Source organism: Hydractinia symbiolongicarpus, chromosome 11 (assembly GCF_029227915.1).
Source record: "Hydractinia symbiolongicarpus strain clone_291-10 chromosome 11, HSymV2.1, whole genome shotgun sequence".
Lineage (NCBI taxonomy): Eukaryota > Metazoa > Cnidaria > Hydrozoa > Anthoathecata > Hydractiniidae > Hydractinia > Hydractinia symbiolongicarpus.
In genome coordinates, this window is record NC_079885.1 from 8,303,469 (window position 1) to 8,718,239 (window position 414,771).

The 414,771-nt window shown below is 33.9% G+C and overlaps 31 protein-coding genes across 38 annotated transcripts; 11 read left to right on the top strand and 20 right to left on the bottom strand.

The window, feature by feature from the left end:
* The first annotated feature begins 9,416 nt into the window (after positions 1–9,416).
* Positions 9,417–10,204, top strand: LOC130614185 (myophilin-like). Its single transcript, XM_057435597.1, has one exon. The coding sequence runs from the start codon at positions 9,526–9,528 to the stop codon at positions 10,132–10,134; it is 609 nt and encodes a 202-aa protein (XP_057291580.1). The 5' UTR covers positions 9,417–9,525; the 3' UTR covers positions 10,135–10,204.
* Positions 10,205–15,790: 5,586 nt separating this feature from the next.
* Positions 15,791–16,692, bottom strand: LOC130614186 (myophilin-like). Its single transcript, XM_057435598.1, has one exon. The coding sequence runs from the start codon at positions 16,563–16,565 to the stop codon at positions 15,960–15,962; it is 606 nt and encodes a 201-aa protein (XP_057291581.1). The 5' UTR covers positions 16,566–16,692; the 3' UTR covers positions 15,791–15,959.
* Positions 16,693–17,852: 1,160 nt separating this feature from the next.
* On the bottom strand, positions 17,853–21,039 carry LOC130614701 (40-kDa huntingtin-associated protein-like). Its single transcript, XM_057436140.1, has 3 exons — positions 20,637–21,039; positions 20,321–20,436; positions 17,853–20,136 (listed from the first exon to the last, which is right to left on the bottom strand). Exons 1-3 carry the CDS (start codon positions 20,873–20,875, stop codon positions 19,568–19,570), a joined length of 924 nt encoding a protein of 307 aa, XP_057292123.1. The 5' UTR covers positions 20,876–21,039; the 3' UTR covers positions 17,853–19,567.
* Positions 21,040–21,246: 207 nt separating this feature from the next.
* Positions 21,247–22,160, bottom strand: LOC130614702 (gem-associated protein 2-like). Its single transcript, XM_057436141.1, has one exon. It carries the CDS (start codon positions 22,104–22,106, stop codon positions 21,342–21,344), a length of 765 nt encoding a protein of 254 aa, XP_057292124.1. The 5' UTR covers positions 22,107–22,160; the 3' UTR covers positions 21,247–21,341.
* Positions 22,161–22,907: 747 nt separating this feature from the next.
* Positions 22,908–42,992, bottom strand: LOC130614700 (golgin subfamily A member 4-like). The gene is made up of 8 exons (XM_057436139.1): positions 42,649–42,992; positions 41,631–41,773; positions 40,139–40,289; positions 28,023–36,769; positions 27,831–27,884; positions 26,894–27,028; positions 25,366–25,470; positions 22,908–24,509 (listed from the first exon to the last, which is right to left on the bottom strand). The coding sequence occupies exons 1-8, from the start codon at positions 42,962–42,964 to the stop codon at positions 24,378–24,380; spliced, it is 9,783 nt and encodes a 3,260-aa protein (XP_057292122.1). The 5' UTR covers positions 42,965–42,992; the 3' UTR covers positions 22,908–24,377.
* Positions 42,993–53,934: 10,942 nt separating this feature from the next.
* Positions 53,935–56,213, bottom strand: LOC130613406 (uncharacterized; the record flags this gene model as incomplete). The annotated part of the gene is made up of 3 exons (XM_057434755.1): positions 53,935–54,463; positions 55,019–55,040; positions 55,256–56,213. Coding segments are annotated over 3 exons (1,275 nt in total), but the record flags the coding sequence as incomplete, so codon positions are not given.
* A 6,922-nt stretch (positions 56,214–63,135) lies between these two features.
* On the bottom strand, positions 63,136–79,341 carry LOC130614206 (5-hydroxytryptamine receptor 2C-like). 2 transcript variants are annotated; one of them, XM_057435629.1, is made up of 2 exons: positions 79,252–79,341; positions 63,136–64,349 (listed from the first exon to the last, which is right to left on the bottom strand). In XM_057435629.1, exon 2 carries the CDS (start codon positions 64,325–64,327, stop codon positions 63,143–63,145), a length of 1,185 nt encoding a protein of 394 aa, XP_057291612.1. In that variant the 5' UTR covers positions 64,328–64,349; positions 79,252–79,341; the 3' UTR covers positions 63,136–63,142. The 2 variants fall into 2 exon arrangements, with proteins under 2 accessions (XP_057291612.1, XP_057291611.1); XM_057435628.1 differs by lacking the exon at positions 79,252–79,341 and adding an exon at positions 74,959–75,158.
* A 13,740-nt stretch (positions 79,342–93,081) lies between these two features.
* LOC130614057 (uncharacterized) lies at positions 93,082–94,841 on the top strand. Its single transcript, XM_057435454.1, has 2 exons — positions 93,082–93,500; positions 93,945–94,841. Exons 1-2 carry the CDS (start codon positions 93,219–93,221, stop codon positions 94,710–94,712), a joined length of 1,050 nt encoding a protein of 349 aa, XP_057291437.1. The 5' UTR covers positions 93,082–93,218; the 3' UTR covers positions 94,713–94,841.
* Positions 94,842–96,606: 1,765 nt separating this feature from the next.
* On the top strand, positions 96,607–114,825 carry LOC130614056 (uncharacterized). Of its 2 annotated transcripts, none has more exons than XR_008975804.1 (20): positions 96,607–96,765; positions 97,787–98,416; positions 99,029–99,229; positions 100,724–100,882; positions 102,047–102,184; positions 102,335–102,445; positions 102,897–103,006; positions 103,113–103,283; positions 104,342–104,392; positions 104,659–104,714; positions 105,123–105,210; positions 105,789–105,931; positions 107,303–107,417; positions 110,085–110,238; positions 111,179–111,245; positions 111,568–111,628; positions 111,771–111,855; positions 112,540–112,605; positions 112,995–113,036; positions 113,747–113,845. XR_008975804.1 is itself a non-coding variant. In XM_057435453.1 (20 exons), the coding sequence occupies exons 1-20, from the start codon at positions 96,681–96,683 to the stop codon at positions 113,840–113,842; spliced, it is 2,688 nt and encodes an 895-aa protein (XP_057291436.1). In that variant the 5' UTR covers positions 96,607–96,680; the 3' UTR covers positions 113,843–114,825. The 2 variants fall into 2 exon arrangements, 1 of the variants encoding a protein (XP_057291436.1); XM_057435453.1 differs by having other exon boundaries at positions 111,771–111,856; positions 112,482–112,605; positions 113,747–114,825.
* A 2,698-nt stretch (positions 114,826–117,523) lies between these two features.
* On the bottom strand, positions 117,524–124,259 carry LOC130614334 (sodium-dependent neutral amino acid transporter B(0)AT3-like). Its single transcript, XM_057435759.1, has 10 exons — positions 123,518–124,259; positions 122,220–122,390; positions 121,690–121,968; positions 121,069–121,268; positions 120,605–120,715; positions 120,136–120,519; positions 119,468–119,669; positions 118,794–118,953; positions 118,408–118,570; positions 117,524–118,322 (listed from the first exon to the last, which is right to left on the bottom strand). The coding sequence occupies exons 1-10, from the start codon at positions 123,777–123,779 to the stop codon at positions 118,092–118,094; spliced, it is 2,163 nt and encodes a 720-aa protein (XP_057291742.1). The 5' UTR covers positions 123,780–124,259; the 3' UTR covers positions 117,524–118,091.
* A 10,851-nt stretch (positions 124,260–135,110) lies between these two features.
* LOC130613505 (uncharacterized) lies at positions 135,111–145,872 on the top strand. Of its 2 annotated transcripts, none has more exons than XM_057434840.1 (9): positions 135,111–135,623; positions 139,025–139,260; positions 139,989–140,094; positions 141,077–141,270; positions 142,150–142,247; positions 143,510–143,534; positions 144,259–144,316; positions 144,832–144,869; positions 145,283–145,872. In XM_057434840.1, exons 1-9 carry the CDS (start codon positions 135,377–135,379, stop codon positions 145,514–145,516), a joined length of 1,236 nt encoding a protein of 411 aa, XP_057290823.1. In that variant the 5' UTR covers positions 135,111–135,376; the 3' UTR covers positions 145,517–145,872. The 2 variants fall into 2 exon arrangements, with proteins under 2 accessions (XP_057290823.1, XP_057290822.1); XM_057434839.1 differs by having other exon boundaries at positions 135,115–135,623; positions 141,071–141,270.
* A 398-nt stretch (positions 145,873–146,270) lies between these two features.
* Positions 146,271–157,139, bottom strand: LOC130613504 (tRNA-specific adenosine deaminase 1-like). 2 transcript variants are annotated; one of them, XM_057434838.1, is made up of 8 exons: positions 155,894–157,139; positions 151,202–151,270; positions 150,367–150,421; positions 149,892–149,938; positions 148,089–149,126; positions 146,943–147,039; positions 146,657–146,728; positions 146,271–146,572 (listed from the first exon to the last, which is right to left on the bottom strand). In XM_057434838.1, the coding sequence occupies exons 1-8, from the start codon at positions 156,054–156,056 to the stop codon at positions 146,443–146,445; spliced, it is 1,671 nt and encodes a 556-aa protein (XP_057290821.1). In that variant the 5' UTR covers positions 156,057–157,139; the 3' UTR covers positions 146,271–146,442. The 2 variants fall into 2 exon arrangements, with proteins under 2 accessions (XP_057290821.1, XP_057290820.1); XM_057434837.1 differs by having other exon boundaries at positions 149,808–149,938.
* Positions 157,140–161,136: 3,997 nt separating this feature from the next.
* On the top strand, positions 161,137–162,570 carry LOC130613407 (uncharacterized). The gene is made up of 2 exons (XM_057434756.1): positions 161,137–161,576; positions 161,763–162,570. The coding sequence occupies exons 1-2, from the start codon at positions 161,137–161,139 to the stop codon at positions 161,860–161,862; spliced, it is 540 nt and encodes a 179-aa protein (XP_057290739.1). The 3' UTR covers positions 161,863–162,570.
* Positions 162,571–163,950: 1,380 nt separating this feature from the next.
* On the bottom strand, positions 163,951–166,597 carry LOC130613506 (uncharacterized). Its single transcript, XM_057434841.1, has 2 exons — positions 165,423–166,597; positions 163,951–164,835 (listed from the first exon to the last, which is right to left on the bottom strand). The coding sequence occupies exons 1-2, from the start codon at positions 166,380–166,382 to the stop codon at positions 164,575–164,577; spliced, it is 1,221 nt and encodes a 406-aa protein (XP_057290824.1). The 5' UTR covers positions 166,383–166,597; the 3' UTR covers positions 163,951–164,574.
* Positions 166,598–176,323: 9,726 nt separating this feature from the next.
* LOC130613889 (protein odr-4 homolog) lies at positions 176,324–179,179 on the top strand. The gene has a single exon (XM_057435244.1). It carries the CDS (start codon positions 176,621–176,623, stop codon positions 178,028–178,030), a length of 1,410 nt encoding a protein of 469 aa, XP_057291227.1. The 5' UTR covers positions 176,324–176,620; the 3' UTR covers positions 178,031–179,179.
* A 344-nt stretch (positions 179,180–179,523) lies between these two features.
* Positions 179,524–190,908, top strand: LOC130613888 (sodium/hydrogen exchanger 8-like). The gene is made up of 16 exons (XM_057435243.1): positions 179,524–179,674; positions 179,775–179,971; positions 182,143–182,282; positions 182,789–182,872; positions 183,408–183,509; positions 183,597–183,631; positions 183,702–183,845; positions 184,561–184,666; positions 185,089–185,194; positions 185,515–185,631; positions 186,365–186,447; positions 187,333–187,444; positions 188,427–188,572; positions 188,735–188,788; positions 188,893–189,021; positions 189,462–190,908. The coding sequence occupies exons 1-16, from the start codon at positions 179,607–179,609 to the stop codon at positions 189,588–189,590; spliced, it is 1,752 nt and encodes a 583-aa protein (XP_057291226.1). The 5' UTR covers positions 179,524–179,606; the 3' UTR covers positions 189,591–190,908.
* Positions 190,909–192,167: 1,259 nt separating this feature from the next.
* On the bottom strand, positions 192,168–194,333 carry LOC130614332 (protein phosphatase 1 regulatory subunit 32-like). The gene is made up of 2 exons (XM_057435757.1): positions 194,088–194,333; positions 192,168–193,501 (listed from the first exon to the last, which is right to left on the bottom strand). Exons 1-2 carry the CDS (start codon positions 194,309–194,311, stop codon positions 192,406–192,408), a joined length of 1,320 nt encoding a protein of 439 aa, XP_057291740.1. The 5' UTR covers positions 194,312–194,333; the 3' UTR covers positions 192,168–192,405.
* A 2,094-nt stretch (positions 194,334–196,427) lies between these two features.
* LOC130614392 (protein phosphatase 1 regulatory subunit 32-like) lies at positions 196,428–204,038 on the bottom strand. Its single transcript, XM_057435823.1, has 5 exons — positions 203,421–204,038; positions 200,651–200,882; positions 199,039–199,639; positions 198,306–198,412; positions 196,428–197,296 (listed from the first exon to the last, which is right to left on the bottom strand). Exons 2-5 carry the CDS (start codon positions 200,872–200,874, stop codon positions 196,876–196,878), a joined length of 1,353 nt encoding a protein of 450 aa, XP_057291806.1. The 5' UTR covers positions 200,875–200,882; positions 203,421–204,038; the 3' UTR covers positions 196,428–196,875.
* Positions 204,039–204,527: 489 nt separating this feature from the next.
* LOC130613841 (FH1/FH2 domain-containing protein 1-like) lies at positions 204,528–225,311 on the bottom strand. Its single transcript, XM_057435187.1, has 24 exons — positions 225,054–225,311; positions 219,949–220,049; positions 216,725–216,783; positions 216,344–216,411; positions 214,824–214,929; positions 214,346–214,440; positions 213,936–214,047; positions 213,655–213,752; positions 213,212–213,295; positions 213,061–213,120; positions 212,912–212,976; positions 212,774–212,808; positions 212,525–212,702; positions 211,834–211,955; positions 210,446–211,755; positions 209,914–210,096; positions 209,272–209,391; positions 208,634–208,795; positions 208,115–208,230; positions 207,765–207,839; positions 207,073–207,130; positions 206,797–206,931; positions 206,286–206,607; positions 204,528–205,629 (listed from the first exon to the last, which is right to left on the bottom strand). The coding sequence occupies exons 1-24, from the start codon at positions 225,213–225,215 to the stop codon at positions 205,550–205,552; spliced, it is 3,906 nt and encodes a 1,301-aa protein (XP_057291170.1). The 5' UTR covers positions 225,216–225,311; the 3' UTR covers positions 204,528–205,549.
* Positions 225,312–240,786: 15,475 nt separating this feature from the next.
* On the top strand, positions 240,787–243,075 carry LOC130614574 (MOB kinase activator 2-like). Its single transcript, XM_057435999.1, has one exon. The coding sequence runs from the start codon at positions 241,145–241,147 to the stop codon at positions 241,808–241,810; it is 666 nt and encodes a 221-aa protein (XP_057291982.1). The 5' UTR covers positions 240,787–241,144; the 3' UTR covers positions 241,811–243,075.
* A 1,620-nt stretch (positions 243,076–244,695) lies between these two features.
* Positions 244,696–252,735, bottom strand: LOC130614568 (serine/threonine-protein kinase ULK4-like). The gene is made up of 8 exons (XM_057435993.1): positions 251,871–252,735; positions 250,167–251,132; positions 249,401–249,616; positions 248,461–248,603; positions 247,153–247,657; positions 246,299–246,477; positions 245,855–246,157; positions 244,696–245,622 (listed from the first exon to the last, which is right to left on the bottom strand). The coding sequence occupies exons 1-8, from the start codon at positions 252,550–252,552 to the stop codon at positions 244,759–244,761; spliced, it is 3,858 nt and encodes a 1,285-aa protein (XP_057291976.1). The 5' UTR covers positions 252,553–252,735; the 3' UTR covers positions 244,696–244,758.
* Positions 252,736–252,873: 138 nt separating this feature from the next.
* Positions 252,874–263,441, bottom strand: LOC130614572 (bromodomain-containing protein 7-like). Its single transcript, XM_057435998.1, has 19 exons — positions 263,326–263,441; positions 258,927–259,072; positions 258,520–258,599; positions 258,207–258,293; positions 257,954–258,098; positions 257,560–257,670; positions 257,173–257,324; positions 256,718–256,820; positions 255,769–255,838; positions 255,554–255,664; positions 255,294–255,429; positions 254,634–254,742; positions 254,446–254,491; positions 254,285–254,371; positions 254,077–254,101; positions 253,816–253,934; positions 253,693–253,733; positions 253,211–253,274; positions 252,874–253,078 (listed from the first exon to the last, which is right to left on the bottom strand). Exons 1-19 carry the CDS (start codon positions 263,390–263,392, stop codon positions 252,987–252,989), a joined length of 1,791 nt encoding a protein of 596 aa, XP_057291981.1. The 5' UTR covers positions 263,393–263,441; the 3' UTR covers positions 252,874–252,986.
* Positions 263,442–266,138: 2,697 nt separating this feature from the next.
* Positions 266,139–290,384, top strand: LOC130614569 (probable ATP-dependent RNA helicase DDX27). 2 transcript variants are annotated; one of them, XM_057435994.1, is made up of 22 exons: positions 266,139–266,296; positions 272,731–272,859; positions 275,062–275,115; positions 281,080–281,125; positions 281,703–281,797; positions 282,326–282,421; positions 282,956–283,061; positions 283,481–283,593; positions 283,781–283,841; positions 283,933–284,083; positions 284,400–284,499; positions 284,893–285,034; positions 285,247–285,383; positions 285,890–285,988; positions 286,063–286,145; positions 286,237–286,331; positions 286,540–286,625; positions 286,884–286,995; positions 287,600–287,625; positions 288,255–288,384; positions 288,993–289,140; positions 290,263–290,384. In XM_057435994.1, exons 1-22 carry the CDS (start codon positions 266,198–266,200, stop codon positions 290,276–290,278), a joined length of 2,124 nt encoding a protein of 707 aa, XP_057291977.1. In that variant the 5' UTR covers positions 266,139–266,197; the 3' UTR covers positions 290,279–290,384. The 2 variants fall into 2 exon arrangements, with proteins under 2 accessions (XP_057291977.1, XP_057291978.1); XM_057435995.1 differs by lacking the exon at positions 288,993–289,140.
* Positions 290,385–292,168: 1,784 nt separating this feature from the next.
* Positions 292,169–309,908, bottom strand: LOC130614571 (transcription factor 25-like). Of its 2 annotated transcripts, XM_057435997.1 has the most exons (23): positions 309,719–309,854; positions 308,748–308,836; positions 308,170–308,247; positions 306,109–306,216; positions 304,075–304,153; positions 303,496–303,556; positions 302,844–302,909; positions 302,571–302,609; positions 302,453–302,496; positions 302,024–302,057; positions 301,361–301,466; positions 300,904–301,003; positions 300,389–300,482; positions 300,126–300,175; positions 299,961–300,003; positions 299,094–299,292; positions 297,423–297,700; positions 296,010–296,068; positions 295,266–295,297; positions 294,419–294,498; positions 293,893–293,965; positions 293,066–293,232; positions 292,169–292,307 (listed from the first exon to the last, which is right to left on the bottom strand). In XM_057435997.1, the coding sequence occupies exons 3-23, from the start codon at positions 308,230–308,232 to the stop codon at positions 292,244–292,246; spliced, it is 1,839 nt and encodes a 612-aa protein (XP_057291980.1). In that variant the 5' UTR covers positions 308,233–308,247; positions 308,748–308,836; positions 309,719–309,854; the 3' UTR covers positions 292,169–292,243. The 2 variants fall into 2 exon arrangements, with proteins under 2 accessions (XP_057291980.1, XP_057291979.1); XM_057435996.1 differs by lacking the exon at positions 308,748–308,836 and having other exon boundaries at positions 309,719–309,908.
* A 5,723-nt stretch (positions 309,909–315,631) lies between these two features.
* LOC130614575 (uncharacterized) lies at positions 315,632–324,526 on the top strand. Its single transcript, XM_057436000.1, has 2 exons — positions 315,632–318,629; positions 322,790–324,526. The coding sequence occupies exon 1, from the start codon at positions 315,859–315,861 to the stop codon at positions 316,531–316,533; it is 675 nt and encodes a 224-aa protein (XP_057291983.1). The 5' UTR covers positions 315,632–315,858; the 3' UTR covers positions 316,534–318,629; positions 322,790–324,526.
* A 3,883-nt stretch (positions 324,527–328,409) lies between these two features.
* On the bottom strand, positions 328,410–332,388 carry LOC130614098 (uncharacterized). The gene is made up of 2 exons (XM_057435493.1): positions 331,839–332,388; positions 328,410–329,948 (listed from the first exon to the last, which is right to left on the bottom strand). The coding sequence occupies exons 1-2, from the start codon at positions 332,295–332,297 to the stop codon at positions 328,710–328,712; spliced, it is 1,698 nt and encodes a 565-aa protein (XP_057291476.1). The 5' UTR covers positions 332,298–332,388; the 3' UTR covers positions 328,410–328,709.
* Positions 332,389–337,515: 5,127 nt separating this feature from the next.
* On the bottom strand, positions 337,516–338,533 carry LOC130614698 (venom prothrombin activator vestarin-D1-like). Its single transcript, XM_057436137.1, has 2 exons — positions 338,225–338,533; positions 337,516–337,800 (listed from the first exon to the last, which is right to left on the bottom strand). Exons 1-2 carry the CDS (start codon positions 338,409–338,411, stop codon positions 337,688–337,690), a joined length of 300 nt encoding a protein of 99 aa, XP_057292120.1. The 5' UTR covers positions 338,412–338,533; the 3' UTR covers positions 337,516–337,687.
* Positions 338,534–345,604: 7,071 nt separating this feature from the next.
* LOC130613987 (heat shock factor protein-like) lies at positions 345,605–363,120 on the bottom strand. The gene is made up of 13 exons (XM_057435368.1): positions 362,733–363,120; positions 360,173–360,281; positions 359,717–359,841; positions 358,495–358,613; positions 358,158–358,233; positions 357,614–357,669; positions 357,145–357,268; positions 356,505–356,538; positions 355,863–356,235; positions 355,102–355,210; positions 347,441–347,473; positions 347,260–347,362; positions 345,605–346,456 (listed from the first exon to the last, which is right to left on the bottom strand). The coding sequence occupies exons 1-13, from the start codon at positions 362,850–362,852 to the stop codon at positions 346,329–346,331; spliced, it is 1,509 nt and encodes a 502-aa protein (XP_057291351.1). The 5' UTR covers positions 362,853–363,120; the 3' UTR covers positions 345,605–346,328.
* A 4,326-nt stretch (positions 363,121–367,446) lies between these two features.
* Positions 367,447–376,266, top strand: LOC130614153 (dual specificity protein phosphatase 22-like). 2 transcript variants are annotated; one of them, XM_057435561.1, is made up of 8 exons: positions 367,447–367,577; positions 370,180–370,213; positions 370,494–370,576; positions 371,063–371,112; positions 371,502–371,546; positions 372,407–372,436; positions 373,549–373,720; positions 374,634–376,266. In XM_057435561.1, the coding sequence occupies exons 1-8, from the start codon at positions 367,557–367,559 to the stop codon at positions 374,820–374,822; spliced, it is 624 nt and encodes a 207-aa protein (XP_057291544.1). In that variant the 5' UTR covers positions 367,447–367,556; the 3' UTR covers positions 374,823–376,266. The 2 variants fall into 2 exon arrangements, with proteins under 2 accessions (XP_057291544.1, XP_057291543.1); XM_057435560.1 differs by lacking the exon at positions 367,447–367,577 and adding an exon at positions 367,610–367,995.
* A 2,176-nt stretch (positions 376,267–378,442) lies between these two features.
* Positions 378,443–382,051, bottom strand: LOC130614154 (uncharacterized). The gene is made up of 6 exons (XM_057435562.1): positions 381,993–382,051; positions 381,236–381,333; positions 380,484–380,514; positions 379,735–379,860; positions 378,897–378,915; positions 378,443–378,616 (listed from the first exon to the last, which is right to left on the bottom strand). The coding sequence occupies exons 2-6, from the start codon at positions 381,299–381,301 to the stop codon at positions 378,553–378,555; spliced, it is 306 nt and encodes a 101-aa protein (XP_057291545.1). The 5' UTR covers positions 381,302–381,333; positions 381,993–382,051; the 3' UTR covers positions 378,443–378,552.
* A 5,877-nt stretch (positions 382,052–387,928) lies between these two features.
* LOC130614554 (E3 ubiquitin-protein ligase AMFR-like) lies at positions 387,929–403,586 on the bottom strand. The gene is made up of 13 exons (XM_057435977.1): positions 403,266–403,586; positions 397,423–397,515; positions 396,618–396,782; positions 395,339–395,491; positions 394,879–394,919; positions 394,261–394,393; positions 392,893–393,026; positions 391,716–391,826; positions 391,265–391,553; positions 390,799–390,918; positions 390,324–390,396; positions 389,529–389,679; positions 387,929–389,126 (listed from the first exon to the last, which is right to left on the bottom strand). The coding sequence occupies exons 1-13, from the start codon at positions 403,434–403,436 to the stop codon at positions 388,955–388,957; spliced, it is 1,806 nt and encodes a 601-aa protein (XP_057291960.1). The 5' UTR covers positions 403,437–403,586; the 3' UTR covers positions 387,929–388,954.
* Between the last annotated feature and the right edge of the window lie 11,185 nt (positions 403,587–414,771).

Genomic DNA, 414,771 nt, shown 5'->3' on the forward strand with positions numbered 1-414,771 from the left:
ACATTAAATCTTGTGGACGGATCCAAGACGCTGTTGGCACTATGTAACCTAATGTTTAATAAGGTTAAAAGAACTAAATATTGGCCACAAAAAATATTGCAGAATTAGATTAAAGTTTAATAGTCAAGAAAATTTGAAAAAGGCATATATTTTAGGAATTTGGAAACAAGAATCTTCGCACAGCTATTGCTTCCTCGCTAAAATCCCTACTCAGGCTTGCCATTTATATTTTAAATGAAGATCAGGCTATTCCTGGCTTTTTTTAAGATAAAACACCAATTTTCAATCTAGGTTTCAAGTACAATAAACAATAAATCTCCTTGCATAATAACCATATTTTGTCTGGAAAATCACTACTTTTTACGGGTATATAAAATATATATGATGGAGTTGGATGCTTAGAAGTGTCAGTGAATTCTAGGTTGACTCTTTGGATACATTCACCACTAGTGAACTCGACACAAAAAAACATATTCCTAAAATATACTATGTTCTGTGTACACTCTGGCATATAAGCTGCTTCAAAGAAGACTTTTTTGTATCACAGTGAGTCAAACTGAAAAGGTTTCTTAAAAAAAGAAACTAGTATTTATATTAAAAGACGAAAAAAAAAACATTATTTTATAATATTTACGTATTATTTACGTTCTTCAACATGATTAACACTCTAGCTCTATCTCTAACTCTATCTGCAGCGCTTAAAATAAATATTTGACTATTGCAGGTCATACTGACCGTCGGAGATCCAAAATGGCCGGTCAAATTGAATTTTTCGGCGGTCAAAAATATATGTAATTCCTTGCGTAACGGTTTTAATCACGAAATTTGATTTTTATTCCACTCTGACGTTTTAAATTATTCTTACGCCTCCCAGATGAAGTACAAGTCCCATTGACCTACCTTTCCGTTGGTGTACTTCGTTAAGTGAATAGCGCTGTATCTGTTAAGGCTTTTGTCTCACAAACCAAACTAGAAACCATACAGTTAATGGTTTGTTATTTAGAATAGAATAAAGTCAAAATGAATACCTAACCCACGATTTGATAATTCTGAACCATAGTAAATAAATGGGTTAGACAATTGCTTTGTCAACCCATATAAAGAAGGTTACAGCTGGCTATATGACACCGCAGCCCAAAAATTTAGGTGAGGTTGTTTCCTTTTTAGATTCAAGGTGCATAAAAATACAAAGGAATCACATATATATTCAAAGTGACGGACACACATGCAAATAGATAATTACAAAATGCAGTGAATGTACTGTAATTCTTTATGTTTATCGTCAGCTGTCGTGGTATTCAAATTCCCAAAAAATCATGTCTCTGACCTACATATGCTATCAAGAAGTCAACACAAATTTTGCTGTTTGGTTTATTGAAATAATGAGTGATAAAATTTAATGATTCCGATTGCTATTTGACAATCACAACTAAAAAAATGAAATTTAAGGTGATTATAAATTTGATCTTAAATAACTTGATATTGACAGAATTAATTTAAATACTACTAAATCCATTATTTACAGATGCACTATACAAATGACAAGCTTTATTTTTAACTATGTATAATAGTTGATCACAGTTATTTAACCCGCAGTTATATTGTGATGCAAGAAAAGTATTTAGAATTCTTTATGAATTTTAACAAAATATTATACCAATGATAGTTTGTATTGGTAGCGTTTCCAGTATCCATTTTGTTCATTCTCCTTTATATGGATTTGTTTCTATTTTTATTATTTACACAAACTACAATTTAAAACTGGCAAAGTTGGTTTAGAAAACTACTTAAAATAGAAAAAACCTGAATGCTTTATTCTATTTTTTATCTTTCTTTCCTACATGTTATTAACAATTGAAGTATTTCCCGATATTTTGAAAAATTACAGAAAAAATCTATTTTGGGTTTATCATTTTGGCCAGCTTGTGGTCTTTGATTACCTTGATACATAACTTTTTCTGCAGAATTAAGTCGGGTAGATTATACATAGTATATAAATAAAATTTCATGAGATGAGAACAGCTATAAAAATCATTCTGTATTCTAATGTGCATGTGTGCATTACGTAAAAAATCATGTCTTAGACGATAATGATTCAACATGTGGGAAGAAAGTTTGTTTTACACTATTAAAATGAAATCGGCTGTTTCGCTACAGTCAAACCGCGGACAAAATTGAAATGGCTTTCACAATTTTTTTTAAAAGTTTGTATTTTATCCTTTTTAAGTTGAAATTTTTTTGTATAATTTTGCTGAAATAAAAAGAATTAGAACAATTCAGTTTTCCCTTTTTTGAACATATGTGTGTTATAGATTTCGAGTTATTTTGTCGAAAAACACACAAAATCTTTCCAGCCTTGTGCCAACGCTACGCTACTAGCTCCGACTTGAAAATTGGTATGGGGGGCCTGGAAACATGGTTCTATTGCCCGATGTCATGTGCAGTTCGTTTTGCAAACTATAAACTATTTAAATTTTAAGTTAAAATCTTCTTTAAGCTCAAAAAAAGAGGAGAAAAAGTTGCCAAAGTGGTACACAGGGATTTTGATATTATTTTTTGCTAATAACCCTTGATTTTGAAAATTTGTTTTTTAGGTTGTAAAACTTCAAGCGTGGCTTTTTGTTATCTTTTTAATCTTGTTTCTCCTGTTTTATATTTTTCTGTGAAGCTATTTTTTAGTCCTACAGTTTTGCATTTTGCATCGTGTTCTGTAGCTAAGTAACTCAATATTTCTTTTTTATATTTAGTTACGACTTTGGTGGGCTTTCTCAAGATTAAATTGTTGAAATCAAAGATGTTTTAGCTACCTAGCTAATCTTGGCTTTATCATAAGATTGGGTGCTATTTTATACAATTTATAAAGAAACACAAAATGATTGCTTTGTATATATTTAATGTATATAATAAATTAAATTTATGCACAACTTGAGATATTTTCTACTGACATGATAAACCAGAATTGTGAAACAGTTGACTCTGAATGACATTTTATTCAATAGATGTCACATATTTAGCCCAAAAAATCTTTTGGACTCTTCAGACAGATTAATATTTTATCTATATTAACTTTACTGCTCTCAGGATCTAAAGTAATGTTTTTAATTAGTCAATGAAATAAGTTTGAGCTGACATTATGGCTCTAAAAGTCGCTTTTTTACATATTTGTTGCATAAGGACCAAAAGTGACCCTTTGGATAATTGTAATTTCATCTACATCATTTTAAATGGCCTCAGAATCCATAGTAATGTTTTTTATTCAGTTAATAAACGCACTTTAGGCATACATTGAGGCCGTTTTTTTAACATTTTCTTGCATTTGGCCCAAGAATAACACTTCGGACAATTTCAGACAGCAATAAAATTAAGTTATTTTTATTTCAAATATTTAATCTAACCTGTTGACCATAAAAAAGGTGTTTTCTTAACTTTATTCCAGAGATATTGTGAAAGACATTCATCTAAATGACAATTTTAGACATTTTGGCCTAAATTTACCAATATACCAATTTTCTTTTAACAACATGGACAATTTATCTGAGATTATTATTCTTTTTACAGAATATAAAAATCTTATTTCGTTCTTGAGATATCCTGTTTTAACCGAGAGGGTAAATCAAACTATTTTCTTCGTAACATTTTTGTTGCTATATGACACAGTCTTGGTGGATGTCATGATTCTAGTAAGATACTGTCTCTAAGGTTTTTAATGCCTCATTGCTTTAGTAAAAAAAATAAAAATTAACAGAGAAAAATATTCTGTTGGGTGAAAATTATAAAAATAAATGCCCATGAATAACTATCGTAAATAAAATAACAGGTCTTGCCATGATTTGCGAGTAATTGCTCGCGCCCGCGTAGTGCTCGTGTAAATGCTCGTTAACCGAGCATTCTATTGCTCGCGTAAAAATTAACATTTTGAGATAAGTGTAAACCTTCTTCTCAAGAATTGATTGGTCTTTTAAGTGAAACTGAAAAGATATTTGGTGTGATTATTTTCCACCCATCATGCAACAGTTCATTTGCCATTTTATAAAACGCGTGCAATACGGACATTAAGGTTAATCTTTGTTGCGCATTTATTTTGCAGTAGAAAAGTGGGGGATGTTTTTAATTGTGAACCCCAAACACGATGATCGACCGTCTACTGGTATATATAGCGACTCTCTCAATCTTAACTTCCTTTTCTACATGTCCAAAATAGTATTTAATGTTTATTTTACAGGTCATAACAAGCAAAGAGGAAAAAATATGCTTCATTTTCAAATTAAAAAAAATCTTTATCCGCATGGTTTAAATTTTGTATTTTTTTTCTGTATAAATTTTATGTACCTGACGTGACATAAAATTTATGCAGAAAAAAAATTATACCGCATGTGGGTTTCGTTTTTAAAATTGTTTGAATAACAGTTACGGCATAAAGAAAATAATCCATTAAATTTGGACCTGCTATGGTTTCAAATTGTTTCGTCAAATGAAGAAATTATCTACAATTAAATCCATGATAAATTGTCTGTTCCGCCTGCAAGTGCAGTTTTGCAGACTTGTGTAATCCGTGCTTCGTCAGCGTTCACCTCCGCATTATTAAGAACCGCATGGCTGGATTTCTTATGCAAGACCTGGTTACCAACGACGAAGGGGCTGGGCAAAAGAGATTTATGTCTACGTAGTTTTTTAACTAAGTTAGAGACGGTGAATTAGCTAGGATGGTCAGGTTGGCTATGAATAGGCTTGCTTGTGGATTTAAAGGACCAGGACTATTCAAAAATTCTGAGATCTAAAAGTGGTTGACCAAGAAGGAAATCTATCAGACATTTTAACCGACGAAAGTTCAAAACGATCTACGGACATGTCCGACCAAACTGGAAATGTGGCGGACATTTTTTTAATCACACCCCCAAAACGATTTAGGTGTGTGCCAAGGCGCACGTCCCTCTTGAAAAAGAGACTAAATGTAAAGTTTTTTTAGCGAAAAATATGGCAAGCAAAATTGCTCGCGTAAACACTCTGACGCGAGCAATTAATTGTCGGGAGTTTATTTGCTCATGGCAAGGCCTGAAATAAATTTTTTTACACAAACTATACAATAAACTTTTTTACGCAGGTGCTGAACAGGGACAATGGATGAGAAATTTTGAGGCAATTTCCCTCGATCTAAAGGCTTACAGTAAGTAAGAAAGTAAGTAAACTAGCCAGGGAAGATTTGATGTCCATAGGGATTCCATCCTATTGGCTGGCGTATCCTCTCCTCTGGACCGTAGCTAACTATGTTATTATGTCCAGAGAAATAACATTGCTTTAACTTGCTTGCCTGCGACACAAGCCAGTTAGTGGTAAGTGATATGGCACTAAATGTGCCAGCAACACTGCATTAAAACGCGCTGGGGACTCCAACCCAAGACCTTATGATTACAATCTGAATGCGCAACCATTACATAATCTCCGCTATAAGGAATATTACTTAAAAATAAATAAAAATTTATGCTTACTCAGCTCAACAGGAGAAAATTAATTGTTACTGTGACCTTCCACACTGACTACACACCGCACAACTCCTGATGCAAATTGTTCTAATGACCGATATTGGTGTTCATGCCCGACATCCAGTAACGTGGTGCGCAGGTGCCCTGGTGCCCTTGTTCCATTCGGAGTGTGCAGCTATACGGAGTACGGCTCCGTATAGGCATGCGCATACGGAGTATAACTTCGTATAGCGACATGTTTACTCCGTCTAGACGGATATTTAGTACAAAAAGCTGCAAGGGTATAATGCCGACACATCCGTATTTCATTCTCAACAGAGAATGGTTCACCCCGATCAGACCTCTGATCATGACGGGCGAATATAATGCGTGTAAGTCATATTGAAGAAGAACTACTTGGTTCATCACTAACATACTGCCAAGCAGCGAGCGGGATATGCTATTATAAATATTGCTATGATAAATATTCACCTATATGTATACACACCATCCGAATAAACTATCTGAGTTCATCACTTATATATTGCCGCACGTAGTGTAGTGGGTTCGTCTGCGGCTCCCAGTTCTGGGACCGCAGATCGAATCCCGCTCGCTGCTTGACAGTATGTTAGTGATGAACAAAGTAGTTCTTCTTCAATACAACATATCGGTATTGCGACAAAATACACGTCAGGGCATTCTCGTCCCCAGAGCTATTTTTGAGATAAACCTACTCAAGTTTTTAATCTCAAAGAGTTCTGGAGACAAGAATGACGTCAGGGCACACAAAGATTTGGATTTTGAAAGAAGGACATGCAGCAATTAAGGCCTTTTCATATACTACGATAGTCTGCAGAATTACTTGTGGAACGAGCTTTAAATCAAAAAAATTCTGTATGTTGCTGCACATTATTACAAAACTTTTCAAACGAATTCAGTTTAAGGAAATTGTATTCGATTCTCCCCAGTTGGCACTTTTCTGCAAGAGATTTTGGTTATTTAAAAATAAAACACTTTTGATTCGTCTCCAATTAGACCTAAATTAGAACTATTTATGGAGACGTTTTTTTTGGACTGTACTAAAATTTAGTTTTCAAAGTTATTTCGTCTGTTGAGAAAGTGCTCAATACCAACAAAGATTAAGTAGAACGATGTTAAAATTCAATGTATTTGAAAATAAGTTAAAAGTACATAACTGTCAGTTTTCACGTTGTACTAAAATTTAAAAAGTCAAAAGTCAAAAATGATCAAATTTGCGATAAGTTGCAACAAATTATTATTTTTTATCAAAACTTTAGAAACATAATAATGATTAATAAAGGATAAAATAATCAAAAATTTCAAATTTTGAAGTACTCTTTGATCAAATGAACCAAGAAGGATTTTGAGCATAATTCACTCCTGTATTCAAAAAATTAGTTTTTTAGTCTTGGAATATAACTCTAGATACCCCTGGTCTCAAATAATTAGATATAAAAGATAATGCAAACTAAATAGATATATTTGAAACTTTGTCAGAATAATCAAACATCGAACCTTAAACATGTCAAGAATATAACAAATAAAAAATCAAAACAGCAGTAACAAATAAAATGTTCAATAGCGCCTCCACGAGACAGTAATGTGCTGAAAATTTCTTTTTCGATGGTCAAGTTTTCTGTTATATCAACAAACACTTCTAAAACTTCATCTGCAGTATAAATTGCTCTGCGTGGCAGGATACTAAATTTTATTTCTTTCACAGAATGTAATTTCGTAGTATTGTTGTCCACTAGATATAATATGACCAAAGTCATCCTCTACATCATTTTCAGCAGTTTCTTTACCTTCAACTTTCAAAATCTAAATTGGCTCATTTAAGTTTTTAGATACAAGAGCGACAATGAGATCAATATGCAATGCAATGAAATTTTATAACCAGTCAGGAAAAACAGAAATAAAAACAAAAAATGGCCGAGTTTTTAAATGATCATGCTGCTCTCTGTCTACGCCGATTTTTGAACAGTCTTGAATTTTTATGTTATTTTGGTTAATATAGACGAATTAACGTTTGATTTAGACGTCTGCCTTGTTTTTATGTGGTAAAGATGGCGTTCTTTTATGATCACTAGCTTTTAAATATGATCAAATAAATCCTTATCCACTCCGGATTTTCTTTGGTTCTGAAACTATAACGTCTGCCTGAGCCTGCATACTTAAATCTAAAGTAAAAGTTTATTCACTTAAGTACAAATTGCAATGATCAAAGCCATCTTGTAAAGGGAATGATTTTTTTCACCTTATTTTACTCCAGTTTTAATGGGCGTTTACTCTTTCTGGTCAAAAAATAGTTATATCAAACAAGCTGCATCAGAATGATTAATTTTCCGGCTTTCTACACCCTCAATGAAAATCATCTAACTTAAAATATTTGTAATCTATTTACTAAAAAATACAACCATTCGAAAATCAATTTTGGTACAGTCAAAAACGTGACCATATGGAAATATAAAAGTTTTGACGTTTTTTTTTGTTCACTTGTTCAATTTTTGTTTAAACAGTATGAAACGTACTGCGTATTTTAAATCAGAACAATTTAAGGTAATATGCATTTCTTGATAAGCAAACTTCATTTCAAACATTTATTTCAACCTCAGTTGCTAGGGAAAAATTTGCTAACAAGTTGCTTAAGATTTGAACTTTTAAAATTAAAGTTGTTATTTATTAGAAAAAAAGCCTTTTGTTGTATGTCGTTGTCAGTTGCTTAGCTTTTTATGCGTCTAATCTTAGCTGCAGCTCTTATCCCTTGGTTGCTTATAAAGTATTGAAAAGGTATTTTTCTTCTATACTGCAAAAAAATTCATAAAACAACCCGACCTCGTTCCCAGGGCATTTTGCATTGTTGATGAAGTTGATAGCGGCGAAAATTGTTAGCCACTCCGTAATAACGGACAGGGGCCACAAGACCCGAGGTTTGAAGCAGCCCAGATTTTCTCATTCCAAACGTTTACATTGAAACGAAATTTTTTTGTAGACAGTTGAAACGATAAAGTTTTGGACCTTTCGATTATTTTTTTTACCAAACACTGTATTTATGTATTTATTGGAAACTGTAAAAACTTACTGACTACCGATTTCTTTAAACTGGGTTTTTATATGGGAGGCAGGGGGCTACGTAAGATGACAAACTTGGCCAACATAGAGGCTTTAGCCACATATTCTCTGTTATGTTTGTAATTTAAAATAGAATCCCAAAATGAAGTAATTTAAGTCCATCCTATTTAAGGGTCTAAAACCTAAAAAATAAGTTCGGCGCACAACCATAATGATCGCCATTTTGTGACCACAAATCATGTCGCATGTGTTATTTACCACGTTTTATTTTGTATTAAGAAGGATAGGGGTTTGTAGAAAACTTTCTGATTCTTTGGCAACGTATAGAACTCAGCTGACATATTTCTTAAAATTACACACAACTGATAAAGGAGTGGATAGTTAGGTGAGGCAATCTATAACGACATGTGTAATGCTGCTGAAAAAATGAAAAAAAAGCATTATCATACCGTGCCTTAAAAAGAAAAAAAATTCTTTCTTAGGTTTTTAATTTCTCTCAGGTGTGTTAAAAAAAGTAGTTTAAAATTTCAGCAAGTGAAACTGTTTCTTATTCAAATAAATCCCACTGGTGTTTTTTTAGCTCTTTTGGAACATGAAAATGTCTATGTGCAGCTAGGCATCATAAGCTTATATAAAATAATTAAATAAACCCATCATCAGTCACGACAATCTTACTCCTTTTGTGTTTCTCATAAAATTGTTTTGAAGTAATTATCTTAGATTAGTTTTTACCTGATGAGTTTTTTTAATTACAAGAAATAAACACGGTCGAATAATTTTGCTTTGTTTTGCTCAATTAAGCGAGGCCAAAACTATTGTTTTAACGCTCTGACGTACTTTCAATTTGTAATTAGATAAATACAGATTTCCTTTGCTTAATTCCTGTCTTTGAGAACGCATTTTTTTCCTTATTGTAGTTAAAAAAGAACGTTTAGAAAGTCGGTTATTTAGTTTAAATATAAGAAAAATAAACATGGCTAACAGACCGAGGGGATTTGGAATGACAGCTGAATTGGCGAAGAAACGTGCAGCAAAATTTGATCCTGATTTGGCTGAGGAAGCTTTATTTTGGGTAGGAGATGTTTTATCAACAAATGGAAACGACGAAGCCCAAGAGTTAGTTGAAAATTTAGGAACTGTTAATACCGAGAAGGATGTTATGACAGCTTTAAAAGATGGCGTCGCATTATGCCACTTAATAAATTGTATAAAACCAGGAAGCGTGAAAAAAATCAACACAAACAAGATGGCTTTCAAACAAATGGAGAACATTGGTAATTTCTTATCTTCTTGTGAAAGTATAGGATGCAATAAAGTTGATTTATTTCAAACAGTCGATTTATACGAAGGAACAAACATTTCGCAAGTAATTAACGGTATTTTCGCGCTTGGAAGGAAAGCACAAAAAATTGGATTTGACGGTCCGCGACTTGGACCTGAAGAAGCGTCGGAAAATAAACGAGAATTTACCGAAGAACAATTAAGAGCAGGCGAAGGAGTGATTGGATTACAGGCTGGATCAAACAAAGGTGCTTCTCAAGCTGGACAGAATTTTGGAAAAACAAGAGCTATCATTGATTAATCTCTTTGTTCTTTTGTAAAAAATTATTTTCTTTCTTATGTTCTCTGCAAAAATATAAAACGATTTTAAACTTGTTTTTTTTAAAAAAAAAAAGTAAGGAACTGATGATCCCGGCATCTCATGTTATCTGGATTTAAAATGTATAGAGATTTCTTAAGAAAGGCAGGATTCCGGGGAAAGGAGTTAAAATTTTGTCGCGGCTAACCGGGATCATGTAATCAGCTCCTATGGAAGCCTCTCTTAAAATTGAAAATTTTGAATTCATGTTTCCTTTTGTTTATGTTGATGATAACTATTGCCATAGATATTTTAATTTATATTTTTATTATTTTTTTGCGTTTTTCCATAATGGCAGCACCCGTTAGAAGAATCAGTGACAATATATCATCCGCATAGAAAAGCCCTGGGGACGAGGTTGTGGTAATAAATGTATTTTTGACGAGTTATTCGAATGGCGAAATCTATTGAATGAAATTCATTGCCAATTGATATTAGTAACAATCGCTTAGAGAACTGGAAACAAAGTTGCAGACACTCTAAGTTAGACGCCAAATGACGCACCTCTACGTGAGATTGGTTGAATTATTGGCATGCAATTTATTAGCAATAACTCCGTGTGACATTAAAATAAGTGCATATGAAAGAGGACCAAATCTTCCTTCTGGCAGTGGTTAAGTCGGTCAACGTTGAAGCGGGAGGTTGCCAGAAATCGTGTTTAATGTCAAGCAATGATCGGCAAAAAATTATAGAAATTTTTAGTTTTTTCAAGAAATGTATAAATGTGACGTATGGATGGCGTTAATCAAGCAAGGAGGAGAGTAATCTTTCCTCATTTTGGCCGATCTAATATAATAAGACGAAGTGTATGTGATGGTCATAGTGGATATCGTCATTTTCCTTTGATGTCGCCGAAATTTTCTTTGAAGTCGACGAAAAAAGTATGTCTCAAATGTTAAATATTATGACGTTACGGTGCGACGCCAATAACACTCCTTTAACGTCAAATATCCTATATTAAATTAATGAAGCCATTACAGTGCACTTAAAACTTTAAGGCCAAATAACTTGGAAACGAGGTGGTGACGTCAATGATTTTTCACCGTGTGGGTAACTAGGGACCACCTAGGACCAACTTGGGTAATTTTTCCAAACCTGGATCCCCGAATCCGTTTCGGAATGGACGGGTTGATGACGTCATCAAAAATAGAACTGGTAAAGAAGATTCCAGAAAGTTTTGATAAAAATATGTCCACACTTGGGGTGTTCATTGATCTTTCAAAAGCATTTGATACCGTGAATCACAAAATTTTACTATCAAAGTTGCAGTATTACGGAGTACAGGACTCAAACTTACTTTGGTTTAAAGACTATCTTACAGACAGAAAACAATGTATTCCTCACGGTAATCATACGACTGAACTCAAAAATGTGAAATGTGGAGTTCCACAGGGCTCGATACTTGGACCGCTTCTTTTTTTAATATATGTTAATGATTTGCCTTATGCATCGACACTTATAAACTTTATTTTTTTTGCAGATGATACTAACTTATTCTTCGCTCACAAAGTTATAAAAACACTCTTTACTACGGTAAACAAAGAACTGAGTAGTATTAATGAATGGTTTAAAGCAAACACACTGTCCCTAAATGTAAATAAAACAAAATATACGCTATTCTGCAAAAAGTCTAAATCAGACGACTTGCCATTAAAACTTCCAGATCTATGTATAAATGAAATTAGCATAAAAAGGGAAAGCTCTTTAAACTTTTTAGGTGTTCTTATTGACGAAAACCTGTCTTGGAAAAGCCATATACAAACAGTAAAGAATAAGCTTTCGAAAAATATTGGAATATTATACAAAGCGAAGCCATTACTAAATTTTCATTGTCTTAAAAATTTATACTGTTCATTTATTTACAGCCACTTAACATGTTGTACCATTGTCTGGGCTAGCACTTATTATTTTAAAATTCTAAACTTACAAAAATTTACAGTAAACAGGAGCACGCATGTCGTATAATATTTGGCAAGGACAGATACACCACAGCAAAACCGTTATTGAGAAAAATAAAGGCCTTGAGTATTTATAAATTGAACAGACACCAGGTTTTGTTATATATGTATAAAATTAGATATGGCATTGCACCCAAAGCCTTCACAAATCAGTTTTTAGAAATAAAACACAGGTATTACACAAAATATTCAATAAACAATTTTAACATTCCAAAGACCTTTCTAGTGACCACTCGATACTCAATATTTTCTCGTGGGCCATTATTAGGGACCCCAATTTTAGATAAAGACAAAAAAACTATTTTCTTGTTGACGCATTTTAAGAAAACCACAAAACATTTCTTGTTATTTAATGATTTAGATTATTCGCGATGTTTTTAGTATCAAATTTTTGTAATTTTTTACAATTCTAGAGGTATTGTAAATATTTTTTTTACGTTAATTTTAACCTCCTCTCTTTAACCTATCTCAACTAGATGGGGCTTGATGATAACACAAAATATGTCTTCTACTTGCTCCAGTCATTATTTGATTGTAAACGCGAACGCAAAAATATTCTGACGAAATATATACATACATCATAGTTGTTACATACATGATATCTCCTTAGGCGTTCGTCGAGAACATATGATGCTGTACATTATTTTGACCAGCGTTTCAACCTCTACACATTACAGATAAGAATAAACAAATTTCGCGAATTTTTTATCTGCACTGCACTGCTGACATCATTTTTTATTGACCTTTTGCCTAAGTGGATTATTCCACGGGCTTTATGGACTAGTTTTTGAAAATAAATCTATCCTTAAATATATGGCATAGAAAACTGCATTATTTGCTAATGTTACTATCACGACTGAAAGAAACGTCTTTGCGGGTAAGAAAAATAGAAAAAGGGTCTGGGTTCAAAGTTGTCGAGTCAAAATGGAGCCATATAGTAGAATCAGATAGCATCGCCCTAATTGTATAATTTGCGAAGATACATATCCATAAATGTTTTAAAAGGATTTCATCATTAATTCTATCTGCACATATTTTCAATGAATAATATTTTACATATCTTAATAAAAGCTGAGTAAATGAAAGAAAGGGGAGGGGTATTTGAAGTTCTTTAAATAGTCAATTATACATGCTCTTTCAATGGTTATTTGGTTTTACTAATTTTCCACATATCTGAATGAAAGTTGCCTTTTTGTATAAGGTAGCTGAAAGGGAATTTATTTGAAGTTTTCTCGTTAAAAATATACCGACAAACGCAAAAAACACTGGATCTAGTAAACGCGCACATGTTTAATTGTTTCGTAATACAATAGAAAATTGAAAATTTTTTCCCGTTGTCTAGCTATCTTTCTTTTTTCGTAATCCATGCAATTATGTACGTGCTTTTCATATTAGATTACTCGAATAGATCCAAATTTTTGAACTGTTCTAGTTATTCCTGACGTTAGCAAGTACCTTTCCCCCGCATTTCCAGGGCTATATTACGGGTTCTGATGCTGAAATTTCGTTGATGTGGACATTTTTAACTGGTTACGCATCGTTTTAACGGGTTACGCAAGAGTAGCGCTTTCGTGGCCAACCGTCTACAAAAAAATTAAGCTATTTATCAATTTTAATGAATGATCAAATAACATTGTCAGAAGATGAAATATTTCACAGAACAGATAAAAATCTAAAGCATGGGTTCGCCACAGTTATATCTTTCCTTACATTCTCGTGAGCACCAAATTTTGCGAATTTAATAGATTCAGTTTAAACTTCACTGCTTGTGAATATTACCACGCCTACGTTCTTTAGTTTACATTGCCAACACAACATGAATGCGGATTATAAAAATGATGGTAGCTTGATCAAAGACAATATTTTTTCTGTCAGTAAAATATTAAATAGGCTATGCAAAAGATAATGGAGAAAAACAAAAACGAAAATATTTATAAATCGACCAACAAAAACACGAAGTGTCTTATATTTTAATTTATTTGTTTATTTTGATTCTCAACTTTTCCTTATATGGATAAATATATTATAGTGACATATGGTGGTCCATTAATTATCGGCGATCATTGTTGTGGTGAAATATTCAAATTACGCTGTAAGCCTGTCTGAAAAAATGATTTTTTAAATTTAAAAATATTTACCTGCGATGAAAGAAGCAAACAGCTTCATGTTTCACAATATAACCAACAACAAGTGCGCTCTGACGTCATTTGAATCTACTGTAAAAGCATAGTTGTTTAGATCAGAAGGTTTTTTGTCTGGAGAAACAAGTAGTTGAAGAAACCAGTAGTTGAAACATTTTGTGTTTTAGAATACATATCGGCGTTGAAACAGTCTGAGTCTACGTTTTTAGCTTCTCCAAGTTGCTCCTGAACCCTCGGATTGCCAAATATCTATTAACATTAAACGAGAAGAGTACTGGGAACTAGTTTTATAGTTCTATCCAAACAAAAACTTAACAATCGACAAGGGTAACAATCGAGATGTTTGTACACACCAACTAAAATTTTGGCAATGCATGTGAACAAAAAGAGACGGAAAGTAAATAATCCATGTTTTGTTAAAATTTTTAATAGTGTTTATTTCAAAACTTTTAACTTTTCTTTTGAAGACCTGGATAAGAGATTGGTACAGGTTATAAATCATATCTTCGAGTGGTTAGTAGCTATACCAAGTACACCAATTTCGTTTCCAGGGCTCTTTTACGTCTATGATACTTTGCACGACGGCAGAGGTCTGTGTGCGAGGTTGTAAGTATACCTTTTCTACAGCAACGTTTCTCTTATTTACACTGGGACAGGGATAAAGAAGGAAATCGCCTTTAAACCTTTTGATATCTCAGTGTTGGTAAAAAGAAAATAGCCTAAAGTCAGATTTATTCGAGTTTGAATGCTCCTGCTAAGAAGATTAAGGATTTACACATTGCAATTGCGGAGAAAGGTAACACTGTGTCAAAAGTAGACTTACATGTTTTGGCAGCCGGAGTAAACATCACCCTTAATTGAATTTTTCTGTTGCAAAATGTTATTAATGAGGAGTTAGGCTTGATAACTATTTTCTTTCTACTATTAAATCCATGACATTGAAAATTAACAGCACACAAATATTAACGCATACAAATTCCCGCTTACGTTACTATCCTAAGTAGCTACTAAAAGTCCTACAGCGGGAAAGATCTATCTTTTATTGCGATCTTAAAAGCATGAGAAGTTGTGAATAGTGTGGTTTTATGTTGCAAATTAGTATCCATAGCAACCACGTACTATCTTAATCGGCTCTCAGCGAAGTTTTATACCCGGGTAAGCTTAAGCGATTAGGTTAACTTATTGCAAAGTGATATGAGATGCGCGTTTTTATCTGTTTTTGTACATGGAAGGAGTTTGTTGAATCTGTATGGAATAATGTTGAAAAAGTTGTACCAAAAGAATCCACAAAGCAAGTTAACGTGTTTGTGGTTTAATATGTTAATACTTTTTCTTTGAGACTTTTGAGTTCATATGTATAAATAATGTAGCCAAAAAGCTAAAAAATAAATACGGTTTTTATTGAATTCGTTTCAAATTATTTTCCCAGGAAACAATTATATGTAAAATATTTACCAAAGAAATACGGAGGGAATTAAAACTGAGGAGAATAAAACCAAGTTCACGCGAAACTTTTTTTTTCAATATTTATATTTTCTACTTACAGGTAAAAAATGAAAACCATTTTTTCTTGTTGATAATAAAAATTGGAATAAATAACTGTCTAGCCAAAAATTTTGACGCAAACTTTGGCAACGATAAAAAAATACAGAGAGCGTAAAATAAAAGATTAATCAATGATAGCTCTTGTTTTTCCAAAATTCTGTCCAGCTTGAGAAGCACCTTTGTTTGATCCAGCCTGTAATCCAATCACTCCTTCGCCTGCTCTTAATTGTTCTTCGGTAAATTCTCGTTTATTTTCCGACGCCTCTTCGGGTCCGAGTCGTGGACCGTCAAATCCAATTTTTTGTGCTTTTCTTCCGAGTGCAAAAATACCGTTAATAACTTGAGGTACGTTTGTGCTTTCGTATAAATCGACAGTTTGAAATAAATCAACTTTATTGCATCCTACACTTTCACAAGAAGATAAGAAATTACCAATGTTCTCCATTTGTTTGAAAGCCATGTTGTTTTGGTTGATTTTCTTCACGCTTCCAGGTTTAATAATATTTATCAGATGGCACAAAATAACCCCGTTTTTCAAGGGTGCTACAAACTGCTTAGGGTCGTTGGCTGTACCAATTTTAGAAGCTAATTCTTGTTGTTCATCATTTCCAGTGGATAACACATCTGCGATCCAATTTGCAGCCTCCGACGCCAAATCAGGATCAAACCTTGCAGCTCGTTTATTTGCAAGTTCAGCTGTCATTCCAAATCCTTTCGGTCGGTTAGCCATTTTTGTAGAAGTAGATCGCTACGTTTTTTTGTAAGTAGTTGAATATGGCTGCAGCCTCACGAACAAGAAACCCGAAGTAAATTAACTTTATAAAGTTGTTGATTACCAACGCCCGAAACGTTCTACTTGACTGACTTTGTTATTATACACTGCGTCAACAACAAAAAAGCTCTCTGATAACATTTTCATTGTCTCCTTTATAATTTATAAGTTTTTTTTTATAAAGAAAATACTTTATAAGCTAAAGTATATCAAATGATGTTTGTTTTACGTTCTATTCAAACTATAGAATTCTTTTATTATTGTTGATATTTGACAGAACAATAAACACTAATCTGCGAATAAATTACGGAATAACATAGCCAAGTTTGTTTACATTTAACTCGTTACACGGTCGTCAGAATAAAAAAAATTCACGAATTATAAATTTTTTTAACAACTTTTCCCATATAAGGAAATGCTCGTACAATCAATAACAAATAGGAAGGTTTGGCCTACGAGTAACGAGTAACAGAGTATTAATTATAAGTCAACAGATTACTGACAGACGCTATATCTTAGGAATACATCTTAATTGCGAATAACAGAGAAACGTGACAAATGTCTGCACAAGATAAAAATTGCGTTACCATGTTTAGTCAAGTAAAAAGAGATGAACATTATACAAGAAATGATGCTAATTAAGATCGCATGATAAGCTACTAACAACCTCGTAAACAAGCACTTTAGATCACAAATACTTAAATTTTATCACCAAGTTACATTTTCCAATGTATTGAGCAATAAAGTTTAAACACTTGGGTTTTTTTCAAGTCTGAAAAAGTAACAAAAGACAAAAAAAATATATAAAAATAGCATCACGAAAACAGTCTTTCATTGGTTGAAAGTTAAAGCACAGGTCTTAGCATCCAGAAACATGTTCAAGAAAAGACTTTATTCAATCACGTGACGGGATTTGTCGTAACAGTTCACAAAAACGCCCGTTCTCGCATCCCCTCTGTCCCGAGAAGTGACTTAATTTTGGAATATGGTGTTATACTAAGTCGTCCAATTAAAAACTCCACGGAAACAAAATAGCGTATTTAGCTCAGCAGGTATTGTAAACTCAATGACGACAGTGATGTAGCAACATCATTCATCCAATTAATTTCCCTATAGGTCATGCTGACGTCACTAGTTCAGTCAGGGTGCCCATTAAATTTCTGACATTTTTCCCCTTTTCCAGATAATTTTGTTGGTACACATATTCTAATAAAGCTTAGATTGTTCTAAAAATAAAAATTGGAGATATATTGTTCTATCAATATATAATAATAAAACATACTTTGAAAAATCTATAAGAACAGATCTAGAATTTACTAATATTTCTGATTTTTTCCTCATATTTTGACATTGAAAATTTCCGATTCTTCGAACATACCTAGCAGTATGGACATCTTACAAGACTTTGTTTGTTTGTTTGCAAAAAAAACTTTATTTCTGAATGTACTGTCCGTTGAGTCAGGCAAATCTCATTCAGGCGATTTCAAAACATGGATGTCACTTTCGAAATAATTTTAAAAACATAGTTGGTGGCCCTTGGAAAAATACACGGGTTCGCCTAATATTTTTATACCGCTACTTGCGGTCTTATTTTACGTGACAGACAGACGTGTACGGGTATTATAGTTTAGCCCGTGGAAAAATCCACGGGTTCGCATGTCTTTAAATTTACCCGTCGCAACAAAGTGGATAAAAATATATCGCATTTGATATTCGTGTTTCCGTAACATCATTTTCTAACGGAGCGAGGGGTCCGCGCAGAGACAGACAGACGACGGCTATTACTATAGAGACTAGTCGTTAGCCCGTGGAAAAATCCACGTGGCCGCCCGTCCTTTAAATTAACCCGTTGCAACAAAGTGGACAGAAATATATCGCATTTGGTATTGATGCGCATTTTAAAAATTTCTTGTTTCCGTTACGGGACACGGCTTTCGCGGACACACGGACAGACAGACGACGGCTATTATTAAAGAGAAGTGGTAGGCCGTGGAAAAATCCACGGGGTCGCCCGTCCTTAACCCGTTGCAACAAAGTGGACAGAAATATATCGCATTTGGTATTGATGCGCATTTTAAAAATTTCGTGTTTCCGTTGCGGGACACGGCTTTCGCGAACACACAGACAGACGTACGACGGCTATTATTAAAGAGACTAATCCACGTGGTAGCCCGTCCTTTATATATTGTTTTCGTGTTTCCGTAACAAAAAGACAAATAGACGCACGAACAAACAGACAGATAACTGCTCTTTTTAGAGAGACCATAAATTTATTACGCTTTTAAAAAAAAAAATATTTAGTTACATTTTAAGGTTGTGCTCCCAAACAAAAAAAAACTAATAACTGGCGCCAGCATGAAGGTATCTTCAGGACGTTTTTGACTTCGATTTGAATACTGCCATTATGGAGGTATGCTGTAAAAAATTTAAACGGTTCTTCACTTGCTCTTGCGTCTAAAAAAAGTGCCTAAAATTTTTAGCGCACGATTAGGTTTTAAACACGATAATATTGTGGTAAGATCCAATGGAAATGTTTTCTTTTAAAGTTTTTAAAGAGCGGGTTACGGGAAGTTTGTTTTTGATATACATTTTTCTGACTACACTGTCATTCACTAACACGTCAATACTTATGGGTTTAAATATTTTAAGGGATTGAGTACGAAGTGGACGCACATTCCTTAACAGATTAAAAAACATAGCACACATTTCTGTTTGTTAAAAAAACAAACTTTTTAATTCACGTGTATTTTATTACTTACAAATAAGGTATCAAAAAAATCTATCATGCCTAACACACGTCAATCTGAAATGCGAGAATTGATTCCAAGATTCACTTCATAGAAACATTAGTTTATTGAAAAATAATTCAACAAATATTACACATTTCTCGCAATCCTGTTATGTATATCCATTTTTCAGTTGTGTGGAAATTTATATGTTTACGCAGGCAAAACTATTAACTATTCGTTATACTCCAAAACAATCTTATGTAACATATCACATTGTATTTGGTCTAAGCAAGAATAAAGTTCATTTTCAAGGTCTTTTAAGATCTCTCCGTCACGGGCCTGTGCCGCCATCACAACGGATTGTATCGAGAAAAACAAGTCTTCCGGTAAAATAGCGTTGTTGTCGCTATTCTCCCAGGTGTAACGCTCCATCACTTTCAAGTGTTCCTCCTTCATATCCATAGGTGACGACTTCATTAACAGCAACGCGAAAACACTAGTTACTTCCACATTCTGAAGAATCTGCGATATACTATACGTTAAACATTCTTTATCTGTGCTTATCAGGCTCTCGAGTGTTAGCGAAATCTCGAAAAGGTGTTGCAGAGCAGACGAATAATCGTTCATGTATAGTTTGCACGTGGCGGCGTTTTGTAAACTACATACGTAATCGACAACGCTGTATGTCTTTTGAATTTCTGCAGCGCGAAAAAAATATTGGTGCGCTTCTTCTATTTTACCAATGTCTAACAAGTTTCTGGCCAATTCTAACGACACAATTGCAGCTAATGCAGTGTTGCCTATGAGAAAAAAAACACCTGGATTGTAAATAAAGAATTAATCATAGTATCAAGCGGTGAACATGTAACATATTTTATATAATAACGACAACGACAAAGGCGGGAAAAAACAACTACAACGACAACGGCCAGAACAAATCAGCAACAACAACAACAACAACAACAACAACAACAAAATTCCTACCCTCTTTTTGGTGAGCTTTCACAGCTTGATTGTAACAATGAATGGCTTCTGTTATATGTTCTTCCAAAGCTGCACATTTGACGTCCACATTCACCTTTTCAGCTTCGAAGAACAGTCTGTAATAAAAACATAAACATTGTATGATAGAGTAAGTACGAGTAAAAATAAAAAGTCTTGTTTTTAAGTGTAAGTCATCATCAAAAAAGTTAAGTAAAAAACAGTAAGTGCAAGTAAAAAAAAAAGAATCATTAGAACAAAACAAACAAATAAATTTATACTTTCGTTTAAAAGCAAAGACCGACAAACAACAACTTACCTCGCAGCTTCAGTCAGCGACTGGGACTCTGCAATAGTATTCCCCACTGTGTTTTCACAACGTGCTTTAGCAAGGCAACAAAATCCAGCATATTGTGGACATTCCTGTTGCTTGAGCACTCGCGTTAACGTTCCAAACTGCTCGCTGGCTTCCGCGTAATTCGGTTTCTTTAAAAATCGCTTCTTGATTTTATTAGTGATCGTGCGATAATTAGAGAATACATCCAGGTCTCGGTCCATCCTTATCCTATTTTGTATATATTATAATACCCTTAATATAAAAAAAATAATGTCAATAAAAAGCAACAATAGTAATGACTACAGTTAACCAAGTTAAAAAGTGTAACGAAATCATTAGATTACAAGCTAAATACACACCAAATCATAGTAACGAAAAGCCCGATGTCACAAACTTTATTTCTTTACCGTTTTCTGAGCCAAATCACCCTTATTTCTACCATTTTAGTCAATTAATCAACCACCACAATTAATCAGCCTGTACGTTGTTCAGTTTTTTTGTAAGACAAAGCAAGAACATATTTTACCCCATTTCTATGAAACGCACAAGCCTGCATTCTATTCCAATAGAGCCATATATATAAAATCCAAACTCAAGAACATGTTTTTGTATGTACAAAATATTACACTTTAACTATATATATATAGCTATATATAAATTAATAAAATTGGACTTAAACAATTAAAACTAAGACTTTAGCGTGAGGTCTGTCTGGCCAAAGTATTTGGATACTATCACAGGAAACAAATTCAGCTGATTAACTAACTCCACGTCGTCAATCGATACTGCCGCAGATTTTCTATACGTCAAGCACTCACGAACAAGTTCTCTTAAGACCGATACGACATCTGAAGGCGTCGGCTTATCAATACAAAGCAAAAGTCCGAAGAACCAACGTCCTTGCTCTGCTGTAAAACCGTTCAACTGGAACCATTTCAGGTGATATTGTAACACGGTAACAGCCAAAGGTTGGTTTAGTTTACTTATGATACTCAATAATGGTGCATGACCGGTATCGATCTCAAAATTTTCTGTTTGCACCTCCGTCGGTTCACAGCCGTAAAAATCTTTATAAAACGAACGTCCCAAACAAAATAGACACCATAGCTTTTCATTTTGAGGTGGTAACTTATACGTGTTGCTTTTTTTCTCACTACTCTTGTACCTATTCAATGTTTGACGTAAACACGCAAAGTCGGCCGCAAGTTTAAGTTGATCTGTTTGACTCGGATTCAAATATGTATCACTATCAATTTGGGTCGAGTCTCTTTCCTGGCTAACCTCAATATTATCTTCAGGTCTGCTGTTATCGAACGTCACGACGTCAGGGTATTGTGTAGCCTCCATTTGAACTCGTTTTAAATACTCTATACCCGACGAAGGCGGTTTCGTCAGGTCGTAATTACTTCCGTCATTTACGTCGTCACTAAAATAACCAAGTGCAACGTCCATTGTTTGATATTAATTAACCTAAAACTATAGAGAAGTATAACAGGTTCATAAAATTATTTATAAAGTTTCATAACAACTTCGGCGTTGATCATCTTTAAAGATAAGATAAGGTTCTAACTACCTGTAATAGTTAATAGGAATAGGTGAAAAACAATCTGAGAAGAAATAAATATGTTTGGTAGAACTTTAGGTCATTCAGGAGGTTTTAGAAAGTTTTTTGTTTTTACGTTATTTGAAGGGTTTTACAAGGTGTGAGCACCCTGATATGTCATCACAAACTATAAAAGGGTTTCCACTCATGTTGCAAAAAAAATGTTAAGGATATTTAGGAAATTTAGGAGCGTTATAGCTGTTTGTTCAGATTTTTCCATTAGCGGGAAAAACAGATCCAAAAATTGGGGGAAATTAAGAGAATTTAAATTGGTGGAAATGTAACTTAGAATCACCAGAATCAAGAATGTTAACGAAATTGAACAAGGAAGACAAGTTGGATTTATCAGATTTCATTGTCGCATTAGCTGATGCTTAGGAGATTTTAAGAAGTTTTTATACAAAATCTGGAAATTATTTAGAAGTAAATTATTTTTTTTAGAATTCCTAAAAGGCGTGGGAACCCATAGGTGGAAATATTGAAAATGATAGAAAGTAGTGTATAAAAATATAGCAATTATTAGAAGTAAGAATATAAAGTTTTCTTTCATACATTCTGGTCCGCAAAATACCAATTTACCATCTAGCTAGCCTGAAAATCATTCCGAATATTACTATACAGGTATTCAGGGCATCAAACACCCCTAAGTATCCAGGACCTAAAAGTTCTAATAAGTTAGTTATACAAAACACAGGAAATAAAATTAGTTCATTCTAGAAAGTTAAAACTGAAAATGCATAGAAAAGATGTTTCAATATAAATATGTATATACACTGTTTTATTTTGAATACGTTCTTCAAAAGAACTACTAGCTATATATTCAAAAGTTAATCTTCCTATAGTTTGGATGTCACAAAGCTGCAGTAACTAGTCAAAATAGTAAATGGCTACTCTAAAAAAGATTTTGACTTGCTCAAAAAAATATAAAAAAATGCAACAAATAGTTTTGAAACTGCTCAGACTACTGTAAAGATATTAAGACAAGAGAACGTTAATTCTGGTAAAAAATCCTTCATTTCCTCATTTCGTACTTCACGTTAAAATGTACCATTTGAAAAAAAGCTTCTAATTAAAGACAAAATTCCGTAAAACGGTACTTCAATGCAACAGTGAAGAGAGCTAAAATATTTAAAGATTAAAATTAACCCCAGGATAGATTACCTTGCGCCATCTTTACTGAAAAACACACCGAAGTAGAAAACCACTTTTCAACTACGTGAAAATCCAAATTATAAAAAAATATATCGCAATACACCTTTCCCGAGACTTATTCTTTTGATGTGCCGCAACCTTTTCTGTGAGTTTTATTAAAAACGGACAACAGATTTGAATTCCTTATCAAAAATGTCATAAACAAAAAAAATTTCGAAACAATGCAGCAAGTAAACAACCTGCTATTCTAATTTAAAGATTTGTGGCATGTCCAACCTCTTTTTGAAAACGAGGCGCGACATGGTAACTTGCGCATTAAGAAGACTTTAACTGTGATATATATCTCCTCAAAATAGCACTTTCTGTTGGCGTATCAAGTTAAACTTTTACACATAAATTAAACAAACTATGCTGAATTCAAATATGGTATTCATATTTCACGAGTTTAAAAAAAGTATGACTGATGGTCTCGGGAAAGGTGTATTGTTTATTCTTATTATAACTTCAGCAATCGAAAGATAATTTCAATAACATATATATATACACACTAAAAATATTATTTACAACTACATTTCGTAATTATCGCGCCCAGCGCCCAGCGCCTTTTGACCACATATACCGCCCAAAATTTACTTAAGTTAACAATAATTTCATGACACGTAGCCTAGACGGTATAAACGTGACAGGCTAGTTTTCATCGGGTTTGTAATAAAACTTCCCATAAGATGATTTATTTCCAAAGCGGAGAATTCTTGTCTGCAAATAGCCTTTGTAATGTGGCTTCAGAAAATGCGAAAAACACTCGCCTCAGATAAGCGTCAAAGTAAAACGTTAGAATCATTATTGGATACTTTACCGAATAATTGCGTCGAATACAGGGTATTTTACCGAGTTATTTGCGTTGAACACAGAGAACTTTACTGAGCAATTGTGTCCAATAGAGGGCACTTTACCGAGAAATTACGGTATCATCGGTTAATTTTGTATCGTAAGCGCATATATCGTTGCCGTAACATCTCCTGTTGATCGAGTAATGTATCCATCTTCTGTGTTTGTTTCAGCGTGTCCACCTCAAGACGATGCTGCGAAAGAATCGTTTTCTAAACAAAAAGTATACTCTTTATTACAGGGTAATTGTTGAATTATGCAGTTTGTAATCTTGTCTTCAACTGGTAGTAGTAATTTGTCAGTCCCTCCCGTTACATGCGTGGGTGGTACTTAATTTTAAGTTATATTGGGGAGTGTGGAGGGGGTGGAAAATGGAGAATTTGGACGTCATATATTTATATGGCATCTTAACCACAAATAGTGGATTAAACAGGGTAGAATTTTAGGAGACATTGAATATTTATGTTTATTTATTCAGTACAGGATGCACATAAGAAACTAATGCGGGCGTAGAGCAAAAAAAAAAAAAGCATAAGAAATGCATTACATTGAATTTATGAGAGCTGAGGTTTTAGTAGGAGTTAAGAGAAGTTAGGTTTTTTTTATTTTATTAGGTCACAAGTGAGGCATCAAATATTGCTGCTGTGAGGATTGCGGCAGGGTGGTTCTACCTTTTTTAATAAAATTATAAGAATTGCAATTTTCTTTGTTTTGATAGATTTTATTCGTCATTTTTTTAATAATTCAAGGTTCCGCACAAGAAAAATTATAAAAATGTACCTATAAAAGAGCCAAAAACGCACTGCGAAAACATCAAGTTTGCCCCCTAAAATTGCTGCAAACACAACCATTTTTACTGTAAGACAATTTTTTATTTCGAAATATTCATACATCAAGCTTTTTAGGGGGTTTATCCATAAAATAATTAATATTTAAGGTCCTTAATGTTACCTGCCCCAATTTCAAGGGTTAGAAGGTCCCCGAACACAAACAACAAATACATTTCAGTCAGTTGCTATTGTTAAATCAAGTGAGATCAAAACTGAGAAAAATAGAGAAAAATATTACCATCATCTTCTCATATTTATCCTGCAAATCTGCTAACCGAGCATCACGTAACTTCTCAATATCTGGCATGTGAGTGGCTTTATTTGTAAAATTTAACGTTCTGCCCTGAAAACAATGCAGTAAAGACACTTGTTAAATATAATTGCATGTTCACCAAGTGCCGTTACCACAGCTACAGGTTGCGAACCTAACATTACGAAAAATTGTGTAGCTACGCAATGTTTTACATATACACATTCAATTAGAACACAGGACCCACGTTAATTAAGTAAATTGTTTTAATCATTAGGTGATTTTAATCAGTGACAGATTAGTGCGTGTGATTGTCTGTTATTGTAAACAATCATGCACCAGGTTTTTTCGTTCTTGTTAAAATTCACGGCCCTCCATGGCACTGCCTACTCAATCCCCATATGGCATGGGTTAACCTGTAGGTGCGATTTGCTGAATAATTTTTGTATGCATAGAGCGTATACACAGATAAAAGACAAAACAGAAGTCTCTACAACCCTGGAAATAATTTAGTAGAAATGAGGGCAGAATGTCAAAGTTCGATTCGTTGTGTTCACAAAGAACTTAGGACTTAGGTCCTTTAAATATTTGATTAGATTTAAAATCTTAAACAGTGCTAATTTTTGCTAAAATCATGACGCCACAATTATACAATTTTTAGACTTCTTCGGGCTGTTGAGCAAATGTTACATAAAATGAAAATAGTGAAGAATGCAGCTAGCTCATTTTCGGCTTTGCTTATTTGGCCCGCACCTAAAATAAAACTTTTAGTACTGGCAAAGTGATCAGGGTTGTCCTGTCCTGACCTAATCAAATTTAAATTTTTAACTATTTCAACCACACATCTCTTTTCAAGAAAAAGTAACTCTTCTGAATACTTATTTATGTAGAGATCAAATTTTGACGGTTTTATACCGACCAGTTTTACCATCACAAGACTCATTTCATAGGTATTATTATGTGGAGTGTATGCGGGGACACTTAAACTTCGCGCAGATATTGCTTATTAGTGTCTTTGTAACAGTGAAAAGACATGAAGTAACTTCAACAAATGGATACAATCTGAAATAATAGTTTCTGAAAATAAATTCCAGATATGCAGGTGAAATAATTTTATAATTTTACACATTATAAAAACTACACACTTCTTTATAAGCAAACAAGTTGCTAAAGAGTGTGACTGAGGTTTAAATATAAAAGTTAAGTGGCAGAGGGTTGATTAGTAAGGAGAAATAAACAGCAAAAATGAAAAGTCTTATTATGCAATAAAGCTAAAATCTTAAAAAAATCTTAATATTATCCTAAACAACTTCCTAGCAACTTTGAGGTTGACATCAAAATTTTGCTCCTAGCAAATGAGGCTGAAATGAAAAATAAAGTCCTCCCTCCCGACCCCAACAAATTAAAATGACCATAACTCATCTTATTTTCTCTTCTTTTTGGATTGTTCATGTTTGTCGCATTATACCACCATGCCTTTCTCTAACGAAATACTCAGTAGAATTTTTAGGCTTACCAGGTTTCTTGAGGCGTGGTCTCTTTGGAAATATATCACTGTTGCCGCTCCAACTGGTCCTTTTTCTTGACTTAACAACCGACAATTAGATTCTACTCGACTCAGTTCTTGAATCATGGATATCTTAAGCTTTTCCTGACGTAAGAGATATACACAAATTAAAATGTAGAAATTTGACATTGAGTACACAATAACTTGCATATTCAAGGTTATATTTTAAGACCATATTTTAGGAACTTTTTAGGATATGTTATCTATTCTTTTTTTTTAAAGATTTGCTAATGTGATACAGTAAAATCAATAACAATGAAATCATAAAACAAGAAAGAATAAGAAAGCCAGTTTAGCTAAAAATTCTGAATCTTTCAGCGCAAATTTCAAATTCCCAGGACCTTGTAAATTAGATTTTCATTGGATGCTGCATGTCAACCAACCAAAATGCACCAGAGTAAATGTTTAACTTATCACTCCACTACAAGTATATACTTAAATCTTGTTGAAAAGTCTCCAAACCAAAACAGCACGGAAATGAATAAGCTTAAAAAAATCCACAACAACTCAAAACTCAATGTAACAAGAATTGGAAATATTTACTGTTGTATAGTAAATGATGTATAAATATTGCGTTAAAACACCCCATTAGAATTTATAAATTAACTTACAGAGTATTATAGAGTTAATGTCAACAACATACATGAAGGTATCCTAGATCTCCTGCAACACATGAATTGATTCTTCAATTTTTTTACTATTTTTTTTTAAAAACAATCCAAACTATGATGAATGTTTTTATTAAACAATGGCAAGAGGATTATTCAGTGAGAAAAATCACCTCATTGGAAATGAAAGGGTTTGATGTATATACTAGATGCTTTTTATAACACTGAAATTAAAAGTATAAAATAGCACAAAATGCATAAATGAATTTAAAATGTACCAGTTGTGAAGCATGTTGCATTAAGAGATCTTGAAGTTGCTTGTTATCACCAGCCTAAAACGAATTTTTTTAAAAAAGTTAAAGTTTGTATTTAGTCTTTATATGTTTTCATGATGTAGCAAAATTTACAACTTTAGTGAATATATACAGAAATAAAATAATCCAGAAGTGTACTTTATTCTTATTACTCACTTCTTTTAAAATGTCTTCATATTTCTTTGGTTTCAAAACAGAAGCTAAAATTGAATCCACATTTCTTTGGTAATCGTTCATTGAAATAACAGAACATTGTGATTTCACTGCTTCTCTCCAGGTCTGGAGAGTTTTTACTGCAGCAGGTTTTTTGTCCGTCTTGACCACAGCACTGCTATTTCTGGTTCTAACAGGTGAAGCAATTACACTTTGTTGTGTCTCATTAGTTTCGTTTTTTTTGGTTTCCTGTATTGGTACTTGAGGAGGTACAACAGACAAATCAGAATTAATGAGCGTACGCAACATATCACATGGCTCAAGATTAACTTTGCGGTATCTTTTACCATCATCCGAGCTGACAGATGTTCTGGGAGAATACAGTTTCTCTCCATCTGAAATGTGTTTAGGTGAGTATAACTTTTCTTCAGAAGATGACAATCTTGCAGAAACTGTATTTACAAACAATGGTTCAGTTACATGTTGATCAACAACAGGAGCAGGTTGTTTGCCATGATTGTCAGCATATTTCGCTTCTTCAAAAACAGGTGCATCATGTGAATACTTATTGAATTCGTTTGCCCCATGGTGAAATACTTGGCTTACAGTTAAGTTTGAACATGATTCAGAACAGGAAAGGGACGAGGTTACCACACTAGGCAAAATGTTATCTTGCTGGCGATTACCAGATGTGGTGGATTGAACAGGTATATACTGTCGTAATGTAAAAGTGTTATCATGTTCATCTAGCTCCAATATACAATCAGCAACCTTACTGATGATTTCTTCTGATGACAGACATCTTGAAATTCCAACAATAGCAGAGTCATGAAGATGTGTTTGATCTTTGAAAGAAGTAGCAATTAATTCGTCAGAGTGCTTCTCTGTTTTTAACAAGTCAGAGGCATCAATAGCATCTAAGTCATGATATCGGTTTGCGAACAAAACATGGTCAGCATCCGTACTTGGCGATACTAATCCTGAGAATTCTTCATTCTTGTTAAAGTGAGTGCTTAATTCTAATTTGTTGAATGCATGTTTTTGATCGTCTTGGTCCGTATTTTCTTTTGCATCACTTTCTTTTTTAAGTTGTTTACTGGTAAATGATACGTCTGAATTTACAATCTCTTGCTTTGGAATATCAGGAAGTTGCTTCTTGATTGCAGGTTTCTTACTACTAGACTCCTTGGTATGCACAATTTTCGTTTCTATGTTATTTTTCTGGGATTGTTCTTCTTTTTGTCTCTTCTCTTTTTCATACTGCTTTTCGCTCTCCAGACGTTGAATTTGTGGCATTTGTTTTTCTGTGACTTGTTGCTGTACTGACACTCCCTCCTTTGTTTCTTCATGCTTTAGTTCTGGAAGCTTTTTCTCTTGTTTTACACAACTTGGATGCTGTGGTTGGTCTTCAGCTTTCAGCTTTTCAGCATGTTCAAGTTTTAATGTTTCTTTAAGATCCTGTTCTGACTTTTGCTGTTGAAGCTGCACCTGGGATCCTGCTGTTTGCCACTGTTGCTTTCTACACTTCAGCTCAAATGTTTGATGTTGTTGTTCTGCAGAATGATCCTCCAACAGTTGTTGTTGTTTTTGTTGTTCTGTAAATTGCAGTTGCTTTTGATGTTGTTCTGCAGGTTGTTGTTGTTTTTGTTTATCTGAAAGCAAGTTTTGTTTCTGGTGTTTCTTGGAATGTTCTTTATTTTGCATTTCACTCAAAATCGGTTGCTCTCTGAGCTTATGGTCTGCCAGAATTGATTGGTGTGATTGATCTTGTTGTTTTTCTGGAAAGTCTTGTTGCTTTTGCTTTTGTTTTGCAAATTGCTCTTGCTTTTGGTGCTGTTCTTCAAGGTGATGTTGTTCTATTTGTTTTTGCTTTTGTTGCTGTTGTACAAAGTCTTGCTTTTTTTGTTTAATTTGATGTTCATCTGGGGCAGGATTATATGAAACCATGTTTCCTTTTTGTATCTCTGAAAATGCTTGTTTTTTGTGTTTACCTAAATTAGGCTGTTCTTTTTGTTTATGTTTCACAGAGTGCAGTTCCTCTTGTTGTTTTGAAAAGTGCTCTTGGTTTTTTTGTACTTCTGCATGGTCATTCTGCTTCTGTTGCTTTTTAAACGGAGCTTGTTGTTTCTGTGCATGGTCCACAAAATGATGTTGTTTTTTGTGTTGCTCTTCAAGTTGTTGTTGTTTATGTTCTGCAGGTTGCAGTTGCTTTTGTTGTTCTGCAGGGACCTGCTCTTTTTGTTGCTTTACAAGAAAATGTTGTTTTTGCTGTTGTTCTGCGAGGAGCTGTTGTTTTTGCTGTTGTACTGCAAGGTGCTGTTGTTTTTGCTGTTGTACTGCAAGGTGCTGTTGTTTTTGCTGTTGTACTGCAAGGTGCTGTTTTTTTTGTTGTTCTGCAAGGAGTTGGTTTTTTTGCTGTTCTGCAAGCAGTTGTTGTTTTTGTTGTTTTTCTGCAAGTTTCTGTTGTTTTTGTTGTTGTTCTGCAAGTTCCTGTTGTTTTTGTTGTTGTTCTACAAAAAGCTTTTGTTTTCGTTGCTCATCAGCAAGGCGCTGTTGTTTTTGTTGTTGTTCTGCAAGGAGCTGTTTTTGTTGTTCTGCAAGTTTTTGTTGTTTTTGTTGTTCTGCAAGTTGTAGTTGCTTTTGTTGTTCTGCAATGAGCTGCTCTTTTTGTTGCTCTAAAAGGAAATGTTGTTGTTGTTGTTTCATAAGGCGCTGCTGTTTTTGCTGTTGTTCTGCAAGGAGTTGCCGTTTTTCCTGTTGTTCTGCAAGGTGCTGTTTTTGTTGTTGTTCTGCGAGGAGTTGGTGTTTTTGCTGTTGTTCTGCAAGGAGCTGTTGTTTTTGCAGTTGTTCTGCAAGGAGCTTTTTTTGTTGTTGTTCTACAAGGCGCTGTTGTTTTTTCTGTTGTTCTACAAGGAGCTGTTTTTGTTGTTCTGCAAGGAGCTGTTTTTGTTTTGCAAGGAGCTGTTGTTTTCGTTGTTCCTCAACAAGGCGCTGTTGTTTTTGTTGTTGTTCTGCAAGATGCTGTTGTTTTTGTTGCTGTTCTGCAAAGAGCTGTTGTTTTCGTTGTTCATTAACAAGGTGCCGTTGTTTTTGCTGTTGTTCTGCAAGAAGCTGTTTTTGTTTTTCTGCAAGTTGTTCTTGTTTTTGATGTTCTGCAAGTTGCAGTTGCTTGTGTTGTTCTGCAAGAAGCTGCTGTTTTTGTTGCTCTGCAAGTTTTTGTTGTTTTTGTTGTTCATCATCAAGGAGCTGTTTTTTTCGTTGTTCTTTGGCAAGAAGTTGTTGTTTTCGTTGTTCTTTGGCAAGGAGTTGTTGATTTTGCTGTTTTTCTGCAATAAGTTGTTGTTTTTGTTGTTCTTTTGAAAGATGTTGTTGATGTTCTACAACTTTTTGTCGCTTTTGCTGCTCTTTTACCAGATGTTGTTTTTGTTGTTCTGTTAGAAGACGTTGCTTTTGTTTTTCTGCAATTTGGTGTTGTTTTTGTTGTTCTTCTGCAAAACGTTGTTTTTGTTGCTGGTCTTTGAGATGCTTTTTTTGTTGCTGTTTTAAAAGGAGCTGTTGTTTTAGTTGTTGTTCTGCAGCATTCCACTGTTTTTGTTTTTCTGCAAAGAGATGTTCTCTTTGTTGTTTTCCAGTTTGTAGTGTTTTTTGTTGTTCTGAAAGGTATTGATGTTTTCCTAGCGGGTCTTGTTTGTGTTCATGCACTCGAAAGTGCTGTTGTCTTTGTTCTTGCTTTACAAGTTGTTGCAGTTTTGGTTGTTGTTTTGCTAGCTGTTGTTGCTGCTGTGAAAAATCTTTTTGTTGTTGTTGTTGTTTTTCATATTCCCACTCATAATATTGTTTTTTTTCCACAAACTGTTGGTTCTGACTTTTTTCTGAAAATTGTCCTTGTACATGTTGAAGTTCTTGCAATTCCCAGTTTTCTAAGTGCTGAAATTTCCCAGTAATATCCTGCTCTTGCTCTATAATATGCTGTTGTTTTAGCAGTTGTGCAGGGAGTTGTGACTGTTGATCTTCGTTTTTTTCAAATAATCTTTCTTGCTTTTCCTGTAGTTGTTTGTAAATTGATAATTGTACCTGATCAGAAAAGAGGTCTTGTTCTGCTTGTATGTATTTAGATTGACCTAGCACCAACTGCGGGTTAGAATGCTTCCATTGTGGAAGAAATTGTTCTTGTGATTGGTCTTTCATTGGCAACATTGTTTCTTGAGGCTCGTTTTTGTTTTGTTGCTGCAAAGTTTGGGGCTGTTCTTGTTGTTGAACTTGATACAAATTATTGTTAACTTTTAACACAGACGATTCCACCTCTGGCAATATGCTAGCTACAGTCACATTTTGTGTCATTGTATTGTGAACAACAAGGTCAGTTGGATGTAAGTGTTGCATAGTACTTATCTGCTCTGGCGAAGAGATGTTATCGTAAGTTTTCTTTATACATGTTTCATTTGTAGTCATACTCAGATTGGTGCGTTCGACCACTTTTGTGATTTCTTTGGGCATGATTATTTTTTCTGATGATGAATCCTCACTAATACCGTCATCAACGTCCTGACTAAGTACATTAGAATTACTTGGAACCACAAATGCATTTGAATTAAACAGCATGGTTGGCGAGTTAGGCTTGACCTCATTTTCGAAAGCAGAATCCGTGCCAAACGGATCTTCCATATGCAGTAAGTTCTCAACAGCATCTTCGTTTTCTTCATACATCAGATTTTCATTACGAATTTGTTCTTCCTGCTGTATCTCTTTCAGTTGTTCCTGTTTTTCCTGTTGCTTCCTTTGTTCTTCTTGCTCTTTGAGAAGTAACTGTTGCTGTAACTGATGATTTTTTTGTTGCTGCTGTTCAAGATTATCTGAAGCATCTCCATCATGCTTTTCTTCTGGCATTGTCAACTGCAAGTTGCCTACGACCACTTTTGGCTGTACTTTAGCTGATAGATGTATTGCTTTTGCTGTATCTATTGAAGACTTTAAATATTTATCTTCCCGCACTTTTTCTTTTTCTGATGGCAAAGTTTTATGCGTTTTCTTTTCAAGGTTATCCACTTGACTAGCATTACGCTCCCTTCGACTGTTTTTATTGTGATTTGAACCTAAAGGCACATTTTTTATTATTTCATGGGAGGAATTGCTACTTACTGTGTTAATTTTACTATCCGTTTTTATCAACTCTGGCAAAAGTTTAGAGATCTTACACTCAACGGAAGTATCCTTATTATCACTAGAACGTTTTTTCTTTTTCTTTTTGATATTGTCCAAGCCTCGCAAAGCATTATCATTAAGCCCAACTTTCATATTAAGATCAACCTCCTTTAATCGAATACCTTTATGGACAACTTCATCCTCATCCTTTTTAGAGTTTTTCTTAGAAACAGTATCCTTTTTACGGAGGTTTTTGTCTACTGGTAACACAAGGTCAACAATATTTGTCTTAAATTCTTCAGAACTGCCTGCTTTATTCGGTTCTGAAGATGCAGATTCTAGAGCTTTTTGTATTACCATCTTCTGGCAGGTAGTAAGTTCACTAGGTTTGCTTTCATCTTTTGCAGCAACATTTTCAAGGGACCTTGAACGATCTCGCTTTACACTATTGGCAGACTTGATTTGAGCAGAGTTGTTCTCTAAATTTGTAGATAATGCAGAAGGTAAAGACAAAGATTCTTTCAAAGGCTCTTTTAAAGGCACTGGCTTACTTGCTTCTTGCAAATCTCTTTTCTTAACCTTATTTATATAAGTATCACTTTCGGTAGATTTGCGTTTATGTTTCTTTTTTACCGTATCGATAGCTGATTCTTTGTTTGGCACATGATGCAGTAATTTGTGTTTATGTTTGGGGCCACATGTTAAAATATGTTCATGCACAGTAACTTCCATAGTTGCAGAAGCTGATTTTTCTGTATCTTCGGTGTGCTGTTTTTGGTTGGATTTTTTACCCTCTTCCACGGGTGGTTTTTTTTCTTGCTTTTCAATGTCATCTGTTTTGCAGGTCACAGAATTTTCTGAATTGGATTTCACTTGAGCACTAGTTTTTTGAGTTAGTACAATTTTCTTGTCTATTTCAACTATTTTTGGTTCAAAACCACATTCTATTTTAATTTTTTGGGGTTTGCTACTTGTTGGTGTACTCATTATAATGTCATCACTATCTAAGTATGTTTTTTTCTCAGTTTTGTTATCTGTTGGTGACTCTTTAAATGCATGGTAGAAATCCGGATTCTTAACATGGGATAGAGTATCAGCCTTTGTATTGATTGACAAATTTTCAAAAGTCCCGGATTCCTCTTTAATGCATTTGTTCTCTGCTTTGGTTTCAGACATCAATTTATTTTCTTGTTTAAATGATTTTTGCAAAATCGAATATTTATTGCTATGCTTTTTAGACTTTAAGTAGTCCTGCTGTTCTGTAGACAGCGCTGATAACTCAGAAGTTTTTTTTTTGTCTTTCAAAACATCCTTTGATTTATCTTTATGTTTTTTATGATGCTTTACTATAATATCACCACCCTTTTTTTTCTCCTTCAATGTGTCTTCTGATTGATAAGCTGTAAAGTTAGGAAATTTTTTATTAACCAATATCGTATCCGGAGAATCGTTTTGTTTTATACTATGTGTCTGAGCAGCACCTTGTTTCTTCCCATGCTCTTCCTTATCAGCAGATGCATCATCAACTTTCAGTTTTTTCGAAACCTTTTTAAAGACAGTGCCATATGGCGATATTTTTGTATCGTTGAACTTATGTTTCCTTTCAGAATGTTTAGAACTTTTCTTGGCACTTTTCTCAACTGATGAAAAAAGGTTTATCTCTACTTGACCGGGAACAGAACTTTTATGCTGGTGGCTATGATAAAAAGCATTAAGCTCATCATGCTGCTTCTGTGGAGTTGCAGTGTGGCTACCTTTAGCAGGAGAACTTTCTGTTTGTTTTGAGGTATGTTTAGATACAGATGAAGTCGTTTTATGCATGTTGGATTTCGAATTACTGTCCTTGTTAACATCACGGGTAGAATCAAGTTCCTGATCCATATGCTCCTTTCTTTTGCTCTCTGAATGTAGAAGTTGTTTATGCTCCTTCCGAATAGGCTGTATTGTAACCGTTGAAGCTGTTGCTGTGGAATTCATCTCCTTTTTGGGCTTTACCTTTAACAGGCTACCATCTTTATGTGGAGTGGAAAGGGGAGAATTCTCCTTTTTAGTAAAATGAACACTTTTTCCTTCTTTGTGTTTAGGTTTTGTAGTTAGATCTTTATGTGATGGTAACAAAACGTTTTTTAGATCATCTCTACACTCTTCTATATTACTTTCTTTCTGTTTCACAATATCGTTACCATAGGATTCGCAACCATGCTTCAACGACGTAGTTTTAATTTTATTTAATAGCCCTTTATCATGTGCTAAACTGGTTTTTCTAGGTTCGTCTATTTTTGTTTTCTGCTCTGGTGCTAAACTATCCCTTGAAGCATCTTTAGACTTAGCTGATGTGGTTTCTTTGTTTAAGTCCCTTTGCTTTTTCGCAGGTATTTGTTTAATAGCTTCACTTTGTTTGGAAGAAAACAAATTTTTTTTCACCTCGTGTTGCTTCAATGTAGGATGCAAATACGGTTTATCGTGTCGGGAGTGAGATGTGATACTCTCTGAATCAAATGCAGAACTAAAAGATAGTGTTTCTACTTCCCCTTGATGTGGTTGTTCTTTTTTCTCCAAAATATCAGAAGGCATGTGTTTCAATTTTGCTTTAGTAGGAATGTTTTTAACTTTCAACTCTTCGTGTTTTACCAGTTCATCTTGTTGCTCTGATCTCGAAATGAGATTTTTACCTATAAATTCATCTTTTAGCGAAGAATTAATTTCTATTTTTGTACCTATGGCAGATTCTTGACAAACCTTCTCCTGAGGTGATTCTGTTTTGATAAGTTGAAAAGATTTTAGTTGTTGCGGCTCTTCATCATCACTATCATCTAAAAAACCTTTTACTCTAACTAAATTATTTTTCTTTTTGGGAGTCGATGGTTCTTTCTTTTTTTGGATTTTATCAGGATGTTTAGTTGTGTGTAACTTCTTGTCCTTCTTGATTTTAAATTCATGCTCTTTTCTTTCTTTCCTTTCATTATCAACTCTGTTTTGAGAAGAGTCTTTCAGAACTTTCACACGATCTTCGTGCTTCATGTCCTTCATATATTTTCCAGGGTGTTCCTCAATCAAACGGTTAGGAATATCATTGTCTTCACTAAGAACAAAATCTTTTAAATTCAGTCGGTTTCTCTGTTTCCACTTGTCAGGACTTTCAGAAGGAGACTTTTGTTCGATATCTCTTGATGGAATTTTATCATGCTTATGATGTTTCTTTTTATGGCCATCTAGGTGTTTAGTCTCTCTATTTGTATGGGTCAGTAAAACTTTCTTATCAAAAGAGTCTGGTTTGTCCAACTTCTTATGTCTTTTCTCAGTTTGTTTGCCCTGTTCATGCAATTTTTCCTTTTTCTCTTCAAATTTTCCAGTCCTTATGTCAGCTTGCATTTTTTCGGTTTTCTTTTCAGTAGCAGCCTCTTCTCTGAAAGTATTATGTTTAGAAATATCACTGCTAGTAGTTGACAATTCCTCAAAGTCTTCAATATTATCTGCATCAAGAAAGTCTGCTTTGTTAGAGATTAGTCTCCTATGAGTTTTGACTGCACCACTGTGACTGGGCTTATCTGTTTTCCCACTTGTCTCAGAATGTCTGTATTTACTTTTTTGAGCTTCAAGTGTGAAATCTACAAAGAAAATATAGCAAGCACTTTTGTTATTTTTTGTTATTTATGACACATACTTAAAATTGTGGTAATTCTTTTCAAAGAACATCTACCATTTTAAAGAAACACAATTTAAAACTATGACCTTTGATTTTTTAGTTTATGAAATGTAGGAGCATTTACATTTTTAAGCGAAATAAATGCACTGGTTATTATGTTTTCATGGCTATCACGCAAAATAGATACATAACTTTCCTTAACCCAACAAGCCGTGCCGTGTCAAAAGCACTAAAATAAGATATATGCTTTACCTACACATGTAATAAAATGTTTCCTTAACCAACAAAATGGCAACATTGGAAAAAGAATAAAAGTTCCAGGAATAAAAAACTGTTTTGAAAATGTTGATGCAGGGTGTTTTTCTATATTTTTCTTCGACAAAAACAACAAAATTAAAAGAAGGTTTTCATTATAGGTTGGACTGATCTTAGTCTAAACAAACAGGCTAAGTATGCTAATGAAGTTGTGGGATATGTTGTTTTTCAATATAGCTTGCACTTATATAGGTATAACATTTCTGTAAAATACTTACACTGAAGATCAAAACCCTTATCAAAATATAAGTCCCAAGGAAAATAAATATTTTAGGCATTGCTTCTATTCTGTCCAAGTTAAAGGAATGATTAAAATAATGTATAGGATCATTTGTGATAAACAGTTAAGAATAGGGGAAATTATAGAGGCGATGCCATGGAACCTCGAAATGTTTTTAAAATAAAGTTATGTGTAATTAAACATCTTTCTATGAATTTCAAACATCACTGTCATCAAGTGTACGCAATAAACCAAGAATATAGTGATGCCCCGAAGTAAAAGCATTGTAGCCGCTCTTGACTTTATGGAGCAGTTTTTTTTGAGCCAACCACATTTCATAATAACAAGAATTATTTTCTAAATAGCCGAAAAAACGTGAGTTAGCACGAACTCATTCTTAACAATTGTGTTTTCACAGGCATGTGTTGCTAAAAAATGTAGAGTTTTTTTTTAACACCTAAAAGTGTGAGGTCAACAATCATCACTAAAAATTAAAGTGAAGACTTTATTTCATTTTCATTTAGTTGCACATTCTATTGATAACATAGTTTAGTGTTGGAAATATTTTACACCTTTCACCACGAAGAGACAAAATAAAAATAAAAGACTAATTACAACAATAAAACTAGCTTTTAGCATGGCTACTTTAACGGTTATAACAATATTTTGACAATGCAAACAAGTTGAAACTTAAAATATGAGCAAAAGTATAAAATATGACATAACTTTTTCTTAGCTAAAATTTGTCTAAAAAAATATGTGCTACATTAGTAACTGGATCTGGTAAAACTATGTGGAGACCATTAATTTTATTAATTTTGTTTTTTGTAATTGCCATGTAATATGTTGATGTTAAACGTATTGTAATGCATATTTTAAGTTATGGTTGTTGTTGGATATTATATATAATACATTATTGGATATAAAATGTTAACAGAGATTTACTGGTGTTTATTTAGGAGGCAAAATTAAACCACCATAGCTAGCCTGTCATATATTGTTTTTGAGCTTGGAACTGTCAAACATGAAAACAGTCTTTTTTTACACATACATAAACTATTATTCCATATGCCATAGCTTCCCTGAACATTGTATAGTTAAACTCCTTTGGTTTTAAAATCAAATAAGAATACTAGGTGTTTTATGTCAAACTGTTCCCAACAATGACAATTCAAAGAGTTCTGAAAATAACTTAGATATAATCACCATAATTTAAAAGTGTTTTTTAATGCCAACATCAAACTCTCACCAGGACTCTTGAAAAAAAATTTTTTTTTTAGAAGATCCGTCCTGCATGGGACAAAATCCCATATGTGACAGTGTCAACTATAAGAAAACACCCTAATACTCAAGGGCTAAAATTTTTCCATAAATGTTTTTGTGATACCTTTTATCCTTGCCTAGCGCTTACTGTATCACAACAAGGTGGTAAAATTTCGTAGAAATTCTATAAACTTACTATGTCCTTTCTTGGATACTCCAATGTGTTACAAAAATACCAAATGTTTTTAATTTCAAGCTAATACACTCAAGTATGTAGTTGTAACAAGCACAGACACAGACAAAATAATAATATCTCATCAAAGCTCTATAGAAGCTCATGTTGTTTTATATAACATTATATAATTATATTCTTAGAATTATCAATAAAACAAATTTCTGAGAATTCAGCTTTGTGATATATTTACTGATTTTTTTTAAAACAATGAGTAAATGCAAAGATATCCTTTGTTTCTACTGCTTCACTTGACGTTTAAGAAATATGATAAATACTGAATAAAAATTATTTTTTTGTTACTATTTTATATTATATTTAACCAGCTATACTTTTTCCTAAACAAATCATGAAAAAATTTAAACATGAATGATGCCAGTCTTAAAACAGCAGAAGTTGTTTTCATCAGATTTTTGAATCCTTCAAATTTTATATTTACAGCAATTTGGTAGTAAGAAATATAGTTGAAGTTGTTACAAAAGCTGCAATGCTCTATCAAACCCCCTTTTTTACTTAGCTAACCCCTTTGATGGTGAATGCCTCTCTGCAATCAGATACCATTCCATAAAAAATCCAAATCTGCCGCTAAAGGACATATTTAAGTTTAAAGTTCATTCAATGGCTTTATTAACCTGTCAGTTTTGAAATGAGTAGCTTTAAGAATTTTGACCAATTTTGGTCCAATGTGGTGTGTAGTTATTTTTTCACCTGAAAGTTATATTTTCAATTTATTTTGTAACATAACTAATGTTACGGAATCAAATTTGATGTCTTTAGTACTATGGTTGGTTATAAGTTTGAATGTATTGCCATCTAAAGCTAGCTAAAATTCCATTTTGTAAGAGATAAAATAACATACTTTTTGCATAGCTCACAAAGAGACAAATACAGGTATTGAAGGCAATACATCTTTAAACTCTCAGAAAACAAGTATTCACTTAAGTGTACAAAACCAATTGCACATATTTCATAAAAAGGTCTGCATGTGCAATTGCATATTACTCAATTTTACAAAATAAGATCTTAAAGCACACAACACAAAACAAGAAATTAACAAAGTAAGAAAAAAAAATTATTAAATAATTTCACAATAATTTGAAAAAAATGATTTATTAGTAGCATTTTTTTTTAAAATCATGCATGAGAATGAAGGATGTTTTTCTAAATATATAGGTTTTATATATAACAACGGGTGTGTGTGTTTGGCATTTCTATGTTATAGTTTCTTTTCATTATAGGTGTGAGAAAAATGTTGCTAGTAATGAGCCAACATGCATTTAAACTGTAGGACTTATTTGTACCTTTGGTTGGTTTTAAGTCCAACAACATTTCAGATGTGAAGTTGCGAAGTGCTTCATCAATGTCTTTTCCATCTGCCACATCAATTGGAGATTCACCAGCATCGTTTTTTTGGTGTGGATTAGCACCATGTCGTAACAGCAATAACACAACCTAGAAATATTGGAATAACAATGCGGGATTTATTTTCCAGACATTCACTCCATTAATCTTATAAATCTTTAAATTACTTCGGCAATGCATTTTTTCTGAACTGTTACAATCACCAATGTAATTGCTGCGTTATACCAATTTGCCAAAACATATATACCGTAACAAAAACATTGTTAAGAAAATAAATAAAAAAAAGAGAAAATATATGTCCCTTCCAGAGTGATACGAATTGTTAAACAAGAGTGTACTACAGTGATTTTTTAATTTAACAACCGACTTCAGAGTTCGAATGAACACTTCACATTTTTTATTTTCCCAAGATAGGTAACTGCAAAGCATGGATTTAATAAATTATTTTGCCTTATATAAACATAATGGAAATACATCAAAATCAAATCATTGTTGTGTTTCTCATTAAATAGAGATATGGAACAGTTAAATTAGTACTAAAAAAATGCCACTTCAGTTAAAGAATGTTACTTGACAACATATCATTAAAAATCCTACAAGGACTCATTGATACGTATATTTAATTATTATTGTTACTCTAAACTCAGTGTCCAACAGATATAAGAAAAAGTAAATAGTTTAACGGTTAATTTATAACTTGCAAACTTTTGCAATAGAATAAACCATTAACAACTTTAATTAACTGTTACCGTAAATATTTCACAGTCAATCTTAATTGTTGACAGGCAATAGAACTTGTTTACTACCAACATTAATACTAAAGGTTAATATTTCTTATTGAGTGTCGATTAATATTGTTAAATACAGATGTCCTGACAGTTGGAAAGCCTTTTATAGAAAAAACAGAAATTTATTTAGTTTTTTAATATAAATATATAGAGAAACAAATTGACCTGTGCTTTGCTAATTTTTACAACCTAGTTTGGTGTGTGGAAAACACAAGGACAGTGACATGTTTAGCATTTGGGGGTACTCCTTAATGATCAAATTTTCTTTTCTTTCACATAAAGTCAATGTAGTGTTTTTATTACACTGCAGTATTAAGAAAATGTAGCAATGTTTAAGTTCTGTAAGAAACAAGGATTTGGATATAGAAATGACTGCCAACATTTAAAAATGGCAGACAACATTTTATTAACTGTTGACTGTAGTGATTGATGGCCAGCAATTGTTATTTTTGTCATCCAACTCTATTGATGATCAAACTTTTAAATTGATAGTTATCACATTTTTTATTAGTTATCAGTGATAGCTAAAAGTCAACAAAAAACAATGACTGTCAATAAAAATGTTAACCACTACAGTCAAAATATCGATGGTGTCGATATTTGATAAAAGTGGTTTGGTAGTTCATGTGAGCTATAAACTTACCTTTAAATGAGCATTTGCACTAGCGTCATGTAGCGGAGTGTCACCATCTAACCCTGCTACATTAACATGGGCTCCTGATCGCAAGAGAACCTTTGCCACTTTGTAGTGACCATGATTGCATGCTTCATGCAGTGGTGTCCAGTCTAAAGCAGTTTTAAAATTAAGGCTGGTAGAAATACAACATACATTTGTTTTGTTTTTGTGGTTTACTAGCAATAGATTTCTCAAATTTTGTTCAACCATAAATAAAGTTACAACAGGAACTAACTAAGTTAATGCATGAACAACAGACGCATGATCCTTTATAAACATAAATAAGATTATTAGAGAAAGTTGGCGTGCAAGCAAAGCTGCATCTATGCTTTGAAACTAAAAGTTATGTATTATACATTATTTACATGTTTTTATTTCATTAAAAACAAACAAAGGGTCTAGTAGTCTTGCTTTCTCATTGATTTTTTAAGAGTAAAGTTTTTAAGTGTCACATCTTTCTAAGTCAAAATTTGTGCACATTTAAAAAACAAAAAATAACCTATACTATTTACAATTTAGTTAAAATCCTATTTCAGGTATAGGTACAGCTCAACCGGTAGAGAACTGGAATCAGGTTTGGTGGTTCAATTCCCACATAAGTCCATTGCTTAGTTGGGCAGAAATTTCAGAGATTTCTGTAGCTCAAATGGGAGCTTTAAACACACTAGAACTGTCTTTGTGGTCCATCCTGGGATAATTAATGATGCTAACCACATAAAATACAAATCACTATATACACACTTAAATTAGTGGATTAAAAAAGATATTTTTATCTAGAATCTTTTGCAAAATTTGAATTGTCAAACTGCTATGTATTGCTCGCTTGTATTAAGTATTTTTTAGCAAACTGCAATTCTGTGTATACAGTAATCTCGAGCTTCCCCAATTTATTATTTTTTTTTTAAATATTACCGCACTTTTTAAAATTTCAGGGCTTTTGTGCTATAGTAAAAGTTAAAATTTCAGACATTTTTTAAAAGGTTACCTGCGTTATCTCGACAATTCACATCAGCACCTTGCCTTATCAAATTTTTGGTGGCTTCAAGATCTCCTTTAGTGGCTGCAATATGCAATTGGGTTTCACCACTTTTATTTTTTGGACGGTTTATTCGAGATAAAGGAGACAACTTTCTGACTTTTTTTGCTTCCTGGATATCTTCACCACTGTCATCATTTTTGCCTTCTTTTGCTGTCATGGAGAGCAAGTAAGCCATTTGTTGACGTTCTGTTAATGGCATAGCAAAACCTGCCCCACCACCGTCCAAACTTTTCCCTTTGCGTCTTTTAAATGGCCGATCCATTATATCATATCCTAGAATTTTTGATAAAAATGATAACTAATGGGTCATACAGTATGGGTTTGTATTTTTACCTGTGTGTTTCTCTCATATACCTATTTCTTACGAAAAAAACCTCTGATAGTCTACCAAATTTACTGTCACAGTGTAATCTAAATGTAATCTTTGTAAATCTTTAAATCTTTGTAATTTTGCTTAAATATATTGTTATGCCTCCTCCACTTATCCTTTTTGGTAATTCATTTCACCAAGTTCTTCTAATGTGTCTGCGGAGGGGAGCATAAAGGGCCTATACTTATGCTACTACTTATGCTTAGGTGTTAAAACTTAGCATACTGGTGAAAGCCTTGATACAAACAGATTCCAGGTAACAAAATAATTTGATGGCATCATTGGGATTGAAAGTGACGTCACATACACCTAAAATAGGATTCCTATTTTATTCTACTGAGTAATATGGGGAAACAAAATCATTGAATATTCTAAAATTTTAAATTTAAATTTTTGATTATTATTGTAACTGGAAATCATAGCTAACTTAACTTACATAAACTTTATTTCTCTATATAAGAACAATTTTAAAAGAAAAATAATAAACCTGAAAATTGATGAACAATAAAAACAAAATAAGAACAACGGCAAGGCTGAAAATTTATTTATTTTCTCTTTTTCTCTGAAAAACAACTTTGAAAATATCTTTAAAGGAAATTTTTTTCACATAATCAGTTACGAAAGGTTATTTTCAGACTACATATACTTTTTTTTTCTTTTATAACACACTTGTCACGGTTTTTTTAGCTATAATACATTATCTTTCAGTAAAAATATTCAGCCTCAACAATTCCTCTTTAAATTAAAATTCATGAATAATTAATTAGTTCTGCTTAATATAGCTTTAGTTTATGTGCTTGCAAAATTGTACAGAAGATGGCGCATTATAAGACGATTTTCATTATGCTACACTGCATGAGCTAACTTTCGATTGCATATAAACTTTAAAATAAAGTTTTGTTCATTGGATGATTAAACAATTTGATGCACTGTTAGATTCTTATTGGCTTAAAAATCATTTTAGCCTCGTTCTCAGAAAAAATCTGTCAAAATGAGGATTTAGGCTTTAGCCTAGATAAGTTTCGGGCGTCCAGCCTAGCTGTGCTGTCTCTATCTATCTACCTATCTCTCTATCTGTATCTCCTCAGGCATTTTTAAAGATTCCGCCAAATCAAAAACATCTTATCAACACTCATAAATGCATAGCGACTTTAAAAATTGGCAAATATATTACCCCCGGCCGAAAAATGCAATATATATTTTAAATATAAAATTTTTCCAAAAAATATGGAAATGAGTGAGGGCAATAAAATTGCTGTGGTATTTTTAACTTAGCAAAAACAATTACAAACATACTGGCAGCAATTTGCCGCTGTTGACCATTTTTTCTCCACAAAAAAATAGAAAAAACACATCGAACAAGGTTACAACAAGGGTATAAGGGAGTTTCTTTCCATAGTGAAAATATAAGGAAAACAAACAATACAATACAGGGTCTGAATCAAATATTAAAAGGGATTTTGCGATCATCAAGATAAGTTTTTCTCTTCTTGCTTTTACATTTTCGTATTTTTGTTTTTAAAAATGCAAAAATTTCTGGATAAAGCTTAAAAATCTTCATATTTAACTCTGAAAATGACCATACAAAATTTGGCATATAAAATGATAATAAACTGAATAGATAGAGTAGAACAAAAGGCTTTGTCATATCTTAGGGATCCTCTCCACAGCCGTTTCAAAATTGATTGTTTCAATTCGTATAGTATTTGAAACGATCTCTATACAATTTTGAAACAAATGTTAAAAAAAAATTACCAAAAAATTCCTTTCAAATTCATTTCCACTCGTTACAAAATGTTTCAAATCGCTTCATTTAAATGAAAATCGTTTTGTAATTGTTTCCAAATGTTTCCCAGTCGTTTCAAAAAAACTTAAATTAATCCGTTTCAACACTTCGTTAAATTCTTATCAGTTCAAATCGTTTCAAAATAGCTTCTAATATAACACATGTTTATTATACATTGCTGATTTCTAAGGAAATGAACTATCAAATTATGCAAATGTCTGCATTTTTTGCCATAAAAATAACATCGCTGTAGATCGATTAAAAATCATGAAAACAGGATCTTAGAAAGCGAAAAGATCACCGTAGATTGTTTAAAAATCATGAAAACAGGATTGTAGAAGGCAAAAAGATAGCCGTAGATTGTTTAAAAATCATGAAAAGGGATGGTAGAAAGCAAAAAGATTGTCGTAGATTGTTTAAAAATCATGATAATGGAATTGTAGATAGCGAAAAGATTGCCATAGATGGTTTAAAAATCATGAAAACGGCATCGTAAAAAGCGAAAAGATTGCCGTAGACCGTGTAAAAATCTTGAAACCAGCACCATAGAAAGCGAAAAGATTGCTGCATATCGTTTAACCCTATTCGGTCCGGAGGGGGGGATTCCGCTCCCCTGATGGTTTTTTTTAAAATAACTCCTTATTACTATGTTATATATGGCTATGATACCTATTGAGTTTCAATATTTATCTATTGGACACCTGAATGCCAAATTATTAGGTCCCATACCTTTTACAGGCTTTGATATTGGCCATTACTTGAAACTACCCCTAAATATCTCTACGAAATCCTTATAATGGGTAAAATTTAATAACTCCTGTTAGCATTATCCTTAGAACTTGAAACTTGCAACACAACTTTGTTTTATTAAGAAGAATCATTTTGCATAATTTGTACACATGATTAATCCGGTTTTCCAATTTTGTCAGATTTTAGCGGAAAATTGAAAAAAAACAACAGATTTTCGGGCAATTTTTGGCAATTTTTTATGTGACCCACATAAAAATCGGAAAATGTTAAACAACTTTTATTTAGCTTTCAGAAACTTCAAAGAGAATCCAAAAATTTGATCTGGAACAAAAGTAATTAAATTTTAGGCAGATGGTGCCATCTTTAAAAATTTTGAACTTTCTGATGACGTCACAGAAAATGTGCTGACGCAAGCAAAAATTTATTGCTGCCATTTTGTTCCTTTTATGACGTACTATAAGTGTGCCAAGTTTGATTCAATTTGAACAACCCTATGAAAAGTTATTGAGGGGGGGAAAGGGGGGGGGGGCGGATTCCGCCTCCGGTCATAGTATGTTCGAAAAACCTTGAACCGAATAGGGTTAAATACAGTCAAAATGGCATTGTAGCAAAAAGATCGCTGTAGGCCGTTTAAAAATCATGGAAACAGCATCATAAAAAATGAAAAGATCATCGTAGATTGCATAGTTTTACGTAATAAATTCGTCACTTTTTTAATTGTTTTTTAATTGCTTTGGGGAAACAATTCGTTTCAGAACTTGTTTCGTAATTCGTTTTAAATTTTGTTTCTAGATTCGCTTGAAAATAGTTTCAAAATCGTTTCCCGATCGCTTCCACTTAGTATCATTTTTGATCTTAACAAATATAATAAATTACAATCGTTTTCAAATCATTTCAAATTACTCCAGGTTTGTTTCATGAAAGGATCTGTAAAGGATTTTAAAAAATGTTGATATGATCTTGAATATAATATGAAACGATGGTGGAGACGGTTAGCTATATGGTTCGAAGACCATGATAACAACAGAAAGCAATTGTTGGTGTGCAAACGAAATATATATGGTGATTTTTGATGCTGCTGTGCGACATCCAAAAAACTTGCATACATGCAAAATTACATTTAAGCAGTATATACTGTACTTCCCTATTTGTTTTCTTATAAACATATTGTTACAAAGTCAAAAATAGCATGCCAGGGAGTGGGGCATGAGTTTAAGGTGGCAGTAACCCTTAACATAATTAGTTACGGAAGGTTACTTTTAAACTATATGTCCATATTTTTTCTGTTATAACACCCTTGTCACGATTTTATAGCTATATTCAGCCTCAACAATTCCTCTCTAAATTACAATTCATGAATAATTCATTAGTTCTGCCGAACATAGCTTTAGTCTATGCGCTTGCGAAATTTTACAGAAAGAAATTATTTAAGAGAAACGTTAATAACCAACAAAAATGGCACATATAGTAAAAATAAACTCTGATCTCCAATAGCGCCTCACCACAAGAACTCTATCTTCTGATAGCATTTTCGTTATTTTTTAAAATTTTAACACAAGCTTTGTAAATCATTTAGCTTTAAAAAAGTGTACGGAATTTTTGTTTCTGAATATTTTCTTTTGACAGTGGCTAGATGCACCATGATATGGTAAGATTCCTTTTAAAACCAAACAAAAGGCTATTGCGTGAATTACTGAATTTCGCAAATTTTAGGTGGGGCTTGTGGTCTTCCTTCTTCCTGTCAGTCAGTTTACCCCAGACTGACCCATCGAAAATTGACTTTTTGAGGAATTTTTCGTTCAAGAAGATCTCACAAATCAATTTTGAAAAACAACTGCGTAGTGCGTAACAAATATTATTGCCTATCTGAATAGCAAAATATGTTGGGTTAGTTTGACAGACAGCTTTTTGTAAGCTTTATTCGCAAGGTTGTTTGCGTATATCATACGTCTTGTTGACAATGGTCACAAGGAACATGAGTGTGCAGACTTGACAAAAATGCCACATATATATACGAAGACAAACTTTGGTGTTGTTAAATTTTATCTTTTCTCCTCTCTACTATCACTTATGATAAAGTTAGCATACAGTGGTACAATTTTTACATTTTTTTATCAAAAAAAAACATTAGTATTTACCTTGTGTTTGCTGTTTTGCCACCATGTTGTGGCTAATTTTGAAGATTAAAGGGAGCCAGAGGTATATAATGATGTTGGAATTATATTATAGAGCTTAAAAAGTTAATTAAGGAGTATTTTAATTTTTTTTTAAAAAAGCTCTTTTCGTTCTCAAGATATTCATATTTAAAGAATTTCAGATTTAATTTTGTTGCATAAAGTATGATGTCATATTTAAATATAGCTAATTTGGACATTTTCTATCATCAGTACAGTACTGGAATCAGGACACCTAACATCGTGGATCGCGTATCATGAGCGTCGTGCACGATTCACGATGCTTTCACGATAGTAAATTTTTTTAGCATAATGAAGGTTGCGATCCATTGCAGGGTCGACTTCCACGATGCATCGTGACTTTCACGATCTATATCGCGACCGTCATGATAAATCTTTAAACATTATAAAAATCATGTAATTAATGTCATGAGAGAATAGCACAATTAAATATGAATAATTGTATTTTGTTTTTTTTTTAAATAAAAAATATTTTCGTTGTTGTAAGCTTTTTTCTTCTTTAGACTCTAACTTATTTAGCTGTTCTACGGGCCAACCCGACCCTAACTTTCATGATAAAAAAATAATAAAAATATCAACAAACATTTTCTTATCCCATCTCATGAAAAAAAAAATTATATTATATATATATACAAGCGAAAAACAAGAAAGATCATTGTCGTAACACCCTCCTTCATTATGATTAATATATGTTTAAAATTACACTGCTTCCTAAAATCTTAAATTTTTTAGTCAATATCATTTAGGAAAAATATTAATATCATTAAATCTGTTTCAGTGATATTAGAAAAATAATTAAAAAACGTAAAATACGCATGTCGTAACACCCTTCACCGTTATGAGACAAATAAATAATTTTAATGTCGCAAAAGACTTTAAATATTGTCAACTAAACTACTTACTATGTACTATCTACTTCGCACGTAGAACAAAAAATTAAGTTGGAGTCACCAAATCCAATTTCTAATAAAAATACAAGAAAATACAACAATACAAATATATAACAATAAAAATAAATACAAATAACAATACAAAAATACAACAAAAAAATACAAAAAAATGTAAAAAAAAACAAAAACAAAGACACAAGATTAGCTATACACATTTATTGTTTAATATTTTTAATGTTATTCACGATCCATCGCAAAAATCACGATTAATTGACGATCGCGATATTTTATACATCGCGACTATCGCAAAGCTCTTTGTTAACATTTTTTCTATCGCGATGGTCACGATAGGATCACGGATCGTTCGTGTCGCACATTATACACGCTCATGATGTTAGGTGTCCTGATTCCAGTACTGTAATTTTAGACCTGTTAAGGGATGTGCATTAAAACTTTATCAATGCAAAAGTTGAATTGATTATACAACATAAAATTTTTTGCCAAAATGACTCTTGTTTGCTCATCCCAGGCCTCTTAACCAATGACCCACTAACTCAGGATACACAATTTGGTTTGTATATATAGGCCCTTATATGTTTACTTACAAAATTTGATTACAAACTGACATGCATATCTTTCTCAAGATATGGGAGTCGCCAACAAAAAATTAGGATGCCTGGAAGGCGCAAAGGAGTGTCATTTAGACAAAAAATTTAAATCCTAACTGCAGATGACCTAAAACAATGGGACCTGGAGTGAAAGCCTGTCAAAGCAGTACCACCGCCACAAGGAAAATAAAAATCTGCAAATCAAGGGTCTTTAGTTAAATAGATATTACCAGCGCCGTAGGTTTATGGTTATAGCTCTCGTACTCTGTGCAGGAGACTGGGGTTCGATTCCTCGTGACTGCGATTAAACATGGGCGAGTGAATGTTACCATAGCCCCGGGTTAACCCAAGCCATGTGAGGGAAATTAGGGCGATGACACACTATATGGGCCGTTGGATGTTGCCGGGAGTTGTCTAGTAGAGGGTGGGCCCTAATTGAGTCTGCGTAGCTCAAAAATGAGCATTAAATACTCTAGGACTCTCTATATCTAAGCCATGGCCCCTCCTGAAAATAATAAACAATTGTTCTAAAATAACGTTTAAAGAAAATTAATACAGGGACACAATATATGTCAACTAGGATTATTCATAACTATAGCTAATGAAGAACCATAAAAAACAAAAAAGCTCCTTGGCGCTCCAAACAAAACAAGCGAGCAAACAAAACAAAAAGTTCCTTGGTGTTCCAAATTCGAAGTTACCTCTGCCATTATGCTTTGCATAAACCTGATGGTACTTCATGTGTTACGACACATTTACCCTTAGCTGTTTTGATATTTCGCTTACAGTGAAATAAAAACCATCATAAAAACAACAAGAAGCCCTGGGGGTTCTAAGAATTTCCGCTCGCTACCAAAATATTTGATGACAACCTGCTAATTTGTTGTGTTATCATGTCAAACATTCGAAGAGGTTTGGTGCATGAAGCTCTGAAGATAAAGCACACAATTATATCTTACAACAAACGCAAAAAAAACGAAACGTGTCATAATAAACTCACATTTTAAAAGAAATTGCTAACAAAAAATACAACCTATCATTTATGGTTGAAAGTCTTGCGATTGAAACGTTTATGGTCTTAAGCGGCATTTAGTTGACAAAAAATCAAAATGTTGATGTGACCATCATTTTCAGCATACTTTTTTTAATAACTGTGCCAATGTTTGTCGAAAATAAAGTAGTTTTAATTTTTGGACAAATTTTGGCCTAAAATGGCATTTAGGTGACAAAAATCAAAATTTTGATGTCACCATTATGTTCAGCATACTTTATTTGTTTACTGTGCCAAATTTTGTTGAAAATAAAGTAGTTTTAATTTTTGGACCAATTTTGGCCTAAAATGACATTTAAGGTGGCAAAAAACCAAAATTTTGATGTCACCATCATGTTCAGCATACGTTAACTGTGTCAAATTTTGTTGAAAATAAAGTAGTTTTAATTTTTGGACCAATTTTGGCCTAAAATGACATTTAGGTGACAAAAATCAAAATTATGATGTCGCCATTATGTTCAGCATACTTTTTTTGTTAACTGTGCCAAATTTTGTCAAAAACAAATACCAATTTTGGCCTGAAACGTCATTTAGATTACTTCACGGTACTTAGGAAGCTTGGGTACGAAGTCTAAATCTGTGACGTTGCAATTGACCATTTGGGACAGGGTTAGTTAGTTAGTCAGTTATCTATCCTCCTCTCAGAGGAACGGGAAATCCCAGGGTCGATTTTTTCTCAAAAAATGCTCCGAAAGAAAAAACGACGGTTTTAAAGAATTTCCTACGCCTTTGGGCGCGGAAATTCAATTAAAACATTCGCCTGTTTATATAGCGAAAGGCCGCCGCTTCACAACATTGTACATTCCTATTCACTGCAATAACAATATTTTATAGAGGACTGATTTAATAAATTTAGATATTGTCAGAATCGATGTTACATTCTGATACAATACTCTGGAGGTCAACGTCACTCATTATCACATTTGTTGTTGTTCTTGTGCCTCTAAGACATAGTAGGCAACTCCTCAACAAAGCAAAATTTAATCTCGTCTTAATCCATAAGCTGGACATGCTTTTGGTAACCTTTCTTTTTGCAGCTAGATGTTCGGCCACTTGAGAATAGAAACGACTACATTCCCGTCTCGTTCCATCAAAACACGTAAAAACAAGAGGGGTGAAAGACCCGTGTTCAACCTGCAGTATACGTTGGTTATACTGTCTTTTCTTTTTGACCTTATATTGTCTTTTCTTTTTGACTTATTTTCTTTGATATTTTGCTCACATCCTCGTCCGCCAGAAGTTTCTTTTTTAAACTTTGTTTTATAATAAACTTAAATAAATTACAGGATAAAAATAAAAAAAGTGTTGGTTGCCCGAAAGCCGTTAGCGCTTACTTAAGGGCTAATGCCAGCTAAATGACGTCAGCTTAAAGCTAAATTCACACTAAAAACGCAGTTCCTTGCAGCGACATGTCGCCGCATGACTTTTGCATTATTTTGTTTACATTAAATTTTAAAATACCTTGTTTTATATTTGTAGTATACAATAAATAAAAAATAGGTATTTAGAAATTTAATGTTAATAGAAGAACGCAAGTGTCACACAGCAACGTGCCGCAAAGAACTGCGCTTTCAGTGTGAATTTGGCTTTACAAGTTTTTTCGCCGGCTGCCACAATGTCAAAAGGGCAAGTACCTCTGGTGACGAGGTTGTTTTTGCAACAATCCGGGCAAAAGCCAACCTGATTTCAAGGGGCTGTTCGTTTTTTGTATCAAGACAAGTCAAAACAGTTATTTTGTGCTTCCATTTTCTGGCATTATTTTAGCGGGCTTTTTAGGTGTTTTGTATAAGAAAAAAAGTTTACATGTACACGTCTTTGCACTGAGTGAAGAAATCCACGAGAGATCATCACTTAAACTTCTCTATCTTTTGTTTTAACATGAAAAAATGAAAAAAAATTTAACGATTTGGCTAAAAAACACCAGATTCGGATTTTGCCATAAATAGAAAAAAAGTAAGAACTGTTTCAGGCTCAAATTATTGTTTTCATGACTAAGAAAAACCCAAGTCAGAATTTTGCTATAAAACAAGTACAACTCATGGGCGTAAATTCTTTTCCAATACTCTCGCAAGCTCACAATTGCTTGAGGTTGTATCTTTTCTGGCTCCATTTTTATCATCAAAGCAATTACACAGCTTCATTTAGCAAATGTTAAATAAATATTCCTTCTTCTTCTTCTTCAGCAAAAAAAAGAAATATTTTTTATATAAACACAAATTTCAAAAAATCATTTAAAAAAAGAATCCATTAAGAACAAAATTGAAGTTAAATTCAGATGTGTTCTCAATATTAGGAGCAGTATAAGAACACATTAGGCTTAAAAAAGCCAAGAAGTAGAAAAGCTAGCCTCAGGTCAGATTTTACTGGTTACTATCCATCTCGTTCATTTAATCAGAAAATGAAAAGGAAGCTCTCCAGGCTAGATTTTGTTCTTATCTTGCTCCTGACTTTATCGTTTCTGTGGTACTAAATCAGCAGTACTAAAAGACACTATCAGATCATATTAAGAGACATTATCAGCTCTTATTTGAGAAACAAAATGTTTGAATACTTCACATGAAAGATTTCACTCTGTTAATATAAGAACATACTCAAAATACCACGTTTCAAATAATACATTCTCGCCCCAAGTTGCAGTATGTCAGGAATCGCTATCGCTTACTTGCCGACGGCCTTGATCTTAAAAAGGCAAGAATCTTAAGAATAATTTTGCTCGCTTTGTTTCTTAACAAACAAATGAAGTGATAAAACCACGATCATGTAAAACCTACCAAATAACGACTGGTTGTGCAATGTCATTGGAAATTATCCGATAAAAAGCTGCAAATTTGTAGAGTTAAACTGAGGTACAGGTGCTGGAAAAGTTACTGTTAAAACTCGTGTGTGGTGCTCTGTGTATAGTCAATTCTGAGATCAATCAAAATTAAAAAGTTGGCATGTCTAGGATGGCATACTTAACGATACCATGTTAGTGAGTTAAATTTGCATACCTGTCCGTGGGTGAATGAAGCCCAAATCAAATAACGTATTTCTTCTAATTTCAAATACTGGACCCACTTCTAATTTTAATTGTAGCCCTCTCCCAACCTCAAACCCAGGGCCAGTAGCGTATTATGATATGAGGATCATCCTCATATCAAAAAACGCTACAGGTCCTGGGTTTGAGGTTGCTGTATATATACAGTGAAAGCAAAAGGGGGAAAAGGGTTTTTGATATCGAATAGACCCCTTTTTATACCAGCCTCCTTCTAATTATAGCCCCTATCAGAGGTGTCTTCAAGCAATAGAGGAGGAAATACGGTACGGTAGAAAATGCACCTAAATGCATGTAATAATTCTCGTGCAATAATCACCAATACTGAAAAAATCCACGGCTTCGCCCGTTGTCATAAATTTTGGGCTTTACATTTCTGTCCATTGTAAACATTCCAGTCATCGCTTTTTACGTGCATCTTTAGTAAAAATCAGCCAACCTCGTCCCCAGGACATTTTAGGTTTTTATATTGCGAAAACCTAAAAAGCACTGAGGACGAGGTTCCAAAGTAGCGATTTGGCACTCATTTTGAACAGACAGGAAAAAAGACAGTTATTATTAATATAGAGTATTTTTGGATTGGGAATTGCATTTAACGTGTTCTTTATTATATTTGATTTAATCTTACATTAAATAATATAATTTCTTTGTTTGGTTCTGTATTTTGATTTGCGTCGCTGACTCTCCCCAGTGCACCGCACATGATACCGAGGTCTCACCGAAAATATTTAACTATTATAACTTTTAAATATTCTTTACAAAATCTTTTTTTAAAATTCGTCTCATGGGTCTGCAACAAGTTGATGTAAAACTGTCTTCTGATAGTTTGGTGTATGAAAATAATCTCCATAAATATTTTTGTTTTCATGACTACCATCGCGTTCACTTTTTAATCGATTTTCAATCTCTCTTCTTCGAGTTATGTGTTTCATTTTTTTCTGTCTCTCTTGTACTTGTCGCTCGTTCTCGCGCATGCGTTCAAACTGAATTACCTCGTTTTGACGTTGTTGTAAAAGTTTTTCACGTTTTTTGTTTTGCATCCACTCTGTGAAAGGAACTGCTGTTCTGCCCAACAATCTAAAGAAATGTATATACTTTTTTAGATACAAGAATGGAAATGATCAAAGGTGTTCCATGAATATTTTTTTACGCCCTTTGAAGTCTTATTCTTCTCCTAATACCTTGGAATTAGAAATTTTCGCAAGCGCAAACTTTCGTAATGGGAAAGAAGTTGATACGCAAAAAATTTGCGAGGATATTTTCGCGGATTAACCTGACATGAAGTTTCTGCCAGCATAAACTTTCGCGAATTAGTTGGACAAAAAGATTCAGCTAGCACAAACTTTTGCGAATGACAAAGTTGCTGTCTTAAGGTAATACTTCAGCAGAACGCTGCGAAGATTCACAAATCATTTTGACCACACAGAAATGAATTGTGAATATTAACCTATCAGGGAATATTGCACTTACATTCATGTTTTACTACATGCGCGCAATTTAAATTTACAAAAGTTTTGCTGTAACAAATTCAAAAAAACTTGCAAGGCTTGTGTAAAGAGAGTTCTAAGGTAATGCAGTAAACTGATTTTAAAATAATACACTAAAGTAATGAATTAGAAAAAATGAAATTACCTTTCCTTTTCTGCTAGAAGATCTAAGAAAAAAAAATTGATGTAATAAGAGCACCTATAAAGAGCACTATAAATCACCCTTGTCCCCAGGGTTTATCGATATCTCTTATATCAAAAAAGCAATAACCCTGGGTACGACGGTCACTATAAGTGACTCTTTGTGACGCTGTTAAGTCTCTAGCATGTCTCGACCGGGGATTCTGTAACTGCAAACAGGTTATTAAGTTAAGTTACTAACCCCCGTTTTTTTGTGGTTTTAAGTATTTTACTTTGGGTGAATTAATGCTACTTCCAGAAAATTCACCAGGGGGTAATGTTGTGCACATATATGTTGTTGCATACGGACCAATAAACCAAGTTGGACATTTAGAATCGAATTGTTGATGCATTCTTAAAGGAAGTTCTTGCATAAATTTTGACTTTGCGCATTTTGCTCTCGACTCCCATCCAAACTTATACAGATGTTTTGCGCTTTTGGTGTGTTGATAAAGTTTTGCCATCTCTAAAGCATGCTTTCCAATTGGTGATTTCGTGTCATCAGTAGCACCACTCTGTAGTAAAAAATCAATACACTCATATTTTCCACCTACAATGGATGCATAAAGTGACGTGTGGCCGGCTTTTGTTCGTGCATTAATGTCGATATCCATTTCCAACAAAAGCTTAATCATTTCAATGTTACCCAAATGTGAGGCAATAAAAAGCGCTGTCTCAGCACGCATTTTTGTCTCGTTTAGTAAATTTTGATTAATTAATTCATTCTTTATGCAAGCTGAAGTTTTAACTTGATCGAAAATTGCTTTTATATCACCCTTGTATATACTCGTTATGAGATGCCTCCATCTTTCCCAAATATTCAGTGTAAACGTAGCTTTATTTGAAATATCTAAGCTACTTAAAACCATGCCAGGACGGAGATCTGTCATGTCCAAATAATGCAATCTTTGTATAAAATACGGAATACCACAAACAAGTTCGATGTTAATTTGAAAATCACGTACTGTGGAGGCTTTGGAAATATTTTTTAACGTGTATGTCGTATTAGCAAAAGGTAAATACACAAAAAATGTACATAATGTTTTAGTCTTTCGATTTCTGTTTATGATTATTTTGTAAATATCTTTTTTCTGCAGGTCTTGCCACCTGATCACATAAAATATTATCAAATGTCTTTTTCTAGATAAATAATTAATTATTCAAGTATCTGCCATTTTGTTTTGTTTCGTATTTCACATGGCAACAAGCGGAGCAAATATTTCTTTGTGATTGCATATTACAACAATTATGTTAATTACAATTGTTCAAAATATATTAGACGGTTTCCACGTGTCTTAAAACTTTACTTCAACAATAGTTAGCATTTTAAATATATAATATAAACCATGTTTGCTACTATTCAATCCACTGACATATTATCATCTTCGCCTCACAGTTACCAAAAATATTTATCTTTCGTCTAAACACTAGTGAGTTAACTAAAATCTCTTCGAAGATATCGAAAGCTTAGACGCAAACGAATGTGTCAAAGCAAGTTTCCTAATACAAATGCATCAATAAGCACAAAATAATTTCTCAGAGCAAACCCCGAATTAAAATAAACTAATGCGTACAAAGCCAGCGTGACCATATCTTATACTCTATTAAATATTAGGGGGATTAATAATTTTTGGGGGAGTGAGACCTTAGGAGGTGAGACCATTCGCGTTCAAAACATTAAAGAAGAGTGGATTCCTAATATAAATATTCATGAAATAAAATAATAAAAAAAGATCACGTGAGCAAAGAACAATAGAATTAACTAATCAAAAATGGCAGTCAGTATGTTGGCCGCAGGAAATTTGTTTGCGACTCCGCGTATTTTTTCCCACATTAACTATTTCTTCCAACTTCACTGTTGTAAAAGAAATATACTGGCTCTTCTGGTTATCTAAACACGCTTTAACAGTCAAATGAATGCTAAACTGTAAGATTCCTTGTGCTGAACCTCTTCTCTGTCACATTTCCAATTTTCATGTAAGTCATTAAAATCCAGAATAAGCGTCCGTTTTATAACCCTAAGAAATTTGCTCAAATTAAGTAATAACAAGGAAAGAATAAGTGTAATTCAGACATTTGCTCCACTTTTGCCGGACTATTTTAATAACAACGGATACAACAATCACAAAGGATGTTGTCCGCTATAGCGCAAAAAGCTTAGAAAACATTTAATTAGCGCATGTGCAATTTAACAAAATTATCTCTGGTTGAAACATTTCTTACTCAAGAGAACCTTTTGAGTTTAGCGACATCGTTGAATTTTCTCTACTTTTGGCGACATTGTTCTCTTTAACAGCCAATGATAGTTTGACCTAATTTCGCCAATCGTCAGCAAGTTGATTAGTTCAGGATGACGACTACACAACGAAGGCGAATCAAAACTCTAGCAAGATTTTTTGCTTTATCAAAATTGTTTCACAAAACAACACGGTGTAATTTTAAATGCATTAAAAAGCATTCATGCTGGTTGACCAACATGAGATTTCTTTTAAGTGTTTCATATCATATAAACCAACATGTTATAAAAACATTTTTTCGTGAACAATTTTTTAGCATTTGTGGCTTTTATATAAAAAGCTTAGAATTTTTATATAGAACGCTTTAGGATTTTGAAATAATCTTTTGTTTACATCTGCTGCCATATTACCTTGTAAATTTCATTTTGCGCGTAAAAATTAAGGTACAATGGAAATTGGTAGCAATCTAAATAATTAAGATTTCGGATTACATCTGAGATCTTATTAAAACGGTCTTCTTCTTCTTCTTCTTCTTTTCTTCTTCTTCTTCTTCTTCTTCTTCTTCTTCTTCTTCTTCTTCTTCTTCTTCTTCTTCTTCTTCTTCTTCTTCTTTTTCTTCTTCTTCTTCTTCTTCTTTTTCTTCTTCTTCTTCTTCTTCTTCTTCTTCTTCTTCTTCTTCTTCTTCTTCTTCTTCTTCTTCTTCTTCTTCTTCTTCTTCTTCTTCTTCTTCTTCTTCTTCTTCTTCTTCTTCTTCTTCTTCTTCTTCTTCTTCTTCTTCTTCTTCTTCTTCTTCTTCTTCTTCTTCTTCTTCTTCTTCTTCTTCTTCTTCTTCTTCTTCTTCTTCTTCTTCTTCTTCTTCTTCTTCTTCTTCTTCTTCTTCTTCTTCTTCTTCTTCTTCTTCTTCTTCTTCTTCTTCTTCTTCTTTGAGAGAGAGGAATATTTGGTTGGGTTAGTATAATTATTTAACTGCCTAAATTCCAGTTATATCAACGTTAAAGATATTCTCTTCATTGTGTCCATGTTTTCACATATTAAGATGAAAATATTATCACGTTTTCTAGCCATGTGTTAATCTGAATCAAACCAATATCAAGATTTTAACTAGCTAACGTAGATTTCAAGGCAGCATCCCGCTAAAGCCAGTTAGCTGTAGCTAGCCTTATTTATTCTTATTATTTTAAAGCTTGGTATGTTTATTATTATTTATTTTCTTGTTGGGGTTGTGGCTCTCTTCTGGCTAGCTCTTTTAGCTACTTCTACAATCGTGGTCACAATATGTTGGCACAAGACAACGAATTTCGAAGTTCGCCACCACAAGTAATTGCGTAGGCTCATTCTATATTAGATTCACACATCTTAAACTTGTCAAAGTTCACCTATCCGGATCTTAGGTTATTTGGTAAACACAAAATTCTTAAAATGTGCTAATTGTTGCTGACGTCAGCAAGGCTATTAATCACGAATTTCGGGACCTTCGTGGTCCCTGACGTGAATTATTTCGGTGTGCGGGCGTGCTAAAGAATGTGACTAGCAACTTTTCAAGCCTCTCTGCCTGGCCTACTTGTGTGCAAAAGAAGCGACTTTGCAGCCGGCCGGCTGCAGAGTATTGACTATTTGACTGTTTTGCCCATATTTAGATAATGAGTAAAAAACAGGCTTAGTCTCAATATTTTTGTCCACGATTGTAGCAGGAGAGTAAAAGTAGCCAAATGCAGTTTGGCTAGCTACAACAAAATTCTTAATCAATATTTCTTATGCTAAGTGCAGTTAGTAGATAGCGACACCCTTTTTTTATTGTCATGAAAATTACTGAGTGATTTATTTAGCTGGACAGGGTCGATAACAACAGGCTGTTTTTCCCGTGTTCTTATTAAAACCGAAGTTGCAATAAAGTTTTTTTTCAAAAAAGGGTATTATGCCTATATGGATATGTGTCATTGTTTGCCTGTACTAATCCCTCAGCCCAGAGCAAAATTTATTTTTGAACTTTTAGCGGGAACGTTCTCTGAAAATAAAAAAAGATGGCTAAGTGTTTTTGCTATAACAGGGTAGCAACGAGTTGTAAACTGTGTTTTTATTTTAGCTAAAGTTGTGAAAAGTTATTTTTGGGAAAATATATTACACCGGAAATACCATAATGTTGTGCGCCTATTTTTGTCACAACATATTACACCGGAAACACCATAATGTTCTGCACCTCACTCAATTTAAGACATACTATGAAGTGCTTCACCTAAATGTGTGGCACAGTTTACATTTCTTATTAATCGCTCTTTCAGGCATTCGACGTCAGGTTACACAGTTACTTGTTGCTTAACCTGGCGTTTCGACTCCGGGTTCCCCGGCTAGTTATTATTATTATTATTATTATTATTATTCATATTTACACAGGTTGACTACGTCAGAATATATACATATCTGGTATCAATGCAGGACCTGTACAAAAATAAATGAAAGTAAAAGCTAAAAATACTATAAAAATTTTGGTTTCGAAGAGGCATAGTTAGTAAGTGTAGCACTCTTGGATAAAGACGAGTGATGAGTAAGCAAGTAGGCACGTATCAGGATAAGTCACTGTGAAGGAGAATGGCATAGTTGATCGTAAGTGTGAATGTGTGACTATATATATATTAAAATGTGTCAAAATAATCAAATAAATAAATAAAATTTTCAGACACTGAGTCAAAAAGAGGCATCAGAATTGTTAAAACACCAACTGAGGTGAAATGCTATGACAGACTACTAAGAAAGCACAAGTTCAGACATCATCATACACAATGATACTGTTTCAAAAGAGGCGTATGGTGCACAATTGCTCAATACAGTAAAAATGTCAATACCACGGAATCCCATTTTGAATTAGTCTCTATTGTTAATTTAACCTTTTTGTTTCTTTCGCCTACTTCTATTTCTTTTTTTGTTTTTAAACTTAGTAGGATCCAGCTTTATGGTCAAATCTTAGATATCTTAAACTTGATAAAGATTTTAGTCATGTCACAGGTATCTATATTATAATGCCCGTATACGTCTGCCCGTCCGTCTGTCTGTCTGTCACGCAAAATGGTAGCTTAGCTGCGACGGGCGAACACGTGGGTTTTTCCACGGGCTAACGACTAGTAATAAAACATTTTTAAAATATCGCTACACCACAAGCAATAATATTTAATAAATGGATATGCTATAAAACTTCGTTTCTTTTTATGAATGTTAAGTGTAGTGCAGTATTAAAGTATTCATTTTTTACAAATCCCTTTTTGTATATTTGTACTACATGAAACATTTTGCACGTTCAAGATAATACCACGGGATAATACCTATTTCAAATAACGGACAACATTGTAGAAGTTCTGTACAAAACAGACTACTGGCGACCTAGGTATAGGAAACATAATTACACACGAAGAAAAATCCGAAATCTTTTAGCCTGCAAGAGCTTTTATTTTTTTTCTAGTTTAGAAATATTCTCTGGTTCCGGGACTAAACAATTCAAAGTTCGTCGATTAGAACCAAAATTTTTTTAAATTTTAAATTTTCATGAAACTAGTCGGAAAAATCCACGGGTTTCACCCGTTCTTTTATATGTCGCATTGCGTGCGTCTCGCTACTCGCGGTACTTTTTTGTGTGGCAGACAGACGCATACGGGTAGCCTGTGGAAAGATTCACATGGTCATCCGTCCTTTATATATCGCATATTTCGTGTGGCCGTAACACGACGTTTTTCTCGAGCACAAACAGACAGACTGATTATGGCTATAAAGAGATATATTTGCTTAGGCAGACGTCAGCAACAATTAGCACATTTTTTTATAATACCCGCATACAATGTAGTAAATAAAGGACGACTGGATTTATCCACCGGCCACTGCATAGTTTAGGAGTTTGATTCCAACCAAATAACCGTAGTAAGCGAAAAGAAGTTTAAATTGCGTAAATCTAGTACAAAAATAGCTTATATATTTACTTAAAAAAACAAACTATAACTTTTGCGACTTTTTATCTATGTATTTTGTAAAATGCCATAACTTAAAGGTGCAGCTTCGGTTGAAATTGAAATTTTTTCTGAGATGGTAGCTGAACATGCGAGAGTCAATATGCAGAAACAGATACTATAAACTGTTTGACTGTGGCTACGATTGGCTTTGGAACTTTCAAGGGAACTTATCTTAAAAACTAAAAAAAATTGTTAGAAGACTGTTTTTGCTATGACAGGGTAACAGATGGTAATAACATGTGTTCCTTATTTGAACCGAAATTGCGGGAAAGTTGTATTGACATTACGTCCAAAACGGCGCACCAATGTAAACGCTCCACCTAGATGTATGACGGCTTATCTTACTATGGCAAGGTTATCCTGCTGGCCTGTTGCACCTAAAATGCTATCCGAGTAGCGATCTGCTTTTTCCATAGTTAAAACTTTCAGGCGACTGTTGTTGTTAGAACTTGGTAAGACAGGCTGTAGCATGTATTTTGTTAAATTAGTTTTTAAAAATCATTTACACCTAAAAGAGCGCACCGCTGTAAACTCTCTACCGGATGTACAACACAACCTGCGTTTACCAAACGCAAGCAAAGCGCGTTTTAAAACAGGACGCTGGAAAGTCATAAAAAGTACACAAAATTGAAACACGAATGAACTTCTTTGCTATCTCTCTATATATATCTCTATATACTATATTACATAAAAATGAGAACAGACACAAATGCAAGACAATAGGTACCGAAATGAACGTCCCACATGTAAAATGTGCCTGGCAGTTAAATGCACTCATGTGTGAAAAATTTTCGTGCTTGAAACAGTATAGGAGGCTGTTCTTAAGGTCAAATACAGAAACATTTGAAAAAGTCTGGTATGTAAAAGTTTTGCTAATAAACAAAGCATACTTCTTTATTTGTTCCCTTGTGGATCCTGTTACTAGAAATAACACGTCCTTACTATTAACTATAGTGTAAAGGGATCTCTATTTTATTTTTTTTACTATTAACATTTCAGACAAATAAGAACACAAAAATCCTTTTTTAAGGATAAAATACCTAAAGGATTGCCCTTAACATTTTTAAAATTTATAAAAAAAATTATAATTTAAAAACAGGGCAAACAAGCTGCAAAGGAACTAGTTAGTATCAATTTATCAAATTTAGCATTGCAATTCAAATCTGAATTCAAAGTAAAATGTCTGAAAGTACGAATTCTTAGAAAGAAGAAAACTCCTATATAACATAAATCTCAAAAGACATTTCAAATATCATCTATCCTAATATTTCGTAACTAAAAAGATCTTGCTGCAATTGTCATTTTTTTCTGATTTTGCTCGGTCTTTTTAAGAAGTATGACGTAATAAAGACAAAGAATGATCACACAGTAGAAATATAAACACAAGTACATCAAAAGAAATCTTCACTATTCTACCACTGTTGGTCTTAGAAATAATTTAGCTAGTAAGACATTCACTACCATCCAGCTTCTCGTTTTTACTCTAGCAGATTTAAATGACAATTGACACTACAAGTAGTAACAATACAGTTTGATAGTTCTATGGACAAATGTTACTGCAGTAGACATAGTATGCCACCACACACTCAACGAAATATAGAACAACATCAATATAAGCTGCAATATACATAAACCTATGCCTTTTTATTTACAATATATACAGCGAAAGCAGTTGAAGATGAGTGCGTTTAAAAAATGATTTCTCTTTGTAAGTTTCAACGGTTTGTAGTCGTGTTATATTGGCAATGTTATGTTGCTTTAAGCGTCTCGAATGATTTCTAACACAATCTTATGCTGTGAGGATGAAATAAGCAAAAGGAAGTCAACGAGGGGGGGGGGGGGGGGGGGGGGGGGGGGGAGCTAAACAACGGTAGCATACTGAACAATTTCCTCACGTTCTTCACGGTGTGGAAACGCTGTTTCTACTTCACGTGCGGTTGCATCACATGACGATTTTGAATGCGATTCTCGTCGTCGATTGGTAATTTTTGGTACGTTTAGAAAGCCATTTTCTTCGTCAATACTTGCTGATGCACGGCGAAATACACTCGATGCACGTCGTGAAAACGACGCCAATATACTGAAGCGAGATTCTTCGAAGGGATTTTTGTCGCATTTAAACACTTTTCGAAACGAGCTTATAAAAGCTCGTCTGAGTGAGCGGTTTAAGAGAAGATACAAAATTGGGTTTAATCCGGATATAATCCAAGGAATGATGATAAGGGAAAAGTTGTATCCGTCATTCGTCAGTTTCACTTTGTTTACGGTCTCGTAAAAGTGTGTCCCGATAAAAAACGTCCAACCAACTGTGAAAGGTACAACAATCAACAACACGTTACCAGTCACCTTTAGCTCGCGCAATAATTTTCTCCGACGACGGCGTCTTCTTTCAGACGGATCTTGGTTATTGAAAACAAGTCTTGCGTTTGACATCACTTTTTCCAGCTCTCGAAAACCTTTAAGCTTGTGAATGATAATTAGAAATATGATGACGTAACTAGTGATGATAATAAAAACAGGTACGAAGTAGCTACTAAAGCCGAGATAAAGAATTACTTTATTGTATAAGCGATTTCGGAACTGATATCGTAGTAATGCACCTCCTAAGAGGGCAAAGGCATAGACCCAGCAAAATGAAATAAGCATAAATGATCGCTTTTTCGTCAACAAGTTCTCGTAAGTTAAAGGATACGAGACAGCGATGGCGCGATCTGCACTGACGCATGCCACATTAAGCATGCTTGCAACACCCAAGAAAATATCCAGTGACGAGTAAATATAGCGACTTAACGTCGACGCGGCAAATGCATGCGTCCCAATGATCCATATCATCATCCATAGTAACACTAACAAATCGGCGACGGCTAAACTGCTGACGAAAAAATTTGTCGAATTTCTTAATGAATCACGTCGGGCAACAAGATTGATGATGATGATGTTTATAGGAAATCCAACCATGAATGTAACTGAGCTGGTGAGATGGAGAGCGATTGACATCCACTCAGGTTCACGAAAATGATGACTCGAGTTAGTAAAATTCAGCATATTGTATTTTCTTCAGTTATACCTAAAAAAGAAGCAGAGTTTAATTGCAATTTGTTTACGCGTCTTATCCAAGAAATCCAAGGGCATTAGTGAGTTTAGTGAGTCAATTTACCTATCTTTCTATAATAATACCTGTCGTAAATATATATATATATATATCCAAAATGGCTATGTGCATGCGCACAAAGAAGTTCTAGACTGCATCTCTCAGCGTTTAATATCTGTGCATGCGCACTAGAATTTTTTCTAGCCGCAATGTTTACACTCCGGCAGTTTTGAAAGTTAACGAGTCAGCTTCGAGACAGACCTACAAGTTTTTTAACAACCAATAAAAATTCCAGTAGCCCTATTATCTTGAATGTAATGAAAAGCAGCCTTTATTTATAATTGAAATAATTTACGACATTTATAAGGCGTAAACTATTTTAACTATTTCAAAAAAAAGGTCACATACTTCAAAAATCTTCAGCGGAAAAAATTACAGTAAGTTCTAAATATACGACCACATGTTTTAAGTTTTTTCAAAAAGTTTTTAGTTTAGAGTCTAAACAATAGAAAAATACACAACAATTCTGCGCAGCAGGCAGGCTGCGAAAGTGCTACTTTTTCAAATTCGTTAGGTAAGTAACGTTTAAAATGCGCTAGTGGCACTTTCTGGCATGTTAGCTTTACGAAGTAATCCACGTCAGGGCCCACAAAAACCCCGAAATTTAAGAAAAATGGTCGCGCTGACGTCGGCAACAATCAGCACAATTTAACAGTTGAAATCTAAACAAAAAACCAAAGATAAGGCCTTATCGGTTGTAAAAAAAAATTCGAATTGCGTGGATCTAGTATAGAAATCGACTATAAAATAATTTTCGGGACGAACTTCAAAAATTACCAACTTGACTCCATAAATTTTGTCAGGGATAATAACCTGCATAATAATACCCGTATTTTGTCTTTTCAAAATGGTTCTGTCACAACTTTATTTCGAACCCCTGGCGAGCAATTTCATTACCTCGTGTAACAGACGAACAAAATTGCACAAAATAACAATGTTGGAAAATTCCAGTGGATGTTTCCACGGGCTGCCGACTAGCAATAAAAACAACAACAAAAATCAAACAAACAAAAAAATATGATTAAAATGACAATTTTATTATTCTCCCTGTCAATATTTTTCACGGATATTATTAGCCAAAGTATTTTGCTATTATGTTTGATCACCAGTCATACTTAATGTATTTCTAAGGGTAGCACGAATAGAATTGTCTGGAATCGTAAAAAGCAAAACAAAATACGTTGCCAAAACAAATAGCTTAGATGTGTTGCACTCTGCAATTTTAAATTAATATTTGCATAAACTCCTTTGAAAATGATATAAATTGAGAAACAAAATGCCATCAAATCCTTTTTACGCAAAACTCGTGAAATTTAATTCTCGCGAATTATTCGAACATGCCCACTTTGCGAAAATTAAATTTTTGTTTTCAAAAAAATTTGGCGAAAATTAGGGTTTTTCTGTGGAGGATTGCAATCTGAATAGCTATATTTGTAGAAATTGAAAGCGTGTTTACCGTAAAGAATATTTTTGAAATTGTTCCCTCAAAAAGTTATCTTTTTTTAAAATATCGCTGGTCCCATTTAGCAGCTTTAAATTTGGGCAAACTTAGTGTCTATATCTAGCCTGTTTTATTATGTCCTAAAAGTTCTTTTAGTAACTGACCGAGTCATTTAATAGGCTTTAAAACCTAGCATCATTTGTTGTCTAGTCTTTTGTATTCCCAAGTGTAAATAAAACACAGAATTGGGTCAACCTCGATGCCAGGGCTCTTTCTCTCTTTGGGGTGTGTCACCATTGTGAATGTATTGTTGTAATTGCATATTTTTAAAAAAGATAATTTATGCAGATTCTGCATCTTGTTGTTAACTGTACCAAAGCTTGTCAAAAACAAAACATTTTAAATAAACAAAAGTATCTAGATGACAAATTGATAACTTGTTTTTTTGTTTACTGCATTTTGTCGAAAAAGAAAACAAGCTAAATCCGATTTGAGAAACAACCAGGACCAAAAAATGATTCCTACCATGACCGCAGGAGCTTGTTTTGATAAATCACAATCCTTCGGGGCGTGATGGTTCTTGTTTTATATAACAATTTTAACTGACAAGTTAAACTAAAAATATTCAAAATTTGTATTCTTTAAGACACTAAAAATATGTAACGTAAAAAATAAAGTCGGTGAAATTGTTTGTTTGCTAAAAAAAAAAGTTGAAATTTTTGGTCGGTTCAAAATATACGTCACTGAGCTATTGTTCACTTTTTACCGATATTTTGAACCGATAAGGTATTCACCAAAGACATTTTACACTCGCAATAACAATAGGCTTCACCGACTGATCACACAATTCCATGCTCCTAAACGTTCTACAACGTTTAATAGTACTACACCAGACAATTTTATGAAATCTCACATCCGAATAAACAAAATTAAATAAACGGGTAAGATGATAAATAATTATAGACAGTAAAACAAAATATTAAACAATCAAGAAAGACAACATTCCATCACCATCTGTTTTAAGAAACATAGTACGGAAAAAATAAATAAATAAAAAAATAAAAAAATAAAAAAATAATTAAAATAAAATAAAAAATATTTTTTGTGACATATCTTTATTTAAAAGTGATAAAAGTTCCATACAAGAGAAACTAATGTTTGATTCTAATTGTCGTAACTCTTTCCAAGTCAAACAAGAGAGTTACAGTTAACCTTATATAACACAACAACTTAAGCCACATTACGCCTCAGCCAAAATCTTGTGTTTATTATATAACAAAGAATTACTTCACAGACCATAAAATGAACCACAAAACAAGATGCTGTATGACGACAACAATTGAATATAACAGCTTACAAATTTTTATTTAAAATAAAATTATAATATTATTAGGAGCCATTGTTCTTAGAAATGTCTACAGCAAGTTGTAATGTCATCTCCCTCCGCGTAACACGTGCGTTAAATGTTTTTTTTGGCTTATCCACCGACTTAATGTCATAAATTTTTGCGAATTATGCAATTCGCGAAATTTTACAAAATTCACGAGTATTCATTTTTGCGAATCGATAAATATCAGATATTTCGCGAATAGACCTTTTCTTAAAAAATAAAAAATAAAAATTTAAAATGAATTACTTATAAAAGTGATTATTTTTGAAGTTGATGATTAAAAACTGGGAATTATTATTCATAGCCTATTTTCAAACCACTTCGTTGTTAGGCTTTTCTTAGTCATTAGCAACTTAATAAATTCGTTTTTAATATCACAAAAAGAATTCAATTGCAACTTGATCGAAAAACCATTTATTTCTGTTCCGCTCATCACATTGTTCGGGTCTGTTTTATTATCGTTGTTACAATAATCTGCCCAACCAAACTCTCAACCGTTTCTTTCACCGCTGTTAGCTTTACTTTCCTGTAAGCCACTAAAGTCAGAAAGCAATTGCCCGTTTCGTAGCAGATTTAAAGGAATGCGTTAACAACCGACTTCATACATCCACTAAAAAAACCTTTGTAAATTTTTTAGGAGTAAATCCTTTATTTATTTGGTTTAATTTTTCACAGTGGTAATAAATATTAAATCTGTATACGAAATCTTGTTTTACACAAGTTTATAAAAATATAGTCAGAAAGGTGTTCATGTTTTTATGAGGTGAAAATATAGTAAAAATAGATTTGAAAAGTGAAATATATATACTACAGTACCTTGGGGTCTACTTCACTTCTCCCTAATATCAAGGTACCCATGACTTTGGTGCACGAGTTTCTCCTACTTTATTATTGATATAGGGGAAAGGTTAGGGGGTAGGTTAGTGGTCACACACACTGAAACTATGTGAAATTCATTGGGTTTGTGTTAACCTCACACAAAATCCACAAAAATATACTTTACAAAAAAATCTGCAAACATTGAAATTTCCAGTGTTGGAATGTATACACAATAGTATCCAGACAAATAGAATTATATAGAGCATAAACAAACAAACAAATAAAAAACAAAACAAAATAAACAAACAAAAAAGTGCTTTTTTTATAAACTTTTCTTTCTATACGCTACTTACTTAAAAATGATTTCTCTCGCTTTTATTATAAACGAATCGTATTCTTACCGATATTTTTATGTCAATGATTCTGTATAAATTACGTAATTTGATCACGTGACTACACGACACCTTAAAAATAAATCCCGATATATTGACAACACATGCAAAGGACAATGAATGTTACTATGGCAACAATGAGATATTTTCGTACATATGTTTTAACTTAAAAACAGACGGTTTATGATATTTTTGGCTCCAAACCACGAGGTTTCGTGCCCGTGAATTGCTCCTAAACTATTTTTATTAGCTTTATAAGATCCCACATCATTTTAACCCTATGATCCATATTCTTGGGAAAATACTTGTAAATTTTTAACGAATCAATAAGCTCCTACGGTTTCTTTTATAAATCAGGATTCCCACTCATTTTGCAAGTAACGTTTTTAGGATAATTAAAGGAATTAAGGAGAATTTTAGGTGTTTTTTAGGAGATCTTTTCAATAGGCGGGAAAAAGACAAGACAATTAGGAGATTTTAGGAGAATTTGAATTATTGACAAGGGTAACTTAGCAAATATTGCTAATTATGTGCTACCTCGTAAATAAAAAACAATTTAAGTTATATTTTCGCAAGAATAAGGGGGGAAATACTATTGAAAATAAATGAAATGTTCAAGCAAACTATCCGTACAACAATGACATATATTCCACTAAAAAATCTATTATACAAGTTTCATAAATAGTTGTTTTTTAACTTTAGATTTTTTGGAGCATTTGCAAAAAATCAGGAAATTATAGGATATTTTAGGATTATTTAGGTTTTTTCTTTAGGAGGCGTGGGAACCCTGTAAATAATTTTTTAAATTCTGGTCGTTAGCCCGTGGACACTCACAAGAATTCGCCGTTGTTGTACATAATTTTCGCATCGGTATTTCATGCATCCTTGTCCATGTGTCAACATAAAATAGTTGAATTACTTTACGGAGGCTTGATATGAAGCTGCGCGCAACCATCTTGAACACACAGGATGCAGGTGTTAGTATAACGGAAAAAGCATGTAAGTAAGGTATGGACGTAACATCACTTGCCCGCAGAACTTAAGATTTCAAAGAACTACAAAACAATAAAAACATTAAAAACGCGCTTCAAGTCAGTATCCGAAGAAATGGAGGGAGATTCTTTAAAGGGAAGTAGTCTCCTTTCGACAATAATTTTTGTTCACTGTTCTACCTGTACGTAATACCTTGTAAACTTGTAAAATATACGCTTTTTTATAAAAAAATACTCTATAAGAATACACAAGATTAAATTAGACAAAAAGTTAAGAATATTCTACAAGCGAAACGTTTTTCTTCAGGGAACATGCGTTTAATAAAGTTGACTGTATTTGACATGTATTATTTACACACCAAACAAAAATACCAAAAATAGGCTACAACGTCAAATTAATATGGATTTAGTATTAATTAAATTTGCAGGATGTTTATGCACGAACTTTTGCGGGTAAAGTCATTTGCAGTCAAACTCGTTCCCAGAGCATGTTAGCAGTCAGTAATAATGGTTCAGGGGCTCAGAGATCCTAATGAAAAGAATGATTTACAGTGCCCTGGAAACGACTTAATTTAGAGTGAAGATCTTTTTTTTATTTTGAATGGGCGAAAGAAAATAATACCACATACGTTCTTTATCCTTTTTATTACCAGAAATAAAACTTAGTCAAAATATAGTATTTATTAATACGTGGATTCAATTGAAATTATTTCTTTCAATTAAACTTAAGGATGCAAGTCCCGATGAAAATATTGCTATAATCAGCGTTTTATGCGGGAGTCATCACAAAGTCTTATATTTTAACCCTTCTTTTTAGAATTCTACGTATTTTTCGGTTTAGTTTTTTTTTTAGACACTACGGATAATGATTTCAGATAAATAATACCAGCAAAGTTTCCAGTGTCCGACTCTTTATTTCCACCAACTCTGTAGTCTATATCTCTTTTTTGACGAAGAATGATAGAAGTAGCAAAAATTCTTGATCACTTATCTAGGAAATAGGTACGAAAATTTATTCACTTTTCCACAAAAAAAGTTACGGTAGACGAATGAGCAAACTAAGACCCTTTATTTTTTTATCGATTAAACTTTCTCCCCGATTTTACTTTCTCGTTTTGCAGTTCATTAAGGCCAGATACCTTAAAAAGAGGATACACTGGTTGGTTATTTTCAGTTCATATTTTTAATTGAAATTATGAATTTGCAAATAAACAAAATAAAACCTTATTAAAAATTAATTTTAAACAAAAAATTTGTGCAAGTGACTAATGTTTTTGCTTGTACGACCAAGGTGAAGGCATACTAGCAATTTTTACTGACTTAAAGTATAAAGTCTTTATTAAAGGCGGGGATAAATCTTGCTTTAATTACTTCGTTGTTCTTTCACACTGCTATGATGCCAATTCAGAAGCGAGAAGAAATTTCAAAATGGCGTCTTTATTATCAAAAACAAAATGGCAGTGTGAACAAACCAATCCAGTTCGACCTATTTGAAGTATTATAGAATAAGAACTTTTTCTATGCTAAAAATATTTTAGCTTGGATGTGGAAGGTTATTGTACAACATAAGTTTCAAAATGGCATCTTCAACATCAAAAGCAAAATGGCAGTATTCAAACATTTAGAAAAGTGTATTGTCGGCCCATAACTGAATTGTGTGATTTTTCTCTCAATGAATATTCGCATTTATCAGGCATGCAGGATCAAGGACTCTAAAGGGTAGGATCCAGCAAGTTTTTTTAATTTATAATATTACGAAAACCAGAATGCCTGAAATGTGAACATGGTCAAAGAGAAAACGCAATTAAAGGTTTTCATAAGACTTTGTTTTGTGCAAAGTTATGGCTATTCCTGAAAAAGCAGATATCACCTTTCCCATATCTCGAGATATTATTTTACTTCGTGAGTATTTCCATTAAGAAAAATTAACCTGCGTCCCGGGTCCGCGTCCCACCCTGCAGAATACTGTGGTCTCACTTTTCCTTAGGCCACACGTATCAATAAACATCCCTCTCCCCCTCGTGTTACCCTTCCTCTCTCCTCCCTATTAAAATCCAGTCTTCCGTCCACCTTCCTTCTCAAACTCTTCCACCTGTTTCTTTTTAAAATCATGTTGTTTGCAGCTGAAATAATTTTTAAAATCTGGAAAGTAAGTTAAAACACAGACACGCGATCTAAAATTTTTAAAACTGCTATATCACGAGAAATGAACAATCGAAGAGACAAAAAAAGATTTTGAACACGTAGAAGTTTCAAGTAAATTTAAATAAATGAATAATTAAAAATTAAACTAAGATATGTCATTCTATTTCCTGCAATTGATTACGCTAGACATGCGTGTTTGGTAATTTCAAATAGAAATGTTATTAAAGGAAATAATCCACTTGAACTGTTCTTAATATATCCATATCAAAGAATACTGAATCATTTACATACTGCTGAAGAAAAAAAACCCGAAAAAACCCGTACATTTTAGCGTGAAATTGACGATAATTTATTTCCTTAATTTCGCACCAGAGTACGTACAAATGTCAAATGAAGAGTTAAATGTGGAAACACATTTTCCGAAGAGTCAGTCAAAAGCAAAGAGTTTTGTTTTATTAAGTATAAACCTTAAACCATTAAGAAAAGTCCCTTCTGGCAACCTCGTTCCCAGGCCATTTTGCCTTGTTGATGAAATTAATAGCGGCGAAAATTGTTATCCACTCCTTAATAACGGCTCAGGGGACACAAGACCCTAGGAAAGAGGTTGCCCTCATGGGTTTTTCTTAATTTTTTTTGCTTTATCTTTTAAAGTCGTTGGTCCACCAACATGGTCCTGGGTCCCGGTTTTACAGCTGATTGTGGATTTTATATAAAAGAGTTATTCCCTGCATACATATCCTTCCAACTGCAAGAAAAAGTTTATCGAAGTCAAAAAAATACATAACAGAATGATTACCTGAAGGAAATTAATTTTCGCGAGTTCTACAACGTCTTTAAAAAATCGAGGCAGAAAGTTTTCTTTATGACAGCCCTCGAAATTATCCGAAAAAGTCATTTGCACTCGGCAATAGAGGCGTCGACAGTTATGCAAGAATTCGATGAAACGTGAGCGAATGCACACGCTTATAATCAACATACGGGAGAATTCTAAGACTTCACAGAAGATTTGTATCAGTTCTTAAACTTCGAAATGACCTAGACAGCATCCGCAATCGCAAAATAAAACCGGACCAGCAACTGCCGATGTCGACGCTAATTGCAAGGAAATACTTATGATTATCACAAAACAAAAAAGATTTAGCATATCTCTTAGCGTTAGCTATGACATTTTGAAGATCTTAAAGAAACAACAGGCGCTGGGAACGAGGTTGCTATTGACAAGCATTAAAATAAAGCAAACTAACTGCACTACAGATTAAAAAAACACGAGAAAGACGTGACGAAGAACCAAAAAGTAAATTAAACTAGTTATTAGCCCGTAAAATATCAACAAAATTACGCCCGCCGTTTCTCGCAGCTACCATCTTTAGACTCACACATGGAAGTCAAGTACAATAATATAGACTCGTTGATTAGTTCGCCCATCCTTTATATCGTATTTCGTGTATACGTAGCACTGCCTTAAAATAGCGCAGAGACGGACACACAACGGGTGTTTATGGTAGTGGTTGTGTAAAGAATATTGAAAAGAGAAAAAAGGTATGGGGTTAGGGTTGTATATTTAGTTAATGTATAAGCTTTTGTGGTCTTATTTTATTAACAAAAGTTAAACCCTACTTATTACCTGGATTTTTGTTATTAAGTAGCCTCCTGATGGGGGGGGGGGGGGGGGGGGGGAGAGCAGGGAGGGGTTAACCATCTCTAAGAATTTATCAAATTTCCATCACTAGAAGACAGGTAATTTAGTTAAACTTATGTTACAGAGTTTGTTCGTCACCGGTCAGTAATGGGTGTGACTGGACATTACAAAAACTTTTGAAATTTTGGGTATCCTTGTATAACGTAAGTGTGTATACTTTCTGTTTTGTTTTTTATATTTTATATGATCTCTTTGTTTTTATGTTCTCTCATGGAAGTTGTTAAACGTTATAATAAAAAAAAATGAAATTTTGGCATTTTATCAGCAACTGAACCTTACGAATGTAACGATTCTTAAAAGGTTCGACGAAGCAGTCCCGTCATAATATCATAGGCGTATGAAGAGCCCTGAGAAAGGTCGCCTGCATACAGTAAATGAACGCTTCTATATTAATAAAATAACATTCAAAAATTATTGTTGGTAATCCGAAACGGATGTAATGGATAATATGTCCTGTCATTGATGTAAAATTTATTATCTCAAGTTTCATTTGAACTATTTTCCAACAAAATTTTTTTGTCTGTCTGTCAGTTGAATAATGCTGCTGAAACAGGATCACCTTTAGGGTATTTTTTAAACCAGTTTGCATTCTCAGATCTTTTAATTTCGACCGTGCTAAAGATATTCTAAGAATTATTTGTGCCCAAAAATTAAGAATACTCATTTAAAAACGCTTATGAAAAAATTTTTAGCTCTCACTTCACGAATCACTTTCGTGATTGATAATAGGTCCTTACAGGTCATTAAAATCGGGTTAATGTTGTTTATTTTTCTAAAAACTCGAAAAAAAAACTCTCATTTTTTGAGACCTAAGAAAAAGTTAAGAAAATTTAGGATTTAAAAATAATAAAAAAAAAATTAAAACAAAACGCAAACAAAAGGAACAAAAATAAAGAAAAAAAAAAGAAAAATTTAAAGACGGGCGATTCCGTGGATTTTTCCACGGGTTAACGACTAGGTCTTAAATAATCGTTCAACCATAAAATGCGTCGCTTCGTTGTCAGGTTTGCAAAACATTAAAAACAAAAAAAAAAACGTTGAATTTTTAATTGACTGAAGATTGATAAAGAATTAGTCATCATGAGAAATAAAGACAGTTATACCAACGCCCGGTTTGGTTAACTGAGAAAAAGGGGAGGGTAGTGAAGTTTGATGTTGTTTCATGTCCATAACAGGGTGGCAACCATCCTCGACCCCAGAGCTCTTTGAAGTAAGCATCGAAACTCAAAGAGCTCTGCAGACGAAAATGAGTGTCCACTCCTTTTTAAAAGTAAATTCCAGGACTTTTTAGGAGTTTTTTCTTCTTAACTGGAGTAGTATTGTTCGACAAATACAGAAATTTTAAAGAGAAAAAACCCCGTAAACAGTTTCCAAATCCTGATAACTGCAAAGAGTGACCCTAAATAAAAATAAATGCACAAAATTTATTTTCTCATTTTCTATGAGCTTTTCCAGGAGTATGTTCCGTTTCTAGGAGATTTAAAAAGTTCTCACACGCTTCCAAGAACAGTGGTCACCCTTTGTAACACACAGTCAACAATGGGGAAAGTTAGGAGAAAACGCTTAGGTAGTGAAAATTCACACGATACAGTTGTACGATTCGCCAAATACACAGAAATAGAGGAAAAACAAATAAACTGAACTTACCTTAATCTGGAGTTTGTTTTGACTCGAAACATTTCCAAAGAGATTTGATATAAAATTTCCTACTTCATAAAAATTGTTATTTTTTCTCCTTTCTAACACCAACCGTGTTTTTTTTCACATAAATAGTTCGAAATATCCATCATCTATGTGTATATAGTTTATACAAAAAGTCACGGAAGATAGCTTAAGTCAAAGCTTCATTTTAATTACTTTTCTCTTGCACGATATTACACGTGCTTTCACAATAATGCGCTGTTTCAAAAAGTTTTTAATTACGATGGCTGTAAAAATAGAACATGATAACGTGTAAAGAAAATCAGTACTACCAAGGGTATAATTAAAGGTGTACAAGGCCAAATTAAACTTCTGGTGATTTTTTTAAATGTTTGCATGTGTTATGAAAAAAAAGAAGTGAACAAATAAAAAAATATAAACTTCACCAAAAATACCTGACCTGATGGAATTTAATGACAAATGAACTTTAACAGTAACATAGAAGAACAACAACGACAGCAGCAACAAGAACAAACGACGACGACGACAACCACAGAAAGAAAAACGACGGCGCATAGGAACGTAACAGCCACGACAACAAGAACACCAACGACAGCGGCAACAACAACAACGACGACGACGACAACCACAGAAAGAAAAACGACGGCGCATAGGAAAGTAACAGCCACGACAACAAGAACACCAACGACAGCGGCAACAACAACAACAACAACGACGACAACCACAGCAAGAAAAAAACAACGACGGCGAAAAGAGCAACAACAACAACAGTAACAACGACGGTGACGGAAAATAATAATAAAACCAACCGAAAATCAAGCTTGGCTAAATAGTTTTGTTCGACTTAAATGATGTTAGTTCGTTTCAGTTCATATGACGACATATCAGTACCACCTTAGGACAACTCCCGCATGGCTTAAAACAAATACAGAGTCAAGGAAACAAATACCCAACATAATTGGTTTCAAAAAAAGTCAATAAGCCCTTTTACATATCCGTTTTCGTTTCGCGAAATATAATGCAAACCAATTCATCAAACAAAATATTTTAAAACCGATTTGAAGTTCTTACATTATGATAAAAACAAGAAGCGCAAACTCCATTTTATATTTTTAGCTTTTAGATTTTAACTTTTAGCAAGTGAATTATTGAGAAAATTCTAATTAAGCAAGTTAGAAATGTACAGCTTTTATTTGCTCACGTGGAATACTAACTGAACTAATTATAGCGGCCAAACCTTTTTTTCTTCCTGACACTCCTGATTTTCATTGATAGCCAAAATATTAAAAATATAGATTAAAAGAACTTTGATGGAGCTGATAAAAGTTTTCTGCGAACAGAAAATTTTATTTAAAAAAAATTTCGGAGAAACCATTACTTTTGTCTTTAGGAGAGTTATCCTACTACATGAAATTATGGAAGCAGAAGTCTTTATAAGACTTTTTACAAGAAATAATAACATGTTGGAATATCAAGACACTAAAGACTTTTACAGCTTTGAATGGATGTTTAATAAAATATTCTTTAGAAAGTTAGATTTCCTTTTAGGCTGTTACTGCCTCTGTAATTTTTACTTCAAATCCGATTTTTTTTTAACTTATTTTCTAGATATAACGCCCATTTACGCTCATACGGTTTAGAGCGTTGTGAAATTGTTTATTTTGATTCAAAGTAAGAAGGTATCATTCTAGGCAAGAAATGCGTGATTTTTATGTCAAATTGGCGCCCTAATAAGATTTTGGTTCAGGTTAAAGAGTAAGAATATTATTGAAAACATTTTTTCCTGTCAAAGCACCACAACCTTTAATTTTCCAATCTCGTTCCCAGAGCTTCTTTTTCACTTTCTGATGTGCGTGCTGGCGCGAAAGTAGTAACTCTGGTACTAGCCGACTTTGAATTTGATTGGCTCCCTAGTTTAACAAGTTGATAGACGGTTGTTTTAAGACGAGTTTCATTATTAAATATTACTGCGGATATATGTACGCAATATGTTGTATGTTTTAACTTTTAAACATCGGTGGTTGAGGTTTGCTACACAAGAATAAAACTGAAGAATAAAGGAAAAGAAAAATGTTATTTTTGGAGCGTCTTGTTTAAAAATTATCTGTAACTGTACGTTCATATTAGGAGAATAGGTACGTACGAACTGCATTTTCTTTGTACCTGTTTTCTATATTTTCTCTTCCGCCATATTCTATATCTTATATCTTATATGTTCATGTTGTATGTTCGACCACAAACTTATTTTTCTATTGCTGAGATCTAAAAGGGGTTATTTATAGCTTGTAAGAGAACCCTAGCCAATTATACTTAGCACTTCGGGAAAACGAGATCTTGAGCGAAAATAAGATTGATTAAAACATTTAGCTGGCTAGAAAACTCAGACAAAATAACTGTTAATTAAAAATTATAAATAAATATAAAGACGTAGCTGGAGAATTTTTGTAACAGCTTGTGAGTTTATAGGGGAATTTTCACGAAGCGAATTGAGCGGCGAATTCTATCTGAGCATGCGCAGTTCGATGCAAAATCAAAACAAACAAAATTGCGCATGCTCAGATACAATTCGCCGTTGAATTCGCCGCTCAATTCGCTCCGTGAAAATCCCCCTTATCCCATTAGTATATTCGTGTGGAGCGAATATAGCACATAATTGGCATCTCCTGGGCCCATTTCGTGAAAATTAAAAGTGCAATAACTTGAGAAGAACAAGGGTTGTTGGCTTGTAAAGTTGTTATGGAGTGCTTTTGGATCAATTTAAAGGAATTAGCAGAAAAAAATATTTTATTAGCTATTTTTATTTATTTATTTATTTATTTAAAACACATTTATACAGGGTGGCTGCTGTCAATTTAAAAAATAAACTGCTATCAATGGAGGCCCTGTGTATAAGATAAATAAAAATATATATTTATAAATACATAAAAATATATGTTAGTGATTAGTATATACATTGAAATCAGGTAGAAAAGAAAGAATGCAAACAACTGTAGCACTGTACTTCTTAAAAAACTGTAGCACTGTACTTCTTAAATTCCAGAATTTACGCTTTATAACGATGGTGATAAAACTTTTTTGAACATAATAACAGATTTTGACCAAAAAATAAAGAAATAGGTTTTAATTTCAATAATTGGATCGAAAAACTTAATCAAAAAAGCGCACATGTTATGAAATTTTCAGACCAAATGAGCTTGTTATTAAATTTTAGGCTGAATGTTGATTAATCTTGATTTATTATTTTCAATATTCAATGAGCCAGTATGGGCTAATTACCTGCAATAATGCCATACTGTAAATAATTCGTCATAAATATTAGTTTTCAGAAGATATTAATCATAGCAGTGATGATTTCTATTTATAGTGTTGAAAACTCTCATTTGAGCTACAAAATTCTTTAAAATTACTGTACACAATGGCTTCACGTGGGACCATTTGCATTAGCAGTGCTCGTGAATTATTTAAGGCAATATATCAATGTGAAAACTTTGTTACATATGTGAGAAACTTCATGATTCTGTTTAAGGCGAAATCATTGGTGCAATAAATTGTCCGTTTCTTACAGATGCCTACCCTTTTCTGTCGAAATTTTTTATCAAAACTTGACCCGAAAACAATCAACCCGGTCCGAATGCCCTGACATAGGGGTGCCCGCTTCAGTATAATCACACATACACTAAATAACTGAGTATGTGAAATACGTAAAAACAAGACATCTGGTAATACATAAAATTCTTATTAAGGTGTCAACGAAATCATGTGAGGTTCAAACGTCATGTATTTCATGTCATTCTTTTTCTACCGTACAGCTAACTTTCCAAAAACATATGTTTTTTTAAATCTTAGATTTTTTAAGTTTTTCCATCATTTTAGGCTGTTCTCAGATTTTTAGCTTTATGTTTTGCCATATTCATAAAAAAATTCTGGAACACGCAAGCACAATTAAAAAAATCTCCAGTTGCAACCAAGATAATCGAAAAAATGACCTCAACTCCAATTGCCAAACATTCAAACTTATGGGAAGTACTAAAAAGGTTGCAAATACAGCAACTTCCTTTGACACAATACTTCAGCAAAAAGGTTTTAAAATAATATTCATATTTTAATGTTTTAAGATTTTTTTTTTACATAATGACGAGGTTACAAGGTTTTCAAAGTATACCAACCATCCGCAAGCGGAGCGGTGATTATGTCACAAACAACAAACAAGATAAATCTTTAAACAAATTTTCTCTTAAAACAGTTATTACTCGCACTGACTAGAAAAATATAGCTTACCTTAAAATGGATGCTGAGTTGCATCTCTCTTCACAAACTTGACCCAGTTCAACAGAGCAAATTTTTTTAAGCTATCGCGAAACATGTTTTCCAAAAAAAGACATCGATTGTTATTTTTTAAGCCGAATTACAGAGAATCGAACGATTATTGTGAGAACATTATAATCGAATGCCAATGGTTTTTTTTTTGTTTCAAGTATTTATTTTTGCCCTTGTTCCCCGGGGGCATCTTTTATTTTTGGTAATTTGTTATTTATAGAATGTGTGGCGGGTGCAAAAAAAGGAAGAAAACATGATTATAGTCTCGCGGGAGAAATGGCTGCCTTGACGTTAAACAAAAGAGGGGCAAAGTAATTCTATTATTAATCAAAATAGGCTCTCGGTTGACCATCAAATGTTTAAGATATGTTCTATTTTAATTCAATTTTCTTAATTTCCCGCCAAAGCTGATTGGACATATTATACCAACTTAAATAAATTTTGAAATTTAAATAACCATTTACATCAAAAAAGTATATACGAGCTACTTTACGTACAATATTAAAATTTTTAAGATTCATGAAATCTATTTAAATTTTTAATGAACTAATCGCATAAACTAAACTAGTCGGTGTTAATTTCTCTCCGACTATATAAATTTGTCAAGTTTTTTAGATTGGACAAATTGGTATTTTAGGAATTTCTTTTTTCTTTCAAACTAAGAAGCTATTGATATGGAAACCGAGCTATCCCAGTTGCAGGGTCAGCCCGCTTGCCGAGATCTCGCCTATTTTATCCGAGATGTCCGCAAACGGGCTGGATAAAACTTCATATAAACAGTAACAAAGCCAGCTGGCCCGCCAAGGCTAAATGGTTTATTGTGCTCAGTAATAAATTCTTTTAGTATAAGAACTATTTCTCTTGTTACAAGCTCGTGAGCTTATTGAAACCCAAATGTGTCCTACAATAGTGGAAATTTTTGCCTCTCTGAGCACTGACACGGGAGTAGTCGTGTGTTCGAATCTCATCCCGGTAACTATTTTTACTTTTTTTTCACTATCCTGCCTGCGAGGATGTGTTTCCAACTCGTAACTAACTAACTAACTAACTAACCAAATGGTCAATTTCAACGTCACAGATTTAAACTTGGAAGTCATCTAAATGACGTTTCAGGCCAAAATTAGTATTTGATTTTGACAAAATTTGGCACAGTTAACAAAAAAATTATGCTGAACATAATAGTAACATCAAAATATTGATTTTTTGTCACCCTAATGTCATTTTAGGCCAAAACTGGTCCGAAAATTAAAACTATTTTATTTTCGACTAAAATTGACAGAGTTAACAGAAAAAAGTATGCCGAGCATGATGGTTACATCAAAATATTGATTTTTTGTCACCTAAATGTCATTTTAGCCCAAAATTGGTCCAAAAATTAAAACTATTTTTATATTCGACAAAATTTTGCACAGCTAACAAAAAAAAGTATGCTGAACATGATAGAGACATCAAAATATTATTTTTTGTCAACTAAATGCCGTTTAAGACCATAAACGTTTCAATCGCGCGACTTTCAACCATAAATGATAGGTTGTATTTTTTGCTAGCAGAAATTGTAGACTTGGGTCGCATTTTCGATGTTTCATAGTTGTGCATTTTTAATAGCGAGATAGTTTAAGCAGTGCCTGCATCTTGTGTATTTTATAAAAAGATTAGTGTTGAAAAGATTTATTTAACTAACTGGTAAAGTAAAGGTGTTTCCACCAAAGTTTTCCGAAGTGAATGTAGGCAGAGTTAAGGTCTCTCCAAATGCCTGGAAAGTAGTTTGCGAAAAATAAAATTCCCACAAAAATACGTAAGAGAAAAACGAAGATGCTCCATATATAAATAATGACGAGAACGAAATTCTTTTCGCTACGCTAATGACACGCCAGCATAGTGAAATATGATTTCAGAAACACGCCGAAAAAACGTAAATTTTCCGATTCCCCCCTTGTTATTTTTCTACGCGCTATAATTGCACAGGATTCTTTGAGGTGACAATTCTGGTTACATATTTTTTTAGCTACAGCTATTTCCTTTTTTCGAACAATTAAGATCGTATATTATTTTTCTTTATTTTGCTTTTTCTTTTGTTACTGAGTTACTGAATTTTGAAAATTTTAGGTGGAGCTTGTGGTCTTTCTTCTTCCTGTCAGTCAGTTTACCCCAGACTGACCCATCGAGGAATTTTCCGTTCAAGAAGATCTCACAAATCAATTTAAACAAATGTTATTGCTTATCTGAATAGCAAATTATGTCGTGTCTAACTTTGTAACAGAAATCACAATTTGATGAACAGCTTATATCATCCGTCTTGTTTTGCATTATTAAACGTTTTCATTGTTCAAAGCCTAACCGAGGTAGTTTTTTATTGCATATAAACAGCCCTTAAGCATAAAAATACTAAACAAAATTGTTGTTCACACTAATAGCTGGTGTTAATTGTGTTAATTAACAGCTAAATGCAGTACTTTGGTAAAAAAGGGCGCAAATTAGTTTTCCTGGCTTTTTTTCCGACTAACCATTTTTATATGATTTATATGATCGACTTTTTTTTTCCGATAAAGTTTTGTCGACATCATCATATTGGTGACCAAAATGCGTGAAATAAAATGCGTTAAAAGTTCAAAACATTACATTGTTTGCTCATCTGGGGCAAAGCACAATCTCAAAGTTCTTTTGTGAAGTCTCGAGTCTGTTTTTACGTTTTATAAATGGAAAACAGCATGTTTTTAATATATATTGTTTTTAGGTTTCTTCTTCTTCCAAAATAAACCCCTTTGAAAATACTTTATGGTCGATTTCACATACTCTAACGCCCTTCGGAGTAGGTTTTTGATATAACGCAATTTTGGTAAGAACCTGTATGTAGCAGACAATTTTTGAGGTTCTAAAAAAGATAACTAAAATTTTCCCCCTTTATTAATTTTCCCGAGTTACCTAAACCTTGCTTTTTTACCAGATTAAATTTTGTGCAAGCGACTAATATTTTTACCGACCTTCCATGTCGAATTTTTTTTACCGATAAGGTACGTATTGTCAATCGTAAGAGTAAGTATACAACAGAGCGATAAACTTCGTTACCGTGTTAGCCGATATCCTTTTTTATAACGCCACAGTTAAGATATCAAAGCTGTTCCATGACAAACCTGAGAGTGAATTCACACCGAGAATACATTAGCCCGTTAACTTCATTACTGGGTATAATTTTCCATGGCTAGAGGGTACTCCTTACGATGTACGTTTATAGCCAAAATATTTGCTTATTTAAGATTTATGGTTAGAAAATATTACGAAATATTTATGTTAACATAAATATACAAAAACAAATACTAAAATATTACAAGGCAAAAAGAAACCTTCAAAATGGCCACTGCTAAGCAGATCGCCCTTTACACATCTTTCACTCAACTACGAATTACGGTTTATATCAAAAAAGAAGGCTGCCCAGCTTGGTGTTGAAGCGCAGGTAAACTGAAATGCCACTTCCCTTCCCAGAGCTTCTTTTTCGCTTTTTAGAAACATGCGTTCCTCAGCGTCAACAAGCATATACAGAAAGTGAAAACGAAGTTCTTGGGACAAGATTAACAGAAGCGCCACACGACGGAGTGGTGGTTCTGCACAACATGGCGTTTCAAAATCAGTCCAAAAATGAAACTTTTGTGTTTAGCCTGCTGTTACCTCATATAGAAAAAAAATCACCCAGTATTTTGAGGAATAAGCTGTATGCAGACTTCTTATGACGCGAAGGTTTTTGTAGAAAATAATGATATTATCAGTGCGGGTTTAGTTCTTGATGTGTTTAGGTTTATTATATTACTAAAGTTGTTAGACGCAGAAAATATCATTTCTCGCGTTTCAAGTTCTACGTAATTGCCAAAACGCGTTTTTCCCGCGCTTTTATGAATCAAGATTTTCTCACACTCAGACCGCGATAAATGCTATATGTGCATGTCCTATTAATCTGTAATCATATCTTTTATTTAGAAACACAGGTTGACCAGTCCGTCATTACCCTGTCATAACTAGTCATCCACAATCCCTCACAAAAATCTGAAACTGCCCGCCCCCCCCCCCCCCCCTAAATTCAAATTGGCGTCTTTGAAGTGCAGTTTTGGCTTCAGTGCAGGCTTGGCTTCGCTACACACGTACTGGTAGTTTCACATTCAACATTGAGGTAGGGGGAGGGGGAAACTATCATATAAACCAAGGTACATCTTATAAATTGCAGTCTCAATATATTTGTGAGGGATTGCAGCATTTTTATTTATTTTTGAACTTCCAAACAAAAATTAAATTAGGAGAAAGGAGTCCTAGACCGATTTGATTTCCTTTTTTTATGCCATAAACTAATCCCATGACATCTTCAAAACATTGAAATGAAAATGCTAGACATACAGCGTGATAAAAAGATAATATCAATCAAAGGTGTGTGTATTATTGTGATCTAATATCTTTTTCTGATCTCAATTTTCCATTTTGAAGAGAAATTCTCAGATGTTTCCTGCATTCAAATTTGCTTATTAACTCTTGTTAAAAAAGACACTGCTTATAATACACAAATGAATAAATAAGTCGGACAATAGATATTATTCATTGTCCTGCACAAAAAAATCGTGAAAATCTTGCTTTAGTATGTTACTGAAGCAAGATTTTCACAACAGCCACAACTTGCTTTTGTTGAGCGACTGTAAACTTGAAACACTCATGCATAGGCACCAAACACGTTCTTTATCTTTGAACCAGTCCTGAATATTCTATGATCATCAATTTTCTTTTTTATCTTAATAAATTATTTAATACATGATTTCACCATATATTAAAATTATTCCTGACTCAAATTTCTCCCGATTAAATTTTTCCATGATAAGGTGAATCATTTAAGTTTAAGTCATTAAAATTAAGTCTAAGAACATAATACTGCCAGTTTTTTGTAGGCAAAATAAAAAGATCCTGAACGTCCTGGAGCCTGCGTGACAACGTACTTACTATCAATTGCTCCAGGGCGACTTTCAAAAGTTCCACTTTCACAAAAGTTCACTTCATTGAACTGATTTGCAATTGCAATCCAGTCTTCTTCTGTTTTTGGGTATTTGGCGAAAACACTTTTGCTAAAAGCTAGTCCTACAAATCATCTGAGATTTCTTTTACTACCCTTCTGACAGACACAATGTTTCATTTGAACGTATTGATTCACGCTTAATTACAGATTTCATGCAAAACTGGTCCAATACACGTATTTTATCATAAGCAACCGCTTAAACAATTGTAGTAAAGTTTACAAAAGTTCTACGCAGGCTGTGTAAATAATATTGGATACAAGCAAGTCTGCCGCTTCTGTTCCTTTCACCACCGCCACATCTTTTATTGACTGTATCACCAATCAACAACAAACACTGCAAACTATATTTTTTGCAATATCATTTTTTCTCGGTTTGCACTATAGCGTTTCTGCTTGCAGCCGAGGAAGTGCAGGAGTTGCACACTTTCACATTCACTTTAGTTGCAAGCCAGCGAAATTAATACACCATTATTCAACGTGAAAATTGACGCACCAACAACCAGCGCTTGGTGCAAACGGCAAATATCGTTCTTCGCTATCATTGGACATCTTAAAAAAGAAACAAAACATTCTCATTGGCCTTTTTAAGAACATGGAAATGTCCCAAGCTTTAATGTTTTAACCTAGACACCAGCAAATTAGCAGCGTTTTGGTCTGTGCGGTCTTTATGAGATTGTGAAATATTCGGAAATTATGCATACCGGTTATTATGCATAATAACAATAGCGCTAGCCCTAACCCTTACACATAATTTCCAATTGATCATATTCGCCTAACCAATCTATACATTTGATAATCATAAATTAGACCGATCATTGAGTGGATATTGGGAAGAATTCCTATTTGAGGTGACGGTCGGAGATTAGGTGCACGGTAATTTTTAAAAATGGTAGTTTGAGGATGACCTTCATTCTCTTTTAGTAGTAATTGATGCTGATATTGTGGAAAAAGTTTGATGATGTTTCAATGAATTTTAATGATTTTATAGGATTAACGAAAAGAGTAAAAATAATGCATTCAATTGCAAATTTTGCGGAAAGGTTTGTCTTTTCGAAAGTAAATTGACCCGACACACAGAGCTGCTGACCTTAAAAAAAACAGAACCAATAGAACCAAAAAAAATGTCAGACTGAAAAAGAGTTAATGCATCCCCTACATTTTAAATGTTACCTTAAAAAATGCTCAATGTTCAATTAATTGAAGATCAGTGCTACCCAGAAGAAGCGCAAGAACTTGACATAAATGCAGAAGTATTGCACAATCGGGGGAGTTTGCAGACTATTCCTTTTTTGTGGCTACGATTTGTGTCTTGCGGCGACAGAAATCAAAGAAAGAAAATCAAATATCGCGAGAATAGGCTTAAAAATAATGAATTTTTAAGAACTATTTAGAGACACGATTTAGAGAAAGTATGATTTGCATAATATAAAAAACTAGTCGGTGGCCCGTGGAAATATCCACGGGGTCGCCCGTACTTAATATATATTTCATTTCGTGTTTCCGTAACAGGACCCGGCTTTTGCGGACACACAGACGGAATATGGGTATTATTAAAGAGACAAGTCGTCAAACCGTCGAAAAATCCATGGGTTCGCCTGTCCTTTAAATTTACCCGTCGCAACAAAATAAAAATACATCGCATTTGATATTTGGTTTCCGTGGCACGTTTTTTTAACTCAGCGGGGCGTCTGCACAGAGACAGACAAAATACGGCTATTATTAAAGAGACTAGCCGGGAAACCCGGCGTTGAAACGCCGGGTTAAGCCACAAGTCAAGGTGTGTCCCGACGTTAAACACTCTGTGGAGCGGTTAATAAAAAAGTCCATTGCTAACACCGGGCTGAGAGGTTAGTCCAGGTAAAGAGTGTTGCATATCCGTACAGACGTGATTCCCAGAGAGTTCCAAAATTAATTGTCACAGTAGGCTAACCTCTTACAGATACTTACTCTTACCTCTTACGCATAGACGTTACAGCTTTTTCAAAAAACAGTCCTTTATTAACAGTGGGCAAAGCGGTTGGTACAGTTACACAGAGTTAAACAGGCGTTTGGCGTAATACCCTTTTTCAAAAAACTGCAACTTCGGTTTCAATAACAACACAGGAAATAGCCTGCCGTTACCCTATATATCGCTCAGCCATTTTATTTGCAAATAAAATTTTCAGGAAAATAATAAAAGATGTAGCTACCTAGCTTACTGCATTTAGCATAAGAATTATTGCTTAAGAATATTGTTGTAGCCAAACTCCAATTTTTATACTTTCACTTTTTAGCCAAATATAGGAGCTAGAATATAGGAGCTAGCTAAATGGCTACATCCTCAGAATATAGGAGCTAGCTAAATGGCTACATCCTCAACATAAAAATAAATGTTGGGTAGGATAAAAAGCTCTTATATCAAACAGAATAGTAAAAAGGCTCTAGCTAGCTAGCCTTCAAAATCTTCGTTCCTAGCCAAAATTCCTAAAACTGGTGCGTTTAAGATCTGTACGTAGCTAAAAAACGCGACAATATATTTATCTTCACATTGAAAACAAAGAGAAAACAAATATTAAAAAAATATAAAGCTTTCAGAAGATAAAAAAAGGAAAACAGGCCTGAAAATCTTAGTTTGTATTTTTAAGAATCAAAATGGCATTCGTTCATTTCATTCAGCCGCGAAAATACATGAAATTGCTTTTTTAAGCGAAAATCTTGGATTCTTATTGGTCGCGAAAATCTTTGTTTTTTTATAGAATCAGGCGTCGTGATTGCTATACTACGCGTACGCGGTCAAAACAAAGTCGGTAAAAATATATCGTAATTGGTATTGGTGCGCATTTTAAAAATTTTGTGATTCCGTTACGGGCAGCGGCTTTCGGGAACACACAGACAAAATACGGCTATTATTAAAGAGACTAGTCATTATCCTGTGGATAAATCCACGGGTTCTCCAGTCCTTTATATATAGCATTTTGTGTTTCCGTAACACGACTTTTTTCTTATGCACAAACAGACAGACGTAATACGGTACATATCATGCGCACTATGAGTGTTTCTGTACACTCATATTCGGAACAAATTTTTGTAGATTGCACAGGAAGAATGACTGTGATGGTGTATAAAGTCATTTCTGCAGGGTAGGAGTGATTATTAATTATAAGGTTGAGACTTAGAACTTTACATTCCTAAAATTTTGTTATTTTTTTCAGAAAGGTTAGCTTCTGTTCTATCTACATTTCTTATAAAAATAGTTTGGTTGATCAAGGGTGTACTGAAAACCTGTTAACCCGGTTAAATCTTGAAGGTTAAATCTATGGTTAAATGGAGTACTCGCTTATATATAAATATTTTTTACTTTTTTAAATTATCGGGCTGAATTTACGGGTAAGCGGAATAGATGTTTTGTTACTTGATCGTGTATTTTGTCTATTCGGGCGTGTAAAACTTCTTACTGCAGACAAACGAAATGCGATATCGAAAGGACCGGCGAACCCGTGGATTTATGCACGGGCTGCCGACTAGTTCTTGTATAAAATGCGCATAAACACAACTTTCTATTATTGGAAAGAATATAAAGAAAAGTGGTGTACTCTCATAATAACTACAGTCATGGGTAAACAACTTTTGCGGGTCACAACTTTACCACTGGGTGAATCTTTGTTTTTTCTACCTAACTGGTAGTAGTGGAAAAATGATTTCAAGTTAATGTAATACCTTGAATGGAGTTATGAAGTTTGAATGGAGTCACACATATTTTCATATTTACCTTTAACAATCCTCCAACCTTGGAGGAAAGAATACGTACGTATTCTTTCCTCCAAGCTCCAACAAGGTGATGTACCATTTCTTCTGCCGCATATCTCCTGACCAGCCACAATTTTATTTATAGAATAAAAGTCGCACTAAATTTTCACAGTTATGTTACTATGCTAAAACATCTCAGAAATTTCAAGTTCAAAGGTAAAATGTTAGCTGAAGTTTCTGTTGACAGTGTGTATAGAAGGTAAACCGATCAATTTAAATTCTTACGTCTTTTATAAAACACTGATTTGTTTAGTAAATAAAACTGTAAGATTTTCTGAACTGAAGTCATTTCAAGAAGCCGATATAAAGGTCAACCAACACTGTTTTCCTACTTTTTGATCAAAAGAGACATCTTGTTCAAGAACTGATAGAAGTAGACGCAAAAGGCTGAGAAAGACATTTTTCGGTAATCAAGAGAGATCAGAATGCTAATTTTTTTCCCCTTAGCGGAAACCATGGCATCGTCTCATAGAGATAATAACAAAAGTAAGTATATTACACACATCAGATTGTTCTTAACCACCAAACATGACCGGCGTGTCAAAATTTCTCAAAAGGTACTTAGAAAATTTAATGAAGAAATAGGTTATGTCATCCGATAGATCTTCGAAAATTAATATATAGTATCATGAAAGTAGAAAGTTTTACCTCCGTAGTAAAATTTACAGAAGATGGAACGAATTTTTGAGCTCGCGTTTTTAGGCAAGCAGAATTAACTCCTACCTATCTACTTTTTGATAGCTTTCCAATTATGTAATTAGTTATTTATGGTAACTTATTTTGTAAAAGTTTTAATCCTCGCAAAGAATCTTCTAGGTAAAACTAGTAGAAAGATTTTTAAAAAACTTTACTTTGCTCCGCTTATGGCCAGCTCTAAGGTTTCTATTTCACTATGAATGCGTACCGTAAAGATTCCATTAAGCGCTCCCTCAAAAAAGCGCCCCCCCTGAATAAGCGCCCCACCCTCCCAATAACAGAAACAGGCGCTTATTCGAATTTTCGACAAAAATGAACTGAAAGGGTCGATTAGGGATTAAAAGACACTTGTTTTAGTTTTCTTTATATTATCTATTTCTTCTTGAACTTCAATTTCCTTTTCCTTTTCATCGTGATCATAGATATAGCAAGGAAATTTTTTAAAATAGCTTTGTGGATTCGATTATCAATGTTTTTTTGTTTCTCCTCGAGTTTTCCCATCAAAACTTGATGTCGTTTGTCATTGCTGTGTATTTGGCTGGAGAACCACTAAACCAATCTTTAAAAGAAAAAGAAAAGTCTTTCAACTATTGAAATTTGGTTTTTATGTTTGCCCAAATCCTCTTTTTTTGTAATAAGCGCCCCCCTCGATTAAGCGCCCCTTGAATAAGCGCCCACCCTAGAGGCTCAAAAATTTTATAAGCGCCCGGGCGGTTAATCGAAGCTTTACGACACTCTAATTTAGAAACACAAATGGATACAGGCATAACGATGGAGGGTGACACGACCACTCGAGCGACATGTTTTTGAAATAAACACATTGTGGGAACCAACAGCTCAGAACTAAAGGACTGTAACGAAAGAGGTTCTTCTAAATTATGACCTAAATATATATGCAATCAAATAAAGTCAAAGTATATGTTTACGGCGTTCGTATTTCCGACACACATGACATCAAGATCAAGTTGATAAAGATTATCTTTATATTAGGATCTGCGAAGAAAAATTGACAAGGAAGACCATGAAGAAAAACAGAACAAACGCTATTTTTGTAGTTGCATGTTATTTCTCCATATGCTTTGACTTATATGCAGCTGCTATTTCCAGCAAAAAGAAAGGTCGCTGCCTGCATAAAGGTTGTCCTCTAAGTCAAGGTATGAAAGTGGCGCACATAAACGATACTTTAAAGAAACTGTTGAAAGTAGACGAATTTGAAAGTAATATGATTCGTGTTGTTACGTGGAATATTCTTCATGATAAAGATGATAGATTTCAAGACAATTGGAGATACAGAAAAGACGACGTTTGTGAATACGTTATGAAGGTACAACCAGCGGTAAGTCAGATTTTTATGTCGCTTAAATGAACTACAAACAACCCTGTTTAGTATTAAGGCGGGTTTCCACACTGAAACGAATGTAGTCGAATCGATCGACGTCGATTGATTCGATGTTACTAAAAATAGAACATTGCATAATTTTCATCGATCGACGTCGATTTGGCGGTCGAATTCAATCGAATTCAAAAGTAGGATTGCTTTCTACTTTTTCGTCGATCGATTGAAATTTATCCAATGAGATTGATTTATACCCACGTGAGGTAAACAAATCGAAGAAGAAATGAACATTCACTGAGAAGCGGGAAAGAGAGAGAAATGGCTGAAAACATTTTAAACAAACGAAAATTTAATTTAAGTTACCATGTCGTTGTTTTGTTACAAAAACCGATTTGTGTGTGGCCACTAAGTAAATCTAAGACCATAAATGGCATTGTATTTTTCAGAATGAAATCTTTCCTAGGACTATCGCACAAGATAAACATATGAATTATATTGTGTTTTAGGTTATAGGTTTTCAAGAAGTATTGAAGAAGCAACATACAGATTTACAATCCTGCTTAAAACGTTATTATCCTGCGAAAATTAAAATAAGTCATAGCGATGATATACTTCACAACTCGATATTTATAAAACAAACTCGCATCATTCGAGTTGTAAAAAGCGGGACATTTTGGTTGAGTGAAACACCTGATGTAGTGGGTTCAAAATTACCGAATGAAAGCCAACCCCGGACATGCTCTTGGATTTGTGCAAAGTATGCTAAACAGCTTACTAAAGGACGTAATTTAAAACCTAAGAACAGCGGATCTATACAAAGTTTATTTCAATTATTATGGTTGCATACGGCAAGAAATCGAAACCAAAAAAAGAAATTACAGTTTAGACGGCCGAAATATAAATGGTTTGAGTTTTACATTGCAAATACTCACTTAGATTATCGAGACGTATATACAGCAAGCCAACAAATAAAAATACTTTTACAACACATGAAAAACAAAATTATGAATCGACGACGTTCACCAATTATTTTAATGGGCGATCTCAACTGGGAAGATAATACCGCCCTGTATGACACCATTTTGAATATGAAATGGTTACGTAATACCATGATCGATTCACGTGAAACGCATCCTGCGCTTACGGCTGTTAATTTCGATAGTGCACAGGGAAAGGAGCTTATTGATTACATATGGCAAAGTGGATTTACATCAGTTTTGTCCTCCACCATGATGGATGTGAGAGATAACGGCCGACAGATCTCAGATCATAGACCAGTGTTTGCGGTCCTGTTACCACGATAAATACTTTTTTAGAATTTAAACGAACGCAACACTAGGTTTGTAACTCTCAATCTCTATTTTTTGTAGTTACATACAGTGGAATCTGTCGGTTGGTTTGAGAACGTGTCCGCTATAAAGATTTTATAGAGACTTTTTTTGCTATAAATGTTTCACCTGAAATATCAAGCAATGTATTCTCAGTGTTATTATTCAGTATACAGAAATGTCCGCTTCAGAGTATGTCCAAACTTGTCCCTAGGGGCTCTTACCTTTTTAAAAATCGAGACTAGCGGCGGTTATCCATCAAGTAAGCGCTAGCGGTTTTGACATCAGACAACAAACCTTGGGGACTAGGATGGAATATGTCCGTTTTAGAATATGTCTGTTTTGGAAAGAATGCACTGTATAATGTAAGAAAAAGCGATATCTCCACATGAGATTTTTTACTCGCGCAATAATATGCCTCACAAACCGCCGCGGCACATGCATTTGGGAAATCTATGCTATTTTCCAAAGATAATATGGGCAAAAAAGGTTCCAATTTTGCTGATAAAAATAGTGGAGATTAGTTTAAATGCCCTATCCATGGTCTTCTGTCTATCATTCCCCATCCCCACTAAATTTATTGTTGATTAAAAAAAATATTAAAAAATAATGTTAGCGAGAAATCACGTGACTAAGCATAAAGAGGGGTGCTGTTGAACTTTAAGTTAATACCATTTAGTTAAAGGAGAAATACCGGTTTATATTTATCTCGACTGTCATAGTAAAATCGTTTTTCTTTGGGTTCAAACGTCAATCCGCTCGGACATGTCAGCTCTTCTTACAAAACAAGTTATGTCACACTACTTTGACAGTGTATAATTATGACTTATTATGCCAATGTTAAGGAGAGAGTGACGTTATGTTATATAGCACTCCATCTGGCTGTATATTTTAAAGAAAGAAAATGAATGTTATCTCTGCATTAATAATATCAGTCATCTGGTTGTATATTTTTAACAGAGAAAATGACTTTTAACTCTGCATTAATAATAACCGACGCACGCAATAGCGATCAATTCGTCGAGCGGTAATCAAACGAAATATGAATGACGGCGGAACTCGTGGATTTTCTACAACCTACTGGCTAGTCGCTATCATAATATCCGCATTCTGTGTGACCAAAATGACTACACGCTTTATTTCGCCTCCCCCACTCTCCCTAATTATGGTGATGAGCAAACCAGCGGATTCTTCCACGCACAGCTTTATTCCGACCCAACGCAGGTTAATCAATTACTTCATCCTATGTAGGGACGTGTGACTTGTCTTGAATACTTTTACGGACTAACGACTTGTCTTGTAGGATGTTCTATAAGAACTTATAACTTCCAGGTAATTATTATATATAATATATATGATACGCAAGGAAACAAATAATAAAAATAACTTTACGTAGACATCTTAGTACCATCCATTACAAAAAGGAAGAAAACTCAAAAAAAGCCCCGGAGAGGGAGTGTCGTTTAAACGCAGGCGCTCGATAACATAAACAAAAATATTATGACTTGCTTATATATATGACTTGCTTACTCTTTACACGCCTATAATTTGATTGAATGAGCAATCAGATCGCATTACACAAGACTCACCGCTTAATATTAAACGAACTAAACATGTTTTCGATAAGTCGATCTCAAACAAATGGCTTAAGAAGAAGGTCCATTTAGAAAATAAAATAAAATATAATTAACGTTTTCGTAAGCTGTACACGATCAAGGTAACAATATTTGGAGGAACTATGAAGTCTGTATTCAAATTTATGGTAGTTGTTGTGTTGTTGGCCTTTTGCAGAGGGAAAGATGACCAATGTTTACACAGCGGCTGTCCCCTCTCTGCTGGGATAAAATCTCCTGAGTTGGAAAATGCCATCCATCGCCAGTTAAAGGGGAAAGAAATGAAAGAAAACATTTTAAAAGTGATGACATGGAATATAATGAACAATACGGATAATGATGGAGAGGATAGTTGGAAGAACAGAAAAGCTGATGTATGCAAATTTATCACTGAAGTTAGACCAACGGTAAGGAAAACAATATTTTATTTGCTTTCAAAATCCTTACGTGAGAATGTTGTAGACACATGCTGGTGAAAACGAAAGTCCACTTCAATGTTTCAACACATTGGTTCCAGGCGCATGCATTAAAGTGCCCAATATTGCGCAATATTTAGGAGCGCTTTTGAACGCGGTAATCGTCTCGAAAGTCAAAATCAATCAATCAATCAATCAAAAGTAGAAACATTTCCAAGAGGGCTGTAAACACTGCGTTGTTAAATGACGTACTTACAACGATGTCGACAAATAAATTTGCTTAAATCACCGCCATTTTGAATTCGTGCGCGTATAACTCTTTCCAATACCAAGAAGGGCTTATTTTGTACTTTTCATTTAGCCGCGCATTTTTGTAGATATGAATGTTACACAATCTTTCTTTTTGTGACAATTGTACCCAACTTTTGAATTTAGGTGCTAGGTCTCCAAGAAGTTACTACAAATCGGTTACAATATTTGGTGAAGTGTTTAGGTGGATACCAAATGATCACTACAAAGAAACGCAACAAAGGTTTATCACCTAATCCAATCTTTGTGAAACGAAACCGAAGATTTCGAGTAATGAATGCGGGTATATTTCAGTTACCAACAAAACCCAACAGCACACAAACTCAGTCTTGTTCCTGGATCAAGCTACGTTTTGCTGAACGTTTAAAAGCACCTGGTCGAGTGAAAGAAAGTTTTCGTGATAAAATGTTACGTTTGTTACGACAATCAACAAACAACGCTAAACAACGAAATCGTCACATCCCAAAACGCCGCCGATTTTACGTGGAATATCGTTGGAAGGATATATTTATAGCAAACACACAGTTAGATGCAAACCAAACTGGTGTAGCAGAAAACCAAATTGTACACGTGATGAAACATATGAGACAAAATAAAATGCAAAGACGTGCTTATCCTGTTATTATTATGGGCGACTTTGGGCACGAGCAGCAAACCGAACTACATCAAGCAATCAAAGAAAGAAAATGGATAAAAAACACAATGATTACGTCACGAAAGGCACTTCCTGCGTTGACTAAGATTAACTTAAAAACGCTAAAAGAAGAAAGGTTAATTGATTTCATTGGTTCAAGAAAGTTAACAGCCTTGCTTTCAGCTGTCTTGATGGATGCTAGACCTAATGGTCGGCCTTTTTCGGACCATAGGCCAGTTTTGACTGCCTACGTGATTTGACAGATTACATATCGTACATGTTATGTGTAACAGTCGCTTTTTGAGTAGCAAAATATAAGCTATTTTTATTGACAATTTTTCTACATATTATGTGTCATGAAAGAATTTTCAGCTGTCTCTGCATTTGAATGTTTAGGATCGTATTTTCTTTAGTAGTCGATGCAATGCGATGAATTCCGTTGTTTACATTTTCAGCGGTAAGCTCTTCCGGTTTTGGCATTTGCGCGATGGAAAAAAAGGGGGGGTGGGGGGAGGGGGCGCTTGGGACACACACACAAGGGCATTCCTGGGACTTTTAATGAATTCAAATAAATCAGAAAGCATCAATCTACACTCGATAATAGTTTATAACCTCAACGATGTTTTCTCACGAAAACATCGTTGAGGTTATAAACTATTATCGATAAAATTATCGATATTATTATTATCGATATTAATTTATTATCGTTATATATTTATTATCGATATTAAGATATTATTATTATCGATAGAAGAATAAACTATTATCGACAATTATTCAAAATAAAAACATCCACAGGCAAGGACCTCTCTTCACCAAATCCTAGCATCTTTTTTCTGCAACGTGAAAGCCAAGGCCAAAGGAGCTAACCGCTGAAAAGTAAACAAACAACGTCACGCTGGAATCCATTTATACGATAAAAAATTCGTCCTTCAATAAAAACCATGCTTCAAAAAATACGCCTTTTCCTAAAATACGCCCTTCGATAATTGTTTGTTAGAACTTCAGAATATAGACACAGGTATTAAGATATCAGCACGATAGTATCTTAGATATCACGTATCATTGGATTATTTTTCAAATTACAGTTTTATCGATCTTGTGGTAATAGTCTTAACTGAAAAAGTTGACATTTATTACAAATTACATTGCTTTCGACTCTTACTTTCTTTTGAAAGAAAAATCCGCTCTCTTATGACTGCTGTTTCCAGAACTTAAAATTTTTATTTTTAAATGGAATACGGTCTTTTCTAAGCTAAAACTTCGTTTTAAATAAAAACACAAACAAGTGACAGAATATTTTTTCATTTGAGGAATAAGTTTTCATAAAATTTCCAAAAGTGACTACATGCGTTTATCATGTAACGAATTCAAAAAGTTTAGTTAGGTCTGGTTTAGTGATCTTAATGTTAGAATTATTTTCAAAAAATAAGTTAACAACTATGTCAATAGGTTGACCAGGTGGTGGCGACATTAAATGAAAGAAAAAAATTGTTGAAAAGTTTGGCCTCTCAGTTAAATCCTAACAATTGAAAAAAGTGTCCTTACAGAAGTATTTGTGCTACTTTTTCATTTTTTCTCACCCTTTTTTCTCTCCTTATTCTTTATTTTTCTTTACATTATCTTCCTCACCTTTTACACGGTAATTTTATATAATTAATATAAAACATATAGTAATTACCCAGGACAGTACTAAAAACAAGATTTTTGTATCGTTTCTTGTTCCGAAATTATTTTTGTTACGGATTTGCTTGTATTCTGAGATGCTAACGAAACATCTTATACTTTCCACCTACTTGAATTCAGGTGCTCTTTTTTCAATTAAACCAAAAAAGAGCTTGAAAGAAGCCATTTTTTAGGAAAAAAAGAAACTTTAATAGGTATTATTATCAGTCGCTTATATAAAACCCCTCCTTTTAACTGCACTGAACTGTAGGACGGCCGTAATATAATGGTCCAGTTGTAAAAATAAATTATAAAATTACATCATTTCTTGAACATATTATGTTTAGAAAGTTTGTTTCTATTCCAGTTTTAAATTTAATTTAACAACATATGTTCAAAAAATAAATACTTCGGTTCAAATTTTATTTGAATTTCTTATTTCGCACCTTGCCTTAAAAACAAAAAAATGAATACAATTTAATTAGCCTGAAAACATAAAAAAATGAAATTTATCAATTATTTCAGCGTCTTTCTATCTTCAAGAACAGACGTGTTATGGTACGATGAACAACACAACATTGTTTTGTGCTGTACTGATAATATGCTTTGGAAGTTTTGCGACTTCTCACGCAAAAGGAGTTTCTATTGGTAAGTTTTTAGTGCTTCAATTGAAAAGTCTAAAGCACTTCCGATTTTTTATTTAAAATACCCATCAAAAAAAAAACACGCCGGTTATTGAGAAACCTTTTACTGACGATGTTAGAAAATACGAATACATTAAATCGGATAATTATACTCCTCCTCAAAGAGAAAAAGTCCACTCTTAAGAATTAGTAGTGGAATTAATTGATAATATATATCTCTATAATAATAGCCGTCGTCTGTCTGTCTCTGCGCGGACCCCCGCTAAGTTAGAAAATGATGTTACGGAAACACGAATATCAAATGCGATATATTCTTATCCACTTTGTTGCCACGGGTAAATTCAAAGGACGGGTGACCCCGTGGATTTTTCCACGGGCTAACGACTAGTTTATATTATAATGTCCGTATACGTCTGTCTGTCTGCCTGTCTGTCATGCAAAATGGTAGCTTAGCTGTAGCTGCGCAATAGCGAGAAGGACGCATTGTGGATTTTCCACGGGCTAACGACTAGTCTCCATTTATTATTCGTTCTCGGTTGCACAAGTAAACAGCATCCTGAATAATATAACTATATATTTATACATTTGGAAAAATCAGGAGTAGTATGCAAGCAGCAGTATATGGCGTCTGTTGCGTTTGAGAAGAATGAAAACAAACTCGCCGCACATATCTGTGACGTAAAACGCCGAGCTCGCTTAGCTCTACTAGGTTATATATAGAACTTTAGTTCGTTTAGACAAATCTAATTAAATATTACACTCAGAAAAATTGTGCATTTGAGGGTCGTGAGACGAGGCCTACTCCAGGACCATTTTAGTCTCGCCTTCCCGATATAAGAAAAAGACAACAGGCGCTGGGAACGAGGTTGTATAAAATAGTCAGAATTAGATATGCATATGATTTCCTTAAAAAAGGTAATTCAAGTTTATCATTTAACAACTTAGTATATGTAGCTACAGCCATTAGTATAATAATATTATGCAGAGTGCGTTTCGTTACCTTCTGCAATATTATTTACTTGTAGGTAGTGGATGGTGTATTATGACAGTCAGGGAGAGAGGCAGACCGTCAACTAGATATATCAAAACCGGATATTTTACCCACATAAACGCTTGCTTACGATGTGAATGTCTACAGAACTTTTCTATGAACTGTTACAAACGCGAGAAGGCTGGAAACGAAACACTGCATTGTACGAATTGTACCGAAATCAACGCATATCATCGTAGTTCATTGTGTAGAGGATTTTGTTGGGATCAGTACGACTCAAAAGTGAGAGAAATCTTTGAGAACTGGTTTGTAAGTGATTCTGATTGCATTACGTGCAAATGCATTGGTGGCATAACAGGAATAAATTGCGTTTTGCATAAATTCAATAGTGAAGCATTGTGTGTTGGTACAACGTGTCTTAAGTTTATCAAAAGTCACGTGGCTTCCAAGGATAGCTTTTCCTGTCAAAGATGCCACAATGGAGAGTATGGAGTCATGGCTGGTCATCGGGAAATATGGGAGAGGTATATGAGATGTTTTTGTAACAGTAGTGTTGTAACATGCGAAATTGATGCCAAAAGTTTTTCCTATTATTTAAAATATGATGGAATGCAATGGTACAACACAACAACAACAGAAGCTGTGGCTGTGTGGTTGGAAAAAGGTATGGTCATAAACGGTGGTGTTTCTCTACTCTAAAGAATTTTCGAATTGCTAAATAAGGTTTTTTTTATGCAAAAAAAATGTTATATTTTATTTGGGTGAGTTTGTTTTTACCAGGAAAGTTAGTAATTTTTATCACAGTGTGTGCAATCGCGTGTATGCGTGTATTTTTCCTACTTTGTTTTTTGTTCGTAGTGAGAGTTTTTACATATATTGTTAGAATGACGCCGCCGATGTTCTGATTTTGAAATAAATTATTACCGTAAAAACAAAAAATAAATAATAATTTTTTTTTTTCATATAAAGGGATAATTTTTACCTAAAATACTGTTTCATTTGAACAAAAACTGGAATGATGAGCGAAAACAGTATGCCGAAAACTATAGCGACACTGGAGTTTAGATTTTTGACACCTACTAACTTTCTTTCATCTTGTCTTTGATTGTGCATGCTATCCGAAACTTGGTCCTCACTGTGCCCTATCTAGGAAATCCAGGCTGCAACACAGCTATTTCATTATCATTGCGCTGGACAAGCGACGCAAATTAGATCAAAAAATTGCAGCAATTAAGATGAAAATTCAATCCACAATTTTTTGCGTTTTTTCGATTAGGATGCATGTTTCAAGATGTTTTTATACGCGATAGAACAATGCGTTTCGTATCTGTTCACGGGTGTGGAATATGCTTCAAATGTGCTTGTTATTACGGAGTGTTAAAATGTATGTACAATAATCCACAAATCGAAATCCCTGCTGTCTGCGAAGGTGAAGAAAACTGCAATAAAGCGGCACAATATCCAGCTGTTATCGAAGGTAAGCAATACGTGTTACTGCAATAAATTTGTGCACATTTGTTTTGTTTTTTGTCCAACTATCTTTGTTACATATTTGCAAAAAAATGTCGAAGTTAAAATCATTAACTTTATTTCCGCAGGAGATTTTTGGGTTGCGTATATCTGGGTGGGCAGCTTTTCCGTCATTGACGTAATGTTGCTATAATCTGGCTATTTTACATTCATAACCGGCGCTCAAAATCACCTTTGGCGGCCTTCAACTAACAGTGCAAAGGCTACCACCTCGTTTTTATAAGGTTTACGCCAATGATCACGATTTGTTAGACAAACTTACTCATAATGTGAAGTGAGCTGTTAAAAGATAAATGCATACAGAGAATGTAATGTGCCCCTAGGGCACCCCACTTTTTTGCTAAGTAATAATCTTTAATTCTCGGCCAACAAACAAAGCTTTTCTAAAGTCCAAGGTATAACCGTTTACGTGTTTTAGGACTCCAACTTGCCCCTGGACCCCAGTTGTTTCGGCAACTCGCTTTGCTCGTTGATTGTCTCTAAAATCTCAAAATTTCCCACTATGCCTAAGCACCCCCCAACACTTTGGAAATTGTGGCGCCGCCCGTGAGCATTGAAATAACTACCGTATTTCCTCCAATAAGCGCCGCCCTCTATTAAGCGCCGCCCTCTAATAAGCGCCGCACCTAAAATTCGAATTTCGAAATAAGCGCCGCCCTCTAATAAGCGCCGCACCCTCAAATGCGGCGCTTATTAGAAAATCAAGAGAAAATGAGATTTCAATGCTTTTATTCGAACTCTATAGTCTTCTTATTGCAATATTCATTTACATTAAGTTCTAAATAGCTAACAGATTCGGATGTTGAGGATGCATGCGGGCCGTTTCATTTGATTGACTCTGATCAAGAAAGCGACGAAGAAATTGATGTTTGAAATTATCTTTGTTATATTTGATAGAAAGAGAACAGGAAAAGACACGATAATTCACCCGTTATTTCTTTCTCGTACGTTACTTACCCCTCTATAGAACCCCAAATCTATCAAAAAAACTTTTACTAAGGATAGCATTCAACCAACGGATTGAATTTGAAGAATAGGCAAAAACTTCAGAAACTTGAAATCTGAAATTTCGAAATAAGCGCCGCCCTCTATTAAGCGCCGCCCTCTAATAAGCGCCGCACCTAAAATCACAAAAATTAAATAAGCGCCGCGGCGCTTATTAGAGGAAATACGGTATATTAAAAAGTATGGTACCTTCAAGCTAAACTTAGTCGGTGGGCCCAACTTTTTAACCGTTTTAAATTTCCGTCTTTACATTGACATAGCAGTACTAATTCGAAAATATATGCTGTTAATTGTTTCCAGGAGCGACAACAATGGCTGTTCTAGAGCTGCCAAAATCTCGGATATTTCTGCTTAACTACACAATGGATCTAAGTGGGAATCGAACCCACAACCTTTTCGGACGTGATTTGAGTGTTTAAAAACTATCACATTATAGGGTGCTCGAATCCAAACAAAAGGATGTGTGAAAACGGTGTAATGGTTTCATGGAAACAAAATGGCTGCCAGATGTACTGCTATAAATATAGTTTGGTGATAAAAGTATTGGAGAGACAATGGTGTCATAATTTAGTTGAAGAATGTTTCAAATGTCCAGGTAATTAAAATGCGCGTCTCTTTCCAATTGTGACTATGTACTCCCTGAAATGCATATCGACTTACCTTTTATCGGTAATAGTCACATTTTTCACTAAGTTCTTAGGGTTAATAATAATGCTGCAAAATACAGGTAAGGTCTCTCCAGATTGTTAATTAGATTATACTACGAATATTTTTTTTCTATTTAATAATTTCAATTCTATTTAATTATTTAATATTTTGAATATGCATATCCCATTATACATCCGCAAAATCAATCGGCAAATTTTGACTAATATTTTTTACCGACTAAAATTTCTTGCAATAGATCTTTCCCGAATTTCCTAATTATGTCAAACCCAATTAAAGAGGTCAATACTAAAATGATTTTATTCCTAAGTTCCTTAGCAAAAAGTAGAACAAATTACCTAATTTCGTAAATATTTTTATTCGTTATAAGTGCCTCAATTCCGAGCTGAAAGTTACGGTCAAACCCTTCATATAGCCGAGCTTCCTAAGAGTAGCCTCGTTTTTAAAATAATTATTTTCTTCAATTTTGAATAAAATCCAATCAGAACATTATATTGCTCTAAAACTTTCATTGTTGTCATGATAATTTATTATTTTATCTGAATATTCTTATTTGAAGGCCTAGAAACATTATAAAATTTTGCATGACGTCATAATTATTATAATTTATGAAATTCGGGAAAGGTGTATTGCCGGCTGATTTTTAACCACAATTTCTGTTTTTTTTTAGCGTATTTTAAGGACGTGTCAAGCCTATACATTTTTAGTTTACATTTTTGACGTAAATTTTATTCCCATTGCATGTATGACCGCGTCATCTTTTTGTATTTTGAATAAAGCTTGGTTTAAGGAAAATGTATCGATAAAGTTTATTTCTTAATATTTGACAAAAGTAACTAATATTTTTGAAGACTAAAAATTTTAACCGAACTTTTTTTAGCCGACGTTTTTTAGCAATCTTCGCTCGTTCTGCACAATTTTATTATAAACGAAGGTTGTGGGATTAATATTTTGATCCAAGTGAACTTTTTATAAAAGCATTTACAACTTAAAATTTCTGATTTTTCACACATGCGCGCGTTAAATAATTTTTGGGGAAACAACCAAACTAGTAATTCTCACAACGAAATATAAAGTATAATTTCTTTTTTAGACAAAGAAGAATTGTTGAGAATTCATCCTGGTTCGATATTTACGTGTAAAAATAACAGCGAAATATTTTGGAGTGAAAAAAGATGCGATGGAAGAAGAGATTGTGAGGATGGAAGTGACGAAGAAAATTGTATAACATGTAAATTAAAACTCACGTAAAAAACAATTTTTACGTTTTTAGCTTTTTCTACCCTCAAAGCACAAACTATTTTTCTTATTCAACTTCAAGACTAAAGGTTACTTCCTTGACGAAGTCTTAATAAAAACTACTTCACTTATTCTACCATAGATTACTGCAATCTTGATAACTTATATGGCCACACATGGAGATCAGTGGAAGTAAATGCGACTGTATCTGCGAGCTGCTCATTACTCAATTTGGATAGAAGAATGTGGACAGGTCAACTATTGAATATCAGCAATTTTTTTGTTTTGTTTTTTATACTTACTAAGCAAAAACATATTTCAATTTTTCATTATGTTGTGACGATTTTTTTTTATTTTATTTGTTGCTTTTAGATGAGATTTCTTTCGCTCTACCCTCTTTCTCCCTCTATTTAAAGTTTACATGATGGGCAAAAAGGCAGCTGAAAAGCGCAGTTAGGAACTCAAATTTTCTCACAAATACTTAGGATTCAAAATTAACCAAAATTCACCATAAATTCATGTTGCTTTGGTTGCATTCGGTTTTGCAATATCTTATACTCCTTTTTGGAGCATTTAGCTTGCCAAGCCAAATCTTAAAAATAAAGTTGGAAAATGAACATATTTGCAGGGAAATTTTTTATATCACATACTTTAAATTTTAATATAAATAAAAAAAAGTAATAGAAATAATTTTATTTTTATAGGCATGATGTCTCGTCAGTGTTCTTATAAAAAAGAAAATGGTACCATTTGGGATGACATTGACTACTGCAGTTGCTCTGACAACGAAACAGTTCCAACGTTCGACGAAAAGGTAAGTCACATGGAAGAATTTATGTAAAGAACTTGCTAGAAAATACTGGAGTTTTTGAAAATAATAATCTGACAAATAATACTGTCATTTTTTCTTTGTTTTTTAGAAATTGCATGATATTTACAGTATAAAAGTACTTCTAGACGATGTCTATCTAATCTTTATAAAATCTGTCAGGAAAAGACAATGCTTATTAGCCGCTACCAGATTGATGAACAGAACAATAGACTTATATAAGGAAGACGTAAAATACAAAGTCCTGGATTCAATACTGGGTGTAAGCATTTATATTCGTTAAGAAAATTGTTTTGAAGGAACATATTAAAATGTGTTAGCTGCGATACCGTGATTTTGCTAATTATATAAAAAATTTAACATGTGAGACAGTGAGACAATGAGGACAAAAATTATTCTTATTAATTTTTTCGGAATAATATGTTTTACATGTCATTCTAATGGGAGTTTTATGTTTTACTGAATCAACTGCAACTAAAGAATGTTTAATTGCTAGAGAATTTTTTCACGTGTCTTACTAACTTACTTCCCTTAGAACTATTTATTTATTATAGCGTGCACGTCTAACATATAAAAGTCCTTCTTAGTCATTTTTAATCATGCGCGCAAGAATTAAAAATGGCGGCGATTTAGCAAATCATTGGTCAAAATTATGAAATCACGTCACGATGCACTGCAGTACTTATAACGCTCTTGACTTTAATTTTTAAAACGATCAGCATGCAAAAAGTGCTCTTAAATATTGCGCAATATTTAAGAGCGCTTTAATGGTGCGCCCGAACCAACGTGCTAAAAGATTGAAGTGGACTATCGCCCTGAAAAAATTTTCTTGCAAAACGTTTGTTTATTCGTGTATTTAAAATACACGAATAAACAAACATATGAGGTCAAAGTTCACTTGTTATTGTTCACACGCGGACTTTCTTGGTTACATAACTTGTTTGGGTATTTTGAACCTGGATATATAGCACCGTAAAGCAGGAATGTGGTAAAGCGCTAGAAGCGAATTTACAAGGTCGTTCGTTTGCCTTATGAGTCTCGATAAGTCAAATTGCCACGGCATAACTACTGTCACGTATTGTCCATTTTATGCGATTTGTCTATTTCGAGAAATTGTTAAACAAGGTAGTTTTCGAAAATGTAAGCAAGTTGGTACGTAATTAAAAAGTATGCCGTAGTACAAACAAATAACAAGCAAAAAAATAAATAAATGAAAAAATAAATAAATTTCAGTTACGGTTTTAGTTATATCTGATAAAGCGTCCCTGACAATAGTATTATAGTCGCCGACACAAAATATATGTATGTCGTTGTGTTTAGACGGCACTAAGGATGTCAAAACAAGAAGAGAGAAAGTGTGATCCTGCTAAGGTAGGAATACTTCTAAATCATATACCGTAAATTTTCTAACTCAATGCGTGTTCTAATTAACGCGTTAAATTGGAAAATTTACGATATACTGAACACTATGACGTCATTAAATCGGTGCGGAAAGAATACGTGAAAATACATGGTGTGAAAATACATGGTGTGAAAATACATGGTGTGAAAATACATGGTGTGAAAATACATGGTGTGAAAATGTGTTAATGCATTTTTTATTATTATTTTCTTTTTAATGTTTAAGGTTTTTTTAGGTGTATGATGATCTGTATGAAGAAACAGTGAAATGCATGGACACATACAATTACTAGTGAGTCAATTTTGTAGTGTCAATGGTTAGTGGTGGTTGATAAATTTAAGTAATTGATCTGTAGGCACAGCCATCCTTCTGTGGCAAAATAAAGCAATAATATACTGGAGTCAGAGGAATGAGAAAATAAGCACTGGGTACAAAGTTTCCCTCACTTTGCCTTTATATTTATTTTGAAGTCATTTGAATTGCACACCATAAATAAGATTTGTCATCGCAGCAGAGAGTATAATTGACATTTACAAGGCAACAGCCCCTTATAATTTCTAACTTTTTCCCAGTTTTTCTTGTAACAGGGTTTACACGTTCGGGCTTTTTAAAATCCTGACAATTTTTTTTCGAACCTTGTCTGATGTATCAACACCTGTTGTTGTTGTTTTTTTCATCAAAAATGTAATTTTTATATAGTAAATATCATCAGAACTTTGGCTGGCTTGGAACAGTCGCTGCATCACGACTGAATATGTTGTACTATCTGAAAAACTATAAAACACTGGTAAATTATTGCCTTTATTCCCTTGTGGTAACGGCCCAATTCAAAAGAAGATATTATTGAAGATATAGATTTGCGTAGCTAAATTTTGTGTGGAGTGGCAACATTGTTGTTCACATAATGAGAAGCGTTCGCTACACCAAAAATAAAATAGAGATTTTTTGCATAATTTATTAGTGGAATCTCCCTAAAGCAAAAATTTCCATAAGACGGACAGTTGCATTTGTCCCGGACGAATTCTTTAAGAATTTCTTACAGCGCAACCATTGTTCTGGTTAAACTCACAACGTTGACACTATTTTGGACCTACGTGAACATTTCGGCTAATATTGACCTTCGTTAAGCAAACATGTTAAGTATCAACCCTGCGTTAAACGTAGTATGATTCCAATGCATTGCCGTGATTATAGTTTCACGCTCTACACAGATATTTCTTTTGGTATATGAATCATTGATGTTGCCATCGAAATCAAGCAATTTTTAAATGTTTGTCTCTTTTAGTAGAGTTTTTTCGGGATTTACAGCTAGTTATAAAGTCACATCACAGTGTTTTAAAAATTTACTTTGGCTTCTTCTTACAGACGGTTGCAAGAGAAGAAATGGGTGGAGAACGCATTACGACACCTGTCAAACAATGGACACATGTTGGTCTTTTATATGTTAGCATGATCTCAACATCTTTGGTGTTTTTGTGCGCAAGTTTGATGTTATTTGCCGTCCTTAAGTAAGTAGCTAATTAAGCAAGTAGCTAATTAAGCAAGTAGTTGATTAAGTAAGTAGCTAATTATGTAAGTAGCTAATTAAGTAAGTAGCTAATTAAGTAAGTAGCTAATTAAGTAAGTAGCTAATTATGTAAGTAGTTGATTAAGTAAGTAGCTAATTATGTAAGTAGCTAATTATGTAAGTAGCTAAATAAGTAAGTAGCTAATTAAGTAAGTAGCTAATTAAGCAAGTAGTTGATTAAGTAAGTAGCTAATTATGTGAGTAGTTGATTAAGTAAGTAGCTAATTATGTAAGTAGCTAATTAAGCAAGTAGCTAATTAAGCAAGTAGTTGATTAAGTAAGTAGCTAATTATGTAAGTAGCTAATTAAGTAAGTAGCTAATTAAGTAAGTAGCTAATTATGTAAGTAGTTGATTAAGTAAGTAGCTAATTATGTAAGTAGCTAATTATGTAAGTAGCTAAATAAGTAAGTAGCTAATTAAGTAAGTAGCTAATTAAGCAAGTAGTTGATTAAGTAAGTAGCTAATTATGTGAGTAGTTAATTAAGCAAGTAACTAATTATGTAAGTAGCTAATTAAGCAGGTAGCTAATGCGTTTTCCATAAAATTAAAAATGTATTTAAAGGTATAATAGATATGAACACAATCTGGATATAAACACAATCTGGTTTTATACCGGGTAATCCAATTTTTATCTTTTAGGTGTTTAGAAAATATGTTTTTCGTTCAAAAGAGCCGTACTTTTTTTGCAGGGGGTTGGAGGATCAAATAAGGCGAGGGTGAAAATTTGAGGTTTAAACTTCCAAGATTCGGTCTTCGTCATATTAACCATAATCGATAAAATTTTTGACCTCTTTCCTATCCCATCTTCAGTCAGTAGGCTGTTTGATCAAACACATCATTTTTCAGTCAATACGTTGGCCCATCGAGAAACAATCTATTTACTAAACAGAACTCTTGTACCAGCGCCCCTAAAAGCAGTCATTGACAAACAACGAAATTTAAATATTTTAAGTCAAACATCTTAAACTTCCTAGGAAGACCTAAACATTACGAAATCACATGTGTGCGCATGTGCAGGTGTCTCTCTTTTCTCGATCTTGTTGCATTTCACTCCGCCTTAACAAGCATGCATTTTCTCAAATCAACGACCCGTTATATGCTCTATTTTTTAAATAAACACTGGGGCGTAATAATTGCAGTTTACACAATGTGTTTTCCAACACACAAAATAACAAATTAGATTCCTACGAAAACTTGAACTTACTTTTTGCAACATTATTACAAACTAGAGGAAGAGCTCTCTATTCTAATGTTCTATTTATTCTTCTATTCTTTATTTTTTTGTTCTTTTATTCTTTTTTGTTACTTTAGAATTCAAAACACAACAAAGATCTTTATTCACAAAAATTTTATGATCATTTTGAGCTTATCATATGCAATTGAAATCATTGCACACCTCTTCAAACCAGAACCAAAGAAAAACAAGGTACGTTGTAACATTTTTATATATCTACTAAACTATTACAAAAAATATAATTCAAGAACTGCCATTGCTCCAAAAAAGGCGATAGTAGTATTAAAACATCCCACTGAGGTGGTGCAAAAAGTAACCGCTAGCTAACAGTGTTACATGTTGAGGAAGTTTTACTTAATATTGGTGTACTTTTGAATTTAATAATAACTTTAACATTTCCAGTGTTACAGAAAGTTTTCTGATCATTACTTTTGTCTCATATAATAAGAAATTTTTATCCTAATTTTTTTATTTAAAACAATTTTTTCAGTTCTTGTAAATTTCCTCTTTTAACTTTAGATATCTTAAAATACCTGAAAACCTTAAAAGTTTTTAGCCGATTTTTGCTTGTCCTTCTTTTGGTGAAGAAACTATAATCTTAACGTTAAAAGGATACAAACGTTGCGTGATTTCAGTTTAACTTTTTTTCAGTTGAAAATATTATATAACAATAAAAACTTCTTAAATTTCTCTGCAGCATTTTATTCATGTTTTCTAAACTCAACAAGTATTTGCAATTGGTCACAAAAAGTTACTATTTTGGTAAAAGCCTGTTAAAGTGATTTTGTGGAGATAACTAATATTTTTGCGGAGAGAAGCGGAGTGCGCGCCAGCGCACGGAGCGTAGCGGAGCCCATTTCCTCATTAAATAAGCCAAATATAAGGGACGGAGGAGAGTGTATAGGATTTCCGCACGTATACATCAAAATTTAAATTTTCGTAGGACGTTTTTCGACTGGGTTGCCCCGTAATTTTTCTGGTTATTTTTTCGTAAATTTCAGATTGAGCGAGTATATACGGCGATGGAGTGCTTTTGTTTATTTAAAGATCTCTTAGCGGGAACTTCCAGTTGAGACTAAGTTAGTTCTAACCACGTGATTAATAAGTCACTTTGACTAATATCACGTGACTTTTTCTGAGATAACATAGCGCCTCAAACTCAAACTTTCGTTAATCTAAGCTATATCGAAACTTCTGGAAGGTTATTTTCAAGAAAACGAAGAAAGGGTATGTTTAGCTCGCTAGTATATCACTATTTTTTACATGTAATGAACCCATTCTTAATCTCACTCACACCAAAAGCTAGCTAGCTTAAAACTGCAGATTTAGATAGAATAATAATAGAACTTAGATAGCATTTAGCTACCTAGCTACTGTAAGAGTTAGCTAGTATAAAAACAAACAAACAATGCAATATAGCTAGCATAAAACTAGCTACAAAGCTTGCAGAAAATTAACTACTTGGCTGGGATAGAACTACCCATGTAGCTAGCAATAAATTGCTATTTTTGCTGGCATAAAATCATCAACATAGCTAGCATAGAAAAATTGTTTGAGACTGATTTTCTACCTATCCTCTATCTAGCTAGCTATTATACATAGCTATATACTACACAGTGAGTGAGATAATTCTACTCTGTAGGAATGTCCCATCATACAGCTTGTTCTAGCTACAATCGTCCACAAAATGGCCAAACATAGCCAGCTAGATATTTTGCAGATAGTAAATGTTTATATACAGGTATGTCACGTGTAATTGTTTACGTTGCTTAGCCACAAATGGGCAGTTCTTAACATTAAGGGGGAATAGAGAGCTATATTTTCGTGGACGGTTGTAGCTAGCTATATATATTGTACACACGTCAGGAAATAAACTTTTTTAACCCTGCTACTGAGCATACATCAGTGCGGCTTAAGTTGCAGAAGCGAAAATTATTTCAATATATATATATATATCGGGAAATTTTTACAACATCAACATTTGTTATTACTGAGGCTTTTTAAATTCTGAATAGCGGTTCTCGTTCAATCGTTGACATGTATTGAAAATCTGCAAATGTATTCATTATTTCTTTTTCACGATATGTATATGTTTTTTTCAGTTTTGGATAAGAGCTTTTTATCCTACCGTCATGAAAACTTGTTTGCAAAATAAACATATACTGCTGTTTGATTTTTAGCTGGACAGGATAACAACAGGCTGTTTCCGCTGTGTTTTTTTAAACCGAAGTTGCAAGAAAGTTTTTTGGGAAAATGTGTTACGCCTATCAGATGTCACAATTAATTTTTGATCTTTCACAGAAACTTTTCCCATAAAATATTGCAGTTTTTTTTGCTTTAAGAGGGTAAAAACAGGTTATAAACTGTATTTTTATTTTTAAATGTTACAAAATTTTCCACAAAGTAAATTGTTTTAGGTGCGTAGGATTACAACAGCTTGTTAACTGTCTGTTTGTTTGAACCGAAGTTAGGATATATAAGATGCACATGTAAAGTTTTTCATATATATATATTCATGCCCTGTTGGTCTAATGGCTATGACACTCATGCAAATGAGAGATCCAGGTTCAAATCCTGGACAGGGCTAGGAAAAATATAATTATCTTGCATCTACAACAAGCAGGTATTCATAAGTATATGATATTAGCTATATTGAGTATAATAGGTAATCTTTTGAGTTGTACTTAATGCCTTTGCCTTGGCAACCTCTCCGCAACACTTTCTATACTAGTTACTGATCGTTACTTATCTACATAATTCAACAATTCACTACTTAAGATGAGAAACATATTAAATTTGTCCCCCCTTTTCGATGGATTCTAGTAGGTAGAATAAATAATCTTTTTTAAAAAATTCCAGGAGGTGTGTATCACACTAGCGTACGCTGCTTATTATTCTGTCTTGGCTGTGTTCTCATGGATGACTGTTGAAGGGATTAATCTTATACTTCAAGTGGTCATTGTATTTAAAACAGCATTCAGGAAGTGGATAGTATACATTCTTATCGGATATGGTATGAAAAAATTAATTATTTAAAGATTTTGGCTCCCAATAAATTTTGTGTTTGTATAAATATTCATAAATCAATGTAACCCATTCTCGACCCCAAAGCTCTTTAAGATAAACTTACTTTCGAGGTTTTAATCTCAAAGAGTTCTGGGGACGAGAATGAAATTATCCAAACACATCAACACATCAACATAATAAAAAAAGTTAATATAATTCAGATAAGAACCCGTTGGCATAATTTACTTGAATACATTTTTATTCATTTAACGTCATTTGCGAATTATTTAAAAACTAGTCGGTAGTGCGTGGAAAAATCCACGGATTCGCCCGTCCTTTTTATATCGCATTGCGTGCTTCTAGCTACTTGCGGTACCATTTTCCATGACAGACAAACGCATACGGGTATTATAATATGGACTAGTCGTCAACAAAGTGGACAAAGTATATCGCATTTGTTATTGGTGTGCATTATAAAAATTTCGTGATTCCGTTACGGGACGTGGTTCTCGCGGACACACAGACAGACGACGGCTATTATTAAAGAGATTATAAAAATTATTTAAAAATTTTTGTAAATTGCAGCTCTTGGATACCATGCAACTCTTCCTACAAAAATCATACGAAAAATGTATCTCTCTATCGAGTTCTGCTTTTTTAGCTGCCTATCTAAAATTGTGGCAAAAATTAGGCCTTGATTGCGCATTTTACCGGAACGGCAAGAGCTCAAACAATTTAAATTTTATTTTCTTTGTATAATTTTTTAACTCATTCTTGAACCGCTTGAAAGCGTCATAAACTTCCCTTGATATAATAAACTTTAGTAAAAATACCAGGTAGATTGATGAAAAAATCTGTGCATCTTCTTAACGCATTTGCCGAGCGTGGATACAAAATATCTAATGTAGTTTGTGATTCTTTCATTTACAGTTATCGATTATTTTCAGGATTCCCTGCGATACTGTCGCTTGTTATTGGTGTCTGGAAATTTAAAAGTTTTGAAGAGACTGAAAGGTAAATTATAAGTACATAATTTTATTTACACGGTTTATAATTTTTATCAGTCAACAAATAAATAACACCGTGGGCACCATCGTTTATTAACAGGGATATTGATTTTGTCCGCTAATAGATATCGGGTTTTATGTGCAACAAGAACTTACCAAGGTTGAGCAATAGGCTGAGTCTAGATATGCTTACGAGCGTTAAGCTGATATAAAAAAATATGTACTTGAGTTTTCAGGTCAAGAGGACGAGGAAGCTTTTATTTAAGTAACGAGAGTTAGAATAAACAAAATTATAGCAAAGGAAAATATATTTAACTTTCTTTTTCTAGCTGTTTGTCTATGAACGACAGTAGTTGGTACATAAAAGCTCCAATGGCAGTTTTGATGTTTGTAAGTATAACTTGATGTATGTTACCTTTTAAATGTTCTTTAAAAATGGCGTTGTTTCCAAAGCCTGTGCTACACATAAGCGTACCACTGGATGTCCTTATTGCAGGTGTGTTACATAATAACCACAAGGCTGAATTTTTAGGTAAATGTGACCATGTTTTGTGTAATATTTGTGTTTATCATCCGAAACATGCTAAAAAGGAGTTCAAAATTCTCGCAAAGAAGCAGGTATGTATTTGAGTAATTTTTCTCAGGAAAAAGGATAGGAACGAATTGTAACAAATAGGATCTGGCTCAATAATGTATAATGATTGTTGTAATCAGCTTACTGATCAATTCTCTACTTGTTCTTGTATTTCAATTCTCTTTCTTTTTGATGCTAATATTGTCATAAATGAATCATTTAAAAACATGAGTACGGATCTCGTTCCAAAACGTTTTACAATAGCTATTTTTTTTTCGTTATACAAAAGTGAATCATATCTTGGTTTTCCCAGAAAAAAAGTATAAATATAAAAATTTTTGAAAACTAAATGTTTTGTATCATTCGATCCCTTTTATCAAGCTTGTCTAATATTTTTATTGCACTAACAGACAAATCACTTTTTTGAGTTGGTAAAAGTCCCACAGGCAAATTAGATTTTTTAGCTGCTCTGGATAAAATATTTCTTTTTTGCATAACAAAATTAATAATAATTTCTTTAAACAAATCACGAAAATGTTCTACCTATAAACCAAGTTCAAATTTTTGCAGGCCTAGAAAAATCTTATTAACGGCCTGTTCTTATTAATAAGAGAAATATCTTAACAAACGTTGACCACTTGGATATTCTCCTTTCCTCTTTGTTAATAGTTCATCCCTGAAAGCATTTGTGATATTATGTCCCTTGCTTGGTGTGAGTTACATCATGGGTTTGTTCCTGGATGAAACAACCAAGAATTTGACCTACGTCTACATCTTTGTAAATGGATTAATGGTGAGTCATGATTTTTCTGTTTCAGCTGGTTCTGTTTATACTAGTTAAAGAATGCTCTAGACGTGCTTAAGTCCTTATGTTCCAATTTATTTTATTTATGGAAGATCTTTTTATTACATTTGCATATAAAAAAATTTCTTTCTTTTAAAACCATTATTTCATGATACGATAGGGTTTGCTTTTGAAACTTAAAATTCGAAAGTTTAATTAATGTACAGTTAAAAACGTTGGTCCAATCGTAGAGAAGCGGTAATATAAGCACGCAATTATGATGCAAGGAGCTTCAAAATATACAACGGTCCTATCAAAGTTCGTTACATTAATGAAAGTTATTAATTTGTAGTTTATTATTTATATAGCGCATGATTTTAAACTGTGTTCATCTTTAGGGACTTCCAATATTTCTTCTTCATTGCTATGCGGATCCTGAGGTATGTTAACTTGCTGCCAGATGTATCATTATGTATTGTGCAATAATATTTTGATTTGATTACAGTTCCCTTTTTTAAAATAGTCGTTGTGGTCCACGGTTTTGATTTGGTAATTTCAAGCAAAAAGCAGGAATGAAATAGTCAACAAACAAAAAATCCACTTACAGAATCTTCTTAAAATTTATAGTTTCCTTCTTATCGTAAAATGTGCTCTTGTTAATTTCTTTTAAAAGTGGCGCGAATATTAAACATAGACATAGACAACGAAGCGAAAATAGACAACGCAATGTTATTTTTTTCGTAACTTTGACCGTGCACGAATTCATAACAAAGAAGCTGCATCAAGGGAACAATAAAACTAACTACCCATGACTTTTGCATAATAATAGTTTCGTAAAAATCACGCTAAAACAAAATAAATTGTATATCGCATTTCGTGTTTCCATAAAACGACTTTTTTTGCGCACAAATAGACAGAATACGGCTATATAGTTAAACATATTTTGAAAATTAAATATTCAAAACTCATTCTTACAGCAAAAACAGTGTGAATAAAACCGACAATCCCAAGTAGTAAATTTAGTCCCCACGCCTCTTAACAGTTAGTGTTGTAAAGAAAAAATAAATATTTTGTCCAAGACTGTAAATGGCTATGTTGCTCATTAGATCAGTTCCTTATGGTTTAATTCTCTATTAATTTTTTCTTTTAGGTGCAAATGAAGCTGAAAAAGAAGTTTACAGGATTTAGAAGAGATAATTCGACATCAACCAACCAGAAAAAAGACACCTCATCTCACTTATCCTAAGAATTTGCATACAACATAATATTACTTGAAGAAAAACTCTTAAATTCGACTATATGTCTAATACAATTATAGAACGAGTTATCAGGATCCACTGGTGCCAAAAAATGTTACTGCTAAATGTATACAGGCCAGGGCAAACCGAGGCAACTTTTTAAGTAACATTACCCGTCAACATTTGTTGATGAACATGTTGACTCGATTTGCTATGGGTATCAGCATGTTGACGAAGAAAAAAAAACCTCTAATAATGTTGATCAACATTTATTAACTTTTTTATAAATGTTGATCAACATTGTTGATGAGTTTTGTATGTTGCTACGATTTGCTATAGCTATCAACAACTCTGGCAACATTTTTCAGTATGTTCGAATCATTTAATTGCAAATTTGAATGTTCTAGCACGAATTCGAATCTTTTTGTTCGAGTGTATACACGACCTGCATGAAAATAAGATCAAGACATAGAGATATATTTATTTTGAAAGTGGCGGAAGTCACTGCTTCAGCTAATCCTGCAACTACCACTGCTGGTAAACAAGAATTTAAATGGAACGATGAATTAGTGGAGAAGCTGATTAACCTGTACGAAGAATGACCCTGTCTCTGGGGCATTTCAGATCGAAGCTACTCAAAAACAGATGTCAAGGAGAAGGCTTTCTCTGAAATAAAAGAAGAGATGGGCATCTATTACTAACAACAGCAATAAACATGCTGCAGCTTTCTTCTCCGCCATTTTAAAAAAGGAGAATGAATGGCCATGTTTCAGAAGAATGTAGTTGCTCAAAATGTTGACGGGAATGTTGACAAGGGTATAGCAAATCGTATTAACATGTTGCTCACAATGTTGACGAGAATGTTAACCGAGAATGTTGATCGATTTGCCCCGGGTTGAAGAACGTTTGCACGTTAAATTTAAAACACATATCTTTGATAAACGTATTTGTTTTGTTGTTACGAATATCTTTAAGGAAGTGCGTTCACATACCAATGCCTTGTGGCTAGTTATAATTTTCTATAACAGGGTCTACAAAACGAGACGAAGTTGAGGAGCCACAAAATAGGTGTAACAAAAAATATTGGAATTCAGATCCTTTAAAATAACCTCAATTTCCTTTATTTTAGGTGCACATCCATTTCAAATTACAGGAATAGTATAGCCAATTTTTCAATATTTGCATATAACTACCCTGAAACTGCTGGTAGTTAAAATCCATTAGTTACTGTTATGTCCAATTGATCTCTTGCGGCTAGTTTCAATTTCTGTCTAAAATTTGATACCTTTTGTTTCTCAAGCTTGTTATTTTCATTATTCTCTTCTGTTTGTGCAAAGTTGTTCTAAATTGTTTTAAGTATTTCATGCTCTTCTTTACGAGGAAAATAGTCTGATGTCTACTATGGTACCGCTTTTCTTAAAAAATTGCTAAATTGCAGTTGCTTGATTCAAACAAAGAAATCGACACAATGAAGACATTTTATATCATTCATTACAGCTTTGTTTTGATTAAATAGCGCACGGATAGCATTAAACTTGCTTATTTGTGCAGGATAATAAATATATACAGGTGTTTTTCGATGATGTTAACATTTGAAAGCACCGAAGTTTACTTTGTGCTCCTACTTTATATGGTGATGATTATTAACAAAACAATCAAATCAAATATTTACACACTTGTTGTTTTTTCGTCCCTTGAAATCTCTGGCGCTACGAAAGTGCGCTTAGCTACAGTGTTTTTTTTTTGTAGATTTCAGCAGCGAAAAGTCCTGTCGTTTTGTTGATTGTTGCTGTTTTTGATATCATTACCTTCGGAGTCTCATCGCAAAACAACTGCATCATTTGCTGAGGCTAATTTTTGTAGCTTGCGTTAGCCAATAAATATTTTTAAAAGTCATGGTCATAGTTTATGAAGATGGTTGTTAACATAACGCAGAACATTCTAAAATGATAACAGATGTCTTTAGATTATCTTTCACTTTGTTAGCAAAGGTTTTATAACCTATAAAGCGAAACCATAAACCTCTTCACCAGTACCATACTAACAGGCAAATTGCAAAGAACCTATTCTGTTTATCCATTTCTATAAGTTCTTTTTTTCCACACGGTATTATTCTTTTACTTGAATTTCTACAGTTCCTGAGCAATTAGATGCTTTTGATTACTGTGTTAGAGTGGAACGCCTTAAGTCAGAACAGGTTAAGTGTTCATTTGTTTATATTTGATTAAAAAATATGGCGAAAAGGGTTTTTTAGTTTTAGATAAAATCTGAGTTAGCTATTTCGACACTGGAAAAGACGTGGTACAACGACTTTAAATAGAGTATACCCGCAGGGGACTGAATGATAGCCATATGAAAAAGCTATCGACAATCGCTTAAAGCTTGTGGGGTCAAATTAATGGGCAAATTAACGGGAGGGGAAATTTCACTGGACCTGCAACACTAATTTCCTTGTTTGTGCCATATGACAAGTAATGAGGCATTAACTTAACTTGCGCACTGTTTACAGTGCAGACTTGGAAATTGAAAACGCAAGATCTGGTACGACAGCACAAAAGACAGTGATTTTATTGTTTTATTTTCGCGATTTCGTGATAATTAAATTTTGCTATTTTTGTAGACTTCGCGAATGGATAATAAAATTGTTTTTATAATAAGTTTACGACAATTAATCAATAATTATTAATAAGAGAAATCTATAATATAATACCCGTATGTCTGTCCGTCCGTCTGTCTGTCACGCAAAACGCACGCAATACAGTATAAAAAGGATGGGCGAACTCGTGGATTTTTCCACGGGCTAACGATATGATGAATTTAGCTTACTAGACTAGCACAGATGATGCACCTAAAAGCGAGACAAAAATTGAACCCCCCCCCTGCCTTTCCGTATTGTCGCAAGTCGCCCTGGCTAACTGAAAGTTCTGGATTTAATGAAAAGCCTAACGCAACCTGAAAAATATAGTAACGAAATCAAACGCAAGAACTTTTATTGGCCTCTCTTTGAATCGTTAAACAATCTGATCGGTACTGTTTAATTAATTTTCGTTTTAATATTATAGAGCCTGAATTTCAATGCGTCACAAGTGGAGGTTTGCTTTCCAACTATTTGTGGGATAGAAAAATATTTTTATACCCAGGAGACAAAAAAAAGGTTAAGTCGCAAACAAATTTTCTGTGGCCGAAATACTTGTTCTATTTTTTTATTTAAACTTTTTAATTGACTTCTATTGCTCTTTAATAATGTGATCATTATGAGAAAGCCCGTTTTTATGGTGTTTTAAACGAATGGTCTCACTTACTGAAACAAACAATTAATCCCCGTACTATTTAGAGGTTGTAAGATCCAGTCACGATTGATTTTGGCTTTATTCGTCGACTTGAATTCGGGTTTGCTCAGAGATAAAAAACCTGCTTGTGTTTATTAGTATTTCGGGATTTGCTCTGAGTAAACTAGACTAATTATGGAAAAATGACTGGTAAGAAAAACATATTTTTTTATGAATAAAATATTTTATTTCACTTAACGCAATTCCGGTCTTGCTTTTTCCCTTCTGTGATAACAAGTCAAATCAGCATCATTTTTGATTCTACATAAATAAATGGCCGGGGGGAGGTGGAAAGTAATTGGCAACCAGGTGGAGTGACACGATAAATCTTTAGCCAGAAAGTCAGAAAGTAGTCTTCAATAAACATATACGTAACACGCAATTCTTTATTTCATATTAACCGTAAAATGATTCACTAGTATCAAAAAATTTATTATCGAAAAATTTTACTTTCTAAAGCTTCTTACAAAATTAAGAAATAAAAATCCCTGACACAAAAAAACAATGTAGGAAAGTGAAATCGAAAGCGACACTAAGGGAATTGTGGAGTCCATCTCCAAATTGTTAATAAATAAATACATCTACTTGTTAGTCCAAGTCAACTAATACAAAAGAATACGTTCTGCTTTTATCCATGATGGGGTCCCAACTTTGTTTCTGTCTTATAAAAAAACAATATATGATTTATTTTAAACATGTTGTAATTTGTTCTCATGTCAGGACATCGCTTGTTTACCATATTTACATGTAGCTAAAGTTCGATATGATAAGCTAATCAGCTAAAGTTTGGTCAATATGAGATTTTAATGTTTCTCTTTGTCATCTTCGTCACGCAGACTTCGTCAATAACATACAAAAGTCATAAAATATGGCGGGGATTTCTGCAACACAAACCATGCATCATTAGCGAATAGGTTCCCGTGATTTGTTATAACGTATTGTTGTCATGGTGAATAATCGGCGTCATCGTATACTTTTCGTAATGGCTTGCTTCTCTTTGACGTCTTCTCACCAAAAATTTCAATTTGGCTTGACCGTTTTCTATCAGTTTGAAGTGTCTTAAAATCGCCACAGATGGTATAAACAAGATGGAGATGAACATTATCATCACACCAATAAATATAGCCCATGGTGGTAATGCCATACTTTTAGCTGTCCCCTAAGAAATATAAATCAAAGTTAAGTACAATCAAGATGTTTTTAGTATTATGTTTTCATGTGTTAGAGCCTCTATAACTACTTACAGATTTTGAATCCCAGACTTGATATGTTGGAGGTGTTATAGCTAGACTATATACACTGAACACCAATACAACAACGATCATGATTGGAGACACAAATTTCCAACAAATAATCCATATCTGGCGCGGACGTCTGTTTGTCATGTACTCAATGTCACTCAAAAACCTAAAAAGAAGATTATTTTACTCCTTGCCATAAAAAACAAGACCTGCTTCAAATCTTTTAGAAAACTGAAAGACATATAATTAAGGTTTAATTTTAAAGAATTTGTATAACATAGTAGCAAAAAGTATTCAAATACAGTTTTGTGAATTGACATTAAGGATTAGAAGATTTAAGGGAAGAGGGTATGACAACAAATAAGCAATTTAAATCAAAGTAAACCTACTTTTCCATTCCATAGATATAAGATAACGCAACACATTGCACCAAAGCAATGATCAACAATGGTATACTGGCGCTGTAATTGGAGATGATTTGATACCAGTAATGCCCAGAATGGAGAGTCATGGTCAAACTTGCAACAAAAATTGACAGACACATACAACCTGCAGTTGACAAAAAAAAATTAATTTTTATAGAATTTTTTTTAGAATGAAACAAGTGAAAAGTTCTGATAATAATTTTAATTCTTAAAGTACATAATGCAACAACACTTTTCTTGTTTTTTATTTATTTAAAAGTATAAATATTTTGAGTTAAAATCACATTGAACCGAATTATAATAATAAAGACTTAAGATAATTTAAAAAATGCGTTTATAAATGGTTGCCAACACTTCCAAACTCTGACAGATGAACGCTATCTGTATGAATTTTTTGATGTTAATAAAATTTGTGCAAAGATGTCAAAGGGGTATCCCGTTTCACATTATACGTTTTCTTTTAGCTCAAGATGAAGATATTCGAAATATATTCAACAACTATGCAATATCGGTGTCCTTAAATATCTCAAATTTTTTTGCAATTATTTTACGGAAAGTTGTTGGAAATAAATATGTGTTGGAAATAGACAAAGCATATAGGAATTTTCTTTATTTGACATAGTTGGTTGACTACGTACCAGTAATGACTTCAATTCGCAATTTAGGATATAATTTCGAATCCAGAAGTGGTGTAAGTAGGCCCTGCAGCATACCACATTGCGTGTCGATACCCAGCAGAAACAACATCAGATAAAAAAAGATTGACCACATATTGGGGAAGGGTAGTGTGTCAATGGCTTCCGTGAACGTGATAAATGCCAACTCTGTTGACTGTGACAGCTAAAAAAAAGTAAAAAAATGTAAAAATTAGATTTAATATAAGTCTAAATATATATAAGTATATATTACGCTATTTTCCGGCAGCCTTTATTCTGCGGCGGGAAGGGGAATAGCCCTCCATTTTTCTTTGAGTAATATATCTTTTCATTGTCAACAAAAATTATACCGCTTGTTGTCTTTTTTCGTTTGTTAATGTAAATAATAAACGTAGTTGCCATTCCAGATATTCTAGCTTTTAAACTTTGTTTTCTTGTGAATAATAGTAAGAAATATACTTAGGTTTTTTTCGTGGTCCCTCCACTTCGAGCATCTACGGTGCACCATCTACTGTTTAAATACTGAATATAATATCGATTTTTAGCTCGACTCTTACAATTAATAAGGAAAACACTTGCATCATTGCAATTTTAAACCCAGAATGGAGCATAAAACAAAATTAATAGGATACAGAAGAAAAAGACGTTACCTCTCCTAAAAATTGATCCTTGTTACATAGCTTATCCGTTGTGTTAAAACCAGTGGTGTTACCAGTCGGATAGACAGTTGTTGTAATCCCTTCAGAAATCATATTATAAAGCTGATGGTCGGTGGAAGCAATTTTGCCTCCGCTTTCCAAACAATTTATCATTTTCTTGTGCGCTCGATAACCAATGAAACAAAACATAACCACGCTAGCGTAAACACTGACGCCTGTATCGATCAAACAAACGATAATAGCGTCTCGTGTCGTATCGTTTTTTAAAGGATTGTAACTTGCAAATGCGATCAGCGATCCATACGCGATTCCGAGCGAAAAGAACGTTTGTGAAGCTGCATCGAGCCAAACGAGTGGGTCCTTTAATCGTGTAAACTATAAACAAAGATAGACATTAGATAATGTATAAACGTACAGAGTGGTCTAAGGATGTCAAATAAATGTAAAACAGGCAACTTACATCCGGTATAAATAGCAATGCTAATCCTTCTTGGAAACCAGGTAGATGAACACCACGAAAAAACATAACCGCTAAAAGTAGTATCGGTAATGTAGATGTGACGTACACAACCTAAAACAACAAGTGAAATAAGAAAAATGTGATTAGCGTTAACCTTTTAAAACCAAAAACAGGGCCGTATCAGCCTAGGGGGCTAAGGGGGCCACGCCCCCCCCCCCCGAATTTGTTTATCAACCGTGGTTAATATTGAAAACACCAGTGCAGAAGATACTGTAAGGTTAAAATCCTAAGTGCTCACAAGATATGGGTGATAGATTGCATGTGGGTATTGCGACCTTGCTGTGACGCCAGTTGGAGCAGTTGACTCTCCTTTTTTAGGACGGGAGAGGCGAGAGTTATTCCACTCCCGGTGCTAAACTTTCATGAATTAAGATGTTAAATGAAAGAGAATTACCACCACTTACTTTCCCTTCAGTTCGAATCCCTCTGATCATAAAAAGCCACACAATGATCCACGTTATTAGAAGAGTGAGAGCAAGTGTCCAATTGATTTGTGAGCCGTGTTCTATACCTTGTGATATGTTCAGTGTTGTTCGATACCAAAAATACTTGGAGGCACCAGCTTTGCTACACTCTTCAATCTCTTTCATCACTGTTTTGTTTCCTATTAATAATGATATTAAAACGTTTATGGTATAAATATTTGAAAATGATGGCACTAACTCTCTATTTTCTGCTCGTATTTTTTAGAATGCGAATTTTGAATTAATCAATTTTGACTTGAAAATAAGGTCTAAAGAAGCTACTAAGTGTTTCTGTTGTCAGTATGGCCCTTTCCCCAATTTTCAGGTCATCACGACCTGAAATTTGGTTGTTCTGTAACTCCGCCGAGTTAGAAAAGGCAGCACCCGGTAAAAGTAGTTTCCACCCTAACGGCTACAAAGTATTGACGAGTTGATTCTTTTAAATATAGCCGAAAAATGACCTGGATTGTATTATATAAGTTTAAAAATTGCCTATTAGTTTGCAAATGGGTTTTTCAAAGGGATTTAGATAAAGTTTAAAAAAATGCAAAGAACACTTACCTTCCAGAACCTTTTCTTCAGGGCACGTGCTCCATGGTAGAGGGCTTTTAAACGAGTTTACAAAATACACCAAACACCAGGCTAAGATGACGTTGTAGTATATACAAACCAAAATGCAAACACAGACGCTTGCAATGCCCAAACCATCCAAATAAGGTGATACCACATGCCATACCCCTAACGAGCCCTGACGTAATCTTTGTCCGAGTGTCAATTCCATGTAATATAATGGTATCCCTTCAGCTACCAGAAAAATGGCGTAGGGAATGAGAAAGGTTGCTAAAGAAAATGGATTGGCAAATTAATGTGCTGGAGGAGAACAAGTAAAAGTCGAACAGATCAATTCATTTTAAGATCTCGTTGAATGTAGTTTCTTAATGTGATACACGTACACGGTTAGTATTCTCTGTTAATACTTGCCATGAACCTAGTTTCTTCTATCTGTGGTAAGATGCTAATATGATAATAATGACGGACAATATCTATACTATAACATCATTCAATAATCACAAAGTAGATTCACTTTTTACCTCCACCATTCTTATGACAAAGATAAGGGAATCTCCACACGTTGCCCAAACCAACCGTGTATCCAACCAGCATGAGCAAAAATTCCATCCTTCGTGGCCATTTGTCACGATTAAAGTTTTTGGCGGTGTTTACGTCGGAATAATTTTGTCCATACGGTTCTTCAGTCTCGACTAAGAAAAACAAGTGAGGAATTTTTAATCAATGTAAAAAAAACAACAGAAAAGCCAAAAGTCCTACGCCATTTTAAATTTTAAGAAATTTAACTGTTTGGATTTTAAAATCCAAAACAATTCCTAGAAATTTTGTTGGAAATAAATAAATAAGTAACTACACAAATCAGCTTGTATGTTTTTATTAATATTTTGAGGAACAGCGGAGATTTTATTTTACAAACAAAACGAAGTAATATTAAATCTTATCAATCTAATCAAGGTGGCTGATATCCCACGGATTCGTCCTTCGTAGATATTCTGGTCATCAGAATTTTACTCCCTATTTTGTGCGTTCTTAGATTTTACGACACAAAAACGGTTATATTAAAGGCTGTTTAATTGATTCCATTATCGAAAGATCCTCTAAAAATTTACTGGACCAGGATTGTTTTCGATCGGTTTTTTGACCATGTTGGTTAACATAATATGGTTACAAATCAATTAGCGCCATCAAAACAATTTGCTTTTAAACTTAAATAGAGAAATAAAATGTTCACAAACACATGGCCATAATAACTTTTAAACCATATACCACGCTGGCTATTTGGAAGTTCTCCAGCGGTGGAGGGCTCCGTCGGTAATTTCTAAAGTTTTTGTTCATTGTGTATCTTGCTTAGGTCTCGAGTAACAACTCGGTTTAAATATTTCCTGATGTCAGCTTTTTTTCCAATTGCGTTTTCAATTAGCTTATTACATTTGAGATTGTAAAACGTTTATATTTACTTGGAATTTAACCACACTAATATAGCAAATGAAAAAAATGTAACAATATATATAGAAAAATTCCGCAAAAGACTCCAAATATATCCTGTCCGATTTCATTCAGCTCGAAAAAATGGCAACACTTAACTATATTTTAAAAAAAATACTCTGGAAAATTGAAGCTAAATAAAAGTTACGAAAGGTAATAGAAATTGTCACTATAAACAAACAAAATTTGTGGAAAAAAGCTGAACAGAAGAGGGAAGCAGCTCAATGAGCCCTTTCTAGCACGAATAAGGTGTATAACTAACTGTCCTAAGCAGGCTTACAAGATTAGTTTCACACAACCTTAGAAAGCATGCCTAAAGTGATAAATATCCTACCATCACCATCTAACGCATACATGTAATCAGTAGTCGACGTGGAGGTTTCTGTTGACGTGCTCGCCGCCATGTTGTTACCAAGAATCTCTAAAGGCGGATACGAGAATAAGCCATTTGTTCGTTGTATATTAGATTGAGCTCCTTCCTTCTTTGTGATGCTATTGTGTATAAAATCTCGTTTCGACGACTCCTTCAATGAATTGACCATATGACTCATTCCTGGTTCATTCTTGTTTCGTTTAAAACGAGAAGCTTTTGTCATTGCCAGTATTTATTTCCGTTATTTTCTTTTATTTCTTCTTTTATTTTAGTTTGCTGGTGAGTAAACTAAATGATATCTATAATTTGCTTTACGTAACTATATATGGTGATATTGATTTCAAGGCAAACAGCAAAAACATTTTACATGCATTCTTAAATCTTTGTTAGATAGAACACCTATCAAGATTTAGTTAATAATGAAATATATTTATATCATTGAGAGAATGAATTATTTATAATAAAAACGCTGATTCTTTTTCTTTTCCTATTGAACTTATTCGACTTTAACTCAATGTCTTTAAAGGCGTGTTTTTTTATAGCTTGATTTTTAATTGGCGATTTAAATATTGATTTATGATTGCCAAATGCAATTATGGCAGTGTATTTTTACTTTTTTTATTCTTAGTTAAAAAAATATTTTATCCAGCTATTTATGGCTACAATCGTGACTACTCTTTTTTAGCACGTCATTTTTCTCGATAAGACTGAGAGTCCTTTTTTTTTATTTATCAGTCTCGAATTTTTTTCTTAAAAAGTTACTGATAACGAAGTGCTTCAATTAACTACACGAATTAAAAATGTAGTATGTAGCGATATTAAGGCACTGCATAATCTCAAACTCCCCAAAAATATCCCTTATTTTTCTTTGGGTGTGGGGTGGGAAAAGGGGGGGGGGGGGGTGGGTAAAACAGCAACTGTTTTACTCAAACAAAGTAATTTTATCTAGTATATAGTTTCTTAAATTTTTAGACGTCTTCGTACTTGTTTTTTTAAAAACGACATTCCTCTTCACCATTTTAAAAGTTTAATAAATGTTTGTGATTTAGAAAGAACTGAACTCCGACAAAACATGAATTTTAAACAATTACACAATTTCTATATATGGCTTGCACGAGAGCTATAAAAGCACACTCCACCCCAACAAATAATTGTTTTTTTAAAGGACTATTACACTTGGAGAACATATGGTCCCTAAAATAACCTTTAGTAAAAGTTTTTAAAAATAGCAAATGAAGAACCATGTTATCAATTCTTTAAGCAAAGTAAACCCTAGAAAAATAGCCTTCCTTGGTCATTCTTTGGTCGGCTTTCCTTGGTGATTTTAAACCTTTGAAATCTCGTCCCAAGGGCCTGCTTGGTTTTTTATATTGGTACAAAACCAGTATCAATAATAAGACAAACATACCTTGTACACAAAGTTGGAATTCTCCACCTATAAAAACGTTAAGTTTAAGTTCCAATTGCATAAAAACTATTGAAAAATCATCAACCATCGTAGATTAATCACATTTATATTTATAATGGAAACATATGTTTTACATGAAAGCAATACAAGAGATTTTTTTACCTCCACATCAGTTAAACTTTTTTTTTAGAAGAAAGTTTTCTTACATAGCTATGAATTATTTTCATCTAACAAATAGTAACCACTGGTGTAAATCCTTACAAAAATGTTTGGAATTAACGAAGCATTTAAGTTATTTCCCTACCTAACCCGAATCTATTAATAAGTTTGATCACAAATTGTTAATCGAACTGTACGTTGTTAGCTACCAGGCAAATAAATTAAAATATTACGCAACTAGTTTTTAAATACTTAGTTAAATTTGGCAAGAAACCTTTCAAAGATACCAATTACAAGTAAAAAGCCAGAAAAATAAGAGAACAAAGAATTAACCCAAGCTTCTTGACTTACCCCTACAAAGTCTATTATACGTACTTGATGTTAGGCCCTACAACCCGGTGTTTAAAGTAGGGGGAGAGGGATAAATCTTCTATATTGAGTCATTTATAACGTTTTATTAACTGGTTCGCAAAAAGTGGTTGTGTATGTGGGTGGGTTGGTGGGTGAAAGAATATCCGGGCCAGAAAACAGCTTCAAAACTGCATTTGCAAATGAAAACATATAAATACATTACTCTGATTAATTCATCTTACTCTAAATGACATTTAACACTGGGTGTTTACGAAAAAATAAAATCATCTATCCACATCAAAAATTTAAATGTTTTTATTTGAGACACGTGTAAATTGTGAAAACATCACACGAAAAGGAAGATTCACGATTTAGCTAGGATGTGTGAAATTGATGAATGGTTTTATGCATAATCAAGTTGCATTGCTATCCTGAAGTTGAATGTACTAACGATATCGAACACTAAAAATGTTCAATTTGTTCGGAAAATTCATAAGTAAGTTTATAACTAGAAGATAAAAAATTTATAGATACTTCAAAAATGGTCAAAAAAAGTCTTCGTGATGCTTAATGAAGAATGTTACAGCTGAAAGCTAAAAAAGAAATTTGACGACCTTTTTACGGTTTAAAAAGAACACATAAAAATTAGAACTAATGAAAACAAAATAATTACTATATTAAAATGAACAGAACTTATTTCTTTTACAAAAAACTAAATTACTCCTTGTCTTTATCTTCTTCAAATTCCATTCTTTAACTCAACTCACGAACCATTTCACTTGTTTCATCAGAACATCACAGAGTTGTACTCCTCCGGAGAGCCCATATTGTATCTGATTGATAAAAAGCTGCGGCATGCTTATTTTCAATCGAAGTATCGTTATAAATGATTTAGTTCGATATATTGTTGTGTTCATTCATGTCTATAGTTATATTTTGGCTATTATTAATGAAGTAAAACAGAGATTTATATCCCTTAATATGTTTATAGCAACTTCTTTTCTGTTATATTTGCTTGCGTCTATTTGTACTTTAAATATTTTCCAAATCTCTAATTTCCTGGTACTATACTTTTTTATATAAGAAACCAAGCTAACGGCCAACTAGCAACGAAGTTTTCTAAATTTTGAGGTCGTTTTATGATAAAAACGTTTTCTTAAGTTTCTTAACTTTGACGGGGGCTATCAGAGAGATATTTAATCACAGGTATGATTTTGAAACAAGAAGATTTTTCATTACCACATATCCAAATGAAGGATGAGATGAGATGCCTTTTTCCTGGTGTTCACCGTTTTTTCATGTATGTTTAGTTAAAGTCGTTAATTTCTAAGTTTTTGTCGATTTGTCAGGATAACTTAGTCAATATCCGTGAAGAAACCGTAAAAATTTTAACATTTTCTTACAGCTAGAAAATTTTCTTAATTTTTAATAAGGCGACTTATCAGTTTTTTGCAAAAAGGGCTCTTCTAAATAATTGTAGTGCTTTTCTTAATCGGTTCTGTTTAATCGAAGTTTGTACAAAAATATCAATGCCGCTATTTAACTAAATGTTTTTTTCTTGTTTTTTTCTTAAACAATACTGGCTAAAAATCGTGTATTCATGCGCCGTTTCAACAAAAAATGAAACTGCTGGACGGAGGTTTGTATGATTCAGAATTCATTTTTCCGAGTACCATTCATTTTTCCAGTTACCATTTTGTGAGCACGCAGACAAATACAGGCAAGTTTATAGTAGATTTGCTTGTACTTTTTGCAACAACAAATAGTCATTCCAAGCTCTTCAGAATTAATTATTATTTAAAACCAAAACAAGATTGATTTAAAAAAACGTGACCAACGTCACGTTAAATAAATAATATATTAATTAAATATTTTTTTTTCATCTTTATGAGCTAACCAACATTCAGATGTAAACAAAATTGAAAGATATTTCTACCAGCATAACCATATGTTAAATTTCTGATGTAAATAGAGTCCATCCCAATGACGTCGTTAGCTACAAATTTAACCATGTGTAGATACCCATACGGATACAGAATAGGAATGAAAAGAATCATAAAAATTATAGATATTTTAAACACCCTTTACAAAATACTGAACGAAAAAAGCGTTCAAATTACCGGAAGTTACCAGGGGTTACCGGCAAATAACGGGACGCAAAGTACCTTCGTTTAAAAAATATTAAAAAATGGAAGTATATATTGGCTCAAAATTTGTCAACCCTAAGTAACGATATTTTAAGGGGAAAGAAGGGTGACAAAATCTGGGTTGACTTTTTTTTCAAATTTTATTATTGATTAAGTCTACAAACTGGGGTGAGGGGTGGGGAGGGGTGGTTTCCCCTTTTTCTATTCTGACTTAAATATATTTCTTAAATATATTTTCAAGAGGCATGGTCTCAAGTATTAAAATAACATTGCCAATACATCGCTTTAATGTACCCATTTATTTTCTTCCAACATTAAATTCCCTTTAAGGATATCGTTAATTACACCATTTTGAAAACAGTCATAATTCTTTCTTACATGTATGTTGGTTACCGGGTGATAACAAAGATGTTGCCAAGGAGATAGATGGATCCTAGGGATAAATTACAGACCAGCCTGAGCAGAAATTCTTAATTTGTGCGCAATGACGGAAGGAAATGCATATCGATTAGAAATTATGTCCGATTTGACACTTTTTAAAACTTTCTAAGTTTTCTACGTTTGATTACAAAAAAACTGTGTATGTTCTAGGAGGATAAAAAATAGCTACATATGTTTAAATTATACCCATTTCTTTTAGTGTTATTATTTCAGCAGCTGGAAACATAAGAAGAAACGCGTTATGATCCGGTCAAACCGTAAGAAATTTCTTTGAAGAAATCGGAAATCTATTTAAACGAACTTAAGAAACTTAATTTTAATATCTTTTGCAATTCATCCATGAAAAGGAATTTTTCTTTTAAAAAGGCTTCCTCTTTAATAGGACGATGAAAAGCTTCTGCGATAAAGTGTAGCAAAGAGAACCTTTTTTTTAAAAAAAAGAAAGTATTTACGTTCTCAGCATGGAAGACTTTTTAACAGGGAAGACTTTTTCAAAGTTGCAGTATTTACCAGCCCTAAATTTGCTGATCCTTAGTAACAAAATTTTAAAGGTCGAAAAAGCCGAAACAAAAATTTGAGCTTTTGTTTTGATGAAAAATACCTGGTTGTCAGTAAGCTTAAGGACTATATATTTTTCGTTTATTGTTCGTGTGGTGACATTTTTCAAAAAAAGATAACATATTCACAGTACAAGCGAATGTAAACGCTGAATAAAAAAATATAAAATATAAAGAAAAGAAAAAAAGATGTTCTGATTTAATTAGCGACACGCCCTGAGTGCAAACATAGCATTGCTGTTCAAACTAGTAGCAGAATATTGCACCTACATTACCAATTGGTTTTTCATATAACCTGCATGTAGAAGTCAATAACGATTCAAGAATCGCGAATCAAAAAGAAAACACGCATTCTATGTCACGCTGGATAATAAAAATATATATCTTAACAAAGGCAAAAAAATATTTACATGATGTATTTTTTCCAATGAAATCTAAAAATTAGGTCTTATGGTGTCTGAAGGAAACATTAATAACGTTGCCTGGTTGTGAATATTGGTCTTCTCAGTAAAGGTTTCTCTTGCTACGGTAAAGCTTGGAACAAACTCCCCCTTCTGTTAGACGCCCCCTCGATTAAACGCCCCCTTGATTAAATGCACTTTTTTTCAATAACTTTTCTCAATAAACTCCTCTTCCAATACGTCGCCTTTAAATGGACGTTTATTTGAACTATAATAATATCGAATTTCACTGATAATAATAAAACCCATTCCAAAAAGTTTATTATTAAGAGAAAAGAATAATTAAAGTTTATTAAACGTCTCCTTGCTTGTAAGTATGTGATCAAAAACGCCAAAATTTAAATCTATAAAGCAGACAAAGATCAATTTTTACCAGAATATCAAAAATCAATGTTAATGTTGTCAAACACTTCTAAAAGAAATCATTAAAAAACATGAAAATCCAGATTTATGGATGTATCAAGCGATGAAGACCTAAGGAGGAGATCGAAATTTCTGAAAAATCAAGTCAACTTCAGAGCATTGCAAGTAATGGGATACTGTTCTCTCTTTAATTTGGCAACGAGAATCACTGTGATTCACTGATAAAGGTAATTGGAAATCTAGAAAACCTGCAAACAAAAATGACAACATTGTTTACAAAGAGATGGATTGTTAAGCACCTATAAACCAAGTGCTCTTTGTCTTTTGAGTTGTTATCTGTTTCCAAGAGCTGTATAACTTTGCAATCATTTTTAGTCCTACCAGGTTTTTATATTCTATAAATGTTCAAAAAACGGTCAAATTGTCTTTTAAAGATGTTTGTTTGCCTAACTGCGTAATTTGAGCATATACCTAATGAATTTCCAGCTTATTTTAGATAAATTGTCAGTTGATAGAACTTTTTTTGCGAATCCTATTTCCATTTGAATATTGCAGTTTGTGATAATAATAATTTGAATTTGATTGTTTTTGTTCTTTCCTATTCAAACTTCGTTTATGTAAAATATACTTGATTGAATAATAACGACCGGGTTAGAGTCGTAACAAGAAAAAAAAAAGAAAAAAAGGAAGACGTGAAAAAATGGAATAAATTTTTGAGTACTACAGAATGAGTGAGTAAAACCTTTTTTTCAGATTTTAAAAAAAGGCTACAAGACAGCTGTTGGCTTTCGACTTTAGTGACTTACACGAAAGTCGAGCTTATGGTTATGAACAAGTTTATGATCACTCTGAGGAAAAAAACAACAACTTAAATCAACCTAAATATCACATTGAGCATCCAAATATAACTGAAGATGACAGAAAAGCTCCCTACATACATATACTGGATATCCATAATTTGTTCAATATAAGCACTTACCTTGCTTATAACTCATATTCTCTAATAAAATAAATTTCAAACGTTTATTGCACATAAAGCCAGTCGAAGCCACAACAATGACATTTCAATTTTTTTAGAGGTACTAATTAGCATTTTTTACAAATACAGCTCCTCGTGTTGTCTCGTCAAAACAAACTTTTGATTTACTGATATTTAATATAGTTTACTTACCGTAGCTTATTTTTCCGTCAAAAAGAATACTAAAGGAAAATTTTTCTTTCTTAAGAAAGAAAAAAGAAGAAAGTCATTCTTCATAAACAGGTTGTCTAGACGTCTATGTGGTTCTAAGTGTGTCTAATTTCTTGCACCTTGACCATTTGAGTGGTCCGTTTATTACACGCCATTCATCAGAAATTGCTTATTAAATCCTTTTGTAGCCCCTTAAATATCGTTTTAATGCTTGATTTCCAATCAGACATCAATGATAATCGTTTTTACTCATTGCCTAGGAGTTCCCATCAAAAGATGTCTCTCGTTGCCTTTTCGTAAAAGAATCATACTTAATAATACGAACGAATCAGTCTTTATCACTATCTGATAATGCAAGAAATTAGAAACGTGAGATGATAAAGAAAAGGTTTTACAAAAAGGATAGTCTAAAAGATCTTTACAATAACATGATGCATGAATTCGCGTGAGTAACCCACCATTACACAGCTTTCAGTCAATTGAAACATTTTTGTTGTTGTTTCCAACAAAATTTAGTTGTTCGATAATAGTTTGTCTCCTTGTAAGGTAGTTTTCTTGATTCGATACAAATTCTTATGCTTTCTGCGACGTAACTATTTTTCTTCCCTAATATGATCATATATCCGAACTCAAACTATTTTGGAGAACGAAATAAAAGGTTTATCACACGACGAATGAAAGCAATTTGCAATTAATTGCACACAAATTATTCCCCCGCACTTCTGGGTTACCATTGTTACCACCTAAGGAAGCGAAAATCCCTAAAAGTATATTTTTTGCTAGCCGTAGAATTCGATGATTCTGAGAGTCATTGGTTAAGATTTTCCTAGATGGCTTTAAAGGTTACAGGTTAAATAAGTATTTTAAGACTTGTTGTTTGTAATATGTTATGAGAAATATTTTTTGTATTTAGCTAGATGTGAAAGAAAAAGTAATAATTTCGTTATCAATCGGATTAGGAGCTGTTGTTCTGTTATTGCTGGTCATTCTGCTACGCTTGTTAAATACGAGGTATTTCGTTTATTTAAGAATCCTTTCCTGCTCTATTTGGCTAGGTTGTGAACAATTAAGACATCGTTCTGTTCCTTATTAGTACTTACAGTGCAGTTATTCATAACTTGTTTGTTACATACACACAAATTTCAACAGTAAAAAGATGTCTGCAGGCTCAGTATTTACTACTGAATAAACTTTACCACTAGACCTTTTGCTTTGTTCCTTGTAAGAAAAGTAGAAGAAGAAATTAAAATAGAGAAATAGTGCTTTAAAATCAGTGCTTTAAAAGCCAAAATATAATAATATTGTTTGTAAAATGAAAACACATGCATTGCATTATATTTAGAAGACGGGCCATTGTTCCTCAAGTAAGCTGGAATTTTCAGGTATAACTTTAAATATTGTATGAAGAGAATTTATTTGGTAACCAATTAACGAAAATAGATACTCGAAACTGCTCAATTGCAAAAAACAGAGGATAACAAGTTTCATATTTTTATCGATCTTAAACAATTCTTGAATTGGATTATTATTCATATTTTGCCGATAAAATACCAAAATTTGATTGGACCAACATTATCATTGAATATCTATTTTCGCGCCGTTTGAATTAATGAAAACAGGCTTTTCCACATGACTGATTTGCTAGTGCTCAGACCTGTGTAAAACTCAGAACAATTTAATTATCTTTCAGAAAAATAATATTCAAGAAGAAAAACATGGATGGATATCTGAGTCACCATTTTTTGTACCGACAACCCCACCGAACAGCAAAGAAGGTTTTACTTTTTCATACAGGTCCGATAGTTTGAACAATGTCTTACCTAACATCATGTAGATAAAGTTCTATGTTTTATAGAAAATAAACACATCACATTAAATTCTCTGGTTATAGTTGGACTGTTAATTTTAGATTTTAGTGACTTACACGAAAGTCGAGCTAATAGACAAAAAACAGCATCGGAAATCATCTTAAATTTCCCATTGGTTGCCGAAATATAACCATAACTTATTTTACTGCTAAAAAGAATGCTAAAAATGATGTTTTTAATAAGATAACTTTTTTTGAAGATAACAACAAAAATAGTAAAGTCATCATAAAAAAATTAATATACAGGTTGTCTATATAGAAAACTACATGCTCCAAAACTGCACTATGACTTTTTCCAGACAGAAACACTCATATATTCGCAGGCTCTTGTTTTTAAATGTCACGAGAAACCGTTAAAACTCAACACCATCGGTTGTCTATATACTTATGAAGTGCGTATAATGTTTTTGTATTTGACCTTTCGAGTGGTCTGTTTATTACACACTTCTCCAGAATGTGCGAGGATGGACGAAGATTTTAATTTAAAAATTTTGTAGCCCCTTTAGCAGAAAAATTATTTTTCTCTTCAAAATGCAATCAAACAATTAGCAGACACGTTTTCCACTTCAGAAGTTAAGTAAACTCCTGGTTATTCGGTACTTATCCGAAATTTTCGGTTATTCAAAAATATTTTATTTCCCCCTGGATTTTGTAATAGAATTCAACGTAAATTTTCCTCAGTTATTGGAATTTTCAGTTATTCGAAAATGAAGATATTCGAAGCTGTTTTCTATAACCCCCTCCCCGCTCCTTTACCCAATACTCCCCAGTTTTTCGAAATTTGAAGCAAAAATAAGGTTTTTTAACTTTAAAAGATAAACATAAAACGTAATAAAAAAAATTAGGAGATTTTGTAAAGATTTTATTTTTTTAGGTTATTTAGAATATTTTAAGAGGTGTGGCGAGCCGTGATATACGTGAATTTCAACAGTCTTTATTCTCTCCTACATAAAAAATTCTTGGAAACCGGTATGAATTGGCGAAATTTAATTCTCGTAAAATATTAGGAATTGCCCACTTCGCCATAATTATTTTTCATTGGTAATAAAGAAATGTGATGTTTTGCAGCATGCCCGTATATTATTTCGGAAGGTCTGATTTTATTCTAAACAATCGTAAACCAACAAAACCACTTAAAAAGAGTAAGAACATTGTGACTTAACCTTTCTATTACCCTAAAAAACTTGGTATTACTTTCCTGACTCATTAAACATATAGGTAAGATTAGCGTGTAAAATAAACAAGATTAACATATGAAATAACCAAGTTTAGCATGTACAATAACCAAGTTTAGCATGTGAAATAACCATGTTTAGGACGTAAAATAACCAAGTTTAACATGTAATATAACCAAGCTTAGCATGTAAAATAACCAAGTTTAGCATGTTAAATAACCAAGTTTAACATGTAAAATAACCAAGTTTAGCATGTAAAATAACCAAGTTTAGCATGTACAATAACCAAGTTTAGCATGTGAAATAACCAAGTTTAGCATATGAAATAACCAAGTTTAGCATGTACAATAAACAAGTTTAGCATGTAAAAAACCAAGTTTAGCATGTACAATAAACAAGTTTAGCATGTACAATAACAAGTTTAGCATGCGAAATAACCAAGTTTAGCATATACAATAAACAAGTTTAGCATGTACAATAAACAAGTTTAGCATGTGAAATAACCAAATTTAGCATGTACAATAAACAAGTTTAGCATGTACAATAACAAGTTTAGCATGTAAAATAACCAAGTTTAGCATGTACAATAAACAAGTTTAGCATGTACAATAAACAAGTTTAGCATGTGAAATAACCAAATTTAGCATGTACAATAAACAAGTTTAGCATGTACAATAACAAGTTTAGCATGCGAAATAACCAAGTTTAGCATATACAATAACCAAGTTTAGCATGCGAAATAACCAAGTTTACCATGTACAATAAACAAGTTTAGCATGTACAATAAACAAGTTTAGCATGTACAAAATCCTAGCATGTGAAATAAGTAGCTCAAAAATTTAGTAAGAATTGATACCTGGTAGCTATTGTCAGATACTCATTAAACCATGTCTGCTGATGCTCCATCAGAAATTTTAAGAAAAATGCGATTGGTTATTTGCGAAAATAATTTTGAACCAACCAACAGAGTATATAATGCATAATTAATCGTCTGCGTAGGTTGTAAACCGAACTCCATTAAAAAAGTGATCCGCCCAGTATCAGGAATTTTGTGTGATTGCGTAATTGTTTAATGAATTTTTCGTCTGAGCAGGAAAAATGGTTAGACATTGAAACAATGTTAGTCAGATAAAAAGTTGCCTTAAGGTTAACAAAAAACTCCATAATAAACATCCGTACACTCGATATAATGGCCAATATACATGAGCTACTCGCAGCTGCAAATTTTTCTTTGGAAATGTCAACTATGTCATAGAAATGCTAAATGGAATGTCAATTTTACATACCATAAAAAAACGATAAAAAAATATGACGTTCCATTATTGGTTTACTTCTCGCAACAAATAATGGAGTCATGTAAAAGTTGAATATGATGTAGGAACAAGCGAGAAAAAAGACTAAGAAATACATGAAATCGTTGTTTTCTTTTTATTAAAACTTGTTTCTCCTGTTTCATAAAAAGGAGTAAAAAAACATTCAGTTTGTTTTTCAAAATACAATTATTGAGATATTAAAAAAAAGAAATAAAATGGAAAAAGAGAAAAGATCATAAAAACTCAATATTCGTAATAACTTTAAAATAACGAATCTAAATTCACAGCATTAAAAAAACAATGCATAAAAATTTTTTTTTTTTAAATAACAGTCAGAAGAAATCGAACAGAAAAACATAAGAAAATATTTTTAACTTTGAACTCAAAACATGTTGCGTTGTTTTCCTTTGCTGATCGTCATATATATAAAACATACCGTGTGCCGAAATAATTCTACAAATGAGCGCATATATCGCAACTCAACCGGAGATTTGATACCTTGGGCGGAATGCAAGAATTACGCTGGTGCGGCGAAATTAAACGAAGCGTTTTGCCAGTGTGTTCGAAATGGCACCGTGGTTAAGAAGAAGAATAGCAGCGGTTGTTACGATGCAGCGCAACTGATGAGCTTGTATAGTAAGTACTTTATCGCATATAACTTCTCGTAAAAATCTTGTAAAATTTCGCAAAATGCAAACTTTTTACTAACATTCTTTTAACCGAACTTTTTGTTTTTTATTATTTATTTATTTATTTCTACTGATTTTTTTTTATTTTTTAATGCTACTTAATTTTTTTTCACTAAATTCCGGATGCCCAGTAAACTTTGAAATAAGTATATTTAAAATATCTTGCAATAAGGCTTGTATATGGTAGCTGAAATTAAAAAGGTTTGATTAAATTTTGTGCCATCTATAAATTTTTCCGACATTTGTTAAATAAAAAACATAAAAAAATCCGTGGCAACCAACCGAATAAACTTTGGTTTCAAATTTGAAGTTTTCTAAACGAAAGACATGCTCCTTCACTGTCAGTTCAACATAAATTGAGGCCCTACTCTTCCGTTTTTGTCTGTAACTTTTGTTTGCCTGGCTTATTTCACTTGAAATTTTTAGTAACTGAGTTTCTATCTATATGAAGTTGATTTAGGAAAAAAAGAATTAAAATTGCGCTCTCAATAGGTGACAAGCTATGCCAACCTCGTTCCCAGAACACTTTGCCTTTTTGATGAAATTGATAACGGCCACTCCGTGATAACAACTCAGGAGCCACAAGACCCTGGGAACGAGGTTGCAGCTACGCCCATATTTTTAAGGTCCCTTTTGCAAAAACTAAACTAGAAATTCTTTTTTAGAATATTAAGCACATATTACGATATGTGATCAATATATATTTATATTGTATTGTGTGGTGTTTACGCCCTTATTACGCCCTCGCATATTATTATGCACCATGTGGGCGTAATTTACGCCTGTATTTTGCGGTAAATCACTTTTTCATTCTTCTCCCACTTATTCTTATTCTGTAATTTGTAGTGGCATTTATTCAAGTTGTAATTTCTCCACATGTGGGCGTTTTTAGGGGCGTATAAATCTCTAACCTTACTCTTCTTTTTATGTTTTACAAATGTTATTGTCATCAACTTTTTATTTGCTTCCTTAGTTTTTCCTTCTTACTCTTGTTGAAGAGTTTCTTACATGAAATAATTATTGAGAATTTAATATTTAATATTTATTGAGAATTTAATATTTATTGAGAAAGTAATTATAATGGAATTATTTCTTATGATAAAAGTAATTATGGAGATAATTTCACTCGTTATCGGCGCGTGTACCTAAATATCTCAAACACCTGTACCTGTTGATGATCCAATATGAATATAGAACAAGGAAAGCTGGTTTGTGTATGTTATTTGCGAACTATTAAAGTAGTAACAAAAGGATAATAGGAAGATGAAGAACACTCTTGCTAAATTTATAATGGAATGCAAATCATGCAATAGAAAAGCTTGTAAAGAACATCTACCTTAAATTTGTAACAAGTATGCAAAAAATTAAAAACCAGCAATTTTCAAAATTTTGCTGACGTCAGCAATTTATCACGTAACCAAAGCTAAAAAATTTTCTGCCACTTTACTATTTTATGTTAGTTAACACTTGGAGATGTGCTCCAAGTGTTGTTAACTGACATAAAGCAATAAAAGTGGCAGAAAAAATAAAAAATAAATTAAACCTTTGACCGGGTCACTCAGACCCCAACCTGAATAGGGTTAAATGCAAACCTAATAAATGAACTTAGTTCTTCGTCCGTCACTTTATTAACTTTTTTGGATAAATAGAAAATATATTTAGAGAAAATAATTTACAAAATATAGAGGTCCGAATAAATAATATGTCTGATAAAGCGTAGCTTAAAAGGAGCAGTAAATACTACCCATCTAAGTCATGGCCCTCCTGGTCATAATAAACAGGGTATATCCCTCGATATTTGTGAGGCTAGTCATGTAAATATGCACATCTCTCGATCTCTATTCTTTTGGAACGTGTTGATTATTTCTAGTTCTTTAATATTACATTAAAGATTAAAGACACAGCGGTCCAGCTCTTTCCTTTCACAAAACATCGCGTTCATCTTGCATCTTCTCTATTAACCCTTCAGCGTTATTTCCTTTTGGCCTGTCTCTCTCGCATTCGTCATCTGCGTCCGTAACCATCTCTTTTACAGGTTTCATCGCTTATTCTATCACCTCCTGTATCGCTTTTAATTTCCCGCTTAACTGATCAAACATTGTGCCACACCCTTTGTCGTTTTTACAAAAGATGTGACACAATGTTTGATCGCTTAAGCGTTCAATATTTTTCTTGAGACGTTGGATCTTTTCCTCTTGTTTTATACTTATTTCTCTCCTCTAGAAGTTTATTCTCTCTTTTAAGAGCTTGAGATAAAGTTGTTAACTTCTCAATAAACTTTATTTATTTTTGGAAATGTAAAAGGGAATTTGTGTTAACAGATTTTTGGTGATCATTGTTCCTCCCTGGCTTATAGTTTACCATCTATTGTAGAAACAAATTCATGAAAAGGTTAGGGTCTAAGATGTGATAAAAATACAATTAGAACTTTTTGAATTTTGTTACCTTTTTATAGGCTCCAATGTCGTAATTATGGATTTCTATTCTAGCAGGTAGCATCACTTCCTTCCGTCACTGAGTATTTGCGCAAAGTATTATTTGAGATTATTTGACGTCAAATTTGTTTGTATTTTCTTGACGTAATAGTTAAAAATGGTTACCAGGTGCTTATTCTTTGTTTCTTATAATGTTTGGTGGTCTATTGCAGAATTATGAATAAGCGCCCTTTATAAAAGCATAACATACAGTTGAGATTAATAAGAGGTGAAAGAAACCCAACCACTTAATCACCTTTTGCTAACACGTCTTATAGGACCTAAATTTCGTTGTAATGCAAACGAATTTTCGTTATTTTAATAATTAAAAAATAAAATAATAACTGCTGAAATGATATAATAAACATCCAAAAATTATTTTTTAAACAATTATTTTAACAGTCAGCTTTTTATCGGACAAAATTCTCATTATCTTGGAAAAAATACATCATTTTTGTAGGTACAATCTTGGTCAAGATATGCCGAAGACAGCTAAAGTTTGCAGCCACAAGTAATTGCATAGTATTTCTATATACTACCCAATTACCACGAATTTTAGATGCCAAACGAGGATTGTTTCGGTGTTCGGGCCTGTGAGTGAACGTGAATAGGAAATCTTTTTTGCCAGTGGCTGTATGAAGAGTAGCGACTGAAAAAAGTAGCGACTTTGCAGCCAGCCTGCTGTAAAGCATTGGTGGTTTGACACTTTTGCCCATATTTAAAAAAATGACGCTTGGAGAGTCAAACAGGCGGTGCATCAATATTGTTGTACGAATTATGTATCTATGTCATGATTTAAGAACGTGTAGCATTGTCATTATCCAGATAAGATGTAACTATCGCAATAGTAAGATGATTATAACTTCTTTTTTAGACAACAGCTTGTTATTCTTGGAAAACATCACTAAGGTATTCACGGTCACTTCTAAAAACGCAAAGAAAATAAAGGAAGGTATCAGCTTGATATATCCTAACGGTACCGCTGTTCAAAACGTTGATTGTGCCTTGCTCAATCAAATATGCAATCTTCCATTAAACAATACGCAGAAAAAGAAGATATTTAACCTAACACAACTCCTTACTAAAGAAAGCAAACGTTACCATCTTTCTGTGAGTAAATTTTTACTTTTTCGCGCCAAATTTGTGAAGTTGGTCTCCATTAAAACAGTGTCTTGTTTTTGGTTACGATATTTAAACATCGGAGCTCAAAAAGCTCACCCGTTATTGTACAAATTATGGACTTATATTAGTTGATTAAAGTGTTGTCCTTTGGAAATTAATTCATCTTAACTTACAAAGCTACCAAATAGCGAGGGCCGGGGCTGGGGAGAAATTCTGGTGCAAATACTGAAACATTGAACGTTGAAAGCAGTTGACAAGAACGGCTAAATGGGAACTAATCCTCGATTAGTGCAAGTGTAATCTATGTTGTTGTTTTTTTGCGTTTTTGCGTGTATCACAATTTAATAAAACAACACCCCACCTCGTTCACAACGCATCTTATATCTGTTCTACGAATATATTCCGAGTTAAAAAATGTACCCCGGAAACGAGGTTCGGGGATTGAACCAAATCTTTTGCGCATCCACTTTTTTCTGCATAAAGCAGTTGATTGGATAAAAAATCTTGTCAACCAGTATAAAAAAATACGCAGGAGCGCTCTCGCACATAGGCTCTCACAGCGTACACCAACCTGGTTCCTTAAGCCGTAAACAATCCCTGGAAACGAGGTTAAGTGTGCACCTTTGAAATTTGAAGAAGAGATCAATTAAAAAGCCTTTACTGAGACATTTTTAAAGATACAAAGAAATATATGTTGCTTTTAAACACCTTATTAGATTCATCGTCATTTTAAAGAGAATTATCAAAACTGGCTATGTGAAGCTCAGCTAACATGTTCCAATAGGCGATGGAGTGTGCTTGTTAAATTCGAAACAGCAAAAGGTTCGTACTTTGTTTTATTCTCCTGCTTCCTAGATCCTTGGAGTACTACCCAAGCCAGTAATGTAAACCGAAAGGCTTTATGTCGATGATAGGAGAACGGCCCTAAGCCCGAAGTAAATTTACTGCTAAAAAGTCAGGGAATAGCCTCGTAGCCTCCAGGTTCCGAACCTGTCCGAGCCTCAGATAATAGCCATTACTCGAAAGTACCCCCTAAAATTCTATAAAGCCCTTATAATCGGGAAAATCTAATAACTTTTGTCACGATTATCTTAGAATTAAAACTCACAACACAAGTTTATTTCATCAAAAGGAATCATTTCGCAAAGTTTGGACACGTTATTAACCCCATTTCCTACTTTTTTCGGATTTTACCCTCACAACTAATGGGTCGTGGTGGCTTGTGTGCCCCTATTCTAACTTTTGATCTAGAATGATTTTTATAATATAATGTCTGAAATCCTACAAAAAACAAAGCAACTCGTGAGCAAGAGCCCATTCTGGAGTGAGTAAGAAAAATACAAACAATAGGGGATTGTAGAAAAAACATTAGGCCCTGACATTTTTTTTCTAAAAGTGTTTTGTACTTTTCATCTGAAAGCATTGTTAAAACTAAGGTGTGATTTTAATTGGCGCACTAACCTACCTTATTACAGGAAATTTGCAATCTTAAAATATTTGGTACACTCCAACTAAAAATTGTTGTTTTTACTACACTTCTACCAAACCACGTTAATTCATACACTCGCAATGTATTTTTGTTTGGAAAAGCGATAATTTTATGTTTCCGAAATGCAAATTTTCAAGAAGTTATTTTTTCAGTTGTTATTTTCTTGTAATAAGATACGTTAGCAAGCAGAACCAAGAAAGTAGACTTCCAAACAGGTAATCAACAAGCCACAATTATTTAACAGTGAAGTCTGTGTAAAGAGAAACACTGCGCCTCAGCCAAAATTTTATGTTACTTGCTAACATTAAGTTATAGCTGAAGAACTGGGTAGCCGTTTTAAACATCGCCCAACTCAATCAAGTGTTACTATTGACAAAGATAAAGATGGAGATAAAGATGGAGATAAAGATGGAGATGAAGATAAAGATAGAGAAAAACCAGGAACAATGACAACAACTCCTGCATTAACAGAAGGCGAAGATTCGTCATCCGAAGAAAGAGTTGATACAGTATGAAATACTATATTAATTTCCTTGTAGAGATTGAAACTAAGTAGTTACAAATATCGGAGTATGTAAAGTATAGTCACTATTGAATGTTTATACCAGTTTAACGCAAGTTGGAGGCTAAAGTTGTGTAAAACTGGTTGTTAGTGATTCCTACACACATGCTGAAATCTAAAGGCTAATATAAGAGATAGCAGCTTTCCTCAGGACGTATTTGCGTTTTCTTATGTGTCAACATCGTATTATAATCAGGTCTAATTTTACAGCATATGAAGTTCTAAAAGATCACAAATCTAACGTGATCACAAAATTCGCGAATTTTGACACGATACGAGGTCCGGGGGTCTATAATATAACACTACCACCTAAATGTGTAAATAAAAAAAATCAAGCCCGTACTTCATGGCATTTTGTACGCTCAGCTAACAAAAGCAGGGGCTCCAAATCTAACTTGCTCAGTCGCGATTTAAAATCCAAGATAGTATCCTAATACACCTTTCCCGAATTTCATAAATTATAATAATTATGACGTCATCCAAAATTTTATGTTTCTGTGCTCTTCAAATAAGGATATTCAGATAGAATATTAACTTATCATCACAAAAATGAAGTTTTTAGAGCAATATAATATTTTTTGGAAATAATTATTTTGAAAACTAGGCTATTCTTAGGAAGCTCGGCTATATGAAGGGTTTGACCGTAACTTTCAGCTTGGAATTAGGTAATTTGTTCTACCTTTTGCTAAGGAACTTAAGAATCATTTTAGTATAGACCTCTTTAATTAAGTTAATTAAAAAATTCGGAAAAGGTCTATTGTGAATTTGCGTGTTCACAAGCCTAAAAAAAAACTTTTATTTTTTATTTATCGACATTTCACTACAGGAGCAAAATTCAAAGATTGCAATCATTGTATCGATAGTAACAGCTTGTACGATAGCACTGGTCGCAGTGATAACCATTGTTTACTTCCAAATAGCAAGGTAATGACAGTTTCATTTACATTTTATCCATACCATATCCATTTTGCTGACTTTAGCCCGTTATGCATTTTAAACACAATCTACAGGTATAAAAGTTTTGCAACTGAAATCATCAACTGTTGCAGGTCTACAAAAGAGTTGAAAATGTGAACATATGGGAAATTTTTGTTGAAAGTTGCTAAAAGCTGATCTTGCTTGTTAAAATGCTTTATTGTGATAAATTTTTGCGGGGATTAAACTTCTTCTTAAAATGGCTTATCATGATGATGACGATGACAATGACAATGACGATGACGATGACGATGACGATGACGATGACGATGACGATGACGATGACGATGACGATGACGATGACGATGACGATGACGATGACGATGACGATGACGATGATTTTCTAATATTTTGCAGGGACTTAATTTCGCGTTTCGACATTTTTGACTATTTTTTGAAACTGTCAAAATTAGCTCTCGTGACAAACAGCCAAATTTATCGCGAAAAATCTCAAAAAAAATGAATTTACAAAGGCGATCTTGACATGAGAACAATGTTTTTTTAATGCCGCCACACAAGATTAAAACCAAACCGATGACTAGAGGTAGTTTATTTTGATAGATAGAATTGATAATATCTCCTAATTTTTACTATTGCTTTTTCTTATGGAAAAACAGAGAGGAGACAAAGAAAGTAAGGGAAAGTATGTTCAAACGCTTGTGGAAGTGTAGATTTCAATCATGAAAGTTTTACGGCAATTTTCTTAAATAAATTTCACGGATCAGAATAATTTAAAAATTTCGCGTGAGCAAATTTTCGCGGATGGCTAATTTGCAGATTTTTGCAGAAACTCAATCTCGTGGATTAGGCTAAAATCCACGAAAATTCTTTACATTTTTTTACATTTATTATTTACGGTTGGGAGACTTGAAATGAAGTTTTTGCGGAGCAATTTTTTTTGTGATTAAGTTTTTTATGCGAAATGCATAACTTATTTTTGCGATTGAAATGACTCGATAAGAAAATACGTGAATACGACTCGTTCCTTATTTGTATTTTATATGCTTTTAACAAAAACTCAGTTCAAGTTAAATGAATGTCAACTATATTATTGAAAATTTTGATGCCCCTTTTTAAACCTCTATTTTATGTGGCCTGTAAAAATGTGTTAATGGCCTTGGAAAAAACAGATGCGCGAAATTTGCATGTGCGCAAAATTCAAGGGAATTATGGTTTTAATATTAATTTTTGATTTTATTTTTACATCATAGAAAGCGTGGACGCGATTCAAACCAGGTAAGAGAAATACATAAACACATGACAATTCAACCTAATCCCCAGGGCTTGCCTCTCACCGGCGCTTATTGACCGCTGTTGCACAAAAAGACAACAGGTCCTGAGATAAAGGTTGATATCAATTTATTTTGGGTTAAAAAATATTCCATGCAAGGAATTTTAAGACATGCGATAACTCTAGTCAAGAGTCACAACAAAAACTTTGTTCTAAGAACCTTTTGTATTACGGCACACACTTCAGAGCTAAGAGATTGAAATAAATAAATATAAATTAAGCGAAATAATATAATGAAAAAGAATATTGTCCCCACAAACAAACGTTTTTTATAAAATAGGTACTTATTTTATGGATCCGGTGATCTTGTTTGGAAATTACGAGAAGTAAGTAAGTCATTTGCAAAAGCAAGTCCAGATTGTAGCTTACTATCATATAGCGCACTCACAATCCTCCTTTATGATGGACATTCTTTGTTACTTTATAAGATAGTTTGTGACATTATTGAGTTTGTTGCATCAGACATATTACGTGTAAGAACTTCATCATTTGTGAACCTAAACCGTATTCATGTACCAAACCCCTATAAAATTGAGGTCTCAAAGATTTCTGAGTGCGTGCCCAAATTGTTTGGCATAAGTCAAATCTTTTCACAAACGCCTCAAGTAAAAAATATTTTTTTAATTTTAAGGCATCGCTATGTTAAAGAACTTAAATATATATTTTTAGCCGACACCAGTGCAGTACCCACCCAACTCGAAAACTAAATTTTCTTACGGACTTTCAGGTATGTCGAGAATTTAATATATTTGATGACGTCACTGTGATCTGAATATCCCAATGTATTAACAAACATGTTTAAATAAAAAAAAAGGGCCATTCACAAATTTTTCATTCCTTACGCTGTTTTTGAAAATCGTTACTTAAAGGTTACAAACAATTCACATTTAGCTTCGTAACTCACCCTTAATCTTCTTTCGATTGGTGTGTTGAACATCGCATACCTGCAAAATGGGAATACAGCAGAGAACTGCGCCTCTTATCTCTAGATGCAGCATGAATGGCAAATACTCCTCTTCCGAAGCACCTTAAAAAATTTTGTTTGCGCCCAAACGTTTTCGTACCGACCTGATGCAAGAAAACGTTTTCAAGACTGACATAAAAATTTTTGCGAATGGCTCTTATAATCGGATGCTGTCTTTTATTTTGCAAATGGACAGGTTTTGACAAAATTAGTTCACTGAAAAAAATGGATTTTTTTTAATAAGTTTCTTAAAAACGTTGTTAATCTTTATTTCTTAGATCTGGAAAAGTGGAATCGTGATGCGATGATCAGGAAGGTAGTTTTTTTACATCAAATCTTGCGAAAATTAATTCCCCGAAGGTATATAAAAACAAAGTCTCCCGAGTGCCACAGTTTTGGATTCTTTCTTTCCCACCTATACACCAGGGCGTGATCAATGGAGGCGGAGTGGCACAAACGTACAATCTCAAGCCCAAATGAAAACATGCGACTTCGCAGAGCTGTATCTTTTTGTAAGAAACCGTATATATAAAAAAGAAATACGAATTAAGAACAGCTTACGTGTAGTCTCCCGGTTTAGTACTTTCCAGTTAACGACTTAAGCTGTTAAGGTCATAAAATTAGAAACATTTTTAGGCTTATATCAAGATCAGTGTTTTTAAATGAAGTGATTTTGACAGGAAAAACTATCGCAATTGTTGTAAACAACAGTGACGCTCTTACTCTTAGGAAGTTCAACGACACGAACAAATAAATCGGGAACGATATGTGCGTCCACCGATTACAACTAACCGACCACTTCCAGTTCCACCACCATCCGTCCCTCCATCACAAAATAAACAAGATGATGGAGTTTATATTGATTTCATTGCAGCGCACGAAAACGAAGGATTGGAGCTATATGAAGATTTGGATCAGCTGTATGTAGAATGCGAGAAAATACAACCTGACCCAACAGTATAAAAACAGGATCACAATGCAAGTCTAAAAAACAGGACCAAGATTCAAGGACAAAGAAACAGAACTGAAATGCGCGCACAAAAAAACAGGACCACACAAAAACACACACACTATACCAAACAAAAGCACAAATATACAGGACCAAAATGCAACCACAGGACTAAATAAATCATTGACGAAGTCACCAATGCTGAAAAGGGCTGGTTTTTACTGTGAACGACGGTTGTTGTGCGGAGCTATGCAATTGACCAGAATCAAAAGACTCGCTAACTTTCAAGTTTCTCGAACCTCAAAAAAGCATGTTTCTTTTTCCTTACTTGTACCGATATGATTGAATCCGCATACACGTAAATTTTCAACTCGACTCTTTCTTGAGAAATAGTTTCGGTAGCATTGTTTTTTTAGTTCACATCTTCTAATTTGTCAAAACAGAATTTAAACTTGACACATTATTTCCCTAAACTGTTGTCGCAGTGTCTGTTCAAAAATTTCCGATTTAATCAAGGTTATATTAAGGATTTCGAACCTTCTCCTGAAAAACTTCTCCACAACAATAGCCGTATACTGTTCAAAACACTTGTGCGCAGCTTTAGTTTAAACACCCGCAGAGTACTTTGAGGACCGGCGAACCCGTGGACTTTTCCACGGGCTACCACTAGTTTCAAATACAGTTAGGGTCATTAAAGACAATAAATTGGAAAACCATGGCACAGGCACCAATCAACATTTCTTTATTTCTAACGAAGAGTGTAAACCGTTTCCGCAAAATTATAATCTTATTTCAGAATTAAGTAAAACCCAGATTGATTGAACTGGACGTTATATTGGATGAAATGTTGGACCCACTTTTACCCCGTAAAATATCATATTTAAAGCTACGTTTCGTGAAATTATAATCCACAGATAAGTACGTAGAAATTTAAACTTATTTAGAAGAATTCCTCATGTTCTTGTGGTTTTCGAATCCAGTCGTCGAATACACTAAAAAAGTTTTCTCTCATTTTTCGGTATCGTTGGCATGCGCGTTTATGCTCCCGGTATGTTGATGAAGAAGTGAAACTAAAAAAAATTCAAAAGTAATTCAGAATTCAGACACATGAATAACAACAATAACAAAAACAATAAATAGGAGACTGAGCTTACCCTGCGTCCTTTTGAAGCAGTTTTAATGTTTTCTTGAAGTCGTGGAAAAGGTTTTCCTTGCATATTGAAGTTCTGCAGAAGAGGGCAAATCACAATGTATAAGCACAATACGACAACTAAGCTAATTTTTTTCTAGATTTTTTTTAAAAAATTTGAAAATGGGAAATAAATTTAGTGGTTCGAGGTTTGAGGCAAACCTTTTGTAAAACAAAATTAAACAAAGTAAATGGCGATTTTCTAAAAGATGAAGAACGAACATATACTAAACCACGAATGAGGAACTTACTTAGCTTTTGGTGTATTTAAATCCTTTTTCGTTATCCCATGCTTTCTACCGCTGGCTGTTACCTCGTGTATATCGCATGAAGGACACCATAGAATGGCTAGATAAAAATGACAGGTAATGTGACTGTCTACGAAACTAGTATAGATCTGTACATAGAGTATACGCACTGATGTATAAAATAGGCAATCGACAAAGTCCCTCCCTCCTCCAGGCTATTAAATCAATTTCGATAAGGTTATTCCATAACATATATCAAGTTTGTCTGCAAAAGGTTATAGCGGAATCCCAAAAAGACTAACAAAAAAAGGTGGAAAACCTAGTTCTAAAAATTGAATATTAATGTTCCGTACAGTGAATATTATGGTATTGCGGGAGATGCAAATCCCATGTAAAATCTAATTTGTGGATACTCGCTGGACGAAAAAACCTGTTAAAGTGATTAGGAAATTTGAAAAAATTCAGGTAAATGTTTCTAAGGTACGTCAAAGATACTATCCTCAGCAACTACGTTACCTTCTTATTGATTCTTTCAATGCTATTTCAAATTTTTAAATTATTTTACAAATATTAAATTTTTACATAATTTTTTTAAAAATTACATTTTGTAGATAAAATTCAGTCCATGAGCAAAAAATTCAAGAAAAAAATTTAAATCAGCGAAATGTATTACTTTGCTTTCAACCCTATTCTGTAACTTTGATTTTAACCCTATTTGGTAACTCTTCTTTGCTATGTTGCAAGATTATCATACTTCTGATATTTTTATATTTATTTACTAGACACTATGCTAAAAGTTAAAATTATGCCATAAAATTCTATGAAATCTTTATCGGGAAAATATAATAACTTTCATTAGGATTATCATTAGAACAGGAACCTCACAACAAATCTTTAGCTGGATTACCCGGGGTTTTCGGATTTCACTTGATTTTAACAGTGATTTTAAAAAGATCTTTACATAACAACGATTTAGACAGTTTGCAGCAAATCAACTTTCCTTTCTTGGCGAAAATAATTTCACTGAAACTTTACTTGTCATCATTCCACTCTTTTGGATTGTATCCCACTCCTCGAATGACTGACCTCAAACATTTCACGAGCAAAAAATTCACCAATTACTCCTTAGAATCATTCTGTCAAACTAACCTGTTCCAGCTGGTGTCATTCTCCCTTCCACATTTCTGCATTTTTGCTCAATCATTTCTTTACTGTCACAGAAACGCAACGAAGACCGAAGAACATGTGGTTTATGCACTAGTAAGAAATTGTTATTTACAATTCGACCACGTGTGGACATGGCCCTAAGCAAAGCATCTTTATTAAATTCACCGTTACTTATTACGACTGAAGTCAAATAAATTTGCGCGTTTAAAAAGTTCGATAGAAGTCCTCCGTTAATACCCAGTATACACCATTTCATCATCTTATCAGAGCAGCACATTGATAAGGTTCTGTCACCGCGCCCGGGTTTTACTCTTAAGGCTCCAGTTACATGATAACTTTCACCATCTTCAAGCGAGTCTTGCTTTCCGTTTGGAACACATTTAGCACCAGTGCGGTGAATATCTTTGGTAATACATGACATACCAACATTTTTCGAACTTGTATCGATATTGTCAGAATGCGTATCAAGATTAGTCACAGTTGTACCGATATCAGACGAAATTTTATCGATATTAATCGAACTTTCATCGATATTATTCCAACATGTATCGGCACTATACGAACTTGCATCGATATTAGTCGAAGTTGTATAGTCTTTATTCGAACTTGCATCGATATTAGTCGAAGTTGTATCGACACTATTCGAACTTGCATCAAAACCACTAATATTCGAACCTGCATAGATATTAGTCGAACTTTTATCGATAATTTTCGAACTAATATTTTTATTTATTCGAGTCAATTTTATTTGGTTATTCTTTACGACCTCATTGGGTTGATTTAAACCCCGTGGCCCTTCTGAGTGTGTTGATTGGCTGGTATTACCCAATTCGGGTTCCGATTGGTTAACTATTTCTACGCGTGACTGAACGTTCGTTTGGAGTACGGTGCGACATAACTTTTTACTCTCAGGTTTGTCAACAACCTCTGTACATTGTCGTTTGGAAGACTTTCCATTTATTGTGGTTTCGCGATGATATGATATTGTTTTGTCTCTTGGAAATATCGAAGCGTCTCCACCTTAATGCAAAAATACGTCAAATTTCAAAAATATACATATACAAAAGAAACGAAAACAAATACGAGAAGTACACAATCGACACAAATTTAGTTTTAATGGCCAACCAGTCATGCAACAGTTTGATTGATAATTAACCAAATCAATACTTTCTTAAAGTCCAAACAAAAACAATTATGATTCTCGATCTTTAAACTAATTTCAAACCAAACTTTTAACCAAAAATTTCTATGGGTAATTACATCTTAAAGCTTCAATATTAAAATGTGATTTGAATTTTAAATCCATTGAAACAGAAACATATATACCAGCCCGACAGAGCATGACGTCAACCTTATTTATAACCACGTTTTATCTATTTTAGATATTTTCGTTGAATTAATGGTATTAAAATTTACGGTGTAGAAAATGGCTGCTAAAAGTCTTTTTTTCCATATGATTTCTTGCGAAGGGTACTCGTAGTCCATGGTTTTCAAGATTTTCCCAAGGTTACCCAGTTAATGTCTAGGTGTTTTAAGTCACCTGGTCTAATTCCGAAGTTTTCAAGATTCGAGGTTTTTAATGTCGCCCAGTCGACGTCAAGGTTTATATGTCCGGGGTTTTGGTTTTGGCTAATTTTAGTGCACAGTCAATCGTTCCAAAGGTTAGCGTTCTAGGCAAGAAACTTTAAGAAGACAACTTACATGGGACATCAGTAGAAAACAAGTGGAACTTCACATCATCTTTTAAAATAAACTTTCCAGTTTCGCAACAATAACAAAACATACTTTCTTTTGCACCAATGTGACAGTTCTGTACTTCTTTGTAAAAACATCTAAAAAGTTACACACATTACTAAATGAACGAAAAAAGCTAAAACTTCTAGTGATCGTGAAAGAAAATAACAAAAACTGTCACCTCACAAAAAACATTAATTTGCTAATCCACAAATGTTCACGATGAAAGGACACGAGCATATATATAGTAAAGAAATGTTATTATCTGTTATTGTAGAAAAATACAATGAGACAGAGAGCAGATACCAGTGCAACTATTTCGCGCAATAATTTTCACGAAGACTCTTTAAAAAACAAGTCAAAAAAAATTACATTACGTTTGACATTAAGACAAAGTTTCACGTCGTTTTTCAGAAATTATAGATAGCAAATATGACAAAAATAAAATAGACGTCTCGAATCATGTCAAGGTTTTTGTCCTTGCAAGTTACTTTTTCGTAAACTTCTTCTTTCAGATCACACTTACTTCATCAATAATCTTCTAGCTAGCACCTCCGCGTGGCTATCGTTCAACAGGTTACCTGGTAAAAACGTAAATGAACAGAAACATTATCTCTATAGGTTCTCAACTTTTACCTTTGTGACTATAGTATAATCTCGACAACTCAAAAACTCCAGCAACTCGAACTTTTAGTAACTCGAACTTCTCCGCGTGGCTATCGTTCAACAGGTTACCTGGTAAAAACGTAATTGAACAGAAACATTATCTCTATAGGTTCTCAACTTTTACCTTTGTGACTATAGTATAATCTCGACAACTCAAAAACTCCAGCAACTCGAACTTTTAGTAACTCGAACTTCCAGCAACTCGAACTGTTTTTAAATTTCTCTCGAAACATCACTGATTTTCTCATAAAATTCACTTGATACTTCGCACATTCGCACAGTCTAGATTTTTTAGTATGGGCAAAAATACTTGCGATAACTCGAACTCCAAAGAAAATAATGTAGAAAAACCTGAGACTGATATGATTGACTGATTCTTTAGCCGGTAAATTTTAACGCTTATTAGAACATATTTTCAATGCATGTATACAAGGTCTACTCTTGTTTGTGTTTGACTGTTAGGGTAAAAAAAAAATAAAAAAAAATAATGCGATAAGTCGAACTATTTTTCATTTTTTTGTCAAACTTTGAGTTATTGAATGCACCGACGACAGCTTGAACTATTCTTTGGTCCCTTGGAAGTTCAAGTTATCGTAAGTATACCGTATTCCCAAAAACTATTGGGTTCATCAGAGCAAAGAAGAGAATGGCAATTCTCTCCTTCACTCTTTCGTTAACACTAGAAAACATCATACCACGTTTTGTTCTGTTATTTTCACCGATGCATTTTGTTCCAGTAGCCAACGTAAGAACCTCAATCGCACCTGTGAAATACAATACTAACATAAATAAAGAATAAATACTATATATGTGATAATAATAAGTTTAGTGTGATGGTCTTACAATGAATGTAATATTCATTAGCACGCAAGGTAAAAATTAAAAAAAAAATTGTATTGAAGCAGAAACATTCTATTTAAAATTCGAAAGTCCCTCAATTACCTGTGTATACAAAACATTTTGATGAGCAGAAGTTATTTTTAAACAGGAAAATGTGTAAAGTTGAATGTGCGCCTTAAATTTGGTTACCATCGAAGGTTGAAGTCAATTTTTCAACTAGCCAAAAAAAACATGGGCTTTGACGATTTTATCTTGAAGGAGCAACCCATAAGCTGATGCCCAAGTTAAAAAATGGTGGAGATCGTATTTGTGTTATAAATTCCCCGCTTCAGGTTAGTTTGCACGATAAGAGGAGCCATTTTAAAGATAACTCAAAATTGTCCTCTACACCCATATAAATACGAGCTAATAGAATGATTTAAAAGATATGTTGTAAAAAAATACAAAAAAAACATTAGCACTTGAATTTTCAAACTTCTTAGGAACACAAATTTTAGCACTCTCAAGAAGTGCTATTACAGAATAACTTACACTTTATCAGGGCCGTCGTTTCAAAACAAATTCACAATCATTTTATAACTTACACTTTATCAGGGCCGTCGTTTCAAAACAAATTCACAATCATTTTATAACTTACACTTTATCAGGGCCGTCGTTTCAAAACAAATTCACAATCATTTTATAACTTACACTTTATCAGGGCCGTCGTTTCAAAACAAACTCACAATCATTTTATAACTTACACTTTATCAGGGCCGTCGTTTCAAAACAAATTCACAATCATTTTATAACTTACACTTTATCAGGGCCGTCGTTTCAAAACAAACTCACAATCATTTTATTTAATCATTTAATTGCACGTCCATTTTGACGTACAAATAAACTATTTCTCTCGCAAGTTTCGTAACCTAAAAAATGTCACTGTCTTTCTGAACAGATAAATCATCATGTGGTAGATTTTCATATTAGAGTTTTATTTTTTTTCCTCAAATTCTTGACTTTTCCTTTATTTTTAGAGCTATTTGAGTTAAAAAATTAAGCAGCAGAAAAAAGGAAGGGGAAAGATTGCTTGAGTTTGGAATGGCAACGGACATGGTGGTTTGCAACACATCATTCAGTAAGAGACAGAGTAGGCTGATAACATATGAGTCAGGTGGTTGTAAGACACAGATAGATTACTTCCTGGTTAGAAAGTCAGACAAGAAAGTGGTGAAGGACGTGAAAGTTATACCGGGTGAAGAGTGTGTTTCCATGCATAGGTTGCTGGTTTGTGATATTATCTTGAAGAGTGTTAAAGAAGCCAAGGAAAAGTACAGGCCCCGTCGAAAAGTCTGGAAGCTGAAGGAAGAGATTGTAGCAAGACAATTTAGTGCAAAAGTTCAGCAGTTAGCCCACAATGATCAATGTGATAGTGACAATGTTGAAAGTACTTGGACTACTTCGAAGAATTGTCTTCTAGAAGCTTCTGATGATACCTGTGGGTGGACGAAAGGACCAGCTAGACATAGACAGACCTGGTGGTGGAATAATGAGGCTGACCAGTGTATAAAGGAAAAGAGGAAACTTTGAAAAGAGTGGAAGTCAGGTGGTAGTAAAAATATTTACTTAGAAGCTAAGCGTCGTGCTCGTACAGCAGTGTATAAGGCAAAATCAGAAGCAGAGAGAAACAGATTTGCAGATGTGTTAAGAAGGGAAGACCAGCGCAATGAGGCATTCAAGATAGCAAAGCAAATGAAGAAGACTAATCAAGATGTTGTAGGTGAGAAGTGTATACGTAATGATGAAGGTGTTTTGGCTAGCACAGAGGAGAAGAAAAGGGTAGCTTGGAAGAATCATTATCAGAGGTTGCTTAACACTGAGTTCGATTGGGACGAGGATCATTTGTCTGATGATGATGTTGTAGAAGGGCCAGCTATGCAGATCAAGACAGAATGGGTAGTGGAGGATATTAGGAAATTGAAGATTGGCAAAGCTGCAGGAGTATCAGGTATTGTTGCAGAGATGGTAAAAGCATCTGGATATATTGGAGTTGAGCTTATTACAAGTCTTGCTCACCAGTTTATAAAGGATGGTGCTATTCCGAGTGAGTGGCAGTCGAGTGTAATAGTGAATTGTTTCAAGGGCAAGGGTGATGCATTAGAAAGAGGTAACTATAGAGGTTTGAAGTTGGTTGATCAAGTAATGAAAGTTATTGAAAAAGTGATTGATAAGTTACTTAGAGAAAGAATTGATATAAATAAGATGCAATTTGGTTTTGTTCCAGGGCGTGGCACTACAGATGCAATATTTTTACTCACACAGCTTCAGGAAAAGTATTTAGGAAAGAGAAAGAATCTCTATTTTGTCTTTGTAGATTTAGAGAAAGCTTTTGATAGAGTGCCACGTAAATTTATTTGGTGGGCTATGAGAAAATTAGGTGTGGATGAGTGGCTAGTTACGATGGTACAGTCTATGTACAGCAATGCTAGAAGTCGTGTCAGGATTAACGATTCACTTAGTGATGAATTTAGTGTAAATGTTGGTGTACATCAGGGTTCTGTACTTAGTCCTTTGTTGTTTGTTCTAGTCTTAGAAGCGCTGTCGATGGAGTTCAGAACAGGTTGTCCATGGGAGTTATTGTATGCTGATGATTTGGTTCTCATAGCAGAGTCGATGGTGGAATTAGTTGAAAGGTTTGAGAAGTGGAAGAAAGGACTAGAAGAGAAAGGGCTAAAGGTAAACACAGCAAAGTCTAAAGTCATGATTAGTAGCATTGCAGCCAAGTGTGACCTTGTAGTTGGAAAGTAGCCTTGTGGAGTTTGCAGGAAAGGGGTTGGTAGTAACTCAATTTTTTGTCAGACTTGCAAGCATTGGGTACATAAGAAGTGCAGTAGTATTAGTGGAAGGTTAAGAGCTGACGTTCAGTTTGTATGCAAGCGTTGCAAAGGTGAGATTATAGAGAATGAAGTATTTCCAGCTTTAATGATGTACAACAGTGGCTCGTTAGAGGTAGTTGAGAACTTCTGTTACTTAGGTGATATGTTGGGCAGTGAAGGGGGTGTTGGAAGAAGTGTTACTTGCAGGATAGGTTCTGCTTGGAAAAAGTTCAGAGAGTTACTTCCTTTGTTGACTAGCAGAGTCCTGTAAATTGAGGTAAAAGGTAGGTTGTATGAGGTCTGTGTAAGAAGTGTTATGTTGTACGGTAGTGAGACATGGGCAATGAAGCAGGAAGATCTTGACCGTTTAGAAAGGAATGATATGAGAATGGTTAGGTGGATGTGTAACGCCAGTCTGAGAGACAGAAAGAGTTCAGATGAGCTAGGAAGCAGGCTAAGTCTCCGTAGAATTAAAGATGTTATCCAGATAAGAAGATTGAATTGGCTGGGGCACTTGGAAAGAATGGAGGAGGATAATTGGGTAAGAAAGAGTAGAGACTTTATAGTTCCAGTGGCAAAGCCCAGAGGCAGACCTAGAAAGACTTGGCAGGAGGTTATAAGGACAGACTTGATACAGAGGGAGTTGAATTTAGATCTAACACAGTCTAGATCAGATTGGAAGAGGGTCATTAATATACCCCGTCCAACCCATGCTAGCGTGGAAAACGGACGTTAAGCCGTGAATGACGATGATGATGATGATTAGAACCATACATTAACCTGATAATGTCAATTAAATCATCTACATTATAATGCCCGTATACGTCTGTCTGTCTGTCACGCAAAATGGTAGCTTAGCTGCGCAATAGCGAGAAGCACGCAATGCGGTATAAAAAGGACGGGCAAACCCGTGGATTTTTCACGGGCTAACGACTAGTAGAATCAACGCTACTTACTAAAAATACAACTGAAATTCCATCCCGCCAATTTCTGGCAAGACATATTTGCGATTTCGCGGTCGGATATAAAAAACCGCGAAATTCAAATGTCGCTAAAATGGATTTAGACGCAAACAGCAAATTTAAAATGCCGCGAAATTAAGATGCATAAAAAACCCCCATAAATCCATTTTAAGATTCATGAAAAAAATAAATGGGAGGCCCGTCCTGTTTTAGAATTTTTAAGCTAAGAAAAATTTGAGTTGTAGCATGAAATTTTTGCAAGGCCAAATAATCAGTATGGATTAGTTTTTCACTGCAACATAAGAAAACGTATAAAAGATACACAAAACAAACATAGGAACACCTTTTAAATCTAATCGATTACTGTTATATTTTTTGTTTTTTCCATCCCCTTTCTCCTTATTTTTCTTTTTCGGCAGTATTCTAGTTCTAGTTCCAATGTCCTTTGTTCCTTTTGCATTTAATTCTTTGTTTTTATGTCTGTGTTAACTAATTCTTAAAAAAGTCTGAATAGCGAAATTAAAATGTCGCAAAATCCATGTTTTTCCTTAAACCGCGAAATTAAAATGCCTGCGATAATTTCCTGCCGTGAAAATTTCTTACCTTATAGTAATCATAAATCTGATCCAGTTTAAGCAGCTTGCCTTTAAGGCCAAACTGTTTACAGAAATGTTTCTCGGTTCGTAGAGTTGTCTTTTAATGTGCTTCATAAGAAAAACAAAAATCTTACCTGTTGAATCCGTCTTTACAATGCATGACATCTTTGTCCATTCCCTTCCAGCTTGTGGTTTGCCTTTCTTTCCGATACTATTGTAGACATCGAAGCAGGCTTGAGTAACTTTATTTGCAAATTCGGTATTATATTCTATATCAGACATATCTACAAACAACATTAAGATCTGCGATTTTGTGTAAAGCACACACTAGCACCAAACCTTTGTAATACCACTAGTGAAAACAGAATTACTTCAAAATATCTCACAACAGCGAGAAGAAGATATGTGACATTCTTAAAATGGCTTGTATTATTGGCAATCTATTTCTGTTTTATTACACAATAGTATCATTGGTACATAATATTCAGTTATAACACAATTACAACTCTAAAATACTACGCTCTTTGGTGTTAAATAAAAAAGCTTATTCTTGATTTTTTGGTTGCGCCCTTCATCTTATCACTGCTGCTAATCTGTTCATAACTCATGTATTTATTCTTATTAGGTCTGTGCTTATTTGGCACCAAAGAGAAATACATCACCAAAATATGACGGATTTGGGAAATCTGATGCAAGCTTAATGACACACGATCGACATTATGGCTTTTTATTAAATTCCCCAAACTCTCACGAATATAAAAAAATATATAAAACAAAAGGATTGTTGAGAAATCATATGTATATATATATATGCTTTATTTTTACTTACTGATTCAAAAAATATCGTTTTTAAAGTTTTTTTGTAATTAGCTGGTCATATTTGAATAATTTGGATGTTTTGTAATAAATATTTTTATAAAATGTTATCTAGTCACACAATAATACTTTTAAACTTCAATTTCGGATGGACGTAAAAGGGTATTATTCCCATACAATGATGCCACATCAACAGCTTGGTTATTCGGAGAATAATAGAAATCCCAAAGGATTTCTATTATTCTCCGAAGTTATCAAAATTTGCCATTATTTGCTAAACTAAAACAAGACCACCAACTACACGTTCCATCAAATGTTGGAGATTGTTGCAGTTGGTATTGTAACATCGATACTGGCTGCAATAGCAATTCTAACATTTCAACCCAACAGTTGCATTGCAACTTACAACAGGATTTCCACTTGGCAAAAATAAAATATTGTAATGAATAAATGGTTGAGTTTTGCTTCAGTTGGTACTGCAGATAATAAATTGGTTGCATTAACCACTCTGGCATTCTGACTCAATAAGCACGAGGCATTAGAAGATATTCGATATTTAGTTACGAAGTCACCAGTCAGTGTAATCATGGTCTATAAGAGCACCCACTACATTGGATCTTGCAGTATAATCTGTAGAAGGAATTGGTCTTGCAGAAGAAACCTTTTTGGCTAAAACAACGTTTGAAGTTCTGGGACGCTTACTGGCACTACCGACACTGCAAGTAGAGTGTTTACTTTTTGAAGAAATGTTTCCTAATTTGCCAATATCATTCTGTATAATTTGTGGTGTGGACGACATGGTTTCAGCAGTGGGTTGAAACACATTCCTTGATAGCAGCTTCATTAACTCCTTATTTTCAGCTTCAGATTGTTTATCTAGAATCTTTTGAGCAGTGTCATTGACCATGTCGAAAAAACTAGAAGAGAAATATATAACTAAAATTCGTCAAATAAATCTGTACACTCATAAACTTTAAAGTTTCTAAGATAGGTTGGACTGTCCAATATAGTATGAACCGTTAAATATGGTATGGACGTCTAAAATAGTACAGCCAGTCTTGGTGTAGGTTGAAGTCACAAACTGGCGTTTGATTTCAAATCAAGAATAAAGCCACCAAAAATCTTGAAACAAAAATAATTTAAAACATTTTGCTAAAAAAGTTTTATATTTCTCCTGATTTTAGATCTGTAAAGATCTAATACAAAATTTAATTAACAATTCGCTGATTTGCAGGTTATAATGAAAATTAAACCATCCATTATATCAGTGTATTTATTCTAAAATCGGTGACAAAAAATGTTGACACACGACCGCGAATGTTGAAGTCGTTTCCACAAGTAGTAATTTACGCTATTTCTATATCAGAGTTCACATTTTAAACCTGTCAAACTCCACTTATCAACGTTTACAGTTGACTTAGAATCTTAGGTTTCTTGCTGAAAACCAAACTCTTAAGTTGCGCCAATTATTGCTGATAGTATCTTGCTCTTTTCCTTAATATTCTTAATATTTCCTTAATAATTAGGTATTTTGTGGAACTTGTGGTGAATTGGTGAATTATTCCATAATTTGGGCATGTTAGAAAATGCGATTAACAAATTCTGATTTGCTATTTTAGTAAAACGTATATTGGCAAGGTCATAGATATCAGACACTGACATTGCAAAAAAGAAAAAAGAAAAATTTGCTCATAAATTGTTTATAAATAGGCCTGGTTTACTCAAATTTTCAGGAATGCTGCATATGTTCACTGAGTGGGTCGAAATACCAAAACTAGTGCATGATTTTGATAAATTGTTAGTAATTTATCATTCTTTTAGTTATCCTTTGTTTTCAATCTCCTTAACCTTTTTAAACCACTCTTTATCGTTATTTTTATAATAATATAATCTTCAGGACACAATTTTATCAAAGTATTTGAACAATATTCTTAACAAATGGAAATTATGAAAATGTCATGATGAGACTCATTTTCAATTACAAACGTTTTTTTACAAAGCATTAAAGCAAGTCTTAATAAAAATATTTGAAAAAATAATAAAATCTTTAAAATTTATATAACTAAATGCTGAACTTTATTATCACCTTTTTAGCTTCTTTTAGTTTTTTTTTACTGTTATTGTTAGACTCACATTGAGTGTTGAGTACATAAATGGTACTAGCACATATTGTTTGGCTTTAAAAGTACAAAAAGTGATAATTAATAAACAACGTTTGTTTTATAAAATTCTGGAGTGCAAGTTGTGTTGAGGTAGAATTATGTTTCTTATATCAATACGTTTTGTGAAGAAACATGGTCTTAAAAGAGAAAAAAAACGAGTGGTAATTTAAAATTCGTAAAATACTATCAATTTTGTATCCTGTTAAGATTAGCTAGTTAATATTTTAATATGAGGTAGAATGCAGTGTGTGCCTAGAAATAAAGTATTTACAAATAAAAATATCCTGATTAAGATTTGTTAAGAAATAATCACAATTTTCCTCTGCAAAGGATATATATTCAGTATTGTTTCAATTAACTGGTAGTTCCATTTACAATAATTACAAAAACACATTTATTTCCCTCTTTTTGTTTGAAAGTCACAAGCTAATAAAACCTAACAATTTGGGAATTTCTATTTTTATTTTTGTTCTACTTTTATCAATTTTGTGCCCTGGAAATAAAAAATTATGCAATATTACTCAGAAAGTTCCTAGAAACATTCTATTCAAAAGTATACATAACTCCTAAAAATAAAGAATTTAGAGCATCATTTATTGATTTTGAAATTCTGTGCTTGTTAATTTTTTATCAATCTATTATTCATGAATCAATAATAACTAAGGCCAATACAGGCACTTCAATTTTGGGAACTTCAGATATAACGCTTATAGCTTTTCACCTTATTCTTCATAAACATTTCCTGATATTTCTAAAACAACCAATACAAATGTCCAAAAATCATCAAAATAATCAACTAAGATACATACCTTTTGGATTTAACCTGAATCTTTCTTAACTAAACTTTAATGGACATTATGGAAAAATTTATATAGCCTTGAGCTCTTATATAGACTTACAGAATACTTCTTTAACAGCCCTGTCAAGTTATTAACATACTTCTTTGATTTTTTAATATTTTGTGCAAGTTAGAAACCTATGATCTCAGCCTTGTGCGTTTTACAAAAACATGTAATTCAAAACTGAAGCAAAACAAACACCAAAATCATTACCATTGTATAACAATAACATCTAACTTACTGTTCATTTCTTGTCAATCTGGATCTTGGTAAAAGACAGTTAACATCGTACAAAAACAAATCTAGACGGCCCAGCTCCAAGTAGGTCTTTTGAAGTTCCTGATAATCAACAAAGAATGTACTGGTACTGGTTTTGGTATATTTTTCACGGCTTTTAAATAGTTTCTCTTTTTCGTCTAGTATCAATCTTTCTGCACAGTAGAGCTCTATGGTGTAATTGTATAATTATTTAGAAATCAATAACAATCATCAATTGATAATTTATTTTCACCTTTCAAATTCAAATTATAAACAGAAAAAAACACAGTTCATATTTTTAACATGGAAAATTTTAAGTAACCCGTAATTATACAAACCATTTTTGTCTGAAATTTGTTAAATCATCACCTAATTGTGTTATGCTGGCAATATTGATGAAAATAACAATAGAATCATGTGTTCCCAACAAATGCTACAAATGTTATATACCATGGCGCATTATACGGCATGATATATAGCGATAAAGGTCTTTGATGTCAGCATGCTGAGACCTTTGTAGGGATCTCTCAATAAAGCAATAGACAACTCTGAGGCAAGAGTTAGAAATTTAAATTTGTTGTAAAAATAGCAAAGCAAAAAGGTGAAGATAAAATCAATTACACGGCTTTATTTAATTATCACAAACGGTAATAATAATTTTGGAAATACATGTAGATACCTAACCACCTATATATACGTGTTTAGTGTCTGTTAAGTTAGTTTAGGAAGTTACCTGTTGATACAGGTTATGCTGAGTATAAATATAATTTCCTTATGAGTGAATAACAGCTTATAATTACTGAGTTTTCATTCTCCTTTTAAATAGAGCATGTTCACCTTGTGGTTTGCTTGCCTGTTGAAATTGCTGTTGTACTGGGTAACACTCATTGTTTAGTAAAGTAAAGTTGTGAACATTCTCTGGTAAAACAGCTGATTCACTCTTTCCTATCTTATTCTTAAAGGAGAACTAACGATTGATAACAATTTGTGCCTAAAATATTCATTATAATGTAAATATAACCTGTGTTAATTTTTTTTAATATTTTGTGAGCTTTGGTTCTTGAGATATTTAAAGGGAAACTAAGGTCAAAAAAAAATGTTGTTAAAAAAAAATTAAGAACGTTGTATAACATCTAAATAAACTATTGAAAAAAAATTAACTCTTAATTTTCATTATTTAGGCTGTTTTAGCCCATTAAAGTTCTAAGGTTTTCTGAAATTAACCGTGTACTCCATTCACGGTTCCTCGTGAACCATACAGAATTATGACGTATGAGCCGCGAGACTCAAAATCACTTAGTCATGGATAGCAGCGAAGAAAGTAGTTGTGCTAGTGAACATAGCGAAGTATATAGTTCTGAAACAGATGAAAGTATTTGCAAAGGGTGTTATGATAACGAACCTGAATATACTGAAAGTCAGTTGAAAAACATTTGTTCATCAAAAACTGCGAATGATATTTCAGACGACGAAGATGAGGATTTAGACTCAAGCAGGTTAGAAAACTTACATTGGTGTAAGTGTAAAAAATGTGATATACACGAGTTAATGACTGTTAAAGAATGCAAGTGTTGTTTGGAGTTTACAACTTTACTGGGAGAAAAGCTGGAAGAGAATACATGTATTACCTTGCATAAAGATTTTAATATTCTTTGTTTAAATCGCACCGTATTAGAGACAGCAAGCATTAGACATCGCAGATATCAAAATAATTTCAAGGATATAAAATCTTTTCAAAACAAGTAAGCTTATTATTCTACCTTTCAAAACAAATATAAAATATTACTTCATATGCGAAAAAAAATGCGTTCTTTATCTACATAAAAGTTCGTTTACTGAATGTGAGTCAAAGAATATTTAAAAATATATATACAACATTTTGTAAGGCCTAGGTTCCACAACAACAAAACATATTATATTCTTTTTAGACAACTACGCTTTCAGCATACAGACAATATACGGCTTGGGTGCATTACTATGAAACACTGGAAAAAGGATGTAGAGTTGTTATACCGGCATGCGTTGTGAAAAAAATTCGTGAAAGTTTCCCAGAAAAAGATGGAAAATATACAGGATTCAAAGCTTTTGTAGATTTGTAAAATCTGTAATTTAATACGGTAGTGCCATCCATGTTAATAAATTCGTAAGTTTTGTGTTTAAAAATAGTTGGAACTGCTCCACAAAGTAGCTCTTTCCGTTTCGATGGTATCCCCGTTAGACGTCCTTTTAAATCATCTTTAATGCAGTCAGGATGGAAGTGGTCTTCACATACAACTTTATTTTTCCCAAATGGAAATGTTTCTACATTAAATCCAGTACCAATATTATGCAACCATTGTGCTGCGCGAAGTTTTTCAGTTGTATTCACTGGCTTTGGGATCATGAAAAAACTTTTTTTAGCAGTTACTCTCCCAGTGGTTTGCGAACATCCATATGCCAGGCAACTTGGTATTTTGAGTAGTAAAGACAAAATGTACAATTATAGTTAAGAAGTAAAATTCATCTTTTATGTCTTCATACATCAAATCAGGCGAACCTTATAGTATGGTTTCACTTACTCACTTGCGGATCATACGTCATTGCTCTCCATCGTAGAGTTTTTTTATGTACTCTAACGGAGATGTAAATAATAACCTTTTTACTCTAAAATCCTCATAAAAATACATTTTTTTTGAAAAAAAATTTAAGGTATCTTTTTTAAATAGTATAATAAACATTTTATGAAAAAAAAAAATTTTGACCTTAGTTTCCCTTTAAGGTCAAAGTATAGTACTATGCAAAGTGATGATTTTTTATGTAAAGTGTTTCTTGCAATGGATATATTTTATTAGATGTATGTAAAAAAATTCAACAGAATTGACAAGCAGTACTTTTGATTCAAAGTGTTCCACTAAACAAGAAATAATTTTTTTAGTGATGATCATTTGCGACAGTTGAAATTTTCTTAACTGAACACTTATAGTTAATGCAGCATTCCAAAGGTTTTCTTAAATCTTAAATAGTCATGATTTTACACACCCCAGTCCCTTGTTCACTAAGTGTGAATTTGTCATTGGTTTTAAAAAATGAATTTATGAATAATTTTATGCAAAACAAATATGCAACCTTTTCTTTTGAGTTAGTTTGTGACACAAGCACACCCATATATACATTTTGAATTCTAACAAGGTTGACAAACAATTTGCATTCAAAGTAATATTTACAAAAAAAACAAGTAAAGTGGAAGTTAAGTTTGATCAATCATCAGTATTCATATCAATTGTTAGATACAAGGAAATTGCTTCCCTCTGAACTTGCTGACAGCATTGCTGTTTGCTTATTCTAAGGGCATCAGTAAAAGAGCCATCCATGAAAAAATACAGTTAACGAACAGAAAACAGCAGTAACAAAGAAAACACAATAAGTCCAACTTTTACTTTTTCCTGATTTTTGACGGTTTGGCAGACTATATATCAAAATATATTATATACAAAGACCTCCCTCACTGAAAGTAAACGTTCTACCACAAGGCTACCAGTCAGTCAATTTTCAGGTAAACTACCCCCCCCCCCTACTTAATTCAAATACTAACTTGTCATCAGCCTATCCTTGGAAATTTCACAGCCTTGTGCTGTAGCACCTAAGTCTAAACCAAGCTCGTTAATGACACCAAGAAGCTTTGAGTAATGATCTCTCTGACCAGCTAAACCTAAAAAAAAGTCCACTTAAGATGTCGAAAGTATTTTCATGCTATTAAAAAAATTTAGATAATATCATGTCATGAACAGGCGAGTTTATTCTTGGCTGTTTATGCCTTGTTCATGACATGGTAAATTATATATTATTCAACAACAATGACTGAACAGATCAGTGGTAATATTTTCAAAATTATTTCCTTGCTGATCACTTGGAAGACTTAACAGTTAAAAAATGGTATAATAATGAAAAATTTTTAGAATAAAATAAAGTATTTTTGATATTTTACTGACATTGACGAATATAGTTTTTCATCATATAGGATTTTAAAAATTAATATGCTAAAAACATTTTTTTAGCCAGTCAGTTTAGTTTTCCTAAATTAAAACCAATCAGGTTATTTTAAATATGTAACAAAGGAAAAACACGTGAGGTAAACCATATATATAAAGAGATTGAAACCGCAAACATTGATAACATTTGTGACTTAGAACTACACATTTTGTTAAAAATTTGTTGTGCACAATGTACCAAAATTATTTTGATATTGGTAAAATAAACTAATGCAAGTTTGAACCGGTTCGAGATGACTTGTTTTCTTTCCCTGAGTGATTGTCTTATTTTTTATGTTCTCTTAGTACTCTATGCTTGTAATCCTATATCTGAAGAACTATCAAATGCTTGATAACAATCCTTAAACTGATGAAAAATAACAAGAATCACTAGAACACAGTATTATTGATGCATTTATATTTCTTAAAATACCTATATTTCTTGCACAAATTAAATTCAAATAATTTAATAATGTCATATTGGAAAGATAAAGCTACAAATAAAAAGGTAAAGAATAATGGCCGTAAAACAGTATCAAATGCAAGAGATTTTTTTTATTATTAAATTTAATGAAGTATATATTAGCTGCAGGAAAGTGTGTCGACACAGTTGACTAAAAAGTGATGAGAAATCATCACATGCAGTATAAAAAGCAAACACATGCACACTCTACTCTACGTTTTAACAGGACATATTGAACAGTACCTGTGGAATACACTTGAATAATATTTCTTAAGCATTGACATAGGAGGTACCTTTTTGGTTAAACCATATTGATCCAGGTGATGGTCTGCCCCATGCCATTGTTAAAGGAGCTTCATTTAAATCAAAATTTCTACTTTCGTTTAAAATATCAGGGTCAAAGATTACATTTGAATCTAACTCCTGTTTTAAATCTTCAGATGTACATTTTGTGCAAGTTGATATAACTTGGTGTATAAAAGATTTGCTCATACCAAATTCTTTTTCACCAACGCCATAGTTACTTTCAATCTAAAAACAAGTGTATATGTAACACATATGAACAGATTTCAAACCTAGTGACCAAGTAACCCTAATTTAACCCTAGTAACCCTAACTCACAAAAGACCTTACCCAACTTACACCTAATGAATTTTTCATGCAGTAACAATCACACAAATTAGACTAAGCATGACTAAAAAAGCAGAAAAATCTTCAGCAAACATCATCATGAAGTCTTTCATGATGCAGACAATGTTTTATTTTTACAAATTATTTCCATATTACTAAGTTTTCCATGTCTGTCAGTACTACTATAGGTACATCTAAATTTCATAATTGAACTAGGATGTTTAATTTAACAAAAAAAAATTTCCCACAAAGTACAAATTTTACTCCTATGTATAGAAAAAATGGAAATTTACATAGTGGAAATTCTTGACACGTTTAAAAAAAAACTGATAGACTTGCATGACTTTTTTTGCACAAACCTTTTTGACTCAGCAGACGTACATAAAGTAATTAGCAAGAGTCAAATGAGACTTGCCTAAAAAATGGACTCGTGTCTAGCCTTATAAAGTTTCACAATAAGTAAGTAATACATTTCTTTTTCAACCTACCAGTTCTATAGTTTGTGCAAAGCTGTTATGTTGAACTTTATTATTTGTAATGTCGCTTTCAGCAAAACGCCCAGAACCCAGGTGTGCTTCCATAACTACAGATTTATACTCTTCTTTGGGTAAAATTATTTTTTGTGAACCACACAAGCAAAGCACTTCCGTTGATCCAATTTTTCGTTTTGTTAGTAGCTTTGACCATCTTAAAAGTTGAGGAGTTAGTACGTATGATTTATCATACGGCAAGCTACTAGTTGCTAATAATGTCATCAATTCCAAATCTTTGATATTATGTTCTGGATCATCTAGAAACTTTAACAATAACTTAATATTTCCCCTGCTTAATTTGGGGCATTCGACACTTCTCAAATTAGTGCTTTTCCCAAAGATAGGTTCTGTTAGATTCTTTTTCAAAGTTAGATCAAAAACATCTATTTGTTTTGGATTTTGATTTGATTTGTTCTGAATATCACTTGGTAAAACCTTGGCCACATTAGAAGCAACAGGGGTAAAAGTTACTGCAGTATTAAATTTTCCACTACTTTCCTCTGAAGAAACTGATACTGGAACAACAATATCATCTTCTGCACTTTCAGTTTCCACACATGTTGACAAATTTGATAATAAAAGGTTTGTATTCAAAGTGCAATCAGCTGATGGCTTAGATGCTGACATACCAGAATGTGGTTTATTATAACAATATTCATGATCACCTAATTTTTGAAAATTTACTTGTTTTACATGACTATCCAAAAAATTATTTACATGATCCTTTTTTGCACTAGAAACGAGCGGACCATCTTTCTTATATACGTTTATCTGCACCTCAAAGTCAGCATCAGTCATTTGAATATTGCTGAAAGTTTCTTGATTATCTAAAATCACATTAGTTTTGTCTATATCACTAGAAATTAAAGATTCCCTCTTGCTGGCACTTTCCAAACTGACTGTTTGCCCTTTCATTTTTTACCACTTGCTTAAGTCCATCCTCCTTTAAGTGCTCCTCCATGTGGGATGTAAAATTCACTTGTTCCCAATTTTGTTAAAAATATACATCATCTGTTAACAATGGTAAAATAATGATCATAACATTACCAGTTATTAAGATTGTACTTTAATGGCATGAATGGTTAGACAGTTATTACATTTGCGCAAACGAACAATAACATTGTGATATCCCAAAAAATGTATAAAGCAGAAGAACAGGATCACACAAAGCTTTAAATATTGTCACAGTTAGTTTTGAAACATTTTCATTCACAAAATCTAAATGTATATTATTGTAACCGCTGAAAATAAGAAATGAATGTCTAAATAGTTTTTTTTTTAAATTTCTTTATGATTATTTCTGAAAGAAATTCCAAAATAATTTTAGAATTGTTTACTATTGACACGCTGGAGATTTGTTAAGCAATTACAATAACAACAGTCTCTTGTGCAACATATTATACTTCTAGAAAGGTATTATTTTTCTCTCTAGTCATTAGAAATGAAAAGACATTTAAATAACATAGTTGTTAGCCCGGCAAAAATCCACGGGTTCGCCCGTCCTTTTTATACCACATCGTGGGCGTCTCGCTACTTGCGCAGCTAAGCTACAATTTTCAGAGGTGTAGACCATTTCATATAAAAAAATATTTTAGGAGTTGTAGAGAGATAAAAAATATGGAAAATAGTGAAAATAACAGAAAAAACCCATGTGCTTGCTGGACACATGTCATCACCCAAAATTTAATCAATGCAGGAGAACATGTGTAGCTCCATTTCCATCGTAATGCTTTTTATAAACACATCAACAAAATTCCAACTATGATAAATTAATCAAAGTTTCTGTTCTATTCTAAATAAATTAAACATTTTAACTTACTCAAATCAGGCTTAAATAATTTTAAAGTGAGGCAAAACTGTCTTTGTAAACAGACTTGTTCTAAATTCATGAGTTTTTATACTTCATATTGCATCATCATTCTGTGGTTGCTTTGAATACTTTTTATTGGAAATAATACAAACCAATGTCATTGCTTTTAAAAAATAAACCACCATCTCTAATATGCCTGCTTCTCACCTTTTCATGCTTAGGTAAAGCTAGCCATACCTAACAGCCAACCCATGCTAGCATGGAAAACGGACGTTAAGCCGAGAATGATGATGATGATTTGCCTTACCCTTTACTGTGTCACTGAAATTCTGTTTCTGAATCGTCAATGAACTCACAAAATACGAAAAATGTTAGAGAAACATCTTGTTCTCATAAACAACACATGGGGAGAGCACGGGAAGGTGATTCCCCAATCAAGAAATTAGAATGGCTGGCAATAACAAGGTGGTTGGTATGGCCAGTGAACTTTAATGCGACTATAAAGTAAAGGGTAAGGCAAATCATCATCATCATCATCATTTTCGGCTTAACGTCCGTTTTCCATGCTAGCATGGGTTGGACGAGGTATATCAATGACCCTCTTCAAATCTGATCTAGACTGTGTTAGATCTAAACTCAACTTCCTCTGTATCAAGTCTGTCCTTATAACCTTCTGCCAAGTCTTTCTTGGTCTACCCCCGGGCTTTGTCCCAGGAACTATCAAGTCTCTACACTTTCTTACCCAATCCCCCTCCATTCTTTCCAAGTGCCCCAGCCAATTCAATCTTCTTATCTGGATGACGTCTTTAATTCTACGGATACTTAGCCTGCTTCTTAGCTCATCTGAACTCTTTCTGTCTCTCAGACTGGCGTTACACATCAACCTAACCATTCTCATATCATTCCTTTCTAAACAGTCAAGATCTTCCTGCTTCACTGCCCATCTCTCACTACCATACAACATAACACTTCTTACACAGGCCTCATACAACCTACCTTTTACCTCAATTGACAAGACTCTGCTAATCAACAAAGGAAGTAACTCTCTGAACTTTTCCCAAGCAGAACCTATCCTGCAAGTAACACTTCTTCCAACAATCCCTTCACTGCCCTTCACTGCCCAACATTAAGTAACAGAAGTTCTCAACTATCTCTAACAAGCCACTGTTGTACATCATTGAAGCTGGAAATACTTTATTCTCTATAATCTCACCTTTGCAACGCTTGCATACAAACTGAATGTCAGCTCTCAACCTTCCACCAATACTACTGCATTTCCTATGTACCCAATGCTTGCAAGTCTGACAAAAAATTGAGTTACTACCAACCCCTTTCCTGCAAACTCCACAAGGCCACTTTCCAACTACAAGGTCACACTTGGCTGCAATGCTACTAATCATGACTTTAGACTTTGCTGTGTTCAACCTTAGCCCTTTCTCTTCTAGTCCTTTCTTCCACTTCTCAAACTTTTTAACTAATTCTTCCATCGACTCTGCTATGAGAACCAAATCATCTGCATACAATAACTCCCATGGACAACCTGTTCTGGACTACATCGACAGCGCTTCTAAGACTAGAACAAACAACGAAGGACTAAGTACAGAACCCTGATGTACACAAACATTTACACTAAATTCATCACTAAGTGAATTGTTAATCCTGACACGACTTCTAGCATTGCTGTACATAGACTGTACCATCGTAACTAGCCACTCATCTACACCTAATTTTCTCATAGCCCACCAAATAAAACTATGTGGCACTCTATCAAAAGCTTTCTCTAAATCTACAAAGACAAAATAGAGATTCTTTGTCTTTCCTAAATACTTTTTCTGAAGCTGTCTGAGTAAAAATATTGCATCTATTACTTGATCAACCAACTTCAAACCTCTATAGTTACCCCTTTCTAATGCATCACCCTTGCCCTTGAAACAATTCACTATTACACTTGACTGCTACTCACTCGGAATAGCAGCATCATTTATAATCTGATTAGAAAGACTTGCAATAAGCTCAACTCCAATATATCCAGATGCTTTTACCATCTCTGCAACAATACCTGATATTCCTGCAGCCTTGCCAATCTTCAATTTCCTAATAGCCTCCACTACCCATTCTGTCTTGATCTGCATAGCTGGCCCTTCTACAACATCATCATCAGACAAATTATCCTCATCCCAATCAAACTCAGTGTTAAGCAACCTCTGATAGAAATTCTTCCAAGCTACCCTTTTCTCCTCTTCTGTGCTCACCTAGAACATTTTGATTAGTATTACTGTGGAAAGTTTATCATTTCTTGACAGTAATATGAATACTGAACAGACAAACCGAAATAATATCTTCAATAATTTTGATTAGTCTTCTTCATTTGCTTTGCTATCTTGAATACCTCATTGCGCTGGTCTTCCCTTCTTAACACATGTGCAAATCTGTTTCTCTCTGCTTCTGATTTTGCCTTATACACTGCTGTACGAGCACGACGCTTAGCTTCTAAGTAAATATTTTTACTACCACCTGACTTCCACTCTTTCCAAAGTTTCCTCTTTTCCTTTATACACTGGTCAACCTCATTATTCCACCACCAGGTCTGTCTATGCCTAGCTGGTCCTTTCGTCCACTCACAGGTATCATCAGAAGCTAGAAGACAATTCTTCAAAGTAGTCCAAGTACTTTCAACATTGTCACTATCACACTGACCATTGTTGGCCAACTGCTGACCTTTTGCACTAAATTGTCTTGCTACAATCTTTTACTTCAGCTTCCAGACTTTACAACAGGGCCTGTACTTTTCCTTGGCTTCTTTCACACTCTTTAAGATAATATCACAAACCAGCAACCTATGCTGGGAAACACACTCTTACCCCGATATAACTTTCACGTTCTTCACCGCCACCTTGTTGTCTGACTTTCTAACCAGGAAGTAATCTATCTGTGCCTTACAACCACCTGACTCATATGTTATCAGCCTACTCCGTCTCTTACTGAATGATGTGTTGCAAACCACCATGTTCGTTCCAAACTCAAGCAATCTCTCCCCTTCCTTATTTTTGCTCCCAAATCCATAGCCTCAGAGGAAAAATATGAGGAGTTATAATTTAGTGTCTTCATGATGGTTTGCCTGGTAGTTGCTGAGAGGGAGCAAAAAGTTTTAAAAATGTTAATGGGGCAGGCCTATAGCTAGGTGTGCATATATTTTTTTTTCTGTCTAAAGCACAGAAGAAATAAGGTGTTTGGTCAGTGTGGTGAGGATAAGTTCATCCAGCTTTTACTACCCCCAGATCGCGGTAACAAAATGCAAGATCTTAAAGCAAGCAAGAAAACAGGGAATTTTCTTACTAATCTACCTTCTTACAGAGACTTGTAAATCTATGAAAAATCAAACACACCTTAGCTTCTTGTAAGGTTCTTCCACAAAACAAACCAAGCAAAAGCGTGAGAGTATTTCGTGCACCGTTCACATGAAATAAACTATACTTAACGTGCTCAGAACGTGATCAGAGTGAATCACGTGAAAATTTCATGCATGTAATGCAACACTCGTTCTTTGCTCCCTCGCTGTTAATTGTCAAAGGTCATTGCCATACAATGACCTAAAAGACCGAGAAGTCAGGCCCAACGACACAAAATTAAAAGTGGGGAGGGGGATAAAATTCAGATATAAGTATTATTAATGGTGGCGCTTGCAGATGACACTTTGTTAATGTAGTAAAAAGAAAAGTTCTCAAAATGATAGCTCGCCACTTGCAAACGCCACTGGGCTGAACTGTTCGAAATTAATTTTCTTAATCATATAATAATATATAAATGTTGAATAGTCTCTAAATTTTAAAATTAAAAATCCTCGTGAGAAAATTTTCCAAAGATTTTTCTGTACTCTTATTTTTCTAAAAACTCGTTACCAATATCGACTAGATCTATTTTGTCTGTAAGTTCCTTGTAAATGTATAGAATTGACAGAGCATTGAATCGTTTGGCTGTCGTTGTTGAGTGCTTCCATGTTTTAATGTTTCAGCCACTTAAAAATAAGCGCTCTGGTGTTGCACTTGTTGCTAGCAACAGCTTACAGATGGTGATTATGTTTTGAAACAACAACTTTTTGTTTTTTGTCTCGCGCTGAACATTTTTACCACATCATAGAGACATTCAAACATTTCCTTCAAAACGGTAAACTCGACTTTAAGATCAGACACATCTGAGTAAAGAGACTTTACTTGTTCGATACCAGCTTTTAATGCTCGATTCAGTGCTCCTTTAGCCAGTATCCCTTCGAAGCTAGTATAAACTTTTTAAGCTGGGATAATTAAATCGATCCTCAATTGCATTGGTTAAGTGATCTAACGCATCAAAATACATTTGGCAAAAATCATCTTCGATAGCTACAGGATGATGTGCTTTACTGGTGGCTTCATGCCCATCTAAATATTGAAGGATGGAAAATTCCGGCATCTATCTTTTTCTTGACACCTTTGGCTTTTCCACTGGTACCTTATCCGCTTTTTTAACGACAAAGCAAGAAGAATTAAAATTAAGACTTTTGCAGCCTATGATTATTTTGGTTGACAAAATAGTGTGTGTGGGGAGGATAGCCCCCTTAGCCCTCCCGTGCTTAGTGCCTGAACGCCCCTGGGAAAAGGACTACTTGTTTAACAAAATCGATCAAAACTCTGGGGCCAAGATTGCTATGATTTTATTTTGCTACACGCTCTAGCACCAGATGGCGTATCACTAAAAGTTTTCTCACAATCAACACGTTTCCGTAAACAATAGCTTAACCTCATCACCAGGGATTCTTGCCTTTTGGACATGAAGGCGGCGGCGAAAAAGTGTCAAGTAGGCGCCAGCGACTTTGACATCAGGCAACACACCCTGAAAACGGGGGGATGACAATAGCTATATTTTGCTGATTTATGAATTTAATAAAAACTCAGTCATCGATTACGAATTATTTTTTTCGTTGCTTAAAGTTTTTTAAATTTGGTTTTTTACTATAACCATAGTCATGTTATAACAGTTCTTGTTATCAACCTCGTACTTGTTAGAATTTATGGGCATAGATAAGCTGTGGAGACGAGGTTGTCTTGTTATAAACAAGTTTATTGCATTAAAAAAGCCGTGTAGTAACACTATAGTAAAAACTATATCCTCACGCAACGTTTTAATAGCGCATTCAGCGAATATATGCAACTTCTCTCTCTAATTATGGAAATCTGAACATGTCTGTTTATTAAAGATATTGAAGAGAGCAATCTTCTCCTTCTCCACCTTTTAGAAAGAGGATGAATTGGGCTATACCCAGCAGTATAAAACATGAATCATCTAAGTCTTGTCCGTAGCAACCAACCGCGGCTCAAATTTCGGAAAGCTGATTATTTGTTGACTTAGAAAAGAAGGGTTCTCTCAAAAAATCAGTTTAAAGTCCAGTTAGGGATAAGTATCCGCAAACATCCCGATCATAAATAAATAGAACCGTCAAAGGCTAACGCCCAAACTACTTCCATCTTACTTACAGTGCATTGGTCTTGGTGTTTTTATGTTTTGTAATAAAATTACGAATAATTGCATTCAGTAGCTCCTCAGGATATTGATTTTTCAGCAAATTGAGTTTTATAACAGCATAGTCTTCATTAAACAATGTTTTGTCTGAACATATCCTCCAAGCTCTGAAACGTAAGAACTAAGCCTTTATTTGAATAAATCTATTAGGTCATTTTTTAAGTAGTTTTGCTCTAGCCTATTAGTCCAAAATATCGTCTCTATATGTATAGAACAATACCACCTGTTCAGTGTATAGCATAAACGTCTTCTCCAAATTTGACATCCTAAAGACTTTTACTCTGTCAATTTACAAGAGGGGTATTTGTCCAGAATATTGTTTCTATTTGTGCATAGATGTGTATCCAACCTCACTGCTTGTTTAAATAAAGTGAAAAGTCTTTCCTTGATTGATACGCATCATCTAACGACATCTAACATACCATTCACGGGAGAATATTTGTCCAAGACATCAATTCTATAGGTATATCGATGGGTATAAAACACTACTGCTTGTTTAGTGTATAGTATAACGTCTTTCCTCAGATTTTCCTGGTTTAGGACTTTCAATATGTCTTTGCACGGGAGGGTATTTTTCCAAAATGTTTTTCCATTGGTTATCGATGGGCGAAGAACACTACCGTCTGTTCAATATATAGTGCAAGGCTTCTTTTTGTTTAGCCTACAATAGGACCGTTAATTTGTCTTTTTGCAAAAGAGTAAAATCTCGTTTCTCTTTGTGTATGAATATGTATCCTACCTCAATGCTTGTCTATTTTATAGTACAACATGTTTCCTTAGATTGGTGGATATTAGGACTTTCAATAAGTCTTTTTGCGAGAGTATATTTAGGCAAAATATCGTTTCTGCCTGTTTATATTGGTTAAGGCGATAAAGAGTATTATTTCAGTTATGCTAACTATTTTGGCATATTACATTGGCTATGGTTTATCTACTGGTAAAATATGTATGTATATGATGTAGTAATACAGGGTAACAGTTTATGTGAACTGTTATGGCGTATTATGTTGTTTAAGGTCTATATACACGAAAAATTATTTATAGTAATAAAGAGTATTAATACAATTATGCGGTATATTATGCAATATTACGTTGTTTATGGCTATCTACAGGGAAAATATGCATTTGTTATGTAGTGATAGAGAGTATTCTAAGTGTTATGTTGCATATTATGTGATATTGTGTTGGTTATGGCCTATCTACAGGGAAAATATATATTTGTTATGTGGCGATAGAGAGTATGTTGCATATTATGCGATATTGTGTTGGTTATGGCCTATCTACGAAAAAAATTCCTAAAAAAAATATCGCCCATCATGGATGGGCGACGAAGAAGATTTTTCTTTTTGTAGCTCTCTAAATGCCTTATAACGACCATGTAAAGCCAAAAAACATCACAGCAATTAGGGTTTTTTTTAACCTGTCTTTAAGATGAGTGGTGATAAAAATATATATTTATAAATGCAAAGAAAAAATATGTTAGCGATTAGTATATACATTAAAATCAGGTAGAAATGAAAGAATGCGAACAACGATGTAGCACGAAACGATTATGATGTAAGACAGGAGTATAGTAGGGACTGAGGAAAAATTTCAAATAGAAGAAATAATTCAGAAATGTTTAAAGGTGCAGGCCACTAACACGCACAGGCAAGAAAAAGTTTTTTAAGGAAACAAAAATGCACATATAAAATTTACGGCTTTTCCCAACCTTGTCCCCAGGGTCCTGTGGCCCCTGGGCAGTTATAACGGAGTGGCAAACAATATGACCCCATCCATGGAACAGGCTGTTTATGTGATAGAAAAATGCCCAGATATGCTAGGCATTTTTTGAGATTCCAAAGATAATGAGATGCAAATTTGGTGCTCGACTTATTAGCAAGTTTAGAGATGGCGGGCGAAAAAAGTCACAACTTTATAGAAACTTCAGTATCATCGTTGTCGAAAATATCATGCATGGACGGCTGCTTCAACACCAGCAATTTGACCAGCACAAACTTGTAACGAACCTGCTGCTTTAATTACATCATTTTTAAATATGTTCATCACAATTTTCCCAACTATTCTACGAAGCACCTCACCAACACTAATTGGTCGTAAACCGGGATTTTTGTTTAACGGTATTAGGCGGCAAGCAACAAAGGCTTCAAGCGGAGATCTATCAGATTCTGGAATAGATTCAATACACAGCTTCTTCGTTAACTCTACTGTGGCTTTACATAGATCAGTATTGGTTGTACCAAATATGGACGAACAAAGTATACGTTTACATCCGTCAGCATTCAAACCTGACGGACCAGAACCACCTATGGTAGACGTGGCAACTTTCGATGACATTAAAACAATGTATTCGCTGTGACGGTTGACCTATTAACGTATCTTCGCCAACAATCCCCTTATCTGGATGTTTTTGTTCCAATAATAATAATGTCTCCTTGTTAAGTGGAAGGATACCATGTTGTCAGTTAATAATTGCAAAGCAACGTTGATATTTTCTTTCTGCATAAACAATCGAAACTTTTTTGAAATAGATGAAACATCACTTTTCGGATTTGGTGGTTGAAGTCTTTCAGGAATAGCGACAGCTTCATCAAAAAGTTCTAACAATTCTCCCATAGTGTCAAGCGTTGTTCTAAAGCTTTTGTATTTTCTTTTAATTTCGACTTCTTGCTGGGTTATTGTAACAACAGTAAAGGCATTACATGAAGTGCTTTTAACGAAATAGGTTTCATCGGCGAATCGTCAATCCAGAGATTTAAAAGATGTGTCATTTCTCGAATAAACGATTTTCCAACGGCACCCGAAGGTAGTAAAAACAAATTCTTTTTGCCATAAACTATTCTTCATGTGTATAGTCTAAATCATGCGTAAATTTTGATTCTAGAATGTTCTTCCAATGAAAATTTTCATTCACTACAGTTGTTGGGATAATTCGTTCGGCAGCTGGTTGGCTTGAAAAGTTTGTAATCGTCGCATCATTTGTTTTTTCGTAAACATGTTTTAAAATGAATATTCAAACCTTTTTATGTGGTAAAAGTTCTCATACTACAGGAGTTGCATCTGAATGATGTAGAAGATGTCGCCAATGGATTTTGTTGCGCGGAACTTCCATTTGCGTTTGAATTTCGATTCGCTTCGGTATTCATTAGCGGTCGATTTGAAGTGGCCATAACAAGTACCAGTGATTTCGCGGCAAAGGTAATCTGCTTAATACGTTTAGCCACGAACAAAAACTTCACGTTCAGTGCTTTGTTATACATTTCCAATTAACCGTTAGCGGAAAAACGCCCGCCATGTTCAAATAAAAATTCAATTCATATTACGTTGGTTATGGTTTATCTATAGGAAAGTATGCTTGTGCTAAAGGATGCCGGATAATGACGGTTTATGTGTCGGGCCCATTTAGTTAGTGTAATTATCTCCACAAGGTTTGGCAAAGAACATAGGTCTAACACCATGCAAAAAAAAAGGTCTAACGCATGTTAAATATGTTATCGCCTATATATTCAGGAGGTAATACGTGGACGACTTACCCCAGTTTCTGTCTCACGCCATACTGGGTTCGTGTTATAGAATCACTAGCAGCCGAATGATTTCGTGAAAAATTAACTTGACTACACTTTATACAAAACGTCATCGAGAAGATTTTGCATCTGTGCTGTGTCCAGTAAACAGAAATTACAACTACCTAGCTGGCTCTGGCTTGCTTGAACTCACAAATACAGAAATTTATCTTTCGCTGCCAGTTACATAAGCTATACCTGGCTAGCTGTGTGTGCTTGCTGAAATAATGGGTCGCACTTTGTTATTTGAAGAAAGCATACAAACTTCTGTTAACCAATTGCTTGCAAATCAGAAAACACAAGTTGGATTAATGATTGGTCAGTTAAGTACTAGTAAAGATTTTGTGGTTCATTTTGCAAGATGTCCTGACCCAGTTGATAATGAAGTGGAAATAGAGATGGCTAGCTGTGATGATGATGTGATTGTTTCTAAAATTGAAAATAAGGAAAAAATGAAAAAAGAATCAAAACTTTCAGATGTAATTGACACAGACGGTATCGATTCTAAGTGGATTGTCGAACACGCTAGACAAGTTAATCGTATGCTTACTGGTGGCATGTCAGTCCTCGGAATATATATGTTTTGCTCGTCTGATGTTTTGAGTGCAAACCAAAGCAAATTACGAACATGCTTGCAGGCAGTTCAAAGAAAGACTGAGCAAAGTAAATGGATCAGAAAAGCTGTACCACATAACCACCGTTACATTGTTCATATATGTGCATCAACTAGGAAAGTCACTTGTAGAACATTAGATTTTCATGATGACCAAGCTTCTTTACAGCCAGCTGAATATCGCTATCAACCTTTCCTGAGCAATTGGAATTTCGTAAGTAGTTGCGTTGATGTAAATGTTCAGTTTTATGTTCCCAATTCGCAAGAAGCATATAGAAACGAAAAGAAAATTTTATACGCATGCCAGCAAGAAATTGAAGATATATGGAATTCATATGCTATAGCTGGCCATAAGCTTATTGATGAAACAAAAATGTTAGCAGATAATTCTAAATTAAAGAAAGATAAGAAGGAAGAAGGGGAAATTAAAATTGTGTTGTTTAAAAAAGCAAACAGTGGAGGAGACAAAGGGTATATCCAATACAATGCTGCAAATGTGCAGGTTAAACTTGTTGGTTCTATTTGCACCAGAACTTACCTTCATCCCAAGTCAACATACGGAGATGCAGTAAATGCTTTGAAAGTCGATATTATTAGGAGCTTATTGACAAGAATTGAATTGCTCTGTGAAGAAGCAGAAGTAAACAATTTCTGTCAAGTTGATGAATGGAGTTTAATGTCACCAATGAGAGTTTTTGCACCCTTTAAAGATGGACAAATATATTTTAGCGATTATATATTTAAGGATGAATCAGATGAAGATACCCTTAGTCGTTTTTCTGAGTTGTTAAATATCTCACTGGTTAAGGATGATTTGGAATATCCTGAAAAATCACCAGATGTGGCTGAAGTTTCCATGATTCTACATGGCGACAAAATAGCTGATCATCATTCGGATGTTGCATCAGAATTAAGTGTGTTGTCATCACAAGACGAACCACAGAATAATCGACTGGTCGCTGCTGCATTTGCAGGAATTGCAGCATTGTTTGCTACTGCCATGCATTTCTTTTGGAGTGATTAAATATGAACAGTTTAGAAAGCTTCTAGATATTATATACATGTGTAGATTTACTATTTGTTAATTCATATAAGTGTAAAAGTATTAGTAAAAAAAGAACTCAATCCAAGTTTCAATCAAATAGCTATAGTGTATACAATCTACAAAATAAATGATAATAAATATTTAAAGTGGGCAGCCTAGAACATCACAAAAACCTAAAGTTAGTAGATTGTTTTTTGTTAAAATGTAATGCAGGGTGTAATTTAGAGATTTTTATTACTTATATTTTTTAATCCAACTAGGAATTTCATTTATCTCTCAGAGGACATCAGTGTACAGTTCACCCGGGAAGAAAGAAAAATGGATGGCTTAAAACAAGTTAATTCTAAAAACAAATTTCATGTGTCATTGATTAGGCAGCAGGTCATTATTATATATTTCCTGTTTTGTTACAACTAAAAGTTTTATAACTAGTAATATATCCATGCCACAAATTATTAACATGAAGGAAACTACAGCAAATGCTACCATTGTTTTAGGTGGTTGGTAAAATATTTTTCTGTCTGTAGTTTTATTTTTTATTTCATACTTTATAAATTGGGAATTTGGAATAAATTCCAATAAGGAAATGGCTATTAAACAACTACTAAGAATGCTGTATTGCACCCTGTGATACTGTCTTGAACTTAAAATTTATGTAACTATTTATGTAACTAACTAAAGGTAGAAATTTTCATGGGTTTTGTGTTTGCAATTCAGAAATTTAAACAATTTTTTGTGCTTTTTTAGGAGGGATTTTTTTAATTTTTAGTTTTGCTTATTTGAGAACTGAAAAAGAGAGTGTAAAGTACTTAATATCACTAAAGTTAATAAGTGGTGAACAAGAGCATAAAACAAATTAAAACTATCAAAGATTTTGTTATTATAAAATGTCTACCTGTAAAGGGGTATTATATTATATATACTAGTCGGTGGCCCGTGTAAAAATACACAGGTTTGCCTGTCCTTTTATACAGCATTGCGTGCATCTCGCTACTTGCGCAGCTAAGCTACCATTTTGTGTGACAGACAGACGGACAGACATATATGGGTATTATAATATAGATATATATGTATATTTTATGTTTCTGGTTTACACTCAATAAAATTGTTAAGCTTTTAATATTTATTTAGCACCTTCATTCTTTCAAAATTGATTAAGTAAAAAATAAAAGAGAGAGTACTGAGATTTAGAATACAGTATTAAACAATTTCTTTTTGGTGCTGCTGTTTTAATTAAGGACCATTTATAGATTTTGTCTGACGCATAAATATGTAAAAAATCTATCACAACACATTAAACAATTTTTTATGTTGCATAGTTTTGAAATAAATTGTAGACACCTGGCAACTAAATGAAGACATAGATAATCTAAAGCATTGTGCACATAAAAAAGTATGAGGAAAGATTGTTTAGTTTTATAACATATAGGTGTGTGTGGTTTAATCTTTTAGATGCATACTTAAAAATAACAATGAAAGTTTCTTTTCTATGAAGTAATTTGCCTTTGCTTTTTAGAAATAAAAATAAATAAAAAAGGTAATTTCTGAAGAGAGAATGGGAGGAGCAGCAAGGCGTTTGGTGGTTTTTTGGTTGATTGGATTTTTTTTTATTTTGTATTGCAGGTAAGGAAATAATTTGATCTATAGGTACACCCATTTTTCTTTTGTGATGATCTACTGTACAGTGCAAATTTTCTTTCATTATTATGTTGTTACCTTGTAGTGCAAGAAAAACTAGCCCATCACTGACTATAAAAGGCACTTCAACAAAAAATGGTACTCTTTTGGGAAACCTGACGACCTCACCTCCAAGTACAACTACACCAACGGAAGTTGTTCATAAAACTGCTGTTGTAGAAACGGCTGAGGAAAAAGAAAAGCATGGATCGATGACAATTTTTTTTGTGTTAAGTGTTTTAGGTAAGATTATGGCACTACTCTTTTTTGTCAGTTAAAAAGTTCTTTGATTCATACACAACCTTCTCAAAAGATTTTTTTTTATCATGCATGAATTTCTGACTTGAATTTTAATAAATATAATTCATTTTTTTACAGGAAAGGCTAAGTGGCTAGGCAAGAATTTATCACTAATTCCTGTGACTTCAATCTCTTTTTAATACAATCTACTTCCCATGTTTTTCCAGAAATAAACCAACTATGCCAGCAGGAAGTTCTATGGCAGAATAGCAAGCAAAGTTGATTAATTGTTTTCAAAAGTGGCAAAGCTTGGTGGTGAGCTCACACGTTTGTAAACACTGCCTATATGAAACTTAAAAACCAATAAAACAACTACCCTATCTATAGTTCATGTATTTCAAAACAAATTTCACCTAGTTGAAACTCATGATTAAAAAATAAAAATCTAGCTTTATAAAATTTCTGGTCACTAAAAAGTTTGTTGTATAAGGTAATAATGTATAATGTATAAATATGGTGATGTTTAAGCTTCTAAAGATAGCTTTTTAATTGTTTTTTAACAAAATATGGCAATGTTTTTCAGTTTTAGAGAATGCTTTTCTACAAAATAAAGCTATACTTAAGCTTTCAATGAAAGCTTTTTTTTAATAGTTTCAAGCTTTGAGAGAAGGCTTTTGGTCAGTTTCCTAACAAAATGCGGCCATGTTTAAGCTTTGAGAGAAAGTTTTTTTAATAGTTTCTTAACAAAATACAGTGATGTTCAAGCTTTATAAGAAAGCCCCTTGGAAAAATACTATATAAAATAAACTTGTGCCAATGACAGACAAAGTTAAAGAGGACAAATCGTTCTAAAGCATTCCAAATTTGTTCCATTTTTGTAATAAATTTTGTAATAATCATTCCAAAATTAGAATTCCTTTTGTTCCCAATCATTTCCAGAAAGAAAAAAAATTCAACTTTTGAAATAGAAATTTGTTCTGAAATTGTTCTAATTCTTTCTCCTATTTTTTATGATAGTACAAATTCATTCTTAATTAGCTGTTACAAGGAGAACAATCTTTATCGTCCTTAATCGTTCTGAAATAGAATTAACTACAGTTAATATCATCCTGAAACAAACATTAGCTTTTACTTACCTGTTTTTGTTTAAAATTAGGAGAGTAGCTATACAACATCATAAAAAAAACTCGCATTTCTCCAATAAACAAACATTATTTTGGGATATCTCAATTTAAGAGGGAAAATATTTAATTTGTAACATTAGAATAAAAATCATGGTAAGTTGTAAGGCCCTTACACTTCAAAAAAAATTTAACCCCTATTTTTTTAAATGGTTTTACACTTGAATGCATGTAGTTTTTTAATTCATGGATGCAAAGTCTTTTTTTCAAATAAAAAAAGACATATAAATATAATTAAAAATAAGAAGACAGATATTATACCCTAAAAATTGACTGTGTCATATTAAATCCAGATTTATCTTCTAGGTTAATGGGAACTTAAACTACAACTCTATAATATTAGCCTTATTTTGTCTGTTGGCCAAAAGCCATTTGTGCTACCCACACACGAAATTTTCAAGCTGTGAATAACAAATGCAATATATTTTTATTGGTTTAGCAGCAATGGGCAAATTTCCATAGATTTTCCACAAGCTAACGATTAATTTTATATATTATTCTCATTCAATATTTTTTATATTTACTTCAACCTTACCTGCAAAAAAAATACAACCATCATAAACTTTTTGAGGTTATTGGGTGTCATTTATCCGCAAAAGTTTATTACCATGAAATCTCTAAAAAGAAAAGCCCTGAAAATTGGTTCCAAAGTTTTCGTGTTGATTTTGATATTGTGAAAGTTTCTTCCCACAAAAGTTGCTTCCCTAAAGAAATTATTCTGTATTTAACTTTAAACAGATGTGTGCATTTTATAATTTTGTATTTAATAGCTTTGAACAACTAAAGTAAACCATGCTTAATTTTTTTTTCAATAAGTCATATTAACAAGGAAAAGATGATATACACTATAAAAAACTGTAACATTTTAAAAATTAGTATGCAGCAATGTAACAATACATTTTGTAAAAGAAAAAAACAAAGAAAAATTGGAGCCTTTGTGTAGTGTACTTTTAAATGTATTAAGCCAGTGTATATTTCTATTTTCTTTTGTAGGCCTCTGCATTATATCAATTCATATCCTGATTAAAACAAAGTTTGCTTACTTGCCTGAAAGTGTGGCTGTTGTTTTTCTTGGTTGCATGATTGGTGCAATAATCAAGTTGCTACAGAGATATAATTTGGCCAATTGGGAGGTAAAAATTTGTGTTTGTTGTTTCTTAAACAACAGTCTTTCCAATTCATGTCAGCACTTGGCAATGTGTATTCTGACGTATATTACCAAAACATACTGGCAAAAAGCATTTCATGTTGGTATTTTTTTGCAGAAATTAAATTGGGGAGGCTGAAGAATGCATTTAAACAATTTTACGATAAATTACCAAAAAATGATCCGATTTTTATCTGATGGAAAAAACATCAGATATCACAAGGGATTCTTAAAAACAAATTATGTTTTGCAATTTATTTTTCTAGTGTTGAAAAAATCTGAAACATTACACTTTAGTGGTGTTTGTAGAAGCTTAATATTTCCTACAAAATTACTCTGAGCTTATGTCCATTTGACTTTATGAGTTTTTTAGCTAATACTAACTTGTAAACTATTGCTGAATTTTTGTGCATAATCAATTTAATGTTAGTCACAATAAGTACAAAATAATTGTTTAAATTTCATGTTATTCTGAGGTGTCACAATATTTAGAAAGAAGAGTTGTTCGATCCAACAATTTTCTTTCTGGTGCTCTTACCCCCAATTATATTTGAATCTGGGTACAATCTACACAAGGTGAGGTGTTGCTATTTGTTATTTCTTTTTAATTAATTTGTTTAATTTTCTATTTTTTCATACAAATAAAAAAACTTATTGGTGCAAAAATTGAAATGATGCGAAGCATGAGCATTTCAACGGGTATTGATTTTCTGATATTTGATTATTGACATTTCAACACACCACTTCCTGTCTGTGCTCCCACTCCTTTATGACCTTTGAAAACAAGTGCCATAAAAAACTTTTTTTTAAATTATGAAGCTTACACAAAGTCAAAGAAAAAGTGCCATCTTCTGGAACTTGTGGAGTACATTTTAACTCATAAACCCCAAACAGGAGAGACCACCGTGCAACAACAAAAGTGCACTACCACCTTTTTAACTTCTGTATTCTGATAACAAATGTAATTAAAAGTGCCATATTTCATTGCTAAATTATGAAAACATGTTTTCATAATTTTCATAGTTTAGTAATGAAATATAGCACTTATAATATTCCTATAATCATATGCCTAAATATTGTTTTGTCCTAAAAGCTTTCAACATTTTTTTAGGGGAATTTCTTTGCTAACCTTGGCTCTATTATCGTGTTTGCTATTTTCGGAACAATTATTTCTGCAGTAATTGTTGGAAGCGGTATATATTTTTTAGGACAGGTAACTGTTTAACATTTATTTTTACTTACATAAAAGACTTGATATAATTAATAAAATAATTTTAATTGTCACCAACCTAATTTTTAGGCCAAAATTACTCCCCAGCTTGATATAAGAGAGAGGTATGTTTTTGTTGTGGTAAATTTAATTATGTAAAACCTAACGAGATGGATTGAATTTACTGTTATTTAGTTTTGCGTTTGGTTCGTTAATCTCTGCTGTTGATCCTGTTGCTACGTTAGCAATTTTTCATGCATTAAATGCTGATCCGTTGTTGAACATGTTGGTATTTGGAGAGAGCATCCTAAACGATGCTGTTGCAATTGTTCTGACAAAGTAAGCAATTGTTTTGAAAGTTAAAAATATAATCCTAACTGTGAGAAATGCTTGTCATAAGTTGTATATATTTTTTTCTTGTTTGTTATTTAATATGGATAACAGAAATGTTATGCTTAAAAGCTGGAGAACGAAACAGATCATAATGGAACAATAATAACATTTAATTTGATTAACCTTTCTGCTAATTATTATTTTATTTCAATAAAAATATTCTGGTCCTGTCTGCAAGAAAAATTAAAATTATTTCAATTTTCAGTTTGGATCGGAACAGAAAGTTTATTAACCAATTAGATCCATTCTAGTTTTGAGTGGAAATCTACCTTGAGAGTATATGCATTTAAATAAGTTTTTATGGAAATGGAGCTGCAGAAAGGCAGTTATTCAGTGCATTTCATATAGGCTTGCAATTTTATTTCAAGTAAGGCTCTTTTACTCATCACTACATTAGAACAAAAGGCCACTTATTGATCCCTTTATATGGTTGTTGTAGCGGGAACGTCAGACAGGCAGCTGCATTTTAATTTAATCAAAAAAACCTATTGTATTCTGTACTGTGTTTAAAGTGACAGTTATTTTGACTTTCAACTTGTAACTTCATTCATCCTGGCTGTTAAAGATTAGTTTACACCTTTTGATCTTATATTTTATATTACACCTTTTTCTGTAAAATGTTTTTGGTGGTAGCACTGTATGTCTTATCTTTTACATTTAGAGCAGTTCTAAATTCTGGTACAGTTTTTGAATCTGTCATCGCTTTCATCAAGATTTTTTTTGGTTCTGCTGGAGTTGGTGTAGCATTTGCACTAATAAGTGCTTTAATATCTTTTCAACTATGCCAGTTCTTACTATTTAAATTTTCTTGTATGCAGAGTAAAATGCGTTTTCAATTTAAAATTTTAAAAGAAGAGTAGGAGCCGTCAACCAAGCTGTATCTTGTGTATTGTGCCAATTTTTATTATGACAACAAAAACAATATCTTAACATTTTTTTAAGGGGTCTCTCCAGGTAATGAGTTTTGTTCTCTGATATCCACAAAAAAATAAACACTCAATGAGATTTGAGGAAACGGAACTATGCTAAGTGTACTAAAATAAATTTTCAAATATGTGTGTTCTAATTTATTACATCTTCTCTCATTTTTTTTCTATTTTCAATAATTAATTATCTTCAACCATTTTAAAAATTATATTTGTGTGTGGAAATCAGGTGATCAAGGTGTCATTTTCTTTAATTTTGATACATTTTAAAACATGTGGACCTTCGTCAACATCCGTCACTGGAGTTAGGAATGATGGTGGTTTTTTCTTATGCACCATATGAGTTAGCAGAAGGTCTACAGTTATCAGGTATTGAAGTTTTTAATTTATTTGGAATTGATTGGTGTCGATGGAAAATGTTTCTCACAGCATCAGTCATGTATCTCTTAATTTTGCGAAGACTAATTTTGGCAAATCAAAAGCAACAGAACAATATAATGAGAATTACAAAAAACTAAATGGATTTAAAATAAATTAGTACGAAATATTGAAAATCTCCATTTCAGAAAGAAAGAAATTTTTACAAAGATTAGTTTTCACAAATAGTGTCTATTGTAACTTCGCGAAGACAGAAATATTTGATGTTAACAACACACTTTTCACTCTAAGTCTGTTATCTTTCTTTCCAGGAATCATGGCAATATTATTTTGTGGCATTGTTATGTCACATTACACACATTTTAATTTATCGCCAGTAACACAAATCACTGTACAACATTTGTTCAGAACAGCTGCTTTTGTCAGTGGTAAGCTATTTATTTAAGATACAAGTTTTGGTATATGTTTTTTCCTTAATTTCAAATTTTTCATGCAAATTTTAAGTTTTTACTGTTTTGTTGTTGTTGTTTTTTGGAAAAAATTACAACTGGTATTTTGAGTTATTTTTTGTAGTATTTCTAAATAAGTGCCAAGCTTCTAGTTGCCCTCCTTTACTAATATTGCACCTGTTGGCTGAATTATTTTATCAGCAGGGTCCTTTAAATTGCACTGAACTCACATAAATACTACATGCATAAAAAGAGGTACTAACTTAAGAGCTTGATAATGGATTGCTGTCGATGGGAGTGGGGATCAATAAATCCATCGACAACTGGCACAGGGATATGAAAACAACAATTGCTAGTTTATCTCGAATCTGTTCGGCACTGTCTTTGACAACAAAGATATCTTGGAGTCCCTTTAAGTAAATAAATCATACAGTAAAGATGATTTGGCTTTTTTGTATTAGCATAAAGGTGCCTATTGAATTGAACCTATTGAAACACAATAACCAGCTTTACAGGAAAATTTTCTCAAATTCTCGAAAAACCTCGTGAATTATCGTTCCAGAAATTAATTCTATAATTTAATATTGAAACACTATATGAGCTGTGGCTGAGAATGTTTATGTAAAACAAACAATTGTAGTTTAATTCATCTGTTTGCAATTTACTCTGCTAAAAAAACTTGTCTAGAAATAAAGTACTGTTCTGTTTGTAGAAACATGCGTGTTTGCATATCTTGGAATGTCCATCTTTAGTTACAGTCATAAATTTGAAGCTTCGTTCATCATATGGAGCATAGTAAGTCTGTAATTCTTATAGGATCCAGAAAAATCTCTAGGCTCTAGGAATCGATCTAGAAATTGAAACTTCAATCTTTTATTATTTAATATTTGCGCCATCAAGGAAGAAATTTATGACGCGAGGGCCTAGCACCTGCTTTCTTTGTTACTTGTCGACATTCATAGTTTTCTAATAGCCTGTGGTAGATGAAAACATCATATATCACATTTCTCAAACCTCAAAAAAAATTGTACTACGTCTTTGTAAATCTGTTCCTTTTAATTTTGATTTGTAATAAAAGAGTCGTGTAAAAGAAACACGGAAGTTGTAGCACGTAGAAACAACTTTTCAAAACGCTTCAAAAAATATAAAAGCTCACATCCCGTGAAAAAAAAGTTAATTTCATTAAAAGTTGTCTAGAAATGTGTATATTTTTTTGCGAAAACTTAATTGATTCTTAAGGTTTTTGACTTAGAAGTTTTACTAATTATGTATGAACTGTCTCTGAGTGGAATGTTGTATTAACCACTTTTACCAGGGCATAGGTTTTTTGGCCAATTACTTGTAGTGGCGTTTTAAACATTTTACGTGATTTGTACTGATAATTATCATAATAGATGCTCAATAACATTAATTACATGCTTTGGAGCTATTTTATGATGTCATAATGTTGCATAATTAGCAAAACTTTTAAGACCTATATCTGGAGAACCAATAAAGATTTTCCAAAAAAATAAAAAGATTCCAAGACAACTTTCAAAGGTCGTATAAGCTAAACGTTTTCTTTGCGGGAGGTAAGCTATAAATCTAATCTTACCTGGTTTATAAATTTTGTTGGACTCTTGCAATGTTTTTTAGTTGACTTGTTTTGTATTCCATTTATTTTCTGTTATTATTTTTTAGGTGTTATGTTTGATTGGGCGAGCTGCGAACGTGTTTCCTTTATCTTTTATTTTGAATTTCTTCCGTGAAACAAAAATCAAACGCACCAATCAACTTATTATGTGGTTTAGTGGTAAGTGTGAGCACTGATCATTTTTGTTGCTAACATTTTCGCACTAGCTCGAGTTCCAATAATACGCACTATCATTTGGCTTTATTGGTTCACAAGTAAATTAATATTTGTCAGACGCCAACTATCCAGAAATTAAGCTTGTCTTTTTTTATTACTATTATTTACCCAGGATAGCCTCTTCAGTTCCTAATAGTACTGTAATCAATAAGGGTCCTGCGAAGAAGGTCCTAGTGCATTTAAAGATTCCATTGAAGCTATGAAAGGCGTGCAAGCACAACAGTCGCTCAACTAGACAACCGCCTAAGATCCTATTCTCATGCTGAACGATAAGCAGAAAAAGTCGATTTGTACTTTTATAGCCTCTGGTATGACTCAGCGGAGTTTGAATTCAAGACCTTCTGCACTGCTGTCGAACGCTTTCCCACCAAGCCGCCAGTCAGGTTAATCGATCTTGATACGTTCAGAATTTTTAGGTATCCGAGTATTCATTTGAAATGCTGGCACTAGAAATCTTAGAACTTTTTTTCGTCCAAGCATTAACGTTTTATATTTGTATGGTATATTTATGTAAAAAATGTTATTAAACGTGATCCTTTTCGGTTGTGTTTCGTTTGTATATATACTGTCCTCGGTCACACTGTCTTGAAATGGAAATGGTAAAACTTTGACGTCACTACATCAGCAAGTTTATCTAAGCATTATTAACGTATATTTTGAACATCAAGTTTAGTGTCTATGAAACTAACTGATTATGGGATCATATCGACCAAATATAACCTACAATTAACGTTGAGTTCAGTATTGTGCTATTGTATGCATTTCGCATTGACTTTATTTCAATTCTAGTGCAACAGTGGAACACAGAATCTAACGCTGAATCTGAATCTCGGAGCTAGTGAGGATACCAGCATCGAGATTCACAAGCATTCATCGAAACTATGGCGAACGTTTTTGAACTAGTTTTAAAAATTGTTATTTGTAGGTCTCCGTGGAGCGATTGCGTTCGCCCTTGCCATCAACATTGAAGGTTTCAGTGAAGAAATAAGCCGGCTTTTAGTCACGACTACACTTGTGATTGTCCTCTTCACTCTGCTTGTTTTGGGAGGCTCAACACTACCATTACTAAAGGTAACTTCTGTCTTGGCATGAATATGGACGTCTTCTTACAGTGTTCAATTAAATAATATTTTTTTAAAAAAATGGTATTTTTTAATCCGCTGTTTTTTTTGTGATTTTGGTTGTCTGATAGTTCTTATCCTAAATAAATTGTTTTAATTGGGTGTGTTTTAGTGTTTAAAAGCAACTAGAGACGAACAAGTGACATTGAGTAAGACTGCTGCAGAGGTGCGTTTCTTTGTTTGTTTTGTTTGTTAATTAGCTTGGTACAGTTTTCTTATGATATGAGAGATCATTTTTGTTTTAAAACTAACACCTGTTTCTTTTTCCAGGGCAGTGCTGTGGACGCGGAGCAGTTGACAGACGACGAAAGAAGAATACATAAAATCACCAGAAAAGGTTTTACAAAATTAGATATGCGATATCTGCTACCATTTTTTACCAGAAGAATCACGAAGCAGGTATGTCTTCATTCCAGCGTGATTCCTGTACGTTACTTTTACTTATCGAAGCGAAGGACACATTGTCTTTGATTGATATTGTTTTAAAAATATTTGTAACTTTCAAAAAATCTGACATAAAACGCTTACCCCCTTTGCGCAGCATGTTTTAGAACATTTAACAAAATGAATTAGTTAACCAAAGGCGCAGAGTTACTTCTACAAATCTTGATGTCGCCAAATGGCGGCTACCTTACCAACTAAAGAATTAATATTTTGGCACGGAAGAGAATAGGGTGTCAAGAGTTTGTTGATCAAGTTAAACCTTTTACGTATATGCGTGTATGCGGAGGGTAGCAAGATCGATAATATATCGTATTTGCTATTTGGTGGATGAATATTTCATGCCTAACGTTGCACGACTCTGACTTTGCGTGTTCATCGTGTAAACTATGTTTTAGGAGCTTCGCGATGCGCAACACGAGATGCAACGATTGACGTCACAATGGTATACCGAAGTGCGAGAATCTCCAGACACTGGTAGTGACCAGGACGAAGTTGAGTTCAAGGCTACTTCATCCCTTCTGTAAATGTAATGCTCCAGAAATAGATGTTGCTCTTGGTAAACTGGAATTCAAAGCTGCTTGCTTTGCCTGACTTTGTATTAAATATTATTTCGATTGTTTCTGCATGTTATATTTCGTTTTTAAAACGCTCGTTTTCGGCGTGAATTTTTCACTCTTTGCACGCACGACTCAAGATAAATATTTTAAAACTTACCCGTGTTTATTCCCAGCGTGACACATTTATCTTTGCAATTACTCTTAAGTGCAGAAACTTTCATAGGCAAAAATATTTGCGGACTTCACAAATCTAAATTTTACGTCGCATTGTTAATGGTCACAAAATTTTCCAAGAGCGTCGACTCACGAAAGATTCTGTTTGCAAAATATTCTAATATAAATTACTCGCGAAAATTTATGTTCAGGAAACGAAAACATTATGCGAATTTACCTATTTGCGAAAGTATCTGCACTGAAGATAGATAAAGTTTGGAGTTGAATTTATTTATTTATCGAATTTGGGTTTATGTTAGTATTATTGTAACTAGATTTTTTTTACTTTACGAACTAAATCATAAATCGGCATGACAATCAAATTTTTCACAGATTTTTCATTTTAAGTGGAATATTTTTCGCTTTAATTAATTAGTGCAATGTCTTATATCAGGATTGCTTCACAATCTCCCACCATACCTCCAGGCTCCAACAAAGGCCTATCCACCCATACACTAAAAACCTTTTTAAAACTCAAAAAAATTGCGATATGTTTCTCATGTGTCCCTTATTAAGAAAGTAAAATTCGGCGAATTTTAAATTGAGAAGTATCTGCATAAAAGAAACTTATTTTCTGTAAAAAATTCTGGCGTGGGACGGTTAAAATTTTAAGTTTTGTAGCCTATCTACATACCTATCTACTAATTTACTTGTAAATAACAAAAAGCAGAAAGTTTTAATTTAAAACGTAGGCTTTTTGAAATTTAAAAGCCACACATACCTTTTTTTTTACTGATTGTGTGTCCATGATGAAAAAAAAAACATATCTCTTCCTTACCAGAATGTTAAAACAACCATTTTGGAGAACGAACAAAACTTTCAGGATCAAGACGCGCGAAAATTATTAGTTACCAACCCTTTAGGGGTTTACCCGGAGGAAATAGACGTGGACGTCCTTACTTTTGAAGCAATCTATTGGTTAAAATCTGGTTACTATTTAAAGACAATTTGAACTGCATGACTTTGTGTAAATATGAAGGTTGTTTTTTATGTATTTTAGTATATTTAAGGTTTTATTTTTGTTTTTGTTTTTGTTTGGATATACATTTTGCAATACTGACATATACTAGCACCATAAATATGTTCTTTTTTTCTTGAGCTATTTTTAAGTTCCGTGCGGTGGCGGCACACCAGACGAATGACAACTATATACCATTTTTTTCTAAGCAACGTAGAATTTTGGGTCATTGGTGCTTTTAAGTTTTTTTTCCCAAGGCACAGATAATAATAATAATAAGCATACCCATAAATCTCATCTTGAGATAGGTAAGTATATGTAAGAAATATTCTTGAAACACAAAGAATTAAAATCAAACATTAACAAAATTAATTAATTATCAAAATGTCAGGAAAAAGTTGGAATATAGAAAGTCAGGAAATGTCAGAAATTTTAGATTTAAATGGTCATACAGATCTATTTTAATTTTCCAACGTATTGCCAAGAAAGATCTCTTCTTATAGAGTTGGCATTAATATTTTTGCAGTTTGATTTATTAATATGCTTGTCATTCTCTATAACGCTTTAAGTTAAACCTCGGGAAAAAAAATGATGCTTGTATCAAATATACATTTTGTAGAATAATTCAGAGTGTTAATAGGTATGAGATTCCTGCCGAAAATAGCTGGAAAATGATGGAAATAGTCAACGTATATCAGGAAAATGTCAGCGATATTGACAAAATAAAGGTGTCAGTTTGAGTGGAACCATGTTTAGTTAATCACTTCAAGCTGATTACCAGTTGTATCGTTTTTCGAAGAATTTAAGTTTTGTGTTGCTGACAAAAAAACTCGTGTACTTCTTGACTAAAATACTATAATATTCGGGAGAATGCTAGAAGTATAGATAAAAAAAAAATTTCAGGAACATTTCAGATCAAGAAGATCAAAACAAAACGTTACATAAGCAATACACACAATACAAATTGAATATAGACACACAAGTATAAACACTACTGCTGTTGCAGCAGAAGAACTGTGAAACTAAAGTTCGTGGATGGGCATTTTAATAAAATTACGGATTTAAAGATAAAATAGCTACTTTGTTTATATTCTGTCCAAAGTGAATTTTACACAAAATTTTCTGGCGCGGAATTTAATTTTGCTAATGCCAAGCAAATTTACAAACAGTAATTCCCCTTTTTTTCTTCTGCTGTCTTATCTGACCTTCATGTAACGTAAAGGCATGATACAACGTCTAAAAATCAATTTAGGTGGTTTTGAGTTTAGTCTTGTTGAGTAGAAAATGTGCATACAAAGAAAGACAAGAAAAAGTTTTAAAAAATAGATGTTGATTTTGGTAAACTGGAATTCAAAGCTACTTTCTTTGACTTGGTATTAAATATTATTTTGATCGTTTTCTGCATGTTATATTTCGTCTTACTTTTTGCACGCACGCCTCAAGATAAATATTTTAAAACTTACCCGTTACACCGTCTAAAAATCGATTTGGGTGGTTTTAAGTTTAAAGTCTTGTTATTAAATAGAAAATGTGCATACAAAGAAAAGACAAGAAAAAGTTTTATTGTTTCAATAATCTATTCGTAAATTGAGGAGAATACTTCTTAAAATTTTAAAAACGAGATACACTGGTTTTAGCAGCCTCATTCTGAACATAGTACGGGTCACGTGCTGCGATACTTCTTGCAACGTAAGGATGTAATTGTCGCGTAGTCGCACCACGTTCACTATGGACTTTCGTGCTCTTCGTGAATCCGTTACTTAGTTGAGGCAACAGACAGTTACTCTTTTTTAAAATGGCGCTTGTTGTTGGATTCTTATCATAAAATCGGAGCTTATAGTGTGTGTCAAATCGATCAGGTAAATCGGGCTGGTCAACAAATTGACAATTATTCTCTGTGAACCCGCTTTCTTCTTTTCGTCCTAACACCATCGTATTTCTCTCTTCGTTAACAGAGTTCATCTGCAAGCCCTGAAATGTAGCTCGGGTTGTGCTTGGGTATTTGCTCGCATAAATCATATTAAGATATTCTGCAGGGTCATTTTTCTTTATAATTCTATGCCGCGACGGATGTAAGTCATCGAGTTTAGTGTAGGTCTCGTTTGCGCATTCAATATAGGCCGGATTAGCCTTGATCTCACGTGAATAGCCTGTATCCCTCTCAGCTCTTTTTGACAAAATTTTGAATGATTCTTTCCCATTAACATATTTGCAAGGCTGAAAAGATTTCTTCATGACTGAATAGCCTGTTGGTCTCCAGTTATGCTTGACAGACTGGGAACCATCGAAACATTCTGTTGGACGATATGTTATTGGCTCGTGATTGTACGCATGCGTGAACCCTGAACCTTCTTTAGGTCCTACACTCTTTTTCGATGTATCCATTCTTTGATTTGTTTGACCAACAAACCGAGCATCGTTTTCAGTTGACAAAAAAGCCGGTCCAAAATAATCATTTTCCTGTTCAATTGGGTCTTTGTTTTTGACGTGGTAGAGCAAAGAGCGAGGTGCTTTTGTGTTTTTACTATTAGTAGGGTCGTAACAAGCATTTCGTACTCTTTCGAAAGACGGTAACGTTTTCGGCACATTTCTAACAAAACCACTCTTAAAAACATTCCTATGGTTTGGGAAGTCGACATTACCAGATGATTCAGGGGAATTGAAATGAAGTTTATTCGATGACGTGTAGTTTTCTGCCAGCGTATTTCTAAAGTAGGAGAGACAAACGTTGCAACAGTAGAGCAGGATTCGCACGTAAAATTATAATGTATTTTTCTGACAAACACCGCCCTGAAAAATGCCCTATAATAAACACCCTAGTTATCAGCTAAGTATATAACAAACGCCACTCTCAAATATGAATGTAGCTTTTGTTACAAAAATAGGATTTCTTGCATAGAGGTCGTTTTAGAATATAAAGGTGAAGGAAATGATAAGAAAGGCACATATATTGAAATACAAAACGATAAATTATTTACAAGGTGCGCCGTTACACACCGTCCTGTTGTTTACTGCTTGGTATCCTAAAATCATGGTTTTAATTAAAAAAAAAAAAAAAAACCCTTGAATTTTCGCTCGTCTTTGTTTTTGAAATAAACGCTTTTTCTTAATAAACGACACCCATGTCGAAGTGTTTATCACAAGAGGTATTTCTAAGTCTAGTTCTAAGTTCCACTACTCCCTACTCGTTCCATCATCTTTGCAGCACTTGGGAAGCAAATGTGCTGGTTAACTTATGCTACATTGAACTATTGTTTTCAGTCTTATCAATTAATTTTTCCAGAAACACTCACCCCATTTCCGGATTATCTATTTCATCGAGCTTTCTGTTATAGTAAATTCCAGGCCTAAAATTACTCTTGTACCCAGTCCCGACAGATTTACCAGGTTTTGGTGAAAAGTCTTCCATGCCATGGTTTATTGAATATTCGGTCACGTAGAAACGGGTATGGTTGTAATCTGGACCATTAGATGTCAGCAAATGTTTCGATGCTGGTCCGAAAGGTAGCGGACCCATCCTTTCACGTTATGAATGACAGTTTGATCAAATTATGTATTTGACGTCATATTCTCTTTGACGTCATATTTCTTATATGACGTTACATATTTTATCCAACACATTTTTTCGATGCTACTTCATAGATAAGTGGTTAACCTAAAGTCGCTTAGCTTTTTGAAATATGGAATCTTGCAAAATATCAAAGTTTTCACCGTATCATCCTGTCATCCCGAAATTATACACCCCGGCGTGGAAACTTGACATGAAAAATCGTGACCGGATTGTTGAGAATTGCAAGTTGGCAAATCTACCATATCAACCAAATGAAGCTGCGCTGTACTTGGAAAAACGAGTGCGATTGGATGATTTTGAACCAAGGGAGAGCATGAATTTAAAAAATCACCAAACAAGAGAACAGTTGTTACATCCGACTTTGGATTCAGCATTGTCAAAATATCGGAGTCGTTTGATGTTTCGTTCTGCATGACTTTCCTCTGAAAGTAATACATTTATATACTTGCAAACATGTTGCCTATGGTTCTAAGGAAGAAACTTTCGTGAATTCGGAACATTTTCCCGCTAAACACATAGGTGATAATTGTTATTTATTCAAGGAGGTCTGGAAATAGCGCGGCCAGCGCGCGTGAAGTTGCCAACAAATTGGTTTGATTAAAAAATTTAGTTATGGCTTAATTTATGAAAACTAAAGCAGAATAATTTCAAAAATTATAATAGCAATATACAGATAAAAGTAATGTATAAAACAAAACCTCGAAAAACGAATTTCGTAATCGCTAAAGTTTCTTCCTTTAAAGTTGTTGTCCCTTTTAAAGAACTGGAGCAACTTCCAATAGTTTTATGACTATTCGACTTTTGGTTTTTGTATCCTTAAAAATAAAACAAGATGAATTTTCGTACTTTTATTTCTTAAGCAAAGCAATGGTTTTTATTTTTCACATATACACGTGTAGTGACACATTGTCAACCTCGTCCAAAGGGTTTTTTCTCTTTCTGACAGCTTTTCTCGGACGGCTTTTCTCAGAAGCAACAAATTGTTACTTAAGTTTCTGCATTTTACAGACTTGACTGTTGTTTATGACTTGTTGACTACTTTTAGATCTAAGTTAAATCTAAGAATATAAACTAAAAGAATTTTTTTACATTTCCGCGGAATAAAATTTAGCGATTTAAGACTTTTTATGGTTTTTCTTTTGGTGAAGATAAGTCCAAAACCCTTTTAAAAGATAATTCGTAGAATTTAATTTTGCGCATATGAAAAAAAACGGTCATTTACAAGCTTAGTTAAAACACTTTTCTATTCGACTGCTTTTTCCGATATAGCACAACAAGCTAACGAGCTTTTTTGTTAGCGTGTTTACACAAACTCTGTAATGACTGGTGCACCGATTTAGATTGAAGTTTAATTTTATTCACATTTTCCGCATTAAACTCTCAAAATAAGTCAAATCTCAGAAATATTTCTATTTTTTATACTTCCTATAATTTTTTTACTAACTTACTGCGAGCTCTCTGTTGCTTCGTGTTTACAACCTTATAACCTCGTACAGTTGTAGAATTGATTATAATTTACCTCTGGATACAAACCAAATAGAGGTCTTTTAAGCTGGCTAAAATCTACGGTTTGACATGTGAAAGTAAACATGTGGAAAAATCTCTCTGAGCACCAGGTGAAAAACTAGCTTTAAAAACCGCAACAGGGTTTCCAGGGTTTATAGGAGAACGTAGTAGAATTTTAACTGTTTCTATCGCAATTTTGTGATTAGAGAGGAAAACACTGACAAGAATTTAGGGGGATTTTAATCAGTAAAAGTGTAACTTAGAAACACAAGAACCAAAAAAAATCAAAAGGATTAAACAAGACAAATTGGATTCTGATCAAAGCTCATTTTGGCATTAGCTGATATAAGTATTTTGGACATTATTTTTCAAGTGCAGCGATTGTGGATTGATCTTTACTCGTAAAATATTTTGTGACGGCATTGACAGAAAAATAATTTATTAACTAAATTCTACATAAGTCTTGACATAAAAGCAATATCAAAGCTACCAAAAATCATATTTAAACTAATATCCATTGGTCTAATAGAGAATTTCTTTGAGCGATTAAAGGATGGAAAGCATGTAATTTATATATTAATAATTTCTATACATAAACAAATATAACCCAAGAATAATCTACAAATGAGTCACGCGATATATTTAAATATGAGCTATCTTACAGAGATTAAAATATGTGAAAATATTGTTATTGTTCACTATCTCACTCAGTAGCAACATCAGCAAGTTCGAACTTGCTGATTCTTTAGATTATCAGATACGACATGTTCAAAGCCATGTCAATCGAACACAGCAGTGTATTTTTGAATAAACGCCCGGGCGTTTTATAGGAAAGGTATCATTTTAGGGATGCGTTTATTCGAGAGGGGCGTTAATCCAAGGTGTTATTTTGTGGAGGTATTTCGTATATCGCGTATATTCGAAACAAAACGATAACCGAAGGTTTTAACGCAGAAATGCTGCACCACGTGCCGAAGCAGAAATTAGTTGATTGATCATGACAGTTAAGCTGTAATCAAGCTTTTCTTTTTATGATCGTAAATCTTCTCCGCATAAAATGGATCTCTCGCTTTTAAACTGCGGTTAACATACGGGTGAAGTTCTTGAAAGTAACGTTGTTTTTCGATTGTTTCACCAAACGCGTTTAAATGTAATTTCTCACTTTTAGTGTAGCCATCTTCTTTAGGCTCGCCCACGTGATCATCGCGTACTTTATCATAACTTATTGGGAAATATTTATTCTTGTCGTAGTAACCATTTTCGTAGATGGTGTTGAAGTCGTCTCCGCTGCGAGGTTTTTGTGTATAACATTTATTATTTTCAGTATAACCCGTGTCTTCTTTTTCGCCGATTGTGAGTTTTCCGAGATTATCAGCTAGGTTTGGTTCGTGAAGTTGTTTACCTCGATATAAAGCTCCACTTACACTAGTAAACAAAAAATAAGCAACGGTGTTAGATAAACACGGTGAAATATATTCTGAAACGTAAACTGTTTTTGACGCGTAAAAAGATTGCGATTACAAAGCAACTGGTTGTAAAGTGTGGGGGCGAATTACGCGAGAGAGTTCCCGCGAAAATGTTTGGAAAACACGCTATTGGCAGAATAAGAGAAAATTGATTCTCGCGAAATTCTTTTTTCTTCTGATTTACATAGCATTATATATCACAGATATGTGAGTCTTAACTTCAGCATTGTTTATATTTCATAACAGCGCTTGAAAAAGGTATGAAGTGGGACATCAAAATTTTTTTGTTTTGTAAAATTTAATTCTGGCGACGTATTATGTCAACTTCAAATTAATTTCTGTAAGATACTAACTGTAACGTAATAACGGAGTGTAAACAAACAACATATATGTCTCTCTCTAGAATAACTAGGCTACTAAATCCTAAAAATTAGAACCAACTGAAAAAATAACGCTAGTCCTGAGAATAAATTTTTGGATTAACAGAACACTACAATCATGGTCACAAATTATGAGATAAACTGACATTTGCACAAATCTCCCCCACCCCCTCCCCCTATCTCCATGTTGTGGTCCAAAAAAGCCCCTGTCTGGGTAGATAAATCACTCTCCAATATTGATACAAGGGGGAAGGGGAGAGAAAGCCACCTGACATGTCTCAATATATATTGACCATGATTGTACATATTTTTGGCGACCTTTTATGAAAATAAAAACTTTTCACTTTGTTTTCTTTAATACTTCAGCTTTCTAATTCACGTCAGCACGCGACAATTACCGACGCGAATGCCGACGTGACGTATTAAGTAAGCAGGAATCATAAAGATCATAAAGATCCTTTAAATGTCACTGTGGTGACACTTGTCTGTATTGCCTACTCAAAATCTTGTCACGCAACCACTACTTAAAATATACGAAAACTTTCTAAAAGACCACCAAACGAAATGAGATACAACAATTTCACCTACCTTGGAAATTGACTTGGATACATCAAGTTAATGTATTCGGCAGGATTCGACTTTTTAATTGCTCCAATTGCGTCAGGATTTTTTAGATCTTCAAGATTTGTATATACCTGAATTAAAAATTTGTGAAATAATTTTAAAAACTCCATAACGAATGTCGTCTGCATTGATTTTATGTATACTTTGTTATTTCAAGCAATATTTCTAGTGTTACTCAAATTAGTTACTACCTCAGGGTGGTCAAGCCTTTAAAATTTATACAATTTAAGGTTTTAAAAGAATTTAAGTGGTTTGGGCGTCAAATTTTAGTAAAAATCTGAAAAACCAAGAAAAACCAACAATTTTAGAAGGAAATAAATACTTATATTTCTTAACACTTTCTACATAAAAACTTTCTCAAAACAAAAGAATATTATAAATAAAAAAAAATCATGTCAGGATAAAATCGTGTTAGGATAGCTTTCGGAGGAAGTAAATACTTTAGGTCCAAATCTTAGGTTACTTAGGTTAGTTAAGGAGGATCTTTTTTTTAGGTTATTTAAAAGATTTTAACAGACCGGATCAGACCACCCTGCATTTGTCAGACAAAATTGTGGGTTAAGGAATTTTTTATTTTATTTCTAGGATAGACATTTGATTATTCATTAAACTAAAAATTCCTTTTTTTAAAGTTTTAGATGTACGATATAAAAACTAGCATTTAAAAGTAACAAATAACCCATCAATTGAAACATACCTGGTTCTTATTAGCAGTGTGAGCTGCAGTTGGTCTAATATATCTCGTGAAACCATTCTCTCGGTCCGCATTTGGAAGAATGCCTTGCAACTTTTCAGATCCATCCGGATTTTGAAAACCCTTGTAGTCTCTTCTCATTACGCTGCTTCCAGTTGGTCGCCACCATGGCGGGAGCATCCCATCATGACATTCATCTGGTCGGAATGTCACAGGCTCCAAGTTTTTAGACCTTGTAAATCCAGAGTCTTCTTTAGGACCAACAGTTTTTGAAGCGGTATCAACAATTTGATCTTTTTTAACGAATTGGGAATGATTCTCCGTAGAAAAAAATGCAGGCCCATTGTTATTGTTTTCTTTCTCGATTGGACATTTATTACCAAGCGTGTGTAATATTGGAGGCTTCGTACGCAGTGAATTGGATTCCGGATTAGCAAAAACAGAGTGTGCTTCTCTATATGAAGGAACAGTGCGATGTTGGTCTTTTACAAAACCATTGGAAAGAATTGAAACATGGCTTGGCAATTCATCTTTGCCATTACTTCCTTTTGAAGGTTGGTAATGTTTATGTGTTAATGATTGGTAGTTACCACTGACAATGCGGCTAAAAATTATTATGATAGGCATAAATATAAATATTAACAGTATATAGTTTTTTTTGTGCCTTTTACTTTAGTGAATTGTAGACCAAATTTTTGGGTGCAGAATTTTTTTACTAAAACACCTATTTTTTTTCCATAATAATTTTGATGAAGACTCTATGCAAAAATAAGTTGACCTAATGGTCAAACATCATACATGACCGTAAACAATAAAACAATGAAATTTTTAGACAAACATGAAAGCATTATCTACGGTTAATTTAGGGTAGTTAAGGCTTTTTGCCTAGCAGCATAATTTGTCTCAAAAATGAAATTAACTGAAATTTGTAAATAATCATCTTTTCTCAGGTTATAGTTCACCTATAAAAATGAAACAAATAAATTTTAAGAAAATGTAAAAAAACATATTTTAGCTAGTTTTAAAACCAGAGTTTTAACACATGTGGGACTAAATAAAATTGGTAGACAATGATCTGATTTTAGTCCATTTATAGAAAAATGTAATGGTACTTTTGAAGACTTGAAAAACACCTAAAAAACCTAATTTGGGTCCAAATTCAGTTAATTTTGCCTAAATTGCCACCATTATGATTTTATTTGTTAATCCAACAACGTCAATTTCTAGCATTTATTAATAAGTAACTTTGTGCAAAACTTTTGAAAAAAATAACGGGTGCGTCCAGAGAGAAACTGTGACGTACATACAGACAGACCCTAATCCAGGTATGTGGTATATCTTTCAGGTTTCGAATTTTGAGGATATATTCAAATTGATCTTTTTAACAAGATTAACTGAATTAATTTTTATAAGAAAAACAGAAAGTTGAAAAATTGAATTTGAATTTTTTATTTTTCCTACAACTATTTGCTTTTAGAATTTAGAATTTTTTTTGTCCATAGGTTTCCTCATATCTTTGTTCCAAACGTATATATAAATAAAAAAATCACAAAATTTCACATAAAATTATATTGATGTTTTCTCTAAGTACCAATACAAAAACTAAATATCCTACCCCATGACTGGATTGTCAAGCTCATCTAATTTACGACTATAATAAACACCTGGTCGGAAATTACTTTTGTATCCTGTGCCAACATGGTGACCATAGCGTGGTTGAAATCCATCACGGCCAGTCTTACTAGAGTACTCTGTTATATAAAACTTCATAATGTTGTTGTCAGGTCCATAGCTTGCACCAACATGTTTGTTGAGTCGTCCAATTGGTAGTGGTCCCATTTTCGTTACTGAAATTTTTACAGAATTTTCTAAGTTAAACAACAAAACAAATGTTGGCCCAAGAATGTTTAACGAGTAAGCATGATTCTTATAATCTATATATCTTTTAAATGTTACTTTTTCCAAGCCACAAAAATAATCATTTTTTTATGTTAGGATCAGTGAGTAAAATCTATATCCAATTAAATAAAACTTATTCAAAAACAAATTGTTGAATTTTCTGAAATGCTGTAAACGAAACATTTTAACTCGCTTTAAGGATAGGATATGCATGTTCAGTATATTCAAAATATCTCCTAAGCATTTCCCTTCTTTAAAAACATTTTTGTATATTATAAAACATTGATAAATTCTCCATGAGTATATAAGAAAATAAATTTGTAAAAAGAACTGAAATGGAGGAAAAAAATTTCAAACAAAAAAACCCCTCCCTTATTAAAGCTTTGGTAACTCCCCTCCATCAATTTTTTTTCATTTTACCTCCTTGTATTGCTCTTATTCAGCTCTACAATATCTTACTAAATCTTTTCAAAAAAAATTATTCGTTCTCAAGTTATATTGCATTTTGTCCAAAATACTACATAAATCCACAAATTTACAAATTTTAATATGTTTCATGAATCATTCGTCGATAACTCAATAATTATTCAAATTTCGAAATGAAAAAAGCAAGAATTTGTAGCCAGAGGTGTAACTGTTTCAAAAAAAATTGTTTCGCTAGTTTTAAATGAAATGGAAAGCATGGAAAACAGACATTAAGCAGAGAATGATGATGGGGGGAGTTACTAACACAAACAGGCAATGTATCAGCTAAGTTTCTTGTTTCGAGAAAAAAAGGCTTAAAACATTTCTTCTGGTACCTGTAAAAAAGTGTGGCATTGGAATTTTAACCTTGTTAATAATTAAGTATTCAAAACATCTTTGGTATAAAATAAAGTAAGTTAAACATTTTTATTGATAAATGTGAAACATCGCTTCTAAACGTACAAATAAAAACGATTATTATAGAAAAATAAATATCAAAAAAGCAGCATGTAAAAGAAAAAGATAAATTATTCTTTTTAACAGTATAAATTCACAATATTTACAAAATGCAGAATAATTTATAGCTTGTTAATAATAGTGTGCATGGTGAATTATATGTACATCACATGTTAAATACTTACAATACTGTTTTTTTTTTCCTTTCTTGCAGTGATGCATTTAATAGCATCTAGGCATTTCTTATGGATTCCTTGATTAAAAAAAAATATGACAACTTTTGTTCAGAAATTTCTATGAAGAACGCATATATAATTGCTGTGGAATTTTTCTGCAATATAGGTTTTTTTCAATCTAATTAAAGAAACATGCATCACGGAATTAGACAACTTGTTGATATAATAAGGTATTTCCCTTAAAAAATATGTCATATTCACAACTTTCAACCGCATTGTTTGGCTTTCAAAAAAGCACCAATGCCTATAATAACTGTCTGCATAAATGATAAAACCTCCATGGAGCACGATGAAAGATATTAGTTTCAAAACATTTTTTAAATATGAGACATGTCAGAAATTAACTTTTAGAACATTCTGTTATGTTGAACTTACCTACTCAAAACTGTTCTAATACAGAGTAATTGAACTCAGTAGATGGCAAAATCTTCCAGAAAACCCATAGCAAAACCTTTCAGAAAACTTTTTATACATTCTTATTATCATTTTAGAATAGTATGTCAGAAATGTTTGTGGGAAGAAAATTTTTTCTGAAATTTGTGACTTTTAAAAGTTTTAAAATTTTATGAATCTCATAACATTTAGAAATCATGAACCAAGCCTTTTGAAATTGTAAAAAAGTTTCCACCACGAAAATAGATTCTGCAGTTAATTCATAAAAACTCCTACTAGTTAAATAGTATATATATACCAAACAGTACAATTTTTTTAAAAAAAAATCTTAATGTAGGTAGGCGATTAGCTATATATGAGAAATTATAACTCTAAAATTATATATATATACAAAGTTCCTCTTGTTTTCATTTTTGGCAAAATTTAATTTTTAATTATCCTGCGAAATCCACCCAAAAAAGGCAAAAATTTCATGTTTTTTTTTAATTGCAAAAATTTTTAGTGCAAATTTCTTTTATTGTCTGTTTTTCATCTAGTTAGCTAGCTTGCTGATAGAGTCAGCATGCAACACATGGTTCTAGTAAAGTCATGTGATCAAGTACATATAAAAATATTTATATAATAACCACTCAACATTGTTCCCCAGAGCCCCCCAGTATTCATTTTTTCGATGTGGTTAAACCAGGTCAAGTGCATCTGCACACTATAGAAAAACTGTTTGTCAGGTTATGTAAATATCTTTACTTTTGAACTGTAGGTGCTCAAACACATGTGAGTGGTGATTGATAAACTGGTTGCTAATGCAATTTTCTTAACTTAAGACATTTAAATCAACTGTTTTAAAGACATACTTTTTTTATGTTAAATCCTACCTATAAACCTAGCTACAAACTTAAAAAAAATAAATAGAAAAATATTAAAATAAATATATCCTACCTACAAAAAAGTATATTTATAGCTTTTGTCCTTATTTCTATGTGCTTGTCCCGTGTTAGTTTAATATGTTATCCTCCTAGACTTAGTTTTTTTCAGGGCTCAAGTTATTAGGAGTGTTGAAATTTAATGCAGTAGAAATTTTGTTAAACTGCTTGTTCTTTTTTCTACCATACGGCCGAGATACGCCATTATGGGTCAAGCGTCAAAAATATTCCAATTTCTAACCCCCGGAATATGCTGGCAGTGTCACAAAATTCAGGGAGTGCAATAGCGTGCCAAAGCAATTGTTTACAAAATGTTGTTTATTAGTTACGGCAAACCGGTTCGGTAAAATAACCCCCTGTTGACTTAGCGTAGTAATTTTCAGCGCAACCCCATTCCCAGGACTCTGATAACAAAAGACAACCCGAGTTTTTCTGGCAAACACTGACTACCTTTATACAGTTAGCTATTACCATCCTTTTCACATTTCGTTTGTGTCGCTTTGCAGAAGAAAATCCAAGTACTTAAACTTTGTACAAACAAAACAGGGCCGTAACAGTTGTAAACAATACATTAGATGCACCAACCTCGTCCCCAGGACTATTTGCTTCTCAACGGCGCTGCGCTCTCTGTAGATGTACAAAAAATAACAAAGAAACAAAGCAAATTGACATGAGAAACTTCGCTCCAGATTCTTCTTTGTTCAGGAACAACTTCTAAAACTGCGTACCACTGCAGCACTTGCAGGGAGACAAAACCAATTGCTTTTATTCATTCTCGGTCAACCTTGTTCGCAGCGCCTTCTTCTGCAGAAATCAAACAACGGGCAATGGATACGACGTTTGGTTCCAGGGCCTTTTAAAAGCGAAGCATTGATGGGAAAATTTTATACGCAGGGGAAGGTTGTTAGTGCAACTTTTTTCCGTAACGACACAAACTTAGGTCCCGCAAAATTCCGGTTGATTTAAAGATTACCATTTTTTCTTTAGTCTTCCAAGAAATAGTCAGAACGGCGCAAGCTAATCATTTCTTTTTATTTTGTAAATTTGGGTATTTTCTAAACAGTCGGTCATTTTTTACGATTCTCAATGCGGTCAAGAAAAATTAATTTAGGAATAAAAAATATTTGAATTACAATTAAAATTTATTTACACAATAAAATCGACATTGTCCTGATATTCAGAAAGACCACGCAAAAAAGTCCCAGCAGGTGGGATTCAGACAATGGCGCTATTCCAAATAACAAAAAAGCGAAAAGCTCCAGGTGATGAGGTTGTCACAGAATCGGACTCGAGAAATCGACTTTGTTGAACTTTCCAGGTTATTAGCACCCAATGCATTATTAACCCATGGATTACTGTCACGTTATGATTCGCAGAATACAGGGAAAAAAGAGGACACGTAAAAACGGTTTAATTACATTCGATTGATACAAAATTAATTTAAACTGTAGTCATGAAATTATACAAAAATATTTTGACAATTGTAAGAAGCACATTCAAAATTTGTCTAATTAAAAACAATTGAATTTATTTATCTAAATTAAATAAGCGCTGAGTCAGCATTTTATTGCGTTCACATGCATTTAAACTTAAAGTTTCTGCGTATTGAAGTTTTTTAAAATCAAAAAGAAAGCAAAGAGGATATAACTGATTAATTTAAAGTCCATCACAAACGCATCACACAATCAGAGAAATAAAAACATTTTTTTACTCCTTCTTAGAAAACAAACAAACAAACAACAACAAACAACAACAACAACAGTAAAACAAAAACAAAATTTACCTTCAATAAAGCCTGCAATAAAAAACATAGAAGCATATTTTTATTTAAATATAAATATATAAAATATAAAATAGTATTGAAAAAGTTTATTTTCATGCCGTTGCAAGCATATCTTATTTTAATCACACATTAAAAAGATATACGGCCGGACGAGCTTCCTGGATGAGCGAGGCCAGCTTCTTGGATCAGCGAGCGAAGTCAGCTATTTGAGAAAGGTTGTATTGATGGGAACAAATATTCGTCTTTATCTACGCAAATCAAGTTCATAATTTTTTTTCACTTTCCAAACTAACAGGAAATCGGAATACGTCGTGATGTCATGTGGATGCGACACCGAATGATCACGTGTATGATTGCGCATGCTATAGGTTGTTCGCTTGTTGTTGCAACGCTTCTAACTCTTCAGCTGTCAAGCCACTTTTTAATGTACGCGTTCGTCGAGCTGAACAGAAATATATGAGGTTGCAAAAAATAAAACCGTGACATTAAAGGGCCGACAAAACAAGCTGTTGGTTTTTGAATTTAGTGATTTACACGAACGTTAAGTTTACGGCGGGGGAAAAGTTTATGAGCAATAGAGACAAAAACAACATCTTAAATTATCTTGGGTATCATATTTGACACACAAATATAACTGAAAACGAATAGCACTTACCCTGCTTTTAAATAAAGTTTTTTAGTAAAAAAAATTTTCAACTTTTTTGAATCTTATAACTTCTGCACTTCTTCACATTTCATATAATGACAGCTAAGGCTACAACAAAACCTTCCTAAGGCTATTTAGTATAGCAATTTTAAATACAGTCCCTTGCGTTGCTTTGCTTCCCTTTGAATTTACTGTTATGTGTTATATTTTGCACACCGTAGCTTATTTTATCCTCAAAATAGAATCCTGAAAAATACTAAAAGACTTTCTACTTTTGGAAAATACTATTAAAACGTACCAAATCATAAGTTCCTAACCTTTTGAACGCAGCCAAAGATTAACTAATCTTTGGTTGGTTTTCAACCAATGACTTTGGCTACACTATTACACGAAAACCTAAGATTCTTTTTGATGACAACACAGAACAAAAATGGTAAAAGATAGAGCGATACCTGATTTTCGAGTGGATTTCGAATCTTTTGTCCTATTTTTACGGATACGAGTTTTCTTCTCGCCAGCTGTAGCCGACTTCACTAGCATATCCATCATCTGATCAGTTTGATCATCCGTATCATAACTACTCATATTTCCACTCACGGCAGGCGTGCTAAGCTTCGTCGGATCGTTCGGAGTACTATTCACCTTCTTTCGAACGCGATTCTTTGTCGGCGATAAGGCGTTAGTGTCGGTGATTGCTTTGTGTAAAGCATCCATGTTGTCGTCAACTTTAGATTGGACGGGAACAGCCGTGGTGGCGCCGGAGAAGTTCTCAGACTAAAAGTAAACAGACATTGCAATGAGGCATGTGATATCCTGTTGTTGTGGGTAGAAATGATAGGTAAAATATTTGGTTGGACTTTTTTTTTCCTTTTAGCTTTAACCTTACGGGATCGCAATAAAAACGATAAATTGTTTACAACAGAAAGATGACGACAATTTTACACTAGGATGTTGTAAACAAACCTCAGTAATGAGTTTCCCTCGTGTTTTTGTCCTCTTCTTCATATTTTCTTTACGTTTTTTCGTTTCAAGTACACGTTGACGTATTGTACGGTATTCCAGCGAAAACGAACTTATAATCTTACAAAATTCGTGCGGCTATGACATGAATAAAAACGCATATCAAACACAGGTAATATAACAAAAACGTGCAAAAAATTTAAAACGGCAATTTTTTTACTAACATGTCGGTCACAGTAAAAACGGCGTCAAAAAACAACGTAAAGAAGAAAGTAATACCCTGATATCTTTTGCATTTCGAAGATTCATGCCCAGAAACATTAGTAGCTTAGTGAATCTAAAAAATTAATCGTTGACTCGTTGGTTCTACCTCTTTACAATCCTACAATCCAGCTAGAACAGTTACGATTACTCGAAACTCGGAGAGTCCAAGAAAACAGTTATGACTAATTTTTATTTTAAATGAGAAGTAGCAACCCTAACCGAGGAGTGAGGAGTATAATCAAGAGGACCGAGCTGACGATTTTTTTAGTTTTCAGGGGGCTTGACTTATCGGGTGGTTTAATGAGAACTTTAAAGAGGGATGTGCATGGCGAATTCGGCGGCGAATTACCTGCGAATTACCTTTTTGATTTGGAAAACAAAAAATATGAACCAGACAGTTATTTTGAATTATTTCCAAGGATGAGTTTTTCTGAGAATAAACACCGAGGGATCAAGTAACCGGATTTATGCTGTGTACTAATATATTCAGAGCAAATTTTATACTAGGATTGTTACAAGCAGATCACTCGGTTAGGTCAAAACCAACTAAACGCTCATAAAAAACTTAATTTAACGTGTATTTTCCAAAATGTTGTTATCTGCATTATCTATTTCAGGGTAAATTGAACTTAAAAAACAAGAAGGATTTGGATTCTTGCCTTACAAAATAAATATCTTTAAAGCTTTAAGGAGGAGAAACTGCTTACCTGTTATTGACGCGACGATGTACAACTTTTAAGATAGCAATACGCTCACCAGCATCCCCAAGAAAATCTGTGAGTCTAAAAATAACCATGTCGTAATAAAAGGACTACACAATTGCATTTATTAGGAAATTGCATATGAATGCAAGATAAATTTCATGCACGTATACTGGAAAAAGATCGTCATGAATTTATTTTTTGTTTGGTTTGTTTGTTTGTTTGTTTGTTTGTTTGCGTGAAAGGACCCTTGGTTCTATTTTTAGTCCAACTTTCGTTTCCATCGCCGGAAGTAAAATTAGCTTCTGCTGGCTAATCAAGAGAAACGACGAACAGAGAGAAAGAAAACAGCTTACTTTTGTTTTAATGGTGAAGAGCTATCGTGTTTGGCCACCAATCTCAGATATTCCCATGACTTCTTGCACATATCATCCAGCTTGCGTAACAAAGTGCTTACATTCTCATGGTCGCACTAAAGTAAAGGTATATTATTTAAAGATAGATGGAAAAAGCAAAGGTGATGCAATTTCCTTGTACGCAAAACCGGAAACTAAATTTTGACGATCCAATTGGAAAAACACGATGTTTTGGTTCAATACGTAAAAAATGGATGAAATATAATATTTAAAGAAAAAAACCATGAGTAGGCATAAATTTTCTTTAAACAAATAACGTCAGAAGAAATTTCACGTCGGACACGTCGGAAGAAATTCCACGTCGGACGTCTTCCCGAAAGGTAATGAAATTCATCTGACAGTTCTGGTTGATGAAATGTGTGAAACAAGGCAATAATAGAAACAATTCAAAAACTAGAAAATCAAGCAACTAAAAAAAAAATTACACAACGGCCTTATTGACTATATAGTTAAACTTACACGCGATGCTCTATGTACGGCGCCGAACTCGCTATATAAGTCCGTCGCATCCGGAAATTTATCCATCAATATTTTACACACATGAAACAGGAGTGTCTGCTTGTGGACGGTATCTTTAACTTCCGGTACTTTTTCCAAGTATTGAAGATTGAAGCCTTTTATCTAAACAGGAAATACTCTATGATAAACAAGGAGAAAATGAAAGTCGGCATTTTGCTAAAATGAATTCACTTTGACCAAAACCATTTCAAATCCCAAGGAGTCTGTACTTTACCATGTGCGACTAGAAACAGATATTTTGGAACTGATGAAAAATGCTAAATGAACTAGAACAGTTACCACATAGCTTTAAAATTCAAAATTAAAAGATCTTCAAGTACCTATATGCTAACACCAAAACATTTTTCAAATAAAAATGAAAGGGAACGTTTGTGGCCCTAAAATTTATAGTTATAAAAAAAAAATATTTTTACTCTTGCAAATAGTGCTATAAGGTTAGGTTTATGTCTGGAATCGTAACTGAAAATTTATCAATTATCATAACAATTATCACAGTTCGTCAACAAGCACTAAAAATACACATGTACTAAAACAAATATATTTAAACAATAGACGAAAAAAAAGGAAAAAAACATTACATTGACGCCATTTAAGAAGTTACCAATCGATAGCAACACACTTAAACATTTCTTGAACGTATCAATATTTTTGATTTCATCACATGTCAATTTTAAGTCACTCAAAGCTTCACCGATTTCCTAAAAAAATGCGGAAATCTCAACATGACATCAGGATTGGAAAGACGTTGTATTTATGATCATTAAGAAAAACATTCCTTCCCTAGTCATATTCGAAGACGGTAAACGGTACCATCTTTAAATATTACGGAAATTGAGCAAATTAAAAGTTCAAAAGTTAGAAGCTAAGGCTTAGAAGGTTTTAATAGAAACAGAACTAAAGGCTTATTTACATTAAAGCGTTAATAGCTCCATGCGTTTAAAGTCTGTGCTCAATATGCTCAATCTCCATTACGTTAAAGCGATATCGTTTTTTGGGAATTTTTATCAGTTGCTTAAAAAAATGTATCACTGCAAACACTTTGAAGTTGAGCCCTCTTAACTCTCAAAGCTGCCAAAAATTGGGCGTTCTTGTCAAGGAAATTCTACATGCTCAGATACGACAGCTGTTAGATGAGATAAATGGGGTGAAATTAAATGGAAAGTGGCACTAGGATATTGTAATAATCACATATAACGAAAAAAAGCAAGAAAACGATTTACTTTTTCATTGTGGTCATAGTCCATTTTGAAACTCCACAAATTCAACCTAGCTGACAGTTCTGTGATCGACGATAGCGTCAACAAGAAGCTTTCAGCGTGTGCGAAGGGCGTGTCTGGATACTGCATCTGAGCTTCTTGTAGTTTAGTCTTTTCCTCATCTGTCGGTATCATGGACATAATTTTCTAAAAAATATGCAGCAGGTCCAAATGAAATACTTTCACCGCCATAGGCCATTTATTATTGTATACTATTATTTTCTCTACCACTGCAAGAGAAGCAATGACTTAATAAACAAACACAAAAATCAAAAATAATCACAGATTTTATGGCTTCCTCAACATCGAATTAAACGCACTAAGAAACTTTTCGCTAGTTGCATGGCAACAATAGGTAAAACAGACCATAATATGTTAATATTTTACTTCGATAAATTGCTCCGTCATGCAGCATACAAACTGTGCGTAACGACTAACAAACAGTTAAATTAACTCCTTTAACATGTACACCTCCCAAATATAACAAAAGAATTACCTCTACACCTTCTCGATCTACTACTGCACCATCCATGTCTAAAATAGCTTGCTTTATAACCCTCACGGGTGGCAGCTTTGTAAGCACAATGTTAATAGCTTGAGCCCTTTTTAAATCCAAAACAGTAATTTCCTTTTTAACAAGTTTATCGACAGACTCTGCCCGTTTCATAGAAACTTTTGCTCTGTTTTCAAATAAATGCTCAAGCTGTTTCTTGTCGACATCTATTGGTTGCAAGCTACCCCATATAGTCTTGTCAATACCCTGTGACAGTGTCATGGGCTTCACTTCCTGCCAAAACAATCGAACATATTTTCTGTTCTGATTACTTTTTAAGGTACCGCCCCCACCCATTGGCGGAGGCCCGGGTGGTGGGGGTGGTCCTGGTAGTCCAGGTGGTGGTGGTGGTGGTGGCCCTAAACCTGGTGGTGGAGGTGGTGGGCCAAAACCTGGAGCTGGAGGCGGAGGTGGTGGACCTCCTCCTGCAGGCATGACAACGGCTGCTTTAGGTGGTGGTCCAAGTGTATCATAATCGTCCTCTTCATTTAAGTCTCTAAAATCGTATTCATTGATAATCAATGGTCTACTGCGTAAAACGCGACTCTCTAATTCGATATCTTCTGCAGTTCTTTGATTGCTTTTCGTAGGAGCAGGGGCGGGTGGTTCGGGAGGTTTCGACATTCCTATTGCAGATTTCATTTTACTTAAAAGGCCACCCTTTTCTTCTTTTTTCTCCTTTTCTTTTTCTTCTTTTTCCTTTTTTAGTTTTTCTTGCTGTGCTTGCACAGAGCCTTTCAAATTATTTAAATCGTCAGACTTATTAATTTCTGTTTCTTCCTCAATCCTATTTTTATCTATAGTGGCTTTCCTATCAGATATAGAAGCTCCTAAGTCCATTTTCTTCACTTCATCTGATAACTCTTGATCAGTTTTATCCATTGACGTTCCGTACATCATACGTAATCTCATACGGCGATTTTCACCCCCAGGTTCACCGGTACTCTGTTTACGATCCCTCTCCTCGTCCTGTGATGTAGTTTTCTTTGCGCTTGGTATACTAGATGGTATACTAGAAGAACTAGACATGGGACTTTCCTGAGAGGAGCTTCGCTCGTCATTTTTTTGTTTTTCCCTCTGAGCTAATCTTTCGCGGAGAGAAGGTCTACCTCCTTGTTCACCACTATCTTCTAAATTAAACGTTTCTTTCATTTTCAAACGAGGACTTTTAGGAGCTTCGGTAGGAGGCACTATCAAATCTGCACTTTCAACTTTTCTAGCACCAGTAGCGTGACCATTTTGCATCAAATGCACTGTGAGAGACAATATAAACTTTAGTAAGATCCACGATAATTATAGAAACTGTCATAACTGTACTTGTCTATACCTACCAGGCCTCGATGGCATCTCTTTATCAATATGACCCATTTGTGTTTTTACTTTTTGAACGTCGTTTTCTTCTATTTCCTGAGTTTCAGACAGACTTGGATCCTGACCTTTATGTCGCCTTTCTCTGCAAAAATACACAAAAGCTGAATTAAGTGATTGTGTTTTGCTACTTTGTCTCCAAAATATAGGTGTTGGGAGTCAAATTGTTAGTGATATTCCTAAGTGGGGCAATCTCCTTTCCTAAAGAACTAATTAACTGTATATTTCGAGATTTTTAGTTTGAACGTTGTTACTGAATGCACAAAAAGGTTTGTTATTTAGCCTTTTTTCTTCTGTTACTTAGCCTAAAATGCATCAGTATTAAAAAGACTAATTTTTTCTTCCCCATCAGTCTGTTGGCGATTATTAACTGTCGAGGCATGAGAAAAAAAGCAGATGTTACCAAATCATGTATAACAGTGACTACAATGTAACTACCAATATGTGGTGTCAACTTGCAAGCTAACAAATATAAACGATTAATTGGTTGACACAACCTGAGTAGCTTATTGCTAAAACATTGGCAATTGCAGGTTGAAAATTGATTGACCAGTTTTGGTTAAACGATTTCTGGGCTGGTTTCAGACATTACAAAGGTGCTTTATAGGCAAAAACGTCCCAAAACATTAATTTTTAGTAGTTAAAAGAGCTTACTTTCTCATTTGTCTTCTTCGTTCCTTTGCATCATCAGTACTACCTTGGTTTTGTTTGTTTGCTTCATTTAGCTTATTTGTCCTGTCACTAATTGAGGGCGAGGAAGAAACTCTACGCATATCGTGTGTCGGTTGAGCTTTCACAGCAGAATGTCGCCGACTTTTACGTCTTTCACCCTCTGAAAAAGCATAACATATAAATAAATGCTAGACTAGTTCCTTAAATTATTTACATTGAAAGGTTACTTACCAAAGTCTTGTTGCAATGTACTTCTTCGCTGTTGCCTGCACAAAAAAAAATTATTGTGTGTATGAACCTAATACGTAAAAACATGATGGAGATCATTCTAAGAAGGTTAAGAAACCATTATGCTGCAAATACCCTCACCTGACACCACCAGGAATGTTAAGCGATGCCGAGTCACCATCACCATCTTCAGATTTGATGGAAAGCTGAAATAAAAATGTACTATTTTATTGAATTGGTTCACATCACACAAGGTAACAGCTATTTGGATTGCGATGGTCATTTCAAACCTCATATATGTTGCACTGCTCAATCAAATCACTGTTTCGAGGTGTTCTTTTTGTTAATTTCTAAAAAAATGCCGGAAAAGAAGATAAAGTTAATAGTTCCACTTTGAACTGATAATTCAACTTGTTTACATTGTCAGAATATAATATCTACCTGGATGATGTCTTCCATAGCTTGTTCTTCCAAAGAGTCAACGACATCATAAAACATATCTTGATCAGGTATAGCATATAAGACCTAAACATATATTAATGCTTCACTTCTAAAGCTAAAAACACCATTCAAATAGAGATCAAGGTTTTGTTCGAATTAACAGGACGCAATTTGCAATTTGTGGCTTGAGATTACCATTTTGTGAATCCCATTTTTGATCAATTTTTTGTATCACCTATTTCTATAAACATTGCTGCACCTAAGTAACCATTAATGGCAAGTGGGCTACAGTGCTCCTAGACCACAACTGCAAAGAGATTATCTTTTCTACAGTCAAAAAAACTTTTGCAAACTGACTTTATGTTTCTAATTTAAACGCTGGTTTACTTGCAGAATATAATAGTGTCACAGATATTTAAGGGTACTGTATTACAAGAAATTACCTTATTCACTAAAGTCATGGAGTAGATTAGTAAATCCTCATCAGTGTTGGCTTCAGTCTCATTGATAATATCTACGATTCCTTTCATTGAAATGTTACCTAAAAAGTAATTGATAGGCACATAAATCTTGCCAAAGATAAGACTGAATATAATAAAAAAGATGTGTTTGCTTTACATAAGCTGCAACGCAGACATTAAGTACAAGTTATGAACAAAACTTTTGACCACTGTCCAACTTTCTAGATTTGAAACTGTCCAAACAAACAGAGCAAAATTCTTACATTTTCCTTCGTCAACAGCCTGAGCAGCTCTCCATACGAGAAGAGAATTCCCCTCTGTGTATTCAACAAATACTAATAGTAACTTTAGAGAGGTCTTTTGCACCAGGCGATACTAGAATAAAACATCAAAAATGCTTCATTTCATCTCTAAACAACCATCTCAAGATACAGTCTTTCTTCATTCTCAAACTTTCACAAATTTAACAATTTTCAAGTATGCGAAAACTTATTTTATGATCTTTTTCTTTTATTGATATGGAAAAATTAAAAAAGTAGTATTTCTTTCTCCAAAGACTTTAATTCTTATATTTGTGAATGATTTCACTCAAAAAATTAAAGAATTTCATAATTTCACCTCCTTGTGCAAAAAGTTTTCTATCCCAAAATACAGCTGTATCTAACAGGCTTACCTTCGAGGACAACAAACTATATAACCATTGAATTGTATCATTGTGCTCAATCACTCCATTCATACCATCCACATACAGCATAATTTGGCCAATTGCTTAATAAAAAAAATATACAAATTATGTTTAATAATGCATCTAACAATTTTTGCCCAAGTTTATGTTATATCATAAGGAAATGTTGAATGGGCAAAAACAAATAATAAAAATATTCACTGTAGAAATTTAGCTGTAGCTTTTGTTTAACATATATTAATATAATGCTGAGAAGTGGTATTTTGAACCAACACCACTGGTCATTAATAATGTTGCCATAGTAAGATCTGTCCCCTGATAAATATTTAATGATACTCCTAGAAACATTTAAGGAACAAGTCACTATCAGAGAGATTTTAAATACGGGGCATAGGTAGTAATAGAATTACATTAAGAAAAACAAGCACAAGCACAAAAACAAATTGACCACTTATTGTTTCCTCACCTCGTAGGATATAATTTTGATAGTTTTGATCAGCATCAGTTCCAACAGTAATAAGACAACTAAGTCCATCATTAGTGACAAATTCGTGAACAAGGTCTTTATCATCCTAAATAAACATAATTACACCACAAAGATGATGTATCAACGTAATGTATGTGGAAGTGCCATTTTAAATATTTGTTTGAAATTATTTGTTAGAAACACGTGTTAAATTAAGTCATTTACAGTACTGTTATACGTGTGTCCATGATGGTTATTTAAAGATTGCATGTTTCTTATCTAACAATTTTTTTTTTTGCATCATATCAACAAAAGATACTCAAACAATTATTGAATTTCCGCGCCCGAAGGCGTAGGAAATTCTTTAAAACCGTCGTTTTTTTCTTTCGGAGGATTTTTTGAGAAAAAATCGACCCTGGGATTTCACGTTCCTCCGTCACAGATTTAAACTTCGTACCCAAGCTCCCTAACTACTGGGAAGTCATAAATGACGTTTCAGGCCAAAATTGGTACTTGTTTTCGACAAAATTTGGCACAGTTAACAAAAAATAATGTTGAACACAATGGTGACATAATAATTTTGATTTTTGTCACCTAAATGTCATTTTAGGCCAAAATTGGTCCAAAAATTATAACTACTTTATTTTAAACAAAATTTGGCACAGTTAACAAAAAAGTATGCTGAACATGATGGTGCCATCAAAATTTTGGTTTTTTGCCACCTTAAATGTCATTTTAGGCCAAAATTGGCCCAAAAATTAAAACTAATTCATTTTCAACAAAAATTGGCAAAGTTAATAAAAAAAGTATGCTGAACATAATGGTGACATCAAAATTTTGATTTTGTCACCTAAATGTCATTTTAGGCCAAAACTGGTCCAAAAATTAAAACCACTTTATTTTCGGCTAAATCTGGCACAGTTAACAAATAAAGTATGCTGAAAATGATGGTCACATCAAAATTTTGATTTTTTGTCAACTAAATGCCGTTAAGACCATAAACGTTTCAAGCACAAGACATTTAACCATGAATGATAGGCTGTAATTTTTGTTAGCAATTTCTTTTAAAATGTAAGTTTATTATGACACGTTTCGTTTTGTTTGCATTTGTTGTAAGATATAATGTCACATGTGTGCTTTATCTTCAGAGCTTCATGCATTAAACCTCTTCGAATGTTTGGCACGATAACACAACGAATTAGCAGGTTGTCATCAAATATTTTGGTAGCGAGCGGAAATTCTTAGAGCCGCCAGGGCTTCTTGTTTAAAGTTTATTTTAGCTTTTTTTATTGTAATAAACTGATGGCTTCCAAATCTTTTTTTGATAAAAATTGACTAATATAAAAACTGTCAGAATAAACTGATCCTGCATTTAGCATATGCAGTACACAGTTAATTTTTAGCTTCAAATTAAAATCAACAAAAAGATATGTTTAGAAAAAATATAAAAAACAAACATGACAACTTCATTGCTTTCCATTAAGAAAGATCATAACTGCCAGAAATAGAACTTGACTGACCTGAAATATTTGTTTTAGTGAAAATAACGCCCTTCTTAAATCTCGACCAGTTGCTGTCAATAACTTTGCTGAAAATGAAATATAACTGCTTTAGTATATGTATTAATTAAATATATCTTTGATTAACATCAGCAAATTTTTGCTAACATGGTCTCCTTTCAGTTGGATATAAACTCGACTTACGAAAGATGCCCCTCAATTTCTCTCTAAATTTAATGTTTTCATGAAAGCTTTCAAAAAAATTCAAAAAAACGCGAACTTAACTCTCACAAAAATTTATTCAATTCAGGTATAAATTGCCAATGTTAAACATAAGTTTGTCAACTGAAAACGAGCAAAAATGGTATTTTTTGTGCAGTCAATACAAAATGCTTTACTAACCTATTATATTGTGAACTCGAACTGATAACTGTGTACGTAATATAATGGTATTCTTGCGGCTAAAATAAATAAAAAAACAAGCTGTGCATAAAAAAAGAAGTAGGGTAAAAATACACAAAAATTAGCAATTCAAGATCTAAATAATAGAAGGTCATAGAACTAGTCTTACACTAAAGTCTGTGTGTGACAGAAAGGGAAGCATTGTGTCTCATCTGCTTGAACACCAAACTAACTATATTTACTTTTATGTAATAACATCAATAAAACAGACATCAACAGTATAAATAAGATTATTAAAGCGATTGCAATTATCTCTTTGAGGCCAAATATTCTATCTTTAAAAGACATCCTGTAAAATTAAAACTAAAAATTTTTGTACACTTCAAAAAAAAACTGTCATTTTGCTTTTTATTTAAAAAAAAAAAAAACCCAAAAAAAACAAAATTGTGCTGTTGTATATTAGTACTGATGACATAGAGAAAACTGTGGTATTACATATAGGCAAAACTGATAATTGGTTTTATGAAAGAATAACTGATCATCATCACCAACAATGTGATAAACAATCGCATATACTTAAGGATTCAGGTATCTCAGTTTCTAAGCAAAATATCACTGAAAACATTACGCCTTAATAAAAAAAAAATAATTTTTAAAAAAGGTATCTTCTAAATGTTCTGAAATTAGATATCAGCAGGAAATGTCTTATTTATCCTTAACAAAAAAATAATTTTTAAAAAAGATATCTTATAAATGTTCTGATCTTATATATCAGCATGAAATGTCTTGTTTATGATTGGATCACAGTGGGCAGGATCTACCCCTTTTAAACTATCCGACAGGTGTTGGACAATTGTATGAGACATTTGTAATTTAGAGGCATCAAAAATCAAATGCAGCATGGTAGGGCAAATCCTGGTTTTATTTCACCTTTATCATGGTTTATCATCAGAAAAGTGAAGTTCTTTTTTCACATTCTTGGGTTTTGCTCTGTGCAACAACAAGTTTAAAAATAAAATCTTGTATTCAAAGTTATTGTAGGGGCCTATTTCATCCTTAAGTGCTTTTAAAAATGGTTGTATAAAAAATATGAATAAAACTTTTGTTTTGTCATAAATTCCCAAGTTTATTGTAAATAGTGACTTTTGTTATGCAAAAATTATACATTAAGATGACATGTCTAAGAATTTACATAACTGCTTATTGTAAACAAACTTTCTTTATTTTTTCTTTTCTGAACATTGACCTTGAAAAAACATTCACCCATCAAAGAAAACAAACGGATGACACAAAGCATTATCACTATGTTTTCGCGTAACCCAGAAGACATTCTCACAACACTCACAGTGGTATAACATCTAATTCTTAGGTTTAGACGGCATATCTTTTACTACAACACAACCATTGACAGGGTTATACAAGTATCCTTTAACAGGCTAAAACATGACATCTTGTACATTTTTTTCAAAACAAAAAAGGCTTAACTTAATAAGTAATTGACATTTTAACATTAGATCCAATACGCAAAACTAATTTCTAGCAGAAACGCTTTAAAGGCGTGCACTAGGCAAAGCCATTTCTTCATCTTTATCTGCACAAACCATGCTGCCAATTATTCACCTTTAGATGGTGATTCAATGATATTTCCAAACAAAATTATAATTTTTGTGACTCCTTTAATGGAAATTTTCTAATTCACATTGGCAGTTCACAAACTCCCATGCGATAAAGGTTCAACTTTGATTCATAGAGCTTCACATGAGCAACTATTATTACTGGCGTGACAAATATTAAATTAGGAAGGCTAAATAGGCTTGTTTAGAAGGACAGTCTATTAAAGAGATATTCTATTATTTCACTACAACAGACCAAAGGGAGAACAAAGGATGTTTATATGAAGACAAAACAATTGGCTTAAACTTATTCATTCTTGCCAACTTTTGATTTGATTTTAAATCTTGATTTGAAAAAAAGAAAAATAATTGCGAAAGAAATATGACAACACACAGTATACATACCTACGCTTAACTACGGTCATTATTGCAAAATGTTAGTAAAAAGAAAATAAAAACTTAAAAAAGACTTCACTATAATACTTCCCTATAAATCAGGAAATTTTTGTTTACCCAAACTTGTTTAACTGTTTTATGTCAAAGGTTTACCTTTTGTAGGTACTCTACTAGACATCCTCAAAACTTCCTGAAGCACAAACACACAAATTTGTGCATACATCATCAGAGGAATAGCAGAAAGAGAATTCAAAAAAAAAACACAAGTCAACTGACTCTCTTTTTTAGTAAGCTTTTAAATCAACTTATACACAGTGCACTAGATGTTAACTCAAAACTGATAAAACTCAAAACTGGTGAACAGATGTTCACAATTAGAGCAGATAAAATGTCACCCTCATAAGAGTATTTTTATACTGTGAAAGCCAAATTCCTAATCTCAAAACCCATAAGTAAAAAACAAAACAAAACAAAAACAACACTTTTCCACAATTATAATAACAAGATTAGCTGTTTGAGTATTAAACATGATGGCTTTAAAAAGTTACCTGAGAAACAAACAAAACAAACACAACAGCGTGCAAAATCTTTACAAAATGTATAGAGAAAAAAAAGTTAACCCCTTCTTCCCTCCTCTCAAAAATAATCCTCCCCTCAATTGTAGATTATGTGATAAGATAATTTTATAAATTAATTAAACATATGATTTTTAAGCAAAGCAACATCTGCATATGTAAAGCCAAAATATATTTCATTTTCCCTAAAAATCAACCCCCACGTTTTTAATGAACAATCACCTAGTTTTAGTACACTTAGTAACACTAATAAAGTTGAACTTGAAAAATACTAAACAGATACTGACTGGATTTTTATGTTGTACTGTAAAATACAAAGCCTGAGGTGAAAAGAACAGACCAAGCTTACTGCAAAGTGGTCTCATTATTTATGTGAATTGAAACAAAAAAATGGTTTTAGGTGAGTGACTTTTATATTTTTCTTTTGTGCTAAGAAACTCTGTTACTTGTTTGTTAATGGTTTTATGATAGCATTTTAATAATGGATTCCCAAACCAGTAAGTATGGCTTCATACAAAGTCCTGTTAAAATAAGCTGTAAACCAATCAAAATATCACATTTTCTCATACTAATTGTTTTTTGTATCAGTGAGATGTTAAAGATAACTACGGCTAAAAAAACAAGAATGCACCATTCCTACCTGTCTTTAAAACCCTCAATGAGATCATCTTGTTCTTCTATTGATGCTTCCAGATCAAGATACGTAGAATTGTGTGATAATTGCAATGCACAGTCATCAAGCTAAAAAATAAATATAATTATTAATAAAAATCGCAAAGTATATATACAAAGGGCACTAACAATAGCATACAACTAAAACAAGAATTACTTTTGGTAATTTTATTATAAAATTAAACCATTAAATCATTTCGTTGTTAGATCAGGAAAACCTTTTTACTACCAGTGCAAAAAGTTGAGTTGGTGAAAGTGGGAGATTTTTATAAACCAGGTTGCTTTTTTATGACTTTATTGCTTTATTTACACTACTAGTCGATAAAGCCCGTGGAAAATTCCACTAAGGCAGAAGAACAATGGAAAAATAGGTTGTTTTAGATTTTTTGCTGATGTCAGCAGTGCATATACAAGAAGAAAATTGGTGAAATTTAGTCATTCCTTGTCTGCAATGTGTAGAAGTTGAAACGTTGATCAAAATAATGTTTAGTATTGTATGTTTTTGACAAACGCCTAAGGAGATATAAGGGCTTAAAAATTTTGCTGATGTCAGCAAAGTCCCTACTAAAAGTTCCAAAATTTGCCTGTTGCATTTATCGTATAGATCTTGAAATGCTGACCAAGAAAATGTATAGGAACATGAACTTTTGACAAACGGTTGCAGAGATATTTGGATTTGAAGGTTTTGTGATGACGTCATCAACCTGTCCATTCCGAAACGGATTCGGAGACCCAGGTTTGGGAAACTTACCCAAATTGGTCCCAGGTGGTCCCTAGTTACCCACACAGTGAAAAATCATTGACGTCACCACCTCGTTTCCAAGTTATTTGGCCTCAAAGTTTTAAATGCACTGTAATGGCTTCATTAATTTAATATAGGATATTGACGTTAAGGTGGTGTTATTGACGTCGTGCCGTAACGTCAGAAAATATTGCTCTAACGTCAAAGTTTGCTAATTTACAGAACAAATTTATAGGCGATGTTTTATAGACTTTATCAAAGAAATTTTATCCACTTTGCAAAAGTCACAGACAGAATTCCGTATTATTATATAGATAGTGCCTTCATGTTGGTACTTTTGTGAGTAACCATGAAACCTGCAATGGCCTATCATTTTCTAGAAACTAACAAGGAAATTCAAAGTTGCAGAGTGAGCAAGAAAAAACATAAGGGACCTGGCATGAGTAAATCAGATATTGATCATAAAAACATAAATGAAAAATGTATACAATTAATTCCTAAATGATAAGAAATAGGAAAATTCTGGAAACATTCAGTTAGAAAGAAGTCATTAATGACTTGGCTCTGTGCTTGTACTGGCTAGTATATATTTGGTATAGAAGACACTTCCAAGTCTATGATTTAAAATAAATCAAAAATTGCGTCACTTGAGATAGACTTAGGAATATATAAAAGCAATAGCATAATTCATTCCAATTCATAGCATAATAAAACACTCATTAAAATTACAATTATGTATTGACAAGTGTCTTCCCAACAACTGCACAGCTCATTAATTACAAACACATATAATTAATTTATAGTTTGTGTAAGAAAAAATAAACAAACAGTATGAACACTAATGTAGAATAATTGGCTTTATTATGCTCAAATTAGAATCAATTGTAAATGTCCTGAAATAGCTTTTTAGACACTGAATGACTTTCGTAAGTTGGTAACTATAATTTCTTAGAAAAAAACATGACAACATTGGCAAAGATACTAAAAAACTGGGACACATTGTGTGTGTATGATTGTATAATTTTACACATTTCAGTTAAACAATACGTTATTAAAAACCAATAAAGTTAATGGTTATTATATGATTAGCCTTGAAGTCGGAAAACCACAAAATTAAGTGTTTCCTGATTTCCACTTCAAAAAAATTATTTTCTCTCCAGCTTTACTTTAATGAGACCAATGAGAATAAATACCTGTTACATTTTTCTTAATTCTATTTATTACCCAGTTATAACAAACTTTTATTTTACTTTGTGCATGAATTAACTGCTGACCTATAAACTAAGTGTCCATGATTTGGCATACAATATGCATAACGAACACAATGCCTAATAAAAAAAAATTCCCCAACCTTTTTGCTAAATTAGTACAAAATCTTATTAAAATTTCATGTTTTAAAACGTTCCCAAAACAATGTCCATTTCTCTTTTCCCCCTGGTAAAAACATTAGTCATTCAAAAAATGCAAATAATTTATACTATCAAACAAAGAACAAGTCTCATTGACGCCAAGAGCTAAGGTCATTTACTAATATACCTTTAGCTTTAATTACAAAAAATTTCGACTTTTGGTCCACTTAACGAAACTTAAAATGTGAAAATTCCAATACAGTTTTTAGTGGGCTGGGCATAATAAATCAAGTTTGGAAGACTTTTATATTATGAGAAAGGCTTTTCAGAAGTAAATTATGTTATTTTGTAGCAAGGGTGTTGGCTTTACTTAAAAAGTAATAGGGAAAATATCAAAGGTGGACTAAATAATTTTTTGTGTATGTCTTATATATTGTGTGAGATATTTTTTTGGTCAAGGATTGGGTATAGAGAATAAAGAAATAATGTATAATGCTCCAGATTTAAAATTATATTAAGATCCGATGAAGGGCTTTTTATATAATAAAGAAGCAGTAAAAAATTAGGCCCTCACAATAAATAAAAAAACAAAATTAATTTAGAAAACAAAATGTATAGTAGTTAGGTACAATAATAAGCACTATTGTGTACCATGACAAACAATTTGAGAAAAAAGCAATGTGTGTCAACATACTCAAATTAGGCTTTTTGTGTATGGTAAAACCTATCTATTTGTGTACACAGATGTTTAGGTACATCGATTCGTCAGCCCCTTATAAAATAAGTTTACAGTTATAAATCTACTATAAAAAACCTTTTTTTGGCAATTATACAAACAACCTGCTGAGGTGAATGATGGGTCTGCCAATGTGTCCAGTTAAATTTGAAAAATATTGTCAACTTTACTAACAGTTTGTCTTGGTAAGTATGGAAATTGCATTATTATTATTTTTGACACTTGGAATGCTGAGAGATAATGATGGCATTATCATTTCTTGGCAAAATACGTTTTCCTAAGTCGAACTAGTAACATAACAATACAGAGAAATTTAACCACATTAAAAAGAACAATTTCCATTTCTGCATTGTTGGAACTCATTGAGACCTTTAAAATATATATCTATAAATTCACATCCTACTGGTTTGTTTTTACAAACCTTTCACAAACAACCTTTTGTTTTTGAAAGTTGCAGTTATGATTTCACAGGCATTTTTATCATATATATTTTTTGTCTCACTAATCTTTTCATTCTTTTTATTCGCATATAGATTTAAAAATTTGGGCACTTCAGCATGTTTAAGTCTATTGCTGATGGATGGGCTGTGGGCAATAGCAGAAGTCACACTGAGATTAATTTTAAATAACTAAAGCTCTATAATTTTGTACTAAAAGTAAAATATTCATGTTTTTATTACCAAGAATTTTATGGTATTTGGTGTACCCTGGCCTGATAATTGCTTTAAGGAGGGACCAGAAAGTGTTAAGTTGAGAAACTTTTTTCCAGGTACAATCTTGCTTAAAAATGTTGAAATAGCAGTTTATATATAATCAAAAGAATCAAATAATTCTGCCCTGCTAAGATACTACTCTGGCCAATATTTAAAGTCTGCTAGTAGCAATTTTTAACATGCCAGCATTTTGAAATAATCAACAGAGCCAGTGAACAGATGCAAATACAGGCATCAAAAATTTTACCTAATTAGTTTTAAGGGTTCTTTACGCTTTGCTACTATATTATATACTGTTGTGCAGGAAAAGCATTCATTTTCCGTTTAACAGAGCTTTAGGTACCACATACCAGTTGGGCTTCAAGATTAGGGATCAGCGACAAAATTTTTTTTGTCACACTGTGCAAACTATTTCCATGAAGGTCAGAGCCTCCTCCCTCTGCTTCTCAGAAAATGCGCGTGAAACGTGACAAGTTACTTGTTGAAAAATACACAAAAATGGTTTGGGTGTAAACTTTTGAAGACTTGTGTACAATTTATTTAAACATAAAAGATTGCTTATGTTACATAGCTGCAAGAAAAAAATTCTAAGTGACTATATACATATATACATATTTGCTTAAACTCATTAATCAGTTTAGTCCATAATAAAATGTTTTTGCATACATTTAAAAAAAGGATGTAAACACATTATGAAAAAAAGCATGATGGCTCTGGGTCAATACACGTTTCCACAGTTATGATATGTAGTAATACACGAAGTAGTATTTTCAAAAGACAATGGCGTACAGCTATGAGAAAAAACTGCGCAAAGACTAATTCACAGAAAGTGAAGAAAACAACAACAAACACGTTTGCCAACAGTGGGTATTTTTGGTAAAAAGGAAAGGTCGTTTTTATTTTTTATATTGAAGTTATGTCTTCTAAATTGGTTTTAAGATGATTAGTACGGTGCAACTATTTGTACGGATAACTTGAGTTGGATAAAATAAGGGTATGTTATTTTTACTCAACTGTGAAAAGGTGTATTTGCTAGCTATATATCTGTATATTGTATACTAACACATTGTTGTTTATATCTCCCAGATCTCTTACATGAACCAACAGGCAAAATCATGGATATGGTATGCCATGGACCAGCTTACTCCAAACTTTATTTTTGAGCGGAGGCATTTTTGATTTCAAAATTAAAACATGTGCATGTAGTTTAGATTTGAAAAGATGTTGTAGCCACAAAGTCTGCATTTTATTTCCTGTTGATTTTCAGATTTCTTTTGTACTTAGGTGAGAATCCTGTCAAAGTATAAACATTGAAACTCATGTATTGTATTATGATTTATATATTTTTTTATTTTGTTTTTAGAGGGGGGGGGGGGGGGGGCGGTTTTTTACCTTAATTAGCCATCTAGCTAGCAAATTTAATGATAAAAGTGAACTGGATTACTGCTTATAGTCACAACATAGGGTAAGAAATATCGATAGAAATAACTGGCTATGTGCTAACATTTTATTTAATCAAATAAAAAATCTTACGTTGTGGGGCGCCTTCAAAAGACGGTGTATGGCTGGTAACTGCGTACATATTGGTACATTTTGTCTGAATGCATAAGAAGGTGGTCTAGACGGCTCAGGAAAACTTGTACTATTGAATGGATCAGTATCATCCAAATATTGTACTTTACAATCAAATGCCATGATAGCAGTATTTCCTCATCTTATAAGTGCTCTCAGTCTGTTGATCTTTTCTCCGCCATATTTTCAATCCTTCTGTACAGACAGTCCCTTCCGCGCATGCGTTTTAGATTTGTAAATATTGGAAATCTGACATGCCTCAAGTTTAAACCCCGTGTGCGTGACTAACCCTTTTCGCGAATTTGATCGGGTGACACAGAAAAGTGTTAACATACTCTCGATGTTTAAAAGATCTGGCCTAAAACCGTTATAAAAACAACTTTAACTGTAACCACAAAACAAGCTTTTTCTCGAACTTCTTCAGATCTCGAGTTGTATTCCGATTTCGGTGTCTGTGTATGTGTGACGTCAAAAAGAATTGTATAATAACCAACAAGTCTCTTCCCCTTTTTCTTGTCCTTCTTTTCTAGAAATAGTATTTTCAAATTTTGTTTTATTCTTATTTTCTTATATACTAACTGTGTCAATAGGTACAAAATTTTATTATGTTTTAAAAGACAGTGCCTGTTTTCACTGTTCTCTTGTAACTGTTGGTAATACTAGAAGAAATAAGATAATCCCTGGCGTTACATACTAGGAGCGTGAAAAAGCCCTTCTCAAATTCTGAATGATGCCTTAGTTTTACGCCGGTTTCCTTTTCTTCCACATTAATTTCATAGTTTCATCTTTGCACACTTCAAAAAGAAGACACGATTTAATGTCCCGCAGTGTGTTGTGTCGAAGCCTTATGTAGCCCCCTTTCTTGCATGTCAGCGAGTGTTCGGGGTGAAAGGAAGCTACACATGCGCAAATCTTAGGTGGACGACAAAGAGATTTATCAGTTTGAAAACCTTGATCTTTAATCGGAAGACTGCTAAGCCATAACATAGAGATATGATGCTCCATGTTCAATATTGATACCAATCAGTTTGCTCAGCTGTGCTCTTCTCGAACCGTTCTAATGGTAAGCTGGTCATGTTTGACCCTCTTTATCTTTATGTTCGCTTTTATCTTTCCAAGATTTCTCCGGTCGACATCACATTGAGATTTTTTGTTTTGTTAATGTTTTTTTTGCAGACTGTCAGTCAAAATTTAAGAGTTTTTCGAATTCTGTTTCAGCAATTTCACTTCGTGTCCGTACACCAAAGCCTTCAAGGCTAGGCGGCAGCGAGAACCATGTCTCTTTAAGGTCATCAAAAATAATACCTAAAATTCCCTCTACATGTAAAAATTGATTTTGTGCTTATATCCTGCTGTGAAACAAGTGTAGGTGTCCTGTGGGCCAAAAATGCAATATTTAAAAGCATTGCGAGTTCTCAAGGTTTTGATTTACGAAAATGTGCAGGTTAGCGGGATCGTTACAATGCCGAGCACAAGAATCAAGATGGGATCACCCTGGGATTTGTAGCGAACCCAACCTCGATCCCAGGGCCTGTAGCGTATATCAAAATACGCAATAGGCCATGGGATCGAGGTTGTAGCGAACCAACAGAATTCATTACATCACGCTTGAGAATTTTTGCCACTGTTTTATCAATGATTCTACAAAAAATGTTTTCGATGCCAATGGGACGAAGTCCTGGATTACGGAAATGGTAGCACGAGGTGTCCGACTTTTGAGTGTCCGTTAATTAGAGAGACTACTGTAAATAAAAGATTCGTTTATCAAGGGGTATTATATTTTTTAGAATCAATCTACTCTCCAGGGCTCTTCTACGCCTATAATATTTTAACGAAATGCTCGAAAAGCACTAGGGACGAGGTTGTAAAAATGTCGATACGTAAACACGCGTTGAGAAATGAGGACGGCCAAAATAAGTGTGCGATAAGTCCCAGGAAAAGTAGTTGGAAGAGTTTCTTCGAATATAAATTTTAGTTTCTTAACCATTTGTGTGTGTGTGTGTGTGAGGGGGGGGGGGGGGGGTGCTTGTGCTTTCGCTAAATAATTTTTCAGCCCTGAACATTCTTATCCCCCCTCCGCCTATTAATTTTGTCCATTTGCGTTTATTGCACTTGATGGAGAATTAATCAGTATTCTCTTTTGCAAAAAGTCATGGTGAAATTACGTGCTTAACGAATAATACCTGCACGAGCCTGAAACACAACATCTGTTGATTTTTTGATTTTTTCTTGTAACCTAAGTCAAAGTAAACAAACGTTAAAAAAATCATATTTTATGTTGTTTAACTGTTTTGCATGCTGAGCCATCCTTGTCAAAACATCTTCCAATTGTAGTACTGACAAATTTTTAACAGCTTTCTAACGATTTATGTTGTAGCTTAAGATGTTTTTAAACCCTGGTTCTCAGCTGGTTGCAATTGACAAATAATTGCAAAATGCCATTTACGCCCTGGGTTGGTATAACATATTGGATAATAGACGGAATAATGGGTAAGCTACTTTACTGATAGAAACTTTACTCCTCAATCTCTAGTTATGTTAAATAGGATTCTTTTGAAGACCAGGTTCTGATATTCGGATGTGTAAACAGTGACGCACAAATCCGCTAACCTTGTCAATAAAAAACCAATCGGTCGCCATTCTACTAAACCAGATGATCGTAATAAACCAAATGACTTTCACAATTTACTTAGTAAATGGCATGTTGATTGATCTCATGGCTGGTAATGTTGTACCACGGAGGTATAAAAGAATTGGCCAATCACAATTCGCTTTTAAACAATCAAACTAACTTTCTGCGGGTAAATCGGAGTTCGTTTTCTTTGTTCGTCTATCACGCATGATTTTAATAGTTCTAAAGGAGATGGGTTACCTTGTCTCTCATACCTCCCTGGTTATACTCATACAAGGTTCTAATAAAATTTGTGACATATGGTAGTTGAGTGAAGTAACCAAGACGTACACTAAGTTAATAGCAAAAGCGAAAAACTGAGTGGATACAAAGTTCACATGTATCTCATCATTGTGAGGCCAATTCGTTATAATTTTGGCTGAAAAGAGAAATTAATAAAGGATTTATTATGGTGGACGGGAGTGTGTATCGTTGTATTGCTTGGTGGATTGACTACTCTACTGATGATGTAAACAATTTTACTTTGGTTTTATGCTTCTAATGAAGACGACCATTGGAGTGTACGTATGAGTTAGTTCAATTTGGACATCATTTTAGAACAGTTTATTATTTGTTGCCTAGACCTTTTATACTCGTTTATAGGGTGCTATTAAAAATGTCAAAATATGCTGGTCATAGTTATTTACAATTGCATAGTGTAACTTATTGGTCAAACATACATTTTATTGACTGTTTTTGTCAAGTCCCATTCCATTTGCGAGGTTAACGGTTAACGGTTTCAGTCGCTTACTTTGTGTCTGTATCGTAATGTTTCTCTGCTGTTGAGGACGCTTTCCCTTCCCAGGTAGGATATGGTTGTACTTTCCTAATAAGGTAAGGGATGAAGTCTTTTCTTGGACTTCTAAGTATGCACATGATAGGTGTCAGATTTGTCTCTTAGTATGGTGTGTTACGATAGGTGAGCATATTTCGCTGAAAAGCACATGTGTCGAGTTAACCATTATAGCCAGTGTTGTCCGTAATCATCCTTTTAACTGTCTAGACTTTGAGCTGAGTGCAGCAGTTGTAATATGAATGTGCACTAGAATAAACACAGTGGTTGACGCCTCAATTGCTCAGTAGAAGTAACAATGGACTTAAAACCTCTATCATATGGAATCTCCGTATCAGATCACTATTTATCTTAAAGACACTGGGACACCTTGACAACTTATCCAAAGTTAATTGTTCATTACCCTCGTGCGATTATGCGATACTAGATCTGGATGCAGTAATCGTCGCCCCACCCTTTGCGACATACTCAAAGCTACACCTTCACCACCCACAATTTCATTTAACACAGGAGATTCTGATTTTGCTGCTGAAATTGAGAGTAAAACAACCGCAGAAATATTTTGAAACAAGGTTGTAGGTAAAGAAAATTTTTTTAACTCCTTGAATGCTGTGATGGCCAGCTTAGCAAGAATCTTGCATGACTAAGTGTCACCCTCCTGCAGACATGTCAGATGAAAATGTTTTAAGAGCAAAACGTTTACTGGTAGTTAAAACGTTTCTCCAAGATTATAGAGGACAACGTTACGGCTACACTAGTGGCACTTAACAACCCGCAACAAGACAAACATGAGTTAACACACTCCTTTGGTACCTGTCGTAGACGCTAAATTGTTAAGCAAAGATATCAATATTTATTGTAGAGTCCACGAGAGAAAGATACTCAATGCCAAAGTTGATGCAAGCCCGGTAATGCCTTTTCAAAATCGCAGCCAAAAATAAATTGTGGTTTGTACCCAATATTTTAGTATACTTAAAGTGGTTGCTTATGATAAGTATGTGCACATTCACCAAATGCTGGTATTTAACTTTTTTCGCGAAGAATTAATTGCCACCATTTTGTGATTTTTGCGGCCCGGCTAGTTTCTGTATTTCTTTTTGCGGGGAGCAGTAAATAATGGACGTTTGGAGTCAACATTTTATTTTGAATGAAATTTTCTTGTCAATATACAAAACAAAAAAGTTTGTAACGTTTAAGGAACTTGCACCGAGATACGATTTATGTACCCGGAACCCCCCCCCCCCCCCACTCAAACCCCCTAAACCCCCCCCCGGCCCCCCCAAAAAAAACAGTGCCTCAGATAAACTTTCACTACACCCGACTGGCTGCTAGAGATAGAGAAATGTATGTTCTGCCACAGTTGAGACCAAGATGCAGGTATGTGTACAACTGGCTGGTTGATACCGTCCCAAAGCCTATAAAAGAGGGAGTCAGGGGTACATGAACAGCCGGGAAACGACTTCACGCCTCAGGAACATAAGCATGCCCACCAAAGGACCTTCTCAAATTTCCTCATTCTTGGTATAGGAGGAGCGGATGTCGATGGGTATATAGGAAGGGTGAGACCAAACGTGAAAACCTTAGTTGAGGGGCAGGTAGAAGATATGGGGTCGGCAAAGATACAGCTGTCACTATGGATACATTGGAGGAAGCCAATAGAGGGAACCAAAGACAAGTATGAGGAGGCAAAAAAAGCCTTTCATAGTAATATGGCCTCAGTATTCCAAGGCAGCAACGTAGATGACATGCTGGATACGATGTTTGCCCAAGTTAAAACACATGTGGAAAACTCAGCATTCCCCAAAAATGGCTTTACGATCGGTCGAATACTACACCTTGATATCGACTTCCATAAATTGAAACTAACAAGGGGTTCATCATATATACAGACACCTAAATGGATAGCCTCCAAGAAGGCCATTAATAACCCATTGAATGAGGATGAGGAGTGTTTCAAATGGGGCATCATCGCTGACCTATATCATGAGGAGATAGGGAAGAACCCCAATAAAATATCTCAGATGAAACCCTATGTAGGCCACTATAATTGGGAGGGTATAGAGTTCCCTACAAGCACCAAAAGCATAAGTAAATTCAAGGATAACAACAAGGAGATTGCGGTAAACGTCCTCTATGGACTCTTGGAGGTATGGGATATGGTGACGGGGAAAAGTAGAAAGACCATAGAGATTAGGTTCATCGATAGCTGCAGGTTCATGGCATCATCATTGGATAAATTGGCAAGCAGCCTTATTGGTACAAACGCTGCAGGTATAAAATGTCAACAATGTGCAGATACCTGCCTTGAATTCAGGGTATAGACGCCTCATATGAGGCAAGTTTTTGGTGTAAAAATTGCGAATCAACGAGTACCACAAAACAGCTTAATCAAGACCGGGTAAAGGCAAATGTACCATCCATGGCCAAATTCGTCGACAAGGATGATATCTTCAGGTTGATGCTGAGAAAAGGCGTGTACCCCTACGAGTACATGGATGGATGACAGCGATTTGAGTAGCTGGAACTACAACCAAAGGAGGCGTTATACAGCAAGCTCAAAATGAGGGGCATCAGCGACAGGGACTACACCTATGCGAAAGAGGTATGGAATGTCATTACCACAGAGGGCGATAACGTCACTATGGGGGACTACCATCATATCTACTTGACCATAGACGTCCTGCTATTAGCCGACGTCTTCGAGACATTTCGAGGTGTATGCCTGGACAATTACAAGCTTGATCTTGCCCATTTCTACTCCGAACCTGGCTTGGTCTAGAAGGCAGCTCTGAAATTTATGGGTATAAGGTTAGAGCTTCTTACAGACCCCGACATGCTCCTCATGTTCGAGAAGGGTATCTGGGGAGTTATAACGGGTATGCCTTGCGTCAAGACTTACTCACGGGTATACCTTAGAGGTAGATATCGATTACCCCAAGGAGCTACATGATAAACATAATGACCTACCGTTCCTTCCCGAACACAAGATGGTACATAAGGTTGAAAAGCTGGTCCCGAATCTGAGTGATAAACGCCGATATGTGGTGCATATTAAATCCCTTCATGAGGCTTTAAAACATGGTCTTGAGCTCAAGAAGGTGCATAGTTCAACCAGAAGGCATGGTTAAAGAGATATATAGATCACAACACGAGATTGAGAACGACTGCCAAAAACGACTTCGAGAAGGACTTCTACAAATTGATGAATTTAAGTGTTTTTGGGAAGACCATGGAAAGACCATGGAAAATATCATGGAAAATAAAAGGGTTAGTTCTACACAGTCGGTTCACATCTATGGGGTCGGAACTTTGGCTGTGCTTGCCATAGGAGTAGGGGTCTGGTATATGTTTGGAAGGGGTAAACCCTAAAACCCCGCACCGGAGTCTCGGCAGGGAACACAAGGCAAAACTTGGCCTCAGATTGACATCTTCAAAATGCATTGAATTTTTTCAAAAAAATTACACTTAATAAATGACAAGCAACGTATCATCGAAGGAAAAGGAGATTTTGGATATGCTCTATGAGACAGTGGTGGACCTTAGTTTCACCTTTGCCTATGCCATGGCAGGTAAGAAATTTTTAGGTATAACGAGGCCATCGACAAAAATGGATACCAACGACGTTCTCAAGATGGTGGCCTATTTTGCGGCAGGCCGGGCGAGTCGCGAGATGGCGGTGAAAAAAGGGTGGCTACCCGCCAGCATAGTGCCGAAGTCCATGTAGACCACCTAGTGAAATTTCTATATCTCACTGAGATATAGAAAATATGGAAGAGGAGGCCAAACGGTGCCATAAATGTTTACAAATCCTACCATTGAACCAGTTCAAGTCAAAGGGTAACGGGCAGCTGACAAAAACCTGCATCAAATGCCTTGATCTTGGGAGGGTATCAAATGGCAATTCAAAACGCCGCTTTTACGTGCAACCATTATATGAGTTAATAATTATGCTACAAGATCATATCCAAGCCCAGTTTAATGAGGGGTATACCTAGGAAAATTATGAGAGGGATGTGAACAGTAGGGTACGATTCAGGTACGACGAAACGTTTAATCGTCCGACACTTGCTGAGGTCACTAATGCATTACGACGGGCACAGTACGCATTAACAAATGGAGATCAAATGTTGTAGGAAGTGTAAAAATATATTACCCCCGCACAAGTTGAAAATCAGGGGTAATAGTCGAACAAAAAGTTGCATAGTCTGCCTTGATAAAGCCAAGGAGAGACGGGCGACTCCTAAAAATAGAGATATCGAAGACGTTGAAATGGATCCCCTCCCTATTGATAGGGAAATTCGGGGTGTTCAACAAGATAAAAACTACTTCATCCTATATGACTTAATGACATATAACATTATACCTCAATATATCGAACTTGTCGGAAACGGAGAAGGCAAGACTCGTTGAGAGATATCGTAATGCATTGCGGTGTCTGCAGGGTGTATAGTACTTACTCCACCACCCCTCGAATTTTTCAACTCGAAATACTAAGCTTTGCCCTACCTGCCAGGGGTACTTGGAAAACAAATATGGGGTTGTGTTAATCTGTTCGGGCTGTGCCGGGGTATATCTGAAGGTTCATAATCGAAAGTGGTCAAATTACTGAAATAAAATCCTGGATGTCGTGAAGTAACCGCATACGGCAATTTTCACGGGCCCTACTTCGTGTGGCAAGACACAACGTGATTTGGATCTACTTGAAGCCGAATATAAGGGACACTTCTACAATATCATCATCCTCTGCCCGACCCTAAGGTGGAATAGATCTTGTCTTGAAAGGACATCGCTATGGAAAGACCCCTATGTATTTCTGATAGACCCAGGAAATGAGCTGTTTGAATGGATTCAGAAATTGTCGTCGTTATTCGCGGCTAAGGAGAGTCTCTTCATAGTCGATGATTGTATATCGAACAAGGACTTCGATAATCGTCAACAATCCCTACTTGAATTAGCTATTTCATGTAGGCACAGAAAGCATAGCTTATGGCTCCTAACGCAGTCATATACTGCCTTGCCCAAAAATCGGAGAAGGCAGAAGAAGGCCCTGTTTTTATGGTACCCACACGAAAAAATCAGATATGAGGTTAATTGACGAAGAGACAAATCAAAACTGAGCTGAAAAAATCTAAGCGTGTGTGCCTTTTTATAAGATTGGAACATCCTAGGATTCGGGAAATTTTGGATTTTTTGGAGCACATTGAAATCCTCCGGCCAGGCATCAGTATATAGAAAACGTCTTCACAGCTCACCTTATTCAATGCAATGCCTGCAAGAGCCATTGAGACCTTGTTCGATAAACAAAATCAACCACTCTTCAAACGTTCCAATCTAGAGAGGTTTTTAAATATTCCAAATGACAGGAAATACGGACTTGGTAGCAGTATGACGACATCAGGAGGAGAAATAGAGAACATGCAGACAGCTGTACCCGGCAGGTACAGCTGCTCGAGTGGCCGGAAGGGGGGAAGAGCAGGCATGATGTATTTGTCACGTTGGGCAGAGCCCTCGAAATCACCGTCAGATCGAGAAAGCCCAAGGCTATAGCCTTGACAAAATGGCTAGCTGGGAAGGGGTGGAGAATTACAGGATAAGATAAAGGAGCAGCGGCAAGCCCTTGAGGATAAGGATAATGCCCTTGCCTTCCTAAATGATGAAATTGAAGTTTTTGGGGATGAAATTGAGGAGCTGAAGCAACGTGCCGTGCCCCACCTCGAAGATCAGGGGAGGGATAGCAGTATGGTAATAATTCAAAAGAATAATGATGATCCCTGGCCATATGTTGCAATCAGTGGGCAACAGGATTATGTAGCAAAACAATACGAAATAAGCTTGTCGACTACTCCAAGGGTGAGATCGTGGTACTGGCAGAGACCCCGAATTCCATAGTTCATTATAATTGGCTCCGAGAGTGTGGCTGTATTATAGTCAACCCGGAGAGGGTCAGACATTTTAGGCTCGGAGAACACTATAAGCATGAAAGAACTCGCGGAATAGGAGGTGGTCAGATCTGTCCATTTTCATTCTGACAAGATTTTCACTACCCTTGCGGGTAGCGAAAATTATATGCAAAAGTGGGGCATCTCCAATGGGCACCCTCGGTAAGTCAAAAAAGCCTCATTTGGTGGTGGGTTCCCAACCCCTCCTCCATTGACTGGTTTGGCTTCGGGATATAATGTATTGAAATATCAACATTATGGAAGCATACATAAAACAAAATCAATTTACAATCAACTACAATATTCAGGTACCTGTGCTACATTGCTGTATCAAGGCGGGGTCAGTGACAGGATATTGTCCTACCTACCTGGAAAATTTCAGGTATCGAGGTGAAGTATACTACGAAGGTTTTAAATACCCTACGGACGATGATCTTTTACACAGGGTAGCATCAGGCGAAAAAGCATGGGCAACATTTGTGAGAAGCGAGGTCGATGATGATTTCGAGGATGATATTGAACGTCTAGGACTCTATATCGTTGCGGTAAGGAGAACAACTATGGAGCACTCTGCTACTAGATCGTCAAGGATAGGGACTTGAAGCTATCGGATTTGGTCGATATTGAAACAATAAGCAAAATACTCAATTTTCCAATACCAGATAGACGTCTAGTCGATATTGATTTGGAGAATGAGCCTAATGTCATCAAATAATGGCATCGTCCATGGGTACCTATTCTACACCCAACAACCTTTGGATTGTGTAAGGGATCCGAGTGAAGATGATGCTTTGGATGACGAAATAGATTTGGGTGAAGATGATGACGAAATAGATTTGGATGAACTAGAGGAACTCGTGAAACATATTACCATTCTTTGATAACCTCTGGCGGTACCTGAACATCCTCTGGTACCTGCATGAGTTCTTCTGACACGAAGCTGCGATCAAGACCGTCTTTTAGGTAGTATAGAAGACGACTACCCGTCGCAATACGATCCAACCTGTAAGTATGTTTGCTGTAAAAGGTGTCGGTTGCGCGTCTTTTAGAGTCACTATGCTCCTCTCCGGGTTGTAGCAGATACAAGTACAGCTCATTCTCAGGTAGGGGTTTCTCTTCGGGATATTCCTCACTTTTTGCCAGCGATACCTCATCCAGCTTGATCGCCTTATTGGGCTTCATGTTTATCATGGCAATCTTGGAGTTATGACGGCTTTTGACGATGGTATACAGGTGCTTCACCCAAATGCTACTAATCTCGTTAGAGACCAACTCCTGCGCATCCTGGGGTTTGAAGAGTCTCTCTGCAAGTACCTTGTTGTAACTTTCGACGAAGGCTGTGAATGTATGGTGGTATTTGGTGGTTGCCCTCTTGATCTCAACACCCTTATCCTCCAATAATTTCGTTACTTGGGATTTGGACTCACTACCATTATCGCACTGAAAGGTTTTAGGGTAGTGTAGGTGTCCTGCCTTGTATATGTCCTTCAAAATCTCGGCGACTTCGCTAGCTTTCTTCGTTCGTGGAGGCCTCACTACCTTATATCTTGAAGCTACACGAATCCCCGTCAGAATATACTTGTACGTATTGCCATACAGGCGATCATGAGGCATATAGAGCAAATCGAACTGATGCATTTCCTTAGATCTCGTAATGGTTAAATGCGGATAATCGATCTTTTTAGAACCTTAAATGTGTCGTAGCCACAAGAGTTGCCTGGATAGCCAATGAATTACCTTTCTTTTTGAGAGACTGCTTGTTGGGTTTTTGAAGGGGTGTAAAAACCCTTTAATTGCGGTGCTTTATTGTCCGGGTTTACGTAGAATTGATCGTTGTCCAATTCTTTTAGGCTTTTGCCTGCCTTGATCTGCCTCTCTCGTTCCTTGTTGAACCAGTCGAGTTTCGCCTGTCGTTTGCGTATCCATTTCGCCTGGGCCGAATTTACTCGTTCCATCGCCTTGTCATGTCTTTTCCGTTCTGCCTCACCGTGCTCTGAGAACTTTGAAAATAGATACTTAGTCCAACTGAACGCCACGGCGTTTATGGCCGCACCCGCCACTATCACAGCTATTGTCGCCATTTATTGTTTACCCTTCTTGCAGTCTTTGCATCGATACCTCCTCCTTTGATGAGGGCAAGTTTTACTGCCCCCACATTCTTTACACTTGGATCTCACCCTTTGATGGGGACAAATTTGCCTTCTCCCACACTCCTTACTTTGTCCCCTCTTCCTTTGATGGGGACAAATCTGACTACCGCCACAGTCTTTACAAAAGGCCCTTTACCTTTAATGTGGGCATATTTGACTTCCCCCGCATTCCCTACAGTGGGATATCTGTCTTTGATGGGGACAAATCTGACTTCCGCCACGTTCTTTACACTTGGATCTTAACCTTTGATGGGGGCAAATGCTTCCACCGCCACACTCTTTACATATTGTTCTTCGCCTTTGATGGGGGCAAATGCTTCCACCCCCGCACTCCTTGCAGCGGAATCTTATCCTACCATGGGGGCACTTGTTTTTGGTACACTGCCGTTTGGCTTTATCAAGGCAACATATGCACTGTTTGGTTCGTTGACCATTTTTCAACACCTTAAATGCATCCAAGGCCAACACCTTTTTACATTTTGAACAGCTTTTGCTTTCTTCCATATTGTTTGTTGTGTTTGCCTCTGGAGCAAACACAAATTGTGGTCATTTAATACTGCACAGAGTGAAACCTACCGTCCAAGACATTCAGCTGGGCGTCTTGAAGCAAATACACGTAAGCCATAAAATCTCCGGTTCCATCTGCCTTTTTGGTGATATGTAGTGTGATATCATCACTTACACGTTTTAGAGGTCTTTGACTACCATGTAGGGTATGATCGGGAGACGCCCAAAAGTCTACAAACAGGGCATATATTTCATTGAAAAATTGACCGATAGTCACGTTTGAGTCGTGACTACCAAGGAGGTTCACGATCTGTTCGAGATGGTCCTTGGGCAACATTGCGTGAGAGTACTCATTAGGCTCTCCCTCGACAGTGACGCTAACCTTTTCAATTCCGGGGTTATAAAACGTTTCGTTAACGCCGGCGTAAGTCTTTTCCAGGGTCCATGAAGAGTAACAAGACACCCTTAAGTGATTTGGAGGGGGTGTCAATTTGGAGGTTATATGAAGTGTCTGATTTTCACATAGTAAGCACCTTGCTACGGAGTATCGTTTCGTAAAACAGGGCCAATCTTGCAAACCTTGACATCATGGCGCTTGCGAGACCTTCATGGTTGAGCTTGTCAAATTCTAACTTAATGTTGTTTATTCTGTACGCGGCATCGGCTGCCTTTGCCATTGCCCCGGACCCTGTACCTCCATCTTTGATGACGTCATTTGATTACGAATTGCCATCTGTCGTACAGGCCCTCTGCATAAAAAGGTAAATCCCTCGTCAGTTCAAACATCTTGCCTAGTAATATGCAGAAAAAATTGGGGTTACAGCCTAATGTGAAATATTATGATATGGTTAGGGAAGACAAGGGAAATCAACTCATTGTTAAGGAAATAGTGAAAGGTAAAAAAACCTTTAAGGAAATAGTGCTTACAAATCAAGATGGCAGCCTAAAAACAGTGGGTCAGTTACAAAAGCTCCTGGGTAGTAATCGCCTGCAAGCCCTGGGGTTTGTCGACTATGTTACACCTAACAAAGGTGGTAAATTTAGGGCCCAGAACCTTCTGAAAAGATATAATAAAATAGAGGAGGAGGACGCCGAACATATTGAGATGGAATCGTTGGAGGATATGGATGAATTTGTAGATGCCACGGAGAGTCTTGTACGTATACAGATGAAATACCCAGAATTGTACTGACCTGGCAGGGTTTATCGTAGGGTACCGGCATACCATAGAATTTAGTTGTGATTGCATCCTTGTAATACTTAAGCTTAGCGTTCACATAACGATCCTTTTGTACAGGCTCTGTCGTTAATTGCTCGGATATCTTCAATCTTTGACCATATTTGATGATATTTAGCAACGAAATCGGGATACTATTCAAAATCAAGACTCATTGCCGGTTACGCATTGACGTTGTACCGGGTCACTCCATTCGGGGACCAGATTTTCAGTGTCTTTACCCTCAAGGCCACCACAAGGTCCTGTGTATGGTGCCCTACTACATATCGTTTGACCTTACCCCCATTGTCAGGAATGGGATCTGATACCGTTAAGTATTCTATATTGATATCGTTGATATCTGTAAACGTAGCAGCAAAGAAGTAGAATAATTTAGGTTTGACAAGTTCGTTCTCAAATTTTAGCATTCTGTTTATTGTATATTTCGAACGACTGCAGAGAATTGCATGTCATCGTACATGCACAGCCGCCTCCGTTGTACGTAATATGTTCATGGTAGCAGTACCAGCATAACATTTTACCATTTACCTCAAACCTACGTCCGCAGGTACATTTGTCATATGGATCCAATATACGCTCACAGTCATTGCATTGTTCATCCATTTATTAGAATATCAATACGAGCCTCCAGGTCCTTAATTCTCCGTTCATTAGACCCCTTCTTCTCCTCCTGTACACATGCCAGGGTTACAAGTGGTAGGGATGACCGACGGCGGTAAAGAAGGTTATGAAGATCATACTTTTCAAGTTATATTGACAGTTGATACACATTTTATTATAGGTTACACATATTCGAGTACCTCGGGCTTCTTTTCAACGGCTTTGTTGCACATGTCCTGCGTCTTGAACCTATCCGGTATATGTATGATTTGCCAATGATCTTTTTCAACAATTTTGTTAGATATGTCTCGCGTCTTGAAGTGATCCGGTACATACTTCAGCAACTATGACTTCTTTTCAACAGCCTTGTTGTACATGTTCTGTGTCTTGAAACTCATCTTTATTATAGTAGTATTTAACTTACAAGCCCAGATTACAGTGCATGCGTTGATTTTTGATGATTATCATTAAGGAATTTTCCCTGCGCTAAAATTTTGAACCTCTTATTTTGCATACTTTGATGACGCCATTACTTAGTGGGGACTTTACCCTGCTAAGTAATGGCCGTATAATAGGGAATAGCCATGGCTAAGCAGGGCATGGTACCGCAGGGTGCTGGTTGGTACTGGACTTCTTGTGACGTCACTTGTTGTATGCGCACGCGACTGCGCTAGAAATTTTTGGGGTCGTTGACTTGTCGTTGAATTGTCGTTGACTTGGTGGGGGTTGCTGTGGGTTGCCGTGCGCGCACACGCGACTGCGCTAGAACATACATTTTATATTCTTTTTGCTAGCGATCCAACAAAACACAATTAGCTGATTGATGTTGCTTCCACAACAGATAGACGTACACATACTGTAAATCATATGCGCTGCATATTTATTATAGGTAACCAGTTGGCGCCACCAACGGTAAGCATGGAAAAAAATATCAAACTGGCTGCAGTTTAAGCACTTACTTATCGACACACCATTTATCAGCCATAACTCAGCTTTGAGACATCACAAGGTTTATACTAAAAAGAATTAAATTCTCTATAAAGAATTGCTCCACTTCGTCAATGTTGCAACAGCAGGTGCCATAAATTAACTGCAATGACGAAAACTACTGGCGAAAAAACGTGGATATCTCCAGTTTTTATAATATAACCGTAGTTTAAGAGTTTAATATAAAATCTGAAACATTTTAGAATTCATCTCCATTGTCGCAACCTGGCGCAAAACACACCTTGGGTCAACCAAAAGTGTGTTTAAGGTCTTTTTCGAACTACTGCGATTAAAAGCTGTAAGGAAGTCCAATACAATTTTGTCCCCTGGGCATCTTGTATCTTTTCTGACATCAGGGCGATATAAAAAAGAGACAAGATCCGCCGGGAAAAAGGTTTGTCCGTAGTCCAGTAATAACCCTGACATGGCCAAACTAATCAAAGTCATTGAAGCGGATTTCCTGAAAATCACAGAGGTTTCTTAGACTAATATACAGTCCATGAGTATAAGATATCAAGCCATTTGCACGACTAAGTAATAATTATTTTGGGAAAAATGTTTAAAATCTGAAAATATATAAAGGAAATAGTGAAATATAACATAGCTTAAGTGGATCACGTCGATTAAGTCATCCGCAAAAATAAATTTCCATGAAAAGTTAAAAAAACGGTAAAATCCGCGAGTTTAAATTTAAAGCGCACAGAACTGTTAAATTGTTACTTAAAAAAATGGCAAGTCGGGTCGAGGGTTGAAAGCCATGTTTGTTGCTTGCAGGAGCTGTTCAATTCGTGACTTTTACATAAAATACCACATAAAATCTGAAAATTCTCGGAAGCTCCGACTGTGGTTCGATACAGTCAACTAGCTAAGCTACACATCTTGCGTTTGAAATGTAAACTGGAAGTGTTGAACTGTAAAAACAAAACAAAACGTCACTGTTTTCTGCTCAACTGAGTTCTTTTATAGTAGCTCTGTTTATAACGTGGATGGTACTTTATGACTCAATCCATCTTGATTTATTCTAGCCAGTCAGTAGTTAGTTCCAGCTTAACTCTGCCCGCTTGCATTTTGTTTTATCTTTTTGTTGTTATTGTTGTTATGCAAGCTGGTTTAGGTGGTTTTTAGAGGGGATAAGAAGTTTATTTGATAACTGGAGCGTTAAACTATTATGGAGTGGCTTATTGGGATTGGAAGAAGTAAACTTGGTGGTGCAGGTAGTTCTCATTCGAGAAACCCTCGTCACGAAGATAATCAGAAGGCATACATGATTGATAAGACTAATTTAGGAAACCTGCTTAGTAAAATAACAAAAGATGAACTACAAGAAACAGTTCCTGTGCCAACTGGAGTTGATATAAATGAATGGCTGGCAACAAATACTCTATCATTTTATAATCACATTTCTTTAATATACGACTCACTCCATGAAGTATGTACATCACACACCTGTGTGACTGTTTCAACTGGAGCTCCAATGAATTTTACATGGGTTGACGATAGAGGTAAAAAGGTCAGACTTTCTGCACCTCAATACATAGAGTTGGTAATTATACAAATTGAAAAGTACATCACTGATGAAAGCGTTTTTCCCACAAAATATGACATGACATTCCCTAACAACTTTCAAACTATTGTAAAAAAGATTTTTAGACTGATGTTCCATATAATAGTCCATATATACCAGTCTCATTACGAGCACATTGCTGAGATGAAGCAACTGTCTGCTTTGAACACTTTGTTCATTCACTTTATGTATTTTCAAACTGAGCATGGATTGTTGGAATCAAAGGAGCTACAACCATTAGAAGACTTGATTAAGTCGTTATGTCTATAGCAAAAATTGTTTCTGTTTTAATATAATTTAACCTGTTTTCATATAATGGTACCAAAATTGAAGACTTTCAAATTTTGTAAATATGCTAAAGTATCATTTAAAAGATGGAGAATGCTATTTTCATATTTATGTAGATTTAAAATTGTAAATGCCATCATTTTAATAAAACTTGTTTAAATGTGGAGATGGTTTAGAAGTTTGGAAATGTTTAATAGTTCACTGTTTTCTCTTTATATCTCATATATAGTTGTTTTCACAAAATAATATATGCATGCTTTTTTATTACGGCCATTTAATGAGAATACAAGCCTTTTGATTAAACTATAACAAAATAATCTGAGGCTTGAGTATAAGCTTTGTGCAGAAATGCCTCAATAATAAGAAAAGCCAGGCTTGAAATTTTCCCCATAAAATATTTAAACCCATCATAAAATTTTTGTCAATGCATATTTTCTCCTTCTACAGCAACAATGTTTTTAGATTTGTCAATATCTAAGCATGTTTAAAGATCCTATTTAAAACCTTATCCAACATTTTATATATAGTATATATATATATAATTTTTTTGTATAATGGTGTTGATTTCTGTTGTGTTTATGATAGTGATATGTTAAGATTAAAGCACAATTTTTTTTGTTTTGTTGGAAAGTAGAATGTTTTCAAATTATTTGTAGTTTTTGAATACTAAAATACTTAAATAACAGAGCATGTTTATAATTGTGATTTAAAACAAAAGCATACAACTATATATATCTTAAAAGAAGAAATTTTTCTGCATTTAACAATTTTAATCACAAAAAATTAATTTTGTGAGAGTGGCATCCTTATAATAAAACATCTTGTCTTAATAATCTTACCAGGATATATTTACAAAAGATCTAAAAATTGGATGGATCACGAAAACATTTTCTTTAACATGTTTTGTCGTACTACCTGACAGAAACTTTATTCAATAATTTACATGCATACTCTCTGCCTAGACAGAATGCAGGTGAACTTTAACAGCGTGAACTGACTTGCTTGGCTTTTGTAAACATTTAAAAAAATATTTATTATTGTCAATCTCTAACTACTTGTAGCTGTGTCCTTAAGTGAGGATTTTTTTTACTTAATCTGGAAAATGGTAATATAAAAAGGCATACTCTTTTTGCATTAAAAGTTGTTTTGGCAGGCGCAAAATTAAAGTTTTATTATTTTATGCTTGTGTTAGTTACAGTGTAATTATGTATTTTGTATTTTTAAAAGATTATATATTTTTTTTCGGATCTTCAAAAGACTCACTATATAAAACGTGTTGTTGTTTTACCTTATAACTTTTAGACTTTTGTGGCTATAGTTTTTAGTGACGTTAGTTACGTTTAGTGACGAGAAAACAGTTAAAAAATTTTGTTTATCAAGGTTACTTGAATGTATTAGTTTTTGGTATGGAGCCTTAAGAAAATTTTTAAGAAACAGTATCAACATTAAAAACTCTCGTTTTTACATTGAAAAACAATGTTTATATACCGAGTCGCCTGATACTTGCATCCCAAAAACGCGTTACCAAAAAAAAAGTTCTAAATTTTGTCGACGAACTGATTCCAGTTTAATGTTTCATCGTTCGTCGTAATAAGCATTATCAATTTGTCTTCCCTTTTAAATGCTCAAGTATTGCTTAGTTTGTTGCTGATTTGTTGACTGTCTGCATAGTAACTACCAAATTCACGTGTTTGCTTGCACGTGTTGTATATAAAACGTCGCTTTTAAAAAGCGAAAACAATGCAACCTTTCATTAGAGACCATACCATGTGTTTTCGTGGTAAACTTCCAGGAATCGAATTAAGCTGGGGCATGGATCGGAAAACTTGCGAAATTCGGGCAGATTGTAAAACAAACAAAATTGAATTAGAAACTCAAAAATGTTTTCAAAATTTATTTACTTTTCCCTGCAGTGTAAACTATACTTTACTAACTTTCGCAGCAATTTACCGGCCTCATAACCTATTTAAGGCACTTAACACAATGAACAAGATTATTCATTGGATGGGTATTCATTATTGATGACGTGGAAAATTCAGATCGTTTTTCACAATCTTTAAATAATTATAAACACGCAGCAATTTACCGGCCTCATAACCTATTTAAGGCACTTAACACAATGAACAAGATTATTCATTGGATGGGTATTCATTATTGATGACGTGGAAAATTCAGATCGTTTTTCACAATCTTTAAATAATTATAAACAATCTGTTAAAAGTAAAGTATAAAAGAAATTTCTTTGTTATTTCGTGTTTTTTGTGTCTCCGCGGTAAAGAAGTTGAGTTTTAGCTAAAGAAAAAAGCAGGAAATTTAAAGGGTTTCTCATAACTCGCCGACGCTTGTGGAAGCTTTAAACATTCTACAATTTAAGGATATTTCGAACTCCCATGTACACAGAGATCACGGAAATAAATATTAGAAAAACAAATATGGCGGACATGACTCAACAAATCATTCACAGTTTAGGACATGTTCTCAGCATAAACTGTTTTTGTTTGAAACGATCATCAATATTGTTGACAAAACCTAAATTAACTAGGTATTCCGCATTATTTTTTTACAATAACAGCAAAACACGTTCCTTCCTCCAGCCCTTTCTTTCTATGAAAGAGTGGACAATCGGTTCAGTTGATTCACAAAATTTTTATATTCCGGGGACTCAAGCAGTAAATTTCTGAAATAAACCTTAGCAAATAAGTTCAAGGGATAATCTAATAATAAAACCTGAAAACCGCAAACAGTTCTTCCATCAAATGAAAAACTCTCCGATTCACAGAAATTGGGTTGTATTGTTGCGTCCCCGTTTCAACCACCCACCCATAGATTTTAACGACGTTGCGTTATTGATAAAACAAATACACCAATTTTAATATTTAATAGAAATATATTTAACTGTATAAATAAATTAACATCATGAATACATATTATTATAATTTGATAAGTTCGAGGAGTTCTCTACTGATTATTTTTACGCCTTTCTCATCAGTCTCATCTGAATTAACATTAGCCAGCTGTGACAACATTTGTGTTAACTCTTTACTACCACTGAAGATAGTCTTAATGTCGTCATTACATGTCACTAATCGTTTCAATATCCTCAACATTACTTTTTGTTGTTTACCTGTACTTTGTTTTAAATATTGACAAACACATTGTAGATTATCTCCTGAGAAACATTCCACGTCCCCTCCAAACAATTCAGCTGAGAGGTACAAGCAACGGCACGCCCACTTTTGAACATCTGTGTCATCATAAACCAACAAATTCAGAAGAATACCGTTTAACTCAGACAAAACTTTACTTTCTTGTAACAAATCCTCTACTTCGATTTTGCTAACCATATTGTCCGCAGGTTTATTCGACAGAACATTTTTCACAGCAAGTTCGATATTTCTCAACACATGCTGCAATGTATCTAACAATTGCAGCAACAATGAAGACACATTGCTTACATTAGCATCATCTTCGATACACGAAGCTACTTCCACGAATGCTGCCGAAACGTAATCAATTATTCCGTTTTTATAGGCACGCATAAAATCCACTTCGTTTTTAGAGACGAGATTATTCAAAATGCCAACAGCACATTGCAAAACAGAGCTATTTATAGCGCCTTGGTAACTGCGTAGTACGGACAGCAAGTTTTGTATTATATCGTTTTCAATTAAATCCCGGAACACATTAGGAAATTTTTCGGTAAATGCATGTAACAGTTTTAAACAATATGATGGGATCGGATGCTGATCTTGAAGAAGGTTTTGCAGCTCGGGAATAAAATGCTCCATCAATATCTATAGATAAGTAAATGAAGTTTTAAAGTACAGTGGAATCCTTTTATCTTGAACTGTCAAGGGACCGGGATATTTGATAGGGAGGGACAAAAATATTTGTTTGAGAGATAAGGAGATGTTCAGGATAGATAGTGCTCAAAATAAAGCCAATAACTACAAAAGCAGAAGTAAATAAATAAACTTGATAGCAGATAAACAAAAGTAAGCTGTGAATGAACATTCCTTTTCTCACCTTGTGTAAATCCATGATAAAACCAGTTCTTTCTTCCTCCTCTTCATTTTCTAAACACAACGCTGAAATATCTGTAAACAACTTTAACGACAACATCCTCAAGTTTCCATCTTCACTGCTGTCAAACGATGCAAGGACAGGCAGAATATCCGTCACTACATGTGCCATGTTGGTCAGTAGAATTGGAGGATGCTGAGTAATGGATTCGATGATGGAAAACACGTTTGACGTGGCCTGCTCAGCGTGTTGTTTTGTGTTGCTGCCGGATAAATTGATTTCACCATCGTCCATCTGTTTTATTTGCTGTAAAAAACAAACGTAAACAATAGATATAGCATATGACAACAACAACAACAACAACAATAACAATAACAACAGCAGCAGCAACAGAAACAACGACAACGACAACAACGACAACATAAAAAATACTTTTGCTTCCCTCACCTTTAACAAACTCCCTAAATGATAAATAAATTTTCGATCAACAAATCTCTTCCGAAACACTGAACTGGTCACCATGTGAAGAACGACAGATAACAAAGGTAGATGCAACTTGAGTTGTTTTGTTTGAGCAACGTTTGGATGACGACGTCCACTAATCATGCTCAAAATGTGCAGAACACCTAAACAGTAATATGTAAACAATAACATGCATCCAGGTGAGATTCGATTGTAAAAAAATCCTTCAGATAAGCAACATTGTTTTCTCAAGTTACATTGCGTATATTCCACGCACATATTAAAAATCCGGCAAACGCGTTTCGCGCAATGAACATACCAGCGCACTTTGTTCGCTGGTTTAATATTTTTTTCTAAAAGTATATTACAAAGAGAAGATAAAAATTCTAGATATATGTTCAAGTCTGTAAATTACATACATGCCGGGAAAATAGCCATTATTGTTTTTCGCCGCCATCAGCTCGACTTTCGTGTAAGTCACTAAAGTCGAAAACCGACAGCCGTTCCGTAGCCCTTTTAATACATTAAAGACCATGAGAAAATACTCCTATACTCCAATTACTAATTTTCAACAAATTTCCTAACCACCTCGTTTATTCCAACCCCCTGATTATTCAGTACGCTAGAAGTAAGATCAATTTTCAACAACTTAAAAATCATGAGCAAGCGCGTAAAAATAAACCTTAAGAAACAATTAACATTGCTACCAATCATCAGGCGACTTCACCGCCGCAATCTCCCTGACAGGTGTCAAAACAAAAGAGTGTTCAGGAAGCTCGTTAGTAGCGAAAACAAATAGAAACCACTCATATCAGGCATGTGCAGTGAGGGAAACCTACCTTCAATTATCTGTGGTTGTATGTCAACAATAGTACGCACAATCATAGCCAAACATTGATGCACATAAACCAGTAAATCACTGTGCTCTTTGCCAGCCACTTTCTTGCTGTCTCTTTCAATGAACATAATCAACCGCGATTCACAACACAGAAGCAATACATCATGCGATCGAACACACATTTCAGCAAGAAGAAGGTAGATTTTCCCGCGTAGCACAGGCGAGGCTGATTCAAGATTGTGGATAAGTTGTTGAATTAAATTATGATCTTGCGTAATCCTTTTCGCATGTATGGAACTTGATAAAAGTGCAACAAAGATAGTTACAAAGGCTTGTTGAGATTTCGGCGTACCAGAAAACAGCCCATCTTGGAATTTGTTTAAACCAGCTCGGTCTGATACATGTTGGACGACAGTCGCGCTATGCATGGAGATACGACATAAACACGATGACGCTGTCACTTTCTCGATGTCGGAAGCTGCGTGAATAAACAAATTCCAAACACCCTTGGGATAAAAAACGATTATACAATTAAAGTTTGTTTGCATTTTACTGCAAAGTTGTCGTCATTGCAAATACCTCGGTTTCCGCGGTTGAGGCCAATCTCGATTTACGGTTGGGAGTAAAAATCTTTTTTTTAGGGATTTACTTTCGCAATTATGTCCAAGTAATATTTTTCACGGAACTTTTTTCGCAGATTTAAAAAAATCCGTGAATTACAGCAAAAATATACAGAACAGTCTCCCTAATTAGCAGACAACACTGATGCAACTGACCGCTAATTAGTTGTTTACCTTTTGAAAAGTTGATATTTTCAGGCTTATACTCGATAAGTCGGTATATGTTTTGGTTTTTTTATAGCTGAAGTTGTTAGCAAAAGGGTGAACAGAGCAGTTGCATCATTTACATCAAGTATCTAATTATTAGAAAGAACAAAGTTCAAAAATACTCATTTTGTGTATAAAAATTGTCTGTTTATAGGAGTGTCCGGTAATTGATAGTCCGCTTCTTAGAATATATTCTATGAGAGATTCACCAGAATTCAGCCAGTGTGATAAAATCTGTCTGTTAATCAGATATATTTGCCCTTTTGAGTTAATGAGAGAGAGAATATTACTCCCAATAAAGTAGTCTCGTTTCAATTGAACCTTTATTCCAAAGAATCTATATGATAATACCCGTATACGTCTGTCTGTCTGTCACGCGAGAAGGTAACCGCAGTAGCAAGATAAACAAAATGAGGTAAATAAAGGACAGGTGAACCCGTGGATTTATCCACGGGCCCCTGAAGTCATGATAAAGAACTCACCAGTCCAACCTCATTGGTTAAAAACTTTTTACAATATCTTCCAGTTGTGCTGACAATATTTTCGATGGTTTTGGCAGCGATAAGTCTTGTGACGTAATCATCTGTTTGTTGTAAACATTTGTTGATAATCGTAAACACAGCCCCTTTGAAAAGATAAAACAAGAAAATAAGCGAGTCAATACTCTATGTTGAAACACCAACAACCCTGGGTACTGTCATTCTAGGTATCTTTCATTTCCAAAATGTTAATGATATTTTTCGAATGATGAAAATTGAGACAATGCCGAAAAAGACGACACATCAAAAGGAGTAACAAGTCAAGTAGTTAAAAAATTTAAGGTAAGGTTTACCATCAACATAAAACTGAAAATAAATTGGGAGGTTTGTATCTTTTTTAGCTAAATTTGTAATTTTAACAACTTTGATTTTCACTTAAGTTCTTACTTTAGTGTATGCACTTACACTTTTCATACCTCGAGTATCCGTACCTGGGATACCAATACGAACTTTCGAAAATGAACTGAACCAAGACTGCGAGTTTTTGTTTCCATGGTTACCAGCATTCTCAGTCCGTCTTCGGTTCGTTTTATAAAGAATTCGCACAAAAAAATGCCACATAGTTAAAACAAAACAGATCATTTACTTTTGCATGAGCTGCAGGCACAACTGATGATAAAGAATATCTCCTTCTTTCAGAAATAAACACAAAAGATCATCAGTACCTTGATTGCCCAAACCTTAAATACCAATAACTCGATTACTTGTACCTTGACTACTCTAACAACATGTGGTATGATGGAGAAATAAGGAGATATACACCACTAGTTCATTTGCCTTCGTTCACTTAATAATTCAATATGCAAAGCGTTTCCATGCTCTCTCTCGAAGCTATAATTTACGTTAGTGGTTGTTCAATATACATATGTATATATATATATACCTGAAGGCTCCCAGTTTTGCAATACCCTATCTTCACTTTCTTCTTGAGTAGCAGCATAAAAAAGAAACTCTCCTATTGCAGGTAAGAGAGACTGTTTCAGATGACTGTTGCGAAAGTTTTGTTTGATTTGATCAGCTACCACAGAAAATACTTCAGCCATGTTAAATGATGGAGATATGTACGTCACGCAGCTAGCTATAACACCTAAAACTCTACCTGGAAAGAAAATTATTCATACATAATAAAACCGATAAAATACGCTTACGATTTTAGCTCAATCGCGAAATTTAATTCTGCAAAATTTAAACATTTTATGATAATTTATGACGATGAGTGCTATCTATAATTTATGTTTGTATAAAAAAAACAATAGAAAAGCAAACAAAAATAATTCTATTTCCTTTTTTACATTATAAAAATTTGAGAAATTTTAAAAGAACAGTAAATTGTGAGTCGCGTAACTCGGCATTGTCAACCTTTAAAATTTAATTCTTGGCAACTTTTTAAAAATCTGACAACGTTTCTGGAAGGACCATTAAAACCAAAATTTTTTGACATTTTGCTGAGATATCAAAGAAATTCCTAATATTCTGACTTTTTCTAATATTTTGACAATTCCTGACATTCCTGAGAGAAAAAGAGAAACCGTGTTATTTAGCAAAAATTAAAGGAAAAAAATAGTTTTGCAGTTTAACACCTATATACACCAGAGTTTACACCTATCACAACATCGCTGACACATAAAATGACATTGAAAGTAGCATACCTGTTCTAGTTTTAAGATCGAACTGTCCAGACATCTTTAAATCACTCAACAAATGTTGGATATGATTTTCTTCAATTATAGCATTCGAGACATCTTCTACTTTCGACAGCGTATTTAAATAGGCCAGTATATTCATTTTCTGTCGCAATCCCGACTTGCTTTGCGCTGAATTTTTCGCGGGTTGCGAATAAGTTGCGAACAACAATGTTAATTGTTTATTTATCTCTTCTCTACTATAATCGCCTATTTTATCAAGATTTAAAGATAAAAACCCAAGTGAACTTGCCTCCCATTTTAATGGGGGAATTTTTCGTAATTTTGTGTTTTCTGCGATAGGAGTAACAATTAAATCGCTAGTATGGTAGAGAAGATCAATTACACTTAAGTTCATGCCATCAACACGTTGCAGAACATCTGCCGTCGACCCAGTAGATTGGTTTAACTCCATCTCAGTGTTTCTTTGGAGGAGTTGTGGCGTTTCTCTAGCTTTAGAATACGAAATATCGTTGCTCTCTTCGGTCGTAGTGGGTGTAGATTCAGTTAGATCCATCACCGCAAGCCCTCGTTCAATTTTATACGTACCACCTTGCCATGCTTGCTTGCTTTCGTCTCGTTCAGACTTTACAGATGAGATCACGGAAGTCTTTTCATCTGGCACGTGAAGTGATCTAGTTTGTAAATTTTTAGTGAAATTAACTTTAGGAACTGTTTCTGGTCTGTTATTTACACCTGGTGCCGATCGTTCTTCCGGCGTTTCATCTTGAGAAACGACACTTGTATCACTCAAGACGCTTCTTGAAGTTCTCATATTTTCAAATGAATCAGCGAGGTAACTTAACTCGCCATCCCAAAATGGATGTAAACAAAGTTCGAGCCAATCAATTCTTTGGCCGGACTCTTTCTGTAACAAACCCTGGATTAACATGTACAAGTTTTCCGATGCTTTTTTATACGTACCATTTTGTCCTAAATGTAAAAGGGGAAAAGACAAAAAAATGACCAGAAAAAGCTAAATATTTTGGTATATATAATGGCTACCCCACAACTACCTTGATTCTGAATTGTTTCACTTAACGTAAAAAAGCTGATATTTCTCAAACAGTTGAAGTGAGCGCACATAATAAACCTCCCTCCCCCTCCCTCCTCTATGTTCTTACCTACCTTCTAAACCACTAAAACTCTGTGAAAATTCCAAAACAATCGGATATGATAAAACGCTAAGTAGTTCAAAATTCCAGTACTGATCAAACTAAAAACCATAATCTGTTTTGCCATTTTAATAGATATTTTAAATTCAAAACCATATAACATTTTATATACAAAACATACGACAACAGTAAACTATTGGTGACATGTCACAGAGGGTGAATTCTTATGCTTAATTTGTGTTTCCTGCACAGGAATATATAATCTAATTCTACCTTAATTTTCCTCAAGGTATTTTTAAAACTTGAGTTAAATTTCCTGACTTTTTTAAATTGTCAGCAAAGTAAATATCCTTTTTTAAAAAAATTAAAAGCTGTTCTCCAAATGAGCGCAGTAGAGCTTAACTCCGCAAATGACCACTATAGAGCTCAATTTTCTAAACGACCGCAGTTGAGCTCGATTCTCTAAAAGCTCGATTTACGTTATAGAAAACAAAAATTGCAAAATCTTAACACAATTAAACAATAGAATTATTTAAACAACAAGACAGGTAAATACCTTGCATGGGATATGTAATCTTCGCCTCAAAAACTTCCTCACACATTTTCTCAAACAGCCTTGCCTTAAAAGGAGTGTCACCAGTAAACATCTCATATAACACAATCCCTAACGACCAGAGATCGCTTTCTTTAGAACATACTTCTCCTTTTAACACCTCAGGCGCCATATAGAAAGGTGAGCCAGGTGTTTCGTTCTCACCAGTCAAGCTATCAGTAAATTGATCAAGTATGTCAGCTTGCCCTTGTACACGTGCTAATGAAAAATTACTGTATTTCAAAGTTCCATCACCATCTAGTAAAATCTTGGACGGTCGCAAATCTGAATAAATTATATCAAGCGAATGTAAATAAGCTAAACCAGCCACTATATCTTTTCCAAATTGTTTTACGGTATCTTCTGGAAGATATGAGTCTTCTTTTAAAACATTTTGCAGAGAGCCACCTGTACATAGCTCTACCACAAGCCATAAGTGATTGCTGGTTTCGTACCACTCGTAAAATTGCACCACATGTTTGTGTTCCAGCTCGTGGCATATACGAACATTATTCTGTATTTGCTGACGTTTGTTTTTCTCTATACAATGTATGGCAACGTATTCAATGGTACCTTTTCGCCGGCCTTTGTACACCGTTCGCTGGTTACCACTTCCTATCTCATCATACAGCACAAAGTTTTCCATTGCATTTTAATTTTTAAATTTAAGTTGATATTCTTGACTATGTTTTCATTATTTTTTATAACTTTCTAAATGACAAAATATTTTTGACAGTGTTAGATGTTTTGTGCGTCAAATTGCTATTAAAGGTTCCTCATAACAACATAAACAGAATGTAAACAGAGATTAACAAAATTAACCCCACAAAAATGCTAAACTTTAAATTATATTCCTAACAGTAAAACAAAAAGAGACTGGAAACGAACGTTGTGCCAGAAAGCCGCCAGTCAAATATTAATTGCGTGAATGTAAGGCTATAAGAGTAACTTTAAAAAAGATATGGTATCAGGGTAAACAAAGATCTTTTTCACATGTTTTACATGAAAATGTAATTTTATCAATAAAAATATTTATATTCTTAAATAAATTTACAAGAAAGTTCTTCTACTGAAGGATGATTATGTATTATTTTTAGTGTGTTCTTCTATATTTTCCTGGTTACCACAAACTGTTTTACCATCAGCTGTACCGTCAAAATTTGTTGGTAAACCTAACAAAGTCAATATAGTATAAATCAAACAAATGTGTTTGGTCTTAAAAAGATTTGACAGAAGAATGGATGATATTTAAGGACAAGACGGATAAAGATAATGATAAATTTGTTTGGTCACAAATTAATTACCAGTTTTTGGGTTTCCAATTGCTTTCTGCACAGCTTGGCTTGACACAACATCTGCAGGGGCAACCTACAAACAAAATGTTTGAAAAAAATGCTTGTACAGAATCTTGGTAACTTTTGATGACTTTTGTCATTACCTTATTTGTACTAACATTAGCATTTATTTATTTTTATGCAGCAAGAAAAAAAACTATTTTGCACATATTGAATTTGGTAGTTAAAGTTGAAGTCCTCTAACAAACAGCAAAAAAAGTGAAATTTAGGGTTATAAACAAAAACATAATTGTATTTCTTGAAAAAAGTATATTTTCATATGTTTGTATCAATTTTTATGGAAAACTGAAGAATGATCAAATGAAAGAATTTAAACTTTTGAGGCAGCCTGTATGACCTACATAAAAATAATTGCCAGACATTCAACACTTCTTGGATGGTCAAATTGACGGGTAGATGTATAGATGTTCAGTACGTTCAAAACCACTTACCATGCTAATAAGTTCTTTCAAATTGTCTGTTAGTGAAGTAGCTACAAAAAGATTAAAAACATGTTAATGAATTATGTTTGTGGGAAAATTTAAAAAGAGGTAACAAAGTTCATTTCTTCTCACCAATATTTTGTTCTTTTTCAGAGATAGTTGAAACGTCAGCTTGCTTTACTAGCCGGTCATTTTGAGTCTCTTTCAAGTCTTGTAACAATGTAGCATTTTCACCAAGTTTGTCTTTAATACTATAATAGAAAAGAACACAATTTTATCTTGCATGATTAAGATATAACTGTGTTAAAGATTTTTCTTCATTCAAGTTAAAGAAATTGTTTGCCAGCGAAGTTTAATTGAGCGAATGCAAATAATTCATTTTCTATACCCAACCTGTTCGTTTCTTTTTGATTGGTGACTAAAAAAAATAACGAAAATAGTGAATGCTGGAAGGATGGAAAAAATATACTGACACTAAAAAATGTATGAAGCACTAAGTGGGAAGCAATAAATGGGTTTAAAAACAACCTTAAACAAATTTCACATACATGCCCTATTAAATTTATGAGTACAAAAGTACACATATTTAAGTAAAACTTACACATATCAAGAAACGAAACATCTATACCAATCTCATTAAGTGTTTTTAATGAATCAACGTCAACAGTCACTTTTTCTTCTGGAGTACCTAAAAAATTAAATTACTTTAAAAAAAGTCCCATTTCTACCATGAGTGACAAAAGTAAAAAAAAAAATACTAACCATTTGCAACACTATTTTCTCTTGATTCAACTTGACCTGACAATTTCTGTGAAAGAATTACATGAAAACAGTGTAGATGAAACAAATATAAATACTAGGAGTTACTGAAAAAAACAAGCTTATCTTTTAAAGCAGATACATTCAAATTTTCTTTCAATAAACCACAACCTATCACAATAATTTCTTACATCTTTGGATGACTTGGAAAGTTTGGCATGTTGACCATTCGTTAGAGTATCAAGCAGGCGGTCCACATAGTCATGAGCAAATACAGAATCTTTTGTGAATTGTAGCAAGCTAGGAAAACAAAAATAATTACCATAAACAAACATGAAACGAATAATATAGACTCCTAACGAAAATATCAAGTTGTCATCATGTAATTTTCTGAAAAATACAAATTCTGTAATGTACCAATAGTCCATGGTTTTATTAGAATTTTATAATAGGTGCCCAAGAATAGAACACTCATTTGTGGGTAGAACTTATTAACATTAGTGCTTATTTAAGAGAGAAGCAGAAGGAAGTATTTTTTAATTAAAAATAAAAACAACAACACTATTCTATTATTTCATTTTGTGTGTTTTGAAGTACACTATTGAGCAAGCTTATAGTGTACTTCAGTAGCTGTTGAACAGCTATTTTACAATTGAATTTCCCAATTTATTAATGAAGCTAACTATATTTACCCCCAAATATGGAACTTATAACCTATTTCATGCAAAATATGAAGAAATAAGTTTTCTTTAATACCTCAAACCACCTTAATGAAATATTCATTTGGGATTTAAAAGTTGCCATTTTAGATTTCTGGATTCCCCCTAAAGCTTTATGATAAGTTAACACACCTTTTTGCATAAGCTACACCAGTCTCAGTTCCATATGTTTGCAGTAACAGAGAGCTTTCTTCTTTTGTCATATTTGATAGTGATGAGTCATGTGTAGGTCCAAAACTCCCATATGGACCATACAATAGATAACTGACTAGAAAAACAAAACAAAAAATATGGCAGATAGTTGCTAGAAACTATTTTGCCACATAAAATTGTATTAACAAAAAACACAAGCTTTTTTTATTCAAATTCTGAAGTTTAACAATGCATCTTACCTGGAATTACTTTATATTTCTTGTCCTCCTTATGTACAGCTTGTGATGGGACAATTCCAGTTGCTAGCTTTCCTGCTATTTTACCAATATTTGCAGGCACAGACTTGTCAGCTAAACAAAAATCGACATTTCAGAAGCTAATTTTACAATAACGAGAAAACTTGAAAAACAGATATGAGTATAAGGACAAGGTTGTAAGTTTTGAATTCACATACCTTCCGAAGTGTCTGGGTTTAGTATGTTAAACGAATTATTTCCTTTATCATCTTTCGATAGGTAACCATACTGTAAAAAGATAATTCATGGCAAAAAATATATCCAATAGAAAAAGATTATCAAAAAAAGCTATCAACATGATTAATCCAATTATTCTAGTTTTAATTTATTCTTTTATCTCAAGGCTAGAATTTAATGCATTGACATATTGCTTTTGCCTCTTGTAAAATCAGCTTTCCATCAAGGTGTTCTTGGTTAAAGCTGTCAGCGTTTAATATAGTTTTAATTCAGAAAATGCCATCTTTAATTTAACAAACGCTTGAATCTGCAAATTAATAATAACATTGGATAAATAGCTGAAACAGTTAATCCAGTATCTCTTCTGAGTTGCAATTTTGGGGATACATATAAAATGATTTCTCAACTGTTAATGTATTTGACATGTTGCAAACTTTATTAATATTTACAGTGAAGCAGGAAGATGTTGACTGTTTAGAAAGAAATGATAGGAGACTGATTAAGTGTATGTATAATGCCAGGCAGAGAGAAAAAGAGTTCAAATGAGCTAAGAAGCAGGCTAGGTATCTGTAGCATTAAAGATGTTATCCGGATAAGAAGATTGACTTGAGTTGGGACACTTGGAAAGAATGGAGAAGGACAATTGGGTAAGAAAGTGCAGAGACTTAATAGTTCCCCGATAAGGCCAGAGGTAGACTGAGAAAGACTTGGCAGGAGGAAATAAGGACAGACTTGATGCAGAAGAATTTGAGTTTGGATCTAACATAGTCCAGATTAGTTTGGAAGAGGGTTATTAATTTACCCTATCCAACCAATGCTAGCATGAAAAACAGATAATAAGCCAAGAATGATGATAAATGTCAAAATATATACAAAAATCCACAAAAATATGTTGTTGTTATACAAACAAAATATATCTTTGCTACTTACATACTGTTTTGGATGTTTCTTCAGTAACTTTTGTCTTGCTTCGCGTGCTGCAGCAAGGGCTGCTGCCGTGATTGATGATGCTGATGATTTACTATTTTCTCGCCTGGTTTAGAATAAATCATTACATTTACATTTACATAATTAAAACTTTAAGCATTCTTACCAACTCTTTCCCATTATTAAGTGGGTAAGATATTTTATCAATATTTGTGAAAATGATGCAACATGGATGATTAGCTAGAACTTACATTATAGTGGGCAATATTCTCTGGTATTGTGTGCTGTGTTTTTAATTTTAAACTCTGTTACGTATTGCCCTTACAAGCTTGGGTACTTTTATGCTCGCCAATATTATTTGGTATTGCTCTTTTAAATGATCATGATTCCAGTCAAATCATCGTGTCATTGAACATTGTTTAAATTTAATTCATTCCTAATAAATTACGTGAACAAACCTTTTTTTTTCAGGTGTTTTCTTGAGAGGAGATTCATTTGCACTGTACACTGAATCAATGTTGACATCAGCTGACTCATCAACTAACACAACATCATCTTCCGAATCAGAACAATTTACTCCAATTGACTTGTTTACTTTTTTCATTTTTTCCTAAAATATAACGAACGAGATATAAAGTCCTCTATATTAATACCCCTGTTCTGTTTAAAAATCACTACTTTGTGCTTAGGATGTACGAATATTAATACCATGGATATATACGGTTGATAATTTGAGGACCGGAATACGTAATGACAGGTGAAATTGGGGATTTTTCTATGGGCTAACAACTAGTTTGTGTTTATTCTTCATATTTTTATAAACATAAGGGATTAGACTTGTATACCTTTGACAGCATCTTTAAACCAATGGATAACATCTTTTCAGCAGATTTAAAATATATGGTGTCTGAGCCATTATACAACATGGCGTTATTGCACATTACAACATAGTCTTGCTAAAATAAATATAGGTTTAATTATATACAGAATAATCAAACTCTTGTCCCAAATAGAATCTGGATAATCCTAACAGGCAAACACATGGCAGTTTTTATTGAATTTGCATTTGCATTTTTTAACCCTGTAAAGATCTTCCTGATATTTTAATCCCACCCAACTGTGGAAAATGCCTTGCTAGTATAACATTGCCATGCTCACTTGCACATTAACAACACAATTTTTAATTACAAGAATTTCAAAAATGGACTCAAAACATCACAAAACTGCGATGGAACTTACTTTAAATTCATCCACTGATGTATATTCACTACTTTCAATCTTTTTTGACATGGTTAAAAAATCCATAGGTTTTTTTATTATTTTTGAATATCCAGGTGCAATAGCATCAGTGACAGGGTATGTGAATATTCCGTATACATCTTTCCTGATTATAAAATGTTCAAATATTATTATAAAATGTTCAAAATAATAAATATAAGTTTAGAATTGGATACAAAGCACAAATGATGTAAAAAATATAACCAAAGTATACCGTTGTAAGTTCCTGTGAAAATTTTGTAAACATAAAATTAGTGGAGAAATTTTTGGCTCCTTGGTTTCTTGTTTCTTTTCTTTCTCTCTGTAATAAAAGCAGATTTCATATAATTAGAAAATACTAGTCTGTTCCCCGTGGAAAATCCATGGGTACGCCGTCCTTTTTACACCGCATGCGGTACCATTATGCGTGACGGAGAGACGTATACAGGTATTATAATATAGATGTGAGCAAAAAATTCTATTTATATAATTTTTAAAAAACAAGAAATAAAGACTTAACTGGAAATAGATATTCAATAGTAACTCACTTTTTTATATGAATTCTTTTAGATGGTGTCTCTGTCTCGATTGGGTCTGTTGCCTCGCGTTTTCGAGACTTCCTTTCACCCTAAAAATTTAACATGAAGACAATATCAACATCATAAAAGTACAACTAGAGCAGTGCAAAACCTTTCTTGTTATTTGTACATTTGTTAGTTCCCTTACTTCTGTTAATGCTCATTAGTCTACAAGAGGGATTGTATAGATAGGTGCGTTTCCATACAGAAGGGATGCAGCAACACACACCAAATAAAGGAGTAGTAAAAATCTTGACCAGAATGCTATTTTAAACATCTCTAATACTATCGCTGAAATGTGTTTAATATGGTTAATCATCACTGTATTTAAAAATCGGTATTTCTTTTATGAAAATAGAAAGAATAGAAGGTTACACCTCTTCCAATTTATGCTTGTGCTTCTTTTTCTTCTTTTTATGATGACTATGTTCTCCATCAACACTCCCTCCATCACTGTGCTCTGCCTTAAACTTCTTTTCTTTTACCTTAAGAACTAACTTTGGTAAAGGCTTCTCCTTGTTAGCTAAAAATAATTAAAGAAATTAACTTCTAAATCATCTAGAACAACAGCCTTTTAAGCAGTGTTTACGTGACACAACTTAAAATTAAAACATATCCTTGTAAACAGCCCTCTAACTTTGTGGTAAAATGCATTGACATACTCTTATCCATGGAAGAAAAATAAATACTAAACCACTCTGGAATGACTTGTTAACATGTATTTATTGTCATATATAATAAAATGAAAGTTGGTTTGAGATTACAGCATTGAAGTGAAAAATAACTTAATAATTAAGAAGTTATAAAGTAAGACCTTGATAGTAAAAAGGGTGTTGGTTTACATCAAAAATTTTATATAGGTGAATATTTATCATACATAGGACATCCGTATTTCATTCTCAACAGAGAATGCTTCACCCCGATCAGACCTCTGATCATGACGGGCGATTATAATGCGTGTAAGTCATATTGAAAGAGAACTACTTTGTTCATCACTAACATACTGCCTGGCAGCGAGCGGGATTCGACCCGCGGTCCCCAGAACTGGGAGCCGCAGATGAACCCACTACACTACGTGTGGCAATCTTGATCAGAGGTCTGATCGGGGTGAAGCATTCTCTGTTGAGAATGAAATACGGATGTGCTATGATAAATATTCACCTATGTATACACACCATCCGGATAAACTATCTGTTCATCGCTAACATATTGCCGCACATAGTGTAGTGGGTTCGTCTGCGACTCCCAGTTCTGGGGACCGCGGATCGAATCCCACTCGCTGCCAGGCAGTATGTTAGTGATGAACAAAGTAGTTCTCTTTCAATATATCAAAAATTTTATAAGCAAAATTATTGAAAGAAAAGATTAATGGGGAAGGAAGAGTAGTAGAAAGTCTTATCAAAGAGGAAAGGGGTTAGCTTTAGTAATTATTATGATTTATATATACCGCCTACTTTTCTGCAATTTTTACAAATCCCAGCAAATAGAACCTCTTGAAAAGAACATGCCTTTTTTAAAATATAGTCACTGAGAAAATTTTGAAAAACGACTTTATCAAACAAGCTACCCAAAAACAAAATAGGACTTTCCTTAAAAGAAAATTTACTTTAACTTTGTGTTTACAGGCTTCTACTATTTCAAGCAACAACAAATCAATTTGTGGGAGTAATTCATGTGGGATAAAAAGATCTTGTGTGAATAAATTTATAAGACTGATCGTAAATTGTGTTACTTCTCAAATATTGTGGAAATACTGAATGTTATTCGGTTTGGCATCTTTTTAACTTAGTTGTACCACATAGCAAAAGGGAACACATTCTTTGTTCTTACATTGAATTATTATAACCTTGTATTGCTCCCCTTAAGACGATGACAAATGGAAATGAAGTACAAGTCCTATTTACGTACCTTCCTGATGGTGTACTTCTTAAGTTAGTAGTTCTGTCCCTACTAGCTCTCTATGTTTTAATATAAACTGATTAGGAAGTAAGTTGTACACATGCTATTTACGAACTGAAGGTCAGGGCATCATTAAGTTGAATATCGCAGAAGTCGCCGGTGACATGCTTAGAAAATGCTTGTCACAGGCACAGTTCAATGCAAAGCAAAACTGTACAGGAGACTGTACAGTTTTGCCTAGCACTCTTGAAATTTCTGTTGTTATAGTATTTCCAATTTTATTTGAGGATGATATTTTTAGATCTTATCGATATGCGGCATACCACCAATTCTGTTGGTTTGTTCATAACCACTTGGGAAAAGGAGTTTGTCGGGTTACACCATCTTGTGTTGTGTCTAAGATATGTAGAGAATATCCAAGTGCGAATGGGGTGTATACTGGCTTCAAACAAGGTGAAGAAATACCTGAAATTGATTTTTCTCGGACAAATGAAGTTGACACAATGAGAATATTTGATTGTAAAATAAAAACAACAGTGTTTTTCAGGAGAAGCGTGCGTAAATCCTTTCAGGCGTGCAATTAATCGCACGCCTGAAAAATAAATATTGAGTTTTGAAAATCAACCTATAAAATCCCATTTTATAGCGTGCGATGGCAGCCCTCGAAATAATTTTTGGAGTCTTGTCAGACAAAATGCCCGTCACATTTCCAGTTTGGTCGGCCATGTCCTTAGCTCATTTAGAACTTTCATCGGACAAAACGTTGATAGATTTCCGTCTTGGTCAGACACTTTTAGATCTCAGAATTATCGAATAGTCCTGGTCCTTTTCATCCACAAGCAAGCCTAGTCATAGCCAACTTGACCATCCTAGCTAATTCACCGACTCCCGACTTAGTTAAAAGAACTACGTAGACATGAGTCTCTTTTGCCTGCCCCTCCGTCGCTGGTAACAGGTCTTACACAAGAAATCCGGCCATGGGGTTCTTAACTTATGCAGAGGTGAACGCCGACGGAGCACGGATGAATCAAGTCTGCAAGACTGCACTTACAGGCGGAACAGACATTTTATCATGGATTTAATTGTATATAATTTCTTCATTTGACAAAACAATTGGAAACAATAGCAGTCCTAATTTACTGGGGTTTTTTCTTCATGCCCCAAGTGTTATATAAACAATTTTAATCCACGTGTGGTATAATCTTTTTTCTGGGGGTGTTTAATGGGCGTTTATTCGAAGCATTACGGTATAAAAAGTATAAATATGAATAACCCAGAACCAAGTATTTCTTTTTGTTCGCTAATTGAGGTAGTTTTGGTAATAGAATAGGGGTACTGGAAACCAGGTTTATAATTGTCGAGGAAGTATAAAGGTACATAAAACACAATTTATTTAATGCGTTTGTATTTTCTATAATTTCTCCTTTCGCTGGTCGGTTTTCTGAAGTACGATATATGTATGATATGACAACAACAGTTGATAGTTTGGTATATTACAAAAAATGATTCAGATTCATCAAGGAGTTTAACTTGTAAATTGTAATGCCGCGTCAGATTTTTTCATCTCATCATTGCATGATGCTGCCTGCGTTTGAGCATCGGCACTCCAACAGATGTATGTGTAGATATACTCTTTTGTAAATTATCTTACCCGCGTCTGGTCTCAGTATCGGCACAAAAAATAAAGCAGCCTTAAAAAATCTACTTTAATTTGTGTAGAGACAGACATTCTGTTTGTGTGGACAGGGACATAAAGTTCTATCTCTGAAAGTGAGTTGCATGCTTTGAAATTAAATATTCATAAATTGCGACAAAAAAAAGGGGGTAAAATAATTAAAAAAATTAAATTTAATCTGGTAGTATTGTTCAGAGTAAAACAATCATTTTCTATTTACAATGTTTTGATTCGCCGAGAACCCAACGCTTACGTCACAAGAAAAATATTATTTTAGCCTCCCTTTCATGTAGAATGGCTTCGGTATAAATTTGCTTTCGACGACATGCGATTTGAAAAATTTGTAAACATAAAGGAAATGTTATTCTAGTTGTAAAACTTTAGAATTATAATCACTTATATTTTCGCAAAAAAAAGAAAAGTGCAATTCAGTTCAGGCTACTTTTTTATCAATTTATTTTTACTGGACAGTATCTATAAGGTACAGGACACCTAACTTCTCCCATGTTCTGCTTATATTTAACTTGCATGGGTGCGCGATGTTCTCGCAGTATTCTCTGTGACGATGAAGGTCAGACTGATTTATGGCATGGTTCCAAATGGTCTTCCGTCTTTTGTTCGAGTCTCAGTGTAATGCACCAGTCAAGCATAAGAATGTCAGCATGAAGGGAAGAGGCCAAATTTAATGTTCTCTATACCTTACGTTCTTTATAATAACACTATTCATTTAAATTTCACAACAAAATTACGTCAGCAATTTTTTTGCCAACTACTATGCTTCAAAAACTTCACGCTGCCGCTCTCCTGAATGTAAAAATTGCATGCCAAAATCATAAGCTAGGTGTATTGCACGCCTGTATTAGTGTAGGCGTACGTACCACCGCATGCAAGTGCAAATATTCATGACCAAGACTGATTATGGTACTCGGAACTGTTTGTGGAAACTCCTAAAAATATGCCTAAATTACAACTTCTTTTAATGAATTGAAATGCTGCTACTCCGTGCATTGTTAACATGTTGCCTAGCAGTGAGCAAGACCCAATCAGTCCTCCAATCAGTGAACTTCAAACAAAGCCACTGCACCACATGCAGAAACATGGTAACAAACAAAGAAAGCTTATTTACATTGCATCCACATTGCCTGTATTAGAAATTGTACCTGTATGCAAAAATACCAAAACATAAATACAACAATACTCACATTTCATTTCTCCATCTGTTTCATTATGGTCTTTTTCTTTAAGAGACTTTTTTTTATTTTTTCCCATTTTTAAAATGCCTGAACTAAAAATTAGGTAAAATGATAATAGCTTACTGGCCTGGTTTCCTACTTGTAACATAAAGCATGAAAAAAACTGAATATATACTGCTATTTAAAATAAAATTCTCAATTAGATAAATAGAACTCATAAACTTAGGGAATATTTGACTATTTAATATTTCAATGACTAATGGGTTCCTGTTCTTATTATTACTCTTTCTTAAATTTTCTAAGCAATGACAATGTCAAAACAAAAATTGCTCTTTCCATTTCTCGCTAAATTTTTCATGTTATTAGGTGTTCTAAACATCACGATGTATATTTGTTTTATTATTTCAATTTTAACAGCTAAGTCTTTAACTGTGAGAAAGAACCAAGATATTTTGGGTAATCAAGGTAAATTAGCCTAATTGTATTTTCTATGTCCTTTATGATGGCCTAGGTAAAAAAATTTGGTTTACAAAGTAAATCTCCTTAGATCTACCAAAATGAAATCTTGTGATGTTGGATCAGCAAATCACAAGTCTGAAAAAAATACAGTGTAGCCATCCAAGGAAGTTTGCTTCGCTCGTCTATTATTTATTTATTAAAAATGGATTCATAGAAGAGGCGTAAATTAATAAAAGTGATGTAAACGCATGAGGCGTGGACAGAATTTATTTACTTATGACGGAATTGTACCATGGCAAAATAGTACCTTTGTATGCTACAGATATTTTTATATAAAACCGAAGCTGAAAACATGAATACACGAGTTCACAGTTTCAGCAAACCATTGTTTAAATAACTCTTTCTTTTGTTACAATGCTCTTATTGAGAATTAAAAAATGGAAGTAAACTGTTATGAATACACCCTTATGATAATTCAATTGTACATATGGGTTCATACGGCTCTCCATCGTTTTACTATATCGGAAGAAAGGAGGTAAAAAACAAGTTTTTATAAGAGTTTGTTGGAGACAAAAGTGTGTTTTCTTCAGTTTCTTAACTTCCCTTGTATCAATTTTTTTCAAATTTTCAGGAAACGTTGATAATAATAAGATACAACTTATGTGTTTCTTTCACTAAAAACAAAACGCGACAAGAAAAGTTATCACGAAAGAATGTGTTTTCTCCTTAATAAACTCTTATAAAAGTGTGATGTTTACCTCCTCCGATCGCAAAATAAGCTGTGATGGAAGGTCAGTTTTCCTGAATTATTGTAAAGGTGGAAGAAGGCTCATGGTCAAAGAAGGCTCTTCTTTGACCATGAAGAAAAGTGAAAGAATTTTTGTGTGAAATATTTTGCAAATAAAAGCTACAAATCATTTACATATGTTTTAAGTAAGGTTACTGGCACTAACATATAAATTTTTCAGAATTTTTCTTCAGAAAAATGCAAAATATTCATAATGCCCAGAGCCTTATTAAATTCAATCTGTTTACTTTCTTTTTTCACTATAGAAAATGAGCAAAAAACGTAAACTGTGAAAAGGTGTATCTTAATGTTTGATAGATGATATATGTTCTCTTGAGAGTTTGAAGAGTTGAAGAGAAAATTGTTTTTGACAGGGGGCACAGACAGTTTTTGTTTCAAGAAATTGCTAACTTTAGCTAAGCACGCAGGAAAAATGCAAGCAAACATAGCCTGGAAGACCAGTCAGATCAAAAGCAAAATATTCGGAAGGAAAGTTTTATAAAGAAATATTAACTCATGAAAATGAAAACAGTTTTTAAATTCATGCCGCCATTTTTGCTTTGTTGTTGTTTTCTTTTTGCGTGGTTTTGACGGTTACGTGCAGGTGACACGGTTCGGTGTTTGGTCAGTAAAATAAACCCTGACCCGGTTGATTGTCCACGGAGGGATTCAAAACACAAAAGTGAAAATAAAAATATCTACGCAACCTTCGATCCCAGGGCTCTTTTTGATATAAGGACGGCGAGACAGAAATATTTCTCGCCGTCCCTATATCAAAAACAGAGAAAAGAGCCCTGGGATCGAGGTTGATATCTACGTACACGTTAACCTAGTATAAAAACGTTAAGGCTGAGACTTTGCCAAAATTAATAACATATCAAGTACGTTCCTCATATGTTTTTCTAACTAAACTTAACTTAACTAACCTGTATTCTTTCATTCCATCCCTTTGTTATAAAAAATAATAATTTTGCAACTTTTTCGGTAGAAAATAATTAAAACGTGAACCATACGCACAATTACTTTAACTGATTTTGCTGCGGCGAAGATTATCTAAAGCAAGGCAGGGGTTTGTAAAATATGCATCAAATGTACTTTTGAAAATGGATTTCATGTACTCATTCAAACCTGATTTCAACATCGTAAACAGAGCTCGTTATGTTTTTTGTTGGGACGGAACCTCGAAATTGATTGCGCATTTTGCATGAAATGCATAGGTAGACTGTCTAAGAATAATAGAAAAAATACTATTTTTCGCCGATTTTTCTCATATCAAAAAGGAAAATATTCCTGTGAATAAAAGTAAGGTTAATGTAATTAGTGTAAGGCAACGGTTTTTCGCTAAGGACACAATGAAAAGTCAAAACAGCCCTACACAAATGGTTTTATAAAAAATTTAATTAGTTGCAAAAGAAGAGTTTAGCATTCCGCTAATATCCTTAAGGGTTCAGGGCCATAGGAGGAGTGTAAGGACTCGCATATAAGATCAAGTAATTGTACCCTGGGTATCAAATAATTTTTCCGTGTGAGGGACTACGAAACCTGTTAATTGATTTTAAACCACGTGGTACATAATCACAATTTCCAAACAAACATTTCCCAAACAAATCCACGAGGTGGTGCACACATGAAAGAATGGCTGACTTTCTTCATGGAACAAAAACCATTAATTCCGACGAAGAGCTTAGTCTTGACGATGAGGAGGAAGTAGAGAAAGAAGAATCACATATGAAAGTAAGTATTTTCTCCAACGTTGTTTAAAGTACCATCGAGTACTAAATTTTGGTTCTGTATGTAGCTAAGCTCCTTATTACGTGATTATCTTAACAACTACTCAACTTGCTACATAAAAAATATTGTCAAAATCGCCCATTCTTAGGCAATTCGCCCTAATTTAACCACCCACTATTATGCTTAATATGCATCTTACATTTGTAATCAATAGCATTATTTGTACTTGATATATTTTAACTTGATTTATTGTTTCCAAAAACTGACATCTCTAGCTATACATGATTTGTGACTCAACCAAATAGGTACTTACATTGCCTTTAGGCAAACTGAAACAAAAATAAAGTATCTTTGTTGTTACAATTTTATTTATTGTCATAAAATTCCGCCCCCCTCAATAACTTTTCATAGGATCATTCAAATTGAATCAAACTTGGCACACTTATAGTACGTCACAAAAGGAACAAAATGGCGGCAATAAATTTTTGCTTGCGTCAGCACATTTTCTGTGACTTCATCAGAAGTCTGAAGTCTGAAAATTGTTAAAAATGCCACTATCTGCTTAAAATATAATTACATTTGTTCTAGAACGAATGTTTACACTGTTTGAAGTTTCTGGAAGCTAAATAAATGTTATTTAACATATCTTCCGGTTTTTACATGGATCGGATAAAAAATTGCCCGAAAATTCTTTTTTTTTCGATTTTCGGGTAAAATCCGACAAAATCGGGAAATCGGAATTGTCACGTGTCCAAATTATTCAAAATAATTTTTCTTGATGAAACAAAGTTGTGTTGCAAGTTTTAAGTTCTAAGGATAATCCTAACAGGAGTTATTATATTTTCCTCATTATAAGGATTTTATAGAGATTTTTAGGGGTAGTTTCGAGTAATGGCCAATATCAAAGCCTCTGAAAGGTATGGGACCTAAAAATTTAGCATGCAGGTGTCTAATAGATAAATGTTGAAACTCAGTAAGTATCATAGCCATATAACAAAGCAAGCAGGAGTTATTAAAAAAACCCGAGATTTTTAGGGGTAGTTTCGAGTAATGGCCAATATCAAAGCCTCTGAAAGGTATGGGACCTAAAAATTTATCATGCAGGTGTCTAATAGATAAATGTTGAAACTCAGTAAGTATCATAGCCATATAACAAAGCAATCCACACAGCTTCTAAAGGCTATTTTCCACTAAAAGAAAATTTTCTGCGAAACGGAACGGACAGAAAAAAAACAAAACAGAAAATTTTCTGCAAGTACTTTGCACTTCATAATATTGCACACATTTTAATACAGAGAGTAAACACACTGGGCAATTCTCACAAAATAAAATAATCTAATCAGCTAAAACATTTTCTACTTGTCGTTTCTGTACACAACACAAAGAAAAAGTTGAACTCGATTCTACTTTGCCCAGAACAGAATGTACAAGAAAATTTTCAGTTCATGCGATGTAAACATTTTAAGTGCTCCTAAGCTTTTCTGTTCCTTTCCGTTCTGTTCTGCGGAAAATTTTTCTTCAAGTGGAAAACAGCCTTGACGCAGATTCATACTTTTCGAAAACAGTTTGACAAAAAAAGAATTATACAATCGAAGCAACTTGTTAACTAGTCCTACATGCTAAGGAAGTTGTTCTGTATCCTTTCTACGACACTTGTGTTTCATAAATAATTATTATTGTATTGATTTTCAATGTTCTAAAAATATAATTATGGTTCAGTTTTAGAATAGAAATTTGAAAAATACCCATCATGTCCAGTGGCCGTATTAGGGTGCAAAAGTTTTTTTGTGTGATCTTTTACTTTTGCTGTAATTGTGACTCCTTTTAATTAAGTAATAGCATAACTGGGTATGATGTGTTGAAGGGTAGTATTAAGTGCGACATCTGTACTAAGTTTATTAACCCTTCCCGTCCCGTCCCTGGACTAGTCCGGGATATTGCTACACTAAAATAATCCCCATCCTGGATAGGTCCGGGATTTTACTAGGACCACTTTAAATGATCCTCGCGGCCAGCCGGTATCTTTAAAACTAACAAGATCGATTTCTAACACTAGAATAATTTATCTCTCATTTGCGCCCAATCTGACGATTTTTAAATTCAGCTACCGTAAGTTATGCAGATTTGCTTTTTAAAATTAAAACAAAGATGGCTGTGGCTCTGGATCTTTGCCTTTTAGCAGCAATAATGCATCATTTGGCCTCTATTAATGAACTAAACCTTGAAGAGGATAGTGATGAGGTTTTAAAAGATTAAGAACGAAGAACGGCAATGGAAAAGCTTTGATAGATTGCATTTTAAAAATTTAGCGACCATAGAAATGTTTTTTTAGATCGAATTTTAAAAGTTTAAGAACAAAATACTGCTTCTCTCCGCAAAAATTTAAAAAATAAAATTAATTAGACAACTTTACCCCCCCCCTCCCCCCCCCCCACCATTACTGCCGCTAAATGACACTATGATTGGTAAGATGAAAATGGATAAGAAAATTATAAAAATATGAGAAAAGAATCTTATGTACATTGTTGTTACAGACGAGCTGTAATAATCATTATTTTGTTTCTTTTTATAGCAAGAGAACTTTACGTATAAAAGATGTAAAAATAAATTTATTCAATAATTTAATGACATCTCTTGCTTTCTTGTTATTAATTTATTTATTTTTTTATTTTTTTATTTTAACTTTGTTAGATCTCTTTAAATTAACTATGCGGTTTTCTACGTGCATGGAAAAGATTTAAGTTAACAATAAGGGTTGCAAAGTTAAATCATTCTCTGACTTAATATGGAATAAGAACGGCGTTTAGAATTGTTAATGTTTATTAAAGTTAGACTTCTATGAAGAAATTATATTGAAAATTAACATAAAAAATTTGTATGACAATTTGTTTAAAAATTCTTATCACAATTCATATCACAATTCATATTGGAAAATCTTAATAATTCATGTGAAAATTCGTACAAAATTTGTATGAAAATTCGTTTAAATAAGAATACAATTTGTATGACAATTCATATCATAATTTGTATAAAAATTCAAATAAATAAAAGAATATAATTCGTATGAAAATTCGTATGAAAATCATATAAAATTTGTATAGAAATTTTTAAAAATCGTGTAACTAATTAACACTACGAATTGTATACAATTTAAGCAATTAAATTCGTATATATTTGTATAAAATGTCATAGTAGACCCCTTATTTATTATAGAAAACAATTTATAAGGCGACTTCAATTTAATTAGTTGTTCTACGGGCGAAGTCGATAGTAACTTACGGTCGGTCTGTCGGCAAAATAAAAATAATTTTATCGAGAATGTATGGTAGGAACAACAAAAAACATAATAAAAAATGTTTTTTCTAGGTATTTTTGCATAACGCACGCAGTTTATATTTTTTAGTTGCGAAGAAAAAATAATCATAATTTGTCTCACTAAAAAATATGTAACTACTTCTCAAGGTGAAAAGATAAAAATACTTGCATGCTCAAAAACTTGTTTTTAAAAGTAATGCAGCAAGAATTTTTCTTGTGTTGTTTTCAAAGTCATACAGCAAGAATTATACTTGTATTGTTTTGAAAGTTTTACAGCAAGTTATACTTGCGCTGCAAGTTATTCTTCTCCTACTTGAAATAATAAAACAAACATGTTTTTTGCGCAGTTTTATGGGAAAATCTAAATTTAAGTGCTAATTCTTTTTCGGACTATGGTTGTTTAGTTGAGAATATTTAAAGTCTTTCGCAGCAGTAAAATCATTTGTTTTAAAATTCATAACTGAGGAGGGTTTACGACAAGCGTATTCTATCTTGTTTTAATTATAATATATAATTTACAGTTTAGCTAGCATAATTTTAAACATATATATTAATCATAATGAAGGAGGGTGTTACGACAATGATCTTTCTTGTTTTTCGCTTGTATTATAACTATTTTAGCGAAATTAGGTAATTTTTGTTATAAATTACATTAAAAGTTAAGGGGATCCCAAGGTAAAAATTGATGCCGGGCTTATATCATAGAGCTTAAAAAATTGGTTAACAAGTCTTTTCAAATTTTTTAAAAAGCTCTTTTCGTTCTCAAGATATTCACATTTAAAGAATTTCAGATTTAATTATGTTGCATAAGTTGTGATGTCATATTTCAGTAATAGCAAATTTTGACATTTTCCGTCATCATTAATTTTAGACCTGTTAAGGGATATGCATTTAAAGTTTATCAATGCATAGATATAAAAGTGAATTGATTAACATTAAAAATTTTTTGACAAAATTACACTCATTTGCTCGGCCCAGGCCTCTTAATTTTTTTGCTGACGACTCCATAACTTGGGATCTGCATGTTGGTTTGCAATTAAATTTTGTGAGTAAGCTTTTATAGACCCCATATGTTTACTCACAAAATTAAATTGCAAATCCCTTTAAAAACTTCTGTTTAACCACGTAATTATTTTTGTGATTACAAATTACCGCATCCCGCATTTTAGTTTTATCGCAACAAATTACCATGAACAAAGAATCAACTCCCAGTCCCCTTAACAACAGTGGTCCTAAGTAAAGTAATGTTATTGATGCACCTTGTTGACATTTAACAAACAAAAAATAACATCATTGATTATCTTCTATGCTTGTTATATTTTCACGAGATGTGATGAGAATTTGTTTTTTTTTTCTTTGAAACTTTTTTGCTTGATATTATTATTTTTTGTTTTCGTGAAACTTAGGGTCGATCGGGTACATAGAACAAGTAATTAAATTGGAGTCGCCTAGAAAGATTGAAATTAAAAAAGATTTGTTAATCAAAATTTCTAGCTTCAAGTCATTTTAATCCTTGGATCGGTTTAAGATGCATTTGGTGGGAAATAATGGCACAACAGGATTTTAAGATATCAAAAGATGTGGTAAAATACCCTTTAAAATTATTTTTAAAATATTTTAAGCCATGGAAGTGTTCAAGTTGTCATTCTATCAAAGGATAAAAAAGTAATTACAAAATTCCTGAATGCAACAACTGTCATTTATTTTATTTAGGGATCGTCTCAAATGTTCGTATGTTTTTTTAGTATAATTATACGAACGGTACGAAGTACTTTGTTTCGTGAAATGAATGTCATATGAAGTGCTTCGTTTATAATAAAAAATGTAAACAAAGTTTATATGAACTTTTTTAATATATGATACGAACTTAAACGGAGTTTTTTTATCGTACAAAATGAAATGATACGAACTTTGAACAAAGTAAATTGCTATACGATCTTGAAACGAACTTCAAAAGTACAGGCGTAATTGCACATAATTATTTCAATACGAAACCAGAAACAAAAGAATTAAACTATTTTTTTTAAAATACGAAAAAAAATAATGATACGCACTTTAAACGAAACCAGGTATAAGAAAAGTAAAATATTCGAGGTTGACTTCTTTGAAAAAACTAGTAAAATTGCGTATTCATAGGTTCAATCTACACAATCTACGGCGATCTTTTTGCTTTATACGATCCCGTTTTCATGATTTTTAAACGATCTACGGTGATCTTTCCGTTTACTACGATCCCGTTTTCATGATTTTTAAACGATCTACGGCGATCTTTCCGTTTTCTAGGATCCCGTTTTCATGATTTTTAAACGATCTACGGCGATCTTTTCGTTTTCTACGATCCCGTTTTCATAAATTTTAAACGATCTATGGTGATGTTTCCGTTTACTACGATCCCGTTTTCATAAATTTTCACCGTTCCACAGCAATCTTTTTGCTTTCTACGATCCCGTTTTCATGTTTTTTAAACGATCTACGGAGATGTTTTTGATTTCTACGATGCCATGGAGACGATCCCTAAAGACCTTAGATAATAAATCCAATTAAAATAAACGAAGTTCGTAAAACGAAACGAACTTTATAATTGTTGAAAAAATTTCAATATAGAACTATAGATAATAGTCCAATTATAATAAACGAACTTCGTATAAGCAAATTTTTATACAAACTTCTTTAAAAATGATACGAACTACATACAAACTTTATTTTAAATGATACGAGCTTTATGCAAACTTGTAATTTTGATGATTTAAAAATGTTCGTATTAAAAATAATATGATAAGAAAGATTTAATAAATCGATACGAAGTTTTTTATACGAATTATATGAACTATGTACGAACATTTTGAGACGGTCCCTTACTGCTCCGACTTTCACCAAATATAAAATGCACATAAAATAAATTATATAGGCTATTTTAAGAGATTAGGCCAATAAGAACTAGTCTCCACTAAACCAGTAGCTCTTCTCATACGTTTTGACTGGTAGTTAATTTGAACAAGTGTTTAAATTTACACATTCCCACTCAGGGCTACCGTTTTGGGCTCACAGTAAGCTTTTATCATAGGTGGTTATCTCCATTCTCAGAAATAAAATATTTTAAGTGCTAATTTATTTTATTTTAGGGTAAAAAAAAGAAGAAGACAAAGATTCCATCTGATTTTAACAATGAATTTAATATGGTATTTGAGAAATCTGATGGTTCAGATATGTGGCGAATCCATGGTGATATCAAAAGTAAAGCAAAGGGATTGGTATGTTTCAACAATGGTTTCACATATATAAGTCTAGCTTTGTTGGGCCTTTCCCTCCCTTCCAGCAAAATATGTGCTAAGATTTAGAGATTAATTTTCTGTTTTGTGATTTCATATGATTTGGAAATAAAATCTTGAGAGCAAGAACTTTGGTTTAGTTTCCTATAAGTTTATAATAGATTAAAAAAGCAGTATTTGAAATACTCTTATTAAATCATCAAAATATGGTTAAAAAAGTACAATATTATTGTATTCTTCAACAATTTCCTTGCTTTCGTCAAATTTTTGTATATATTTTTCTTTTCTTTTTATTTTGTTGGTGCACTTTTGAAGGATAAAACGAAAAGCTGTGGAAATTTTATCTTTGTATATCCAAAGGTTTTTCTTAAAATGACATGCTTTGCTTGCACAAGTGTGAACGACTTGTTTTACGCAATGATTCACATTTCACTTAAGGCCTATTTTGCATACTTACTTCACTTGGTCCTTTGTCTGCTTTGTAGATGTAAACTAGACTTTAATATTGATGCTGAAGTGCTAGAGATCACTCTGGACCAAAGAACCTGGCATATTCTGGGTTTGTAGTGGGTAGGGTGTTACTGCATTAAAGTGACATCAATATGTTTAATCAAGTTAGTGAAGCAATCCAATTACTCTTATAACTTTGAGGAAGAATAATGTGGAAACAGGGGGCGGTGATGTCAGTTACTCTTTACTGCACAGGTTACTAGGGACCTCCTGGGACAAATTTTCTAAAGCTAGGTAAACCTGCCCAGCAATATCTCTTGAAACATAAGCACACAATCCTAAATATTCTCTTAATGAATGTTTTAAACTCAATACGGTGGAGAGTAAAAAAGGTTTTTAGGGCCATTAAAAATTAAATCACAATTCTTTTCCATTGTTCTTCTGCCTAAGCGGATTTTTTAACAGGCTTATTAACTGGTTTTTATTATCTCTTATAATAATACAGAGACTGTGTCTGTTTGTAACAGGCAAAGTGGATATTGTCATTTTTCTTTGATGTTGCCGAAAAACTTATGTCTATTATGTTAAATTTTCTGACGTTACGGTGCGACGTCAATAACACTACTTTAACGTCAATATCCTATATTAAATTAATGAAGCCATTACAGTGCATCGTAAACTTAGAGACCAAATAACTTGGAAACGAGCACATAGGTAACTAGGGAGCACCTAGGACCAATTTGGGTAATTTTCCAAAACCTGGTTCCCCAATCCGTTTCGGAATGGATAGGTTGATGACGTCATCAAAAAACCTTTAAACCCCAATATCTCTGCAACCGTTTCTCAAAAGTACATGATCCTATACATTTTCTTGATCACCGTTTCAAGGTCTATACGATGAAGGTAATAGGAATATAAATTTCCCGAAAAATTTTTTTTGCGTTTTAACGAGCCATTGCTGACGTCAGCAAAATTTTTAAACCCTTATATGTCCTTAGTCGTTCGTAGAAAGATATGATCCTATATATTATTTTGATCAGTGTTTCAACCTCTACACATTACAGGCAACAAATAAACTAAATTTCGCCAATTTTTTTTTGGATTTGCAATGCTGACGTCAGCAAACCAACTTTTTCAATGTCCTATTGCCTAAGTGGATTTTTCCACGGGTCTTTATCAACTAGTTATCATTATAATTATATACTAAGGGTAGCCTCTTTGGTGCCTATTGGTATCACGAGGCTAGCAGTGGGTAAATTCCATTTTGTAGTTCCTCCTAATTTAGTAATTTTAAAAACAAAGCTCAACAATATTAGGATCTCGTATGATTGTGCTTTAATAGCTTAAAGAGGAAATATGACGATGCTTAAGATTTAGCAGGAACTACGACGAATTGAAATATTGTACAATTGTGTTTTGAAAGTAAATACAGCTATATATTTAAGTTTTGATTGCACAACAAACCATATTTAACCTTTTCTAGTTTATGTTAACAAGTTGGTAGCAGGTATAATACTTTCTACCTGCTTGATTTTTTTTTTGAAGAGGGAGTTTGTTACTTAAAAAGTCTCAAAGAGGTTCTAACAAATGCTAAAGTGATGTAAATATATAGGAGTTGAAGGACTTGTTGTAGCCCCGAAATTATTGAATAAAGCCGAAAAAGTTTTTTGATATGTTTTGAGCCAGAAACAGAGTAAATACTAGATGCATAATTGTTTTTTATTTTTTAAATAGGTATCATCTGAAATTCTAGAAGAAAAAATAAAAGCAAAACGTCGTGAAAGAAAGGTATGTTTGAAATAAAAAGTACTTATTAATAATTTATAATTCTGGCTAAGTAGTGATTTCTCTTTAATGTTTTTATTTCAAATACGAGAAGTCGGGGCTTAAATGTTTAGTCAACATGGTTGTCAACTGCTGCTTCTTTTTATAAGACTGTCATGATTAGCTGTTTCAATGGGCGATGTTTTGGAAACTCAGACTGCGGATGTCTAAACTTTTTTCTGAATTAGGACTGTGTTAAAAATGTAAACAAATTATAGCCTAGCTAACTTTTATTTAGATAGAGTTTTATACCAATTAATCTGACTAAACCTTAAACTGAGGTTTTGATAATTAATAATAAAATGTTCTTTCTCTCAATATGGTTAAATCCTTGCAAACCTAAAGTTATTCTGGCAATAAATGTTATAAAACAGGTAGTTTACACTACCAAACCCACTTTTATTAAATAGCGCCACCGTTAACAAAAAAACAACGTCAACAACATAAATTGACCATCAACTAAATAAATTGACTGACAACGAAAAAAATTGACCGTATTTAAGTAATACTAACCGTTAATGTTTCTTGTTAACGGGCAATTTATAATTTGCAAATCTTCTACGTAATTATTAACCGTTAACAAATTTAATTAACTGGGTGTAAACATTATTGACGGTTAATAAATATTGTTAGCTGCCAATATAAATACTTAACGGTTAATTTTTGTGAGGGTGTAAAGGCTGTAATAAAAAAGGAGAGCTATTTTTTATTTACTTATTTATTAATCCAAAAATAAGTGAACTTAACAAACAATTTCTGCTATTTAGGTATTTTTTTTGGTTACGACCTAACATTCGGGTGTGGAAACGTAAGCAAATGTATATTTTTAAATACTACAGTATTGTTAAAAGAAAGCTAACATTTTGCTTGTATAAACTTAATTCACATTAGATGGAAGTTCTGAACTGTAAGCAGCGCACGGTGCTCTTGTAAATAGTAATAACAAGTAGATAGTTTTATCCTTAAACATAGTGATAAAACAGTATACAACACCTTATACATATTATAATTTTGTTTTAGGTTTTAAGTTGTAAATACAGTGTAGATAGCATTTCAAAACAATTTCGAGTAAATGTTCACTGAAAAGGTTGTAAAAGTTGGGTTTTTATTGCGCGAAACAGATTTATTCTACATTTATTTGTCTTTTTTGTTAAAATAATAAATTTATTTGTGTTTTTATGCTTTCTACCAATCATAATTCTTTTTAAAAACTTTTTTTCGTTAAAAAAAACTCAATTTATTTTAAAAAAATATTTCCGCCTCGCTAATAAACCCGTCTATAGCTTATAAAAACGGTAATTTTTTTGTACAAAAAAGACGGAAATTAGAAAATGTTACATAATTACGAACACATATTATTCCCCTGCCACAAAGAAGTGGGTACACGTTTTGTTTTCAATATATAATAGATTTCTATCCATTTTTCTTTTATAATAAATTAAAAATTTATAACAAAGGTAGATCATAAATACAACATTATTATTTGCTAACTGTTTAAATAAAAGCATCAGTTAGATTATCGAACATCTCGTGTAATTTCCTAACCCAACAAATTTTAATTTCTCGTTTTAAGCGAACGACGGGCGAAAGATTTCTCGTACTTGTTAACGCAGACAAATGAGTATGCAGCGTTTTATCGTATATAAATATATGTATATATATATTATTATTATTGATAATCCAATCTTCATCCGGAACTCGATTTTCTGACCTCACTGTTTAGAAACCAAAGAAAATACATAAAACAAATTTGTTAAAATGACGAGATTCAGTGCATTTAACAAAATTTAGAATTTAAATTGACTGGCAACGTTTAAAATTGACAGACAACATATTTAATTAATCGCTAATTTTTGTGATTAACCGTCAATAAACTTTATTAACCGTTAATACGACTTTGATATTTATAAATAACTGTAATGACCGACAATCAAAATTATTAACCGTCAACAAACTTTAATAACGGCCAATCTTTTATATTGACAGTCAATCAAATTTGTTATCAGTTAACAAAAAAAGTTAACCGGCAACTAAAAACATTGACCGTTAATAAATATCATTAACCGTTAACGTGAGAACGTTAACGGATGGCGCTATTTAATAAAAGTGGGTTTGGTAGTGTTAAGGTTACGTGTAACCTATAAAACAGTAATTTGAAATGTATCAGTGTTTTTGAAGAAGATATGGTCTGTCACAAATAAAACTCGGTCACGAAACAAATTTAACATGGCAACCACAGAATTTTACCTAGTAGTAAAAGCCTCTGCTCGAATAAAGCACCCACCATTAATTCTGTATTCACTGTCATTTTTGCACAATGGGAAGTTTTTTTTGACAGCAGCAGTAAATTTTATTTGAAAGTACAAAATTTCATGAAGCTAGAAAAGTCCAAAATTGGGGGTTTTATAAATTGTGGTGAATGAAGAAATTTTGTGCATGAACTTATGTATTTGAAAAGATAGAAAACTGTAAAAGCTCTTATTACACAACCAATCTATTTTTAACACATGTCTTTAATGGAGGCCCCCCAACATATTAAAAATTTAATAAACTCCCAGGCTCTAGTAGACAACCCCTTTCTTCAGTCAAAAAAGCACGTTTATTAGTTTTCCTTGTTCAAACAATTTATTTTATGTGTATTTATGATAAATATATTGGTTCATTTCAAAAAAATTATACTTCTAATTCAGCAAAACTAATTTTGCAAAAGAAATGTCAGCTTGTAAGAATTTCTGACATAAACAAGTACTTAGTATTCTGGGGGCTATTTATTGATGCATTTACTGGGAACTGGATAACACAAGAAAACTACTAAAAAGTTTTCTAAACATGTATTATATAATAAAAAATAATAATTTCACAAGAACAACATGTATTATATAATAAAAAATAATAATTTCACAAGAACTATAAAAATGTCACCTCAGCAGGACGATCAATCTCAAATGCAAATGTTCATATCTATTAAAAAAGCAAGTAAAATAAAAGAATACAAAACTAACAAAAAGCAAAAAACAAAAATTATTAAATAAATCAACACACAACCCTTACTTATCGTAACTTTAACTTTTAACCCACAGACAAAAATATAAAATATACATATTTAGATTATAGGAAAAGGTTAAAAAATTCAAACCCCTCTCTATTTATGGTAGGTTTACATCATCAGTGCTTTTATATATGATCCAAAAATATATATGTTTGGGATATTTCATTCTGAATAATTCAAATGGATTATTACTGTCTTGGGGTGGATTTCCAACAATATTTAAAGGACCATAAAACGGTCCTTGGTTTTTAAATTTAGTGACTTACTTGAAAGTCGTACTATAGGTGATGAGCAATGAGAACAATCCAAATTTATAAATTCATTGTGTTGGTGAAAAGAAAAGCAGCCAGAAAACAGATTGTATCATAAGTTTGTCATTAGACATAATAAGACAAAAAAGCAAGAATTGGTTACTTTTTAAATATTTCAGTATAAACAACAATATAAATATATTGTTCATCTCCAAAAAAATTTTTTACGCACAAACTCCTTTCATCCAATTATACAACATTTTAAAGTTAGTCTGGGAACTTTTTGGAGCCAAGCATGGGGGTCCGAATTGCAACATCTATAGCTATGTAGAGCAAACTTTAAGGTTTGATTAAAATCACCAAAAAATTAAAGGGAACTATAATTGTAGCTAAAAAATTGTTTGAACTCTGCGCATCAGTACTACCAAGCTGAATGATGAATGATGGAGAAATAGGCTGTCCTACTTACCAAGTATATATTAAGGTATCTATTCTATCCATGTTTGTCCATTTTTTATTGCATATTCAGCAGTTAGCTACACACATGAATACACCAAAAGAGGCATTGCGTTTGATATCAAAGCGTTGCCAACGTATATTTTGCAGAAAAAATTTAACTTAAAAAGAGCAATTCTTTACATCAAAAGTAAAGTTAAAACCATTTAAGGGGCTTTCCATTTAAATATCAAGCATATTTGACCCTACTAGTAAATAACAATATCTAAAATTGGGAATTAGTTACATTACATGCCAAGAAAAAAAACAAATTTTTTACACAAAAGTTTGTCAACATAGTAATTTTCAAAAAGTACTGATACAAACTTAGTTTTCTCTTTACTGTTTAGATGGTTCTTTTAGCTTTCTTTCATTGTGGCTTCTCATTTTAAGGTACGCGATCGCGCTCCTATGCCCTGTGGCGTACCTAAATTATGTGAGGTACGGGAAGAACCGCGTACCTCCGTAGACAGATTACATTCTAATAAAAAATAGTCATATTTAAATAAAATTTTGTTGTTTTATTGATGTGTGGTGGGCTCTTTATCTCGATAAATCCACATGCTGTGATGCTAGCAATGTTTAGTTTAGCGCTACCACATTGGAATGAACCTGACACCATTAACCAGTCTTAGGTGTGCAATGATTCGCACGTCTAAATCAAGTAACGTGTGCAATTTAAAAAGCACATGCAAAGGATGTTAAATCTTTGCTGCGCATTCATTTTGCTGTGGAAAAGTGGGGGACGTTTTGAATCTTAAACCCCAAACATGATGATTGATTGTCTACGTATAGCGACTCTCTCAATCTTAACTTCCTTTTCTTCATGTCCGAAATAGTATGCACGACTATACTGTCATTTTCATAAATTTATTGTTTATTTTTTCAAGCCATCACAAGCAAATAGTTAAGAATATGCTTCGTTTTGCAATTAAATAAAATCTTAATTCACATGGCGCACGTAGCTACATTTTAACAAAATTTGTACTAAAAAAAATAAATTATATCGCACATGGGTTTCGTTTTTAAAATTGTTTGAATAAAAATAACACTTGCGGCATAAAGAAAAAAATCAATTAAATTCGGACCTGCTATGGTTTGCAATTGTTTTGTCAAGCACAAAAAATATCTAGAATTAAATCGATGATAAAATGTCTGTTCCGCCTGTACATGCAGTTTTGCAGACTTGATTCATCCGTGCTCCCGTCAGGGTTCACCTCAGCATTAGTTAAGAACAGCATGGCTGGATTTCTTGTGTAAGACCTGGTTACCAACGAAGAAGGGGCCAGGCACAATAGATTTATGTCTACGAAGTTCTTTTAACTAAGTCAGGGGTCGGTGAATTAGCTGAGATGATCAGGTTGGCTATAAATAGGCTTGCTCGTGGATTAAAAGGACCAGAACTATTTGATAAATTTGAAATCTAAAAATGTCGGACCAAGACGGAAATCTATTGGACGTTTTGTCCGACAAAAGTTCAAAACGAGCTACGTTGTTCCTTCCATTGTTACTAGTTTTCTTCTCTTTTGACCCATTGTGAATCCACTCAAACAATATACAGAAAAGAATTAACATACACAACTTAGTGCTTTTTTCAGCAAACAGGCCCCGGGAACAGGGCTTTTAAAAAAATATATAGCCATTTTAAAAATCGCGTACCTGGAGCAAATTAGGTACACTACGCAATCGCGTAACGTCATAAGCACATATTGTAAGCACATATTTACAAAATAAAAAGCCTAAGTCATTGTTCGATTTTTGATTAAAAATGTATATCTAAAGTAGACCCAATTTGATGTGATGTACATAATCCCTTGCCAAAGTGTATCCACTTATTTATCAAAATTGTTTTTTATTTGGGGCTGCCATTTGGTACACGCAACATGCTAAAGCAACTAGTGCATGTGTATTCTTATTTTCCACGCTGAAACAGCCTTAGTGGTGACAATATACCATTCTCGTAATTTGAATAAAAAGTTTGTGAATTTTATTTTACCATTATTTACTTGTTGTCAGAGTTAAACTTGATTTAAATCATGTTATTTGTTCCTATTTTAATTTTTTTTACCTCCTTAACAACAAAATTTCACAAAGGTTTGGGTTGTGCTTAAAATTTATTTATTTATTTTTTAGATCAATACACTAAAGGAAAATAAAGACAGTGAGAATAATGAGCATGGTTAGTTTAAAGTTCTCTTAAAGAGGCTACACCAGGAGTTGTTAATATTTGATTTGCACATGAAGAAACGACATCTTAAATCAAATTACATATCTAAAACTTGGGAAAATAACTGAAAATTCATAAAAATTCCTTACCTTATTGGATATCCCCAATATAACCCATAATATGCCCTCACCTTGCTTTTAAATCAAGATTTCTTATTAAAAAACGTTTTTTACTAGGTAGTTAGCTAGCTATATTAAGAAAACAGCCTCAAAAAAGCTTCAAATTTTGCTGTTATGTATTATTTTGCAGACCGTTCTATTTTTACTGCCAAAAGAGAAGTCTAAACAATACTGAAAGGTAATAGAAAATAGCAATGGAAAAACAGCAATTACTAATAATTATCACACAGGTTGTCTGTAATTGCATAAAGTGTATATATTTTTTATACCTTAATCTTTTGAGTGGTCTGTTTATGCACAATGTTATTCAGAATATGTGAGTATAGAAAGTAACATGACAGAGGGCTTACTTGAACCATTTCGTTTTGTTCAATTAGTTTAAACATTTAATGGTTTATTTTTTCATGCAGAAAAGGAATCGGTAGTAAAAAAAGAAAATGAAGAAATACAAGAATCAGACGATGAAGATGATGTTGATTTTAGCGAAAGTGAAAATGAAAGTGAGGTCAGAAAAGCATGTGTTTGTTTGTTTTTAATGTTTGTTTTTCAAGTTTATGAAAGACCTGTGAACTTGAATTATCACTTTGCGTGCACACGTATTTGTTGTCTATGCTTGTAAACATTTTGCTTATTTACAACAACAAAACGCACAACTAAGCTACTCTGTTATATAAAGTAATCAAGAACTTTTATTGTGGTTGTTATATTTCACTCTGTTAGCTATGTGGAACAGTGGCCACACATATTAGAATTACCTTAGCCTATTATCCTGTGATAGAGTGATTTAAAAAGGTTGTACCTGCATTGTATTTAATTTAATTTAATAATATGTACTTCTAAAATCAGTTCACGGACATTATTTTGCATGTAGGTATACCTCAGGACGATAAGTAATAACACAATTTTAAATTTAAGGGGTTGTATGATGTAGTATGCAGCCTTAATAATTATTTAAGGTATAAAATCCCAAATTGGTATATATTCAAATACCTGTATATCCGCATAGTTTATAAAAAATACTAAATTTTTTCAGCCAGAAAGAGAAAATGGTGATTTTTTTGAACAAGCTCCAAAACAAGTTAAACACGAAAGCTTTGTACAGATGAATCTATCCCGGCCATTGTTGAAGGTATTGATTATATGTATTTAGTTTTTAGATACACACTTATACACTTTCTATAACCTTAATTTATTAACAGACAAACATAAAAATCCATGTGCTTACTCTTTCCTTGATTTTATGTATTCTCCTCTTATTTTTCCGATTTAGATCTCAAAGAAACAAACAATTCTTACTTGACTACAAAAATTTAGAAATGGCTTTTTAACAAACCTAGGTTTGAATTATTTTGATGATAATGACCTCGAAGAAAAACCTGCAAAGACTTTGTTAATAGCAGAAATGTTTCTGTGAACTTTTACTATTGTCAGCTTTTTTGAGACCTACCTTACACGAATACTCATAAAATTGTCTGTCCCTAATTGTTTCATGTGTTTTTTTTCTACCAACAAATTAATTAAATATGTTAAATATGTTTTCGTTCTATAAGGTTTGCCTAAAAACATGAACCAGAGAAAGTCATTTAGAAGATCCAAAATAACAGAAATTGTCAGAATATTAAATAAAATATAAACTGCAAAATTGCTCTTTTATATTATTTAGGCTCTAAATACACTTGGTTTTTTACATCCAACACCAATTCAGTTATCTACAATACCATTAGCTTTACTTGGGAAAGACATTTGTGCGTGTGCTACCACTGGTTCTGGTAAAGTGTTTTACTTCTTAGTTTTATCCTTCTGGTAACCTTACCTGTGTCCATGCATTCGTCCTCGTGTCCGTCCGTTACCAGCTTTTCTCAGAATTGGATCACTGTTTTTTTTTTATTTATTACACAAAGATAAAGCACAATAGACCCTCTAATGTGACAAATCAGTTTTCAAAAAAAAATCTTATCAGATCAAAAGTAGCGGAGTTATGCGTAAAATTAGCCAAAACGGTCCAAAAAGACGGTTTTTACAACATTTCTCAGGATTGGATCATTAGTTTTTTCTGATGTTTTGCACAGTGTCAGGGAAAAATAGACCCTCGAATGTGACTAAGTTGATTATCTGAGAAAAAATTTTATCTGCTCAAAAATGGCGTATTTCCTGTTATTAATTGTAACGCTGTAATTTTGAATTCCAGGTAAAACTGCTGCTTTTATGCTACCCATACTTGAACGCTTACTATTTAAACCAAAACAATCTAGTGTAAGCAGGGTACTTGTGTTAGTGCCAACAAGAGAGTTAGCTATACAGGTATGCATCTACTTTATATTTGCTATCAATATTATCTGAATTGATTCTGTAAACATTCTCCTTGCGAGAAATTTTTTTCTTTTTTAATCTGTATATTCTGCCCAACAACAAAATGTATAAAAGCTTTTGTCGCAGTTACATGTAGCTTTTTCTTATTTGTTTGATTTTGCTTTTATTTGTTTCTTAGGTTCATTCAGTAAGCTTATCTCTTGCAAAACATACAAATGTACAGATATGTATTGCCACTGGTATGCAAATTTTAACCTTTTTTTTCTTTTACTTTTATAAAAAAATACAACAGCTTTTTTTTTGAACTCGTTATACAAATCTTCTTCTCAGGTGGGCTAGATTCCAAAACACAGGAAGCTAACCTGCGAAAGTCACCGGATATTATCATTGCTACACCTGGTCGATTGATTGACCACTTACATAATGCACCTTCCTTTGATCTTCAGACGATTGAAATACTGGTTCTAGATGAAGCTGACAGGTAATGATGCTTATTTCATGTCGTCTCTGTAAGTATTTTTGTTGAAAATTAAAAAATCCTTTCTTGCAATAATTCCTACTGTAAAATGTCAGTTTTTTTAAGGTTAAGGTGTGTTTAGGAGATTTATGACCTGTTTAGACAATCGGGAGGCTGGTCTGGTCAGTACACGGGCCCTGAGAGGTTAGATTAACTATAATATGCAGGGAGGGGAGGGATTATTACCCACATGAGTTATTACCAAAAGAAAAAATCAAAGGTCAGGCGAGTTAAGCCTACACAAGCATCATCTAATCCCCACTCTGCTTCATATTTCTAGAATGTTAGAGGAACACTTTAAAGATCAAATGAAAGAGTTGATTCGATTATGTCCTAGAGGTCGACAAACAATGCTGTTTTCAGCTACTATGACAGATGAGGTAAAATGTTTACTCTTGTGCATATGAATGTGACCGTTGCAACTACTATTACTTAGCAATGTTTATCTTATGGCTATGTATGTGCAAATGTGGAAAGAGTTTTGCAATAATAACTTCTTTAGGTTGGTCAAAACAGTTGCTTTGCAGTAGGACATTTTATTAAAGTTTTTAATGATTTTTAATGGATATCTAACTTGTGTATATATGCGCACAAAGTACTGAAGTGTAGCTAATTAAATGAGCATGTATATTGCAAAGAATTAAAAATGTTCTGTAATATTTCTCTTTGCACAGAGAAGTATTACAGGACACAATTCCCAATTTTATGCCAGAAGTTATACCGTTAAATGTGTCTGCGATATAATAGCTATAACATTTTGGTCGTCATTAAAGGTAGAAGAATTGGCTTCACTGTCACTGAATCGACCTGTCAAGTTGTTTGTTGATCATAATACAGACGTGGCGAAGAGTTTACACCAAGAGTTTGTACGAATCAGAGAAAACAGAGAAGCTGATAGACTGGCAATTGTAACAGGTATGCATCTCAGTGATAGTAGCATTATCCTCTTGAAGTTCACATTTGCTTAAATAAAGAAGCTTAACTCCAACTCAAGAGCAAGATATAATTTGGCAAAATATTTGATGATGCAACAGGGAATGCTTTCTTCCTGCTATTCTTTCTTGTATACACCTTTTCACCACCCCTTTTATGCATGTTATTTTCTCACCCTTTATTTTTCTTTTCAGCTTTGTGCTGCCGTTCTTTTAATGATCACACCTTAATCTTTCTACAAACCAAACGGTTAGCTCACAGACTGCGCATTATTCTGGGTTTGTTTGGTTTAAAAGCTGCAGAACTTCATGGCGATCTAACACAATTACAGGTAGTGTGTTCATGACATGTACCATGTTGTAACAATATCATAATAATGGTCCATATATTACATTGGCTCTTTGTCCTTTCAAATTAATTAAAATTTACAAAAATCATGTATAAGACTAATCGTAAGACGGCGGAATAAATTCACGAAATTTAACCCGTCTAGAAACCCGCAAAACTCGGCCCTCTTCGATCTTTTGTGCACCTTTAACTTATTTTGTGCGTTTTCAAACGCACAAAATAAGAGTATATTTATAGAGATATTTAATTATATAACCAAAAGTATAAAAGCACTAAAGCTCCATAGAAAGGATGATTTCTGGATTTAAAATTAATTTCAATGAAATTGCAGTATAATTATTGTTTAGTTTCTTTAATTCTGGAGTAGAAACTGGTTTTGTAGGACAGTTTAGAAATGCCCAGATTGGTTAGCTGCTGGTGTTTTGCGAATGTTATCAAATGTGCCATTCTCGTATTTGCTTTTAATTTCCTTCTGTTGTATTTTTATAGCGTATAGAAGCGCTTGAAAAATATAAAAACAACGATGTTGATATTCTTGTCGCAACAGATCTTGCTGCAAGAGGGTTGGACATCGCTGGTGTTAAAACGGTAAGCGGATTAATTCAAAAGGAAACGAGAATGTTTACACTGAGGATTTTATCCTGTTTTCACGCAAATTTTAGGTTATATCATATAACATGCCGACCACTATAAAAAGTTATATCCATCGGGTAGGAAGAACAGCTCGAGCTGGGAAGGTTGGGAAGTAAGTTAAATTCTTTTTATTTTTATTTTTTTTCAACCAACTGGGTATTCGAGTTTACTACGGCGTGGTAAAACAAATTTTTTGCTTTTAGATCAATAACTTTAGTCGGTGAGAAGGAACGTAAAATGTTGAAGGAGGTTGTCAAAAATGCGCATGTTCCTGTTAAAAACAGAATTATATCACAAGGTACCTAATAGGTTATAAAATATACGTGTATCTTTAATACAACAATTCTGTAAGTACGTTCACCGTAATTACGTGATTAAATGAATCCAACGTCGAGGTAGGTTAACCCAACCACACCCTCACCCCACCCTCCCTTTTCCCTTCGAAAACTGCATACCTATTACTACTCTTTCCATCAATTTGTTTAAAGCGTATTTTAACCATTTAGAAGTTGTGCTTAAATACAAACAGAAACTGGAAGAATTGGAGAAAGACATCAAAGATTTGTTAAAGCAAGAAGAAGAAGAAAAGGAGGTAGTACAACATAATTTTTTGTTTTTGTCGCTGGCCGAACGTAAAACAATCCGGTACACTAAATAACGTGAATATACCTGGGTTGGTAAGCCACCTGAAATACTGTATTGTGCAAAAAATCAGTATGGGATTATTCTTAAAATAATCTTTTAAGAATATCTCAGCCTGATGTTCTTAGAAAGCATGTTCTTATAGAGTGTATTTGTTTCCGTGCGTGCAGTACAATTTATATTTCTTTAAAATAACTTTTCTTTATAGTTGCGTATTGCAGAAATGCAAGCCACCAGAGCTCATAATTTAATTGTACATCGAGATAAAATTCTGAGTCGTCCAGCTCGAACATTCATCAAAACTACAAAAGACAAAAATAGTGAGTATAACGCATTTATTTTCTCATCTTTTACGAAGCTAAAATGCCGGACATAATATTTTTGCGAAATGCAGTTTTTTGGTTATTTCCTAAAATATTATAAACGGCATCACTTGGTAACTACTGTGCAAAAGTTTTAACTAACCAACGTTGAAAATAAGATAATTTCGGTCTGAAAAACTGGAGTATTGAGGCGTATTGACGTCAGCAAAAATTAGTACTGTTTAAGATTTTTGGATCTAACCAAAGAACCTTAGTTCAGAGTGTGTGTTGCTTAGATAGAAGCAGCTTTCTTGATTGCTTGTGGTTAGGAACTTTGAAGTGTTCTGTCCTTCTTTGCACTAATTCACGTCTGGGATGGTATGTTTTAACTTGTTTCTCTCTCTTTTACACCGCGTAAATAACCGTTTCTTTACTTGCTTTTATTGTTCCGTAACATATTTACTATGAAGCCGAAACAACAGCTCTCCTGGTGTCATGAGATTTTGCTATCGTTTCAACGAGCAGGAGGTTTGCACGAGGGTTATTTTGTTTACCTGTACTCCACAGATCACTTTGAAGTTATGTATTAAGGTTTTTTTATATTTTGTTTGATTTCTCATAGCCAAAGAGAAAAAATCAAAAAATTCGGTATGTGTGTATTTTGTTGTTGTTTTTTACCTGCATTCTCTATCTCCTCATTTAGTTTGGAATTACGTTATTCAAGTTCCTAGAGTTTGCCTTTTGTCCTGATATGTCTTGAGGTGTTATTGGATTTTAAGAAACTCTGATCTGCCAATTTTATTCATGTAAACATGACATGAGGAAAAATGTGTATTAAACAAGTAATCCACTGTTTGCCATGTCACCATTGTGTTGGGACATCACAAAACAAATACAGGGTGACTACTCCTCCTAAAATCTCCAAAACAACTTAAAAAATGAACTTTCCTTAAATCTCTTAAACAACCTAAAATTTCCAAAACAACCTAAAACTCCTAAAATTGTCTATCATTTCGACAAAATTATGAATCAGTAAGTTTCCCTCTAAAATTTTGTGACATTTTTGTGCCAGAAAATTTTATGAAATATGGAATGGTTTTTATATGCCCTTTGTTTTCTCCTAAATTTTGATGCGAAGAGCTAAACTCTTTTAAATCTTTTAAAAAATATTGTAAATTTTAAATCTGTTGCTATCCTGCAAGGGGTAATACATTAGACTACTCAAATTTAGGGATTTGCATGGTAAACATGTTATAAGCTCTGAGTTTTCTGTTTAGGTCATATCAGCGGAAGACAGAAAAATTGCAAAAGAACAAGAATTTCAGAAACGTACTATGAAACGCGAGAGAAAACCGAAACGTATTCGTGCATGTGACGAAAACGATAATCCGAAAACGAAAACTAAAGGTAAGTTCGTGCTGAAAATATGTTTATGAAGATTTTTTTAAGTCAAAGCTGTGGTAAGCCTGGTAAAAATCACGAATCAAACAAAGTCAGTATTAATTTTTTGTGACTTATCACTGCCCAAAATTTTTTTCGCAATTTTGTATTTATATAAATATTTGTAAGATTAAAAATGTTATTAAAGCAAGAAAAAAAAAACACTTATAAAGAAATTTCATCTATAGTTCAAAATTTCGTTTGCTTAAATTTTTCACCTTTAAAAATTTTCATCACTTAAGCCTAATTTTGTATAAGCAAGGTGAACCAGAATTGTTTGTTTGCACGGACATTTAATTGGTACATTTGAAAAATTTGTCTTCTTTGCAATTGGATACATTCCGAAAACCCAAGATTCTTAGCCCTATTTTCCTATAAATCAGATAAGTCTTCCGTTATCCTGGTATGCATTGCTCATTTTTCTGACCGCAAATTTTGATTTACTATCGAAAAACAATCTCAAATTTTGGCAACATATATCAGCTTTTATATACTAGTAATAGAAACAAACCCTAACTACTGATTGTCTCACTGACGTGAAAGTCTAACTAACACATTTCTACGTACATTTTTAGGTTCAAAGAAAGCAAAACTTGTTCCCGCCAAAACTTCATTTTCAAAAGAACTAACAGACACAAGTCGACGTGGTTTGAAAGCACTACGTAGCACGGAACATATTCCCAAAAAGAAAAAAGTGGCCGGTGGCTTTAAATCAAAAAATAAGTAAGATCTGCTTTCTATCTTTGCTTTGCTGTTTGATATTTATATTTATTTATTTTCTCATTTTAGTTTTTTTGTGTAATCAGGAGCATTATTCACAAAATTCACCTTTTTTTGTGCGCTTACCGTAATTATTCTAATTTTAGTGCGGTCTCAAATTAGTGCGGGTGGTCTTTTTTTCAAAAAATAGAACAATTTATTTTCCTCTTATTATTAGTGCGGTTGGAATGTTGGTAAATTTTCAATTTTCCTCTTATTTAGTGCGGGAAGGGTCAAAAATTCCTCTAATTATAGTGCGGGTTGACATTTTTCCTATCAGAGAGGAAATAAAATGGTCACATTTATAAGTTTTTTTTTTATCATCTTTTTCGTATCAGAATCTTCAATTTTAACTATAAAAAAGATTACAAAATAAAAGCGTCTTCTTCTTCTATGTTGTCGTCATTTGGAGATTTTTTCCTTTTATTTAGTGCGGCAATGATAAAATTTTCCTCTTATTATTAGTGTGGTCTTGTGTCGATGATTTGATGGTAATTTATCTCCTCTAATCATTAATGCGGCAGGTCTATAATAATTATTTTTTCGGCCGCTCTAAATTAGAATAATTACGGTAACTACGGTGCGCTTTATTACGGCATTTTACAGTATTTTAAAATATTGAATAGCATTTTTACGTAAATCGTGGAATTTAGTATTTGCAAAATTTTCTACAAATACTCATCTGCGAAAATTAATACCCACAAAAAGATTTTTGACCCTCGAAATTTGCTACTGATGAAAATGCCATGTAATGCCATGCAGACTCTTTTTGTTTATAAACGATTAATCTTTGCACTTTAAAACATTGTTTAGTCATTCTTTACTTAGGGAAGTTTATATGCACCAAATTGTTTATTTTCATAGTAATTTATAATATTTTTGCCAGACAAGTTTTTCGCGTTTGTTTAAAATGTTGGACATTTTTAGAGCGATTGTTTAAAATGTTGAAATTTTTAGGGCGATTCTTTAAAATGTTGGGAATTTTTAGGGCGATTCTTTAAAATGTTGGAAATTTTTAGGACGAGTGTTTAAAATGTTGGGGATTATTGGTGCGTTGTTTAATAACATGTTACGGTATTTTTTTAGATATCGTAGACGGTGAAACCCGACGCCTGCTATCATAAATTTAATTTGCAAAAAAACTCCGATATTTTATATGCAGTCAGTGTATCATTCTCCGCAGTGAATAAAATCGTATTTTCTATGAACCATTGTTGATGTTGTTCATTTGTTTGACACGAGAAGATTTTGTTTATTCTTTATTCATGTCATTAAACTAATTTAAATAGACCACATACGTTTTTTAAGTCTAAAGTTAGAAAATGATTGGTTCAATTAATGTTGTTTGATTTACTATAATTAGGGTTAGTATTCGTAAGGTTTGATTGACTATAGTATAGTAGGTTAATACATGGCGAGAGAGCCAAAGTTAGAGCTATATACTGAACTGAGTCAAAACCTTTAAAAAAAAATTTAAAAAATTAACCGATTAAGTATTAAGGATACAAACGTTGCAAATTTACAGTTTACCATAAGCAATTGAAATTTTGATAAAACAGGAGAAGTTTTCAAAATTCCTTTGCATGTATTTTAAATTGATAATATCTATTTATTTATTTATTTATTTTATCATCAATATTTACCCAGGATATACATTTCAGAATAAATTTCTGCTTTTCAAATGTGTCCTGCTAATCTTCTCTTTATTTAAGAAAGGTGTCTTTTCTCTCAACTTCACGAACATTAGGCGGGACAAAAATTGAATGAACGAAAACAGGCTAAACAAAAATTAGATAAACTTGACATTGATAATCAGCCAGGCGGGGTAAAAATAGACAACAAAATTACACAGTAGAACGAATTTGCCCAAAGTTTGATGAATGTAATTTGGGCAATGAGCTAACCCGTGTATGAACAGACACCTCGTAATTGGTAACACGTTTTGAAGGGGTAATTACGTGGGCTGGTTCTCTTGGATTTTCCTATGTTGAAAATTATTATAAGAAAATAGTATTTTGGACGTAATAACTAATGTCATCAAAAAAGTAAAATCAAACCTTGGCACTCACTTCAATTACCATGAGAATTTTCACTTTAAATTTTCATGTGCGAATCAGTATACCTCAACCCATTTCCGCACAAACCGATTTAGCGTGCATTTGGTTTTCGCGCGCCTTAAATATAAAAACACGCTTTCACGAATACTGTACTGCATATTAAAATAAAAAGTTTTTAAATTGTAAGTATAAAAGCATCGTTTGTAGGTTACGCCCAAAAGCCTCAATAATCTTGGATTTACGCTATTTCCGTACGAATTATCGATTTTATTTAAATGAAAATTGTGTAGATTAAATTATTATTATTACAATACTTTTCTGATGTAAAACAGCCATTTAAATCTACTGCACACTGAATTGCAAGCCACATGTTAGGTAAACTTAATGTGAATTTTACGCACATCTAAGTTTTGAGCAGGCAAATTTATAGAGAATTGTTTTTGGGCAACCAATTGTTCGCAGCAGCTCTGCGCGAAAGTTTTATGGATTGAAATACACGAAAGTTCTAATTTTTAAAAACACAGAAACTCAACCACGAAGATAAATACCGCGTTACTGTTCGTTTTTTTATATTTGACCGTGCAACCAAAAAGTGTGCAAGAAGCAACTCAACCCGAAACAAGATTTTTTTTCATTGTCGGGAAATTTTAAGAAATTCGTCGAACCTAATTAACATCGAAAATAATTCTGCGATAATGAAAGAATTTCGCAGTTTTTTGAATAGCGATATTTTCTTTCACGAAATATTTTGACACTAACAGGAAGTACCTGGGAGGAAGGCGTATTTTAGGACGTTTTTTCACACTACTAACTGCCACATTCAGAAGTGTGTAACGTTAATGTATTCTGCTTAAGAACAAATAAGATCTCGTTGGCAGTATTGGATGGGGGCAAAAAAAAAAGAAAATGGTATAATAATAATAAAGAAAAGAGTGTTGTGTGAATGTTTGTGTGTATTAAAAGCAATTTTTCTGTATTAAAATAAATTTAAATATATAAATAATTTTATTTTATTCGTTCCATTCCTGATTTTCATTTTCGTCGTTCTCTTCATTTTGAGCTACGCCATCATTCCTAATGGAAACAAAGTATAGATATAAGGCGTCATTTACACGTGAAGAAAACACTACTTCTCTAAATACCACCTTACCATAAATTAAATACCAAGGAAATTGTTCCAATTTTGCGAAAATTAGTTCCCGCGAATTTTTTTTTCTTTTTTAAAAACAATTTACACTTCTTTTTTCTGATTTACCGAGAACTACATAATATAAAATGCGAATTTTAACCATTTTTTATATTATGTCTCCTAATAAAAGCAGTATGAATTGAGAAACGAAATGTCATTCGTCAAGAAATTTGATTCTCGCGAAATATTAAGACATGTAAACCTAGCGAAAATTAAATTTTATGTTTAAAAAATTTCCCTCGAAAAATAATTTCCCCAAGGTAAATAAATCTTTCATATCCGTCTCCTGATAAATGCCTTTTTCTTACGCCCTGCCTAAAACGTTAATTTGGCTAAATACACATCTTTATATGCGACAGAGTTGTTAAATGACTTCAGCTGAAATTGGGAGCTAAATTCCTGAGTGAAAAAATCCCTTGTATTCTAATAGATAAAAATAGTCGTCAACCAATAGAAATATACGCAGGGTCGACCGTCCTTTATATATCGCATTTCATGTTTCCGTAAAACAAACAAACTGACAGACGATGGCTACTATTATAGAGACATTGAAGCACAAATGTAACACGTGTGAAGCTGAAATCCCGTAAGTTTTGAATACTACGAAAAGTTTATTCAAAACGACACAAAATAGAAAACACACCTGTACGTCATGGTATTCAGTAGCTCTCTCATCGCGTTCATTAGTTGCTGCGCTCCTCCTGCGATTGGATTGTTAACAGCAGCTGCTCCTTCGTTTAGATCCTGTGCTGCGTGTTGTATAGCGCGAGCGTTGGGCGGTTCTTCTTGATTGTTGCGTTGTGCATTTTCCTGGAATGAAAAGAAGATTGGGATGTTTTTATTACCACGCAACATAAAATACAGGAGTCGAGAAACTCAATAACATGTATGCTACATTAAGACAGACATTTTTGCAGGAAGAAATTATTGCGGAAGTTATTTTCACCATTTTGGCCCCAGTTCGCAAAATATATACTTCTTAAAACAAATCGCAAAAATAAGTCTTGCAAAAATTCCTTTCCATTGGGTATTTCGTCTTACTCAAAGTCGATACACTTTCTTTGTGAGCAATACGAGACACAAGTTGAATGTGTAAATAAATAAAAAGAAAGAAAACTGGCACTAACAGGGATTATATAAAAAAAAAATAGTTTTCAAGCAACAAGTAAGGAACAGCTTTTTTTTGTTAAGAAAGAAACTATAAACAACATCGAGCTTACAGCAGAATTGTTACGCGCGCTTATTCTTACTCTGGTGAAGAATATGTGGTTTCTACAGTTTCTACAATAACAACTTGGCAATGCTAATTACCATGCACTCAAATTTGTTCGCTTAACACTCCTGCCAGAACGACAATGAGCAAACAGAATTGGCTCATGTCGAATTTGCTTTATTTTTACCGCCGCAGTTATCAATGAGATCGGAATAATTCACAAAAACAGGCTAAGACTACAGCATATTATAACACACCTGGTTATATGAAGGCATCAGCGACTGCAAAAACAATGTCAACATGTTTCTCCTCTCCTGACTTGTATGTTGTCTAAACAAAAAATCCGTAAATAAATCACAATATAAAATATTAAACGCGAAAATCTAGCACAGAATGAAAAAAAAAATGTTTCCTTTTGGTTACTTCTTATCAAAAACGAACAAATGAAACAATGGCTTTAGGCATATAGTGTTTCTAAGGTTAATTTCAGTCCATTTTGTAATTTTGCATTGTCGTCTTTGCTATCCGAAGGGTGATTGGGGTTCCAAAGTCTTAGATTATTCTGCAATTAATTAATATCAACGCTAAATAATTACATACGGCTGCAAAACCCCGTCCTTAAAGAAATAGTAAGGCGCACCAAGATTTAAAGCCCTAGACACACACAACACACACAACTTTTCAAGTTTTGTGAATAAACTGTTCCACTAATATGAATTAAGTTTTTTTAGTTAATTGAGCACTTTTAATAAAAAAAATTGATAAAACAATTTGAATAGTTACCTAGTTGGTCTTTCATACCCAACAATAGAATCAGATGGCGGTAAAGGATCATGTGTCATTATGGACTGATTGCGTACTTCCTAAAATACGGAACAACATAAAATCAATCCACACAATCTTTTAAGATATATCAACATCAAGGATCATCGAAACTTCTCTCCTACATAATTTTTGCTTTATGATTTTTATACTTTGAAAGATTTAAAATTGATACTTTATGTCTATAGACCAAAAATAATGTGTGTACTATTATCAACATTGTTTTTGCCAAAATTGTCAAAAAGAAACATTTCTGATCTGAAGATATTATTTCGGTTTGTCTGTTCAGTATTCATATTACTATGGAAAGTTTATGGTGACGTTTCGGGAGTAGGTGACGCTTCGGGAGGCCCGATGATGGGAGAAGGATTTCCCGAAACGTCACCTACTAAATTATCATGTTCAAGAAATGATAAACTTTCCACAGTAATATTTCTGATCTGCTCACTATATAATCAGGTCCTTAAATTTCTTATCAAAAATAAAAGTAGAACTTTAAATGTTTAAAAATGAACTCTGTCTCATGGCAGGATATCTTTAGCATTCTACAAAATGAAATTTTAGCAAATCGTCTCTTTCTACGTCTATAAAATATTACTTCTTAACTTGGATCAATGTGTTGATGGCTCTTTTCATCACTTTTGTTCTTCAATGTGTTTTGACAAAAGCAACAATACACGCTTTTTCTCTTTAAGAATATGCTTTATAAGAATATCAGGTTGGGATTTCAGGTTGGAAACGATAGATCTATTGTTTAAAACAATAGAGAAATAAAAATAATGACCAGCCTGGTTAGAAAAATACTTACAACGGGTAATGCCCTCATGGCTTCTTTTATGTCTACAAAATAAAAAGTTGTGTTAAGCAGGTGAAAAGAGTACGCGTTATGCTTGAAAAAACAACTTTCCAGCAACGGCAGAATATTCATTCAAAACATGGACATTATTAAAGTCTCAACGTCTCAATGAGTATAATTGTAACGTTACCATTCAAATGGAGGGAAGAGGGAGGAATATTGATATCTAGCAGGAGTTAGATGCTTATTAAGGTGATTGCCGCCATCAGAAGAATTTTAGATTTTTAGTTGTATAAGACAAAAATGCTGAAATTTTGTAAGCTGTATAGGTCCTGTGTTTACTCATAAAATGTTTTCGCAAATTATAGCGTCCTTACCTAAAAATTTGAAACAAACAAAAACGAGTCTCAATTTTTTATGAAGTAACCTTAATCATGTTCAAGTTATGATGACAAAAAATATCAAATTTAGTATTACCACACATTTGAAATCATAATGTATGCAGCATAATTAAGTCTGAAAATCTTTAAATACAATAACTTGGGAATGAGAAAGTCTTTTTAAAATTTTGAAAAACTTATTTTAAAACATGAGTTCAGTATTATGTTTATTTTGAGATCCCTTTGAAGATGTCAAGATGATGTAGTTGTATGAAGAATCACTTCGTTAAGTTTTGCTTGATGCTTAGAAATAATAATTTGATTTCAATTTAAACATAATATAAGCTATAGCTTTTGCCAAGAAGTTTTTTTGTACCTGATATAACAATGTGTCGCAATACGTTACGTGGAGAGACCTTGTATCTGCTCTTCCGCCTACAATAAAAAAGCGTCACATTTATTATCTTGTTAGGAAGCAAAATGCATGTTGCTTTGTTGTAAAACACCTTGTTTCAAATTTTCTCACTTTTCCATACTTAATTTATGACAAACTGCTACACCTCTGATCAAAAAAGAGACAAAACTTGGGACGTTTGCTCGCTTTGCTTTTCTGATTACTCTGCCTTCAAATACTATCCAAGGCGTTGCTGTTAACCCTGGCAACCTTGTGTTAATTTGAGCGTATTTTTTGAATTTTTACGGCGGATATAATTTTCAAGCCGCCGGCACATCGTCAATTGTATAATGCGTGCTGGAGGTTCCATGCAAAGTAAAATGAATACGCCACTAATTAACACGGTTATTCTCAAAAAGTAAAAACAGTCGGATTAAAATGTCAAATACACCATAAGCGGGGTTATCACTTATATTAGCCAGTCACATTTGATGAGATTTGAGGGCTTTAGAATTTTCTAATATTTTTGAGATAACGTGTTTTCAAAAATAAATAAATAAATAAATAAAATGAGAAAGTAAAGAGCAAATTATTGCTGTACAAATGAAGCATTTCTACACATTTTAAAAATAAACATGCGTTTCGTTATAACTTTAAAGTTGAGGAGATTTGAGGAAAAATTTGTGACAAAAAACCTCCTTTTAGAGGACATTTGAGAAGTTTCGAGGAGGCGTAGCAACCCTGCTTAAGGGAAGTAGTTTTCAAGGGAAGATATCTCCCTATTCCTATAGATAGGATAGGAATAGGGAGATATCTTAATGCAGACACTAATAATTTTTCGAGATATTTTTTTGAGATATTTTGCAAGAAAGAATTTTCAAGAATTCGATCACTAAATCGCGAAATCTCGTAAATTTTTAAAAATTTCTAGACGCTAAAAGTGTATGATAATGTATAAATAAGCTACCGTTGGGTGTTGTTTTAATTTACTTAACCAAAATTGTCATGCACATTTATATAATTTTTAAACTGTGATGTTATACATGTGTATTATACATGTGTATGAAGCGATTGTAAATTTGTTAGACACAGACATAGTAATTGAAGAAGGCAACACGTTTGACGTTGGATGACGTTTTTTAGTTTAGATACGCAGTTGGAAAAACAAAATAAGCTTGACAATAGTAAGCCAATTTATTCTCATTTCTATAAAAAATGATCCTGAAGATTATTCTTAAGATACTCTTGATTTTTAAGTAAATCCCAGCTTCGTATTCTTAAAAAATCTGTATCTGTAACGCAATTGTTTTTTTCTTTAGGGAATATGTCAAAGGTATTAAAAGGGATTTGGTTGAATAAATAGTTTATTCAACCAAATAAGAATACACAAAATACCTTTCTGTTGCGTTTTCAATCTCTTCTTTATATTTCTGCATGTTATCGATGATATATTTACAGTTTTCTGCCAGCCAGTCAAGAATTTCAGGTGGCTTCCACAAAGAGGAACACCTACCCACATATAAAGATATCAACTGGTTTAAAGGTGAAGCTTGCCGTAAGTAAGACGTTGGATCAAAATAGGGATGACTTTTGATTGTATCGTCAAGTGAGATGCCACACTTGTCCATTAGCTCCACGAGCAACGATGGAAAGGAGATCAATGCTTTTCGTAACTAATAAATAAAAGAGAGTTTGTAAAATGTTTACAATTTCAAATTTGAATCATATTGCTGATGAGGTTAAAACTATCAACCCTACACAAAATTGTACGAAGGGTAGTTTGTTTCACTATTGTAATCATCCACGCTTCTTCAAACATGTTAACTTAAAGCTTGGATAACTTAAACATTTGAAACTGTTAAAGGATGTTATCTAATGTGGCTTTCATAAAACAAGGAGTTTCTTAAGAAGAAAAGTCTAGGTTACGAGTAACACATGGTAGTAGTAAAATTACATTATGGATAATATAATACTACGGGTATAATACTACGTCTGTCTGCCTGTCATGTAAAATGGTTTCGCAAGCAGCAAGACTCACGCCGTGCGGTATAAAAAACCCGGCGCACCGATTTTTCCACAGGCCACCGACTACTCAGTTATATTAATACAAATCCCGGACAACAAAAGGATTTGTTCGATTTTACTTGTAAAATTTAAACCTTGACGAGTCAACTTCTCGTGAAGAAAAGAATACAAAAAGCAGCAAAAAAAACAAGATAATAAAATAAGTTGTCATTTAAAAATACAGTTGATAAGTCAAAGCGAGACGCGAATTATGAGAGGTTTTTCAGATTATTTCGGTCAAATTTTGAAAAGACAATAAACAGAGACGATCACGATGTAGGGTATTGAAGAAGAGCGATATTTACAAATAGGCACATTTGTTTGGCGAAAATGATTGTTCATGTTGACTTTAAGTTCGCCTCAGCACTTGTACGTTAAAAGAAGGTTATATTTTGGTGTTACTCAACTGATTGTATACTTTAGTTTTCAAAGTAACTTTGCTTCTTTCACATAATAAGCTTTTGTAAAATGTTCAGCAATTCATTTGGAAATATAGCTCCTCTTTGCTGAGATTGAAAGAAAATATCAAGCAAAACTTGAATTACATGATGAAAAGAAATCCAAAAGACACAAAAATTTGTTCAATTTAGATCACCCTTCTAATTAAAGGAGTTCGAAAGTCATTTAATGGCCATTTTACAATTTTCATAAACACAAAGGTCACCTTTCAAAAACGTTCTTCACGCTAAATTTTATGAAGATATTCCAAAAACAGGTTATGTTTCTTACATTTCAAAACGTTCTTTTTATTTGATTGAATAATCTATTTACTTTTATGGCTTTTTAGCTTTATACATCTTCATATGCAAACCTAATAATGGAATATAATAGTTTTGTTGCAAATAAAAGTTTTAAACGAAGAAGCCACAAAGATGGCTACAAAAGAATCAGATTTTCCGAATTGCGCAGAACTGTTCCCTTAAAATCTTATACCGTCAAATCTTCCATTTTAAGACCTTAGAAACGGTTGTTTAAAAACCAAACTAAAGAAAAAATATATACCGCTCGATTAGCTTCATCTAATTTTCCAAGATAAAACTTCGCCATAGCATATGAAAATGCAAAGTTAGGCAGTAATGTGACGTTTCTACTAAGCTCATATTCGTCAGTGAATTGTATAAAATAGGCATACTCTTCTGCTTTTAATGCGTAGTAGTCGATAAGAAAAAACACACAAAGTGGATCTTCTGAAGGGTCCAACCTAGAAGATACAGATGTTTAAAAGAAGGAAATGTTTCAGTGTCCATCCTAAACATTTAGAGGAGATGTGTTTAAGGGTCCAGCCTAACACATTTAGAGGAGATGCAAGGATCGATCCTACAGCACACAGAGGAGATCTGTTTGAGCGACAAGCCTATAACAAAGAGAGATGTGTTTTATGGCTCAAGTGTAAAACATATAGATGTGTTTATATGCATTATGCTAATTATATCACAAAACAAGATTTGTATTCATCCTAAGAGAAGATTCCCAGGAAACACAACCTGAAATGGATGGACCTGAATAGCATCTACTACTCAAACAAACAAAAACAACAATAACAGCACCGTCTTGTAAATTATAGTGATGTATTAGCACAATGGCTAGAACTGATATTTTAAAACTGGAACCAGTTTGTGTTTAAGTTGGGTGCCATGATATAATATACCGAAATGTTATGATATGTATACCAGAGGTATTTTTAATTTTGTTCAATCTTTGAATAATGATTTCTTCTGTCACTTTAAATCGACACAACAAAACTGATACTTTTTTACAAAATACTGTAGGGACGTAATCACGCAGAAAAATGCTTCCCTTGATTCATCCTGGGTTTTTTTTTTAAGAAAACATTTCCCACGAGAATAACTTTTAACATGTCTCACTTACCCTAATAAAACTTTACAGAATTCCAATGAAGTGCGATAACATGCTAAAGGCAAGAAACAGAAACGTTAAACATAGTAATTCAAACTAAAAAACAAACAAACTTGCGACATTTATAATTTCTGGACTTCTTCAAAACATCAAATCAAACAGAGATGGATAATTTACCTTTGTCCCCAACGTATTTTATATGACGGAACAATGCCAAGAAAAAAGGCCTATAAACAAATTAATAATTTTGCATTAAAAAAAGGGTAAGGGTTACTACTAATGGCTTTGGAAATTTAATTTGAATAGGTGGTTCATCCAAACTTCAGTGTGGTGCATTACCCTCTATACAACATTGTTTTAATGTGTTACACATTTAAACTCACAACAACATCATGGTGTACAAGAAAAAAATAAAATAAAAAATAAAACAAGAATTACACCTATTTTCAGCCCTTTTGTATTCCAGTCTACATATGCCTTGCGTTATATTAAATAATGTATGGAAACTGCATTCGAAAACATACAGCGCACGTTCTAAAAAGAACAGGGGAAATACAAATGAATATGTGAATGACAAAAAATGAGAGTTAGAAAAAAGTGTGCATGTGGATACCACCCTACTATGGTATTCAATTTTCAGTCTTGTATTAAAAGATGTCCTTCTAAGAAATAAAGATTATTGAAAAATCTTTTATGGTTTAAATTATTGATCACATCTTAGTACTGTCGAGTATTATATTTTAAATCTTCACATGCCAAACAAATTCAGTTACTTGACCAATTACCATTTTGTGGTTAACTACTTGGTATCTATATCTATTAATATCTCGAACACCTTTTCAATCATTTTTAAACTTCAAGAATTACGAACCAACCCAAAAAAGAAATTTTGCAACCCAAAAAAGAAATCTTGCAACTTATTTTAATCTCAGATGATTACTTGTTAAACATTTACCGATTAGTTCTGCAGCCATCTGATAATCTTCATTCATTTTGCATATTTCACTAAGTTGTAGCATAGAATCGATATGATAAGGGTGTGCATTTAACAGTGCCTGAAAAAGAACATGATAATGAAAGAAACAGCCTGTTATTTTCATTTAATAAACGAATAGGTACCATAATAGGAGAGGAAAGACTCATGTCGACACATTGTTGAGAGTACTGACAAGGATTCTCCCCACGATAAGGTTACGTGGGCAGATATTAGGGAGGGAGGAGGAAAAGTGATTGAAATAAAACCACGAGACAACTGCGTGACAGCCTGAGACATCCAATCTATTTTTGTACTGAATGCAAAGTCGAAAAAAACTGTTCCATAGTGGACAATCACTGTAATGTTTTTGTTGTGATTGAAGCCATCCACCCCAAAACTGGAATCTTGAAATCTCGTTACTAGCCTCAAAACTCACCATAATGTTGTTATGATCAAGTGATTCTACAGCATCATAAAATAGGAATTGTATTTTTCTGTATGCTTCTTGATGTTCAAACGTAAAAACTGATGCACTGCTTCCACTAGAAGAGAAAAAATGAGAAACACATTGTAGCTGAGAAACACATTGTAGCAATTACAGAAAAAATATATTGGAAATATGAAACATCTTGTTTTTTAGGAAACATCTCCAACACTTCACAATTTTTTCTTATGGTCATCTGCATTGCACAGGTACTAAGGGGCCATCGAAACATTAACTACAATGTTTACCACTTTCCCTACACGCCTTGAAGGAGATTTTAACAAATTTAGTACCACCCCAACTTATTATGCAACATTTTGAATGCTATGAATGAATTTCTTTTTATGTTTTAAAATGCTCTGGCAAAAAGTTCGAAAATGTCATCTTATTCTATATAGCATTTTAAAACCTTTTGCACAAATCTTTTGAAATTTTTGAGGGTAAAAATCTCCTTGAAAGAAACATGTTTTTATGTTAATTAAAAATGATGGTATATTTCTTAGACAAACTTTTTTCTTTTACGTTACAAAAAAGCTAAGACAAATTTCTACCATCCCTGAAGTATTAAGTAATTTATGAAAGGCCCCTAAGGATTTAAAATGTCGAAATTTCTACCTTTTGTCTGACTTCACTGGATTCATTGTTAGTCCTAAAATTAAAAAACAAAAGTCGATACACAGCTGTCCAAAAGAATTTATTTTGAGTGGCTACATCACCCATGACAAGAAACCAACTTTTTAAACTTGTTTAATTTTCGTGACATAATAAAAATATTCTCCAAAAAAGAGTCCTATAATATTTAAGAATCTTTTGACTAATATTTAGATTTCTAATCATTCATTCTCGTGAAGTCTAGCATTGATGTAGGTTTTCTTCAAGGTTTCTGTGTGTGATAATTTTAAAATTATAAATTCACAAACATGACATTTTAACAACTATTAATAATTGCAAAACTTGAAAGTTATATTATATTTAAACAAATAAAAAAATTGTTGTTTTCCACTTCAACAGTAAAAAAGGGGTTTCTTAGAAAATGGTACATACCTAATTTTGTCATTGGTGGCCAATTTTGACGTGGTGTAACTAGCCTATAAGTATAAAAAAATATATGTCACCTGTCATATTATTGGGCTGCCAGTTTTAGGAGTGTGATTACACTTACGTTGTCATTCTTTTATGTCTCCTTTCATGTGGATTTCGTCTAAAACAATGAAGGAAGGCTTTATTTTTTAAATTCATATTAGCTGCCACACACAAAACGCTCAAAAAATTAAAAAATTTAGTTATTTCGAATTCTAACATGCTTTAAGGCTAACACCATTACTCCTCGATCCTTCATTGCTCTATGAGCGTGCTTATTTTGATAAATATATACATTCCTAAAGAAACGCAAACCGTAGAAGGGTACATTAACTAAATTGAAAAACAATGATACCTTCTCTCACTTTTGACAACAGCAGCACCAAACTTTCGTTTCATTTCATTGTCTGTGCTGAGATTTCTAAAAATTTGTAATAAAAAACACATTTTTACGACATGGAAAGTTTTGTCACTATTTATCTTTATATAATTTAGATTAAAATGCATGACTTATGGCATTAATTAACAGAGAGGTTGTCTCTAGTACTTTTACATTTTTAGTATTTTTAAATTATAAATTGCTTTAAACTTCTTTGTCTTTTTCATTTATGCTGCGATAACTTTTAAAATGATACATGTGGTGAGCATTTTGTAAACAAACAGCTGCTTCTATCTCTTCGTTATTGTCTGTTAATGTGTAGAGACTGAATACGAAAGCTTATGGTAAATCTTATGGTAAAAAAAAAAAATCATCCTAACAAATCATTTGCCACGAAACGCAATTTTTTTACTGGTGAAAAATATTTGCCCATGAATTATAATACCATTAGGTAATGACATGCAACGCTGAGAGAAGATGCATTAAAATACAAACAAATGGTTGTTATGCAAGTTTTAAAGTTTTTTATAGCCTTGATGAAAATTAATTAAAAACACTTTGCTTACACAATTTATACACAAAAAAGGCGACATATTATATACAACATAGCATCTAACAAAAGCCTTACCTTGGATCCACATACAGGATTGACTTGGTTTTAAATATTGGAGTGTTATCATTTGACAAACCTTTTTCAAAAAATATATAACTATTTTTTAAAATTTTATAATGACATGCTTATTTAAGTTGAGCAAGAATTAAAGCTCTGTAGATTTATATACAATGTAGATCATTTTTTACTTGGAAAATAAGATTGTGTTAATCTTTCTTGCATTTCCATTTTATTCTATTTTTTTTACTTTTAAACAACAGTGCTCTCACATTTTTACCGAATAGAATAATAAAGGAGATTCGGCTTTTCTTTGTTTGAAATATTTTTGTGTTACTTCTGGTTGATAATAATGTATTTTCGAACTTTTAAACAACACATGGTTAAAAATGGCATTAGACAAAACCTTTCTCTAAATATTTCATTCTTCACAAACTGTATTTCATAGTGCAATTTAATTTTTCCTTGCAAAACAGGAACTAATAACCACTGTGTACAAGGTTGGCATACAACATATAAGCCTTTATACTACTATGACTCACAAAAAACGTTATAGTAACATTGTTTCAAACGTAATCAAAAAGCCGAAAACATTACTTGCGGCTGACGGAGAAGCAGTTGTGGTGATGCCAAGCATTTTGTTAACTTCTTTCACAGAACGATCAATTTCATCAAGCTAAAATATAAAAAAAGTTACTTTGAAGGTATCAAATTTTGAAGACACTAAAGTTAAGTAAATAACAAATTATATATTTAGTATGGTTCTTGTAATGATAAGAATGTGGTATGCCCACACAGTCAAACCCTGCCTTCCTCTATGAGACAGTCACCTCTCTATCATGACTACTATTGATTCCACCATGCACTTTTTAGTACCCATGTTGCTGTGTAAGGCAGCCACCTCCTTATTAAGGCAGCCAATGCCAATTTTTACAGCACACAAAAAAATATCTTTATATGACAGCCAAGTTCCAACAAAAATGTTTGCGTAAAGACATTGCATTTAAGCTTACCTCACGCGAAAAACAGTTTCGATATTTATACTAATTTAATGCATGATATCATGTATTTGATATAAATGAGGTGCTGTCTTAAGGGTTTATCAAGGTATGTCGTGATGTAAATATATTTTCACCCACCAAGATTATGATTTTGGACATATTTACATAAGTATTAATACTTAGCTATCCTCATCATAATTCATACAAGCAATTGTTCTTCAGTATCTAACTGATGGTGTCATTTTTTAAATTTTTTTTAGAAAAAAGAAAGAAATTTACAGGCAATTTTTAAGCTCTTATGAAACAAACTTTTTCGTTCAAAACAACATATCTTATTTTTTACAAACAATTTTAGCAGTCCTACTAAAGTGGGTTCCAATGTCGATAAGCATTTATAACATGCGTAAAGTTTATCTACTTGTCTATGGCTTATTGTTACTGTACCAGAATTATTTCAATGTAGTGAAATGGAAGTCCACTGCTCAAGACAGCCAATGATTCAAAATTTAACTACAGCTGTTATACAAGGATTCTTTATATGACAGTTACTTTTTTCTTCTCCCCTGGGTGACCTTAAACACGTGTGGCTGTATGTAGTAGCTAATGAAAAATGCTCCAGGTATTTTATTATGGTTTCTAGCTGTCTATGGACCTGTTTGTCCGAGGGAATTTTATTGATTGGGGAGTTTATCCTTATTCAATAGCAACTGAACCAAGGCAGGGTGGCTAGGAATTTTCGAAAACAAAATTCTAGGTTGAATTAACAGCTGATTTGGGCTGCAACAATACAATATATATAGATAATGGTACATAAACAACAGGGTAAATGTGTCCAATCATAAGTCAGTAGTCCCCTTTATCATTAGAATCAGCATTCAGCAGAAGAAAAATAAAAAAAGTATCGATAGTAATTTTTTAGAAAAAAATTATATATTTAAAAATGGTCTATTTATCGAGGACGGTTTTAAATTTTCAAGGTTTTTCCAGATGCCAGCCACCCTGCAAGACAACTTGAAATTATTTCAAATCTTACCATTTTTATGGGTTGACAGAGCATTTACCTTAACCCTGGGCTTTTAGTTTTTGTGTTAAAATTAAAAACAACAGTGAAAGCTAAACTATTACTGTTCTTAACTTTTTCATATAAAAAATCAGAAATTGAAAAATGCGCAACTTAATTACGAACGATTTGACAGAATAAAGTTGCAGTAATTAGATGTGCTAAATAACTGAATTTTAAGTTCAGTAGACCAAACTCTCTTTTTTTTACTCTCACTCACATTTTCATTCTGGCATTTAAAATCCTCAGATATCAATATCAGATCAGGGCAAAAGTAGTTCAAACTTGGTAGTAGTTTTTTATTTTCAAGCAAAATTAATTATAAAATAAAATTTTTATTGCACAGATAATTTATCTATAGTTTTCAGAAAATATACTTTTATATGAATATGAAATATGAATAAAAATATGAGACAAATAAAATACAAATATATTATTAACAGGTATTATCTAAATGATAACATAGGTCAACAAAACATTCAAAACATAAAGTTGATTGGAAACATTTACCATTAGCATTGAAAACACAAATGTACTGAGAGAGACAACAAAAGAAAAAGCAGAATTAACCTCTTCATCTTTTGCAGTATTTTCACCTTCATCTAACTCTTTCTTTTTCTTTTTCTTCTTTTTATTTTTCCTTTTCTTTGTTTTATTTTCATTAGATGCTGAAGTATTCTAAAAAACATTTGAACATCGTAGCTTTTAATAATCATCAAATTAGTTATTTAACAAAACAGAGACTGTATAAGGACTTTTTTAGTATACCAGTAATGGTAGGAAAAAACTTATAATCTTGAATTGACTTGGTTAATAAAAGTTAGAACTTATTTCAAAAATTTTTAATTAAAAACTAAGCTCTGTTATTGAGACATCTGGTTTGGATTCGTAGATGTATTGTAGCCATGTTGCCAAATTTCAAAATTTCATTTTGCAAGACAAAATTAATTATGGAAAATTGAACATAATAGTAGCTGCTGAATCCTGAAACAATCCCTGGCTGATACAGGAGTGAAAGTTTGGCAGAAGACGCAATTCTTTAAAGATCAAAGTGTTCTGGTGAAAAACTCTTGTATATTTGATCCACTGTGCTATCAATCACAAACACTTTCTTTACAAAAACTGTACAGTAATCTTTATTTCTGGAGGTAACAATACACAAATTGACTATATTCTTGCTCAAAAATCTAGTTTAAAATTCACAAAAAAAGGAGTGTGTCACTCAACATCGACTTGTGGTACGTGTCTTTGATTTCCCTGAAAAACCTGTAAAAATTCTTGAGCTGCTCCATAGATTAATGTATGGAAATTGAAAAAAGAGCCCGTGAGGAAAAGGTTCCTTAATAATTTTGTTAATTCATATGACCAAAGAAGATGTTGAAAACACATGGAAGGATATAAAGGATGCATAGTTGAACTCGCTGCTGGTACAGTTATTATTACAACAACTAAAAATTAAAGAAAATGTTAGAAACGGAGTGTGTTATATGTTACTTTTCTGTTAATAAGCTTCATTTACTGATAAGAATCTTGTTGGTTTCTGCTTTATCCTTTTTTGACAACATGATGTTTTTAAAGTTCCTCTACTAAGGCAATTCCAATTTAATTAGTTGTTTCAAGGGCGAAGCAGATAGTAACTTACGGTCGGAATATTCAAAGTCTTTCGCAGCGTTAAAATCATTTTTTTTTAATTCATACAATGGAGGGTGTTACGACAAGCGTATTCTATCTTGTTTTAATTATTTTTCCTAAATAGTATCGACCAAACTCTTGCTGTATTACAGTTTAGCTAGCGTAATTTTAAACATATGTATTAATCATAACAATGGAGGATGTTATGACAATAACCTGTCTTGTTTTTCACTTGTATTTTAACTATTTTAGCGAAAGTAGCTAATTTTTGTTATAAATCACAAAAATTTAAACTTCTGTTTAACCACGTAACTATTTTTGTGATTACAAAATTTGCGCACGGCGCATTTTAGTTTTATTGCAACAAATTACCATGAACAAAGAATCAACTTCCAGTGGCCGTACCAATGGTGCTCCTAAAGTAACGTTATTGATTCACCTTGTTTAGTATAATTGTAGATGGACATTCAACCAACAAAGAATAACAACATTGATATCTTCTATGCTCATTATATTTTCACGAAATGTTTTTTTTCATGATTTTTTCTTTAAAACATTTTTGCTTGATACTATTTATATTATTATATTATTCGGGCCCATAGAACAACTAATTAAATTGGAGTCGCCTAATGTTTATTTTTGTTATAAAAACTCACATATTTTTGAATGCACATTTGATGTACAGATTTTAGGCTTTTTGATTGGCTAAAAACCTTTCGATTAATTGAAAAAGTTGAACCGGTCTGACTTTTTAAAAATCGAATTCAATAAGTCTGAACATGCCAAAAGCATACAATTTTTACATGATACACAATCCAATTAATCGAATTCGACTAATCGAATTTGATTAATCCGATCGTGTATCACCGCCTCAAAATCACATCACAATGAGAAACAAGTAAATTATTGTGAATTTCAGGACAATCCAGCACAAAAACCAAATGCCAGGACACCATGTAAAGATACATATACTATAAAACTTGCAGAAAGTAGATTTACCTCTTCGTCTGCAAATTCAACTTCATCTTCCTTTTCAATTTCGTCAGCTACTTCATCCTCCATTTCTTCAGACGCTAACTGAAACAAACATTTTGACTAATTTTAATCAATTAATTCTGTATCAAGTATTATATGAGCAAAATAAGGGTTTAAAAATTATAAATTTTGGTACACATTTTTTCAAGCAACTTGTGTTTCACAGAATGAGTTATCTCACAAATGAAAAGGAATAATAAAAGATGAAATTTCTAAATAAATTTGACTAAAGCATGTGTATGCAGGCTGTTAAATCCGACCTTAGCTATCGCGAATCCAATTGGATTCTCGCAACTACTTCGTGAATCCACCAAATCTAGTTGGATTCTCGTGATTCTTACCTTCCGTGAATCCAATTTAGATTATCATAAATTCAATACACGAATCCAATTTTTATAGTTTCTTTCTCTAGTATAATTGTGATACTAGTTGATAAGGCCCGTGGAGAAATCCACTTAGGCAGAGGACAATGGAAAAAAAGGTTGTTTGTTTTAGATTTTTTGCTGACATCAGCAGTGCAGATACAAAAAAAAAAACATTACCTATATTTAGTTTATTCGTTGCCTGTAATGTGTAGAGGTTGAAACGCTGATCAAAATAATGTATAGGATAATATGTTTTTGACAAGCGCCTAAGGAGATAATAAATTTTAAAAAATTTTGCTGACATCAGCAAAGACCCATCAAAACATATAAAAAATATTTGGTAAAAATTTTTATACATGTTGCCCTCATCGTATAGATCTTGAAATGCTGATCAAGAAAACGGAATCGGGGACCCAGGTTTAGGAAAATTACCCAAAATTGGTCCTAGGTGGTCCCTAGTTACTTACACGGTGAAAAAACATTGACATCACCACCTCATTTCCAAGTTATTTAGCCTCAAGGTTTTAAGTGCACTGTAACGGCTTCATTAATTTAATATAGGATATTGACGTTAAAGTAGTGTTATTGACGTCGCCCCGTAACATCAGAAAAGTTAACATATTAGACATGCATTTTTCTGTTACTTCAGAGAAAAATAAGCATATCAACTTTGCCTGTCACAGAAACACGGAACTGGCGTATTATTATTACTAGCCCATTTGATGTGATGAAATAAGAACTATTTTTAAAACTTTTTAAGGACTTTGTCAGGGAATATGTGTTAGAAAATAGCACATTTATTAAAAAAATGAAAAAAATAAAAGATGTATGGCTGCACAACGGTGGCTGTGGCGAAAAGTAAAATGTAAAAAGTAGATAAAAGTGTAAAAATTGTTGCGTTCTAGTGGCTTTTGTATTTTTAAAACATTGTATATATTTGTTGTAATTTTTTAAAATTGCTAAAACAAGGGCAGTATATCAGTAATCCTAAGTTTACCTTTTTTTTGTAACTGATAGCACTTCAACGAATGTTACAACTAATTTAAATTAAGTTGCTTAACTGTGGAATTTTGTAAATGCTGCTAAGTTTTTACTAAATAAAAATAAAAAGAGTTCTGAAAAAAAGGAGTTCCAAAACAAGAACATACCACATCATATAAATTCTCAAATTTAGGTTTATTCTTTTTCTTTTTTACAACTTTCTGTGGAACTTCTTCCTCAGATTCCTCAAGATCATTCTTTTTATTCTGTTCAAATTGTTGTTGTTCTTGTAGTCGACGCAATGCTCGAGATGACATTATCTTATTAATAGTACTAAAATGAAAAATAAATTATAAAACTGCCACCAGAAAACAAAAGAGTGCTGTTTAAATGTTTACATTTACTCAAAGTTAACAATGTGAAGTACATGACATTATAAACAATTTAAATTCAAATTAAATACAAAAAGGTGCAGACGTGTGCATTCACACACAATAAGTAATTTAGCACGAGTTTTAGCCTTAATTAGGGAGGACTTTTGAACATGTATTAATAACAACAATTTATATACTAAAATTCTTTTTGTTTAGAACATTTTTTAATTCTTCTTTTTTATTGTCATCATCTGATATCATATATTTCTTGTTTCTAAACCTCTTATATCTTCGGTCTGAAAATTTTGGGGTACTTTCATTACTGACGCATGTTTTGAGTGTCTGTTTTGGGACTAAAGATTTTTTTTGCCCTTATAATATTAGAAGTCAAAAATTTCCATGGAGTAAGGCAATTTAAAATAAAATGAAATTACTCTCATTTATATTTGAACATAAAAATAATCAAATAAGGTCGCAACGTTCCTTACTTGTCATCTTGTAATTGCTTTTGTCTTAGAGGTCACTGAGTTATTGGGTCCATTATAGGAAAGAGGGAGTTGTATTATTTTAAAATAAATGTTATTATTAAGAATATTAAAAATTAACAAGAAAGTGCTATGGGTCATTCCATGCCAAAAAAACCAAAATTAAGGGAGTTTCCATGTCGACCATCTCAAATTTTCTTAAACTTTTTACCACAGTTTATATTGATAAGTTATGAAAATTCTGATAATTATAATTTCCTAGCCAAGCGGTTCCCAGGATATGACCTTTAGAAATTTTCCCTATTTTGATTAACAGAATCCTATGTTTCCAACATGCCAAAATTTTATGTACGGACACCCAACATATCTGGAAGTCTCTAATTTCATAGTATTCGATCCATATTACTTAAAGAAATCAAAACAGATATCAGAAAATTCTCAGAATTTCGTTATTTTGGATCGGAAGATCCTCAAAAACGCTTTTAGGTTTTCTTAGTATTTAATGCCCCGGTAACCAAAAATATCAAAGTAAGACATGGTCTATACTTATTCTTTCTTTTAAAACATATACGCTTGGAAAAAATGATGGGTCATTTTTTCCAAGCGTAATCATTTTATTTTGATCAAGCTATGAACTACTGCCCAACCAAAATTTTCTAAATTTTCACAAAATATGAGGCTTAAAAAAGCCACACAGGAAATGCTTTGAAAATTTCAGCAGATAATCTTTAAAGTATCAATAGGCGGTAGAGAAGGGGGAGGGGGAGGGGGAGGCGGAGGTGGTCGGAATCTGCCAAGGTTTTTGTAATAACTTTCATATTTATACTCCCATGCTAAAATTTCAGTTTCCATACGTCTTAGATATTGGCCAATGCTTAAAACTATATACCTTAATAAATTTCTATGGAAATCCTTTGGGAAAATCTAATAACTTTTGTTAGGAATAACATTATACCTTGAAACTCACAACACCACTTTATTTTATCACTGTAAAGTTTGGACACATGCTTTACCCGTTTTATCAGATTTTACCCCGAGGAATTCGGAATATTCAGCACAAGTTTGCCAACATAAAGCAGGAAAATTACATGTCATCATGTAGGTGAGAGCATAGGACATGCAGACTAAGTTCTGTAGGCACAAAATGTAAACAACAACAGGCAACATAAGTCAAATTAAACTATACAAACTAAACCATTTATTAGCTAAAAAGCAAAATATATTTCTTTAAAATTGCTGAATAAATCCAAGGAAGAATATTAAGCTCGCAGAGAATCAGGAGTTAAAATATATACTATATTTCGTATTTCAGTGGGAGGCAAAAAGTGATTTGTACATCAGGAATCTTTTCATTTAGGTATCCCAAAGCTCTGCTACAAAACAGTCACTGCTCTGGCCGCCATATTTTTTTGTCGACGCTAAGACGATATACGAGCGGTAGGAGCAACATTGTCCACTTTGCTCAGCTGGTACATATATTCATTCCCCCCGGCATCCATGCCTCGTTAAGCAACAACTCCATTTAGCACCGGGGGCTAAATGGTCCCGACACACGACGTACAACATAATTAGCACCCCTTCATACTTTATCGACATAAAAAGTCCGACAGACGTTTATTTGGGGTTCTCCAACAAAATATGGACCCGACGGGTGAACACTCATTATCCGACATCCTCTCTATATAACAAATACATATTTTTCTGTCACTAATCCATAACCAACGTAATATCGTATAATACTGCATAATACCTTCATAATCCAAAAAAATACATATTTTTGTTTACCGATAGGTATAGAACAATACCGCCTGTTAAGTGCATAGCTTCTTAGCTTCTTGTATCATTTGCAAAGGAGTACTTTTCCAGAATATGGTTTCTATTGATGTATGGATGTGTATCCAACATCAATACTTGGTCACAGCGTAAAGTCTTCATATTGATTTGTCTGCTTTAGCACTTTTGATGCTTCATTTCGCAGGAGGGTATTTGTCCAAATTATAGTGTCACTTTGTGTATGAATATGCATCCAACATCAGTGTTTTTTTGTTTTACATTGTGAAGTATTCCCTTTGATTGGTCTGCTGTAGGACTTTTGATGTGTCGTTTTGCGGGAAAGTATTTAGCCATAATATTATTTCTATTTGTGTAGGGATGTGTACCCAACCTCAATGGTTGTTTATTTTACAGTGTAAGCCATAGTGTTTATTTTAGACCATGCAGAAAGGTAAATTTGAGAATTCCAAAAATTAGTTTTCTAATTGAAATTTTCCCACTTGATGCATAAAAAATGTGGATATGTACTCCAAACTTTCAAGAGCTTCCTTGGATTAGATATTCCAATATCGCGATAATTGCTATTTTATCTACTGCAGATTTGTATTCAAGGCGTTCTTTTTAATGGATTATTCCATTGAAATATGACGTTTTATTTTAAACAAAAAAGCCTCTACGAAGACACCATTTAAACTGCGCAACAATCCTTCGAATAATCACGAATTTGAAATGGATTACTGAAAAAATAATTTACAGAGCAAACATGAAATTAGATATTCCACACGATGTTGTCCAAATTACACCCAGAATAGGAGATAGATTTTTAGCAACATGATCAGTTCCCTTTACAAACTAAGTCAAATTAAATATAACATTTATGCAACTTTTTAATAGGAACAAAATAAACTAAAGCAGTTTAAGGAGCACTGTGAATGACTAATTCCATTAACACTAATTCCACAACTTCGTTATTTTGACAACTTCTGTCCTGAGATGTTCAGTTTTTATTTTGCTATAGAAGATGCCTCAGTATGTCATTTTTGCCAAATTCCGTCTTTGAGACACTTTGAAAACGCCACCGAGAAACGAATTCCATAACTAAGAGCGTTCAAGGTTGAAAGAATTCCAATAAAAAATTAGCAACCTCAGTTGTAATCTTACAATGGTATCTAATTTGAGTAGATGTTTTCTGATCGATGATTTGAGGGTGTGTAAAAATCTTTCAATTGCGGGCCTTCTTGTCCAAGGCGATATAGTATTGGTACATGTCGTCATTAAGCTCATTTAGGCTTTTACCGGCCTTTATCTGCATCTTCCGTTGTTCGGCGAACCAATCCAATTTAGCCTGTCGGTCTTGCATCCATTTTGCCTGAGCTGCTTGCAATATTTCCATGGGTTCATCGTGCCTCTTTCGTTCGGCCTCGCCGGGTCCTGCAAGCTTAGAAAATAAGATGTTAGTCCCGGAAAAAGCTAGGGCGTTTGTTGCAGCACCTCCTACGATAACAGCTGCTGTTGTCATTTTATTCTGTAATATATTGGTTGCCTTTTGAAATGTTGTTCTGACTTGACCACATGCATGGAGTGTTTGTGTAGTGCAATCTACCAGCAACTACATCAAGCGATGGAGCATCCCCATTTTCCTTATATTGAATTGGGACCTTGTGATCGATATGCCACTCTCCATAATTGTCCCATTATACCAGAGATACTCCTGAGAACTGTGCTCTTTGTTTCGCTTTATGGCCTTGTGGGTTCGATATCGTACAACATCAGTGATATGTCCAGCAGGGTCGCAAATAGGGCATATTGCTCTCCTCACCTCACGAGAGCAAATCTGACTACCCTTGCATTCTTTACAGCGAGATCTTATCCTTTCACAAGGGCAAATCTGACTGCCCTTGCTATCTTTGCAAGTGGATTTCACCCTCTGATGGTGGCATATTTAACTCCCTCCACAGTCCTTACACTCTGATCTTCGCCTACCATGAGGGCATTTGTTCCGTTCCCGTGACGCCTTCTTTTTATCCAGGCATTTGATGCATGTCTTTGTAGTTCTAGCAAAAGACTCTTGTTACATTTTGAACAGCTCTTGTTTTCCATATTGACTCGTTTTTGCCCTTGGAGGACAAACACGAATTGTGGTCATCTAAGATGTTCAGCTGCGCGTCTTGAAGCAAGTACACATAGCACCTAAAATCACCGGTTCCGTCAGCCTTCTTTGTCATGAAAAGGGTAATGCCATCACTTAGACGTTGTAAGGACCTTCCAGATCAATGTAGGGTATGGTCAAGGCTTGCTCAGAAATCGATAAACAGCGCATACCTCTCGTTGAAGAATTGCCCAATCGTTACCGAGGAGTCATGACTGGCGATTAAATTGACGATCTGTTTGAGGTGGTCTTTGGGTAACATGGCATGGCTGTACAGTTCATTGGGCTCTCCCTCAATAGTGACGCTAATCTTTTCAATTTTTAAATTGTAAAAGACCTCGTTGACACCGATATAAGCCTTCACTTTCCCGGGATCTACAAATAGTAGCAAGACACCCTTCAAGGACTTGGCAGGAGTGTAAATCTGAAGGTTGTAATTGGTATCGGCCTTTTTCATGGTCACCACCTTGCTCCTCAGGATCCTTTCGTAGGGTAACACGAGACGACTATACCTTGTTATCATGGCACTTGCCAGGCCTTCATGACTCACTTTGTCAAACTATGGCTTGATTTTGTAGGCCGCATCCGCTACCACGGCCGCCGTACTTCAGGAGGCTGCCATACCCACATCTTTGATGACGTCGCTATGCCGTGCGAAATGTAGGACAAACTGGAATCTGTCATATAAAGCCGCTGGATAAAAAGGTAGGTCTCCAGTGAGTTCGAACATCTTACCGAGGGGTATACAGAACGTGTTACCATAGGCTGCAACAATAGCCTTCTCCTCATCTGTCCCAGTATGGTTCGTAGCTTTGACTTGCAGGGCCCGGATGGTCCCGTCTTTGGGGTTGATACCTTCAAGAATGAGATTGTTGTCCCTGTCAACGTTTGGTAGCCAGAGGTATTTGTAGACTGCGAAGGTGTTGAAGTTAGATATGTTCTGAACCTCGTTGCCGTTCAAAGTAATGCGTAGGTCCCGCACCAGACTTTTGCCAATATTTGACACGATCGTACGTTTCGTATTGGAAGTCGTTTTTTCCAAATCAAATAGGAGTTTGATGGACCCTGCAAAAATAACCCCGTCCTGTTGCATGTTGGGAATATCCACGTACAAGTCCTCATTTTGATTGATTGTAGAGGGTATGTTAGATATCTGAACCCGTTGCTTTCTACCCTTGATACCGGAGAGCTGCTTCGTTTCTGCATACGGGTCCAAGGTCGTTCTAACTACGTTACTCATTTTATTATAAAAGGGAAATCTTTAAATAAATGCCAACTAACCCAGTGTTTGATCACGATCAAAGGGTGTACTGGGGTCTGACCTTTCTGAGCAGAGGCAAAAACTACTAAAATCAAAGGTTGACGAACTTTACGAACGTCTTAGTCAGGATCCGAGGCTGAGGAAGCCTATTGCGATACCTTACGACGAGTTTAGGGTGGAAGGGAAACGTCTATTTTTTAACGATATAGAAGACTTTACGGCATTAATTACAAAATATAAGGGCGGGTTGCGGGCTGCCGGGGAGATGATCAAGAGATTGAAGGCAGATCTCGTGCAAGCCCTGGGATTTCCCGACTATGTTACTACACCCAACAGGGGTAAGGCAGTGGCCCAGGCACTTCGGCAAAAGGTTGATGACATTTTGGATAATGATATCATTTCGATGGAATCGATAGAGGAATTTGTAGATGCCACGGAGAGCCTTACCCAAGAAACTTCATTTGGTGGGACTGGTGAAGTTCTCACTGAATGTGAAATAAGAGGGTTTAACCAAGCAGCACAGACTATAAGGGGTAACTTGAAAGACTTGAAAAGCAAGATGATCTTATATGACAGCGAGATTAGGAAGGCAGAGAGCAAGGTGAAAGGTGAGCAAGGTGAGAAGCAGAATGTCGGGGCAGACGAGGGACAAATAGCTAATCTTGAAAGAGAAATAGCAAAGCTTGAGGAAAAAATTGCAGGCGCCGCTGGAGGTGCCGCAGGGAAGGGGTTTGTAGAGAAACAGCTGGAACAATTGGGTAAATTCCTTAAATACCTGGCAGGTGAAGCGGGTGCTCCATTACCCGGGATTATGGGTACCATAGTCTCGTTTTTTCTTAGAGTAGCGGCAATAGTTGTCGAATACGTAGCCAAGCATCTGTACATGGCAATGCAGCCACCGTTGATTTTGTCGTGGTCTATGTGGAAAGGTCTAATATGAACTATTTTTAATATAATCGGGAGTATGTGCGTGGGGTGTAATAGGCGTAGCATGCTTAGGAGGTATAGTACGTATAGGTGTTTTGATAGTATGCCTAGGGGGTGTAGTATGTATAGGTGTTTTGATAGTATGCTTGGGGGGTACAGCTGCAGCATCCCTCACAACGAGCTTGTTATTCACATCAACCTGAACCTCCACGCTGACGTTGGCAGGTGCGATCAAAATTTTGTTGTTATACCCTACAATCTTACCTATGCGCAGGTTCATGTCGGAGGGCAGCATATACACGCTTAGCATGACGGCAAAATTCACCGGAGTTCGGGCATATTGCAGCACCTTTTGGAATTCGGTGATATCATGACCTACATTCTCTTGGCGTTGTCCCATGGCCTCAAATTTTTGCAATTAGATTTGCCTTGCCATATAGTTGTCTGCACCAGATCCGACTAAGGATGCCTTGGCCTCTGCTTGCGATCCTAGCAATAAGACCACGTAAACCCTGATACTCTTGCTTAGTTTGGTCAGGCCCTCCGATGTCAAACCCTGACTTGATGGAATGATAAACTTGGCCCAATCCCCATCAACTTGCGGCCACCAACGGACATTCGTCAACGACGGCATGACAACCTTAAACTTGTACAAGACATTAGCATCTGCACCGTATTCCCTACATACCTGCGCAAATCCTGATGTGGAATAGGGGTTTTTATACTGATAAAACCAATCATCATAAGGCATGGGGACCTTCATTTTTGCCAATGTACGACGAATGTGGTAATAGGCATTGAATGTGAAGAAGGAGTTGACAAGGGGTACTGACCCTGTCATGTGCTTGGCAGAGATACCTAATGCCATCGTTGCACAATATGCCAGATGAAAGCCAAGTCTACAGGCTCAAAAAGATTGAGGATATTGAAAAGTACCTGCGGGATGAGATTAAGGAGCTGAACAGACTCGCAAAGAGGTTTAAAATGCATGAGACCTGGGTGAGATATACGGACCATGGTCTGTTAAGTATAAGCGTTATCACGTCAGGGCTTGACACAGGAGCCATAGCCTCTGGCCTAGGAGTACCCTTGACTATTGGCATGGGCGGCATCACCATCGCCGTCGGAATCGGTCAAGCGGGTCTTTGGAACACCGGGAAGAGGCTGGGTGTGAAATCCAAAAAGCATGAGACTATAAGGCTTCTATCATTGACCTTATCTCAAAACCCATTGAGAACGGAGTCGTAAGCGACTATGAGTTCACCCTGATCAAACAGAAATATAAAAAGTATATGCTGCTAAAGGAATAGATACGTCAACGTGTTAAACAGATCGTTAACGCTATCAACGAACAGGAACGTGCCCAGTTAGTTGCCAAGGGTCGGGAAGAAGGGAGGCGTTTTAAAAAAACTTTAATCTGTGCAGTATGTAAGCGGTACCTAAAATCTCTGCCCGATTATTTATTATTTCGTATATTTTATAAGCTCTGTGGACCTATAAAATATATGGTTTCTTAATCCTCACTTAGCAGCCATTCTTTTTTGAAGTCCTTATACCGACATTCTGTAATATGTACCTGAGGGTAGTAGTTTTTACCTTGCACGTACACAGATCTCATGGATAGGATGGCACTGGCTTGGCATGGCTCATCTTAGGGTACTGGCATACCATGGAGTTTAGTCGTGATTGCATCCTTGTAGTATTTGAGTTTAGCGTTTACGTAACGGTCCTTTTTCACAGGCTCTGTAATCAATTGCTCGGATATCAACTCTTCGATCCTGGACCAGATTTGGCGATACTTCGCAACCCAATCAGGGTGCTCTTCAAAATCAAGACTCATTGCCGGTACAGTATGGGGGGACCAGATTTTGGGTGTTTTTACTCATTTTCTACAAAAGGTTTGACCCTCCAAATAGGTTGGTAGTATCATGGACAATAAAAATCACATGGTCAGCGGACCCAATTTGAGGGCGTTTGGGTCCCAGGCCCCTAAAATTACCCTAATTTGAGACTCCTCTTTGGTTGCATAATTCTTAAAGCTTTAAAGTTCGTAACGTGTGTCATTATATGAGAGAATCTGAAAAATGATAAAGCTTACCGAAAAATTGGGTCTTAAGACTGGATCAGACCCCTCTCAAAGACCGTATTTAGGACCTTAATGTGTCCCTATAAGCTACAATTTTGTACAAAAATTCTCTAACATAGTGGAATGTCATTGGTCATAAAGCTGACCAAAAATTTGTGTCTCTTGGCCTAGTCAGACTGCGTTTCGCCCTATATCACTATTTGAAACAGCTTTTAGAGGGTGAAAAAAACCAATGACTACAAAGCCCAAACTCAATAATTGTGTTTTATACTAACTATGTAATACATAAATGGTCGAGTTTACCAAAAAATGCGGTCCTATCAGCAGGTCAGACAAAGATCTGAACAGGGACTCAAATTAGACCTCATAGGTACAAACTTAAAATTTTGTAAGACTATTCCTTTGTTCACACGAATGTGATTTGTAAAAAAGCAAACCAAAAATTACAGTCTCTTGATCATGTCAGGCCACATTTATTTTTTTTAGATAACATTATATGCATCTTATAATTACCATCTATGTTTCAATATCTCCTGTTGTACCTGTTAAGATATTTTGTAATGCGTATGAAAAACAATAGAAGAACGTTTGTATTATTTCCAATGTGTTCAGGGCCTTAACTCATTTTTGAAATATTTAAATAGAATAAACGTTTTCGTCCCAATACAACACGAGACCGACATAACAACCAGACAGTGAAAGAAAGAGTTAAGGACGCAGTTATTTTGAAACACGTGAAGTAAAAGCGCGAACATATTACCGGGATATTTGCATACTTATAGACTATAAAAAATAGAAAATTAGAAACTGTAGATACGATGTGATAGATAGAAGTTATTTTCTAATTCGCTGCGCTCAACCGAAAATAACCTTATTTATTTTCTTATTTTTGTGACTCAAAGAACTTCGACTAGTATAGTTGTGTCATCTTAGTTAGGCACCGTGTGCTATCGGTAGTCATAACACAATATAATACATCTATATCTCCTACGAACTAAATTACAACCATTAATTTACATTCAAAACGTTTCCGAAATCGTGGCTAAGTTGGATGCGAAAAACCCCATTCTATGGGGAAACATATCTTTAGACCCCAGTGCTACAGCCACTAACCCTCCAAGGTTAAGGGTATCATTAAAAAATTACACTGCTATTAACAACAACATTATAAACTATTCAAAATAAAACTGCTTATCTTATAGGTAATCAAACAGTTTTAACGTGTACGGTTCAAGAACTAATTGACATGTGAGCGCTTCCATGCCTTGTACGCCCTTTAAACACTTAAAACCACGTGACCGGCCTTGGCCATACATACGAAAATAAATTTAAATATGAAATCAGGTAAAGACATATGTAATTATTTTAAGTTTTTAGTTACTTATGTTGTAGTCAGTTTCGGATGATAAGACAGAAAAAGTTTTAATAGTCTGTTGTTAAACTAAATTTTTTAAACATATATTTTGTCAATTTTTACTTCATTGGTTCAATTTCTCATTTCATAGAACTTTCCAACAAAGAAATATTCAATAAGATCAGTACAAGCAAATGGTAAGAAGAAAACATAATTAATTAGAATATACTAATTTAAGATAACTAATAACAAGTTATTATTGTGATGTATGTACTGCAGCTACGGCATCTGTTGTAGCTACTGTAGATGACGATTTAAATGCAAATGGAAATACTGACAGTGATAGTAAGTTGAGAATGCTTTTTTTGGAAACTTGGTATTCTGCAGCACCATTTCCAAAGAAGAAGCTTTCAGGAAAGAGCACCCAATGAAGACAAAGTTGAAAGCGAAGATTAGAGATGTAGCATTTGCATTAAGGTCTGACATAATGGAAATTGAAAAATGCATTATACCCGATGAAGTGACATTTGCAGATATCAAAAAGGTAAAGTTGAGGCACTAAATGAATCAATTGAATTTTTCAGTTACCTTATTGGTGGTCCTGACCAACGCATAGTAAAATCAAATCAGAAGCAAAGACGCATAAAAAGTATTGCTGACGATGTCATATTTGCCGCAACATCGGGAAAAAAACCCTGCAAAACATTTGCAGCTTGGACTGGCAGTGAAAAGCATTACAGAAAGCAAAAAAGTGATCGAAATGTTAAATAGACTTGGACACGCTATTACCTATAGCATTATTGAAGTACTAGAAACAGAATTTCAACTAATTTCAAGTCTTGGAACGGGCGTTGCATTCGACAACTTTGACAGATTTGTTGAAACTTTAAGTGGAAAGGATACCTTTCATGATAGTGTTGGAATAGCGTACCAAGTTGTGTCACAAAATAATGACAAATCTTTGGAAGAAGGTGACGATTCTACCCTTGGCAATTCTCAGCTATCTGGAAAGAAAAAACGTAGATTATTCTTGGCTGTAGGATTAGACATAGAGCCTTACAGATAAAAACCTAAGAAGTTAACAAGAATAATGCTTGCACTAGATGACAAGAGAGGAGTACAGAACCCCTCTCATATATCAAAGCAGGCATGTACGATACCTTGTGAATGATGGATTTTTTTTTTCACCCGACACTACACTAATGTGGGTTGGCTGGAATTCTATATTTTTCCAAATACCAACAATCTCCAAAAAAGTTAGGTACATGCCACAAATTAATCAGTTCCCAACTTTTATAGCTGTAGTAGCAGAAACATTGAGACGTGCACATGTGATTTGAATGTGGTAAGAAAAGCATCTTGCAATTGCCATAGTGGCTATGCAACTTCAAGCAGAAGAATCAAAAAATGAAAGTGTACAAGATGTATTTAAACAGGTAGGAACAAATCTTGATGTCACAGATGACGCTTTTGCAACATTGGGGAAAATTTGTAGAAAAAGGAATATATCATCTGTAGGTAAAGCTAGGTTGGTAATGTTTTTGGAAAAGTACAAACCATAAGGAGAAAATGAAGCAATTTTCTGTGTTAAAAAGTTTGATGGAAGTTCTCTACCACCTTGTTTACGAGTGTTGCGTCAAAAGATTTATCGCACAAAGTATGTTGCACAGTTATGGATGTCATCAATAACGACGGAGCCTCCAAATCACCTTTCTGAAGACACGGGTTGGCTGCTGAAAGATAAAAGCTATATCATTAAGTGGTACGAAGGCAAAATGTCTCCAAAAACGGTAGATGTCACCAGCGATGAAAATCATAATTGGCTTCTCCAGAGAAGTAGGAGGTAAAATATTGGATATCAAGTTTTATATTTAGTTTCCTAATTATTACTCTGAGGCAATGCTTTATTTCTACTACTGCCGCTGCTACTTTTAATATTAAAATTTTATTCTCCTTAAGATTATGAAGGGTTTGATGAACTGTCCAGTGATGACGTTTCAAACAATGATGACGAGACTAGTGACGAAGATGTGTAATGATAATTTAAGGTTAGAATGTTTTATTGTGTGATATGACGAAACTATTATTAATAGAATTCAATGCCATATGTTCTAGAACAGAGTAACTTTTTTAATATTTTTGATTTTTTTAACATGTTGTATTTAAGGTTATACTAAATTAAATCTCTCATCTTTAGAGGCTAATGCAGAACAACACCAATTATAACTTGTTGTACATATTTATATTTTAGTAGATGCTATCAGAACATTTTTTTTTATTTGATATCGCTATCTAATCGACCGTAATTTTTGGTTTGGTTTTTGTCAAATCACATTCGTGTGAACAAAGGAATAGTCTTACAAAATTTTGAGTTTGTACCTATGAGGTCTAATTTGAGTCCCTGTTCAGATCTCTGTCTGACCTGCTGATAGGACCACATTTTTTGGTAAGCTCGACCATTTATGTATTACATAGTTAGTATAGAACACAAATATTGAGCTTGGGCTTTGTAGTCACTGTTTTTTTTTCACCCTCTAAAAGCGGTTTAAAATAGGGATATGGGGCGAGACGCAGTATGACTAATTTTTGGTCAGCTTTATGACAAATGACATTCTACTATGTTAGAGAATGTTTGTGCAAAATTTGGAGTTTGTAGCTTATGGGGACACATTAAGGTCCTAAATATGGTCTTTGAGGGGGGTCTGAACCAGTCTTAAGACCCAATTTTTCGGTAAGCTTTATAATTTTTCAGATTCTCTCATATAATGACACACGTTGCGAACTTTTAAGCTTTGAGATTTATGGGGCCAAAGAGGAGTCTCAAATTAGGGTAATTTTAGGGGCCTGGGACACAAACGCCCCCAAATTGGGTCAGCTGACTATGTGATTTTTATTGTACGTGATACTACCAACCTATTTGGAGGGTCAAACCTTTTGTAGAAAATGGGACCTAAAGTTCTGTTATGATCTCCTGGACTATCGCTGAGGTCTATAAAGGTAGTAGCAAATAAGTAGAATAATTTAGGGTTGGCAAGATCTTCCTCACATTGTAGCATCTTCTTTATTGTAATTCTAATGACTTCAGAGAATTGCATGTCATTGTACATACGCAGCCACCCCCGTTATATGTATTATATATTCATGGTGGCAGTACCAACGCAACATTTTACTATTTACTTCGAACCTCCGACCACAGGTAAACCTGTCGTATGCGTCCAACATACGTTCACAGTCCTAACATTGTTCCATTTATCTTATGATTCTAAGTTATAAAGACGAACCTCTAAGTCCTTAATCCTTCGCCCATTCTCTTTCTCCTTCTCCGATTCTTTTGATATCGCTAAGGTCATAAGTAGTAGGGAGATACCAATGCCAGCCATAAAGGTCATAAATGCTGCAGTTCCAAATATATCGAATTTTGATTGACACAGTTGACGCACATGTATTATAGTAGTGTTATCTTGCAACCATGTTGTAAGATAACCTTGATTTCAAACCAATGCCAGAAATTCCTTTTGCGTCAAGTCACCCCCAAATCTGACGAAGCGTCTCCAGTCCGGGGCGTCCCCTACTTTGCAGCGCCTTTTCAACAACCACATCGACATTTCGTACGCGCCGTCATATACCTTTCGCTCCTCCACGTAAGCCAAGCAGCACGCATTACTACAAAAGCAGCCCTCGTACACGTACTCACCACCATCGCTCATATGGGCAGCCATGTTTTCTTTGACATGAAAAAAGCCAGATTTCGTGGTATGTTTTGTCCTTATTTGTGGAAAGTTGTATCTCATAGGGCACCTGACTTTGTCGCATAGTTCTACAGAGCACCAGTAACAGAGTACCATTTTATATACATTTCAACAAGGTCCAAAGATTGCTTAACCTTACTGCGCATGCGTTGATTATTAGCAGTATGCAGAGGGAATTGCCCTTTCTACTCAGTTTTGTATGATTTGATGGCGTCACTGCTAAGCACTGATTATTAGGGACAATGTATGGCATGGTAGCGGATTATTAGAGAGTAGGCATGGCATGGTAGCGGATGATCGGGGATTTGCTGGACGTAGGCTGTGGCGTGCACGAGATGTGCATTGCGCTAGAAGGAACATTTCTCTATCTCTCTTCTAGCCTATAATATTCTGATGGGACGGCTCCACAGAATATTAAGGGCGTAGAAGAGCCTTAAGAACGAGGTTGTCGTAAAGGATTCAAAAAAATACCCCGAATTTAAGTATATTCTATTGAGTTGTATCTTAATAGAAATAACTACTTGCTTCTATTGAAACAATTTCTCCAAGCTTGTATATACATTAGTGGTGCTAGTTTAATAGGTGTTTCACCTAGAAACGAAGGGGGAAATTTAGACACAGCGTTAAAGATAAATCTTATCTAAATCTTCCAATTTTCAGCATAATAGAAACCCTACAAAAATATCAAATGTGCGGTTGTCTCATTGTATGGTGATTGTAACTGTTTCGTCAAAATGGCGAAAAAAAAAGGGAAACTTGTTAACCAAATATGATCAATCTGTAAAAATGAACCAAAATATATACAGTGAGAATATTCAACAGTTCTACAAAGTACATCCAAAGCATTTTTGCTATTTGGAAACATCCCAATAAAGGTGCAAAGGTGTTTGGTAACATATTAACAAGAAACCAAAGCGGTTTTAACACTCACACTAAGGCAACAGATAAATGAATTTCTTGAAACAAATAAATAAATAACCATAAAAAACCCGTATAGACGGATATAGCGAATATTGATCGACACGGCGCCCTAATTAAATTTTTTGTTACCTCCGTGGAACGGCATATCGGAAAAGTGGGACGCGGGACGTGGGACCTTGTTGAGTCGAGACGCGGGACTCGAGACGCGAGACTCGAGACGCGGGACTCGGGACCCGGGACACGGGATCCTGATAACGAGAAGTGGGACGCAATGCGGCAAAATTTAGATGATACAAAATACTGACCCATGTTATAATAAAAAAGATCATAAAGTGAGCATTTTTTATAATTTTTGTTCTATAAAAAAGTATTCCTACTGTGAGTGTAGGTGATGTGAAAAGGTGATTTAAAAACACCTAACATTTACAAGATTATATACACATAGTAGATCTTTAAAATACTTAAGAAGTAAGATATTTTATTAAAAAAAAAAGATGAAAGAAATGAATATGCTATTAGCACCGTTATGCCACGAGCCGACATTTTGCTGCACCAGCTATATGTCTCCCCAGGGTATTTTTCACATACACGTGTCTCTATTATTTAGGTGTTGAAACAATCAAATGACTTTTTTGAGCTATGAATCCAGGTGTGTTAAGTTTCCAAGTTAGTTGTAGCAGATTACAGAGATTGTTTTAGAGTTATTAATAGCGAATATTTAAATTAAAGAAAAAATGAACATGTCACGGTAAGTGTTTTACATATCCTTTTTTATTAGAACAATTTTACAACAACAATGAGGCTGAAATTTTATGAAAAAATAAGAACAGAATAAGAACAATGGCAAGGCATTCTCGTCCCCAGAGCTCTTTGAGATAAACTCGAAAGTTTATCTCAAAGAGCCTTGGGGTCGAGAATGATGGGAAGGCTGAAATTTTTTTCCTGCAAAAAACTCTATAGTTTATTTCAACCCGGGATGAAATCAAAAGAAAAACACGTGTAAGCACAATTATTTTTTCTTACCAGGATGAGGTCGTAAAATGAAATACACGCTTTTTTTGTAAGAATAGTGTTTTTTCGTTTCAGCCTCAATATTTTTTACCAATATCAACCTCATAATATTCTTAGCATGACTACACCGACTGATAGCCTTGTGGTAGAGCGTTCGCTTTCAGTGCGGGAGGTCTTGGGTTCAAACCCCGGCCGAGTCATGCCAGAGACTATAAAAGTGTGAATCTGTCCTTTCTGCTTATCGCTCAGCATGAGAATAGGATTGATATCTTAGGCGGTTGTCTAGTTGAGCGATTGCTGTGCTTGCACGACTTTCGTAGCTCAAATGGGAGCTTTAAATGCGCTAGGACCCCCTTCGCAGGACCCTCGTTGATAGCAGTACCAATAGGAACTGAAGAGGCTATCCTGGGTAAATAATAGTAATAATAATACACATGAAAACATATAATCAGCCTTGATATAATAAAGTTGCTATAATTTACTAGAGTATATTTTACTACAACGGACACATTACGTTGTTGCGGATAAAGAAGTTTAGTTTACTTGATATGAAAAAGTAGAACCTGGACATATTCTTAGGATATTCTTAATTAGGATATTCTTATTTTTTGATCCGTTTTTGTTATAAAAAAAAGCATGCACACGCAATTTTATAAGAATTTACTTATAAGAATATGTTTTATAGTCTCAACTTTTTGTTCTAAATAAGAAATTTTTATGATGCACACATTTTGATTAGAAGTTCAATTTTTTAATGCATATATTTAAACTGAACTTGTTTATTTGTGTTCTTAAGATGATCTTGACGGTGTATTGTTCCTATTTTGTTCCTGTTTTTCAACCATTCGCAGCCTCGTTTTCCTTTAAAAAAATGACATTTTTTTTCATTTTCCACTTTTAGTTCTTTTGTCGTGAATGCGATCAAAGAGGACGACGTTAAGGTACGCGCGATAAAAGGGGATGGACATTGCTGTTGTATGCCATAGAATTTGCGATGCAGATGAAAGGCATGCTCGCCATTCCATCCATACAAGAAATAATTGATATGATCCGATTTGAACTATTGAAAAATATCGATTTCTACGCTGAATTCATCGGAGATATCGACATACTACATCAGTTTGATGAATATGCGCACCAAAAACGATACGATAGTGATATTGTGGACATGGTTCTACATGCTGCAAGTAACTGCTTACGTTTAGCAATCAATGTTTACCTAAAGTACGGCGAGGAATATGTTCTACTAAACTTAAATAAAATAGTGCCAAGGAGAACGCAGTCAAATGAGACCATCAACATTTTGAAATCTAGAGATCACTATGATTTTTAGAATTTGGTAAATTCTTTGAATATTTTCTGCAACCTAGATTCTAGATCTTTTTTCAAGCAGAAAATCAAAAATGAAACACGAACGTAAAATTTTAAAAACCTGGGAACGAGGTTGTATATTATGCTTTATTGCTTTTTATTTTATGGTTGTTGCAGTTACATTAAAACCAAGCAATTGAAAGTGATGAGGCAGGTGAGTATTTGTACAAAGTTGCAACAGCAAAAAAGCAAAAATAAATATCCTAGCAGATTTTAACAAGGAAGCTAATCCGGGACGGAAGAAATCAAAATCCACTCAAAGAAGAAGGGTCCTGCTAATTTGAAATCAACGCCAGTGCAGTTTTACGTCAATCTAGTGCAAGTAAATTCAACTACTAATGGTGGCGCATCAACAACAACAACTACTACAACTGCAACTTCAGCAACTACCACATCTACTCCTACAGCAGCGAAAATATCTGCGAGTACAAATACACCTACAACTACAGGTATCACAAAGAATTTAGTAAATCAGCCTTCTCAACCAGATCCTGCTCCACACTGTTACCAGCTGACATTGCTAAAATGTTGTCACAAGAACGTAACATGCTGTTATGGTTGTGGTGGACGATACGGAAAGCCTGAAGAACCAAATGATTTAATTTTAGTCCGAAGTCGAAGGAGTTAACTCAATTGGCCGACTTTACTCGCGTGAATTATCATCTAAAACAGTCTTGTTTTTCGAAATATGATAATTTTTTTCACGTTTCGTCAATATTAGTGCCGGATGACTTACGGCACATCTAAGTGCAAGGCACAAAACTCTTTGAAAATCAATCGGCATACTTTATATATTATTACATTTAAACTTTAAAATCTTTTGTTATACTTTTTATACATATACTTTACACTCTTTTGTTCACAAGATGAAGAACTTTAACTTTATAAAAACCCTAAGACTGTTTGCCAGTGTGATATCAACAAAAAATACTGCATTCATATTCTCCTCTTCGTTTAAAAAATGGTGTTCATGATTCATGACACAACGCTTTGTGTATGATATCGATTTTACCTTTCTTTTTTTTACAATTTTTAATATTCTTTTTTACATTTTCTGTTTTATTCTTTGTTCAACGTGTTTATATTTTTGAAATACCCCTTGTGTATGATTTTTATTTTTCATCTTTTTTTAGAATTTCTGTTCATTCTTTGTTCAAACGTGTATATAACACACATTGGGAATGACTACCATCGACTTATCATATTTTCCATCCAAACGGTCCTGATTTTACACATCCGATACACAGTCCCGTGAAACTCGTAAAATATAGTCCTGCGTCCCGAGTCCCGCGTCCCAGGTCCCGAGTCCCGCATCCCGACTCAACAGGGTCCCGCGTCCCAGAACCCGTTGCATTTTAAACACTCTCACCAATGGGTGTCAATGAATTACGCAAATGTATTTCAAAAAACACAACACATGTTTTGTATTGCAAGGACGTTTAGGAATAAGGTACAATTAAAACGTTAAAAAGCCTAGTTAAAGTTGAAGGCTTACCTGGAAATGACAACGTTTAATTCTTTGAAATCTGCTTTTGGAAAACAAAAATCGTTTGATATGTTACAAAAAATGAATATTAGCAAATTATAGATAAAAAGATTTAGCAACATGTAGCGCCCTTCCTAAAAAACGTTTAACTCAAAGACACATTTAAATACTTAAGAAAATCATGTCCATATTTGGACTTAAAATCAGCATTTCACAATCGATTCATGCAGTAATGAACTGTCATTATAGTAAACAAAAGAAGCAAAGTCCGATTTGCAAAGTTTGTTTTTGAATTTGATGATCTCTTATTTTTTTGAACGATTAGGTCACCTTCAGAAAAATCATCTTTAACAACTACAGGACATTTTAGTGTAGCTAATTTTTCTTCCGGATGTAAAAGTCGCCATAGAAACCGTCTTGCTTGATTACCCAGATTAAATCGTCCACCATAGTTGTATGAACGAAGCATCACAATCACGTATTGGTTCTCGTTTTCATTTTGTTTGGAATTCGTAATCATATAAGATGTAAAACCAGGAACAGTTCCCCATGCACCCTGAATGTGGGTTTGGTGTTTCTCCGGTAAGCATGAATATTGTTCTGCAATGTACCATCCATGGCCATATTTGAAATCTGATGAAGGCATTTGTGTCGGATCTTCTTCAGATTCTGAATCTGTTTTAGGTGATATATTTGGGTCCACTTCAAATATGTTCGATTTATTTGAAAGCGTGTGCAAGTTTAGTAAATATTTTGCAAGATCCACCGTGGTTGACCATATCCCACCAGGTGGGGTTTTGATCCCGCGGTCTGCATAATCCATTAACGCACGGGTTTGATTACATGCAGAAAGTTCTTCTCCTCCTTGGCAACCATGAGTTGTTTTCCCTTTTTGTTCTTGATTATAGTCAACCCAAGTAAATACAGTCTCGTTCATGTCAAATTTTTTAAAAATTTTCTCTGTTATCCAAGTTGTTATCGTAAAGGAATGATTTATCTTCTTTTTGACAAAAGAGTCAAGTCCCAGACCAAGGATGGAATAACCAGCATTAGAATAATGGAAATATTCACCTGGTAAACAAGACTTTTGTTTTTTCGACATTTCGTTGTACCCTTTGTAACCACAGGAAGGCATCATGTATGATACGACGTGTTGGGTCCATGCTGGCCAGTTATTATCTTGCGTTTGGACACAGTCTATCAGTCCTTGATACTCATCATTTGGTGGACATTTACTTGTTGACGTTCTGCTTGAACCATACGAGTACTGTGAGCCTTTTTTGCTTTCTCGGGATAGCCCAGATGTATGTGTGAGAAGGTGTCGAAATGTGATTGCATTCATATATTTAGAAGAGTTAGGGAAGTCTGAAAGATATCCATCTTTTTCACTGGGGATGTTCCACTTATGAGCGAGTCCAAGTGTTGACAGGTTCACGTACTTCGGATGTAACTAAGATGGAGAGTAAAATTTGCGTATATTTCTTGGACTGCTAGCTATATTCATTAATAATATCAAGTTTTGTTTACGTTGCTTTCGTAGCATATTTTATTAACTTTTTTTATATGGGTTAATAACATTTTAAAAGCAAATGTTAACGAAGGACTGGAAGAGAATTTAAAGTGCTAAAATGGAGTCAGTTGGAAGAAGTTTCAATTAAATAGCATATTCAGACAGTTATACGCATTTTTGATTTTCCAGGTTCGCTCTTAAAACTTAAGTCTTTAACTTAGACAGGTTCCATTAATACCACATTAAAATATTTTCTGGAAAGGCATATAACTTTTGGAAATAATTACGCCAAAACGTTGCTGGATGGTCAAAAATTATTCGAGAAGTAATTTTCACGAATTTCGCGAATTGACAAGTCATGCGCAAAATTTGATCCCACCAAGAAAGCTTTTTTCTCATTTCTTGAAATTAATTCTAAAAAATTGCCTGAAGCTAGATCTTAAGTATAAAGTACTTCGAAGTTACTCTTAATCTTAAAAGCGTTTTCATTTGTTGCCAACCTTACGTAAATTCATCCTTATCTGTTTTTATATAAAAATGTCAAAATGCGTACTTCTTAAAATAAGTTCTCGCAATTTCTATTAAATTTCTATTAAACGGCGCGATTTGTGAAACTTTCTGCGCACATAAATTTTGAACATATTCTGCGATCTAAAAATTAAAAATGCCGTTTAAACGTCTGAATCTGACTGACTCGTTTTCAGCACTCTGAACTAGTCCTCCGCCAACCTTTAAAGGGCGAGTCCAGGCAAAAACAGCCCAATCGTTGGACCGCTTTAACTCCTGAGTACCAGATAGTCATGAAAAGTGTTCCCTCATGTTTTAGAAAAAAAATGAATATTGGACTACCTAACGGTACCAAAAAAGAACCGTTTAGGTCTTATTCTTAGTCACCAAGGGTTAAAATAATTTAAAAAAAAAATATGTACTGTCAAAATGGTTGAAAGATGTAAAATGAGCGCTTACACTGCGGAGAACGTAATGCCTACAATTTAGAAATTACTTGTTTTCTAAACCTGAAATTTAGTAGTACTTTTTCCATTTAAAACAAACTGTTACCCAGGTAGATACATTTGAAAACATACCAACTTCCTTCGAGACAATTAGATTCTAGGCACACAGTTGGTCTAGCAGACACCATTTCTCGTGCGCAACAGACATTGTTATGCCCGAAAAATTGACCAACACTATTAGTTTCACTTAAAAACACTCACCATATAAGCCAGTAGACCAAGATATTATCGAGATGCTTCTTACCGAACGAAAAATATGGAGAATTAGTATGAGAATGACAATTACACAAGTAAAAAGATTCATTAAATCTGTTAAGGCTTTTCTCTGTAAACCGCTAACGTTTAGTATCTGGAAATGCGCATTAAAATTTCGTTGGTCACGAAGTCTGCATTTTCGCAACTTTTGAAGTTAAGACGAGTCAACTTCTAAGCGCTTATAGAACGCAAACGTTTTTACCAACCAATAAAAAACCAAGAAAACTCTGCCACCTTTGATATAATAGAAATTGACTATATTGAACGCCGACGTTTTGACACTGGGAGCTGAGGTTATGAACGCTTCAATAAAATCAGTGTTACGTCATAAATTGTTTTGTTTAGGAGCTTTCGAAGTTAAGACGAGTCACCTTTTAAACATTTGCGCAAGTACAAATTTTTAATAACCAATAAAAACCCAGAAAACGCTGCCATCTTTAATGTAATAGAAATTGAGTATATTGAGTGCCGACGTTTTAATACTGGGAGCTGCGGATGTGAATGTTTTAAGCATCTTACAGTAGAATTCTTTTTTACTTGTTGCTAAAAACTTAAAGTATACCTTTTCATCCAAATTCAAGCCATGCTTTTCAGCTAACATATCAGCAGCGATTCCAATAAATGTTTTAGTGTTAGATGCAATACGGTATTGATTACGTTTTCCTGCATCGCCATACATGTTACCGTCCACATCAGGGATAGCTGGCAAATACCTATTTGAAATATCTTTAAGGTTATTCCATGGTGAACGAGTTTTGATGTGAACAATTTCCTTACTGATGTTTGCAACTTGTGATTTTCCAAACGATTTTAGATATATTGGAATGAGTTCGCTTTGGTTTTGATTTCGCTTCCATACAGTCACATCAATACTACCTGCTCCATCGAAGAGTTGATTTTTCACATTCTTCTGCAGGATACTTTCCAGCTCCTTGATGATTTTTTGATCTTGTGCTGTGTTATCAGATGCATTGTACAGGCTCGGTGATAAAAGCAAACAAGAGATAACGATAATGTACATGGCTGATTCTTCCTTCCTAGTTTATATTTTGAACTTCTTTTTTTCCTTTTAAATATCTGAAATTGTTCTGTTGCCAACGTTTATTGTTTCACTATACAAAAAAATAGTTTTTTATTCTACGCTGTGTGCATGACATCAAAACACTTTAAACAAATATTTTCATAACGTATTTGTGTTATTCAATCGAGTATACGCGAGTGTTTGGTTTACTTTCGTAAGAGATCTTTTAACATATTGATACGTCACGAGATGCGATTTTGGTACGGCATATCGTTGATCGGTTTCCCATAGTGCTTTATCCGCTTCTATAAGCACGGATACCTCCCCTTCGAGACGCTTCTAAAGCATGCGACTATCATATAACGTAATTGTTTTGACTTAGCGTTCAGAATGATGGATATGCGCGCGCATATACGCATAAAAGATAAACAACAGACCGTCGTGATTAAAGAGATTCAGTCGATTTACACTAAAAAACTCTGAATTAGAAAAAAGTAGCGCATTTCGACTTTTTTCTTCGTTGAAAGGGTTTTTTATTGACGGTGAAAAAAGCTAACCCATTACCCAGGGGTTTTCAATATAAATTAGCCAAATTCATAGGCCGGAGGAATGGGCGCTAATGTTTTGCTTGTGGGGAAAAAAATCCATAATGGGGGGTTTGTTGGGCTTCTAAAGTGAAGCAAATGGAGTTAAACACAAAACGTCCAGCTTTAAATTATGTTATAACGTTATTATAAACATTTAGCTGCATAATCGTATAGTTTAACACTTGGTGAAGACCTTTCCGAATATACTGGAAGGTGTCATTACAAACGTTAGCTAGCTAAAAACTACAACAAACAATGGTTAAGTGGTCTTGTGCATCAGCCTTGTGTTTCAACAACCACACAACTTTGGGTATTGATGGGAAACCTTTAAAATTTTATCGTTTACCAAGATTAGAATCTTTAAAATCGCAATATCGGAAGATTTTAAAAACAGATGGTATTAACTGGAATAATGGGTATATTTGCTGTGAACACTGGAGCTCCAATAAGAGATTATCAGTGACAGACTTGCCAGATGTTGTCGTTTCAGAAAGAAGTTTCCAAAAGCTTGAACAGAAATATGAGAATGCTAATAACTTGGTAAAAAAATCAGCCACAGAACTTTACAAAAAAAGATTAAGAAATGCTAAACAAAAGTTGGTAACTGCCAGAAATATAATGAACCAAAATATAAATACTCCATGCTCATGGTAATGGTATCCTGTTAAATGATATGCACTCACAATTGCTCTCCACATTGGAATATATATAGCTCGAGCTGCCCCAGAGTTCCTGCAGTGCTCAATACTGGCTCTGGTATCCGCTGACGAAGGCTTGTTAGCCGAAATACCAAAGTTGTCTGGATTCTCACGAATCCTTTTTGCCGACGACGTGGCTCAGTGGATAAGAGCCCGCGGTGCATCTGATGCGACGATCCCGGGTTCGAGTCCCTGGGCTGCCGAGGCAAAGGGATTTCGCGATTACCCTGCAACTTTGTAATGGTATCCTGTTAAATGATATGCACTCACAATTGCTCTCCACATTGGAATATATATAGCTCGAGCTGCCCCAGAGTTCCTGCAGTGCTCAATACTGGCTCTGGTATCCGCTGACGAAGGCTTGTTAGCCGAAATACCAAAGTTGTCTGGATTCTCACGAATCCTTTTTGCCGACGACGTGGCTCAGTGGATAAGAGCCCGCGGTGCATCTGATGCGACGATCCCGGGTTCGAGTCCCTGGGCTGCCGAGGCAAAGGGATTTCGCGATTACCCTGCAACTTTGTAATGGTATCCTGTTAAATAATATATATATATATATATATATATATATATAATATTATTAATAAACATTTTACGGAATTATATCAAGTTTATCAGAAAATAAAAGTTTTTTAACAGATTTTGAAAGTTTGCCAAGGTACGCTCTTAGTGGTTTTAGTTTCTCAAAATCAACATGTGTGCCAACTACTTTTATTCCAAAGCTCTTTAGCTCTTTGACATCGTTATGTTCCCATTGAAGAAGATTTTCATTATTTAAAATTGAATTTGTGACATCTTTAAGTGCTTGCATAAGGATGTAGTCTCGTTTTATCATAAAGAAATTACTGTTCACAGTCTCTGGGTGATAGGATTGTAAGATACAGAATTCTGCATCAGTACACTGCATTTGCAACTGGCACTGCCAAAGTATTGTGAAAAGCCATTAAGTGATTCCAGTGGTCCATCATTTTTTTGTCCTCTTGTCTTGACTTCTAATAAAATTCCTGCAGGGCCAAGTGCATCAGGGCTTGCACCATAATGGTTGTCAGTTAGATCTGTAAAAAATCCACATTTTTGTGCAGTTGCTTTTGACTTTAACTGAAAATTTTTGATAGCATCATTCTCAAATTTTTGACCACGGGCTATATTTGGTATGAAAGATATATCCTTTTCAGGTTTACCCAATTTCACAACATCCCACATTTCTTGAAACTTTTTTCGCCCATAAATACCAAGAAGGGCTGGTAGTCTACTACCAGTAATTTTCATATATCTAGCAGATTGCCACTCAGTGGTGTTCTGAGAAATATTAAAATAATTTGTACCACATGGCTTTGGAGCTTCTAAAAAACTGATGTCTATTATTACTTCCTTATTACTTGGGTTCATTTGTTTATTGATATCAGCATGTAAATTTTTAATTTCATCTGTTTTATGAGTATACACTGTAAACGATTTTTCAATTTGGACAGCAACTTTATTTTGATTAACTATTTTGTTTATTATGTTGGTAGTGTTTGTTTTAGAAACTGGTTTGTGGACATATTCTACTATTCTTTGCTCTTTGTTAATGTCATGTCTTATAATATTTTCATTGTATAAGGCTACACCACAATAGTCATGATCAGCTAAAGCATTGGCTAGTTTTAATGTGTATTTGTATTGGAGCTGTTGGCCAAGTGAGGTAGTTTTTCCCAAATCAGTTTTCATTAACACTTGGTAGACATGCTGTTCTACAGGTTTTTCATTTTTGAGTTTTTCCTTTAAAGTTTTCATAATTGAAGTGACATCTCTTTTAAAATAAGATTCACTTGGATCTGCAGCATTAAGAACAACTTTTCCATTTTTCTTTTTTACATTTGCTGACTTAACTTTTATAGCCTTCAATGGAACCATTGGAATAGAGCCTTTTTTAGACCGCCGATGCCATTTTTGTAACTGTTGTGTCACAGTCAGTTCCAAAATTTGATTGCCAGTGTCGTTGAAATGTTTTAAAAATAACAAAACTGCAAGAACGTGACAGCATAAGCCACTTGCACCAACTGGACAACTGCAATGAGCTTTTTGAGGGTACCCATTTTCAAAAACAAGCACTGCTGGCCTTGCTTCAGTACCATATGACTTTTTGACCATTGCTTTTACATATGTACACAAATTATCAACTAAAGTTTTAACAGTTACTATCTTTCTACTCTGTAACATTCTAATAGCCTTTTCTTGCTGGCCTAAACTACCATATGTTTTCATTTTGCAGTAGTTCTTAAATATATCTTCATTGATAAGTGGTAGATCCTCATCCTTTTTACACCATTTAGCTGTAGTTGGAGGAATATCTGTGGGATCTAAGCTACAACTAAACTTGTAATTTTTATTTGCTTTGTCTTCTAGACGTTTTACTAAACGAGGATATCGCATAAACTTTCTAATTTTTATCTGCAGTTCTTGAACATTTCCTGTGGCACACTGACCTATATTTTTTAGCCATTCTGAACATTCTTCAAAGCTATAATTGCTAACATCCTTTGTATTGTCCATGTTTATAAACTTTAATAATCGATATCATAAATAAACTATATACTTTTGCAATATACAACGTTTTTCTTCGATTTATTATTATTTATCTAGCCAAGTACATCGAAACAATCGCCGCCATTATGATTTTTTTCCCTACAAGTGAATTCAGACGAACTTGACCGCGCCGTATGAATTTGGCTAATAGTCTAAAAAGCCCTGTAACGAGTTGGCAAAAAACAACTTTTCTTTAAGTGCGGATAACCATGGCAGTTAATAAGAAGTACTATTGATATAGATATTTCTGGTTACTTTCACCTTTCTCGCTGTCCAGCTGCTATGATCTTTTTATTATCCCAGTCTATAATATGATCATTCTTTTGGTATAGTCCGCAATCACATTTTGTTTGTATCAGCGTTGCGTACGATCCTTTTGTGCTCCTGCACACATTGTTTAAACATTCGTTTCGTTTCACTGACATAAATCTTTACACGGGATTTGTAGACAATATTACATTGATTCTCTAAGTATAATTTGTTTTAGATTTTTAGATTAAAACACACAGCAGCTACTTATTCGTCTGCTGCATTATCCCCGTCATCGTTTCTATTAGTCTTGTTCCTGATTTTACTTTCAACCCTTTTAATGGTTTGTCTCGAATACCTGTTTACAAGTAATGTGCTGTTTATGCCAGATATCTTTTTCTATCGGTCATTTTCCACTGACTACATTGACTGCTATGTCCAGTAATAAGGACACTACACTTGTTTTGCAGACACTTAACGATTAGATGTGTAGTTGAGATAGTGCTTAATTTCAAAAAACGTTGAAGTACCAGGTGGCCAGAAATCGGATTCAAATTCAAAAATTGTTGGCGAAAAACAATTGAAATAAGGGTTGCTGCATAATCTCAAACATGCTGCATAATCCATCTGGATTACACCCGAAGTGTTTTTAGGGTCTTACGTTTCTTGCACTGCTGCTATTAAAATCGCTTTAGACGGACCATAGCCTGGACGTAAAAAGGTGAACCTAGCAAGGTTAAAGTATTACTCCAGATAAGCCTAAGATTACAATTTGAATCACTTTAAAACATTCAGTGTCTCCCAACTTTTATTTCTTAACAGCGAAGAACCTATAGAGTTTAATGACCAAACGTTTTAGTGGGTCATTAACCGAAGCCATTTAGATTACTTTTCGGTGAGATTGATCAATAGTAAAGAGCAGTTTCTATTTTGTCAAGAACATTATTTTTAGGTTTACAAATATTAGTGTCAGAGGTCTATATTTTTCAGTATAGGCTGATGAGATTAATGAGTCATTTATCACTCCACACCTCCATGGGAAAGTCCAAAAGCATGACTAAGCAATATTTTTTTCACGGGAAAAAACTTGAAAAGCAACAACTTTATGAACGTGGGTTGAATAAAAACAGGTCATCAAGCTTTATTTTATTTTTTTTTATTTATCTTTTTAAGTTGTATTTCACAAAGCCACCTCGAGACAGTTTACATTCGCTTTATGACAACACATCTCGGAAATTATCTCTGTCTTCTCTTTCGTTCCACATTCTTCGTCTGCTGTCATATGCACCTATTCACATAGTTTTCCAGTCTTTCCACTTGGACACTCGCATGTGAAATCATCTGGACCATTTTGTTTGCAAGTGCCATTTTTACATGGATTTGAGAGACATGCAAGAGGGCCTAGAAGATTAAAAAACCAAACAATTCTTTAGCAATTTAAATTTAAATGCTTTTTAGCAAAACCAATCAGCATATATGTACATTCTGGAATAAAGCTAGAATGTGGAAAACAACAAAATGTCTCAAATTTAATTCGTCGCTCTGCTAGCTGCTTTTGGTAACATCGTATCTATTTCTGTGCAAAATAAACAAAAAACCTCCAAAAACGAAACTATTTTACCCTTCTATACTTTGCGTTTTTGTGAACTGAATTTTACGCAATTAGACATTGTTAACAGAGTGGGTAGTTAGAAAGTACAATAGACTAGCTTTATGACATCTACTAAAATGAACATTCTTGTTAAAACTCTCTGCATCAACAAACATGAAGTTTGCGTGGTAAGCATCAAATAAAGAAGCAATGTTTTAAATTTTAGCCACAGACCTTGATGAATTTCATAAACTTTATTTGTGCTCCATTCACCGGCGCATGCGTTAGGTGGACACATATTATCCGTTTCTGGACAATGTTTAAAATCTCGACCAATGCACCTTGAACCAGCTCCGTCCCTTTGAAAATTCGTTTGATCGTTTCCAGCCCAACATTCTCCTAGGTGGAAATAACTTTGCATAATATTAAGCTAAAACACACGCTACAAAAACTAGTGTAATAGGAGAGGGTATTAAAGAGTCTACAGTGAAGCCTCTTTATAACAAACAACGATTGCAGTAGATACCCCTGTACGACGGACACTCCACAAAAAGAAATGAAAAAACGGAAAACCTTTCTTTAGCAGGCGTCATTTCAGGTCCCAATTTACATTACCCCTTTAAAATGACCTCTTAAAAGCGGACACGAAACAATGGGTCATATAAAGAATTATTTTAAGAACTTTATAAACAAATTGTCATTAGGCTTTTATACCGTAATACCCCAACACAGGTTCTTAAAGCAAACAAATTTGGGAGAAGCCCTACCTATAGCAGACACTTTTTTGAGGTCGCCTTGGTGTATGAACTGGCTGTGAGTTTAGTGACTGACACAAAACTAGAAAATCACTGCCAATTAAACTATTCTAACACTCAAAACATACCTTGCGGGGAAAAGATTTCGCGGGGAGCAAATTTTGCGTTTTCGCGTTTTTCGGCTATTTTCGCGAAGCGTAAGTACCCGCGAAAAAGACTGACAAGCGGATTGGCGAAATTTCATTTCACGCGAAAAAGCCCAGGAAGCCGATTCGTGAAAGTTAAATTGCAGAAAAACCCCTCAAATTTCATATGTTTTTAACGTATTTTCTTCCGACAACACTAGCATTATATCAGTCTAAATCAATAGCTTTTGATGTTTTTTCTAATTAAATAATTTTATAATATAATAATTTATGTTCGATGTAAAGTAATCTCAAAAACCGAAAACAACTTTTACGCGAAATAGATTTAATCACTCATTTGGGAAAGTAAACCCCTAAAATTTCGCGTTTTTTTTTTCCTTGCGAAAATTTTTCCCGCGAAACTTTCTCCTTGTGAAGTATAAACAGCAATGTGATGCGAAAGAGAAGACAAATTTATTTAGTTAAAATTTTAAGCAAACTGTCTTGCACAAGAAGCTCAACTATAAAATATTTATTCTGAAAAATGTGCTATATATTCTGAAAAAAAAACTTTTAATAAGAAGAAACTTTGAAGTTGTACTAAGGACACAATCTAGTAATTCGTATTCGTAGTACAATGGTCATTCATTCTGTTTCAAGAAAAACAAGATGCAGGCGCTGCATAAACTATCTCGCTATTAAAAATGCACAACTATTTAAAACATCGACAATGCGACCCAATTCTACAATTTCTGCTAACAAAAAATGCAGCCTATTATTCATGGTTAAAGTTGTGCAATTGAAACGTTTATGGTCTTAAACGACATTTAGGTGACACTTTGATGTCACTATCATGTTCAGCATACTTTTTTTGTTAACTGTGCAAAATGTTGTCGAAAATAAAGTAGTTGTAATTTTGGGCTAATTTTGGCCTAAAATGACATTTAGGTGACAAAAATCAAAATTATGATGTCATTATTATGTTCAGCATACTTTTTTTGTTAACTGTGCCAAATTTTGTCGAAAACAAATACCAACTGAAACGTCATTTAGATGACTTCTAAGTACTTAAAGAGTTTAGGTACAAAGTTTAAATCTATGACGTTGCAATTGACCATTTGGGACATAGTTAGCCAGCTACGAGTTGGAAACCTATCCTCGCAGGCGAGATAGTAAAAAGAAAAAAGGTCTTACCGTAAAATTGAATACCAAAGTATTTAAATCCTAGTTCTTTAGCTTTATGAGCACAACGACACAAGAAGGATGGTAAATAGGTTGTCTGCCATTTTCCCCACTCGATAAATCTTCCCTGCCAGTTCTCATGATAAGGATCTCTCTCGTTTAAGATGTAGTTATCCAACGGACGTCTATCAGCGGATAACCGAGGGTTATTGTCGTTCCAGCAACCTCGGGACTCAAAGTACAAGGGACAAACAGCATCTAGAAAAGTTTTTGAGTGGTAAGTGAAGTGTCTTAAAGGGTTAAGGGTTTCTAATTAAAAGATGTTTTTGTTTTGTTTATCAGCAAACATTATTACTATTGATAGTTTATATCTAAAAAAAACACGTTTCAAAGAATACCGTATTAGCTTAAATGAGCGTAACTGTTCGATAGAGTACCCGCCCTCTTCTTGAATGAGCACCCACGTTTGAATTAAATATATATTTAATGGGTGCCTCCTGCAAATAAGGGCCCTTTTTTCGAAAAGGGCGCATATCCAATAAAATAATGCTCGGTGGGGAACAATAAAGCTGAATTAATATGTAGGACTATTTTGATTTTGTAAATAGTGATGTCTGGATTTCCAGGCAAATGTATATATTTTTCTTTTTTCTTTCTGAATTCGGATAACAGCGGTAAAATTATATGAAAAAGAAACTAAAATCAAAAATCAAATTAATTTTAATGAACATACCGGAGTATCGACTAACTTTGTAAACATAATTAGCGTGGTCTGCGCCAGTATAGGCTTCACATTTATTCTTCTTTTCTGATATTGCTGTGTAACTCGATGTTTTGCAGTTAGCAGATGTACCATATCTAGTGTATTCGGCTTTTTTTAACGGATCAAGGTTGGCCCAACATTCCCCTAAAGTTTAAAGAGATATAAGAGTATAACTAAGAAGCTGTTGTTTCTAGTTTTAAAAGTTAAGGCCTTCCAGTACAACAAAAGAAAAGGTAAGAAATTAAGATTCATGAATAGCTGTGCCATTAGCAATCCCCGGCGTAGTGTAGTATAGGTAATTTTTCGATAATTTTTTAGTTTTAATGATTTCTTGTGTGATAAAAGCGTGTTAGTGTAATATTTCAGTGGTGAAGATGACCGTAGTATTTCCTTGGTCAAACTTACTTTATTATTTCTGTGGTCAAACTTACCATAATATTCCCGTAGTCGAACTTACCGTAATATTGAATCCCGATGTAATCCACACTTGTTTTTTTACTTTCCAGCACCTGCTTGGCGCACCTGCAAAATAAGAATATGAAAAACTAGCCGACCCGTCGAAATTTTATTTGCAGTAACAACAACAACTACAGCGATAACGACAATAATAAGAGTAATGACTTACTCGCATATGAAATTAGCAAGCCAGTGATGATAATTCTTCCAATTTATAGGAGGTAAAAAATAAACATCAGAGTTTCGGTCACGGCTGTTCAGCACCTTAAATGAAATTAAAAATTAAAAACATGGTGTTGGCAGCCGTGAAGAACTAAGGACTTTTACCTAAAGAAACTTAACTTTACCTGGGTTGGTAACGCCCTGTTTTGTTTTCCAGGAACATCACGCACATCATTAAAACATCCTACTGGTTCTACTTGATAGGGACACTTTGCTATAAAATGAAAACATAAAATAACTTTTAATGATAATAAGCGCCCTCGCCTATAAACGCCCACTTTAGAGGAGCGTTTATTCGAAATATAATACAAATGTTGAAGAAGGATCTTCATATAATATCGGAAGAAGGTCGATGCTGTACCAGCTCTTAATATAGTTGAAGATAATGATATTTATGGTGATATTATGTGAAGAAGTATATATTAAAAAAATACAAAAATGCATTAAACACTCTTTTTTAAACGTTGCTTTAATTAGATGCCGCTTAATAATTAAAAAAATTATTAAACGTACCAAACGTGTATTAAACGTGTACCAAACGTGTACCAAACGTGTACCAAACGTTGCTTTAATTAGATGCCGCTTAATAATTAAAAAAATTATTAAACGTACCAAACGTGTATTAAACGTGTACCAAACGTGTACCAAACGTGTACCAAACGTGTACCAAACGTGTATTAAACGTGTACCAAACGTGTACCAAACGTGTATTAAAAGCATTACGGTAACAGGAATAAAACATCAAATTTCTTAATGAAAAGGAATCTTAATTTCCGTAGTATTTTGGTAGTATTATTCCATTAAAAAATAGAACAGAGGATTTTCTCTAACTAACTGCTTTCTACGCGTTAAAAATTTCTACCGAAAGAAAACGAAAATACGTGTTATTTTAGCCTAAGCTGCTCAGTAGGTAAATGCAATGTTCAATGTCTTTTAAAGAACTTTGTCAATTGCTTGTTAGATTGTTCAGTTTTAAATCCTGCTTTTCAAATTTTTCAAATTTTCAGCTTGGCCAGTTGCTTAGCAGTTGCCTAAATATTTTGACCCAAATTTCATTTCTCAGCAACACTGAACACTGGTAGCGTGTAAATATTATAATTTGAATAACTCCGTCGTTTTTTGCGGGTAAAAATTTTTTAACGATTATAATTTTCCCGGGAGATGCTACGGTGAATTAATGAACCAACCAGAATTTAGTAATGATTCCGCAGAAGACTTTGAATTCGGTGAAAATGCAGTATAATAAATACAAATTAACCAATTAAAACAATACCTACTCACATGTAATAAACTAATCAAAAACCCGTGAAATAATCCAGGGGAATTCAGTCGTCGGGAAATTCTACAGTTCGCAGGTTACAAATCACCCTTGGCACACAAAACAGACAGCGAATATTAAAATAATCTTACCTAAGTCTTCCACTTTTATTTGATTGCAAGATATAAATTCAGTGTGGAGGATGAACAAAAGTATGGCAGCAGAAATAAACATCGTGTTTGCTAAAACAGTAACCGATTACAGCTTAAAAGTATGGGTTATTGAGACAAAAAAATTGTAAATACTGCTGATAAATTAAACATCATGTCATTTATTGTACAACGCACACGTGTTTTACCCTGACCCCTTATCTTACCCTAACAAGACGACAATTAGCTGGGTTCCCCTTTATTATATACAGTATGTCTTAAGTAGACACCATTAGTTCAAAAAAGTGTCCGCTTTATACAGATGTACATTTTTTATAAATGTTTGACCTAGATTTGATTAATTAAATTAGACCAAACTCGGTTTAAGCAGGTTCAACTACACCATATCGTCTTGTAATTGGCGCAAAACTTACGGTGCCAGGTAACGTATATAAGTATAGAGTTTGATAAACATTGGATAAATGTTTGATAGACATTGGATAAGAGGCTAATTATATGGAAGTCGAGCCAGCCTAACTACAGGGCCAGCCCGCTAGCCGAGATCTTGCCTATTTTGCCCGAGATCTCGGTAAGCGGGCTGGATAAACTCCAAATAAAAAGTAACAGGCTGACTCATTCAGAAGCTTTTTTGCATATAAGCACAAGCTGAAAAACAGCCCGTGAGTGAGCCAGGCAGCAACTTTAAAAACAGTCCCTAATCTTGTCTTTGATTTCTTTTATCGTTTTTTTTTTATTCGAAATTTAATGCTAAATTATGAGTATAGTACATCCTCTTACATAATTAATTACTTAATGAAGGCAAACTTTCTTGAACTGATTCGTCGGATTGATGAAGTTTCGTTTATAACTCCTTATAAAAAACAGCCATTATCATTACTCGCACGTTTGGTAGCCTTCCTGTTATTTTGCTTCGAACTACTTTGGATAACCTTGAATGACGAAAAGTGACAGAGAACACATCGTGAAAGTTAAAAGCGCTCTCATAGAAAACAGAAAACATTGTGCATAGGGTGTATAATATTTAAACAACAAAGCCTCTTAATGGCAACTTCGGAAACTAATTCGAACTGTTTTTTTAATGTTCAATTTACCGCGCATCGCAAGGACGTGGAAAACAAAATCTCTTCAACATGATATAGTGTATACCCGAGAGGCTGCAATAGTTGGTTCAGAGGCTGAAAGATTTTTTGCAAAATGGACTGTTTCAATCATTTGAAACCGGATAAATTAATGACTTGGAAAACTCTGTTGTCTGTTGTAGTAATTAAAAAAAAAGAAATTGTTTTTAAATATCATTTGCAGAGGACACCCCTTCATCTGTACCCCAACACCAATTGCCACCAGCCTGTACCGTGTAAAAACGAAACATGTTACAGCTACAGCTACAATATAAGATACAGTCAACACACTTGTTACCCAACCAACAATGGCTAAAAATCATATAAAAAATACAACTCACCTTTTTAAATGTCCTTTCTTGAGTAATTGCAAAATAAAAAACTCGGATCTCCCTTATATAGAAAAATAGAAGACACCATGATATTACCCTATATTCAAGGGATTGCAAGGACAAATTGGATTTAAGGAACAAATATTGAACGGATGCGGCTTATTTGGAAATATAATAGAAAGGCATAAAAGGGACGATAAACTGCAGGTGTTGTATCAGGAAGATAGAAGGAAAGAGCGGTCTCCTTTACGAGACGTTCAAAACAACTTTGATTGTGGCGATAGATCAATATAAGTATAACAAAATAAACTCGTGAGGATTTTTATATAAGAATTACGCAATATCATTTTTTATTAATTCATTTATCACTTTTCCATATTTGCGAATGTTGATTTGCAAAGATAGATCGTTTTTATTCCTTTTTTAGCTTCATTTTCTGGGAAACGCAAATATATTTTCCAAAGGTTTTGCAGGTGGGCAGATACTGGAGTTGTATTTGCCAACGTGAAATATAACTTATGATTTAAAACCCTTTTGAAGTTTTGAAAATCAATATATATACTGACTCAGTGTTTAGGCTCGTTTCCATATGACTGCATTTTCCGCTTTTAGTCTCAAAATATACCTTTTTTGAAAAACCAATGATTTATTGGTTGTGTAAATTGTAGTAACTGTTTCCAATTTAGATGTTGATTTTTTAGTACTCGCGCTAAGGCAACCTCGTCCCGAGGGACGTCAAGTAAGCGATGGCAGCCTTGACATCAGGCAACAAACCCTGAAGCGAGGATGCGAGCAAATGTTGAAGTTGTCAAGTAGCAGACAAATTTCATCTTAATTCATTAGATGTTTAGTTTGTCAAAAAGTGAGATGATTGCAAGACAGAATTTGGAAGACAATGAAAAACTTTTTTGTCAAATTGTTCAAAAATAAGTTTGACACACTCTCCTCATTGACTTCTGACTACCTTGTGTGATAAAATCATTACTGGAAGTGGACGTTTAGTTCAAGAATTACGACAAGCTTGTTTATTAAAATCGAACAATGCATCACATATTGAGTTTCCTTCCCCAAATTTTCTTTAATCGCGAAAACGATCGCTCGCAAAAGTTTTTTCCGAGAAATTATAAATATGGTCTTTAGCGAATGTTTATATCCTTAATTTCACATTTTGTCTTCGTGAAACTTTTCGCATAACATAACCCAAAATACGAGGGTAAGGAAATTGACAAAAAAAGAATTTGTGTTTGTCTATGTTTATATATTGAACGCAAAAAAATATATATGAAGAAGAGGAAAATATTTACAAGTGCTATGTACATCATGAAAACTGCAATAAAACACCAGTCTGTGTATGTCACAGATGATCTCTGGAAATAATTATTTATGGAAAAGCTCCACGTGTCAATTTCTAAGACAAAACAAAAACCTCTGCATACCTTAAATTTGAAATTTTGCGCTCCTAGGTTTAACACAATTTTAATTTTCCCTCATTTCATCCAGGTTTTCACCTCAATGTATTGTACATTTTTTTAAATTAAGACTTTTTTTATAAACCGGTAATTTCGCATGTCTCATTGTCCTCAAAAGCTCCATCAATCTTGGATTTACGTCAACCAATCATCAAATACTGTGATTTTTGATGCTCTTTAACTCTGTGGAAAAAGATTTTACGAAACTTTAAATAGCATTATTCGTTTTTTTTTGTAATCCGTAGCCGATTGCGCAAAAATTTCAAAAATTAAGGTACGTTCGTTTAGGGAGCTTTTCGAATCATCATCAAATTTACGGCATGCAATTTATTTGCCGCTATTTCATTTTCTTTCAATCTTTTTTATATCGGCAAAATCTCTACTCAAAACTCTGTATACAATTTCTCAAAAACAGCAATAAATTTATTCTAGATTCTAACACTAAAGTTCAATGAAATAGTCTTAAGTTAAAAAAGTCATCTGGTAAATCAACTTTCGTTTTCATCAAACACATTTTCGAAGAAATCTGATCTAGCTTCATCTGCAGCTGCTGTTGCATACTCGGAATCGATCAGCTGACTTGGTGAAAATGGAGCTGTGTAAGGAATTAGTTGACCTAAAATACCAATTAAAATAGAAGGACAATAAAAAAGTAGAGTGTGAACTTAAGAATCCATTGTTGGGATAAACTTACTTAAGCCCTTGGGAATTCTTAAATATTGTAACACTGAGCCTTGGTTCCCATTTATTATGGTCGCTTTAAAAAAAATTAGTATTTCAGATAACACGAAGGTTTTAAATACCCTTTGCAATTCATCGGGATTTAATCCCAAAATTACGGGAGTCATTTATTTTCATTCATGCACACTGTTTCCTGTGAGATCTTGACAAAAAAATCTAATGCAAATACCGTCCATAATCCGTGACTTTTAACACCGGCGGTGGTATTCTTATTTGTATTTTACCACTGAATTTATGCTTTACTCTTTCTTGTTGATTATAATAGATTATTTGTATTTTAATGGATTTGTTGTAGTAGTATACCCACAGAACGATAAAAGCGGCAAAGGTTTAAAATCCTCTCCTCATTCCCTTCCAGCACTAGCTACAGAAGTATAATGCTCTCCTCTATCCCCTACAGCCCCAGTCACAGGTGTAAGTACCTCTCCTCTCTCCCCTACGGCCCCAGTCACAGGAGTAAGTACCTCTCCTCTCTCGCTTCCAGCACCAGTACCTCTCCTCTCTCCCCTACGGCCCCAGTCACAGGAGTAAGTACCTCTCCTCTCTCCCTTCCAGCTTCAGCTACAGGAGTAAGAACCTCTTCTCTCTCCCCTACAGCCCCATCTACAAGAGGAAGAACCGCTCTTCCCTTCTCTCCAACCCCAGCTACAGGAATAACTACCCCCTAAAAAGCGATACCTTCTTCTCCACCACCGTTGTCTAATGCTTTATTACCCAGCGAGTTTCCTATAACTCCTTGTGTTTCAATGTCGTCTTCATTCTGGCTAAGTCGAATAAGGTCCTAAAATGAAGTCCAAAATAAAAAATAAAATATTACAAAAACTGTGTGCTGTGTTATTATTATCCGGAATAAGCTTACCTGTACAGAGACCTGAGAGGTTAAATCATGACCCTGAAAAAAAAGAAGTAGATTCATAATCATGTAACGTTTTCTTACTCAAACAAACAGTAACTTGACAACAAGCGTAAATAATATCGAAGTAGTTTGTTCGTTTGAAAGTCACATAATCGAAGTGGAAGTAGTTTGTTTGAAAGTCACATATTTGAAGTGGAAGCAGTTTGTTCGAAAGTCACATAGTCGAAGTGGAAGCAGTTTGTTTGAAAGTCACATATTCGAAGTGGAAGCAGTTAGTTCGAAAGTCACATATTTGAAGTGGAAGTAGTTTGTTTGAAAGTCACATAGTCAAAGTGGAAGTAGTTAGTTCGAAAGTCACATATTTGAAGTGGAAGTAGTTTGTTTGAAAGTCACATGATCGAAGTGGAAGCAGTTTGTTTGAAAGTCACATATTCGAAGTGGAAGCAGTTAGTTCGAAAGTCACATATTCGAAGTGGAAGTAGTTAGTTCGAAAGTCACATATTTGAAGTGGAAGTAGTTTGTTTGAAAGTCACATAGTCAAAGTGGAAGTAGTTAGTTCGAAAGTCACATATTCGAAGTGGAAGTAGTTAGTTCGAAAGTCACATATTTGAAGTGGAAGTAGTTTGTTTGAAAGTCACATAGTCAAAGTGGAAGTAGTTAGTTCGAAAGTCACATATTTGAAGTGGAAGTAGTTAGTTCGAAAGTCACATATTTGAAGTGGAAGCAGTTTGTTCGAAAGTCACATAGTCGAAGTGGAAGCAGTTTGTTTGAAAGTCACATATTCGAAGTGGAAGCAGTTTGTTTGAAAGTCACATATTTGAAGTGGAAGTAGTTTGTTTGAAAGTCACATATTTGAAGTGGAAGTAGTTAGTTCGAAAGTCACATATTTGAAGTGGAAGCAGTTTGTTCGAAAGTCACATAGTCGAAGTGGAAGCAGTTTGTTCGAAAGTCACATATTTGAAGTGGAAGTAGTTTGTTTGAAAGTCACATGATCGAAGTGGAAGTAGTTTGTTTGAAAGTCACATAGTCAAAGTGGAAGTAGTTAGTTCGAAAGTCACATATTTGAAATGGAAGTAGTTAGTTCGAAAGTCACATATTTGAAGTGGAAGTAGTTTGTTTGAAAGTCACATATTTGAAGTGGAAGTAGTTAGTTCGAAAGTCACATAGTCAAAGTGGAAGTAGTTAGTTCGAAAGTCACATATTTGAAGTGGAAGTAGTTAGTTCGAAAGTCACATATTTGAAGTGGAAGTAGTTTGTTTGAAAGTCACATATTCGAAGTGGAAGCAGTTTGTTTGAAAGTCACATAGTCAAAGTGGAAGTAGTTAGTTCGAAAGTCACATATTTGAAGTGGAAGTAGTTAGTTCGAAAGTCACATATTTGAAGTGGAAGCAGTTTGTTCGAAAGTCACATAGTCGAAGTGGAAGCAATTTGTTCGAAAGTCACATATTCGAAGTGGAAGCAGTTTGTTTGAAAGTCACATAGTCAAAGTGGAAGTAGTTAGTTCGAAAGTCACATAATTGAAGTGGAAGTAGTTAGTTCGAAAGTCACATATTTGAAGTGGAAGCAGTTTGTTCGAAAGTCACATAGTCGAAGTGGAAGCAGTTTGTTTGAAAGTCACATAGTCAAAGTGGAAGTAGTTAGTTCGAAAGTCACATATTTGAAGTGGAAGTAGTTAGTTCGAAAGTCACATATTTGAAGTGGAAGCAGTTTGTTCGAAAGTCACATAGTCGAAGTGGAAGCAGTTTGTTCGAAAGTCACATATTTGAAGTGGAAGTAGTTTGTTTGAAAGTCACATGATCGAAGTGGAAGTAGTTTGTTTGAAAGTCACATAGTCAAAGTGGAAGTAGTTAGTTCGAAAGTCACATATTTGAAGTGGAAGTAGTTAGTTCGAAAGTCACATATTTGAAGTGGAAGTAGTTTGTTTGAAAGTCACATAGTCAAAGTGGAAGTAGTTAGTTCGAAAGTCACATATTTGAAGTGGAAGTAGTTAGTTCGAAAGTCACATATTTGAAGTGGAAGCAGTTTGTTCGAAAGTCACATAGTCGAAGTGGAAGCAGTTTGTTCGAAAGTCACATATTTGAAGTGGAAGTAGTTTGTTTGAAAGTCACATGATCGAAGTGGAAGTAGTTTGTTTGAAAGTCACATAGTCAAAGTGGAAGTAGTTAGTTCGAAAGTCACATATTTGAAGTGGAAGTAGTTAGTTCGAAAGTCACATATTTGAAGTGGAAGTAGTTTGTTTGAAAGTCACATATTTGAAGTGGAAGTAGTTAGTTCGAAAGTCACATATTTGAAGTGGAAGTAGTTAGTTCGAAAGTCACATATTTGAAGTGGAAGTAGTTAGTTCGAAAGTCACATATTTGAAGTGGAAGCAGTTTGTTCGAAAGTCACATAGTCGAAGTGGAAGCAATTTGTTCGAAAGTCACATATTCGAAGTGGAAGCAGTTTGTTTGAAAGTCACATAGTCAAAGTGGAAGTAGTTAGTTCGAAAGTCACATATTTGAAGTGGAAGTAGTTAGTTCGAAAGTCACATATTTGAAGTGGAAGCAGTTTGTTCGAAAGTCACATAGTCGAAGTGGAAGCAGTTTGTTTGAAAGGCACATAGTCAAAGTGGAAGTAGTTAGTTCGAAAGTCACATATTTGAAGTGGAAGTAGTTAGTTCGAAAGTCACATATTTGAAGTGGAAGCAGTTTGTTCGAAAGTCACATAGTCGAAGTGGAAGCAATTTGTTCGAAAGTCACATATTCGAAGTGGAAGCAGTTTGTTTGAAAGTCACATAGTCAAAGTGGAAGTAGTTAGTTCGAAAGTCACATATTTGAAGTGGAAGTAGTTAGTTCGAAAGTCACATATTTGAAGTGGAAGCAGTTTGTTCGAAAGTCACACAGTCAAAGTGGAAGCAGTTTGTTTGAAAGTCACATAGTCAAAGTGGAAGTAGTTAGTTCGAAAGTCTTATATTTGAAGTGGAAGTAGTTTGTTTGAAAGTCACATATTCGAAGAGGAAGCAGTTTGTTTGAAAGTCACATATTCGAAGTGGAAGCAGTTTGTTTGAAAGTCACATAGTCAAAGTGGAAGTAGTTAGTTCGAAAGTCTTATATTTGAAGTGGAAGTAGTTTGTTTGAAAGTCACATAGTCGAAGTGGAAGCAATTTGTTCGAAAGTCACATATTCGAAGTGGAAGCAGTTTGTTTGAAAGTCACATAGTCAAAGTGGAAGTAGTTAGTTCGAAAGTCACATATTTGAAGTGGAAGTAGTTAGTTCGAAAGTCACATATTTGAAGTGGAAGCAGTTTGTTCGAAAGTCACATAGTCGACGTGGAAGCAGTTTGTTTGAAAGTCACATAGTCAAAGTGGAAGTAGTTAGTTCGAAAGTCACATATTTGAAGTGGAAGTAGTTAGTTCGAAAGTCACATATTTGAAGTGGAAGCAGTTTGTTCGAAAGTCACATAGTCGAAGTGGAAGCAGTTTGTTCGAAAGTCACATATTTGAAGTGGAAGTAGTTTGTTTGAAAGTCACATGATCGAAGTGGAAGTAGTTTGTTTGAAAGTCACATAGTCAAAGTGGAAGTAGTTAGTTCGAAAGTCACATATTTGAAGTGGAAGTAGTTAGTTCGAAAGTCACATATTTGAAGTGGAAGTAGTTAGTTCGAAAGTCACATATTTGAAGTGGAAGTAGTTTGTTTGAAAGTCACATATTCGAAGTGGAAGCAGTTTGTTTGAAAGTCACATAGTCAAAGTGGAAGTAGTTAGTTCGAAAGTCACATATTTGAAGTGGAAGTAGTTAGTTCGAAAGTCACATATTTGAAGTGGAAGCAGTTTGTTCGAAAGTCACATAGTCGAAGTGGAAGCAATTTGTTCGAAAGTCACATATTCGAAGTGGAAGCAGTTTGTTTGAAAGTCACATAGTCAAAGTGGAAGTAGTTAGTTCGAAAGTCACATATTTGAAGTGGAAGTAGTTAGTTCGAAAGTCACATATTTGAAGTGGAAGCAGTTTGTTCGAAAGTCACATAGTCGACGTGGAAGCAGTTTGTTTGAAAGTCACATAGTCAAAGTGGAAGTAGTTAGTTCGAAAGTCACATATTTGAAGTGGAAGTAGTTAGTTCGAAAGTCACATATTTGAAGTGGAAGCAGTTTGTTCGAAAGTCACATAGTCGAAGTGGAAGCAGTTTGTTCGAAAGTCACATATTTGAAGTGGAAGTAGTTTGTTTGAAAGTCACATGATCGAAGTGGAAGTAGTTTGTTTGAAAGTCACATAGTCAAAGTGGAAGTAGTTAGTTCGAAAGTCACATATTTGAAGTGGAAGTAGTTAGTTCGAAAGTCACATATTTGAAGTGGAAGTAGTTTGTTTGAAAGTCACATATTCGAAGTGGAAGCAGTTTGTTTGAAAGTCACATAGTCAAAGTGGAAGTAGTTAGTTCGAAAGTCACATATTTGAAGTGGAAGTAGTTAGTTCGAAAGTCACATATTTGAAGTGGAAGCAGTTTGTTCGAAAGTCACATAGTCGAAGTGGAAGCAATTTGTTCGAAAGTCACATATTCGAAGTGGAAGCAGTTTGTTTGAAAGTCACATAGTCAAAGTGGAAGTAGTTAGTTCGAAAGTCACATATTTGAAGTGGAAGTAGTTAGTTCGAAAGTCACATATTTGAAGTGGAAGCAGTTTGTTCGAAAGTCACATAGTCGAAGTGGAAGCAGTTTGTTTGAAAGTCACATAGTCAAAGTGGAAGTAGTTAGTTCGAAAGTCACATATTTGAAGTGGAAGTAGTTAGTTCGAAAGTCACATATTTGAAGTGGAAGCAGTTTGTTCGAAAGTCACATAGTCGAAGTGGAAGCAGTTTGTTCGAAAGTCACATATTTGAAGTGGAAGTAGTTTGTTTGAAAGTCACATGATCGAAGTGGAAGTAGTTTGTTTGAAAGTCACATAGTCAAAGTGGAAGTAGTTAGTTCGAAAGTCACATATTTGAAGTGGAAGTAGTTAGTTCGAAAGTCACATATTTGAAGTGGAAGTAGTTTGTTTGAAAGTCACATATTTGAAGTGGAAGTAGTTAGTTCGAAAGTCACATATTTGAAGTGGAAGTAGTTAGTTCGAAAGTCACATATTTGAAGTGGAAGTAGTTAGTTCGAAAGTCACATATTTGAAGTGGAAGCAGTTTGTTCGAAAGTCACATAGTCGAAGTGGAAGCAATTTGTTCGAAAGTCACATATTCGAAGTGGAAGCAGTTTGTTTGAAAGTCACATAGTCAAAGTGGAAGTAGTTAGTTCGAAAGTCACATATTTGAAGTGGAAGTAGTTAGTTCGAAAGTCACATATTTGAAGTGGAAGCAGTTTGTTCGAAAGTCACATAGTCGAAGTGGAAGCAGTTTGTTTGAAAGTCACATAGTCAAAGTGGAAGTAGTTAGTTCGAAAGTCTTATATTTGAAGTGGAAGTAGTTTGTTTGAAAGTCACATATTCGAAGAGGAAGCAGTTTGTTTGAAAGTCACATATTCGAAGTGGAAGCAGTTTGTTCGAAAGTCACATTTTCGAAATGAAAGTATTTTGTTCGAAAGTCACATAGTCGAAGTGGAAGTAATTTGTTTGAAGGTAACATATTCGAAGAGGAAGTAGTTTGTTTGAAAGTCACATAGTCGAAGTGGAAGTAGTTAGTTCGAAAGTCACATTTTCGAAATGGAAGTATTTTGTTTGAAAGTCACATATTCAAAGTGTAAGTATTTTGTTCGAAAGTCACATATTCGAAGTGGAAGTAATTTGTTCGAAGGTAACATATTCGAAGAGGAAGTAGTTTGTTTGAAAGTCACATAGTCGAAGTGGAAGTAGTTTGTTCGAAAGTCACATATTCGAAATGAAAGTATTTTGTTTGAAAGTCACATATTCAAAGTTAAGTATTTTGTTCGAAAGTCACATATTTGAAGTGGAAGCAGTTTGTTCGAAAGTCACATATTCGAAGTGGAAGTAGTTTGTTCGAAGGTAACATATTCGAAGAGGAAGTAGTTTGTTTGAAAGTCACATAGTCGAAGTGGAAGTAGTTTGTTCGAAAGTCACATATTCGAAATGAAAGTATTTTGTTTGAAAGTCACATATTCAAAGTTAAGTAGTTAGTTCGAAAGTCACATATTTAAAGTGGAAGCAGTTTGTTTGAAAGTCACATTGTCGAAGTGGAAGCAGTTTGTTTGAAAGTCACATAGTCAAAGTGGAAGCAGTTAGTTCGAAAGTCACATATTTGAAGTGGAAGTAGTTTGTTTGAAAGTCACATAGTCAAAGTGGAAGTAGTTAGTTCGAAAGTCACATATTTGAAGTGGAAGTAGTTTGTTTGAAAGTCACATGATCGAAGTGGAAGTAGTTTGTTTGAAAGTCACATAGTCAAAGTGGAAGTAGTTAGTTCGAAAGTCACATATTTGAAGTGGAAGTAGTTAGTTCGATAGTCACATATTTGAAGTGGAAGTAGTTTGTTCGAAAGTCACATATTCGAAGTGGAAGCAGTTTGTTTGAAAGTCACATAGTCAAAGTGGAAGTAGTTAGTTCAAAAGTCACATATTTGAAGTGGAAGTAGTTAGTTCGAAAGTCACATATTTGAAGTGGAAGCAGTTTGTTCGAAAGTCACATAGTCGAAGTGGAAGCAATTTGTTCGAAAGTCACATATTCGAAGTGGAAGCAGTTTGTTTGAAAGTCACATAGTCAAAGTTGAAGTAGTCAGTTCGAAAGTCACATATTTGAAGTGGAAGTAGTTAGTTCGAAAGTCACATATTTGAAGTGGAAGCAGTTTGTTCGAAAGTCACATAGTCGAAGTGGAAGCAGTTTGTTTGAAAGTCACATAGTCAAAGTGGAAGTAGTTAGTTCGAAAGTCTTATATTTGAACTGGAAGTAGTTTGTTTGAAAGTCACATATTCGAAGAGGAAGCAGTTTGTTTGAAAGTCACATATTCGAAGTGGAAGCAGTTTGTTCGAAAGTCACATTTTCGAAATGAAAGTATTTTGTTCGAAAGTCACATAGTCGAAGTGGAAGTAATTTGTTTGAAGGTAACATATTCGAAGAGGAAGTAGTTTGTTTGAAAGTCACATAGTCGAAGTGGAAGTAGTTAGTTCGAAAGTCACATTTTCGAAATGGAAGTATTTTGTTTGAAAGTCACATATTCAAAGTGTAAGTATTTTGTTCGAAAGTCACATATTCGAAGTGGAAGTAATTTGTTCGAAGGTAACATATTCGAAGAGGAAGTAGTTTGTTTGAAAGTCACATAGTCAAAGTGGAAGTAGTTTGTTCGAAAGTCACATATTCGAAATGAAAGTATTTTGTTTGAAAGTCACATATTCAAAGTTAAGTATTTTGTTCGAAAGTCACATATTCAAAGTGAAGTATTTTGTTCGAAAGTCACATATACGAAGTGTAAGTAGTTTGTTTCAAAAATCATATATTTAAAGTGGAAATTGGTTGGGTTAAAAAAATTAAAATTGAAAGACAAAAGCGACAGTTAAAAAAACGAATTGAAAGTTGTTTGTCAAAAAATTTGTATGGAGATTTATGTTTATCCTGCACAGCGTTAAAGAATTAATTTTTTGTAATTGATACTACATGCCGATGTTCGGCATTTATTACACAAAGCCGTTTTAAGGAGCAAATATCAAAAGGGGATGTAAAACAAACGAACGAACGAACGAACAAAACATGACAGACATGCTTCTTACGGGTAGTTCTAAACCACTCAGATCAATGTTAATTTGTTTCGTCTTTAACATGTCTTGCAAAAAGCCGATGCTTTTAGATATGCGATCAACATCTTCCACAATTTCTTGCCTATATAAATGAGAAAACAAAAATACCCTGTAGAGTCTGGTAATTTCTTACTGCCCAACTCGTCACCCCAGCTCCTGTATAGATAATTTCTTCAACAACTGTAACATCAAATATTAGGAATAATTAGTCGAAAATCCTTAGTGAATGTACAGATATATACATTAAATATTTTCTATCGGTGTATTTCTTATTACTATGAAATTTTTCTTCTGTTCAACATTTTAAATATTAGAGGAATTTTAAGTATTAATAAAACTAACTATAAATACTATAAATACTAAAATAAAAATAAATCTAACAAGTATTATTCTAAGCAAAAAGGAACGTTAATCAGTCTCAACAACCGTGAAATTTCCCGCATAAGACATTTTCTTTTGTATTGCAAATTTGTTTTGAAATTCGAAATACAAATTCTCTTTAGTAAAATATGATGTGAATTTAAAAATCCCTAATCTCGTTCGGGATCTTAAAATCAACTTCTCATACTAAATAATACGAATTCCGATTCACGGCTTCACACAAATACGCTGGAAATATATGCAGTATAAATAAATAAATCTTAACAATGCTTTCAAACTTCTACAAAATTGTCTACAAAAACAAGTTGCGGTTTGTTACGAAATCCACAACACAAAAAGTGGAAAAGTAATACCTGTCATTAAAACTTTTTTGTCTTGACAAAGCGGGTGGCATGCTAATGACTGGCGTACTCAAACCTTCGCTGGCTACCTGAATATTGGGGCGTTGAGCAGTGGGCGTTTTATCTGGTAATGTTACAGTTGGCGTAGTCAGGGTGCCAGAGGATATAATGCCTGTCGATACAGATGGTTGGTACACTTCTGGGAATATAAATGGGGTTTCATCATTTTGTCCATAAGTCAGAGCGTCAGTTGACAGGTCTGGCATGTCAGTACTTGGTAAAGTTGGCGATGCTGGAAGTATAGCTGGTGCTAACCCTTCGTCAATTATTTCATCAGGAATGATAGTTGCGATGTTAGGTGAGGTTTCGGAAGCTAAAATATTTTCTGAAAAAGTAGAATGTAGAAAGTCAGAATCGAAAATACGTAATCGGGCAGTTTGACAAGCATTTTATGTCCTTTAAAAGATGGAAATAGACAAACAAACAAACAAAGAAACAGACAGACGGAGGGACAGTAAAATCAAGTCTTATGTTCCATTTTATATTTCCTATTATTAACTAAATCCAATATAAATGACAATTGTTTCTGTGCCTTTTTCTTCTCTTTGTATCTAAAATATTTTACCGAAATTTAATAAAGCAAAATACATTTACCTGGTGATAGCTCAATGAGACGATTATCTGACGGCTAAAAGAAAACAAAATTCTCTGTAAGCAACAGCTGAGAGTACAGTACAGAACACAGAGGGGGACGAAACAGAAAATAACAAAGAGAACTGAGGAAAAGAATAATTCTTGTAGTTTGATGTAGATAATCCTAAGCAACAAGAAAACTGTATCTTAATGGCTTATTTATTACTGATTTCACTGATAAAATTATTCCTCAGTGTCTATACAGAATTTACAATCGCCTTAACTTTTTTGCCAACAGAAGTAAACAGCTTAAATCAACCAGTTAGGTTTTAGAAAACTCGGTTTTTTAACTACTGACCACAAAAAATTAATGGTGTGAAAATAGAGAAATCACCAAACTTTTTCGTCTTGAATCTCATTTAATCATCACATTTATGTTTGCGGTAGTTTAAATTTCAGCAAAATTAATAAATCATAACCCATTATAAAAACATCAACATTATCAAAGCATAAAGACTGTTTCTGAGTAAAAAAACCTTTCCTTTGAAGAAACTTCCATGTTAAAAATTAAAAACTTAAAAGCAGTAACTAAGTTTTAAACATTTACGTTGTACATTTTGCAGCTAGAAAAGCTTTCAAAGTTGTTAAAATGAAGACTTACTGACTGCACGGTATAGATGGGATCCTGTAACAGTTTTGAGAGAGCTGATTTACTAGCATCGTAAGGCTGGAGTTCTTGCGATTTCTTGAATTTTGATTCCAAAAACGGATAATCAAGAGCACGCCTAGGGACAGATAAATGAGTTAAATAAGAGACGCAAAGAGATACTTAAATTCAGCTCGAAAGAAGAAAAGCATTATGAGAGCAAATACAACTAAGTAGCACATATTTAAGATTTACAACAAAAGGTTTCATTTCTAACTACTTAGATTTAACCTGAAAAACAAAACTATGGTTGGGGTATTGGTTCAGTAGCCCCAATTTACAGGGAAATAATGTCTTCTGAATAATTTAGAAACAATTTTCTTCAAAAAGTTTTTTGTAGTATAGAGAAAATCCTATACTAATCTTAACAGTCAAATTTATTTTGTGTTTATTACACACACAAAAACACATGGACATAACACACCTTTTACGAGAAATATCTCCTTTGCTCATCACCAATTGTATGAAGAATTGTATTAACTTAAATATAAGAAAAGGAGAACAAAATACATAACGATAAAAATTTCTAAATATTTCCAAGACAATAAAAAATCCTTAAAAATAAAACTGGTAACTCTCTTAACTCTTTAAGCATGTATCAGTTGGCTGATGAAATAAATCAAGGGCTATAATCGTTATAGTTATTATGCTTGACTTGCTAATGTTTACAAAAGCTATCGAATTTTTGCACATGTTGGTAAAAAAAACAGGGTGAAATAGGTATTAATGTATTTATTAGTTTTTTTAGAAAACACGAGAACCAAAAGCGCACTGAAATTATTATTTTTTCAAAATTATTTTCCTCTTTCTTTAAGTTTCAACAATTTAAGCAAATATTTTTTACCTACTGTTTTTTTATATTTTTTTCAACAGAAATGGACTATTCTCAATCCCAAATCATAACATTCGTAATTAGATTAACCGAGTGGTCTACAATTGATGGTAAATAAGACAGAATATGTTATTACCTTGTTGATCACAGTCTGCTGGTTTTGATGCGTTTCACGAAGGTCTGAGACCTCCCGCCATAACAACTCATTTTCTCTAAAAAGAAGCGATCACTGATCAACAATCAGTAGAATCTAAGGAATAGCCAAATTTTCTTAAGCAAAGCAAGTATGATCGCCACATTTAAAAAAGGTTATTTTATGCACTGGAACCCTGACAGAGTTTCAAATTTTTTTAAAGGGAGAGAAAAATCAGTTACAAATTGATTAGAAGAAAGAAAAAGTATAATGACAAGAAAAGGGAAATAACAATAAGAAACAGAAAAATTATTATATAAGTTGGAAATTTTAAGCATACGCTTTAACTAGGTCAAGTCTGCTGTTAACATCTTCTGCCTGATTTTTCAACTTTTCAACATCCTGAAGCAAATTTAACATTTGTGCATTTGCTGATTTAGTGTCTTCTTTCACATGAACCTGTAAAAAAAGAAAACCTGTATTTACACTATGGTTTTAATCATCAATGAAGAAGTAAAAGAATATGCTTTTCATACATAACTTATGTTACTATAAAGGTAACTGAATACACATTCCCAACATTTCCATCTCTCAACTAATAATCCTACTAACACTCACTTACTTTAACCCTCTTTTCCTGTATTAATACATGTATATATTTTCCGTAAATTTAAAAAATCTCATTGTTTAATCTTACACTAAGTATGGGCCATAGTAAATGATTTAAAAATGCATGTTAACGTTAAACGGCAAATTATACATCAATACATCACACTAATAACGTAATTTAATTAAAAGGAATTACAATGCAATTTAAATGTAAGGCCAAATAACTTGTCAAACTCCACAAAGCGGGCCAATTCACCTGATGATAAGAAATGGCACTTATTGATGACAAAAAAATTGGAAATTTGCTATTACTTAAATATGACATCATAATTTATGCAGCATAATAAAATCTGGAATTCTTTAAATGTGAGTATCTTGAGAACGAAAAAGCTTTTTAAAAACTTTAAAAAGACTTGTTAACCAGCTTTTTAAGCTCTGTAATATAGGTCCGACATCATTTTATACCTTGGGTTCCCTTTAAATAGATATTACATTCTGAAAATCATTAAAAACAAAACTGAAAAATTCTTTTATGTCGTGCTTTCTCTAATTATTCATTCTTTATCACCATCATCATCATTCTCGACTTAACGTTCGTTTTCCATGCTAGCATGGGTTGGACGGGGTATATTAATGACCCTTTTCCAATCTGATCTAGACTGTGTTAGATCTAAACTCAACTTCCTCTGTATCAAGTTTGTCCTTATAACCTCCTGCCAAGTCTTTCTTGGTCTGCCTCTAGGCTTTGCCCCAGGAACTATCATTACTAAATACTACAAAGGCTGCAGGGAGAACCCACGCAGCATTTGTTTAGCCTTGTATTTTTAATTCTCCCCATTAATCAAATAAAAATTTCCCCTTATCAAAATTTAAACCATAAAAACTTTATATACATGTAAAAACATTAACCAAAAAATACAATACTCAATAGGATTATTAGAATAAGATTTTACCTTTCTCTTAATCAAATGTAACTGATCAGGTTTTGCTTGTTGAAAGTACGGATGAGAAAATTCCCATTCATCTCGATCTAGTTTTAAACTTCCACTACTGGGGTCAACAATTTTCCTAAACCCATCTGTAAACAAAAAATTATATTAATATCAGGCCACAATGACTGGAGTATGAACATTAATTTAAATATATTTTACAATATTATTAAGGGTTAAATAAGCTGTGTTAGGATGGGTTACGCAAACAAAAAAGCAAACAAAATGTATTTAAAGCCATTTTTACACTAGTGCCATATTTGCAACCCATATTTCTACAACAGTATTTTAAATATATTATGATTTGGGGATTAATTTCATATTTTAACTTTTTCAGCAGTCGAAAATGGAATATAGATGGTAGTGGCATTAATTAACATTTTGTCCAGAAGGTAAATAAATCAATAATAAAAAACTTACACATGTTGACTTGTCTGACAAAACTTGAAAAGTTATTGTGCTTGTAAAACCTTGGTAAAATTTCTTTTGCAAATTCAATTTGATCATGAACTTTAAAAGCTCTGCCATTCTATAGAAACAAATTAGGCATAATTAGAAATAATAAAATATGTATATCAATGAAGGTCTGAGCGTGCTGATGTCAGCAGGGGAGCTCCACAATTCAAAAAATGCTTTTACATGATCTTATGGGAGAAGTTAGAACCTTGCAAGATGGTGGCATAACGTAAACATATGTAAAAAAAAAACGAGGTAGAACAGAGAGTAACAAGTTGTGCTCAGACTGTTCATTGTAGTGTGTGCATGAATAGGGTATATTTTTTTTATATTTGTGATTTTTTAGGTCAAGTGGTTGGCTGCCACGACACTGTTGATGGGGATTTTCTGTTTGGTAAAATACTGCTAACTTGTGTGACGTAAGTTTGCAACGATGTAAATAAAAACATTATAAATAAACAAAGTGAGGGAAGGCTTATTATTGGTTTCCGGGGACGAAATTTGGATATAAAAATAAAAAATTTAAAAATATTTATGCCACGTTGTTTTCGTGATACGTAAGAATTTTTTTTAAAGAAAAACATATATGTAGTTTTTTTCATTAGTTCTCCTTTAAAGAAATAATAGCTAGTTTCAAAACTTGAAATATCTTGTTACAGGTAGCCAGTCAACTAATACACATGTTTGCATAAATTAAGTTACTTTAAATTTATATAATTGCATTTTACCCTCAAGAACTTTACAAATTACTAGTCGGTAGCCCGTGGAAAAATCCACGGGTTCACCCGTTCTTTTAATATCGCATTGTGTGCGTCTCGCTACTTGCGGTATCATTTTACATGACAGACAGGCGCATACAGGTATTATAATGTAGATAACTTACTATGTAAATATCCGTTCTTTAATATAAATTTACCAGCATTTTTACATACTTCAAATTATCCAATAATTTCACATAATTTATAAATTAATGTAGTATAAAGTTTTCTGGTTCTGTTTTAAAAGTTATACAGCAAGTTATACTTGTGCTGTTTCGTAATTTACCGAGCAAGTTATTCTCCTTCCACGTAAAATAATAAGACAAAACAGAACCTTTATTTTTTATAAAAAATTTTAGCGCCTTTTTAGGGACTTCAGTTTAGTTGGCAATAATTAAACTCTTTACTAGCATTAAATTTATTTAGAACTTATAATGAAGAAGGGTGTTATGGCAAGCATATCGTATCCCTTGTTTTCTGCGCATATTTTTTGTACAATTTTTTTTTAAAAACAGTCTTCAATATCGCATTTTTATTAACATATTTTTGTCGTCAACAAGGAGAACATGTAATAATCATAACAGAGGAATGTTCCGACAGCGTATTCTGCCTTGTTTCTTATATTATCTTATATAATAATACGGAGTGTTTGTGACGGGCATAGTGGATATCGTCATTTTCGTTTGATGTCGCCGAAATTTTCTTTGAAGTTGCCGAAAAGAGTATGTCTCAAATGCTAAATTTTCTGACTTTAAGGCACGACGTCAATAACACTACTTTAACATCAATATATCTTATAATAAACAAATAAAACCATTAAAGTGCACCTAAAACTTTTAGACCAAATAACTTGGAAACGAGAAGTGATGTCAGTAATTTTTCACCGTTTGGGTAACTAGGGACCACCTGGGACCAATTTGGGTAAGTTTCTCAAACCTAGGTCCCCAAATTCGTTTTGGAATGGACGGGTTAATGACGTCATATAAAACCTTTAAAACCCAATATCTCCGCAACAGTTTGTCAAAGATACACGATCCCATACATTCTCTTGATCAGCGTTTCAAGATCTATACAATGTAATAGGTATCCATATTTTTTAAAAATAAATTTTTGTGTTTTGATGGGTCTTCGCTGACGTCAGCAAAATTTTTCAACCCTTAATCTCCTCAGGAGTTCCTCGAAAACATATGATCCTATACATTATTTTGATCAGTGTTTCAACCTCTACACATTACAGTCAAAGAATAATCTAAATTTCAATTTTTTTTTTTTGTATCTGCACTGCTGACGTCTGCAAACATCTAAAACAACCTATTTTTCCATTAACCATCTACCTAAGCGAATTTCTTATCGAGGGTCTTATCGACAGGTATATTACATTATTTTTCCTATACAGTAGACTATTTTAGTGATAGTCTTGAAGTATTACATTTTAGCTAGTGTGTTTTCACCATTATATATAATAATCATAACCAAGGAGAGTGTTACAACAATAATAATCTGTCCTGTTTTTCACTTGTATATAACCTTTTAGCGAAAGATAATCTGATTATGTAGTTGCAATTTAGGCAGTTAGTTTTCGTTATAAATTACATAAAAATTAATTGCTTGATTGCTAATTGCTGAGTGTGAATTTTGGAGGCTGTAAGCACATAAGTTATGGAAAAATGTTAAACAGGGGGGCAGGGCACTATAAGCAAGCATGGAATGGTTACGAATGTAACCTAAAATTTAATTTAGCCAACACTTTTATACAAATTATTTACCTTGCTCCATGATATGAGGTGATCAAAATGGTCATCTTCAACGATCTTCCATAACTTCAATAAAAATGCAGGTACATTACCTTGAACAACGATAACCTGATCTTGTTTCAGTGAAGCCATTATACTTTCATAAACTTGGATATTCACTATATATACCTATTGTTTATTTATGTAAAACAGATATGATAAGAAAAAAAGTGAAAAGTGCAATAGCAAGTCAGGGGTCATATAGCAGAGATTTCCCATGATAACAGGTCTTTCCAGAAGAAGCATGGATTAGCACAAGCACACACTCACACTTTACAGTATATTTATACTGCTACAAACATTTTTACTTATTTTTTGTATCTGAACCTTCCTTTGAAAATGAGGCATGGAATGATAAACTGGAAAAAAAGCCAAACCTACAAAGGACACAACACTGTAACTGATCTTCCTGAAGTTTAATCTAGCTTTTTAAGATCATCTTTCTGCACACAGCAATTATCCTAATGATTATAAAAAAAGTACGAAGAAAAAAGTCTTTTTTGTAGTTAGTTTCTGAAACTGTGTGAATAAGTCCACTTTTGAAACAAAAAATTGCACAAACGATTTCTTGTCTATTTTAGCCACCATATTCAGTTTACTATTTCAATGGGGAATGTTTTCAGGGAAAATACTTCAGAACTGGAATTTCAGCCCAGATTTTCCTGATTTTGTTGTACAACAAGAACAAATTTGTTGCAGTGAATTCTACCTCTGTAACAACTGTTGTGCAACAAATAATTTATTGTACAACACCCCCATTTTTGTGCAACAATAGTTTACATAATCCTTAAAAAAAACAAAGGAGCGGTGTTGAGAACTGTTGTGCAACAAAAATAGCTCCTTGAAAACCAAGCTTAATACTTATTTTGAATGTTTTCATAACAGGGTGCTAAGTCCAGCGCATGCCTCTTGGTTGTTTACAGCTCTTTTGAATTAAGCTAAACTGCAAGATTTGTTTGTATGTTAATTGTGGTGACAGAAGTACAGTTCTTCAGCACTTGTGGTTAGTAAAAATTAGGTTTACCTTAGTCATTGAAGATGTCTGGCGGAGGCTTGCATAGTGGGGGATAGTTTCTACCTATAGACCTGATCTTAAAGGTTGCCAGGGAGATTAGTCTCACTTGCTTGCAAAGGATCTGGAATCTACTCAGACCTTGATTAACAATGGCTTCATATAAAATCTAAACACCTCACACTGCACAAGTTCTTCAGATATACCTTAAATTTACAATCACTTAAGTTTACAGCTCTATTGAAAATGCGAATTACACACATTTTTTTACAGACAGTCTGGTTTATCAACTATGAGAAGACAAAAGAAGATACAAAACCAGGAATAGAAATCTGTTTTAACCATTGAACTTTGTAAGATTCACTTCCACTTGGAAAGTAGCAGAAATTGACAGTGCTGGTTTTTACATGCAGTTTTTTTGTGCACGTTGTTCAAAGTTTTGGTGCCCGCTAGGTGCATGCTTGTGAGTGTATCCCTAATTTTTGAAGCTCTGTGTCAGAAAACACAGAGCTTATGTCAACATAAGTAAGTAAGTATTAAGAACAAGAATTCCTTTCCTAGTGACATAAGTGTTCATGAAAAGCAGGACATCGAACCTTGAATCTCAAAAGTTCTGCACATGAATTTGACAGAAAATAATAGCAGATAAACTGTGATAATGTCACAAATAAACTTTGTCAAGAACATTTGTTCGCATAGGGTTTTTAAAAAGGCCTCAGACATCACATCATGTGATGTTAAATGACTCTGTGAGTCCTAAAAATAGGGTCAGCAAACAAAACACAAAAAATCCAAAAAATTGTGTCCAACTATTCAGCCAAAAATGCACGCTATTACCCTGATATTTAATATAATTTCCGCGCTTTGTTTAATTGGAGCTTTTATGCCTTATACACCACTTTAAACTTTAAAGTAGTTCTTAGGACCGAAATTTTAAAGTGAAACATGATAATAACAAAATTGCTATCTGAAAGTAAGGTCAGTCGTGTAACTCTAACACTAAATATTTGTGACGCCTCATTTTATACAACTTAATTGATAAATATATGATATATAATATATTTAATAAAGTCACACAATTCTGTAATACTTCGAAGGTTTCCTTTTTCGTGGCATAGCCAACAAAATTGAAGGTGGTGTTTTTTATTTCCAGAATAATTTAGGTGAGTTCAGGAATAATTTAAGGAGTCTGGAATTATTAGATAAAAAACACAATCTGGTACTGTTATGCCCGGATAATAAAGGCTGCCCTGATTATGTATGGCAGCTTTCCCCGGGTCAAAACAGGGAAGAAAATACATAACCAGGGGAACATAATCAGGATAGGCCGGCTTATTATACAGTTAAAAAATATTATTTGGCACTTTTTAAAAGGAACATAATCAGGGCAGTCCGGTTTATGTATGACGATCTAATATCATTTGTTGCTTAATAACTTTTCACCAAACCTAATTCCCGCAAAGCAAATAATTTAGGTCATCCCCAAAATTCAATTTTGCGAACAAAAAATCAACCCACCCTATCCGCAAAATCTAGTTAGTTTTCAATGGTGTTTTATCATGCAGAGACAAATTACGTCAAGACTTTTTTCTTTCGCTATGCCAAGTTTTCAATGGTTGCTATCTTTCAGAGAAAAATGGCACGTGACAGTAATTCGCCAATGGTTTATTCATAAAAGTTCGAACAAAATGCCAATCACAGCCTGCCTTAGCCAGACATTATATCAGCATTCATAATCCGGTCACCACCACATAATCAGGGGAAAAAAGCATAATCCGGACATACGTACATAATCCGGAAGTTCTGTTTATAAACAGGCTGTTTTCACAATCTGGGCAGAACAGTAGCCTCTTCTCTCTATAATAATTTAGGAGAATCAGAAAAGAGTAATTTTTTTTAGCCAGTCAGGGATAACCGCAAAATAAGCTATCACGCCAAATTAGGATGGTAGCTCAGTTAGGAGATTTTCCATAGATCATCTCCTATTTAGGAGATGTGTTTTTTTCATTTACGATTATCTCAGCAACCACGTCAGGGGCGTATCGAGAAATGTATGTTGGGCACTGATAGCACAGCAGATGAAAATTTTTTTAGGGCAACAAAAATACTTAAACATATGCATCGTCTTCTTTTTTTAGTATAGAATATAGTTTCTTCATGAAAATATATCTTTTCTGTGATTGAAGACTCTAAAAATATCCAGAAAATGAGAAATAAAGCAATTCTCAAGCATTCTAAATAACACGTCTCTAATTTGGGCGCCCAAATTAGACGTCCCCAAAATCGGTATAATGATGTCCAAATTGTACTGGATCAGCCCTTGCACGTCTGGTCGCGCCATCTTTTTCGGAGTTTTGTTGCTCATTATATCATCTTAGTTCAAGCAAAATTTTTTATAGTTTGCTTTACGGGACTAAAAATTATACGTTAAAAGTCTTTGGATTGGCTAATTAGATGAGAAATAGTCTATTTAGGCTATGTGCCACCATGTTGAAAATTTAGCCCTTTTCCAGAAGCAACCGTGGCCATAAAACAAAGCACATATGCTTTCTTAATCAAAACAAACTAAGGGGCAGTCGACAAACAGTTTTTGTCTCCGTTAACGGCAAATTAGCCGCTAGACTCGGACCCCCTTCCCCCTGCCCCTTAACGGCAAGTCCATTTCCCCTACGTTTTTTCGTCTCCGTTAACAGCAAATTTGCTGTTAAATAGAATTTTGCCCCCATCCGCGCTTTACGGAACAATCTTTGTAGAGACGAAAACTGTTTGAAGACGGCCCCTAAATTCTATATCTTTTGACAGTGCAAATAATAATAAAATATATATTTGGACCATCAAAAGGAGGTCCTATAAAATGTTTTTGGCTAATTAAATCATTGCGACTATGCAACAGAACAGTGATAGGCAGCAAAAACCACGTTGATAGCCTAATTGGGAGAGATAAATTGTTAATTAGACTATCATAGCCTAATTTTTGCGGTTATCCCTGACTGTTAGCTATACCGAGGTTGAAAACATATATACAGCAGAGATTTATACAGTTTTGTGGAGGTGGAAAATCCTAAAAATATAACAATGAGCAAAAAAGAAACGCCTTAGCCGTTTTCGTGTCAAAAATTGGTTTGCTGTGTGAAGAAAGACCAAGAAAAATAAAAAGACTGCACTGAAAACATTAATCAATAGAACGTCAAAAATAACTCACATTGTTATCTATAACTATTTCCACTTTACTTAACTTTAGCGGCTGCTATCTAGTAAGCTAACTATGTCCTAAAATTTTAAGAAAGGATTAACTTGATGCCTAAATTATGCAAAGCACGAGCACCATCTTGCGTTATGAAAAACAGCTGATTCAGCTTTTGGTTAATCCTTGGCGTAGGGACACATCATCAAAAATCATGCTTTGGATTTCGATTAATTGGTTTTTAATAACGAATACATAATATGTCGGTTACATGGCCTAATGCTGCAATATTTTTTCGAGGAAAAGAGAAATGTTAAAATCAGGACTCTCCATACCAATTATCTCTTTACAAAAAATACTTAAAAAACATTTTTCGATCCTTTATTTTCTTTCTAAAAATATTTTTTATTACTTCTTATATAAAAATGCTAATTAAAGCTTTCTTTTAAAGTCAAGTATCTGACTTAGAAAATCTGCACAAGGTAGCGTTTTTATAACTGTAACATTCGAGAAATGAAAACAAAACAGAAATACGAAACGAAGGAAACGACACGAAACGAAAGTGCACACACGGCTTTTCGTAGATGTTTTGTGGGCAAGAATGGGAAATGGAATGAATAAGGTATATATATATATGCTTTAAAACGTATATGTTGTATTTTTATGCTACATATCTTACCTTTCACGAATAGCAAACGAGCTTAGCTAGTGAAACACTCCATTTCTGGAAATAGCTATGCCTGGCCACACTGAATGGTTACAAATTGAGAACTGATCTTAAGACAATGTCATGCAATTAATTGCTTTGGGTTCCAGAATAATAACACAAATTGATCTATTTCTATTGGAATAAGTAGATATAACACATTCAGTATGCGTAGTAGACTATTTATGGGAATTTATGAGAGCATCAACATGCCCTGTGCGTCCGGCGCATGTCCTATTCAAGTGCTGTTGATTGAGATGTCCTGAACATCAGGCCCACCTCAATGAGCGTCAGCAAATATGGTAAACACATGTATAAACGCCCTGAGCGTCAGGTACGTTTCTACAATGACTTGTATCAACACATTACTCGCCTAAATGGCTGACGAAGGAGGCCCAACATACCCACCAATTAAATTATAGGCTACCTACAGACTCGTTGTTTCTACCTTTGGACTGAAACCCTGACATATTATGAGCCAAAAGAAATGCCAAGGAAACCTTGAGCCAGATCCAATTAGTCTGTTTGTGTTGTGCTGCGTGCTCCCATAACAGTATGATGAAGTTGATTTTAGTTGCATTGGAGAGGTCCATGATATTTCGATTTCGATTCAATTCCATTGCACCACGGTGATAAATTGAATTGGTAACTCACATCCACCATTCGTAGGCGTGTTGATGACATAAAATAAAGGATTGTCTCAAAATGTTCGTATATTTTTTTCGTATAATTATAAGAACGCTACGAAGTGCTTCGTTTAAAGTAAAAAATGTAAACTTATACAAACTTTTTTAATATATGATACGCACTTAAACAAAGTTTTTTAATCGTACAAAATTGATATGATACGAACTTTGATCAAAGTAAATTGCTATACGATCTTGAAACGAACTTCAAAAGTACCGGCGTAATTCCGAATAATTATTTCAATACGAAACCAGAAACAAAAGAATTAAGCGATTTTTTAAAAAACGAAAAGAAATATTACAAACTTTAAACCAGAACCAGAAATAAAAAAAGTAAAAGATACGAGGTTGACTTCTTTGAAAAGACTAGCAAAATTGCATATTCATAGGTTCAATCTACACAATCTACAGCGATCTTTTTGCTTTCTACGATCCTGTTTTCATGATTTTGAAACGATATACAGAGATATTTTTGCTTTCTACGATGCCGTGGAGACAATCCCTAAAGACCTTAGATAATAAATCCAATTAAAACAAACAAAGTTCGTATAATGAAACGAACTTTGTTGAAAAAATTTCCATATAAAGACTATAGATAATTGTCCAATTATGATAAACGAACTTCGTATAAGCAAATTTTTATACAAACTTCTTTAAAAATGATACGAACTACATAAGAACTTTATTTTAAATGATACAAACTTTATACAAACTTGTATTTTGATGATACGAAAAAGTTCGTATTAAAAATAAAATGATACGAAAGATTTAATAAATCAATACGTAGTTTTTTATACGAATTTTGAGATGGTACCTAAAGAAAAAATAGGTGAAAAAAATCTATATATAAAAAGAGTGGGAGGGTGGGTAACTGGAAGCTGTAAGGTACATTTAAAGAACCTGTGCAACCATTAATAATCAAGATCAGGGTCCAGTTCCTTTACAGGCAAGTGAGACTAATATTTCTGGCAACCTTTAAGATCAGGTCTATAGGTAGAAACCACCCCCACTGTTCCAGGCTCTACATGACATCCTCAATGACTAAGGTAAACCTAATGTATACTAACCATAATATAAAAGAGTTTCTCGAGCAGTCCTAATCTTGAGTTACTAAAGGTAAATAATGCTCTATCTAGTCGGTCATCACAAAGAAAGATTATATCTGTTTATATTTATTGCAAACACATAAATTAGGGTGGGATGTTGGGACACCTATGTTTATTTCTTCACTCTTGAGCAAATTAAAATTTTAACATCTGTTGAATTTCTTGCTCAATTGTGACTCAATTTTGTGACTACCTTGGCTGGCTGGCATCTTTTCCAAAAATTCAAATTTGTAACAACATCACAAGTGATTTCTAGTATAATTATCATACAAGCATGAAAATTTTACTTAAACATTTCTGCTCAGTTTTGCCTCCTGTTTGATGTTTCTCCGCTGGTTTTTTTTTACGATTCTAATCCAATATATGAAATATATTAGATTTTTTAGGATCTTGTTAGTACTAATCTATTTATGTGTGCAAAAACTAGAAGACGTGGTATAAATATTACCAACAAAAATTCACAATAGGATAACAAAATATTGCTCAAAACTTTCTCAAATTCAGTTCTAATAGTTAATGATCTCTTCCCTAATTTTAAAACTGCTGATGAAGTTGGCCAGAAAATGCAAACAAATAATTATTGTAATTGATTACTTTTGTCTCATAAATTATGTTTTATATCATACTTATAACATACCAGAAGTTATGGACAGCTGACATACTGTCAAAACCCTAAAAAGGCCATACCAAATAGATATATAACTTTCTTTCTTCTTTACTATATAGGTAATGCCTGGATTGTTTATAGGAAACATTAGAGGTATGTTTAGAAAGAAATTATTATCCTATAATCTACTTAAGATGAATTGATTTCCAAGTAGATTTATTTGTCTAAACATCAATTTTTAAAATTTTTACATACCGTAACCTTAAATTTGATAGGCCCATTTCGTCAATTGTGTGTATTACTGCTTAGAAATGAAAAGGAGTTCCATTTAGTGTAAAATACTAAAATCTGTGCAAACGTTAATCTGTATGGTATATATATATATATAAATGTTCTTATACAAGGGATTTTACTTTATGATAATATTTTTTAGATGCAAAAGACACGGGCCAACTTTCTGAGCATAACATTACGCATATCTTAGCAATTCATGATGATGCTAGGCCACTTATAGAGGTGGGATGTCTGTTACAACTTTTAAAAATGATTAGCTGATAGCCTTGTTTTGTTTAGAGGGAAAAATTAAAGAGTACCCACAATTTTTGTAGTTCTGACACCTGAAAGAATTTAAAGAATTTTTTCAAATTCTGAGAACAAACATGCTAGTACCTAACTCCGAGTGGTCTCGTTGGAACCAAAGTTTATTTACTAGAAAGTTGATAATATATGCTCATGGCTTTTTACGCTAATACGTCTGTCTCTAACAAATAAATTGTTATTTCCTGCGCGGGTATCTATACAGATCCCCTAAGACTAATTGAGGCATTTTTCCAAAACTAACTGAAACTTTTGGAAGCCAGAGGTTGACATGATAATGTCATCACAAATCCTTTAAACTGTAATATCTGCTTAATAGTTCGTGAAAAGTACATGATCTTTTATAATCAGCTCTCTTGGCATTTTAATCAGTGTTCAAAGTATTGTGTAATTCGGTTGTTTTAGACTCTAATTTATAAATGTATTGACGCAGCTGACTCTCCAGGACAAAATATGTAAGAAACTTGCTTACTTTTCTTTTCACAGATACATTTTGTCATTTCCTCTCTAGCTTTATGTTTTAAAATGGAGAAAAGCATTGCACTTTTAATGTAGCCCTTTTTTTAGATTTTTGTGTTTTAGGAAAGTTTCTTTTACAATGGTTTTTTTTTTCATTTTGTGTAGATTTTTTTTACCTATACAAAAGCATATTCTTTTTAAGTTTTAGTCATGTTTTTATCTTTTGGTTATCAAAATAACAACGTTAGTATTTTGTCTATAGACGAATCAACTGAGGATTATTAGGTTTGCTTCTTAGCTCTGCAGTACCATCTTATTGTTTTTTTATGCAAAGCATCACAGCATTTCAAATTAGCTTATGATTGAATTGTTTCCTTTTCTATAGAGCTGATTATTTCCATGACAGTATCGTGTTTATTCACAATGCAAGGTAATGTTTATGTGCAATGTTTCGCTTTCCGTTATAGCTTCTATGGTCGCAACTCCCAGAGTTTGGACATAAGCTCTCAGTATACTCAATCTCCATTACGCTAAATTGTTTTCAGAATTTAAACTGGTTATAAGAATCAATGTACCTCTGCAATTGCTTAGAAGTTGACTTGTGTCTCAACTTTCAAAGCAGGCAGGGATTATGGTCAGAAGTGGCTTTTACGGAAGGTTACACTTATGGGACAAACGTTTTTGACTTCTTTGAAGAAGTGTCTGCTCTGGAAAGATTTAAGAAAGAAATTTTCTCCTTGCCAAATAATGATTGTTGCTTATCTTATAAAGTTACCTCTGTAGCTGCTGTTAATGTTGCTGTAAATAAGGCTCCTACCCTCTTTTGTAAGACTTCCTCTGCTAATTTCTGGGTTTTGGTAATTTTTGGAATTTTACAGTTTTTATTTTTTGCAGTTAAATTAAAGAAATACTGTTGATTTATAAGGAAAAAACGGATATAAATTCTCCTCAATTTTGAAAAGTCTCCTAAAACTTTTAAATCTTCTCTGAAAGTAGATTTTTAACAGCTTTATCCTCGAATTTCCGCATGCTATGAACAATAATTTGTTTTTCTCTTATTGCGTTACTTTAAATATTTTCAATATGAGAATTTTCCTTCTGATGAAAATACGAGTAACTGGGTCACTAAAAATTCAATAATCAGTTCAATGCGCTCGTTAACGAATACAAATGTGTTAACCTTTTATAGGTCGAAAATATTGACTTTGAATACTTTTTATACTGTTAACAGAACAACCAGTGTTTTTTATTGTTGTTTATAGTTCAACTTGATTGCATTTCGTTTTTTAGAAAAGATGGAGGAAACGTTCTAGTGCACTGGTAATTTTTTCATTGTTCTTGTTTAATAAATCAGTAAATAAAGACAGCATTTGTAGTACGCGATAACTTCGTAAAACAGAATAAAAATTTTCGTTACTCGAACCCAACCTTCTTCTCAATGTTTCTGACATGGGATTGCAAAACGCAGAAAAAGAGATAAGAAAACAAATCATAGAGTACTGTTTTTTTTAAAAAAATTCCCAATATTTACTTTGGGCGTTTATACACCTTTCCCGAGACCATGAGTCATACTTTTTTTAAACTCGTAAAATATGAATACCATATTTAAATTCAGCATTGTTTGTTTAATTTATGTGTAAAAGTTTAACTTGATACGCCAACAGAAAGTGCTATTTTGAGGAGATGTATATCACAGTTAAAGTCTTCTTAATGTTCAAGTTACCATGTCCCGCCTCGTTTTCAAAAAGAGGTTGGACATGCCACAAATCTTTAAATTAGAATAGCAGGTTGTTTACTTGCTGCATTGTTTCGAAATTTTCTTTGTTTATCACATTTTTGATAAGGAATTCAAATCTGTTGTCCATTTTTCATAAAACTCAACAGAAAAAGTTGCGTCACATCAAAAGAATAAGTCTTGGGAAAGGTGTATCAAGAGTTCGTTTATAAAACCGAGTGCTCCTGCACTATAAGAGATCTTTTCTAAAGCCATATACCAGTTTTATCGTGATATGGTGTCTTTTTTATTCCAAACTCTCACACAAATCGACAGATAAAGGCACGCGGTAAGCTGTAGACCAATCCTTCTCAAACTTGATTCCCGAGTGCAATCATCTGGTCTTCAAATTTAAATATAGTTTGCATTTAGTTATTTAGAATAATGAAGTCGCATGATGCTAAAAAAATCACAGCGGGAATTTTTTAACTGTAATTTGACTTGTTTTAGCTAAAGTATTTCTTTTCTTATCGATTTTTCAATTTTTTTCACATACGTACCCGTCCCGTCAAAACCTGAGCATTAAAAGACTCACATGATAGACCGTTATAGTAGTCACAACAGAATGTACATACATGATATTTTGTCTTAAACGCGAAATTTTCCTCGTGTGAAAGTTTTTGACGTTATTAAAGTACCATCCTTTCTATTCTTGTAGTATCGCTGGTGTGTCTCGTTCTTGCACGATATGCGCAGCGTACATCGTAACTGTTGCAAATATAGGATGGTCTGAGGCCATCTCTGTCGTCAGATCGGCGAGAAGTATCGTGAATCCTAATTATGGTTTTCAGAAACAATTACAAACGTTTCATGACGTCGAATCGGAAAAGGTAAGTTAGCTTTTTCTTCACAAATACATTTATTTTCATGGTATTCACATAATGGGCTAGTAGTTATAAAGTTCACTTCGCAATAACGTGTTTCGTGGTTCATTCCACAGTCGGTATGTTTAGGGAGTGCCTTTATTAATATTTGAAGTGCGTCGTTGGGGCTCGATTGTGTATCCGTCGATGCAACACTTCCCCACCAACACTCTCCTACCAACACTTCTCCGCCAACACTTTTCGCCAACACTTTCCCGCCAACACTCCCCCACCAACACTCCCCCACCAACACTCCCCCATCAACACTCCTCCACCAACACTCCTCCACCAACACTCCCCCACCAACACTTCCCCACCAACACTCCCCCACCAACACTCCCCCACCAACACTCCCCCACCAACACTCCCCCACCAACACTCCCCCACCAACACTCCCCCACCAACACTCCCCCACCAACACTTTCCCACCTACACTTTCCCACCTACACTTTCCCACCTACACTTCCTTACCAACACTTCTCTGCCAACACTTTTCGCCAACACTTTTCGCCAACATTTCGCCACCAAATTTCTCCACATAATTAAGTGTAGTACTGTTCCCATTTACTTAACAATCAAATGAACGGTCACACAAGTGGCAGACTTATTCTCCTGTACATGTACTGTCAATTTTAATAACTCTTCTTCCCTTCCTGCCCTCCTCTCCTCTTTATTGTTATTACTGTAAATACTTCATTAAACCTCCCGGAGGCTTATTTATCAAATGAATAGAATGGGGCTTGCTGGTAGCAGAGGGGCATAATCGATTGGCACATAAGTGTAAATTTAAATGTGAACTAAACTAAATATTTATTTTTAAATTAAACTTTCTACAGTGCAACATCAGAATTTATTGAAGAAACATTTTCTAATTGTTCAGGTCAGACGAGCATTAACAAATCAGTACGGTGAGTTTGACCCTGCAGATATACAATTTATAAAGGACGTAGTAGCAAATCTTGATCAAACCGACAAAAGTGCGACCATAGATGTGAACTTAGCATTAGGAGCAACTCCGACATTTGGTAACTATGAACGGAAAAAGAATAATCGTACTGAATCTTCATAAGCAGCTTCGTTTTCAAAGAGAGTGAGATGTTTGATCACTATGCTGGGCGATTATGTATTATAATTGTTGAAATTGTTTACCCAGGATAGCCTCTTATGTTCCTATTGCCAAGGGGGTCCTCGTGCATTTTGAGCTGCTATTTCAGATACAAAAGCCGTGTAAGCACAACAATCGATCAACTTACATATCAATCCTTTTCCTTAAAGAATCGATTCATATTATTATAGTCTCTGAAATGACTTAGTCGGGATTTGATAAGAATTGCGAATAAATCTTAAATCTTATTTACGCGCCATTTTTTGCGTTTCTTTCAACCGATTATTTCAAAAAATGCTGACAAATTCTAGCGGGTTTTAGCACGAGTTATTATTTTGTGTTAGATTAATCAGTCATATTTAGAATGCAACCTTCCCCAAAAAACTTAAAATATAACGACATTCATAATTGCGGCTGTAATTCAAATTCTTTTTTGTATACACGAGAGAACGAAGGCTTTGGTTTCCACTTTATTGAACATTTTAGCGTTGCATCATTTTTACATGAATATACCTGTATATAGCATCTATAATATACAGTGAAATATGTTTAAGATGGGCCCTCCCATAAAATGGATGGTAATCCTCGGAACGGGCGCTTATAAGACGGGCGGGCGAAAACGGACACTTTTTTTCTTGCATCAAAAAAAAAATTTTCTTAAAAAACACCTTTATAAAACGGACACTATATATAAAAATATATTTTTGATATATTTATTTTGTACTCTTTTTTACTATTTGGAATTTTATTAACTTTTAAGATGTTCTTCTGATCCCATGCAACGACTTCATTGACTCCAATCAATTTATAATCAACCGGAATCTCTAGGTTATACCCTGCCCCACCGTTGACGTGGTTCCCAGTGACTTTGCACCTAAGGGAGTGATTTAGAATTTAACCTACAACTTTACTGAGATTAGTAGGCCCGTAATTTGTAGGCAAATGGGCCCTTTAGGTTTTATCGCGACTACAAAGTCATCATGTGAGTTGTCTTCTTCCAAGCAGCAAACTAAGTCTTCATCTCCAACTTTTTTTATTCAATGAGTTCATGTAGGCATAAAAACTCCTTCCAAAAGAATTGAAGAACATTTCGGGCTTGATTTAGCGTGTGAACAAACAAGCAATTAAGTATAAACGAAAATGTCACTTTTCGGCATAACGAAAATTTCTATATAAGACGGACACTTTTTTTCCAACAATGAGATTCACTTTAGACAGATTTCACTGTATAAATGATCTCCCTCGCAGAGTTTTATATGTCTTATGCAGTGAACGATCTGTGAGAGAGTTTATAAAGATATGATTTGCACACGTGTTGTTTATACCTTTTAATATTGTTGATAGAAGTTATTATTTTTGCATTTTTTTAAATATGTATTTGAAAATAGAAACGAAGATATAAAAATGATAGAGTGTTGTTGTTATTTTGTATTGGATATTTCAGACTCTGTTGCTAAGAGTGAATTTCTTGATTTCAACCTCAAAGTTGTTAAAAAGTTGCTAAGCGCAGTATTCAAATTTTACAAGATTTCAGCTTTACACTATAAATCCTCGTCCCCATGACTATTTTTTCATGTTTTGATATTAAGAAAGGTCATCTCAATATCAAAAAAGAAAATAAAAACCCTAAGGACGAGGTTGCTTTACACTTGCCATTTCTGCGTTTTTATGTCTTGATTTGTCATTTCTTTTAGAAAACTGTTTTGTAGGTTAGATTATTCAGATTTTAGTCGTGTTAGTTTTGACCCAAAATTTCAGCTTTAGTCTCTTGAGTTATTTCCTCTCTTTAAAGTCTTTGTCCTGAGAAATCTAGGTTCTGTATTCCATCAGTATCGGTCTATTTACTTGACAGTATTAAACTTAATTTTCTCGTTACAGTATAGACAAAAAGCCAAAGCAGGAAGTAGAAATGGAATTTTAATCTTCACTTCAGGGATGACGCAGAAACGCTAAAAAAAATATTGATGCTATGAGTAAATTAAGATTTAAAAAACGAACTCTGATTTACTTGTTCCCTTCGAAGACAACAAAAACATCGCTTTTGTGGTGCCGTAGCTTAGTGGTTATAACTCTCCCTTGTTATAACTCTCGCACTTTGTGCGGGAGACCGGGTTTTGATTTCCCTTGACGACGATTTAATATGGGCGAGTGAATGTTACCATAGATCCTGGTTAATTGGGGAGATGGAACACTGTGTGGACTGTAGGATTTTGCAGGGACTTTTCTGGTAGAGCGCGGACCCTAATTGACTCTGCGTTGTTTAAAAAAAGCACTAAACACTCAAGATCGCCCTATTTAATCCAATGGCCCCTCCTGAAAATAATAGAGAGGGGGTATAACCCTCGATATATTCCACATCTATATATCTAGGAAGTTTTTGACGAATGAAAACAGAATAAAAAACTTCATCATCTTGTTCGAGCTTAAAGATTGTTTCACTCGGGATACTTTTCAAGAGTTGTTAATACTTCGGAGTTCTATGATAATGAAATCAAAAATCAAAACAATCAGAATCTCAGACACTCTGTTGTGTGTTCCGAATCTATTTAGCTGAACAAAGTGCTTTATAGAAAAGGGCACAAATTAGTTTACGAAAGAAAATTTTTATCAAAGATTTTTTGTGAAGCTTAGTTCTGCGAATTTGACCCAAATTTGCAAAATTAAGGATGCCACGAAAGTTTAAAACTTGTCATTCGCAAAAAATCTCTTCGGAAATAATTTGTTCATTTTTAAGACAAAAGAAAGAAATTCCGTTGGTTAAGCGTAGCTATGAAGAAAAAAAACCGAACGATAAGACAGCAGGTCAACGTAACAAATTTCTACTAAATCTTATAAACTATATTCAGTAACATTCAACAAATTCTTTTAAAAGTGTAGAAAAACAAGGCGTTTTGCGATGAATGTTATAAAAAAACTTCCTTGAAAATCTATCTTGGTCGTGAAATAATCAGAGTCCACATTCTCTTCGTGGAGATTTTTTACTTCTGTTAAATTAGAAGGCGCAGCGGGTTTACCATCTTTAAAATTTACGCTAGTAGTGAGAATCTAAGAATCAAAATTACTGCAACGAAAAAGCTAAGTTGATTAGTTTTTACGAATTTTATTCATACTAGTCGTTAGCCCGTGGAAAGATCCACGGGTTCGCCCGTCCTTTTTATACCGCACTGCGTGCGTCTCGCTACTTGCGCAGCCAAGCTACCATTTTGCGTGACAGACAGACAGACGTATACGGGCATTATAATATAGATAAATCTCTGTGAAATGATAAGAAGTGACATTTTTACTAAAATTAACTTTAAGAAACTTCTGCGGTATGAGCAATTTCAATTGAAGGCTACCTTATCTCAAAAAATAGGCCTGAAATTATTTAAATACTAGATTCGTAAAAATAATTTTTCGCAAAGAACCTTAAAATGATTCTTTGCAAAAAATAATCTTCGTGAAATATTTCTATTGACCGATATGCGAAAATTAATCTTCGCGAAATGTAGATTTTACCTTGCGAAAATAAGTCTTCGCGAAGATTAATCAACTTAAGGTAGCTACTACACTTATTTTCAGTCTGGGTTAGGTAAAGACAAAGCTTGTTTACACAGGGTCATATTAATTTTATTATAACAATTAATAAGGGACTGAGAACTAGTCAAATTTACTAGAATGCTAAAAATTGTATAACTGTAATGAAACGTGAAAATTATGTCCTGTCATATTCTACTGGTCTTTGCTCTTCCTCGCCTTCTCCATCGTGGCCGTTCGTCCTACAGAGAAATATTTACATCAAAATAGCATTACAATATATATTGTTATTAATTAAACTTTTTTTGTGTTCGCTGTAGTGGCAACCTCCTTCTCAGGGCATTTTGCTTTTTCGATGAATTTGATACCGGCGAAATTGTCGATCGCTCCGTGATACTACGAGGGGATTTGAATCGTCATACTGGCTCAGGGGTCACAAGACCCTTGAAAAGAGGTGGTTCAGTAGATTTGTTGGACACGTAGCCTTGCTTTTAAAGAAGACATTCGTAAAAAAATACTTACGTAAAATCTTTGTGTCGACCTAAATTAAAAAGAGAAAACGGTGTAGCTTTAGTTTAGTGTCTTACTTTCGTAGAAAGTAAGACAATTTAGTAGGACGCTGAAATTACCTGTTGAAAATTACAAAGAGCCTTGGGTGTGAGGTTTACCTCACTTTTTTTTTTTTTTACTTTTGTAAAATATTTTCTTGATGCAACGAAAAAATATAAACAACTTCGCGAAAAATTTCTTTGCATCAAAATATCCATGCTCCCTTCTGTCTTCTTTCCTTTCTTTTCAAAAAATCCTAATTTGATAACTCACTCGTGTAGATTGTGAAAGTTTAAAAAAGGACAAGTCGGAAGGCAAAAATTTCAAAACAAAACACAACGTTACAAATGCAGAAGGCCAACCTCATCCACAAGACTCTGGGGGAAGGAGGTTGGCAGAAAGCATGAACGTCTTGTGTTCTCAGTACTGTACCCTTCCAAGTACCCTTCAACTAAATTTCCACTCAAAATTAAAATAAAACGGAACGGATCGGGTCGGACATTAATAATCTCTGGAATCTGATAATATTTGAAAGGATTTTAAAGTTTTCTATCCGGGTGGAGCGAAAGAGTTATAAAAAACAAAGTTTAATTAGCAGATTAAACCAATCAAATTAAATTCCGTTTTGTTCCTATTTGTTCTTGAGTGGAATCTCAGCCCTACCCTTCACAGTATCAAAAACTTCGTTTCAGGTTTCAAGTAACTTGTCTATGACATTTTCGTTGTAAACAATCCCGTGTAGTTTATTTTAATATAGTGCAGCGAGGGAGGTATTACGAAGGGGAAATTATAGTACGTTGAAACAACTTACAAAAGCTACCAAGGTTCAGTGCTTCATCATGAGGGTAGAAGTAACACATTTGATACTGTGGACAGTGCACAAACAATTCAGGTTCTTCACCATAAGCAGGATGCTCATAGCAAGGAACAACTGGCTCTAAAAACAAATGGTTATTGTAAAGTTATTTGTGTATATAAACTCTAAACACTGCTTTTTCTTTAATTCTACTTTTCCTTGACTATTTCACAGAATCCTTTAAGAAGCAAAGGTAAATTACTTTTTATCAGTTTCCTTACTGTAAACCTAAGTAAAAAAATTCAGAGAAAAAGCTTAAACCCATGGTCTTTTAAAGTGTAAACTTAGCCATCGCGATTTTTTCTGAAACATATTTTTTTTTAATTTAGTTGCAATAAGTTAATTAAAAGTTCTTTGTCGATACAAGTACATTGTTGTTGATATTTGTGTTTTCTTAGAAATATGGCATAAATCCTATGATTTCAACTTAATAGTTTTATATGCTTGTTACATTATTTTATATGTTACATGGTCCATGCGATGTGTTATTATGTTGTCAACATTGTCATCAATATTGTTATTTTATTACTTTTTAAAAACCTTAACTTAAAAAGTTTATGTTTTAGCATTCAAGAAGGAAAATCATAATATAAATCGCAATAAATAAAAATAAATAGTAATAATAGTAATAATAATAATAATTATTGAAAAATCCTGAATATCTTTTTAAAATTTCCAAAACAAAAAATAAATTTTACAAATACCTGACACTTTATTGTTAATTTCGTAAAAACCCTAAAATATAAATATAAACATGTAAAATATATAATCGTGCGAGGTAGCGTTGAATACTGCAAATTCTCTAATTGATGCCCTTATCTTATTAACTCCTGTTTTAAATTAACGCCCCTCCAAAAACCTGAACATTTTTATAACGCTCACTCTCCAATAAATTTTCTCTCCAATAAACTCCCCCACTTAATGACATGTAAATATGAAACCACCTCTCAGGAAGCTGGCTGTCACGTGGATTGTAAATGCGTGGCAAAAACCTAGGATGAACCAACAAGCAAATCGTCGAGTCATTTAAGGGGAAGATCTCTTGAAAATCAAACACGTCTGTTATCAGACGGCGATCCGTTTTTTGCCCACTGACCCTTTTTATTGAAAAGGCAAATGCAAGTCCGCAAAAAAGCAAATATTGATTTATATCACGGAAAAACATAATTGAGTGACAAAGCGAATAACGGAGTGAATTTTTAAATAAAATCCATTAAACACCCCAGGGCGTTAATTACAGCATTTACGGTATTGCGTCGTTTTCGCTAATGTCTGCAAAAATGACGAATCAATATGTAATGTAGATTTATTTCTCGAAGGAAAGATACAGATTTGACCTAAGTATAACCTCGCCCCCAAGGCTCTTGTACGCCTGCAGCTCATTAGCATATCATAAACGTAGAAGAGCGGGGGACAGAGCGTTGCGTTGTAAAGAAGAAGAAGTAAAGATCCTTACCAGATTGCCATAACATTTAACTAGAGTTACAAGTAATGTTATTCCTAACAATTTCATCCGATTCATCTTTATGCCGTAAGTCAATTTTAGGTGAAAATCTGAAAATAGGAATGGTTTATGGCTGAGTATATAGATATATAAATACATGCTTTCTCTATAAGAATATGCTTTATAAGAATATCAGGCTTGGATTGCAGGTAAAAAACTACTGGCCTATTCTTTGAACAATACAGAGATAAAAATAATGACAAGCCTGGTTAAATTTTAGTATTTTCATAAAAAATAAAGTGCGTAGATTACTAAGTACCGGTTACTGGGTGTGGCTATGTACCGGCTAAAAGGTACATATAGAACTTCTCTATCTAGCTTGTCTGCCCCACAACCTGATTTGCGGTCATTTAATTGCCAAAATGGACCGGCAACGCTACATTTAAACTATTCTGAAATGGGGACTCGAACATTTAACCTCTACGAGCAGATTAGAACCTTTAACACTACGAGGAGATTCGAACCTTCAACCCTACGAGGAATTTCAAACCCTCAACGCTACAGGGGTATTCGAACCTTCAACCCTACGAGGGTTCTCGAACCTTCAACGCTACGATTAATATATTAAACGTTCTACCACGATACCACTTTTGCCCACAGTATTTCATATGCGAGCTCGTGCATGACATTCAAACATGCTCCAGTGCCTAAAAGACATAATTTAAACCGTCGTCGCCATCCATCTGTATACAAAGTTTCTAGAACTTACTTTTACGATTTTTAACGAAGCCACAAAAGAGTGAAATGTCTAAAATAATTTTTTATAACTACTAACAATATGTTAAATAAACAAAAAAAAGTTGTGTCAAAATTAAATTAGCACATTCGGTAATAAAAACATACACACACGCTAACAACATTTAACAATCTCATGCCCAACCTTCTCTTGCAACTGTGCAATACATCAAGTCCCGTTTTTATAGAGCCCTGTGTCTCTGTCTGTCTGATATTATCACATGTCAAGACCAAGAAGACCTGGTTGCTTAAACAGAGTCAAAACTGGGGGCTTAAAATCAGAGATTGTCAAAAAACAGAAAGCCCTGGGATCAAGTTTGTATCTGTCATTACTTATAGATCAAGAATATGTCCCCGAGCGTCAATGGATATGAACAGGGTGCTAACATTTATTAACTACGTTTTCAGGGTCTCTTCCAGCCGTACCTTCTAAAATTGGCAGAGACAAAAGCCCCGCCCCCCAAAAGACGAGATCGCTCCTTAGTTTACTATACAAAAACCTCCGTTATCAAATATAACTGTCCACATTTTTTGACCCACATAATTCAATGCACTAACATTTCCCGAAAAGCACCGTCACAAAAAAAAAAAATACTGGAAACTAAGTTTCTCATTGGACCATTATTTACTTTGTCGCTTTGTTATCACAAGTTTAATGAGAAAAAAAATATTTCATTTTGTTATATTTTTAATTTTCGCAAACCTGTGTAAAGAGCAGGTGAAGAAAAAGTACATCAACCTTTCACTCAACATTTACCGCTACTGTTTGAAACTTTACAATCTATTTACAACTTCATTTCTTCGTTTGCTTATTTTTTGAATCATTTTAATCTAACTTTCATTGGCATGCGTGTCACCGGGTTGGTGCCAGCGTTTAAGGCCATTGCTTCAAATATCACTAAGCATTTCTCTTAAAAGCTATGTGGGGTTATTTGATCTTGAGACTTGCTCTCAGATAAATGTTTTCTTAGCGACTCTACAATGGGCGTCTTCGTTCTCCGTAACAGTGTTCCAAAGATTTAAGAAAAAATTAATGATAGTTCACAGACTCTTTTTCTGTGAACTGACCCTAATAATATTTCTAATTATTATATTATCTTTTTTTTCTTTGTATAAACACCAGAGTACAACATCAACACTGGAAGAAGAAGCATCTTCGACGAACACAAAACAGTTGGTTCAACCATCACAGTTTTTCCAGCTGAGCTGTAGTACATGCTCCCCAATGTTCACCGTAAAACAAGTTAATAATAAAATTACGAAGTACGTATATTGTACAACTCAGAGTGCACACACACACAGAATTCCGCTCCATAGTCTGCTCTATATTCCTACCCACTTCCTATTGTTGTGTCGTGAATAATAAGGGACAAGGATTAGGCGTCAGCGTTTGCGGACGTGCTGGTTCACGTGATGTTTTTGAACCATGACAACGCACACATGTAGTCCAGGAACTCATAACAGAACTTTAGGTCCTATTTTCTACAAAAGGTTTGACCCTCCAAATAAGTTGGTAGTATCACGGCCAATAAAAATCACATGGTCAGCTGACCCAATTCGGGGGCTTTTGGATCCAAGGCCCCTAAAATTACCCTAATTCGAGACTCTTATTTGGTCCCATAATTCTCAAAGCTTAAAAGTTCGTAACGTGTGTCATTATATGAAAGAATCTGAAAAATGATAAAGCTTACCGAAAAATTGGTCTTAAGACTGAGTCAGACCAGCCTCAAAGACCATATTTAGGACCTTAATTTGTCCCCATAAGCTCTACAAACTCCAAATTTCGCACAAACATTTTCTAACATAGTGGAATGTCATTAGTCATAAAGCTGACCAAAAATTTGGGTCTTTTCGTCTAATCAGACCGCGTCTCGCCCCATGTCCCCATTTTAAACCGCTTTTAGAGGGTGAAAAAAAACAGTGACTACAAAGCCCAAACTCAATATTTGTGTTCTATACTAACTATGTAATACATAAATGGTCGAACTTACCAAAAAATGCGGTCCTATCAGTAGGTCAGACAAAGATCTAAACAGGACTCAAATTAGACCTCTTTGTTTACACGAATGTGATTTTGCAAAAAGCAACCTAAAATTACGGTCTCTTGATCAGGTCAGACAATAGTTACCGATAATCAAATTAAAAAAGAAATGTTCTGTTAGTATCTAATAAAATATAAGTGTGTACAACAGGTTATAACAGCATGATTGGTGTTGTTCTGCATCAGTATCTAAAGATGAGAAATGTCATTCAGTCATAAGATCTAGTTTAAACTACAATACAACATTAAAAATATTAAAAAAGTTACTCAGTTCTATAATATATGACATTGAATCCTATTCTGTAACAGTTTCGTCATATCACACAAAAAAATTCTAACCTTAAATTATCATTACACATCTTCGTCGCTAGTTTCGTCATCATTGCCTGAATCGTCATCACTTGACAGTTCATCAAACCCTTTAAAATCTTAAGGAGAATGAAATACTTTCAATATTGGCAGTAGCGGCGGAAGTAGCGGAAATAAAGCATTGCCTCCGAGTAATAATGAAGAAACTAAATGACTTGTAAAACTTGTTATCCAAGATTTTACCTTCTACTTCTCTGGAAAATCTATTATGATTTTCATCGCCGGTGACATCTACCGGTCCTTGTAGACATTTCGCCTTTGTACCACTTAATGATATAGCTTTTATCTTTCAGCAGCCGACCTGTCTTCAGGAAAGTGATTCAGAGGCTCGGTCGTTATTGATGACATCCAAACTGTGCAACATACTTTGTGCGATAAATCTTTTTTACACCACACCCATAAAGAAGGTGGCAGAGAATTTCCATCAAACTTTTTAACACAGGAAAAACATTACCAACCTAGCTTCATCTACAGATAATATATTACTTTTTCCATACGTGCTGCATACAAATTTTCCAACGTTGCAAAAGTATCATCTGTGACATTATCAAGTTTTTTTCCCAGCTGTTTAAATACATCTTGTACACTTTCATTTTTTTCTAGTAGTTTGAAAGGTCAGATTTTTCCTTTCCTACTAAATGAGGCTATATAGTCACATCCAGTGAAAGCATGGTATGCTGCCAAGGCCATGCAAATATTTTTGCCCAACTTCTGGTATATTTGATTAATACTAATGTACCTTAATGTATTTTTAGTGTAAATATCGGTTTCCATCCAAATATTCAAGTTGTCAGGTAACTCACTGAGGCAGCCAAGAGCAATTATCAGCACGTCAGTGTCTATCGTCCTTATCACAACGTTTGCAGGTGGTTGAATCGAAGATAGGTGGTACTAAATTCTGACTTCAACATGAGTTGAAGACAATTTAACGATCTCGATTTTGACCACGATCTCTCCTTTAACTCTAAACATGTAGCAAGTATCATTGCAATTTATTATGACTGTTTTGTTTTCAAGTACTGTTGAATGCATGTTGTTTTCCCAAAAGAAGGCTAAAAATTCTACCTATGCTGCTTTGAAGTAATTATTTCTCAATGCATTCAACCAGTTTGAAGGTCTTTCTTGATCAGATCCAGTTATCTGATAAGCTCCATGTCTCTCAGTTCATCGCAAGTCCTTTTCACAATCCTTGATTTGTCTAGAACAAAATGTACGATGTTTCCCTTGCTAGCACAAACGCGTTTCAAAGTAAATGTTGCCAAAACTCCAAATGTTGCTGGAAGGTTAACAAAAAGATATAGGAAAAACATTCCATCAGTTATGTTAACATCAACGCGATTTAGATCGTCAGTTTCTACTTTTGCTAAATCTTAGAATTTTGACACATCCTGTTAGCCTTTAAATCTTGCGACACGTCTTCCTGTTTCGTCATCCCCAAATTTTCAAACACGTATGACATAATACTTGTTCGAATGACTTTGTATCCATCGTTGACGCTCAGAAATAAAATTTGTTAAAGCTGATATACTGACATGCAGCATCTGCATTTATCGTCTGCTCTAATGTCAAGTCGATCGGTAATCTTGAGAGCGAAATTAGTGTAAACTTCGGGATGAAGAGTACTTTAGTTAGTTCATGCTAAAGAAATAGTTTGCGACGTTAGGCAAGCAGCACACATACAGATCAAAGTTTCCATCCCTTAAGCTTCTACTGAAATCATGGTAAAGTCGAATGATCTCAATGTACTCCATATAATATTGTGCTGTTGCACCAAGATTTCCTTTCTCTGTATCTTGGTGACTTCTTTGGATACTTCAGGTCCTTCATACAAGCTCCAGGATTCTTGGGATTTTATAAACTTGGTTTCTTTTTGGATATCTCCTTTTAATTGACTTTCCTCTCTTTCTTGAAGAAAATATTGGAAATAAAGAATCTCTATTGCAAGTGCAAGTATTTGGTTCCATCTTTTACTTCTCTTGTAACACTTTCCTAGTAAAAGTGACTTGAGGGAACCTGTTCAATCGCACCAGCTTCATTTAGGATATGCGGACCACCAGATTCAGCGATGTACTTGCTAAATGAGCCACAAATATATTGTCAAACTTTGGAGATTCTTCTGCTTGAAGTTACATAACCACTTTGGCAATCGCAAGATGATATGTTACTGAAATGTTTCTCTCACCCCATTCATTCGCAATCACTTGTGCACGCCCCAATGTTTCTGCTACTACAGCTATAGAAGTTGGATATTTGATTAATTAGTAGCAGGTACCAAACTTTTTGCAGATTGTTGGTATTTGGAAAAAATATAGAATTCCAGCCAACCCACATTGATATAGTGTCGGGTGAAAAATAAAAATCCATCATCCACAAGGTATCGTACATGCGTACTTTGATATATGAAAGGGGTTCTGACGCTCTTCTCTGGTCATCTAGTGGAAGCATTTTTCTTGTTAACATCTTAGGTTTTTTTCTGCACGGCTTTATGCCTAATCCTACAGCCAGGTTTCGTGTTGTATTTGGACGAAAACGTTCTATTCTATTTAAAAAAATTCAAAAAATAAGTTAAGGCCCTGGACACATTGGAAATAAGACAAACGTTCTTCTATAGCTTCTCCTGCGCATTACAAAATATATTTACAAGTACAACAGGAGATAGTAACTATAAGATACAAATAATGTTATCTTAAAAAAATAAGTGTGATCTGACATGATCAAGACACCGTAATTTTAGGTTTGCTATTTGCCAAATCACATTCGTGTGAACAAAGGAATAGTCATACAAAATTTTGAGTTTGTACCTTTTGAAGTCTTATTTGAGTCCCTGTTCAGATTTTTGTCTGACCTGCTAATTGGACCACATTTTTTGGTAAGCTCGACCATTTATGTATTACATAGTTAGTATAGAACACAGATATTGAGTTTGGGTTTTGTAGACACTGGGTTTTTTCACCGTCTAACGCTGTTTAAAATGGGGATATGGGGCGACACGCGGTCTGATTAGACGTAATGACCCAAATTTTTGGTCAGCTTTATGACCATTGACATTTCACTATCTTGGAGAATGTTTGTGCAAAATTTAAAGTTTGTGGCTTATAGGGACAAATTAAGTTCCTAAATATGGTCTTTGAGGGGAGTCTGACCCAGTCTTTAGACCCAATTTTTCGGTAAGCTTTATCATTTTTCAGATTCTCTCATATAATGACACACGTTACGAACTTTTAAGCTTTGAGAATTATGGGACCAAATAAAAGTCTCGAATTAGGGTAATTTTAGGGGCCTGAGACCCAAACGCCCCCAAATTGGGTCAGCTGACGATTTGATCTATTGTCCATGATACTACCAACCTATTTAGAGGGTCAAACCTTTTGTAGAAAATGGGACCTAAAGTTCTGTTATGAGCTCCTGGACTAATAGAAGTAATAGTAGAACTACAACTATTTAAACTATCCTAAAACAAGATTCAAAATTACATTATCTAGTAAAAAAAAGAAAATAAGTTATAAGTCACACATCGTGTGTTTGTGTTTTAAAATTTATTCGCAGAAAAGATGTACACACACGAAGAAAACCTAAAATGAAAAATAAATAAATTCTGCGCAAATATTACAAAGAAATCATGTATTGGATATCTCTGCTGGATTGGTGACGTCTTAACCAATTATCTTAGAAAACCTGGTAGCCAAAACGAGATTGTTGTGACGTATATGGGACCCCTCGTCATATTAATCTTTTTCGTATTGGGGCGGAGGTTGGACGCTGATCCTCCCCACCGTTTAATTTGTTTGAACAAGTTGTTACATACAGGGTTGAACCCGTCCATACTTCACGACCATTTATTATTTTTTATCGTTAATTACAACGAGTTAAACAAAAACTTTAAAGTAAGTGAAGTAAAAAGAATGAAACGTAAATAAAATCCAACTTTAAGGGAAGACGGAGTCTGCGGAAAATTTTTTTCGCGGTTTTACAAAATTTTGTGTTGAAGAAGTAGAATTCTGAGACGATTTCAATTGCAACATTTTACGAGATAGACTTTTGCGGGAATAAACTTTCCCGAATTTTCCAAAAGCCGCAAAAACCGCGAAATTTTCTTCCACAAACACTTTCTTTAAAGTAGTCGTTGGTAAGGACAATAAGTGTTGTACACGCCGTAAAAAAGGTGCAGAACCTTAAAAACGTTTTCTCAAAATGCGTATTCATTTATTGAGAGTGAGTTTAAACTCTCCCCTCCTTCCAGCTTTCTTTTTCATATGTTAAAAGCATAAGTGAACCAGCCAACAAATGCTAATAAGTTATAACAATTCATATAAAAATAGTTTTGTTAAAACGACTGAATCAGTTCTTCATGGTTGATTTCTCTAAAAATAAATCAAGTTTAAATAAAGACGAAAAATCCTCACGGATATCATTCTTTCTTTCGAGAATCTTCTCATTCTGTAGGGTTTACTGAAAATGCAGCACTGCATTTACATTTATAACCTGCGGATTACCATGAAAACGCAGTTAGCGCCCAACGCCCACGCTTACGTCGGAGGGCGCACAGATGTTTGCCGCCTTCCGATAGCCTCAAGAAAAACGTTTCTTCTTTCTTCTCTTTCATCTCGAAACGAATGCTGAGCACTCGATTCTTGTGTTTGATTCGGTTGCTCCATCTGATCGGTTTGATTTCGTGAAGTGTTCTTCTGTTGATAACGCCTTAAAAAACATTTTAGTGACGTAACAAAGAAGGTTAATGATATCGTGTATTGTTACTTTGTCAAGTAATTCTTTTTTTAAGAAAAGTATAAAAATCATTTTATATTTTCGGAGATTCTGCCAAATACTTGGAGATTGAAGTTACTTTATACTCAAACTTTTTCTAAAGTACGTTCTGACTAATCTTTTTCCAAAACGTTATAAAAAAATAACTAATTTACAGTTTATTCAGGTTATTTAGGAGGCGTGGCCACCATGACTAAGCTAAAGCAACCACGGAAAAGAATTTCCCTTAACTAAACAAGTTATAAATTACATTTTTAACGTCTCTGCGTATAGCGAATTTGTATATCACATAAACAATCAAAAACAAACAAACAAACAAGCAAACAAATCTTCTACCTTCTCACTTCTCCTGGATAAACTACCTTTTTGTCACCGTATTTTCGTTCTTTTCTTTCCAAGTTCACATCCTCGGTTCCTGACGATTCCTCCATCGCAGATTCGGAATCTGAAGGTTCATTGTTTACAGTTTGATTGTTGGGTGTGGCGTCTATAGTAAAAAAGAAAGCCGCATGATAATCTTTCAAGCAAGTTTTAAAACATAAAAAATATCAAATCCTTAAAATCTATATTGACATGCTCGTATTTTTAAAAAAAATGGTATCCAGAGTAGTGGGGTGTTTCGCTGAACACAAGGCTTTTCAAATAAAGAAGTTTAAATATTAAAATTACATCTAATTAGTAACATGAACTAACTGGTCAGCCTCAGCGTAATATCTTATCATTGTATTTCAATGTTTATTTTTATATTCAGCTTGTATTTGTTTCATCTCCTATTCCTGTAAGAAAATTAAACAAAGCCACTGATTTTTTTAAGCTCCATTTATTGGGAATAAATTTCTGATGATTGCATGGTGCAAGGGGCTCATACTCCTGTTGGAGGAATAATCGTCCAGCAAGTGGAAGGTCATGGGTTCAAGTGGAAGGTCATGGGTTCAAGCCCCACTTCATCATTTTTAACAGTTGGAAAGTCAATATTCAAGTTTACTATGGTTAAATTTCAAGATGTCTGGACTGATTGAATGTGTATTTTGCATAGTCCTTTTTAAACACAACGTTTAACAGACATTGTATATGTACTTTTTTGTAACAATCATTTGATGGCATAAAAATGAGTATGGTAGGTATCCTTACCAACAGATATTGGAGGGCGTTCTTCATTTTCTACTGATGAAGTAACTGGAGGTGCCGCTTCTATAGATGTAGCCTGGAAAATGCAAAAATAAAACAAAGTGTATAATGACAACAGGATACGCTATTAAAGAAATTTTTGCATGATTATCTTGACCTAATACGGCGTCTCTTTAATAATAGCCGTATCCCGTCTGTCTGTTTGTACGAGAAAAAAAAATCGTGTTACAGAAACACAAATATATAAAAGACGGGCGAACCCGTGGATTTATTCGGGGGTATCGACTAGTATATATAAATTAGGAAAAATTAGGTTTTTATCAATTTCAAGTGATCAAGAAACACACGTGTGATGGTTTTATTAGTTTACAAGCTCGTTTCATCTTTGCAAAACCACAAAATATGACCTGTTTCAGAGCACATCGCAAAAACCTTCTTTTAGGAAAAATTCACAATGTGAAAACTTAAATGCTCTTACAGGCGTTAGATGGCCTTCTAATATATTATCTGCAGTGGCTTCTGTTGATCGTGTATGTCGTAAATCTTCAATGATAGCTTCTCTTGAAATATGAGGAAACATGCCAAATAATTGCTGAGCCTAAACAGAAAATCAAGTGGGAGGGATAGTGAAAACAAGTAAGTATGATCACACATTTATCCTAAGTTAAAAAATGCTTTCACTGTGATTGCTTAACCAGGAAAAGCAGTTGAATTAGATCACGTGTTCAAATTTGGGACCTAGCAGAAGGACTCGCTATTCTGCAAATTATATCACCAATTATAAAACCTGTTCCTAATGTTCAAATGTATTGCGGTGTTCGAACTCGCAATTTAATTTACGCAAATAATTTCATAATTCCATAAAACATACAACTAAAAATTTCATGACAAATTCCCAACTTCAGGGTCATGCAATGAAATGTAGAAAACTACGGGAGTGTTACCATATCATTGATTTCTTGATCGTTGTTACCCATTCTGCCATGAAAAACCTCAATTGAGAGGCTTGGAAACCAGTTTGCAATTCGTTGGCCATCCAAATAGAAAAAATAATTACGTAAACCACCAAGTGCATCGTCAGCATTGTTTTCAACAATGTCTTGTAGTTCATTTTGCACCAAAGGGTCTCCATTGTCAGGCAAGACTGCTGGTGGGATACCAATATCTGCGGACAGAGAGCAACGACATGTCGGACAAGAAATGTCTTGTTGAAGCCATGAACATAAACATGCGCTAGAAATAAGCAGTAAGTGATAAGACAGAAGAAAGAAGTAGAAAAAATGGAACCTGCAGTAGATTTAACACTTTGGTTTTACAACTACACAATTCTTATGACGTTACTCACAACTGCCGATATGATGAATCATTGAATAAAAAGGAATTAACCCGGCTTACTGATGAAAAAAATGTCCACATGGGAGTTTTCTTGCCGTTTCCATGGTATCCCAACAAATAGCACAGTGATCTTCAATACCTGCAAGTTCTTCTGTTGTTGCCATTGGAAACCTTAAAAATAGATGAGCGATACTTTAAAAAAAATCGGAGGTGAAAAACCTTTATTTTAATAAATGTTTTGTTTTTATAAGCAAGTAAAAATTCGAAAGCAGGCTGGGATATGCTTATGCGAAAAACACAACCATCCTTAGAGTATCTTATGTTTTAGTCGTTAGCACGTGGAAAAATCCACGGGTTCGCCCGTCCTTTTTATACTGCATTGCGTGCGTCTCCCTACCTGCGCAGCTAAGCTACTATTTTGCATGACAGACAGGCGGACGGACAGACGTATACGGGTATTATAATATAAACTAGTCGTTAGCCCGTGGAAAAATCCACGGGGACGCCCGTCCTTTAAATTAACCCGTTGAAACAAAGTGGACAGAAATATATCGCCTTTGGTATTGGTGCGCATTTTAAAAATTTCGTGTTTCCGTTACGGGACACGGCTTTCGCGGACACACAGACAGACGGAATACGGCTATTATTAAAGATATTCTTAATGGAAAAACAAATTAAAAACTTAAACGTTGTCTTGGGAGCTATATGGATCAGATAAAATGGTCCTATTTTTACCTTTAAAAAAACAACCACAAAACAAAGGGTATAATTGCACAAGGTTAAGTTCAGACAGTGTAGTGGGATTAATTAAGCATTAAAAGACTGTATATTTAAAATATCTGTTAAAGAAAAATACACATCAGAAGAATCACCTAGGCTGGGCAATATGATTAGTGTATGCTTAAAATATTCTCCTATCTGAGCCTGAACATCACAGAACAGTGTTATGTAAACAATGTAATTGAAAGCAAAATCAGGGTGTCTTCCAACTTTTTTTTAAGAATCTCCTAAGAAATTTCAAGTTTTTTTAGTTTTTTTACTATAGATGTTCTCTATTTATTCTATATTTATTCTAAGCATACAATCATAAGAAAAACACCTAGATATACAATAAGGAAATATAAAGACCTAAAAAAGATAGTGTTGAACAAAGTAGCACTCTTTAAATGGTTGTGCATAAAAGCTTTTTTGCCTAAACTTACACAAAATATGTACAAAACTGATCCTATGTTCAAACCTGGTGTCGACATTTTTCAGAATCTTTATAAACATCCTATGCTTCTTGAAACGTCGTTTTAACTCGCTGAAAATCGTTCTGATGTTCCAGTAAAGTACCAGGCTTGCCATACTCAAGAAAACATTTGACCACAGCTAAAGAAACAATCACTACATGTGTCATTTTATTCGCAATATAATTTTTTGTGCGCTTCTGATACTAAATAAATATCTGAGAAAAAGCGCCAACATTAAAGGAGTGCTTAAACTAACTAACATATATTAAAAATGTTTGAGTAACAAGCAACATTTAAATTTCATTTTTGTTAATCGTGTTTTTCACAGGCACCATATTCTTTAACTGAAAGGAGCTACCACACTTTTTCTCATGTTTAGGCCATATATGTTTAATTTCATTTTCAAGCGCCGCACTTAGGACTTCATCAGTGATATCACTGCTTTTTTCCTGGATAAAAAATACTTTCTCAGTCAAATAAGAATAGATTTTTCCTTTTCCCAGGTTCAGGCCGAAGTTGGTCATCAACAAGCAGAGAGAACATGTCAAAAACACTTATTAAAGCCAATACTACTTTCACAAATAAAAGACGGGAAATATGGCAAGAAATTAAATTGCAAAACAACCTCATATTCACCGCACCCTGTATTTTTGTTTGAAACTATGAACTGATGAGGAATGAACCTTCAAGTATAGATGGTCTTATGCAGTTACATATTAAGGAAATAATGGATATAAAAAATTTAATAATATGAGGGTGTTTTGCAATTAAAGTAATTGGGATGAGAAGAAAATCATTGACAGATAATCCAGAACAACGGCCAGGAAAATTAAAGAAACCAGTAACAGTGTAGCACGTAACAAACAAAAAAACAGCATCTTGTATCAACTTCCTGAGATTTAGTTACCAGCCCTACAGAAGAAGTAGTTACCTAAATCTAGGTGCGAAAATGTTAATTACTGTAATTAACTGTAATTATCAGCTCGTTTCTGATTGGTTAATTTTTTTGAATTTCGATTCTCTGCAATTATATAAATACATGCTAAACATCATTTTACTTTGCCCGATGATGGGAGTAGGATCTCCCGAAACGTCGCCTACTAAACTATCATGTTCAAGAAATGATAAACTTTCCACAGTAATATGAATACTGAACAGACAAACCGAAATAATATCTTCAATAATAAAAAATTTAGTTCATTTTAGGATATAAAAAAATTTCTTCTAGGAATAATTTTGGTCCAATTTTTGTAGCTACCCTGCAAATACAAATGTATATCAACTAAATCTCATCCTGGAGTTTATACTAAAATCTACTAAAACTTCTGTTTGCTGTTAGATAGCGATAAGCTGAACAACATATAGCAACTTACAATCATATGAAAATGATATAATAAGTCTAATGCAAGAATTGCAAGATCTATAAGCAAATCAATGTAGTAAAAAACTTGTGCCTTCATGTCCCACTTTCCTGCTGGCATCACGTCTGTTAGTTGTACAAAATATCTAAACCAGAACAGATTTCTTATTAAAAGAAAAATATATTCTCCTGTTGGCTTTACATCATGGTATCTCCATAATAATAGCCATAGTCTGTGTTAAAAATGGTTGCACATAGCTTTATTCCAGACACCTGCATAGTATTTCAATTACTTCATGTTAAATGTTAAACAAGGATCACAAAAGACAGGGACAGGCGAATTCCTATGAATTTTTGCACAGGCTAACGACTAGTGCGCTTATAAAACCTAATCTCCATTAATTGTGACTTGAAAGTTTTAACAATTTTGTGATGGTCTGTAATTTACACCGTGTATGTGCAGATTCCAAACTTCTCAAAAGCTTGAAAACCAAACTATAACCTTCGTTATTAAGCTTGCTGATATTAACAGGATATCACAGTGGCAGATAACAAAAAGCTTAACGTAAAATAAGTACTATCTCTCACTTAATCTGCAATCAGGAAAATTTGTTTATTGATGAAAACTCACCTAGTTAACAGCTGAAGAGATTTTAAACCCAACAGCAGACACTAAAAAACAATACAAAAATATTTAACAGAAAGATAAAATTTAATCATTTTTCTAAAAAAAGTTCACATTCTGGCAAATTACAAAGTAAAATCTTTGAGGTTAGGATTACCTTAATGCATGAAAAATAACACAGAGACAAATTATGAATTCTTGATTATATTGCATATTCTTGACAACATAACAGTTTTACGCATTTTAAAGGCCTGGGGAGACAACCCTCCAAAACATTACTGACAAAGAATTCTTTAAAGTTTCTACCAATATTTTCAAAATTATAAACAAAACTCGATGAAAGATCTTAGCATAAGAGATGTGTTTAATGTAATTCAATTCATTAGATTTTTGTGATTGAATAATATTGGGATTTAAAATGTTTATTAAATTAATTTAGGTTAATTTTAATGTTAAATAACTTTACCTCTGCCATCATGAAGGTAAAAATGTTTATACCAGCAGGATAACCAAAATTAACCGCAAAAACAGTTAAACCAACACTGGATAGAAAAATACAGAAAATCAATGTGAAAAGCTTTACGTGTTTGTTTCGTGGTGTGGCCGGAGAGGATGTTATCTAAAGTTAGAATAAGATAAATATATAATTGCAAACATAAATAAAATGCAATGCAAATATAAAAAAAAGAGAGCCATCTTTAAAACCATTGGCAGTGATTAAAAAATTAAAAATAATATAAATTAAACAAATTATTTTTCCAGACGACTCAATAAACTATGTTAATGTGTGAATGCAAACAAGTTGTTGAACAATGTAAGATATATTATGGTCAGCATTCTTTTGTCACAATTTCAATTTTTTTTTTGCTGTAGGTAGCGTTTGCTCCCCCTCCCCTGTAGTTTACAATTTTTTTTTAAATTGATTATTATCATCATCATTTTGATATTATACTGCCCATGTCCCACTACCATAAACATATTAAACATAATACTTCTTACACAGGTCTCATAAAACCTTTTTCCAAGCAGAACCTATCCTGCAAATAAAACTACTTCCAACACACCCTCTACTACCTAAGTAACATTTATCACCTAAGTAACCAAATTTCTCAACCATCTTTACCGAGCCACTGTTGTACATCATTAAAGCTGGAAATGTTTATTGTCTATAATCTCACCTTTTCAACACAAACTGAATGTCAAACTTTATGTTATAGATGATTTTATAAGATCATTATTTTAGACATTGGAATAGTCCTTATGCACTATCCCATTTTTAGGGTGGCCACAGCTTCTTTACTTCTAGCTTGTATTTGATTTCTATTTGACATTAAGTGCCAGAGACAAGTCTCGAATCAAGGAAAACATTTAACTAACTTCTATTGTTTTGATAAGTGCCTTTTTTAGATCAAAAGTCGTCATAAAAATTCCTTGTGATATAAACATTGCAAATTGTAAGCAAAATTAGGGTGTAATACAGCATTCTCATTAGCTGTTAAACGGCTATTTGCCAATTGAAATTTATCCCAAATTTCCCAATTTATTAGAGGAGCTAATTATATTCACTACACAAAATGGGACCTATAGCCCATTTTATGCAAGTTGGGAAGGGATAAGATTTCAATAATATGTAGGACCACCATAATAAAATTCGCGTTTGGGATTTAGTGGCCCTTATTTTACATTTATGGATTACAACCTGAAAATACTGACTATACGTAGAATAAAAATAACAAATAATTTACATATTCATATCTGTCTTTACACAACTCCATGATAATATACCAAAATCCCAACATGGAAAACCATGCTACCCAGCACAACACTTCATGCAACGTTTGGGTATTGATGACACCGAACACAAAAATTGTCTTGTAAAATATGAAGTTCCAAAATTTATCTTGCAAATGCTAAAAGAAAAAGATGTTGGAGAACACACTGAAATAAGATACAAGAGCATACCTTATTCGTCCAATTTTGCCGGGCTTTTAATTTGGCAATGGACTAAATTGATTTTTAGCGAGCATTTAATTAGGCGATGGCAAAAATATCTTAAAATTAGCGTGCATTTTATTTTGCAATGTATGACATGTATTATTATGCTTTATATTAAAACATAAAGAAGTCATGTAAAATTTAGCCTAGTTTTCTTTGTCACATTTTTTGTTCGTAAAAGAGTTCAGTTTATATACATTGAATTTGGCGAAAGAAAAAAAAAATTTGGCAAGCATTTATTTTGATGATGGATGAAAAAAATAAAATTTGACAATGTTGAAGAACACACTGAAATAAGATACAAGAGCATACCTTATTCGTCCAATTTTGCCATGCATTTAATTTGTCAATATCAGACCACAATGGCCAAATTTAGTGCTTGCCAAAATTTGTATGAATAAGGTAACTAAAACATGGTTTGCATGTATCATTGTAATAAAAAAATTGGGCATAAATTTTGATATGATTGACCAATTATGCAGCTATTTTCGACTCTCATAATAAACAAACGAAACAAAGAACGTTTTGATGTTAATTAAATGCAGTGACACATACTTGTTCTTCAACAGCACGTAACTCTCCAAGTACAAAGTTTTGTATAACCTTCCCAAATGAAAACAGGAGACAATAAGCCATATTGACCAAGGCCTAGGAGAAAAATAAAATAAAATCAAAATTCTGTCAGAACATGATAGGTTAGCAAATAAGTGCTTAAAGGCAGAAAGTAGTAAGAATAAAAAAAGTGGCTCTAACATACTGCATAAAAGACATACCACTCATTGCAAAAGTATTCAATATGCTATAAAAAACTATACTTAGGTATAGCTAAAACCCTGGAAAAAATACTTTTGAAAATCAAGCCTTTTCATTATTCTAGATGTATAAATCTCTTTACTGCCCCTGCCATTTTTGTGAACTGATCAGAGTAATATGAAGTGCGACTGAGTATTAGTAAACTGTACACTAAGTTTCAGTTATGAATTTACTAAAAATGTGGCTAGGTTTTAGGTTTAGCTCTAACATATATCAAAAGATACACTCTTAAAATCTGCAAAATTATAACCTTCACACTACTGTGTTAACTCTTATTTTGTGAACATACGAGTTAAAAGCTAAAAAAGTCAACGTTCATTCTAACTTGCATGTAGACAACTAGCATTCCAAAATTTGTTCATAGCTAACCACAAGGCAGGCTAGCACTAATTATGAGGAAATTAAAAATTAGTCTATATAACATTTTATTTTATCATTAGAAAATTATATTTATATTCAGCGTAACCGGCATTAACAGGTAACTTCTCAAAGTAACCTAAAGATGGTACCTAACAAAAGATTTCGAAACTTTGAAGCCAAAAGTTTATTTTTATTTATCAATTATCGCAAGTAGTATTAGTAGTAATAGTATTGTTTATTTATTAATAAGATTGTACAATGCAGAAAAATGCAAATTTGACATCAGTATTGTCGCTGATTACCATTCTCTATTATTGCCAAAACTGTCGGGCAAATGGATTATGTCCAGCAGCTTTGCATAAACAGTATATAAACTGCTGGGCATGAAGGTTTTGCTATAATAATGTGGTCTGTGGTATAATGTGGCAGTTCTTCCTGACATTTTCAAGACTGAAGGGTATATAGATGAGTTGTGGCGCGACTTAATGTTTTGATTTTGCATCGAGAACAATGGACATGCGCATGCATGTGCACAGGCAAAAAATATTAACAACATACCACGAGGATTGAAAATATTAAGTGTAAAAAAAACTGACGCTAAAATTGGTAATGTCTGCTTTTAAACAAAGAAGATAATGATTGAGAAAAAATAATTCCAATTCATTTTTAACCTGATATTCCTAATCTATAAATTAGCATAAAGAGTCAAATTGGCTATGTGGCTTCTTTTCTTGCCTGCCAGGATGCGCACGCATTTACGGAAATTTGTAAACATTCGCAAATCATCTATAGCTATAGGTTTTCCGGTGCGGACCCAGGGTTAGACAGATAAGTTGCGTGACTAAGTGTAAATTTGACAAAAAATGCAAGCGCATGATGTCGACGTTCTGGGGATTACGATACAGGTGTTGCAAACAAAGCGCGTTAAAAAATCAGTTCAGATTCTAATTTTTTGGCCTAAAAAGCCCTCTCCATTTCGCCTATGGCTATGTTGATGTCAAAATTATAGCTTCAGATTTTGACTGATTTGTTTTAACTAATCAGTCACTCAGTCAGTCAAAAATCAAATACCTATGGCCCGCAACCCTCCCCATCTCACTTTAGAGGCATGTGACGCCAAAAAGTAATTTTTACACTCTATGCGTAGTCCAACAATACGTGGCCTGTAGTGGCGTAGAAAATTTAGGTTCCGTACTGCGTGGTTACTTATAACCTGCTGGGCTATAGTTTTTATGTCCCATTCCTTAAAAGATCAGTCAAAGACTCCCGCCTTTTAGCTTGCATTCGTTCATAATAACATGGTCTGATTTAAGTGTGCTAATGTTAAATCTTTTCGTGAAATGCAAAAAAAACTTTTAGAAAGTGTTCATTCTAGGAGATTTTTGTTTTCTGGAGATATTTACCCCTTGGTTGGTAAAATTCAGGTGGAGATAGCTAGCTATATAGCTATTTACATTCCATTAAGGCGAGGTGTGAAGATAAAAAGAATTATTGCTTTAAGGTGAGAAGAAAGGGGTAACTCAATTTTTTGCCAGACTTGCAAGCATTGGGTACATAAGAAGTGCAGTAGTATTAGTGGAAGGTTAAGAGCTGACATTCAGTTTGTATGCAAGCGTTGCAAAGGTGAGATTATAGAGAATGAAGTATTTCCAGCTTTAATGATGTACAACAGTGGCTCGTTAGAGATAGTTGAGAACTTCTGTTACTTAGGTGATATGTTGGGCAGTGAAGGGGGTGTTGGAAGAAGTGTTACTTGCAGGATAGGTTTTGCTTGGAAAAAGTTCAGAGAGTTACTTCCTTTGTTGACTAGCAGAGTCCTGTCAATTGAGGTAAAAGGTAGGTTGTATGAGGCCTGTGTAAGAAGTGTTATGTTGTACGGTAGTAAGACATGGGCAGTGAAGCAGGAAGATCTTGACCGTTTAGAAAGGAATGATATGAGAATGGTTAGGTGGATGTGTAACGCCAGTCTGAGAGACAGAAAGAGTTCAGATGAGCTAAGAAGCAGGCTAAGTCTCCGTAGAATTAAAGACGTTATCCAGATAAGAAAATTGAATTGGCTGGGGCACTTGGAAAGAATGGAGGAGGATATTTGGGTAAGAAAGTGTAGAGACTTGATAGTTCCTGGTGCAAAGCGCAGAGGCAGACCGAGAAAGACTTGGCAGGAGGTTATAAGGAGAGACTTGATACAGAGGAAGTTGAGTTTAGATCTAACACAGTCTAGATCAGATTGGAAGAGGGTCATTATTATACCCCGTCCAACCCATGCTAGAATGGAAAACGGACGTTAAGCCGAGAATGATGATGATGATGAAAACACCGTAACTTATTTTAAAGGTTTTCAGTATTAGCTACGAAAAGCTAGTTGTTGAGCTATTAGCTATAGCTAGCTGGTTATTTCTTTTTGTAATATGAGCTCATTGAACAGATTTTTTGTTTTCAATTTGCTTTTAAAAACCAAAGGGAAAATATTTTTATATATCTAATCTAAAAAAGGTTTATTCAGATTTTCCCTGTTCCATATTGTTTGTGGCATGACTCTTTCTCCCGAGGAGACAGTTAAAGCAGAAGCAATCAGCAACTGTAACCCCAAGACATGGTTTCCTCTTTTGTAAATACTTGCCTTGTTGACAGTAATAAAAAGAAAAATTAATAAAAATTTGCTGAATTTTACAGAAATGATTTGCCAAATCAATTGGTTTGATTATGATGGTTGCTTACCAGACAATGTTATTAAAGTGTTAAAAGCTGTCAAATTTGATGGCTTTGAATACATCAAGGTAGCATTAAGAATTTCAGCCACTTTACTGTCATATCCTGTGAATGTGAAAGTTCCTTTTTTTTCTTTATGTAGACTTCAAGAGTACACTAGGTGCATCATGTTTTAGGATCGTTTAAATGGAATTGCGCTCATGTACATCCATAAGGAAATCATGCCTAAGATAGATGCTGTTAAGTTGGTATACAATAAGCAACCGAAGGCTAACTTTTTCATAACCCTATTTTTCCATGTAATTGGTCATTGTTTTTGTTATGTTTGTGTTTTATTGTGCTGTCCATGACTGGTGTAATCATTTGATTCACCTAGTCATGCTGATCAAGCCTGATATTGGCAGAAACAGCAAGAGTTTATAAATATTGAAATATACATTCAAAATTGTCTAACTTTATTGTAGTTAATCCCTGTTAATCTCTGTTGTTGTTGTTTTTGATTGATAAACAGTTTAAGGGGAAGTAACCTCAAAAATGTGAAAATGTTTTTTTCGACTACGTATTTGTATTTGAACTTATAAAATCAGAAAAATAACACATAAACACAAGAATTTATCTATAAATATCTATATTCCTTGTTCATATCTCCGTAAAAACTTCGTTCTCAAAAAAAGTGTGTTAAAATAAAAAAGACTGGGTTCTAATTTGAATATGACGTTTTATAGTTCAAAACATTGCACTAGCTAGACGAGGCACTATGTTGGTGCTTATAATGCAACACACTTTCGAATAAGAAACGAAAAAAGGCATCATAGTTTCTTCTCCAGTTATACACTGTTCCAGACATTTCGGCTCTAAAGTCATTTAGTTTTGAGCCTGAAATGTTGTTGAAAGAGCAAGATAAATTTTTAAGTTCAAACCATGAGGACAAAGTTATACAAAAAGAAAGCAATCGAATTGGAAACAATAATCAGGTGGTCACTGTAGACAGATGAGTTTATTCTCTGAAAGTTTCTGCTGCAAAGATAATAATGAAATTCCTGACTACTACTTTGAAAGTACAAATAATTTCGCCAAATATAAAGTCTTTCATATTTATAATCATGACTGAAGTGATACTCATTTTATATCTTTAACATCCTTCTGTCTTCAATTAATCGAAATTGTTAAATTGAATCTTGTTAAAAATAAAAAGTCTGATAAAAAAGAAATGCCTTTTCCATACGCAAAACACGATAAAGAGTTTCTCACCAAGCGCTTCACAATAAACTTTTCAACACAATCCTTTGTAAAAAAACATCTTGCTCTCTGTCCGAAATATTTTATGCAACTGCATCTTTAAAATTCAATGAAGATGGCCCAAAAAGCAACAATGATGAAGGGATTAAAAAAATAGAATACCGAAGATCCATTCTAATGAAGGAATACAATAGTGAGATGTGCTGTCAATGAGTTTACATGAACAGGGGGTAAATTTTAAATTTCCTATTTTAGGAAAAACATGTATTATAGATTTGATGGGTACATAATCGATTGTTCAGAAAGACATGACATCATGGATGAAGATCCCTGTACACTAGGTCTGCTGCAGCTTGATAATTTTGAGCCTTTTCTGATGACTTGTTTATTTTTAGGTGCCATTATTTTTACAAAGCCAAACTCGAAATGGACAATCTAATCCTGAGCTCTAACTGGTTAAATCTTTAGCTCCAACCGGTTGTTTGCAGAGCCAAACTTGGACAAACTTGAAATGGACAATGTACAGGTATTCGTAGGCCTGTCCCAATAAGCGAGGCATCTTAAAGCTAGTAGGCGATGCAAGTCTCCTATCCTGTATTGACCAATATTGTTTCAAGTAAAGTTTCCTTATATGTGATCCTAAGAACATTAGCAAGTACAAGACGACCAAGACACCACTGCAGTCACCACAATTAACATGTGCTAAATGTTCAGCTCCATAAAAAACGTCTATCGTGAATCGAGAATACCGTCGCAATACATGAAGCGCGATGTTAAACAACCTTTTTCCAGTACTGTAGGTTTCTTATAAAAAACGGGCAAGACAAAGAGTTTTTTCTTATAAAAAATGTTCTTAGGAGATTTTCTAATAGCTTAGCGTTTCTTTTTGTCAATTTTAATGATAACTAGATGAATAGAATGACAATTTTCGGCGATTTTGTACCCACAAAGCTCGAATCAGTGAAAGCTTCTGGAGCGCCCCTCAAGATCCCCAGCTGGTAAAATCATACCTTATTCAAAATATTGCTGCTGTGCAGCAATATTTTGACTAAGTTTTGAAAAACTCTGGATCCACCCCTGGTTTTGGTTGCAGATTGTCCAGCTGCTATATATGTATATAAGATAGACACCATGTTTTAAAAATCACAATCATGCCATAATTATTATATAAGGTTATATGAGGTTTTTACAAAAAAGATGTTCAGTTAGCGAGCAATGGATGGTGGCTAGCTAAATATGTTTTTGTGGTGATAGAGTAAGATATAATCAAAACTTACCCAGAGACAAAATGGTTCTTGAAGTATTGAAGCAAAATAATCCCATACTGAAAGAGAATCCTCAAACACATTCTTTCCATATGCTAAGGATGCTATAAATATGACTATGCTTATAATGCAATACGATTTTAAATTTGGGACAGGAAGTCGTTCTGAAAATAGAAAGGGCATTGCTGCATTAAAGTGCTCGACGACATGTGAAGGTTGCGTATTTCAAAATTCTAGGAAAAGAAAAGAGAATTGTTTTGATAAAAATACTGTGTTCTATGTACTAGACTAAAGTAGCCCATGTTATTGGATTAACAATCACTTTTACTCATTTTCCATCCAATGATGTGCGCCAACATTGATACTATCTCTTCCCGTATCATATCAATAATGGTACCGCTTGCTGTGATGGTTTTAAAGTCGTTTGTTATGGCTTTTTCTTTTTGGAAAGCTAAATAAAATTTGTTAGCTTCGTAGAAATTGTAAATTTGGTAATTTGTATTTCCTAAATTTTAAGATATTTTCTTGGCTTTAACTGGTCTAGCTAGCTAGCTAGCTATTTCCCTTTTAAAACTCAGCCAGGAATAACGGCAAATTAGGCTATGATAATCTAATCAATCTTATGAAATGGCATTTGGATAATGATTTGACATGATGAAAGAAAAATTGTTATACACAATTAAAAAGGATCCTAGATAGCAAAAACATTGCTGTTAAAAGTTTAAAAACCATTAAAAAAATTGCTGTGTATATTGTTAGAACCCTCAAACCAGGATCATCATCAATGTAGATTGTTTCAAAAGCATTAATATGGTCATGGAAAGCAAAAAAATTGCTGCATGCATCATTTTAATATCTCAACACGTGTCTCCACGTATTTAGAAGCCTTATTTCTTTTTGTATCTATATTATATTATCCGTAGCTATATGTCTGTCTGTCGCACAAAATAATGGTACCGCAAGTAGTGAGACGCACACAATGTTGTGTAAATAGCATAGGCAAACCGTGGATTTTTCTACGGGCCACATGCAAGTAAATCTCTATTTTAGCTATCAGAGATGAGAAGAGGGAGAGAGTCTCTAGCTGAGATGCTCAGTTCTCGTGTTTGCAGGTTATTGAGTTCAAACGTCCCCTACTTTTCTCCATCACGAAAACAACAATGATTTTCGCTGAAAAACGTGAATACTCGATTTTTTTAATACAGTACAGTCTGAATGTAAGCTTCCGTGTACGTGCAACTTATATAAATAATTACTTTCATAATAGACTATGTTTTTTAGAGAAAATAATTACACCAGAGAAAATAAAAAGATCAGGGGAAACTTATTGTGTAAATAACAATAACCTGCGTATGGCAATGTTGAGAATCAAGATACACATTATTGTTGTAACTCCCTCCTTCTTTATGGTTACTATCATATATGTTATATATTATATGATGGTGAATAATGCTTGCTAGCTAAAATACTACTGACTATCACATAAACAGTTGACTATATAGGAAAAATAATATAAAAAACATGTTTGTTGTCACACTCTCCTCCATTATGATTTACATAATTCCTTAAAAAATACATGTGGGACATAAAACATTGAAACATCACTAAATTTTTTTTATTAATAAAAATTTGGAACAGTTAACAAATAAAGTATGCTGAACATGATGGTGACATCAAAATTTTGATTTCTTGTTACCTAAATGTCATTTTAGGCCAAAATTGGTCCAAAAATTAAAACTACTTTATTTTTGACAAATTTTGGCACAATTAACAAAAAAAGTATGGTGAACATGATGGTGACATCAAAATTTCGGTTTTTTGCCACCTTAAATGTCATTTTAGGCCAAAATTGGTCCAAAAATTAAAAATACTTCATTTCCAACAAAAATTGGCAAAGTTAACAAAAAAGTATGCTGAACATAATGGTGACATCAAAATTTTGATTTTTGTCACCTAAATGCCATTTTAGACCAAAATTGGTCCAAAAATTAAAACCACTTCATTTTCGGCTAAATCTGGCACGGTTAACAAATAAAGTATGCTGAAAATGATGATGGTACAAAAGTTTGATTTTTTGTCACCTAAATGTCATTTCAGGCCAAAATTTATCCAAAAATTAAAACTGCTTTATTTTCGACAAAAATTGACACAGTTAATAAAAAAAGTATGCTGAAAATGATGGTTACATCAAAATTTTGTTTTTTTGTTAACTAATGCCGTTTAAGACCATAAACGTCTCAATCGCAAGACTTTCAACCATGAATGATAGGCTGTATTTTTTGTTAGCAATTTCTTTTAAAATGTGAGTTTATTATGACACGTTTCGTTTTGTTTGCGTTTGTTGTAAGATATAATGTCACTGATGGGCTTTATCTTCAGAGGTTCATGCACCAAGCCCCTTCGAATGTTTGGCACAATAACACAACGAATTAGCAGGTTTTCATCAAATATTTTGGTAGCGCGCGGAAATTCTTAGAGCCCCCAGGGCTTCTTGTTAAAATTAATTTCAAATCATAAACGTCCAGAAAATGTCGATTTAACAGTAGCCACCACCCTTGAGAAAAAAAGCAAAGGCGTCAATAACACAAATTGCTCACTTTAAGCAAGATGCTATATCTTTTTTATCTATGATATGTTTTCATATGATAGAGATGTCATATGCATGTGTGATTCACACTTTTTTTGTTTACTGCAACATTATGTTATTTAAGCTGTATAGAAATGAATTTTGTAAAACATATTAACCACAAGTGCAAGGTTGAAGCGTTGGATGCGATGATGTGTTGGCAGATTCGCTATATGTTTTTGGCATTAAATATATTTCTAAACATTTTTGATTTCTCTTTCCCCCTTTAAAAAGATTTTTTAAACTTTATTCAACATGTTTTTCTTTGGTATTACATCACGAAAACATTTGTCTGAAAGCTGTATTAAGGTACAGGACACCTAACCTCTCCCATGTTCTGGTTATATTTAACTTGCATGGGTGCGCACTCTTCTCGCAGTATTCTCTGTGACGATGAAGGTCGGACTGACTTGTGGCATGGTTTTAAATGGTCTTTCGTCTTTTGTTCGAGTCTCAGTGTAATGCACCAGCCGAGTATAAGAGTGTCAGCATGAAGGAAAGGGGCCAACTTTAATGTTCTTTATACTTTTTAAACAAATCAATCACAAAGAAATGAATGTTTAATCAGCGTAATAGCTTTTTTTCATCACTCTATTATATTTTAGAAAAAGAAAAAATTCACGAGTGCGAAAAAAAGCACTTGTAAATCTTTTATGAGTGTGCAGGCAAGTGAAGTGCTATCGCACTCGTCTCAATGAATGGCCTGGGAATATTGTACATGAGAGAATGGATAAAGAAATTCTTGTGCTAAAGACCCAAAGAAAGAGTTCATTGAGTTTATTAAAAATGCAGTATGTCGTAACAGAGGTGATTTTTTGCAGCTTGACAAGCTAAGTGATTCTACTTGCCACAAAGTTTTTCAAAAATCTGCTAAAGGAAAAAAAAAAGAACTTGGGGATTTCAATAATAAAATAAAGGTTTTAATTAAAAGTCCTGATGAGAGTGTTTAAACATTCTTTCAGAAAGAATGTTCAAACAATCTCGTGTTTTTTTTTCATCTTTATACTTTTCAATTCTGTTCTTACTGCTTTCTTATTAAACACATTCATTATCAATGAATACAACTTGGTCCATACACAAAATTGTATTAATTGCTAAGGAAAGTGTTAACATGTTTTGTTGATTTTTTGGAGCTTATGGCTAGGGCTGAACTGTTTCAAAATATTGCACCATTATGTTATTATATCAATTTCATTGGTAAACATCAGGCTTACAGTACTGGAATCAAGACATCTAACATTGTGAGCGCATATCATGCGTGACACGAACGATCCGCGATCCTATCGTGACCATCGTGATAGAAAAAATGTTGCGAAGAGCTTCGTGATAGTTGTGATGTATAAAAAAATAACGATGGTATCACAATCGTCACTATTAATCGTGTTTGTCGCGATGGATCGTGAATACATTAAAAATATTAAACAATAGATGTGTATAGCTAATCTTGTGTCTTTGCTTTTGTTTTTTTTACATTTAAAAATGCTTTTGCATCTTGTATTTTTATTAGAAATTGGATTTTAAAAATAAGGTGACTCCAACTTTATTACTTTTTCTACGCGCGAAGTAGATAGTACTTTATGGTCGGTCGGCCAAATAAAAATAATTTTATCGAGAATGTACAAATGGTTGGAACAACAAAAAATAAAAAGACAACAACGGAGGAGTGTGTTACGACAAAGATATATTTCTATGTATGTTTTCATGGAAAAATAAGAATGTATGGTCGGAACAACAACAAAAAAATAATAATAAAAAATAACAACGGAGGAGAGTGTTATGACAACCGTTTCTTTGTATTTTTGCATAACGCACTCAGTTAATATTTTTAAGTTGTAAAGCAAAAATAATAATAATCTGTCTCACTAAAAAAATGTAACTAGTACTCAAGGTGAAAAAAGGAAAATATATGCATGTTAAAAAACTTGTTTTCAAAAGTTATGCAGCAAGTTTTTTTTGTGTTGTTTTGAAAGTTGTACAGCAAGAATTATTCTTGTGCTGTTTCGAAAGTTTACAGAATATACCTCCGTTGTTTTGAAAGATATGCAGCAGATTATACTTCGACTGTTTTGAAATTTGTACAGCAAGTTATTATTTTCCCATTTACAATAATAAAACACAAAATTTATTTTAATACAAAAGTTAAGTGTTCTTTTAATGTTTTTTTGCTCAGTTTTATAAGAAAATTAATATTTAACTGCAAAAAAGTTTCACGGACTATAGTTTAGTTGACAATATTTAAAGTCTTTCGCAACATTAAAATTATTTATTTATTTCATAACGGAGGAAGGTGTTACGAATGCGTATTTTACGTTGTTTTAATTATTTTTCTAATATCATTGAAAAAGATTTAATGATATTAATTATTTTTCCTAAATGATATCGACTAAGACATTTAGAATTTTAGCAAGCAGCATAACTTTAAACATATATTAATCATAAGATATGGGATAAGAAAATGTTTGTTTGTTGATATTTTTATTATTTTTTTCTCGTGAAAGTTAGGGTCGGGCAGGCCCGTAGAACAACTAAATAAGTTAGAATCTAAACAAGAAAAAAGCTTACAACAACTAAAATATTTTTGATTTAAAACAAAAAACAATTATCCATATTTAATTTATAATGTTTATAGATGTATCATGACGGTCGCGATATGGATCGCAAAAGTCACAATGCATTGTGAAAGTCGACCCCACAATGGATCGCAACCTTCACAATGCTAAAAAGTTTACTATCGTGACAGCATCGTGAATCGTGCGCGACGTGCATGATACGTGATCCACAATGTTAGGTGTCCTGATTCCAGTACTGTGAGTTGCTATAGATCATTACCTTGTGAGTTCAGTCACTTGTACTTCTTTCTTCTACTTATCTTGCTTGCTTGCTATGTATATGTTGAAACACTTATTATGCTTTCTACAACATAGAAAGAACAATCAACATAAGACTTCCATAATATTAACATTGGCCCCCAGAAATAAATAGTTGCACCAATTGCTTTACTTCAAAAAGGACCAGATTTAACACAACATCGTTGAACCAACATACATCCAAACATAATCAACGTCTTCTATTTACAATATGTACTTTTTTCTTCTTGCTTTATTAAAGCGAGCCACAAGCCAAAACCTTCAAGAGTTGATCAGTGGATGCACCTCTTTTTGTCAGGCTATCAGCTAGTTGTCTTGCACTTGGGACCCATTTCACTTGGATCTCTCCAAGCTTTACCATCTGCTTCAATCTTGCCACATCAACGCGTTGTCGGGGATCCTCAACCACTTTTGTACTTTCCAAGTTGTCTTTCAAAGACTTGCTGTCAGTTATCAGTTCAGCAATGGGAAGTTTCTCCAAACAGAACATCTCTTTGAACATAGATGCAACAAGATGAGCATAATCAGCTGTGTCAGCTATAGCAGATATTTCTGTTGCCAAAGGTGACTTTGTTACTCTATCCAATTTCTTGGATTTCCATGATATGGGAGCAACTCTTCCTCCTCCTTTCAAAAACACAATATGACCTCCTTGCGAGTCTCCATTTGGTAGGGAGTTGTACGAGCCATCTCCATATGCAACAACTTTGATTTCATCTGGATGACCAAGTCCAGGGAAAACAAGTTTCACGTCTTCTGACTTCAAAGTTTTGATGGCTTTGTTGGCTTCTAATAAACTTTTGACTGTTGCCTTTTTTCCATAATTACTCAACATACATCCTTGGAAAGATACATCTGGTCGAGTTTGTGATGTGACCCACAACAGTTGTCCACACACTGACCTTAATTCCTTCTTTTCATTCTCGTCAAGTGTGTCTTTTATACTCTTTTTCCTGTCTGGAGTAACTTGAATTTCCTTGAGGCTTTTAATATATTGTGCCTGATCCACAAAAATGGCTTCGTTTGTTTGCTCTATGTTGAGTCCAACATATTTAAACGCTCCTTTTCCCCTCTTACTTATTTTGAACTCTTTCATAACTTCTTCCATTACCCCTTCATGCCACCTTGATGTACCACAATATGTGAAATCATCAACATGAGCCACAATAATTCCAACCAATTGGTCATCTTCATGCCAAAGAAATAACGATTGGTCATACAGGCTAACTTTACTACCCAACTCAGTCAGCTTCTCTTCCACTTTATTATACCATTCTCTTGGTGCATCATTGAGCCCATACAAACATCCTTTTAATTTCCAAACTTTTCCATCTTCTGAGAAATCACTAGGTGGTCTGACAAGGACTTTCCTCTGGATCTCTTTGCCTTGTAAAAAAGCAGCAGCTATATCTAGTGAATGAAGTTCCCATTCCATAGTAGAAGCCGCCATAAATATCAACCTCAATGACTGTCTGCTTGCGGTAGGGCTATCAACTCTTTTATCAACCAACTGCTCCTCAAAGCCTCTTACTACAAGTCGTGCTTTAGTTCTTTTTGTGCCATCTGGGTTACACTTTTCTTCAATTACCCACCTTGTTGAAATGGCTTTTTCCCCTACATCTTTAACCACTTCAAAAACATCATTTTCTAGCAGATTGTTGTACTCCTTCTCTTTTGCTTTAATCACGTCTTGCTTCTTCTCATCCACACTAGAAAGTACTAAAACTTGATTTGTCTCACCTTCTACTTGTCTCCACCATTGTACACGACTCCAGTCCACGGAGCTTGTCTCTTTCTGCCCCACTACATGAACATTCACCCAACCATTCCATTTTCCAACCTTCTTTGGTTGTTTAGACAATACTCTAGCTTTATGTATCTTTCTATTGTCGATGGAATATTGAATCAGTGTATTGTTCTTTGGTTTCTCTTTATTACTTTGTAGCCTTTCCCCTCCTTTCGAACATCCAACACTTTCTCTCTTTGTTTTATCATGTTTTGGTTTATGAACTTCTAGTTTCTCCTCATCTGCATATTTTGTTGAACTTTCATCTTCTTTTTCACTTGACTGATGATTTATTGTCTTTGTTTCACTTTTTTCATTTTCAATCACACTTCTCTCTTCTTCTGGAATCTTCTGAACTGGCTTCTTAAGAAATTGTACTTTAGAGTCATCTTGCATTCCTATCTTCTCTACATTTTCCTCTCTTGTTGAAGTATGAGCTATTTGAGTCTCAGCTGTCACATGTCCCATACCATTCTCTGCTTCATCCTTATCTTCATTCTCAGTTTCACCTTCACCTCCATCTTCATTTTCATTCTCAACATCAACATCTTCTTGATTCTCAGCTTCAGCATCTTCTTCATTCTCAGCCTCAGCATCTTCTTCATTCTCAGCCTCAGCATCTTCTTCATTCTCAGCCTCAGCATCTTCTTCATCATCACTGTCTGCATCTTCTTCATCATCACTGTCTGAATCCATTTCAGTTTCAATCCATTGTACATGCTTCTCTCCCTTGATTCCATTGTTCTTATTTCCTTCTTCCTGAACAACATCTACTTGTCTTTCATAATCATTTGGCTGTACCTTCAACAATTGGCACGGATGGCATCGATAAAACGCTCCACCATGTCGTATCAATACAAAATTGGTTTCTTTACCAATCACCTTTCCTGGTCCAGACCATCCCTTCTTTGCTTTTCGTTTGTAATATACTTTTTCGCCAATGTTGAAGTCCACCTCAACATATGTTCTTACGTTTCTTCTAAGGGCTCTCTTAATCCTTTCAGAGGATTCTGCCTTGATATATTGCTGTCTAGCAGAATGTAAAGCATTTAGATTCTCTCTAACAACGTCAAAGCTTGTCCGAGAATCAAGTGCCGGTAGTTTGCTTGTCGTCACTGAAGAAAAGGTAATGTTTCTGGAAAGAACCAACTGGTTAGGAGAAAACCCAAAACAATTTTGTAAGGAATTCTTTGCAGACACAGCCCATGCCAAAGCTGTTTTCAGACTGTATTTAGCATCTTCTTTTGTTTTCATTGTCGTTTCGTATGGTAACGCATTACCTCTTTCAACCATGCCATTACTGTATGGTGCCTCCCCAGGTGTTGTGCTTGTCTCTATGTCAAATTTCTCATGTAGATCTCTCATTACCTCGCTAGAAAATTCTCCACCATTATCATTATGCATCTTCTTTGGACTTCCAAAGTAAGCAAACCAGATTTGAGCAATTCTTTCCACAACAACATCTGTTTTCTTGGTTTCTATTACTGATGCAGCTGTATATCGAGTTGCTTCATCAACTAAATGTAATATCCAAACTTTTCCTTTAACAACTTCTTTTAAGTCCATGGAAACACAGCCATTGAACTCACTTGCCTTTGGAAAACTTACGATTGGCCTTGGCTTTGGTTTTCTGTACTTTTGGCAGAATAAACAGCCATCACATATCTTCTCTACTTGATCAATGAACTCTCGATCTTGGCAACCCCCATTTTTCAGCAACTTTAGTAGACGTTCCTTGGAAGCATGTGCAAATTGCCTATGAAGTTTTTCTGCTTTCTTCCTCTTCTCCTGAGTTGTGGCTCCAAACAGATTTTCTTGATGCAATATCACATTGCAGTTTTGATTCGTCCATTGACTCACAGGAATCACATAATGACCAGTAGTGTTAAACTCCAAACTAAACGTCTTGCCATTCATAGTCACTTTATGATCTTTCGTATCAACCACCATCCCCAGTTCAGTCATTGTTGGTCGGCCTATCAAAAGTGGAATCTCGTTCCAGCGTCAAAATTGTCTGTTCGACAGACCTGCCTTTGGGTATTCCGACACAACAGTTACAAGGTTATATTCATCACGTAGATTGAACTTTCTCAGAAAACTGTTTATTGTATCGTCGCCTTCATTTGTCATTTCTTCCAGCGTCAAAATTGTCTGTTCGACAGACACAATACTGGGAAGAAGATCGAACCAAGAATGGAGTGGAAGCAATAAAGACTTTGATCACCAAATTCAAATCACCACTTGAAGCAGCCGGTTTTAAGAAAGACAAAGTGTTTAACGAATGGAAGGCTGTACAAACACTTGTAAAAACGCAATACAAAGCTTTTAAGAAAACCACTAACGTTTGGGCCAACTTGATTCGGAGTCAACAAAAGAAATATCAGAATATTTTAATGCTGGTTGAGCTCGTAATATGTATGTCTTCCTCAAACAGTGCTGTCGAGAGAGTTTTTAGCACTTTAACAACTTTGCTTTCAGATCGACGTTTGAGTATAAAGCACGCCACCATGGAAGACGCCATGATAATCGCCGGAATCAACACTGTTTGGACGGAGGCAGAAAAAGAGGAAATACTCAAAGCTGCAGTGGAAAAGTACATGTTGAAACGTAGGACAACAAAACTTGCAGATAACTCCCCAGAGAAAGCACCCCGAGTTACAGTAGCAATCTCTGATGAAAGCGATGAGAGTGAAACCGACGATGATTCGAGTGATTGTTCGCGCGATGACACTTTTTTTTCTGACGACGAATAAGTTTTAAATTATTTATTTTTAAGGTCACTTGCAAGTAAAGCTACACATCTTCGAGAGTACGAGCACAAATAAATGCGAGTAAAATAATTCAGAGTGAGAGTACAATGCGAGTACAATTAGAGCAATCTTTTTAATAACGCAACAATAACAATAATTAAACTACTCGCGAGTAAATCTTTAAAAAATTAAATCATATTACTCGCGAGTTATATTAAAGAAAAACATTTCTTTTTTTTTTGAATCTAGTTGCTCTTTTTAAATTAAAAAATAAATTTTAAAGTTCAACTTTTCTGTCTACTTCTTTAAATGCTTTCGCTACTTTCGTTAAATGAAATCACTTCCAGCATGTTCTTTCGCAAGCACAGAGTCAGCATGATATCTAATTATAGTTATGGTGATCAATTGCCACATGCAGAAAGACTTTTTCTTGTGTTGTTTTGAAAATTATACAGAATGTGCTGATGTTGTTTTGGAAGTTATTTATAACGGAGGAGGGTGTTACAACGTAACTACTATTACGATTACACAGTTGGCGTCTAGTATTATTCGCTTGCGGCCCTTTCTTTGTTTGAGTTAAAAAAATACTATTTAACGTATAATTTTTTTTAAAAAAATAATAAACAATGAACACATTTTAGTTTCTTCGCAACAAATTACCTGCTTTAAAACATGGCAAAATTAGAGTTGTAGTATGCGAGTTCTATGATTACTTGAGAAAAAAAATGGAACAATAATGAGCGCACGCCATCGCACGCCATTAAAAATTATGCTGTGCGAACATCGCACGCCTCAAAATTATGGAAAAGTATCATGGCGTGCGAAGCTCGCACGCCAGCATTTTTCTTCCTGACGAGGCCTGTAAAATGATGTTGAAGTAATATTAGGGCTTAAAAAGTTGGTTAACCAGTCTATTTAAATTTTTTAAAAAGCTATTTTCATTCTCAAAATATTCGCAGTTAAAGAATTTCAGATTTAATTATGCTGCATAAATTATCATGTCATATTTAAGTAATAGCAAATTTTGGCATTTTCTGTCATCAGTCATTTTAGACCTGATAAGGATATGCATTCAAACTTTATCAATGCATAGATATTATAAAGGGGAATTGGTTAACATAAATTTTTTGCCAAAATGGCACTCGTTTCCTTGCCATGATCTTAAATGTTAATCACGATGCCATCACAAATTTTTTTTATACTGTGTTAGGCGTCCTGATTTCAGTACTTATCTATCGCAAAATTAAATTATCACGAGATCTAAAGAGTTTTAACCGCGATTTGCAAAATTGCGAAATTTAGGTCTTCAAAAATTATGAAGTTATATCCTTTAGTTTGTTTTAGTTTAAGAATGTTTTAGCTCTTTTGTGTTACTTAGTTTTATTTAAATTACCTTACCGCAATGACAGCCAAGTTTTTGTGTCAAGGATTTAAACACTTTTTTTTCTTAATTGCTATTAAAGTTAAATTTTTAATGTTGATACACACT

Bases quoted from the DNA above. Each gene is read 5' to 3' on its own strand.
- LOC130614185 (XM_057435597.1), top strand. From the start codon at position 9,526: ATGGCTAACAGACCGAGGGGATTTGGAATGACAGCTGAATTGGCGAAG.
- LOC130614186 (XM_057435598.1), bottom strand. From the start codon at position 16,565: ATGGCTAACCGACCGAAAGGATTTGGAATGACAGCTGAACTTGCAAAT.
- LOC130614701 (XM_057436140.1), bottom strand. From the start codon at position 20,875: ATGGACCGAGACCTGGATGTATTCTCTAATTATCGCACGATCACTAAT. The intron at 20,437-20,636 runs GTAAGTTGTTGT...TTTTTATTACAG, and splicing joins TCGCTGACTGAAGCTGCGAG to ACTGTTCTTCGAAGCTGAAA. The intron at 20,137-20,320 runs GTAGGAATTTTG...TTTTTCTCATAG, and splicing joins GAAAGCTCACCAAAAAGAGG to GCAACACTGCATTAGCTGCA.
- LOC130614702 (XM_057436141.1), bottom strand. From the start codon at position 22,106: ATGGACGTTGCACTTGGTTATTTTAGTGACGACGTAAATGACGGAAGT.
- LOC130614700 (XM_057436139.1), bottom strand. From the start codon at position 42,964: ATGGATCGGCCATTTAAAAGACGCAAAGGGAAAAGTTTGGACGGTGGT. The intron at 41,774-42,648 runs GTAACCTTTTAA...AAACTGCTTTAG, and splicing joins GAATTGTCGAGATAACGCAG to ACTGGACACCACTGCATGAA. The intron at 36,770-40,138 runs GTACAAATAAGT...TTTTCTTTGTAG, and splicing joins GGACTTAAAACCAACCAAAG to ATTTCACACTTGAAGCTCAA.
- LOC130614206 (XM_057435629.1), bottom strand. From the start codon at position 64,327: ATGCTGAATTTTACTAACTCGAGTCATCATTTTCGTGAACCTGAGTGG.
- LOC130614057 (XM_057435454.1), top strand. From the start codon at position 93,219: ATGAAGTCTGTATTCAAATTTATGGTAGTTGTTGTGTTGTTGGCCTTT. The intron at 93,501-93,944 runs GTAAGGAAAACA...TTTTGAATTTAG, and splicing joins TCACTGAAGTTAGACCAACG to GTGCTAGGTCTCCAAGAAGT.
- LOC130614056 (XM_057435453.1), top strand. From the start codon at position 96,681: ATGAACAACACAACATTGTTTTGTGCTGTACTGATAATATGCTTTGGA. The intron at 111,246-111,567 runs GTAAATTATAAG...TTCTTTTTCTAG, and splicing joins AGTTTTGAAGAGACTGAAAG to CTGTTTGTCTATGAACGACA. The intron at 113,037-113,746 runs GTATGTTAACTT...TTTTTCTTTTAG, and splicing joins ATTGCTATGCGGATCCTGAG to GTGCAAATGAAGCTGAAAAA.
- LOC130614334 (XM_057435759.1), bottom strand. From the start codon at position 123,779: ATGACAAAAGCTTCTCGTTTTAAACGAAACAAGAATGAACCAGGAATG. The intron at 121,969-122,219 runs GTAAAAAGTGAA...CATTTTCTTTAG, and splicing joins TTGTCATAAGAATGGTGGAG to CAACCTTTCTCATTCCCTAC. The intron at 118,954-119,467 runs GTACGTAGTCAA...TGTCAACTGCAG, and splicing joins GCGAATTGAAGTCATTACTG to GTTGTATGTGTCTGTCAATT.
- LOC130613505 (XM_057434839.1), top strand. From the start codon at position 135,377: ATGTTGCGTTGTTTTCCTTTGCTGATCGTCATATATATAAAACATACC. The intron at 135,624-139,024 runs GTAAGTACTTTA...CTTCTTTTTTAG, and splicing joins GCAACTGATGAGCTTGTATA to ACAACAGCTTGTTATTCTTG. The intron at 140,095-141,070 runs GTTCGTACTTTG...GCTAACATTAAG, and splicing joins TAAATTCGAAACAGCAAAAG to TTATAGCTGAAGAACTGGGT.
- LOC130613504 (XM_057434837.1), bottom strand. From the start codon at position 156,056: ATGTTGTTTGTAGATATGTCTGATATAGAATATAATACCGAATTTGCA. The intron at 149,939-150,366 runs GTAAGTGTGATC...GTAACTTTTTAG, and splicing joins GCTAGAAGATTATTGATGAA to ATGTTTTTACAAAGAAGTAC. The intron at 149,127-149,807 runs GTAAGTTGTCTT...TTTTGCATTAAG, and splicing joins GTTTTCTACTGATGTCCCAT to GTGGAGACGCTTCGATATTT.
- LOC130613407 (XM_057434756.1), top strand. From the start codon at position 161,137: ATGGATAGCAGCGAAGAAAGTAGTTGTGCTAGTGAACATAGCGAAGTA. The intron at 161,577-161,762 runs GTAAGCTTATTA...TATTCTTTTTAG, and splicing joins ATAAAATCTTTTCAAAACAA to ACAACTACGCTTTCAGCATA.
- LOC130613506 (XM_057434841.1), bottom strand. From the start codon at position 166,382: ATGAAAGGGCAAACAGTCAGTTTGGAAAGTGCCAGCAAGAGGGAATCT. The intron at 164,836-165,422 runs GTAGGTTGAAAA...ACTTGTTTTTAG, and splicing joins TTGCACAAACTATAGAACTG to ATTGAAAGTAACTATGGCGT.
- LOC130613889 (XM_057435244.1), top strand. From the start codon at position 176,621: ATGGGTCGCACTTTGTTATTTGAAGAAAGCATACAAACTTCTGTTAAC.
- LOC130613888 (XM_057435243.1), top strand. From the start codon at position 179,607: ATGGGAGGAGCAGCAAGGCGTTTGGTGGTTTTTTGGTTGATTGGATTT. The intron at 185,632-186,364 runs GTAAGCTATTTA...TTCTGTTTGTAG, and splicing joins AACAGCTGCTTTTGTCAGTG to AAACATGCGTGTTTGCATAT. The intron at 186,448-187,332 runs GTAAGTCTGTAA...ATTATTTTTTAG, and splicing joins CGTTCATCATATGGAGCATA to GTGTTATGTTTGATTGGGCG.
- LOC130614332 (XM_057435757.1), bottom strand. From the start codon at position 194,311: ATGGGTCCGCTACCTTTCGGACCAGCATCGAAACATTTGCTGACATCT. The intron at 193,502-194,087 runs GTGAGTGTTTCT...CTCCTACTTTAG, and splicing joins ATAGATAATCCGGAAATGGG to AAATACGCTGGCAGAAAACT.
- LOC130614392 (XM_057435823.1), bottom strand. From the start codon at position 200,874: ATGGGACCACTACCAATTGGACGACTCAACAAACATGTTGGTGCAAGC. The intron at 199,640-200,650 runs GTAGGATATTTA...AATAATTTTTAG, and splicing joins CTTGACAATCCAGTCATGGG to CCGCATTGTCAGTGGTAACT. The intron at 197,297-198,305 runs GTAGGTGAAATT...TTTGTTTACTAG, and splicing joins TATCCAAGTCAATTTCCAAG to TGTAAGTGGAGCTTTATATC.
- LOC130613841 (XM_057435187.1), bottom strand. From the start codon at position 225,215: ATGGCATTTGATTGTAAAGTACAATATTTGGATGATACTGATCCATTC. The intron at 216,784-219,948 runs GTAGGAATGGTG...TATTTATTTTAG, and splicing joins ATTGAGGGTTTTAAAGACAG to CCGCAAGAATACCATTATAT. The intron at 208,796-209,271 runs GTAATGTTTTTT...TTTCCTGTTTAG, and splicing joins ACTTCTTAAATGGCGTCAAT to ATAAAAGGCTTCAATCTTCA.
- LOC130614574 (XM_057435999.1), top strand. From the start codon at position 241,145: ATGGAGTGGCTTATTGGGATTGGAAGAAGTAAACTTGGTGGTGCAGGT.
- LOC130614568 (XM_057435993.1), bottom strand. From the start codon at position 252,552: ATGGAAAACTTTGTGCTGTATGATGAGATAGGAAGTGGTAACCAGCGA. The intron at 248,604-249,400 runs GTATATATATAT...ATCTTTTCAAAG, and splicing joins GCAAAACTGGGAGCCTTCAG to GGGCTGTGTTTACGATTATC. The intron at 247,658-248,460 runs GTGAGTTCTTTA...TTTTATCCCAAG, and splicing joins TAACCAATGAGGTTGGACTG to GGTGTTTGGAATTTGTTTAT.
- LOC130614572 (XM_057435998.1), bottom strand. From the start codon at position 263,392: ATGGGAAAAAATAAAAAAAAGTCTCTTAAAGAAAAAGACCATAATGAA. The intron at 257,325-257,559 runs GTATACAAGTCT...GTTATATTTTAG, and splicing joins GTTTAAAGATGCTGTCAAAG to GAAAAAATGAAAAAAGTAAA. The intron at 254,372-254,445 runs GTTAGTATTTTT...TTAATTTTTTAG, and splicing joins AGAAAATAGTGTTGCAAATG to GTACTCCAGAAGAAAAAGTG.
- LOC130614569 (XM_057435994.1), top strand. From the start codon at position 266,198: ATGGCTGACTTTCTTCATGGAACAAAAACCATTAATTCCGACGAAGAG. The intron at 281,798-282,325 runs GTCAGAAAAGCA...AAATTTTTTCAG, and splicing joins AAAGTGAAAATGAAAGTGAG to CCAGAAAGAGAAAATGGTGA. The intron at 282,422-282,955 runs GTATTGATTATA...TATATTATTTAG, and splicing joins TATCCCGGCCATTGTTGAAG to GCTCTAAATACACTTGGTTT.
- LOC130614571 (XM_057435996.1), bottom strand. From the start codon at position 309,868: ATGTCATCTCGAGCATTGCGTCGACTACAAGAACAACAACAATTTGAA. The intron at 293,233-293,892 runs GTGTGTTATAAT...TTTTCATTCCAG, and splicing joins TGATGCCTTCATATAACCAG to GAAAATGCACAACGCAACAA. The intron at 292,308-293,065 runs GTGTGTTTTCTA...TGTTTCCATTAG, and splicing joins CTGAATACCATGACGTACAG to GAATGATGGCGTAGCTCAAA.
- LOC130614575 (XM_057436000.1), top strand. From the start codon at position 315,859: ATGATCAAGAGATTGAAGGCAGATCTCGTGCAAGCCCTGGGATTTCCC.
- LOC130614098 (XM_057435493.1), bottom strand. From the start codon at position 332,297: ATGTACATTATCGTTATCTCTTGTTTGCTTTTATCACCGAGCCTGTAC. The intron at 329,949-331,838 runs GTATACTTTAAG...TCTCCATCTTAG, and splicing joins GCTTGAATTTGGATGAAAAG to TTACATCCGAAGTACGTGAA.
- LOC130614698 (XM_057436137.1), bottom strand. From the start codon at position 338,411: ATGCAAAGTTATTTCCACCTAGGAGAATGTTGGGCTGGAAACGATCAA. The intron at 337,801-338,224 runs GTCTGTGGCTAA...TTAATCTTCTAG, and splicing joins AGTTTATGAAATTCATCAAG to GCCCTCTTGCATGTCTCTCA.
- LOC130613987 (XM_057435368.1), bottom strand. From the start codon at position 362,852: ATGGCTTCACTGAAACAAGATCAGGTTATCGTTGTTCAAGGTAATGTA. The intron at 358,614-359,716 runs GTAAAATCTTAT...CTTTTTTTACAG, and splicing joins TACATTTGATTAAGAGAAAG to GTTCATGTGAAAGAAGACAC. The intron at 357,269-357,613 runs GTGTGTTATGTC...ATCTGTCCCTAG, and splicing joins GGAGATATTTCTCGTAAAAG to GCGTGCTCTTGATTATCCGT.
- LOC130614153 (XM_057435560.1), top strand. From the start codon at position 367,945: ATGAGCGTCAGCAAATATGGTAAACACATGTATAAACGCCCTGAGCGT. The intron at 371,113-371,501 runs GTAAGAAACTTG...CCTTTTCTATAG, and splicing joins GACTCTCCAGGACAAAATAT to AGCTGATTATTTCCATGACA. The intron at 371,547-372,406 runs GTAATGTTTATG...TTCGTTTTTTAG, and splicing joins GTGTTTATTCACAATGCAAG to AAAAGATGGAGGAAACGTTC.
- LOC130614154 (XM_057435562.1), bottom strand. From the start codon at position 381,301: ATGAATCGGATGAAATTGTTAGGAATAACATTACTTGTAACTCTAGTT. The intron at 380,515-381,235 runs GTAAGGATCTTT...TTTATATTTTAG, and splicing joins TTAAATGTTATGGCAATCTG to GGTTTTTACGAAATTAACAA. The intron at 379,861-380,483 runs GTATTTGTAAAA...ATTTGTTTTTAG, and splicing joins AATTAACAATAAAGTGTCAG to AGCCAGTTGTTCCTTGCTAT.
- LOC130614554 (XM_057435977.1), bottom strand. From the start codon at position 403,436: ATGCCCTTTCTATTTTCAGAACGACTTCCTGTCCCAAATTTAAAATCG. The intron at 391,827-392,892 runs GTTTGAACATAG...TCTATTTTTAAG, and splicing joins CTGAAAAATGTCGACACCAG to GTTTCCAATGGCAACAACAG. The intron at 389,680-390,323 runs GTAAGGATACCT...TTTTTACTATAG, and splicing joins ACGCCCTCCAATATCTGTTG to ACGCCACACCCAACAATCAA.